Raw genomic sequence first — 501,516 nt, forward strand, 5'->3', positions numbered from 1 at the left:
TTGCTTATATGTGTCCAGAGAGAAAATCCAAAAGACTTCCCTTCTTTTCCGTATTTCCATGCCCTTCGCTCCACTGATATTAATCTTTTCCAGTATTAGCCATTTTATATGTTCTGTAGTGTGATTGAGGTCAATGTAATGTTGCACTAGTGGTGCTTGAAGTTTTTTCGTTTTGATTGCAGACCTGTGTTCTGTTAGGCGGGTTGCCATAGACCTTGATGTTTCCCCTATGTATGTTTTCTTACAGGGACATTGGATTGCATATATTATATTAGTTGTTTTGCAATTTGTTAGGTTCTGCAAATGTATTTCAACTCCGTTAATGGAGTATTGTTTCACCTCTAGTGCAGATTTACAGGCCAGGCAGGACATACATCGATAATTTCCTTTTACTGTGTGTAAACCCTCAATACTAGATTGAGTGGTCGTCGGTGTCGGTTTCTGCATACGGGATCTTGTGACCAGATCCTTCAAATTTTTGTTTTTACGGTACGCAAACATTGGTTTGGGTAGGCAGTTTGAATCACTCCTTGTGGCATTTAAGATGTGCCAGCTGGAGTTTACAATTTGTCGTACTGACTCATTCATGGTTGAGTATTTCATAACCATTACCAAACGTTTTTGTTCTTTTGGGGGTTTCTTACTCAGTAAGCATTGGCGATCAAAATAACGGGCCCTTTTGAAGGAGTCGCGTACTAGTCTCCTAGGATAGCCCCTGGCTATAAATTTCGCCTTCATGGTGACCGATTGCTTGTCATAATCCTCTATGTTGGTGCAGTTCCTTCGAAGTCGGAGGAATTGCCCAAAAGGGATAGTTGACTTTTGTACTGACGGGTGATAGCTAGAGAAGTGCAGGAGGGTGTTCCTTGCTGTGGGCTTTGTAAATAAATCAACCACTAGCTGTTGTCCGGTGGATTTGATTATTACATCTAAGAATTCAACTTTTTGTCTGTCACTCACTGCCACAAAACGGATATTTGGATCGCAAAGATTTATCCAGGAAATAAATTCCGTTAGATCTTCTTCTGTCCCATTCCAAATATAGAAGACATCATCTATAAATCTCGACCAGTTAGTGATAGATTCACTAAATGGTGCAATTTCATTGTATACAAACTGTTCTTCATAGTATGCCATAAAGATGTTTGCTACCGTGGGCGCACAGGAAGCACCCATGCTTACTCCTTGAGTTTGTTGGTACAGTGCACCATTAAATTCAAAAGTGTTCTCTTGGAGGATAATTTGAAGACCATTCTACAGCTGTTACTGCTGCGCTATACAGCAATGTGCCTCAAGCAGCAGCAGTAACAGCTGTAGAATGGTTTATTGAAACCTATGAAATAGACTGCCCTGCACAATTTTTACTGGAATGTCTTCAAATTATCCTCCAAGAGAACACTTTTGAATTTAATGGTGCACTGTACCAACAAACTCAAGGAGTAAGCATGGGTGCTTCCTGTGCGCCCACGGTAGCAAACATCTTTATGGCATACTATGAAGAACAGTTTGTATACAATGAAATTGCACCATTTAGTGAATCTATCACTAACTGGTCGAGATTTATAGATGATGTCTTCTATATTTGGAATGGGACAGAAGAAGATCTAACGGAATTTATTTCCTGGATAAATCTTTGCGATCCAAATATCCGTTTTGTGGCAGTGAGTGACAGACAAAAAGTTGAATTCTTAGATGTAATAATCAAATCCACCGGACAACAGCTAGTGGTTGATTTATTTACAAAGCCCACAGCAAGGAACACCCTCCTGCACTTCTCTAGCTATCACCCGTCAGTACAAAAGTCAACTATCCCTTTTGGGCAATTCCTCCGACTTCGAAGGAACTGCACCAACATAGAGGATTATGACAAGCAATCGGTCACCATGAAGGCGAAATTTATAGCCAGGGGCTATCCTAGGAGACTAGTACGCGACTCCTTCAAAAGGGCCCGTTATTTTGATCGCCAATGCTTACTGAGTAAGAAACCCCCAAAAGAACAAAAACGTTTGGTAATGGTTATGAAATACTCAACCATGAATGAGTCAGTACGACAAATTGTAAACTCCAGCTGGCACATCTTAAATGCCACAAGGAGTGATTCAAACTGCCTACCCAAACCAATGTTTGCGTACCGTAAAAACAAAAATTTGAAGGATCTGGTCACAAGATCCCGTATGCAGAAACCGACACCGACGACCACTCAATCTAGTATTGAGGGTTTACACACAGTAAAAGGAAATTATCGATGTATGTCCTGCCTGGCCTGTAAATCTGCACTAGAGGTGAAACAATACTCCATTAACGGAGTTGAAATACATTTGCAGAACCTAACAAATTGCAAAACAACTAATATAATATATGCAATCCAATGTCCCTGTAAGAAAACATACATAGGGGAAACATCAAGGTCTATGGCAACCCGCCTAACAGAACACAGGTCTGCAATCAAAACGAAAAAACTTCAAGCACCACTAGTGCAACATTACATTGACCTCAATCACACTACAGAACATATAAAATGGCTAATACTGGAAAAGATTAATATCAGTGGAGCGAAGGGCATGGAAATACGGAAAAGAAGGGAAGTCTTTTGGATTTTCTCTCTGGACACATATAAGCAAGGGTTAAATAATGAGATACCGTGGTATCAAGCCATTCGTTACAACAACTGATATGATACATGACAGAATTATAAGAACCCTGATGAAGAACTATATAGAAACTCAGAATGAGTTTTATATATTGAACAGACATTCTGACATTTTTTGGACAAACTTGAGGGTAAGATACAGAGGCAAGTTGCAAAATATAAACAATGCAGCGTCCTAACCTCAACATACAACTTTATTTGTATCTAAATATAAGACATTGCGATTGCCCCAAGTGGACTTTTATCGTAAGAAAACTACCTTTAGGATTGTTTATATACGTGGTTATCGAGCCATGCATGCTTGGCGGCTTTTTAAACACCTAATTATGTCTGTATCCAATCGATTTTGTCGATATAACTTCATCAAGTGGAAATGATTGCAAAATGGCGCGTGATAGGCTAGCACGGTTTACAAGCAGCCAATAGCAGAGAGGCTTGCATAATATAATGAGATTGCCGGATGTCAATAGCGTTTGCAGGCTGACACGACTACAGGAGAGCGATAAAACGGGGAACGGATAAACTCTAAATAAGAATAGGACGAACCTCTGGTGAGTGAAAATCAAGCTTTTTAAGAACTAGCATCAATAGAGAAGATAATGCGAACAAGTTCGCATATATATAAGACAGACTATAACTACTAATTGAGTTTAAATATACTCATTTACAGACGACATCATTGCGAGCCGTTCTGAGAAAATACACGAACAACAAGCAACCATTGTGTATGCGGTGACTCACTAAAGCAAATAACGTTTCTGCCCTGGTGAGTGAATTTCTGAAACTACAGGCATAATGAGATTAAAAGCTGCCCTTTCCACCGACTAACAATGTTTTAAATCTAAAGATCCGTCTAGATGTAATTGGACTTCTTCTCTCTCGCCCCCAGACCACGTCATTACTCCTCGCCTAATCGCTAACATATTAACTAGCTGATAGACACGCCAGATTAAGGACGGAACAATCTGGTGACCATACATTGACACTGTGCTCGAGTAAGTATTTAAGATAATTAATATGAACTAAAAGGGCCAGTCATGAATGTTTTGCTCTTAAAAATAAAAATAAAAATATAAACATTAATATTGGGATACCAAAATGTTATATCTCCCATAGAAACCACACCAATCCGTTCTTAAGACGTCTCAGATGCACGTTATTATCATTTTGCCCTGCTCAGTGTCAGAAAATATCTTACAAAGTAAGTCAGTCGAAATTATGCAAATATAATGAGGCCCAAACATGCAATAACATCAACTCTAAAATTTAAAAAAAAAAATTTTTCCCCTGTTGTAGAACTCTGATCACAACCCTTTAGCGGTGAAAAAATGAAAAAATAAGTTAGTATCTACGAACCTGTATCCAACAGAATAGATACGAGTGATCAGACGCTCTAAGGTAATGAAATGAAACGATATATAATTATGTAGAGCTTGTAAAGAGAAACGAAATAGAACCCTAATGAAACTCGTCTATATTTTAAATACTATGATGACCTCTTATATTATAGAACAGGGGGAGAATGTGAAGAGTCTTATCACAGTGTAAAAAGCGATAGATTCAAAACACTGTAATTCGTAAAAGTGAAGAGCCTCCAATGACTTTGATTCAAACTGAATGCTTTGAGTTTCCCCAAAACTTAGCTCCTGCTTAAAAATTAACCACTTTGAAAAGTACAGGCACCTTTACTGATTTGGAAATGAATATAATTTAATAAGTATAAGAATAGGAATGAAATTGTAAATAGTTAATTATATGTAAAAAATTTGTAAATAAATGTGTACATATATTCTTTATAATCGTGATTATGCACTGTTAGGATGTCGTGGTTTGCACAGACAATTATAGTTTATTTTCTTTTACCATAGGAGGTATCAGGATTATGGCTACCTGAAGAAGGCTGATCGCCGAAACGCGCGTAGAAACACAAAAGAATTAGCCATAACACATTATTATTGTTTGTTTTTGTTATTTCTTCCGTTTGGTTTACTTATCAACTTTAGTATCTTATTGATTATCTAATGTACAATACGAATGCAAATGTTTACATTGAAGTATGACATGATATTCCTGTTATAAAACACACATAAAGTAAGGTTTTTGTACATGTGTATATATATATATAAACAGAACTGAAAAAACAAAGAAATAAAATGAAGTAATGATATATGCAATAGTTGTCATACTTAATCAATGGATAATTATAAGTAAAAAATTCATAATGTCTGTGCAATATAAATGATGAATTGTTTCCTATTAAGTTTTTCTCAAAAAAAAAAGTGTCAATGGAATGGTCCATTTGCAAAAAATCCTTAATTAAAGCAGTGGCTTCTTTAACAAAGTTGTGGTCTGATAGCAGGTAATTATTCAATCTCCAATGACCAGTCTTAGAATTATTTAGGGATAAATCAAAAAAGGCTAAAACAGGGGCATTATATGAAATAAAAATGGAACCAATTTCTGAGGATTGTTTAGAAGGGAATATGAATTTGGAAATTAAAATATAGTCAGTTCTGGACATGGTATAGTGTACATTGGAGAAAAATGTCAATTCACATGCATCAGGGTTACAAGATTTCCGAACATCACATAATGGATGAGTGGTAATGTCTGCTTGAAATTATTTATGGGATTTGTCAGGATTGAATTTACACATAGATTTCTTGTCTTGTCAGTAAAGGGGTCCAGCCATTGATTAAAATCACCAACTATAATAATGTTGGGATTATTACTAGAAGCAAGTTTTATTTTAATGCTATGCCAGAAATAAGAGTTAGGTTGACTGGTCCATAATTAAAAGATCTGCTTATTATGGACAGTGGCAGAGATCGATGCCCATCGTCCATTAATATCACATTATGTTGATATAATCTGCACATTTAGCGATTTGTGACATAAAATGGCCACACCACCCTTGCGATTAATTACCGGAGAAAAAACAACCTCGCCAACCAATTACAATGAGTTTCTTGTAAAAAGGCAATATGCTAATAAAGTTTTGAGAGATGAGAGAGTACTTTTTGTCTTTTGACTGGATGTCACAGACTACAAACATTCCACAAAACAATTTTAAACATATTGGGGAATACCAAAAAGGGAAACAGGAACATGGATGACAACCTGCAAAAGCAGTGAGGGAAACAAAAAGACACAGGGGGATATTCACATGGAGCTATTGCCAAGTTAACAACACTTTATCGCAGCCAAAGTTGCGATAAATCGATCGCCCCATTCACAAGCTGGTGTTAACAGCCCACAGCACCAGTTTACATGCGATAGCAGCCCCAAAAACATCGCCACAGAAGCCACCTGCAACTATCGCTAATGAGATGCAGAGTAGGCGTTCCCGTGCCCAAAGCCGCGACAACACCACTCCACAACATTCACAACAACCAGACAGAACTGCGATAGGAACACAAAACAGGCGATAAGGCGCGTTAGCAGCAGGAAAATAACACCTGCTGAGACCTGGTGCTAAGTCGGACCACAGCCTGCACTACGAAAGGGAACCCAGCCCACAGCCACATCAGAAGGGCAACTGATGCCATCGAGCTACTGGGCATGCGGGCCGGATATCAAGAGGGCCACAACACCCACCGCCACCACCCCAGGACACCAAACCCCACTCGGAACAGCCCCCCGGACCGCCACAGAGGCAACGCAGACAAAGACAGCGGACCCCCACGAAACGCACCAGCCTCACAGACCCAACACCTGACAATGTCATTGCTCACTACAGGCCCATAAAGACATCCACCCTACGCATCCTGACTAACAAGGCCCAACAGGCCAACGGCACAAACACAGCGGACAACCAACATCTCACCCCACACAAAGCTGCTGACTGTGCTGCACCTGTTGGCCCCTGGTACCCCCAACCAACACCCACCACAGTCTGAGGAGTCACACAGCCAGCCACATCCAAGTGCCTCACACCTGACCTGGACAACACCATCAGCCTGTCACCCCAGTCCCTATACGTCCAACACAATGCGCAGGATCCGCTGGACACCAAGCAAGGACCATACGCCATAGCTGGATGCACGCACGTGTCGGGGGCAATCCACAGCACACATGTCAAACCTGTGCCCCCTGCTGACACAGCACACAATCACCACAACAGAAAGCACACGTCTCACAGCCACGTGCAGACAACAACCGAACACCGTGGAACCTCCATCAATCCGCCTCCAAATACTCAGCCTGTGTGCATGATTCCCTCATCCTCCGACAGTCCATCATCAACCAGCGCTTACAGGATGAAACCAATGGGAATACACTGCCCGTTGTCAAGTACCAAATGAACACCCCACACACCTCAACTCCATAACCATGCAACTCACAACCCTGGCAATGCACACGTCACAAAATCACATACAACATTCAAAACAACATGCCCACTCACTAGACACGATAGAACCACTCACAATGTCAACCTGGGCAAGCCATGAACATGAGCCATCAACGGCATGGCACCTCAGCCACACAAAAGCCGAATGTGTGGAGAGGTGGCAACCAGGCATGTGTGAAGGAGACAGGAGAACAATGATTGGGAAAGTACACAATGCCAAAAGTGGCGGCGATGTGCTGGACAGACCTAAGTATGAAGAACACACCCATATCCATGATTGTAGTGGACACACATCCAGCACAGGCGTCACTGTACATGTGGCCCTGCCAATAAAGGGGACTGGACGCATGTGCTTGTAGCCAGTTCTACATGATATATGCGTGTGTCCCTTTGGTCTTGTTGTATGCATGGGGGCCCTGGGCCCTATGACATTACATTGTGCTGTGTACAGGGGGCGCAGACATGTCACCGCAGTCAGCGGGCTAGAACTTGGACATGTAGCTTTGCCGTCACCCACTCAATTCGTAAGGGGAGTGGACTGTGCCGTCGTACCCAGAGCCAAAGTGGGTGTGTGACTGATATGTGCGTGCCCCTGGGCGTGGTTCTGTACTGGGAATGTGCAGCTGCATGTGTCTCTATGGCAGTGTGGGTCTCCTTTGTGGGGTGTAGGTGGTCCCTGAAGGGTATTGGACACCCACATATGTGTTCTAGTTGGCCTTCCATGGGTTCAGACCACACCTGCACCAGTTGGGCCACCTTATTTTGGCATTCAGACACCTGGCATTGGGGTGCCATGTGTGGGTCGGTGAAGTGTTGTGAGCCTGCCATGCTTGTGGGTGCTCCATGCTGTGTGGTCTGTTGGCGGGGCTGGGTTCTCCGCTTAGTAGCTTGTCTGCCCTGGTCCTGGTGGTGGGTTGCGTGGAATGTCCATGGGCTGTTGTAGGGCGTCGGTGTCAAAGGTGTGGTGTTCGTCTCCGGCATCACTGATGGCTTGTCTGGTCTGACCTGCTGGAGGTGTTATTTGTCCCTCTGAAATGTGAAGGGGAGATGCATGTTGACAGTGTCTTGACCTTTATGTTGGCGCATTGTTCTTTTTGACATGCAGACTGTGTGACAATGTATCCTGTGACTGTTTGGGGGGTGCTTGCAAGTTGGTTTGGGACAGTGGACATTTGGACTACATGACTGATGTGAGGATGTACCCGTACATATGCATCTCACAGTTTCCTGCTCTGTCCAATGTGATTGGCCTGTTTCTGCGCATTGGCGGGCCCAGTTGTGTCACTGTTCTGCTGTGTCGGTGTTGCACTTTGTGCCACATTGTCATGGGATGTGCTGTGATTGCTATGTGTGTGCTGCAGTGTGCCACGGGGATGGGGGAAAAGTCCCTGTGTCATTGTGGTTGCGCAGGGTGCTACACCTCGTTGTGCATGTGTGCCATTGTGCCCATCTCCCACCGTTCCCCCAGTCCCTGTTGGATCCTCACCCTTTTGTTGTTGTGTCAGGTCCTCTAGAGCTGTGTCCGTACTCCCACCTCCTTGCACCGTCTCCACACTGATGACTGGCCTCCGTTTCCTCCAGCTCCTCCTGTGGGGCAGGACTCCCACCTCCTGTCGCCGTTGCTGCCTTCCTGTTGGCAGTGGCTTTGGGCCTGGTTTAGGTTTTCAGGTCATGTCAGCGCCTCTTGGCCTCATCCATTTTCCTCCTCGACACACCAGCTGCATTCCAGATAGTCTGATTGTGGGATAGTTGCTTGTATGTGTTCTGTCACCTGCGTGATGCTGGTCTTGTTTTCCATGCGGACTGCACCCCGTCTTTCTCTCCCTCTTCTCCTTGGCCTTACCCTACTCTTGCGGTAGTTATCACACGTTCTTGTGATATGCCCCACAGTGTTTTAACAACAACATACTATAAAAATAATGCAAACAATATAATTGAAAACATATAAGTATTCACATAATAGCCAGAAAACTGAGAAAAGGACAGAAAGAAAAAAGGAAAGTATAGACAACAGGATGAAGTGACAGACGAGGGATAGTATCCAGATCTGAGTAGAAGAGCATAAAAAATTAGCATGAGATGTTTCAGCACCAGAACAAAAGTGACAGCAGTGAGATGAAAAGCACATTAAAGAAGCCAAATACTGTAAAATTTAAGAAGAAGCATGAAGAAAAAGGAAAAGATAGGCATGTGTATAACAAAGTTCTTAAGAATGCTGATCACTAGTATCAACAGTATGAAATTAAATATTCAGAAGAAATATCTTTAATTTTGCAGTATCATCAAAGGATCGTGAGGTGATTTCATAAGTAATTTTGCATAAGCAGGGGTGAATAATGCCATAGAGGATGTTCAACTATCTCATTAGAGGACGCAGGGCAGAGAACTTCTCTTCTGGGTTTTTTTTGCATTAGAGAGTTCTTGCAATACGAAAATGTTGTGGCCAGACCAAATCAGGCAACACTTTTCCTTGGCAGCCCTCAAGATGCACAAAAGATCCATGAATTCCAAAAATAGCATGATGATACCTCTGGGTTTAGAAGAGTTTGGTTGAAGAGGACCAAGACGGTGTGCCCTCTGAATCTTAAGATGAGGAGTACTTGGTAGACCAAGAAGATCAGGATGAAATGTCTTCAGGAAGACAACAAGGTCAAGGCCCTTCAAGGTCTCGAGCAAACCATATAAACGAAGATTATTCTGTCTATTTCCGCTTTTGAGACCCTCAGTATGCAGTATAACTTTTTAGATTTCTGGTTCCCAAAAGGGAATTTTGATGGCCACGTCTTGAAGTTTTCTCACACGTTGCACCATTTCAAACATTTTTCCCTCCATAACAATCCAACGGTCCTCTATTTGTTGCAGTTTTTCATCAGTAGCACACACGAAGGGTTTTAAACCCCTCATCGAGAATGGTGTCCAAGACTAGAATGTGAGAAGCAACAATAGGTGATGAAGGATCTTTTTTTGCCATTTTAGGTTTCATGTGAGAAGAAGTGGATTAAGCAACGAAAATTGGATCGCTAGCCCTTTTGACGTAATATTTAGAATAATATGGAATCTTATGGAAAGGTCTTGGCCTGCCCATACAGGGTGAAGTTGGCATAAGTAAAGATTGCAGTTAATAAAACGAAGCACAGCAACTTCTGTCAAAGAGAGATGACCCAGGAGAGAAAAAACAGCTGCATGTTCTTTCTTACAGGTCATCAGTAAAATATAGTGCTGTGTCAGAAATATGTAAGAGCTTTCTGAGGGGAGCAGAACATAAAAAAAGCTTAAGAAACTCACAAATATTTTCTAAATATGAGGAGGAGTCCCATTGTGGTAAATGGCACTGAAAAAGTAGGCAGGTAGAAGGACTCAGCTGAGAAGATTATCCAGAAATGGCAATCCACAGAAAAACAGGAGTACGAGCAACGGTAAACAAAATGGCCGCAGTTCACAAAATATCCAAAATCCATCACTGCAGAAGCAGAAGAGAAGAAAGCCTCCTCACAGAAAAAAAGTAGAAATAGCCAAAGTGCTGAAGCGCTGATGTCACTTATCACAGAGGAACACATTGAGGCTTTGCAGAAACAAAGCGAGTGTCAGGCAACAAACGGTAATGAATGCGAGCATTGCACTGCTATAAAGGTGGCCGCTTGCGTCTAGCAGAACTTACCGCTGCAGCACCAGGTAACACAGGAACCTTTTTGGGGAATACCCACTAAAAAAAAAACATAGTGGGGATGAACGGGAGCATGAAGATGTGTGCAAGTTAATGAGGCACATCTTAAAAGTGGCTAAAAATAAATAAAATAAAGCTCAGGAGACCACTGCCATATTGCTTGGCGTGGAAGCCACGCCCCTAAACTACTCTCATGAGTGACCCTTTTCCCTGTGGGAGAGTTGGTGTCTTGAATTGTATTTTTTTTTTTTGTGTCCTCCTTTTGCCGCATATTTTGATGGTTTGATCCTCTCGTCTGTCTGTGTCTTCTTTTGGGGGGAGACCGGGCCGAAGACCATAGAACTGGACTGTTGCGCGATCACCCACAAGTATACTGCTGTTTCCAATTCCGTCTCCGCACTCACTATGCCGACCCTGAAGTTAAGGAGATAATATGACCAACAGAGTAGATGGCATAATCATCGGACTCACATTTCTTTTTCTCTCCACTTCACCAAAGGAGCCCGCACTCTCTCTTTGCTTTTTTGATCGCACGCCATATCTGATTCACTAACATAAATAACACTCTTCAGATATTCAGAAAAAATCAGAGAATACCCAGATTTCCATAGTTTACAAATTTCCCGCCTTGTTAGCAGGACAGCATAAAATAAAAAATTGTATTCTATTGCAGAAAGGTGCGTTTCTTGATCCAAACTAGATCCAAAAAAGATTGAACTAATTGTTATTTTTAGTTGTATTCTGATGATTTTATCCAGAAAAGCATTAATCGCATTCCAAAAAGAAACAATTTTTGAACATGACATAAATAAATGTATATCGTCCGCCTCCGTCTGGGCACATCAGGGACATGTATCTACCTTGCCAGTAACCTTCGATAGTTTTTCAGGGGACCAATATACCAGAGGAGTACTAAACAGATGATTTTGTTTTAGTGGTGCAGACTTTACTACTTTACGCAATGTGACTTATGAATTGCCCCACATTTGCATCGGGTCTTGATTAACCAGCTCTTCGCTCCATAATTTATGAACTTTAATTTCAATATTTCCGTCCGCCTCCACAAAAACCCAATACCAGAATGAAGTTTCCTTATGCCACTGTCCGATTCTCATTACTTGATCGGAGCTGTCATTTTCCCTCTCTGCCCAGTCTTGCCTTGCCCACCAGGCACTGAGTTGATAATATTTAAACCTGGTCAGCGAGTCATTAGTACAATCACTCAGTGCTTCCCAGCCCATCAAGTTATTTCCAACCTTAAGGTCTGCCAAGCGAGAAATACCACATCTTATCAGGGGTTGACTCAGTTGATCCCTCAAACACTCGGGTGTACCAGGAGAGTCCTAGATTGGTGCCCATGATGAAAAATAAGGAATTCTCAATAGTTTTCGGACGTACATCCATGTTTTCAGGGCGGACTTTAAAATCTTAAGCCGCACTTTTAAAAAAAAATGTGGGTCTCCGTACTTAAAGAAAACCAACTTGACCGTTTGGTACATTTGTCCATAAAGCTTCAAAAAGCGTGCCGATTGATGAATTGTCTACTTTGTTGGCCAACATACGGACATTCTTGAATTGGAAAGCATAGCAATATGCAAAAATGTCTGGTAATGCCAGTCCTCCATTATCTAATCTCCTACGTAGCTTTCTCCAGGAGATCCTCTGACCTTTAGATGCCCAAATAAAGCTCCCTATTCTCCCCTGTAGTTTTGCTATGTCCTTCTTTTGGAACGTCAATGGAAACGTATTGAATAAAAAAGTCACTTTTGGCAGAATAATCATTTTTCTAAGGTTAATCCTACCATAGATATTAAGAGGCAGGTTCGCCCACTTAGAGAGTAAACCTATTAATTCGCCACTAATCTTCTTCCAGTTTACTTTTATAATGTCTTCCATCTTCTGGGTTATTTGTATTCCAAGATATCTTATTTGGCTCCTTGCCCTATGGCTTACCACCCCCTGATTCCAGTCCATAATCTCTGTTTTTCCCGAATTCACTTTATATCCTGAAATGTAGCTAAAATCTTCCCCATCAAATTTGGGATTGCCTCATGCGGGTTACATGTATAGAGCAACAAGTCATTAGCATAAAGCCCTAACTTGACTTCAAAAGTGCCCGATTTAAAAGTGGTAATAGCCAAGTCTGACCTGATCAAGTTAGCTAGGGGCTCGATATATATATATATATTAAAGAGAAGCGGGGTAAGGGGGCAGCCCTGCCTTGTGCCGCTAAAAATTTCAAACCATTCTGACAGCCTCCCATTTATTAGGACTCTAGCTTTAGGGCAATGATATAAAGTCTGAATTGCCGATACCATATTTGTTGGAAAACCAAAACTTCGCAGGGCCTCCCATAGGTAGGGCCAATGTACCTGGTCGAAGGCCTTGGCTGCGTCCACTGCCACTATCGTTAGAGCCAGTTTCCGAGCCTCTACCAAATCAATAACTCCTAATAACTGGAAGGTAAGCTCGTTCAATTGCCTCCAGGGAATAAAGCCTCTTTGGTTAGGGTGGATAACCTCCCGCATTACTGTAGCTAGCCGAGCTGCAATGATCCCAGAAAAGATCTTATAGTATGTGTTTAGTAAGTGAAATCGACCTATATGAATCTATCTTTCGTGGCTCTTTATTAGGCTTCTGAATCATAGTGACTGTGGCTTATAGCCAGGATTGGTGGACCCTTTTTCCACCCAGGTAAACCTTATTAAATAGCACCTGAAGGACAGGGATTACGATATCTATAATACAGAGAAATACTTCTACGGGGAGGCCATCCGGCCCAGCTGCCTTTCCCTTAACCATTTTTTTACACTGGGCCCTTATCTCCCCCTCCATAATCTTTCCTTCAAGGATTTTCACATGTTCAGACGATAGCCGAGGGAGAGTTGTTGACATAAGCCACTCCTTTATTTCCACTTGGCTGGGTGCGATATCCTCTTTATATAAGTCCTGCATCTATCTGCAAGCCTCATTACACATGTCTAAATTAGTATTCAAAAGGGCTCCAGTTTCACCACCAATTAGGTCTCGAATTGTGTTCCTGGCCCCATCTGCTTTTGCTTTCCAGGCTAATAGCGAGCCACACTTTTTGCCGTACGCAAAATGTTGGAGTCTGCTCGCCTTCAACCTATCCAAAGATATTTTATCCATTTTTGTCCTAAATGCAGCTTGTAACCCCTCCAATTATTTATTTAGAGCCCCCACTCTATTTAAATCCTCCATGGACGCCTTCTGCAACTCTCTCTCTTTATTCTTAATATCTTGGATAGCCCTTTCTCTGTCTTGCTTCTCAGCCCGATATTTCCCTATCATATTAGAAGTTAGGAGTCCCCTTAGATATGCTTTAAAAGCATCCCAGACAATGTTCTCGGCTGAACCATCATTAATACATTAAAAACTCTCTGATTTATCTCTTAAGACTTCAATAACCTTCTCATCTAAAAGAATTACCCTATACAGGGTCCACCTTCTGGACTCCTCAAGAAGACAATATTTTAAAGATAGTACGATCGCAGAGTGGTCTGATATTATTGCTGGAATGTGGGTCACCTCCAAGTCTTCTCCACACAGCTCCTGACCGACTAAGAAATAGTCTATATGAGAATGGTGTCTGTATTTTTTGCTATAAAATGTGAATTCTCTCTTATCCTTCTTTAATGTCCGCCATATGTCTACTAAGTTAAATTCCCTCATTATATTTATAAGTCTAGAGAAAGATTTAGGCGGACTATTATAGTTAGCTCTCAACGTCCTGTCTAATCCTTTATTTAGTACCAAGTTGAAGTCTCCCCCCTAAAACAATCGGGGCTGTTGATTCCAGTGGACAGGACTCTAATTTTTCCAGGAACTCTGGATTATTGTTGTTTGGCCCATAGTATACAGCACATACCAAAGACCTACCATATACTAACAAGGTAGCCACTAACCACCTTCCTGAACAATCTGACTCATATTTAACTAGTCTTATATCATGATTAGTTTTAACCCCTTGGGTTCCAGGCCTTTTCCCCTCCTGTGCCTGGCGCTTCCCTAGTGGGTGGGTGTCATGACGAGATAGTCTCGTCATGGGCACAGCGCGACTGTGCTCCATGACGAGACCATCTCGTCATGGGCACAGAAGAGGTTAACAATTATAGCAACTCCCCTAGAACTGCCACTCTGATCCGAACATATCACCTCCTGTATCCATCTTAATTTTTTAAAACACTGCCTACACTCTATCCTTTCTAGGTGAGTTTCTTGTAATAGTATTATTTGGGCTTCACTACCCTTACAAAACTCATGACACTTTCTTCCTGGATCGAAGACCATTTACATTCCACGTTAGTATATTAATTATCTTAGCTTTATCTGTACTCATTTTCCTGGACAGGATAGGTCATAAACCCCTTACAATAACAACCCCCATCAAGTTTTTCCCAGGAAAAATCAAAGCCTGCGTCATTGAAGACATTTTTTTTGTTTTTTTCTCCCGCTGCTCTCCACACACAGTGCCCCCTACCCTCCCTCCCCCCCAGGAAACCCCCCTTCTACCTCTTGGGCGATACATTCCGCCCTATGGGAACCCCCCTCTCCAAGGACAGAGTCGATGGGAGGCAGACCCTAAAAGATATAAATAAAAATGTAACTAAAGAAGATAGAAAAAGAAAGACAAACCCTGACGAGCCACTATGTCTATAATCATTCTTAACCTTTTTGTGGCTTTTATCAACAAGCGTTCTTCAGCTTATTTATAGCTCATTTACTCATCATTATTTATTCATTTATTCATTATTCATCTGTTGTATAAATATATCCGCCTCCTCAGGGTCACTAATATTGTGAATCTTATTCTGCCACATTATTTTCAGCATGGCTGGAAATTTTAATTGCACCTGCGCTCCCTTTTCTCGGAGGACACTAATCCTGGTACCTAATTCCCACTGCCACTGGGCTGTCCTTTTACAAAGGTCGGAACTTATTTGATATGTGAAATCATCATGTTTAAGGGAGCCCTCTTTTAATGCCTTTGATAATATCAGCTCTTTTAGGGTAAAATTCAAGAAATTAATCCGAATTTTTCTTGGGTTTTTCCTTGCAGGATTTAACCTAAAGGGATCCCAATGTGCCCTCTGGATTTCTCTTTCCCATTCAATGTCTGGCCTATTAGGTATAACCTCTCGTAATTGGGCACAAATAAAGGTTTTAACATCCCCCTTTTCAGCCCCCTCTGGAATTTGTACAAACTTCAGAGTGTTGCGACGGGATTGTGTTTCCAACCTTTCTAAATCATCTTGTAGTCCCTTATTCTGCTTCTTTAGCCAATCAATATTGACTATCAGTGTGCGCAGAGTGTACAGAGTAACAGGCCGACCCCCCAATGGTGGCGAGTAGGTGCGGGTAGAGGGGTGGTGACTATTGAGCTACTGGAGAGAAACCTGGGAGATCTGGGAGTGGAGAGGTCGATGGAAGAGCTTTCCCCTATTTTCCATACTCTCTCTACTTCTCCTATCACTTCAGAGGCTTCGGAGGCTGGTCACGACTCTAGCTGTGGAGGGGGGGGGCCTCTGTGGACAGTGGGCAAAATACAGTAGTGGCAGTTAATTCCACCTTATTGTCCTGTTTAAACGAGCAAGATCCGGCGAAAGGCCAAGTGGCACACTTAACAGAAGGCAAGCAAACTGGATTGAAGGGGCAGGTGAGGAACCGGTACCAGTTGAGGTCCCTCCCAGAAGGAAGAAAGAAAGATGGTGGGGGAAAGGGAGGGTCAGACCAGGAGCAGTCACCTAGGGGAGCCCCAGTTGTTGCCCCAGTTTCCCCCCAAAAAGAAAGTTATCAAGGCCCTAAAAGGCACTGGAAAGTCTCAGCGGTGCAAGCATAAGGTGGTGCATGCTCCAGCAAAACCTCCTCCCTCTTTGAAATCATATTTTAAAATCATGGAGCACGTTACCAATGTGCAAACTGCACAAACCGCGCATAATAGGGGAAAGAAAACCACAACGCAAATTAATTCGGTCTTTGATCTGGTCTCTTATCCAGTTCTAGCCCCTCTCCCTGTGGAGAATAGGTTTGCTGTACTAGCCAGTCTGTCTTCTACCGATGAAGGGCAGCAGGGTGTAGTAGGCAGGGCGCTAACTAGTAATAGCGCTGTGTTTGAAGTTGGGCCTGAGATAGTCGCGGGGCCAAATAGTATCCTTTCTAGTGCTAAGCCCAGCCTCCATACAAATCCTAATTTGGGCACTGGCTCTAGTCACCCTACTACGGTGTGTATAAATCCAGAATATTCTCATGGTGGAATTGTTCACTCAAATTTAGGAGAGAAGGCCCAGGAGCACATAATTGATCGAAGAGGTGGAGGAGATGAAAACCCTATAGAAAAACAGTTTTCGAATTTAAGCCAGGATCTCTTTGACAAATTTGAAATATCAGAGTCCAATCAAAAGGGGATTCAGGATAAATGCGATGCATGAGAGGAAAACTGGATGATATTATGGCACGTACTTGTACCTTGGAGGAAGAAGTTAAAACTTTGTCGAGAAATGTTCTGGGAAACTCTAAAGATATTGATCGGCTAAAGGTGTCTTGAATTGTGAGTGAATGCTGCTGTAATGGAATGTTGGAGTGTGTGTGTTTGACTGGACATATCCAGATGGTAATACACCTAAAGGAATAAGATATAAATAAAGTATGGTGTTTAGGCTGTTATTTATCTACTGGAAAGTACTGGTGATAGGCAAGGGCAGCCTTTATCTCGCATTTATTGATCTAAAGACTGCCTTTGACCTAGTCCCTAGTTGTGGTCGACACTCAGAGAGATGGGCACTCCTCCTTTCATTCTCAATCTGCTGGTTAGGTTACACGAAGGCAACTATGCCCAGGTCAGATGGGGGACACAAGGTCAGCTAAATGAGCGTATCTCTGTCAATAGAGGAGTCAGTCAGGGTTGTGTTTTGACTCCCACCCTATTCTCTCTCTATATGGTCAGCTTTCTGCAAGGAAATCCCGCAGATGCACCATACCTGCCGGGCAATAAGGTACCAACCCTCTTGTTTGCCGACGATACCCTGCTGGTGTCCAAGACCCCAGCTGGGCTACAGCCTCTATTAATCAGGTTCCAACTCTTTTGTGACAACCGCACTTTATGCTCTAACCCTCTGTGTTGCAATTTCACAGAAGGCTAGAGTCCATTTAGTAGGCTTAGTATCTTGATGGATCGTTTGTATATATAACTTTTATTATGCTGTTGTATGATAAGTTTATTGTGTATTTTATCTTTATATATTTTTATTACTTTTATGACACCAGTTGTCAAAATAAAGCTTATACAACAACAGCATACAGAGAGAATGTGCCACCCTATACATGAGTAGCTCCAGAATCATACACGAAGAGCCATCTTCCAAAGTTAACTATTAAATAAGAACAGATGTGCAGCTGCACCAGGAGTTCCCTAGTACCTGCAGCGATGTGAGCTCAGAACTTGTCAGGTGTATGTGCAGCCTCTTAAGCATGTTATTTATTATGTGCTTCATTAAAGTCAAGCTCTGCTGCATAGGCTGTCATTCAGCCAGTGTCTTGATGCAGCTTATTGTCTCTAGGGAGCTCCCTTCCACTTGATAAATTGGTCATTAGCTAAGCTTGTGCCTTGGACTGACGCCATGAGAGGAGTGACTGTTATAACGTGGATCGCGCTCTCTTTATTGTTTATTAATTGTCACTATTAGAAGGAGTTTGAAATGTGCAACTCAGATTCCTATGGGTGATTAACTAAGTATTGTACAGCACAGTGTGTACTCTTTTATGCAGAAATTAATATGTTTTTTGCATGTTAAACATTTCCTTTTCACAGAAACACAAAATAAACACTTTTGTGGTGAGTGCCACTGATTTTGAGCAATGCAGGACAAAGGCCCTGATTCTGAGTTGCTCGCAGAAGTAGGTGCTATTTATCGCACCCGATAAAATCTGATACACCTGGGCTAGGAATTTATTGAGTGTGATAAATAGCTCATATTCTGACTTTTTTTAGAATGACTTTCATATTTTTGTGCTTATGGCACCACAATCAGCATAGTACTGTAAAAAACAACTGTTTTGCCCTGCTGACATTTAATGCAGGCAAAAGACACACAAGTGATGGACGGAATGCAGAACAAATCAAAACATTCACCCCCAGTCAAGAGATCTGGGTTTAGCCCATCATTCTTAATGGAGGTATTTGATGCACCCAGTAATTACCTGGTGTGGTAAATACTACTCAACTTTGAATTGCAACCCGTGCAGGAGCTGGAAAACACTGACCAACTTGGAATCAGGGCTAAAATCTTCCTTTTTGCTTCAACATAGAGCAACCCTTGGAGAGCAGGTAGTTCATATCTACAATTTAATATAGCATTACAGCAGTCTGCAAGAATTATACCGGTTGTTATAGGCCCTGAACCATTGTTACTACTATAAGGACTGGAAGAAGTATTTTCAGTTAATGTAGTGTGGCTACTGATGCAACAAGGCTGTGTACAGAGGTGCACAATGTATAGTAACTTGAAGGTGTTTCTTAAATTACAAATGTAAGTTATAACTGGTGATGCGCAAATTAAAAATGTAAGTTATAAATATAACTTTAGAATTTGTAAAGTTTGCATAGTTTAAGTTAGGTTTCTATAGAAAGAATGAATAATGTTTTCCTAACTATACTTTAGCTTTAACCGTTGGGTTCTTTCATTCAATTTAAATGTTTTTGATTTTTTAATAAAACTGTATTTGAAATCATAGTCGAGTGCCGTTCAGTTGAGTGTTGCGAAGTGTGGTACAGTATAGTGGAGTACAGTGTCATAGAGTGTAGTGTCATAGAAAGTGCTTCATTTGTAAAAAAATAAGTGCCAGGGCCCTTCTCGGAAGTCCACTGCAGCCTGCGCTACCAATGCCAGTACCAGCATAACACCTAGCCATCATACTCCTACAAGTGTAACAATTCAGTCTATTTCAGGCCACACAAAGCTATAATAAAGGCGTGAAAGGCTGGTATTATTCATTTTCAATGTGAATTGACTTAATAAACACAGTTGTTGTGCTCCTTTCATAATTAAACAGACAGTGCCACCATGTGATAGAGTGTCACTAGTGCCGGTGCTAACAAATAAGTGCTAGTGCCGAACACCGGAAACCACTGACTCAAATTAAGCGCTGGTTGTAAAGTGTAGTGTTGTAAAATGGAATACCATAGAGTGAAGTGGCATACAGTGGAGTGGCATAGAGTGGACTAGAGTAGAGTGGACAAGAGAAAATTGGCATAGAGTGGGGTGGCATAGAGTGGAGTGAAGTAAAGCATAGTGGTGTACAGTGGAGTGGCATACAGTGGAACAGAGTAGAGTGGAGTGTCATGCAGTGGAACAGTGTACACTGGAAAAGCATAAAGTGAAGTAGACTGCAGTGTCGAACAGTGGTGTGGCGTACCGTGCAGTAGTGTAGAGTGTAATAGAGTAGATAGGAGTGGGATAGAGTGCAGTGGCGTACAGTGCAATAGTGTAGAGTGGTGTGGAGTGGAATGGAATGGAGTGCAGTGTCGTAGAGTGGAATAGCGTAGAGTTTAGTGACGTAGAGTGGAGTGGCGCATAGTGCAGTGGCATACAGTGGAGTAGCATAGAGTGGAGTGGTGTAGAGTGGAATAGACTTGACTGTAGTGGCATAGAGTGGAGTGGCATTGAGTGGAGTGACATACAGTGGAATAAGTTAGAGTGGAGTGGAGTGGAGTAGACTGGAGTGGTGCACAGTGGATTAGCGTATGGTGAAGTTGCGTAGAGTGGAGTTCCGGGGAGTGTAATGACATGCACTGGGATGGCGTATAGTGGAGTGGCATACACTGGAGTGGTGTGAAGTGAAGTGGCGTACAGTGTAGTGGCTTTGACTAAAGTGGAATAGCATAGAGTGGAGTGGTGTAGAGTGTTGTGTAGTAGAGTGGAATAGTGTGGAATGAAGTGGCATACGATATAATATCATACAGTATAGTGCCATACAGTGAAATAGAGTAGAGTGGAGTGGCATACAGTGAAGTAGTGTACAGTGGAGTGATGTACAGTGGAGTGGCATAGAGTAGAGTAGAGTAGCATAGAGTAGAGTGGTGTCATATAGTTTAGTAGAGTGGAATAGAGTAGAGTGGAGTATCTTATAGTCTAGTGGCGTACAGTGCAGTAGTATAAAGTCAAATACATTACAATGGAGTGGCGTAGAGTAGAGTTCGATAGAGTCGAGTGGCATACAATGGAACAGCGTAAAGTGTAGTGGCATAGAGTAAAGTTGCATTAAGTGGAAGAGCATATAGTGGATTGGTAGAGTGTGGAGTGGGGTACAGTGAAGTGACGTAGACTTGAGTGGCAAAGAGTGTAGTTGCGGACAGTGGAATAGTGAACAGGAGAGTGGCATGGAATGGCATAGATTGGAGTAGGGTACTATCGAATTGCATAGGGTGGAATAGCGTACAGTGGAGTGGTCTAGAGTAGAGTGGCATAGATTGGAGTGTGGAAGAGAGTAGTGGCATACAGTGGAATAGCCTACAGTAGAATGGGGTAGAGTGGAGTAGTGTGGAATAGCATACAGTAGAGTTGTGTATAATCAAACAGCATACATTGGAGTGGCGTAGAGTGGAGTGGTGTAGACTGTAATACCATACAGTGGAGTGTTTTATGGTGGAATGGTGTATGCTGAAGTGGTGTACAGTGGAGTGGCATACAGTGCAGTGGTGTACATGCAGTAGTGTACACTGGAGTGGTGTGGAGTGGAATAGACTGGAATAACATGTGGTGTAGCATCGTAGAGTGGAGGGGCATACAGTGTAGTGGCATAAAATAGATAGCGGAAAAGTGGATGAACAGATGGAAATCTAATGTACCATAAATATAGCTTATAAGGTGTAAGTGTTAAATTTAGGTAGTAGGTGTAAATAGTGTAAGTATTGTTACAGTTGTAAGTGTTAAAATACTTAGTAATATATTGTGCCGCAGTATACAGCGGTAACTTCACAGTAGACTGCAGTACATGTCGATAAGAAGGCAGTATCTGATTGTGTCATGGGAAAACTCTTGTACCCAAGTTGGTTCCTCCGCTTCTTAACTTTATTGAACATTTAGAATTGTATATATTTTAGCCACATCCACTTTAGTAATGATATTTTACATATTGTATTTCAGCTTTGCTTGCATGATGTTATTCCAGGAATATATTGTACGAGTTGCTTGTTTTGGTTAGCCTTTCCTTGGCATGTAATCTGTACCTTCTGTTCAAGGCTAGGACCAGTATATGATATCCTAGTGCCGATGTTGCCCATTCAGGAGACAGCTTCTAACATCCAGACATAGCATTACATCAAAGCTGTGCTTCTGGTACAGTATGGTTTTTATCATGTAAATGATGCACTGACTCGAAAGGGGCAGAGGGGCATTCCAGCCGCGACCACATTGGGATAAATGATGTATTCACCATGCAGCTTCACTGGTGCTGATCTACCAGCAGCCTGAGAGGATTGCCATTCACACTACAGGCTGATTCCTGACTCTGTTCCAAGTATGGGGCTAAGGCAAATCCTATAGATTGGGCAGGCAGAAGGGTACACCTGCTAAGCTCTTATACTAGTCTTAGAGCTAGGTAGGAACCTCTAGAACTCAGTTATCATGGTTGGATTGTTAATTATCTTTACCATGTTTATAATGCTGATATGCTTGCCTTGCTTTATCTGCTTAATTATTACAGCTCATTCTCTCTGTGCAAGACTATGATTGTTTTGATAAATGTATTCAAAACGTATTTCGTACTTCTCTTGTGTTTCGCCTGGGTATGCACGAGTAATACAACAAAAGGGTGTGATCTATTTCCATGCAGGGGTGGCTCCTCCACAATGGCTGACGAGCGTTGCCCCACCAGCTCAGAGCCAGCAGTAAAAAAATAAAACGATATTTCGTTATCGTTTTATATTTAAGCCGCTTGCTCAGGCAGAGTGTGCATGGAAGGGCGGGGCTGGGGCATGGGTGGGGGAGGAGGAGTGCTAGTGCACCCCCTAAGTGCTCATGTGTGTTTGGCCATCCGTCTCAGGCCGACCAAAGCTCACATGCGCACTTAGGTTTCTCTAACCCAGCTGTATTGAACAGCCAAGTTAGAGAAACACCACAGACTCCCTGGTCTGAGTAGAACATCTTTCTAGCCTGCTCAAGCCATTTCCCACACTGCAATGCAGCACAAGGATTGGACAGGGAGTCTATGACTAGCCTGCAGTGTCTGCTGGGACAAGGAAGTCCTAGCACCAAGGTGCGACACGGGAGGCGGCCGCCAGCAGGTAAGTTTAATTTGTTTTTTGATGTTTTATTATTCTTATGTTTCCCCCACACTCCCCCATGCTCCCTTACGTGCTTAGTCCTGCGCTCTCCCTCGCCCCCCCACTTTGTGTATGTGTCAGCCACCACTGTTTCCATGCCTTCCTTGGGAAGTCAGAGTGTCATGTTCAGGTTGCCACAATCATCTTTCACCCCAGCAGGGTTGGCACTGTGAGCTAGCAGGAAATTGGGTCCACTTTTTACAATGGCGTGGAAGGACTCAATCACCCATATTCTGAAGTTTCTTCATCCTAATACACAGTCCTAATATCATAGTAGGAGCTGAATAACAATTAGCTAATGGCTGTCTTTACAAAACGTAAAAGGCAGCCATGTAGTTTTCAGCACATTGTCGCTATGTTCTAGGTAAGGACCTAATATGTAGGTAAGCATCATGTGTAATATTTGTTCCCTATCTATTACCACTTTATAAAAGTGATATTAGTTAGAGAAATGTATTTATAATTTTCAACGAATTTTTCCACCAGTTTAGGGAGAACTGTGCTTTAAAAAAAATTAAGAAGTGCTGTAATTTTTTTGTATTACCGTGGTACTCTGTAAACTTTTTGGGGAAGATTTAAATATGATAAAATTTGAAATACACTATACTACACTATATTTGCAAAATATCGTGTAGTCAATATAGTTTGAAATTTGTAACATATTTGTTTTTTAAGTACCGCGCTACTCATGAGGCAGTGCCAAAGTTCTCTGTACATGTTTTTACAATATATATAGAAACTTATAAATATTTTTCCCTACCTATTACCACTATAAAAAAGTGATATTAGGTAGAGGAAAAATATCAAATGTAATACTTACCCATATCTATGGGCAAAATGCAAAACACAGCCAAAGTGTTCCTAAAAACAACATGGCTGTCTTTATCTTGTATAAAGGTAGTCATAAAGCAATTACAAAATTACTTGTCATCACTGTGTACCACTGTACTTCCGCCAAATACCAAGAAAATCCGCTAAATTTCGCTACAGTACCAAAACAGAAGATACCACTGAGCTAAAATGCGTTATCACTTTAAAATGACTTACCTTACTTATCAGTAGTACCCAAAATGATAATCTTCACACCATAATGTACAATCCTGACAAATTTCATTGAAATCTGACTGGCATTTGCCCGCTACGCGTGAGTACAAAATCTACGGGAAATGCAGTGGTGCACAAAAGCAATTTTATCTTTGCTCCCCCTTGACCAATGACCGCGAAACATTCCATACTCCGCCAATGTTGAAAAAGGAATACGTCTGGAAAGTTTAGTGTACAGGTGCAAAATTATTAATGGTGAAAAATCAGACGAATTCATATCTCTAGTAAGCCTAACTATAACTATAGATATATATGTTTATATTCAAACACGCACACAGACACCCACACATGCACTCACATACACACACACGACATTCCAATGATAATGCATTTATTGCTTTCTTAACAGTTTGGCTCCATTTGATTAATCTGTATGAAACTTTTTCAATAAACAGTTCAACAAATTTGGGTTCAGTGTGGCAAGAATCCTATCAATCTGACACGTGACACCTAAAAAAACAAGGGTGGGGAATTCCCATAGGATGCTTTAATTTTCGATACGGAATAAAACTGCTGAATTGAGTTACACGAAACTTGGCATGAAAGTAGAACTTTACTCAAAGAAGTGCTTTTGCTTGGTTTGGTGTACACCTTTCAGTAGTTTTCGAAAAATGTGCGCTTAAGTTGCTTTTTTTGGTGGTCATGAAAGAGTAAAAAGATAGTGATATTCAGTAAGTAATTTATCGGATCCTTCGCAGTCTTATGAATCTATGGAGGATTTGTGAAACAAGTAAAAAAATATGAAGGCACACTATTGAATGAGGGAGTTCTTTTCCCATCTTCTATTGCAAATTCACAAGTCCAGCTGCGTATTCACAAACCCGGTTGCATATTTGCAAATCTGCTGGGCTCTGATTGGCTGGCCATCAGAAACAAATTCTGTAGCGGCTACCATTAGATGCATTGCTTAACACTCCTCCACTGGGTCTACCCTAATTCCTTCCCCTAAGATGATCTTAACCAACAAGGAGCATGCCATGAGCCCATAACTGGAGACTCCAGGAGCAAAGAGAGAATGACCCATGTGCTACCAGAGCCTCTTACACATCCTGAATGCACACCTTCAGCACCAGACTCTAACAAATCATGCCACCAAACAATCCTTCAAAGGTGTAACCACGTGAGGAATCAAAACCTGCCAAAAGCGGTGCAAACAACAACAGCTGAATGCAGTAAGTCCCCTACATTAAGGGAGGGCGCATGGACTGAACATTCAGGAACAGTCACGTCATCACAACCATGATCTCTGTGGGTATGAATCTGAAAACCCAAAAATTCACTATCTTTACTATCATGTGCAGCTGCACATCAAGGGCCATAACACAGTGCCCACTGCCATCAGATGGGAAGGGATAATCCACCCAAGAGGGAGCCGATCCGAAGGCACATATTCTACTGTAAGTCGCCCAAGCCATCCCTTGATCCTCTGCTCCCAGAAAATTATCGACCTATCTCGCTTCTGCCTAGTTTGGCTAAAGTTTGCGAGAAGGCGGTCACGCTCCAACTGACTAATTTTGTCGAGGATGCTGGGGTTCTCCATCAGGCGCAGTCTGGATTCCGTGCCTCCTACAGTACCGAATCTGCCCTGTTGGAGGTTTCGGAGTCGATTCGGGAGTGTCTGGACGCCGGCGGGAAAGCGGCACTAATACTGCTTGATCTCTCGGCGGCGTTCGACACGGTGCCTCACGCCATGCTCCTTGACCGCCTCTCGGATATTGGAGTGTCTGGGAAAGCTTTGCTTTGGATCAGCTCCTTTCTTGAGGGAAGGATGCAGCAGGTTTGGCTTCCTCCTTGCGCCTCGGTCCCCTTGAGGGTTACTACAGGGGTACCACAGGGGTCGTCACTTAGTCCTCTGCTTTTTAACATCTATGTGACTCCGCTGATTTTTCTGGCGGAGTCTTTGGGGGCTAAAGTGATGGCCTACTCGGATGACACCCAACTGCTGTTCACTTGGAATAAAGAAGACGACTCGGTGGCCAGACCTCATCAGTGTTTGTCCTTCGTCTTTCAGTGGCTGGCCAATGCACAGCTGAAATGCAATGAGGCAAAGTCGGAAGTCCTGTTGTTCGGCTCTTTTTCCTCTGATTTTAGAACAAGACTTTGGACTCCGGCCTTTCCCTGCCCCCCAGTGATAACTGGAGCCGTTAAAATTCTCGGCGTATGGTTTTATGAAAACCTGAACTTTGCTTCACATATAAAAAAACTTGCTGGCACATGCTTTGGGCTGTTGAGGAGTCTCAAGAAGTTTCTACCCCTGCTGCCAGACAGGGACAGAGAGACGGTGGTGCGTGCTCTGCTTCTCTCCCGACTAGACTACGCGAGTGCCCTCTTGGTAGGATGCCCGGGCCACCTTGTAAGGAAATTGCAGGTGGTCCAAAATTCGGCTGCCAGACTTCTGGGCGGCTTGTCCACCTGGCATAGTGCTCGGGCTCAACTTCGGTCTCTTCATTGGCTTCCCGTGGAATCACGCCTTAAATTTAAAATGTTGTCCATCGTACAGCGGACCTTTTATGGTCTCGGCCCCAAGTATTTGCAGGACAGATTTTCCTACTACATTCCCAGGAGACAGTTGAGGTCATCATCACTGCTGCTTATGCAGACCCCCACATTTAAGCGTGAACGATTGGGGGGTAACTCGTTCGCCCGCAGAGCCTGCCTTGCCTGTAACTCTCTTCCCCTGACTCTGAGGGCCATCTGTGATCCGCACCTGTTCAGAAAGTCCCTGAAGACATTGCTGTTTTGATGGATATCTGTGGCCTGGCCGCCTTTTCTGTTGTTAGCGCCGGGACACTTTCGAGTAGCTGTGCGCTTAATACATTAAAATAACATAACATAACATCTGTCAGGGTACTTTACTCCATCCCGCTGCTTCACTGAAGCCATAGCACAGTAGCACACTGTTACTGTAGGAAGCGCTATGCTTCAGGACAGCTGTGGCTTCACAGTGTCCTCAAAAGAGAGCAAGGGGAACAAAATAATGTCATTTATATTGCAGATAGGTTTAGGAGCCGCATGTTATCCGCTCCCCTCCCATTTACAAAGGCACACACTTGCGTCACTTTAGCATGCTGTTTGCATTCACTTGGAACCTAAAGCTGAAATAAATCAAGCCGAGCACATCCTGTATGTTGTCAAATACCCCTGATGCAGGCTCTCTGTTATCTGCAGTACAGCGATAATGCAGCGCCATCTCTGCTGACGTGCAGAACCGTGGCAAGTAATGTCACCTGTGCTTTAATTACATCAGGAGGAAATGTCTGGAGATAACCTCTCCACGAGCCCCTCCCCCAGAACAACCGCAGCAATATTCACTAGATTACCTCATCCGCCGCAGTGATCTGAGCACTCTTTGCATACAGATTTTTGGTCATTGTCTAGGCGCTTAATAGCATTTTCAGAGACAGAAATCAGTGTGAGTTAACTAAGATTCAAAGCGGAGCAGAGGTTGAGCTCTACAGGGCACAACTCTCACCTGCACTGCACCTGCGTCTGTAGGGGAAAGAGGAACATTCCCACGAACGTGAATTATAATATTGTTTAATGTTCTTAAGGAAACCACTGTAAGTAATCTCGTTTCACCCCCATAGAAGCTTTCCCTGCATCACAAATGATTTGCTACAGCTGTGGCACTGAATTCGAGGTGATGGCTAAAATGAGACCCCCCTTTCACACACACGTTTGCGCAGGGTTAGGGACTCCCATACCCACTGCCCCCACAGGCCCCTTCTTCCACCTCCCCTCAAGGTCAAATGTGCCGAAATTCTTACAGCAAGGTGGCATATCAGTATTTACGGGGTGCATGAAATACTCCACACTTCTCTTGCCCTCAAATCGAGGACTCCAAGAAGGGGCAGGATTTTTAGGTCTTGCCTGAAACATCGCATGAGCTTTCGCTTGTGAGACATTTTATTTACATACAGGGGGCTTAGAGCCCGCCTAATGCTCATCAGTCGTTGGCTTCATTGTCAGTCGTATTTGTTGGCTCCTGTTTGGTCAGACTGTGCAGGCTTCACATTGGCTTCACTTTCTGTCTGTGTGTTTACCTGGCTCCGGAGTAAGAACCAAGTAATGCTTCCGGGTTTCTGAAATGCCCTTCCGCTGCTTCCGTTGCTTCTGCTTTCTGCCTCAGCCTATTTTTTTCTTCTGCTTGCAGCACTTTGCAAGAATGTATGTGTTTTTAGGTTGTCTTGTTCCTGGTTTTGCTCCCAGCTGTTGCTTTCACTGCTCATTTCCCGTGCTCGTTCTTTTTTACTTTCATCCTCACCTCTTCTGCTCTGTGGTGCAGCATACCAACACCAGCAGGCCACAGGTTGTTAACGTCGCTTTTCGGACTCCTTCTCTTTATAAATCATTTTTTTTTTTAACCATATTTTATTGGCTTTTAGAAAGCATCAATGTACATGCACATTGTCAGGTTGTCAGGTTCGTATCTATCACCTAGTGCACATTACATGCCATTTACGTTCACAGGCACATTTTCTTCAGCATTCCCTCTGAAACAAAACCATCCCCCCTCCCCCTTGAGTTGCGTGTTTGTAAGCAGGTGAGTACTTCTACGTGTTGCCGGGTTCTCATGTGTCAATCCCCCTCGTTCCGTGCGTTGTAGTGCTATATCTTCAAATGTCGTTAGGCTGCATGTCCCTGCTGCCTATCCTCTTGCTCTGCCACCCTCGGAGTGCTCGCCCTACTACTGCTGTCCTGCCCGTTCGCCACCAACTCACATACTAGGCTTTCCCACGCTCTAGCCTTCTCTAGTGTACCTATTCCCCAGCTGGCCTCCCGGAGTAACAATTTGCCTTCCGCTCCTGCCCACCTCTCAATTTCTTTTTTCCATGTGGTAATCCGCGGCCCACCCGGTACCTTCCAATTCCTGGCTATCTCCCTCTTGGCTAGGATATAGGCAAGGTCCTGAAACTTGCCTGTTACTTTACTTTTGCTCGTGTGGGGGAACCACCCTAATAGGAAGTGCTCTGGGGCCTGTGGGAGCTGTCTCTTTAGGAATCTTTGTGGCAACTTTGTGGGCAGTAGACATTGCACCATGGCACCACTGCCAACTCTCACTGAAGTGTTTATAAAGGGAAAAACTTTTCCTTTTAGGAAATCAGCCTGCTTTAAAACAGTTATCCGTTTTGAAATGAAACACAGGGATGGTAGTCCTTGTGATTTTAGCTTAGCCCATTTCAGGGGGTTGCAAATTGAGACATGACTAATGAATGTTAATTAGGCAGGCCATTCCGCATCTGTAAGCGTAGCCACTCACCTGAAAACCAGGTCTTCTGCAGGGGTGACGATAGGCCACCCACATCCTTCTCAGACACCTCTCAACACTCATTGAGGAACCATGAGTGGTGGCAGATGCAACAAAAGGGAAGAGGAATGGAAAGAGAGAGAGAAGGAAAGACACTGAACTCCATGGTCCAAGTTCTCACTGGTGTTGCAAGGGAAGGTATACATACTGTTCAGTTCTCTGTGGGTGGAAAACTCAGTATCTCTCTAAAGCAGTTATCTAGGTGGGAAAAAGACACTGATCAAACACCCTTCATTCAAAAACATTTTTCTTAAGGAAAAAAACATAACTCATTGAGACCGAACTTACAGCACTTACCTTGCATGAAATTGTCGTTCTAGTGTTTTTAAAACAATGTTCAGGACTGTTGACTTCACAATCTCTAAAGTTCTACACAATCGAGCTTTGCCTCACATGCAAGTCTGTAAGTCTTTTCAGTTTGTCAGGCAGAATGTATCTTAAATTTCAGTTTTTCTATGAAGTTTGCAATGGTTGAGTCAAAACCTGATATTTTCTATTTCAATAAGTTTAACACTCATTTGTAAGGGATTGTCCTTGGTTAGGCGAGGCCTCATGCTGGTAGGTGTTGTATTCCTTTGCCAACACTTGGCTTGTTTCATTTTTTGGGAGAAGAAGATCCAGGAACAGACTAAGTCGGAGGGAATTACCAGGGTACAAGGAACCGACACTGGAGGATGGCATAACACAGGTAAGTGATTTAGAGCACAGTGCTTGTGCTGCCTTCAGGTAGGAACGAAACCCTGCAAAGACTTTCGGCGGGTGCATATTATTTATACCTGCCCCAGACAAGATGGCTGCCAAGACACATGGTGAAAGGAAATCTCAAAAGATCTTGCGAGATAAGTGCAAAGTCCAGCGGGAAGCAGCAGAAACAGATTAGGAGTTTTCTGCTGGTCTGACAGGCGGTCCCACGGTGGTCCCACGGTGGTGCGTGCAAAGGCTAATATAAGGGCCTTAGCAAGACAGCACCATGGTAGCGCCAAAGCCCGTTCCTGCACGGGATGTACTGTGAAGTCCATGCTGTGCAGGAACAGGGGGTGCATGCGCACAGGAGGGCACACCATGTGCCTCTCTGCATGCATCTCAGGCCTTGAGGCAACAGGGGGCCCTTTGTTTCCTCACCACCATCAAAACTTTGGTAGTGGTGAGGAAACTCATATTATGCTTGGCGGTGGCGCTGGGGCACCGCCAGCATATTGCGAGCATCAAACCGCCATGCCGCTGCCAAGGAATCATGGATCCCCAGCTGTTGCGGCAGTTCAATGGCGGTCTGGCAGCCAACCGCTAGTCCTCATAAGAGGATGAGGGCCTTTCCAAAGCCCATGCTCAAGATGTGGAGGCCATTCTTTAAGGAGGCTCTATGCGGACGAAGGAGAGGGCAAGGGTATACAGAAGAGTTTGATGAGGATGAACAGGAGCAGGGCAGGGCCATAGGGATAAAATGGCTCAACAGGGGGCTACAGGGAGTTGGCAGACTGCATAGGAATTGGTGAGGGCAAGAACCCTAACAGCAGCCCCCTGTGTTTCCTTATTTTGGAAACCAACCTCCTAGTATAAAAAGTTGGGGCACAGTCTGAGACCAATTTTTATGAATCCAATCTTAGTGCGTGCTTCCCTAAGTGCTACATGTTGCCTCAGTGTTAAGTCTATGGCAGTCATGACTCCCAGGACCACTACAGTATGGTACGAGGACTCAACAGCCAAAGTAGTATGTGCTTGCCCAATTCCGTCAGAATTACAGAATTAGTTCAGCAGCCACATGGTCAGGTCTCTACACTTCAAAGGAAAACTATATCGGTATGTTTCCTTGGCAAAGGGATTGCTTGGTGCATAACCTTAGAATCTGATGAATAAATATTGTCAGTTTTTAATATATTGCAGTAATATCATTCTGTCATACAGTGTTATCATATATTGAAGGTAACAATATTACACATTTTTTTAAATATTGCTGTATTTAGTATTGTGTTTTTTAAATATTGTTGTATGTAACATTGTTTATTTAATGTTATTTTTTCAGTTATTTCGCGTGTATTTAAAGAATTATTTTAATGTTAATTGTTTTTGGGAAGGTAAGCTTAGTAGAGGAATGGGTGGAGAGTGTTTTGTTTAAAAAATTTAGAATGCAGAAATTGTTTTTTTTATGATTGTTACATTTTTATGTGTTTTGTTTAGTGATTTTGTTTAATTTGTACATATTTTAGATTTTTTTAAATAATTTGAAAAATCATTTTTTACATTTTGAGTTTATGTTTTGTCACATTGTTTTGAAATTCTTTTTTTTTTTTAAATTTTATTTTTGAATTTTTAGAAAATCAGCATTAATGATATAGCAGTTTCATAATATTAATATTTGTTACAGGATCCATAAATAAAAAGACTTAAACCCAGAAAAAAAAGACAGTCAGTCATAGTTACAAACAGTGGAAGTTAGCACAAAAAATAACACAATTAATCATATCCAGTTCATAACTGGAGCCCATAGTGTAAGTCCAAATTTCTTTTTTTCCCTGCCTTTAAGTTTATACAAAGCGGTTTCCAGCTTATACAGAGAAAGTAGTTTAGTCATCCACATACTAAAGGACGGTGGGTCGGGGTTTATCCATTTGGGAAGTGATGCATAGTCGGAGGATAGCCATACATAAAAACAGAAATCCTTTCTCAGGAGCTGATCGAGTTCTGACATTTGCATCAAACTCAACACCAAACAGCACTAGTTGAGGTGACAAATTAACTAAAATGCCTAGACCTGTGTTCAAAAAGCTTTGTATCTCCTTGAGCCAAGGGGAAATAACGGGGCAGTCATATAGCATATGCACCAAATCAGCGGCCTTTAAAGTGCATCTAGGACAGAGGACCCGTCGATTTGTCCCCCATTTAGCTATCTTAGCTGGAGAGTAGTATAGGTCATAGATGGCCATAAAGTATTGACTCTTGTGTCTACCTGAAAATAGTAACCGATCGGCTAAATTAAATACGGTTTGCAGGTCGACCCCTGTTATCCCTAACCTCGTCTCCCAGCGGTGCTCATGTGTAGCAAGGTCGTCCTGCTGACATACGGTCATTATTTTGACAAGTTGAGAGATCTTGCATCTCCCTTTTATACATTCTAATATCGGGTTCCTTTCTAGACTGATCTGTCCTTTTAAATCGAGATTGTCTAAAAAACTGCGGATTTGGAGATATTTAAAAAAGTCTGTATGTAGCAACCCAAATCTTTCTTGGAGTTCTACGAATGAAATTAATTGTTTCTCTATGAAATAATCACCAATGGATCTAACACCCTGGGCGCTCCACCTCCTCATTATAGAGTCACAAAAAATTGAAGAGAGTTTACCTGGTGTTCCCACCGGCGTATATCGATTATATTCCTTAAAAGTAAAATGTTTACAAATTTTTGACCAGACTAGAGCAGCGGCAACTAGAATCTTGAAACGTGTCCTTTTGTAATAACTGGGCTCAAAAAACTTAGAAAACATATAGTTAGCTTCTGGGCCTAAAACAAGTTCGTAGATAGATGGGGAATTAGCTGGATCCTTGTAAGACTGTGCACCAAAAAACAAAGTTCCCATATGTTGTAGCATAGCCATCCAATAATAATGTTGAAATTGAGGGATATTTAATCCCCCCCTCTCCTTGGCTAAACTTAATTTTTTTAAGGTTCTCCTTGTTCTTTTATACCCCCATAAAAAGCGGGAGCATATTCTTTCGATTTTCATAAAAATTAAATTAGGAACCAGAAGTGGAATCGTACGGAATAAATAAAGAAATTTCGGGAAGACTACCATCTTAATAATGTTACATCTGCCATATAATGATAGATGCAAGTAATCCAAGTTCTCTAACATTTTATTTGTTGAGATTAGGGTGGGGTTCAAAGTTTAAATTGACTATAGACTGTACATTAGCTGAGATTTTCACCCCGAGGTAAGTCGTCTCTGTGACTGTGTTAACACCGGATAAAACATCAGAGCCAGTAAAAAGAACTTGGGTTTTGTGTAGGTTCAGCTTATAGCCGGACACAGCACCAAATTCTGATGTCAAACATTCGATGCGTCTCATTGCGTTGGGAACATCCAGTGTAACAACAGCCACGTCATCCGCGTAGGCTAAAACTTTTATAGACTCGGTCACAGGCTGTACTGGAGTAATCTCCAAATCATGCTCGATCTTAATCAAAAGAGGTTCGCTATAGAGAGCGAACAGGAGAGGGGAGCAGGGACACCCCTGCCGAGTACCCCTATAAATCTTAAACTCCCCAGAATGATTGCCTGAACTACGGATTGTAGCAGCTGGACAGATATACATAGCTTGTACAGCCTTAATAAAGGAAGATGGAAAACCTTTCCAATGGAGAATTGCCCATAAAAATTCCCAGGAGACCCTGTCGAATGCTTTCTCAACATCCAACAGGGCCACTATAGACTGTACATTAGCTGAGATTTTCACCCCGAGGTAAGTCGTCTCTGTGACTGTGTTAACACCGGATAAAACATCAGAGCCAGTAAAAAGAACTTGGGTTTTGTGTAGGTTCAGCTTATAGCCGGACACAGCACCAAATTCTGATGTCAAACATTCGATGCGTCTCATTGCGTTGGGAACATCCAGTGTAACAACAGCCACGTCATCCGCGTAGGCTAAAACTTTTATAGACTCGGTCACAGGCTGTACTGGAGTAATCTCCAAATCATGCTCGATCTTAATCAAAAGAGGTTCGCTATAGAGAGCGAACAGGAGAGGGGAGCAGGGACACCCCTGCCGAGTACCCCTATAAATCTTAAACTCCCCAGAATGATTGCCTGAACTACGGATTGTAGCAGCTGGACAGATATACATAGCTTGTACAGCCTTAATAAAGGAAGATGGAAAACCTTTCCAATGGAGAATTGCCCATAAAAATTCCCAGGAGACCCTGTCGAATGCTTTCTCAACATCCAACAGGGCCACCCCTATTGGAACTTTAGAGACCTGAGACCAGTCCAGAAGAGAAATTATTCGCCAAACATGATCCGTGGTGCCTCTACCTGCCACAAACCCATGCTGACGTAATGAGACAAGTGAAGCTATACTCTTTCCAAGTCTTCTAGCAAGTATTTTGGAGAAGATCTTACTGTCTGAGTTAATTAGTGTAATGGGACGGTATGAGCCTGGCTCAACCGCATACTTGCCTTTCTTTTTAAAGACAATTATGGTTGTTTTAGACCATGAGTCAGGTACTATACCCATAAAAGCTTGTTGGAATAGAAATAATAACACATCCTGAAGCTCAGCCTGGAAAGAGACATAGAATTCCAAAGGAATCATATCCGGCCCCATTGCTTTCCCCCTTGGCAAGGATTCCATTGCTTGGATGATTTCTTCCCATGTTATAGGAGTAGACAGACTTTCACTCTGAGCCGGGCTCAGGCCCACCGTAGTGATTTCACCTAAATAGCCCCGCGGGTCGAGAGTTTCCCCATTTTCGTAGAGCTTTTGGTAGAAAAGTTTAAATACCTCCAAAATACCGGGCTCCGAGTTTTGCAGGGACCCACCTATATCCTTAATTTTATCAGTTTTGCTTTGTGACTGCTTTTGCCTTATTCTATTGGCCAGTACTTTCCCCACCCGCTCTCCGTATTCAAAACATTCCCTTCGGAATGTCTGATATTTGGCTGCCGTTTCGTCCGCATGATGATTGTAAATTATAGATCTCTGTTTTGCAATATTAGTTTGTATAGAAGAGACATCCATCCGATCATTGTTTTGAAATTCTTAATGCTTATTTTTTATTTTGTTACTGGTTTGATATTTTTTCCTTTTTAATATATGTATATTATTTTGGGATTTTAAAATGTAATGTGTTAGTATATATATGTGTTTTTTTAATTTTCCGATTTTAAGAAATTGCTTTTTTTTTGTGATTTATTTTTTAAATCTACCCAGTGTGGGTAAATTTGGAGTAGGATTAGTAAATTCAATTGCCCTACAGTATAAAGAATTTTCCAATTATTTTAAGTCCAGCACTTAGGCCTTACCGAGTTCAGTCCATTAGAGGGCAAGCTCCCCCAGGGAGATTTAGTTGCTTACAAAATAATGGAGATATACCATTCACTGGTCACGGTTAGTTCAAACACATTACTTACACTCAGAGCAGCATGGGAAGCCGACATTGACATACTCGAAGATTGGAAGGAGGCCTTTGGGGCTCAGCAGAGGTGATCTCAGTCTGTCTTTGATTCAAACAACTAAAATACCTACACAGAGCTTACTATACAAGACATCGCCCATGGTGCATGGGACTGATCAACTCCTTAATATGCCTCTGCTGCAGGGCAGATGATGTAACCTTCCTCCACACAATGTGGAGTTGAATGGTGCTGTCTTGTTTCTGGCAAGGGGTGATGTCTTGCCTGGGGGAAGTCCTCTCTTTGGTCATTCCGATGGACCGAAAGCTGTTTCTTCTTCATAGTACAGAGGGCATAGAGGGATACAGATATAAACGACTGCTGTTGCCCCTAGGCCTCACTCTAGCAAAGAGAGATATTGCCAGATTGTGTAAAGCGGACACACCTTCATCCCTCGGGTGTGAAAAAAGGGATGGACCATTGTATGGGACTCGAGGTGACAGTGTATCATGCAAGGAGGTGCCATCACAAACACCTCAACATTTGGCAGAGGTGGGCCGATTATAGGGGTATTGTCTTGGCCCCAGTTTGCTTGAAGATATGAAGCCCGGTGGCAGGAGACTGATGGACATGCCTAATGAGTAAGATCTACAGATGGATCCCCACCGAAACAAGAAGAACGGTCATCCAGGCCCTCATCAGCAGCAGGTTGGACTACGGTAACGCCCTCTACGCAGGAGCCTCGGCCAAACTCCTGAAACGACTAAAATGCATACAGAACGCCTCTGCACGCTTGATCCTCGACATCCCTCGCTGCAGCCACATCACACCCCACCTGAGAGACCTGCACTGGCTTCCCGTCAACAAGAGGATCACCTTCAAGCTCCTCACCCACGCACACAAGGCACTCCACAACACCGGACCGGCATACCTCAACAAATGACTCACCTTCTACACCCCCAATCTCCAGCTCCGCTCCGCCGACCTCACCCTCGCCACCGTCCCCCGCATACGAAGAGCGACCTCCGGCGGCAGATCATTCTCCCACCTCGCCGCCATGACCTGGAACACCCTCCCCATCCTCCTACGGCAGACCCAGTACCTGCTAACCTTCAGGAGACTACTCAAGACTTGGCTATTCGAGCAGTAGCAGCATCCTCCCCACCCCCAGCACCTTGGGACCCTCACGGGTGAGTAGTGCGCTTTACAAATGTTTTGATTGATTGAAAGTCAAACACTTTTTTCAATGTGGTTGAAATACTAATATAAGTTACATAAATATTGTTTAGCTTGGTGATGTTGGTTAGTTTGGGACTACTACAGTTTTATTTAATTTGTCATGATATAAACTTTCAATAACATTTTCACGTTTATTATATTTAACCATTTTTAAATAAAAAACACAGTAAATTGTAACAATTTTTTATTGAAGTTCATGCATGTTTTATATTTAAGTACACTTTTTTGTAAGTTGTACGATTACAGGCATATTGTTAATGTTAATGTTTTTAGCAGAAACTGTTTACATTTATGCATTTATGTTTTATTTTTTTATTTAATTGTTAATAAATATTGTAAATATTTTATTTTTATTTCATTTTCCAGTTTTTATATATATAAATGTACATTTTTAAAAGATAATTTAGTTACATATTTTGTACATAAAACCGTTTTCTTATAGTTTATAAATTTATTTTAAATAAATACATTATTTGTATCTATTTAATCCATTGGTTTGCAAAGTAAGAACATATTTTTCTTTTCCATTATTACACCTTATTTGTTTACCACTTGCTTTATTTTATAGTCTGCTTTCATAATTTTGGATGCCTGCGGCTTTGCAGGTTACCAGTTCCTCTCTGCTTTTCTGTGATAAAGGTAAGTAACATTTTATTCTATTTTCTATACTTAATATGTCTTGGAGGAGGTGACATACTGTAAGGTTAGTATGTGGTTTTTACATTATTGAAAGCGTGGGTTATTCTTGTCATTGCCTTAGGTGTATCCGCTGGGCTGAATCTGATTTATTGTCTATTTATTTTTACTGTTAGATGGTATGTTATATTTCAATTATTTTTCAATGTTTTGATTTGTTTTGTGGTGTTCAGGTGAGGTATGATTTTTTTAGGTTGGGTTTTTATGTCTTCTTGTTTGCAGGTTTTGTATTCTAAGTCAAGATTCTATTTTTGGATGGTGGATGTGTTTTTATTTTTTCATACAAGGAAAAGTAGTTGTTTTTTTGTAATTTTTTGCAATGTTTTTTGGGTTTGGGTTGGATTCCATGGATTTTATTTAGTAATATTGGATGGAGAACATTTGGATAATATTTGAAGCGGTATTTTTGCATTTTGTGACCTACTTTTAGGCTATCCTGTTTTAGGTTTAAGTCTATAATAACTGATAAAACCCCACTGTAAGGGAAATAGCCCTCACAAGTGTAGACATATAAACACTGAAGAAACACCTGCACAACCACAAACTAAATGCCAATCTAAGAAAGAAAAAGGAGAGTGAAAAGTCATTTTTATTTCTTCCTGAATGGGCCAATACAATGTAACATTGTTCTAAAAGGTAGCAGCAAGAAAGACTTAGCTAACATTATTCTGCTTGAGTTTTGCTGTTTAGGCATGTCACTAAAATATTGGGTTTTTTTAGTTAGATTTTTTCAGTTTTGTGGTCCTTGGTCTAAAGAAGCCGGGTCCAGGAACATGTTTTAGGTCTTATTTAATTATTTTATAAACTGTAGAGAATCAGGAAATATCAACATTATATTTGAGATTTTGGCTACGTTTGATTCTTTCACAGATTGGTAAAATGGCTGGTTTCATAAGAATCTTTCCCAATATGTACCATTACATTTACCCACCGACAGAGAATGGGTGAAACCCTTTGATACATCAGCACTCCTCTCTAGTGAGTCAGTATTGACAGTAGGTGAATTGCCAAACACCCAAGCCTTTAAACATTCAATGAAAGGTGTGGTGACAGGTAAATGTGAAAAGAGTGCTGTCACCAAACATCTGGGATTGTAGTGAAAACATGACACCAGACTTTTAGAAAACATGGAACGCATTGTCACTTGAAAAGCAGCTGCAAAAAGTTCTTACCAAGTCCACAAAGATTGGATTAATTTTGTGCTTAGCGTAATTGGTGTAGATGTGAAACACCTCCTTGAGAGTAGGTTGGGCGACACTTTTAGTGAATTTTGGGGCATATGCATCAACATTAGCATTTGCGATTCCTTATTAGCGAAAAATAAGGATTCGCTAATAAGGAATAGCAAAAGGCTATGCATGTAGGAATCGCTATTCAAATAGCGATTCCTTAACTTTCCTTAATTGCTACTAGCAAATAGCGAGTAGCAATTAAGGAATGCCGTCCCAATCATTCCTATGGGCCTCCAGGCCCATAGGAATGAATCGGAGATTGCATGAGCAAATAGCGAGTACCAGTAGGTTCTCGCAAATTGCTCATGCAATTTCAAGGGTGCAAGGGTGTCAAAATGACACCCTATAGCACCCCTGAAAATGATATGTGCACATATGTTGCACACACACATGCTCTAAGGGCATGTGTGTGCGCAACATGAAACTTTGAAAAATGCACAAAAGTGCATTTTTCAAAGTTTTTGCAAATTACCATGCAGTTCATCTTCATGGTAATTTGCTCCCCCTATTAGCGAAATCGCTAATTTTTTAACTTTGATGCATTGCATTTAAGGAATCTCACTTTGGGATTCCTTAAATGCAATCGCTATTTAAGGAATCGGTATTTAAGGAATCCCTATTTAAGGAATCGGTATTTAAGGAATCCCTATTTAAAGAATCGCTATTTAAGGATTCCTTAAATAGCGATTTTTGCTTTTGGGTTGATGCATTGGGATTGGGTATTTTTAACTTAATACCGGGAGCTATTAGCGATTCGGTATTTTACCGACTGGATTTTGGGTTGATGCATGAGGCTGTTTGTTACTGCAAGATGTTCCATGTTAGAATGGTTGCCACTTGGTAGGCTATTGAGGAGCAATTCATAAAATTTTATTTTACAATGCATGAGGAATGGCTTGTAATGATGCATAGAAATGTCCCTTCACCAAACATGGCATTTGAAGTCAATGAAGCCTCACTGTGGTACTCTGTACAAGTTCTAGATCTTTTCCATAAAGGAACATTTTTGCCGGTCTTTGAAAGGTACTGCTTAGTTTTTGAGCACTCCAATAACTCTGTTATGTGCCCATTTCAACACATATATTGGAGAACCTGTCCCAGAGAATCGTAGTCTTCAGGTGCACCAGTATTGGCATGAAACGCTAGGTCAGTGGCCAGAGTTAGAAAATTTAGTCCTGGCTGGTTTGGCATTGCCTGTCTCAAGTGGCAATGTTGGAAACATTAATAATTGTATTATTAATATATTGGGTGGTAGACTCCAATTGTATTATATTTGCTAATATTTTGATAATCTGTAATTATGAGTAATATTACTGTATTATATATTTTTTTGTTTAAATCTTTTTTATTAGCATTTTGCAAGTTTTTTTAAAGTAGACAATCCGAGCAAAGCCCGTACATCATGAATACGTGTTTGCCAGTAGTAAAGAAATGGGCTCTCAATAGGAGAGGGTGTAGCAGATGAATTGTATAACAATGACTACAGAAAGTCCAATGACTGCACCTTTCAAAAGGAGCATTGCGGCCAAAAAAAGGGGGTACCACTGATCGGCATGTAAATAAGTCAGACATGGTACAAGTTGCATCAACTGCGGACATAGGATACAACAAAAGGAGGGCAACATAAGTAAGAAAAGGGTAGGAGAGTCGCTTGAGACCTGCCGCGGTGTCTAGTGTAGCCGAGGGTGGGAAGGGGGGGTGCCCCGGACTCATCAGGACCCAGGGACAATGAGGTTCTGTAGTCGACGGGTCAGAGTGTCTCGGAAGTCAGATCTATTCAACGCCCGTATGGGCAGAGGGTGATCCGTGGCTATCGGCCGGAGTTAAATATTACTGTATTATATTATGTATAGGTTTCATTTACAGTGCTTTATTTCATTGTATGTTACTTGTTTTATTTTGAGGGTTTTTATAAGTAATAATTATTGTTATTTTGTTATCATTAAGAAAGTATGTTGCATTTTGTTTACTTTTATTCAGAATTATACAAAATAACCTATAATTTATTATTTATAACATTGTGTAGATTTTTGTTTCTTAATTCATTCAAGTCAGGATTTAGTTTTCGGGCTTCTATTCCTAGGTACTCCTTGATTGTTAATAATCGGCTGCACTTCTTTTTTGTAGAGTTTTTGCATAGCGCAAACTAGACCTGAGACATTGGGTATCTGAGCGCTTTACATGAGGACACATTCATTTTTGTTAGGCAAGGAGAATCAAGTGATTTTCCCAGAATCACAGGATGTTGAGCATCGTTGCCGAGACTCAAACCTGGTTCCCCAGCTTCGAGGTCAACCGCTCTAGCCGTAAGACTACATCCTCTCCCCCAACTTTGATTGCAATCATCTGGTGCATTTGTTTTGGTATGTTTCATAATTTTGAATTTTAGTTTGCTTTAAAAAAAAATGTTTCTAGAATTTGAAAGAGTGTTGGGTGGTTTCTACCAAGCCTTCCTTATACAAAATTGTCTCACCTTTCCACTGTACTGTTAGGTTTTGCTTCTTGAGAGATGGTGCTCTTGTAGACATTCCACCATTCCAGATTGTTTTCCATTTGTGGGATATTCTTGACTAATTACGAATCTGGCGGCCCACAAACCTGCAGACTCGTGGTGGTGTGGCGCTTTTTCGACTGCCATATTACGACATTGTGGTCGTGCCGCCCTGGAATCGTTGACTGTGCCAGAGAACTACCGTTCCATGGCAGTGACGTGGCAGTTAAGAGTCATCAATATGCTTGGCGGGAGCATATTACGACTTTCATTGAAGTCTTTCCTCTAAAGCGTTACAACAAACAAATGATGGACGGAATGCTGACAATGCAGACATTCTCCCCCAGTCAAGAGATCTGGGTTAAATCCATTGTTCTTTTGCCCACTACGCCACCCCAGTTTAGACATGGCCATATGCAAATCAGTCTTAACCCTGTGCCTCATGGGAACAGTCCAGCCCGAACTGCCAAGCCATGTCTTCCCTGGACCGGAATCAAGCATCCTAGGACCGGTTTCTGGCTATCAGCCGTCATCAGCCAGGATAGCTTGACTCCAGTGGCGTAGTGAGCACGGGTCCCACGTCTGGGAATATCCATCCCACTTAGGGCGAAAAGCGTTACAACAAACAAATGATGGACGGAATGCTGACAATGCAGACATTCTCCCCCAGTCAAGAGATCTGGGTTAAATCCATTGTTCTTTTGCCCACTACGCCACCCCAGTTTAGACATGGCCATATGCAAATCAGTCTTAACCCTGTGCCTCATGGGAACAGTCCAGCCCGAACTGCCAAGCCATGTCTTCCCTGGACCGGAATCAAGCATCCTAGGACCGGTTTCTGGCTATCAGCCGTCATCAGCCAGGATAGCTTGACTCGGGCTGGACTGTTCCCATGGGGCACAGGGTCAAGACTGATTTGCATATGGCTGGGTTCAAACTGGAATTGCATGGTGAGCAAAAAAACTATGGATTTAGGCCCAGATCTCTGTACTGGGGTGAATGTATGACATTGTTCTGCATTCTGTCCATCAATTGTTGTTTTTGCAATTGTCACCCCGAGTGGGAAGGGTATGCTCAGACGTGAGTCCCTTGCTCTCCATCCCACTGGAACCAAGCTATCCTGGCTGACGAGGGCTGAAAGCCCGAAACCGGTCCTAGGATGCTTGTTTCCAGTCCAGGGAGGACCTGGCTTGGCAGTTCGGGCTGGACTGTTCCCATGGGGCACAGGGTCAAGACTGATTTGCATATGGCTGGGTTCAAACTGGAATTGCATGGTGAGCAAAAAAACGATGGATTTAGGCCCAGATCTCTGTACTGGGGTGAATGTATGACATTGTTCTGCATTCTGTCCATCAATTGTTGTTTTTGCAATTGTCACTCCATGTGGATGCACACAGGGGGGCACAACATGTGCCTCCCTGTGTGCATTTCTCCCCAGTTCCAGCATGGCATGGACTACAAAGTCCATGCCGTGGCATGGTCTTCACAGGCCAAGCCATGCTGAAACTTCCTTTGATGTTCCCATTGTGGTGCCGCTGAGGGAATGACAAAGAAATCGCCCGCTGTGGAAATTTAGCGTGCAAACTGAACATTATCTGCGCCATCTTGCCCCTCCCCAGCGCCACGCATAGCAAATGCACGGCCGCCATTTTAGGCACCCCACTCTCTCTCCCCGCTCACTCTCGATCGCCAGCGCTTTTCCCCAGCGCTGCGAGCATCCCCCGCGCGCCGGCCACCCCCGCTCTCTCATACAGGCCATAAACCCTCTCCTTCTGCGCGACCCTGCTACGGAACCACATCCGACCGACATCCCATACATGGTCATGCCTCTCCTTTGATAACCCCCTTCCTCTGCGCCCCATTGTCCGAACTGGTCCCAGGCCATCACCTAGCCCTGCGGATGCAGTTTATTGCCCCTACTGTAAGGGAAACACCCCGCATCAAAGGGATTACAGTAGATCAAAGCCCCTACCCCCTGAGACCCGGCCGGTTGCACACACCCCCGGGAATTAGCGGAATTCCCTGCTGCGCGATAACCATCTCCCACTGCGGGTAGGGTGGGAACCTCTACTGTAACTATGTGTGGGATCGGATCTGAGCCGGGGCTTCAGGGGATGTTCTTTCAGGCATCAAGAGAATCTCAAGAATGTACTATATGTAATAAAGCAATAAACCGGTGTATAAGAGACCAGGTCTCAGAGATGCGGTTAGAGCACCTCGTGACGATACCTTGCTGTCCGATCTGATGTGTTCTGCTCCGACGGAATAAAACTTTGTTTCCTGCCTTCCAGTCTCCGGCGCCTGCCTCTTTCATTGGTAAATTATCGAGTGGTATAAGAGGCGATTACCGCCGGGCAAATACTTGAAAGGTTATCGACTGAAACTGCCGCTACCATTTAACAATTGGCGTCCCAAACGTGGGGCCCATCAGCGACACGTGGATCCAGTGGGAGAGGTCCCGACGACAGAGTGAACGACTGCAACGATCGGGAGAGCTCCTGCCCAATAGACCCTCGTCTGGCAGCCGATCATCCGAACTTCACTGGTTCCGAGCAGACCTCTCTCGAGTGATCTACGGTCCTGACTGGGAACCATCAGGAGTGCCGCGGCAAATACGGAGAGTAGAGGACGATCGGGCGCTGGAGGCGGAAGACGAGAAACTATCCACGCGGTCCGGGTAAGGTCGTGATACACGACAAAATGCGAAATAATTGATTGTTTGTTTAAAGCTTTGGAAATACTAGTATTGCTCATTGATTGTGCTCATTGATTGTTCTCTTTGAGATATTCGCTGTCTACAAACGGGGAGGAGTAGAAATACTCTCTCTCTCTCCCTTTGCAGATAGTGAAGGGTAGGTAACGCAGACTTTTGTCCCCGTTGAAACCCGTCGTGCCTATCTTTTTCTCCCCATTGATTGATTGTCCGAACATTGATTGTTTTGGAGAATAGTACTTTTTGAGATATTCTCTGTTTGCAAATAACGTAGAATAGGAATATTCTGTCTAGTCTTTGCAAATAGTGAAGGGTAGGTAATGCTGACTTTTGTCCCCGTTGAAACCCGTCATGCCTATCTTTATCTCCCATTGATTGATTGATTGATTGATTGTCCGAACACTAGTTGTTCGATATTGGTTCTTTGGAGGTATTCTCTGCTTGCAAATAACGAAAGAATAGAGATATTCTGTCTAGTCTTTGCAAGCAGTGAAAAGATAGGTAGTGCTGACTTTTGTCCCCGTTGAAACCCGTCATGCCTATCTTCTCCCCACTGATTGGTAGTTGGTTCTGCCCGGACCGCTTATTAGAGGTGAACCATCCGGCTCCACTGGAGGGCACCCCTAATAAGGACATGTTCACTAAATATGGACTAGTCGCCGTAGCTTATACCAAGCTATGGCATAAATATACAAAGAAGGACCCCGAGAGTCAGTGGCCACTGATGGGATCCTTCGACGACCATAAGATAGAAGCGCTAGAAATAGCTCTGCGTAGCAATAAGACGACGCCTACTATGCTTGACAGTATCGGCATGTGGCGCAAAGAAGCAACGCAACGGAAAAAGAGGGAAGAAGTAAAAGCAGAAAAGGAATTACGAAAGGCAGCTCACCTTGCCGCTAGAAGGTTAGAAGAAGACATAAAGGAGAGAAGGGAAACTAAATTAAAACAGGAGCCCGAAACATCAGGACAGTACGCTGTTAGGACCCCTTCTTTGCTCTACCCTGAGTTGTCCTCCAAGCAACGAACGAATGACGAACTACTGTTAGGTCCCCCGATCATTTACATGCCCCCTCCATATGCACCCTCCCAGTCAGTAGTGCAACACCTACAACCCCCGAACACGAGCGAAAGCAGTACAGGGGCCTCGGTCCTCACGGCCTCCGCGCCGGCTGAGCCTCTTGTACTGAACCCAATGTCGGTTACAACGCTAGATGACCATGAGATGGGAAAGAAAGAGTCCACCAGACTGAATCGATTAACAAAGGATGAACGAGCAGGAATTGATAAGATAGTAGGGACGCTGGTGGAACGAAAAGAAAGTGAGGAGTATATAACAGACGTGTATAACTCGTACGCCGACAGCCGCAGACGACACTTCGTCGTACGGCTCTGTTATCAAGCCCTGAATGCATATGAGGATAGGTACCACGATAAAGGCCCCGAAGGCTTAGCGGCCCTATATAGGAAGGTAGACATTGGGGAAGAAAGAGAGGGCGATGTAGCGAACCTCTTCACTCGTACACTCGAGGTCTACCGACACCTTAAAGAACATGGACAGACCACCAAAACAGAAACCCCCATAGCAACTAAGCCCCAGGGAGGAAGGTCCGATGCCATGATGCCCATTAAAGAAGCTGCCCCCTACTGGGTCCCCCCACGGGGTCAGGGAACACACGACGACATCAACCACCAAGATGCGAAGGGAAGGGTTGTATATAACTGGGTCTACCAGCCGTGGGACCGGCAAGATATTTTGACCTTTAGAAAGACTCTACCCGACTTGAGAAAGAACCCGACTGCCTTCTACACTGAATTGGGTACAGCCTTAGGCTCAACGATAATGACGTTAGCCGATATCGACTTGTTCTTTGGGCTATGCCTGCCGGCTGATGTGTGGAAACAAATCCGGAAAGTTGACCACGCTGAGCCGTTCGGATATACCTGGGTACAACTCGATACCATAGATAAACAGCGAGAACCAGGACAGAAACCCCCGAAGGCCATCTTAGAGCTCCCAGACAAGATTGTACTAAAACTGAAGACTCTAATCCCAGAAAGAAAGGTAGGCTGGTCGATAGTGACGGCTTGCCGCCAGAAACCCCAGGAGGATGTGTCTGAATACTTCTCCCGATTCGAGACTGTGTTCTCCGATTACAGTGGCCAGGACATGACCACCGCAACCGGACATCACCTCTTTGTCCAGAATTATGTAAAGGGTCTGTCGCCAGAAGTTTCCCAGAAACTACAGACCAGCGAGAGTAGTTGGGCAGCCTCCAAACCCGCAGCAATTCTCCAGATGGCCCAGTACTACGAAAACCAGAAGAACGAGAAGGATAGGGCATCAGAGAAGAAGAAAAAGGAATTAAAGGAGAGGGTGATGATAGCACAGTTGCAAGGGGTGACCATAGGAAGGGAACCCCCAAAAGAGAATTACCAACCAACCGCCCCTAGAAAGCTACCCCCTAGAGACCATACACCTACACCCTACAACGGACGGAGAGACTTAGATGGGAACCAATGTGCGTTCTGTAGAGGGTTCGGACACTGGAAATCCCAGTGCCCGGTCCTTCTGGAACTAAACAAAAATAGGGATCCCAGAGACACAGCATATGACCCCAGAAACAGAGGACAGGGACGAGGGCACACGAACGACGCAACCAACGTCAGGCCAGGCAAACCAAACACCTTTGACCGCCCCCGACAAAACCAGTGTCAGCAGTCCGACTATGAAAGCACCCATGACTTCGCATAGGACCGCCAGGGGCAAGGGAGGGATCCAGTCGAACTCCGTGTTGACCAGCAAGGCCCTTACGTCACTGCTAAGGTCTTGGGCACAAAATCCCCATTCCTGGTAGACACTGGGGCGACACGTAGTGCGTTATCGAAACGACTGATCCCTAGGGCACCCTTGTCTGGCTCACATGTAACCTCAATAGGCTTCGATGGAACGCCCTCCACTAACCCCTTATCAGCACCAATCTCCTTTGACTTAGAAGATAACACCACTGACACGACCTTTCTGCTCTCCTCCAACACCCCCGATGCTATTATGGGACTTGATTTGCTAAAACATTTTCGAGCTACCATCAGATGCTCCCCAGATGGAGTTCGAGTCATCCTACACGATAACCCAGATCTGTCCAGACCCTGTCACACACGGCGTATGCTCTCTATAACCGATGCTGACATGTCCCTACTCGACACATTACCTTCACATCTATGGGCTAAAACCGACTCAGATGTAGGGCGCATGGTGATCGACCCGATGCACATAACCGTCCGACCGGACGCAGTGCTCCCAAAGCTTCCACAGTATCGGATATCACCCGAAGGCGAGAAGGCATTGGTGGAAATCATCGAGTCCCTAGTCGAGGCAGGAGTGGTAGAAGAAGTAGTGAGTAATGTTTGCAACAGCCCTATCCTACCCATTGTAAAGAAGCAAGGCGAGGGGGATGAGAAAGCCTACCGTTTCATTGTTGACTTGCGAGAGGTTAACAAAGTAGTCATACCCCAGTACCCCGTGGTCTCAGACATCACCACCATCCTCGCCCTGATTCCATCCACTGCCACCATCTTTACTGTTATTGATCTCAAGAACGCATTCTTTTCCATCCCCATCCACCCAGACAGCCGCTACCTGTTCGGATTCACTTTAAAAGCCCGTTCATACAGATTCTGCAGGGCACCCCAAGGCTACACTGAGAGTCCCAGTATTTACAGCCAAGCCCTCAAGAGGCAACTGGATGCAGTCCAACTACCCGATGGAGTGGTGTTGATACAGTACGTCGATGACATTCTTTTGGCGGCCGACACCGCTCCACTTGCCGTCACAGCCACCATTCACCTCTTCCGCTTCCTTGCGGAGAACGGTCACAAGGTCTCCAGAAAGAAATTGCAATTCTGCCAGCCCCAAGTAACGTATCTAGGCCACCTACTATCCAAAGACGGGAGGAAACTTACCCCTGACCGAATTCAAACCATTCTAGAAACCCCTGTTCCCAAAACTCAGAAGCAAGTGCGGTCCCTAGTGGGCCTCACCTCCTTTTGTCGACAGTGGTTACCAAATTTCAGTCTTATCGTAAAACCTCTGCTTTCCCTGCTGGCTAAAGATACCCCCTTCCCCCTCCCCTGGACACCCGAATGCCAATCCTCCTTCAAAGAATTACGAGACGCCCTCTGCTCGGCCCCAGTCCTAGGAACCCCAGACTACACTAAACCTTTCTCCCTCTACACCCACGAAAGGGAGGGATGTGCGTTGTCTGTCCTAACCCAGTCCATAGGCCCTAAGCAACGCCCTTGTGCCTACTTCTCTGCCACTCTTGACCCCGTAGCCAGAGCCTTGCCCGCCTGCCTTCGAGCAGTAGCCGCCGCTGCTGTCTCTATCCGGCAAAGTGAGGGGATCGTGCTCTCGAACCCCCTCACAGTATTGGTACCCCATGCTGTTGATACCCTCCTGAACCAAACCAAGACTCAACACCTGACTAGCGCACGACTGACTGGTTATGAACTGACTCTGCTTGCACCCCATATCACATTGAAACGATGCACCACTCTGAATCCAGCTACTCTACTACCTCTCCCTGACGCTGACCCCAATGCATCCCCTATACATGATTGCGTGACCCTCACCGACGAACAAACCAAGAGTAGGGTTGACCTCCGGGATACTGCCTTCCCGGACCCTGACGGAGAACTGTGGGTGGATGGCTCATGCATCAAGCTCCCTGATGGCACCACCTCAGCTGCCTATGCAGTCACCACAGCTCGAACAGTTGTTGAGACAGCCCGCATCACACAGCGATCCGCACAGGCGGCGGAACTAATTGCCCTCACACGAGCCTGCATCCTGGCAGCAGGGACAACCGCAAACATTTACACCGACAGTCAGTATGCCTTTGGGGTAGTTCACCACTTTGGGCTCTTATGGAAAGAGAGGGGATTCTTGACTTCTCATGGCACACCCATCCTGCATGGAGATCTAGTCTCTGCCCTGACCGAAGCAGTCCTCCTCCCCACACGGTTAGCTGTGATCAAATGCCAGGCACACAAGAAGGTGACAGACATTATAGGTCAGGGAAATGCACTAGCTGACATTACTGCCCGAACCACAGCCGAGAATAGGTCCACGACCCACATGTACGTGACCAGGTCACAAACTGAGAAATGGAAGGATGCTAGGGAAACGATTAGGGATATCCAACTAGCCAGCACACCACACGAATTAACTGAATGGGCCCGGGTGGGATTGAAGGACGATGACGGTTGTTGGCGAACTAAAGACTCGAACAAATGGTTGCTACCCGACTCATACTTGATCCCCATGCTGACCATGGCACACTCCCCCGCACACATAGGGTCTGCCCCCATGATCGAACTCATCTCCAAAGTCTGGCACAACGACAGAATACCAGACTCAGCCAAACGTCTGGTCCAACAATGCCTAGTATGCCTCCAACACAACCCTGGGAAAGGAACTGCTGTACCCCGGGGAGGGTTTGGGGTCCCCAATCACCCCTTTGAAGTCCTACAAATGGACTATGTCCAGCTAGAAAGGTGCCAAGGTTTAAAGTATGTACTTGTCGTTGTGTGTGCCTTCAGCAAGTGGGTGGAAGCCTACCCAACCCATGACAACACCGCTATGACTACCGCAAAAGTACTACTGAAGGAATTCTTCCCCCGATACGGCCTTTGTCGAATTTTGTGGAGCGACAACGGCCCCCACTTTGTAGCCGAAGTTATCCAACTCATCTTAAAGGGGTTGGGTGTAAAACAGAAATTCCATGCGGTCTTCCATCCCCAATCTGCAGGCCTGGTTGAGCGACACAATGCCACATTGAAGCTTAAGATAGCAAAAATAGTCGCCACCACAGGACTAAGATGGCCAGACGCTCTCCCACTAGCATTGCTATCAATGCGTTCCACCCCCACCAAACACCACTTAACCCCCTACGAGGTCGTCTTTGGGCGGCCCATGAACCTTTGGACTGCACCAAAACCAACATCCATCCACGACGTCCCGGACGTCCTCATGTCTGACTATTTGTATAACCTAACTAAGACGTTGTCTGTTATCCATCAGCAGGTGCTGCACGCCATTCCCGATGTTTCCAGGGGCCCGGGACACGACATCCAACCCGGTGACTTCGTCTTAGTGCGTAACTTCCAGCGCACCAAGAGTCTGGAGCCCCGGTGGACGGGCCCCCTGCAAGTCCTGATCACCACCCGAACAGCTCTTCGAGTGGAGGGGAAACGCAATTGGCTGCATGCACACCACTGCAAGAAGGTATCACCGACCCTGACAACCACGGACAACATCACCGCCCAAGAGGAACTTCTGGACAAAGACCGACCATCCCTGAGCCGCTGCCCGGATACAGAGACACTTGAATTGATTGAATATCCCGATCCCACTGTGCCATCCAAAGAAGGGTATAACTTGCGACGAAAGGAGAGAACTTCGGCTAAGCAGACCACAGGCTAAGTGGAAATCTCAGAACGGTAGCCTAGTCACCTCAAAGGCCACCAGGAGAGAAACTAAAACAAAGTCTGTGGTTCTGCCCGCTACCGAGTCTCTTGAAGGTGATGGAAGCGCCCGACATGAAGATGATGGAAGCAACCGGACGTCCGAAGATCCACTACAAAAACCCAAAGACTGACCGAATGCACAGCTTTAAGACAATAGCACTTTTCATTTCCCTTCTCTTTTGCCTTCTCCTCGTGGTCACCTTCTGGATCATGGAGGAGAGCACACCCGCTCATAAGACATTGCTGACCACCGTTCAACCTACCACCACGAAAGAACACCATCTGATCTCACTTTCACCCCAACTCCGAGAAAGGCGTAAGGAGTTCTGGAATAACTCTTTTGTGCAGTTGCTCCACCAACACAATCTTGCCACCAACGCCACTAACTGCTGGATCTGTGGATTGCTGCCCCATGCCACTGGGCACTCAATCCCTTTCATCCCTTCACCTTTTTCTGTCCATGGTTCCTGCCTCGCCTGGCTGATCCTCCTGCAGGAGAGCTACAAGGACAATGCCACTTCCGGCAGAACCATGTCACACTTCTACCATGGGTTCTGGCTGAACAAAACTGGTAGAACCTCCGCCCTCTTCTGCCCTCTGAGATCGAACACTTCCTTTCACATGGACATCCCCGCCAAAGAACGAATTGAAATGCAAGTGTTCAACAATCCAGCCAGACCCACCTTCTCTTACCTCCGAAAACGGACAGCCGCCACCCTAACAGTGGCCCTGTCCGTCATCAACATCACTGGATCTGTATGCCTCGAAGGCCTGGGGGCACAGCTGGTGGGCCACAGCTCCTGCCTCATCACCCGAACATTGGACTCAGTTGACCCACCCTCCTTTGTTGCCTCCCCGAATATGTACTTCGTCTGTGGTACTAAGGCCTACACCTGGCTCCCGAAAGGTTGGGGAGGCACCTGCTACATCGCCTTTGTCCTTCCTCCGACGTATGTGGCTCCAGCAAACCATCACCAACAGAAACGTGCCAAAGACATTGTACAAACCGACTCCACCGGAGCACAGTTCATGGACGCAGTAAAGGGTCTTGTTCCGCTCTGGGGTCCGATGGCAAACAGCCGTGCCATCCGCCACTTAACCCAGGCAGTCGAAACAGCAATGAACATTACAGCTGGCGCCCTCGCCAACAACACCGCTGAGCTTCAGGCCGTCCGCCTGGTGGCTCTCCAGAACCGCCTTGTTCTAGATGTGGTTCTGGCTGATCGCGGAGGAGCATGCCGCATCATTGGGTCCAGCTGTTGTACCTACGTGCCGGATAACTCACCCTCAGTCTACAAAGCAATTGAACACCTCCACAGACTGTCCACAGAGGTCCATCAAGAGCAAGAAGAATGGTCACTGGGGAGTTGGTTTTGGGACACTATTAAAGGTTGGGGATGGAGGCTGTTTTCATTTATCCTCATACCAATCGTAATACTATGTGGATGTTGCTTGGGGATTCAGTGTCTGCCACCTTTATGTTCGCTTTTTATGAACTGCATCTGCCCTAAGACTTTGGACTTTGAAACAGAGCGGATGAAAGCTCTGAATGAGGTGGAGGTACGGGGTATTATGGGGATAGATCCAAACTAGGCAAGCTGGCGAGACATGTTAAAAGGGAGGACTGTGGAAATTTAGCGTGCAAACTGAACATTATCTGCGCCATCTTGCCCCTCCCCAGCGCCACGCATATCAAATGCACGGCCGCCATTTTAGGCACCCCACTCTCTCTCCCCGCTCACTCTCGATCGCCAGCGCTTTTCCCCGGCGCTGCGAGCATCCCCCGCGCGCCGGCCACCCCCGCTCTCTCATACAGGCCATAAACCCTCTCCTTCTGCGCGACCCTGCTACGGAACCACATCCGACCGACATCCCATACATGGTCATGCCTCTCCTTTGATAACCCCCTTCCTCTGCGCCCCATTGTCCGAACTGGTCCCAGGCCATCACCTAGCCCTGCGGATGCAGTTTATTGCCCCTACTGTAAGGGAAACACCCCGCATCAAAGGGATTACAGTAGATCAAAGCCCCTACCCCCTGAGACCCGGCCGGTTGCACACCCCCCCCGGGAATTAGCGGAATTCCCTGCTGCGCGATAGCCATCTCCCACTGCGGGTAGGGTGGGAACCTCTACTGTAACTATGTGTGGGATCGGATCTGAGCCGGGGCTTCAGGGGATGTTCTTTCAGGCATCAAGAGAATCTCAAGAATGTACTATATGTAATAAAGCAATAAACCGGTGTATAAGAGACCAGGTCTCAGAGATGCGGTTAGAGCACCTCGTGACGATACCTTGCTGTCCGATCTGATGTGTTCTGCTCCGACGGAATAAAACTTTGTTTCCTGCCTTCCAGTCTCCGGCGCCTGCCTCTTTCATTGGTAAATTATCGAGTGGTATAAGCGGCGATTACCGCCGGGCAAATACTTGAAAGGTTATCGACTGAAACTGCCGCTACCATTTAACACCGCCAATGACTCAAGAAGTCATTATATGGCGGACCGTTCTCACATGAGTTTGACGGTGGGGGGTCCCGGCACTGCACCGTCAAATTTGTAATCAGCCTTAGTGTAGATTTTTATAGGTGCCCCATATACTTTGGTTGAAGTGGTAGTAGCACGCTTGTATTGCTGTGTGTGGGTAAAAACTCCTAGGATAGAAGAAATCATAGCATGTTCAAAATCTATAATGATTTCTAGGGATTATAATTCTTCACTTTTTATTTGATTAGTGCTAAGAGTTAATTTCAGGTTTGGCAGCAGTGCGTATATTCAAGGAATATTTGTGTTATGGTATCGGAAATGGATAGAGTATGTTTATGTAAATTGTGGTGGGCACAATTTAACTGTGTTTGGATTAATAAATATTGTTAGTCGAATAGACAATGATTCTGTGATTGCTATTTTGCATTATCATGCAGTAAAAATTCATGGTTAGTATGAGTTATTTTTAAATTATGAGGGATCTGTATTTTGTCATAAGTTCACTGTGCTCTTTGTGCTTCTACAGTGATTCTCCTTGTTCTAGTTATTAGTCTTTTTAGATTTATACCACAGGGAGTTGCCTAGTCACTTCTTCGGCAAATATAGGAATTATATTTTTAGTATACTTGGAGTGGGCTGTTGTGAACTTGTGCTCGCTTCTCAAGTCCTATAAGAAGTTCCTATCATAGATTTCAGTGATATTTGGAGGGTGATTGCGTTCTCTCGCACGTTCTACAATATCTGTTTTGGTGGTGGCTCTGCCATAGCAAGCGTTCGAATAATATTCAGTCCAAAGTATCCTTTCACTAAAATTGAAATTCACTAAAATTGCTTTCTTTGCTATAGGCATTTGCCCTTTGACTTAACAGTAGTTTCCTCTTGTTTGATTCGATGCATTTTGCAGTTTTCAACAATGTAACTAGGGATTACAGAATTATTAAATATATGTTATTGTTATTTATGTTATTTATGAAAAATTATTGTTACATTTCTACAACATGTTGTACATTAAGTACCTACATGAAGGGCCTAACTTCGATGTCTGGAAGAATGATTTCCGCCCAACACTGATTTGGTCCGGGGACCGACCGACACCCAGTCAGTGGTCCCAACCGCCTCATTAGTATTACGACCGAACACTGTTCGGTCGCATTCCTATATTTCACTATGGGAGCATCTATTACGGCCGTAATGCATGCTCCCATAGTGAAATGGGAGGTGCGGTTCATCCCTGCACCCCGTGGCAGGCACCTAAAGGTGCCTGTCACAAAGTGCAAGGATCAACAGGGGGGGCACCCTATGTGCCCCCTCAGCCTCTAACCGGAGGCCGTGCAACAAAGGGGGCCCTGCTGGTGGCCTCCAAACATGCTTTCTGACATGGTTTCTATGTCGGGCAGACCAGCGTGGAAACCATGTCGGAAACCATGCATTGTAATCTCAAGGGCGGAAAGGCCCGCCCTTGAGATTTCGAGCCAGCTTTCGACTGGCGGACGGGCTCTTTGAGCCCGTCGGAAGCCAGCTGAAATGACCAGCCGGTTTCCTTTCTGACCGCTTCCTCATAATGAGGCAGTCGGAAAGGAAACTGAGTGTCCAATTACGATGTGGCCCTTAAAGGCTCCGACTACAGGTCGGAGTGTTTACAGGCCACATCATAATCAGCCCCTTATGGTGCTTCTTCTTTTTTGGATAGGTTGGTTCTGTGTTATTTGGAGGGATGTTCTTTTCCATATTTTTTTTGTTCTCAGTTTACTATTGGTAAAGTGTAATTGAATGTTTTAGTTATGGTTGTCTATTTCATGCTGTTTTTTTAACCCCTTCAGCGCTGCGCAGATTCCCCCGCGGTGCTGAAGGGTTCGAGCGCGGGCGGGGCCATGACGGAACGGTTCCGTCATGAGCACAGCGCAACCGATGCTCATGACGGAACCGTTCCGTCATGGGCATGGAAGGGGTTAAAAAGGTTTTGTACAACTTACTAAAGGGACAAAGTTTGGTCTTTGTTACTCCTAGTGGTTAAAGCTAAATGCTCTTTTTCTGATACTTATGTTTCTTTTTGTCTTTCTTGTAATTTAATTTTACAATAGTTTGGTTTCTTGGATTTCTTTTCTCATTCTATGTTTTTCTGGCAATGGTACCTTTGTTTTGGAGATATAAGTTGTAAATAATTGTTATATATTTGTTTGTATATCAAAACATGTATTTCTGTGGTTATGTTTTAATTATTACCTACTTTGTAAATGTATGGGCTTTTTTTCTGAAGACTGTTGTAGCCTTTAAGGTTTTAGCCTCAGTTGGGCAACTGTCCAGCAGTGGCGGCTTCTTCTGCAACAGTTAGTTTTCCTTTTTATATTGTTTTAATTGGGAAAGTGTTATTATTTGTTAACTGTTTTTAAGTTTAATCTCAATGTTTGGGTGCTTGCTTAGTAGTTTGATTTTTTCATATATATATATATATATATATATGTATATATATATATATATATACATTATGTTTTTTTTCCAGTTTTCTATATATTTTGTGTTTACCAAAATATATGTAAATACATATCTTTCTAAAGGATTTTTAGCAAAATGGTAGTTAATAGTATTTGTTGTTACATGTGTTTGGTCATGTTTCTTAGCTTTTATTTTAATTTTGATATTTCCTATTTCTATATTTTTGTTTTTGGTATTTAAATATTTTAAATGTTTTACAGAGGAATATATTTGTAGTCAAAATTTGTGTTTTATATATAGAATGGCAGCTTTTCTGGTCTTGGTTGTATTTGTCAATGTTCTGCCTTGTCAATATTATTTATATTAATATTATTTCATGGAAGCAGATTGTTTACCACTTGTGAGGCGATGTAAGGTTTCTGTATGTCATTCAGTAACTACTCCGGCCCAAAGCGAAGCTCACCTCCTAAATTGGTGAAATACAGTCCATGAGACACAGCAATGCTAGCTAAGACACAAATGTTGAGGGGCTGGAGGTTGGACGATTCAAGCAATACCCAGTCCTGGCGCGTTTTACAACCCAGTCCACAGAATTCACAATATTGGTAAACTAAAGGCTAACCCTGTGCACTAATAGACAAGTATCCTATTGCTTTTGCTATTTTAACTAAAAAAACAAATGATGGTGTAACTTTGAAATCACTGGTTGGGGGTTGGATTTTTCTCATGCTACAGCTGTGCCCACAGTACCATGGACACAGATTCCAGTGGACAACTATGGAATCAAACACTGATATATCTGCAACAGTGCAACAGATTTACATGGATCTGCAGCACTGAGATCGACAAAGCCTCACCTATCTGCTTCTCGTATTTCACCAGGCCAAGAGATTGGACCAAAGTGGTTCTCAAAGTCTTGCGGAGTATAAGGACACACAGTGGTTTTCCTGTGGCACTGGCGGGGTCAGCTACAAAAGAGCTCTCACCAAACACCCTGCAGGTGATGATCCTTTCCCTAGGCCTTGAGTAATGTAGATGTTGGTTGGTCCTCTATCTCCTGCACAACAGAAACAAAGATATAGGACAACTGAGGCAGGGGTTTTTCTGTCCCAATAAATGGCATTCCAGAGTATTAGATGTGCTACTTAATTTCATCATCCTGAAGGATCATTGGTTGATCCACTGAGCAGATCTTGAACAAAGGTCATTGGTAGGGATGGAGTGAGGTGTACGTTTCTGCAGATATGCAACATTGTTCTTTGAGTCTAAACTAGAGTAGGTTGATTGTCCTAGAGATAGATTATGCCTGAAATGCTATAAGGGTCACCAAAATAGTGTGTTGGTCCGAGGGAGTCTACAGATATAGTCAGATCTAGACACATGTCGTCTCTTTCTGATTGTTGTAAGAGGGTTTGCAATTGAGATGGTAATGACTTTGTTAAGGAAGCGAACACCACAGATTACCCTGGATTTTCCAGCAACCACAGGTCCCCCAGTAGAATATATATATTGCTAATAAAACTTTCCACAAAAAAAAACGTTCATCCACCTCTGCTCCTTCCTAGACAGTTTCAGGGTGATTCGTCAAGCAGGGGCAGAGAAAACCAGGGGATCCTAAAGCGCAACTTCCTCATGCAAATGTCAATAGGAAAATTGAACAGCACTACTGAAAAAACAGCTGAAAAGAATTACACCAAATTTGAAGCTAGATCTTTGTCCAGAAACCGTGCTTTTTGTGATTTGGTGTAAATCCAGTCAGTAGGTTTTGAGAAATTAAGGTTGAAAATATTTGTATATCTGGGCGGTTGGGTTTACCAGAAGCTCACAAGAGTCCCACAGTTATGCATCCTAAAATAATAGAGCGATGTGATTGGCCATGGGGGCCTAATTCCTATCTGCCATCTGGAATCTGGATCCCACAGGAGCTATAGGCTCTTGTGAGCTCAGACGTGAGCTTGCTCTGTGATTGGCTGACCACAACATGAGGAAAAATGTTGCAGCTGCCATATAAGGATAGGCAAACTTGGTCCCAGTGTTCTGTAAAAGAAAATAAATATGGTATTGGGGGCAGGGCTTAGGATCCCCTGATCCCCTGGACCTTATAAGGGGTTCCCACAAGATTATTGGGGTGGGGGGGTTTCCACAATCCTGTGGATGCACCATGGCAGCTGAGGGGCCCCCTTCGCACTGCTGCGGGAGTCCCACAGGAGCACAGAGGTCTTGCTGGCTCTGTGAGACACTTGTAAAAAAAATTATTATTGAAAAAAGGGGCAGGGCCAGAGTGTCTATGGTGGGTTGCCGTGAGCAGGAGATTAGCCTTGCTAAGGGCGGTGCACAGCAAGGTGTGGGCTAAGGCTGAGCACAGCATGGGTTGGCTGCCTTCTGGGGTTGAGCATAAGGCCAGGACAAGGCTAAGCACTGCGACCAACTCCATGCTGTGGATGGCTGTAGACTGTGCCCAGCGAGTGGTGGTCGCTCGCAGGAAATTGGACGCAGGGCCTAACTACAGGTCAAGCACTGTGGTCAACCCAGCGCTGTGCACAGGCAGCTGCCCTCTGGAGAGCTGGGATTCAGAGCCTGACAGCAGGCCAAGCACGGTAGCCTACCCTACCATGCACATGGCTGAAGACTGTGCACGGCGTTGTTGACATATTTACAATGGTAATAAAATATTACTTCACATTTAAAAAACATAGAAATTCACTGGAAAAAACAAAGGTTAAAGTGACATTTTAGTTAGTTGTGGTAATAATATTTTACTTTGCTTTAAAAAAATCTGCAGAAATTCGCTAAAAAACCTGAAGGGTAAACTGATGTTATGGTTAGGTTAAAATGTTAATAGAAACATAACAGTTTAACCGAAGAAAACATTGAAATTCAGCAGCTATAGTTATTTCAAGTAGCTAACTCAGGTACTCGCCATGCACTGCTTATGACTCCCATATTCCAACACTCATGACATGTTCTATAACATCATTGGTAATATCACTGATGACAACTGAAATTATATCACTGATGACACTGTGGAAGGTGAGGGCGCAAGTTATAGTTCCTTGAAATGATTTTAACTGGTGAATTTCAGTGTTTTTTTGTTTAAAATGTTATGTTTAAACTACCATTTTAACCTAACTATAATATCACTTTAACCTTTGGTTTTTTTCAGTGAATTTCTGACTTTTTTTTAAAGCACAGTAAGCGATTATTACCATATCTAAATATGTCACTTTAACTTTAGCTTTTTTCAGAGAATATACATATATGTATATACATACTTAATCCATATATATCAGATGCGTAGGATACCTGGATCACTTGATAACGTAAAAATCATTTAAAGTTATACTTCATGCAGGTTACCCAACAACAGGCAACATGCTTTTCATCACCAAGCATATCTAATTCCACCCAGGCTCGGATTCAAGCATTTTTTCCTCTACTCAGGCTCCAAGATGCTTGCAAATACTACCAGAACACACTGAATGGCACTAAACCATATAAAATACCCTGTATTCATTATATCTAGGCTATCCTGTAGTAGGTTTAAAGCTATGATACCTGATAAAACCCTACCGACAAGGAAACAGCCCTCAACATTGTACACATATAAGCTCTGATAAACTCCTGCACAGCCAAAAACCTAATATGTCATTCAGAGAAAGTAAAGTGAGGTAGCAGTAAGAACGGCTCATGTAATAGCATTCTAAGTGTTCTGCTTCAGTTTTGTTTTTTAGGGATGTCACAAAAATATTGATTCTTCTTCATTTTTTCCTCCAGTTTTGTGTGCTTGGATTAAAGATGCAGGGTGTAGAAGCATGCTCTAGGTCTGATCTAATTATTTTATACACTTTAGAGAATCTGAGAATATTAAAATTATTTTGATCTTCTGGCAGTGTTTAATTCTTTCAATAGCTATTGATATCTCTGTCTCATAAGAAAATTGTCTAGTATGTACTATCACGTTTAACAACAGACACAGAATGCATAGATCTATTTAATACCTCAGCCCTATCTTCTAACAAGTATTGATTATAGGTCTACTGCCTAACACCCCAGGTTTTAAACATTCGATACAAGGTGCAGTGACAAGTACCTGTGAAAGGAGTTCTGTCACCATGCACATGGGCTTGCAGTGTACTTTCCACATACCAACAAACTTCATAGCTGCAAGGTGTACCCTCGTTATGTATGATACCTTCAGCTAATCATAGCTTTTGTACCTAACATAACATTTCTGCTGAAGTTTTTACGTCCATAGTCAAAAATAAAATGCCAAGTCCCTGAACACAATGTGATGTCTGTTGAAAGGTCAGGTCTGACTTAAAGTGTGACATTTGCCATGGGAACACTGGGCAACTATGAATGTCCGCATAACAGCAGCACATCCCTAAAGTAGTAAGGCATAGAATGCTGAAAAGCAGTGGCAAACATGATTAAAGCCTGCATATGCAGAGCTACAAATTCACCGGGTGTAATTCAAAAGTTTAAAGGTTTCACAAGATACTATGACGTTGGCAGTGTTGACCACACCTATAATGTCATAATATTCAGTAGGAATAGGTGAATTACCCCCAACTGTGTCCAGAAATGGGTTTGATAAAACATTTGAATATAGCACTCTTACTTATTATCAAACTGAACCCTGACTGAGCGTGAGAGGTAATGACATGTGAGCAGGGGCGGCTCTAGGCTCATGGTGGCCCTGTGCAGGGAGCGCAGGTAGGCGGCCCCGGAAGAGGGGGTCCGGGCGGGGCGGAGCTCAGGAAGGTGTTTTAATAAAACATCCAGAAAAGGCGTTAGATGACCAGTAACATGGTAACAGAAAAACGACGTTTACTTTTTGAGTGCTCATCACTTGGATACTTTGTTTTAGAATCTGGGTCTCTGGAGGGACCCCTTTCAACAAGAAAAACACGTTGCGCGTCCGTAAGAGAGTTCGGCCACAAAGTAGGATCCCTCCAATCACATAAATCATATTCAGAACACGGGTCTGTAACATGGTCTTGCTCTTTGGCTTCCTTTTCAATACCAGCATCATCCGTCTGTAAACTCTGAACCTCCTTCAGAATGCCAGATGTTGATGGACCGATGAATGATGTTTGAGTTTCTCTGTCTGAGGGTCTTTTGTAATAATCCTCATCCTGAGCTGCATGTTTGTATCAATTTCAGAGTCACCTTGTTCATTTTCATTGGTCTGCTCATGAGTATCATTCTGCTCATGGATATCATCATTTTTTTGTTCTTCTTTATGGTCGTCCGCGCCTGTTTTACCTAGTGCATCAGCAGTACTCTGGCCAGAGGATTCTCCATCTTTAGGTTTCCCTTGGGTGATAAAGTTCAGGATTGCTCCTTCCTGTGACCCTACGAAAGCCTGCTGAGCCACCTTTCTCTTTCGTTTCGAATAAGCAGATTTGTGTACTCGAATTCTCTTCATTTTGCTTGCAATGCAGCGGGTGAGGCTAGCAGTGGGTAGGGAAAAAAAAGAAGACAATCAGCAGTGGCGGCTGCTGAAAGATTTTGATGTGTCATTTTTATTTTCTTGCAAAAACAACAGTTGATGGACAGAATGCAGAACAATGTCATACATTCACCCCAGTACAGAGATCTGGGCCTAAATCCATCATTTTTTTGCTCACCACACCACCCCAGTTCAGACATGGCCATATGCAAATCAGCCTTGACCCTGTGCCTCATGGGAACAGTCCAACCCGAACTGCCAAGCCATGTCTTCCCTGGACTACACAATGAAGGACCAGCATACCTTAATGAACGAGTGAAGTTCCACCAACCTACCAGGAAAATATGTTCCAGAACCATCTCCCTAGCAGCCACCCAATGCAGCCGCTGATAAAACAGTGGAGGCCGCTACTTCTCCCACCTGGCATTGAAGACCTGAAAACCCTCCCCCTGCACCTCAGAGCCTCACCATCGCTCCAGCAGTTCAGGAAGGACCACAAGACCTCGCTGTTCAACCAACAAGCAGCATGATCCAGCAGCATGAATCCCACACCGCCTCGAGACCCTTATGTGTGAAGCAGCTGAGCTTTACAAACCCTGACTGATTGATAGTAATTACCCTTCCCACTACATGTATGACACATTATGAGGACTAGCCACATATGGAAGGTTTATTTGAAGAGTGTTATAAAACTGTAGGGTAGATCATGTGACTTGGCATACAAGGTCTGTTTTCTCAGTCCACTGAGAACAGTAGAGCCTGGAGAATAGTTCATGATCTATTTGGGAAGTGACCTTAGCAGGAAGAGAGTAAGCTACCTTGAAATCATGGCACACAGAGACCTGTCTCAGTACGTCACTAACTGAACCTGAAGACAGCCTATAGGTAACCAAAGACTCGTCCACTTTACCACATTGTCAAAAGACAAAATACAATATATTTAATTAAGGTTTCTTGTATAGTGCCATATTCCAGCAACCAGTTCTGCTCGCTTTCAGAGCACCTATTAAACAAGGATTAATTACAGTGAGTCCTAAGGCTATGAAAAGGCACTAGAGGTTCACTGAAGCAAAATTAATGTGCAAGGAACATCCAGTCAGGAGACAACTTTCAAGCAGACGTACAAAACACTAGCACAGCGTACCAACGACCCCATGGGCCGTGGCATAAGCAAGGAAAATGGCCCCTTTGGCTGCTGCTCAGGAAGTAAAATATAGCAATTATCAGGGTTCAATGGGCCCCTGAGGGTTTTGGGTCTCAGTACCACTGTACTTGCTGAACCAATGGTAACTATGCCCCTAGTATGGACAGAGAAGGCTGCTTCACCAATTGCAAACTGAGGACTAGTTAAACTAGTTTTCTCTGCTAGTCACATGACAAGCACTGGAATGTAATTAAAGAAATGATCAAGAAGCCAGTCTCCTACCAAGGTCTCTGCAAAAGGGCATTAGATTGAGTTAACATGGGTAGGCACTGCCATCCTATTCCAGGCGTCCATCCATAGGTGCTTGCATTTCATGTCTGCCTCAACACCATATAAACAGACATAACCAAATGCCAAGTACATTCGAACACTCGATGTTTTAAAAGATTTGTGCAGGCAGATCCACTCATTAGATCACAAGTATCAGCTTCATACTCTGTTTTCATGATTGTTGATAAGTAATTGTAATCATTTCAATGAATCCTTAACATTACGTCTAACACCTCGTACCCTGCTCTCCTCTTCCCCCCAATACGACCGTGCCTCCCAAGTTACACCTCCAAAAGTCACCATGCCTCCCCTCAGCCACAAGTAAACACTGCCCCTGCACTCCTGACTCACTCCTCCCTCAACATACAGCGCCGATCTGTACCACTCCCTACCCCTGGCATACGGAGACCACCTCTCCGACCCGCGCCCTCTCAGAGATGAATCGTGAGAGAGAGGCTCTCTCTCACGATTCATCATGCCCTCCCTTCCCATGACCACCAGAATACCTCCAGCTCGCCACCTCACATGGCTTACCTCCACCCAGACCCAAAGCACACACCATCTACAATAACATCCTCACCCAACCTTCCCCACGCCCCCGGCTCCTCACCCCCACGGGCTGGGATACATTCCTACGCCTGATCTGCCCTCCTCCCCAGGGCTCCCAACACCCTCGTCCAATGGCTCACCTTCCCTCGGGTTCACTCTGCAGTGGCACACGCTGACCTCCTCACTCCCCCTCCCCATGCCCTGACCCTCGGGCTGCTCACCTCGCAGCTGGCACCAAAGGTTGCACACTGGCATGCTATCCTCTGCAAGGCGGCCTTTCTTGCCCAGGGTCTCTAGGCGCGCCGGTGCATGGCCTCGGCCGGTCTCGGTGCTGCTCGCTGCACGCCGGGCACGGGTGCTGCCACCCCTCCTGCCGCCAGTGATGCGTGGTGCTTCTGTAACCCCTTCGCTGCGGGACTCGCGGGCACTGCGCATGCGCGTGCATGCGAGCCTCCGGAGGTGCCAGATCTGGACTATTAAAACAAGCTCGATTCTCCTGAAAAAAAAGTTCTAAACAAGCACAAGACCTACCAGAAGAGCCCGAAACAAGGCCGACCCCACACAAAGACGAGACTGGGTTAGAAAGGAAAAGAGTATAAGAACAACCATTCAGCGTGCATCACATTGGATTTAGCACGCCTCAGTCGTTCATGCGCCAAAACCCTGCCAGGGGCCGCCACGAATATGTATTGTATCCGATTCCTCGTGGTGGCCCCTGGGGGGTTTGGTGGCCCTGTGCAGGTGCACAGCTTGCACATGCCTAAGGCCGCCCCTGATGTGAGAGAGGTTGATGAGATGTGAGTGTGGTGAGAATCACTGCCATGGGAAGACTTCTCCTTTAATTTTATATACTTTAGAACAATCACTGCAAAAAACTACATATTTTGTACACACTGGAATGACACAGGTTATTTTTTAATTTAGGGCTTAGTCTGCTTAGTAAATACTGATAAGCACTAATCTCAATAGGTTTGGAAAATAATGAGAAAACACCACAGAAATCCTCAAACAATAAACATTGAAAACAAGACAACCTGAGTATGTCTCCTCTCTACGTTTGACCAAGCCCAGCGACAACATATCCTGATTCCTCCTTCACTTTTAAAGCAACAAGTGTCTTCTGAGGTTACTGCCACTATGCTCTATCTGCAGTCACTTGCGGCCTGCTAAAACATGTTTCAGAACACCATATTCACCACACCAGCGCTTTTTCTAAGAAGACACATTATATTATGAAGGGTTGAATTGCGTCAATACAATTCAAGGAAAACAAGATCTAGAAGAAAAAAAAAAAAAAGGTTACCAGGATCACCCAATTCTTACAAACTAACTGGGTGACCTCTCTTTACTTCAAAGGATTGCCCATACCTTTGACAAAAGAGATTGAAAGAGGAGTTTAATATTTTCTTATTTTTCTCTTGAGCCACATCTGTATGTGATTGCTAACCTGATGGACTAGAGTCTAATTTTGTGAATTTAAGAGCTGTGTGTTCAGAATTTTTATGCTGTAAATCAGATTTTTTCATGAATGGATATGGACATTAAGGGGCCTATTATGATCTCCGGCGGATCGCCACCGCCGGTCCGGCGGTGTCGCTCCACCCGCCAAATGTCCCTGTGTCACCCCCCACCGTATTAGTATGGCGAGGGGCACCGCGGCGGACAGAAAGACTGTCTGCCGCTTTTCTGCCGGTCGGATTGCCGGCCGGGCAGGAAAGTCAGACAATATGGTGGCCGTGCCTTGCAGGCACCGCCATCCATATTATCATGTGCATTCTGTAAGGCCTTTCGCCGCCATAGAAAGTCCGGCGGAAAATGCTTCGGAGGCCTGTTACGGGCCCCCGGGGGGTGGGGGGATGGGGAGCTGTACTTGGGGGTACCTTCATTGGAATACACAAGGTAGCAGGCACGGCGTGGTGCCTGTCACGTTGTGCATGCCAATGCACAACATGCATATTTCACATTGCGGCGGGTGGTGCTTACCCACCGTCCGCCGCAATGTTAAATATGAGGGATGCGACCGCCAGGGTGGCGGTCGCATCCCAATGGGCCTAGCAAGATCGCCGCACCTCTGGCAGTTGGTCCCGTTTACCATCGTAATGGGGCCCTAAATGTTTTAAATTTAGTTTTCACTACTTTCTTGCTAGTACTATTTGCACTGGAGAAGGAACTCTCTGTGTCCTGTGTTTGAATTTGGAGTCTGAGATTATTTCTACAATTACTTTTATAGAAATGCTCACAATGTCATATATTTGTAACAGATGCATATGGTAAGCTCCCGAATGTAGACACTTTGAAATAAATGCTCTAAAAAACGAATTTCAATTTGTGGGATTTTTCTACTTGATACAATGGATTTAGTTATATTGTAAAATCACGTTATCCAGAATCGCAGCAGTGGAGTCATCTATATTTGTGAGCTATTTCATTGCGGTCCAACCTCTTCTGTGTTACAAGGACCCAACCCCATTCTGCATATGGCTTCATAAAGAGTAGCCATGAAGAGAAAATGTATTTCTTTCTGTTTTTGGCTAAATTGCTCTGTATGTTATAATCCAGAATGACTTTATCTATAGATTTAAAGGAAGGCATCTAACCCATCACTAACCTAGTTGTTGTTGTTGATCGTTGTTCTGATTAATGCATTCATAATGATGAAAGGAATCAAGTGGTGTAGGCACCTGCCAATCTTCATGCTGTTTTGCACTTGTAGTGTCTGAGTTTCTGGTGACTACTGGGATCAAAGCTTTTCGTGAAACAACGACAGGCAGGGAGCAGTGTTAAGTCATTTTATTTTAAGATCTTAGGCACTATTTACGAATTTGGCGGTCAGTCTGCCTGGCCGTAGTGTCAAGCCGGCAGCATCCTGAACGCCACATCATGACAGGACCACTGCAGTCTGTCCCCGGCTGCATGCTCAGCCTCACTATGGGGCATATCAACAACAACCAGCGATAATTATCGCTGAGCGCACTTAGCGCTCGGATAATTATCGCCGGCTAGTGCCGATTTTTATCGCTGAGATAGCGTGCTATTAGCAACGCTTATCTCAATAGCGATAAAAATCCTGGTGCTAAATGGCTAACGTGAGATTATCGCTGGAAACCCAGCGATAATCTCACGTTAGCTTGTTGATAGGGACAGACAAACTTAGCCATGATATCCTCCTTCCATAGGATATCATGGCTAAGTCAGAAAAATACCAGACGTAAAAAAGCAGCGTTAACTGCGGTTAGCGCTGCTTTTTTTGTCTCTAACAGGGTTAGCGATATTCTTGATAATAGGAGAAATGTCGCTTAGCGACATTTCTCCTATTATTTTACTCTGGAACGCCCCCTTTGCATCTCATTAGAGATGCAAGGGGAAGCGTAGAGTAAAAGGGTGCTAACATGCGAATTTGCATGTTAGCACCCTGTTGTTGATAGGGTGCTAGTTTAATCTCTGCTTTTTTGGCTTTTAAAGCCAAAAAAGCAGAGATAAAGCCCTTGTTGATATGCCCCTATATGAACCTGAAGACGATGCCGCCTCGGTGCAGCACCTGCACTGTCATGCACGCACTGTTACCATGCACCATTTTGTGAATTGCACACAGTGCACGGAGAGGGCGGCACAATATCTGTCCCCAATCACTGCCCCCTCCCCCCCAGTGAAATCTCCAAGGTGGGCTGTTTGGAGCCCCCTCTTTACGTTTCCAACATCCTTTACATTGCGGGGTTGCTGTCTTGTAAAGGATGTCGGAAATTGAGATTGTAATATGGATGGCGTGCCTGACTCGGCACCACCTCCATTCACGCCCACTTTCCCCACCACCTTCCCGTCGGGATCCATGATCCTGCTGGTCGCAGCAGTGCTGCACCGACAGTTGCGTGGCGGTCCGACCGCCAGGGTCATAATTAGGCTCTTAGAAAAGGTACTGATGTGAGTAAAGAGAGTTTTGGCATTCTGTAGTACCTTGGGAAATCTATGAGCGGTGCAAAGCATTTGCTGTTATTGTAGTGCCTAGTAGATAATGATGGATTCAAGAGAGGGAGCTGGTTCTCTTTAAAGTTTGATGAACGTGTATTTGGATGTGGTGTAGGCAAATGTGGGAAGTTGTTTGCATTTGAGTGTATAAAGCTTTACAAAGAGTGTGTATTACTGTAGACCATGACAACCCCACCTCCATCCCTTTTAGTTTTGTTGAGATGTAGTATGGCGTACGTAGGTAGGAGGACAAGATCCATGTTTGCTTTATGATTTGGTGTTCAAACAATGTTCTGGAAAGATAAGAATATCAAGGTGGTTGTTTAAAATTGTGCCAGAGCTCAGTCATGTTGGTATTTGCTTATGCAGTTTTGCAGAGGGCCAACAAGTTGTATTGAAGAGCTCACGGAATGATATTTTGAAATTAAGAATTGTATATTTTTGTGTGTTGAGCATTCTTTTATTTAGTAAACCTAGGATTTCGGGGGGAGGGTGCACATTGCCGGACTGTAGTCTATCTGGTTTTTAGATAGATCTCCTTGTTCTGTCCTCAAGTCAATCAATCAATCAAAGACATTTATAGAGCGCACTACTTACCCGTAGGGTCTCAAGGCGCTTGGGGGGGGGGGGTGCCGTTACTGCTCGAACCGCCGTTACTGCTCGAACAGCCAGGTCTTGAGCTTCTTCCTGAAGGAGAGGTGGTCTTGGGTCAGGCGCAGGTCGGTCGGGAGGGAGTTCCAGGTCTTGGCGGCCAGGTAGGAGAAGGACCTTCCTCCTGTTGTCGCTCTTCGGATGCGGGGAACGGCGGCGAGGGCGTGGCTGGCTGATCGAAGGTGGCGTTTGGGAGCGTAGAAGTTGATTCGGTTGTTGAGGTAGCTCGGGCCTTGATCGTGTAGGGCTTTGTGTGCGTGGGTGAGGAGACGGAAGGTGATTCTTTTGTTGACGGGGAGCCAATGCAGGTCTCTCAGATGTCCGGAGATGTGGCTGTTTCGTGGGATGTCGAGGATGAGTCTGGCTGAGGCGTTCTGGATCCGCTGGAGTCTCTTCTGGAGCTTGGCGGTGGTTCCGGCGTAGAGGGCGTTGCCGTAGTCCAGTCGGCTGGTGACGAGGGCCTGGGTGACAGTTTTCCTGGTCTCGGTGGGGATCCACTAGAAGATCTTTCGTAGCATGCGCAGGGTGTTGAAGCACGACGAGGAGACGGCGTTGATTTGTCTGGTCATGGAGAGGGAGGAGTCCAGGATGAAGCCCAGGTTGCGTGCGTGGTCCGTCGGTTTGGGTGCGGTGCCCAGGGCGGGGGGCCACCAGGAGTCGTCCCAGGCGGAGGGCGAGGGGCCCAGGATGAGGACCTCTGTCTTGTCTGAGTTCAGTTTCAGGCGGCTGGTCGTCATCCACTCGGCTACATCTTTCATCCCTTCGTGCAGGTTGGCTCTGGCGGCGGCGGGGTCGTTGGTCAGGGAGAGGATCAGCTGGGTGTCGTCGGCGTAGGAGATTATGTTGAGGTTGTGTTGGCGTGCGATAGCCGCGAGGGGGCTCATGTAGACATTGAAGAGGGTGGGGCTCAGCGAGGATCCTTGAGGGACGCCGCAGATGACTCCGGTGGCCTCAGACTTGTACGGTGGTAGGCGGACTCTCTGTGTTCTTCCGTCGAGGAAGGAGATGATCCATTCCAGTGCCTTCTCCTGGATTCCGACGTTGCTGAGGCGCTGCACTAGGGTGCGGTGGCAGACAGTGTCGAATGCCGCGGAGAGGTCTAGGAGGATGAGGGCCGCTGTTTCTCCGTTGTCCATCAGGGCTCGGATGTCGTCGGTGGCAGCGATGAGGGCGGTCTCGGTGCTGTGGTTGGCTCGGATTGTGAGGGGTCGAGGGATCCATTTGTCTCGAGGAAGGCGGCCAGCTGTTTGTTGACGGTCTTCTCGATGACTTTGGCTGGAAACGGGAGGAGCGAGATGGGGCGGTAATTCTTGAGTTCGGTGGGGTCCGCTGTGGGTTTCTTGAGTAGAGCGCTGAGTTCGGCGTGCTTCCAGCTCTCAGGGAAGGTGGCGGTGTCGAAGGAGGTGTTGATGATGTCTCGAAGGTGGGGTGCGATGACAGCGTCGGCCTTGTTGAAGACGTGGTGAGGGCAGGGGTCGGTCGGAGATCCGGAGTGGATGGAATTCATCATGTGGGCGGTGTCTTCGGTGCTGATCGGAGTCCAGGCGCGGAGGGTGGTGGTGGGCGGCGTTGCTGCGGTCGTGGCGTGCGTCGGTTGAGTGGTGAAGCTGTTGTGTATGTCGTGGCGTGCGTCGGTTGAGTGGTGAAGCTGTTGTGTATGTCCGCGATCTTGTTGTGGAAGTAGGAGGCGAGGGAGTTGCAGAGGTCTTGCGATGGGGTGATGTCATTGTTTCCGGCGTTGGGGTTGGAGAGCTCTTTCACGATGTTGAAGAGTTCCTTGCTGTTGTGTGCGTTGTTGTTCAGCCGGTCCTTGAATGCAGTTTTCTTGGCGGCGCGGATCAGTTGGTGGTGCTTCCGGGTGGCAAGCTTGAGGGTGGTCATGTTGCCCGGTGTTGGTTCCCTTTTCCAGACTTTCTCGAGGGCTCGGCAGTTCTTCTTGGAGCTCTTGAGTTCGTCGGTGAACCATGGGGCTTTCTTGCTGCCGGGTCCGCTGGGCGGGGTCCTCAGAGGGGCGAGTTCGTCCGCGTAGTTGCTGATCCACTTCTTGAGGTTGTCGGCGGCCTGGCTTGGGTTCGCTGAGCTGGCCGGAGGGTGCTGGCTCAGGGAAGCGGCGAGCTGGTCGGCTGTGATCTTGTTCCAGCTTCTTCGGGCAACCTGTTGCTGGTGGTGGTGGATCGTCGCTCTTTTGAAGGAGAAGTGGACGCAGCTGTGGTCCGTCCAGTGGAGTCCTGTGGCGTGGCTGAAGGCGATGTCTTTGCTGGATGAGAAGATGGCGTCGAGTGTGTGTCCGGCGAGGTGGGTGGGGGTGGACACCAGCTGCTTGAGTCCGAGGTTGGCGAGGCTGTCGAGCAGGGTGATGGTGTTGTGGTCGCTGTTGTTCTCCAGGTGGAAGTTGAGGTCCCCCAGGAGGATGTAGTCAGCGGAGGGGAGGGCATGCGGGCTGATGAAGTCGGCGATGTCCTAGCTGAATTGTGTGCGTGGTCCCGGGGGTCGGTAGATCAGGGTTCCTCTGAGGGTGGTCTTCGGGTCGGTGTGGATCTGGAAGTGCAGGTGTTCGGCGGTGGTTAGGGTGTCGTCGGTGTTGGTCGTGATGCGGATGGTGTCCCTGTGGATGACGGCGATGCCTCCTCCCATCTGGTTGGCGGTGCGGTCCCTCCGGGTGATCTTGTAGCCCTCTGGGATGGCGATGGCGATGTCGGGCGCTGAAGAGGCGTTCATCCAGGTCTCCGTGAGGAAGGCAACGTCAGGGGCTGTGGTGTCGAGGAGGTTCCAGAGTTCGGTGGCGTGTCTGTGGACGGAGCGGGTGTTGAGCAGGATGCACTTGAGGTGGTTGCTGCTGGTGTTTGGCTTGGCGGGTGCTGGTGCAGGGCAGGTCCGGATGCAGGTGAATTTGCAGGCGTGGCAGCTGAAGGGTCCGTGGGTGCGTCGCGGGGTGGCTCGGTAGCATCCTGGGATTCGGCCGGTGTTGAGTGCGTTGAGGGTGGCGGCAGTGTACGTCCGGCGGGTGGGCTGGGGTCCTCGAGGGCCAGGGGTTCTGGCGCTGGGCGCGGTCCGGTCGCGGACGGGCGCAGACGGGCTTACCTTTGGCGCACAATCTGCGCGCCCGCTGCGCATGACCGCTGCGCGTTCGCACGGTCGCCATATCTGGCGAAGTGCGAGGGAGGGCGGAGCAGCTGGGAGGCGGGAGCGGGGAGGGTACACAAAGAAAAGGGGGCGTGGTCAGCGGCGGTGGCGGGAAGCGGGCAGGGATTATACGGGGGAGCGAGAAACCGGCAAACAGGGACAAAAATACTATTACAGGTTAAGAACAATTTAACAACAGTACACAATAATGCAGAGGGGCACACGGCAGGACAGCGGGGCACAGGAGCACAGACCACGCCGATCGGCGGTAGGGGGCGTGGTCAGACAGCGGTAGCTGGAGCAACGAGGCAGGCAGGCGGGAGGAGCACGCAGCAGCAGCTGGTGGCCGTGCGGCGCGGGGGTGTCCTAGACTAGGTCACACTCACCTGCGTCGCACGGTCGCCATATATGGCCAAGTGCGAGGGAGGGCGGAGCAGCTGGAAGGCGGGAGCGGGGAGGGTACACAAAGAAAAAGGGGGCGTGGTCAGCGGCGGTGGCAGGAAGCGGGCAGGGATTATACGGGGGAGCGAGAAACCGGCAAACAGGGACAAAAATACTATTACAGGTTAAGAACAATTTAACAACAGTACACAATAATGCAGAGGGGCACACGGCAGGACAGCGGGGCACAGGAGCACAGACCACGCCGATCGGCGGTAGGGGGCGTGGTCAGACAGTGGTAGCTGGAGCAACGAGGCAGGCAGGCGGGAGGAGCACGCAGCAGCAGCTGGTGGCCGTGCGGCGCGGGGGTGTCCTAGACTAGGTCACACTCACCTGCGTCGCACGGTCGCCATATATGGCCAAGTGCGAGGGAGGGCGGAGCAGCTGGGAGGCGGGAGCGGGGAGGGTACACAAAGAAAAAGGGGGCGTGGTCAGCAGCGGTGGCGGGAAGCGGGCAGGGATTATACGGGGAAGCGAGAAACCGGCAAACAGGGACAAAAATACTATTACAGGTTAAGAACAATTTAACAACAGTACACAATAATGCAGAGGGGCACACGGCAGGACAGCGGGGCACAGGAGCAAAGACCACGCCGATCGGCGGTAGGGGGCGTGGTCAGACAGCGGTAGCTGGAGCAACGAGGCAGGCAGGCGGGAGGAGCATGCAGCAGCAGCTGGTGGCCGAGCGGCGCGGGGGTGTCCTAGACTAGGTCACACTCACCTGCGTCGCACGGTCGCCATATATGGCCAAGTGCGAGGGAGGGCGGAGCGGCTGGGAGGCGGGAGCGGGGAGGGTACACAAAGAAAAAGGGGGCGTGGTCAGCGGCGGTGGCGGGAAGCGGGCAGGGATTATACGGGGGAGCGAGAAACCGGCAAACAGGGACAAAAATACTATTACAGGTTAAGAACAATTTAACAGTACACAATAATGCAGAGGGGCACACGGCAGGACAGCGGGGCACAGGAGCACAGACCACGCCGATCGGCGGTAGGGGGCGTGGTCAGACAGCGGTAGCTGGAGCAACGAGGCAGGCAGGCGGGAGGAGCACGCAGCAGCAGCTGGTGGCCGTGCGGCGCGGGGGTGTCCTAGACTAGGTCACCAGTGACCCATGTGGGTGGTAGAGTTTGTTTGACTTTCCATAGGACCAATTAGCAGGATATTTTCTGACCATGCTTGACTATCGTTTTCTAGTTAACGTATAGGAGGTCTGCTGGCTGTCTACGTAGATGGTCAACTACACTTTCCATTTTGCCCTATGTTTATTATTTCTAATATGTCCAGTTAATGTACTGTCACTTGAGAACCACATTGACAATGTGTAATTGTCTAAGATGTCTAAGATTCTTTATTTCAGTTTCAAGGGAACTGCTATGACATAGTGTAATTGAGACCCTTTGAGGTGTATTTTGGATCTTTGCATTTTGGCCGAAACTAGCTGTAACCTTTGTAAAAACAACCACACAGAAACCGTGATTGTGGCAGAGCAATGGTTTCCGGAACAGCCTAGTCTGGTGTCTTGTTAATGTTATTGTTGGTAGGTGTAGGCTCATGTTGGTAATTCTTTCCTGGTTCTGATCTTTGGATATTGGCTTTCGGGATATTAATACCACCAATGAATTATGATTCTGCAGATATATGGTTCTTTTCTCCTCTAACCCTTTGCTCTTTTTTTTTAATTATTTTTGCTTCTGTTTTTATGGAATATTTTTTAAGAACAGGTTTGTACTAGTGCAAGTTCCTGATGCTGGTCACCTTAAAATCTTCGAACACAGGGTACTTGTACTTATTACCTGTCAATAGTGTTAGTAATTAGTCCTTTGCTGGAATGTGCTAGGTCTAGTGTGGAGGCCTTAATGTCTAGATCTTTCTTGATGTTGTTAAATTAACTCGTTTAAAGCTTTCAGTGCTTTACATTTATATTCAAATCATCCTGGGTGTTGTATCGTTCATTACCCTTCATGCTCTTCATCGCTCACTTCACAGCGCGTCAAGCAGCTGACATACCATTTATCGTCGCCTCACACAACCTTGGTACACCTTTCATCGCTGAAACCCCATCAACCTAACCTCTGCACACATCCTATATATTCTCATGCCCCTACAAGCAACACACATGATGCCAGCCAAACACCATAATAAGTGGGAACCATGGGTGCTGTTAAGTGGTCCCTCCGTGCCCGGTCTCTCACAAACATTCCTCCTTGCTCCACCCTTCATCTTTAATTGTGTCTAGGATATTTAAGTAGTTGAGGGTGTTGAAAGCTGTCATCAAACCCAAGAGAATGAAAAGGGCTGAGATGCACTTGTGCATTATATGAAAGATATAATTTTGGCCATTAAGAAAGCCAGTTCCTGTCGCTGTGACTGGGCGAAATCCTGACTGCCATCCTTCCGGGATATAATTAATCCTGAGATATGTCGTGACTGTGACGACACAGCTTTTCCAAAGATTCATGTCACGAAAAATATGGGCTGATGATGAGGAATCATACTCGGATTCTATATTGGCTTTGCCATTCACCATCTGTAACACAAGGGCCACTATTGAAATGCCATTCTCCTTTTGAAATGAAGGCATGCTCTCCAGTTTCTGACACAGTTTGGAAGCCACATACAAATGTGAAACATTATCAACTTGAACTTTTCGAAGAGCAGCTGCAGTGTCCACAGAAAGGACATCACCACAGACATGTATGGGATCAGGGAGTTCCAATTTTAAAGCAGAGCCAAAGCAACCACTTCCAGCTAGAAATGTCTAATGTCTCTTTAAGGGCATCCATCCACCCAGAAAGTGCATCTTTAACCCTTACGGATCTGCTCATCCATACCAGATACAAGGGGAATCAGTTTATCACAGCTGCGTTATGAAAGTTGGAGGGTCATCACTATTAGTAATATGCATAAAGCATGGCCACAACGGTGTGCTCTATGTGCTATGTACACATGGCATGTCTAGAGGTCATCATTCCCTGGGTCTGTTACATACATGGCATGACAACACCAAGCAACTTTATTGGGGATGTCATATGCACCCCCATCAATGGTGCATTAATAGTTCACAAACTGGCTAGTTCTCCTATCACTATTGACTGTATGCACGTCTTTGACCTTATGCAATGCCCCGCTGCCTTTTGGTCAGGTTTGCGCAATAGAAATATCACATACATACACATACAGGCCAAGCACGACTGCAGGAAATGCCATGTGCAAACTACACACATCAATCAATCTGGGGAATTATAAGCGCACTACTCTGGCTGATATATCTAATTCTATAGGGTAACCCAGTATCCCTCAGAACCTGGGCATGTATAATACAATAGCAATCGGTTCTGTCGGTTATTAGAACAATTCCTTTGTAATATTCGTTATTCAATGAAAACAAAATGATTAAGACTAGTGACTTGAACACAATAGAGAATAAACCAATTGATCTCATTCATGGAGAAGAGAGTATTTTATTTCATATTTGCAAGTCTTCAAACGAATTCAATAACTAACATAGCAGGAAAGCTGTCCGATAAATCAATTAAAAGGCGGCGCATGTCGGCGTGATTGCAGTGACAAGGTGAGTAAAGTGACAAAGTGACAGGGTTTGTGTATTATACATCAAGGTGAACCAATACTATACAAATGATATTGAGAAGACGGTCCAATTATAAATCAAATGATGGCGGTCAACCTAGCATGGTCAATAAATTGCATAAACTGGTGTGCTAGGGAGCCTATTGCATGGACCAAAAATCCGTCGACGTATCGACCCTGACAAGCTGCATGAATTAAAGATGTCAACATGGGTCTTCTTCAGGACAAGGGAATGCGATGGACAGCCGGTACTGAAGAGTAACATGTGGTATACGCAAAGCTCAACCCCAAGGCCTTGGGGAGAGTGGACCGGGGGTTCTGTCCAACCGGTGGTGAAGCAAGGTGACCTGATAGATTGAGGCCGGGAAGGAGATTTCCTTGGTGCTTAAATCTTCTCCGCTAGGGCGGTAGAGAAACAGTCACAAAGTCGCTGTTCTGTACACTGAAAGAATGGATGAATCCTATTCATAGCAGGAAATATGGACGTCTTTATCGTGCCAAACCGCAGCGTGTTGAAGGATCAGGGCTGCTTTGTCTCTTGCTGGTTTTGACTCAAGGCAAGCCTCCGTGGAATGTCTCACGGGCCGCTGTACTGCGCAAAGCCGACTGCCGCATTTAGCGTGATCCGTGCAGCCTACTCAGGCTCAGGTCTCGGATGAGTATGTAGTCCGTGTCGGCGATGGCATGGGGTGCGATGAGGTCTGTGATGGTGTCGGCAAAAAGGGCCCGGGGCTGGTGGGTCTGTAGGCGAGGGTGCCGAGGAGTTTGGTGTTTGGGGCTGGTCTGAACTTGGAAGTGCAGGTGTTCGGTGGTGGGGACTTTTTTGCTGGAGGTAGAGAGGCGGAGGGAGTTTTTGTGCACAATGGCGATGCCTCCTCCTTGGTGGTTGGGGCGGTCCTTCCTCTGGATCTTGTAGCCATCCGGGATGGCGATTGCGATGTCAGGGACCGAGGAGGCGTTGGTCCAGTTTTCTGTAAAGAAGGCGACGTCGGGTGAGAGTGAGTCCAGGAGGCTGCAGATTTTCACGCCATGTCTGTGCACGGAGCACACGTTGAGGAGGATGCATCTTAGGGCGTCGGCGGCGGTCAGGGCGGTGGTGAAGGACAGGCTGCAGTTGTGACATGAGAATTGGCCATGGGTCGTGCTCGGCGTGGCCTGCTGTCAGTTGTTGTTCCGTCCGGGGTTGAGCGCGGTGAGGGCAGAGGCGTCGTAGCGGTGGATGGTTTGAGATCCAGGGTCTCTGGTGCTCGTCGCGGTCGGGTCGCGGACGGGCGCAGACTGGCTGGCCTTTGGTCCGCCAGCGGCGTGACCGCGCAGTAGCCGCCATAAATAGGAAAGGGGGAGGAACGTGCAGCTGGGAGGCAGGAGCGGGAACCGGTATGGGGAGGGGCCGCAGGGGAAGCAGCGACGAGAGGAACACGGTCCAAAAGCAATCACACCAGAGGAGACACAGGCCAAAAACAATACAAATACAACAGTATGAAAAGCAAGAGAATTGGCAAGACATTAATTATACAAAGGAATAAAAACAAACAAGAGCAGGGTTAGGACACATCAAAGTATCACCAAAGTAAGTTTTACTGTCTTCTCTTGTTGTCACCTATAAATGAATGAGATGGAGTGCTGTTTAAGGTTAACAACCCTTTAAATGATTTATTTTCATAGAATATCCATTTTTGTTTCTGTACAATTAAAAAGCTGTGCACCAGAAGGCGCTTGCTAGCTTAATTACCATCACAGACAGCGGTTGAGGTGAAGAAATGTTAAGGTTAACAAAGATATATCTAAAGGGGGTCCAAAGTTATGAGTTAATGGAGCTACACAACCTTATCTCCCACCAGTGCACTGCTCCTGACAGTAGAAATGGATTCATCGATGACATCCCTCATTACAAACGGCATTACCAAATAATTCAATGATGTCACGTACAAAATGAAAATACAGTTTTAGACCCTCTATACAAGTTTGATCATTTGACCAACCTTCAACAAATTTGCCAAATCATTCAGATTGACCCAACCTAACTAATATTTGTTTATAAAGGTTTCACTTTGAGTACATTTACTTTACATAATCTTAATGTTTTACTCTTCCAGTAAAATGACGTCGCTGCTTAACTGTAAAGACGTATTACACTTGAGCTCTGATGTCACAGTGATTGCTGCCAGAACCAGCAGGCCACAGAGCATACATTAAAGCTGCAGTTTAAACATTAATCCTGCCATTTTCTTCTGCTCTGAGTTATTAAATGAACAGAAATGGGATGTTCATGGCAAAATGTTGGCACCTTTAGGTAATTATAGCAAAGGTTCAATGGTCTTATACCCTAACTCTGCCTTCGGCCTCGCTCGTCTATATAGGCAGGCAACTCCTCAATGACTTTCAATGTCCTTATAACATACAGCAGGGAGTACTATAGCCTATATATATTCATTATGACATATAACTGTGTATGATCAGTACATAATTCTAACATACATTTTTCTCAATCTCTAATGTTATAGTATTATGGTACATGTACACTTTCTATAAGTACATTGCTGTAACTCCTTTGTAAAGCGCTCTGACACCCTCCTGGTCCTTCTCGTGCTTAATAAAACAACTAAGTAAAAAATGAAGGGCCAGATGTACGACCTTTCAGTTTAGCTAGTCGCAAATTGCACAGCATTGCGACTCGCAATTTGCGACTCGCTAAACTGAATGTACTGTTTACGATTCCCAATGCCGTCTCAATTTACATGCCTCATCAATATTCATGAGGCAAGTGCAATTTGCGACCCCATTGGGACTGGCTAGCACTCACAGAGATGGTGGCCTGCTGGGGTCAGCAGACCATCATGTAGGTGACTGTTTTTTCGATAAAGCATTTTTTTTAATGCAGCCCGTTTTCCTTATAGGAAAACAGGATGCATTTAAAAAAGAAAAATGTAACTTTTCAGTTTCATTTTTTAAGGGCAGGCAGTGGTCCCTGGGACCACTGCCTGCTCTTAAAAAAATATTTTTGCACCTAATTCACAAAGGGGCAGGGGTCCCCTAGGTACCCCTTCCTGTTTGCGAATGGTTTACCACCTACTTAAAGTAGGTGGTAAACTGCAAGTATTTTGCGACCACAAATGCAGTCACAAAACAATGGTACATGCCATTTGCACTCGCTATTAGGAAGGGACGCCCTTGGCAGGCCCCTTCCTAATAACGAGTCGCAAACCATATTTGGTAAATCGCTAATAGGTTAGCGAGTCGCAAATTTTGGTTTGTACATGGGGCTGACCAATTTCGGGGTCGCAAACGGGCCGAATTTCCGTTTGCGATTGCAAAAACCGGTTGTACATCTGCCCCGAAATTCTCTACTGTAAACCTGTGCATCAACTGGAGAAAGCGTTACAGGCAACAAATAAGTGTTGCCTAAATTTGCGAGTGTGAAGCAAAAGAAATGGGAGAACAGTGACTTACCAAAACCTGAAGGTATGTACATTAATCTCAATGCACAATAGTGCTAACGGTCCATTACTGACTGCAGGAACAACACAAACACGTTCAAATTCGAACACTTCATTTTAACTGTGTGAATTGTCCTCTCTACAACACAAATTTTCATTCAGCTGCAACCCCTTCTGAAATAACCCTTCCTAAAGTCATCTACTCAGATAAATCAACACCTGGGATTTTGTTTGATAATTTATTTGCAAGCACCATTAAGGTTTATTAGCATAATTATTCCCTGTGGAACCCCACGTCACGTAGATGAAAAATGGCAAGATCAATATTTAAAACATATCGTGCAATGTTGAAGGCACTAAAAATCCTCTGCGGGCAGTGGCCGCTGCAAAGCACTGGACTTGATTTGGCTAATTATTGCAGCTTTGCAATAAATGTTTAATTATATCTCTTTTTAAATTCTTTAACCTTTCCTACAAAAGTTACACCTCTAATCGCGCTATAAAGCAGCTGAATTAATTTATGATAAGAGCATGCATTATAGTGAGCAGGCGGCAGGTCTAGTTCAGCCATTGTTGAAAAACAACTTGGTAGCGTAGTGCGCTGCCAAGAGAGGCGCGGGCCTAGCGCGCAGCACTGATTGCAAATGAACAGCCTCAATCTGTTTGAGTTAGAAACATTTTTTTTGTTAAACTAGGCAAATTATGCAGCAGATGATGGATTATGTGACAAATGTGGCAAATCCATAATTATGCGGAATACCCTGCAGCCGCAGAATTGCCTAATTCCAGTGACCCTGCTTATAGCACCATTTAATACGAAAGAACACTGAAGATGGCACATTTTTGACTCTTCTTAAGTGAAAAGACTTGTCAGGTTTCACTAACACAACACTGATGCAGAATGGGAAGGAGCAGCGCCAGTATCCATTATGCAAAGAAAAGCACTGACAATAATGTCATGGCAGCACTGGCAACATGTGCTGCTAATGTCCTGCCTAGTCTCGATCTCCCAAGGTAAAAATCCGATTGGCCGCACTCTGCTAGTCCTACCAGCGTGTTACCCCAAAGAATTGTGGTCCATGAAGTAGCGTCGGCGGGTACGCCTATGCCAAAAGTTTAAAATGAAAATGAGTGTCGCGTTAGCCATCCCTGGACACGTGTTTCGAGGTAGTTGCCTCTCGTCAGCAGGGAGTAGGTATGTGTGTAGGGTTGCTGCGTAGGCTGCCAAAAAATATTCTCAGCTAAAGTACCACTCAAGGCGCGCAGGTGCGTAGCCATGGGCTCGTCAGCCCCACCGGCTCAAGGGAGCCTGAATATAAACAAAAATCCAATTGGCCGCACTCTCCTAGTTCTACCAGCGTGTTACCCCAAAGAATTGTGGTCCATGAAGTAGCGTCGGCGGGTACGCCTATGTCAAAAGTTTAAAATGAAAATGAGTGTCGCGTTAGCCATCCCTGGACATGTGTTTCGAGGTAGTTGCCTCTCGTCGGCAGGGAGTAGGTATGTGTGTAGGGTTGCTGCGTAGGCTGCCAAAAAATATTCTCAGGTAAAGTACCACTCAAGGCGCGCAGGTGCGTAGCCATGGGCTCGTCAGCCCCACCGGCTCAAGGGAGCCTGAATATAAACAAAAATCCGATTGGCCGCACTCTGCTAGTCCTACCAGCGTGTTACCCCAAAGAATTGTGGTCCATGAAGTAGCGTCGGCGGGTACGCCTATGCCAAAAGTTTAAAATGAAAATGAGTGTCGCGTTAGCCATCCCTGGACACGTGTTTCGAGGTAGTTGCCTCTCGTCAGCAGGGAGTAGGTATGTGTGTAGGGTTGCTGCGTAGGCTGCCAAAAAATATTCTCAGGTAAAGTACCACTCAAGGCGCGCAGGTGCATAGCCATGAGCTCGTCAGCCCCACCGGCTCAAGGGAGCCTGAATATAAACAAAAATCCAATTGGCCGCACTCTGCTAGTCCTACCAGCGTGTTACCCCAAAGAATTGTGGTCCATGAAGTAGCGTCGGCGGGTACGCCTATGCCAAAAGTTTAAAATGAAAATGAGTGTCGCGTTAGCCATCCCTGGACACGTGTTTCGAGGTAGTTGCTTCTCGTCAGCAGGGAGTAGGTATGTGTGTAGGGTTGCTGCGTAGGCTGCCAAAAAATATTCTCAGATAAAGTACCACTCAAGGTGCGCAGGTGCGTAGCCATGGGCTCGTCAGCCCCACCGGTTCAAGGGAGCCTGAATATAAACAAAAATCCGATTGGCCGCAACTCTGCTAGTCCTACCAGCGTGTTACCCCAAAGAATTGTGGTCCATGAAGTAGCGTCGGCGGGTACGCCTATGCCAAAAGTTTAAAATGAAAATGAGTGTCGCGTTAGCCATCCCTGGACACGTGCTTCGAGGTAGTTGCCTCTCGTCAGCAGGGAGTAGGTATGTGTGTAGGGTTGCTGCGTAGGCTGCCAAAAAATATTCTCAGGTAAAGTACCACTCAAGGCGCGCAGGTGCGTAGCCATGGGCTCGTCAACCCTACCGGCTCAAGGGATAACACGCTGGAAGGGCGAGCAGAGTGCGGCCAATCGGACTTTTGTTTATATTCAGGCTCCCTTGAGCCGGTGGGGCTGACGAGCCCATGGCTACGCACCTGCGCGCCTTGAGTGGTACTTTACCTGAATACTTTTTATGGCAGCCTACGCAGCAACCCCACACACATACCTACTCCCTGCTGATGAGAGGCAACTACCTCGAAACACGTGTCCAGGGATGGCTAACGCAACACTCATTTTCACTTTAAACTTTGGCATAGGCGTACTCGCCGATGCTACTTCATGGACCACAATGCTTTGGGGTAACACGCTGGTAGGACGAGCAGAGTGCGGACAATCGGACTTTTGTTTATATTGAGGCTCCCTTGAGCCGGTGGGGCTGACAAGCCCATGGCTACGCACCTGCGCGCCTTGAGTGGTACTTTACCTGAGAATACTTTTTATGGCAGCCTACGCAGCAACCCCACACACATACCTACTCCCTGCTGACGAGAGGCAGCTACCTCGAAACACGTGTCCAGGGATGGCTAACGCAACTCTCATTTTCACTTTAAACTTTGGCATAGGCGTACTCGCCGATGCTACTTCATGGACCACAATGGTTTGTGGTAACACCCTGGTAGGACGAGCAGAGTGCGGCCAATCGGACTTTTGTTTATATTCAGGCTCCCTTGAGCCGGTGGGGCTGAGGAGCCCATGGCTACGCACCTGCGCGCCTTGAGTGGTACTTTACCTGAGAATACTTTTTATGGCAGCCTACGCAGCAACCCCACACACATACCTACTCCCTGCTGACGAGAGGCAACTACCTCGAAACACGTGTCCAGGGATGGCTAACGCGACACTCATTTTCACTTTAAACTTTGGCATAGGCGTACTCGCCGATGCTACTTCATGGACCACAATGGTTTGGGGTAACACGCTGGTAGGACGAGCAGAGTGCGGCCAATCGGACTTTTGTTTATATTCAGGCTCCCTTGAGCCGGTGGGGCTGACGAGCCCATGGCTACGCACCTGCGCGCCTTGAGTGGTACTTTACCTGAGAATACTTTTTATGGCAGCCTACTCAGCAACCCCACACACATACCTACTCCCTGCTGACGAGAGGCAACTACCTCGAAACACGTGTCCAGGGATGGCTAACGCGACACTCATTTTCACTTTAAACTTTGGCATAGGCGTACTCGCCGATGCTACTTCATGGACCACAATGCTTTGGGGTAACACGCTGGTAGGACGAGCAGAGTGCGGACAATCGGACTTTTGTTTATATTGAGGCTCCCTTGAGCCGGTGGTGCTGACGAGCCCATGGCTACGCACCTGCGCGCCTTGAGTGGTACTTTACCTGAGAATACTTTTTATGGCAGCCTACGCAGCAACCCCACACACATACCTACTCCCTGCTGACGAGAGGCAGCTACCTCGAAACACGTGTCCAGGGATGGCTAACGCAACACTCATTTTCACTTTAAACTTTGGCATAGGCGTACTCGCCGATGCTACTTCATGGACCACAATGGTTTGGGGTAACTCCCTGGTAGGACGAGCAGAGTGCGGCCAATCGGACTTTTGTTTATATTCAGGCTCCCTTGAGCCGGTGGGGCTGAGGAGCCCATGGCTACGCACCTGCGCGCCTTGAGTGGTACTTTACCTGAGAATACTTTTTATGGCAGCCTACGCAGCAACCCCACACACATACCTACTCCCTGCTGACGAGAGGCAACTACCTCGAAACACGTGTCCAGGGATGGCTAACGCGACACTCATTTTCACTTTAAACTTTGGCATAGGCGTACTCGCCGATGCTACTTCATGGACCACAATGCTTTGGGGTAACACGCTGGTAGGACGAGCAGAGTGCGGCCAATCGGACTTTTGTTTATATTCAGGCTCCCTTGAGCCGGTGGGGCTGACGAGCCCATGGCTACGCACCTGCGCGCCTTGAGTGGTACTTTACCTGAGAATACTTTTTATGGCAGCTTACTCAGCAACCCCACACACATACCTACTCCCTGCTGACGAGAGGCAACTACCTCGAAACACGTGTCCAGGTATGGCTAACGCGACACTCATTTTCACTTTAAACTTTGGCATAGGCGTACTCGCCGATGCTACTTCATGGACCACAATGCTTTGGGGTAACACGCTGGTAGGACGAGCAGAGTGCGGCCAATCGGACTTTTGTTTATATTCAGGCTCCCTTGAGCCGATGGGGCTGACGAGCCCATGTCTACGCACCTGCGCGCCTTGAGTGGTACTTTACCTGAGAATACTTTTTATGGCAGCCTACGCAGCAACCCCACACACATACCTACTCCCTGCTGACGAGAGGCAACTACCTCGAAACTCGTGTCCAGGGATGGCTAACGCGACACTCATTTTCACTTTAAACTTTGGCATAGGCGTACTCGCCGATGCTACTTCATGGACCACAATGCTTTGGGGTAACACGCTGGTAGGACGAGCAGAGTGCGGCGAATCGGACTTTCGATCTCCCAAGGTGTTCGCAGAAGGCTGAGATCCCTAATATAATTAGAAGGAACCTCATAGAACATACACCCCATTATGGTGGACTGGTGACTGTGCATTTATTCCTTCCCAACAAATTCTCTCATTTTGTCACATGAACAGACAGAAATGGATTATATTAAGGGCCCCTGGAGTTATGTGATTCTGCAGCGTTTTACACATTGTCACATTGCCACATAATCCATCATCTGCCGCTTAATTTGCAGATTTTAACAAAAAGACAATTCAAATGGATCAAAAGTTACTAAAAACATGGTCACGTGCTGCTGCACAGTGGAAGGCCCTTCGCAGAGGTTTACTTGTCACCTTTCAGCCGCTTACTGCTGTACTTTCAACAGGTACTAATGAGGTAGAACCTTTTTCCACACAGTGTTAACGTGTAGAAAATGACAAACAAATAAAATACTACCACGGATTTCGCAGCAAAATGTGGTCAACACTGCTGCTTATTTTGGTCCTTCCGTGTTACATAATTGTAGTGGCCCTGATTATATTTCTGCTATTACTCCTCGAGTCCTAAACAGATAAGAGAAAGAAGGGTGAGGTGGAGGGAGGGGAAGGTGAAGCAGAGGGATGGAAGGGTTATAGGGAGGAGGCTGCGGCAGGAGGAGGGAGGGCTGTGAGAAAAAGGAAGATCCTGAGAGGGAGAGAAGGGGGGCTAGTGGGAGAGACAGAGGAAGGCCAAGGCTGAGAGGACAGAAGAGGAGGAGGAAGAGGGAGAAGGGTGGAGGAAGAGGGAGATGAGTGGGGGAGGGCGAAGGGTGGGGGAGAGAGAAGGGTAAGGGGTGAGAGAAGGGTAAGGGGAGAGAGAAGGGTGGGGGAGAAAGAAGGGTAAGGGGAGAGAGAGGGGTGGGGGAGAAAGAAGGGTAAGGGGAGAGAGAAGGGTGGGGGAGAGAGAAGGGTGGGGGAGAGAGAAGGGTAAGGGGAGAAAGAAGGGTGGGGGAGAGAGACAGGTAAGGGGGAGAGAGAGGGGTGGGGGAGAAAGAAGGGTAAGGGGAGAGAGAAGGGTAAGGGGAGAGAGAAGGGTGGGGGAGAGAGAAGGGTGGGGGAGAGAGAAGGGTAAGGGGAGAGAGAAGGGTGGGGGAGAGAGAAGGGTGGGGGAGAGAGACAGGTAAGGGGGGGAGAGAGGGGTGGGGGAGAAAGAAGGGCAAGGGGGAGAGAGAGGGGTAAGGAGGAGAGAGATGGGTCGGGGAGAGAGAAGGGTGGGGGAGAGAGAAGGGTAAGGGGAGAGAGAAGGGTGGGGGAGAAAGACAGGTAAGGGGGAGAGAGAGGGGTGGGGGAGAAAGAAGGGTAAGGGGGAGAGAGAAGGGTGGGGGAGAGAGACAGGTAAGGGGGAGAGAGAGGGGTAGGGGAGAAAGAAGGGTAAGGGGAGAGAGAGGGGTAAGAAGGAGAGAGAAGGGTGGGGGAGAGAAGGGTAAGGGGAGAGAGCAGGGTAAGGGGGAGAGAGGGTTAAGGAGGAGAGAGAATGGTGGTGGAGAGAAAAGGGTAAGGGGGAGAGAGAAGGGTAAGGGGGAGAGAGAAGGGTAAGGGGGAGAGAGAAGGGTGGGGGAGAGAGAATGGTAAGGGGAGAGAGAAGGGTGAGGTGGAAATAGAAGGGTGGAGCTAGAGTAAGTTAAAGCACAGTGAAGGGATGGAGAGGACAGGAGAGAGATAGTAGGATACAGAGGAAAGAGAGGAGTGTGAGAGAAATGTGAGGGTGAAGTGGAGAAAGAGAAGGGCACAGCATGTAAACAGATGGACAAGGTGGAGAGAGAGTAGGATGATGTGAAGAGAGTGAGCTGGAAGGAAGTAGAGGCTGAGGTGAGTGGGACAGCAAGGTGACCTGGTCTCTATTAAGCTAAAATAAACACGTTCGAGAACGATTTTTCTATGTTTTATTTTACAGGGGCAAGGGAATTGCCTGACTCTGGGGTGAGATCTCTTCTCAAACACCCCTTTCAAAGCAGTCACTCGAGCAGCACGGCAAGGTTGTCCCTGTGCTCCCCAGTGACCCGTTTAGATATGGACGTTCGAGGTAATGCCCCTGTTCTGACTCGACTAACGTTCAGAGCATGTGAATAAAAAATATGTGAAGCTGGAAACGGCTTCAGTTGTGGCTCAACACTGCCATCCATTGGCCACTTCAACAACCTGTTTAGCCCTGAACACCCAATTTATTAAACAAGAGAAGTGAATATATTCAGCATATTTTTCCACATTTGACAAAAACAATAATCCCCAATTAAAAATCAACAAATTTGACACCATTTGCCCGTGACTTGCAACTTCTGTTTGATGGAAAATGACGCTTTTATTATTATTCGAACTAAGTTACAACCTGTCAAAAATAACTCCATGTGCGTGTTTCTACAAGGAACCAAACAAGGAACGCACATACCAACATCGCAACCTCCTGCTATCCTCCACTTTCCTCTCTTTTAAATCCTTCATGCTCAAAGAGATCTCTTGCTTCTCTCCCTGGTAGCGGCCCTGCGAATGTTATCCCTAATCCTGCTTTCAGTTAAGAGCTCATCATCTCTTTGTGCATAGCGGCCACGGTTTCAGATTGCTATGTGTGACATTTCCATGAGTTCAGTATAATTATGAGTGACATTTCAACCATGAGTGACACTTTCTCGCATGCAAAATCAAGCAATGAAGATGAAGGAAACCTATAGATATCAAACATTACACCCATTTGAGCAATGAGAAACTCTAAGATCTTTAAACAGCTGCAAAGCACCAGAGATGGAAGGGCACGTCACTAGCCTAGTGCCCTTGTGACATGATTGGACTGTTTAACCAGGTAAGTAGCACCGACTGCTCGTGCCGGGCTCCTCCTGGGCAGTGGCAATCAATCATACAAAGGAGCCTCGCTTGGTCTGGAGAAGCCCAAACTCAGGATTCAGAACGTAACACAGTGGTTAGGGTTGACTTACTGATAAGAATGTATTTATATCCAAACAAATCCTTTTTAGCAACATTAGAATAATCAAAGACTGAAAAAATATAACTTTCTAACCTGAACCTTTTAGCAATATTAGAATAACGAAAGACTCTTTAAAACGTTTTAACCTGTGGCGGGTATTTTGCATGCGACTCTTTGACGACACTTCATAGCTCACAGTGACACATTATGATCGCGATTTATAAAGTGCACAGTAACAAAAAGGTCTCTGTGACTAGAACAGTAACCCACTAAACACTGCACATAAAACTCTGCTCTGTGATCTGCATGGTACACGTCGTTTGCAGTAACTCACCCAGAATAAGAATTTCGGGCCATATTATCAAGAAACAGTTAAAATTATCGCCGCTTTAGCGGTAGAAAACTGCCGCTAAAGCGGCGATAATGGGTTTGATAATATGCCCTGGAGAATTTCCATAGAAGCCCGTGTTTTGGTGACAACATGGGCTTCTATGGGAATTCTCTGCGGCATATTATCAAGCCCATTATCGCCGCTTTAGCGGCAGTTTTCTGTCGCTAAAGCGGCGATTATTGTAACTCCATGCTAGATAATATGCCCCTTCCTTTCAATTATGGGATGCGTAGTTCTGGTTTATATTGGGTTAAACAGGACTACAAATGCCAACATGCAACAAACCTGGACTAAGTGATCAACTCACGCATGGAAGTGTGTAACTTAGAGCTGTGTCCTTACAAAGATGTAGTCTCCCCTTCTAGCCTCTGGCTCTTCAATAAAATCTAAACCTTATTGTCACCCAGGTGGAGAAATAGCAGCCCATCCTCTCAATGTAAACCTCCTGTTCCTAACAGGTAGAGTTCTCCTTATGCACCGCTGCATCCTGGTTTCCTTTCGCTCTGCCTCACTCACTGCACCCTGCTTCCATCCCATGTGAGGGACATTCTTTGTCCGACTTCAGTGTCAGTCACGGCCGCTCCCTGTTGTCCAGTTCTCGTGCCCCTAATGTATGACGCGACACGTCTTAAGTGCTGCAAACCACCCAATGAGTGGCCTCAGAGCTCTAAGGAGGAGGCAGAGGGGGAGAGGGAAAAGTCAAATGTCAAGTGAGAATGACCCCTGTACACCGCTTAAACGCATTAAAAGACAAGCAACATACTGCACACCACTGTCCCTTGCTGTACCCGCCCTGGCGAAGATCCCAATAGAAATCTCTTTAAAGACATTTCTTTCAGTGAGGAAGATGGAAATAACCGTGTGCATGTTTATTTTTGGGCAGAGGAGAGGCACGTTTCTCCTCGCCCGATGCTCATAAGGCTATATTCTTGTGGCATTCTATTGCTTGTGGCAGATAGTTTCCGAAATGGCGGCTCCTCGTCGGCATTGTTCTCGTGGCACAGCATCATCGGGGGGCTTTGGCTTCCTTGCATGAAAGTCTCCCCTCCCCTGCCCCTGGCTCCATATTCCAATAGGGTGTTACGCCCCCGGCACGGCGCCTTGGGTACCATTGCCTCTCGGTGCGATGTTCACGAGGACTGTCACCTCCCTGGGCATTTTTCCAACACGACACTGCTGCTGTGGCTTAGTATTCACGAAACGAGCATGTCTGCGTGCATTTAATTCCTGCAGGGTACCCTTCGGCTAGGACTGTATCCAGAGAGGCCCTCCTGAGGCATTGTTCGTGAATGGCTTCATTCCCCTGCACCTGTACTGCTGAGGCCAATATTAGCCTCATTTCACACTCCTAAGGAGCTCCATATTCATGGATATCAACATTTGGAAACTGAGAGGGGTGCATTTTGAAAAATAATCAGTGGAAATTGATTTTCACATTGGCCTGCGTTGAAGTGGAATATTTTTTAAGATGGAGAAAACTACATAAAGCTAATTGTGGGTTACAAAATCAAGAGGCTCCCGTCTACATCTGGAATATTGGCACATTCTACTGCTACTATATTTTTGAGCAAATGTGTTTCATATTTCACAGGACATTATATCTTGGCACAGTATTCCTGTGGGCGCCATTCTCCTGGCACAGTATTCCCGCTGATGGACATTGTTATCATAGTGTGCATGTGTGTATGTTTGTGATATTTGTATAGTGCACACCTAGCCAAGAGTCAGAGGAGTGCTGTATAGTGTCAAAGTGAAAGACACAGTGAAAGACCCATCGGAGGGATAGCTGATTTCTGTGAGCAAATGTGAACTGTTTTTGCATAGCGTTGTTCTGCTATTTAAAGGGTGTGTTGTCAGCTTTTCTCAACAGGAGTGGGGTTGGGGCAGCCCTGATGGATACAGGGATGTTGTTCCAGAGCCTGGGTCCATAGATGGAGAAAACCTGTTGTCTTGTTTTTTTCTAATTTGCACTTATTTGTCTTCAATCTGATTGTGTCTTGGCTGCAGGTCTCAGAGGTTGCCTGCCTGTCTGCCAGGCAGCAGGGGTGCTGGTTGTGGTGGCTTTGTAGAAGATGCTGCTGGTTTTGAAGATGGATAGGGCTGGAAAGAGGATCCTTTGGACTTTCATAAGCGTGGGGGGATGTGGTCATATTTCTTTAGGCCCTTTATAAGGTGTTCTATAGCATTTAGGATGGCATAAAAAGGCGCCAATGTGAAGTCTGGGAGGCTCTGGGACATGGTGGTGTTACCATCTAGATGTTATGAGGATTAGGATACAGGGAAAACAATGAATAGAACGGGTAAACTGTGGAGGCGTACAAACAAGGTATCTTGTACCTTTAAGAGAAGACACATCTTTGGGTAGTAGGCTTGGCTGAAAACTGGCAAAGGTAGGCAGTTAGAGGCAGTGGCTTAGAAGAAGGGACTTCCTGCGTCGTACTCGGAAGAAATGCAATCACAGACTGCCTGCATCACAGCCCTCTAGGGTGTTGGTGTGTTGTCTTTCTGTGCAAGATAAGTAGTGGCAGCAATAAGGAACTGATGCTTCTGAATGTCTTCAGCTGTAGGGTTCCCGCTGTTGTAGTGTCACCCACCATCCGAGTTCTTCCATCTCTGTTCTTTCACCCCTTCCCGGTTTTGTATTTCTTTACAGGTTTTATCCTCTTTTCATGCCTTCTGACAATATTATGGATGTTATGAGGTTTGTTCCTCTGAAGCCAGAATTGATGCCAATATTCATGGATCTGAGAAGGGTATCCAGGTACTTCTTGGGTCCAGGCACAGTTCATCTGTTTGACACTGCGGTAAGACAACCGGCATCCATATGGTATATTAGCTCACTTAAAGTAATTATTGTTTTGCTTACGTTAGGTTTATGACAGCGTGAGGCCTGTGTATCTTGTATCACCCTGTATTCTGTGGTACCCCGAAAAGCCAGTGCATTCCCAAGATCAGGCCATTTTGTGCTCTTTTACTCTTTCCCTCGGGAAAGTCACAACCTTTAATGGATTCATTCTAGTGTTCCAGGGCTCTGGCTTGACAGAGTGGAGGGTTGATGGTTTAACATTAAATCTTTACCTCTTCCATACCTGCTGCATAAGAGAGTCTTGACCGATTGCGAGGTCCTGTATTAGAAGTACGAATTTCAATGTCGATCGTCTAGCGGCAATGGAGCAAGACATTTCGAACATACAGGACGACACAGAGTTCACCCAATAGGAAAGGGTCTTTTTGATAAATAAAAGCTCTGAGTGACGATCACCGAGAGAGAATCTAGCTCCCAGTGTCCATGTCTCCCATCTACAGAACTGACTTCCTCTCCCATGGTGACAGCGGCCAGTGTTGCCATGTTACCATGTGTCCCTCCGGTAGAGAAATGATTTCTTCCACTTGAGGAGCAATGGCACCCCTTAGAAATAATCTAATACTCCTCAGAAGTTTCAGGATTTCTGAACTCAGTGCCATTTGCATTTCCTCAGTAGCTCACAAGCTTTTGTTCAATATTCAGCGAAAGTGGTGATCAATCTTTCCTAACTAACAAATGAAGGCCTGTAATGGGCAACATCCTCGATTCATCGCAACAGCCCTCTTAGCCACTTCTAAGGCTTTTCGACAACTTTTCAGAGGCTTTCGATAGACGGCAGAGCAGGCAAACTGCACACCTGGAATATTTGACCTTGCGTTAGGGTATCAACGAAACTGCAGTCAGTGTAAGTTACTTTCAATAACTGAGAGCAGAGATTAATTTGACAGATGAATCCGCCGCAGATTTCTGTCATAGCGGCTGATAGAATAAGGTGAAAGACTCTGGCATTACTGGTCTGAAGACCTACCAACTGTGATGCTTTAATAGACAACACTTCAAATAGAAGCACAGCAAAGGCCTCATCACAAAGAAAGAAAATGGGGCTTTAGACGTCCTTCTCCCCTTCCTATTCCAGAGACTGGTAAATCAGACAAGACCAGGGAAGAACCTATAAAGATTGGGCCAGTCCACACATCTCTCACTCAGAAAAAGAAAGGCAATGGAAGGATGGGCTGTGTTTATATTCTGGCAATAACAGACATTTTTTCAATAACTGTGCTGTCTTGCAGGAAAACTGAAGAGCCGTCCTCTGATCTACAAATTATGGGGTATGTCTCAACGATCAAAGCATTTACAACTAAGAAATCACACTTCCACCTACTGATACAGAGCACTACACTTCTAGGTCCAAAGAAGACAAATATATTATTCCTTCACGGGACTCTGTTTGCTTCACTAACACTATTTTTTCCACGCAGCAGAAGTTGCTGCTAGGAGAAAGCCTATAGCTGAACCAATAGAGCTCTGATGGCAGGAATCAGCAAGTTATGAAAGTTTTGAGGACTGCTACAAGACGACCTGTGTTGCATGTTCCTGTAAAGCTGTGGCAGACTGGCCTTGGCGGCAGTGGAGCCTGGGTCAAAGATAGGGCTTCCAGGTCATGAAAGGCAGTAGCACTACTTAACCATCATGAAGGCTTAAAGAAGCTGCCTGGCAACGCTGTGTATTTTCTTGATGTTCTGTTGGCCGTATAGTTCACTTACATTTCCCCCCTTTTATTTTTTTCCCTCTGTGGTTCCTCGGTTACCTGACCTCTTTCCTGTAATGCTGACATAGTCCATGTATTTCTTTTTGGCTTTGTCGTATTGCTGTGTTTTCTTCCTATTCCCTTCCCTTCTCAGAATAGTCCTGATCCATTAACTGATACTCCGACTTACTGGTTTCTCTCCCTCTTGGCTTAGGTTCACTGGCATTCCAAAGGAAGTGATTATACGTGTTTGTTAGTCTATCACTGTTAATGTTTTTTGCCTTTCGCCAGTACTAAAACCCTGCGTGTGCTCTCTATTATTAGAGAGTCATTTTGTTACTTAAGAGTCTCAGTGTATACCTGTGCTGCAACATGAGATATAACACCTGAGAGAGCTGTGAGAAAGAGGACCTGGGCGTGCAGTGTGCCACTCTCTCTCTTAACCCAATTCCTATTTCCCTCCAGTATTTAGCTTTTTCGGGTACGTCTTCCATGGTACAGATGGAGACATATTTTGGGGAGTATGGATGATTGTCATCACAACTTGTTGGATAGCACTTGTAAAACCTGCTAACTAATGACAGTCTTTTAAGTTTAGGGTATGTCTGCCACTTGGACATGTTGAATCCTTGATCTCTGATGTCATTGCAATACCTAAATTCCCAATAGTATTGGTCACCTCATGGCTTTGAACCCACAACCTGCACATAAATTGGAAAGTGGAGTAATTGGAATTATTGTCAGACTATTGTCAACAGCACTGTTGACCGTTACCGGAGTTACAACAGAGGCAGTTTGGAACTTGTTTTATGTCCAGATCAACAAAGAAGACCCCCTTCTTTTTATGGTTTATGAAAGAAAGATTTAGGGAGGTTTTCTGCACAAAAGGAGCATTACAATTACACCTTCATAGGTTTTATGATTGTGCAAAAGACCTAATTCCACAAGCTATGATACCCTTGTGAATTAATATGTCCATTAACACTCAAGGAAAATGTTATATTAGAGAATATCTGTATGACAATTTGCAGAAGGGTTTTATTTGACATTTTGTCTTCTCTGCTGGTGCACCAATATTCTCCATTCATAAACCAGGTGGGGGAGTACTGCCTGTGTGTTGACTCCAGAGAAATACATGTAATCACTATAGGAAACAGATGTTCACTACAAATATTATCTGTTTAATTGAATCAGATTAGAGAAGCAAAGGTATTTTTGAAAATTGATCTATAAGATGGAATAAAGGAGGGTGATGATGGACCGTAGGATGTCTTTTAAGACTATGTGTGGGCATTATGAGTAGCTAGAGGTGCCCTGTGTGTAATGTAACACACCTGCCATTTTTGAGCATTTTAATACTAATGTGTTTCATGACATCCTATTCAAGTACATTATTATCTACTTAGATGACACATCGTGTAGAATGCCAAATTAGAAAAGTATGTATTTGCAGTTAACAGTCTAACCTTTTTTTAATTTTTTTATTTCTGATCAATGCCTTTAGATAGACCCAGCGAAGATAAAACCAGTACTGGAGAGACGTTCCCCATCTCTGTTAAAAGAGATTCCGAATTTTTTTGTGTTTGCCAATTTCTATTGGCTTATTATCAATGACCTTTCTAAGACTGTTAGCTATAACCAGCCTAACTAAGAAAAGGATGCCATTTAAGTGGGGAGAAAATCAAGAGTAAACTTTTCAGCTCTTAAAGCAAGTATTTAATAATGTGCCAGTATTGTGGCATCCTAACTGCACTACGCCATTCTTCAAGAATACTGATGCATCAGCCTTTGCCATTGTGGCAACTCTGTCTCAGAGACACCGAAAAACTAATTTGATGCACACACTGGAATATTATTCCAGGACCTTATTCCTAGCAGAGAGAAACTATACATTTTAAGACCTTGATTTATTGGCAATTAATGATGCTTTTGTGCACTGCTGATAATATTTAGAGGCCTCAGTCCACCTTGTAACTTATTGGACTGATCAGAAGAGTCTCCGGAAGGATGCCTCCAAAGTTTCTTTCACAGCTTGGTTGAATCTACTCTGCCAACACCATAGGTTAGATAGAGCTTTTGTAACTGCATCTCAGCAGCTTATTCGCAAGGAGACGTTTTGGTCTCCTCTCACTAATTATGTTTCCACTTCTGCATTACATGCTTCTGCTAGTAGTTTTGTTTTTAAGCCTCCTTGAATAGTTTTTTTTTCCACATTTGCCTTTTATATTTATGCATTACTTATTTTTTATTGCATTGTGCGATCCTATGTACTATTAGTTACTGGAATAGCCTCATTTTAAGTATTCCTTTTCTGAATGACATTACTCTTATCTCATTTTCTTATCTTTTCTTTTCTTCTCTTCTACTGCTGCTTTCTTTTCCCTCTTCCTTCTTTTCTTCCTCTTTCTTCTTTTTCTTCTTTTTTTTTCTTTACTCTTATCTTTCTTGCTTCTCCTCACCCCACATACAAGTAAAATCAAAAATGCTATGTTTAATATGGTACTCTGTGATTAAGTTCTCCTTTTGTATTTATCACTTTTTAGTATGTCAAGATGTATTAGCTTGTTACTTCTTTCTTCTTCATCAGTCGATTTATTGGTTATTTGATGGATTTGCTCATATTCTCAGCATTATGTCTTTGTACCATGTTTTCTTTCTTGCTTAATAAAGCTTTCTAAACATAAAAAGAAGAGTCTCCATTTTTTAACATCCAGGAAATGCACGAATGCTAGACATGGGGCCTCATTTATGAGAAGTGACGCATCGCTGCGTGAAAGCAGCGATGCGTCACTTCTCAGTGCACCCTCCTTGCGACACCAATGATGCGTCATATTTATAATATGACGCATCATGTCGCAAGGAAGGACAGATACGTCAGTATAACTGACATATCTGTCGGCGCAAAAAGTGGCGCATTGCTAGAGTTGTGTCGGAAGCCTGACGCAACTCCAGCAATGTTCCTTTCACATGGGGCAAGCCCCATGTGAAAGGGCCTGCGTCACACTTACGCCTGGCATGAGGCAGGCGTAATGTTTTGACGCATTGGCGTCCTAGTAGTGGCACAGCGAAATCTCATAGATTTCACTGCGCCACCCCTACGATCCTTTCTTGCAGGGGTACGCCCACCCTGCATACATTATACCTGGCGCAGGTGTAATGTAGCGCAGGGGTTTACGAAGTGACGCATCTACCAAGATGCATCACTTCGTAAATATGGCGCATGTTTTACGCCAATGGTGCGTCACAAAAAGTGACGCACCGGTGGCGCAAAAGTGACGCAGGGTCTCATAAATGAGCCCCATGATTTTTAACTTTCCACTCTTTCTCTATATTATTACGTATAGGTCAGGCAACAGACATGGCAACGCCTATGTATTATCTGAGCCTGGGATTCAACAAAAATTCAAAGTAGAGACCCCTCCTACCATCTTAGTGGTCTCTTCTGTGCAATTAGATAAAGCTATGCAAGTTTTAGAATAGACAAGGCTAAGAACACCATGATTAGGAAGGATGGATACAAGAGAGACCTCAGAATAGGAAAAAGTCCATTAATAAACTGCTTGTTCCAGACCCTCAGTTACAGGAAGTTTTCAATCTTCTAGTTATCATCCTAAGACAAATGGATAAACAAAGAGATTACGTCTGACCATTGAGCAACACTTGTACTGTTTTTTTACAGAACAGCACAATTAGTTGGTGGATTGGATATTCCTTACAGAATTTTCCTACAGCAACTTTATATTCATGCAGGAGATTTTCCCCATTTTATGGGGTATCAATATTCTCCAGAGTGGCCTTGCTCTTTTTCAGTAGCAACTTTCATTATGGACAGTCTCTTCATACATAATTTGTGTCCATTCAAAAGTCTGCAACAATAAACTTGTTACTGGCCAAAGATAATTACTGTAGGTCTGCACACTATAAAAGAGAACAGGCACCTATGTAAGTCAGGTGAATACAGTTGGCTTTCCTTTTCTCATTCCAATTTCACACCCTAAGATACCCAAAAAAGAAAAGAAGGTGGAAGCAATAGCGAATAAATGCCATGTACTAAAGAAATGGAAAAGTAATTCTGTATTTCATGTTTTCAATATAAACCCAAATAGAAACTCTCATGAATTGCTTCCGCCAGCACCAACAGTGCTACAGAGACACCCGGACTTTAGGCCGTTCTAGAGTCTAGAATAAGAAAGGGTCTGCAATAATACTTGATTGCATGGAAGCGGTATGATGCATCCCAGAGATCATGTGAACCAGCCTCATTTGTTTATGATCATCAATTGGTCAAAGAGTTCCATTATCAATTCCCCACAAGCCTTTCCATAGGAATTAGATGCTGTTATGTTGTCCTAGTATCCTAGTATTTCACTACAAAACAAGGCCCCCCCCTCTGCTTCTGTATACACACATCTGGATAATGTCACAAGCTACCCACAGCCATATTGCATTTATCAAAATCAACCAAAGAATGTATATGTCAGACTTCATCTCATTTGACGTATTAAACACTAAAATAGTCTATGCGCTGTACTAAAACATTTTGAAGATTTTGATTTGGAATAATTTTATGCTGCAGTACGATTCTTTTTATGAATTACACAAAAGTCATACTTTGCCAAAAACATTGTTCTAAAGCAGTGATACTCAAAGTACGCCCCCCGGTTAACAGCAGCACTGGGGTGCTGTTTTCTCGACTCAGCACAAGCATTGAGAAAGATGTTAAATATAGGGATAAGCATTTATTTAAAAGTTGACTTAAGTTAAAGATGGGATGTATCTAAAGTGTCCTGCACTACTTAGCATTAGGAACACCTTCACTTATAAAGACATCTTGAAACAAACATGAAAATATGATGGTCTCTTGAAAAAGTGTAATTCTTTAACATGGAGAAGCATTTGAACTTCGTATAACAGATTATATCAGTGCATTGAAAAGTATTGTTTTAAAGGGATAGTTTCGAAACATGAATTTAGAAGCATTGATGCTTCCCCCTATACTGGCAACAATGCAAATAGTGAACTAAGAGGAAAGTCAGTTGTTATGTGCCACTCCGAGAGGCCTGGGTTGCTATTGTACATGGATAACAATATAGTATAATAAATAAAAGCGTGCATCCGCAAGTCATGTATTTCAAGGTCCTCTTGTATGTGATAATGAAGAAAGAAGAGGTAAGGTAAAAAAAAACCAATTGTCTTGGATCACACAATTTGGTTAAGTGAGGAAGCCGGAATTGATCCCAGGTTTTCTCGTTTTACATTGCGTAATTCGGCCTTTAGATGTACATGCTTCCCTTCCCCAATGCCCACCTTACACCCTTTCCACCTCACTTTCACTGGCCATCCTACTGGCATCAATGAGTCCCTCGGTCACACCACAGGCCAAGCTTTTTGCCCCCTTGGAAAATATCTGCGAGTATCCAGGTTCTACAGGGTAAGCAAAAAGTCAGATCTATTTATCACCAGAAAATAATGTGTCTCCCGGGCTCACTGTATCACTGGATTCAAGCTAGCCTGGCTGATAAGGGGGATGCCCCGAAAACGATCCTAGGATACTTATTTCTCGTCCAGGGAGGAACTGGCTTGGCAGTTCGGGCTGGACTGTTCCCATGGGGCACATGGTCAAGACTGATTTGCATATGGCTGGGTCTAAACTGGGTGGCATGGTGAACAAAAGAACAATGGATTTAACCCAGATCTATTGACTGGGGGTGAATGTTTGATTTTCTCTGCATTCCAGCCATCATCTGTGTGACTTTCACTAAAAAGACAGCACAAAGGGTAAAACTCCACTCTTACATCACTTCATGCTGAAAACAAGTGTAGCAACCAAGCACAATGTATGTAATTATGAACCCCAGAAATTGTTTAGTTATATTGTGTGATCCGTGGCATAACCTGCTACCTGTCTACCTCAGTTCCCCTGTCCCAAGACAATGGGAAGTTAAAAACAGGTTTATGCCGGTGTTATCACCAGATAATTAACATATTAACTCTGGTTTAAGACGATCAATAAGATAAGTGCGCCCTTTAGATTGTTTAAATTCCGGGCTCAATAATGTGTTCAATAATATAAGCAGTACATTATTCCTCAAATGCTACACGATGTGATCTCTGAAATCGTATAAACCATTTCTCCATGTATGAAGTAATTGCTAATATAAGGCACTGAACAATACGGTTTTCAGAATTAAGACTGTGACATTAAGGGACGATTTTTACCGCTATACATTTTATTTTAGGATTGCATACAAAATTAAAATGTCATTGCTAATACCTATCTTTTCTCTAATCCACCTATCAGAAGAAGGCACCTCTTACCATCATGCAAATTCAATTCTGCAATCAAATTACAATATTTTCCAAACCCTGTAAAGTACCAATATTACAGAAGACAAAAATAATATTCAAATTTACAGGTTGTGAGTTTTTTTTATGGCAAGTGACTCTTAAAAAGATGACGTCGGCGCAGCTACAGATGTGACCTTTGCGCTAAACATGGATAAACATATATCTGTCCGCGTGATGCAGCTCTTGGAAGTCTGAGTCTTCATTGGAAGATGACAATATTTTACATACTGCTGTCCTGGGACACATCCCTTCTTGGCTGCAGGGTCATTATGGGTTTCCGGCTCCAGCGCCGAGGCCCCTCTGACAGTCATGGCCCCAGAGCCGCGCTGGTCCGCGGATAAACAGGCCTCCTACTCGGTGACTTCACCAGGCGCGGGCGCAATCAATAACTGTGTTCAGATGTTGCAGACATTTCCTTGTTAATCCCATGTATCTCTCCATCCAAACGTGGCAAACAGCCTAACGGGGAGCCCTTGTTAGCCCCAGGAGGGGCTTGTATCGTTGCAAACTCAGCATGACCTGCATAGCTCAGCTCTGTCGCACTATCTGTCACTGTCTGGCTCTTCACTGTTCATCTGCTCAAACCATCCCCTCCAACTCACGGCGCATCGTCATTTGGACGAGTTCATTGAAGCCGTTCACATTTTCAAGACTATTGTGAAAATCCCAATTCTTACTTGAAAGTGTCTCGACACTTATGTGACTGTCAGAAAATGTTCAGTGGCAAAACAAGGCATCCAATGCAAACATGCTTGTTGTTTCATCAGCGCTGCTTGGATCGGAATGTGATTGCCATTAATATTGCTGTGTATAATTAGCACTTGTGGCCCCTATTTCGAGTAGCTGATAATTCTGTGTTTTACTATACGTTTTATGGGAACACGGGAGTTGCCCGTAAATTAAAATGCCCCCCACCTTTGACTCGAGCAAAGCAAGTGAGCCCGAGCATCCTTGCGAGTTTTCAAGAGGAGATATCGTCATTGCTTAATTTGTAAAACAATGCATGCCAGAGCCCAAAGTTCCGCTCAGAAGCCCGCATCCGGCGTTATCGGGGTGCCGAATGCAACGAACATCGGGGTGCCGAATGCAACGAACATCGGGGTGCCGAATGCAACGAACATCGGGGTGCCGAATGCATCGAACATCGGGGTGCCGAATGCAACGAACATCGGGGTGCCGAATGCATCGAACATCGGGGTGCCGAATGCAACGAACATCGGGGTGCCGATTGCCGCATACATCGAACATCGGGGTGCGGAATGCAAGACTGCACAGTCCTGATCTCACTCCATGGCTTGTTTATCTACCACCAGATACTCCCTGCCTGCTTCTTTCACTCTTTGAGGTTCTTTTTCATCCTTGCTTTCTTTCTTTGTAGTTGTGTTTTAAATCTTTCTCTTGTTCCTACTTTCCCTCTTTTGCGTTTTTCGCTCTCATAATCTGGGTCAAAATCTGATAAAGAAAAATATGGGCCCGCCCACACAAATAAGTGCTGGTCGGCCCCACCTGCAACCACCGGCACACATTAGCACTGGCATATTGGTGGTGAGGTGATACTCGCCTCTTAGGATTTTTTTTTTAAGGGTTTAGTCATGCATTTTACAAAAACTGCATACCTTAAATAGCCTAATGTCTTTTAGGTGGCTCTGAAGAGACACTCGTAAAATAATCCAAAAAGAGTCCTCCCAATGGGCCGAGGCTGACCCCGTGTTGGAGGGCATTCTTCCTCTCTACTACCGTTTTCTTTGTTTCCCTTTTTTTCTTTGTTTCACTTCCATAGTTTTTGTCTCTTCCTGGCTCTCGCTCTTTCTGTCCCTCACTCTCGCCTTCCTTCCCAAATGTCGTCATTTCTCCTCCCTCTCTCTGGCAGCCCCCACCGCCACCTCTTATCTCACTGCTGGCACTTTGGTGAAATTGGATTTAGAGGCATCTCCTAAATAAGAAACAGGAGGGAGCCCCATAGCAGTAATTATACTTTCATTGTGACCCAAAGTACCAGGTCATCAGACCCAGTGGCAGCCCCTGGAGGAAGGACCCCTCCCACCCCCTATTTAACTAGGGCGTACTGGTTCCCTACTCCCTGTACAGGAATCCTGCAGCTCTGTGGGGTTTAATCCATGATCTTTCCCTGCTGCAAGCAATCAACATCTCTGGGTGAAATGCTGTAGTTGCTTAAGTGAGGGATTCCCATCTCCACAGTTTGGGAATACTGCAGCTCTGTGGTGTTTATTCTGGAAATATCCCCTGCTCCAAGCAGTCAAAGTGAAATGCCAGGGTGAAACATGTTGGAATGAGCATGGTAAATCAGATTCTGCAAGTTAATCTCCCAAAATGTATAATCTCTGTAATGACCTGTTTATGTATTATGCTTCACTGTATGGGAATACTGAAGCTCTGTGGTGTTAAACTGGAAATTTAACCTGCTACAAGCAGGGCCGGCTTTAGAACTGGTGGTGCTCTGTGTGACAATCCTTTTTGCCCCCCCATGACCACCTTCTCCTCTGATTCTCTCACTGCCACCCTCCAACAGTGCCCCTCATCTTTCCATAGCCCCTCTGTCGCACGCATTTCATTTGTTTTATAGCGCTACTCATACCAGTGTAGGGTGTCAGAGCACTTTACATCAAACACATTATAGAGACAATGAATCATACTGTGTAAATCACCCTATAGGAAATGTTATATAAATCAATGAGGATTACAGGGTGTAGGAACCACATCTTACCCATATTGGTAGGCAATATATTTTAAGAGTGTTTGGTCTGGAGAAGTCCACACTCTGGATTATCAACATACCATGGTGGTTGTGTTGCAGGGATTCTGCTTATACACAGAACTATGCGTAGAACCCCAGGACCTCAGTGAATTGTGGTGTACCAGAAACTCACCTCAGAACCCAGAACCCAGTATCCGGCTAGCATAAGTGTCCCATTCGTTATCCGAGATTTGGCTCGGCGATCCCAATGAAAAGACAACCCAGAACAAGCTACTCAGTGTACTCTCAGGAATGGTGGGAATCGGAAATACCTGTTCGTATATTATTCTCACATCAGTCCACAACAAGAATAAAAGGAGACACGGTGAAAATAAAAAGTGTTTATTTTTATAGACCACGTGTCCTCAGATGCAGTACTTTGGCTAATACAAGCAGACAAATGATTATAATTAAAACCATCAGCATCGCTACAATACCATAGAATATAAAAGGAGTGATCATGTTCTAATGACAGTGGATACTACCACCTTTCCTTTACTAAGAAGCTAATATTATTATTATGCTAATAGAAGGTCTCTTAGGCTTGAATAGGGGACCCCATACCTCAAAGATCAGCTTAGTGAAATCACATCACAGGAGCATCAGGAGTCTTCTCGCAGGAAGGCTCGTCTTCGGTCTGAATACTAAACATGATGTCTGCAATATTAAAAGCACCAACTTTCAGGTATTCGCAGCTGTCTGTGTGTTATGGCTAAATAGTGGGTCGATCAACCTAGAGTGGAAAACATGCATTGTCTAACAACCCAGACTGTTTGTTACACCCTGTACAGACCAAGGTCGCTGCGCATAGCTCGGGATGGTAACAACAGATTGCTTTCGTGTGAGGCAAAGCGCGAGTCAGCAGTTTGTTTAAACAATAACATGTAGACGCAGTGTCGTGTGCAAGAGCAGCAAGATGGCTTTCTAACATCTAACGTGGTTATGCTAACTTAACAATGTATGTACGTATTAAGGGAGTCCTTACTACATGCCCCCTTGATCGAAGCACTAACCAGTAGGGAAGAAATGAGAGAACGCAGAGTTCAAATTCGACAGAGCAGAACAAGGCGTATGCAAATTGAAATCAAATTTCGTGTTAGAGAAATTCGAAAGCCAAAAAAAATGAAAAATGCTGCCGTAGCCAGCAATCCAAAGTCACAGGTAATGTTCAAGACATGGTAGAAAAAAGATAGTGGATGACAGTCCACTCAATCCATGAACGTGTATGCAGCATACGTAGCAACAGCTTCCAGCAGAAAATCGTTGGCACGGCCACTAAAGGTTTCAGCCATCCAGTTAATCAAAGAAAAGGAACATACATGTTCTTCAATCAGCGGAGCCTCTAGCACCATCAGAGGGCAACCAGCGTGTACTTCCAAATAGCTCATATCCAAGAAGTCATATGCCGCCCTTGCGATGTCCCAATTACCCAGGATTCAATGCGCCGCACCACAGGCCATAATCCGAACACCAGAACAGGCGAACTCGTGAGACACTAAGGGCCTCATCAGTCGATCATAATCCAGGTCCGGAGACACCGTGTTGGATAAGCACAAATCCAGAGGCCATTCAAAGGGACAATCTAGGCAGTGGAAGACAGGTTGCATGCAGGTGAAGTAGGAATACCGGAAGGATAATCCATATGCCAGGCTCAAAGTCGCCAATGGCAGGACACCATAATATTCAAGCATCCTGTCACGAAGAAGATGCAGACGGGGCAGGTTGTCGTGAGGCACAGAAAGTGCAGCCATTCCGTAGTATGAAAAGTAAAAGTAGCACACCTGCCACCAGCGCCAGAATCAGCGGAACACCTCCAAAGACGCTCGAGAAAATAGAATGAAAAAATGCCGGAATCACACCAAAAATAGTTTGGAAGGAGGTCACGAGGCCTGAGCCCACAAGCTTAAAAAAATGAGCCAGGCCGGTTGTGGACGAGGCATTGAAAATCGTTTGGATCAAAGCTCCATAATGTAGGGGGAGGTCAGTATTCAAAAGCGCCTGTACCTCAGTGCGCGTATTTGCCACGTGAAGGACAAATGTTTCTCGGGAGGAAGTCAATGGCACCTCCTTTTGGGACAATAGAGCTCTTATTCTGCTCATCTTGTTGAACTCTGCTTTCAAGGTCGGAATCGAAGGCCAGATGGAAACATCCAGCCGCCCATGCGGGGGAGGAAATAGAACATTATTGCAGCAGACTACTCTCTGCGATACAGTTACTATGTATGGGATTCCCACTAACATCCCGCAGCAAGCTTCATTATTCAAAATCAAATAACTACCGTTTGCAAGCAGCGTGAAAGATGGTGTAATCACGGGGACTGGGATACCTTTGAGGACGCAGGCCAAATTCGGGGCGTGCACATTGCAAGCACCGTGCAACTGAATGTGCCTACATACTACAGAATGATCAGGTGTCGTGGTACATTCCTCACCTTTCAAATAAACCTCAGTACCGTCTCTAGTACATCTATACGTAAAAGGGAGGGACCAAACCTCATGTATGAAAGCGGTACCCAGCTGTTCATATCTACCCAGGGCATAGTGTTTCATGCATGACGTAAACTTAAAAAGCACGAAAGGCAGCGTGATCAATCCATGTACTAACCACACGGCCGAATTCAATTCCGCCACAGAGAAAGGTAACGGCTCCAACTTTTCAATGTGTAACAATGAATATGTAGCATCTTTCATGGACATGAACTGCTGCTTTACAGTAAGGTTAAAGGGAAGGAATAATGATGTCGTATTCAGATAGTCCCAGGGGACCTTTCCTGCCTTTAACGTTTGTAAAGTCCATGCAAACTGCATAACAGAACGCAACTGGTTTTGACCATGGTACAATACAGACATATCATCATGTACAATATCAACAATTGAAGAAACAATATTGTCTAATGTATAAATTCTTGAAGAAAGAGTGTTAATGCTATTATCAATAACTGCTAATACCTTTTCCATATTCGCTTGATCAATAGCTCTCAATCTGGAAGCCGCCTCAACTTGCGACAATTTCCACACTTCGTTGTAAATAGCATACGCCTACCTTTTGGATCTGCCACCCACAGGACCTTTGACAAAATCATTCAAATCTATTTTGTCATGTAATCTAGATAAATGAACTTTGACAGATGCCAAGGTGGAATGGCCCAGCCAGGACTGACATAATTTCCCTACAGAGTAGGTAGTTACTGTATGAGAGGACTCAAACCGAGGATCTACGCGTTGATGCGTATACCCCGGCTTCAGACCTAGAAAACGACGTTGACAGGTATCGGAACTGCTTTGCCAAAGTAACCATCCTTCACTACTAAATTTCGAAATATTGAAAGACGTATTAGAAACCAATGACTGCAAAGCAGGAAGGGACAGATCTGTGTGGTTATCCCAATTCGGGAAAGCGCCCAGATCTGGAACAGAAGGGGAATTTAGTTTTTTAGAAGTCGCCAATCCGAAACAGGTGGTCTGGAAAATTGTTGAATTTAAAAACAACATATGATTTGGCACAAGACAGGCACGATGTAGAGCTTCAGTTCCCTGAACCTGCCACGGTTTGGAACCCCAAACCGATTTAAGATCAATAGTAGCCTTCCACAGATCATAACCTTTTATTGACAACTCATCCATAAAGGACTTAGAATAGAGTAATGTGGTGTGTGTCAGTCTAACCTTCGAGGCAGACTCAGGCATAACTTTAAAATAAAAGGATGCCGGGTCGGAAACACTGAAATCAGTAAAATAAGTATACTTATCAACCAATGTAGGCGAACTGCCGAAAGAGGGGGTGGGACAGTGTTCCCATTGGGTAAAATTAAAAAAATTACGAAAAGTGTTCGCTTTATGCAGGAAGTGATTGCCATAATGCTGAAAACAATACTGTTCTGCATAGTTAGCCGCATTCTCATATAGATCTTCTGCATCAAAAGCGGCATAATATTTCAAATCAGAAAACATTGCTTCAATGGCATGAACATCCCAATCATCAGAACGAATGTTCTGCTTAACCACATCACCCATAGAAACACGAAATACATTAGGTACATTGATGACCTCTGTAGGACCATGAATTTGGAATTTAACAGCATCCCACGCTATTCCATCCAAAACGGGCCAGGCAGTAATATTCACAAAAGTCTGGTCCCTTCGCATGATGTGGGACGATGAGTGGGGGGCCAAAGTTCCATTGATAAGTCTAATTGTAGATCTTTCTTTAAGATAGTGGCCATCCACCAGGCGGAAAAACACTATCACAAATCCAATGGACATAAACAAAAAAATACTGAAAAGCAACAGCCAGATGTATGTCCAAGGGGTAACCAAAAAATGTCTTTTAAACCAACTAGTAAAAACAGCAATGTTCGAAGGGGAAGTATGAGGCAATGAGTTAGTGTCAAAGGAGAAACGTGACTGGCCAACCGCCGTAGAGTGTAAAACAGGCGAGTGACCATTCGTAGGAAAAGCATACTCAGTCTCTGCGGGCAGACCACCAGCCGGCGGTATTAACAAGGGATCAGTAACTGACTGCATCTCGATGGCAACATCAGACAAGGTGTTAGAACTTGAAGCAGGAACCAACATTGAATTTCTTTGCATCGTCTGGCATGAAACTGCTGGAGTCAGACTAAGAAGTATCGGCCACTCGCTGAAGTTTGACATTGTCAATAGAAATGTACCTGTTTTCTTTTCGACCAGGAAGTGGAGGTAAAATGACTGTTCTTGTACCCTGCACCCCAAGCACTGGAACTGGTGCACGATAAGAGGGGCCGAACTCCTTCTTGTTCTCCACCTTCTCACGGACCAGGTGTCCAACTCGGGGTAGCCAGCCGACTACCGGAATCTGAACCTAAGTTTCAGACGTGGAGGGCAAGTGTTCCTTCGAAAGAGTGTCTCTGGCTTCTTGTAGGGTCTGCAAAACAGCACAGTGATCATCTACGTCAAAGGGTGCGGTCGACGCCGCCATGTCTAGACCATCAAGGTCTGGAACAAACATTCTGATTCCGAAGAGCATCATGTACGGGGTCCGCCCACTCAGAGACCTTCTAGGGAGATTATTAAGTGCACGTTGGACGTTATACAAATGGGCTAGCCAGTTCCGGCCTGTGCCTAAAACACGTGCTGTCAAAGATTGCTTTAAGTCACGGTTCATTCGCTCCACCACACTATTACCCTCAGGTCGGTAGGGGGACGAAAATTTGACTTGGACCCCCAAATTTCTCATAGCCTCCTTGTAAGCCTTAGAGGCGAACGCAGGGCCCTGATCAGAATGGAAGGTACCACACGCAAAAGTTCCCACATAGACACGCAAATCCCTGATGACAGTCCGCGAGTCAGCACTCCTTTGTGGCCATACCCAGAGAAAACGTGTGCACGAATCCACTGCAACCAAGATATACTTGTACGCAGTATCAGAAGAAAAAGGACCGCAGTGATCTAGATAAACACAACCAAATGGTTTATTAGATATGTATAACTGTGTTTGTGGTGGGCGCGCAACAGAGGAAGGTTTAATCTGTTGGCAAATGTCACAATCAAGAACATAAGCGCGCGCTTGTTTATATAAACCAAACCACCAGTAACGTTGTTGTAACAGAGATATAGTAGCGGACACGCCGGCGTGGGCTGACGCAAACCCCTCGTGCGCTGCTAGTATCAGAGCTGGTCTGCAGTCCGCGTTGGGAATAATTCTGTCACCAACGTCGTTAATCCTCACTAACGACACGTTATCAGGACTTAAGTGATAAAAATAACGAGAAGGAAAACCCTTCGGGTAATCACTTCCCTTCTCTGTAGCAGCAATAGCTGCCAAGATGTCATCATCAATCTTACTTTTGGATCTTGTAACTGCTGCCACTAAGTATGTAGCCACTGCGGTTTTTTCTGCCTCGTCAGCCAAGCTGTTACCGACAGCATGGACACCAAGTCGTTGGTGACCAAGAGTGTGAATAACATTCACAAGAGGGAGACGGTCTTTAAAGTCTGCCACTCGAACCCAAAGCAGTTTATGCTTAATTGTGCTACCTTTGGTATCTCGATAATCATTTTGAGACCAGCAGTGTAAGTTGTCATTGTAGGACTGGACACAGTAAAAGGAGTCACTTACTATAAGAGTCGTGACTCGGGGATCAGCAAACTCCAGTGCAAGCACCAGAGCCCGAAGCGCCGCCAATTGCGCGGTACAATCACCCAATGACTGCGTATGCACTGCATCAGATTGGAATTCACCATTTACGAATGTACCCACAACAATTGCGCAAGCCGCAGAATAAGCATGCTTCGATCCAATCGCGGGCTGCGCCGAACCGTCAGTGTATATGACACAATGGTATTCTTCGAGCGGGCGCAAAGACAGAGGAGCAGGATGAACAAATTCATACTGCAAGTACTCCTGAGTCTGTAAAGAGGCGTCAAAGATATAAGTGACATCTGGTGATGTCAGAGTCGTGGCCCATTGTATCCACCGTGGATGCAAAGCTTTAGAATTTGGTACACTTGCTTTAGTCACTGCCTCTAGGGCAGGATACGGTGTTACAACCAGAATCTGTTTTCCATGCGACAGTGCGCGTTCCTTAAGGATCGCCATCTGTACTGCCGTCAGAACTTTCTCGACCGTGGAAAAACGTAATTCAGCAGAGGTGTACAAATGTGATTTATACGCAATGGGGACTGTATCGCCCTCATTGAACGTCAAATACGTGAAACCCACGGCGCCTGGTACTATTCTTATTACCAGGTTAGTGCGGTTATCACGCGTCAGCAAGTATTGTGAAGCAAGAAGATCAGCCTGTAAAGACTGTAGAATAGCAGAGTGTTCTAGCTGCCAGCTAGACTTCGAAAAAGAAGGTTGTACCAAGGCGTAAAGCGGCTTGATACGCTGGGCATAATCAGGAATATACGTACGTCCGAAATTCAGAAAGCCCAGCAGAGATTGTAATTTTTTCAGCGTTGTAGGAGCGCGCAAGCATGCGCACTTCTCCAGAAAGTGAGGAGACAATCCCTTACCCTCATTGTTGAGCTCGTAGCCCAAAAACAACACTGTATATTCCGCGATGTGAGACTTTGCAAAATTAAACTTGTAGCCATAGTCCGCAAAACTCACAATAATATTGTCGACTCGAGACAGATGTGGCATCATCTCATCATCCGTGAGGTAGATATCGTCAACATAGGAGTATGCGTCGGGGTCAATTCTCTCTAAGAGAGAGACCACGCGAGCGGAAAAGACGCCAGGGCTGTTTTTGTAGCCCATGGCTAATCTCGTAAATTGTTTTTGTTTGCCGCCCGAAGTAAACGCCGTCCACTGGCTACTCAGTGTGGACAGGTTATGGCTAAAAAAGCCATTGGAGATGTCAAGTGTCGTTTTAAATCTCTTACGCACGAGACTGTCGACAAGAGCCGAGCTGTGAGTATTCTGTACCGCGCAGGTCCGGCAATGTGAGTTTAAGTGCCGGTAATCCAAAACTAAACGGTACGACCCGTCGGGCTTCGTCACAGTGAATAAAGGGTTATTCATAGGGGACACACAAGTTTCAATAACACCCTGATATTCCAGTTGTTCAAGGATTGCCGCAACGTGCGGTCTAGCTTCACGACGCACGGGATATTGGGGTTGAGGCTGGGGCATAGACCGCAATGGAATCTCATGGCAGGGGGACAATCGGTCCCATCCCACCTGAGTACGATACACCGCCGGCGCAAGCGCCAGCGCCCACTCCTCAGCGTACACTTTAGCCTGGTCCTTAGGCACTGTGTGCGCAAAGGACGGGAGGACTACCTCCTCCCCTCTAGGAGCTTCCAAAATGAAAGCTGGGGGCCAATCTGCCTCCGCTAGGAGGATATCATAGGTGGTAGTCAGATTATCCCAAAAAATCCCTTTTATTGTACGTTGTATGTCACCCTCAATTAGTAAGACTATTTCATAAAGTCTGTCAGGGGGAGCCACTCTGGTGTCAGCTGTTTCAACAGTAACCAATATATCAGTTGCTGTCGCCGCCAGAAATGGACGCAGAGCTTGACGGACTATGGTAATTTCCGCTGCGCTGTCCAGTAGCGTCAGCGCCCATGTCCGGTTCCGAAGCTGTGTCCGCACTATCTGAGGCATACCTTGCCGTCAGAGCAGCCACTTTCTTCTTCTGAAACGGGGGTCTTTGTCGTGCAAATTCGTCCTGCTTGCCTTTACCCTCAGTCTGTCGGGGCTGGTCACGTGTTTGTGGAGCACCCCGACCTTTGCCACCGCCTCCGCCACCGGACTGTGAAGCCGATGTTTCCTGTGAAGAACGAGGAGAACGTTGTTCAGAAACCTGAAATCTATCAGGAGACTTAATAGTAGCACGATCACGCAGATCATAAGTGCGTTCACTACCTGACTGAACGGGAGAGGCAGGCCGAGAGCCCTGTTTCTGCTGCTGCTTTCCCTGTTGTTTTGACCGCCAATTCTGTTTCTGAAAGTTTGGATGGTCATCCTTACCAGAGGCTTCCGCCTTACCTTGCTGCTTAATATCGGGAGTTTTGATCACAGGCTTAACTCCTAAAGAGCTACGACCCAAATCTCTGTACGCAGACGAGATTATTTTCGCAAATTCCCGCGGCTTATCCTCATCAGCAACTTTCTTCAGTTCATTACGAACTTGGAACTGCATAGCATCACCCTTAAGGTTACCCATTATCATGGTAGCCACCAGGTCAAACTGTCCGAGGAGCCGCATTCCTAATTCTATCGCAGACTCCGCACCGTGGTTATCTTGAACACGTTTAATAACGGAGGGCAGCATCAACATAGACGGAGTGCCAAAGCACTGCGAGTACGTCGCTGCAAAGACCTTGCCCCAGTTTACACAATCATCAATGTCGGGGACCAGGTCTTTAGGCAAACTAATGGTAAGGATCCTGTGTTTCTCCACAGGAGTAGTATTCGGGTAAACCGCTTCTATTTGGTCAAATTTTTCAGCAAGCCAAAAGGGGAAATCATCCTGCGTTTGGGGGCGCTTGCCCATAACAGAATTAACCATAACAGGACTAATGACCACCGCGTGATGGTCAGTAGGCTGTCCCGCAACAGCAGGTGCCCCCGCCTGCATATTGCGCGACACGTACTGCACTAACGCCCTATATACTGCAATAAGGGCAGTGTGTAGTACACGCAATTCAGCCACCGTCACCGTGAGGTAACGGGGATGAGGCGTAAAACCGGCTAGTACCGGCCAAGTGGCCCCTGCAATTGACAAAGGGCCCATTCTCTGCGGTATAACCACATGGGGAAGGGCGCCATTAAACCAAATAAGATGCTGCCAAGCAGATATTGGTATTTCCTGTGTCCTATACGGTGTATAGTTCGCTGGCACGGCAGTGGCAGTGTAAGAATGAAAGGTATTATCGTCCTCACTCACTGCCGGAATCGTCACCCAAGAGTAGAACAACTCATAAGGATGAGCCGCATCGGCTCCTACCACAAAGATGACGTTCATACCAGTGTCCGGCACCCCATACTGCGTCAAATGACGTTTCAGAGCTGCACGGCTATGCGCCGCAATATCTACCGCCATAAGGACAAGCTACACTCGAAGCAATCAGTAGCACAAGGGTTCAATAACCCTTTTAATGATCAAGCTTGAAGAAACCTATATCAACAGAAATAGGTAGGTTTAAATCCGTCAGACTTGTTATCCGGAAACAAGAATGAGGGTGTTGTGGACTAATATAAGCACTACTAAGGCGTTTCAACTCATAGACCAAATGTTAGGTGCGCCATGTTGCAGGGATTCTGCTTATACACAGAACTATGCGTAGAACCCCAGGACCTCAGTGAATTGTGGTGTACCAGAAACTCACCTCAGAACCCAGAACCCAGTATCCGGCTAGCATAAGTGTCCCATTCGTTATCCGAGATTTGGCTCGGCGATCCCAATGAAAAGACAACCCAGAACAAGCTACTCAGTGTACTCTCAGGAATGGTGGGAATCGGAGGAGGAGCCTAGCACGCATCCAAGATGGTCGCGTGAGCACAGGGCTCCCCGGACCCTCGCTGCTCCTCGGAATTTATCCTGACTTTATCCTGACTTGGTTGACGGATTCTGGAAGATGAACGTTGGCTGAACCCTAAACTCTTTTCAGAAACCAAATCGGACCTGGGAGACCTGATCTATGGTGGTTTGAACTTTTGAGGCACAACTGATGGCTGTGCCCGGTGCGAAGGTGAACTGTGGAGCCGGGGCATAGTTGAACAACAACGGCATCGGGGCAGTGCCAGCGGCCGTCCCATCACTTTCGGTTTCACTTTTGGATCTCTGAGTGGCTGGACCGTGGAGTTGCTTTGTGCGGCTGGGTTTTCACTCGGCCTTCGCTTGGTGCCTTTGCCTCCGCCTGATACCAGTGTGCCCATTGACTTTGATCCTCTCGCACCGCCACATTGCGGTCTCTGGTACGGCTCGTGTCTGCTTCGCCTGTGCCCCTTCGCCGCTTGCTCGGTGGTCCCCTTCGGCGAGCGTGGTTCAACATGGGTGGCAAGGGGGATCCCGAGAGGCGTAAGACCAAGACATCCCTACGTGGGGGACCGGTCCAGACTAACAACATGGACCGCTACACTCAAGGTAAAGGGTCCCCTGGGACGGCCAGTGTTCTCCCGGATGACGCTGGTGGTGTTCCGTCCGTCCCTCCGGATTTGTCATTGCAGGACATCATGGGCGCCATTAATGGCATCAAGGAGACCATCGCTAAGCAGTACGAGGCCTTGGCCCGTAAAATCGACACGGTGGCCATTGATGTTACGCTAATTCGGGCGGATCTCTCTAAGACCAATGAGAGGGTTCAATCGCTGGATTTGCGGACGTCCACCCTTGGTACGGATGTGTCGGACCTGCAGACTGCTCTTGGCGACCTCAAGTCGGCCAACGACCTGATGGCCCGGCGGCTGGAGGACTTCGAGGGACGGGCTCGACGCAATAACATCCGCGTCATAGGTGTTCCAGAGACCTCCGACAATCGCCCGGTTGATCTTATGGTTGAGGATCTCATCCTCAACCAGCTTGCCCCCACTGGCCTGAGTAAGTTCTTTGCCGTGGAGCGTGCCCATCGAGTCCCAGGCGGTCGGCCGCGACCGGGGGCTCCCCCGAGGCCTATTGTTGCAAAACTTTTTCACTACAGAGACCGAGATGCGATTCTGCAGGCCTCACGGGTACATGGCCCGGTCCGATATGAGAACTCATCCGTTAACTTTTTCCCGGACTTCACCCAACTTGTCCAGAAGCAGCGGATGGGCTTCCAGGGGGTGAAGCGCAGTCTCCGGGACCTGGGTCTTAAGTACTCTATGCTTTTTCCTGCTAGGCTCCGAGTGGAATACGAAGACCGGACTACCTTTTTTGACTGTCCTGCGACTGTGAGTGACTGGCTGGATTCTCTACCGGACCGGGGTGACCGGCCTGGGCCTTCTGGTGGTACCGAGGGTGGCGGGCCTCTTTCGGAGTGACTTTTGGTCCTTGACTTTGACATATTGTTTTGTTCGGCTGGGTTCTACTTCTTTTGTACATTTTGTTTAATTATGATCTGTGTTGGGGGCGGGCAGGGACGGGTCCCTTTCCTCCTCCGGGGTCTTTTCGTAGAATGGGGTTTGTAGGGCGACAGGCACACTGCAAGTTGGGGTGGTTTTTTGGACCGCAGGGGTGCAGGGTGGGGGGAGTTGAATTCGGGGGGGGGTTGGTGGGTGGGAGGGGTTGTTTGGATTTGTGTTTTTTGTTTTCAAGGCGAGGTATTGGCTCTGTTTCAGTTTCAGGTGTCGCGCTATTTGCTGGAGGACCCTTGACCTACTGGAGGGGATGGGGGGGACAGGTTGAGATTGATGTCTTGGAACGTCAATTGATTGGGGGATCGTATCAAACGGGGTGTTGTGCTGCAATATTTGCGTCGTTTGACTCCTGATGTGGTATTCTTACAGGAGACGCATTTGGTTGGTAATGTTTGTCATGCCATGAACAGGGGGGGCTACCGACTCGTGGCCCATTCCGGTTTCACCACCGGCTCTAGAGGGGTGGGCATTCTCCTACGATCTTCACTTCCGCTAGAGATCACCAGGGTTGTCCTAGACGATAGAGGGCGCTATGCGGCCCTGACTGGGAGGTGGGAGGGACAGTCCCTTTCCTTGGTTTCGGTTTATGTTCCCCCGGGCCTCCAGAACTCCACTTTCTCAGACTTGGGTCGTATGCTGCTTGAGCTTTCTGACAGTCTTTTGCTTTTGGGTGGGGATTTTAATTCGGTTGTTTCGGGAGATCTGGATCGCCACCCGCCCAGGGCCCTCCCTGCTGCCCAGGCGTGGCTCTTGGATACCCTTGGTCTGGTGGATTGTTGGAGGTTAATGTATCCGACACAGTGTCAGTACACATTTCACTCTGGGGCCCATGGGAGTCTCTCCAGATTGGATTATTTTCTTATGCCCGCGGCCCAGACTGCCCGGATTCGAGAGGTTAAGCACCTGGCCCGGGGTATCTCTGATCATTCCCCACTGTGGTTGCTTTTTGACACCGGGACGCGGTCCGCTGGGCGGATCGCCCCTGTTAACCCTTGGTGCTTGCGAGACCCCAAGATTCGTGATAGCCTTGTTAAGTCGATTGATCGGTATTTTCTCGAGAATGAGGGGTCGGTGTTGTCCTCAGTGTCCCTGTGGGAAGCCTTCAAAGCAGTGCTCCGTGGGCATGCCCTATCCCAGATAGTGGAGGCTAAGAGGGTTAAGAATGAGGCGGTGGTGAAGCTGGAGACTGAAATATCGGGGCTGGAGGCAGCTTTGGAGACGGGTGTCACTCAGGATGGGCTTCACGCCCTCAGCTTGAAGCAGTTTGAATATAAGTCTCTTGTGACTGACGCTGCCAAGACCATGAATAGGGAGCAGCAGGGTAGGTTGTATGATGCCGGGGACAAGGCGGGTAAACTGATTGCTTGGTTGGATAAGAAGGAGAGAGTGAATCGTGTGGTCCCGGAGCTTCGGGTTTCGGATGGAGTGTGTGTGACTGACCCTGGTGAGATTGTGGAGTGTTTTGCTGACCACCTCCGGGCGGTGTACTCCCCGGTGTCTGATAGAGATGAGGATGACTCTAGTCTCTTGCTGCGGGATATTGCCTTGCCCGGCTTATCTGTCGAGGACCGTGAGCAGATGGAGGCCTCCCTGTCTGTCGACGAGATTGCTACCGCGATTCGTTCCCTTCGCTTGGGCAAGGCTATGGGCCCCAACGGACTGCCGATTGAACTGTATAAACTACGCCCGGATAAAATCGCGCCCTTCCTCCGTCGTATGTTTCTGGAGTCGCTCGAGCGGGGTTCCCTTCCCGACGACCAGCGTCTGGCTACCATAGTTGTGATTCCCAAGGACGGTAAGCCACGAGACCGCTGTGCCTCATATAGGCCTATTTCCCTACTAAATGCCGAACCGAAAATCCTTGCCAAGGTCCTCGCTAATCACTTGCTGAGAGTTATATGTGACTTGATACATCCGGATCAATGCGGCTTTATCCCGCATCGTAATACCGCTCTCAACTTGCGGCGTCTCCATGGCGTCCTCGCTAGGGCGGAGTACTTCTCTGAACCGGCCATATTGGTTTCCTTAGACGCCACGATGGCCTTTGATACCATCGAGTGGCCATTCCTTTGGGCCGTCTTGGCGAAGTTTGGCTTTGGGGAGGGATTTATTAGTTGGGTTAAGCTCCTCTATGCTGGACCAATGGCTCAGGTTGTTGTCAATGGGCGGGTTTCTCGGCCCTTCGCTCTCGGGAGGGGTACTAGGCAGGGGTGCCCGTTGTCCCCTCTGCTCTTTGCTCTCGCCTTGGAGCCGCTCCCTGCCTGGCTCCGCTGGGAGCCCTCGATCAGAGGGATCCGGTGGGCCCCGGGCTTCGAGGATCGGGTCTCGTTGTACGCGGATGACATTCTTTTGTACCTCACCTCGCCGCGGAAGTCGCTCAATGTGCTTTTTGATGTTCTTACTTCCTTCGGGAGAAATTCGGGTTTGATAATTAACTGGTCCAAATCTTGCGTGTATCCTATCTCCGGTGGCCTTCCTCTCTTGCCGCCTCGGCTTCCGATCCAAACATCTCAATCCGGCTTTAAATACTTGGGGGTGTACGTTTCGTTGGATCCGGCGGTCCGCTACGAGCAGAATCTCCTGTCTCCCCTCCGGCGTTTGAGGGTGGATACGGCTCGGTGGTGTAAGTTGCCCTTGTCTCCACTTGGTCGCGTGGCACTGTTTAAAATGATGTCCCTTCCCAGATTTCTTTACGCACTCCAGAACTCCTTCGATATCATTCCGGCGGCCTACTTTAGGGAAGTGGAGAGTTTGCAGAGGAGACTGGTTTGGGACGGTCGTGCGCGCATCGCTTTGGCAAAGCTGACTCTTCCCTGGTATGACGGGGGCATCGCGCTTCCTGACATTAGAAGGTACTATTGGGCCTCCCAGCTGGCTGCCATTAACCATGCTATGTACGCTCCTGGTTCGAACCCGGCATATGAGATGGATAAATTCCTGCTTCCCGGCGGTAACTATAACAGAGCGCTTTACTCTCGATCTGCCGGAAGGACCCTCACGGGCCCTACTAGGACTGCGGTACGTGTGTGGAAGGCGGCGAATGTAGCTGTGGGCTGGAGTGAGCGTTTAACGTGTGCTACTCCTTTATTCGCCTCAGAGCGCTTGGGAAGCCTCTGGACAACGAAAGGCTTTGAGCACTGGGATACGATCGGCATTAGCAGAGTGGGGGACCTATGGGTTAAAGGCGCGGTCAAATCCTTCGCGGCGCTTCAGAGCGAGTACGAGCTTAGTGAAAGGGAGTTCTTCCGCTATGCCCAGGTTCGGCACGCCCTACTCTCGGTCTTTGGGGAGGGGACCACGGTCCCTGTTTCTTCGCCTCTCGAGGACCGTATACTCGACGGACACGTCCCCGACAGTACTATCTCCCTGATTTATAAAAAACTAATAAATAATCGGGCTGATCTCTTGGTGCGTCTTCGGGAGGCGTGGACGGGTGATGGGGTTGAGTTGGACGACGAGGACTGGCAGTCTGCGCTGTCATCCCCTAAGGAGGTTGCCATCCCGGCCCGTCTCCATCTGGTCCAGCTTAAGATTCTCCATCGTGTCTATGTGACGGGTCCCCGTTTGGTCTCGATGGGGTTTTCTGACGACGGGCTCTGTAAGCGTGGCTGCGGGCTCAGTGCCACCTTTCTCCACATCCTCTGGGAGTGCCGCGAGATGGCGGAATATTGGCGCCAGGTGCATGATGTTATGAAACGAGTCACTGGGGTCGCTCTGCTGCCGGAGGTGCGCCGATGTGTTCTGAATGTGTGGGAGCCCAATGACTATAATGCGGCCCAGGCTCGGGGGGCGGCCCTTGGGAACATGATCGCAAAGAGAGATATTGCGCAGCTTTGGGGTTCCCAACGGCCTCCCACCGTGTCCGTATGGAAGGAGAACATGGACTGGTGCATGTTCAGGGAGAAGACGGTGTATGTGGCTCGTGGTAAACCGGGGGCGTGGGGTAGAATCTGGGGTCAGTGGAATGTGTATCGAGGGACTATCTGTTCTCCCCCCCTGGTGGATACGTCTGAGGTTGCCTTGTCCCCCTGATCCTTGAGGGTTCGTTGCTTAATTTGTTCATCTGTGTATAGATTTGGTTTTCCCGTGGCCCCCCCTCCCTCTCAGACCCCCCCTTTTTATTGACCACCCTAGAGTGGTCGGGTGTGGAGTTCCTCTACTGTGGTTAGACGCCCTTTCAATGTTTTTCGCCTTGCTTTTTGTTTTTCTTTACTTTTGTTGATATTTATGTAAAAAGGGTATATCCTGACGTCCCTTATGTGCAGTCTGATCTCCTGTAATTTAGCGGAGCCCCTGTGGGCCAGTCATTGTTTTTTGAACTGCTTGATCATTTCTGAATACTAGCGGCCGGCCCAGGAGGTTGTAGGCCCGTGCTTGTACCCTTTTTCTCTGCACAATAAAAATTAAAAAAAAAAAAAGGAATGGTGGGAATCGGAAATACCTGTTCGTATATTATTCTCACATCAGTCCACAACAAGAATAAACGGAGACACGGTGAAAATAAAAAGTGTTTATTTTTATAGACCACGTGTCCTCAGATGCAGTACTTTGGCTAATACAAGCAGACAAATGATTATAATTAAAACCATCAGCATCGTTACAATACCATAGAATATAAAAGGAGTGATCATGTTCTAATGACAGTGGATACTACCACCTTCCCTTTACTAAGAAGCTAATATTATTATTATGTTAATAGAAGGTCTCTTAGGCTTGAATAGGGGACCCCATACCTCAAAGATCAGCTTAGTGAAATCACATCACAGGAGCATCAGGAGTCTTCTCGCAGGAAGGCTCGTCTTCGGTCTGAATACTAAACATGATGTCTGCAATATTAAAAGCACCAACTTTCAGGTATTCGCAGCTGTCTGTGTGTTATGGCTAAATAGTGGGTCGATCAACCTAGAGTGGAAAACATGCATTGTCTAACAACCCAGACTGTTTGTTACACCCTGTACAGACCAAGGTCGCTGCGCATAGCTCGGGATGGTAACAACAGATTGCTTTCGTGTGAGGCAAAGCGCGAGTCAGCAGTTTGTTTAAACAATAACATGTAGACGCAGTGTCGTGTGCAAGAGCAGCAAGATGGCTTTCTAACATCTAACGTGGTTATGCTAACTTAACAATGTATGTACGTATTAAGGGAGTCCTTACTAAAACATGTACAAAATATTCTGCATGACGTCGCACAATCACAACAGTTGAAATGCATGTGTCGTCACAGAAATGAGCATCACACATTCACTTTCGAAGCAACAAATAAAACTTTATTAAAATGAGCACCGAAATGAAATGAAGACACATGGCGGCTTCCCGCAGAACAGTCCGTAGGTCACAGCTTGCAAGACAAAAAACATGATGAGAAGGTGTGTCCTGCACACATCAAAGGACAGAGAGAGAGCGAAGGAGAGAGAGAGACGGAGAGAGAGAGAGAGTAGAAGAAGAGAGGGGGAGAGAGAGAGAGAAGGAGAGGGGGGAGAGAGAGAGAGAGAAGAAGAGAGGGGGAGAGAGAGAAGAAGAGAGAGAAAAAGAGAGGGAGCTGCCCCTGCACACCCAGGCCACACTGCTCACCTGCTGCCACCGGTGTGTTTCCAACCACTTGCCGGCATGTAGTGCAGTCCATTAGGTCACACATCTGAGTCAGAGCCATCATCTGAAACAGAGTCCAGATACATGACTGGCACAGTACACACATTCACACAAGACAATGGTGTCTGCCAGCCTATGCACACCCAGGTAGAGGCATCACAAAGGCACCCGCTGCCCATGGAGCATGCCCGCCCATGCACACCCAGGCCTCACTACTCACCTTCCGCCACCGGCGTGTAGACTGGATGTCCCACCATGTGCCGCTGCAAGCCACAAGCCCGGGGCCCGCGGACATGGCACCCTCCACACCATGCAGCCACGCTCCGCATGCTACCAGGTCTCACGTGTGTTGCTGGGTCTGGAAGACTCCATGGCTGAGGACATATCAGTGCACCCGGCAACATCGCAGGCTGCACACCCGCTCAGTTTTGATTTGTTCAGCATTACGTACATCAATTGTGTCTCTTTAGCACACCCTATCAGCCCAATGGGTGATACTAAGTCTGTGACCCAGAAGCGGGACCACGTGGCGGTAGGCCCACGCTGCCCGCTGGGTCTGGCCTACACTGCAGTCCAGCAGGCCACACGAAACCTGAGTTGCCCGGACCACCAGTACGGGGCCTCATTGCAGGGTGCCCACCCGCTCAGCAGCTTAAGGTGCCACTGACTCAGTGCACCCAAAGTCATCGTCCCGTGGCTGGGTGCCTGTGCCTGCCGCAATGTGCCGGGTGCGACTAACCCTGTGCAACCCCAGTCAGCACCACATGGAGGTCCGCCCGTGCCATATGCGGGCCTGGGTTGCCACTAACCATGTGCAACCCCAGTCAGCGTCACGTGGTGGTAGGCCCATGCCGTACGCAGGCCTGGGTTGTCACTATCCCTGTGCGCAACAAAAATCATGTGCCCTTCATGATTGGGAACTGTGGCGTCCGTAATCCAGTCACCACTGGCAGAGGAGAATGGCCTGTGATGCCTGTGCAGGATGGGTGTGGTGTGCATGCAAACCTGTCCTCAGGGAGTGGCTGTGACATGCTGACAACTAGACCAATGACCTGCACTCCACCAGCGAGTTCGCCTGCGACGGGGAGCAATGAGGGCCACCCCTTGGAGCATAAGCGGAGTGGTCTGGCCTGCCGTACGCCGGACCAGCGCAGGGCTTGCCACAATGACACTTGGGCTCTGGGCGTGGTTCAGTCCATGTCCGGACAAGGAAGTGAGTGATGCGTGTGTCTCAGTTGTAGTGTCCACGGAACCCGGTACACAAAATGCAACGTAGCACCCTCTGACTGCCATCCCACAGGATGACCATCATTGACGCAAGGGAAATCACTGTCCCTCCATTTGTCCACACATGCATACATGACTGATGATGGACATGACACAGCAGTGTGTCAATGGATGTTTATCATCCAATGCAGTTATGCAGCCAGAGCGGTTCAGGGCAATGCCCAGCACACTACACTCTATGGGCCCGTGGAGGGCAAGCCAGAGTCCATCCGGCGATGACAAGTCCTGCTGAAGGGAAGGGTACAGTCTGCAGCCTGGTCGCCGTGTCATTGGTCACCAATCCGGAAGTGGCAGTCCATGTCGCTGTCCAAGGTGAGTGCAGCGGAGTGTATCGTGCGTCAATGGAAGGTCATGAGGCCATGTGCAAGACCAAGCAGACACAGGCCAGGTGGCGGTAATGAATGCTAGTGCCTGGTCCTTCTGACCACAGTCCCATCCACGTCCTCATCCCTGGGTGTGTGCCCTGCCTCACCTGTGGGTGTTGCAAAACCGGCTACCGCACTGTGTGCCACTGACACATCAGGGGCCTGAATGGATACGCCGGCTGCACTGTGTGCCACTGACACATCAGGGGCCTGAGTGGATACGCCGGCTGCACTGTGAGGCACTGACACACCAGGGAGCGGGGAAGTGGATGGTGTGGGGTCATCAGCATTCATCGGCGCAACGCTTTGTGGCGGCAATGCCATGGTGGAGGTCTGTAGGGCATGATAGATCTCAGCTACATTTCGATGATGTGCAGCGGTGGCTGCCATCCTTTCCGCCTCCATCCACACCATGTCCTCCATGAGCCTCCGTATGTGTGCCAGCTCACGGCTGGTATCGCTGGAGCCACTCTGAGCGGACAGCTGTCCTACTCTCCCCGTCATGACTCCAGTGATGACAGTAGGGCTCGTTGGAGACCATGAGGCAGACATAGACACTCAAGGATGGCGTCAAATTTGGCAGCCATGATGCCGAAGCCCACCCGCACCTGCTCAGCCGTCTCCATCTGGCACTCCAGCACACCGCGTTGAAAAACCATGTGTTGTTCCCGAAGGTCTTGGGAGGGTGCCGGGGCTGTGGGTGCCTCCTGCTGGGTGGTTTGGGTGGTGGGTGGGGTCTCATCGATGTAGCTGGGCTGCCCTGAGCCTGGAGGTGAGTGGCGGATGAGGTCAATGATGTCTTGGATGGTTTGGGCATTGATGCTGGCGTTGTCCTCCTCATCATCCATGAAGAGTGGCTGGGACTGCTCTGCAGGAGGTGTTGACGGTGTCCCTGCGATATGAAGGGGAGATGGTGTATTACAATGTGTCCACATGTGTGTAGACACATGGTACAGGTTGACATTCAGACAGCCTGTAGATCTGGGCGATGACCCAGAGTCATTGTGGGTGTGCACTGTGCTCTGCTTGATTGCGCATGTGTGCCATTGTGGCCATCTCCACCCGTCCCCCCAGTACCTGGTGGTCACTCACCCTGCTGCGGTTGTGTTGTGTCCTGTCGAGCAGTGTCCGGTCCCCCGACTCCGGCCACAGTCTCCACACTGATGACTGTCGACACCAGCTCCTCCATGTCATCCAGCTCCAGCTGGGCCCCCATCTGCAGTCTGCGTTGCTGCCTTCTGGTTGGCGGAGAGTTTCTCCTTGGTCTTCCGCTTGATGTCATTCCATCGCCTCTTGACCTCGTCCATTGTCCTCTTGTGCTCTCCGACAGCATTCACCTTGTCGACGATGTCCCGCCATATTGCAGTTTTGGTGCCCAGTGACACGTTGGAGGTGACGAAGAGTTGTTGATGGTGTTCCATCACCTCCGTGACTATGATCCTGTTTGCCAGCGGACTGAACTTCGTCTTCTTGTCCTTGCCCTTCCCTGTCCCCGTGGTTCCAGGCTGGTCGTCCGGGGTGCTTGTGGGGTTGCGCTCGTCCTCTGTGCCTGCTCCGGCTGCCTCCATGGTGCTTGGGTGTAGGTCAGTTTGTGTGTGGGTGTTTTTTTTGCTTTTTGTAACGTTCCGGCTTTCTCGGGGTTGGGACAAACAGACGACGGACCAGAAGAAATGGAAGTTTAAGGATGATTTAATAAACAGATAAACAACTACAGACAACAAAGAATACCGGTACTGGAATCACCAGTTAAAGTACGATACCCATTCACAGCTCTTCTAACTGTCCTCCGCATGCACACTGGGCCCGGTATGCTCCAACGGAGGGCACAGTGCTAAGCAGTGGCCGACAATGCCACTCGACCGCTGTAAAGGGTAGTTCCAAGGTTGTGGAATCTACGGGGGGCACGTGGGAGTCAGCCGGCCGGGCTCTCTACCACCTGGGAACAGCCGCTCTACCAGTATCCCCCAGACTACTGACACAACACAAAGACGTTGGGAACACCTCCTAGTGTGCGTCTCTTGTATCCGGGTTTAAGTGATGATACCCAAGGTGGCGCAGAGAATGGATGGGAGCAGCCGCTCTACCTATCCCAGTTCTCCTACGAGTGTCGATGGCTAAGACGCGGAAACACCTCCTGGATAGCGTCTTAGCTCTAAGCGTGTGTTTACCCAAGGAACGAGGGTTGGGAGCTTCGGCTCGCACCAACCTCGTTTTCTCCAAATTGTCAGGCCGTTGGGAGCTTCGGCTCTACCAACGGGACTTGTGCCCAATGACGTTGAATACGGCTCTCAGAACGGGACAGGACACGGGCAGGAAGCACACGCCAGTACCTCTCCTCCGCTCCTTAGAATGTTCCTTCCGCCGCTCAACTCACCAACGGGTCCGTGTACCTCAACCAGGTACTCCTGCAAAGATCAGAATATCCGACGCCGAGTCCCAGTGATCTTCTCCTTAAGTAGTACTCTCGGCGTTGTATAACCATGACTCTTGAGTTGCATAACATGAAAACTAGGCGTTACCCTTGGTATTATGTAACCAGAACTCTTGAGTTGCATAAGGCAATTGTTGCCGGAGGGCATTCTGGGAGTTGTAGTCCGCTCTCCTCCAAGCGCACCAGGTTCACGGAAGTGGCATCGTGGGAGGGAATCCATGTGCGGGAGGGGATTCCTGACAGTACATCCCCCTCCCATCAGCGCCCCCCATCAGGACCAGCACAGGAAGGATATCGACGATGGAACGACAATACCAGACGAGGAGCGTGAACCCCCGCCGCAGGTTCCCATGACTGCTCCTCGGGTCCGTACCCCTTCCATGCCACCAGATACCATAGTTTGCCCCTGCGCCACTTGGAATCCACGATACCGGCCACCTCGTACTCCACCTCGGAATCCACAGTCACCGACACCGGCGTACGAGGCCTCACCGCGTTCGCGGGTTTCAAGAGGGAAATGTGGAACACGGGATGGATCCGCAGGGACTGGGGCAGGCACACTTTCACGTTCACCGGGCTGATGCATCGAAGGATCCTATATGGGCCCATGAAGCGGGGATGGAACACTCTACTTTTCTTGAATCTCATGTGCCGTGTAGAGACCCAGACGTAATCTCCAGGTTTGTAGACCGGTCCAGGCCTTCTCCTCCTATCAGAAAAGGCTTTATACGTGGCTTTAGCCCCCTCCAGGGCAACTCGAGAACTCATCAAGGCCTCCTTGATGCGGGCCACCCTCTTGGCTGTTGTCGGCAATCTGTCTTCCCTGACCGGGTGCAGAAACGGCAAGAACCGGGGATGATGGCCGTAGTTACTATAAAAAGGGGAGGCCTTGGTGGAACAATGTGTGGCGTTGTTGTACGCGATTTCCGCGATCCAAAGTAGGTCCACCCACTCATCCTTCCCTTGCTCTACAAAACAACGTAGATATTGTTTGAGCGACTGGTTCAGGCGCTCCGTCTGGCCGTCCGTCTGCGGGTGATAACTCGTGGACATGGCAGACTTGACGTGTAACGCCGAACACCAAGTTTTCCAGAAGTGCGACGTGAACTGAGATCCCCTGTCCGACACGATCACGTTGGGTAAGCCATGTAGTCTCACTACATTCTTCAATAACAACGACGCCAGCTCTCCTGCCGAAGGTACCTGTTTGCAAGCGAGGAAGTGCCCCATCTTCGTGAGATAGTCCACCACCACCAGTATGGCCGTCTTTCCTTGATACTTTGGTAGCCCGACAATGAAGTCTAAGGATATGTTTTCCCAGGGTTTGGTCGGTGTAGGAAGGGGTTGGAGGAGTCCTTGCGATCTTCTGTGGTCCGATTTCATGGATGCGCAAAAGGTACATGATGAACACCAATTCCGAACGTCTGTTCTCATGGCAGGCCACCAGAACTGCCGTCCTAGGCTCGCTACCGTCTTTTCGACACCCAGATGGCCGGCACAGGGAGACACGTGGCACCAGGTGAAGGCCTGTTTTCGAAGCCTAGGCGTGGGTAACAACATACATCGTCCTTTCACCGGAATCCCGTCCTTCATTTGCCACTCCTTGTGACTGTGAAGCCACCTCCGCCACATGAAGGTATGGGTCCCCTTCTGGACCCCCCTGAGGAACGTCTGTGGTTGAATCACCCCTATCACAACTCCAGGAGGTGGTGATGGAATGTTCGGCAACCGGCTGCGGATCCCTGGCGTTCGATTGCCTCGAAAGCGCATCCGCTTTCCTGTTCTCTGAACCGGGTCGGTATGTGATGTAGAAATTGAAACCGGAGAAAAAGATCATCCACCTCATTTGACGGGGAGACAAATGCCGCGCCGCCGTCAGAAACTGGAGGTTTCTGTGGTCCATATACACTGTAACCACGTGTCTGGCCCCCATTAACAAATGCCTCCACTCAGCAAATGCGTCCTTTATTGCGAGTAGTTCCTTCTCCGCAATATGGTAATTGCGTTCCGCGTCGTTCAATTTACGAGACATGTACGCCACAGGATGGAGCAAACCCGACACTTCATTCCTCTGAGATAGAATGGCACCCAGCGCCACATCAGAGGCGTCCGCTTCTACCACATAGGGTAATTCCGGATTCGAGTGAGCTAGCACCGGGGCGGTGCTGAAGGCCTTCTTGAGGGCCACAAATGCTTTTTGTGCTTCCGGTCCCCACACGAACTCCTGAGACTTCCTTAGTAGTTGCGTGATCGGGGCAACCAAGCCAGAAAACCCCTCAATAAAACGCCTATAAAAGTTGGCGAAGCCTATGAAGCTCTGGACTTCCTTTACTCCTCGGGGCACCGGCCACTCCTCCACCGCTCTGATCTTGCGTTCCGCCATCTCCTGTCCGTTGGGGCTCAGCATCACCCCAAGGAATTCCACTGATGTGACGTGGAAGTCACATTTGCTGAGTTTGCAGTATAGCATGTTTTCCCTCAGTTTTTTGAGAACCGCGGATACGTGCTGTACGTGTTCTTCCTCTGAGTTGGAGTAGATGAGTATGTCGTCTATGTAAACGACCACGTAGATATCCAATACCTCCCGGAACACCTCATTGAGGAAGTATTGGAAGGCGGCAGGGGCATTGCATAGTCCGAACAGCATGACGAGGTACTCAAAGAGCCCGAACCTGGTCTTAAAGGCGGTTTTCCATTCGTCGCCGTCCCACATGCGCACAAGATGGTATGCCCCCTTGAGATCAAGCTTTGTGTATATTTGGGCCTTTTTTACCTGTTCCAGGAGAACGCTTATGAGAGGCAGGGGGTACCGGTTTTTTATGGTTATCGCGTTCAAGGCCCTAAAGTCCACGCAGGCCCTCAATTCGCCATTCGCTTTCGGAATGAAAAAGAGAGGCGATGCGGCAGGGGATTTCGACGGCCTGATGACCCCAGCCCTAGTAACTTATCCAAATATCCCCGTAGATGTACGTTTTCGGGTTCTGTGAGCGCATACAGTCTGCCGCTGGGAACGCTAGCCCCCGGAACCAGGTCGATTTGGCAGTCGAACGGTCTATGTGGAGGGAGCACCTCCGCTCGGATTTCATCGAAGACGTCCCTGAAACTGTGATACACTCTGGGCAGCTTTACGTCCTTTTCTGCTGCCGTGGCGACCGTGTGACCTTCGCCTACCTCACCTTCGTGGGGGTCCTGCCGCATGCCACACCATTGTTCACAAAACGGGGAAGTCATCTCAATGTGATGCGTAGGCCAATCCACCGTTGGGTTATGTTTTTGGAGCCAGGGTAGACCCAATATGACCCCGTACTGCGGGGCTCTGATTATGCTAAAATCGATACGTTCGTTATGCATTTTTCCGAACCTCACCGGTATTTCTCCTGTGTGCTGTCCGATAGGTCCGGTCACCAGACTTCTCCCATCCACTGCATACACCTCCTCTGGTATCTGTTTGGGAAGGAGAGTGAGACCCAGTCTCCGTGCTTCATTGTAGTCCATGAACATGCCCGTGGCTCCTGAATCAATCATGGCTACCACAGGTATCCACTGGTCCTGCACTCCTACGTGTAAGGTAATAAACAAATGTCTTCGCCCTTCTTGATTCAGGCTCAACATGGAAGGGATGTGGGTGTGACTCCAAGATGCCCCTTCCCTAGACCCGGAGTCCCTCAGTTTTCCGCCGGTGCGTCCACCACTGCTGTCACCGTTTTGTTCGCTCGGTATCGTGAGGTTTTTGGCTTGGCTGGACACTCGCGTACATAGTGCCCCTTTTTTCCGCAGTAAAGGCAAAGGCCTTGCTTGCGGCGTGATTCTTTTTTAGTGGCTGTAAGGCTCGCCCTTATAGCTCCTATGTCCATGGGTTCCGTCCTGGTGGAGGAGTTGGTCTCAGGGCCACCCATCGAAACATACGATGGCAGCGCTTTCCCTTTCCTCTTGTGATCGCCCTTTCTTTCGTTCAATCTATGGTCCAGCCGTAGCACCAGGTTGATCAAGCCCTCACATGTCTTGGGTTGGGGGTCGATTTGTGCTACCACATCTTTGAGCTCTTCGCTCAAGCCCTGGTGAAACAGCGCGGTTTGTTTGGCTATGGGCCACTTGGTTTCGGCCACTAGCCTTCGAAAAGCATTAAGGTACTGCACCAGATCATTGTTGCCTTGCCTCAGCTCCAACATCTCTCGATCGGCAGTATACGAGTCTGCCCTTCGATCAAACACCTTCAAGAATTCCTCACGGAAGGCTCCCCAATCACATAGGATAGGGTCGTCCCTGCTCACCAGTGGGACTGCCCAGTGCGCCGCGTTCCCAGCAAGATACGAGATCAGAAAGGCCACTCTGGCTTGGCTGGTAGGAAAGGCCTTTGGTTTGCAGGACAGATGCAGTGCTACTTGAGTGAGGAATACCTGCACTGTGTTGGGGTCTCCGCTGTACCTCTCTGGTGTCGCCAAAGGAATGGCTACGGGCATCTCTACCACAACCGCAGGAGCCGTGGCCGTGTGAGAGGCACCCTCCTGTAGCGGATCGTTCTGCAGAGCGTCCATTCTAGCCTTAACGTCTGCTGTTTCCTGTCTGGAATCGGTGAGCTCGAGTCGCATCGCGGCTAAGACGGCCATCACATCCTCAATCGTGGCCATGTCGTTCGCCCAACCAGGAGATGGTTATGGAAGAGGTTGGATATTATGTAACGTCCTGGCTTTCTCGGGGTTGGGACTAACAGACGACGGACCAGAGAAATGGAAGTTTAAGGATGATTTAATAAACAGATAAACAACTACAGACAACAAAGAATACCGGTACTGGAATCACCAGTTAAAGTACGATACCCATTCACAGCTCTTCTAACCGTCCTCCGCATGCACACCGGGCCCGGTATGCTCCAACGGAGGGCACAGTGCTAAGCAGTGGCCGACAATGCCACTCGACCGCTGTGAAGGGTAGTTCCAAGGTTGTGGAATCTACGGGGGGCACGTGGGAGTCACCCGGTCGGGCTCTCTACCACCTGGGAACAGCCGGTCTACCAGTATCCCCCAGACTACTGCCACAACACAAAGACGCTGGGAACACCTCCTAGTGTGCGTCTCTTGTATGCGGGTTTAAGTGATGATACCCAAGGTGGCGCAGAGAATGGATGGGAGCAGCCGCTCTACCTATCCCAGTTCTCCTACGAGTGTCGATGGCTAAGACGCGGAAACACCTCCTGGATAGCGTCTTAGCTCTAAGCGTGTGTTTACCCAAGGAACGAGGGTTGGGAGCTTCGGCTCGCACCAACCTCGTTTTCTCCAAATTGTCAGGCCGTTGGGAGCTTCGGCTCTACCAACGGGACTTGTGCCCAATGACGTTGAATACGGCTCTCAGAACGGGACAGGACACGGGCAGGAAGCACACGCCAGCACCTCTCCTCCGCTCCTTAGAATGTTCCTTCCGCCGCTCAACTCACCAACGGGTCCGTGTACCTCAACCAGGTACTCCTGCAAAGATCAGAATATCCGACGCCGAGTCCCAGTGATCTTCTCCTTAAGTAGTACTCTCGGCGTTGTATAACCATGACTCTTGAGTTGCATAACATGAAAACTAGGCGTTACCCTTGGTGTTATGTAACCAGAACTCTTGAGTTGCATAACATGAAAACTAGGCGTTACCCTTGGTGTTATGCAACCAGAACTCTTGAGTTGCATAACATGAAAACTAGGCGTTACCCTTGGTGTTATGTAACCAGAACTCTTGAGTTGCATAAGGCAATTGTTGCCGGAGGGCATTCTGGGAGTTGTAGTCCGCTCTCCTCCAAGCGCACCAGGTTCACGGAAGTGGCATCGTGGGAGGGAATCCATGTGCGGGAGGGGATTCCTGACACTTTTTATGGAAATTTGTCCCACCTGCCAGGCGTAGTGGGCAAAAGAACGATGGATTTAACCCAGATCTCTTGACTGGGGGAGAATGTCTGCATTGTCAGCATTCCGTCCATCATTTGTTTGGTGTGTGTTGCAGGCCTGGCACTGCTCATCGCTGATTTCCTCATCGCGCTTTGGCCCATCGCAGGTTTTTGGTGTTGTGGTTTGTGCTTTTATCTCCATTGAGGTGGTTCTATCGTGGACATTGTCCGCGGTTTCAGGAGACTATTGCATGGTACTGCCGTGTTGTGAATTCCACGTTGTCACAGGATTATGGGCTACGGTATTGAAAGTTGCGTTACGCTACTCATGCAGTAGTTATCACGCGTTCTTGTGAATATACCCCACAGTGTTCAACCGAGGGCAATCCTGGATCCTAGTTTATAATAAACCAACATTTGAGATCACCAGGGTAACAGCTTTTTTTAAGCAATCTTTATTGATTGTCAGATAATACACAGACAAAAACATACCGTAAGAGGTCCTTTTACAGAATTTCAACCATCCCATTTCCCCAGAAAGGATTAAGTAATATCACGCATAAGAGAAGTAATAATGGGTCTCATGGAAATAGATGCGGGGTAGCAACATTGAATTTGCATTAGAGAAGTTTTAAAGCAGAGCAGATCTCATCATCTTGTAAGACCATAGAGCACCGCCGCACATAAAATATATCGGTACAGTAGAAATTAAGAAACACCAGGATTGACTAATTATTACATGCACTGGAGAAGTGGAAACAGGACAATATTTACATCAGATTTACAACATGTCACAGCACAAAGAGCCTTACAGTTAAAGCTGTAACTTAGCAAGGATGCCTTGGACCCTTTGACTACTGTTAGGGTGGTAAAGTACAGCATTGTTAGGGTGCAATGGGCCCCAGCGAGAGCGAACATTGATGAGACTGTGGGCAACTTTTTAATCTTCCATGATGTTTATGAACACCAAGAGAAATTAAATAAACATTTGTCATTCAGCGGTGGGAGGGGCATGTTAGCACCACCCCTTTCCAAGAGGTGAGTTAGCATTTTTTAGTTTTACCGCCAATTCGGTTTGCCGTAAGAAAGGGGAATATATTATTATCAAACTGGCAGGAGTTTTTTGTAATACCCCCCGCTGTTGGTGAACATTATGAGACATACAAAATGTAGAATGGAGTTTCAGACCCCCCCCCTTCCTTTTCCCACTGGTGAGGGGTAGCATTCTTGTCTTTTATCCCAGCCTTGTCCAAGGAAGGCGTCTAAGTTTTAAAACCTTCGCATTGACCAAAGTTGGGGGTTATGGATGTTTTCCCCAGAACCTTGCCAAAAGCGGAAGATGCATTTATTTCCTTTCTCCATCTCTGCTCTGGCCAAGATTAAGACCTTTTATTTTTACCTACACTGCCTTGTCCAAGGCTGGGTGGAATTTGTTGATTTACTCAACCCCTATGAGTGGGGTGGTTGCATGTTTTTAGCACCCTCGTTTCACCCAAAGGAGGGGTTATCTATGTTTAACTACATTTGCCGCGCCTAAGCGTCAGGGTGGTAGATGTTCCCTTCGTGTTTTAGCAAAGGGAACGGGAGGCAGTTTTCTCAATGCTCTCCAATGCTCTTAATGATAATTTTATTCGAAAAATGTTCTGTTTTCAAAAACGAAAAACTGAAAAACCATCCACCTTACCCAAACGTGGTGGACTCTTTGGACCTTCTTTGATCCCCTCACCTCCTCCACCAGTCAGAAGGAAATGTGTTGAAGAACAGAGGAACTATGACATATAAGTTGCAAAATTCCTCTCTGTATTTTCTCCCTTTCCTAGGCCCAAGAATCCACAATTCACCTGATGGACTATCCTTTAGCCACAGGAGTCAATCACGCCCTCATCTTCTTGTATGCCATAGAAATCAGGGAAGCAATATACCCATTACATACCCTATAAACTTCACCAAAAGTTACCAAAAGTTAATCACACTCCTGTAAGGTAGCTATATACCTCAAATACATCTCGACCACTGTCCCTGCATCCAGCAACCAAAGCCGACCCTAATCGAAAAAAAGCTGTGTCTTGGCAAAGAAGGCTAGGCAATATCCTAGATCAGGTGGCAGTCCTTTAGAACCTTGATCATGAACACAAAAGCAAGATGAGGCAAGGAGGCAGGGCTCCATGAATAGCAACATACCCAATTCTCCCAACATTTGGGCAGAACCGCAGGTGGAATTGTATCCAAGGGCTAAAATGTGGGCTATAGAACTCAACACAGACTTTACATTGTCAAAGCTCTGCAAAAGACAAGTTGCATAAGACTCCTTGAGCACAGGACTCAAGAGTTTCATACGGCTCTATGGCGGGTTGATTGTAGCCAACTGAGGGACGGATGTATCAAAGGGTTTTACCCATTCTATGTCTATGGGAAAATGTGTTGGTACTTATGGCCCTGGCCCCTTTGTCTAGATACAGAGAGATTGTTAAATTGAACCACACACATGATTCTGTGATTAAGTGCAACCCAAAGGATACACAAAGTAGTTGAACATCTAGTACAGCAGTTATCGCCCAACTGACACCCCGCCTGGAACTTTCAGATATTTGCATTCTACATTCTATTTTGAAACCCCAGTATGCCTACAGATCAAAGTAAACATGTAACACATATAATTATGAGACACAAGAAATTATATAATAACCTCCCATATTCAAAAATAAAAAACAACAAAATATAATGTAAATTTACTGCTTTCACCCTTTTCTACTTTGAGCTTCGTAAGTTCCATGCAGTACCATGCAAAGCACCCTTTTTGACAAAACGTGGACCATCAGAATTCACATATCAATCCCCTAGGCCTGCCTTTCCATACATTTCCAAAACTTCCTCTTTCTCCTCGATGTTGACGCTTAAATTGAAACTTAAGCTCTGCCATTATTTCCTTATAATTCACAACTTTCCTGGCTCAACCAGAACAGCTGACCTTGATACCGCCTCACAAATTTCTGTTGTCTATACTTCACCCTTCCCATTGAGGATGCTATTCTCAATTTGATCCTCAATATGTCTCTTGCCTTGGTATGGTATCAGATTGTCTAGCATAATGCAAATCATCATAATTTGTCTTAATTTTCATCTGCACCTCTTTTAACTTTTTCCTCATCTTCCTGATGCTGCAACCAATGCATACTTTTCCCATGTTCTTGTTTGGGCAACCAACTCAAACTAACCATCGAACATGCTTTGTGCCTTTAGCAATGGCTCAGATTTAACCAGATTGACTAATATGCTATACAAGAATGCACACACAACAAATCCCTCAATGAGACAGTTAATGATACCCGAGTGACCACTACGTTGCAGACGCAATACCCCAACTAACCGGCTTGCTCATTCAGTCATGGCATTTCCTTGTGGATGATCATAATCCGTATACTCTGTAAAACATCTGTAGATCCTCTGAATTAAACTGTACACAATTTCTGAAAATGAAAACTTTAGGAAATGTTTCTCTCAAAAATACATCTGTTAAAAAAACCACAGGCTTCGTATCAGGATACCTTAAAAATCTGACCTCCACCCATCCATTGGAATGCAATTTTAGCGATGCACTCTTCTGTCTATCACCCAGGGCTTTAAGTAGGATGAAACAACTGGGGGGTCTCTTAAAGGGGTGTGGTCAGTGTAATTAAGGGCACGGCTTAAAAACACATAAGCTAAAAATCTGTGCTTAGCATAGTGTGCCGCCCGACTTGTATTTTGCTTTTTCTGTCATTGCATACAGACATATGATACAACAAGCGACATTACACCTACAACAAGTCAGGACTATTGGCTTTGTCATTGTTGGTTGCATAAGATAAATAAGCAGCAACTATGGCTTGTATATAATATTGAAAAAGCTTCCACTTAAAGCCCTGGGGACACCATGACAACGTTGCTGCTCCTGAGTTTCAAAAAGAGACGGGAAATCAGAGAGAAAATGACTCTCTTTAAAGGATTTCCCTTCCCCTACAACGCTTACCTGGCATAACGTCATGCTGTAACTTTTCCACTAGTGAGAAGTGAGCAGTGTGAGCACGCGCACATCAATGTCCCTGCTGTTGCTGCAGTCCAGAAAAAAATGGACGGCCTGTGTCAGGGCACAAAACAGAGCCCGACAGAGACCTGTTTTGAGCCCCCCTGTAAAAAAAATACCAGTGCTCAGCACCGGTGAGACCCGGCCCACTTAAAGCCCTGCTCTCACACCCTCCACCAGTGACCACATACACAGGAATATGAATGACCATTGTAGCAAGGGGGAAAGAGGAATAGCATAAGAGAGAAACCAGAGGCACAGGACTCCACCACTCTGACTCATCACTTCTGTTGTTCAAGGATGTCTGCAGCATCTAGTGGATTTTTCCAAGGCAATGAAGATGTCTTAAGCAACTTGACACAGTAGGATTCTTGCTTAGTTGTAATAGAGTATGGACATACCTAGCAATTTCTTCGCTATACTTTGCTGATGATGTGGAACATGCAATTTTTGAAATCTAACCACACAAACAATAAGTATCTAAAATTCTATCAAAGACTTGAATAACCACCTCATGCTTACTCACTCTACACTCTCTGTGGAAAATGAGTTCTGGTTTCTACTTGACTCTTGATAACATAGCCAACAATATTCTGTTGCTGTTTAGTCTTGGCAGGTCGTTTGTTTATACAGTTTATTTGACATTCATGCATAACTTGAGCAACATTGCTTAATCTAAGAATCCTTCCTGTTCTGTCACAGGATAACCCTTAGCAAATGTAACAACTCCCGGTCTTAAAGTGTTTATATCAATGTTTAGAAAAAGTTTGATTCCATGAATAAGATGACTTTCTGAATACCCAATGTCATTCAATGCATATCACTGGGGAAGCAATGAAATCCAAGATCAGTGTATCAAGGTCCTGGCAGCAACAACATTTGACACAATTGGTTACTAAACACTCTCTGAGTCACAGCAAAAGTTGTACCTAGATATCCCAGATGGACGCCATCTCTCCAGAATAAGCAAAAGTTTATGGCCTGCTTGGGAATTTTAGTCCATTGTCGGAACACTGCCATGTAGCACATCCTCCTCACTCAGTCCACACAGCATCAACACTCCATGAAGATTGCTAGACTACATATGTCTACACCAAGCCTGTGTTCTTTGTTTTTTTCTATTCCCTACAATTGGTGAGAGCCAGAACAACAATTCTTTCGACTTTACATTATCTACACATTTTATCCAAAACCTCAGGCAAGTCTCTTCAAATACTCATTCTTTCAACTCACCCATACCTTCTACAAGCATATCCTACTATATATCACATTTTCCAACTTGTCTGTCTCCCATACTATACCTTCAAATAATTTTGAACTATCATTATTATTTCCTTTCCACATTTCCACAATTCTTCACTAATAGTTATTTGCACTTTTCTGCCAATCCTAAACACCATAACAAACTTTCCTTGATGAAACCAATCCATTATTCCCTAACACTTGACACATCTTACTTGCCAAGACAGTGTTGCCGTTAAATCCACAGCTGGCTTAGAAGTAGCAAAACAAAGGTATCTGGTGCCCAACATGTGCCTGTGGTCTAACTTCTGGATCTTTTAGTACACTTCCATACCAAACTATATTGAACATCTATTCAGATACTTCTGTGCCCCTGACTCAATAAATACATCTGACACAATGCCATCAATAACAATTTAAACAACAGGATACTTCCACTCCTTATCATACATACATATTCTTTCACAGATCATTTGTAGCAGTAGCAGAATTTTAATTATACTTCCTTGTAATTCATCTTCATCAGGGACCAAACTAACATTTGTTTTCTACTACACTGCATGATAAATTATGTCAAAATTTTATATGACAGTGCAAATACTCCAATACTGTTTGCCATCTCCACTGTCTCCACGGTTGAATTATTGCAATTTAGTAGCTTCTCTTGTCTTGTTTCTTTTTGTCTTGACACTGATCCAGCACTGAAAAAAAGGGCAATTTTACAGATCCTCTCTGCGTCGCAGACCCGTCGTCACTCTAACTCATTTACACACATATTCATTGGTGGGGCCCATAACACCAACACTCATACGTTTCTCTCACGAGTCTGCACACAGGAGGAATGATGATACGCTGGACATGTGGGGCGTACCTTATACCTATAGGGAAGAAAAAGTTATATTACAGAATATACATTTGCATCACCACCTATAGGATCCTAACCTTAACATCAAGGCACTCCACCACTTGGTCGACGGACCAATTAGTTGGACTGGTTGATGGTGATTTAGAACCAGCTAAAACACATTTAAGCTTCAGAATCCTCTCATCTCTTATTGGAAAAATCACAAGCTCATAATTTCTGTTAATCAAATTTTGTTTATCTAAATCTTGTTTGCAATTATAAAATTAGCATTTTAGTCAATCAAAGTTGAAATTTAGTCAAAAAACACAATGGCATGACATTTTATATTTACCTATTCTTGCTATCGGGGCTTTTCTAATTCAAATGACTCTGCATAAACCGAATTTTCTGCTCAATTGTCCTAATAAAGCAGGCCAAGGCTCAAAGTCCGGAAAAAGTTCTTTGCTCAGCACGTCACAGTCCCAAAGATCTCCAAAGGACCAGAAATCGTGCAAGCATCTAGCTCATCTGTCATCGCCTGTGGGGACGATAGGGGTGTGCGGAAATGGCAATCGTAGGTAGGTCTGTAACTCCTCCCTATTCTACTACCCTTTTTATAATAAAATTTGGGATAACATGAAACATTTCTTTGACCATGCTATAATCCGATTGGTCCATTTGAAGACATTTTTAACATCGTCCTTCTTTCCCATACTTTTGGTTCCCAAAGAAGTGTTAAGTCACTTCCTCGGTCCAGGACATCTCCGTGAAACATTGTATTTCTCCTGGTTGTGGATATTCATTGTTCTTGTATTGGTTTTTACTAACTGAAGTTTGGCAGTCCTCCATGTTCCTATCCTTGACCAGGAACACTGTGTTCTGACTTGAGGTTGCCTGGAGGGCTATGGAGCCATCCGAGTCTGCGCAGTAGACATCGCGCTCACGAGACGGTGGCCACATCTGAACTCCATTTGGATGTCAAGGTTTGGTAGGCCCAAATGCAAACTTAAGCAAAACAAACACAAAAAAGTAATTAATAAACAGAAATGAAGATTCTAATGTTAAACCCTCACTAATCCCTTTATGTATTAGTATTTTCCTAGTTTACAGCGACATTTAAAGCGATAAAACTCACCGTTCGGTCCAAACGGGAACACAAACGTCACAAAAGCAACATAAATCATGCAATATTCTATTACAACACGTACTACTATTAATAGGCGTACCAAAATTAGTTATCAGAGTTATTCTGCTATGCAAATAGCAAGGAGTCCCGCGTGTAATTTGTGTTTACCAAAAATTGCAAAAGGTTGATTAGTATAACACAGAAAACAGTTAATTCAAATTATAGTATAAGTCAATTAAGTAATTAGTATTTTCATGCAAAATAGAGGATGTATACAAAATGTTGCTTTACCTGCTCCATCACACCTCACAACCTGCTGATCACGTATTGGTTGCTCCGTAAAGTTCTTAAAAGCACATGAAGCAGGGAGAATCCTCAATGCTGCCACATAAATGTCTATAACTTTGCCAGGATGCAGTTCTCTAGAGACAAAATTGTGTATGTAATTAGTAAACTCTTCTGAACAGCAAAATGTCTGTCGCCTCTTTTTACTACCTCTTCATATTTGTCCAATTCTTCCCTTCTCCAGGTGGTGTTCCAAATTACTCTGCCCATCCATTTTCATACAAATCCTCAGCATGCACCTTTTCCTGCAGGGTGAAAATAAAATCTATATATTGTCCCCCAGATAACCTAGGAGGTATAAAACCAGTCTTTGCAAACTGCTGGCCGTTCATCTGATGTTTGTAGGAAAGATGGAGGGGGTATAACTGGTTTAATTGGTCCTCATTACAAGTGGCTTAGTAAACTGGATCCCTGTGCACACACCTGTTTGCGCAGGGATCACAAGTACAAGTGGTGCGATGTTTGTCGCACCTGGTAATTATTGGATGTATTAAAGATTGCATCCATCATTCTCCGCAACACCTTGAAAGCTCTGTGGTAGAATGCTGCTGAAGAGGCACGGTGCGGATAGCTGATGCAAACAGAATGAGTCAACGTCAAAGTGGCGTCTGACCTACACACCGAACGTCATCTAAAATCTGTCTGACCCACAAATATGGTACCAGCTACCAGAACATATCGCAATAATGTCAATTGGATGTATGCTGACTCACCACAGTAGACAGGTGAAAGTGTGAAGCGCATGCTCACCAACTGCCATGTAAGCCCACACTCATTTCCATGCTGCTGAAGATCTAGGACTGGTAATGTTTGCAAGGAGTGTGCAGGCGAACCTAACCAAAGAGCTACTAGACCAATTTGCATGCTTGTTCCAAGGCCTGGGGTAAATTAAGAAAGCACCAGTCAAGCTACACATTGACCCCTTCGATCACACCTATGGCACTACGACACAGGAGGATTTCCTTCCACCTCAGACCACTCGTAGAACAAGAAAGAAGACCAAGGAGTCATAGAAAAGGTCTCTGGACCCACACCGTGGATGTCCCCCATGGTGATAGCCGAAAACCCCTGACAGGCTGGGCATAGACATGCATCTCCCCAACAAAGCTATCAGGCGTGAACGTCACATCACACCAACGATAGACGACATAGTGGCTGACGTCAACGGGTCCCGCTGTTTTTCAAAACTAGACCTGAATGCAGGTTATCATCAGTTGGTCTTAACCAAAGAGAGCAGTTACATAACCATGTTCAGTACCCACCTTGGACTAAGGAGATATAAACGCCTCAACTTTGGGCTATCATCTGCAGTGAAGGTATTCTATGGCGCAGTGAGGGAGATCCTAACTGGTTTGCCAGGGGTGTTGAACGTGAGCGATGATATCCTCATCCACTCTGAAATTGCAGATGAGCACAACTGCCATCTGAGGGCTACACTAAAGCGTCTTCAAGACCATGGTGTTACCCTGCACAGGGAGAAGTGCCTCTTTTTCCAAAAACAGATAGAATTCTTCGGCTACCTGTTCAATCAGGAAGGCATCCCAGTGGATCCGCGGAAGTCCCAAGTGATCAAGGACGCCCCAGCCCCGGTGACAGTGTCTGAAGTACGAAGCTTCCTCGGGATGGCCACATACAGTGGCCGGTTCATCCCCGACCTGGCCACCATCACGGAACCAATTGGAAACCTCACCCGGGCCGACGCAATGTGGAAATGGGGGACCCTGGAAGAAACAGTAAACCAGAGAATTAAGACCGCCCTCCTCGATCACACCACCCTGCTGTACTTCGACCCTGCCAAGCAGACAGAAATACTAGTTGACGCTAGCCCCCTCAGGGCAGTACTAACCCAGTAACAGGAACCTGAAAGATGGCCAGCCCTGGCATACGCCAGCAAGGCACTCTCACCCACTGAGAGGTGCTATGAACAAATTGAGAGGGAAGCCCTGGCCATCCGTTGGGCGTGCCGTCACTTTCATTTATACATCTGCGGCCAGCCTTTTAGGATCATTTCAGATCACCAACCTTTAGTGCCACTGTTCAGGGAGTCAGCACCACACCCACCCCCGAGGATCGAGCGATGGACCATTGGACTCCAGCAATACAAAATGGAAGTGGCCTACTGCTCAGGTGCCAAAAATCCCGCCGACTTCCTCCCGAGACATCCGGCACCCCAAGAGGACCCAGGAGAAGAATCGGCTGTTGAGTGCTGGAAGCCCACCTGAACATGATTTCAATGATCTCGTGCCCAAAAGCCCTGACATTGGAGGACATTGCCACTGCTGCAGAAGGGAGTCCCATAATATCCAAAGTACGTGCAGCCATCCAAGGAGGACACTGACACCAATTCTTGCAATCTGCCAACGACTGGGCCGGGCCTGAAAGAGAGTGCCTCATGAAAATGTGGAGAATCAGGAACGAACTGAGCGTAACCCAAGGAGGGATTCTGCTAAGAGGATCCTGACTCGTCATACCGGCAGCCCTACAACATCAAGCAACCCAACAGACTTGTGGGGGACACCAAGGAGTTAAGAGAATAAATGCCCAGATTCGGGAATAGGTGTGGTTTCCGGGGCTTGAGGCTAAGGTGGAAGAAACCATGAAAAGATGCCCAGCCTGCCAGTTGACCAGCGCCTCGGAAAGACCAGCGCCCGTCCAGACAGAAGAGCAGGGCAAGGTCCCTTGGGAAAAGGTGAGCATCGATTTTGGGAGCTTCCCCCGACTGTCAGACAACCGTAGATCAACAGCTACTCCAAGTATCCCCTGGTAGAGGTGGTTAGCTCCACTGAATTCTCCCGGGTTGCCCCAGTGCTCGAGAAGACCTTTGCAATGTTCGGGTGCCCGGCGGAGATCTAGAGCGACAACGGGCCCCTGTTCCAAGGGAACAAATTCCACGACTTCATGCGGCAACACGGTGTACGACATCACCGCATCACCCCACAATGGCCACAAGCCAACGGGGAGGTTGAAAGGTTCATGAAAACCCTCAACATAGCCATGCGGATCGCCGTGGTGGTTAATGCAGACCCTGAGTGACATTTACAACTATTCCTAGGATTGTATGAGCACCCCCCACAGCACCACCCGCTGTACAATGTGGGCGTTGATGTTCAACGGTGTCCACCGCAACACCCTCCCTGTCTGCGCAGGGTGGACCCCACCTCCATACCGTGAGGAAGACGTCCTCGAGCAGAGAGAGAAGCAAAACATTGCCGCCAGCCGGGCCCAGAGGGCAGCGCCCAAGGAAGTACGAAGAGGAGACACCGCGATAATGAAAGACAGGAGGCCAGGAGGAAAGTTCTCAACCAGGTACAAACCGGGCCACTGGACGGTGGTCGGTTTAAAAGGAACCATGGTAACTATAGCGAAGGGAGGAGAAAAAGTGACCCGGAACATCTCCTGGTTTAAAAGGGTGCCTAAACCTCCCTCCACCATGGAAGCCGATAGTATCCAGGACGCCGGCGAAAGCAACGGAAAAGAGCAAGAGGAACTGCTTGTGAGTTACGTGCTGCCAACAACCCTTACGGCACATAGCGAAGTGTACCAGTAGTCTGAACCAACGACCCCTGAGACCAGTGAGGCAACGGCGACAACCTCTGAGCGACCAGAATCCCGTCTTGTGGCTCGGGGTGGTCACCCCAGGGACAGACTGAGGGAGAACCCCAGACCAATCTTCCCCCTGAAAGACTGTGCATGCCAAGTAAGGAGACAGCGGGCTCCCAGCAAAAGAAAAAGAGACTGAGTTGGGATGGGATGTAATGAGTGAGCGGTCTGGTGGATTGTCCCACCCGTGGCCGGATATGTCACACCCACGCTCACCTGCCCACGGGTTGAGCGCGCATGAATAAAAGGAAGGGGCGTGCCCGCTCCGGGGCAGTCAGCACCCTGATTGTATCCTTGTGTTGCGTCATTTTGTTTGCTAGCGCGCACACCAGTTGGCACGCCCACTGCGGGGGTGAACAAGGCTACATGTAACAGTGAAATGCAGACACCTATTTATGTAAAGGAAAGGCTTTATTTTCTTTTTTGAGTAAAATACTGTTGTGGTTTACTTGCTTCTTATACACACCAGTACAAGAGGGGGAAGGGGGAATTTTCTCCTTCTGGGAGACACAGTGTATTGTGCACAATCTGGGCATCTAGGGAAGAAACATCTATGAGAGCATTGATGAGATGCAATACACTAAACCCTGGGGTTTCCCACGGGAGGAAACTAGAGGCTACGGGGTATTCAGGGTGAGCTGGCCTCCTACCTAAACATGTATACACAAAAGAAGCTACCCTAAAGGAGATGACCGGGAGTTTACAAGATACTTGGTGGGGTACCAGGCATCACAAAAAAAGTGAAGGGCTGTCCTCACACACCACTAGGTGTCATTCTTCATCATTGTAAAAAAACTACAGGAGCATAAACCCATAAACCTAGTTGAGATTAGGGTAAGTGATTGAGTAAACAACAAGAGATCTCAACAGGTCTCATTCAGAAGCAATTATACATGCATGTCAATAACATTGCAAGCAAAGAAGGAAGCCTCTCAGACAAGGAAAATATTTTTTAGCAAAAAGCAGTCATGTATTAAATACAATTTGTACAAAAGGGAGAGAAAGGTATAAACAAGTCTTCAAAGAGGAAAGTTACAGTTATATCAGCACTGTAGGCAGAATCAATTCGCATAAAACAATCCGAAAATTGTACTTGGTGCTGGGAAGTGTACGAGACATATAAAGACAGCGACACAAGTGACAAAGTGAGGTCAGCAAGGGGACGGCGCAAGGTGAAGTGAAGGTGAATATATACAATATAATACAGTCGGCGGTTCTAATCTCAATTATATCAATGCAATTGAATTTTATCCATTTCTTAGAACCATAAAACAGGGTGGTGCCATCAATTAGGCTGACAGGTCGACGGCGTTTCGTTCCCCACGATTTGGGATCATCATCAGGACCGGATTTTGAAATTCAAACAGTACTGAGTGGTATAAACACCGAATCGGTAATGATGACTGGCTTCCCATTGATTCCTATTGGCCTCCAGGCCCATAGGAATCAATGGGAAGGTATGCCCCATTACCGAATCGGTAAATACCGATTTCATATTTTCCGACTTTTTCCGAATCGGTAAAATTTACCGATTCATTACCTACATCACATTTACCGATTCATAAATACCGAATCGGTAAAATTCGGTATTTATGAATCGGTAAATGTGTTGCTACCTACATATGGCCCTTTGTCACTTGTGTCGCTGTCTTTATGTGTCACGTACACTTCCCAGCACCAAGTACAATTTTCGGATTGTTTAATGCGAATTGATTCTGCCTACAGTGCTGATATAACTGTAACTTTCCTCTTTGAAGACTTGTTTATACCTTTCTCTCCCTTTTGTACAAATTGTATTTAATACATGACTGCTTTTTGCTAAAAAATATTTTTCTTGTCTGAGAGTCTTCCTTCTTTGCTTGCAATGTTATTGACATGCATTTATAATTGCCTCTGAATGAGACCTGTTGAGATCTCTTGTTGTTTACTTAATTCTTCATCATTGGCAGCCCTTGCTCTCTAGAAACTGCATTTGGTAGAGAGCGGGCCGAAACCTGGAGACAGGGAGGCACTTCTAAATCTAAGTGGGGGCCCTTGAAAGTGAGTGGTTTTAAAAAACGATGTAAAAGCCACAATACATTTATTAAACTGGAAATTACTTGGTATTAAAATAAAGTGTGGGGAATGGGGGAGTTAGTACCCCATCACCACCGTGATTGTAGTCGTTGGCATGTTTCTGCCTAAATGGCCCTAAGGGTCTGCGGCATCAATCAGGATGGGAGAAAAGTGGGCTCCTATCTTACCAAGGTTGGTTCGAAATTATCACTGGGTAGGGTGACCTATGTCAACCTCTAACTGTATGAGTTTCTTTAAACCTGTAATGCAAAATGAGATTGCAATCAGAGAGATATCAGAATCTATCTGGTTAGTATCCGGTCAGAGCACAATAAATATTACAAATCATGCATATATATAGTGGCTATTGAGTGTGAAACACGTGTCACTGCAAACGTGAGACACACAGTACTTTTTAAACATTAGTGTAAGACCAGCTCACGACCTTATCCCAATGAAGGCTCCTAAATACCCCATGGGAAGCGGGTAAAAAAAAGAGACCCCTGTAGTCATACTCTGGAAGAAAATTAAATTGATTGGGAGATAAACATACATTCAGTATTTCTTTTGGAAGTTGGGTTGACTACAGACAAGAACTCATCCACACCATCATTCATACTCTTACTTCCTCAAGGTGCGTTTCTCGCAGTCTGCCTAGGTGTGTTAGCTCCTCTTCCCCGATGTAGAAAGGAGAGGGGCGAGAACGTTACCTTATATAGGTCATCATAATTGCTTAATTAGTTGCACGCGAGCTGACAAGCTTGTTCATGGCATTTCCGGTGTTCGGGCGGTTGCCTAAAGGCTCCATGCAATAAAGTGCCTGATGTTCGCGTCATGTGGCCCTTTCGGCTGCTTGTCGTAATTGCAGCTGAACCGATGCACATGTGTGAGCCCCGGTGTCCCACACGGGACTGCCTGGGCCTCGCATCAGCTGTGCGCCCCAATTAGCATTAAGCCGCTGCACGTGTGCAAGCCCCGGTGTCCCGGCGGGGACTGCCTGGGCTTCGCATCACTTCCCGTCATTTCCCTTCAGGGTAGCATTAATGAGATACCTATTGGAAACAGTCCTACCAAGTCTAACGCATCTTGCGTTAAAGGAACACTTTGCCAATAAAGATCCGCATCCCCGGCCCACATCTCTAACAAGCTTCTCAGCTGATAGCATGTTCTGTCGGCGTTAATACTTGTTTGTGTTGCCACTTTCTGGCTGTTAGGGGGAAGAGAGGTTCAGTAAGCACTTATGCCTTATTGAGCAGTTATCCATCTACTCCCTCCCCCTTTTTAAGGATTGTCATTCCCATTTTTCTTTTTACCTTGGACTGGTAGACCCCTTTCCTAGTGCCTGCCATATGCACACAGTGGCTCACCAGCGTTAATGTTTTAAGGTTTATTCCATTTTACCCTCGACCCGCTACCTGCTATAGGTGCACACATTCCAGCATTCATATTCATTCCATTTCTCCCTGGACCCCCTTGCGTGGCACAGGTGCAATGCACATCAGCATTCATTTCTTAGGGATTATTCCATTTCCCCCTGGGTCTCCTTGCCTGCCATAGGCGCACACCAGCACTCATTTTTAAGGATTATTCCATTTCCCCCTGGGCTCCTTTGCATGCCATAGGCACACACCAGCCTTCATTTTTTAAGTAATATTCTATTTCCCCTGGACACCCCTGCCTGCCGTAGGTGCACAACAGCATTTATTTTTAAGAAATATTTAATTTTCCCCTATCCCCCTGCTTGCCGTAGGTACACAGTACACAATGGCAGTACTTTTTTAGGGATTATTCAATTTTCTGCTGCACCTACCTGACTAGCACAGGTGTCTCCCTTAGATGCACATATATCAAACAGTTACATCAGTATAATGTTATCCTTATTGAAAATTAAATGTTATGGTAGTGTGGCGTCACTTTAGAATGGATACACAATAGTCGTTAATTATTTAGGACAATAAGTAACCAGACTAAATTACATTGTCTTTACTATGAATAATTCAAACTGCAAAAATTCCACCTTTCACTAAATGTTTTTCTTGCTGGTTTGCTTTTAGGTGCACAAGAGACATTCACCTGCAGTACTGCCAGACAGAAGGCTTGTACAAAGTAAATTAACCACAACACGCAATGTGAGTCCACCAGTCTTTTCCATTTGTGCAGCTAAATGCCACTGCCAACTGACAGCTTCAAGATGGCCCCAAAGAAAGGTGCCTCCAATTTCTGGAAACTTACTGTGCCTGCTGCACTTCTTTCTGGGTAGCAAGCTGGGAGCAACACTCATTGACGACAGCGCCACCCCATGTAATATTCCATATAGGTACCATAATATAGGGCCGGTAACTTCATTACCCTTCACCTATATTCTTCCCTACATTACACTTGTAACGGTTTACAGGGACTGACCTTTTACCTAGATACAACACTGCTTTCAGAACGTGGGTTTTCCCTAGTTTGACATCTCATACATTATGCATGAGGATTCTCGGAAGCACAGCAGGACTACCATCTCAGGACTACCATCTCCTGTATAATATCTATGTATAAAGTTCATGCCCGACGTCATCCTTAGGCCGACACAGTAATACAGCAAGGTAGGACCCCTGGGGAGACCTATGGGTAAATATACATCACATCTTGCTAAGATAGAGAGAGGAGACCGAGTCTTCCCGGCCAACACACTGACCAGAGACGCTGAGGTTCCTACATGCAGACACTCCAGCTCGCAGTTGTCTAATATCCCTCGCGGGGTGTCCAACTCAAGACCAAGATGGGCTCCCATAGTCTCTCACTTCAGGTAATGGGTTTGACTAAATCCTAGAGGGATTCTTGGCTTAACACCTATATACATGCTAGGTACATGTAGGTACATCTAGTTAGGGGAGCATCATAGGAGTATGCATATTTTTATCATGTGTTTTATATACTCGTATGTACTCATGATTATTGTAAGATGGTAGAGCTATTCCATCCATTTACCTTTATAGTACTGATAATCATTTATATCATATATTGTCTAACGGTTGTTGCAGCTCATCTATTCTACACCAGAATATCAATTGTTCAATAAATACTTATTGAAAACGCCCAACCTGTTTATTCTGTGTATCTCTCTGAGAGAAGCTAAGTAGGCACGAGTGACAGAGCGATAAATAGTATATTGTTTCCACAGTCCTGAGGTATCCGGGTTGTCATGTTCGATGGTTGCCAAGAACTATTCTCTCCTTGGTAAGAGGAGATTCTAGTGGCACTGTGAGCTAGTTGGTGCAAAAGGCCAACATACCCGGTGGGGGTGTTCAGAGTCATTCTGTCACCAATCCTACAGTGTATGCTGTCCAAACGCGCAGATCCTGTAAAACTATTATAGGAGCTACATGACATGGCACCCAACGTTGGATGGGTACTTATTTAACAGTAGAATCTGAGTAGTTCAGTCATGCTATTCTCAGAAATTCCCACTCTCACAACACCAGAGACGACTGGAGTGGGTGGGCACAAAGTCCGCCACAGCTGGGTAGACGAAAATACTATTTATTGTCTGTTGGTTAATCAAGCTTGAAGGACACAGTGTTCCTGAAAATTGTGCAAAACACCTCTTCTTGGTTCCCTTGAAAAGTTATAACTTTTTTTTATAAACACAATGACTAACCAGGTCTTAGACCCACTAGAACAGCCATTACCACTCTCAGAAGATGAGGAAGATGCAAATGAATAAATATTGTGGCAAATGACAGAAATGCAGTCACTCTGAAACTGCTTGCGCATGGTCTAACACCTAGGGGTAGCGTAGTAGCTTTCGGGATTGAGGTAAATGAATCATACAGAACAGAGGTATTTAATTCATGGGTTACATTCCCAGCAGCAAATGCAAGAACAAAACATGTCATTTCTACACAGAAGACGTACCACCAGCACAATATTATTCGTATGAGGACAATGAAGTTCAGCTCACGTACCAGTAACAGATATACTGGTTTAAAGGCACCCTCCCCCATACAAGAAATAGAGTAAGGCTCGGCTCGCTTGGAAGAGAAGGAGCGACATGGTCAATATTAGCGGCCTATACACCACATCCTGACATTGAATCAATGCCAGGAGGAGACTTACTTCTACTTCACAAAGAGTTCATTAAAAGTTACAGAAACATGACGCAGTTTGTCATGGGGACACTTACAATCCAGCCGGCAATGGTTACAACAAATACAACTCCAATTCAAAATACAGCAACTAAATTAACACCACAAACGTTACACGCAGTAATGGGTAAAAAAACGGCAAAACATGAACAAAGGCCATTTTGGGTAGATCAGAAAATAACACAGCTAGAAGCAGTATTTCTGAATACTAGCCCATATGAAAAAAACAGAATGCTGACAATCTGCTTGCCCATGGGGACACCACAGATTGAGGATTGTACCTCTTGGGGTACAGTTTGTGCTGCCATATATACCTGAACTCATTGTATCTCATCCTTAGCAGTGGTACCTGATGTATTGAGACAAATACAAAATGAGTACAGGGCAGAACCTGCTCTGAACTTAGGGATAAAATTAATAGGTAATAATGCCCAGGTATCAGTTATAACAGCAAATATTAAAGGGGAGGCAGCATCGGTGGCTATTCGCCAACGCCTAAGGGAGTACAGTCCTTTACAACAGCAGCACAAACTACCTAAAATAATTGAAACTGCATATGCAGAATTAGGCAGGGATAGTTGGGTGGAAAAGTATTAAAACCACAACTGATGGGTAGTCCCGAAAAGGATACCATCAAGCAGACACCTGTGTCATCAAAAAAGAATAGAGACAATAACAAAAAACAAAAAGTTAAAGAAAACCGATCTCAATCCAGAGGTAGATCACCTCCACAGGAGCCCTCCGAAAGGAGGTATAACCTTAGGATTAGGGACAATATTAGAAAACCTTACAGGTATCAGTATATTGATACACGTTCCTCTCGTTCCTTTCAGGGTTCAACGAAAAACTCCGAGAGGGAAGGACGGTCAGACAGACAAGAAGAGCGTACAAAGTCCAGAGACAAGCAGCAAGCTCAAGAATATAATTCCAAAAAAGAAGTTAAACAAAAACAAAAGCTACAGTTCAAAAAGAAGAAGGTTGCAGGTCTAAATGTCAGACATGCCCAGAATTCTGAGGACTCGACTGCTGAATGGGGAATGGGCTCTGACGATGCTAGACAGTGCGGCAGAATTGACAATAGCTCGCCAGAACCTGATGGAATTTCTGGTGACAGTGGACTTGACTGATTATCTACATGGTGGAAACACCTGATGCTAGGGTAAGTGTCCCACATAAATTGTATGAAATAACACTCCAGATGGAGGGGGACAAATGCAGGACAGTTAGAGGTCTCTTTTGGGAGAGCCTGACGTTTGGCTATGACATTTTGATAGCTGAACAAGATTGGCCGCCAGCATTCATCATAGATTGCCCTAGGGGAGAAACAGTAATACTACCCACATTTTCCGACTCTGTTCCAAAATATCTAAAATATACATATGCACAGGAGTGGGCGGTAGCCCTAGCTCCAGCATTATACAAAAACCATGTTGGATGGGATGAACTTTATACACTCGGTATTTGGAAGCATATTTGGAGGGCTACTGCTGATCCTGTTTCTAATAGCAGGTATCCTGATTGTCATTTTTCTGCTACGCAATGGATGTCCCTGTCACCAAGGAGATGAAAACAGTACTCCTGGAGCGAAAATACCGTGGTCACATGGTACAACATCTAGGCACACTTCATCTAAGGGAACTAAGTGCATCTTGGTTCTTGTCATTTAGACCAGTCTGGATGGACTGCATCTTACCTGTCTTCCGATGCCTGTTTTGCGGAGAAGAATGCGTGTTAGATCTCTGTCTGACACTCCCATCATGTTCGCAACGGACGTTGATGCTTTGCTGGACCCAACAACGGCCCATGAACTGCAATGTCCCCAGCGTATTCCAATGTTGATGGCGGCATTCCTAGAGCCATCACAGGTAGTATCAGCTCCTGTTGGTATGGACATCGGCTCCTCCTCTGACACCAAGACCTTGGATGGCGCACAGGCTGCCACCCCATCTGTTGTGGAAATTACGAAAGATCATCTGTGCTCAATTGACATAATCTGTGAGGTTTTACAGGCAGAGGCAGGCAACGAGAATGTTGCGTCCACCAGCCAGGACACAAACATTTGACTCATTCGGCCCGTCGTCTGCTGGGAGAAATTTGACCTTTTTTTTTTGCGAAACAAACTGAAAAATTGGAACTCCATAACAAAACATTCTTTTGAGCATGCATGTCTTACAAATGCTTAAAGTAGTTCAAACTGTACCTTCGGACACATTAGGACTTTGGCTTGAGTGACACTTTCCTTTTTACATTTGTAAGAATTGTTTTAGAACTTTTTAAACATTGTTTTTAACACAACAAGAAACTAATGTTTTAACCATTTGCGTACCAGCATCTAGTCAGCCTAGTAGTACATTTAGAATTTAAATATGTCGTTCATTCGGAAGAGGAGTGGGTGTTATATTCCACATAGGTCCCATAACATAGGCCCCGGTAACTTAATTACCCTTCACCTTTATTCTTCCCTACATTACACTTGTGATGGTTTACAGGGACAGACCTTTTACCTAGATACAACACTGCATTCAGAACGCGGGTTTTTCCTAGTTTGAAATCTCATACATTATGCATGAGGATACTCGGAAGCACAGCAGGACTACCATCTCCTGTATAATATCTATGTATAAAGTTCATGCCTGACGTCATCCTTAGGCTGATACAGAGAGGTAGGACCCCTGGGGATACCTATGGGTAAATATACATCACATCTTGCTAAGATAGAGAGAGGAGACCAAGACTTCCTGGCCAACACACTGACCAGAGACGCTGAGGTTCCTGCATGCAGACACTCCCGCTCACAGTGGTCTAACATCCCTTGTGGGGTGTCCAACTCGAGACCAAGACAGGGTCCCATAGTCTCTCACTTCAGGTAATGGGGTTGTCTAGAGGGATTCTTGACTTAACACCTATACACATGCTAGGTACATGTAGATACATCTAGTTAGGGAAGCATCGTAAGAGTATGCTTCTTTTTATCATGTGTTTTATAGACCCGTATGTACTCATGATTATTGTACGATGGTAGAGCTATACCATCCATTTACCTTTATAGTACTGCTAATCATTTATATCATATAAGGTCTAACGGTTGTTGCAGCTCATCTATGCTACACCAAAATAACAATTGTTCAATAAATACTTATTGAAAACACCCAGCCTGTTTATTCTGTGTATCTCTCTGAGAGAAGCTAAGTAGGCATGAGTGACAGAGCGAAAAGTAGTATATTGTTTTCACGGTCCTGAGGTCATGTTCGATGGTTGCCAAGAACTATTCTCTCCTTAGTAAGAGGAGAATCTAGTGGCACTGTGAGCTAGTTGGTACAAAGGCCAACATACCCGGTGGGGGTGTTCAGAGTCAGTCTGTCACCAATCCTACAGTGTATGCTGTCCAAATGCACAGATCCTGTATAACTATTATAGGAGTTACACAACCCCCAACCTAACCCCAAACTCTAGTCTCCCAGCAAGGCAGCCACTGCAATCACGACGATGAGCAGTGAGCCTGAATTGGATTTGTCTTAGCCGCAAACTAGAACCCAATCGTCTCAGGAAACTGAGGAAAGTGAACAACAGGAGCCACAGTCAACAATAGTAGATCTTCCTGAAGTAGGAGCAGAACAGAAGGTTGAGCTTTCTGCTGAGCAAGATGTACCTATGGTTGAACCATTGACTTCCAGATCGCCAGCAAAGAAAAAAGAAGGGTGTTCCACCATCTTCTCCTAGTCCCCCTTCTGATGATCTAGACATGGATTCAACCTCAACTGGGGCTGAGATACTCCAGGAGAGACCAGGGAAAAGGAAAGTTCCTGAAAGCCTTACAATTATGTAAGGGCATGAGGATGATGAGCCAGTCATTGTCATGGAAGCTGGCTCAGAGGATACGGACTTTATCCCATTTGAAGAACCTGCTCCGAGGGATGTGGTGCTGGTACCACCACCATCACCAATGACCGCTTCCATATTTGTAAGGCCCTCACTGAGACCTGCATCCACCACTACCTCAGTTGAAGTAAGCACTGCAGAGAGGCAATCGACGACACACCCACCTACCTACCTACAGTTTTTCTACAGGTATTGCAGTGGCTCACTAAGAATGCTCTCCGCCTTAGTTTGGGACTTCTTTATGATTAGGAAGCTGAAGGATAACATTGCAATATGTTCCATTTGCAAGTGAGTGTTCATCGGGGTAAGCCTGGTACACACTATGGTACTAGAGGCCAAACGATCCATATAATATGAACAAACATCACTCAATCCCGTAGGAGGCACACCTTAAACAAATTGCTGAAGGTGATGGTGATGATGAAAGTGGGGAATCAGCCCCTACCCCAGTGGAAGGTGAAGGTGAAGGTGATGAAGAAGAAGAGGGTGGCATCTTTACTCCTAGCAGCCCTGTCCCCAACAGTGCACCGGTATCACCCGCCTCAGTAACCTCAAAATTGCACACAGTCACTGCTCCAAGATGCACATTGAGTCTACCACCTCCTGGTTCTCTCTGGACGTCGCCTGTGTCAATAGCACCACAAAATAAATAAATCCAAGCTACAGGCATGTTTAGGCAGGAGGGACCCCATGAAAGCAACCACCCAATGGCACATTTGTCCAAAGGGAAGCTGGCTAAAATATTAGCACTGGACCTCCTCCCTTTTTCTTTAGTGGAAAGAGTGGGGCTTTTAGAATAGGTGGCAGCTATGTGCCCAAAATGGAAGGTTCCTAACCAGACCTATTTTGTCAGAGTTGCTGTTCCAGCACTCCATCACGGTATGCCCCCTCCCCCAAGCGCCTTGAGACCCTCCGGGTGAGTAGCGCGCTATACAAATGCTTGATTGATTGATTGATTGATATGCTGCAATTCAGGTGAGTACTGTTCACACTATCCACCTGACGACAGCCATGTGGACCAATTGTCAAGCAACTGATTAGATGTGTATCACTGCATACTGGATCTCTTTTGTGGGGGTTATGTAACAGCTATTTACAGGTCTCAGCACTAAAGAAACTTTTAAGGGCGTTTTAGCGGCATGCAACAGTATCCATGTCCACCGAATAGAAATCCCATACAGCTGCAAACATTTTGGAAGACTTTATCAGCAAGGTGTTTGAATGGCTGCGACACAGAGGTCTCAGAATTAGATTTTGTTTCCTAGGACAATGGCAGTAGTATAGTTAAGGCCATGATAGATGGTGACTGTTTCAAGATCCTGTGTTTGGTGCATTGCATGAACCTAATTGTACAAGACTTTCTCAAAAAAGAAGACATAGTTAGCAACATACCACCTACAGAAGAATTTGTACTTAGTTCAGCCATTCTTTTAAAGCCCAGAAGTAATTGAGGATTGTTCCGTGTGCTAATAGAATACCAGTTAAAGACCTTATACAGGAGGTGCCAGCACATTACATGTTGCAACATCTGTTGAGCAGTACAAACTGATCAATGACTATGTCATTCAAAGAGGAGGGGATACAACTGGGAAAAGCAGCATGACCATGGAGGTGGACAAATGGAGCCTAGTCAAATGCCTGAGTCAGATGCTAGTACCTTTTGAGGTTGTCACCCCGGAAGGCAGCAAAGAGGACAGAACAATGAGCCAAGCTATCCCGCAGGTATGGACGGCAACAGAGAAGTGCATGTCTTGGTTGAGAGCTTAATATTTTGCTTGACTGTTAATCCAAGGCTGCAAAGAGACATTGTGTCATCCAAAGAGTACATCTGTGCCACAATGCTTGATCCAGGGTACAAAAAATAATGGCCATTCCTTTTTCTGACATGGATGTTTCACTATACAAGACGTGAACTGTTGATCAAGTGAAAGACCTTGAAGAAGAACAGCTGGAAATTAGAGTCCCAGGCAGAAGTTCTGGGGTGCAGCCTTTAACTTCCAAAGAGGGCGGTGAGCAGTCATCACCAGCAACAAGAACCCCAGTAACAACAACTACAGGAACAGAAGAATTGAACTGAACCTCTGCATTGGCTTGGTATAAAGTAGCAGGTCTTAAGTCAAGTGCGAGGCAAAAGCAGAAAAGGTTGAGCAAGAGGCAGCACTAATGACCATTCAGATGATGTTCTAGGACTGCATGTCCCAAAAGAGGTCATAGGGATCAAAACCCATTGGTCTATCATATGGGAAGATGCACCAATGGCCAGAGCTCAACAGACTGGCAATAAAGTATCGAATTGGTCCGGTAACCAGTGTGTCTGCTGAGCGTGTGTTCAGTGCAGCTGGAAGAGTTGTCATAGTAAGAAGGAACAGTCTCTCGCCTCAAAATGTTGAGATATTACCATGGTCAAAATGAACCAACAATTCATACCACACAATTACACTGTTCCTGAAATACCACAGGAAGTGGAAGAGGATGAAGGCGAGTGGTCAGACTCAAGTTAGCTGACCAGCTCTGGGAGAACGACCTGAGTTTGAGGACAAACTCCACTTCCCTGAGTAGGCCACAATGTAACTTTTTAATAATTTATTGTCTAACTGATTAGTGCTTTACTGAAAAAAAAAGATATAGTTAGAGAAATATTATATATTTTGTTTGTGTCTGACTTATGCAGCCCCACCATTTTTAGGCACATGTATGGATGGATTGGAGTTGGGCCAATGTGCAGTGAAGAAGCCTACCCATTCCCTTCAAGAAAATTGGAGACAATGCCTGCCTCCGTCCCATGCCTATCCTTCTTTTTTTCATCTCCTAGTAGGGCTGCACTAGTAAAGATTATTTGAGTTACAAGACTGCCAATGTGTTGCTTGCGTCAAAGAGGAGATACAATTGTGTACTTGTGGATTGAAACATGTAACTTTTGTACTAATGAGTGATGTGTTACTTGGTAGATTGTGAGTGAGGATTGATCATTCATGTGGTGGCAGACAGTGAGGGGGGTGTTCAACTAATTTGTAAACTTGATTTTGATCATTTGCAATGTTTGGGGCCTGATGGATGATCTTTTTTTCCTGAAGGTGATCGGCCCTTTCACACTGTGTGAGATTTACTTACACGGTCCACTCCTTTATTCTGGTTCAGAGACCAGACCAGTCACTTTAGTTAACAAACTCAAATCTACAATAAATACTCAAATTCTGTTTCTCTTCTTTTTCTTCAATAGCAGTGCACTATAGGTCTATCTCACTCGGGTCGGGACAGAGCAGTACTGATTCATTACTTGGAGTCAGCAAAAGGATGGAAGGACTCAGTGTGGGACTACCTCAACAGCCAGAAGACGGAAGTTATTTATTTTATTTAGTTGGGAAATGCTACTGAGTGTGTGTGCTGGCTCAAATGTGAAACTCCTCCTATGTGGGTGTGGGCAGGGGGCCTGTTGCTTGTAACTAGAGACAGACTTGTGATGTCACATCATCACATGACGCACACGCTTGGCTAAATGTTATGATGACAGTTGTGAGATTGATCAGCTACTTTACTGTGATTGGTTGTAAATTGCTCTCACTTCTCAGTTAATTGATCACACTTGAGTCATAAAATGAATGATTGCAGCAGCCTATGTTCTTGCTCTGCCTCTGAGTATTGGTACACTCTTCATGGAGCTTACCGTTTGTCCTTCTCCTTGACTCTACAATATTGTTTCTGTTTTACAGTCCACAAACCTTCTCTTCTCCTGCACGAAAGGTGAAAATTCCATAACATTCCTGCTTACCTTACTGGACCAGTTCAGCTAGGCACCAAAGACAGACATTCCGAGAATAATGCATATGCACCACCCAATTTGGCATTTATATACAGTATCATTTTTCTTTATTAATTGTTAAAACTGTATTGGTTCACTCCTGCATAATTTGTATTTTTCAAACCTAGATAAAAGAACATTTAGATATAACTTGGTCCGTTTATCTTTGTAACACCTTTTCCCAACTCCAATTTCCTATCCATTCATCAAAACCCTAACCCCCTTCCCCCTGTGTCTTTTATTGAGGTGTGACTTAATTTACACCAAGAACTGATCGCACACATGGTGAGGCGGATGTGGTGAAAGTGACACTAACTCACTGCGGGATCTTTTATTACCTGAGCAATAGCCCACACCAGCCCCACTTACTCACCCACAAATAAAAGGGATATATATTTTAGATATATAACATCATTAGTCAACATCATCATTCAGGCCTTGTGTTGCGTAAATGCTTAACCTGGTCCACTCTTGACTCTGAGTCCACTTCTCCTGACTCAAGGATTTTGAAAGTTAAGTTTTAATTAAATACTAGCTCCCCATTGTTTAGAAGAAGTTATTATTGCTAGATTTTGTTATTATTTCAGATCTTCTTTGTTGTGTCATGGTTGTAGCTTGGTCTCAGTCATTGTAAAGTTATGATATAAATATAACTCACTAACTCTGAGTTATCTTTCAATCTAGTTGCCTGTGATGGATACCTTTTTGATTAATCCTACAGTTGAAGTTCATCTGAGTTGGAGTGGAACCTCACATGTGATGCCTTCCCTGTTAGCGTGCTAGCCTGCTATTACTACCCCTGTCATTAAGAAGGCACCTTGAGAAACCCTGCAGTAAAATTTTGGAATCTTGAGAGAGGTAACAGCCATCTCTTCATCTATTCAGGTGAGAGTACTATGGAGTGAAGTGAATGAGTTTAAGTAGTAAGTAACTAACTTCTACTGCAGATAAGTAAGTTCTTGTTTATCTAGGTTGTTGTAGGCAATGGCAGCATACCCCCCTAATGGTCAATATATTTACAGAGGGTAGTAGGATATGGGTATAACTAACTATAACAAAGTAGTATACATGTTGATAAGCAGATTAAAAAAAACATGCAGTGCAAAAAGGCAGCAGTGCAAAGTAATAGTAAAACGCAAAAAACTATTTCAGGCATAAAGTATAAGAATAATTGTTCCCTTTACTTTTTCTTATTTTCAAGTTAAATAATTATATAAAACCCACCCTCTCCACCCACAACAGGCCCACCCCTCTCCTCAAATGAATCACCCCGTCCCCAACCAATGTCTAAAGAAAACTAGTCCTCACTCCAAAGTCCCGGTCCCTTCCCAATTTACACCCTCTCCACAAACAACAAACGCCCTTCCCACCAAAACAAAAAATAAAAAAGGGCTTCAGAAGAGGGCATCATCAATGTGGGGCTGGGGTCTTCCCACTTCCTGTTCAAAGCTTGCTACCTGCTGGCGAAGCTGCACCAGCTCGGGCAGCACGTGGTGTTGGAAACGGTCTGGATAGGGGCAGCAACAGTGGGGTTTCGGGCAGCTCCTAACGGCGCAGACGATGTTGAGGCCCGCATGGAAGTGCTGGTGGCTGTTTGGAAGAACCGACCGCCCAATTATGACTTTGGTGGTCAGACTGCCCTTGCACTGGTGCCAGGGAACCGTCATTCCCTGGCAGTGGTGTAGCCGTCAGAGGCTAATCAATATGCTGGTGGTGCTGTTGTGGCACCGCCATGCATATTACGAGTTCAGGACCACCAGCGGTGTCATGGAGGTCTTTCCTCCATGAAAAAGCTAGCAGTCCTGAAACAAAGGGGGCCCTATATGGCACCTTGTTGCCCCTGTGCATGGGAATGCATGCAAGGGGGCACAACATGTGCCCCCTTGTGTCCATGCACCCCATTTACAGTTACAGTACATGCCGTGCAGAAACTGTTTTTGGTGATCCCATTGCAGTGCACATTTTCAGAGGCACTGACATGGGTCCAGCAAAATCAGCATGCCAGACACGAGGAAACTCGTAATCTGACGGGTGGTACTACCAGGGGTTTGGCGGTGTGGGAGCTGTCTGCACCCACACCGTCAAACTTCGTAATCAGGCCCTAAAACTTTACCACCTACCCAAAGGAGGTGGTAAGCCATTCCCAGGTGGCTATTTGGGAATGTTAAAATAAAATATTTTTAAGAGTAGTCAGTGTTCCCATTTTACTTTAAGAACAACTAATTACCTTTAAAAAAATGCTTTATTTATAAGTAACCATAGATATGGTGGTCTGCTGACCCCAGCCTGCCAATATTCCTATGAGGGCTGTCATTCTTAATGGTTCACAAATTTCAATCTACCTCATTCTGTCAGGATCTAGCCTTGGCGCCTACCTGAACTACAATTCCCATGTACAACGGGTTTTTAACTACATTTCCCAGAAGCCCTTGCTGGATGACCGGATATAGCGAGACACGGCTGTTGGGGAAGTGTTCGTGATTTTGTCGAACTCAGCGGGATCGGTTGCTCTCGGGTCTGGAGTCTTTCTTGGCAGCGATCTTGCAGAGAAGCGTGAGCAGGTTCCCAGCGTCCTGCCCTGGTATCGTTATAGTGGGGTGACCTAGTGCGCTTGATTTGTTCAAAGAGCGGAACGCTCTTGTATGTACTGAGGAGCCAGGCGGGTACGCCGTGGAGCTAGAGCGGCGGTCTGGGCCGTTTGTTTCCATTAAGAGGGAACTGCCTTGTTTCCTTATTTCCGGATTTTCTAGTTTGTTTTATGCAAGTGGCGGAGTGCTGGGGGATCCTCCGCACTACCGTCTTGAAAATAGGACATAATGGTTGGTGGATTACAGGGACCAAAGCGGGCGGCAGTAGTATAGGCACTACGCCCTACCGAGTTTGGTGGACCCTTGGTCTGTGAGGAGTTTCTGTTGGTTGTTGCTGCTATCGGTGCATTTGACGAAATACACACCGGGGGCATTGTGACAATATCAGAGCCGCTCATTTCTTATCATTGCTAGTATTGCATTGGTTGGACTGTGGAACAGGATAACAGTCAAGACTTTGGCTATACGAATGATTTCATTGAACGGAGTGGTTCCATGTTAGGGAGGGTACGTACGCACATGACTAATATATACACTGGGCAGGAGCACGATACACGCTATGCCAGCTAACGGGTTTTCTTGTGTTGTGTAGGGAAAAGAGGACACCAGGAGAGAACCATCGATTTGAAGCTACTGCTTAGAGTCAGCTCAGGTGACGGGTTATTCATTAGCGAGATATTACTGAGAGTAGGATGTAGTCAATGTACTAACCTATGTGTTTTATTTTACAGCTTCCCTTCCCTGCTGCCCCTTCCTTTCCCCTCCTGAGGTTTTTTTCCCCTTTGGGGTTTTTTCCCTCACCGTATCGTTCGAATACCCTGTATTGATATAGTTTCAGGGTGTTTGGAAGGTCCGGAGGTGGAGCTTATTACGGCGACTGGATCCTGCAAGGTGAAAACCTGACACATTCATATTAATGAGATAGGTCGATATGCAACTCACTAGGAATCACAATAGATTTATAAGTACCACTTAAGGAAGTGCTGTGTAAAAAGAGGTGAGAACATCATGCTACTTTCAATTTCAAAATGAAAGTTTCATACATTAGGAATAGCAATTTCCTAATTGCGATTCAGAGAAAATAGCAATTTGGAAATCGCTATTTTTAATGTAAGTACCTCTGGCCCCAGGTGCTTTCAAAGAGTAATGAAAATGGTGTTTAAGGTCTACCACAAGTGTTATTCTTTCAGGACAATATCTTGGTTTCCGAGGAACACAGATATGAACATGATAAGTCCGAAGGTAGAATTGGTATAGTAAAGGCAAGACAAAGCAAGTGAGGAAGTGAGCTCATTCCCAGGCTTGGTGGTGGATTACTTTAAAAACAGCAATTGTATGGGGAGAGCACTCCTTTGTTGTGGTGAATTAATCAATAGTTATCAATTTGAAGAGACAGCGGTGCATCAGTTCTGTAGGAGTTTGTCCTCTCCTACTGTAATCAAGACCGGGTATTGACAGGTTGAGAGCCTGTATACAACTGAGCACTGTTCACAAAGTGTCCTTCCTGACACTGGTTTGTTTGAAACGTGTGTTTTTAATTTTCAGCGATAAATCAAAGCTTACTCTGAAGTTTTACACATGATTATCAGATGTGACAACATTCAAAAATGTAGTAGTTTGTGCCAATACAAATTAATGTCATTTGTACATGAGTAACATTGATACAATCATTTTTCACATATTTCCAAGTTGTATGTTCTGAACATATTGCAATAACATAAAAACTTATACACAGCAGAAAGATTTTTTAAATGCCCAATGCATTTCGGAACCAGCCGGTTCCTTCGTCAGGGGCCAATCTGAAAAATAAACCGAACCATTTTTCTGATTAGAATCATGTAATGGGGGCTCAATCTCAATGACTCTAATACAAAACAGATGTGTTTGACAACAAGTTACCTGTTTGACTGTGTGGTTGGATATTCACTGAAAGGGACGAAAATGTGGTTGAGTCAACATAGGTTCACATGATAAAATTTGCGAACAAGAGGAAAGTGGATAGCGGTCAGCTCTGGGCTTACCTGGGTGCAAAAAAACTCATATATCTGAAAGGATGAGAAAATGAACCGGATTGTGTTAATGCAAGTAATCAGAACTGGGGTCCTAATACAAGTAAACGGTAATCGGTGTCACGTTACAATGAGGATAGTCTATTCATACCTTAAGTGAGGTCATCGGCTGTGAAGCTGTTGAGGAAATAACAGTACCGTGTATAAGCTGATAACGAGTCAAGTCAACTCAACTTGGCGTGCACAATGTTTAAAATTACACGCTAAGAAAAATTGCCGTCACAATGAAGATAGTTTATTCATACCTTAAGTGAGGTCATCGGCTGTGAAGCTGTTAAGGAAATAACAGTACCGTATATGAGCTAATAGCGAGTCAAGTCAACTAAACTTGGCGTGCACAGTATTTCAAATTACACGCAGAGAGAAATTGCCGTTGGGGCTAGACAACTGAAATCTTACCTCCGGAGATTTGGTAATAAGCTGCGTAAAGAAATGGAAGAAAAAGAAAAAGAAACCGGATTTTGTTAGGAAGCGGAAGCGTTATCATAACAATATAACGCGATATAACAACGATCTTAGCCTACGGGCAGTTCGTCATAGAAACCTCACCTTAAGAATGCTTCGTGAACGGAATAGCGAACGTCTCGGCAACACCAGTGAACAAGTTAGAGCCGTCAGTCGAGCATACGTTTATGTAAGAGGAGCGAGACGAGACTTACACCGGAAGTAACCGGCAATGACAACGGACTCAGTAAACTAGGATAAGATCTATGTAGCAGATAATCTCATAGCATATATGGGGGCCATGTTGGAACGGAGGCGTAACGCGATGATATGAGAGGGGAGAAACAGGGTACAGGAAAAAGCGTAAAAAGAGCATACAATCAGAACTGAAATGAGTGCCTAAATAATCACTAGAGCGTACTCATAAAACGGACTCCAAAAATCGGGTGATGAATGTCTCTATACGAGTATGTTATGTGGAGGTAAGATATGAATGATAATTCAAAGAAGGTGGCGACTTAAAGTATTAAGAAGTATAAAGTTCTATCTACATGGATATACTCGAATTCGTGGAGCCTAATCTTGCGGACTCCTAGACCCATAGGGTAATGTTAACAAAAGAGTGCTGTACGATAAAGTTTGCGCACAGGTGTTGAAGTGCGCATCAGACTGTGTTGGTGGATGTTGTGAGTTTCTAAAACCACTACATAGTGCGTGATGACCTTAATTAGTATATTTAGTGATTTGATGTGTGTGTGTAGCATGAAATTGGAAAAAATATTGCTGCGAGATTATGGACGGAGTTTGTGATTATGGTATTTGGCCTTAGGGGATGCTGATTGGTTGAAAAAAAAATTTTTTTAATCAGATAAAGCATGACATATCCATCCGGTCATTAAGACCGGTAGGAGCCAGAGTGTCCAAATTTTTGATCCAGAAAACTTCCCTTTGGAGAAGTCTGAGGTGATTGTTAGTGCCTTGTTGTAACTCCACATGTTCGATAATCTGAAATCTTAATTGTGATATGGAGTGGTTAGCTTCATGCCAGTGGGATGCCAGAGGAGAATTTTTGCTTAAAGTTCTGATGCGGCTTTTGTGTTCTGTCAGGCGTATTTTCATTTTTCGTTCGGTTTTTCCAATGTATAATTTGCCACAAGGGCATTTGATCCCGTAAATTATATTGGAAGTATTGCAATCACTGGTATGTCGTAATACAACGTCCTTGCCAGTGGTGGGATGTTTTAAGATGTTTCCTACAATGATGTTATTGCAGTGTTGGCAATTATGGCATTTCATGGTGCCTTTGTGGATGCGGGCAATTTGAGATTGTGGCTTGGTAGACGATAGTAGTTCTCCGAGGTTTTGACCTCTAGTATAAGCGTGCATTGGCGGTTCACAGAAAATGTTGTTGAATTCAGCTTCATTTGTTAGGAGTTCCCAACGTTTATTGATTATCTTCTTAATGGCTGTGGAACAGGTAGAGTATCTGGATATGAAGACTAACTTTGATTTGTTGTCTCTGCTGGTAGGTGTCAATAAGTCTTCCCGTGTTTTGGCCAATGCTCGTTGTGCACAAGAGTCAATGATGGTTGGAGGGTACCCACGCTCATGGTATTTTTCTTTCTGTTCATCGATTTTAGTCATGCTGTCTCCCGTGTTAGAACAAATACGTTTAATGCGGATAAACTGAGAATAAGGTAAGTTGTGGATAAGGTTACTGGGATGAAAACTTGAGAAATGTAACGCATTGTTGCGATCCGTGGGTTTAGTGTAGACCGTAGTCGAGAGTCCTGGACCATCAAAATTCTTATTGATAGTAACATCAAGGAATTGGATGGTTTGTGTTTCAATCCTGTGAGTGAATTGTATCCTGGGGTTATGAGAATTTAAAGTAGATATCATTTCTTCCAAGAGTTGCTAGGAGTTAGTCCAAACCAGAAAGATGTCATCAATATATCGACTGTAGGTGTAAATGTTTGTCCACCATTGAGGTGTGTCCATGATGTATTCTTGTTCAAACATCGCCATGAAAATGTTGGCATAAGAAGGAGCTCCTGGAAAGCCCATAGAAGTTCCCGAGAGTTGGGCATAAAATTGTTCATTCCATTTAAAGTAACTGTGGTGAAGGCAAAAGTGTAAGAGTTGCAAGATGAAAACCTTCTCTGTATCAATGTCTTCACGTTGGAGTAAGGCCCATTCTACTGCCTCCAAACCTGTGGAGTGAGGGATAGAGGTGTAGAGAGCCACCACATCAATAGTGCACAGTAACCATGTCGGTTGGATATTGAGTTGAATGAGTTGAAGTTTCTTGAGGAACTCAGTGGTATCCTTGGTGTATGACCACCAGTTTTGCACAAATCTCTGTAAGTAGTGATCCAAATATTTTCCTACAACATCAAAAATTGAACCGCATCCTGAGACAATGGGTCTAAAGGGAGGTTGATGAAGATTTTTGTGTATCTTTGGTAACATATAAAGGTGTGGTCTGCGTGGATTTGGTGTAGTGAGGTACTGCCTGGTTTGTTCGTCAATCCATCCTAGATCGTAAGCTTTTTGCAATATTCCTTGCAAAATGATTTCCAGTTGTGGTGTAGGATCGGTTTGTAGAAGTAAGTATGTAGATTGATCATTCACATGAATATTGACCTGTTTTGAGTAAAATTCTGTGTCCATTATGACAATTGCTCCCCCCTTGTCAGCGGGTTGAATGGTAATGTCTGGATTTCTGGCGAGGGTTCTCAATGTAATCCTTTCATTGTTTGTTAGGTTCCAGTGTGTATTAGGACGAAGTATTAGGTTTTTGATGTCTTTCCTAATGAGAATCTCGAATGTATCCAGCATCTTGTGTGACACAGGGGCTTGAAAAGTGCTTCGTGGTTTAAATTTCGTGATTTGGTTGGTAGGTGGAGTCGGATCTGAGATTACTACATTAGAGAAGTAATGGCGTAGACGTAACGTCCGCATAAATTTGTACAGTGCGACATCAATATCCAGTTGGTTGGCATGAGAGGTTGGAACAAAGGACAAACTTCTGTTTAGGACGGCTTTTTGGTGGGGTGTGATATCAACAGAAGAGATATTTATAATCAGGGAATGTTCTTCCCGCTGCGTAGCGATTTGCCTCCCCTTTCCTCTCCTGATCTTGTGGCTGCGCTTTGAGTTTCTGGTTGTAATACTGGAGGTATTCCCTGGTCCGGGGCCTGGGATAAAAAAGACACCGTATTGGTTCTATCAACTTGTTCCGTAGTGTCCTTGGTTGATGTTGATAAATTGGATGATGAGGTCGCGGACTGCACAGGTACTCTGGATGTAGAGATGTCTTTGTCAGAAACCAAGCTTTCCTCAGATGAATGGGTTGTTTGCTTACGAGGTTCGAATCTCTTTCGTGCGTATATTTCGGCCCAGGTGTAAACCTCATTTAACTTGTAGTCAATGGTGTCTCTTTTATACTTCCTGAGTTTGCCTTCTTGTAGTTCTCTACTGTACTTGTCTAGTTTAATGTTGAGCCCTTCGAGATTTATTTTCCAGGTGTCATGTTCTAACCTATTTTGGAGTTCATCTTTCAATGTGTGAATTTCTTGTTCCAGATCCTTTATGGTTTTAGAAAGTTCCTCAATAATTAACAGAATCAAATCCAAAGAACACTTGTTCAGGATTGAGAACCATTTTTTCATGAAAGTGGGATTTAGATGGAAACGGAATAACATTGGTCTGATAGAAAGTCTTAATCCTCTGGGAATCCGTTTAGCTTTATGATACTGTACAAGTGTGGAAGCATGAAGTTGTTGGTTTAGTTGACGTCTGGTTAAATATTCGAGTTGTTTGAGTTGTTGCGAGATTGAGCCACTGTGTGTGTCCATGTTTCTTACTTCCTGTATTAAAGAATACATTTCCGATGCTTGATCTGTGGTATAAACCAGCGTAGTGGCTCTGTTTTCTGTTATGTTCGTTATCGAGTCAAACGACATTTTTAAATTGGGTTGGGTGCTTCTCCTCAGTGGACAAAAAGGTCTGGTGAAACAGCAATTGTATGGGGAGAGCACTCCTTTGTTGTGGTGAATTAATCAATAGTTATCAATTTGAAGAGACAGCGGTGCATCAGTTCTGTAGGAGTTTGTCCTCTCCTACTGTAATCAAGACCGGGTATTGACAGGTTGAGAGCCTGTATACAACTGAGCACTGTTCACAAAGTGTCCTTCCTGACACTGGTTTGTTTGAAACGTGTGTTTTTAATTTTCAGCGATAAATCAAAGCTTACTCTGAAGTTTTACACATGATTATCAGATGTGACAACATTCAAAAATGTAGTAGTTTGTGCCAATACAAATTAATGTCATTTGTACATGAGTAACATTGATACAATCATTTTTCACATATTTCCAAGTTGTATGTTCTGAACATATTGCAATAACATAAAAACTTATACACAGCAGAAAGATTTTTTAAATGCCCAATGCATTTCGGAACCAGCCGGTTCCTTCGTCAGGGGCCAATCTGAAAAATAAACCGAACCATTTTTCTGATTAGAATCATGTAATGGGGGCTCAATCTCAATGACTCTAATACAAAACAGATGTGTTTGACAACAAGTTACCTGTTTGACTGTGTGGTTGGATATTCACTGAAAGGGACGAAAATGTGGTTGAGTCAACATAGGTTCACATGATAAAATTTGCGAACAAGAGGAAAGTGGATAGCGGTCAGCTCTGGGCTTACCTGGGTGTAAAAAAACTCATATATCTGAAAGGATGAGAAAATGAACCGGATTGTGTTAATGCAAGTAATCAGAACTGGGGTCCTAATACAAGTAAACGGTAATCGGTGTCACGTTACAATGAGGATAGTCTATTCATACCTTAAGTGAGGTCATCGGCTGTGAAGCTGTTGAGGAAATAACAGTACCGTGTATAAGCTGATAACGAGTCAAGTCAACTCAACTTGGCGTGCACAATGTTTAAAATTACACGCTAAGAAAAATTGCCGTCACAATGAAGATAGTTTATTCATACCTTAAGTGAGGTCATCGGCTGTGAAGCTGTTAAGGAAATAACAGTACCGTATATGAGCTAATAGCGAGTCAAGTCAACTAAACTTGGCGTGCACAGTATTTAAAATTACACGCAGAGAGAAATTGCCGTTGGGGCTAGACAACTGAAATCTTACCTCCGGAGATTTGGTAATAAGCTGCGTAAAGAAATGGAAGAAAAAGAAAAAGAAACCGGATTTTGTTAGGAAGCAGAAGCGTTATCATAACAATATAACGCGATATAACAACGATCTTAGCCTACGGGCAGTTCGTCATAGAAACCTCACCTTAAGAATGCTTCGTGAACGGAATAGCGAACGTCTCGGCAACACCAGTGAACAAGTTAGAGCCGTCAGTCGAGCATACGTTTATGTAAGAGGAGCGAGACGAGACTTACACCGGAAGTAACCGGCAATGACAACGGACTCAGTAAACTAGGATAAGATCTATGTAGCAGATAATCTCATAGCATATATGGGGGCCATGTTGGAACGGAGGTGTAACGCGATGATATGAGAGGGGAGAAACAGGGTACAGGAAAAAGCGTAAAAAGAGCATACAATCAGAACTGAAATGAGTGCCTAAATAATCACTAGAGCGTACTCATAAAACGGACTCCAAAAATCGGGTGATGAATGTCTCTATACGAGTATGTTATGTGGAGGTAAGATATGAATGATAATTCAAAGAAGGTGGCGACTTAAAGTATTAAGAAGTATAAAGTTCTATCTACATGGATATACTCGAATTCGTGGAGCCTAATCTTGCGGACTCCTAGACCCATAGTGTAATGTTAACAAAAGAGTGGTGTACAATAGCTTCACAGCCGATGACCTCACTTAAGGTATGAATAGACTATCCTCATTGTAACGTGACACCGATTACCGTTTACTTGTATTAGGACCCCAGTTCTGATTACTTGCATTAACACAATCCGGTTCATTTTCTCATCCTTTCAGATATATGAGTTTTTTTACACCCAGGTAAGCCCAGAGCTGACCGCTATCCACTTTCCTCTTGTTCGCAAATTTTATCATGTGAACCTATGTTGACTCAACCACATTTTCGTCCCTTTCAGTGAATATCCAACCACACAGTCAAACAGGTAACTTGTTGTCAAACACATCTGTTTTGTATTAGAGTCATTGAGATTGAGCCCCCATTACATGATTCTAATCAGAAAAATGGTTCGGTTTATTTTTCAGATTGGCCCCTGACGAAGGAACCGGCTGGTTCCGAAATGCATTGGGCATTTAAAAAATCTTTCTGCTGTGTATAAGTTTTTATGTTATTGCAATATGTTCAGAACATACAACTTGGAAATATGTGAAAAATGATTGTATCAATGTTACTCATGTACAAATGACATTAATTTGTATTGGCACAAACTACTACATTTTTGAATGTTGTCACATCTGATAATCATGTGTAAAACTTCAGAGTAAGCTTTGATTTATCGCTGAAAATTAAAAACACACGTTTCAAACAAACCAGTGTCAGGAAGGACACTTTGTGAACAGTGCTCAGTTGTATACAGGCTCTCAACCTGTCAATACCCGGTCTTGATTACAGTAGGAGAGGACAAACTCCTACAGAACTGATGCACCGCTGTCTCTTCAAATTGATAACTATTGATTAATTCACCACAACAAAGGAGTGCTCTCCCCATACAATTGCTGTTTCACCAGACCTTTTTGTCCACTGAGGAGAAGCACCCAACCCAATTTAAAAATGTCGTTTGATTCGATAACGAACATAACAGAAAACAGAGCCACTACGCTGGTTTATACCACAGATCAAGCATCGGAAATTTATTCTTTAATACAGGAAGTAAGAAACATGGACACACACAGTGGCTCAATCTCGCAACAACTCAAACAACTCGAATATTTAACCAGACGTCAACTAAACCAACAACTTCATGCTTCCACACTTGTACAGTATCATAAAGCTAAACGGATTCCCAGAGAATTAAGACTTTCTATCAGACCAATGTTATTCCGTTTCCATCTAAATCCCACTTTCATGAATAAATGGTTCTCAATCCTGAACAAGTGTTCTTTGGATTTGATTCTGTTAATTATTGAGGAACTTTCTAAAACCATAAAGGATCTGGAACAAGAAATTCACACATTGAAAGATGAACTCCAAAATAGGTTAGAACATGACACCTGGAAAATAAATCTCGAAGGGCTCAACATTAAACTAGACAAGTACAGTAGAGAACTACAAGAAGGCAAACTCAGGAAGTATAAAAGAGACACCATTGACTACAAGTTAAATGAGGTTTACACCTGGGCCGAAATATACGCACGAAAGAGATTCGAACCTCGTAAGCAAACAACCCATTCATCTGAGGAAAGCTTGGTTTCTGACAAAGACATCTCTACATCCAGAGTACCTGTGCAGTCCGCGACCTCATCATCCAATTTATCAACATCAACCAAGGACACTACGGAACAAGTTGATAGAACCAATACGGTGTCTTTTTTATCCCAGGCCCCGGACCAGGGAATACCTCCAGTATTACAACCAGAAACTCAAAGCGCAGCCACAAGATCAGGAGAGGAAAGGGGAGGCAAATCGCTACGCAGCGGGAAGAACATTCCCTGATTATAAATATCTCTTCTGTTGATATCACACCCCACCAAAAAGCCGTCCTAAACAGAGGTTTGTCCTTTGTTCCAACCTCTCATGCCAACCAACTGGATATTGATGTCGCACTGTACAAATTTATGCGGACGTTACGTCTACGCCATTACTTCTCTAATGTAGTAATCTCAGATCCGACTCCACCTACCAACCAAATCACGAAATTTAAACCACGAAGCACTTTTCAAGCCCCTGTGTCACACAAGATGCTGGATACATTCGAGATTCTCATTAGGAAAGACATCAAAAACCTAATACTTCGTCCTAATACACACTGGAACCTAACAAACAATGAAAGGATTACATTGAGAACCCTCGCCAGAAATCCAGACATTACCATTCAACCCGCTGACAAGGGGGGAGCAATTGTCATAATGGACACAGAATTTTACTCAAAACAGGTCAATATTCATGTGAATGATCAATCTACATACTTACTTCTACAAACCGATCCTACACCACAACTGGAAATCATTTTGCAAGGAATATTGCAAAAAGCTTACGATCTAGGATGGATTGACGAACAAACCAGGCAGTACCTCACTACACCAAATCCACGCAGACCACACCTTTATATGTTACCAAAGATACACAAAAATCTTCATCAACCTCCCTTTAGACCCATTGTCTCAGGATGCGGTTCAATTTTTGATGTTGTAGGAAAATATTTGGATCACTACTTACAGAGATTTGTGCAAAACTGGTGGTCATACACCAAGGATACCACTGAGTTCCTCAAGAAACTTCAACTCATTCAACTCAATATCCAACCGACATGGTTACTGTGCACTATTGATGTGGTGGCTCTCTACACCTCTATCCCTCACTCCACAGGTTTGGAGGCAGTAGAATGGGCCTTACTCCAACGTGAAGACATTGATACAGAGAAGGTTTTCATCTTGCAACTCTTACACTTTTGCCTTCACCACAGTTACTTTAAATGGAATGAACAATTTTATGCCCAACTCTCGGGAACTTCTATGGGCTTTCCAGGAGCTCCTTCTTATGCCAACATTTTCATGGCGATGTTTGAACAAGAATACATCATGGACACACCTCAATGGTGGACAAACATTTACACCTACAGTCGATATATTGATGACATCTTTCTGGTTTGGACTAACTCCCAGCAACTCTTGGAAGAAATGATATCTACTTTAAATTCTCATAACCCCAGGATACAATTCACTCACAGGATTGAAACACAAACCATCCAATTCCTTGATGTTACTATCAATAAGAATTTTGATGGTCCAGGACTCTCGACTACGGTCTACACTAAACCCACGGATCGCAACAATGCGTTACATTTCTCAAGTTTTCATCCCAGTAACCTTATCCACAACTTACCTTATTCTCAGTTTATCCGCATTAAATGTATTTGTTCTAACACGGGAGACAGCATGACTAAAATCGATGAACAGAAAGAAAAATACCATGAGCGTGGGTACCCTCCAACCATCATTGACTCTTGTGCACAACGAGCATTGGCCAAAACACGGGAAGACTTATTGACACCTACCAGCAGAGACAACAAATCAAAGTTAGTCTTCATATCCAGATACTCTACCTGTTCCACAGCCATTAAGAAGATAATCAATAAACGTTGGGAACTCCTAACAAATGAAGCTGAATTCAACAACATTTTCTGTGAACCGCCAATGCACGCTTATACTAGAGGTCAAAACCTCCGAGAACTACTATCGTCTACCAAGCCACAATCTCAAATTGCCCGCATCCACAAAGGCACCATGAAATGCCATAATTGCCAACACTGCAATAACATCATTGTAGGAAACATCTTAAAACATCCCACCACTGGCAAGGACGTTGTATTACGACATACCAGTGATTGCAATACTTCCAATATAATTTACGGGATCAAATGCCCTTGTGGCAAATTATACATTGGAAAAACCGAACGAAAAATGAAAATACGCCTGACAGAACACAAAAGCCGCATCAGAACTTTAAGCAAAAATTCTCCTCTGGCATCCCACTGGCATGAAGCTAACCACTCCATATCACAATTAAGATTTCAGATTATCGAACATGTGGAGTTACAACAAGGCACTAACAATCACCTCAGACTTCTCCAAAGGGAAGTTTTCTGGATCAAAAATTTGGACACTCTGGCTCCTACCGGTCTTAATGACCGGATGGATATGTCATGTTTTATCTGATTAAAAAATTTTTTTTTTCAACCAATCAGCATCCCCTAAGGCCAAATACCATAATCACAAACTCCGTCCATAATCTCGCAGCAATATTTTTTCCAATTTCATGCTACACACACACATCAAATCACTAAATATACTAATTAAGGTCATCACGCACTATGTAGTGGTTTTAGAAACTCACAACATCCACCAACACAGTCTGATGCGCACTTCAACACCTGTGCGCAAACTTTATTGTACACCACTCTTTTGTTAACATTACCCTATGGGTCTAGGAGTCCGCAAGATTAGGCTCCACGAATTCGAGTATATCCATGTAGATAGAACTTTATACTTCTTAATACTTTAAGTCGCCACCTTCTTTGAATTATCATTCATATCTTACCTCCACATAACATACTCGTATAGAGACATTCATCACCCGATTTTTGGAGTCCGTTTTATGAGTACGCTCTAGTGATTATTTAGGCACTCATTTCAGTTCTGATTGTATGCTCTTTTTACGCTTTTTCCTGTACCCTGTTTCTCCCCTCTCATAACATCGCGTTACGCCTCCGTTCCAACATGGCCCCCATATATGCTATGAGATTATCTGCTACATAGATCTTATCCCAGTTTACTGAGTCCGTTGTCATTGCCGGTTACTTCCGGTGTAAGTCTCGTCTCGCTCCTCTTACATAAACGTATGCTCGACTGACGGCTCTAACTTGTTCACTGGTGTTGCCGAGACGTTCGCTATTCCGTTCACGAAGCATTCTTAAGGTGAGGTTTCTATGACGAACTGCCCGTAGGCTAAGATCGTTGTTATATCGCGTTATATTGTTATGATAACGCTTCCGCTTCCTAACAAAATCCGGTTTCTTTTTCTTTTTCTTCCATTTCTTTACGCAGCTTATTACCAAATCTCCGGAGGTAAGATTTCAGTTGTCTAGCCCCAACGGCAATTTCTCTCTGCGTGTAATTTTAAATACTGTGCACGCCAAGTTTAGTTGACTTGACTCGCTATTAGCTCATATACGGTACTGTTATTTCCTTAACAGCTTCACAGCCGATGACCTCACTTAAGGTATGAATAAACTATCTTCATTGTGACGGCAATTTTTCTTAGCATGTAATTTTAAACATTGTGCACGCCAAGTTGAGTTGACTTGACTCGTTATCAGCTTATACACGGTACTGTTATTTCCTCAACAGCTTCACAGCCGATGACCTCACTTAAGGTATGAATAGACTATCCTCATTGTAACGTGACACCGATTACCGTTTACTTGTATTAGGACCCCAGTTCTGATTACTTGCATTAACACAATCCGGTTCATTTTCTCATCCTTTCAGATATATGAGTTTTTTTACACCCAGGTAAGCCCAGAGCTGACCGCTATCCACTTTCCTCTTGTTCGCAAATTTTATCATGTGAACCTATGTTGACTCAACCACATTTTCGTCCCTTTCAGTGAATATCCAACCACACAGTCAAACAGGTAACTTGTTGTCAAACACATCTGTTTTGTATTAGAGTCATTGAGATTGAGCCCCCATTACATGATTCTAATCAGAAAAATGGTTCGGTTTATTTTTCAGATTGGCCCCTGACGAAGGAACCGGCTGGTTCCGAAATGCATTGGGCATTTAAAAAATCTTTCTGCTGTGTATAAGTTTTTATGTTATTGCAATATGTTCAGAACATACAACTTGGAAATATGTGAAAAATGATTGTATCAATGTTACTCATGTACAAATGACATTAATTTGTATTGGCACAAACTACTACATTTTTGAATGTTGTCACATCTGATAATCATGTGTAAAACTTCAGAGTAAGCTTTGATTTATCGCTGAAAATTAAAAACACACGTTTCAAACAAACCAGTGTCAGGAAGGACACTTTGTGAACAGTGCTCAGTTGTATACAGGCTCTCAACCTGTCAATACCCGGTCTTACTTTAAAAACAGGCACAACCTCAAAGGATTGCAAAGTTGATTTTACTATCCTCACTGTAGAGACTATGAAGATGCCCATTTAAGGTCACTTTACAATGCATAGGAGGACAATTCTAACCACAGATGCTATTCTACAGGGGCGTGGTGCTGTGCTGACCCAAGTTGTGGAAGAGGGGAGAAAGTGGTGGCTTTCGCGTCACACTCTCTCAAGGGTGCAGAGGAACATTATTCTGCAATTGAGAGAGTAGCTTAGGTGTGTGCCCGGGCTATTGTACATTTCAAAGTCTTCCTGTCCAGGCTTCCCTTCACCGTGAGTTTGGATCACAAACCATTATTCTACATTTTCTCATATAAGGGTAGTAAAAGGGTAACCACTAGATTTAAAAGATGGATGGAGGAGTTGGGCAAATTGAGTTTTCATATAAAGTATCTTCCAGGTGTACAGAATAAGAGAGCAGATTGTCTGTCAGTTTTACCTGTAGACTGGTGTTGCTGACATTTCAGCGACAACACTGGTTAGCTTGGTGAGAGAAGATGTCAATGAGAAGAAAGAGTGGGCACAGGCAAGAGGTAAGGATGATGGTTGTCAGAAGATGGCCAGAATAAGGTGAACTGTCTCAGCAGATCAAACTGGTTTGGAATATGCCCTCTAGATTAAATACTCAAATCCTCCCCCTCCACCTGTCTTATTTTTATCCTATGCCCCATCTGAGATCAGCTCACTGTAAAAGTGCTAATTATGATGAGGGCCAAAATGGTCGTCTACCTAGAGTGCAACAGGGGCAAACAAGCTGGGAGGACTTTTATGCTCATACTCCCCCTTTGTCATCCTTTGTGAACAGAAATAGGTTTAGTGTACTGAATAAGGTAGATTGACGCTCACTTGACAAGGAATTAGTCCTGAACAACACTAGTGAAACATCTACCCCTTTAATTGTATTAGAGGGAAATATCAAAACCCTTACCTCAGCAGAAGGTATTGGGGTGGGAAGGAGTGAATTGGGGCGAGGAGTCTCTATTGCAGGGGGGGGGGAGTTCGTAGTATAGACAAAACGGATAGGAAAGTTCAGTCAGAGACTCTTACCTGCGAAGGTTCATCCACTATGGCAACAGGGATTTCAATAGACACTGGTAAGATAGATGATGGAACTATAAAAATTATTTCGTGGAATGTAGCGGGTCTAAAAAATAAATTACTTATTCCTGACTGGGGCACCTTCATGGCAGCACACGATATTTGCCTGATTCAGGAAACATGGGCTTTAGAAGAGAGTGCTAGCCCAGGTTACGCAACTTTCACATCTTGGCAGTAACTAGTGGCAGAGGTCGCCCATCTGGTGGCCTATCAATTTGGATGGGCACCCACTTGAGGGTTCAAGCTACCCAAATACCAACTGACTCCCCCGATGTTCAATGTGTGCTATTGACACCCCTGAACTCACCAAAAACTTCGGATAATCGACGTAGGGTCCAAGGGCCTTATTTTCAGGATTCCCCGTCTAGGCTGGGTGAATTATACCAGCTTGCTATACCATGGATAGCTGAGATGGCCGACTTGTCCTCAAACGGCCATGCTGCTGTAAAAATTCATAGGCAGTTGGCCAGTGCGTTGGGGGATGTTCTTTGCCCACTTAGTAAGTCTAGAAGAGGTGGGGCTAAGATACACCCATGGTACAATGCTACCTGTAGGAATACCAAGAAGGATCTCCTTACTGCAATCAAACTCAAGGACAGTTTAGAAACTAGGTCATCCCGTCTGTTCTATAAAAAGGCAATCGAGGGAGCCAAGAGGGACTGGGAGGAAACAAGGTGGGAAGAGCTGAGAAGTGCGCTCCTGTCTAAGGACGCAAAGACATTTTGGCCATTGTTAGTACAGGCTCCAAGGGAGCCGGGCAAGCTATCTCCCCAAACATTACACCCTCAGTGTGGGAAGCACATTTTGGAGCATTATACGCATGCTTGGAGTATGATGCCACATTTTGTCTAAGCCCTAAGCTTGCCCCAGGGCTCCAACAGGAGGGAGCCACGACACTTGCCCGGCCCCCTGCCCCAGACCCCCGTCATGAGTATCGACTGGCGGGGGCCTCGGGTGGAGGGTCGGGACCGAGCTTGTACTCTTCTGACCCCCCAGAGAGCATCACCTTGAAGGAGGTAGAATCTGCCATAGCTAGGTTGCCCTCAAACAAGGCTCCCGGCCTCAATAAATTGCCGGGGGACCTGTTGCGATCCCAGCCAAAAATATGGGCGCCATATCTTGTTATCTTGTTCAACGCGATTGTTATGGGGTCTGATCCACCGGACACCTGGCTGGGGGCTGAGATTGTCCCCATCTACAAGAAGGGATGCCCACTTACCCCCTCAAATTACAGGCCCATTAGCCTGTTAGACACAACACAAAAACTAATGGGTAGAATCATATTGGACAGGAAACAAGCTTGGATGGAGGAACGGGAAATATTGTCTACCCTCCAGGCTGGATTTAGATCCGGTATCTCAACCTTGGACCAAATCTTCCGGCTCCAGGTCCTTTTCTGGAAAACCACAAGGGTTGAGGGTGGCAGCCTCTACCTTGTTTTTGTGGACCTGCGGGCTGCTTTTGACCTAGTCCCTAGGGAAAAATTGTGGGAGGTATTGGCTGACCTGGGCCTTCCGCCATACCTGCTTAATATCCTGACACGTTTGCATGTTGGAAATTATGCACGGGTCAGGTGTGAGAGACACGGGGACCTCTCGGACCGCTTCCCTGTTTCCAGGGGTGTCCGGCAGGGTGCGTTTTAGCCCCTACCCTTTTTAGCTTATTTATTAATGGCCTTGTCGACACCCTAAATGATGTAAAGGACAATGATGCTCCATGGTTGACGACCGGTCGGGTGCCCGCATTAATGTTCGCGGATGACACTCTGTTGCTATCCCGAACATCTTCGGGCATCCAGCGTGTCTTGGATGGTTTCGTGTGCTTTTGCGCCTCGAGGGGATTGGAGATCAATTTGGATAAAACCAAGTTTATGATCTTTAATCCCCCGAGGCGTACGCGCCCGAACCCTCTTCTGAATGGTGTTCCGTTGGAACGAGTCAAGACCTTCATCTATCTTGGGATCACTTTGATGGAGGATTTTGGCTGGGGCCATCAGATTACCAGATCCGCCCTTAGACTTTCACAAATAGCAGGGGGTATTAGCAAGCTTCAGAGAGTATCGATCTCCAAACCGGTTGCGCCCGCCCTTGAGATCTATGGCCTCCAGGCTCGGACCGCATCCATCTATGGCGCCGAACTTTGGGGCCATAAGAACGTTCTTAGCCTTCTGAGGGTGGAACAGGCCTTTATGAGGAATTTGGTAGGCCTACCGAAAAGTACACCCCTCATCCCCTTGTGAATGGACTTGGGTCTGGAGTCCATTGAGAAATTGGCAGCTGTGCGACCCTTGCTCTATTGGAGGAGGCTCTGGTCAGTACCTGAGCTGGTATCCTATAGAGCTGAATTTCGGGAGGTCTGGGAACAGATAAAAAACTAAAATATTCCATGGCTTTCCCATATTAAGGCTCTTTCTTTCAAAATAGGCTTGCCTCAGTTATGGGGGACCCCTGAGTTGAGTTGCCCGAGAATATCTAGGGCCCAGTTGTTAAATATGGTGAGGCAGCAAAATCTAAGCGCACTACAACGGTCAACATCCTATGGTAGGCTTTCTATTGAGTTCCTCTCAGTTAAATCTGAAATGGGGTGGGAGGAATTCTTTGATGTAGTCGAACCCCCTCTTGCGAGGAAACTATATGCTCAATTAAGGTATGGTTCCCAACCTATTAGGTAATTTACTTCGAAATGGGCAAAAACTGAAAATGAAACTTGTCCGGCGTGTAACTACATTAGAGAAGATGTCACTCATGTTCTATTTTTCTGTCCAGCATATAGCAACATACGCAAAACTTGGCTTATCCCAATATGTAGAAATCTGGGTTTTAGACTTTGTGTGCAGGCATGTAGAGTTCTTAAATATGATACCTCGCCGCCCATTGTATTTGCTCTCTCTCGTTTCCTTTATGGTATGTGGCGCCGTAGGATTACTTTTAAACCAATTTAAACTATCGAAATACGTCTGATAACTCACTGTTTAATTCTTTTTTTAATAAGTGATATACCTATATTTATTATTTTATTTCATGTGCTATGTATGTATGTATTTTATTTGCACTTTTATGGTCTTCTGACCGAAATAAAGTTATCATACGGAAATACGGTTTGGAATATGAGGAATGAATTTTCTTTGTGTGAGGGTGAGTTATTAGAAGGTGACAGATGCCTCCTGAGGATCTGAGAAAAAAATCATAGACCTGGCCCATGAGGGACAGTTTGGCAGACACCTCACTAACACCAGGTTGAGAGAGAAGTACTGGTGACCAGGAGTGGATCAGGAAGTTGAGTTAGTTGTGAGAGACTGTGTGCTTTGTGACGGGTACAAAAAAACTTCAAATTACTCGTTCTGCTCCCCTGTCACTGGTGAAAGTACTGGAAGACTCTTGGACGAAATTAGGTCTCGACATAATTGGCCCATTTGAGTTGCTGTCTCCTTTGTTGTTATTAGTATAATCTACATCCAAATGCGTCTTCACTAAGTGTGTGAGTTCAGTGAATACAAGCAAAGTCCTGGTTTTTTTTAGGAGACAGGTTTGCGTGCAAAAGATTATACTATTATATCGCCACAGATAATGGTGTTTAACTAGTGTCTCAAGAAATGCAAGTCTTCTTGAAGAGTTTATTCACTGTCCACCAAACAGCTGCCCTTTATGCTTCTTAGGCGAATGGGCTAGCAGAACGGGTGAATAGGGTGGTCACATCCTGTGTGCAGAGAGCAATAGATTTCAAAGTGCCACTTCAGAAACTGCTGCGTGAAAAGGGGTGCGACCCTGGAGTCTTCCTTTGTGTGCCTCAAGGGAAAAATGACTGGAACGTAACTTAATCCAGTTTGGTTGAGTAGTCAACAGTAGAGTACTATACTTGTTTAGGTTGAGTGCAAGTTGAAGTGAGGGACATACTGCAGAAATATAAGAGCTAATATGACAGTGAAGAGTATGTTCATGAAGGTCTGTGGAAAGTGGATGGTGTGCTTCGGGTAAAGTAGCCTGACAAAGTAAAGGCTGGGTCCGAGTTTACGGCCCCTTCCTGCATTGTAAAAGTGAAGAAGAAGACTGTAGTAGTACTGGATACAGGAAACATATGAGGCATCTTTAGATTAGGAAGCAGTGGGCCTTTAGGTTGGGTATCTGGAGGCTCCAGGAGTTATAACACCCAAGGTACTAGTGCTGGAGTCCATGTTTCTGCTTGTCGACAGTAATACTGACGAGGTTTGTGGACCTATTTATTCTATAATTGTATGTGAACCAAGTTTCACATACAATTATGAGACAAGAGAAAGAATATAGCAAAGAGTCATCAGGTACTCACTGACAAGGTACATTTAGAAACCTCAAAGGACTGTGGGTCAGAGGAATGAAACTGATCTGAATAGCAATAGATGAAAACCCCAGTGACAATAAGAACCAATGATAATACACATATTACTGACTGGACATCTGGATGGCCAGAGCTACACCATGGAAAAATACACTTTTCTGAAGCCCAAGCTGTTGTCTCCAGACCAGTGTGTGCCAGAGGACTATCAGGACATCAAATCATAGGTGGGGCCGATGAGGGTAGAGCCCTACACCTATGTCCCTGACATCTAATGCAGAAGGGAGAGAGCCAGGATTTCCTCAACTAAGAGAAGACCACCAAAATGATGTGTTAAACTCCAACTTAACCTCTTTCAGCGCCCTACCAATCGCAGTGAATGGGGAAAGACAAAAAAAAACCTTGTCGCTCAGGAATCTGACACACCTGGTGATCTTGCATTGTTGAACAATTAACTAAGAAGACCACATTTTCCCTGAAGACAAACACTAAATCCCGGGCATATAACAAATCCTGTTCTAGTTCTGAGAGAAGTTGAAGGAGGAAGTGAACACCACGCTGCCTGAGTATTCTCCACCCCAGGATGTAGATAACCCAGATGGGGTGTAGATTGGATTCTGTCCAAACACACAGCTAATGTGCCACCTCCATTAGAGCACTTGCCCTTGTCCTCCATAATGGCTCAAGCACGATTTCACAATCTTGTTGTCCATTTTGATCAACAAATCCTGGATTTCAGGGCATCTAAAAACCCTTGTTCACTGAAGAACTAAAGAAACCAGTAATAGCTCCACAAATCGGCACACTGACACACATCATGATGATGAGGGGATCTGAAGAATGGCTACAATTTCTTCAATCCAAACCTTGGACAGGTCTTTGGTGGTGCAGATAATTACCAACCATTGTAAATATGCTGTTTTACTGCATTAGGCCATAGTACACACATCCATTCACAATGACGGCTCAGTGGCTTAGTAGGGCACCAATATATATTTAATGTTCACAAGAATGTCTACCGTCACTTATAAAAAAGTTAACATCACACACATGGGGTCAAGCAAGTCACAAGTAACTGAGTGAACGGATATACAAATGATAAATAACATGAACAACTACGATATTCCCAAAAAACAAAACGGAGATCTAAAAAGCAGCTCTTCCAATTCCATGTTCATCATGCATTAAATGAAAACTGTACACATCTTTTATTATTGCAGATGCCAGTTCGTTATCTGGTCAAAGCATTTTGCTGACTATGACTGGCTCTTTATGTCCTTTCGAAAATGACCATGACCTACCTTGATTATTCCTCCATTTTAAAAAAAAAACCTGTTTTATTGGGGTTTTCGGTTAAGAACAAAGCATTAGTGCAGTTTTATTTGGAATGTGTTTTTGCAAGGGTTTCCAAAAACGCTTTGAAGCTGGTCCGAAGGAACTGCCATGGGACGTGGACATGGCAGGCCGAGTGAGGAGTCTGCGTTGTTTTGTTAATGCTGAAGTCTTTGTAGGATCTGAAGGCTTCCCGTTCTCTTTTAATTTGCCCCTGCATTTTGGGTGACGAGCGGGGAGATTATTATGGCAAAGTACTAGGTCTACTCCAGGGGTATGTGAGGTTCTCATTGGATGGTTGATGATGTCGAGAAGATGAGGTTGAGGATCTGGCCTTTGGATTGTATTGGTTCAGTAATATGCTGTATCATTTAGACTGTATCGATGAAGTAGCAAAGGGGGCCTCTTGTTTTTTTTTATGCTTCAGCTATCTGGGTAGTTGAAGTCACTGAGGGGCATATTTACAAGGGCTTTATCTCCGCTTTTTTGGCTTAAAAAGCCAAAAAAGCGGAAATAAAACTATCGCCCTATTTACAAGAGGGTGCAAACATGCATAATCGCATGCTAGCACCCTTTTTACCAGCGCCTCCCTAATGAGATGCAAAGTGGGCGTCACTGGGCGTACCCCGGATGGACTACCTTGCAAATATCGTTGATGTTCACATCGCGATATTTACAAGGCAGCCCACTGGATTTTAGCAGACGTTAGATTTTGGCGAAAACGACAGTTTTCGCCAAAATCTAACGTCTGCTAAAATCCTGACTTACCTATGTTTGACATAGCGGGTGGTTTATGCTGATACGACCACAGGGTCGTTCAGCAAGGTTATCACAGTTTTGCAGGGAACATCGCTGGAAAACCAGCGATGTTCACTGCAAAACGGCGATAACCTCGCTATCTCTGGACTTTTTCTCGCCATGGAGAAACGCATTGTTAATAACGCGCTACCAGGGCAATAAATTCCAGAGATAGCCTGCGATAAGAAATCTATTGCTAAGCACGGCCAGCGATATTTATCGCTGGCTGTTGATAATATACCCCTAAGTCTGGTGGTGTCGCCGTATTGGATATGATGAGGTGGTGAGGAGGGTTGAGAAATCCTTATTCTGTACAGGAGGTCTGTAGATAAGGTAGGAGGTGGAGGACTGTGTTGTGGGAAGTGATTTGTGAGAAGCTCCATAAAGTTGAGTGTCACTTGCAAGCCCAGAGTGAGGGAGCAGGAAAGGTGTTCAATGATTGTGAGACTCCTCCCTTCCAATGAGTGCAGTCTGCAAACAGGATGCTGTAGCCTCTGGGACGAATGATGTTTAAGATAAGCAAGGATGTGAGCGTGAGCCATGCTTCTGTGATAAAGAAGAGTGAGTCAAGAATGTGCTAGACAACGAAATCAGCAAAATCTGGAGTACTACATAGAATGTATTAATATGTATCAGTTTGAATATGTGTATGTTACTCCAGACCGATCAAACTGAACGCAAACTCAAACAAAAAATGCCTTATGATCTCCGCACTGCACCACTTATCTGCGTGTAAAAAAGTATAACTCACAGTGTTACCGGTGAGTCATACAAATATCAGACATGGATATACTGAATATATAGATTATTATATTCAAAAAAGAGAGGGGGGGACCAGGAGCTTAATAATGGTCCAGTGCCGATGCTCCGAAAATTCGATGAGGTACTCACAAAAAGAGGCACTGTTCCCAAGTGAATCGGGTCAAGGAACGACCAGGATCCACATATGAAATGAAGGAATAGAGGAGGTTAGGTCAGGGATTGGGTACTCTGGATGGCGGGGGAGACACAATATTGTCTCTTGTTGCCCTCACACACCCCGAAGGATGTCATGCTTCATCATCGGGCGTTTGCTCCTCGTCGGGCCGGCGGTGCAATGCTCTACGGGTCTCGGAGATCTTTTAGAGAACTGCCGATGAGTGCATGCGGGTATGTGGGAAGGGAGTACCAGAGAAGTCAGTGCAGAGTAGTGTGTGCAAGGTGAGTTAAAAATACCTAAGGATTACCAAACAAACGGTAATTTAATAAAGAGGTATCCTTGGTATATTAAAAAGCCCGTAGGTTGATAGTTATATGACGAGACGTAATGTGTCTGGATAACTTACAAAGTGGTCGACATGTTTCACGCCTTGGGTGGTCAAGGTGATCCTTGGCGTTTCATCAGGACCAGGGGTGAAGGTGAAATGTGATAAGTGCTCTGACTAAATACAGCGGGTAGGGTAATATTGGCCCTCTCGCTGATCAGAGAAGGGGGGGGGGAAAGGTTAATATCTCCTGCACAAGTTGTGTAGCAAAAAGGACACAACTTGACGCCTGCTACGAGCAGGCGTCTGGACCGGGCAGGTTTCCAGTGCCGTCACCTGAGCAACCCCCCTAGAAGGTGTGGGCATCCAACGCCATTAGACTTATGGAGTAAACCTCACTCCTCTGCTCGGTCAGTTTCAAAGGGGGCATAACCTACTCCTTTTTGCATACACAACTTGCGCAGGAGATATTAACCTTTTCCCCCCCTTCTCTGATCAGCGAGAGGGCATATGTTTCCCGTGTGCTGGGTGAGAGTACATAGTCTGAGGCTGTTGGCCCCGTACTGTATGATGCTCTCAGCTTTTAAGGGCCCACCCCCTCATTAGATACCCGTGATGTCAGCTTGTGTTTATATACATAGGGAAAGTGGTTAACTCGCACGTTACCTTCACCCTGCTTATTGTGCTGTAGCTGTTGGGAACACACACTTCTAAGCCAGGAAGGCCCCAAATTTGGCTAATTGAAAAATCGTAATAGGATTGCAGGTCCATAAGCGCCTATTACACCAATGCCTTGTTACCCATGCCATATTTTCCAGCCTGAGAAACAGATTTAGGTGTTGCTCTTCCCGCTCAGCCTGTCCTTGGAGCCAGGGAGTTGAGAAACGTTCACAAATTTGGGTCATCGAGCTGACAGATGTATTCGTCGGCAGCTCAGTCAGACATATTGGCTTTATCCGGAGTCATGAAAAGGCGTCCATATAGCACTTCCGTGAAATGTTTTACCCAGCCGAGAAATCATGCAAACCTCGAAGCAGCAGCAATTCGGGCACCTGACGCTATCAATACATTACCTTTGTAGACAAAGTGGAAATTAAAACCTTCTTCGTGCTAGGATATGAAGGGTATCGATGGATTGAAGAATTTCAGCCATGGTTCAGTTCTGGCTCCATATGTAGGTGCTAGATCTTCCCATAATTACGTCAGGAAGATCTGCAGTCGCATCGCTAAGAAAGTCAGGAACACCATTCACGTCTAAGCTGAACGGCAGTGGGGCCAAAAGACATCCTTTGTCAGTCTGCCCTGGGCTCCTGAGTAATGTTGCAAATTAATGCGGTCATGTACGGGTTACAGAACAGGACCCATAATTTAGCCCAGTAAAAGCTAGCTGGCACCGATAACAGCGAAGGGAGGAAGGGGGGGCTCTGGCAGCGACGGAAGCCTCCCCAGAGCTGTGGCGGAGTTACAGGGCGATCTGGAGGCAGAACGGTACAGTAAGGGTACCTCTGCGACAGTCGGTACAGTAAGGGTACCCCTGTCCGGCACAGTAAGGGTGCCCGAGCCAAGGTCCAGGAGCCGAAGGAGGTTCTGGGAAGACCGCGACGGCGCCCCGTTAGTCCTTCCGGCGGTTGGGGGGCCTGACCAACCGGGGGTGTGCCATAACACGCTCCGCCCCCCGTAAAAAGGGGGCGGGAGTATTAGACAGATCACGTGATCCAAAGGAGGATCTGAAAAGTGGATCTGAAAAGTATGTGCCGCGCTGTCGGGCATCGACCCACCGTGCGTGCTGGCTCGTAAGGCGGGCGGAGCAGCGAGGGGCTGCTTGCCCTGGATCGTCCGTAAGATAACCCACTCTATCGTCATACTTATGTTGTATGAAATAAACCTGCAGCAGTTCTTCACCCATAACAATTGTGTCAGTGTAATCCTTGGGTGACGTCTGTGCATGCGTGTTGAGTGGAGCGGATGACTGTGTGGTCACTATGCCGCTGGCCGCGTCCCACGCAGGGGGACATCAGCAGGTCAGCCTTCTAGTGGCCACCCGTCGGAGCCTCCCCCCTGGTTCCACCTCTCAGGACAGGATGCTGCGCCTCGGGAGGGGAGGCCCCTATCATTGGCCCTGCCGGGGGAGGCGGGCCACTGGGCGGGGCTAGGCCTATTTATGCCTCCCGCCCTTGCAGATCGCCCTCTGCTTCCTGGTCCCTCCTGGCCGCGCGAGATCCCACCCTTTCCGCTTACCCTGCGCGGCGCAGGCAGCGCACTACTGGAATGTTATAATGTTTTTTCTTGTGTTGCAGGCGGAGTTACAGGGCGATCTGGAGGCAGAATGGTACAGTAAGGGTACCTCTGCGACAGTCGGTACAGTAAGGGTACCCCTGTCCGGCACAGTAAGGGTGCCCGAGCCAAGGTCCAGGAGCCGAAGGAGGTTCTGGGAAGACCGCGATGGCACCCCGTTAGTCCTTCGGGCGGTTGGGGGGCCTGACCAACCGGGGGTGTGCCATAACACGCTCCGCCCCCCGTAAAAAGGGGGCGGGAGTATTAGACAGATCACGTGATCCAAAGGAGGATCTGAAAAGTGGATCTGAAAAGTATGTGCCGCGCTGTCGGGCATCGACCCACCGTGCGTGCTGGCTCGTAAGGCAGGCGGAGCAGAGAGGGGCTGCTTGCCCTGGATCGCCCGTAAGATAACCCACTCTATCGTCATACTTATGTTGTATGAAATAAACCTGCAGCAGTTCTTCACCCATAACAAATGTGTCAGTGTAATCCTTGGGTGACGTCTGTGCATGCGTGTTGAGTGGAGCGGATGACGGTGTGGTCACTATGAAGAGCAGGGCAGCCTAAGCCCTGCTCCGGGGCTGCCAGATGCCATCCCAGTGCCCTCATAGGGCTGCCACCCTGCCAAACAAACAACACCCATTGGTCGTCGTGGATGACGATAGCAGGTATCAGGAATGAGAGGTTATCCTGTCTACCTATGCTGGTCCAAAAACTCAAAAAAATGTTTGTAGCACATGGTATCCCTCGTGACGTCAATGCTGACAATGGGCTGCGGGTCCACGGGCATTAAGTGCAGGTAGATCACACCAGGGTGACTCCCTCGGAGAAAGAGTGTACAGAGCAGTCTCTTTGGAGACTCCTTTGGGATTCCCGGAGTACACTGCATGCTGCCACATGAAACCCTCCCCCCCCCCTCCACTCACACATGACAGGATTCCAAGCAATCAGTCTTGGGTACCCATGTTCGACTCCAAAGAAGTAATACAGGATCAAAGGCAGAACACAGAATAACGAATCAGCTAGCAAATATAGGCAGCTCATTGTGGGAGACTGGGTGCTACTCCACAACCACCAGCGAAAGCTCGCTTGGACCAACGGCCATGAACCATCACCTAGGGTGACCAGAATTTTAAAGCCAAAAACGGGGACATTTCACAAAAATAGAAAAGGGACTACAAATTTACTTCAAGCGATGAGAGCGCTCATCAGCAGAGAATTACAGAGCAGGCAGTAAGAACATACATAAAATCCAGTTTTTAAACCCAGTAGCTTGTCTGATAATTAAATTGCTTTCTTGAAAGAACTGCTAATTATCCCTGTTTTGTAAAACATAAAAAATATCTCCCACCGTTTTCAGTCGACCCTCTCTAAAAACCGGGACATGAGCTAAATTTCTTCAAATCTGCTGGGACATCAGGTGAAAAACTGGGACGCCTGGTCACCCTACCATCACCGGAGTTAGTGCTTAATTTGAGTCAGTGGTTTCTGTGCTCAGAACAGGCACTTAATTCTTAGCACTGCGCTTGTGACAGTCTGCCACATGATGGCGCTGTGTGCCAAATTTAGGCATGAGCACAACAACAGCTGTTTTTTAATGTAATATACATTGACAACCACTAATACCTGTCTCCTAAGCCATTCTTATTGCGTTGGGGGCCTGGAATAGTCTAAATGATCACACTTCTAGCAGTGTGATGGTTAGTAGTTGTGCTGGTACTATTAATGGCAGCGCTGACAGGGGCAATGGATGGTGGAAGCTACCTTGTCTTCCTGACGAGGGCCCTGGCACGTATTGTTTTACATATTGACCTCTGGCTAAGATGACTGCTATACAAGGTCACACCAGTGTCACTCACAACATCTTGCCGTTCACGTGAAACGCATCTCAAGCTGGCAGATTGGCGGCAGAGAGGACAGGCGTCCCTGTCTCTACCATGCCACCCTTTTAACCTGGACCGCTCACAAGCTTCTCCTGGCATAGAACCCAGTCCATGCCAGTGACGACACCACACCGGACTCAGACCAGGTGAACCACAGGTCCCATGGTCATCAATCACATCGAGGGCCAGCATGATATACGTTCTCAGTGATACAAAGACTGCAAACACGAACAACAGGCTCCGTGAAGAGTCTGTTCTCCAGCGTGGATGCATCATTATAGATCTGTCTATTATCTAAACGGGACACAGCAGACCGGTTAAGACTCTTCGAGGGTCCATGACCCCCTACTGGCCTACTTCAACCCCCACCAGCCCAGTGGGACACTGAAATGGATGGGCACAATAATGCTGAGACAGCTCCCAGCTGATGCTTATGTGGCAAGGCACACTGCTTCCGCGGGATACATTATGACATGTCTGACTGTAGAAAGAGGTGTCTGGGGGCTACCAGTCTTGGCAAGGTGCCCTCTTACCCCACCCAGTGGAAATAGACACGATTATTTTTTGTAACACGGGTACTACTATGTTAGTATTTTCTAAGACTTTCCGTAATGTACATTACGAAAAGACCTATCTGAAAATGCTCAGAGGTCATGGGATCCGAAAATGTAAATCTAATGCATTTCACTCACATGTGAAATTTTTTGACACAGGAAAGCACCATGGTCCAGTTTATCTGGTCACAGGATTAGATCTATAGTCTGCTCTTGGTCAGAGCTGCTTTGACTTTTCCACCGAGTAGGACAGTGTCCTCATTGTCAAAAAAGTCTTGTTCCATTAAACGAAGTGGAGCTGGGACATTTAAGTAGGCCTCTACTGCTTAGCGAGCATTCATTGGCTGCAGCACAAAGGTCATGTGTTATATTATTGAGACCTTTACAACACACACATGAGTTCACTGAATTGACCTGCCCAAAGTGTTTACAAATATTCAGATTAGCCGGCCCTACGGCCATGCAATAACCCAGTCCACGACACAGACTCCAGGCGTCCAATGATTAGCAACACATTCTGGTTATGTACCGGGGGGAGGGGAGCGGACTTGGGAGGGGGGGTTGAGTTTTTCTTTGGGTTATACACTGCGTGCTATCTATGGCCGAATGTTGACGACAAACTTGCCCATCATGTGGTTGCTTTGAATTACAGCGATTATAATGCAGTGTACTAATAATAATAAAACAAATGCACACATAAAACACAAACATGGCACTTTATGTCTGAACAGACATATATAGAAATGCCCACTCTGTCTAGGTTTCTGTGTTCTCTTATATGTCTGCGCATTCTGCTTAACTATTCCCACATCATAAGATAACACAACACTTGCTGGTAGCGGCCTACAAGGCAACCCACTTACATTAAAGTACCAAACCGTTTTTTCATTTCTTAATGTCACCAGTTTTCTTGATCAGTAACTTGTGAAATAAATGTTATTCAAATGAACATTGAAAACATGGAAATGTCACGCATATGCATGTTGAAAACTTACATGGCAGCTACGAAGACTGTGCCCCCGACTCTTGCTTGACACCGCACATGCCAACATGGGTAAACTGATAAGAGAGAGAAAAAAATCTAGGAAGTCTCTCCACTTTAGCTGTTGGTGCAGAGCTCTGGGCCAACACTCTTACCATGAGTTATCCGGTGGACCTTTTCTTCATCGACAGATGTACACGGAGTTAGCATTAATTGAGTCAATTGCAATTAACAGTGCAACCCATTTGGCTACACAACAAGGACCAAAAGAATCAGTGACTATATTTAAGAAAGTTTATTACAAGTTACCAGTCAGGTTAAGATAAACAAATCTTAGTATCATACTGTAAAGTTACAGAATAACAACTGGAAAATACAACCTCCTGAAGAAGTTTAGGCGTACCAATAACAGGCAGACAAGAAGTTCAGTTACAGTAATACAAAAATTCAATAGCAAGGTGTGACGGTCCAGGAGGCTTACAAAACGGTGCTACGTGACAGGGCGCAGAATTGTATCGCGTGGGAAAAGTGACAGAAAGACAAGTGCCTGATGTTGTTGTTGTTCACCGTAATGATCCCAAACTGTCCCGTAAACTGGCAACCCTACGAGGGGAATACAAGAAGCTGGCCTCTGACACCGCTAGGAAACTTCACCTGGCGACATTACATCGCCTTTACAAAGTGGGCCATAAGACTGGGAAGCCTCATGGCCTGGCTTAGCAGACGTGAAGTTCAAAACAGGTGGGTAGCAACAGTGATGGACCGCCAAGGGAACCCTCAATGCACAGATGAAGGAGTGGCCTAGGCTTTTGCCGACTATTATAGAGATCTGTATAGGGCACGGCCACAAAAATCGTTGGTCGAGATGCAGGAGTATCTAGAGGTAATCCCCACTCCAACGTTGGAGGAGGCAGACACTCGGGCTTTAGATGAAGACCTGACACTAGCGCAGGTCCATGACGCAAAACTGCACCCTGGAAAGACCCCTGGTACTAATGGGTTGCCTGCGGAATTTTACAGAAGATATACAACCACTCTCTGTCCCTACCACCTCCAGCTTTTTCTTGATGCCTGAACAGAAGGGATTCTCCTCCTGGACCTGCGGCTGGCCAATATCGTGGTCATATATAAGGAGGGTAAGCCTCGTGGTCAGTGTGGGTCTTATAGACCCATCTCTCTACTGAACTCGGAGGTCAATATTTTGGCAACCCTGCTAGTTACGCGCCTTATGGCTGTAATTGAGAGTCTGATTCATGAAGACCAATACAGTTTCATGCCAGGTAGATCGCCCCGACTGAACCTCAGACGCGCTCACAACTGCCTTATGGAGGTACGTAACCGTCCGAACCCACAGGTGTTTCCTTCACCAGATGCAGAAAAGGCGTTCAACGCCATTAACTGGCAATTCCTAGATGCCACCTTGGCCAAATTCGGACTAGGGACGAAATTCCGAGGTTGGGTGGCACTTTTATATAATCGTCCATTGGCTACAGTGCGGGTCAATGGTCGATGTTCTACTCCCTTCCCTATCGAGAGAAGGACGAGGCAGGGCTGTACCCTGTCGCCCCTCCTCTTCGCTCTTACTCTGGAGTCTCTTGCCTGCGCTATTAGGCTACATCCTTGGATCTGGGGCTTCCACATCACACCGTAGACACGGAAGAGGAGAAAATCTTCCTTTACACCGATGATATCCTGCTATATATCACATACCCTGAGACGACGATACCGGTTCTCTTTGATTTGATTACCGAGTACAGACAACACTCTGGTTACAAAATCAATTGGAATAAATCCACGGTATACAGCCCATTGGATGCCCCCCTAGATTGTCCTTTGCCTGGGGAATTGTGAGTGGTGTCGAGAGGTTTTAAGTATCTGGGTATCTTTGTAACACCCCATGCGGAGGTGTGCAGACGGGAGAATCTGCATGTGGTCCTGGGCAACTTTAAGGTCGATATAGAGAGATGGAAAGACCTTCCGCTCACCTTGTTGGGTCGCGCTGCCCTCTTTAAAATGATCACCTTGCCTCAACTCTTATACGCCCTCCAAAATACATACCATCTGCTGCCTAGAGCTATTGTTTTTTTAAATCGATGGCAACATTAGATCTCTAATCTGGCAGGATGGACACCCTAGAATCACGCTACAGACACTGAGGCACAACCCCTACAATGGAGGGATCGCACTCCCTGATGTAGAGGCCTACTATTGGGCATCCCACTTGATCTCCATCAACAAATGGGTGCACAAACATAGAGACCACCCCACATACCGTCTTGAAAGGCAGACAATGCAACCTCATACACACCTACATTATTTATATGAGGGAAAGGGCAGCTCAAGACTGCTACAGGCGACTCAAGTGACACTATTGGCGTCGAAGAGGGCTAGTAGGACCCTGGGTTGGACGCAGCGGCTTACGTGCTCCACACCACATTGGGAGGGGGCCTGGCTTAGAGAAATCCGAAAACTTACAGGGTTCGAGGCATGGGACCTCCTTGGCATCTCCGCGATAGGGGACATAGTTGAAAAAGGAGAACTTAAAACTTGGACTAAATTAAAGCAGGGATACAATATGACTGATTCTCAATTCCTTAAGTATGCACAATTGCGACACGCGTGGCAGGCAAAAAGCATCCCCATGAGCAACTCCCGGAATATGCTCCCCTCGAAGGTAGGCTCCTACAGGAGGAACTTATTGGTAAAGCGTTCTCCTTCACATATCAAACAATCAATAATAATCTTCCCGACGGTTTGCTAGGTCTCCGAACAAGATGGGAGAGGGACGTGGGGTCCCTAGAGGATATCGACTGGGAGGCGGCATTGATGCATCCCATGGAGGCGGCGTCAACTAATTCAATTCAAAATATTGCATCGAACATATTATGACAGGGAAAGACTTCATAGGATGGGGAGTGCAGAGTCGCCGCTGTGCCAGATGTGCAAGATCACTAACAGTGATTTCTACCATACGCTCTGGGCTTGCCCTATACTCAGGCCATACTGAGCATAATTGATTGGCTTATTGGGAAAGTTTTGGGGGTGACATTACTAATGGAACCCAAATTTGTGCTCCTGGGGATCCCTAGCGAAGTGGACGTCACTAGAACCCAGTTGATCTCTGCTTCGTGTGGGTTGGTGGTGGCCAAATGAGACATAGCTAGGAACTGGGCAGTGGCCGACAGTCCGTCCATACAGGAATGGACTTGTACATGACAGCTGAGCAAGTCACATATCGTAGCAGGGGGTGCCCAAAGAAATTTCACAGGATATGGGACCCATGGAGAAAACACTTTGAGGTGGATACAGGGGACGAGACTCAGCAGTCCACTGGTCACACGACGCAGGAGACCTCGACAGAGACCTGAATCTATAATGTCTCATAAGACTATTAGGCCAACTTACCGACAACCATTTCTCGGTCCAAGACACAGTCCCCTCACAACGAGGACAGTTGACACCGGCATATATTGGCTTTCATTGGCTCATTGGTCGGGAGGGGGAAATGGGTCCAATGATAATGATTATATTTGCAACAATTTGAGTTCTACTTCTGTTACTGTACCATACATAACTTCCTTAGTGCTTATTGTTCAGTTGCATAAAATAAAAAAAAAATAAAAAAAAAAAAAAATCAAGCAAGATTTGATGCTCAGAGAAGAGTTTCTGATTTTCTCTTCTATACAGAGTGAAGTCTGAATTCTTCTAAGTTAAGTACGAATTAAGGAGGATGGTTCAAAACATTTTCAAGATCACAAAAATCAGGGAAATGTAGAAAAACAGGAAAATGCGGAAGTGTGGGAAGAGATAGGAAGGTGTCAGCATTTCAAAAGCTCAGCCAAGAGTTCTGCAGTCAGTGGAATAAGTGTTAGCTTAGGACACACTCAGCAAAGAATCAAAGAGAATAAGCATAGAGGTCTAAACCTCTCAAAGTCTATGGGAAAGTGGCTGTATCTCAAACAGTGTGAACTCCAGTTATTTGCACCAACATCTCCAGAGTACCACTCCTCTGGCTGCATCAGTAGGGGCTACATTGTCCTTTCCATTCTCACGTTGTGAGCTGCAACATTCACCAAATATCCCAGGCCAAACATGGGGACAGTACTGTTCTTTGTCACCTGCAACTGTTTGCAACAGTTGCAACAGTGCTGAATGAACACTTTCAGTTAACGCTTTGGCACTAGATGCTCCTTGTCAATGTCCTTTCCCCAGACTGTTGCCAAAGTGGAAACGTTGATTGTTGAGTTAGTCAAAACCATAACCCAATAAGAAGAATACAACAATACAATCTCTTAATAAAAAGGAGACATTAATCATTATCATGAGAGTGGGCAGGATGTATCAAAAACTATTTCTTAAAACAGAGGTATTGGGTCACATCACGAATTACAATAAATCCTTATTAACATATAGTCTGAGCACTTGGTATTGTAACTAGCCAATGCTAAGGACACAAATTTCTCTCTAGATGTCATTCGTGCTATACATTTAACTGAGAATAGTATACAGTGTGAAAAAATGCCAATTCAATGTGCAAATATGCCAAGCATGCTCTGGCTTGGATTGCCAAGAGTATAAAGTGCTTTGTGCTGCCTAGAACATTTTTGGTTCTAATTAATGTTTGAACGTGTTAAAATTTATAAAACAGTTCCATTAAAATAACATTACAATCAGTTGGACCCTTATCTCAAAAATGCATCTTTAAGAACATCAAACTCGTGATTGTTGACGGGGTTTTGAGCAATCCCTTCTACCCCTGCTGTGTTTGTAACCGTTTGTTCATTTGTTGAAGAAACTTTGTCGTCTTACAGGAAAGCTGCAATGACTGACTATTCAGCAAAGCCATCACAGCGGGTCCGCATGATCTTATATGGAGTGACCGAAGAGCCGGAACTAGAAGTGGTCATCTCAGTTGATTGACAGCAGGGCAAATTCACAGGAAATGTTGAATTGTCTCTTCCATGCTCTGTGGGAGTGGCAGCAAAGATTGTTCAGCCAAGTTTATTTCCATGGTGGAACCTGATCTTTTGAGGTAAAAGCTCCCAAATGAATGAGAAGAAGGAAATGCTGCATTGTTGGAGAAATGGTTTACGAGATATGGCTGTGGCGCCCAGTTCATATGTGATGATAGGACCATCCATCCATGTGTTTTCCTTGCTGTTACAGCTTTGTCAAGTGACCTTGCATACACTTTGGCTGCTTTATTAACGATTTTTTTGAATGCTGGGAAGCTGATGTGTAGACCTCACACTTCATTCAGATTGAGGGCGGTTAGCGCTTGCTGGAGCACCGTTGGCCAGTTGCTTTTGCTTTTGGGCGATTCTTTAATTGTGACCAACAGACTGCTGACAAGCATTCTGAGTGTGCCACTCTCATTCTCCAGCACAGTTTAATTATTGCTGCTGACCTAACTGGCAGTTGATGTAACAGCCCGAATTCCAGTCGGACCTACTCCTGAGAGATGAATTGCGAGATTTGAAAAAAACTTTTTTTTTTTTTTTTTTTTTTTTATGATTGCAAAGTTATTTATTCTACATTTTTACATGTTTAATCATATATTCTTCAAGTTAAAAATAAACATATATATAAAGTGAAGCAAATACAACTTGTTATTATGTTTTATTAATAACAAACCATGTAAGTTTTATTTTAATGCTATTCGATGTTGAATATTTTCAACATTTATTCTCCATTTTTTAATGGATTTTTTTTTTTTTTTTTTGAAAAACCTTTATTGTAGATCAGTGACACAGCTATTCAGCCGACAACCCGGAGGTACGGCAGCTTTAGAGATTCAACACATCCTTGCGTCCACATATCACTGACAGGAGAGCCAAAGGTTCTATTTTGCATAAACATAAATACAACCCTAAACACAAGCAAGGCGCAAGGTACTGTAAACACCAAGAGAGGTTCCCATCAGGGGGGACGAGCCCCATCACGTCCAACAGGCACAGATCTATAGTAAGGGAAAGGAGGGAAAGGCAGAGACTCTAGAAACAATCACATATCAGCGGGAAAGTCAAAGCCGGAAAAAGACTAAGGGGAAAGTTGCTCCTCAGGCGGATCCGGGTCGGGGGGCAGGCATATGTCCCCTCTGTACTGGTTCCATGGCCCCCACACAGCATGCCATTTCCGAGGGCGCCCCCGAGCACAATACACTGTCTTCTCCCTAAACATGATCCAGTCCATGTTTTCCATCCACGCTGTCAATGTGGGCGGCCTATTGGAGCCCCACAGCCGAGCGATATCGCGCTTGGCTACCATGTTCCCCAGGGTCACCCACTGAGTCTGTGCCGCGTTGTGGTCAGTAGGACTCCAGACACTCAGGAGACAACATCGCGCCTCAGGCTGCATAACAATTCCTGTCACCTCCCCCATCACCTCGTGGACTTGCCTCCAGAACTCCATAATCGCACCGCATTCCCAAATAATATGGAGGAAGGTACCCACCATACCACAGCCTCTCTTACATAGGCCCTCCTCAGAGAAACCCATGTGGACCAACCTGGGCCCCGTCACGTAGACCCTATGGAGTATTTTAAGCTGCACCAGCCGCAGGCGCGCGGGGATAGCGACCTCTTTAGGAGAAGAAACTGCGTACTGCCAATCCTCATCATCTAGTTCAAGGCCGTCCCTTATCCATTGGGCGCGCAACCCTAGGAGAAGATCCGCCCGAACATTGATAAGCTTCTTATAAATGAGCGAAATCGTGCTCTCTGGCATGTGACCATCCAGGATCCGATCCTCCAACGGAGAGGACTCGGGCACCTTCTCCCCCTCCACAAGGACTGACCGCAAGGCGTGGCGCACTTGTGCATAACGGAAGAACTCCGTGCTCCCCAGCTCGTATTCCTTCTGCAGCTCCTCGAACGACTTTATCTTACCCTTAACCAAAAGGTCTCCAACCCTGGATATGCCGATCAAATCCCATTTCTCGAACCCCTTTGTGCGCCAAAGCTTCCCCAGAATCTCGGAGTCAAACAGAGGGGTGGCAAGGGTAAGCTTACCCCTCCGGCCCAACGAGTCCGTCGCCACCTTCCACACATGGACGGCCACTCTGGTGGGCCCCGTGAGGGTGAGGTCCGACGATTTCGAATACAACGCTCTGTGGTAATTACCCCCACGGAGCAACCAGCGGTCCATGGCGAAGCCAGGGCTAAGCGCCGGACCATAGACACCATGGTTAATCGCGCTCAACTGGGTGGCCCAGTAATAACGTCGAATGTCTGGAAGCGCGATACCACCGTCGTACCACGGAAGCGTCAACTTAGCGACTGCGATACGCGGACGCCCGTCCCATAAGAGCGCGCGCTGGTGGCTTTCGATCTCACGGAAATAGCTGGCCGGGACCAGGTCAAGAGTATTCTGCAGGGCATAGAGGAAACGGGGAAGGGACATCATTTTAAACAGTGCAGCGCGGCCAAGGAGGGAGAGCGGCAATCGCCGCCAGCCCGCCACATCCCGCCGCAGGCGCGCCAAGGGAGGGAGCAAGTTCTTCTCGTAGCGCAAGATGGGGTCGGTGGAAATATAGATCCCCAAATACAAAAAGCCCTGCTGGGCTATCTGGATCAAACAGTTACGCGGAACAGGCGGGACATCCCCACACAGGACATACAAGTGTGACTTCCCCCAATTAATGACTAGGCCCGAGTTTCTACCGAAAGACGTCAAGACGTCACAAACCACTATCAGAGATTTCTTAGGCGAGGCAAGATATAACAGAATGTCGTCAGCGTAGAGTGAAATACGGTCTTCATGGTCAGGCGACCAGCGAAGCCCACGTATATCCGGGTGCCACCGTATCCACGCCGCCAACGGCTCAAGAGCAAGGGCGAACAGCAACGGCGACAGGGGGCAACCCTGCCGGGTGCCTCTCCCGAGCTCGAAAGGTGCCGACGCCCTCCCGTTCACCACGACGCTTGCAAGAGGCCCCTCATAGAGCAGCCTCACCCACCCCACGAATCCAGGCCCGAAGCCGAATTTGGCCAGCACCGCCCACAAGTATGCCCACTCTACCGTGTCGAAGGCCATCGTGGCGTCGAGGGACGCCACAATAGCCGGCTCTCGTATCGTACCCGTCCTGGCAATCACTCCGTGGAGGCGTCTAAGGTTTAGTGCAGTGTTACGGTGCGGGATAAAGCCCGACTGATCCGGGTGGATCAAGTCGCCAAGTACCCGGACCAGGCAGTTCGCGAGAATCTTGGCAAGGATTTTCGGCTCGGCATTGAGGAGCGAGATCGGCCGATAGGGACCACACCTATCCCGGGGCTTTCCGTCTTTATGTATTACCACGATCGTCGCCAGCCGTTGATCGAGCGGAAGAAACCCGTTCCTCCACGCCTCCACGAACATGGCGGTCAAGTGAGGAGCAAACTTATCCGGACAAAGCTTGTACAGCTCTATCGGCAGACCATTTGGGCCCGAAGCCTTGCCGGAGCACAACGCACGGATAGCACCTGCCACTTCGTCTACAGTGATATCACCATCGAGGTCCTCCCTATCAATGGCGGAAAGGCAGGGCAGAGCGATGTCACGCAGAAGATCACACGAGTCCTCAGTCGGTCTATCCGAGACCGAGGCGTATACCGTCCGAAAATAGTCTGAGAAACACCGGACTATACCGTCGGGATCAGTGACAACCTCTCCCCCATCCGTCAACAACTCTGGCACCACACGATTAACACGCTCCTTTTTGTCCAGCCATGCCAGCAATTTCCCGGCCTTATCACCAACATCATACAACCGCCCCTGCTGCTCCTTGTGGAGGGTCTTGGCGGCATTTGTCACCAGATCCCTATACTCCAATTGCTTCAGGCTCAAATTGTGCAGCGTGGACGTCTCAACATCCCCCTCCAAGGCCAACTCTAAAGCCACTATCTCGTCCTCCACTTGTATCACCTCGGCGTCTCTCCGCCGCTTGGCGGCAACTACCAGGGACAAGGCTTCTCCTCTCAGTACAGCCTTAGAAGCTTCCCACAAGGACACCGCGGAGTCAACTGAGCCCTGGTTTTCTCGAAAATAGTGGTCAACTGTCTTCAGCAACGCGCTGCGCATCTTGGGGTCCCGAAAGTACCAGGGGTTAACGGGAGCCACCCTGCCCCCCGCCACCCGGCCTATGTCCAGACGTGCCCACACCGGAGAATGATCTGATATGCCCCGTGCCATGTGCCTAACCTCAGTTACCAAAGAGGCGTGTGCCGCCAGAGTGAGCAGATAATCAATCCGGGAGAGACTCCCGTGGGCCCCGGAGTGGAAGGTGTATTGTCGCTGAGTGGGGTGCCGCAGCCTCCAACAATCTACCAGGCCAAAAGTATCAATAAAGTCGGGAAGCCACTTCTGAGCCCCCCCGGTGTCTCTGGGCGGGTACCTATCTAGCATTCCAGAACCAACCGCATTGAAGTCCCCTCCCACCACTAGCATCCCTTCGGGGAGTTCCAACAAGGCCTTGCCCAGATCAGCAAACGTGGAGGCCTGCAAGGCAGGAGGGACATAAACAGAAACCAAAACCAACGTTCTGCCCTCCCACCTCCCCGACACGGCCACAAAGCGCCCCCTATCATCAGCAATGGTGGAGTCAACCTCAAATGGTAGGGAAGCTCTGACAAGTATGCCCGCACCCCTGGAGCCCGAGGAAAACCCCGAGTGAGCAATGAATTTGTAGCCCTTTCTGTTAAGTGCATAACACATATTCCCTATAAGGTGGGTCTCCTGCAAGAGGACCACATCTGGCAATGTCCGTTTAAAAAATTGCAGGACTATCCCCCGCTTTATACGGTCCCCTAAGCCATTGACATTCCAGCTGAGTACATTTAAGCCCCTATCCCCCATCCCTGAACACAAAGAGACCTCCCCCCCCCCCCCAGCGAACCACAATCGGACAATTCTGACAGTCATTGCTACGCCTTGCAAGAAAAACAAACAACCCCAAACAACAACCCCAACCTCCTGAAACCCCCCCCCCACCCTGCACCCCTGCGTCAGCTTACAAAGCCCCCCCCAACTTGCAGTGTGCCTGTCGCCCTACCAAAAACAAATCTACAAAAAGCACCCCAAGGGAGGAAAGTGCCCCTATCTTCCCCCCGCCGCCCTCCCATTACTGCAATAAGGTGCGAGTCACTGTCCAGGGCTGAATCGAAGCAGGCCAGCACCAAAGGTATCACTTCTGTCCATCCCGGCCGCCCTCCACCCCATCCACGCTGTCCCGGTCGGGCTGTCGCCGAGGGAGTGCATCCAACCAGGCCCCTGCCATGTCCGGCGATTCGAAGAAGAAAGTCCGATCCTCATATACCACACGCAGCTTAGCGGGGAAAAGCATGGCATACTTCAGGTCCATGTCCCTAAGCCGCCGCTTCACCCCCAGGAAACTTTGCCTCTGTTTCCCGCGCCAGCTGGGTGAAATCAGGGTAAAAGCTCACAGAGGCATTTTGAAAAGGCACCGGGCCTGTCACCCTCGATGCTTGCAGGATAGCGTCCCAATCTCGAAAGTGGAATATCCGGGCGACAATCGGCCGCGGGGGGGCTCCCACCTTAGGCCGTCCGCCAGGCACTCGGTGAGCCCGCTCCACCGCGAAAAACCTGCCGAGGCCCTTTGGCACAAGATGATTCACCACCAGATCCTCGACGAGGAGGTCCACGGAGCGCTCCTCCGAAGTCTCCGGGACCCCAATAATGCGCACATTATTGCGCCGGGCCCGACCTTCAAAGTCCTCGAGCCGGCGAGCGGAGAGGTCGTTCGCGGTTCGTAGCTTGCGGACCTCAGCCTGGAGTTCCGAGACATCGTCCGCGAGGCCAGTAGTCTTGAGGTCCAGGGACTTGAACCGCTCATTGGTTTTTCCCAGGTCCGCGAGAATCAAGTTGACGTCGACCAAAATCATGTCCACCTTGTGCGCCAGGGTCTCGAACTGTCGCCCAATCGAAGATTGCATCCCATCTATCGCCCCCTTGATATCCTGCAATGATAACTCCGAGGCTGGGGATGAATCGGCCTTCTGTGCGTCCAGCGACTGTCCCGATCCACCAGGTGACCCCTTCTGCTGAGCATAACGATCCATATTGTTGGATTGGATATAGCCTCCCCGCCTGGTAGTCTTAGACTTCGACCTGTCTGCCTCCGATTTGGTCGACATCTCGGACAGCAGGACGGTCAGTCGCAAGAGGAGGTCCCCCACTCAGGTAGAGGAGACAGGGACGACTAGGTCTTAAACAGCCAGTCAGGGCCGGGTGGAGGTCTTCCAGACAACAGAGGATCTGTATGACGCACTCCCAACCCGGAGCAAACAAAGGGCGAGAAAGCGAAAGTGAAAGTGCCGCGGCATCCGACCGTCAGTTCACACCTCCCAAGGCCGCTGTTGTTCAATTAGTGGCCGGGCATCCTGCCAACGCAAGCCCCTGGCATCCTTCGGAGGTAGGCCGCAATCTTCCGCCGTGCACAACTTCGGTCCCCGGCGGGCGATCTTGGCCCGGACACCGTCAATCGCCCCAGCTGCGACTCATCTGCAGGATTCCGTGCATTAAAATCAGGATTTAGGACAGGATGATTGCCGGAGGGCGCGAGGGTAGCGAGAGCTCAAGGCTCACGCGGCCATCTTGGTCAAGCGCTAGGCTCCTCCCCTGAAAAATACTTTTAAACAAAGTGGATTGCTGTTGGTTCCAAAATTTTGCGTCTTTACATTTAAGAAGTTCTGAGCCATAAGTGTGTGTTGGAAGGAATTTGGCGGCAATTACTTGTAAAAAATAAGCATTGGAAGGGCACTCCAGTTTTGTTTGTAGTGTGTTCAGTGCTTAGCGTAATTTGTTTGCCTGGGCTCATCTTTTTGTTAGATGCTCTTTAAATATTCATTTGGAGTCTATAACCCCCCCAAGGTATTTGTATGCACCAACCGTCTCTAATCTATTCCCCGCTGCTAACCATTTCAGTTTTGAACTGTGACAGTTATAGTTTGCAGAGAAGCACATCACCTTTTTTTAAATTATAGTTCAATTTCAGTCCGAGCGCCTCAGTGTATTCCAACAATTGGGTTAACAAGCACTGGAGGCCAATTGAAGTCTGGTTGCATAGTATAATATCGTCCGCATATTGGAAGCTTCTGACTGGGGGATTTACTAGCTTGGGTGGATCGCATTGGACTGTCGACAGCCTGGTGTCTAAGTCTGCCATATAGATGTTTAATAGGTTGGGCGCAAGCACACATCCTTGCTTAAGCTATCTGTGCATGGATATCTTCCCTGTGGTTCTCTCGCCATTACCGAGCTTGACTCTGACCAAATGTTTGTGAATACAAGTTGACTATGGCACCAAGGAACCTCGACGAGATACCCCCTTTTGCCATCTTTGGCCATAAGCGCTCTCTTGGGACCATATCGGAGGCAGCTTTTAAGTCCCCAAATCAGGTGTACAGTTTAGTGGACTTTTGTAGGGCTTTTTCTGCAAGAAGGTTCAATGCTAAGAGATTGGTAGTTGTACTTGTGCCTGGTCTGAAGCCGGTTTGTGTAATTGGAAGGATCTTACTGGAGGTGACCCGGCTTCAAGGTCAAAAAGAAGGTTCAAGGTATATAGTTTGGCTTCAACATCTATTATAGTGTTCAATCTGTAGTTTGACGTGCCCGATCTGCTGCCAGATTTAAAAATATGATGTAGGATGCTGCCTCTCCATGATGCAGGTATGTTGTTTGTTGAAAATGCATGATTGAACAGTGGGGTAGGCTGCCTTGCCCAAAAAGTTAGGTCGATCTTGAATAGTGCATTCCGTAGGCCATTTGGGCCGGGGGCCCCTTCTGATCCAAGTTTTTTTTTTTAAATTTCCGGGCTTGGGTTTCGTTTAGCCAGGGTCCCTCATCCACGTTTCGGAGAGGATCTTTTTCCCAGGCCATCTCTCTCTATCACTACTACAGTGTTGTATCTATTCTCAAACTAACAAACCATGTCAACGTACCTGCAAAGAAAAAGACATGCAAGCAGAGACTGGAAAACAGCATTTTAACCCAGAAGAAACATAGGGCTAATCAAGACAACTTAAAGCATTACGTCAATAGTGCATATTTAATGTACATGTGCACAGTCAAACACAAATTACTAAAACAGTCAGTACATTAGATTCACATTAAAGTTCATAACGGTGAAATAACTTTAAGTATACGTCTTTAAATTTGACTAAGAACTCCATTCTAATGCAAAGGTGAAACATTAGTGCACACATTTCATAAATCCATTGCTGTTACAAATGTGGAAACATGTCAATAGTGTGAGGATGTTTTTTTTAATTCAATTAAATCAGCTTTCTACCGTTAAACTACTGTAAACCCCATTTACAATTCCTTCTTGCTATGGCATAAGACTTTTGTAGTGGCATTAATATCAATATTCTCATCAAGCTCGTTTAGGAGTTTGTTGACATATGCCAACCATGGATTCAAGAGAAAGGCAAATGATGTCCTGGGTACATTTAGTTCTATTTTAGTCCAGATCCCATGCCAAACAGTAAGTGAGGCTACACTGATGTAACAATCAATGTACGGAACTGTTAATTTCTTGTGTACAATGTACAAGGGGTTGCGTTAGGGACCGCTAATAATCTCCTTAAGAAGATGTTTTTTTGAGTCTGAAGTGAAGCAGGGTTAGCCATTCCCCATTGTGCTGCACCATAACAGGTTCCAGATATACACTTGCTCTTATAGAGAGTCACAATTTCCCTTGTTGGCTTATTCCCTATATTTTTTGAAAATCTAAAAATGACCTCTGTTGACCGTAAAAATGTTGATTTACATATTTCAATGTGTGGTCCCCATTGTCCATTAGAGGTAAAGAGTAGGCCCAGATACTTAATGGAATGTGATTCCGCTATCAGCACCTCCTTAACATGAAGTATTCTAGTTTTCGGTTTCCCTTTTCCACAGACCTTTGTGAATGTTTTTTTGAGGTTAAGCTTTAAGTCCTTTTCTTCCATATATTCAACAAAATTCTTAATTAGACACTGGAGCCCATTTGCTGTTCTGGAGAACAGGACTGCATCATCTGCATACAACAAAACAGGGGTTATGTGTTTGCCAACTTTGGGGGCTTCGTCATTTAGCTTTTGCAGGGATTGGTCAATGCCGTTGACATAGAGTGATCCAGTTATTTGCACCAACATCTCCAGAGTACCACCCCACTGGTTGCATCATCAGGGGCTTCATTGGTCTTTCCATTCTCACGTTGTAAGCTGCAACATTCACTAAATATCTCAGGCCAAACATGGAGAAGGTACTGTTCTTTGTCACCTACAATTGTTTGCAACAGTGCTGAACGGACACTTTCAGTTAACGCTCTGGCTCTCCATGTTCCTTGTCAAGGTCCTTTTCCTAAGCCCTCTCTCTCTATCACTAATACAGTGTTGTATCAATTCTCAAACTTACAAACCATATGAACGTAAAGTCATACGTGTTTAAATGTGACAAAGAACTATACTCAAATGCAAAGTTAAAACATTAGTACACACATTTAATGAATCCATTGTCATTTCTATTTTGGATACATATGAATAGTGTGAGGATGGTTTATTTAATCACCCAAACAATAAATGTTCATTTAATACAGTTAAGTACACAGTACACATGCAGTCTCTAATCCTACAGTGAATGCACTTCAATAATGATGTCAAGTGCAACACTTTACATTAATATTGTTAGGACACACAGAGAACAGGTGCTAAGTGCACGTTTCTATTGCGTATTTGTGACGTGTAAGGTTGGAGCCAAAACTTATACTGGCCCAATCCACCTTCTGATGGCGACTCAAACCATCACAACAAGGTGGACAAATCACAATCAGGCTGTTTTCATCATCTTTCACCTGGAAGCCTCCAGAAACTTCCTATCATCATAGAATTTGCTTTGTCTGTATTCTAGTTTTATATGTGTTCTCTTTCTATTCATTCCCTTTTTCACTGGTGTACATTTGTATCCCTTGTAGATTACAAACAGCAATAATCCACAAAGAGCAATAATCAGTAGGGGTTTCAAGATGCTTCTAAACATTCCACTCCTTAAGTTTCCAAACCATCTGCCTATAGAAGAAAAGCACTTCCCATTGTTTCTATGCACCTGTTGCTAATAACCCATTCAAATCTCTCAAGTCAGTAATGTTCTTAATGTATTTCGTCAAGTCCTTACTTTTGTGTGGAATGTGAGTACAACATTGCTGAACTTTTAACATCCATGAGTAGGACTTCTAATGCAAGTCTATTCTACAAAACAATTGATCTAATCCCAATCATTTCAACATCTATAACTAAAAATCCTCCTGCAGTACTAGTGGACAACTTATCAACCACAGTGGAAAGCGTTCTAATCTTTTGCAAATTCAGTATCACTCCAACAGATGGTATTAGAGCACCAAAGATGTCTCCCACAATATCACTAGACTGGCACCTTTCTATATGTATCAAGCTGTTTTGAGATCGTAAACACTGCGAATCACAAAAAACACAGTGCTTTCGATCGCAAAACAGAGTGTTCCTATGTATGTAAGGGACCCGCCGCGCAAAAACGTAATTCGCAAATTTAGTGATTAGCAATTTTGTCAGAGAATCTGTGAAAAAAAACTGTGAATTCGCTATCTGCAACAAGTTATTTGCAATTTTCGCTAATAACCTGATCGCAAATAGCGAAATCGGAAAGAGATGTGTGTAAAATTTGCAAATTGCGATTATGCGAATTTCGCAATTTTGCACATCGCAATTACCACCAACTCTGAGCTGGTGGTAACCAGGTCTAACCTATTTAAACAGGAGCACAATGCTACAGGGGGTTTCACAATGGCTGCACTGTATGTGATAGCCAGGAGGCTGCGAATCAGAGCTGCTGCACAGAGAAGGAGACGCCAGGAAAGGATCTTCAGAGCGCGCATCACCCTGTTCTAGAGAGGGGATCCAGGTGAAGTATAGGCTGGATGCAGCCAGCATCATGGACTTAATAGAGGAGCTCCCTAGAACACCCCACACGCAGGGCACGCACCATTGCCACCCATGTACAGGTCCGGTGCTCACTGCACTTACTAGCATCAGGGAGTTTTCAGGGCTGATATCTGCAGCAGGAGGGGTCTCCCAGATTTGCCTGTTGCGCTTCTTTCACGCTTTCCTGGATGCAATGATACAGAGGCTGCATCACCACATCCAATTCCCCAGCACATAACAGGCACTAGATCAGTCTAAGCAGGATTTCTATCAGACAGCCCAATTCCCCCACGTAAGTGGCTGCATAGATGGGACCCATGTCACACTCTCAAGCCCATCACAGAATGAGTATGTGTTCAGGATCTGCAAGTCCAATCATTCCCTGAACATACAGGTAGTGTGCAATGCCAAACATGTCAACACTGATATTGTTGCTAAATACCCAGGCAGCACACACAACTCATTCATGTTTCGCCACAGTGGAACATACTGACGACTCACAGATGGTGAGTTTGGTGAGGGCTACCTGCTAGGTAAATGCATGGCTTTCATTCACACAAGCAGTAAAGGTCTGAAGTGGTAGGACAGTGTTTAACCTAATTCTTGTCACCCTGCAGGTGACAGTGCGTATGCTGTACGTGACTTCATTCTGACTCTGTACCTGAATCCAGCCACTGCAGGGGAGTGGAGGTATAACAGTGCTCACAGAGCCACATGCTGTGCCATTGAGAGAACATTCGTTGGTCCTGAAGAGCCATTTCCGCTGCCTCCATAAGAGTGGAGCAGCGCTACAGTACAGCCCCGAGACGTGCTGCAAAATCGTGGCCTCATGTGCCATGCTACACAACATCGCCACCAAGAAAGGCACCCCAGTGGAGCTCACAGATTCTGAGTCATTAGATGAGGAGGTCCCAGCTCCACGGTGCAGACCAGCAGGTGGTGTCGGGGCAGCTGCCGAGCGCCAGAGACGAGATGAGATCACGCAGAACTATTTCTAGGTGAGTACTAATGACACAATGCTACAGATTGGTTCACAATTGTGTTTTTTATTTTCTCGGGTGCAGAAACATATCTGTCACACAGTCTGACGTACACCTAGGTGCCGATTCCGATCCAATAAAAAAATTTACCGTCCGACTCGTATCCGTATTTTTTTACGTACGAATCGTACAAGTCCCATACAAACGGCGAAGTACGATTCGTACGTGAAAAATACATACGAATGACCTCGGGAAAAGTCTACGACACGTCCCCGGACAGTTTTACGTACGAGTCGTAAAACTGAAGTCCGAGCGCACAATACCGATCCGTACCGGCGTCCCGAATACACAAGCGTATGGAAAACGTCCTGTACGGAGCGAACTGTGCACGACCCCTACCCCGGGTACACTTGTGCCCGGGGTATGAGTCGTACGGCCCCCCCAGCCTCCCACCCCTCCCGCGTATGTCCGCATCGTACCCACAGCCCCCCGTATGTACGCACCGTACCCCCAGCACCCCGTATGTACGCACCGTACCCCCAGCCCCCCGGATGTACGCACCGTACCCCCAGCCCCGTATGTACGCACCGTACCCCCAGCCCCCCGTATGTATGCGCCGTACCCCCAGGGCATACCCCCAGCCCGTATGTACGCTCTGTACCCCCAGCCCCCCGTATGTACGCACCGTACCCCCAGCCCCCATATGTACGCTGGGCTGGGGGTACGGTGCGTACATACGGGGGGCTGGGGGTACGGTGCGTACATACGGGGGGCTGGGGGTACGGTACATACATACGGGGGGCTGGGGGTACGGTGAGTACATACGGGGGGCTGGGGGTACGGTGCGTACATACGGGGCTGGGGGTATGCGCTGGGGGTACGACACGTACTTACGGGGGGCTGGGGGTACGGTGCGTACATACGGGGGCTGGGGGTACGGTGCATACATACGGGGCTGGGGGTATTGCGCTGGGGTACGGCGCGTACATACGGGGGCTGGGGGTACGGTGCGTACATACGGGGGGCTGGGGGTATGGTGCATACATACGGGGGCTGGGGGTATGGTGCGTACATACGGGGGGCTGGGGTACGGTGCGTACCGGGCCCCTTTTTCCTCGTGCATCGCGGCGTACTTAGCTTTTTCAGCACTTTTGGCTCCCGTAAAAATATAGCCGTGCGGAGTGCTGTGGGTACGAATCGTTCTTGCTGGTCCGTAAAATGCTGCCTGACTCCGTGCGGACGTTGAGTACGCGCTGTCCAGGATCGGAATTGTATGTATTTTTTAGCCGCATGGTGTTTTTTACGATTCGTACGGAAATGGTATTTCTGTACGAATCGTACTTGCTGGTTTGTATGGTGGAATTCCCGGGTACGAGTCGTACGGAGAAAACGCTCCGTACGACCATTTGTACCCGGGTTTTACAGGATCGGAATCGGCACCCTAATGTGTGTCGCAATTATTTGCATATGTTAGACCCACAGTGCAAGGATGTCGCACAAACATAAGTCATTCTGGAAAACGAACGGGGTCCCTGAAAAAGGATACTGCCCTAACAGGGAAAAAGCTATTATGGGAAAATGAAAACAGCCGGGCACAGTGCGATAGATTATAGAAGGGCAAGTAAACTCAGGACATGCATAAACACAATAACATGAAAAAAAAAAACAAGAACAACTGTCTAAAAATATATAGACTATTTTATTTCATTCTTTTTCTTTTTTCTCTGATATTATTTATTTTTTTAATATATATTGTTTTTTACCAATAGAAAATATTATTTATACATAAACGTAAAGTGCACATAGATAATACCAATATTATAATTTGAACCACATGTGCATATTCCTTTAAACAATCAATACAATGGACATCAAAATTTCATATTCAGAGATGCACAATTTCTGAATTGTTGATATCTGATAAATTAATTATTTCAATAACAGTCCTTTCTTATACATAATAATTTTGAACTTATGTCCATATTTCACACTTATACAGAGACTGGCGGCTTTGTAGAAAAAACCAACGCGTTTCGGCTAGGACGTCATCAGGACTCCGTCACAGTGGTTACTAAAGAACAACAAAAAAATGTATATATGTAAACATAATAATAGTCTAGAGTTTAAAAAGCCCTTTCTAAATGCATACAATACATTTTAAAACACCTAAGGTAACCTACAATGATGAAAATACATACAGTAAGGGGTTTCATTCCTTGAGTTAATTAAATTAGAAAAACAACCTTGACAATAAAGGAAATTTTAATAGACCAATAAATATGGTCTAGTTTCCACATTAATGGGGCTAAACCTTCAAAGCTCATGCAGGTGACAATAACTTGTAAATATCATAAAGACATGCTGGTGACAACAATGCACATTATAAGTAAGCCTGACAATACTCTTATAAATAAAGGCGATCCTAATTTGAATCTCATGAGGTAGAGTAAGGACATAATGTTACCTCAGTCTGTCTTGTGCATATCGCAAGTAGGATTTTGAATAAAAGAGAACAGTCACATAGGGTTATAATCCACTGGATATGAAACTATAAGAAGAGAAATAATAAAAACAAACAAAAAAGGAAAAGTTGTGACCTTATATTCATTCATATGGTATGTAATTATCCAATGTTTACTATATGCGATCAAGGTAATTAGCATCCTCACTTACTAATCACAATGTGTGACTTATGTAAAATTCCTCATAGGTGGTAGATGAAGGGAAAATTGCAACCTCTCCTCATATATCAGGTCATTTGGCAACACGATCACTCCATTCACATGAAATGGCAGTTGCCTTAATATAAAAACAAGCATATGTGCCAAATGTTAAGTCACAAGAGGGTATTTTCTCAATAATGACCCTAACGAAGAGACCAAATGATCATAAGATACCAACCTGAAAAACGATCGGTGAAGATAATGGATGGAGAGCTCTATTTGTATATGTCTCTTTTCTCAGGATGCATGGTGGGCACCAATTAGCTTAAAACAATTCTGTTACAAGGCAAATATAATATAGCTGCCTCATGTTTAATAAGCACATCCAGGTATTCTACCTCCTGATTGCTTATCCCAGGTACCACTGCCTGCCCTTAAAAAATGAAACGAAAAAGTTTCATTTTTTTTCCCCAAAAGCTTCCCGTTTTCCTTTAAGGAAAAAGGACTGCATTTGAAAAAAAAACTGCTTTATTTAAAAGCAGTCCCAGACATGGTCGTCTGCTGAGTCCAGTAGGTCACCGTCCCTGGGAGGGCCTGTCATTCCCAATGGGCTCGCAAATTGTGAGAGGCTCATTAATATTAAAGAGCCTCGCAATTTTGCGTCCCCATTTGGAATCGCAAACACTGTTAAACACACTGTTGCACATTTTAGTTTGTGACTCGCAATTTGCAACTTGCAATTAGCCGCAAATTGCGAGGCGCAAAATAAAATGGTCGTACATCTGGCTCCAAATGTCTTTTCAGTAATATATGTACAAAGGATCTTCGTGAGACTTCCTTATCCCTACTCCGTTGTCTTCTAGACTCGGCCCTTGGTACTCTTCTTAGTAGTTTGAGCAAATTCTTTTAAGTTCTTTCTAAGAAATTCTCAGTTCACACTCACTAACGATCATATCCAGGAGAAACTGACTCAGTCTGTTTAGCCGCAATGCAATTTCAAAACTCAGTTCAGCCACAAAGTTCAATTCAAGGAGGCTCAATTGAATGTGGATTGTTATAGCAAAATGTCCAAAATACTCTCTCCCAATATTGACAGCCAATTATGTCAATTCAGGTGAGGAGTACCTCCAACAGGGTACTCTGGCTCTCTTTGATCTTCTTACTGCTGGCCCTTCCTTATCACTGTTACTTAGATCAGATCCTTCCGTCTCTTCTGGGATAGATAATACTTTATTCGATTTCAAGATTCACGAAATCATAAAAGTAACATGTTCATGTACAGACAAAGGTAAACGACATTAAGAACAATAAAAACAATGTTACACAGAACATAAATAAATTACCTAAGAATTGATTAAACATTTCCTTTTCCTTAAAATACTTTTTAAAAAGCCCAACATTATTGACACACAGTATTCATCTTGTAAAGATACTAAAAACAATAAGGCGGGCCGACAGTGTCTCCATGAGCCATGCTTTTTTAAAAATGGCTTAATCCATCTAGATCTTTCCGTTGAATAAAATTTACAAAAACAAATAACATGCAAAGTTGATTGGATAGACAAATTATCGCACGGGCAATTGCATAATTTTCTTGACCAATCATTAACTGCAGGGAAGGAGACTAAGCGGAAAAAGACGTCGAACCTTAGCCTAGTGAGCAAAAAACGGTCAAAGCCCACCTGACACCATTTTAAGTATGGCTGAATATCATTAGAAACCAATGTAAGTTGATGTTGTAATACAAGGTTCTTATTAAATTCAACGCCTAATCTAAGTGATTCAACATGGGACCAGCATAGCTCCTTCAAGTCCTTTCTTGTTAAACTGCACATGGTCTCTGGTTGAAAATAAAACTCGGGTCTGCCAAGATCCCTTGTAAATTGGCAAATATATTTCAACCAGGGTATCCTAAGTGCTTTATCCAATCCCATGCAATCTTTGAGGATGTCTCTATTTAACGTTAGAGCTGGAGAAATCCATACCCTGTACCAAAGCAGAACTGGTTGAATACTAATCAAATCGCTCACATAACGCATACCTAACTCTGCGTGACAGTTAAAAACAGGGGAGCTAGCAGGGGTTGCCAAGATAAATCTTAAGAATGCATTCTCTACCCTTTGTATCGTGGAGAAATTATTATTGATCCCCCAAATGCCTGCCCCATAAATGGCTATACTGATGCACTTGGCTTGATAGATTTTTAGCAGTATTGCAGGCGGCCTCTTCCCCAGCTTTTTTGAGAAGATCATAAGTGCAGCAGTTGCTTTCTTAAATGATAATGTCCTATTTCTAATAGCAGGACCCCAGGACCCCTTTTCCTCGAGAACTATTCCCAGATAGGAAAATATTTTAGATGTGGCAAGTTCCTCTTTCCCCACAAACAAACGACACGCTCTTTTCTTGCCGCTGCCACAGGACATTACAAATGATTTAGAAACATTCAGTTTTAACCCCCTGTTATCCATAAAATTTATATAAGTGTCCAGAGCAGTTTGAAGACCTCTTTGCGTCCGGGACATGATCACTGCATCATCAGCATATAGGAGGGATGCAATTTGGTGCTGATTGGCCTGGGGGGAATCGCGTACTGTAGCAATCAGGGCTTTTTCTAAGTCGTTGGTATACAGGTTAAACAGCAGTGGGGCGAGTACACACCCTTGTCTCACGCCCCTTTTTACGTAAAAGGGCTTAGTGCATTCCCCATTTAAACCGTATCTAACCTTTGCCCTAGCGCCAGCATACAGCTGTCTTAGAAAGGAGATAATTACTTCGTCAACCTTCATATCACTCAAAATCTGCCCCAATCGATTGTGAATAACACAATCGAAAGCCGCACTTAGGTCGACGAACACGACAAAAAGTTTGCCCTCTTTGGCCTGTGTATATTTGCCAACTAAAGACGTAAAGTTGAGTACCTGTTCTACAGTACCGCAGCCCTTACGAAAGCCGTATTGAACCGGCGATAAGATGTTAAACTCATCTGCCCAAAGTTGCAACCGATTCAGGATAACTCGCCCAGTGACTTTTAAGAAAGAATCCAGAAGGGATATGGGACGGTAGCAAGAAGGTTTATCTCGGTCCCCTTTTTTGAATATTGGTATAATTACCGAGTCTGCCCAGGTATCGATGAAACCCCGCGCACAACTAGCCTCTAGAGCGCGCTTAAGTAGAGGCGACCAAAGTCCCGGCTGAATTTTAAATAAATCAATTGGGACGCCATCTGCTCCTGGCGCTTTGTTACCTTTACTCTGGGTGATTGCGACCGAGAGTTCATCAACAGTAACGTCTAGATTGATCGGGACGAAATCGTCCGCCAATTGCCCCTGGGAAGTAGACTTCATAACTACCAATTTGTCTTTCCCTCCCGGATTATAGACCTCAGCGAAAAAGTCGACCCAAGAATCTTCAGTGATGGCCACGTCCATTCTGTCGATTTCCCCTGTATTGAGGAAGGGAGCCCTAACCGCCAGCCAGAAGGCAGAGCAATCCTTTTCCAAGGACGCATTGTATAAACAATCCCACGCGTCGTTCTTAAGCGCGCGTTTTCGAGCCTTCCGGGCCTGATTGTACACACGCCTAAGGTGAGTAATTTCCGTTTGGTTCCTTGGATTTTTCCCCAAGGCTATCTTTAAAGCAGTGTGGGCCTTAGTACACGCAGAATCAAACCACCCTTTTCTAGCTACTTTCCCCACTTTAGGGGGGCGATGTAGGACATCCTTAATAATCTTAGTAATAGAAGCAAAAGATTCCATAATGTCTAAGTGGGATACTTCATCCTGAAGGCACACATTAATGGAGGTTAATGCCTGTTTAATGATATTCCTATTCAACTCCACTTGATTACACTGTGACCATCTAAGGGCAAACCCGTTCGTTCTATATAGGGAGCAGTTGGTAGTCCAGGCCAATTTCTCCACCACAGAACGGGCTGATTTGCAGGGGAGATGTATGCTGAAACTCAAGGGAAGATGATCACTCACCCCAAGAGTATGTGAGGCAAAATCAGTTAACCAGCTGGAGTGGGAATTGGTGATTGTAATGAAGTCAATCAACGTACTATACCCTCTCCCCACATACGTTGATCTAAACTCCACTGGAGGTCTGCAGAGCAAGTTGACAAAGCCAAGATCAAAAGTCGCCATCATTTCATTAAAAGAATCACCCCCGCTATTATGATCGAAATGTGGTTGATATTCAGATTTATATTTTTCTTGATCGCCACAACCGCTTAGAAAATGTTTACAGAGGTGGTGATTAAAGTCACCTCCCCAAATAATAATGGAATCCCGGTGTGAAGAGGCTAGCAAAGCTCCTAGGTCTTTAGTGAGAGTATTTACCAAACCATTTACAAGACCTTTCTCAATACTATTGTATAAATTTACAATAAGCATCTCCACTTTGGGGGCTACCTGGATTAAAATAATCTGATAGTAATCACATTGGCCCACCACTTTTACTGACAGGGTCTCCAACAGATTAGATAAATAAATAATCAGGCCCCCTTTATTTCTCCCAGAGGTAGAAGGACTAGCAGGTTGATGGAAGGTTCTATATCCGGTAATGTGGATGGCTTCCAAGGACCAGGTCTCTTGCAAACATACGATGTCTATATTCTTGATATAATCAATCCATATGGGATTATCAATCTTGGAACGGAGACCAGCTACATTCCAGAACGCAATCCTGGTACCTTTGTTTTTTATTTGCTCTGGTTGGTGCAATGGTAAGGTTACCAACTGCACATTGGTTTCGCAGGGTATCGCGATTGGTACACATAAATCAGTCATAACTGGAATAACAGCGGCCTCCGTAGATGGGCGTCAGTCCACTCCTTCAAGTCCGCTCGAAACTGAGAAGCGGTTGACCCCTGAGAAACTACGATGGCAGCTGTCGTTCCCACGCCAGGTCCTGTTAGGAAATGTTTTCCTTGGGTATTCCCAGCCTGAGTTAAGTGGGGTGTGATGGCTCGTCCTCCCCCCTAGCTCAGGGAGCATACCGGGGTTTGGTCTATTCAGCTCTCTATAAAAATAATCGAGTGGGAGAATCTGGATACCCCTTGATTGAGGTTTCACATTAAATAATGATTCGTTGATAATTCGTCTAACCAAAAAAGAATTTTTAAAATTAAGTATAATGCAATCTCCATCAATTGTCTTCTTGGATCTGCCAATCCATGCCACTCTTCGCACCATTATTAAATCATTCCAAATGTTATTGCCCGCCGTGGTATTCTTGGTAAGCCAGTGAAGCACCTTGTTTTTTAGTTGACCAAAGTCCTCACTGACGCCTTTATTCAATGAAGGGACATTTGCGAGCACTACTACTAAAGGTGAGCACGCTGGTGGAAGGTTAATAACTGGTAAAGAAACCCGTTCATCCTGATCATCCCGCTCTTTCTCCCTCGAACTTTTATCACTAGGTTGTAAATAAGTAGTAATAGGTCGAGTGGGTTTAGTAAAGTTGACACTTGTAGTTATCGGGGGCATCAGAGGTAAGCAATTATCACCAGCTACCTGGGTATTTGGACCTTGAGGGGCTGGGTTATTGTTAATTATTGTTTCAGTACAGGTGATCGTGTTGGGCGGTGTTAAATTCTCAAGCCTACATTTGTTGATATTGACGAGCTCCCCCAAGGTATCTAACTTATTATTAATGTTTTTCAATCTCTCTATTAGTGGGAGGGTGAAGGAACGTAGAAGATGGACTATGTTTGAAAGAGATACTGTTGTGTCCTCGACCTTTTCACTAGTCGTATCTCTATTGTGTAAAGCAGAAGACAACAGGACAGGGTCTAACGATATTTGGGAATTCTTCTTAGGTTTTTTGGTGTAGTTTTTAGAACAAGTAACACTATGTGTACCAGTTAATTTTGAAATTTTGGATTTCCTGCCTGTTTGGCTGTTACCACCCCTTTTCCTTTTCTTCATCCCTTCCTTATCCAAACTAGGGAGAGCCGCTACTATATTGGCTTCAGGAGCTACATGATCTTCTGGCTGCAAGCTTTTTCTAGGCTCAATTGAATAGAAACCCTCAGATGAATCAAGGCTGCTGAAGGAATCATTACTCTTAGACACAGAATCCACGACAACAGGGTAGTCAGAGCACGAAGAACTATATGGGCATGCGGAAGTCAAATCTACCCTTACTGGTGACACCACGCGATTTAAATCACCTAGAGAGGAGCGTCTGTTGCTAAGGAGTTCCATAGACAAGCGTTTTTCAGTCCGGGCAATCTCCCTTCCTACAACATCGGCTGCTTTCAGGAAAAAGTCGTCAAGAGTACCGGTGGTCCTTCCGCTTGCTATGGCAGGTGTAAGGCAACGTTTCCCCTCTTTGACCGTGGCGAGTGACATGGTTACATACAATAGCAAGATTTGCAACCTTTCCGCTTTAAACGAGCCTGCAGCGACGCGTTTCCCGCAAAGCGGGAAGCGCTAGGTAGTTTTGAAGGCTCTGGGTCAGAGTCAGGACTGGCAACAGGTGAGGCAGCCCCCTTAAACCTCTGGGGCTTGAAGTCCGGCAACCTTTCCGCTACTGCCTGCAGCGACGCGTTTCACACAAGACAGCAATTGACTCAAGCGATCGCACGCGGCTAAAACAGGGTTCTATAATAACTGTTCATAACTGTAGTAACTGTTGCGGGCAAAAGGGAGAGGGAGAGGGAGGGACCAAATGCACAAGCAAAGGTGAACAAAATGTGCATGAGTGAGCGAGCGAGCATGTGGGAGCGAGCGAGTGTGTGCCTACTATCGGGAATCTCGCTCAAGCTCTGGTTACCGGTTATCAGTCTCACCAGTGTCAGTCTCACCAGTATCCGGAATCCAGTACCCAGTAACCAGTTGCCGGTCTCCGGAAAAATCGCGGCTCAGCACCAGGCACCAGGCACCAGGCTCTGCTCTACTCGAGGGCTTCTTCCCCGGCACCTCCCCCTCAGAGGGAGAGAACGCGGGCAGACGATGTGCAGAGTGTGAGTGAGCGAGCGCTTGCCTTCAATGGCGGACCCGCTCTAACTCTGGCTCCTGCTTCGGTTGCTGATCTCGCCGGTCTGGCCCCCAGTCTCCAAAAGAAAACCCGGTCTCCTGCGTTGTTGTTGGGGTTGGCGTTGGCAGCACCAGCCAGCCGCGGCTCAAGCACCGAGCACCGAACCAAGCGAAACAAAACGAAACTCCTCCTCCTCCTCCTCCGTCACGGGCTCGTACCTGAAGACTCCATTAGCACAACGTAGTCAGGAGCGGTGTGAGAGCTGGGATAGTGTATGGCACACGCACTTCACTTCAGACAAACTGCATCTTCCTCTCTGTCTTCTTGGCCACCGGTCTCCAGGCACAACTTGTGTTCCAGCTGCACTAGACCCTTCGCCAGAGTCTCAATCTGGGACAGACAACACTACTGACGTATACCCTTCTGTACCAACTTCAGTTGTTGACTCTCTCAGACCCCCTGAGGCTGAACAAGTGCTGCCCAGCTTCTTACCGACCCCCAACAGCTTAACTAACTTGCTCCCTTTGTCTCACTGTAACTAGCAGTGCTTCGGGAACAAGTGCTGTTATATGATCAAAGGGACATGCTTCTTCGCCATAACCCAGTCGCTGGGACTGAGGTCATGGCATTGCTCCTGTTGAGGTGGGGCTGTAGCCTCTCTACCCTGCTTCTTGTTGCCCTCACACACCCCGAAAGATGTCATGCTTCATCATCAAGTGTTTGCAGTTTCTCTAACAGAACTCCGTTAAAGTAACCCTCCGGGGGACACGTAGGGCATTGCAGCGCCGGCCTGACGAGGAGCAAACGCCCGATGATGAAGCATGACATTTTTCCAGGTGTGTGAGGGCAACAAGAGGCATAACTTGCTTTTCCCTCTAACCAGTGGGTTCTAGGTCTAGGCCTTTTATCTGGTTTCTCTTTTTCCTCTATCTTTGTGAGTGGGTGACACGTTGCACCCCCTCCTCCAGAACAGTGCCCTCCGTTTTGACTTAAAAATTAGATCTAGGAGAACGGGCACTGGACCATAACCCGCTCCTGCCCCCGCCCCTCTTTTTGTTGATACAGAGACAAAGCACACACCACATCAGCCAGTCCTTTGCAGTAGTCAGGAATCTTGTCATCTGTAATGTTCACAAGTGCATTCCCAGGCTCTGCCTATGATTATTTCATGGGGAGACAATCCTGTTCTCGCCATGCTCATCAACATGAGATGGAAAGCATCAGGCCATTTCAGAGACAACCGCACACAATTTAGCCAATCTGGATTTCAAAGTCCCATTGGCCTGTTCCTCAATTCTGGAAGCCTCCGGTTTATAACTATAATGTAGCCTCTGATCGACTTGTAATGCTACGTACAACATTTTAAGGACCTTATTATTAAAATGAGTTCATCAGTCTGACTCCAGGGAACTTGGGAATCTGAAACAAGGTATTAACTCCCTGAACAGCATTTTAGCCACTGTGAGACTGTGAGACTATAATTTCTCCTGGTTGGGTAAGCTTCAACCCCACGCCAGAAGATGCACACATTTAGTGGGACATATCTCAGCCTATTACACACAGGAATCTAAATAAAGTCCAGTTGCATCCTGTCGGAGGGACACCTGATCTCCCTATGTGACTTAGTGTTATTGCCTAACTTCTGCTGAAATGTTGCTGCTGACACACAACACATCTGTGACACAACCCTTCAGCCTTAAGTCTGAACCTGGGGTTAAACCAGGTTTTCCTAAACAAAGGCACCATGGCATCTATACCTACATGTGCAGGTCCATGATAATGTCTTGCCATAGGAGGTAACAAGCTATCTGGTAACACAGGTCTTCCATCTCCTGAAACCCAAATATTGTCCTCGTCTCATTTGACACAACCAGCTCTAATCCAGTCTTGCTGTTCTGCTTCTGACACTTCCTCCTGTAACCCTTTTAACTTCAGCTCAGGTATCAACTGTGGTTAACAACAGATTGCAATTTGTCTCATCTGCTCTTTTGGTATTCCCCATTGAAGGTACAAGCATTCAGGGCACAATATCTGGCAGTCTCGTCCGCATACATGTTGCCCACTGTGACATAGTCAGTTCCATTGTGATGTGCAATGGACTTCATGACCCCAACCTGGGCAGGTAGCTCAACAATTTGTTGAACGCTTTCAACAAATTATGTACACTTTCTCCATTGTTGATAGGTGACCCCAAAGAGGTCATAAATACGCATTGTAACCATAACTGTCCAAAGTCCTGAACAACACCAAAGCCATACTGACTATTAGGGAGAATGGTCACTCACAGCTGGTCTGAAACCCAGCATGCTCTGGTTAGATTAATCAACTTAGCCACTTGTGCAGAAAATACTTCTTGAAGCCAGGAGGCTTGGACCATACCTGAGACAGTCCAGACTGCATAGGCAGCTCTCATGTTTCCTTCATGGGCTAGTAAGCAGGAGCCATAAACAAACATCACGTCATCTGATTCAGGCTGTGGCACATCTTTAATGTCAGGTCTCAGCTTGGTGCATAGGTCAGTAACATCAAGACAGTCATGCTCAATTTCTCTTTCCACAACATCACTCCCAGGTACAGGCAAGAGTGTTGCGGGATTAAGAGTAGTACATCTCCAAAGGTAATGATTTCTTTGGCAAGTATTACCTTTTCATACTTGGTAAGACATCTACTGGTAAGATACTGGGTTCTGGTATGATTTATCAGTACCTCTACAGAATGGGGACAAAACAGTTAGAGAATGACATAACAATGCTCCCACGCTGCTTGATGCTGACACCTGTGAAAGCCACAGCTTTGCGAAAGTCGGGCAAAGCAGTAGTTACTAGGTCAAGTGTAGCTGAAAAATATTCAATGGGTCTGCAAGCATTCCTCTCTCTCAGCTCTCAGAAGGCATGTATGCAGATGTCATCCCTTGGCACCGGATTTGACACATCTTTGTGTGTCAGCCTTTGTAAAGGCTTGGTCACTAGGGAAAAGCTGGGAATCCACTGTCAACAGGATCACACCATTCCCTAGAACATTCTGACATATTTCTGGGTAGTTGGCAGATTCATTTTCAGAATCGCCAAGATTCTCTCTTGTGACACCTTCCTCGATCATTTCTCTATGTGATGTCATAGGGACAGGACCTCTTTCTTATAGTACTGCAGTTTAGTTGGGGATACTATATGTCCATTCTCAGTTTTTCAACAGAGCTATTGCCCTCTCCTTTGTATTTGACGCCACCAGTAGGTCATCAATATTCTGGACCAGGACTGAATGATAGGCAGGGACGTGGAATTCCTAAAGCCCGACGCCCGGCACATATTGTTTGGGGTCAAGGGCAACAAGTTTTCATGTGTTTTTTGTCCTTTGGGCAAGTAGGCCCAACCCCCCACAGCACAAACCCTTTGGCTGCCAGTTTACAGTACCACATTACAGATCAGGGAAAGGCATTGCCTGCAGTTAAGGTAATATTTGTGTCCAAGTGTTAATGCTGTTCAAACTTGTATTTATGGTTCATTAATGCAAAGCCTTTACTATTCGGGTGAATGCTTTTAGGTAAATGTTGTAAGCTCAGACTGTACTACTGACAGTGGTTCCAGTACAAAAATGTACACACAGGCTTTCAATGTTTAGCAATATGAGGCTAAGTGTAATGCTCCCAGAATACTCTCTAATTAGCAAAATGTGTTTGGCTTTTTTTGGTGAAAATTTTATTTTGAAAGCAAACAATCCTCAATCTTGCTTTCAAGCTTCCGCAAATATTTGTATCTAACTGCTGTCAAATTTTAGGTACTATCTCTTTGCAGCATCATTTAATAAAATGTGTTGATGTATGTCAGTATTTCCTAAACATATTCATAATAGAAAATCATTGTAAGCAATTTTAATAAGATTATGGGAAACAAAAATAAACAAGCATTTGTAAAGGCAGTAGGTCTGGAATTGTTGGTCAGCCTTTAGCTTTTGCCAATGCGTGATTTGCTTTGGCATGGTTTTTGTAAAACCTTATTAGTGTGGGAGCTAAGGGGCCCTCACCATTATAACAAACAGTGGTAAAAGCAAAAATAGTTTTGGTCTCAAAAAGCACACATTGCCACAGAAGTTCTTGGCATTGAACAAAAGGACTGTGTTTCGATATGCACCTTGTGAAAGAACAGAATGCTGTCACTCACAGTGAAGCTAGTCGATACAGAGACAGAATTTTAATAAACACAACAGGCCATAGGTAACACCAGACCTAATTAGGGACCCAATTATTAAATACAGTCTCAAAAGTGCACCCATGTCCTTGCATTAAGTGCAGATATACAGCTTTTGTGAATTCACAAGACTTTACAGAAGTAGGCCAAGAAATAGTACTCCTAGAAAATATTTGTGAACTGCATTTTAGCATGAGTAAATATGCAGGTGTAGATTTGCTCAGCCAAAAACCTGAGTCTTTGCAAGTTCACTTTTCCTCCAACCACTTTTTGCCCAACCCTGGAAGACATTTGGGGGCTCATTAGGATGGCGGGCAGAGGTACAATCACCGCGCTGGCGGAAAATGCCCTTTGCCGCACTCCATCGGTGGTAATTGCGACTGCCGTATTATGATGGGCATTGATAGCCCATTTCCTGTCCGCTGCGGTGTTTGTGGTTCCGCCAGAAATCTTCGCCCGCACCAGTAGCGGACAGAGCCAATAGAGAGGGACCGCCATGCGGAATGCGGTGAAGACCGCCGGTCATATCATGATGCCTCAAATAGCCCATCACACCGCTGCGGAGAATCCGGCCAATCGGGGATGGCGGTGGCAATACTGCGGAAAGCTCCATGTGTTTGTGACCGCTGGATAAACGGCGGTCTTTGGCCTTTCCACAGGAAATCTGACGGCCGCGGATGTATTTTCAGCTTTTCTGCCGGTGAATCCTGGAATCCGACCACCGCAGTAGGGTGTTTCAGGCAGGGCATCCTAAACCGACCGCCGGTTTAGCCGCGGTACCTGCGGGTGGTTAATTTCCGCTACCACGGCGGTCGGGATGGGTTTCCGACCGCCATCCTAATTAGCCCCTTGATGTCTGCCATTGTCAGGAATACATTTCCAGCTTTTCTCAGTATGGGAAAAAATTAGAGAGAGTTGGTGAAAACCCTTAAAACATGCAAGTTAATAGGCTTGCACAGACACAAACGGGTATTCCAACCCTGGAACTGTTGCTTACCATTACCTTCAGCCCTAGTTTGGTGATCTGCAGAAATGTGGCAACATAAGGGAATTGTTAGTATTCAAACCCTACAATGGAAGGAGTCCTGGCATAATCAGAGAGGCTTTTTCAGAGCTCTTATATAATGAGACTGCTGTCATCATTTTTCGCTGCATTACATGGCACGGAAGGGATTTCGTTATAGGACAAGTAGATTTATGAAACAACCTGCCCCATGGACAAGTAGATATTTTATTAAATTCCACACCCCTGGATAGGGCATCACCAGAGATTCCAGATTCTTTTTGAGTATCTGGTTAAAGATGTATGGGCTCTCCGTATACCCTTGTGGGACTCGGCACCATGCCAAAGCACGGCTGCCAGACCGAAAAGCAAAGAGGAACTGGCTATCCTCATACAATGGTATGGAAAAGAAGACTTGTCATTAGTCGATGACAGAGAACCACTCGCCTCACATGGAACCTGAAACAAAATCACAGCTGGATTTGGTACCAAAGGACAACAAGAACCAAAGAAGGCATTAATTCTTCTCAAATCTTGCTCAATGCAGTACTTGTCATTGGGTTTCAGCAAACCCATAAGGGATGAGTTACATGGACTCCCCATAATCTTCTTCAGAATGCCTTACTCAATCATTGAGTCAATCACAGGAGTAATCCCAGCAATGGTTTCAGGGGTCAGATTGTATTGTGGGATTCTTGGGTACTCAGCATTAGGTTTCACTGCTACGCAGATTGGTTCAGTACCTTTTATGAGACATATATATTTCCCTGAAAAGTTCAAGACTTCAGGGAACACTGAGGCTCTCAACTCTAGAGGCAAATCATCATTTGTCACCATGGGGTACAGTCCAAACTCCAATTTCTGACTGACAAGTTTAAAGGCAACGTCTTAATCATGAGTCTGAAACTCAATGCTAAATGGGGTACAGCAGATTGAACAATTCAGCTTGCACAAGACATATTGTCCAAGCAAATTTACAGGACTCTAATCACACACCACAAATCGGTGCTTCTCTTCAAAAGACCCTATTTTGACAGGTACTGCTTCTGAAACTGGGCTAGTCATTTGTTTATTTGCAACTCCTACAACTTGTATTTGTTTTCCCGAGAGGGGTAGGTAGGGAACCTCTGCTGTTCTCACAGTAGAGCAGGTAGCACCAGTATCGATCAAGAATGATACAGGGTGGCCATTCACCTCACCATCCACGAATGGACTACTCTGGTCTCCCTGTAAGGTTGCGCCAATCATGCAATCCTCATCCCCTCTCAGGTCCCGTCATTGCGACAGGTCTGAACAGAAATCTTCATTTGTCTGTATCATAGAGTACTTCTGAGACGTAACCAGATTCACGAAAGGATTGGTGTTTACATTGAGAACCTGCTTCATGTTAAATCTGTGAACATTGGCATTTTGTAGTGTGTAGAAGGCTGGCTTAGAATTATGGTGCACACTTATTTAAGTGATGCACCTTGCATTAATCCAGGCAACACTTATGGTGATTTTTGTGGTCTTTGATAATCATTGAAAGCTCTCAAAGTGGTAGCTGAGGAGAGCAGCATTCGGGCTTATCTTGAAGGAGTGTTAAGCAGCTTGTTTTACCAGTTTAACCTTAGGATGCCAGTCAAATGAAAGAGAACCACACAGTGTTGATATAAAAATACTTCTATTTATTACACAACACTCACTAAAACTTTGGTACATCGCCAACCTGGAAATATCAACACAATACACAGTAATACTACAAATGCAATAAGGTAAGAAGCACAATATACAGTGGTCGTCAGGGGGAGACCAAACCATATACTAAGAAAGTGGAATGCGAACTGCAGAAGAGGAGAGGACTTGGACCAGAAGACCCAGAGGAGCTGGGGACACAAGGAACCCCCAAGGTAAGTACCCAGGAACCCCACGGAGGCTGTGTGCAGAGTAGGAGCACAGCTGCATGACCAATGGAAATCAATGGAGAATTCGAGGTTGCCGTTTTGCAGGAGGAACCTTCCCAGAGGAGCCGAAGAATTCCCTTGGAGGACAGTAGGTTGGAGAGCCACCCCACCTATGGATGCCCCAGATACCAGGTTACCTACACCAGGGAAGCCAGGTGCTTAGGGGTGAAGTTATGTCGGAAACCTCTGTAGACGACAATGGAAGACTTGGAGAATATTGCTTTTGGAGAAGAAGGTGAAGAAGTCCGGTGGAATCCAATTGTAGGTTCTGGAAGTAAAGAACCTGCAAGTAGACGAGACAGAGTCTATGCCACTCAGGAGTGACCAGGAGGCACAGAATAGCAATGCCCACCGAGGTAGGACAGTTCGAAAGAGTTAATGGTGACCTTGTTGCTTCAGTTGAGAGGACCAGGCAATGCTGAGGAAGACCAGGAGCTGTGCTATGTTGGATGTTGGTGACTAGGTGGTCGGTGTCCAGCTGGACCACCAACAAGCCTTGGCAGCCACAACTAGCGTGGAGAAAAAAGAAGGAGCAATTTTGGGACCAGCAAGATCCAATGGACTCACCAACAGGAGGGGAGTCAGAGCAGGCCCGAGCAAGCAGGGGAGCCCACAGAAGACCTTTAGGAGGACCCACAGGCCAAAGGCACAGGAGTCACAAGAGGACCCTGAGCAGCTCACCAAGAATGAAAGCCCACGGTGCAGAGAATGCAGTGAGGATGCTGAGCTTAGAAGGAAGAGATGCTGGAGGGTAGAGTTTCTTGTAGCCTGAAGATCTCTGGAGTGCTGAGCCAACAAGCCTTGTCAATGACAAGTCAACACGGTGCACAGGGGTTTGGCCCCAGCGGTTCTGACAACGGATACTGGCCTCAAAATTGCACAGAGGACAGGCCAGGCCTCAAGGGATTTGCAGAACCACAAGCTGTGTTGCTAAGCCTCTGGAAGTCCATAGGATGACAGGAGCAACAGAAAGGTCCACTTAGCTGCGGTACCTGCAGATGCAAGTGAGTGGCTCCTTCAGTCTAAGGGAGAATACTTTGGGTATAATTGATGCCCACAGGTCTGATGAAGATCCTGGAAAAAACACAAACACAGACAACGAAGAAAACTTGCAGAATAGAGAGACCAGGTGAAGCAGGAGTCTATCTTGATGCAGTCTCGGTTCCAGGCGCAGTCCAGCAAAGTCCAAGTGTACAGACAGTCAAATAGTGACGTAGTTTCAGTCTTGAGTCTGGTCCCACGACGAATATGAGAGCCCACCCACAGGTAAGTCTTTAAGTACCCTCAGAGAAGGGTTCGAACAACTCGAGGGTCCCTGCCAGAGGAGGGGCTGGACAGAGATGAGGCTACTCTCATGTCCTTTTTCCAGTTTCATACCAGAGCAGTAGCCAAGAGCACTCTTAACTGGCTCACACTGGAGTATGCCGGGAGGGCACTAAATGTGCCCTTCAAAGCAGTTTGGTGGTGCTGGCAAGCGCCCCCACCCCAGCCTAATACACTAAGGGCCAGATGTAGGAAGCAAAATACCGATCGCAAATGCAGAAAATCGCAGAATTTCAACGTTTGCTACCGCAAATAGCCCTGTGCAATGTAATGAGGGAAAAATCTAAGAGCAACATAAGGAATCGCAGAAAACAAGAGAAGTAATTTTGTGATTCCCTATATTGCGAATTTGACCTACTAAGTCCTAAATAGTGCCTCACAAATTGTGAAGTCGCAAAAAAAAATGCAAAGAAATGTATGAAAAATCTCAAATAGCGATTTCAGCAGAAATCGCAATTAGCGAGTCGCAAATTACCACCAACTCAAAGCAGGTGGTAACCAGGTGCACTGCATATAAGCAGCCCCAGAATGAATAATTTTCCACACATTGGCAGCCCTGCATGTCATTGCAAGGAGGATGTGGATGCAAACAGCAGCACAAAGGATGAGGAGGCGACAGGAACGCATATACAGAGCGCGCATTACCCTTTTCCAACTCACAGAAGAAGAAATACATGAGAGGTACAGGCTTCACTCCACTACCATCCTAGACCTGATACGTGACCTGCATGCAATCCTGGAGCATCAGATACGCAGGGCGCACGCAATTCCACCACATGTGTAGGTCCTGTCTTCCCTGCACCTACTTGCATCAGGTAGTTACCAGGGGGTGATAGCTGTTGCTAGAGGTGTCTCACAAAGTTGCCTGTCACCCTTCTTCAACACCTTCCTGGATGCCATGCTTCAAAGAATGCACCATTACATTCAGTTTCCCACCAAGCAACAGGAACTGCATAAGACCAAGATGGATTTCTATCAGATGGCTCAATTCCCACATGTCATTGGGTGCATTGATAGGACACATATTGCAATCTGTCCCAGGAAGCAAGCATGACTCCTACATCTTCAGGCATAGTGGAATCTATACACGTCTGACTGGGGGTGAATTTGGAGAAGGATACCTGATAGGTAAATGCATGTGACACACTCTAATGTATACCTTGGAAGTATCTGTTGTTGCCTGTGATTGGTGTTTCATCCTTTCCCATTTAGGTGACAGCGCATATGCAGTCCATGCATTCATACTCACCCCATTCCTCAACCCATCTACCCTACGTGAGAGGGGATACAATGCTGCCCATAAGTCTACGCGGAATGTTGTGGAGCGGACATTTGGACTCCTGAAGAGTAGGTTCCGCTGCCTCCACAAAAGTGGAGGAGCACGGCAGTACCACCCCGAGATATGCTGCAAAATCATTGCTACCTGTGCCATGCTACACAACCTGGTACAAAAGGAGGTGGTGATGGACGGAGCATCAGAACCAATCAAACACTTACACCCAGTCAACAGATCTGGGTTTTATCCATCACCGTTCTTTAGCCCACTCTGCCACCCCAGTTCAGACATGGCCATATGCAAATCAGTCTGACCCTGTGCCTCATGGGAACAGTCCAGCCCGAACTGCCAAGCCATGCCTTCCCTGGACCGGAAACAAGCTTCCTAGGACCGGTTTCTGGCATTTCAGCCATCTTCAGCCAGGCTTGCTTGAATCCAGTGGCAAAGTGAGCAAGGGACTCACGTCTGAGCATACCCTGCCAACTTATGGCGAACAAAGTGGTACAAAAGGGGGTGGTGATGGACGGAGCATCAGAACCAATCAAACACTTACATCCAGTCAACAGATCTGGGTTTGATCCATCACCGTTCTTTAGCCCACTCTGCCACCCCAGTTCAGACATGGCCATATGCAAATCAGTCTGACCCTGTGCCTCATGGGAACAGTCCAGCCAGAAACCGGTCCTAGGAAGCTTGTTTCCGGTCCAGGGAAGACATGGCTTGACAGTTCGGGCTGGACTGTTCCCATGAGGCACAGGGTCAGACTGATTTGCATATGGCCATGTCTGAACTGGGGTGGCAGAGTGGGCTTAAGAACGGCGATGGATTAAACCCAGATCAGTTGACTGGGGGTGAGTGCTTGCAATGTTCAACACTCCGTCCATCATTTCCTTTGGTTTGCTACACAACCTGGCCACTAAGAAGGGAACCCCAGTGGAAATCACAGATTCGGACTCAGAGGATGAGGAATGTGCACGGCCACATCACCGAGCAGCAGGTGTTGCAAGAGCCGCAGATGGGAGACACAGACGTGCTGAGATCCCACACAACTGTTTCTAAGTAAGTAATGACACCAAGCCGATACTGATATTTGTATAACAGTGTTTTATTGTCCTTACATCAGGCAATATGTATGCACACCGCCTCACAATACTGGCCTCTGTGTACCTTGAGTTGCCTATCATGGCATGCCCACACTGCATGCACATTGTCAACCACTTTCACTGGGTCACATGGGTTACCTCACCCATCAGCGAATGCCAGCCACAGCATGGACTTATTTCCTGCGCCCACACCCAGCAGTGCTTCGCTCAGTGTGCACACTTCCCTCCCTTGACAACTGTTCTACTGCAGTCCGCCGTCTGGGCTCAGCAACAGGTGGAGTAATGCTGCTGCAGCTGGTGACCTCCTCACTGTCTCCACCATCCCCAGACCCTGTGGCAGCTATTTTGGCTGTCTGGAGCAATTCAACAGCACTGGCGATGTGCACCAACCCCCTAGCAACATCCTCGCTGCAGTGGCACATTTCCACTTGCATGGTAACTGTGCGTCTGCTCAAGACAGCTGTTGCATTGCATAGGCGGTTGACCACCTTTGTGTATTCATCCATGCACTGTTTTTCCCTGTGCCTTGCGCCACATTCAATGTCCAATTTGCTGCATAACTGCCGTACTGCCACAGTCTTGTCCCTCATGCACTCTGCATTGGCCCTATGACATTTCCACTTGCATGGTAACTGTGCGTCTGCTCAAGACAGCTGTAGCATTGCATAGGCGGTTGACCACCTTTGTGTATTCATCCATGCACTGTTTTTCCCTGTGCCTTGCGCCACATTCAATGTCCAATTTGCTGCATAACTACCGTACTGCCACAGTCTTGTCCCTCATGCACTCTGCATTGGCCCTATGACCCTCAGCAACAGTGGTGTTCAGTTAATTGATGCCCTCATTAATGTCCCTCATGTTCTTGTTCAGAGACACCAGCTGCCGTTGCATTAATCTCATTGTCTTCATTTGCAGCCGCTGCACCTTCACCATGGTGCCCTCCAGACCCGCAAAGACACTGGATTCCTCACCCTGCTCAGACAGACTTTGTGCCCTTGGTCTGTGTCGGAGACCACTGGTGTGGCTACGCTGCATGAATGACTGTAGGTCGGGAGACTGTGCTAGCTCTTCGGGCATGGTCTGTGGAGCTTCCGGGGTCTCCTCCACTCCCCCCTCCATCTCCTGTTGTGTTTCCACAGTATACCTCCTAGGTCTTGGTGGTGGTGTAGGTGTGACATCTGTGACTGTCTGAGACTCTTTCTCCCCAATATGTTGTTGCCCAGGTGTCTCATGTGTCTCCCTCTCTTCTGCCTGTGGCGCAGGGTCGCCTGTGGATACAAGATGCCCATTTACTGACTTTCCTTGCAGCATTTATATTACATTAAATGTACATGATTTGCTATTCACAGTAACAGTCCTCCGCTTGGTTATTGACTGGTGTGAGGCCCCTGCAATTGTGTTCACAAATCTCACTGCTATGCTATATGGGGTTTGGGACTATGTAGCATCGGGTGGTTGTTCATCCAGGCAAAGAAGGTGTAAGACAAATGTAGTAGTTATAACTCCAAGGTTTATTCCAGTACAGCTGAGTACATCCAGAGATCAGCAGCTCATCCAGTACCACTGACCCTCAGTTAGAATCACACTCATACACTAACATTCCTAATACAGATGTAGGTTCTATTCCTACCCACGAGCCTACTTAAAGTGATACACCATCACTACACATCTCCCTTCTTAATAATACTTTGTATTCACAAAAATACTTTTACAAAACTCATTCGCACATAGTTACAAAAATCATAACAACACAATATACAAAATACACTACTTACAAATAACGAAACCATCAAGTTTCCGGGGAGTAGTGATACACCTACCAAACCTGCTTACCCTACTCCCAGTTGCACAATCCTTGAAAGGCTCTTTACATTGTGCTGTCACTTCACCACTTTTACCCAGAACTTGACCATCCTTCAACACACTCCCTTCCAAGGTTTTCCCACCAATAACATCCCCCTCATCAGAGACAACTTCAGCTGCTCCACTTTGCTCCATCTGAAAACCCAAAGGTTCTGTGGACTGCGTACTCACACCCAGATCTATATCCCCTAGTCTTTCATTACCTTCTCCCACAGACGGGAAAACATCCATCCACCAATAGACTCTTCTTTCCTCTGAAATATTATTTTTTTCTTTACTTTGATCATTTGACAAAGCAATGCGGCTCATATGATGGACACTACCATCATCAAGCTGCACTGTGTTCCTCATAACTTTTGTAATAGTCTTAGGTTCTGAAAATTTGGGTTGTAATTTGCTAGATTTTCTTGCAATTTTAACCCTTACCCATTGTCCAACCTGAACACACGGTTCTCTTGTACCGTGTTTGTTGTCAAAATATGTTTTATTCTTCTCTTGTGAAGCCTTCATAGCTTCTTTTACACGTTCAGCATCCCAATCATACTTTCTACTCTTGCCAATCCACCCAGGATTAATTTTACAATATGGATATCTCCCCCGCATTATCCCAAAAGGACTCTCCCCAATGGTGTCATGTGGAGTGATTCTGTATGACCAAACTAACTTGTCCAATTCATCATCCCAATTCTTATTACCTTTCTTCGCCAATTGCAAAACACCTTTCAAAACCCTGTTAACTCTTTCTACCACTGAATTACCTCTAGGGTGATATAAAGCTGTAAACCGTTGCTGAACACCAGTATTCTCCATGAATTTTCTCATCAAGTCAGACTTGAATTGAACACCATTGTCAGTAAGGATGCGTGCAGGAAAACCCTCTCTAAGAAAGCATCTTTGTAAAAAAACAATAACTGTTTCAGTGTTCACCTTCGTCACCACTTCAACCTCAATCCACCTGGAAAACATGTCCACAAGCACAACTAAGTACTTGGTAACCCCATCTTGCCATTCCACGGGACCCATAATGTCTAAAGCGACTTCCTCCCAAGGCAAATCTGGACAGGACAACGAAGACATTGGGGGATTGAGTGTTCTCTGTGCTTTATCCGAAGATTCACAACTGATGCACTCCCTTACAAACCGTTCAATTTCCAAGTCAATTCTTGGCCACCAATATAACGCCTTAATGTTCCTCTTGGTGCGAGAAACGCCTGGATGACCTTCGTGCCCAATCACGATAATTTTGCTTCTCATACCATGCGGAGGTATAACTTTTCCTCCTCTACATACAAATTCCCCATCAAGGCTTAATTCGTCGCGCACCTCCCAAAAAGCTCTCAGTGCCACATCCTTTTTGCATTCATTAGACCACCCTTGGATGACTCTATTTCTGACAGTTTCCAGCGTTTTGTCCTTGTTACACTCCAAGTGCCAATCATCTCTACGCAACCCTGTTGTATCATCAAAAACACCAGCCACAGAGAATTCACACCAAGGATCTAGGTCAATTTCTTTCATAGGTAACGGGAGTCTACTTAAGAAATCTGCAATGATATTCTTTGCACCCGGTACATATTTCACCTCATATACGAAATCTTGGAGTCGCATAGACATCCTTGCGATTCTCGCTGAGGCTCTAGACAAACCCTCTGTCGTCAATAGCTTCATCAACGGTTTATGGTCGGAGCGCAACAAGAATTTCTTACCCCATATGAACTTTCTAAAGTGCTCCATAGCCCAAACACAGGCTAAAGCTTCGCGTTCTATCACAGAGTACTTCTCCTCTGTGGGAGAAAGCGAACATGACGCAAATGCTATAATTACCTCTTTACCATCATCCCCAACTTGAGACAAAACTCCCCCAAGACCAGTACCGCTAGCATCCGTCGTGACCACAGAAAACGCCTGTGGATCAAAACCCTGCAATGTGGGAGCATGAGCAATTACTTCTCTAATGGTGACAAATGCGCTCTGACACGCAGGCGTCCAGTCAAATGTAACCTTGTTCTTTAACAAATTTCGCATTTCATACGTTTTCTTTGCAAAGTTGTAAACAAATTTGGAATAAAATTCCGCCAACCCAAGAAAAGAACGAAGTTCGTCCTTTGATTTAGGTGGGGGTGCATTGAGAATCGCATCCACCAAACTGCATTTGGGCTTTATGCCGCACAACTAATCTCATTACCTAAATATGTGACTGACTTCTCAGCAAACTTACACTTACTGCCTTCAGCCACCAAACCATTGTCACGGAGAATGGACAATACCTCCCTTAAAATCATGTCGTGGTGTGCTCTATCCTTCCCCATGATTAAGATGTCATCTTGGAAGACAGCTACTTCTTGTATGTGATTAAAGAGGTTGGTCATGAGCCTCTGAAATACTGCAGCGGCTGATGCCAGCCCGAACGGCATGCGCTTGAATCTGTAACACCCAAAAGGGGTGCAGAAAGTGGTAAGGTGCCTGCTGCTCTTTTCCAACACAACTTGATGATAAGCTGCTGACAAGTCCAAAGTGGAGAACCACTTTGCATTCCTCGTTACAGACAGCATTTCATCAATCCTTGGCAGGGGAAACTGGTCAACTAGTATGTTATCATTTAGGTATCTCAAATCCACGCATAAACGGGCTTTACCATTCGATTTGCGTGCTACGACTAAGGGAGAAACCCATTCCGCAGCTTCTACTGTTTCAATGACATTGTTTTCCAACATTTTCTGTAACTCTCCTTTCACCTCATCCCTCACAATAAAAGGAATGTTCCTAGCTTTGTGAATTTTGGGAATAGCTCCCTCTTTTAAATGGATACGATGGGTAAATCCTTTTAACTTGCCCATGGTACCTGTGAAAACCTCTGGAAACTCTTGTACAACCCACTTCTTAGTGTCCTCCCCATCACATGAGACTAAAACTTGTTCCTTGCTATTAGGATTCAGGATGATATGTAACGACTTCTGATCTTTCCATCCCAGCACTGGTGGACCTTCTTTAGCTACATATAGTTTGCCCACTGCTTCTCTCTCTTTGAACCTGAAAACTAACGTTCTAAAACCCAACATGTCTATTTTGTCCCCTGTGAAACTCTCAGCAGAGACATCATTGGGTTCTAACCACTTCCCAATTTTACCAACAAACATGTTGTTCCATACATCTTGTGGGATTATGGTGAATGGAGATCCCGAATCAGCAGCAAGTTGTACTACTATGCCCCCTAAAGAGATCAAGCATAATGGCTTGGACGATGAATTACCCGTTATATTCAGTACTACTTTCTTCCTCTGGATGCAATTCACTTGAATATCTGCATCACTGGCAGTCGAAGAACTATCATCCTCCTCTTCTTGAACACATTTCACTTTACTATTCGTGTTCATTTTTTTTTTCCTTCTGCAAACTCTAGAGAAATGACCAACTAGACCGCACTCTAAGCACTTAGCCAATTTTGCCGGACATTTCTCATAGCCTGCAGAGTGTGAATAACTTCCACATCTATAACAAATCAGACTTCCTGACCTTCTGTTATCCACATAGTCCGTTTTTTTTTTTGTAGTTACATCTGATTTACCTTTATCAAACCGTGAGTTAGTGTTATTTCTGTACACCTTTTTCTTATCACTAACTTTACCCACGACCTCACTAGTGGTCGCTTTATCATTCGAGAGCGTGGCTTTCGCACATCTCTCTGAAAGTTCACCCTTCTTAACTATGGCAATGATGTCTTTAAGACAACTCTCTCCTTCTATCCACAATTTGTCTTGTAATGACTTATTCTTGGTGTACATTACAACCTGGTCACGGATAAGCTCGTCATGCAGTTGAGCAAATCTGCACTTGCTCGCTAATTTTCTTAGCGCGGAAACATATTCCTCAATAGTCTCTAGTTTGTCTTGTTTCCTGTGGAAAAAAGCATGCCTAGTTACAGCAATACATACAGAAGGGGAAAAATAATCATCCAAATCTGATATGGCCGATTTGAAAACATCTGTATCCCCCTCTGATCTTTCCACCTTGACCATTTCATTAAAGATCCGTAAGCCTTCGGGACCTAACGAATACAATAGCATCCTTTTCTTCCTTTCCGGAGGGAATGTTCCGCTAATGTCCTCTAAATTCGCAATGTAGTTGATAAAGTACTCCTTCCACACTAACCATGTTACTACTGGTTCACCAGGCGTTGGTAAAAATTCTTTTGGTGAATTTATGTGTGGTTTTGCGAACATTCCATCGCCAGAAGCGGCATTTCTTGTATCCGAGGATGATGAAGAAGTGTCAGACGGCATTTTTTAATTGAAAGGTAAACAAGAAAAACCAAAAAAAAATCAGAGACTGTAAATTAATGAAGAATCAACACTACTTCCAAACTGTTACTCTGGTAAATCCGGACAGAAAGTGAACACCACATCCAGTTGTTGCTACAGTACTTAATAAGTTACCACTTCAAGAAACTCCCTGGTGTACTCAGCGAAAACACATAAAAACAAAAAAATTAGCTGCTTGAATGTCAAACACCATAAGTTACCCTTCTTTGTGTTCGTAAGGATTACTTCGTTGCTATTTGCCTGAATTCACATGAAATCCACCTGCTCACCTCGAAATGCTAACGAGCCAAATCTCCTGTCAAAATGAGTCCTTAATCTGTGTGCTTCACTGCGTCGTCTCGCTCCGTTCGTGATGCGTTTCTATGGCAACCGATTCGACGGTGTCCTGTGAGTGTTTAGCACGTACGTGATGACGTGCGCTTTGCTGATCCCTCGTGACGGTGCGATGACGATCCAACGCGAGGGAATGGACTCGCGGAGAACTCCAACGATAATGTTGACATTCGAACGTGAGTTGAATTTTTGCTATTTCCCAAAGTTTAAAATTTGTTGAAATAGTTCACAGCAGCATGAGAGGTGGTGAGGGCATTAAATCCAGGCAACACTGAACACCAGACTACACTTTCCTAAAACGAAATGCGAGAGACCCAAACATATGATCGTTCGGTCCGCTTCGTTTATCAGGAACATCCAGTAAATTAACTCCAGGCTAAGTCCGATATTTTTTTTTTTTTTTAAATCAAGACAGATCCCAGAACGTCGCCAAAATTGTGTAGCATCGGGTGGTTGTTCATCCAGGCAAAGAAGGTGTAAGACAAATGTAGTAGTTATAACTCCAAGGTTTATTCCAGTACAGCTGAGTACATCCAGAGATCAGCAGCTCATCCAGTACCACTGACCCTCAGTTAGAATCACACTCATACACTAACATTCCTAATACAGATGTAGGTTCTATTCCTGCCCACGAGCCTACTTAAAGTGATACACCATCACTACAGACTACATCTCCCATGATGCATTGCTGGTTGTTATCAAAATATGGACTAGAGTGGAATTCTAACTTGCTCATGGGGGATGGGGGATTGGGGATTAGGGATTAGGGAGGGTGAGGGTTTAGGACAGGCTGTGCATGCATCTTACCTTGTCTGGTGTTGTCTCGGGCTGAGGTGTCCAAGTATCCTATGCCACTGATGGTCTCAGGCTGGAGGGTGGACTCCACCAAGTCATCCAGGGGTGTTGTTGAAGGCTCTGTGGATGGACCGCCACCTGTCTTTTTTGCTTGCTTCAGCCTGCCTGCTAACCTCTCCTACGCCCTGGGTCGCAAAGTCATACCACCGCTTCTTCAGGTCGTCGATGGAGCGCTGGGTGAACCCAATGGCATTGATCTTGGCTTGTATCTCCAGCCAGATCTTTCTCTTCTGTGATTCTGGTACATGCAGAGATTTCTTGCCAAATAACTGGTCATGTGTCTTCACCACTTCCTCAATCAGGACCTCCAACTCCTTTTCACTAAACTTGTGCTTCCTTTTCCTTTCTGTAGGCTCCTTTCCCTTCTCCTGTGTGTCCATCCTGACAGTTGGTGTCTGCCTGAACACTCCTGTGCAGCTCCTGGGTGTGTGCTCCTGCTTTCTACCTCTCCTACAGCCTCAGACATTCAGAAACAGCATGGGTGTGGCCACTTCCTGTATGTGATGTCATAAAGAAGCACCTGAATAGCAGATTCGCTAATTTGCCATTTTCTTAAATTGCGATTTCGCAAATACCGAATTGGTATTTGCGATTCGGTATTGGGGTTTGTGAGTTTTAGGGAATCGCAATTTATTAGCGATTTTTTTTCTACATAGCAGTTTGCGATTTCTTAATAGCGACTCATTAAAAATCGCTATTAAGAAAGAACTTGCTAAAATAATTTTACCTACATCCTGCTATAAGTCTTGTGTGGGATTTGGTCCCACCTTCCTGCGACAGGAATCCTATTGTTCTACCTTCCCCTGCTTGAACTTGGCTCAGCAACAAGAGAGCAGAATCGTGTCTGTGGTCGCCAGCAGCACTAGCTTGCTGTCAGACCCTGAAAGGCTGTTACCAGGACTACAGGGGGTACCCAAAAGGAGCCCCCCAGTACATGGGATCATACTTCCAACACTGGAATCGGTGTTGGGGTATGATTCCAACATGTTTGATACCAAACATGATCGGGTTCGGAGCAGCCACTATATAGTTAGACATCTCGTAATGACTGAAATAGTGATGTCCACTATATGTATTAAAATGGCTGACCGCACTTGTAGAGCCTGGAGAATCGACTCTGAGGTTTGTAGGGTGTCCTGCTCATGCAGGGGCACCCTCACACTTATAACCAAGCACCGTGCCCTCAGGACTGAGGAGCCTAGCATAAGGGTGACTTATGGGTTTTTAGTATAATGACCTCAGATATAAAGAACATCTGTTGTGAGAGGTGCAAGCACTAACTCACACAGGCTGCAATGGCAGGCCTGTATTCACAGTTTAAGTGGTCCATTATGGGTGGCACAATACATGCTGCAGCCCATCAGAGACCCCAGGTGTACCTATGCCCGAGGGACTTAACAAGGGTACACCAGTAGCCAATTGTGGATGTACAAGAGTACTTACCATGGTCAATTTAGGGAGAAAGCACAGTGACGGGGGTCCTGATTAGCAGGATCCCAGTCAGACTAGCTCATAAACATACTGACACCAAGCAAAAAGAGGGGGCAACCATGAAAGCAGATCATACTTTTCTACACAGTGGCATTGGGGCTTTTGGAACCTGCATTACTTGAGCTTGGGGCAAGTTGAAATGTTGCACTTTTTTTCTCTGTACTTGCTGTATCTGACCCATATTATTACCTTGAGATTGCACAAACCCATCATTCTGAAGCTGATTCCTATTTGCCAAGCTATCAGCATTGAAGTGGCATTCCAGCTTCAATGCCTCAACTTGCCGCAAACGTGGCCAAGATTAATCTTTTTCAAAGTCACCACTTCAGTCCCTGTACTCGGATCAATCAGGGCAGCACGACCTCTACCTTGCAGTTGAAACTCATCACTGCCTTGCATCACAGGAATTCCCTGTTGATACACTCCCTGCATGGGATCAACTTTCCCAACAAACTGCTGATTCTGATCTTGTTGTGCGGGTTTCATTTGTGCTATCATCCACTTCTCTTTCAATTTCTTATGTTTCATTTCCAATTCGTCACTTCAGTATTTGGTGTATCTCAGTATTTCATCAATGGACTTACTCTGCGAATAAATCAAATGCTGTTGAATCATCAAACTAATCCCAGGTTTCAATCATTGTACAAACCTGCACAGAAAATATCACATATCTTAACTTTCAATTGTCTCTCTTCCGCTACACTGCTTAAATGATGCAACAGTCTCTCACAATAGGCATGTATTGTTTATTTGGACTCTTGGGGTGTTCTGTCAATCTTGATCCAATCAATATTTTTAGGAGATATTTTAAATGTAAGAAATGTAATCACCTGATAATACTTTTCCATCACCACTAGTGACAGAGCGTTTGATATAGGATGTCTCCTCAGCTCCTTCTCGGGCCACTCGACAGCAATTCTGCATTTGACCCACAAGTCACCTAGAGTCACAATTTCAACTACGGTATTCAAATCAATCCACAGAACCTTTGATATCTTTACAAACCGATCAACCTGTATGTACCATTCCACTGGGTACTCTCTCAATTTCTGAAACATTTGTGAATGATGCATGGTCAGTCTTGCTCCAAGGTATGTGGAAACCCTAAAACTTAGGTCTTCAACTATTATAGTCCTGATGAAAGCCACAAGACAAGCTAGGGCTTATATTGTCAGAAACATGTCGACCTGATCATCAGGTGTTTTGGACTAATACACCACCCATATCAACACCGCACAGTTTTTACCTTTACCCATGCCTAGCTTTTCATTTAAATTGTTCCTACTGGACAGGAGAGAATTTTAAGCATGTGCCACTGTTGTTACACAGACAGCCTCCCTCCGGATAGAGGATATAGTACCACTTAGAGAACGGGACACTCAAGTGGTAAAAACCCAAAGATGACGCTATCCACCTGATCACGCTAGCAGAGATAAACATACACTGTGGGCTGTGACATATTTTAAGAGACTCTGGCATAAGAGATACAAGTGGTAAATTACCCCCTCATTATTTCCGATGTGGACTAAACCTCCACCTGGTACTTCTCTCATTGGAAGCATGTATATATCCTCATCCTCCTCCTCTGTTTCAGACAGAGGTAGCTCTAACTTTTCTTTCTTCAGTTCTTTGGCCACCTGCCTTCCCATCTATCTAGCTCACTCCATTTCTGCACATAGGTAATTAATTCCTTGATCTGTAATTTCTTTCTTGACGTTCTCATGTTAGTAAGATCTTGGTCATTAACGCTTAAGCTGTAACTTCTCTGTAAGACTTTGGATTTATGTAAATCAATTTCATATCTGTGAGTCAATCCAGACAATCTTTCATGAACCTATCCTGCACGTCTAGTAATGTCTTTACACAATATAGCCACATTTATTGTCTTTTCCCTCTCTGGGGTTTGAATAGTCCTTCCACTTGTTCCGGGAGTTCCACTTCCAGTTAGGGTGTCTATACTTTTGAACCAGTCTTCGCATTCTCGGGTATTAAGATCAAGCTGTTCTGTCGTGGCATTAAAACGTATCTCTCCGATAAGAGAACCACTATTGGCATTAGGTGGTGAGTTCAAAAGAGACATGTCATAATTTGGCAGACCCATAGGTATATCTGTAAAGAAAAGGGTGTTTCTGTCCTGGGGGTACAGTAATTAAAATCTAGAAGCCCATTTGTTTTGGGCATGAAAAAATATGGCCATCGTTGGATAAATCTTCTAGCTGGCTCTAACCCTGTCTGATTAAATGTAGGGTCAGCACTTGCAGCACATGGGCTATTCCCTTGTGTCGGAACCAAAGAAACTTGAGGAATTGATCTTGTTGTCAAGTCCACAGGATTATTAGCTAAAGTACTCATTCCAGTGGAGACATTCAAAGTATGTGTAGTATTTCCTGTCAATACAGGTTTAGACAAGGGAACTGCAGGACCAAGCAACAAGTCACAGACCCGATACAAAAAACAGGAGATACACTGGACACTATCTTCACGTCCAGCAACAGAATCAGATACAGCCACGCCTCAGAACTCACCTGATCAGACAACTCCATTGTACACTTCACCATCGCCGGACACAACCCTGCCCCCCATAGGAAAAAACATCCCCTTCCCATCTGGTCCGAGGTCTCCCAGCAGTAATGGACCGATGCCTTGAGCACCACATAGCCCAAAGACACTACCAACTTAAACCCAGCTGTTCACAGCTTCAACAACTGTATCACCAATGCCGCAGACCAAGTTGCCCCCACCAAACCTGCCAAAACACACAGATCCTCCAAACAAATCAGCTGGTACACCCAGAACTAAGGACATCAAAACGCAGATGCAAACAGCTGAATAGAATATGGTGCACAAGCAAGAACCAGACAGACAGAGCCTTCTTCAAAGCAGTGCTCAACAAGTGTCACTGACAGATCAAAACTGCAAAAAAAGAGGTCCTCACCTGCAGAATCGACCCCAACTCAAACCGAGCCAAGGAACTCTTCACCATGGTCAACTAATTCTCCTGCCCATCAGCCACCGAAAATGCCATGCCAGCATCACAAGACCTCGACGACGCCCTGACCGACCATTTCCACAATAAGATGGTAGCTATCTACAAAAACTTCAACCCCCAACCCACCACTCCCATCGGCCAGCAGTCAACCACCACCGCCGAACACAAGATCACCGAAAACAACTCAGCACATTAGACACAACCACGCTGAAGAACACGATCCACTCAGGAGCACTTACCGACCCCTGCCCCCACCGACTTTTCAACCTCACAGGAACGGTCTGGGGCAACACTATCTGATCTACCCTGACATCCACTTCAAATGAAACCTCAACCAGCGTGGTCTCACTCAGATTGATACAGTTCCTCCGTGTGGACTGAGATTTACTATACCAACCACACCTCACAATTATGCAAAGGTAAAGTATGTCTTTCAATAATGCTGTTGACGACGTCTCTTGAACAGCGCCACAACACAGCAGACAACTACACCCAGTGTCTTCCACACTGATAACTTATCTATTTATCTTGAGATCTTAGGCCATGTCGGATCTGATAACCACTTCAACTTCTCTGCATTAAGCACCACATTCACACAATAACTTAAAACATCTCATCAGAGCAACACACAATGATTACAAAATACCCAATCTCCATACAACCCGAGCTTGTGGTATTACAACACACAGCCCTATTAATGCTCACACCTCTGCTGCTAAAACTTGTTTCAGAATCGCTGGAACTCCATTAATCCTTCAAGTGAACCATGAGATTTCGGGGTTTGGATTGGGCTTGAGCAATTTCTAATGGGACACACTGACTTAAGTGGTGAACCATCCAACGAGCTACTAAGTTGGTGCAGCTCTCTGGGCCAACCCTCTTTTCATTGATTATTCTGTGGACCTTTTCTATGCCGACTGAGAGGTAAAGGGATTTAGCATTAAATCAATCAATTTCAATTAACAGTGCAACCCATTTGGTCACAAAATAAGGATCAGGAATAAGTGACTATTATTAAGAAAGTTTATTACAAGTTAGCGGTCAGGTTAAGATAAACAAATCTTAGTACCATACTGAAAAGATACAGAATAAGACCTGGAAAACTCAACCTCCTGAAGAAGTTTAGGAACACCAATAGAAGGCAGACAAGAAGTTCAGTTACAGCAATACAAAAGTTCAATAGCAAGATTTGATGCTCAGGGGAGAGTTTCAGATGTTCTCTTCTATACATGAGTGAAGTCTGAACCCTTCGAATTTAAGTCCAAACTAAGGAGGATGGTTCAATAACTTAACAGGATCTCAAATATTAGGGAAATGCAGAAAAATAGGAAAATGCAGCAAGTGCTAGAAGGTATAGGAAGATGTCAGCATTTCAGAATCTCGATCAAGAGTCTTCTTGGGTCTGGGGAATTAGTGTTAGCCTAGGCCAGACTCAGCAACGAATCAAAGAGAATAAGCATAGAGGTCTTAATCTCTCAACGTCAAAGGGAAATTGGCCGCATTTGTGTGCAACGGTGCTGAATGGACACTTTCAGTTAACGCTCTGGCTCTCCATGTTCATGGTCAAGGTTTTTTTCCCAGGCCCTCTCTCTGTCACTAGTACGGTGTGGTATCTATTCTCAAACTAACAAACCATGTGAATGAACCTGTAAGAAGAAACATAGGCCTAGTCAGGACAACTGAAAGCATTAAATCAATATTGCACACTTAATATATGTGTGTGCATTCAAACACAAATGAATACAACTGTCAGTATAATAGATTTACATTAAAGTTCAAAAAGGTAAAATAACTTTGAGTATATGTATTTAAATGTGACAAACAACTACATTCAAATGTAATTAGTACACACATTTCATAAATCCATTGTCGTTTCTAATGTGCATACATGTCAATAGTGTGAGGATGGTTTATTCAATCACCTAAACAATAAATGTTCATTTAATACAGTTAAGGCACACAGTATATATTTATTCTCTAATCCTACAGTGAATGTACTTCAATAATGATGTCAAGTGCAACACTTTATATTAATATTGTTAGAGCACACATATAACAGGTGCTAAGTGCACGTATATATTGCGTATTTGTGATTTGTAAGAGTGGAGTAAAAAATTATGCTGCTCCACTTACATTGAGTTTTTGCCTAATTCTTGAGAGTCAGAATCTATACATGGAGCCAGCTTGCAGCTTTGAATCACGAAAGTTCCACGTTTGTAAATTGGCTATGGAATCTTAAGCCTACATCGTAGAAAGTGTCTTCTGCAAAGCGCCACATATGCATACACGCCAACAATTTAGAGGAGGCAAGTGGGTGATTTTAAAAAAAATAGTTGGGAGAATCTATTTTCCCCCTTGACTTATATTGAAGCAGAGGCAATCTACTTGAATAAGGGTATTTTGGTGTGTATAGTGACAATCAGCATTTCGTTTTTTTTTTAAACTCTTTTTATTGAAAGCAGAATTCCAAAGATACAATAGCACAATATGCACATAAAAGTAGTTCTTACAGGTCTTCGACAGGAGATTGCAATGATACGTTAAGCAAGTTAAGCCATTTATGTGCAACTGTACATTAATCAGTTGGCCCTTCTTCATCTGCGGATGGGAAGTTAGGGAGCAGCGGGGGGTACATATTGAACCACGATATTCATTCCATTTCGTCCATACTTGTGACCATTTCTTTGGACACCCCCTGGACACAAAGAAAGTTTTTTCTCGGAACATACACCAGTCCATGTCTTGCTTCCACAAGGCCAATGTTGGGGCCTGTCTCGCTCCCCACAATCTTGCAATATTATGTTTAGCTATCATGTGCCCCAATGTCGCCCACAGTTTCTCCTTGCTGTTTAGGTCTGTTGGTCCCCATGTATTAAGCAAGCACTTTTTGCCCTCCAGGCCACGTTCACGGCCCAGCACCGCCATCATACATCCAAAAACCCTTGTCCAGTATTTGCGTATAGTCTGGCATTCCCATGTGGAAGAACGTTCCATCTCCTCCACACTCCCTCTTACACCTTGCGTCCCCCCCATAGCCCATTCGGGCCAAGGCTGTCCATGAGTAGTACGTTCTGTGCAGTATTTTCAACTGTATTAGTTTGAGTCTCGATGAGATTGCCACTTCCCTTGGAGATGCAAGGGCTTCCATCCAATCCCCGTCATCGAGCTCTGCCATGTCCTCTAGCCACTTCTTTGTCAATTTAATCAGGGGATCTGCTGCGTTATTAATTAATTTATGATACGTGAGGAAGATTGACTTAGTGGCCATATATTCATCAAGGAACCTGTCCTCCAGCGGCATTGCCTCAGGTAGAGTTTCTCCCTTTGGTATACTCGCATACACGGCATGTCTCACTTGACCATACCGAAATATTTCTGACTCTGCCATTGCATATTCCTGTTGCAGCACAGAGAACTCTATTACCTTCCCTCCCTTCCACATATCCCCAACCTTTGACAATCCTATCAGGTCCCACCTGTTGAATCCTTTTGAGTTCCTAAGAGTACCTAATAAATGCGAATCCCACAGGGGGGTGGCTTACGTAAGTTTCTTGACCCACCCAAAGCTCCTGTGGGTCATGTGCCAGATTTGGACTGAGTGCGCCGTTGGCTCGGTGAGGTGTAGCTTGGCTGGTTTAGAATAGAGGGCCTGTATGTAGGATCCGCCAGGCAGCAACCACCTGTCCATTAGGTATCCCGGGTCATTATACCAGCGATATATACCCCGGTTAATTGCGGCCAAGTGTGCCGCCCAGTAGTATCTTTTAATATCTGGGAGCCCTATTCCTCCATCATACCAGCTTCATACCAGTTTGGGGAGTGAAATTCGGAGTGCACCTTCAGTCCACAACAGGGGTCTCTGTTAGCCTTCTTTTGCCGTGAAGTCAGAAGTCGGAAGTCGTGACTACGGTGGGCGAGATTTGTAAGACGTATAAAAATTGAGGGAGGGACGTCATCTTAAAAAGGGGCGCTCTGCCAAGTAGGGAGAGCGGGAGCATCTTCCAGTGCTCTATGTCCCTCTGAAGCCGGTGCAATGGGGGCAGCAGGATTCATTCATAATAATGCTTTGGGTCTTTTGTGATGTAGATGCCAAGATACTTGAAGTCGTCGATTGATTCCATTACTTTATACCCTCCTGGCAGGATGGCAGGAGCGGGAACTTCCCCCTGAGCACATAAATCACTGATTTGGCCCAGTTGATTGCATATCCAGAATACCTACCAAAGACAGCAAATATATTGAGGGCTCGATTGAGAGAGGCCCGCGGCGACGCCAGGTACAAGAGAATATCATCGGCATAGAGGGAGATATGATCCTCCCAACTCTCCGACCATTTCAGGCCCCGCATGATTGGGTCCTCATGAAACCAGCTCGTGAGGGGCTCTAATGCCAAGGAGAAAAGCAGCAGAGATAGGGGACATCCATGCCGCGTCACTCTCCCAAGGGTAAAGACTTTTGATTTCTTGTTATTCACCACCACTTGAGCCATGGGTTCTGAATATAATAGTTTCACCCACCTAATATAGCCAGGTCCAAACCTCATCTTTTCCAGCACCGCAAAGAGGTGGGCCACTCTATTGTATCAAAGGCCATGGCAGTGTCCAAGGACACTACCTCCGCATCCTCTCGGATCGTATCAATTCTTCTGAGTACCCCTTGAAGGTGGCACAAATTCGGGGAGGTGTTTCTGGATGGCATGAATCCCGACTGGTCCGGGTAGACCAGTTCGGATATTACTCCGACCAATCGAGTGGCCAACAACTTGGCCAGGATCTTCACCTCTGCATTTAGGAGCGAGATGGGCCGGTATGAGGAGCATTGATCCCTGGGCTTACCCTCTTTATGTATAACCACCACTGTGGCTAGGTGCAGGTCCTGGGGCAGTAGGCCTCCCTATAGTCTTTCCTCATACATAGTCTTGAGATAAGGATCTATCTTATCAGGTTTGAGTTTATACAGCTCTATTGGGAGCCCATTGGGGCCCATAGCTTTTCCAGGCTGCAAATATCTGATGGCTCTTGCTATTTTGTCGTACGTTAACTTACTATCTATGATGTGCCGGTCTACTTCCGTCAGTGTTGGCAGTCGAATGTCCTTTAACAAGCCTCTCGACTCTTCTATTGGATAAATTGAGTGCGATTCGGATATTCAAGTGTAGTCGTTTGGGAAATCGTCAGCCACCAGTTGTGCATCAGTGATTTTTTCTCCTTCTGCAGTAGTGAGTTCCGTGACCAAGCGTCCGGCCTGCTCATGTCGGTCTAACCACACAAGCAATTAGCTCGCTCTGTCCCCATCTTGTACACCCTCTCGAATTTGTCTCTCTGCATTTCTTTCGCTCTGTCCGTTACTTCACTCTTGTATTCTTCCTTCTTGAGGCTTAATTTGTGTGCCACTTCCGGATCCCCGGATGCCAACATCTCCCGTTCTAGTGCTAGTATCTCACTTTCCAGCTGCAATATGATGGCATTTCTCTCCTTTTTTGCCCCTGTTATTTGCGAGAATGCCTGTCCCCGCACCACGGTCTTAAAAGCCTCCCAAAGTGTACAGGCTGATCCCACTGACCCCTCATTCTCCTGGAAGTAACACTCTATTGTTGTAGTAAGATTGTGCCTTATATTGGGGTTATGCAGATGCCACGGGTTTATGGGTGCCACGCTACCCACCGGACCACTACTCCCACCCAGTGTTACCCATATTGGCGAGTGATCAGATATGCCCCTAGCCATGTGCCTGATTTCTGTCACCTGCGCCACCTGATCTGCCGGCATGAGGATGTAGTCTATGCAAGAAAGACTATTATGTACCCCGGATTAAAATGTAAACTGGGAGTCGCTGGGATGGTGTACGCGCCACACATCAGCCAGTACTGTCACGTCCAACAAGGTGGACAGAATCATCTGAGCTGGAGTCAAGTCCCTCGGGGGATTACGGTCTCGCCTACCACACACCACAGAATTAAGATCCCCACCAATTATCAATTTACCATTAGGAAACTCTAGCAGTGCGCTGCCGAAATCATGAAATGTCGTGGTTTGTAATCCTGGAGGAACATAGACAGATACCAGAGTCAGAGCCCTGCCCTCCTACTTTACCGTTACCGCCGCATATCTGCCTAGTTCGTCCGTCCAGGTGCGATCCTTGGACATCGGAAAGGACTTTCATTATCATATCATTATTCCCACTCCTCTTGAACCCAAGTTAAACCCAGAATGTACAACAAGTCGATAACCGTACCTGTCCAGTGCTTTGCATTTGTTCCCTACCAGATACGTCTCCTGGAGCAGCACCATGTCTGGGGCGTGTCTTTCAACCTGTTGTAGGACTATTCCCCTCTTAAGTTTGTCACCCAGGCCCTTTACTTTCCAGGAAAGAAGTTTAATTCTCTGTTCACCCATGAGGTCTTTTATCAACCCTTTCCTCCACCCTCCCTCCCGGATCCTGCCCCCCGATGCTTGTAAGCTCGTCATGTGTCACGCATTGATGTGCCACTGCTACATGTATGTATCACCTGTGGACCATTTCCCTGGAGACCTGCTGTACATTGAATCTGATAAAATAATACAGAAACTAACTGAACCCTAAATCCCCAACGCCCACCCTCCCTGCCTAACCGCACTCTGGCCTTGAAACTGCCCATGCCCCAATAGTGCAGAGTGCCGGTAGCCCTAATTACTAAACTAACAACAGACTCGAGGGAGTGACAGAACCCACCCCACGACCACCCACCCGCCCGCCGCAACACACCCCTGACCATGCATTAGGGCGCCGTTACATATAGTGTAAGTCTCTTAGCATGAGTACTGCTATCTTGCGTAGGCGATTCCATTTCTCTTTGAGCGCCGAGGAAGCGGCACTCCCTGTCTCCACCAGCTCCAGGAGTCAGTTCTAATCGTAAGGGGGGACCCCCTCATTTCGGGTTATGTTCCTTTGCTGGTCGCCAGCCCTCTAGCCACTCCTGCACCACTTTCAGAGTGTCAAAGAACCGGTTTTATTGTCTGCCTCTAACCAAAGCTTGGCCTGGAAAAACATTGAGTATCGGATCCCCTTGTATCTCAGTTGTTTTTTAATGTAAAGAAAGATGCTTCTCTGTTTCTGTACCACGATAGTGAAATCCGGAAAGAATGATATCTCATTGTTTTCAAACTTGAGGGGAGGGCTAGCTCTGGCAGTTTGTAATATAATATCTTGGTCTCTAAAGTTTAATAATCTCGCTAGGATCGGACGCTGGTGCGCTCCCGGCTTGGGTCGCCCCCCCAGGAACTTTGTGCACTCTTTCGACCGAAAAATACTTTGAGAGGGTTTTGGCCACAAATAATTCAGTATTAAGTCTTCTACAAAGAGGTCCACCGTCTGTCCCTCCGCTTTCTCGGGAACTCCTATAATTCTGACATTATTGCGGCGCGACCTCCCTCCATGGTCATCCAGCTGGGCTTCTGTACGCTTTTGAGCCGCTTGCAGTTCTTTTATCTTCTGCCACATCTACTTGGCGCTGTCACTCAACGCAGTGGTCACACATTCCATGGTTTTTTCTTTATTGCTTATTTTCTGGAGGTTGGCTCTAAGTAGCATCATCTCGATCGTGATGGTATCCATTCTTTGCTCCAGCGAGGTGCCCAGCAATGGTCGCCATTACATCCTTGAGCGTGGGTTCAGCTGCAATTGGTGCTTGCATCTCCTCCATCTCTCCTCGCTTTATGGTTTCCGTCCTCCCCTGCTTGTGCGTAGCGTATTTGTCTAACTTGGTTTGATGCGTAATCTTCTGCCCCTTTAGTCCCAGACATCGCCACCCGAGGCTCAACAGAGCTCACTTGGTGGGCCTCTTTGTTGCTTGTTCTTCCTCCAACTGGCTGGGCGGTCGTTACAAGATGCTGCTTATTGCGTCTCAATCTCTTACACCCTTGTGTGGCGACTCTTAAGAAATCAAGTTCCAGGCACCAATCCTTCACTACCTGCAGAAGTACTCAAGTAATCACTGACACCCCGTTTAATGGGCCACTGTGACCTCCTGTTACCAGCTCTTCCCAGTCATTGTGCACCTGTTATGATCTTTTCAAATGTTGGCATGTATGTAGACAGGCATCAACATTTTATTTTTTGCAGTTTTACAAAACAAATAATCGAGTTTCTGCATGAAGAAATTGGGAGGCGGGAGACCAGGCTTGAGATCGATAGTTTCCCGCCTGAATCAGGAGGGTTGGCATATATGCATATGCTGCTCAGTCACAGAGATGTTTTTATTCCCTCCTCCAGAAGTAAAAAAAAAATGTAGGTCAACTACAAATTGGAAATGCTTTGATTTCACGCCTCAAAATATCTAATATATGGTGTCCCTTGCATACATGTCAATATCTTAGAAAGTGGGAGATTTTGAAAATAAATCAGGAGAATGTATTTTTCTTATTGCATTCTATTGAAGCAGTTGCAATTTTAGGCAGGTGACAACTAAAACACAGCCAGTTTGAGCTTCGAAACTCAGGAGTTTCCTGCCTGAATTGTGTCTGTTGGCATGCATGCCCTTTGTGTGTTAGCGCCACAGAGGATTTCACACTCTAGTTTGTTACTGAAAACAAAGAACACATATGCTAATACACCCAAATGGGCGAGAGACTCCCAATTTTTTCAGCAAAAATTAGCTTTGTTTTAGCTATCTCCTGTCTGAAATGACCTCTGCCTCTGCCTCAATTTAAAAGAATCCATTCCCCCTACTTTTTTATTTAAAAAATTCGCCCGAGGACTGTAGAAATGGCCAAGACCTATAGATAAGACTCGGCTGTTCGGGGATAGGCGCCGGGGTGGGCAGAGAAGGAAAAGCACTCTGTCTCTTCCTTCTTGCCAAGAGAAAACAAGGACAGTGTCCACTTCTCCTGGTCTGCCTTTGTCAGCAGCCCCCACTCTCTCTTTCGTCGTCCTCCTCCTATTCCCTCTTTTTTTTTGTTTCTGAATCACTCCTCCTCATTTGCCGAATTAAAATTGTGACTTCAAGGAACAGCTCTTATCCTCTCTTTCCTCTCCTTTCCTGCATTTGTTACCCTGTGAAATGGGTCTCAAAAAGAAAGAATTTTTTTTGCTGGAAATGTCGTCTTTTTCTGACATTTTTCTATTCCATAGTGCAGCCTCGGGACAGAGAGAAAAATTGGTTCTAAACACGAAAAATAAGTAAATAAAGCAAGACAGAGTGGTCGCAAATTGGCCAGATAGGTTTTATTCACACCCAAACACATTAGCTTCACTTTACAGAGTTTGCCAGTTTTCTTGTCTTTCAACAAAATTGTTTTCCCTGGGTGGGGGAGTACTCTATTCCTGGAGGTACTGCAATACCTGATGCGTGAAGTGGAAAACGTTTATGTGATGCTTGTCAGTTATTTTCCTTATTTTAGTTGATAAAATGTATACCTCGGCTCTGTGCTCATAGATGTGGTATTTTTAAACCATATTGCTTATGTTTTGTAAGGATATAAGCAATGGACATTGAAACAGGTCCCTTCCGGTCCCTTTAGTCATGTCCTTAACTTTTCAGACAAAAGCACTCATTAATTTCTGAATAGTGAGTGTAAAAGCGTTAACGTAACCATGTTGTTCCTGCTGACGTTTCACATGCTTTACTTAATCTTGCATTCTCTATGAGGGTCTGCTTTTTCCAGGATGTTATTACTTTTTTTTTCAGGCAGCATATTGCTCTTTTCTAGTGCATAATTTGAACTGAGTCATGTCCAGGTGTTGTAGCTGAAGGCAGTGCGAGTTTCTCTCAGTGGGGCAGTATGGTTTTCACTACTGCCAGAGATGCCGAATTTGGAAATGGGGATCCAGGTTCAGCCTTCATGAACAGTCCACCAGACCACTCGCCTAAGGGAGCACATTCCAATGCCCTGCTAGACCTTAGTAGCCCTGGTGTCTTAGCACCAGCAGGTGGACTAAAGCAGTGGCAAGTGTGGGATAACCTTGAAGGTCTGTCCAACACAATCCATACTGAAGTATATCTCCATTCTTGCGGGCATTCCTACGAAACAGCGCACCCTAGAACGACAGTGATTCTGTCACTGAGGTCACAGGACCCATGAGGCCACCCCTTGGTACCTCTATTGGCCTTGTTTCAGCAGTAGTAGTGAAACTCACCAGGGATTGGCAATGCAGGATTTGTACGCACACCAAACTAAGTTTGCAAACTTCAGGGTTTCTCTTCTCCATGCACAAGCACAACATGTGCTGCCTGCTTTGGACCACTGAAATTATGCAGCAATGGAGGACAAAATGTTGCAGTGTTGACTAAATCATGCAGCAAAAAAAGGGTTGGAACGTAATGCGTTACATTTTCTGATACTTTATTATTTTGACATTTTTACACATGCTAACAGTCTCTGCAAAGATTTTTCCTCATTAGTACCAGTGTAACATGCACATGCAGCAGTGAGAAAGGTGACCAGTCAACCTTTGCAAATGGCCCTCCACTTTGTAGCAACACAAGTCACATTGTTTAGTACATTTTAATCCATTTGAGCTACAAACAATTTTTTTGTTAAAATCGTCAGATTATGCAGCAGATGATGTATTGTGCAGCAAATATGGCAGTGCCATAATTATGTGGAAAACAATTGCACAGTATGATATTTTGCCATTCATGTTTGAACTGCTCTTGTCCAAAAAGGGAGAAGTGCTGATTACAGAAACTGCATGGCTTGGAGACAAATGGCTTGCGATTCCACTTTTAGGTGTATTTGAGATATTCTGTGATTGGAAACATATCCCACTTTGTGAAAGTATTTTAATGTCAATAACTTTTTTAGACCTTAAATAAACAAGTGTATCCATTGGTTGAATTAAATAATGTAATAAACTGTAACTGGTCAGTGAAATGCCAAACAAATATTACAAATTTGAATATTTGTCTCTTTCTGGACACTCCCTGACTCCTCGGGTCATTCTCGCCATCTGATATTCCGCCCACAATGACCCTATATATTTCCCCACTGCAGCCACAGCTCTGATTTAACAGAAGTCATTGGGGGTGGAATTCTCTCGATTAATTTGGGTCGAATTCTCTGTATTAATTGTTTTTAATCTCCCACTTTCCTCTTCTATATTGGCATGTATGGGAATACCATTATTTACATCACAATGATTTTATGGTGGCCATGTTGCAATTGCTGTTTTGCCCGCCAATGAATTACAACAAACTTGCAGGTCAATTAAGCCTTCAACCTAACAATTTTGTAATGGTATTAGGATATTATGGATTTAAATGAGTCTTTAATAATAGGACCTACCTCTTTCTAAAAAAGTATCTTGAAAACTTCAATATTGATTATAATTTTTCAGTTGACATCCTCACAGTATGGCCGACACGACTCCTTTTTAAGATGGCCGGCACAATTCCGTAAAGAGTCAATGCAAGGAGAGCTCGACTTACCAGCATTGATGCGCGCCAATAGCAACAGCCATTAGAAGAGTTTGAAAGAGCGGCAGAAAGTACCATAGAGACTTGGTTACTAAGACAACGTGGCAAACAAGGGGTAGGGCTGACTGTGGGCGCTAATCAGCGAGTGGTTCTCACGCTCTGTCTGCAAGCACTTCTGTTGGAAAGAGGGTCTTCGGGCTATTGTCACTGTGCAACCATGATGGTGAGTAGCAACGAGCGCTGCAGTGTTTGCCAAGGTGCGCTCGGATGCTATATTCTAGGTGCGAGTGAAGCGGCAGCTCGTATTTTGCAGTATTTACCCGCCAGGCTTCACCTTACACATTTTCAATACATTTGTAGGAAATTTAGAGGATCTTTTTTAGTTGAAGGTTGGAGGTTGATTGGTACACAAAGAGTGGACTTTAATTTCTCAAGAGGAGGGTAATAACTTGCCAATCTGCTGGACAGTTAGCACCAGTCAAGCAGAGCGGTAGTGTCAGAATCAGTGTGACATTGGTCTCTAAAGAGGAAGTTAAGGTATGCAGCCCCAGCCAATTTAACACGTAACGAAAGACGCATCATCGGGACCAGATTATCTGGTAGATTTTTATAGTATGCTCATCTCTGAAAACTCTAATTTAGGTCCAGTGGCATGGGCAGTTTTTTCCCATTTAAATGCCTAGAAATGCTATAGAATAACATGCAGTGTGCATTAAACAACGGCTTTTGCACGTATAAAAATATTTCTGAAGAAAAATGATCGACCCTAGGTAATCCAGGTGCATTATTTCTTTACAGATGCCCATCATGTTTGTGCAAATAATAAGAGAACGTTACTCCAAATGAAACGCTGACTTGATTTAACCGAGGGTATTGCCTGGTTGAAAAATATTATTGTACCTGTCAAGCAATGTCGTCTTAGCTTTACCCTCTGAGAACATAGCATAACATGTTCTGCTAGGGAAAAATACAAGAACTCCATACGATAGCTCTTATACTGGCTCAAGACTAGTGGAATCCGGTAAACAAATGCTTGAAATATTAAAATTGCAACGGCACAGTGATGTTACACTGAAGTTCATTCAATTGTATTCTGTTAAGCTTGTAAGACATTTAAAATTAATCATGATTGTTCTTTGAATTTGACTGCTTAGTATATTTTTATTCTTTCATGCCCATTAACTGTTTCTTCGAATCCACTGCAAACACGCTGTACAGCTGTGTTCTTCTACTCCTGACACCTACTCAGCTAGAATACAACTCTGACAAACCCAACATTTCCCGTCCCAAGCAGAACAAACAAAGGCATTCGACTAGTGTCTCCCATGACGTGGGGATGCTGTAAAACATATAGTTGGGTAAAACAGATCAGATAGTCTACTCACAAGGCTGGAAACAAACTGTGGTAGAAGTTCCAGCTCCCCTAGTGGAATAAAGTGTCTTCACCATGTGACATTGGCAATTCCGTGTAGCACACAGTCGATCATGTGAATTGGTTGGTGTGAATAAAGACTTCGACCCTCCAAATGAGTTTAATTTGTGAACCATGACTACCTGGTAGTAGGGACGTAATAGGAAGATCTTGGATCTGTCAATGCAGTAGGGCATAGCACTAAGAATTTATTGTACATTGCACAGCTGGTATACTCATTGACTCTTGCCTGAGTGCAGGAAGCTTCTTCATTGGGTCGGTGGAATAATACATCCAATGTAAAAAGTACAGGCGGAAAATTGGAACGGAATAAATGCATGTAGGCTCATATTTTGGTGGATGCCTCTCCTTTGTATTTTCTTGAATGAGCAAGTAATACAGGTGATGTGTTGGTAGTTGTAATTGCAGTTATCGTGTTTCATTTTCATTTACGCCTAGTCACCAAAAAGCCAAAGGATTTGAAACTTAGACCTGCACCTGAAAGTACTTCAGTCCTTTTTGTCTATCTCGTGCATAACATTAGATAGCATAGTAGCATGAAGTGTAAATGCATCATGTGGGGATTTTGTTTTCCCTATGGAGATAGTTATCCCACCTACTTCTCAAGCAAAGTTGGAGGTGATCCATTCTCATCACTATGCTTCAATTTCTGACAGGCTTAAAAAAGTGTCTTTGGACTTAAGCATATGTTTTCTGCTGAAAATACCTTTGTTAATAGGGCCCATAGTTCCATCTGATCTGTAAGGAAAAGACTAAGATTCAGACTAAACTAGCTGGATATCCAGAAGAAACAATATCGAAATCTAATTTGTAGTTATGATCAAACTGTTCTTTGGCTAATCTAAAAATGATTACTCATGTATTTTCCAACTCACCATCCTAGCGTCCTAAGGACTGATGGCGTAGGCCCTATTCTGTGATAACAACAATATAAATGGCCATGAGATACTAACTTTTGCATGGGACCCAGCAACAGAGCTCAGTGGAGAGATGGGCCTCACCCCAGGAGCCTCTATGGATGTAGTCAAGGCTATTGAATTTTAAGTTTAAGATGATCATAGCATTGATGGCACCACCTACAACCACAGTGCGCACTTGCAGGCAGAAATCTCCACACTGCTTTACTAAGGGATCCCAGCTTTTGTCAACAGATCACCTTGCCACCAGACCTGTTGCCTCTTCCCACCCTGTAGACTGAATCATCTGAATGTCAGGAACAACTTGGAACATGCAACATCAAGTTGGCATCTGTAGTTTAACGTGTGAGCCCTGGGGCTTTTTGTTGCGTCCTGTCCATAATAGGGAGGTAAGAGCTATGAAATGGTTAGAGTAAAATACGTGGGTGATAGTCATGGTGGGCCATGGTTTTAGCACTTCACAAAAAATAAACACCAAGGTAGGGTGCAAACCGGGGTGCATTTTAGCACTACTGTTATTCAGCTGCCTTAAAAACCAATATTGGTGCAGCACTAGCTCAACTCAGTGCCAGATCATTCCCATGAACAATTTTGGATTCATGGCTACAAATCCTTCAATATGCTGATGATATTGTTATACTAGATCAGACTTGCATTGGACTGCAGAGAGCAGTAAATGAAATACATGCATATAACCTCGGTAACAAGTTGGAAGAAAATCAGAATAATTCAGAGGTCATGATTTTTGGTAAATAAACAAACACATCCAAGAAATCAACGAGCTTGGGTCCCACCTACCTATGCTATTTCTCTGCATGCAATTGTCTGGGGACTTAGCTAACAGATAGATGCACACCAAAGTACCACCTGTCAGACATAAAGCATAGAGACGCCACTCTAGCATTTGCGCTGTGCAGACTCAAAGTTAAATTCCAGAGCCTAGCAGGTAGCGTGATTTTATAAGTGTCAAGAGCATCCTTATCAGCGACCTGATTTACAACCATCAAGCGTTTCCTGAGTACTTACCTCCAACGTTGAAGCAGATACAGTGCAATACTTTCAGGAAACGTGTTCATTTACCTCAGAGTTCACTCAGATGCCAGGAAATGACTGAAATTGTTTGTAATAACAAGACCAAGCAAGTAAAGCATATTTCCTGAAATACTAAGAGCTTATAATAAATGCAAAGCAGGGCTCTCTGAGTCATGTTTTAAGGCCAATTTAAAGGATAGTAGCTGCAATAACACCCCATGGTCTAAGTACATATTTTCTGCCCTCTAGCAACTTGAAGTAGGTACCATCTAGAAGAAAAGTGCCACAAGAAAGTTTTTTTCACTCCATAAAATCACAAGTGATGTGCGCAGCGATGCTGTGGATGTTTTCAGAACTGGCAAAATTCCAACATGCTAATCTAGTCATTGTTTCATATAAATCTATAACTGCTGAATATTATTTAAGAGAAGCAGTACACAGATCAGGCTAGCGGAATATACTCCTATGTATTTTATGTCTACCCTATGAAAACATTTAGGGCATCATGGCGTAACTACCCCATTACTAATCGTAGATGCAGACTACATTATTCTAAAAGTGAAACAATACAACTCCATCTTCTAAGTTATTATCTAGGTATTAAGTCTGAGGGAACATTTTTCACTAAGCAAATGTTTATTGCTAATGGAATCGCATGCATAGAAGCATTAAAATACTGCTTAATCACTAGAACAGAATTGTCCAATTTTAAAATCTATATTTCTCTTTTAACTTACAAACCTTATCAGAACATACATTTTTTGTAATTTGTATTTAAGAAAATCAGGCTGTTTTAATTGTAGAGAGGTTAATAGAACTTTAATTTCCTCTTTTGTAATGATTTTAATTAATGTTATACAATAAATTTACAGGTGGGAGTAAAACCAAGGTTTTAACAGCCCTGAGAAGTTGAGGCATGGTTTGTTGCCCAAGATGTTTCACACAATAGAGAATCCAAAAAGCAGGCTGAGACTTTCTAGCACTCCCCGTTTGTCCCCTTACAATTACTTTAGTTACTTTACAAATTCTTCCAATATTTTTATGTTTATTCGGTGCAACTAATGGGGAGTCCCACTAATCACTGGACTCAAAACAGAAATGCACCAATTACTGTCAAGATGCTGGAAAGTGTCTCTCCAAATGTAGTCTCTCACTTTAAACCAGAATGGAAGAGAGCCACTGTCCAGTGTGTATTAACTAGGAGGTGGGAAAAGTGAAGTCAGCTATACTTAGGTTATGAAAGCAATTCAGGAGTCTGCATGGAAGTGTCACTACCTTTTTAAAATAGAATGACTGTAAGACCTCTGAATTATTTTAGAACACTGTCCAAACAAGAGCCTCCCTAGCTCTATCTATAAAGCAACACATCAAACTAGGCCTAGAGTAACAGGTTGATAAAAACATGAGTTAGGTAATGGTCCAGAAGATGGTTATTGGAATGGCAAAGCAAATATTGGAGCATTTAAAAAATGTGATAGGTTTGTGCCAGAGATAAGTACGTAAAATCCTAGGGTAAGGGAATCTCAAATTCTGGATTGGCTTTGTGGGTACAGGAAGTAGAGACTGTGCTTTTAGTGTTTCCTTCTTTATTCAAATGCAAGCGAACACAAGACCAGCCCACACGTGTTTCGCCCAAAAGGCCATCGGACCAAGGGCTTTCTCAAGGCAAGATATGACAGCATCTGTATGTTAAGGTCCAGAATTGTAAAAATGTCATCGCTAAGGTATCTGAAACATCCCGGCACGGGATGCGTGTTATGGTCTCTGCAGTCCGGTCGTGTTTGGAGCAGCAGGTGGATAAAATAATTTAGGTAATGGGCCAGAAGATGGTTATTGGAATGACAACGCAAATATTGGAGAAAGTTAGAGAACAAAAATATGCCTTTCATGTTCTTATTTGGCCATTTGAAGTGGGCATGCTCTAATATTGCGTTAGGGCTGTTAAAAGGTGCTACCTAATCCTTGGATAGGCGTTTGTCCCTTTAGTTGCTAGTCTGGTCATTGGGGAAAGGAGACACCCATATTTGAAACAGATATTCTTCCCACGTTTCCCAGCTCATGAAAAGGTCCTGTGCTTGAAAGAGGGACTGCATTTATCTGTGCTCTAGCACAGACGTTTAGAAACCGCAAATATTGTTGCCTCCTCAGTATTTGCAGTGAGGCCCTCGCAATTTAGTTTTAAGAAACTCTTAACCTCACTGTTTTTTATTTATCCACAGGCCTCAAACAGCTGCACCACAATTTACAGCTTCTCGGTATAATTGATTATGTGTGCACCTTCTTTTTTCTAGTTCTCAAAGCAAACGTTGTCTTACATGAATGCGAAAGATAGACAGGCGGCTGAGGATCGAATAAAAGACCAGCTCAGACATGAAAAAATCGAAAGTCTGGCTAAGGATGCCCGAATGGATGTGATCTTGAAAAGTGATGAGCGTGTTGAGAAGAAACGTTTTATGAGGAGGCTCCAAGAAGAGGAGCATGAGCGGCACATGGACGAAGCCCTCTTCCGGGTGAGCACTTTTTTAATGGCTTCTTGAGTGACAATGCTTTGCACAGTTTATTCGTTTTGCAGAGCACTAGCTTGTGGCACACACCCACTTCATAATGCATACATCTTCATAAACATTAATGCATCTTCATGATTCTGATTTGCCTATTGCAGCTTCTATTTTTTTTCTCATCTTTGTAAGGTGCACGAGTCTTACTCACATACCGCAGTATTTTCTTAATAGAAATACAGTGTGTTTATGGATGCGATTGTTGATTAAACTATTTACCCGAGTAACAAAACCTTATTTTCCCAGTCAAATCTAAAAGGAGAGTGGCCCTTTTTGTGCACAAAATGAGATTAGAGTGCACAAATTGGCTTGCACGTACACATCTCATCGCACAGATATTGTGAATTCAAGGGGATATGGAAAGTGCTCATTCCATTGCAGTCATACAGCGATGTACTGGGAATCTGTGCCTGACAAATCTCCTATTCTCCTAGGAAATCTTGTTATAGGGTAAGTTCTAATATATATTCCAAAAAGGGAGCTCAAGGGGGAAAATAAACCAGGGCGCCCTCCACTCAATATTGTCAACAAAGGGAGAGTCACGCCATTTCTTTCTGAGTGAAACAAGGTTTGATATCTAGTCATATACCCCCATATGTGTCTTTTTAAAAAAATTAATCAAAAGAGGCCGGTAACCCACAGAACGTTGACAAGTGTACAGGTCTAAAAGGTGAGGTGAGTCAAGGAAGTGCCTCACGTAAGCAACACTGGGGAAGCTGCTGGTAGGTACTCACCAGTTAGCTCACTGTGTCATCATTGGCACTTTCCTGACAAAAACGGAAACCAACTGCCAGTTATATGTAGCTGAGAACAAGCAATTTGTCAAAATAAAGTGATGTTAATCCAAAGAATAAAGAGCCCTGTTATGCAAAGAAGGTCATTTGTGCTACTCCTACAAGGTCAATATTGAGTTTGGCAAACACAAAACAACTGTCTTTTATTTTCATTGTGTCCATACTAGTTTAAAACAACAGTTTCATGTTTGGACCATTTTAACCTGAACGGTCGAGATGTTTCATTGCCAATGACTTTGTGGCAATTTCATCAGGGCACGGGGACCCAATTCCACCTCAAGGATGCACCAGACCTGTAGAGTCTTTTAATTTAAAATTGAGATAAAAAGGAGATGTGACATAGGTAGTACATGTATATCGTTATGTTCAGCCCAAGAAGCTTACGTTTTCCAATGCGTTATGTAAGGTATATTTACCAGGTAGTTGCCAAGTGGAGTCCTACCAGCAAGCCACTGATAAAAGTCACAGCTGACCAAAAAACCTCAACCGCCTAAAAGTAGATATGTGCATATTATCACACCTGATATCACGCATCTTAATCAGCCCTCTGTTTTCTAATAGCTTGTTCCTCAATTCCATTTTCTTTTTTCAACAATTACCTTGATTAAAAACATCGATTGAGAGCCCTTGCTAACTAAGTATAGGCTGTCATCATACTCCCAACTATTCCCCACAGCTGTATGTCTATTGATAGTCCATGTGGAGTGCAGACATCTGTCAGCAGTATTTATCCAGTGGAGAAAGTCGAGGAGTTGTTCTTCAGAGCATGACCAGATACACAAGGCGTCATCTATGTATCTTTTCCATAGATGGATCTGCTGTAGAAACGGGTTCGAAGGATAGTAAATAAAGTTGTCTTCAAAATTTTCGCACATAAATGCAGGCCAAACTCGGGCAAAGAAGTCATGGAGATCAATTTGTTGACTTCTTCCTAAGGGAGACCGTTATTAACCAGCCCTCCTATGTACTGGATACCGCTGATATTTTGACCACCTTAGAGATTATTGAGTATGATCCTCCTACTTAATCTTTGGTAACAATTGACATTGAATCTTTATACACGAGTATTCCCCAAGATGCCACTCTAGTGGCAGCAGCGCGGGAACTTGAGGATCGTGAATGGGTTGTATGGCACCCCACCTTCCTTTCTTCTAAAGTGTATTGAGCTAGCCCTGACCAGGAATTTTGTCTGCTGTCAAAACCAGTTGGTTCGACGTGGCTCCGGGACTTCTATGGGGTTCTCTTTTGCCCCAGTTTGGCCTGCATTTATGTGGGACAATTTGAAGACCACTTTATTTACCATCCTTCGAACCCCTTTCTACAGTAGATCCATCTATGGAAGAGATACATAGATGACGTCTTGTGTATCTTGTCAGCCTCTGAAGAAAAAGTCCTTGACTTTCTCCACTGGATAAATAGCGCTGACGGATGCCTGTACTTCAGATGGACCATCTATAGACATAGAGATGTATATCTTGATCTGAAAATTACAGCTACAGAACAGAAACTATACTTGACAGTCCATCAAAAACCGACAGATAAAAATTCTCTGCTACATTATAGATCTTTTCATCCGAGGGCCCTAAGAGATAATCTCCCGGTGGGCCAATTTTTCAGCTACAGAAGAAATTGTACAGAGACTGAATCATTTGTAACACAGGCAGCTACACTGGTTGAACGTCTAACTGAGAGGGCGTATTCTCCTAAAATCAAGGGAGCACGGAAGACAGCAATGAATACTTCCTGTGCTTCTCTCCTTGAGAAGAATATCAGAACAAACCGTCCGTGTAATTTAGTGGTAACAACGTTTGATCCATTGTCAACAAATATCCGACAAATCATCCGGAAAAATTGGCATTTGCTGGATGCAGGGCCACATGGAATGCCACTGCAAAGATTTGCATTCAGAAGGAGTAGTAACTTAAGGGATTGGCCAGTTCACTCTCTGCAGAATGATCATCCTAAACAAGAAACCAATGTACCTCCGGGCCATTTTCCATTTGAGGGCTGCACAGTATTCAGCCTGACTCAGGCATTGAAAAGTGTCATTCGCAGATGGAAGAACTTGGTTCCAGAATAAATTCAGTAATTGTAATACCAACAATGTTATCTATTGTTTTACCTGCAGCTGTGATCTCCATTACATTGGCCTAGCCTCAAGAAAAATTAAGGTCAGGATCCAGGAACATTTTAGCATGTTGAAATCTGGAAAATTGACTACACCCCTTGTTCGCCATTTCCTCGAAATGGGACACAGTTGTAGGGATTTGAGGTGGACAGTATTGGAGAGAGTGACGGGTGCATTACATTCCACTGAAACACGTTAATTAGTAGGGAAACTCGCTGGATTTTTCCAAGAAGACTGACCAAGGGGGCCTGACTTATTTGATTGAATGGCACAAGATAGGGAGATGAAGTAGTGGCACCACACACCTATGCCATGTATTGAAACATTCTTTACATATAGAAGGGGAGTGTAGGCAGCATAGACCCCAACACTGGGTGATTCCAGTGGTGGCAACCTCCATATATGGGCTCATTGGGGCCTAAATAAGAATAGAGGAGGACCAACAGGACAGTTCATTACCAATCTTTCCTTTGAAGGGTGCACAGTATGAGTTACTTCTGGTGATAATATGAAAGAAAGAGAACATTGTATGTGCGTTATATGGCTCCAATCTTGAGGATCTGTTTACATATAATAATACAATAACAGTGCAATCCCTTGGTCAAAAGTGTGTTTATTTAATGTATTATGATTTTGCATGAACGTTGACCCGATTTTTCTTTTTGAAATTGAGAGTGGTGAGAAGGGTGCAACCATAGTCACTTAGGAAGATTAATTGATGCTACTTAGTTATCTCCAAGTTTGCCGTGAATGTACATGGCTAACACACGCGTGCTGATAATATACCCGTATTAGAGCACCATTAAAAGATGGCACCCAAGAAAAAGGTTATCCCTCCTGGTCACGCTGTGCTGGTGTGAGGAAATGTATGCGCGCTTGCAGTTGTTACTTCATTAGTTGAGCAAGCTGTGGCGATTGTTGAAGGGCAGACGCTGACACCGGGCCCGGCTGGGAGTTCGACTTGTAAAGGGTCTTGCTATAAGTAGGGATACAGAGGTGGGTCTTTTGATTAAAACTGATATTGTTGGGTGTCTAAATGGTCTTTTTGACCACATGAGGGGAATAATTGGGAGTATCATGGGAGCCTATACTTAATTTATCAAGGGCTCCTGATCGATATTTTTAATCGGGGTAATTCTTGAAAAAAGAAAATGGAATTAAGGAAAGAGCTATTTGAAAACAGATGGGCTTATTACGATGCGTGATATCAGATGTGATAATATGCACATATCTACTTTTAGGTGTTTGAGGTTTTTTGGTCTTCTGTGACATTTATCGGTGGCTTGCTGGTAGGACTCCACCTGGCATACCTAGTAAATATACTTTACATAAAGCATTGGAAAATGTAAGCTTCTTGGGCTTAACAAAACGATATACATGCACTATGTCGCTTGCTGTTTTCTCCTTTGTAATAGAAAAACTCAACAGGTCTGATGCATCCTTGATGTGGATTTGGGTCCCTGTGCCCTGATGAAATTGCCAAAAAGTAATTGGCACAAAACATGTCAGCTGTTCATGTTAAAATGATCTAAACATCACACTGTTGTTTTCAGTTCAAAAGAATTTTATTGAAAGAAAATAAGGTGTCAAAATATAACATACAATCAGAAGCATAAATCAATGCATTTAAAGTTTTACAATTAAAATAGAAATATTGGACTCTGAACATCAGAATTAAAAAGAAAGATAAAACAGGATATGTTAACATAGATACCATTGGGAAATAGGAAGAAAGTAACGGAATCATCAGGAGAATCAAGGTGGTTTGAGAACTTCCTGTTGAGAGGGTTCTAACATGGAATTCCGTTTGGCAGAAACATCAAGGTATGTTGTGACAGGTGACCCTAAATCCAGGCGTTTCGCCGCTAAATTAATAGGATAAACAAATTTAGCATCCAGTCTATGATTGTGGCAAACGGTGTACCACCAGGCTTTGTAGGACATTTTTGTTGAGTCCTTCCAGTTAATAGTTATTTTCTGAAAAGCGACTGCTAATAATAAATCAATAATTTTGATATTGAGACAGACATTATCCCAAATGGGGGAGAGGCTGCCTAGGAAAATATGAGTAAAAGAGAAAGGAAATTTAGTATTAAAAATGAAGTTGATTTGAGACCATACGTGTTGTACATGTGAGTAAGAAAAAAGCATATGGAACAAGTCAGCCTTGGGTGACGAACAAGTCCAGCATAGATCTGATGTAGTGTGAAAGCTTTTACTTAAGGTGACTGGTGTAATTAGGATTCTGTTGTAAACAAAAAATAAAGTTTGCGTAGTATTTGCTGCCTTAGAGGATTTACGAATCTTAGTCCATATGCCCTTCCAAAGTGATAGTGGCCAGCATGCATCAAAATCTCGTTCCCAGGTTTCTTCTATTTTAGCCTTTTGTCTGACCAAATCAGTGTCTCGTAAAAAATTATATATAGTGGATGCTTTGGGTATAGTCTGTAATAATGTGTGAAGAGTTGGTGAGGGTTGTGAGGCAATAGAGGTAGTATGTGACGAACGGAGTTGATCAAAGGTATCCAAGACAGTGTTTTTTAGCAGGTTGTATTTATGTATAAAGGAGGATGGTAAACTAAATAAGTGGCTGAGAGTATCAAAAGACAACAGATTTGAGTTCAAAAATAGTTGATGAACCCATATTAAGCCCTTGTTTCTCCAAGTTTTCCAATAAAGGGACTTATTGCGGATCAACAAGTTTTTGTTGTGCCAAATTGTTGAATTAAGAAAAGAATCTGTGATAGTGGCAGTGTGAGTGGAAGACAAGTCAAGAAGTTTGGAAGTATACTTTATTAGTGGAGTAGAAACGAATTGTGGTTTTCGTGAAAAGGAAAGGTATTCTTGGAATGAGAAGGGAGATAAAAAACGGCTTTCTAATGTAGTCTGAAGGGGGCATTCGTCATTAGAGTCTAGTAACCAAAGAGAAGCTTGGTGCAAAAGGAAAGCTTTGTGATAAGTTCGGAAGTCCGGAAAATTTACACCTCCCTCTGTTTTGGGTCTCGTTAATTTTAATACAGACATCCGAGGTTTCTTCCTATTCTATAAAGAGGATAAAATGGAGTTAATTTTCTTAAATAATTTAGTAGATATTGGAACTGGTATATTAGAAATAGAATATAAAACTATGGGTGTCAGCATCATTTTTATGGTGTCTAAGCGGCCCCACCAAGATAGATAAAGGGGATGCCATTTAGAAGTAAGTTCTGAGAGTTTTTGAATGCATTTATTCATGCATAATAGTACCGTGCCTGAAATTGAAGGAGTAAAATATAATCCTAAATATTTAATATGAGTTGGACTCCAAGAAAATTTGGAGGCAATGAAATCGGAACTGAAAGTGTATTTTGTTAAGGGAAGAATTTCACATTTATCATGATTTAATTTATACCCAGAGATTAGAGAGTAAAAATTAACCTCTGTTAAAAAAGCTGGAACTGAGTCGTTTGGGTTTGATAAAAAAAGTAAGATATCGTCGGCATAGGCCGCTAATTTTATATGAGCATTTGACAACTGAAATCCATGAATATTTGGATTCTGTCGTATTGTGGTTAAGAATGGTTCCAAAGCCAAATTAAACAAAAAAGGGGAGAGATGACATCCTTGACGTACCCCTCTACCTAAGTTAAAAAAAGGAGTGATCAATCCATTTGCACAAACAGTGGCTCGGGGATTGGGATAAAGGAGAGAGATCAAGTTTAAAAAGTTGGGGCCAAAGCCAAACCATTTAAGGGTATAAAATAGGTATTTCCATTCAACTCTATCAAAAGCATTTTCGGCATCCAGCGCAATTGCTGCTAAAGGATGGTTAAAATGAGAGGATTTGGAAAGGACATTAAAGAAAAGTCTTGTGTTATCTGTTATAAACCTCCCCTTAACAAAGCCGAATTGATCTTTTCCTAGTAGTTTTGGTAAGTATGAATCTAATCGTATGGCCAGAGTTTTGGAGAATATGTTATAGTCCATGTTGACCAGGTAAATGGGCCTGTAATTTTTACAATGTTTGGAATCTTTACCCTCTTTAGGGATGAGGCAAATATGTGCGGCCGAAAAGGAACCAGATGAGTTGTTTGAAGAGGAAAAGAAATTTATCAGAGAGTGTAATTTAGGTATTAGGAGATTAGAAAAATGAAGATAAAATTCGACAGTGAATCCATCTGGACCGGGAGCCTTATCTCTTTTCAAGGCGTGAAGGGCTTTTAAAAGCTCTTGTTGATTGAGATCTGCTTCTAGGGGAGAAAGATCCAGCTGGCCCTGATGAGTTTTTGGGATATTTGAAAAAAACTGTGATAAAGTGTGATCAGTAGGATGGGTTTCCGATGCGTATAGGGATTGATTAAAAAAGGGAGAATTCATTCAAAATTTCAGCATCCTTAAGTTTTAAAACATTGTGTTCGTCATAAACAGATTCAATATTTGACTTGTTATTCTTAATTTTTAAATAGTTTGCTAATATTTTACCTGCCTTGTTTTTGCCACCATAAAACTTAGCGCTGGATTTTAACAAATAAAGAGAATCGTCCTCTGATGATTTCTTGTTAAATGACATTTTAGCATTTATAAGAGCCGTTAAACATTCTTTCGAATTAGATGCATAATAAGAGTGTTCCAGTTTCTTAATGTCTTGGAGGAGGTCTCTAGTATTTTTACGTGCTATTCTACGTTTTTTTGCAACAAAGTTAATAATAAAGCCTCTTGCTGTAGCTTTAAAAGCATCCCAAATAGTCGGGAATGGTAAGGATTCTGTTTAAGTTTATCTCAAAGTATTCATTAAAGAAGGAGATGAAGGAAGTAGTAAACTTTGGGTCTAAAAGAAGTGTGTTATTAAAACGCCATCTCCTTGGGGCATTAATTTTGGGTAGTAGATCAAAGCCAATCGATACCGGTGCATGGTCTTATGATAAAATTGGACCAATTTCAGCATGTGAAAGAGATTGCAAGATATTGTGGGAAACAAATACATAATCAATCCTGGATTGAGTATGATGTACAGGGGGAAAAAATTGATATTCGTTAGTGGTCGAATTACATAGACGCCACGCATCATGAAGTTTATATTGAGTGATGGTACATATGAAAGATTTATGTGGTTTGTTAGGAACAAAAGATATCCTAGAGTTCCGATCAATAAAAGGATCTAACACCTGATTACAGTCTCCAGCTAATATGAAGTTATCTTCCATACAGCTCGGAAGACGTTCAGCCAATATAGGCCAAAATGAAGTATCTTTTCCAGTAGGGGCGTAGACATTGAGGAAAGAAACTGGAACACCTCCTAGTGATAATTTAACATTTAGCCATCTACCCTCTGTATCTGAATCTTGTGAAATAAATGTAGCTGGGAGAGATTTGCGACATAAGATCGCTACTTCATTTCGTTTACCATCACCTTGAGAAAAATATATTTCCCCCACCCAACCTCTTTTTAATTTCAAAGATTAAATTTCCGTAAGGTGTGGCTCTTGCAAAAAGGCTATATCTGCATCTAGCCTGGCCAGGTGAGTTAAGACCCTCTGTCTCTTTATAGGAGAGTTTAATCCCCTAATGTTCCACCAGACTAACTTCAATGGCATATATAGTTAAAGAGGAGCATAAATAACATGGGATAAAGACAGTCCTGTATCGTAAAGCGTGAAAAAAAGATTGTGAGAAACAAGAAGAAAAAGGTGCGTGAACAAGGTAATCCAGAGCGGAAAAGGAGAAAGAATGTTATTAAGAAGATTCCAAAGAAAGAGCTCTGATAGAACAGAGCCACGAGGGAAGAAAACAAGCTATACAGCGAAAGAAAGTACAAAGGAGAAATATTTTGAAGTGATATGAGAAGTAAAGATGTCAATTTAGATATTAGAAAAAATATAGAAGTATGAAAGACACCTTGAGAAAGGGAGAGAAAGAAATATGAATGTGGGGGTGGGTGAAACCACATGGAGTAAGCGAACCATCCAGGGAGGGCCTACTGGGCCAAGGAGACATCACGCCGGAAAATAGACATAACTGAAAAAGGCGAAGAGTAAAATAATTATAAAACATTCAGGGAGTAGCCAATAATTAGATACGTAAAGAACTTAAGACCAAACAATAAAAATAACACGGGACTAGTGAACAAGTGTTGGTAAGCAAGAACAAGTGAACCATGGTGACCAAGGATAACAATGAAATGAGCAGATGACAAAAGTGCGATACTGATAAGAGAATATTGAACAATGAACAATAAAAACGAACCAGATCAACATAGTAACAAAATTTGAATTAGGAATAAAGCAATAAACATATTATAATGAAATCAGGTGAGAATCATTCTAACTAGGAAACCAATCTATGAAGAGTTAAGTACTAATTAATTCCAATATGTCCATGAAGTCAAGTATTACTCGAAGTAGAAGGTTGTATGACGTCCATGGCGGTTGGGTTACATGAGTTAATGAAGCTTTGTAACCTAACTGGGTCGTCATATGTTGTTGTCCTGTTGTTGTATGTAACTTTAAATAAACAGGGATGAAAAAGACCATAGCGAGCGCCCATTGATCGAAGAGCTGGCCTCATATTGAGAAATGCTTTACGCCTGGTGGCAGTGGCCTTAGCATAGTCTTGCGCAAAAAATAAAGTTGAACCAGACCAAGTAACCCGCTGAGAAGATTTGACAGCAGCCAACACCAATAACAAATCTGTGCATTCCAGAAAGTATATGATAACTCCTCTTGGCTTTTGTGAGTGTGAAGAGTTAGAAGAAGGACGACCCAATCTATGTGCTCTTTGAATATTGAGTACTGTGTTCTCTGCTAAGTGTAGTAGTTTAGGAAGGAAATATTTAAAGAAGGTGAGGTGGTCCGACCCCTCCACTCCCTCCGCCAGACCATATTCCTCCTACTTCGATTTTCAAGGTCCTCAGTCTGTTTTTGGAGTGTCGAAACTTGAGACTGGAGCAGGGATACATGTGCACTAATGTCTCTAAATGAGGACATACTTTGTTCAACAGCAGGGACTCTTGTGTCAAGTTGAGACCAGTTGTCTGTGAGAATTTGTAGTTTGGAATTGGTCTCCTCCATAAATGGCCTAAGGGCCCTTATTTCATCTAGCAGCATCTCCATGGAAACTGGTGAGACTGATTTAGGAGGAGAAGGAGGATTCTGTTTTAAGCGTTTAGTAATGGTTTTCCTAGAGGACGCAGGTGAGGGATCCATTTCTGCCACCGAGGGATGTGGTGCGTCCAGTCGAGAATCCTCCAATTTAGAATAAGCAGTGAATATTTTGGAATTTTTTACAAAATATGCTTTGGTTGCAAGTTCTTAGGTGGGGCTCCTTTCGTCCTCCGTGTAGTTGCAAAGTGCCGTCTATGAAGGAGATCCTAAGATGGCGGCCGCGATAACGCGTCCCCGCCTGAGAGATGTAATTGCAGAAATGCAGTGCTGTCCTTCTGAAATGGAAGGCGCCAAAAGTCTCCTAATGGTCAGCGCATCTTCCGACGTCTTGGCTGCGTTTCGGTTTTGCGGTAAATTGCGATGTAGCGTGAAACCTCCGGGGCCCGTCAGAGCGCCTCACCCAAATGCCGCCATTCTCCCCGGGCGCAAGCCACGCCCCCCATCACACTTTTCATTTTAATCGAATACAGACACAATGAAAATTAAAGACAATTGTTTAGTGTTTCCTTAACTCAATTTTAACCTTGTAGGAGTAGCACAATTGGCCTAATTTGCGTGACGGGGGTCTTTAGTCTATGGATTAATATCCTTTTATTGTGACATATTGCTTTTTTTCAGCTACATAGTTGGTTTCCGTTTCTGTCAGGAAAATGCCAATGATGACACAGTGAGCCAACTGGTGTGTACCTCCTAGCTGCTCCCCCGGTGAGGCACTTCTTTGACTCACCTCACTTTTTAGACGTGTAGACTTGTCAAAGTTCTGTGGGTTACTGGCCTGTTTTGATTGATTTTATTTAAAAAAAAAAAACACATATGGAGGTATATGACTAGGTATCAAACCCCATTTCACCCAGAAAGAAAATGGTGTGACTCTCCCTTACAACTTTAACTTATTTGTGTAATATGTAATCAGGTTTTTGTATGTTGAAGTCCCAATGCAGCCATTGGTCAAAAATCTACATTCAGTCCATAGGAATACAACTGTTGTAGCTCTTTCTTAAGTGCATATGTAAATATAGTAGTTAATTTGGTATACCCCTAAGGGAAGTCCATATCACGGTATTTGTTTACAGCCGAGTCAGAATGCAAAGAGAAATTGACTTTCGTGATGTTTAGATCTAGAAAAGAATGCTGAATAAAACTCAGCGACAGTGTAGCAGCTGTAGTGGTAGGGGGTGATACAACAGGGTACCAGGGTGTTGAGACGGAATTATTAGCTTTAAGGTCTGGCAAAAAACAATCTGTTTCCTTACCACATCTTAACCTGTAGAATAGGAGTGTTGCAAATACAAGTAGTGAGTACTAACTCGCCCTGATTCATTAAAGCAGCAATAATAGGACAAGCTCTCTCCTCCGCTTCATGTTGGAGGAAGTGTTGTGATATGTGGAGAAGCTTCTTCAAAGGTTTTAAACCCGTTTTGACATGAGCAGCAGTTAACATCCAACATCACTAGCAAATCAGGATTCTAAAGAAGAGGGTACAGCAGACATATTTTGGCAGGAAACATACAGGTCAGCGGTTTACTCATTGAATGCAATACTGCAGACATGCAGAGGAGAAGCAGGATGGCGGCTGCTTGAGGTGGCCGCAATACAGCTCTGACCAGTCGCCAGGCTAAATGTAGTGATGGAGAAACCATGTGAACTATTCTCTCAGAGATCATAACTAAGTTCTGGCGGGTGGCTACTCTATTATCAAAATTAACTAGCAGGAGATGAAGCAATATATTATTGCGAGAAGAATTCCTACTTGTTTGTCAATGCTTACACTCTGTGGTGATGAGCTTTGCCGACTGCAGCCACTGTTGCGAACATGAACCGGTGATCGGAATAGGTCCAAGGCAGCTGGAGTAGGAGCGGACAGCCAGAACAACAAACGTTCCTCCTTGACTGCAGCTATACCCCAGGCTCTGGTGGGCTCAGGAGCAGAGAAAACAAGCAGCATAGTGCCACGCTAGAGGGGGCTGCACCTTCCACCAGCGATGAAAATATATTAGACCGGGGAGAAGAAGGGGAAAAGCGGGCCTCTGTTATCTAAACTTCTGGTCAGCTCAACAGTTTTAGAACTTCTCCGTGGCTCAGCAAGGTCGTCTGGAGGACTGAGGCAGCTGTTGGGTGTTTAAGGAACCCTGCTGAGCAGGCAGACACCCTGGGAAACAATGGAAATTTTGCCTAAGAAATTAACAACGTGTGAACTCCTGGAAAACATTACAGCAGGAATCCTCTGCAAGAGGTGCAGACTTTCAAAAGCAAGGTAAAGGGTGCTACCATTTTAATACGACTTAAGGCGAATGTGGGGGGGGTCTGAAATGCCCGTACAAGAACTTGAGGGTCCTATACTAAATCCTAGTATAGGCATAAAAGCGACAGGGAACCTGGGAGAGGGATTAATGAGGGATGACGGTGACTGCTGCCTCCAGCTTAAGGCTGTTAGATTCTGAGTGTATTATCTTGAGTAATACAGCCCCTCAAAAGCTGTATCCCTCAGGCAGATCCCATAGGCCCAGGAAAAATTCACATAATCAAGCATGCATAGTCCGCTCTGACCCCGATACGAATGAATGCTTCTTTTCCCTGTCGAATGGTGGAGAATGGTCAGTTGATGGCTCTGAATCTCTCACTGAGTCCAGCGATAGTGACAGTGTTCCTGAGGACCTAACCTTCTTTTTCTACGGCATGGAACGTGGTTAAAAAAGACTGGATTGCAAGATACAGGTAGAAAGGGTCTCGAGTGGGACTACTCTCCAACTGAACAATTGGTAGGGATAATGTCAAAAGGTTCCTAAGAGGTTCTTAGCTCAAATCCCCCTACCTTAGACTTTCAATGTATTATGTCTGTTCTAGAGGAAACTCGACTGGATGGCCACAAATCTCAGCAATACACAAGTTGCAGGGGATGGTTTAAAAGATCGCCAAATCATGCAATGCCATAGTGAAGCGTTTGACGGATCTTGAGACTAGAGCCGCCGCTCTTGAATCCGATGTCACCAGAGCTTGCAGTCGGGTGAAGGCTCATGAATCTCAACTAATTGACATTCAGTAGAAGCTGGAGGATCAAGAGAATCGACAAAGATGCAATACCATGGGGGTGCTTGGAGTTTTCAGAAGGCAAAGAGGGATCGAATGTTTGATCTTTTATGGTGGACTTGTTTCTTCAGATATTTCCTGAACTAGAGGGATGGAACTCGGCCCATGACATTCCAAAAGCCCATCGGGTTTCCTTTGTACTTAAACAGACGGTTAGGGAAGAAGAGAAGCCATGGGCTATTCTGGTGTGTATATATATAGGGTACTTCCTTCTGAGACAATCAATATTTGAGAAGCCCAAGCTGGAGGCCAAATGTACAGTTAGGGACTGCTCTTTCTTCGTTAGGCCTGACTTCTGCCACATACTGTTGAGAGGTGGTGGCTCTTGCGACAATTAATTGGAGGTGGACGGTTCATTCTAGGCTAAGTCACAATAAGGTTATAAGGTGGATGTTTTTTTCACGTTCTTCATGATTCTAAGTGGTACGTATTGCGCAACTGGAATGTTTGTTTTTGAATAGATTACTGTTGCTTGCTTGGTTGGTCAGAGAGTATGCTATAATCTCTACAGACCATGCTTGGTCTGTTAACTTTTTTGGGTTGGGTGGGGGCGTGAGGGTAGATGGGTGGTTGAGGACGGGGAAGCAGGTTGGTGGTGGAAGGGATGAGCGTTACGGTTGCAAATAAAAAATCCAAGCAAGTGAGCAAGGCAAAAAGAGGGCAAGGAGGTAGAGTATTGGATCTCAAGCTATCTGTTTTTTTGGAATGTTGGGGATTAATGATGCAAGGAATAGGCATAGTGACAAGTCTTTGGATATGAAATGGGTAAATTATCCATATGTTCAGTTAAGGGGCGGAGGCCTAAATGACAAGGCTAAACGGCATGGGATGGCGGAGATACTGAGGTCCCTGGGTTCAGAGGTTATATGTCAACAGGAAACGCATATTCCATGGGGCAAGAGGGAATTGTTGACAATTAGGGGGTATACCCTGGTAGCATATACGATCCAGAGCACTATAATTAGACCTGTCGCTATCTTTGCTAAAAGTTAACATGGAGCCTGTCAAGTGGAAGTTGGTGGACAAGTGGGGTAGGTGAGCAATTGTGAAGCTGCTGGTGGGGGTGACCATTTGTTCTATTTATGGCTCTAATCAGAATGATTCTAAAGTATTAGAAGATCTGGAGGTGGCGTTAGCATCCTGGCCAATTCCGCTGATATGTGAAAATTTAAATATACACCATGAGGTGGAAAGTAATCAAATGATTAAATACCACGGAAGAAAACCTCGAGTCCTCCGGGCTGTAGTATCACTTATGGGCAGTCATGGTCTCATTGATATTTGAAATGTTAAGAAAGCCCATGCTGCGGGATTTATTTATTTTTCTGCTCCACACAGAAAGTCCGTCCAATTAGATTATTTTCTGGCCTCCTTCAGATTAGTGGGCAAGGTAGAAATAAAAAATTACCAATTCTTCTTTCAGATAATTGTGCTTTAGTACTGGAAATCCCAGGGCAGGACAGTGTTAAGTTCCAGACAAAATGGACTTTCGATAGGAAAGTGCTCTTAAATAATATATTCATCGAGCATATGAGAAAATGGTGGTTGTGTGTTTTTTAATGCAAATATAGTGCTTTGCGGGGGTGGTCTGGGATTATCGAAACGTCGACGAATATACGTGGCCACATTTAATGAAGACGCATCTTTGTTTTGTTTCAGTTTTGTTCTGAACTCCCTATTTATGTATAATCTCTTCCCGTAGCAACTTGTTTGATTACACACTGTATTGTATTTTTTTTTTTTTTTTTTTTTTTTTTTTTTTAAAGAAACCTTTATTTGACTTCAAAGAGTTACAGACATGGGCCTACAACCACTTGGGCCGGCCGCTAAGTAGCACGAGACGAGTTAGTTCATCGTTACACAGACATGTCAATCAAACGATCCCGTTAGTCCGTCTGCACTCTAAGGGAAGGCAGCAGTTGTATCCGAATACCAGTATAAAAACAGTTTCAATTTTTAATTTAAAACTTATAAACATTTCACACGGACAAGGCAATAAGAATTATAAGTATCAGGACGCGCTCCCCGGGGTAGGAAAGTCCCCATCATCATGAATGGTTTGCGACAGAGGAGGGGGGGGGGGGGCCCGGGAGTGGAGAAAAAGTCAAATTGTAACATACTCATGACATAGCAAGTGAGGAATGTTCAGCTAAGGGGACAAAGGAACATCCAATACTATCGCGAGAGGAGGGGCGCAGATGTCTCCGCGATAAGAATTCCACGGACCCCACACCTTAGACCATTTCCTGGGCTTGCCTCTCGCCACATACACCGTCTTTTCTCTAAACATGCACCAGTCCATATTCTCCTTCCATACCGAGATCGTGGGTGACCTCTGAGAACCCCATAACTGTGCGATGTCTCGTTTAGCCACCATATTCCCCAGAGTCGCCCACTGCGTCTGCGCCACATCATAATCATTTGGCTCCCACACGTTCAGCAGACACCTTCTAGCTTCTGGTAACGGAGCGACGTGTGTGACCTCTTCCATTACCGCATGCACCCGACTCCAAAAGCGAGCCACCCCAGGACATTCCCATATGACGTGAAGGAAAGTACCCAGCAAACCACAGCCACGCTTACACAGACCATCCACAGAGAGACCCATGCGCATCAGGCGGGGTCCAGTGATATACACTCTATGGAGTATCTTCAATTGCACGAACCGAAGGCGAGCCGGAATTGCCACCTCCCTCGGGGAGGCCACCGCCGATACCCAGTCCTCATCGTCTAATACCAAACCGTCAGCTACCCAGACCTTCCTCAGGTGGGTCAACAGGTCCGTCCGGTCGTTGATAAGCTTTTTATAAATCAAGGAGATTGTGCTGTCAGGCACGTAGCCATCTAGCACCCTGTTCTCCAATGGGGAATATTCCGGGATAGTAGTAGCATCAGGAAAAACCGAACACAATGCATGGCGGACCTGAGCATACCGGAAGTACTCCCTATCGTTCAGCTTATATTCCACTTTCAGTATGTCAAACGTTTTAAACTTCCCTTTCACCCAAAAATCACTCACCTTACATATGCCAATCATATCCCATTTCTCAAATCCTTTTGTTTTCCACAAACAGCCCAGCCTTTCTGAAGCATACAGCGGGGTCGCTCGAGTCAGGCGGTCCTTCCATCCCATCGCAGCATTCGCAGCATGCCACACACGTACTGCTATCTTTGTTGGGCCTGTCAACTGCACACCAGGAGACTTCGAATAAAGTGCCCTATTGTAATCCCCACCAGGCAATAAAATTTTATCCATCGCAAACGCCGGGTTCAGGGCCGGTCCGTACATCCCGTGATTCACCGCCGCCAGTTGGGACGCCCAATAATATCGCTTGATATCGGGGTGTGCGATACCCCCATCATACCAAGGGAGTGTCAATTTTGTGAGAGCGATTCGCGATCGCCCGTCCCAGAACAATTGCCTCTGCAAACTCTCCACCTCACGGAAATAGCGGGCCGGTATAACGTCAAACGTGTTTTGCAGTGCATACAGGAATCGTGGTAGTGACATCAATTTAAACAACGCCGCACGTCCGAGCGGCGAAAGCGGTCGCCAACCCAAAACGTCGGCCTTTAGTCGCAGAAGTGGGGGGAGCAAGTTCCTCGTATAACGGGCCACAGGGTCTAATGTTATGAAGACTCCCAAATATTTAGACCCCGATTGCGAAATCTGGATAGGGCAGCCGCGCGGGAGGAGAGGAGCATCACCCGAGAGAACGTAGACGCATGACTTAGTCCAGTTAATGACCAAGCCGGAGTTACGACCAAATGAGCTTAGAACATTGACTAATACAAGTAAAGACTGCCGGGGAGATGTGAGGTACAGGAGAATTTCATCCGCGTAAAGAGAGATGCGGTCCTCAAATTCAGGCGTCCACTGGATGCCCCGCAATGAGGGCTCCCATCGGAGCCAGGCAGCCAGAGGCTCCAAGGCGAGTGCGAAGAGAAGAGGCGACAACGGACAACCCTGCCGCATGCCTCTTCCTAATACAAAGGGTGTCGACACTCTGCCATTCACTACCACCTGAGCCAATGGTTCCTCATACAACAACTTCACCCAACTGATAAACCCAGGGCCGAAACCAAATTTCGCGAGTGCCGCCCAAAGATACGGCCACTCTAGAGTGTCAAACGCCATTGTCGCATCCAGAGACGCCAAAATGGCCGGCTCACGTATGTGTGCCGCTCTGGCGAGCACTCCATGGAGACGCCTCAGGTTCAGAGCCGTGTTACGGTGAGGTATGAAACCAGACTGATCCGGATGGATCAAGTCGCCAACGACCCTAATCAGACGATTAGCTAAAACCTTAGCTAGAATTTTGGGCTCCGCATTCAACAGTGAGATTGGTCGATAAGAGATACATAGATCCCGCGACTTCCCCCTCCTTGTGAATCACGACTATTGTGGCAAGACGCTGATCATAGGGGAGGGAGCCCACTTCTCGTGCTTCAAGGAACATTGCACGCAGATGAGGCGCCATCTTGTCCGGACGCAGTTTATACAGTTCGATGGGAAGGCCATTAGGACCCATGGCCTTGCCGGAAGCGACCGAGCGAATGGCCAATGCAATCTCATCAGACGACAACGTCGAGTCCAGCAGTATCCTATCCTCCTCTGACAAAGACGGCAACGCAATATCTCTCAGCAGTAGTTGAGAGTCATCCTCAGAGCGATCCGAGACTGGAGAATATACTTCGCGGAAATAATCCGCGAAACATTCAACAATTTCCACACGGTCAGTCACACGCGCGCCATCCGCTCTCTCAATGACCGGTACCACTCGACTCGCTCTCTCTTTCTTGTCCAACCATGCAATCAACTTTCCAGCCTTATCCCCCACATCGTATAAGCACCCTTTTGGCTCTCTACACATCACCTTGGCAGCATCAGTGACCAACGCTCTATAGTCAAGCTGCTTGAGACTGAGAATGTGCAACTTATCATTCGTAACACCCAGCTCCAGGTCCCCTTCCAACTCAGCTATTTCATTCTCAAGACGAACCACCTCCTCAATCTTGCTTTTCTTGGTGTGGGAAATGAGGGAAAGGGCTTGCCCACGGATCACCGTTTTGAAGGCTTCCCACAACGAGACAGCAGATGATATTGACCCCACATTTTCATTAAAATAGTGTTCGAGAGACTTAACCAGTTCCGCCCGGATTTTAGGATTACGCAGGTACCAAGGGTTAATCGGCGCTACCCTCCCCGCAGCCCCGGGGGCGACCTCCATATACAACAGTAGTGGGGAGTGGTCAGAAATACCCCGGGCCAGATGTCTTACTTCCCTAACCATCACAGCTTGGGCCGCCGGCATAAGGACATAATCAAGTCTTGATAGACTTCCATGAGCTCCTGAGTGGAAAGTGTATTGCGCCTGTCCCGGGTGCAGTAATCTCCAGCAGTCCGAGGGTATTTATAAACCCACTCAGCCAGGCCTGCGCCCCAGGGAGATCCCTGGGAGGGTGACGAACCGCTCTACCGGATACGACAGAATTAAAATCGCCCCCCATCACTAGAACCCCCCCCCCCCCCCGGGAGTCCCAGGACCATGCGCCCTAAATCAGCAAATGTTACAGTCTGTAATCCTGGTGGGACATACACAGAAACCAGCGAGACAGTTCTGCCCTCCCACCGTCCTACGAGTGCAGCATACCGCCCTCCGTCATCATGAATTATAACGTCCACCTCCAGCGGGAGAGAGGCTCTAACCAAGATGCCCACTCCCCTCGAGCCAGAAGTGAAACCGGAGTGAACAGCGAGACGATATCCCCGCCTATTCATAGCATGGCAAGAATTCCCAATTAGATGCGTTTCCTGCAGAAAGACAATGTCTGGCGAGAACCGTTTCAAAAACTGCAGCACTACCCCACGTTTAATCCTGTCCCCCAATCCATTCACATCCCATGAGAGTACTCTCAATCCCCTACCCCCATCCCAACCTCGCGCACAACCCCCTCCCCCCAGAGAACACGACCCCAACCACCAGTAAAATAGCGTCACATTGCCTTGTGAAACATTCAAACATTCCCCACCTCCCCCTCCCCACCAACATTCCCGTTACAACTCCCCCCTCCCTGCACCCCTGCGTGAGCCCATGTAACCCCCCCAACTTGCTGTGTGCCTGTCGCCCTACCATTGACTAATCTACAAAAAGAAACCCCAGAGGAGGAAAGAGTCTCACTAAGCACCCCACAACCCCCGGGCATGTAAGAATAAGGCACTGAATAGAAACATCGAACCAAGGCATTGAAGTGTCATCGCAATGTTCAGTCACCGGGAACCTTCTGCCCCGTCAAGCCCCCTCCGTTCTCCTCAGTCTGTTCCTCTAGACTGCGTCGCTGGGGCAAAGTATCAAGCCAATCTCCAACCACCTCTGGCCGATCGAAGAAATGTGACCGATCCTCAAATTCAACACGCAACCTGGCCGGAAAGAGCATCGCATATTTCAGCTCCATGTCCCTCAGGCGCCGTTTAACACCCATGAATCCCTGTCTCTGCTTTTGGACCGACTGTGTGAAGTCCGGGTAGAAACTTATATTAGTGTTCTCAAACTTCGTCGGCCCAGTCACCCTCGAGGCCTGCAGGATAGCGTCCCTGTCCCTGAAATTGAAACTTCTGGCAATAATAGGCCATGGGGGAGCTCCCGCTTTCGGCTTACCACCTGGAACTCTATGGGCCCGCTCAACCGCAAAAAATTTACTCAGCCCTTTGGGTGCAAGATGGTTGATCACGAGGTCTTCCACGAAGAGGTCGGCCGCAGGAACCTCCGATTTCTTAGGCACCCCTATTATGCGCACATTATTCCGCCGAGCCCTACTTTCAAAGTCCTCCAGCCGACGGACAAACAAATCATTGGATGTCCGCTGACTACGGACCTCGGTTTGCAGGTCGGACACGTTTGTTGTCAGGCTCGACGTTTGCAGATCCAAGGATTTGACCTTTTCATTCGTTTTCGAAAGGTCCGCTCTGATTAGATTAACGTCGATCAAAACCGTGTCCAATTTATGGGCCAAGGTGTCGAATTGCTGACTAACCGCAGCTTTCATCTCGTCGATGGCACCCATGACATCCTGCAACGTTAATTCTGTGGATGATCCCGGGTCCGCCTTGGATCTCTCCGGTGACTTATGCAGTCCACTAGGGGATCCTTTTGACTGAGCATAGCGGTCCATGTTATTAGCTTGGGTATAGCCTCCCCGCCTAGTCGTCTTGGATTTTTGTTTATCTCCGTCCGATCTAGCTACCATTGTCGGAGGGCCACCAAGGTTGTCGTCCACCAACACGATTAGTAATCTCTGGACAGCCGGTCTAATGAGCCTCGGCGATCACGAAGTGTAGGCCAGGCTAGTGTCCAAGATCCAGTCAGGATCCCCAATCTTCCCACTATCGACGTGTCGTTGACAAGCCAGGGTCTCTCAGCCAGTTTCAGCGAGGAGATCCGAAACCGAAAGTGAAAGTGCGGGGTACACACCAGCCCAGCTCCTGCATGCCGTTGTTGTTCACTTTCTGCCCGGGCACCACGCCAATTCGAATCCGGGGCAAGGCCAGGAGTAGGCCGCCAACTTGAAGCCAATACTATCCCGGTTCCTGAAGTCCGATTGAAATTTGGACAACGGGGATCACCTCCGCTTATGTTCGCCTGTAGAAGCCCGTCGATAAAATCAGGATTTATTCAGGATAGACGTGAGAGGTTGCGGAGGCCCTCGGGAGCCCTGTGCCTACGTGGCCATCTTGGTTGCGCGCTAGGCTCCTCCCCCTCTACACACTGTATTGTTGATTACTTTATTGTTTGTGTACCGTGTTGAGCGCCATTATTCTATATATTTTAGTATTTATAATACATTTTCTACGAATTCATATTTGCTTTTGTCATACATAGATTTCTTTTTTCCTTTTCTTTCTTTTCTTCATTGATGCGTTAAAATGACACGTCTTTGTAGTTTAATTTATAGTTTGTTTATTTATGTATGTATTGTCACCTTGAACTGTTGTTAGGATTCCCATATTTGCCCCTGGTTCAGATTTGTCAGGGTTGCCTCTGTTGTATATAATTAATTGGGATTGTTTTAAAGCAGAAGGAAGCAGCAATAAGGTGAGATTGGAGGTCTATATTAAAAAGATAGCTACGCTAGAAAAGATCCACAGGTAAAGGATATTGCAGGGCCAGGAATAGGGGCACATACAAGCCGAAATTAGCAGCTATTATATTAAGAGGGTGGTTAAAGGATTTCAGGTACATAAAAATGAGAGTTATGAATATGGTGAGTTGGTTGGGAGAATTTTAGCACTACGTACTAGACGAAGGGAAGTTGTAACCCATTAATACGTCTTGAATCTTTACTGAACTTACTGATCAGAGGATCGAGGTAATTATGGTAGATTGTGGAAACCTTGGGGTTTATCTTAATCTTGAGATATTTAGCCTCATCCGTCCGACGAGTATCTATCAGAACAGATATTTTCCCTATTCAATAGATGCCCTGATATCCTCCCATATTCCCCTGCTAATTGCTCGACCTCAACTATTGCATTCCTGGCGTCAGAAGTTATCACTGTGATGTCATCCTCATATATAAGTACCTTGGTATCATATCCATTAATTCGAACTGGCTTTATGACCTGACTTTGGACGATTTGATCTATAAAAAGGGTGACAAAAAATTGGAGCGCAGGGACATCCCTGTTTCGTCCCTCTAGTTATATTAATTCTTCCTGATTCTTGACCCATAATTTGAAGTCTGGCTTAGGGTGTAGTATAGATTGCACTAATAGCCTTTATAAAGCGTAGACCAAACCCCTTTTGTTCCAGAATTGCCATAAATAACACCACAACACTCTGTTGAATTATTTTCCATGTCGAGAAGGATCATAGCCATCCGGTCACCTGTTGTTTCTGCAACATCAAATAGAGTTATTGCTAATCTGACATGATCCATTTTTCCTCTGCCAGGTATAAATTCATGTTGCCGTGGTGAGACCAAGATTTTGGAGTGGTGGCTGGGTTCTTTTTTAAGTGTTTGTAGGTAAGAGAATTTCTGAATCAAGTCAGTGTTGGTATGGTCTCCCGGGAAGAAATTCCTCTCTTAGAGGTTATATGTCAGTCAGATTGTAGGATAGGACAAATCTATAATCTTTTAAAGGATACAGCCCCAGGTGATCTGAAGAAGACTGAATCTAATTGGGCAAGAAAATTAGGAGAGGAGGATGTGGATATGTATACGTCAATTGAATGAGGAATGAAGGTTCATCTCTCATCTAATTTAAAAGCTCAGCACTACAGAACTTTTTTAGATTAGATTATACTCTGGAGAAGCTGTTTGTATGAGGTGAAGGGAAGATAAGTGCTGTAGGTGCGGAGAGGACCTGGCTGACTAGATATGCATGCTTTATGGTTGTGAGAAATTGCTGCCGCTGACGCAGGGTATCAAGACATATTGGAGAAAGTTCTTTGGGAGGGAGATACGCATTAGTGCACTTATGATACTTCTTGGGTATGACAACCGAAGTGAACCACCGGGCTCTGGTGGCGACGCTGGCGGACCATTGGGGAGACCTAAGGGAGGAGCCAGAACAACATTTAATGGTATAATACCTGCATGTCATGGGGCGGGGGAGACACCTGGTTAAATGGTTTGCGGCGTCTCTGCGCACGCACACGGCGGTGAGTTTGGCGCCATTACGTGGTAAGTGGGAGGTGTATCTGGATCGTCCCATGACTGACAAAGAGTGGGACGGGGTACTGCAGGGCCCGAAGAGAGTTCCCAGGAACATGCGCTTTCGCCAAATACAGTTCTTCATCTTGCACAGAGCATACCTCATGCCCGCCTCTATTAACAGGTATTTTCATCGCACGGATGCATGCTGCCCCCGCTGTGCGGAACCGGATGCTGACCTGATTCATGTGTTGTGGAGCTGCTCTGTGTTGAGCGCCTACTGGCAGACAATACGGGAGGCGCTCCACGAGTGCACAGGCCATGCCATTCCATTCGAGTGGTCAGCCTATTTACTACACCTTTTCCACAGAACACCTTCCGTAAAAGTCACCTCTAGATTCATAGACCTAGGGCTTGTGGTGGCGAAGTGGCTTCTTATTAAACGCTGGAAGGCGGATACCCCTCCACACACAAGGGCATGGCGCGGCTCCTTCCTGGTCTGGGCAAAGGCGGAGGGAGTGGCTCTCCGGAGGGAGGAAACGTTGTGGCTTAGGATGACACCCATAGCAGCCCAGTGGGAGGCATTGTTGCAGTCCATGCTGCGGTCGGGAGTGACTGCCACAGAGGTTGGTGAGGGACACGCTGAGGGAGCCGTCCTGGGCGGGGGGGAGCTGACCTGTCCGGCAGAGTGCTATAGCGCAAGACAGCGTAGCGTTAGTCGGAGTGGCGAGGCATAGTAACACACACAGCACAGTCCGTATAATGTCTCGAACAGGGTGTGCGGGGCTTGAGAGGAGGTAGCACAGGGGGCGTTGGGAAGTTAATGCTTAGACAAATACCGGGCACTGCTGCTGTTGTCATCGTTGTTGGCTCGCAGGGGCAATGGTTACCCTACTGTGTAGTCTTTGTTATTGATAAAATAATTGGTTATCTGTTTATGGAGAAACACCAGGGGAAAGTGGGTGCAACAGTAATATGTTTTTACCTTAGGGTCACCCTGACAGGATAAGGCTTTAAGATGTATGGCGGTTTTAATAGTTGAAGTTGCTGCCACGGAGGCCTTCATTGTGATAAGGAACCGAGCAATGCACCCATTCTTATAGTTATTTGTATGCCAGTATGAATATTTCAATATAAGTCAAATGTAGCTGCGCATTATTCTGCTTCACGATGTGTTGTATATCAGTTAAAACTCAATAAACAGATTTCTAAATAAATGACAACCGAAGTGAACAAGATTTTACTCTGACCTATTTCATTTTTATTACTATGGAAGTAGCTCGATTGTTCATTGCAACAGTGTGGAATAGTGCAGAACCTCCTACATTCCAGGCATGGCTGGGGCGATTAATGGGTCTTTATAATGTGGAAAGAAACTTATATAATTGTACGGGTAGGTGTAGTGCTTGATCAGGGGCGCATAGTGGTCGCCTGATCTTGTCTGCGCAATAGCGCCACTCCTGGGGTATGAGATTGCTCCGATTTACTTAAAGCTGCTTTTTTTTTATCAAGTCTGTTACTTGACCTTTGCAGGTAATGAAATGAATTGTATTATGCCATCTCTATTACAGTGAAATGCATTCATTGTGTATGCTCTTCTCTTTGGGAAATAAATGAAATTGGCAATGGAGGAACACTTATTTAACACAGGTAAAACATCATTTTATTTTCAGTTTGAACATTAAAAAAGATACTATAGTTCATACAACCCACAGTATATTTTAGTTTAAACAGAAGATCACTTCTCAACAAGTTAGCAGGGCAGGTTAGGTTCAGAAGGATGGCGTACTGTTCCATAATTGGACCGAGAGATACTGGCACACGATAAGTAACAGGGTGGGGGGACAAGCGACTTTATCAATTATTTTGCCTGATAGTAGAAGTGAGTTTTAAAGCCAGGTCAGCTAGCTCCAGTATCATCAAGGCAAGTGGCTAATTACACATTGGACATACATCCCTCTCTGATCTACAGGGATTCAGGCATGTATGGAGTAGTCAACGCCTCTTGGACTATCAAAGACTCCATTCAATCAGTCTAAATAGTCAGGCAGTGATTCTTCCTTGTCTTGTTTACAATTAGTTTGTTTTCATCCAGTCAGTCTTGATAACCATATACACCTAGACTGCCCTCAAACCTGCTCCAGGATGGAAAGAGATGAACACACACCTCTTTAAAGAACACTGCATCATCATTGCGTAAAGGTCCTGTTCTCAAAACCGAGCTACCCCTCCAATCATCTCTTTACTGTATCTTTGTCCCTGTACCGTGCTCTGCTGCCTTTCGGCTACATTCACACTATACAAATACCACAAACATACAACAGTGTTCTCATTTTAGTGCCTATTTTGTGAAGTGTAAGGAAACTGTATGTACTCAATTCTGTTCCAGCAGTAAATCATATTTCCACCAAACAGGACTTTCAAGATTGCCTCAGTTTCTTCCTACTCCCTCCCAGAGAAACCATTGTGAATATTGACAGTTTGAGGAGGAGCTACTTATGGCAGTGTGTGCTGCTCCTCCTATGTTTGCAGTACACAGTAGGAGTCAAGTGAGGGAAGGAGGGCAAACATTGAACATGTCTTATAGGTTTTCAGGCCAGACCCTCGTGAACATATTTTAATAAACTTGTCGAGTGAGCACTATTAAGGGAACTTCTATTCAGCCTATTTAGAAGCTTTCGGTTTATAACCCCTACTTCGGGCTGCGAGTAATGATCTCATGACAGTGTGCTGCTCACTAGAATGTTTTTCAAAGAATAATTTAATTGCAGTTACTGTGATTGTATTGTTGACCAGGCAGAGGAACTCAGAAGACTAAAAGAGGTACAACTGGAACAAGAAGAAAGAATGGCCAAGGAAATAGCAAGAATAAACCACGAAAAACTCAAAGATGAGAAAATCAGACAGCAAGTGAGAGAAAACAGGTATTGCTACTGTAAATTGTTTTAGTAAGACATGCTTCCCAAATAAAACACTTAAGAACCATACAGCTTTTTACATGCACCCACGGTTTTCAGTAACAAAATCCTTTTACTCTACTGTGAGTTTTTACAAACCATGACCATGCTTGATAAGTATTGAGTATGCACAATCCAAAAGGGTAACTTCCTTATGTCCAGCGGTGTGAAAAAATATAACTCAATACTTGGGCAGGGCCAACATTATACAACGTTCTAATACTTTCTATGCATTGTTGAATATTTTTCCATTTGTGATTTTTGAGGCACACCTACAAAGCAATCATTATACAAAGTGAGCCAAAGGAATGGACAACCCTTCTGTCCATGTATGGAGTAACTTTTAGTGAGATGTAGCACAGCGAGGGAGAAATAACTCCCCAAAAAGTAAAGTACTGTTGTTGTTGCTAGGTTGAATTACACTATGTAAATTTCAATTTGAACACTTTTCGATCAATGATATAGAAGTCTCCTTATCAGACTGATGCTGTAAATCCTGACATTTAAGTTTTGGTAAAATGTACACATACAGTGATTAAAACAGAATGTCCTTTTTTACGGAGTATCTCCACATGCTCATTAAATATTGTGTAGGATTGCTGAGGCTTTTCTTGGCCCAGGCTGAGTCTCGCTTTTAATTAATGTGTGGGGCTCTTTGGGCTTAAGCTTTCTTGTTTTATTTTTTTATTTTTTGTGGGTTTTTTTTTACCCCAAAAAGGTATCCAGGCCAGACTTATCTTTTTTCCCCCCCACATTTTATTTTTGTGTTTTAAGCCTAATTGCAGTGTGTTGTGGAAACGGGTGTGAAACCCATCGATGAACTTTGAAAGCTATTCATTTTTTAAAGCGAGGCAACATTCTGAATTCAGTTATGGTTTTTCCAAAGAAACGAATAGAAACAAATAGTTTCTTAAGGAGAAAAAATGGCAAAAATTATTTAATAATTAAAATAAGTGGGGCTAAAAAGCAATTAGCGACAAGTTTGTCATCTTTAATTTTTGGGCCCGCTTGTATGATTTATGGAAGTAACGTACAGTTACATACATCAGATCCTTCTGGTCGCAGTGATACATAGTGTTGGATGGTTGTCCAAAAAAAGTGATACCTAGAGCCAACCACTAATCTGCATCTTATAGTGATTTTATATTGTGTACTGACCATGGTGCATTTTATATTGTCAAATCTAATGAATGACAAATGGCTTCGGAGGAAACCTATGTGTTTTTTAAACACATTTTTTTATTGAATGACTATCGACCCATAGATTGTAACCATGCACGTAACGGGTCACATTAAAATTGCAGTTTGTTATACCGATAATCTGTTCACGTATGAATACACACAAAAGTAACTGCAAGTGTTAACTCAGACTCTGATCTCTCGCCCATATATGGGTGGGGTAGGTAGGGGGGAAGGTCGGGTAGGGAGGGGAGAATATGTAGGTGGCTGGGGAGGGATTCTCAGTGTTTGGGGGCGCACTAGGGCTCCAGTTACAGTAGGGACACAAGCACCCCCTCCCAGTTGCTCCCCACTTGGAAGCGGGGAGGGAGAGGGCCCCAACAGATGTGACCCTAGTGGTGGAAGGCAGATCGATCCAACTGTACTCCCAATTTGTGAAGAATTGGGTTCCTTAGGGAGTTTCAGCCAATGCTGTTCCAGGATCCTAGTGTTGTGGGGTGTTTAACGGGATGGAGAGGTCTGAGGCACACTATATCTGTGAACCACCTCAGCCCGCTAGCGGTTCTCGAGTTTGCATACAGGACCAGACTGGGAGTCTGGCTTGAGGCAGGTGCATTATTGGGTGAGGGTAGAGGACTTAGGTACTCCTCCGACCAGGAGAATGCTGGAGGAGGGGATCAATCAGCTGGGAGAGAAGTGCCTCCCAGCTCTGGGCTATAGGGCGATGATGCAGGCCTCTAGCGTCTTCTCTACACAATGCTACAGCTACCGAATCCGCCAATTGGATAAATGTGCACTGACAAAGCTCCGGGTCTGGCAGGGTTGCCAGCATATTGTGATAATCTTTTTTTCTAGAATGCGAGTGAAGTCTAGGAACCGTGCACCCACCCTGTGTGTATATGTCCAGAGAATGTACGGGCCAGTTGTTTAGGGGAAAGAATTGCCCTATGAAGGATGTAAAATTGAATCCATTTCAAGCGGGCATTGTAGAAAACCCTCCTTTGGTATGCCAGGGCCTTTTTCTCATTCTTTATCATGAAGTATCCTGCCAAAGTTACTGTTACTGTTGCACTTCTCTAATTATCTTTTGCTTGGTGATTTTAATATTCACTTTGATTGTAGAGAGGCCTCTGAGACACGTGCTTTTAATGAGTCTATGGATCTTGCTCAACTGACTCAATGGATTAACTCCCCTTCTCATAGTGGGGGTCACACCATTGATGGGGTTTGTTCCAACTTTCCGTTAGTCATTCAGGATCCTTTCCCTGTTTCCTGGTCCGATCATTCTCTAATTCAATTCTCTTGGACCATTAAGCCATCTTATTCTTCTATAAAGACTTTCGATGCGAGGAGGCGGTCTCGCCACCAATCAGATTCATTTGGTAGAGTCTTGGCGGATACCCGCCCTAGTATTTTAGGGGGTTTGCCGGAGGCAGTCGGGGGATTCAATAACTGTCTGGCTAGTGCAGTGGAGCATTTTTCCACACCCCTGGTTTACAAAAGAGCGAGACAATCTCCGTCCCAACCTTGGTTCTCTAAGGATCTAAAAGACCTAAAAAAATCCTGTAAAAAATAAGAACGCTGCTGGAGATTGGTCTACTGTCCGCCAGGTAAATTTGCACTCCGAAAAGCCCAGCACAACTATTATTCCATGGTCAAGTTGGCCAAAGGCCACGTCTTTGCGGAGCGTATTGCTCAATCAAAAAACAATTCGAAGGAAATCTTTGCAATTGTACAAAGCTTCCTGAATCCTTGGCGGAACAGATGGCCTCGCCTGGTTCGAACAACTGGTGCGAGCAGCTTTCGGGTTTTTTCATTGATAAAATCCAAGCTATACAGGATAGCTTCGGGACTGTCATCCAACAGCAGGCGATGTATTCGCTTCAAACGGCTGGTGACCCCGATCCAGTCCGCCCCTGCCTGATGGCGTTCACCCCCATTCCGCTGTCAGATACTCTGGCTATACTGCAATCGCTTAAATCAGGCTCTCCTTCGTATCCTTGCCGAGCCAGGCTACTGGCGGTGGTGGCAGAAGTAGTCAACCCCGAAGTTAATGAAATTGTCAATCTGTCCCTCATGAACGCCACTGTTCCACTTGAGTGGAAACATGCAAAACTCCTCTCGCTGTTGAAAAAGCCCTCAATCAACCCTGCTACCCCGGCTAGCTACCGTCCAATTTTACTCCTCCCGGCGGTGGCTAAGGTGTGTGAGAAGGCCACGCACAAATAGCTTTCTGAGTTTGTGGAGAACTCGGGCACTCTTCATCCCGCCCAGTCAGGTTTTAGGGCCTCTCATAGTACTGTGACGGCCCTAGTGGAGGTGTCGGAGTCCATTAGGGAGTGCTTGGATGCTGGCGGCAGAGCAGCTCTTGTATTACTCGACCTCTCTGCCGCATTCGACACCGTGCCACACCGCCAACTTTTGGCTCGATTGTCCCACATCGGCATCTCTGGCCAGGCTTGGGAGTGGACTAAATCCTTTTTAACCTATAGAACGCAGCAAGTCTGGCTGCCGCCCTTCACCTCATCCTCACGAAGCCTGACGACAGGGGTTCCCCAGGGCTCAACATTGAGCCCTCTTCTGTTCAATGTCTATATGACGCCCCTTATTTACTTGGCAGAGGATCTGGGTGCTAAGATCATAGCCTATGCTGATGATACCCAGCTCCTCTTCAAGTGGAAGAAAACTGATTTCTCCCCGGCTATTGCCAAAAACTGTCTGGCGGAAGTGTTTAAATGGCTAGCGCAGGCCCAATTAAAATGTAATGAAGAAAAATCAGAGGTGCTCCTTTACGGATCCTTCCCTCCACATTTCAGAGAAGATATCTGGCCGGTGGGCTACCCCATGCCTAAATCGACGGGGAGCCCGGCAAAAAATATGGGGGCATGGTTCAGTGAGGAATTGAGATTCATGCCTCAGATCAACAGGCTGGCCGGTGCGTGCTTTGGCACATTGAAACTACTTAAGAAGTTTCTGCCACTTTTGCCCAGAGTGGCCGAAGAAATGGTGACCCGGGCTCTCATCCTTTCGAGTTTGGGCTACGCCAATGCCTTGTACATCGGTCTTCCGGCATATCAGCTAAAAAAGCTGCAGATTGTCCAGAACGCGACAGCCAGAGCCTTATTGTGTACTCCAGGAAGGTCAGCTTCTATGGGATCTGCACTGGCTCCCGGTTGACCAACGCATTCTGTTCAAAGCTCTTACGCTTGTCCATGGTGCGCTTTACAAGTCTGGGTCTCAGTATCTCAGAAATCGGTTCTCGTTTTATGTGCCGCCCCGACAGCTACGTTCTACTGATCAATGCCTTGCTCTTGTTCCCAGGTATCGCCTGGCTATAATGGGAGGCAGCGCACTCTCTGTTAGAGCAGCCATGGCTTGGAATGCCCTGCCCTTTGATCTTCGGAACACCGGCGACCTCAGGCTGTTTAAAAAACACTTGAAAACTCTGTTATTTAAGTAACCCTCCAGTCTGGCCTGTCCATCTTCGCCTCCACCTTTTGGCTACCGCGCCAGGACACTTCCGGGTAGCCGCGCGCGCTATAAATAGAGGATAACATAACATAACAAAGTCGGTCTTCCATGTATCTCTGATTGGCTGCAGCGAAGCCTGCGTGTGTGAGATTAGAGCTTTAGTGAGCCAGCTAATTAGTCTACGTTCAGTACCCATAGTGTATAAAGTTTGTATGAGCTGATGGGTGACCGGCTCGGTCACATGAGATGCCCAAATGTCCCCTAATGGCACACTTCAAGGAGGCGTAGAGGCATAATTGGCCTTTGGAAAGTGCATACTTCTCGGTCAACATCTCAAACATCATTAACTGTCCATTCTGATAAAGCGCTCCCTCGCTTATTAACACATCCTCCCCCAAATGTGAATTTGTCGATTCAAGAGGTGGCCCCTTCAAGTCGGGAGTCCGAGCAATGGGACCACCGAGGCATAAGTCGGAAGGTGTCTGGTGAAATGAATCGCTTTAGTCATGCAGGAGAGTGGGACCCTCATGAGAAGAGGCGAATCTCGTGGTGGTCGGACATTGGGGTGTATATGTTAGAGCTGCCTGGGACAGAGGAGGGCCAACTGAATTCGTGTCCTCCAGGAACCAGCCTGCCAACCAGTAGGAGAGCCACTGTAATTGGGAAGCCAGATCGTAGTATTCACAGTTGGGGGCCCCAAGGACCCCTTGAGCTGAGGGGAGTTGCAGCTTAGGCAGGGCAACTTGTCTAAGGGAGTTGTGGCAACAGAGTTACCCTAATAGGATGTATAACTTTAAAAAAAAGGCACTGGGGAGAATCACCAGAGGACTGGCGAAATAATAAAGTAAACCAGGAAGTATCACCATTTTAGCAATGGCTATGCGGCTTGCCACAGATAGAGGGAGGGACTTCCAGAAGGGCAGGGGAAAGCTACGTGTTTTTGAAATGTGTAAATGCTGTTGAGTTTAGGAATGATGGTTATTTGTACCCTTCTAAATTTGGAGTTTTCCATACTATCGTGATTCAGAATGCATTTTGCATAATGTGTTCTTTCTTGCACACTCGCTAACATTTAAGAGGCAAAAATAGAGAGTAATCCAATTGGTAATGGCAAATGTTCTATGTTTCTATGTACCCACACTTCTTCAGATAAAAAGGCTACCCTACTTAAGTGGGTGGGTCTTTTGCCTATGACTGGAAAGGCCACAAGACATGATGTTGGTGATGTGCAAACCTGCAAAAGTTTGGCCCGAACTCGGCTGTAACCCAGACAAACCTACCAAATCCGGATATTTTGGAAAACTAGACACCCAGGGATGTCCTGGGTGGTCTGACTTGTGTAGCTCCCACTATCTTTTCTTACTCACAATGCCTGCAAACCTCAAACTTCGGCTAAAATCTCACATTTACCTCACATTTATGTGAGGGAAAGTTCTGTATTCTGCATGGATTCACAAAGTATGTACCACCCAGTATCCCCACACGTCTCCCGATTAAAATTGTAACCCCACAAATATGACAATTAGGTACCTATTTTCTTGAGTCTGTAAAGACACAGTACTTCTTTAAAAATAAGATGGAACAAATTTGAAGGCTACAGTTAGTCATGAGCCATGAAAGATATATATGCAGGCACCGCCATTTAAAGGCAGATACCAACTCTTAATCTGCGGCACCACTTCAGTCAAGTTCCCAGAACTTCACTTTATATGGCACAAATTGAAGCAATTTGGAAAATGCAGGCCAGTTTGAGCTGGGCACTAGGGACTGTAATATCTACTATCCTGCTTCTTTCCTTACCTGGCTGAAACTTTGTATTGGCGAAATTGACAACTCTTTTGCTGTGTTGCAGGAATACGGTTAACAAGGTGCCAATCCTGAAACCTTACAATGTCCTCCACAACAAATGAAGTACAGACTACTGCTTCTACAGTAGTGAGACTTTAAATAATGTATGCTGAAACTCAATGACCGACATCAGTCTTTCGTGCGGGTCATTGGCAAAGAGAGGTTGAGGTTTTTCTCGCCCCAGGCTGTGACTTTTTTTAAAAAATGTTTGGGCCACTTTGGGCTCAAGCCTTCATACTTTTTTTAAAATCTAAGCAAGGAATCCAGGCTAAATTTGTGTCATTGTTTTTCCCTTATCTTGGGGATTGTGAAATGTACCCTGGGTTTCTGGATTTCACTTCAGGGAACTGAGACAGTAGCCTTTGAAAAACAAATTAATAATTCATTTGAGTACAAGATACTGAAAAAATTTGGTCCATATTGAGATGGATAGATTGAACCTTTTCAGTTAAATCGGGAGATTTTGCATCCAAATACTTCAGGTCGCCTTGTAGAGTGCCTCAGGGCTCTTCCTTGAGCCCCACTCTTTTTTAAAAATTTTTATTATTTGTTTTATTGGTGCAAAAATCACATACAGCAGTACAATCCGGAATCATTTGACCCGTTGCTCTTGCAACATACGTACATAAGATCAGTACAACTTATAAGGACATCATGGCGGTTATTATGAGACATAAAAAGTGTCCCCATGTACGGTGGTTAATCCTCGTCCTGTGAGGAGTCTACAGAGCCCCACTCTTTTAGGTCTCGCTGAGTCAGCGCGCATGCGCTGCTCGGAAAGACATTTAGTAGATGAGTTTTGAAAGTGCTGCTGGCTTACCTAGCGCTTGCGTTCACGCGAGCGTGCACGCGCGCAGCGGGCCAACTTTCATGGGTCATTAGCACCGTGATGACTTTCACTTTCGCAAAAGTAAAGAAATAGAAAAAAAACATCTATTTCTTTACTTTTGCTATAATCGCGGCACCCGCGCTTTACTTTGAACATTAAAAGTAAAGCGCGGGTGCCGCGATTATAGCAAAAGTAAAGAAATAGAAAAAAACATCTATTTCATTACTTTTGCTATAATCGCGGCACCCGCGCTTTACTTTTAATGTTCAAAGTAAAGCACCGGTGCCGCGATGCTTGATTCACACTCAAAATGTAATAGTTACATGATGCCTGCTACTACCTTATTGGGAACTTTGTTGCTCTGTAAACACACTCACTGTTGCGTCACTTCTGTCGTTCTTGAAGGATGAAGGTTTAAGTTCGTCTCTTAATTTGAAAAGGCCACCTGCTTTTTATTTTAACTTTGAGCGCGAGGTGCGCGCGTGGCCAATGTTTGTTCTTAATGGCTTAATGTCATCTGCCTCTGGTTGTTAATAGCTCTTGCGCACTATAATGTTCTGCCATTGCACACTGGCTTTATCTTTTCTGTTTAAATATATAAAAGACTCCTTCCTCCCCTCCATCTCAATAGTTATGCACAACTTGGAAATAATATCTTTATCACAATATGGAGCGTAATTGCATCTTGTACTTCTTTGGTGTAGAAGTATGCTCTCTAATTACACGATGGAGTAGTAAACACCTTTTGCTCCGTCTCCTGAGCGGCAGAAAGTAATTAATTTATGGATGGCTCAATATTTAGATACAAACGTGTAAATAAATTCACTACTGGTTGCTATATGGTGGAAATATGTTACTGTAAATTATGAACTTGTTGCCGACATCTAGGTGATGTGCAAGTCATACATTTCCAGCAGTGCCAAATCAAGCGTATCTGTTTCTGAGGACGATCAACTGAGTAAAGTTAACAGCTTCTATTCACAACACAGAAACGGCATAACTGCCGAAGTCAAGCTACGTAAATGTCGTGCTTCACTGCACAATTATCCTTGCAGACAATCTCCGCTTAGTTTGTGCTGGGGAGGAGCGCCCTCTTGTAGCAGGTTTGTGTAGTGCATGAACACAGTTTCTACTCTTCCGAGCAGAATGTAAACACACACACTGGTTGCCTAGAAACCTACTTAAACATGTTCATGACAGCCGTATAAAATGAAGGAGCTACCAGGGCTGAATTTAGACACAAACCACCATCGGAAGAAAAGTATACACCAGCCCCACAATGTAGTACACAAGACAAAGAGGCTCCTACCCGAGAATTGCTTTCGAAAAAAATCGTAAATTTTACAGCATAATTTTTCAAATATTAATAAACGCAGTGGGGTTTGCAGGAAAACCGGCAGAACTGGTCACATTTTTCAATATTTTAAGGCACGTCAACATACCCTGGAAAATATTTCACCTTGGACTTAATATAGTGCCTCCAAGTAAACTGGCTGCACATCATCAATAACGCGCTTCACACCTATGAACATTTGTGTTACAGAGGTAGTATTGTCTTTTCACCCAATTGTGTCAAAGGGACAATGTTCAACTGAGAAGCGATGCATTGGGAAGTCAGATTTACATCGACCAGAAGAACATCTGCTTCCCCCCTGTTGCTGTGCAGATATGGTACAATCCTTTCAAGGTTCTATGTTCACGCGCCAGTGCACACCCAATGCATATCCGCGTGCTGCTCAAATGCTTCAGCGTATGGACCTCTGAACACACCGACCTGCCTGTGGTTCTGCTTTAATGTGAATGTCTATTAGGGAGACCCTCTGATACTCAAACAACAAGCATTGGCATAGCCAATAAGTCTTGCATTTGGGACCTTTATAAGTGTTTAGCCATGCAACAGTTGGTGTTGTTGCACCAAGGATATTCTGCTGCATAACTAAATACTTATAAAGTCCCAAAAGCGAGACCTATTGGCTATGCCAATGCTTGTTAATATTTATGTTGCTCCCTTGGCAAAGATCATCAGACAGTGTGGGTTTTTGCCGGTTTGAAATGCCAACGACACCCAAATAGTGGTGTCGCTTTCAAGCACGGTGGAAGAAATGGCCGACCGCTTTAATGACTGTATGACGCAGGTTAATCAATGGATGCAGCTTAATTGCTTGAAACTCAATGGTGATAACACCGAAGTTCTGCTACTAGGATCAGATGCAGACTTTTGGTCTCCTAAATGGTGACCTGCCAGTCTGGGTGATTACCCAGTCCCAGTGGGCAATGTTAGAAATCTGGGAGTCATATTCGATGATAAACTGACTTTTAATGCCCAGATAAATAACCTGTCTTCAACTGTCTGGTACATTTTAAAAATGATCAGAAAAATACACCCTTTCATTCCCCATGACTCACGTAAAACATTAGTAACGGTATTGGCCTTGTCCAGACTGGATTATGGCAATGCTTTGTATGCAGGGATTCAAGCCCAACATCTAACGAAACTCCAGCGTCTGCAGAATGCAGCAGCAAGGTTAGTGCTGGATATATCCAGACCTGAGCCAGTCTTTCACAGACTGAGGGCCCTCCACTGGTTACCGGTGGAAAAAAGGATTATGTTTAAATCATTATGCTTAGCCTATAAGGCCCTTAATGGTTCAGGACCACAGTTCCTGAGAACACACCTGAAATGGTATGTGCCTGCAAGAAGCTTAAGATCTGCTCACACAAAACTATTACAAGTACCTAAGTTCAAGCAGGTTAGGAGGGGAGGGAGAAGGTTTCTGTTGCGGACAGCCAAAACGTGGAACCTTCTCCCTATCACAATAAAAAGCAGCCCTTCGCTTCTGTCATTTAGAAAAGCAGTGAAAACATGGCTCTTTACCTGTTAAGTCAGCATACCACCTTATCGTTAATTCCACTGCTCATCGAACTTTAGCGCCAAGACACCTCCGGGCAATCACGTGCTTTATAAATATGTAAATCAAATCAATCAGATCAGGTCTATTCCATGAAATAGGTTTTACACTGGCCTTTTAACTCCTCATAATGAGGCAAATACTCCCATAATGGAAAAATAGGGCTTTACAATAAACAGAAATCTATTCAAACTTCCAACCACAGTGCCCTAAAAATATGCTCAGGTCAATGTTGTTGGCAATGATGTGCCACAAGAAAGTGTTCTAATTTCTTTGGTTCCATAACTTTAGCAGAGGTGTTTAATTTGTGAATGATCAGCTACCGAGACTGCATGCATTAAATAAACACATATTTTTAAAATAAACATATATTTAAAAAATGTTCCTCATCAAGAATGAATACTGTTTGATATCCTTAAAAGGAAATTATTGTACTTGGAACTTATAAAACATGGGATATAAAAAGAAGCACTGTTTAAACCATAATTTGCTCATCTGACACTTTGCTCATCTGATACCTAATTGCACCAGAGCACCTCCTCTTTCCACATGATTACTAACAAACGTTATTGCTATAGCCTTTCTTTCCACCATCACCTGTTTAACAGCTGGAAAGGAAATGTTGAGCTCCTAAACCTTTGGGGCTGAGGACTGCTTACTCTGCTGTTCTGCTAACCCACTAAGAACAGAAACACCATTATGGCATTGTTTTAGCAGAAAGTATACTTCCCACTACATTTTTGCCACCACCATTCAATTTTGATCACCTGCAATCCAAAACTGTTTGCATCTTTGAGGTAGCTTGAAGTTTCGTTTGAAAATAGTTCTGCCTGTCTGTGGTTTTTGATTGCAATACCTCTAGCTCTTGAATGGTTCATCCCATAAACTGGTTCTTATTTTTGTCATTAAACCAAGGAAATGTTTTGTGTTTCTATTTTAGCTAAAATCTGTTTTTTTTTCAGTTTTGAGCTTCGGGAGTTGGAAAGTAAGCTGAAATCTGCTTATCTGAACAGAGAACGTGCTGCACAGGTTGCCGAAAAAGAAGTATTAAAATATGAACAAATGGTATGTATTTTTTTGTTCCTTTTTCTATGTATTCAGTCCATCAAACTAATCTGCAGCCATAATTTACTTTCATGCCAAGTTACAACCACTTATTAAAAGTAATGAAGACGAAGCTTATCCCTGCGCTTACATATGGATCAATAATTTTCCGAGGAAAAGATAGCCAACTGTTGGATAAATTACAAATAAAAGTTTTTATGCAAATTTTTAGAATTTCAAAATATGTTGGACAGTCTATAGTTGGACTGGAATTCGGTTTCCTAAACCAAATATTGGTAAGACAAGCTGCATTTTTAAAATGACTATTTTCACTTTATTTACCGGACCCTGAGTCCCTTGCATATATGTGTTGGCAAGAAATTAATAAGAAGGAGTATACCAGACCATGGAGGTCATATTTTTCTTTTTTTTTTTTTTTTTAAACCGTTTATTACAAAACTCAAAAAATATACAAAGATGGGCCTACAACCTTCCGGCCGGCCGCTAGTAAACAAAAGGAGCATATGATACACATTGTAGAGCGCGCGTTGCGGCTGAGGAAGATGCACAGGAGTTAGCAGCGTTGATAGCCACACCTTCCGGACCCCACTGTACGGTTTCATTTTAAACTGAAATAACAACCAGAAAAAACAAAAACCACAAGGCAATCTACAATCAGAAATAGCAGCATGTGCTCCCCTGAGAGGGGGACCCTACCAATCCATAGGAGTATCAAGAAGGGGAAGAGATCAGGATTAGGGCTGGGTAAAACTCAATGCCCGGAACAGGGAAGATGGGTCGGCTACGGGGATGGGGCAGGCGACGGATCGGGCAATAACGGTGGAGTACAGATTCCCCCGCGGTAGGCGTTCCAGGGGCCCCAGACTTTCACCCATGTCCCAGGCTTACCTCTCGCAACATACACCACCTTTTCCCGAAACATGCACCAATCCATATGCTCCTTCCAGGCCGAGACAGTCGGGGACCTCTGAGATCCCCACAGTTGAGCAATATCACGCTTGGCCACCATATATCCCAGAGTCACCCACCACGTCTGTGGCGCCGAGTAGTCGGTAGGTTCCCACACATTCAACAGGCATCTCCTCGCTTCGGGTAGCAGCACCACATGCGTAACCACACGCAGGACCTCATGCCTACCACGCCAGAATCGCTCCACCTCCGGGCATTCCCACAATATATGCAGAAAGGTCCCCAAAGCGCCACACCCACGCTTACACAACCCGTCCACAGCATAGCCCATACGCAGAAGCCTCGGCCCCGTCATGTAGACTCTGTGGAGTATCTTGAGCTGGACGAAGCGAAGGCGGGCCGGTATGGCCACCTCTTTCGGGGAGGCCACCGCAAGGGTCCAGTCCTCGTCGTCCAGCTCCAGTCCATCGGCAACCCAAGCCTCACGAAGGGCAGTCAGCAATCCCGTGCGGTCATTGATCAGTTTTTTGTAGATCAGTGAGATCGTGCTGTCCGGAACGTGTCCATCCAGCACTCTATCCTCCAGGGGGGAACACTCGGGGATGGATGCAACGTCCGGGAAGACGGAGCCCAGTGCATGACGGATCTGCAAATACCGAAAGTACTCCCTGCCATGCAAGTGGAACTCAGTCTGCAGCATCTCGAACGTTTTAAATCCTCCCCTCGTCCAGAGATCCCCCACCTTGCTAATGCCTATCATGTCCCACTTCTCGAAGCCCTTCGAGGTCCACAGGGAGCCCAACTGCTCGGACGCGTATAGTGGTGACGCCCGGGTCAGACGATCCTTCCACCCCATCGCCACATTAGCCGCGTGCCACACTCGCACCATGACACGCGTAGGGCCGGTCAGCCGAGCGTCGGGCGTGCTGGAGTAGAGCGCTCGATTATAGTCCCCACCCGGGAGTAGCATCTTATCCATTTCGAATGCCGGGTTTAAAGCGGGCCCATACAGGCCGTGATTAATCGCAGCCAGCTGGGAGGCCCAATAGTATCGTTTGATATCCGGGAGGGCAATCCCGCCGTCATACCATGGGAGCGTCAGCTTCGCCAGGGCGATACGCGGCCTCCCGTCCCAGAACAGGCGGCGCTGTAAACTCTCCACCTCACGGAAGTAGCGCGCTGGGACGGGGTCCATAGTATTCTGCAAAGCGTAGAGGAAGCGCGGCAGAGACATCATCTTAAACAATGCCGCCCGGCCGAGCGGCGAGAGCGGCAAGCGCCGCCAGCGCGTGACATCTTCCTTCAGGCGCTGGAGGGGGGGAAGCAAGTTCCGATCATACCGGGCCTCCGGGTCCAGAGTAATGAAGACACCCAGGTACCGAAATCCCTGCGGGGCGATCTGGATCGGACAGCCCCGCGGGAGAATGGGCGCCTCCCCAGAGAGAACATACACGCACGATTTAGCTCAGTTGATGACAAGGCCGGAGTTACGACCAAATGAATGCAAAACATCAACCAGTACTATAAGTGAGTTACGTGGGGAAGCTAGGTACAAGAGGATGTCATCAGCGTATAGGGATACGCGGTCCTCATGCTCGGGGGTCCAACGGAGACCACGGATGGAAGGCTCCCACCGCAGCCACTCTGCCAGGGGCTCCAAGGCAAGCGCAAACAGGAGCGGCGATAAGGGGCAGCCCTGCCGCGTGCCCCGGCCCAGCTCGAACGGAGCCGATACTCTACCGTTCACCACCACTTGCGCCAATGGGCCCGAATACAGCAATTTGACCCAACTGATGAACCCTGCGCCAAAGCCAAACTTCGCAAGCATCGCCCAGATGTATGGCCATTCAAGCGTATCAAACGCCATGGTGGCGTCCAGGGATGCCAAAATGGCCGGCTCCCGTATGTACTGAACACTTACAAGCACCCCATGCAAACGCCGCAAGTTAAGAGCTGTGTTACGATGGGGAATAAAGCCGGACTGATCCTGGTGAACCAGTTCGCCCACCACGCCGACCAGCCGATTGGCCAGGACCTTGGCGAGAATTTTAGGCTCCGCGTTCAGTAGCGAAATGGGCCGATAGGAGGTAACCCGGTCCCGAGGTCTCCCCTCCTTGTGGATAACCACAATTGTAGCCAGACGCTGGTCCAGCGGGAGGGAGCCCACCGAATGGGCCTCCAGGAACATCGATCGGAGATGTGGTGCCAGCGTATCCGGTCTCAATTTGTACAACTCGATGGGGAGACCATTAGGACCCATGGCCTTGCCGGAAGCGACCGAACGTATGGCCAGGGCGATTTCGTCGGAGGTTGGAGCGGCGTCCAACGACACTCTGTCCTCCTCCGAAAGGGAAGGCAGCGCGATATCCCTGAGCAGGGTACGGGAATCCTCTTCAGAGCAGGAAGACACCGGGGAATACACCCCACGGAAATAGTCTGCGAAGCAGGAGACAATTTCTTCCGGCTCAGTAACACACACACCGTCTGTTTTCTCAATCAGCGGGACTACACGACTCGCTCTCTCCTTTTTGTCCAGCCACGCAATCAATTTACCAGCCTTATCACCCACATCATACAATCTCCCCTGTTGCTCTCTACTGAGGCCCCTGGCTGCCTCCGTGACGAGGGCCCTATAGGCCGCTTGCTTGAGTTGGAGGACATGTAATACGGCATCCGTCACCCCACTTTCTAGATTACCCTCCAACTCGGCTATCTCAGCTTCCACCCGGGTCACCTCCTCCCGCTCACGCCTCCGGGTGTGGGAAATGAGGGACAGGGCCTCTCCTCGTAGTACTGTCTTGAATGCCTCCCACAGTGAGACAGCCGAAGGCACGGACCCCACATTCTCGTCAAAGTAGCGCTGGAGGGATTTAATCAATTCAGCGCGAATAGTGGGGTCGTGCAAGTACCAGGGATTGATCGGGACCACCCTACCCTCACCCCTCGGAAAAAGGTCCAGGTGTAACAGGAGCGGGGAATGGTCCGAGATACCCCGTGCCAAATGGCGCACCTCTCCCACCCTCCCAACATAGGCCGCCGGGACCAGGACATAATCTAGTCGTGAGAGACTACCATGGGCCCCCGAATGGAAGGTATACTGTAACTGCGTGGGATGTTTTAAACGCCAGCAATCCACCAATCCCAAAGTGTCCAATAGACCAGAGAGCCACGCTTGGGCCCGGGGGAGGTCCCTAGGGGGGTGACGATCCACAGTCCCCGAAACCACCGCATTGAAATCCCCCCCCACCACCAGAATCCCCCCCGGAAGGCCAAGGAGGAGGCGCCCCAGGTCCGCAAAGGTAGTCGACTGCAGCCCCGGTGGGACATATACTGACACAAAAACCACCACTTTGCCCTCCATCCTTCCCACCAAGACCGCAAAACGTCCCCTGTCGTCATGGAGCACCTCATCAATCTCCAGCGGAAGCGAGCTCTTAACCATGATGCCCACACCCCTTGAGCCAGACGTAAAGCCCGAATGGGCCACTAGGCGATAGCCACGCCGATTCATGGCGCAGAAGGAGTTGCCAATGAGGTGTGTCTCCTGCAAAAAAACTACATCGGGCGAGATTCGCTTCAAGAACTGCAGGCCCACCCCACGTTTAATCCTGTCCCCCAGTCCATTCACGTTCCAGGACAACAGAGTTAGTTCCCTACCCCCCATCATAGACAAGAGCCACCATTCGTCCCCCCGAGAGCACTATAGAGCTAGCACAATGATACTTTTGCCTTGTGGTGAAAACAAACACCCCCCCATCCCTACCCGCCCACCCCAACAAAACTCCCCCCTCCCTGCACCCCTGCATGAGCCCGAACAGCCCCCCCAACGTGCAGTGTGCCTGTCGCCCCATATATATAATAAAAAACTAGCTAAGCCCCCTAGAGGAGGAGGGAGAACCCCCAAGAGACCCCATACAACCTCCATAGGAGGGGAAATTATACAGACAGATGCTTAATCGAGAGTGGCAACATTTCTGTCCAGAGTGAAGCCCAACATCACCCCCTCAGTCCCGATCCAGTGTGCCGTCCCCCCCCGCCGCCCCCCCCCCGCCCCCCAGATCACGATCCCCAGACAGAGTGTCCAGCCAGTCTCCGGCCGCTTCGGGGCGATCAAAAAACTGCGTGCGACCCTCTACCTCCACTCGCAGCTTGGCTGGGAAGAGCATTGCGTATTTAAGGTTCAAGTCCCGAAGACGGCGCTTGACGCCTTGGAAGCTCAGTCTCTGCTTCTGGACCGCTGGGGTGAAATCCGGATAAAAGTTCACCTCCATGTTGTCAAGCTTAACCGGCCCCAAAAGTCTGGAGGCTTGCAGGATAGCGTCTCTGTCCCGAAAGTTGAAAATCCGGGCAATGAGGGGCCGCGGAGGGGCTCCGACCTTCGGCCTTCCCCCGGGAACCCTGTGGGCCCACTCCACCGCGAAGAATTTACTCAGCCCCCGTGGCTGGAGATGGGTAGCGATCAGGTCCTCCACAAATAGGTCCGCCGCCGCTTCCTCCCGTCCCTCGGGTACTCCGATGATGCGGATGTTGTTTCTCCGGGCCCGACTCTCGGAGTCCTCCATGCTCCGATCCATAAGCGCGCTCGCCTGACTAAGCCGGCGCACCTCTGTTTGTAGCGCCGCCACATCAGTAGTAAGGCCCGATGCGGTGTGGGCCAAAGAATCAACTCGGTCGTTGGTCTTGGAAAGATCGGCCCTCACCAGGCCAACATCCACGAGGACCGAGTCGATCTTCTGTGCCAGTGTGTCGAACCGCTGGCCTACCGAGGCCTTCATCTCGGCAATGGCGCCCATGACATCCCGCAGAGTCAGATCCGTGGGCAGGTCCGGGGCATCAGGAGGGTCCCCAGGGGATTTGTGCGGTCCGCCGGGAGATCCCTTCTGGAGGGTATAGCGGTCCATACTGTTGGCCTGATGGGTGGTGCCACGCCGGGTCGGCTTGGAATTTGCCCGGTCTCCATCTTGTTTGGTGGCCATGGCCACTAGTCTCCCGGACGCACCAGTCACGTCGTGAAGGGCAGGCAATCAGGGCCACAAGCTCCGGGGGGGGCCACCCCCGATCGGCGGGGTGGGTCACAGCCGGCGGGCAGGCCAAGTCTCCCAGCGAGACCACACCAACACAAAGAGCCCCTCGACCCAACCCTGCAGTGATTGCAAGGGGGGTGCGAAAGCGCGGAGTGCGTGACTCGCCAGGCCCGGCCCGCCGCTGTTGTTCACTTTGTCACTGGGTCACCCCTCAGCGCAAATCCGGGGACTGGCGAGGAGAAGGCCGCAGACTTCAATCGGTGCTCACTCCGGTGTCCGAGGTCAGATTTGACAACGGGAAACGGGTGCCACCTCAGCTCAGGCTCACCAACACATTCCCCTCATCTGAGACAGGATAAATTCAGGATAGTCGTGGGAGGTTGCGGAGGTCCTCGGGAGCCTCGCACCTACGCGGCCATCTTGGTTGCGCGCTAGGCTCCTCCTCTCATGGAGGTCATATTTAACGGAAAGTTTGAATACTTTTAAGCTCCAACCTTTAGACAATATGATTAGAAATAAAACCATTTTAAATCAGTCAACTAAATTGGTATCATTAATATTAGATCAGGAGCAGACTGTAAGGAAAAAGCACGCCTGGTCGGTTATTCATTCGTATAATAAAATTGAACCCCAATTCTATCTAACATCTTGCTTGAAACCGGCAGTAAGGGATATATTGCTTAAGCTTAGTTTTGGACACCACCCAACAAAAGATGGTACACCTGGATGGGTACAAGTTTGGCAATCACAAAAGTGTAGATTATGAGGTTATATTAATGAAACGTTATTGCACATTGTATGTATTTGCCCCAAATTGTGTCAAGAAAGATTAACACTTTTAAAACCAATATTCAATGATCAAGAGGTGAGAACGTGTCGCCAAGCCATAATACTGTCCCTCCAAGGGCGTATCATCAATTTAACAGTTAACTTTGTCAAATGTATCCTTATAGCTGAGAAAAAACAGGCTCAGGACGATGTTGTGGTCATAATAAGAATAGAAAGCGGCTATGATTCCAACTATATTGTTTTCCCCTATACTGGCAATGTAACTTGATTAAGTACCTAAGGTTCAGGGTAATTTTAAGAAGCATGGATACGCTTTATATTTTAAGCATTAAGATCATAACTGGACCAAACGTTTTAGTGTATGCTTTGCTTCTTTTAAGGGGCTGTTTAAAAACCAGAGAGGGGACTCAAAGATTATCTGTATGGATGGGTTTACTAATATGTATGGTGAATAATAATGAAATGTAATGTTTATATTCGGTTATGAACAAAATACCTTTTTATGGTATTTTATGTATTTCGAATAGTTATAAAGATATTTTAAAACTTCCTCATTATCTTTAAGGTATGTAAGAAATTGCCTTGTTTTATGAACTGCGTTGTTTTATTGTAATGATTTTAATTAATCGGACAATAAAGAATATATATATATATATATATATACATCTATAATAGTAAGTAAAGTTTTCATGAAAGCAATAAACGGAACGATTACTCAGCTTAGTAACTTTTGCATTCTGCGTTCTTCAGTCATAAGTGGGTGCCCCACATGTAGGTTATAAGGAGCTGTAGAGTGCATCATTTTTGGACTTTAGTCTGCTTATAAACGAACATGAGAGGCCAGTGGAGCATGATGGAATTAATTGGGTTGGCCCTCACTGTCACCATGAATTCCTTATTTATTGTTGTTGCATTTTTGCTTTCAGGGAAAGAATGTTTAGATAGTCAGTTCATGCTTAACCAGATCAAGAGGCAAAGGTGGGGAGCTGCATAGAAATGGTACCCATTAGTAGGCCGCCAGCTACTGGCATTTTAAACAGGCCAATTTCGGCGGGGAAATTATTTCACCACGTTAGTGACCAGAAATTGAGATCAAACGAGTGGTTTTCAATCAAGGAAGCTGACCGCCTCAAAGAAGTCACAGTTTGCATCAGTTTTATAAGCACTGTTTCTGCCATTTGAGGAAAAAGTCTTACATTTAGGCATATACAGAAAAGACTGGGACCCTGAATACATGTGGGACGGATTGGCTTGAGATATTCACCCCACCCGGTAAATACTGTTAATATGTTTACAAGGTGCAGCAAATACCTTCCGCTTCAAGTTTTTCACAGATCAAACCAGATGCAGAATGGGTATGCAAAGCACTGATTACTTCATGTTTTGCCTATTTTCTGTGCGTTTTCACCTGATGAATTGTGGCAGGTTTGTTCCGATCCCTGCACAAACTCCTGTTTGCATAGGGATTGGAATTTAAGACCCAGCTCGTAATCAGGGTATTAAAATTCTGATAAATATTTGATGCTCGTAAGAAGCCAATGGTGACCGACATTACTTCTGGAACAGCATTTTGCCATGCACAGCAGCTAGTATGTCAGCTACTCTGGTTCTCTCAATATGCTTGCTCTGCGGTTGTTGTTTTCCAATCCTTGTATGCTGCTTCTTGTTAACTTTTATAGCGCCAACAGTATTCACATTAGGGCTCCTAGATCCCTGTTTGACAAGCACTTTTACACTGCTGATGTTTTTACTCCTATGATTCTGTTGGGTGATTTTAATTTGCATTTCTGTCATAGCTGAAGGCTCACTGACATGGCTCTTGTTCTTCTTTCCAAAACTCACTTTGAGCATACTACTCAGGTGGAGTTGCTTAACGCCATTGTTAATGATTATAATCTGTATGCTCTGAATGGCGGGAACATGAAGACTGGTTCTAGTGCTACAATACTCATGTTCACTGGGAGAGGTGCCTCCACTGTGATAGATTTTATTTTTGTCTCTACTGTTTTATTACCAACTCTGATCACATATAAGGTACGCTGGGGCATACGAGTCATCAAATTGTACTGACAGATGCCTTATCTTGGGTATAACCCAGCCCACATTGTTGTGTAGTTCCTATAAATCTATATAGGATCTGCGAGTTTAGATAACATAAACTAAGGTATTGGTGTCCAGACTGATTCCAGATTTTTGCTCAGTCTCTTGTGCACACTCGTTCTCTGAGAGATATACAGAATAAGCGGAGGGGAGGTTTTCAATAAGTATTATATTGAACCAGCATCATTCTAGTATAAAATACATGTGCTGCAACAACCACTAGACAGAAACAGATTAATATGATTATAAGCACCAACAGAGTAAATAAAAGATAGAATTCTACCATGGTGCTAAAACAGTAAATATATGCAGGAATATAGATAAATGGCAGTAATCATGAGTACTCCTGAGATGCAAATCCTAACTAAGTGTACCTAGCATGTATGTACATATATAGCCAAGAATTCCCCTAGGAAAGAGCTAACCCCATTGTCTGATGGGAGTGAATGAAGGACCCCGTCTTGGTCTCAATTGGACCCCCGCGAGGGATGTCAGACCACTGCGTGCTGGAGTGTCTGAGTGCAGGGACCTCAGCAGCTCGTGTAAGCATGGAAGCTTCTCCTCTGGTTTGCCCAGTGAAGCTGTGGTGACTCTATATACCCAAAAGGTGCCCTCAGGGGGTCTACCTAGAATGGTACTGTGGGCCTGTCGTTTAAGGGTGACATTGGCGGTGACTCTTGTACAGAGTTATTATACAGAAGATGGTAATCCTGCTGTGATATTAAGAATCCTAATGCATAATAAATGAGGCTAGTATTTCGAAGAAAACCACACGACATTTCTTTGGTACATAACTAGGTAAAAGGTCAGAGCCAGAACAGTTATGTAGTACAAGGTAGGACAAATGTAGCTAAAAGTTTGTATATCTACCTAGGCCTGTATCTGGGTACATTGTGGCTCATCACACCCACTCCTCATCCGAAGGACGATAAGGTAAATAAAATATATTCCTGTCTAAGAAGCATAAAAACAATTGTTAAAAAATGAATGTAGTTTTTGTTTTAAAACATGGTATGTGTATAAACGCTGTAAAAAGGTAAAAAGCTCTATAAGTCCCCTAGAAAGTCAATATACTGTTTAGACCTACTGAGCATATTGAAAGCCATGTTGCTCAGTGAGAGCAAGAGAGAAAAATAAAACAAGAATGATGTTGTCTAATTCCCAATTTGGGTTGTTTTGGAAAAAGGCCAAATTGTTCCTATGACACGGAGCGACAAATGTTTGTGTCCTCTGTGGGAGACAGAACACCACCACTGCTGCTTGCTTTTGCAGATGACGGTCCTTGTAACACCTCTTGGATCAGGTCAATGCTGCAAAGTTGATCTTCTCCAGTTCCCACAGCCGTTGCTGAGGAAGACCTTGATGCCTGTGTACCTGCTGCAGAGCCGGTGTCCATTACAACAGGAGCTGAAGCATCCCGTGGTGGCTATTAGAATGCCGCCATCAACATTGGAATACGCTGAGGACACTGCAATACGTGGGCCATTTATGGGTCCAGTAGTTCATCTACGTCCAGAGGTGCAACCGATAGAAGTGTTAGACATATATCCAACACACATTTGTATCCACAAAATAGGCAGCTGAGCACAGGCAAGACACAGTCAACCTAGACTAATCTGAACGATAGGAACCAATGCTCGCTTAGCTCCCGAAGCCGAGGTGCGTCCAGATGGAGTACCATGCGTTCATGGCATCGTTGCACAAGGAGTGCCTTTTCCATCTCTTTGGAAACTGGAACGTCAATTGCTTAGCATAACAATTAAAACCAGGTTACCCATTGTAAGTAGTAGGACCAGTGAAAGCCCTCCAAAAACGCTTCCCAACACGGAGTGTATAAATGATGGAATTACTCTGAAAATCGTCTGAAAGGTACTAAATAGTCCAAAACCTATGCTCTTAAATAGGTGCACTATCCCACTCGTATCGGACATGTTAAAGATACGATGTACCATTTCCCCGAAATGGAGCGGGAAGTCCGGACTAGTGTCTGTATCTCAGCTGAATACCTTGCAACCTGGAGATCAAAAGTCTCTCGGGCTGAGTTTAAGGCCACATCCTTCAGTAAAAGCATGGCTTTCAGTCTAGTCAGAGAATCAAACCGTACAAAGGAAATATTCAATGAAGGCCACAGCGCTGCCTCTCTGACTGTGTGGGTCAGTGGAAACAATACTTGCATACAACATGTAACCCTTGAACTAACCGTGACTAGATATGCTATGCCTGGCAGAATTCCACAACGACCTTTATCATTCAACATCAAATAAAACTCCCATTCGAGAGTAGTTTGAACACCGGATGCATCTCGACAGCTGGAGATCCTTGCAAGTGACATGATAAGTTTGCAACCGAAGCATTGCATGCTTCGTGAAGCATAATATCCTGACAAATTAGAGACCCCCCTTATAGAATTCTCACAGTCGGAACCACTGAGAAAAACTTCAGTGTCCCCATTCCTGCATCTGAATCTGTAAGGTAAATTCCAAGATTCATGTATAAATTCCTGTTCCTTTGCTTAATACCTGCCTACCTGGTGGTACTGTGGACGGTATTGAAATTAGAATGTCGCGACTGGCAGTGTAATATAGCTATGGATGAACCATTCTGTGGCAGTGGTGTCTGTGGGGGGTGTGCTACAGTGGAACCCTACATCTGTTGACAGATGTCACACTTAAGGACAAACCCCTTGATCTGCAGAAGTAAAACTGTTGCAGTAATACTTGCGTGAGCTGAACCCAGACCCCCATGTGCAGCTAGAATTAAACCTAATCTGCGATCCATGTTTGGTATTACTCTATCCCCCACTCCTGAAGTTTGAGCATACGGAATATTTTGTGCATCTAACTTGTAGGAGTACTTGAGTGGAAAACCTTTTGGCAAGGCTGAGCTGTTATTACGCGTAGCGTGACAGCTACCATTATCTGTCGGTTTATCCTCGTACTCGAACGAGTGATTGCAGCAATGGCTGCAGTTCTCACTGTTGCCATGGCAGCTTCATCAGCCAATGAATTTCCTTCAACGTGTACGCCAACACACTGATGACTCAGCGTATGAATCATGTGAGCCCGTGGCAAGCCTTTTTTCAGCTCTGCCACTTGTTCCCAAAGCAACTTGTGCTGTATTGTGCAACCTCTAAACCCATTTTGCCCCCAATAGTACAGATATTCGTTGTATGACCGGACAAGTAAAACGAATCGCATACAATGTGTGTGGGGATTTCTCAATTTGTTTTTTTAGTGCTAGTATCAGGGCTTTTAGTTCTGCCAGTTGTGCCGTGCAATCTCCTAGAGACTGCGCCTGCGTATTGCTAGGACGGGACTTGCCGTCCCGCATACGTCCCTTTACAATCACACATGCTGTGCTGTATTACTGTTTACTTCCTACAGCAGGCTGGTCAGATACATCAGTGTGAATGATGTATTCATACTGGTCTAGAGGCATTACTTAATTTGGGAGACATTATTCTTGTTTGTACTGCAGGAATGCTTGTGTTTTTAATGTAGAATCAAACTTGTAGTCCACATCCGTTGCAGTGAGAGAATTCGCCCGCTGTATCTATCTTGGATGCAGTGCTTTCGTGTTTGGTTTGCTTGCTTTGGTAACAATCTCTAAGGTAGGTACTGGAGTCACAACAATTATCTGTTTCCCCTGAGTTAGTGCTCTTTCTCTCACTACAGCAGTCTGTACTGCAGTCAGTTTGTTTTCTGTAAATCAGGGGTCTCCAACCTTTTGTGTAGGGAGAGCTTCTTCTGGTCAGTGAAAATCGCCGTGAGCTACTAAACCCCAAGCAACTCACTCATTTTTCCGAGAGACCCCCCACGCCCAGTTTCATAGACTTTAAGCCTAATTTCTTCAGAGCCCATACTGTTGCAGACCCCGAGGAGGTGGTCTACATTTTTTGTCCACATCTGGATAGGGAGTGGCTCCTATGTACAGGAACATTTTTTAAGGACTTTCTTATGCCCTTGCCAACCCTTAGGCATGACCACAGACGTGGGTTTTGGTGCTTAGTTTGAGCCGCTGATTTCCGGTGCTTGGCACCGTATCTTTATTGTCAAAACGTGCACTTATGTCAGTCTGCCACATGGTGGTGGTGGTGTTTGTCTCTAATTTAGAGATGAGCACAGCAACAGTTGTTTATTAATTCAATGTATATAAAATATAACCAAAACCTGCATCCCAAGCCATTCTTATATCTTTGGGTGCTTGGAATAGTCTAAATTGTTACACTTGTAGGAGCGTGATGGCAAGTATTTGTGTTAGTACTGGCATCGCTGGCAGGGTCAATTTGTGGTGCAAGCTGCAGTGGCCTCCTAACTTTTTTTTTTTTTTTACAGGATTAGCAATAAAACTAGGGGCAGTATCTAGAGTGGACCCATGCAGCCCCACTCTCCATCAGAGAGACATTTAGCCAGGCCTTTGGTCTAGGCCGGGGCACAAATGAGGGTGGGTGTAGTTAGCCACTGTGCCTAATTTTGTGTAGAGTAGTAGACCCTCAGAAGCCTACTGATGGGGTGATATGGGAAGCTTCTGCACCCTGACTGAGCGCCAGGTCAGACTGCAACACACTCAGGGTGTTGTGGAAGGTATTGTAGCAGTTTCACACTAACAAAGTGTGCCCACATGCAGCATCCTTGGGGGGTTACACTGTAATATGAACCTCCAAGAAGGTATGTGGCAAAGGTAAGCCACCATTCGTGCAATGCTTTACAATGTATTAATAGTCATTAAAGTGCAGCTCGTAATGTAACTTGGAAACATTCAACAAACCCTTCTTTAATCCCACTTTGTGTTTGTGCGCCCCCTTCTTGTGTGTGCCCAGTACAGACCGGACTGGGTTACTCCCTGCTCTAGCCTAGTGTTTCTAGTAATCCTTTGAGGTAGTCAAGGTGCTGGGGAGATTTTAGCAATGAAGCACAACATCTGTGTTTCATGACAGGTAGTGCCAGGCCTCCCTCTGAAGTAGGGACCTCCCCAGGAAGGTTGGAGTCATATGCCCTACATGTGATGCACCCTGGAACTCTGTGTTGGATTCCAAAAGTCACCCTCAAGGTCACGTTAACTGTGGCTCACCTTCTTCGTAATGCACTGATAGTGTGTTCTCAAAAGCCTACCACGGGCCAGGGCCTGCATCAGTAATATGTGGCATGCGAATGTACAACGTTCCTCCCATATTTACATATGGCCATCTTTCATACAAATGAGGAACTTTCATTGCACATGTTTATCATGTGAGGGGCCACTCCTGTAATACAGACATGTCTTGGTAACTCGTGATGTCGTGTAGGTGGGTGGGAGATACCGGCTGGAATCTTTACTGTTACGTGGTAAAGTTCTGTTTTGCTGTACCCTGGAGTGTAGCTCAGTCGTCAGTAATGCAAGTTTGGAAATTATTTTTCAGCACTGGCACTGGCGATAGGTAATGGTGCAAGAAACAGCTATCACTGTTCTCACAAGGTTGTATGCTGCACAAGAAGATTTGTTTACACACACAATAACTTCAGCACTTTTCATTGACGTCATCTCTGTGGCTGGATCACCGCGAGATTCATCACAAAACGCTGCCATCAGTGGCTGCCCTCGGTTGAAGCAGACCCCTTGAGAGGAATATTTGCAATGCTTGTACATGAAAGACAATGACTTTCAAGAACTTGTCACCGAGTTCTGTGTTGTCAAGCACTTCATGAAACCCCTTTCTCAAAAGATCCCTTACTTTAGAAAAAGAATGTTCATTGTTGACCCTGACTCTTCTACACCTTATCTCCGGCACCGGATTCCTGATTCCTCATACTGCTGTGCAAACTTGTTAACCAAATTCTCATAACCCGCCTTAATATCTTGGATAATTGTCTTGAGGGTGGCTCCGGCATGCTTAGAAGGAAGAAGGTCCTGCCTGGCCATCTGTAATTGCTTACTTAATTTATTAATGGCACTCTAATGTTTCCACAAACTTGCTGCTTGAACATGTGTTTTACTGCAGGCTGCGGTGCCTTCGAGCTCTTTCAGAGCAGTTTACCCACCAGAACCATGTGCCTGTTGTCTTTTTATTCAGCACATGAGCCAAGGGCCCACCACTCTACACAGGGTGCTCGGAAACACTGCCCAAGCACCTGGATGGGCACGGTGACCCCTCAGCTCCACACCTGGCACACAAAATGGGGTAGCACACAGATGCACATGAACGGGTGCGGTTAGGTATGGTTGCCAAATGAATGGGTGTCACTTGCGGTTCTATTTTCGTATCATGTCTGGGCCTTTGCACAAAGTTAACATTTGCACATATGGAAGTAGTGAGGCATCCCATGCTCCCGTCACGTCTGTCAGCTGGAAAAGTTAATGGGCTGAGGGAGCAGAAATAAGGAGAGGTTTGCCGTGCTTTTGGAACAGTGGTTTCTGGGACTCTGCATTGGCACAGCACTTATGAGAGGTGCCACATGGTGGCACTGTTTGTGAAATTTAGACATAAGCAAAAGAACACTTGTTTATTAATTCAATATACATTAAAACTCATCACCACTATATTTATATTCCTTGGCTTAATTACTACTAATTACTAAAGTACTCTTCTTTTTGCGTGCCCTACTGAAGTACGTCTATAAATATTTACATACCGATCTGCTTCATTTACTTCGTTACTACTTTACTGGGCATATTTGGAACATCACCGCAGCGCAAATATTGTTTTCTTTAAAAATGACCTTGTTTTGTAACATGCCGAGTCACACAAAGGTGTTCAAGGGCATTACAAATGAATACAAAGAGAAGTGGAAAGTGAGGAGAATGGGGCCATTACATTAAAAAACAAGTTTCTCTGAAAAAACGGCAGCAACTGGAAATAAGAACGTGTTGTGCTTTTTGCCTCGCAGTTCCATCTACAGTGGAAATAAAGACTTTTCTCAGCTTCTGTAAGACAACATGAAGTGTCGGGTGTGCTACCGCGGCTTACCTCTGCTCTGCTGAAAAGGGCAGATGGCGTGGGTACCGGCAGTTCTATACTGCTTGCCTTGCTCGACCTGCAAACCAGCTAATCTGCCCAGCCACGCCTGATGCAGCTCCGCGCTATCACCCTTCGCACTCGTGACTCACTCACTGAGCGCGGTGCCAGTGAGGAAAAGGCAGGGGGCGCATAGACAGTCACGCTGATCTGCACGTAGGAAGGAGAGGAATGTCATCCTCTTCGGCCTGGCCCGCACCACCCCGGCTAAGCTCAAAGCCAATCTGAGCAGCTAGTTTGTGTGAGGGTGGGCAACAGAGCCTGAAAACAACCTAAACAGCCCAAACAACACTAACGGGCTACTAAATTGACCAGCAAGCATCACGAGCTACTCACAAGATCTCGGCGAGCTACCGGTAGCTCGCGATCGACCAGTTGGAGACCCCTGCTGTAGATGCAAAACGCATTTGAGCGTTTGTGTACAAATGTGATTTATATGCAATTATATGCAATTGGTACCTTCAGTGAAGGTAAGGTATATGTATCCTGATTGAACCACTATTACACGGATCACTAAATTTGTGGTGTTTACACGTGTGTGAAAATGTTTGGAAGCTATCATGTTGGCTTGTATGGAACGGAGAATTTCAGTGTGTTCCTGTGTTCAATGTCGGACTGAAAAATCAGGTCTAATTAAGTCGTAGAAAGTTTTTTCATTTTCTGCGTTATCCAAAACATATGTTCTGCCAAAATTTAGGAATCCTAAAATGGACTGTATATTTTTCAGAGTCTTTGGAGGTAGGATCAGCGCACATTTTTCTAAAAACATTTAGCTGCAATGCTTTTTCCTTCACTTGCGAGCTCATATCCTAAAAATAGGACATTAAGGTGAAAATATTTTGATTTTTCAAAAAGTTAAATGTGTAGCTCTCCGAGGTTTATCCCAAAATTATGTTGTTTACCTTGTTCAAATTATCCAATAATTCACCATTTGTCAGATAAATATCATTTACATAGGACAACGCCTCCCCGTCAAAATTTTGAAGTAACTCTGAAACTCTTGCTGAGAACAACCTGGGGCTATTCTTATACTCTTGCAATCTACAAAATTGGTGTTGAGAGCCTAGGGCCGAAAATGCTGTCAAATATCTGCTTTCAGGTGATATATTTTGGCAAAAGAATCCATTTGAGATACCTACTGTTCATTAATGCGGCACTGTGTGCATTTTGTACTGCAAATTGTTTTGTGCATGCGTTCAAATGCCTGTAGTCTAAAACTAGACAGTATGAATTGTCGGGTTTCACTACGGGAAACAAAGGATTATTCATGGAAGAGGTTAAATTCTCAATTACCCCTTGGTATTTAAGTTGATCTAAGATCTCCCTGACTTGTTTCTACGCATAATGTTTTATTGGGTACTGCCTTTTTGGAGTTGGAGTAGTTTTTACTGGAATTTCCTGATGAGGTGACTCAGCATCCCTCGCTACATGATTGTGGTATAATGCGGGAGCTAGCGCTACTTCCCGCTTCTTCGTATATAAATGTTCCTGCTGGTAATATTACGGCTTCTCCTTTTGGGCAGCCCATAACAAGTTCAGGTGGCCAATCTTTTTCAGCCAATAGAATATGGTATCCATATGTCAGGTTTTCCCAAAAGAGACCTTTCATTTTCCTGGATAGGTCCCCCTCCATTTGGATTGCTATTTCATATAACTTATGCGGGACACACCCCTAGTATCAGGTGTTTCCACCGTGATATGTTAATTCAACGCTGCTGTCAACAGAAATTCCATCAGGTTCTGCCGAGCTATTGTTACTTTTGCTGCGCTGTCTAGCATCGTCAGCGCCCATTCCCCGTTCAGTAGTTGAGTCCTCAGTAGGCTGGGCAATTCTTATTTTAAGGCCAGCTATCTTCTTTTTAAATTAAGGTTTACTTTTAGGTTTATCTTCTTGTTTGATAATGTAGTCTGAAGTGCAATGTGTGTCTCTTGACTTTGCTCTCTTTTCTGATCTGTGTTCTGACCGTCCTTCCCTCTCACCGTTTTTTGATGAATCCTGCAAGGAGCGTTAGGATTATGTATCAGTATCCTGATACCTGTCAGGCTTTTTAATGTAATCATGATTTCTAAGGTTATATTTCCTGTCAGAGAGCTGTTTGGAGACCCACCCCGTGATTGTGATGTATGCTGCATTATTTTTCATATTGTTTATTATCCCATTTCTTTTTAGAAGAATCCAGTGTTTGCTTTGAGTTACCCTTTTCAGGATTACCCAATAATTGTGGTTTCACAGGTCTAGCTCCCAAGTTATTTCTACCCAGTGAAAGATAGATATTTTTTTTATCATTTTTGGTAATTCTCGCTCCTGTTGTGCAAAAGTGCATTCCATCAGGCGTTGGCATATAGCCACCGCTGCTGCCTCCCCTTTTATGTGTGCTAGCATAATTGTTGAAACTTGGGCCAATTTGCCTATCAATTTTATCCCTAGGTCCAGGGCAGGTTCTGCTCCGTACTTGTTCTGTATTTGTTTCAATACTTCTGGTATGACTGAAATTGAGGGGATACCATTCGTTCTGGTATAAACAGCAGCGAAGACTGTACCAGATGTGGTACAATCCTCTAATGGGGGAGCTATTCCCATTGGCAAGCGGATTGTCAGAATTCTATGTTTTTCTTGCGGGCCAGTGTGTAGAAAAACTGCCTCAAGCTGTGCTGTTTTCTGTGCTATCCAAAATGGCATTTGCTCACAATTAGGGGTCGATTCTGATCTCGTAAGTAAAACATCCCGACCGAGTCTGATCCAGAATGCTATCCGTATGACTCAGAGCACTGGAGTCCGACCGAGCAAGTACGATGCATCCGTATGCTGACGGACTCGGTTCGATCGGACTCCCATTGAACTCATTGGGAGCCTGTATACTGACCACGTACACAGGCTCCCATAGCAAAAAAGGGTGGGTGGGGAAAAGCATATGGGGTGCCCACCTCCATGCTTGGATTGAGGGACCCATGGACACCCCCCGTGACCAATTCTGAGTGCCCCGTCGAGAAGAGGGGGGCCTGCTACGTCTCCCCGAAGTCCGATTCCAACAGCAGTTTAATCTCACTGAGACTGAGTTGATACGGCTGTCCATATCGTGCATCCTACTTGCTCGTTCGGAACCCAGCTCCATTTTGCGGCACGATTTAGCTACGAACGAGTTGTACGGAAAGGATCAGGTTCGGAAACTATTCGGTCGACACGGATGAGATCTTTACATTGTATTTCGTCGTTCGAACCTGTATACGATTCAGTCGGAAACCAGGGCTACGAATCGGATTTGGCAAAGCCGAATCCGATTCGGAGGCCATCCAAACGACATCGGAATCAGGCCCTTAGTGGGCATTTTTTCCATAATCACGTTCAACGTTTGTGGGGTGATTTTAGTTGCAGTCCTTTGTATTTGACCTGCTTGAGTGACCCTAGTAGGTTGATGTGTCAGTGTTCGCATAACGAACTGTGGAAGATTTCTGTATAATTGTATTATTTCTTTGTGGAGCGGACGTAAGTCTGCTGCTGGCAATGTATCAATTTCTGGATGCGTTATGTAAGCAGCTAGGACCAGCCACATCGCTTCGTCTCTACTGTGTGGACCGAGTCTCACTTTTTCTTTGGTATGTGGGAGGGCGCCTTTAAACCAATTCATATGCTCTTGGTCTGTTAACTGAACTTCTATGTCCTCGTATGGAGCTTATTCTTCAGGTGGGTCATCTGCAGTAAAGGTGGGAAACATGTTTGTGTATGTGCGTGCATCTGCAGGTGGGAACTTAACCCAAGAATAGAACACCACTGTCCTGAATTCCTCGCGTGTGACCCAGTCACAAAGGTAACAGTCCCACCTAATGCTGGGACTCCATATTCTGCTAATTTTAAAGAAAGTGCATTTCTGCAATTCTCTATAATGTTCAGAGCACCTTCCTGCTCTTCTTCCCCTGCATTTGCAGCGCCATCCTGGACATACATTGCGAGCGAAAGGAATTTCAAGGAAATAGAGATGAGGTCTGTGCACAATGTAGGGAACTATAATCCTTCAAGCTTGAATATTCCTACAGCCAATACATAAGGTATACCTACTCGGCTGTGGCGGATTGTCCCGCCCCAGTCCGGACGTCTCTGTGTAAATGTGAGTAAGGGTCTCTGAGAAAGCATGACTGAACTACTCAGATTTGACTGTTAAATAAGAACCCACCCAACATTGGCAGCGCCATGTCATGTAGTTCCTATAAAACTATATAGGATCTGCGCGTTTAGATAACATAAACTAAGAGATTGGTGTCCAGACTGATTCCAGACACCCCCCAAAGGATATGTTAGTCTGTAAACTAGCTAGCTCACTGTGCCACTCTAAGCCCCACAACCCTACCAAGGAGCGAATAGTTTCTGGCAACTATCGAACATGACAACCCTGATCCCTCAGGGATCGTCGAAACAGTGTACTACTTTTCCCTCAGGAACTTGTGCCCACTCATTCTCAGAGAGATATACAGAGCGTATACCAGCGTCATTCTAGTATAAAATACGTGTGCTGCAACAACCATTAGACAGAAACTGATTTATACGATTATAAGCAACAACAGAGTAAATAAAAGGTAGAATTCTACCATGGTGCTAATACAGTGAATATATGCAGGCATATAGATACATGGCAGTAATCATGAGTACTCCTAAGATGCAAATCCTAACTAAGTCTACCTAGCATGTATGTAGGTGTATATCTAATAATCCCCCTAGGAAAGAGCCAACACCATTACCTGATGGGAGAGAATGAAGGACCCCATCTTGGTCTTGAATCGGACACCCCGCCAGGGATGTCAGACCACTGCATGCTGGAGTGTCTGCATACAGGGACCTCAGTGTCTCATGTCAGCATGGAAGCTTCTCCTCTGGTTTGCCCAGTTATGATGTTGTGCTTATATACCCAAAACGTGCCCTCAGGGTGTCTACATAGAATGGTACTGTGGGCCTGTCGTTAAAGGATGACGAGAGCGGTGACTCTTGTACAGAGTTATTATACAGAAGATGGCAATCCTGCTGTGCTACTAAGAATCCTCATGCATAATAAATGAGGCTAATTTTTCTAAGAAAACCATACGACGTTTATTCGGCATTTAACTAGGTAAAAGGACAGCGCCAGAACTATTTGGTAGAATAAGGTAGTACAAAAGTAAGTAAAAGGTTGTGTATCTACCTTGGCCTCTATTGGGGTACATTGGGGCTCATAATACCATCACAAATCTTTCTTGTGGGCTGGCGACTCCACATGACCAGGGACGTAGACTTAGATGGAAGGGTATAACCCTGAATCTTTTCATCGCAAATTATTCAGTCTTTGCCCTGGTGCTTTCTCTGCATGCCTTGATGACCGGCTCCATAATGACTCGTCCTCGGTCCTTTGACATATATTTAAAATGTGAGGGACCTTCTGTAAGAAAGGGCCCCTTTTTGCATGGTAACACCCTACTTTTTGCTTGATATCAGATGCACTTTAACTGAATGTGTAGTGGGGCCCTGCCAGTCAGGTTCCCAGTGCCTGTATTATTTCCCAAAACTATACCTTTGTTTCCACGGTTGGAACACCTCTGGCCTGCATACAAGTCCCTTGTAAAAGGTACCACTGGTACCAATCGCCTTGTGACCAGAGAGGGTCTCTAAGGGCTGCAGCATGTATTATGCCTCCCTTAGATAACCCCTACCTAACACATACACACTGCCATTTCAGACTGTGTGTTTTGGTGTATATAAAACGTAAAAGTCGAGATGGCACACATCCCTGTGTGCCATGCCCTCCACCACTGCATGTGGCAAAGGTAAGACACCCCTCTAGCAGGCCTCACAGCCCTAAGGCAGGGTTCAATATACCACAGTTGAGCGCATAGCTGCATGAGCAATATGCCCCTACAGTGTCTAAGTCCATTCTCAGTCACTGTAAGTGCAGTGAAGCAATATTGAGTACATGGGCTGGGAGTTTTTCATTACGAACTCCACCATTCCATGATGACTTTACTAAACGCTAAGAAGTTTGGTATCTAACTTCTCAGCACAATAAACTCACACGGATGCCCTGAAAAACGACCAACTCTTCTAGTGTCCAGATGACTGCAAGGTCTGCGGGAATAATAGTAGTTAGGAGAGGTGTCGCCCCTTTTAGCCAGGCCCACCCCTAAGTTGTCCAGAGCTGAAGTGACCCCCTCCTTAGAAAATCCTCCATGTTGTGGATGAGAGAATTTTAGCCAATCAGGTTAGGGGATGCCCCCTCCCCAAAGTGAGGGAACATGCGAAGGGTGTAGTCACTCTTAAATTCAGTATTTAGAGGCATCCCGAACCTTGATCCTTAGATTCCTGCGACCTAAGAAGGACGAAGAAGACGGTGTGCAGCAAAGCCCGAAGATGACTACTGATTTGGCCCAGCCCTAGCAACCTGTTACCCATTTAAAGACCCTGCAAAGCGGACAACGCCTGTTGTGTAGCCAGCGACTTACAGAAACCTGAGGAAGACTGCCTGCTTTCACCAGTGCCAGTTGAGGATGTGTGTGGAGCAAATTGAGTAAGTGGGTGGAGTCAGTGGAGGAAGAGGGTAGAGCCGGGAAAAGTGGATGGGCCTCCTACAAAAATTTGAGCACCTGGACCTAATATTTTACAAATTAAGCACTGCATAGCTAGATACTTAAGTTATGTCTCACTGTTACATTAGGCCTGTCTTTCCTTCTGTGCCATACATTTCGGTGCGTAGAATTTTAGTAGATATTGTGGGGCCTTCGTGGTTTTAAAACCACAACACCCGTTATTAAAATGTATGTCATTTTCTAGTCCTGCGTTCAGCTAAATTAGTAATCCGGTTTACTTTAGAAACTATCTTGCTCTGTGGTTTTCATTTTACTTATTACAAGCACAGCACTGCCACCTCGTGGATGGCATAGTACAGAGCAGTATGTGAACTTGTTTTATGATATTTTGTGACTGTAGTGCACATTGGGGCAGTTTTTAACATGTAAAGACAAGCTCTATCGGTGTCTTGAAAGGTATGGGGAACTTCATGTATTTGTGTTTGCGGCACACAATGTTTTTAGAATTATCAGGGAAATTAAAGCACGAATTGGAGACTAGTTCGTCTCATAAAACAAACCATACAAGTGAACTCGGAAAAGTTGCAATGCATCTGGATATTAGATTTGTAAAATAATCGGAGCAATGGCCATGAACATCTCAGATTAATACATCAATATCCAAATGTAGGATAGAATTGTTAGCTTGAAACTTCGTGTTTTTACAAGTGGCATTTTTGTTTGTTTTAGTTAGGTTGGTTTTCTGCTCACATCTCCCCCCCCCCCCCCCCCCTGCACTTGAGGGAGATCAGAACAGGAGTATCTCCATTGTAGGTGCTACACACTGCACTGAAGAGGAGCACAGAACAGGGATTTCTTAATTGCAGAGTACACATTGCCATCCATTGCACTAGAGGGCAGTCAGACTGGCATGGCTCCATTGCAGGGATGTATTGGGGCCATCCCCTTCTTTAAAAGAGAGCTCATAACTGCATGTGGGGTCACCGACTGTATAACAGGGAGTTCAAAACTGGAACCGTTCCAGTGAGATGGGAAGAGGTGCCATCCTCTGCACTATAAGGAGACCATACTGGGATAGCTCCAGTACAGAGGGCTGCTATGCCATCCACTGCACGAAAGTGAGAACACTACTGGGAAGGCTCAGCTCACCAGAGGGAGATCAGACCTGGGATAGCTCTTGTTACTGTCCTAGAATGAGTTCAGAGCACCAGTAGGTCTAGTGCGTATCACTGAGAGAACTTCAGGGATAACAGAACTGGACCGGTGCAGAGCAGGGTGCTTTAGCATCATCCACTACTGTACCAGGAGTTCGGAAACTGGGATAGCTCGAGTACAGGGATAGAATGGGGTCATCCACTGCACTAGATGTGCTTGCCATTTTGAAATAAAAAAAAATCTTGCAAATATTTTTCTGTCCATTTTCCTGAATGAATTACAAAATATGCCCCTGTAAACTTTAAATCCCCTGTCATGGAGCATCATCTGTTTACATTTCTTTCGATTGGTTGCCTTCTCTGCTCCCACTGTTTGCTTTTCAAGAACTTCTTTTAAGGTAAGCACTCATTGACAGTGCATGTGTTTTTGAGCTGTCCCTTTGTGTACTTTTCTCCCATTTCACTCCATGTTGCTCTGTTGCACGCCTGTTTCTCCCCTCTCGCTCCATGTTGCCATTGCCCGTGTGCTTCTCCCCATTGCTTTACCCACCTGCATTCTCCATGTTTCATCCCCACCTTCCTTCTGTCTCGCTCAATGTTGCTTCTCCACCCCAATCCTCCATGTTGTTTCTTTCCAATCACTGTGTAACTTCCTGACCATCCCGCCCTACATGTGTTGCTTCCACACCCCCACCCTGCCCCATGTTGCTTCTGCACACCTCCCTCCATTCTCCATGGTGTTACTTCCTCTTCTCCCCCTGCTTTAAAACAAAATGCTTTTGCACATGTCATTTTCTTTATAGATCGCAATTCAACTCCGATTGGTAACTAAAAAGGACAAGCATTTGCAATGCAATAGGTCTCGCAGTTACTCGAGTTTAATCTAATGGCATTGTAAATGACAATTCCTTTTATTTATGTTTTTAAAACAAAAATAAAAGGCCTTGTTAGTTGCAATGTCAATAGCTCAAACTCGCATAAATGGAGACCTATTGCATTGCAAATGCTTGTTGTAGATGCTATGGGTGAGTAGGGGTAGAGCTGCAGGTTGAAGGGGACCTTTTAGGTGAGGCCAAGCATTAGTCTACCATAATCACACTTCAATGCAGAGCCCTCACACCTCTTTGTGCCTCTGTTGTGGGTGTTCCAGGCTGGAGTCAGCCCTGCTGTGAGAATCGTCACTTTAAACAAAGGCGGTGTCTGGAGGGCAGCCTGAAAGACAATTGAAATGTATTCTCAAGGCGCTGTTCTCCTACTCTTCCACGTTTCAGAACAGAGTATACCAAGCTATAGCAGCGTGCTTCAACAAAACACACAATAGCATAACATGCTATTCCCAAACATAGACCGCTACGAAGCTTTCCAGCTAGCAGCAAGGGACTAGACAAATGCTGGCAACATACCATTAGTATAATACACGGTTGCACGCCGTACATATAAAAACAAGAAATTTCACGACTTAAAACTTTGTAGGAAGTATCACAACAAAGCATAATATATCAGAAGTCCAATATAACAAAGCATAGACGTAGATGTTATATCTGAAAATACCATAACTAAGAATAAATAACATAACAGAATCCCTCAACATCGTGTAACATAACATTGCTTACCGGGACATAACATACTGTGGCATATAAATGGAACAGCATAGCCCACTGTACCACAACAATATACACCATGCTACAACAAAGCAACACTTATAAAATAACATGTCATAGTACAACATAACATGGCAGTGCATAGCAAACATGCTACAGCATGCCACAGCCTCCTATACTATACATAATTGATCATAACGTAGCACAAAAGCATGATATGACATAAAATGATTTTGCAAACCATAGTATAACTTAGGATTGTAGAGCATAGCTAAATATATCTTAACAGCACCGCAGAGCCTTTATTACTGTAGCGTAGCAAATCGCAGCGTAACATGACAAAGCATAGCATAGCCGAGTAGTAGTCTCCCCTTACCTGCAAGATGAGTATTGTTGTACTGAGCTCTTTGGCCAGTACTTACTTGCAGGGGATGAAGTATGCAATATGTGAAAGAGTATTGCAAAATCCCAGGCTTAAGTTCACACATTTTCACTATTTGTACTAAACCTATCTTACTGCGCAGCATATAAGCTGAATGTTCCTACTGGAATCTATTGTCAAGTTTCTCAGAATTTGCAATTTACCATACAGCGGCTTAAGAAGCCATTGTACCATAATATAAAATGAGACAAAACTGCTGTGTAAGATAGTGTGTGTTTTGTTATTTAAAAAAAATACCCCCACGACGAGGTTGAGGTGCTAATGCCCTTTTCTCAGATTTCAGAAACCTTTATATCGGAAGAAAAAAATGTCCCCACTTTTCTAAGTGGGTGTCAATATTTTATATATTTGTGCTTCCTACCTACTTGCAATTTGTTAGGCACTGGGGGACCCAGAGAGCAATGCTTTCCTGAAAAGTAGCTAAAATTCTGAATTAATCACAGTCATTTGTGTATATTGCCAAAGATTTTCTCAAATAAGCTATTTTGTTAAGTAAAATGTGTGTGAGAAATAGACAACAAGGTTTTTATCTCTCTACCTTTTTGCACTGAAGGCCTGTGTAGGAATGTGACATTTCTGGCTGGAAAAGCTTTACAGTTGAGAGATTCTTAAACATGTTACCAACCGATTCCATTTTTGCAGTGTCCACTCAAATTTGATCTACTGTTGTATTAAAAAAGACTCTTTTTATTAGATGTGATTTTCAGAAATATCATTTAGTTTAACTAAACATCTTTAACAAACTTTAGAAAACCACTTGCTAGTTGCATGTCCGTGGGATTAAAACATTATGGGGCACATGCATCAACCAAACCAATACCGATTCCTTAATAGCGAAAAATAAGGAATCGCCATTAAGGAATCGGTGTTTGGCATGCATCAACAGATTCGGCAAAATTTAGCGATTCCTTAAAAATCGCTAAATTTACCGATTTTTCTATTGCGGGGCATGCAAACTCCCATTAGCAAATTGAGAGTTCGGTAATACCGAAATAGCTAATAGCGAGTTCGGTAATACCGAGTTAGCTATTAGCGAATCGGTAATAGCGAAATCGCAAATGACCGCGTCGCTCCGGGAACGTGCAGATGACATCACCAACCAGGAAATACTGCTGCCCCACCCACATAGCCTCGACAGAGGAGCAAACAGGAGCTGTGAAGGAAGACTGCCTGTGCAGAGTGAAGCCACACCGACTCTGCAAATCGCTAGAGACATACATCATGGCGCAGGAAGTGCCATCCAGCGCTGAGTCAGCACGCAAGCGCAAGCGCAAATTCTCTGACAGGGAGCTGGAGTACCTTATAGAGGGAGTCTCCAGCAAACACGACCGCCTCTTCGGCAAGCTGTCCCTCAAGGTGCCTGAGCAGGAGAAGCGGCGCATATGGCTGCGCATCCGTGAGAGGGTGAATGCAGTTGGTGTCACGCCCCGCAGCATCGACGACCTCAAGAAAAGGTGGTACAACCTGCGGAAGCGTGCCAAGGAGAGGATTGCGGAGAGGCTCCGGGAGGCGAGCAGGACTGGAGGCGGCCCCTCTACAGCACCATCCAACACTGCCCTGGAGGACCTGGTGGAAGGGACGATTGAGCGGGAAGCCGTCGTGGGGGTGACCCAGATGGACACGTCCGGCGCAGCCACAAGTGCCCAAGGTAAGATGCATGCCTGTGCCCACACCCAGCATAGCGTAAATCCATATCCATGCCCCCAGCCCGATCTCAGTGTGTCTGCAGCTCTGGCACACACAGCTTTCCACATGACACTAGTGCATCATGGGAGTCGTAGTCTAGTCAGCCCAGTGTGCATGTACAGGCGTAAATCCAATGACCATACACCACATCAGTTGAACATGGATGGAGACTGTTTATTTAGTGGACCACAGAGGGACATGTATGTGTACAACACTATGTAGGTGTAACTATCCCACTAACCATGCACTGTTTCACACACAGATGCATCTCCTGGGGACTCGGACGACAGCGGCCAGCTGGTGATCTCCGAAACTCCCGTCGATTCCGACCAGGAGACAGCGCAGGATGCGCATGCATCACCGACACCTGCCACCCCAACAGCACCACCAGCAACGGCACCAGCACCAGCGCCACTAGCAACGGCACCAGCCAAACACGCTGCAGCCACAACAGCCACAAAAGCGCAGAGGCGCAGGTCCCAAGTTGCGCCCTTGCAGGAGATGGAAACACCCTCCACGCAATTGGCACCCAGTCAGCGCACCATCACACCACCTGATGCACCACCTGGAGGCGCAAGACGCGCACGGCGGCGCAGGGCTTGTCGAAGTTCCGTCTCCTCAGCCGACCAGGATGTCCTACCAACTTCTGCAATCGAGGAGAGGATGCTGCGTGCACAGCGCATGCAGGGACGACACGTGGCAAACATTAGCTGCAGTATCGTGCGCCTTGCTAGGGAGATGCGCGCCATGACTGCGGCAGTTACGGACATGAGCACGGCGGTTAGGGACATGACCACTGTGGTGGCAGAGGGCAATGCTCAGCTCAGGGAAGACGTCCATGAGCTCACACGTGCCATGAGGGAGGGCCATTAGTGCCAGAAGAGGAGGCACCAGCAGCAATTGGTGCGTTCCGCCACCGCTACAAAGGCAATCACACGGCACAGCAACAGCACCGCAGTGTTGGCACGCCGCTCTGTGTCCCTGCAGGTGGACCTTGGCCACTTCTGCGGGGATGTAGCAAAGTCACTAGGACTGATCACCACTGCTGTGGAACACCTTCAGAGCAGCACATGCAGTGCTGCTGCTTTGGGAGGGGATGACGCCAGTGAGGCTGCCTCCAGTGTCAGCAGCGTGTCACTGGCAGAGGCCAGCACCAGGCGCCGCAGTTCGCGTGCCTCCACGGGGACAGGTCGTGGTGAGGCATTGGATACACCTGAGCGGAGGCTTGGGGTACGTGGCAAGCGCCACTAGGAACATGCACAGACATACCGGACCATGGTGGGGCAACCATGGACCTACCCTTCCTGAGACTGCACAGGTGTGACTTTTCCGCACAGTTGTTGTTACTTGTTTCCTGTGGTGTATTATTTCCATAGCTTGTTCATTTGCACATACCACAGTGCTACTGTGCATTAAACAGTTGCACACAAAACAGACTTGTAACGTTTCATTCCCACCTGATTCAGAAATGATGTTGCATGATTTATGTCCGCCTCCTGTGGCCCTCTGCTGTGTTAGGGACGTGTGCCTGTCGGTGTTGGGCGGGTGGTTGGTCATCCCGGTGGTCGTCATCCCTGTCCACCTATATGGGTATCCCCCTTCTGTTGGCAATGTTGTGCAGCATTGCACATACAGCAATTATCCGGCAGCATGTTTCAGGTTTGTATAGCAATGCGCCGCCAGTCTTGTGTAGGATTCTGAAGCGACTCTTCAGAATCCCAAATGTCCTCTCTATGACATTCCTAGTGCTGATGTGTGCAGCGTTGTAGCGATGTTCCTGCAGGGTTGCTGGATTGATGTATGGTGTGAGTATGTATTAACGCAGGGCGTAAGCACTGTCACCTAGAAGATAGAAGCATAGACTTAGCATTGGTGATGTACATACATGTGTGGTGTTGGTGTGGGGAAGCGTATATTTACGTACCTAGCAGGAGTCCCTCTCCAAATTCTCCGTTGATTAGTCGCCTGTGCATTCCACTGTGGCGGAAGATGTAGGAGTCGTGTGTGCTCCCTGGGAATTGTGCCACTAGGTCAGTTATGATGTTATTGGCATCGCATACAACCTGCATGTTGATTGAGTGGTATGACTTGCGGTTCCGGAAAATGTACTCATTTGCTGCGGGTGGACATATGGGGATATGCGTGCAGTCGATGCATCCAATCACATGTGGGAATTGTGCCACCTGGTAGAATGCCTGCTTGGTGCGGTCCAACTGCTGTGGGGTTGTGGGGAAGCTGATGTGGGTGTGTAGCATTGTCAGCATGGCATCGAGGAATTTCTTGAAGAAGCGTGACAGTGCGCTTTGCGATACGCCTCCGGCCACCGCAATTACCCCCTGGAAACTCCCTGAGGCCAGTAGGTGCAGGCTGCATAGGACCTGAACGTGCGCAGGGATTGCATTGGTCCGGTGTGTCTGGTGCTGCAGTAATGGTTCCAGGTCTGCAATCAGGCGCATGATCATTGCACGATTGAGGCGATACTTCTCGTACACCTCGTACTCATTCTGCCCGAGCAAGGTTATGCGCAGTCTGAAAACTCGCTCCTGGACCCTTCTCCTGCGCTGTCCTTCAGCATTGATACGCACCCTCCTTGCAAGCACGTAGAGGGCAGCCATTTTGTGGGAGCCAACAGGGTCTCCTGGGCCACATTTAAGGGTTTTGTGATTGCCTCAATCATTTGCACATGTTGAAATTTTTTTTTTGCATTTTTTTTTTTTTTTTTTAACTTTACCTCGAGGTTTTGATTCCCCTTATTTAGCTCTTGCAAAATAGCGATTTTTGGGATTTTCGTTATTAGCGACTGTTGTTGCATTGGGGTGCGATTCGTTATTTGCTATTGGCACTTTCCGGGAGCTAATAGTGATTTCGGTAACTGCTAAAGCGGTATTTAGCGATTCGGTAATTTTGCATTTTGGTTATTAGCGATTCTGTATTTTGGCTGATTTATTTTAGCGATTCGTTATTTGCTCAGGTTTTGGGTTCATGCATTTGAAGTGGGTATTTTTACCTCGCTACCGGGAGCTATTAGCGAATCGGTATTTTACCGACTGGATTTTGGCTTGATGCATGAGGCTGTATTTGATTGCTAGGGTGCAAGATCTTATTCCAAAGCGCCGAAAGCATGGAAATAAAAAAGTGGCTCGAACTTCTGACAGACTTTTGCAGCAGTATATCACATGGGACAACGTTTCCAGCTTTTCGAAGCAAAGAAAAGTATGTTTTCATTTTTTGTTTCATTTCACCGCAATCGAGCTGTCCAAACCTAAGTCTGAGAATGTTCTTTTGAAATGTAACTTCTATTAAAAAGGGTTGTAGTACTCTCTGTGAGAGAAGAGGCTAATAGAGTGTGTGTGCTTTAGTACAAGGAAGGAATGAGAATCTAGATTAAAAGATTGCGCTTTTAATTGTTTTTTTTTAATGGATTCAGATTATGGCTAATATAGATTTGATTGCTAAACTTTAGGCATTTGTAAAAGATCTAACAATTTGATCAAAGAAACAAAGTGGCATCATTTCTTACTTTTGGAGTTCAGAGTTAGATCTTAGTGAAGTCGGCCTTCAGTTCTTCCATTTCTGCAAAAAAGCGTAACACATGTTCTGCCTGCTGAGTAGCCTGTTTAATTAGGTTAAATATCCAATCATATTCGGTCCTGCACCGTAGTATGAAGCGGCAGAGCAAAGGACCGCCTAAAAAGAGTTCATTGCGCTTTATCCAACCATTTGGTTAGTGGAGCAGAGGGCAATTCACAACCATAGAATAGCAAAGGCAAAGACTTGGCTTTGAGGATATCAATCAGTGACTTTACAGATGGGCTATAAAGTTAGCCACCAAGGTTGGGGGGCCGAACAACAGAATTATTGCCTTTCATCTTAGTTTTGCTTGCTGTCTGGTGAAACTTTGGGAGTTAACCCATACACCCAGATATTTGTAAAGATTAGCAAGTTTGTTTGTTGTTTACAGTCCAACTGTATTTTCCTGCTTTCCTTCTGCCAAAATAAAGCGCATTGGATTTCCCCTGATTCACTGATATACAGTTGTTATTAAAGTAAGGTTAAAGCCCTATTATAGTGTGTTGCAATCCCACGTTACTGTGGTCGAAAATGATAGTGCCATCTGCTTAGATTAGCTTCGATATTGCACTTCCTCCAGTTTTTGTTGGACATGCTGTAGGATTATGCAAGGCTTTGCCGAGGTCAGCGACATAAATATTGGTTGCTCTTGGAAAGAGAGGCATTGCCCCCCAGTTTCATACCGACCCGGTAAACAACGTTTACCCTGAAACTTTTTAACCGCAGGGAATCACAACGCGGTCGTTACAACGACCGCGTTGTGATTCCGCATACCATTACTCCGCAAGTCGGAACAACGACCTGCGGGGGGGGGGGGAGGGTGTTGGATTTAAAATCCAACACCTTCCCTAGTTTCCGCACAGACTTGAGTTGGAATAGTAAATTATACTATTCCAACATCCAGCGCCCCCCTTCCGCAAGTCGTTGTTCCGACTTGCGGAGTAATGGTATGCGAAATCACAACGCGGTCATTGTAACGACCGCGTTGTGATTCCCTGCAGGATAAAAGGCTGCCGAATAACGTCATACATTCTACAGACCCAAGTGTCCGTGTATCAGGCTCGAACCGCTTTTACCAGTGTATGGTCAATGCCTCAGGAGTTCCATTTGAGCGAAAGCCTATTGCCTTTTATAGTGTTGGACACAATTCTTATGTCCATGGAGCAGCATAAAGTTTCAATGAGGGGGCGCTGTGCATTTACTCATTAACATTAAAAGAGACATGATGTTACCAGTGGCTCCAATTTGGCCCTTAAGCCTCTATGGTGCCATGGGATGCGCTTCATCTCCTCTGCAGCTTATAAGGTCACTTAAGAGCACACTTGCATACTGCTTTCTTGTCAAGCAAAGCAATCATTGTATGGTTGGCAGCATCTGGTGTAACCCTTGGAACCAGTGGTTGGCAGGCTGTTGGGACCAGGAGCGTTGTCGGACCTGGCTTTCCTAATGCATGAAACTACAAATGTCATTGTGCGCCAGGTTATAAAAAGAAACAACACAAATACTTTATTATATTTTAAACAAACTGGTAAACCTAATGCAGCATATCCACATACACCCGGTCCCAAGTAATGATCTCAACACAGGTAATCATGAGGTATTGGTACTCCGCCTCAGTTTGTTTTATGCATTGGTCAGTCAAGTCATGGTGTGTGTCAATAGCCCTTTTCATAGTCTCTCTCGTGTATGAATATGTTTCTACAGTTTCACAAGTCCAGGCCTGCGCGTAGCTGTGACTTTGGTGAGCTCAGTTATCATGCCATAGCTAAATATAACCCTTTCTCCGTGTTAATGCAGGACATTTTCATCAACTTATCATCCATACCATGATCGTTGCAATGTAACACCACTTTATCCCTCAATCTACACACTTAATGGCCCTAACGCGCTTCGTTATTCATGGTCTTTGGGCAAAGTGAACACCCAGAGCTGCTTTCATTTATGTTGCAGGTTGCACTTGTTTACTCTGCAACCCATTCAAAGATACCTCCTTCTTCGTCTAGATGGGGAAGGTCTACACCAAATGTAAACTCCCCAGAATGGGATTGTGAAGAGGGGCCCACTAGCAGATCTAGTGGTTGCACTGGCATAGGAATCGCTGGCAAAGAGACTTCAAGCAGGATTTGATTATAGAGGCATAACGATCACTGGCATTTTACACAATGTTACACTTTACATGGATGATGTTGGTCAGCAGCGGTACATCTGGGAACATTGCCTGAGAGTAGAGAGACTTGGAACCAAATCACCCCTCGTCTTTACTGGGACATGTCCATTACATTCCCTCTGCAAGATGTCAGGGCGGGACCTGATTTGCAGCTTGGCATGAAGGTAGTGCTTTGTTTGTTTCATTATGTAATAAATAACCCCTACCGTCAACCATTCGATTAATTAGATCATAATGTAGTCAGCAGGGGGGAGGGATTAAGAAGCCTTGAAATTCTGCAATTTCTGTCACTTTCTCTATTGGGTGATTTTCTAAAAGCACAATGCGGGTTTTCACTAGACTCCTTTATTTTTTTTGTCTCTGCTCATAGATTACAAAGATTTTTATACCTTAGCACATGATTGAATTGGCTCATTAGAGACTAAAAAATTGTCAAGGACTGCCTTGTTCCCTATTAATCTTTCTTATGAGAAGCTAGGTGTAGGTGCGCCAGTTTATGAATTGTGCAGCGGGTGGCACAAGTGCAGCATGCAGTGGAATGACCTAACCTGGGATGACAATACAAACTGACCACAATTGGAATGGGAGCTAATAGTGGATGGACCATTAAACGTGTCAGAAGGCAGATCGATTGAAAATATGCTCCCATTACTATTTGATAATACAGCTAAGGTGGGTCGTACGACTGTTTCCATGACAGAAGCTAACATAATAGTTATACCCAAAGAGGGGAAGGGCTCTCTATTGCCAAAGAATTATAGGCCAATATCCCTCATAATTGTTCATTGTAAAATATACGCAAACATTTTATCCACACTTTATAAGCAATTCCCAAGTTGGCTTTCTTAAAAGTTGTATGTCTAATGATAACACTCGATTACTATGCTATGTTTTAGAATACGCCGCGGTTAAACAAGATCCAACAATAGCAATCACATTGGACACAGAAAAGGCTTCTGACAGAGTTTCGGGGCCTTTTTTAAAACAATGTATGAGTTCATTCAACTTGGGGGAATCATACATAAATATGGTTATGGCCCTTTACTTAACGCCTTCAGCTCAAATTGCAATCAATGGCTCATTCTCGGAATCTTTTACCCTGCAACAAGGCACCAGACAAGGATGCCCCCTGTACCCATCTCTTTTTCTTTTAGCTTTGGAACCTTTAATTCAAGACATTAAGATAAATACCGATATGAACAGAGTAGGGTTCAACGATACTCAAGTTAAATTAGCCACGTATGCGGGCGATATATTGATAATAACTGAAAAGCCAGAACCTTCAATAAAGGCTTTGATGATTACGATAGGAGAATATTCAGTACACTCGGGATACAAACTTAATAGGGACAAATCGGAGGTTAAACCATTGAATATTCATTGTACCCCAAAAAAATGTAGGTAACTCAGTCCTGGTGCTGCAACCGGGGTATATAAAGTATTTAGGTATCAAATTTGGTAGTAATATAATGGACACCCTTCATCACAGTGAGAAACTTACATTAGACAAGGTCACAAAACGTCTTGAGTCATGGTCACCAAAATTCATTACATGGTGGGGGAGGATAGAAACAACAAAGATGATGATGATTATTGTAGGAGAGTAGGGTCTGCTTTCTATGTTCACCCCCACTTTTTGCTTTTGCTTTACTGGTTTTCGACTTAGATGTGGCTGTGGGCCTGCTAACCAGACCCACAGCCCTGCTGTTCTCTCTCTAAATTGATACCATGTACTTTAGGTGCATAACCCATTTGGATCACCTTATTGGCCCCTGTACAGTGTACCTTAGGTACCCAGGGCATAGGTGTACCCTAGGCCTACCAGGGGCTGCAGCATGTATTATGCCACCCCTGGCCTGGCCTTCCATTATGACACAAATGGCTGGTCACTCAGCTGGGGCAAGGTCGTGTAATCACTCCTTGCTTAGGTGTAGTATTCCTATACCTAACTTACATATAGACACATGTGTACCTATCAGCCACTCCTATGGCAGGCCTTAACAATCCTGGAGGCAGAGTGCTTGGTAACATGTGAGATGGTGCTCTAGCATGAGCTGAGCCTGTCTGCAGCTTTCGGAACCATGTCCTTATAGCTGTTCTATGATATAGCCTACCATATACTCTTAAAGTGCCTTATAATCTTAAACGGTTATGGTAACTATGGTTTGGCTTTATCAAAACATGTCGTGTAAGGTGTCTAACACTTTGGAATAATACCCCCATCCCATTTCTGGGGATGAGGATATTATCCCTCCCTTTTAGAGGGAGAAGACATGTTGTAACCTACTTACCCGGTTAAAGTTAACCAGAGCCCCAGCATCACAAAATGGATGCTGCTGCCACGGACACGAGTCTGACCTCCTGCTGCTGGGAGTGATCCCGGCAAGGGAGGCTTGGACAATAGGATTCCTGCCTTGGGAGGTGCGAGCACCACCCCAGACAGGCCTTAGTGAATTGGGGCAGGGAGGGATGAAAAGAATGAGACATGCCTGGGGCACACAAGGTGTACCGTGCATAGTCCAGTTCAAACCGGTGCTGGGGCACTCCAGCCCCAGTCCTGGCGCGAAACTGGACAAAGGGAAGGGGGTGTAACCACCCCCCTCCCAGGTCCCACCCATAAGTCGTGACCTAGCAGGCAACCCAGCCCCCCAGATTAGTATGAGTGGTAGCTGGGCCCCAGGAGATTAGATTATCCTGAACCTGCAACTTGAACAGAAATTCTGGACCTTCGACATTCGACGAAAGAAGAAGACTGAAGAATCTCCCTTGTGGCCAAGGAGTGGCTACCCTGTGCAAACAGGCACCATCAAGAGACTACCCTTTGCTTTGCTGAAGTTCTACGAGGGACCGACTGCAGAGCCCGACCAGAGCCTTTACTTCCAGACTTCTCCGACCCTGATCCACATCCACAGCCGAGCTGAGATCCGTGGAGGCGACGAGAGACGTGGGACCGGCTAGCTGGGAAAAGTGGCGAGTATCTTCCAGCGCAGCTTCTGAGGCACCCTCGAAGTTGTGCACCGGGGATTGAGAAGCCCCAACCCCAAGCACCATCTGCACCGAAGATCAGCCCCCCACACTCCACGAGTCCTGCGTGGGGCCCTTCTGCATTTTCCTGCTTGCCGCGTCTGTCCGGTTGCTTGCCCGTTGGCTAGCGGCCTTTGTGACGACACACCTTGAAATCTTCACTGCTGGTTTGGCTCCTCCAGACTGGCTCCCGCTTCTTTGCAAAAGAGAAGCACCCCAGACCTTCCTGGTCTGCACCAGAAGCAAGTCCTCCGTTCTTCGTGGGTTCCGCTTGCCAAGGCTTGGTGAGTCCTAGTTCGACTTCGACGCCACCGACAGCAAGAGCCTTCGTGGGACAGCTCGCCTCCTGGTCCTGGTCGTCCTCGACGTCTCCTGGTACCCGTGGCTGCAGCGACAAGCTTCACCCTTCACCTGCAATCTTCACGACATCGCCTGGTTCCTTCCTGGTTCCACGTGGTCACTGGCTAGTGACCTTGACTCTGTCCCTTCTCCTTGCAGGTATCCTCTCTTCTTGATCCCAGCCTTGGGATCCACCGGACACTCTTCACTGACTGCCTGTCAGCAACTTTCCTTCAGGCATCCATAGAAGTCCAGGACGAAACCCGACGCAAGTTCACACCTATGCACCCGAAGTCCGTGGGCCAGGTAACTTGGGTACTTCGGTGCTCACAAGGGTAGTGACTATCCTAGGGTCTAGTTTCCGAGTCTCGACTCTCTAGCTGCTTCAGAAGTGTCCTTAAACTGTTAATTTCTAACTGCTAGTAATTCTATCGACTTTTACGCATTACGCGTGAGTGTTTCCACTCTGCACCTGAATCCCGTGGGCCTCCCACTTCCTAACTGTTGCTAGTGTAGTGTAGCCCCAGCGATTCCCTAGGCCTAGGCCTATCCTATTTCCGTGACAGTGGTCCTTATACCACTTCTTTAGTATATGGTTTGCGTGGCCCCAGGGCCTAACTGTATTACTTACCTGTGTAACTTAATGTATGCTTAAATAAGACTGTGTTGTACTTACCTCTAATCTCATAGAGTGCTGAGGGTTTGACTAGAATAAATACACTTTATTTTATATATATATATCTGTTGTGGTGTCCTTTCATTTGGTATTCAAGGGATTATATATGGTATCACAGCTGGCTTCACATGCCATTCAGAGTTTAGCCTAAGACTGCTCTTGTCCATGCTACCACTAGGATAGCTGGTCTATAAGGTTGACTTTACAACCAATCACCATAACGGTTGTTTGGACTGATATAAGGTGTACACTAGAACTAGTGACATCATACATCAGGCCAACTTCTCACAATTATGTCCATGATTAATTATCTTATTTATATGCTCCCACTTATCTTGACAGACGATTTTCATAAGAAGCTTGATATCCTCCTCACAAAATTTTTATGGAAAAGCAAGAAGGCTCCGATTGGACTCAAGAAGCTGAGACTTGACAAATCCTTAGGTGGTGTTAATTTAGCCGATTTTAGATTGTATCAATCAGCATTTTTTTCGCAAAGCAGGGTTCTTACTGGACTTCTCCTCCGACCCATTATACTCTGGTGTGGTTAGAAGTTGAAAGATCTATTCTTGACAATCTTAATCCTTTGGCCCTACTCGCTTCTAATCAACTTTATCTGATTAGCTCTAAATCTATCTTCAAAACACGAAATTGGCGCTTATTCAGATAGACTAGAAACTCGATTCAAGTATTAAGGGTTCCAAGTTGGAGTCTATTTGGCATAATTGCAACATTTCATATAAAGGGAAAAGCCTACATTTTGGTAACTGGATCAATATGGGTATATTTTTCCCATATCAGTTAGAACAGTCTTCATACCTCATTACGTTTGTGGAACTTCAAACCAAATACAAATTAGACAATATTGAATTTTACAACTTCTTAAAGTGGCTTTATCTAAGGCTAAATTACATGACTTGTCACCATCTCTGCCAATGTTTGTATCTCAAATTAATAAACTAGGTCACCAGGTATAACACATTTACAAACCCCTTCGCCCCAAAACTTCGAACATTAAAAATAAACTTGTAGCTTTTTGGGAGTTGCATTCCTCTGATCCTTTACCCGAATCTATCTGGCCTCAAGTGTGGCGCTCTGCAACTTGTAACAAAATATCCCCAGTACTGTCTCAAACTAAATATTGGTTATTACACAAGGCATTTTGGATGCCAGCACGGTTACACTGTCTACATATTCGGGATGACCCAATGTGTTGGAATTGTAAAGTGGAAACTGGAGATTTAGCCCTCCTTGTTCTACATTGCAAGGCTGTTTTGACCTTTTGGGATAATGTTTTCGATTTCCTTTCAAATATATTCAATTGTGTGTTGAAAAGGGAATTTTCTACCCTAATATCTAGTTTTATTATGTCAGATTTGTGTAATAATGCAGATAGAGCCCTATTAGATCTCTTATTCGCGTCAGCAATAAAGATTGTACTAAACAATTGGAAAGATATGCATAAAACTTCATATAAAGGGTGGTTGAACTGGATTATTCATCTCAGAGGTGCAGATAATATTGCTCTGCAAAAGTCTCATGGAAAGCTTCGACCAGAGCCTTGTGGAATTCTTTGGACATTTATTTCAAGTCTCATAAGCCTCTGTGATTACTTATTTTTTTATTTTACATTTTATAAGTTTACAAGCATATATATTTTATAAGTTGATAAATAATAGGTAATTTGTGTGTTGTGCTTGTTTACTTCTACTAGATGTACTATAGGTCTCATTTGTTTTTAGATACAAATATGAACTCGACCATCACACTCTCACGTCGGGTGGCAATATAGAGCAGGATGCTGAGGCCCTGGTAAAGTGGATCGCGCAAGGAACCCTGGCCCTCGCCCCTTTAACCCCGTACTCTATTAAAATTGCAAGATGCTCAGCCCCCTGGTTCAATGATACCCTGCGACAGTGTAGAAAGGACTGTAAACGTCAGGAAAGAGTATGGAGGAAAGATTTTTGCGTGGAAAATAAAAGGAATTATAAAGAGGCCTTAAGAGACTACCACAAAAAGATACAGGAAGCTAAGAAGAGCTTCTTTGCATCTAAAATTGAGTCCGCAGGAAATAAAGGCAGAGAAGTTTTTAGTATTGTCAAAAGCTTCTCTTCAACTAGGGCTGCGACAAGGCTTTCCCCTCCCTCGGATGACTGGATCAGAAAGTTAGCTAATTTCTTCTATACGAAGAGTATAACAATTCAATCCTCTTTTGATGGTTTGGGTGGGAAAGATGTGATGTCCTCCTTACTAACTGGCCCTCAGAATCAGGAAGATAGGGCCTCCCTCTCCATCTTTCCTCCGTCAGAGATGTCTTTGTCAATAATGAAGGGCCTCAAGTCTGGCTTTCCTGTCGACCCGTGCCCTGCCAAATTCCTGGCTTCAATGGCGGACATTTTGAATCCCAAAGTAAATAGCGTCTTGAACGTGTCTCTTCTCAGTGGTCAGGTCCGGCAAGCTGGAAGAGCGCGAAAATAATCCCCTTATTGAAAAAACCTACGGCTGATCCCATGGTCTTGGCTATTATAGACCCATCTCTCTGTTGTATTTCTTTGAAAAGACAATAGAGAAATATGTTCACTCGGTGATCAGCGATTTTGCTGAAGCCAATAATCTTCTTCAGCCGAGTCAGTCCGGTTTGAGGCAGAACCTTAGCACAGAGACGGCGTTACTGGAGGTCTCCGATTCCATCAAAGAGACCCTGGATAAAGTCGGCAAAGCTTTTCTGGTCCTCCTGGATCTCTCTGTGGCCTTCAACACCGTGCCCCACGATCACCTCCTGCAGAGGTTGTGGGAGTGTGGACTTGGTGGCACGGTGTTGAAGTAGTTCTTCTCCTGTTTGGAGGACAGAAATCAAGAGGTCTGGTCACCCCCGTTTTCAGCCAGTATGCCGCCCTTGAATGATGGCGTGCCACAGGGATCTATCTTGAGCCCTGTACTTTTGAATCTGTACATGGCTCCCTTGGCTACTCTGGCAGAAGCTCGTGAGGCTATGATTATATCCTATGCCGACGACACTTAACTGCTGTTCACTTGTAAGAAGGGGGAGGAGTTTAACGGGGAGAAGATTAATAAATCTTTGAGAGAAACTTTTGCCTGGTTCAGACACAACCATCTTAAATGCAACCCGGAAAAGTCTGAAATTATCTTTTTTGGTACCCCCCCACTGGACACCTGGAAATAATGGTGGCCCGCGGATATGTCTCCCCCCCAAGTCAGCAGTTAAGATGGTAAAAAACCTGGGAGCGATAATGGACAACGCCTTATCTATGACACCATAAGTACAGTCGGTAGTCCCCCCCCACACCCCCCCCCCCCCCCCCCCCCCCCCCCGGCCTCTGCATCTTTCTGTCTCAGTACCGGGATACTCTGCTGAGTAGCTGTGCGCTCTACAAGTCCAGTTTTTTAACATAACATAACAATGTTAGCTATTTTTTTTATGTTTTTCTCTTTTTATTAGGTATCTTTTTCTCTTCTCTTCCTTTTTTCTCTCTTCTTTTATTTCTTCTTCTTTCCTTTTGTATTTTCTTTTCTGTTTTTCTGTTTCACATCATTGCGTATATTTGGGTTGTAATAATATTATTTGTGGTATATTGGTAAGTTAACGCTTTGTGTAATTGTAATATTGAACCAAGTGTGCAGTGTATATATTTACCAGACATATTTTATTTTGTTTTATTATGAAAAACCTAATAAAGTATTTAAAATGAAAATATGCTCCCACTTAAAATGCAACATACATTTGAAGCAGAGAGTTTTCACATTTGCCTCGCACCTTCCAATGAGGATGCAGAGTTTCATCACTTGATGGGGTCTGATTATATAGACGGTGGGTGGGGTCGACAGGCTGGGAATGTTCACAAATAAACCTAGTTTAAGTCACCCATGAATAGGTTTACTGGGACTGATACCATACATGCAACATGAATGTAACACTAAATTCCTTCCTCTGACTTGTTTTGTATGATCAGCTTAATGAAACACTTCAGCCCCAACACTCTGCATTGGCATGCTGACATAGCTAACTGGTAATATGAAGTCAAGCTATTACATAGAGGGTGATGTTGGACCACCATATTACATTGCAGTATTTTCTAGGGTGCACATGTGGAGGTTGAGAAAGTGAGGCATGGAGATGACCAGGTAGTTGCATAAAATATATATGTGAACAAGAATAACCAGGGACCCCAAGGATTATATGTAACAATAGTGAACGTTGCACATACTTACAATATTGTTACGTTGTTTTCCACTTTTCTAAGTAAGAGTAAACACCTTTTAGAGATGTGATGCCATTGCACAGAATTTATAATTTAGCTATATGTTGAGTTTGTTAATGCATGTCAAAAGACAAAAGGCATTGACCGTGTATTAGTGTTAGCTTTGCCCATAGTAATTAAAGCTTGGATCAGTTAATCAAGTGTATCTGTGCAATAGCGCCTCACTCTTCATTTTATTTTTTTACCTTCAAAAACTATGTATTTTTTTGCAGAAACGTGATTCTGAATATTTCCGAAGAATGAAAGAGGCACAGGAAAAAGCTATTGAAGAGGAGAATTCCATGGGAAGTAAACGTAATGTAGAGAAAATGAATTATCAACGAGAGCTAGAGATGCAGCTTGAGGAGAAGGAACGAATGCGACAAGAAGCTTATCAGGTGTTCCTGAAAGAGAAGCTGCTCATTGATGAAATTGTGAGGAAGATCTACGAAGAAGACCAAACGTAAGTTCTATTCAGATCTGCTGGCCTATAAAGTCTTATATGTTGTCTCTAGGTAGTGAATACAGGGCAGAAGAAATTGTAAACATATACCACAAAGCACACAATACATGGTTATCATATTAGTTACTCATAGAAATGGTACTATCCGGAACCATCCAAATGAAAAGGTTATACAATTATAATCCTGTCCCTGCATCTTAGGAATCTCCATTGAAGTCCAAAACGTTTCATTAATTCCCTGCATGCATGGACCCCAGAATGCATTTGTATATAGATCATTTCATGGAGACAGCATCAAATATAGTCTTTATCCATGTTTCTTTTATATAAATCTGTTGAATAAAAGCCTAAAAAGCCCTCATTTTTCATGAATGTTCAGCAGAGCTCTCCAAAATGTATTCATAGAACTATATTTCAGCATCTTTCAATAGGAAACATATCACAATGAAGTTATAAGTAGACAACATCAATATAAAAAAGTAGCCGGAAATCTTACATTTAACAGAGATAGAAAAAAGGCAGCAAAGAATCTGGGAGGCACCTCTGCCTAAAATACCTTGTACTGGCAATTGCTCAGTTCTTTTTTCAAGTTAGAGTAGAGGGAATATAAGTTTATCTCTATGCATATAGGGCAGTGATTGATAGTACAGCCGCTGGAGATGCAGATGGGTAATTTATGACATCAGAGAACAAGGACTACAGGTATGTACCCTTTTCTTCTTAATCATAGGATCTTCATTGATAGTCTTAAACGTCTGAATGGAATAGAAGGCTCAATTAATGAAATCACGCCTGCTGAATGATATAATCAACACATTAGTATAGTTATGAATATATGTGTGTGTGTGTGTGTGTGTGTGTGTATGTGTGTATATTATCTACTGGCGGTCGCCAGTAGATAGTTATACTTAGGACCTATTTTCCATAGGAAATCCGCAACATTCTATTCCCAATAAGTCTGGCGCCGGTTGACGAATCCTCGTGAAATTTTCCAAACTTTTGGCCAGCTCTGCTCCGCTCCTACCCTGAAAGTTTCGTGGTGATTCGTCAAGCGGGGGCCGAGAAAAAAGGGGGGTCCCAAAACGTGTTTTCCCCATGCAATTTCCCATAGGACCTGTTGTCGTAGCTACAGCCCGAACCGCTGAACGGATTGACACCAAATTTGGCAAAGAGGTAGTCCTCAGTTCAGACTCGTGCCTTTTGCATAAATGGTGTGAATCCGTTCAGTAGTTCCTGAGAAAATTAGAGTTAAAAGTACATGAATATCTATGGCCGAGGAGGATCCGCGGACCCTACCCGCACTGTAAGCGCATCCTCCCCGAACCGAGCGCGCACCCTCCTGATCGCGCGCTGAATGCTAATTGGCTGTCGAGTGTCTGTCTACATTCGAAACCAGGAAATGTTGGCAGCCATTTTCTGCCTCGGTAGAAGCGAGGCTGAAGAAGCAAGGGGAATAAGTGTGTAAAACATGTAAAGGGGGCAGAGTAGAAATACTCTGACCCTCTAGAGGTTCTTAGGGGGTCCCAGAAAGACCCCCTGGGGCACCCTTTTAAAAAAAAAAAAAGGCGAAATGCGCGCACTGTGCGCGCATCCTATCGCGTTGGGTGCGCGGATCCACTGAATTCATTGGTTGTATGACTACTTTGTACACTGAAAGGTAGGGTGTATATTTGTGTTTTTTAAAGGTATGATTCTTATTGGTTAACAAAAACAGATTGTAAGGAACATTATATATGATTAGCTGATATGTTGAAAAGTGAAGCACACTTCCTCACTTGTTTAGCAACATTGTGTGCTGAACTTCTGACCTGTGTGCTCAGTGCAGTGTTCCATGACCTGTTTCTATGGTAACAGGCAGAAGGCAGATTGGGGGAAGGGTTGGAATGTATTTCAGTTGGAAAGGGTTGAAATGTTTAACCAATAGAAATGTGTGTTTGCTTTTGAGTTTATGTGTGAAGGATTGTGATTTGATGTTTACATGTATATGTGTGGAAAATGAAAGGGAAACTTTCCATTCTTTGTTTTTGCTGAGAGGTGCACAGTGCAGAGATTCTGTAAAAGAAACTTGAAAGATGAGTTATTTAATTGTGAGGGGATGTATGTACAATATCAAATAGGAGGAGGGACTAGGAGCAGTTAGAAAAAGGTCCTGAACCAATGCTCCTAAAAGTCATACATTGTTCCAATGGATGGTTACAGTTCCTATAATGTAAGAGAGAAGTAACAGCCAGCAGGTAAGCTGTAGATAGAAGAGAATGTCTCCAAGGGTAGGGTGAGTGTGCAGAGTGAGGAGAGAGTACTCCTGTGGTGGTACTGTGTGCCCTCACACACCCTCGCGGATGTATAGCATCATCATTGGACACGGTTGCTCCTCGTGGGGGTGGCGCTGCAGTCCCTCACGGGCCCTTGGTTAGGGGCTCTCTGGTGGAGTTCTTTTAAGGAGTTGCCGCATTTGTGAGTGAGGGTGTGTGAGTAGATATGTGCTAGTGAGTGAAGGATTAAAAATGAAACAGGGACCTAAAGTATTTTAATCAGGAGGTCCCTGGTCCAAGCTAAAAATTCTCGGGGATGGAGATGCACAGTAGTGCTGTTTAGGGAGGGGAATCAAGACCAAATAAAAGTCCCACTTCTCTCAACCCGTGTGGTGTATTAACAAAGAGTGATTTAAAGGAAGGTCAACATGTTTCGCGCTATAGGATGGTCCTTAATGGATCCCGGGATGTATGTAGACTATTTTGATTTTAATCAGACTAATGTATTCCTCCTGCTAAAGTGTAGGGAGTACTTTATTTTCTCTACAATCTTATTGACAGTGTGTGTGCATGTAGAAACCATTCTGTGATAAGCATTTGTGTTTTTCATGTGTTTGCAGACAGATAACTGTGCTGTTTTTATATTTTGGTAGAATTAGAAACCAGTCATTGTTTATGAATTTGTGAAATGAGTTATGTTATGTTTGTATACTAAAATGTAGTACTTCTTCTAGATGAAGAAATGTGTTTTGGTATAGTGCAGGGGATAGTGTTGTTTGTCTAGAATCACAGAGTGAGTATGTGTGCATTTGGGAACCACTGTGAGAGAAGCATTTGGTAACATTGTGTATTTGCTGACAGATAACTGTTTTAACCTGTCATGTTCTCAAGTTTTAGTAGCATTAGAAGACAGTTTTAGCTTATGCTTTGATTAAATGAGTCCGGCTTTGACACAAAAGTGCAGTCCTGAAATATGTAGTTTGTGTGCAGTTCCCTTACCACTTCCACAGTAGTGAATGAGTTTTGGTAAACTTCTAGGGATAGTGGTTGTTGTCTAGAATCACACAGTGAGTCTGTGTGCATTTGGGAACCACTGTGAGAGAAGCATTTGGTAACATTGTGTATTTTTTAGCAGATAACTCTTTTAGAACCTGTCATGTTGTCAAGTTTTAGTAGCATTAGAAGCTAGTCTTTGCTTATGCATTGATAGAATGAGTTAGGGTTTGACACTAAGGTGCAGTACCATGTACTATTCTCTTCACTGTGGCACAACTGAAAATTTAAAAGTTTTACCCAAGCACTGTCCTAGAAGTAGTCTGATGATTTAGTCAGTTTCTAAGTACCAAATAGACTGCTTCAAATGTCTATGCAGTACGCATGTAGTGTTCTAACATACTATACACTTGTCTTTTACACCTTCAATTCCCTAGTCAGTATCCATACACTTCCAAGAAACACCCTGTCACTCTTTTTGCAGTCCTCTAGTGACCCATTCAACACCATGTACTAATCCATTCACTGTGCCAAAACCCAAACACTTATAAATTCACCAAGACACTCTCTTTCCAGTACTCTAATGATTCAGTCACTGCCTAAGTATTCATGCACTGAGCCAGGCCTTAGCACATGGACTTCTTCAAACCCCTATCCACTATGCACGCAGTCCTCTAACCACCTACAAACTTGTCTTTCACACCTTCAATTCCCCAGTCAGTATCCATACACTTCCAGCAAACACCCTGTCACTCCCCTTGCACTCTTCTAGTGACCTATTAAGCATCATATTCTAATCCATTCACTGCGCCAAAACCCAAACCCTAATAAATTCACCCAGGCACTCTCCTTACAGTACTCTAATCATTCAGTCAGTACCCAAGTACTCATCCAGTGACCCAGGCCTTAGCTTATGGACTGCTTCAAACCCCTATCCACTATGCATGCAGTCCTCTAACCACCTACACAATTGTCTTTCGTACCTTCAATTCCCTAGTCAGTATCCATACACTTCCAGGAAACACCCTATCCCTCCCTTTGCAGTCCTCTAGTGACCCATTCAGCACCATGTACTAATCCATTCACTGTGCTAAAACCCAAACACTTATAAATTCACCAAGATACTATCTTTGCAGTACTCTAATCATTCAGTCAGTGCCTAAGTATTCATACACTGAGCCAGGCCTTAGCACATGGACTGCTTCAAACCCCTATCCACTATGTATGCAGTCTTCTAACCACTTAGACACTTGTCTTTCACACTTTCAATTTCCTAGTCAGTATCCATACAGTCCAGCAAACATCTTGTCACTGCCTTTGCACTCCTCTAGTGACCCATTCAGTACCAAGTACTAATCCATTCCCTGTGCGAAAAGCCTAGCACTTATAAATTCACCTAGGCACTCTCCTTGCTGTACTCTAATCATTCAGTCAGTACCCAAGTAGTCATGCAGTGAGCCAGGCCTTAGCACATGTACTGCTTTAAATGCCTATGCAGTATGGATGCAGTCCTCTAATCACCTACACAGTTGTGTTTCACACCTTCAATTCCCTAGTTAGTATTCATACACTTCTAGCAAACACCCTGGCACTCACCCAGTGTGTCTCCTTATAGTACTGTAATCATTTAGTCAGTTAGCATGTAGTGTTTTAGTGAGGTAGGCTTTAGGGCATGAACTGCTTCAAAGTAGCATGCACTCTGCATGTAGTGTTTTAACCATCGTCACACTAGTGGTTCAGGGCTATAGTTTCTTAGTCAGTATTTATATAAAATGTGTTTGTACAGTAATGGAATAGTATAAATTTGAAAGTTATTAATATACATTTATTTGTGATTATTTTTTACAGATACAGAACAGGAGTGTTTCTCATCTGTTTGCAATCTTGTCGTGCAAGATTGTTTAGATGAAGGGTCCTTAGGTGTTTCATCATACTTGCTGTGCCGCACGAGTATTTATTGTTAGGATCCCCTCGTAACAGAACTCTTTTGAAAATGTTCCGTGTGAGAAAAGTGGCATTGGTCTTTGTTTGCCCCTCGAGAAAAGTAGAAAATGTCCACATCACTGAAGTAAAACGTTGTGGGCGTGGTGCATCCTCCAGAAATTCATCTTTAGATTCGGTGAATATTTTAAAGCGACATCATTTACAGTTTTTGTAAGTTAAAGTAAAAAAAATGTGTTAGCTGTGTGCATTTTATATATCTGTGATTTGTATCTTGTTTTTTTTTTTTTTTTAGAATGGCATGTTGTTGTTTTTTTAACAATCTTTGAGATTGTGTGTTTTTTTGCCCGCTGTTAAGTGATGAGTACGATTGAAATCACTATTTTTAGTGAAATTTAATATATTCTGAGAACAGCAAAAAAGGCAAAAAAATTACTTTGTGGAAATTATGCTGTGTTGTAAAAAATGTATTATTACATGTTCTAAATTTTTTGTTCCATTTCTTTCACAGATCCAAATTTTAAAATAAGCAATTTATATGAATTTATATTGGAATGAAAAACAGAAAAAAATGTATAGCATTTTTTATTCCTATTACTGTGAAGGTAAGTTTAACTAAGTCTCAATATGCAGAATGAAGAGGTCTGCAAGAAGCTACAAAGTTGAAACACGTTTCTAAAAACACTCTGTTTATGTAGTTTTGAAATCTGACCATAATCCGATATCATGTGACCTGCAAAAAAAAGAGATTTGAGGGGTTCATAATATTTCCCATTTTAGCTATTGAAGGACCGCAATTATTTCAATCATTCTTCTTTGAACATCTTTGCAGACAAAACTTTGTGCTTACCTTCTATCATTCGCAAGGAAATTTAAAAACGGAAATATGTCACTTTTTGTAACATAGTTATAGTGCAAGATACTCTTACATATTTACAAAGAGAGGAAAAGGCACTCTGTGCACTTTTTATACTCCATGTAAATACAACCTCATCATGCACACCACTTTGTGTTGAAAGGGTGTTCTATAAGTTGTTGTTGTTGTTGTTGTGCATGATTGCACTTAATACCTATAGAACAAGACACATGTCTAGATTTATCAGAAATGATAAATCTCGATATGTGTATGAATGCTGCACCATTCTAAAATTGGTGTAGGAAAGCACAACAAGGAGAATTGTTTTAATTTCTCCACATTTTTATATCTTCAATGCATGCTGAAATGTTCAGCATACATTGAAGGAAAAAAATGCATTTTTGTGCAGGAAGGTGTGTCTTCCTGTAGAAAAACAAACCGCACATGACCCAGATATCCTTGCACTATGGTGCAAGGGTGCCTGTGTCACCACATGGCTGCAGTTTAAGCAGCCGTGCAGAGAGAAGCATAGATTTGCAACATGTTTATGTACATATGTTGCATCCCTGTGCTTCGGAAGTACTACAGCACACTGCAATTAAAGAGGTTACTGTGTGATGCTGCAGCACTTCCTCATAGTTCTGCACCTATACATTCACCATAAACTACTAATGCATTCATTCAGTCAATTACGTACTACACATACATTCATCTAAACTTTCACACACTAACAAAGAAATTTAGCTCTTTTTTTAAACCAGGAAAGTTATTTCTTAGAAGAACTTTTTTTCTTCTTTTTTGTACTTTTTGGAACAATTTTGTTGTTTTTTTGTTTTTTTCAAAAGGAAAAAAAGACAACGGGAGGAACAAAACAGTCAACGTCTGCAAAAAAATAAATAAACACAAGTTTAGCACTTGTGGTTTTGTTGCGCTCGGCCGATTAGTTAAATTGACTACTCGCCGTAACATAGTAGTTTGTTGCATTTAATGCAACTAACTTTTAGTTTTCCAAATTCTGGACGTATGTCCGGGTGAGTGCTTGATAGTGATGCTGCAGAAGTGCTTGCCACTGCTGGCTGAGGCTGCTGTCGGAGTCTTCTGCATTCCTGCTTGGCCATGTTCACGGGATGCAGAGTCTTCAGGTGTTTTAACATACTTGCAGTCCCACAAAAGTATTTTTTTGATATATCTCCTCTGGAAAGCACTCTTTGACATATTTTACACTTTAGTTGAATTAGTTTTATTTTGTCCTTCTGGGAAGGAAAAAAATGTCCACACCACAGAGGTGTATCTTTCTGTGCGTGGAGGTTCCACAACAAATTCCTCATCGGACGAATGGTCTGATTCTGATGGTGGCTGCTGTGCAGAAGCCATTGTCTTCAGAAAAATTGCAGCTGTGGAAATCTTCCCCAAAAAGTTTCTTCTAGTTCTAAGGTGTGAGATTTTCCTCCAAAGAAGCTCTAAGAATGATTGAAATGGGTGGGGTCTTTCAATAGTTAGAATAGGAAGTGTAATGAACCAATCAAATCTCTTTTTTTGCAGGTCACATGGGATCCGCGCACCCTGCGCTTACGCAGCACGCACCCAGCGCGCATACGCGAAATTGAATAAAAAAAAAAAATAGGATTAGATGTAAAAATATATGAGTTTTAAGACTAGTTTAGAGTTTGTCTTCAATTAATATTCACAGGAAATAGATATATATATGTTTTTTTAAATGTTAAATATTTCGCGGGATCCGCGCACCTACCGCGTCATAGACGCAGATGACGCATCGTGGAAGCGTGTAAACGTTGTGTTACGTACATCGTATCTTTTTACCTTCTCTTTTTAACCTCCTTAATTCATTCTCATATCTTATCAGCTTCCAGCAACCTGCAATTTTTCCACCTCAATTTGACTGTCATTATCACTCATTATCGCCTCACCCTTCTACTGAAGCAATGATGTATCGCCTTGCCACATAAGTATCATTATGAGCACATGGTACAACTAGTGAATTTTGGTTCTTTGTTGTCTTTAAATAAGTCATGTCCACTAAGTCCTTATTGTTTTAAATACCTTCTCTCTCTCCCTCCTTCTCTCTTTAAGGTTATTCAGGTTTATCGTACAGGCATTATTGTTCCTTGTCCTGATGATGATCCTTGCATTCGTTTAGTAGGATCGAAACGCCGTCGACACTCACAAATACCCGAAATGTTAAAAACATGATTTTGACACATAAGGGTGTTGTTTAAAATGTTTGTTTTCTCAAGTATTGATGATTCCTATAAGCAAACTATGTATTTATGCCTGAACCTCTTTGTCTCTATGACCTAATGTATGTACTGGACGCAGGCTTGTGTCCCACTTTATCAACCTTCTTAAATTTTGGTTATTTTTGTACATTAGTAAAATTCATGACCTCTGTCCGGCTGGATAAGTCTCTCTCTTGATAAGTACTGATTGGGTCCTTATTTATCATTAACCCTATTCCTCTTATGACTAGGGACAATTGTTGTTTACAATCACGTACATCGAACGTGTCGCGTATAAGCTGGGAGTCGCGTACCGGTCGCATTGCTATCGCGCACTGAACACGTACCCAACGCATACCATGCGCGGATGCTATCGCGTAGGGATCGGGAACGGTGCGCTTAGGGTGCGTGGATCCAAAAACATTGAAAATTATATATAAAATAAAGTTTTGCACATATAGTTTAAAAAATATTTTGAAAATATAAAAAAATGTTTGAAAAACCCATTAAGTTCAAATAATATTTTTAATTTTTAAAAGAATTAATTGAAAAAATAAGTTTAAAAAATGGTGATTAAAAAGTATTTTAAAAAAAATTTAAATAATGAAATTGACACACTGAATTTGAAAAATATACAAATCCAATCAAAATCATTAAACATGATATCTTCAGAGATAAGTTAAGATAGGAATTAGCATTTAAAAAACCTTTGAAATTCACTGAAAAAACCAAAGGTTTCAGGGGCGTTATAGTCAGGAATTGGCATTTAAAAAAACCTTAGAAATTCACTGAAAAAACATAGTTTTCAGGGGTGTTATAGTTAGCTGGACATTTCCCTTGTACAAAACCCTAGAAATTCCCCTGTTATAGTTAGTTCAGCTAACTATAACTCGCGCCCCCGCAATGCACTGCTGATGTCACATATTGCATCACTCATGACATGGTCAGTGACATCACTGATGACATCACTCATGGCCTCTCAAATGACATCACTGATGACATCACTGATGACGTCATCCAGTGACTGTGTGTTTCTGTAAAGTTTAAATATGTTTTGTATATTTATAGTGAAAGGCCTGTTGAAGAATGAGTGGGTGTACAAGTGTGCGAATGGATGATTTTGTATGTGTGTAACTGACTCTATAAGTGAGTCATTAAATGTATCTTACTGCAGACTAGTGACTAAACTGTGTGAATGTCTGTATCAGTCTGTCTGTTTGTGTATAAGTGGCTGCATGGTTTTGTGACTAGCTATATGAGTGTCTATATGGGTTATTGATTGGTTGTCTGAGTATCTGTATAGGTGCCTGAGTGTTTGTGTGCGTAGGCTGTGTGTGACGCTGTGCATAGATGTGTGAGTGGGTGATTCTATGGGTGCATGGTTTTAAGAGTGCATCTGTGATGAACTGTATGGTTGAGTGAGTGTATGTATGGGTGTGTTAGGGATTGAATGTATATCTCAGTGGTACATTTGTGACTAACTACATATGTGAAAGGCAGTATATATGCGTGTAAGAGTATATACGTGGGTATATGTGAGAGTGTGTGATTGTGAGAGTGGCTGTATGGATGAGTGTGTGCTTGTATCAGTGATTCTAAAAGAGCGTAAGAATGTGGTACTATTTTTATGAGTAAGTGAACTTGAGTGTGTTTAACTATATAGGTGAGTAAATTGGACTGTGTTTAATTATTTGCATGACTGACTAGGTGTGAGAGTACCTCTATGGATGATTGGTGGTGTGTGAGTGTCTATATAGGTGTATAAATGCATATGATAGTCTTGTACAGAGTGACTGTAAGTATCAGTGACTGTACAGGTGAATGAGTGGGGGTGTATGTAGACCTAAGAGTTAATAAGTGGGTATGTAGCTATTGGTATTGGAGTATCTATGGTTTTGAGAATGGACGTCTGAAATTTTGAGTTGGCGTATCAACGATTAAATTAGGGTGTGTGAAGATGCAGTAATTTATCACATGGATGACGTCATCAGTGATGTCATCAGTGATTTCATTTGAGATGTCATCAGTGAGGTCACTGACCATGTCATGAGTGATGTAATATGTGACGTCATCAGCAGTGCATTGCGGGGGCGCGAGTTATAGTTAGCTGAACTAACTATAACAGGGGAATTTCTATGGTTTGTACGATGGAAATGTCCAGCTAACTATAACATCCCTGAAACCTATGGTTTTTTCAGTGAATATATATATATATATATATATATATATATATATATATATATATATATATATATATGTAGGCTCAAGGTTACCCATGCGGGTGAGACGCACTCGAGAGACAGGTTTTTTCGCTACACGCTTTATTTCAGGTATGGAAACTTCCTCCAGCCTCTGAAGAAGTGAATACGAAACGCGTCAGGCTAGAAGCGGCTGTCATATTGATCGGAGAGAATGCTGTTTCCATACCTGAAATAAAGCGTGTAGCGAAAAAAGCTGTCTCTCGAGTGCGTCTCACCCGGATGGGTAACCTTAAGCCTACATATGTGTGTAGCCACCCTGCTACAGAGACTGCACCACCCCTGGTGGGGGCCACGAGGTTAGGAAATCGCCGAGCCTTAATGTGGGGACACAGCCAAGGATTGAGGACACTGCACTCTCGCCGAGGCTCATTCAGAGCTGTGTGAACTTTCAGACAGTAATCGTGCAATCCATTTGAGAAGTGATATCGTTTTGGCACTACATCGCCCAGAATGCCCTGTCTCATTCGAGCAGCCAATTAAGGGCGGGCAATCAAATTAAATTGGGAGAGCGTGTCAAGCACAAACCAGCTTCCGCCAGCCTCTGAAGAAGTGAATACGAAACGCGTCAGGCTAGAAGCGGCTGTCATATTGATCGGAGAGAATGCTGTTTCCATACCTGAAATAAAGCGTGTAGCGAAAAAAGCTGTCTCTCGAGTGCGTCTCACCCGGATGGGTAACCTTGAGCCTACATATGTGTGTAGCCACCCTGCTACAGAGACTGCACCACCCCTGGTGGGGGCCACGAGGTTAGGAAATCGCCGAGCCTTAATGTGGGGACACAGCCAAGGATTGAGGACACTGCACTCTCGCCGAGGCTCATTCAGAGCTGTGTGAACTTTCAGACAGTAATCGTGCAATCCATTTGAGGAGTGATATCGTTTTGGCACTACATCGCCCAGAATGCCCTGTCTCATTCGAGCAGCCAATTAAGGGCGGGCAATCAAATTAAATTGGGAGAGCGTGTCAAGCACAAACCAGCTTCCGCCAGCCTCTGAAGAAGTGAAAACGAAACGCGTCAGGCTAGAAGCGGCTGTCATATTGATCGGAGAGAATGCTGTTTCCATACCTGAAATAAAGCGTGTAGCGAAAAAAGCTGTCTCTCGAGTGCGTCTCACCCGGATGGGTAACCTTGAGCCTATATACGTTGGTGGGCTGCTCCATGCCCACTGTGTAACTAGACCGCCCTGAAGGGTCGGGGGCTTCTTTGAATTGGAGAAATGTGCTGTGATGTTGATCGGGACCACTGCAGTCACGTAACCCATCCAGGGAATGCTACGAATGCGAAAAGCGTGACTGTTTGGAAGGGAGTTGGAGGGGTTGACATCCCGCTCTGACCATCCAGAGGAAGAAACAATTTGATGCGGTGTGCGTTGAAAATGAGCACTGGCAAATAAATTAACACATGACAACAAGGACAATATTTCCACTACAAACAATGCAGGTACGATGAAAAAATAGCTGAACTTTGCAAAAGAGAATTTATTAAAATTCCTTGTGGAACTTAACTTACCTGTACACTGCATTGTGGGATTTGTATTTCCATCTGCAGGTCATGTGACATCACGTATTTTAACCAGCACGAAGCACTTTGCCTTTGATTAACTTTCCCACCTGTGACCAAGGCGAGAGCTGAAACGCGTAAGGAAAGGGGAAGGAGTGCTGTTGTCACTGCAAATAAATCGTTTCATCACTGGAAAGGGCCTCGAGGTGTTTTTTCGTTGTGCTGACGTTGGTGGGCTGCTCCATGCCCACTGTGTAACGAGACCGCCCTGAAGGGTCGGGGGCTTCTTTGAATTGGAGAAATGTGCTGTGATATATATATATATATATATATATATATATATATATATATATATATAATTTGTTTTCCTCCTTCCTGGCCCTATCTCTGACACACTCGGGCGCTTTGAGGCAGTGCAGTTGGTGGTATGGCAAAGCCTAGCCGTTGTGAATTTTCGTACTATTTTCCTGACGGAATTCCACACGCACTCATGGATATCAATTAATCCAGTTCTTTTCTTGCTCAGTTTACAAATTTATTGTGGCAAGCCAGCTCTAAAAACACGTTTTTTTCCCCGTGAACAAGGTCTTTGACGAGACTGAAACGCGTTGGGTTAAGCGCTGGCTTGCCACAATAAATTTGTAAACTAAGCAAGAAAACAACTGGATTAATTAAAATCCGTGAGTGCGTGTGGCATTCCGTCAGGAAAATAGTAAAAAAGAAAATATATATATATATATGTATATATATATATTATCTACTGGCGGTCGCCAGTAGATAGTTATAGTTAGGACCGTGTTTCCATAGGAAATCCGCAACATTCTATTTGGAATAACTTTGGCGCCGGTCGACGAATCCTCGCGAAAGTTTCAAAACTAATGGGGCGCTACGCTCCGCTCCTACCCTGAAAGTCTCGGGGGGATTCGTTAAGTGGGGGCTGAGAAAAAAGAGGGGTCCCAAAACGCGTTTTCCCCATGCATTTTCCCATAGGACCTTTAGTCCGAGCTACAGCCCGAACGGCTGAACAGAATTACTTGAAATTTGGCAGAGAGGTAGTCCTCAGGTCAAGGATGTGCCTTTTGTAGGTCTGGTGTAAATCTGTTCAGTAGGTCCTGAGAAAATAGCATTTAAATCAATATATATATCTGTAAGCGCGCTCTGTGCGCTTACCGTAAGCTTACCGTACGCGTACGGAGCCGTGCGCGAGCTCAATTCTGATTGGTGGTTACATGACTGTAAACATTCGAATCGGTCGAAATCAGGAAGTGTCGGCCGCCATTTTCTGTCTCTCGCACTGAGAAACAAAGGTGGGGAACGTGAAAAGGGGGCAACGAAGAGAGTTGCAGACCCCCTAGTGTTTGTCAGGGGGTCCAAGAAGGACCCAAAAGTACGAAAAATACATTTAATAATTTTAAAAAAAAATCGCGGAGTGCGCGTACAGTAAGCTTACCGTACGCGCACGGCAAAAAAAAAAAAATTAACAATCACATTTATTAAATAAATTAAAGGACCCACAATGGAGAAAAAAACAAATGTTAATGTCTAAAAAAAGGCGAGGCGCGCACGGCATGGACTGCGCTACGTGGGCGCTCAGTGCGCGAAGCGCACCGAGTGCCCACAGCGCGCACGGTGCGCGATGCACACCGTGCGCGCAGGGTGTGCGCACAGTGAAAAACCAGAAAAATAAATGAAAAATAAATACATAACTTAGCATTTAAAAAACCGTACAAATTCACTGAAAAAACCATAGGTTTCACACACGTTATAGTTAGGAATTATCATTTTAAAAAACCTTGCAAATTCACTTAAAAAACCATAGGTTTCACACATGTTATAGTTAGCTGTACATTTCACTCATAAAAAACCAATGAAATTCCACATTATAGTTAGATCAGGTAACTATAACTTGCGCGACCGCAATCCACAATGTGTAATTTCAGATGTCATCATTGATGTCATGAGTGATGTCACTGACCATGTCATGAGTAATGTAATATGTGACGTCATCAGCAGTTTATTGTGGGCGTGCAAGTTATAGTTACCTGATCTAACTATAACGTGGAATTTCATTGGTTTTTTATGAGTGAAATGTACAGCTAACTATAACATGTGTGAAACCTATGGTTTTTTAAGTGACTTTGCAAGGTTTTTTAAATGATAATTCCTAACTATAACGTGTGTGAAACCTATGGTTTTTTCAGTGAATATATATATATATATATATATATATATATATATATATATATATATATATATATATATATATATATATATATATATATATATGAATATATATATATTCAGTGAATATATATATATATATATATATATATATATATATATATATTCATAGAAGGGTTTGCCTTTTGTGGGATGCACTCGAGATGGATGGATATAGCACAAAGGAGATGTGGCCCCCAACCTCCAGACAGTTCTTGCGACGCGTTTCGGGCCTTGCGCCCTTCTTCTCTGGCAACTGTCACACAACAAACAAGCGCCACTGCCAGGTGATTCCTTTAAATAATTTATTAAATCACGCCCTTGTGGGCCGGCTGAAATGCCGTCTCAAAGCATCCTGGGCCTGGTAGTTTCAATGTCAATATCAAACCCGTGTGGGTTGCTTGTTACAATTGTGAATTTTCGAAAGTTTCTTGCTGCATGGTACACGGAGACAAACAAACTCCTTGATAGTGCGCATCCATTACTCACGCACTTGGCTGCCCCAATAAACAGCCGCGGACCCGCTGTGTGTGGCGCGGTGGTGCTTCCCTCGACCTGGCGGGCCGGAATATATTCATAGAAGGGTTTGCCTTTTGTGGGATGCACTCGAGATGGATGGATATAGCACAAAGGAGATGTGGCCCCCAACCTCCAGACCGTTCTTGCGACGCGTTTCGGGCCTTGCGCCCTTCTTCTCTGGCAACTGTCACACAACAAACAAGCGCCACTGCCAGGTGATTCCTTTAAATAATTTATTAAATCACGCCCTTGTGGGCCGGCTGAAATGCCGTCTCAAAGCATCCTGGGCCTGGTAGTTTCAATGTCAATATCAAACCCGTGTGGGTTGCTTGTTACAATTGTGAATTTTCGAAAGTTTCTTGCTGCATGGTACACGGAGACAAACAAACTCCTTGATAGTGCGCATCCATTACTCACGCACTTGGCTGCCCCAATAAACAGCCGCGGACCCGCTGTGTATGGCGCGGTGGTGCTTCCCTCGACCTGGCGGGCCGGAATATATTCATAGAAGGGTTTGCCTTTTGTGGGATGCACTCGAGATGGATGGATATAGCACAAAGGAGATGTGGCCCCCAACCTCCAGACAGTTCTTGCGACGCGTTTCGGGCCTTGCGCCCTTCTTCTCTGGCAACTGTCACACAACAAACAAGCGCCACTGCCAGGTGATTCCTTTAAATAATTTATTAAATCACGCCCTTGTGGGCCGGCTGAAATGCCGTCTCAAAGCATCCTGGGCCTGGTAGTTTCAATGTCAATATCAAACCCGTGTGGGTTGCTTGTTACAATTGTGAATTTTCGAAAGTTTCTTGCTGCATGGTACACGGAGACAAACAAACTCCTTGATAGTGCGCATCCATTACTCACGCACTTGGCTGCCCCAATAAACAGCCGCGGACCCGCTGTGTGTGGCGCGGTGGTGCTTCCCTCGACCTGGCGGGCCGGAATATATTCATAGAAGGGTTTGCCTTTTGTGGGATGCACTCGAGATGGATGGATATAGCACAAAGGAGATGTGGCCCCCAACCTCCAGACAGTTCTTGCGACGCGTTTCGGGCCTTGCGCCCTTCTTCTCTGGCAACTGTCACACAACAAACAAGCGCCACTGCCAGGTGATTCCTTTAAATAATTTATTAAATCACGCCCTTGTGGGCCGGCTGAAATGCCGTCTCAAAGCATCCTGGGCCTGGTAGTTTCAATGTCAATATCAAACCCGTGTGGGTTGCTTGTTACAATTGTGAATTTTCGAAAGTTTCTTGCTGCATGGTACACGGAGACAAACAAACTCCTTGATAGTGCGCATCCATTACTCACGCACTTGGCTGCCCCAATAAACAGCCGCGGACCCGCTGTGTGTGGCGCGGTGGTGCTTCCCTCGACCTGGCGGGCCGGAATATATTCATAGAAGGGTTTGCCTTTTGTGGGATGCACTCGAGATGGATGGATATAGCACAAAGGAGATGTGGCCCCCAACCTCCAGACAGTTCTTGCGACGCGTTTCGGGCCTTGCGCCCTTCTTCTCTGGCAACTGTCACACAACAAACAAGCGCCACTGCCAGGTGATTCCTTTAAATAATTTATTAAATCACGCCCTTGTGGGCCGGCTGAAATGCCGTCTCAAAGCATCCTGGGCCTGGTAGTTTCAATGTCAATATCAAACCCGTGTGGGTTGCTTGTTACAATTGTGAATTTTCGAAAGTTTCTTGCTGCATGGTACACGGAGACAAACAAACTCCTTGATAGTGCGCATCCATTACTCACGCACTTGGCTGCCCCAATAAACAGCCGCGGACCCGCTGTGTGTGGCGCAGTGGTGCTTCCCTCGACCTGGCGGGCCGGAATATATTCATAGAAGGGTTTGCCTTTTGTGGGATGCACTCGAGATGGATGGATATAGCACAAAGGAGATGTGGCCCCCAACCTCCAGACAGTTCTTGCGACGCGTTTCGGGCCTTGCGCCCTTCTTCTCTGGCAACTGTCACACAACAAACAAGCGCCACTGCCAGGTGATTCCTTTAAATAATTTATTAAATCACGCCCTTGTGGGCCGGCTGAAATGCCGTCTCAAAGCATCCTGGGCCTGGTAGTTTCAATGTCAATATCAAACCCGTGTGGGTTGCTTGTTACAATTGTGAATTTTCAAAAGTTTCTTGCTGCATGGTACACGGAGACAAACAAACTCCTTGATAGTGCGCATCCATTACTCACGCACTTGGCTGCCCCAATAAACAGCCGCGGACCCGCTGTGTGTGGCGCGGTGGTGCTTCCCTCGACCTGGCGGGCCGGAATATATTCATAGAAGGGTTTGCCTTTTGTGGGATGCACTCGAGATGGATGGATATAGCACAAAGGAGATGTGGCCCCCAACCTCCAGACAGTTCTTGCGACGCGTTTCGGGCCTTGCGCCCTTCTTCTCTGGCAACTGTCACACAACAAACAAGCGCCACTGCCAGGTGATTCCTTTAAATAATTTATTAAATCACGCCCTTGTGGGCCGGCTGAAATGCCGTCTCAAAGCATCCTGGGCCTGGTAGTTTCAATGTCAATATCAAACCCGTGTGGGTTGCTTGTTACAATTGTGAATTTTCGAAAGTTTCTTGCTGCATGGTACACGGAGACAAACAAACTCCTTGATAGTGCGCATCCATTACTCACGCACTTGGCTGCCCCAATAAACAGCCGCGGACCCGCTGTGTGTGGCGCGGTGGTGCTTCCCTCGACCTGGCGGGCCGGAATATATTCATAGAAGGGTTTGCCTTTTGTGGGATGCACTCGAGATGGATGGATATAGCACAAAGGAGATGTGGCCCCCAACCTCCAGACAGTTCTTGCGACGCGTGGGCCGGCTGAAATGCCGTCTCAAAGCATCCTTTATAGTGCGCATCCATTACTCACGCACCTCCGCGCCACACACAGCGGGTCCGCGGCTGTTTATTGGGGCAGCCAAGTGCGTGAGTAATGGATGCGCACTATCAAGGAGTTTGTTTGTCTCCGTGTACCATGCAGCAAGAAACTTTCGAAAATTCACAATTGTAACAAGCAACCCACACGGGTTTGATATTGACATTGAAACTACCAGGCCCAGGATGCTTTGAGACGGCATTTCAGCCGGCCCACAAGGGCGTGATTTAATAAATTATTTAAAGGAATCACCTGGCAGTGGCGCTTGTTTGTTGTGTGACAGTTGCCAGAGAAGAAGGGCGTAAGGCCCGAAACGCGTCGCAAGAACTGTCTGGAGGTTGGGGGCCACATCTCCTTTGTGCTATATCCATCCATCTCGAGTGCATCCCACAAAAGGCAAACCCTTCTATGAATATATTCCGGCCCGCCAGGTCGAGGGAAGCACCACCGCGCCACACACAGCGGGTCCGCGGCTGTTTATTGGGGCAGCCAAGTGCGTGAGTAATGGATGCGCACTATCAAGGAGTTTGTTTGTCTCCGTGTACCATGCAGCAAGAAACTTTCGAAAATTCACAATTGTAACAAGCAACCCACACGGGTTTGATATTGACATTGAAACTACCAGGCCCAGGATGCTTTGAGACGGCATTTCAGCCGGCCCACAAGGGCGTGATTTAATAAATTATTTAAAGGAATCACCTGGCAGTGGCGCTTGTTTGTTGTGTGACAGTTGCCAGAGAAGAAGGGCGTAAGGCCCGAAACGCGTCGCAAGAACTGTCTGGAGGTTGGGGGCCACATCTCCTTTGTGCTATATCCATCCATCTCGAGTGCATCCCACAAAAGGCAAACCCTTCTATGAATATATTCCGGCCCGCCAGGTCGAGGGAAGCACCACCGCGCCACACACAGCGGGTCCGCGGCTGTTTATTGGGGCAGCCAAGTGCGTGAGTAATGGATGCGCACTATCAAGGAGTTTGTTTGTCTCCGTGTACCATGCAGCAAGAAACTTTCGAAAATTCACAATTGTAACAAGCAACCCACACGGGTTTGATATTGACATTGAAACTACCAGGCCCAGGATGCTTTGAGACGGCATTTCAGCCGGCCCACAAGGGCGTGATTTAATAAATTATTTAAAGGAATCACCTGGCAGTGGCGCTTGTTTGTTGTGTGACAGTTGCCAGAGAAGAAGGGCGTAAGGCCCGAAACGCGTCGCAAGAACTGTCTGGAGGTTGGGGGCCACATCTCCTTTGTGCTATATCCATCCATCTCGAGTGCATCCCACAAAAGGCAAACCCTTCTATGAATATATTCCGGCCCGCCAGGTCGAGGGAAGCACCACCGCGCCACACACAGCGGGTCCGCGGCTGTTTATTGGGGCAGCCAAGTGCGTGAGTAATGGATGCGCACTATCAAGGAGTTTGTTTGTCTCCGTGTACCATGCAGCAAGAAACTTTCGAAAATTCACAATTGTAACAAGCAACCCACACGGGTTTGATATTGACATTGAAACTACCAGGCCCAGGATGCTTTGAGACGGCATTTCAGCCGGCCCACAAGGGCGTGATTTAATAAATTATTTAAAGGAATCACCTGGCAGTGGCGCTTGTTTGTTGTGTGACAGTTGCCAGAGAAGAAGGGCGTAAGGCCCGAAACGCGTCGCAAGAACTGTCTGGAGGTTGGGGGCCACATCTCCTTTGTGCTATATCCATCCATCTCGAGTGCATCCCACAAAAGGCAAACCCTTCTATGAATATATTCCGGCCCGCCAGGTCGAGGGAAGCACCACCGCGCCACACACAGCGGGTCCGCGGCTGTTTATTGGGGCAGCCAAGTGCGTGAGTAATGGATGCGCACTATCAAGGAGTTTGTTTGTCTCCGTGTACCATGCAGCAAGAAACTTTCGAAAATTCACAATTGTAACAAGCAACCCACACGGGTTTGATATTGACATTGAAACTACCAGGCCCAGGATGCTTTGAGACGGCATTTCAGCCGGCCCACAAGGGCGTGATTTAATAAATTATTTAAAGGAATCACCTGGCAGTGGCGCTTGTTTGTTGTGTGACAGTTGCCAGAGAAGAAGGGCGTAAGGCCCGAAACGCGTCGCAAGAACTGTCTGGAGGTTGGGGGCCACATCTCCTTTGTGCTATATCCATCCATCTCGAGTGCATCCCACAAAAGGCAAACCCTTCTATGAATATATTCCGGCCCGCCAGGTCGAGGGAAGCACCACCGCGCCACACACAGCGGGTCCGCGGCTGTTTATTGGGGCAGCCAAGTGCGTGAGTAATGGATGCGCACTATCAAGGAGTTTGTTTGTCTCCGTGTACCATGCAGCAAGAAACTTTCGAAAATTCACAATTGTAACAAGCAACCCACACGGGTTTGATATTGACATTGAAACTACCAGGCCCAGGATGCTTTGAGACGGCATTTCAGCCGGCCCACAAGGGCGTGATTTAATAAATTATTTAAAGGAATCACCTGGCAGTGGCGCTTGTTTGTTGTGTGACAGTTGCCAGAGAAGAAGGGCGTAAGGCCCGAAACGCGTCGCAAGAACTGTCTGGAGGTTGGGGGCCACATCTCCTTTGTGCTATATCCATCCATCTCGAGTGCATCCCACAAAAGGCAAACCCTTCTATGAATATATATATATATATATATATATATATATATATATATATATATATATATATATATATATTTATATTAAAAACCAACCTACTGACTCTTTCCAGTAGGTAGTTATAGTTAGCACCACTTTCCATAGAAAAAGCATTTTATTGACTTGCCTATATCTTCACGAAAATGTGCCAAAAAAGTATCATAGTGAGTTTTGTTGTGCATGGAATGTTTTGGAGTGATCTGTCAAGCGGGGGCTGGGAAAAAATGGGGGGGGGGGGTCAAAAAAGTGCGTTTTACATGTTAATTTGAATAGGAACTTTGAACACGACTACAACCCAAGCCACTCGATGGAATTAAACCGAATGTGCCAGAAAGTTAGATTGGTTAAGTAGATCACGCTTTAACTTATTTGGTGTAAATCCATTTAGTAATTGTTAAGAAATTTAAGGAAATCCAAATTTGTATATCTACGACTGCGGTTAATTCGTGAATAATACCCAGCTCGTCCAGAGAATTGCAGAACTGACTGCCAACACTACAATTAGGAAGTGTTGGCAGCCTTCTTGGGACTCAGCTTCACCGAGTCCCTCCCCACCCCCCAAAAAGTAAAGAAAAGCGAGCAGGGTAGGAATACCCTAACCCACAAGCCTCGTCAGGGCAAAAAAGCGTTATGTTTTTTTTTTTTTTTACAGTCAATGTGCCGCAAAAAAAAAGAAAAAAAAACAAACATGGTTTTTATGCCCGGGGCCTGCTACCTCCCCGGGGCTTATGTATAAATTATTTTGGGAGACGTGCCACCTCCCCAGGGCTTATGATAATATGGAGTGGGGGGGGGGGGCATGTGGACCACCTGCCCCGGGACCAGCACTACCTCTGTCCTTTTTTTATTTTTAAAGAAGGAGGGAGGCTTCGTGGACCCCTCCCGGGCCATTCTCAGCCCCGGGCCCCTACCTCCCCAGGGCTGTCTGCGCAAACAGAAGGGGGGCTGCACGGTTCCCCTTCTGGAGCTATACATGGCCATTGGGAATGCCACACCCCAGGGCTGCCTCCTGCTATGTTCCGGGGGGCCCATCCCCAGGACATAGCTGTTTGCTTTTGCTTGGCGGAAGCTGACGGCTTCTGCCAAAAAAAAGCAAACACTCCGGTTCCTGCTGGCGGGAGCTGTCAAAGTGCTCCTGTCCGCTGGAAGCGGAGGTTTCATCTCTTTCCCTGGCTGCAGACATGCTGGCAGGGCAAGAGATGAAACGATTGGTCCTGCACCGAGGGAGCTGCCTTTCCAGCAGCTCCCTCCGTACAAATTGAGACTCTGACTGCGAGGACCTTAAGGTCCCCCCCCCCCCCCCCCCCGCCGCGGTCCCGTTCCTGCACACTGGGTGCCAAAGGGCACCCAAGAGACACGGCTAGGTCCCAGGGGATGGGGCCCCCCAGGCCAAAATCCACCTGGGGACGGGTGCCACGCAGGCCCCCCCCCCCCCATTTAATTAAGGCCGGGCCCTAGGGATGAACAACAGAGGGCAGAGAAGGCTAAACTGAGGGCAGAAAAGGCAAAACGGGGAGCAGAAAAACAGAGGGTAGAAAAGCAAGCAGGAAAGGCAAAACCGAGCAGAAGCGGGCAAAACAAAGGGCAGAAAAAACTAGCAGGAAAGGCAAAACAGAGCAGAAGAGGACAAAACAGGGAGCACAGACACTCAAACACCCACTTACAGACCCGCTCAGAGACTCACGCACCCACTCACAGACCCACTTAGAATTTGAGCCTAACTTGAACGTCCCTGTAACCTTTGTTTTTTCCAGTGAATTCCTGAGGTTTTTTTGTTAATTCTATTTCCTAACTAGAACGTCCCTGTAACTTTTGTTTTTTTCCAGTGATTACAATTTCTATGGCCCCACTTGACGAATCTTCTCAAATCTTCAAAACTAATGGGGCGGTCCCGTAAGCTACTGTCTTGAACATTTCGGAGTGATCCGTCAAGCGGAGTCCGAGGAAAGTGGGAGGGGGTCCCAAAACGCTTTCTCTCCATGTTAATTTCTACTGGAAGTTGTTGACACAGCTGCAGCCCGAACTGCTGAATGGAATTACACCAAGTTTGGCAGAAAGGTAGCTCTTGGTCCAGAGAGCACTGTTGTTGTTGAATGGTGTAAATTAGTTCCGTAGCTCCTGAGAAATTTTAAGATTTCTTAGATATACAACTGTGGCCGCGTTGGATCCTCCTGATCTCATGGCTGAGATCTGATTGGCTGTCCACACTTCAAACTGGAAGTGTTGGCAGCCATCTTGTGTCTAAAGTTTCCTATTTAAATAAACATGGAGAAAACAAGTTTTGGTACCCCCCTCCCTTTTGTCTCAGCCCCTGCTTGACCAATCACCCCAAAACATTCAACACAGCAGCTTAAGTGAGTGGACTATTAGTTTTGAAAATTCTGCGAGGATTGGTCAAACGGCGCCAAAGATATTTGAAGAAAAAAGTAATTTTTAATAGAAACAAGGTCCTAAATATAACTACCTACTGGGGAGCGCCAGTAGTATATATATATATATATATAGATAGATATATAGATATGGCTTGGAACTCTCCCTTTTGACCGACGCAGCCTGCAGGATCTCATCCAATTTTGAAAGAAACTCCAAACTTTCCTTTTTAACTGAATTGTTACCTTCTTTTGGCTTTTCTTTTTTGCTGTTTTCTCTCTTGGGCTCCAGCCGGTATACTCTTTGGAGTAGCTGTGCGCGTTATAAACTCTGTTAACATAACCTAGATATCTCCACCCGCCCATAAAAGACACACAGGAGAGATTGCGATCAGTTCTCAAAATGAATTATTCATGACAACGCTTTTCGACCTGAACAGGTCTTCATCACGGTCTCATTAGAAAATTCTGCCCCATCAGCCACAGAAATACCCTTCACAGTAGGAGACATAAAGAAAATACTATACAAGGCATGATAACGAGGGATGCGCAAAAACAGAATAATGAAATTAATGGTACATCAATTAATGCAGGGTGTGTACCCAATGATCTCGAAATTTACAAGTCAAACAACACCACATGTAAAATTAAGTAATGTCTTAAAACATACTGGTGGCTAAACTCGTATACGTACTCACATGCCGTACACAATGCTATGACAAACCAAGATTCTATCTTGACATCAGAAAAACATTAAAAACATTTGATAAAGCACTAACTCCTTAGAAGAGCCAGTGATAAGGTATCTCAGGTGTGCAAGGGACACCTTACTTGTGAAAAGGAAAAGAAACAACGAGGGTCAGGAATCGTTTACACTCATTACAACTTTCAATAGTGACATTGGCATCTTGTCAGAAGTGATCCGTTCATTGGTAAAATGGTGTACCAATTCCCCAGACTTTGTGTAGACTCCTATAACTCCATGCTTCCTAGGTGGAGGGACAATGGGATACTCACCACAGTAGATCTCTCCTGTGTGCCTTGACTGACCTGTGAGGCGCTACCTTTGTTAATATATAAATATATATATGTGTGTGTGTGTGTGTGTATGTGTGTGTATATATGTGCGTGTATGTGCATATATATGTGTATGTATATATATATATGTGTGTGTGTGTATATATATGTGTGCGTGTGTGTGTGTGTGTGTATGTATATATATATATATATATATATATATATATATATATATTAAAAAACCATAGGTTTCACACATGTTATAGTTAGCTGGACATTTCCCTCGTAAAAAACCAATGAAATTCCCCCGTTATAGTTAGTGCAGGCAACTATAACTCACGCGACCGCAATCCTCTGCTGATGACGTCCGATATTACATCACTGTATTTAGACACCTATTTACCCATGTCTTCTTCCATTAATCTTTAGCTATACATATATTACAAATATTTATTTTTCAGAAAGACACATATGTAATCAGTGATGTAATATCTGACGTCATCAGCAGAGGATTGCGGTCGCGTGAGTTATAGTTGCCTGCACTAACTATAACGGGGGAATTTCATTGGTTTTTTTACGAGGGAAATGTCCAGCTAACTATAACATGTGTGAAACCTATGGTTTTTTAAGTGAATTTGCAAGGTTTTTTAAATGCTAATTCCTAACAAACAGCGGAATGACGAGGTTTAGAAAGAATTTGAACCACATTCCTTTTTGAAACAATTGCGCACCATCGAACTGGGGACGGCAGAGCCCAACAAAGGGTGCAGGAGCATGGCGAACACTACAAGTCCCAGAATGCCTGGCCATGATGCACTGGAGCCAGCCCATCAGGGGGCGGGTATTTGGGTTTAAATGCGGTGACTTGCAAATGCCTTGCACAATCTGCCAAAACCGAACTTGTTTGCCCGTGAACAAGGAGCAAGCTGCTCCGAAACGCGTAGGGCTCTTCTCACAACCTTTGAAGATGAATGCTGGTTTGTAACTTAAATAAATGGACTCGGTTACAAACAACGGAGTCCTGCCTTGTGTCATTGAGTGCGTCTCCAAGCATGGGGCAACCCTTTGAGTGATGTTTTAACGGCCAGCCCAGGTCGTGGAGTCCGCACCGCCATGGAAATTAATGGTCTGCTGTGCGATACCGGAATCTGCACAAACAGCGGAATGACGAGGTTTAGAAAGAATTTGAACCACCTTCCTTTTTGAAACAATTGCGCACCATCAAACTGGGGACGGCAGAGCCCAACAAAGGGTGCAGGAGCATGGCGAACACTACAAGTCCCAGAATGCCTGGCCTTGATGCACTGGAGCCAGCCCATCAGGGGGCGGGTATTTGGGTTTAAATGCGGTGACTTGCAAATGCATTGCACAATCTGCCAAAACCGAACTTGTTTGCCCGTGAACAAGGAGCAAGCTGCTCCGAAACGCGTAGGGCTCTTCTCACAACCTTTGAAGATGAATGCTGGTTTGTAACTTAAATAAATGGACTCGGTTACAAACAACGGAGTCCTGCCTTGTGTCATTGAGTGCGTCTCCAAGCATGGGGCAACCCTTTGAGTGATATATATATATATATATATATATATATATATATATATATATATTAAAAAACCATAGGTTTCACACATGTTATAGTTAGCTGGACATTTCCCTCGTAAAAAACCAATGAAATTCCCCCGTTATAGTTAGTGCAGGCAACTATAACTCACGCGACCGCAATCCTCTGCTGATGACGTCAGATATTACATCACTGTATTTAGACACCTATTTACCCATGTCTTCTTCCATTAATCTTTAGCTATACATATATTACAAATATTTATTTTTCAGAAAGACACATATGTAATCAGTGATGTAATATCTGACGTCATCAGCAGAGGATTGCGGTCGCGTGAGTTATAGTTGCCTGCACTAACTATAACGGGGGAATTTCATTGGTTTTTTTACGAGGGAAATGTCCAGCTAACTATAACATGTGTGAAACCTATGGTTTTTTAAGTGAATTTGCAAGGTTTTTTAAATGCTAATTCCTAACTATAACGTGTGTGAAACCTATGGTTTTTTAAGTGAATTTGTAAGTTTTTTTAAATGCTAAGTTATGTATTTATTAATATTTTTGTTTTTCAGTTTTTCACCGTGCGCTTCGCACACCGTGCGCGCGCTGCGGGCACTCGGTGCGCTTGGCGCACCGAGCGCCCACTATGCGTTGTGCGTGCCGTGCGCGCACAGTGCGCGCACCCCGCGCTTTTTTCGTCAAAAAAATACATGTTTTTTTCGCCCTTGGGGGTCCTTCAGTGACCCCCTGACAAAGGCTAGGGGGTGAGGAACTGTCCACCCTGCCCCCTTTTCACGTTCTCCACCTTTGTTTTTCACTGCCTCCGACTGCGAGAGACAAAATGGCGGCCGACACTTCCTGATTTCGACCAATTCGAATGTTTACTGACATCTAACAACCAATCAGAATTGCGCTCGCGCACGTCACCGTGCGCGCACCTTGCACGCACGGTGCGCGCACGGTGCGCGCTTATAGATATATATGTACTTTTAACTGAAATTTTCTCAGGAACTACTGAACAGATTAACTCCAGATATTCAAAAGGCACATCCCTGACCTGAGGACTACCTCTCTGCCAAATTTCAAGTAATTCTGTTCAGCCGTTCGGGCTGTACCTTGCACTAAAGGTCCCTATGGAAAAATGCATGGCGAAAACGCGTTTTGGGACCCCCCTTTTTTCTCGGCCCCTGCTTGACTAATCACCCCGAGACTTTTAGGGTAGGAGCGGAGCGGAGCGCCCCACCTATTTTGAAAAATTCGCCAGGATTCGTTAACCGCGCCAAAGTTATTCAAAATAGAATTTTCAGATTTCCTATGGAAACACGGTCCTAACTATAACTATCTACTGGCGACCGCCAGTAGATAATATATATATGTGTGTGCGTGTGTGTGTGTGTGTGTGTGTGTGTGTATATATATATGTATGTGTATATATATATATATATATATATATATATGTATAGATATCCAAGCCGTTCACAGAAGTATCCCAATACTCGAGACTCCTGAAGCAGGAAACGGACACCGATTAGTGCTGTTATTTCTTTATTTCATGCAGTGAATGCCGCCATGACGCGTTTCGGGCTCACAAGCCCTTGATCACATGACATGCAGTTGACTTTTTTTCTGTTTTTATATATAAAGTGCTCGTGCAATCATAGACCCTGAAGACAGACTTAGCGTTCTTACTGCCAAACCAGCAAATCTTTTGATTTTGACATAATGTCAAAAAGTCACAGGGGTATAATAAAGTTACAAAACAGTCAACATCCATGGTTATAAGCATTTGTTTGTACATGCCTATATTCATTTGAACCCTTGTAGACTCGTAATATTGCTAATCCATTTAACAAGCATTTAAAACAGATTGTCTATGTCATGTCTTATTTTTGTATATACATGTGTCTTATTTTTGTTGGGTGAATTGAGGCTAATGCCAGAAGACAAACAAAATCACTATCGCTATAATGCAATAAAACAGTTTCACTTCTTGTGTAAATACACTGTGGACGGCAAAAAAATACACTAGTATTAGATGTTTGCAAACTTTAGCCCTGTGACAAACCGATTGTTATTTAGATAAGAGAGATTGTTAATAACTAGGAGGGTATGCATTCAAATATGTTTAAAACCATTCTAAATGTAAACACTCAAAACAATATAGAAAACACATTTTAAGATGACAATTTATTCCCTTCCTACAGAAATAAGAACATTTCTTTGTTCGTATTTTTAATTTGCTAATATGTTGAACTAAGTCTGAAGATGTAAAGTGCTGAGGATATGTGCAAAACCTGAATTGAAAGTGCAAATAGTGCTAAAATACATATGGGATAAGATGATTAAAATTCAATATGTAGAAAGGGACATAATCCTCTTTTAGCCAAAAGAGGGAAAGGGTCTAAAAATTCATTAAAAATATATTTTTCAGTTGGGAGTCTGCTGACATGTGGGAGGATATCACAATAGTTAAGATTATAAAACTATGCCAGGCTTCTATATTAATGCTAGAAGCCTGATATTTATAATAATAATAATCTTATAATTAGGAAACTATTTCTGCAAATTATGGTTCTTTAACTAGGATTTAAAGCCAAGTATATAAATCCTCGGTCGTATTAAGACCATTTGGGAACTTGCTGTCAAATTCCAAAATATATTTGGTTTCTAGTTTCCTTAATTGGGCCTCCCTGTTGCCCCCTCTCCTAAGTGAAGGTACCGCGTCCACAACATAATATTTAAGATCTTATAAAGAGTTGTTGTGGACTTCCTTAATGTGTCGGGCCACAGGATAGCTAGGATCTGCGTTAGTTACAGCTCTGGTGTGCTGGAGAATGTGCTTGTGGACTTGCAGCTTAGTGCTACCGATATACTTCAGTCCACAAGCGCACTCCAACACATAGATTGCGTACTCTGACTTGCAGGTCAGCGTTTTGGAGATTGTGGACGGGGCCAGTTTGAATGGGGTTGTAAAAGAGTTTTTATTCAAACCCAGTTTGCAGGCTTTACACGTGAAACATTTTCTGAACCCTCTGGAAGTTAACAGCCAGTTTTTATTGGCCACAATTTCTGGACTACTTTTGACTAGGTAGTCACTGGATGATGGAGCCTTCCTATAGGTAATGACTGGATTAGCTGGGAGGTGCTCCCCAATTATTGAATCAGTGCGTACAATGTGCCAATTTTTTCTTATAACGCGACTGATAATATCCCTTTGTTTGTTGTAAGTCATTATTAACCTGGGGTTGGGAGACTCTTTAGTTTCTTGAGTAGAGATCACGGGCGATTCCATTCTGCCAATGGGGAAAAGTAACTCCTCTCTGCGGATTTGACTGGTTTTATTTATAGCCGCAGAGATTGTGTGCATAGGATAACCCCTTTCTAGGAAGCGGTTTTTACATTCCTCTTGTGCTTGTGCTAAATCATGGTCTCTACTGCATATCCTGCGTAGCCTCAGCATTTCTCCATACGGGATGCTATATATGGTGTGTTTAGGATGAAAACTAGAAGCGTGGAGAATAGTGTTTCCCGCTGTTGGTTTGCGATGCAATCTAGTTTCCAATTTGTCATTATAAATAAACACCTCCACATCAAGAAAATAAACAGAGTGGCTGCTGATGGTATGTGTGAGCTGTAAATTAATATCATTTTCATTAAGCATATTAATGAACGATACTGCGCTTTCCATATTGCCATGCCAAACTAAAAAAAGATCATCTATATATCTGACCCATTTAATTACATGTTTGTCAAATATGTCATGATACTGAGCATGTACTACTTCCTCCTCCCACCAGCCCATATGGAGGCAAGCATAGCTGGGTGAAAAGCTTGCCCCCATAGCTACACCTTGAATTTGCTGGTAAATTTGGTTCTGGAAGAGGAAGTAGTTATTGCTGAGACAAAATTCAGTTAAAGTTAATAACATTTTGTTATGGTTGAGAAACTGAATTGGTCGTCTGTCCAAAAAGTATTTTAAAGCTCGTAGACCGTCCTTATGGAGTATGCTGGTGTAAAGACTGGACACGTCTATGGTTATTAATAGATAGTCTTTACACCATTGTAAATCATGGATTTTTGTTAAAAAATCCGTAGTGTCTTTTACAAAGGAAGGTAGAGCTCTGACATGTTCCTGTAAGAATGAGTCTATATAGATTGAAATATTTTCCAACAGACTTTGCTTGGCCGAAATGATGGGTCTTCCCGGAGGTCGTTTAATATCTTTATGAATCTTAGGAATAAAGTATATAACGGGCGTGACTGGATAGTCTTTTTTCATAAACTTATATTCCTCTGTATTGATTAGACCTGCGCTTTTCCATGCTAGCAACCATTTGAAAAGCTTGTTTTGTGCTGCCACCAGTGTTAGTTTGTTACTTAATATGTAGCAGGATCTGTCACTTAGTTGCCGCAACGACTCTTCCACATACAGTTTTTTTGGCCAAAGGACGACATTACCTCCCTTGTCTGAATTTCTTATAATGAGGGAGTCATCCTTTTGTAATTTGTTGATCAGTTGATGATATTGATACTGGCGTGCTTGTTGATGGCTTAAGTTTTTTTGAACTTTGTGATTGAGCTTTTTGATTTCATTCTGTACTATTTCATGGAAAGCATCAATAGTGTCACGTGGTAGTACGGGAACAAATGTTGACTTAGGTTTGAGTCCCGAATTAATGGTGGCATTAGAGGAAATTGCTTGCTGCTCCAATATTGAATTGATGTTCTGTGAATCCAATGTTGGAGAAATGTTTGATTCAAGAGCTTGCATATCACATAGTAGACCGGTATCAGCGACCACTAGTCCTTTTGGCGGTTCATTTGCTACAGAGATTGTCGGTGGAAGGCAAGCTTTGTTTTGTTGTAATTTGTGAAATTTTATCAATTTTAGTTTGTGTATAAATTTATAAACATCGACTCTGGTTTGTACATACTGAAAGTTTGACTCCGGACAGAATGACAGTCCTAGAGAGAGTAGTTGTTGTTCTGCTTCGCTAAGGTTGATATCTGAGAGGTTAATGACTGATCTTTCATTAGGGGTTTGGTGAGCTACTTTTGCCTCCAAATCTTTCTTGCTGGTTTCTTGTTGTATTGGGGACGCGTTGATTCGTTTGCGCCTTGCTCGGCGTCTTTCCTTGCGTTTGGTGTTCCTCCTTTTCCTCCTCTCGTGTTTGTATTCCTGGGGCGTAAGTTGAAGCGCCGCTCCTCTTGTAAAAAACCCATTTCTTCGCTCAAAGAGTGCTTCGAGACATTGGAGGTAGCAGCACCCCTATTTTGTTCTACATCAGATTCACTATCTATGGCCGAACTGATGTCTAATATGGAAGATGTCGTTGGTGTTTCCATTCTTTGTTCCGCTCTGTTATCAATGTTTGTTTGGAATTTGACTGTTTTGCGTGGCATTTTGACAGCATCGTATTTACGAGCGAATGTGAAGATCTGTCCTCTCTCATAGTCAAGCTTATCGCGTTGAAATTTATAAGTTTTACGTCTTTTTATTATGTCTTCCTCCTTTGCGAGTCTTGTATTCATTTCATCTCGAAGTTTGGATGAACTCGCACTTGTTTCTAGAGCCGTGATTTGGTCATTGATTTCATCGATTTTGGCTTGCAGCTCTATTCTGTCGCTGTCGGCATACTTAATGAGGATGCACATTAAGTTCTTGGAAGCCTCCAAGTTGCTCTCTGCCCATTCTCGCAACATGTTGGGGTTAGGGTTTTCATAACTTGGGGCAAGCATGATTCTAAGCCCCCGTGGGATTCTACCTACTTCCAAATATTTGGACAGTGATCTGTGTTCCCACCATTTGGCTTGCTCGGTTTTCCTGAGCTTTTCTAATTGTCTGTATAGGTCTTTCAAATTCAAAGGTTGGCTATGTGATCCTGTGTCCGACACTGGAATATACACTTGGGAGCTGGGGCTATCCGTAAACATCACGTCCGCCGCCTCCTCCCTACTTCGTAGCATGTCGGCCGACATTGTTGATTGCAATGAATTATTGTTCTCTTTATGTAAGTGTCAGAAATTATGACACTCGCTGCACTCCTCTCAACCAGACAATATTGGCGTCTCCTACCTCTTGCGGCGCTCGTCAGACTCGTACGCGTCCTTCGACCCGGTCGTTTCTGCTACACCGCAGTCAGTTGGAAACTTCGCCGTCTGGGGGTTACAGGAACTTTTCCTTACGGGAAGACATTATTTCCGGTTCACGAACCGAAATCGGCTTTGGCGTCCTGATACCACAACGCTGGAGGGGGTCCGTTGTACCAAGTAAGCCGCCTTGGTAAATATGAATAGATATCCAAGCCGTTCACAGAAGTATCCCAATACTCGAGACTCCTGAAGCAGGAAACGGACACCGATTAGTGCTGTTATTTCTTTATTTCATGCAGTGAATGCCGCCATGACGCGTTTCGGGCTCACAAGCCCTTGATCGCATGACATGCAGTTGACTTTTTTTCTTTTTTTACATATAAAGTGCTCGTGCAATCATAGACCCTGAAGACCGACTTAGCGTTCTTACTGCCAAACAAGCAAATCTTTTGATTTTGACATAATGTCAAAAAGTCACAGGGGTATAATAAAGTTACAAAACAGTCTACATCTATGGTTATAAGCATTTGTTTGTACATGCCTATATTCATTTGAACCCTTGTAGACTCGTAATATTGCTAATCCATTTAACAAGCATTTAAAACAGATTGTCTATGTCATGTATTATTTTTGTATATACATGTGTCTTATTTTTGTTGGGTGAATTGAGGCTAATGCCAGAAGACAAACAAAATCACTATCGCTATAATGCAATAAAACAGTTATATATATGTATGTATGTGTGTGTGTGTGTGTGCATATATGTATATATAGGTTTTTATTTAATTATATTTCTGAGAGTTTCCCTGCCCAACTTTAGTTTCAGCTAGGTATAAGTCTCGAGGCAGTAATGTTTAGTGAACATGTGAATAGATTTCCATGTTGCAGCTCTACAGATATCTGCAATAGGAACATTTCTGGTTCATGCAGCTTTTCCCCTTGCGGAGGGGTGCCTCTGGCTTTTCTGGTAACAGCTTGTTCAACAGTTGATAACGTGACAATATATAATCTACCATCCATCTAACAGTAGATGGTTTTGAAGTGGACGGCACTTGGCAGATATAACTATAATTGACAAAGGTGTCGTTTTGTCTTTCTTATGTCTTTGATTTTATCTAAATAAAGACGTAGTATCTAGAGAATGTAGGGATCTCTCTGCGGGCGTAGAAGGATTAGGGAAGAACGTTAATAATGTAATGGTTCGATTAATATGAAAATAGGTTCTACTTTCAGTAAGAAAGAAGGATGTGTCCTTAACACAGTCAATTTTGCATGAAAAACAGTCAAAGGCTCTACTGATCATAGGGCTTGAGGTCCACTGACCCTCCTACCTAAAGGTACAGCAATTAGAAAATCAGTTTTCTGTGAAAGATGCTGCAAGGGTGCTCTATGAATAGGTTCAAACACAGAGGATTCATTAGTTTGATCATTACAGAGTTAAGTTTCCTTGGTGGAGAGGGCTTTTACACAGGAGGAAATCATTCTCAAAATGTTCTAGGAAGTGTTTGATAACCGTAATGTTGAAGAATTGCATTTGATGTGGGGATTTCCTATATTCAGTTACAGCTGCAAAGTGAATTTTTATGGAAGGGAATTGTAGCTTGGAGTTTGCTAAATGTAGTACGTATCGAATTATAGCTTCTTCCTGGCATGAAATTGGATTGAAACCTTTATTCTGATACCAAATGCAGAATCATTTCCATTTCAATATGTAACAAGATCTTCTTGATTGACACAGCTTCTTTTAATATGTCCTTACATTCTTGGAGAAGCTTTAAGTGTTTGCACTATCTAACGTCAGGAGCCAGCAGTCAGATTCAAGACTGAAGGCTTGTGTGGTGAGTTTGGCCATGAAGTCTGGAGAGTCGATCTCACCTGTGTTTGACAATTGAGAGGTCCAGAATATCTGGGTACATCTGTCTCTACTAGTTTTGGGCTGCGAGAATTTTTTTAATCCTGGATTTGCATATTTTGAGAATTGCTGTAGGGATGAGAGGGTATCAGAGAAAAAGCGTAAGCAAATGGATTCGACCATTCAGTCAAAAGGGCATTGCATTTTGCTGCCCTGTTTGCAAAGTCTCTGCATTTTTTGGTTTCTTCTCCCGCGAATAAATCTAACGTTGGGTAATCCCCATTCTTGATAGGCAGTTGATACATCTCATTGCTTTAAACCCATTTGTGATGCTGGCTGAGGAATTCTGCTACTTGGTTAAGTTTTTCTGGAGCATGTATTGCTGTCAAAGTGACCTCTCTGCCTAAAGCTCAATCCCACATTGTTTGAGCTTAAACAGACAGATGTTTTGATCTTGTTCCTCCTTGTTTGTTTGTTTAATGCATGGTGGTGGTGTTCTCTGCATCATTATGTTGCATGATTTTTAGAAATGGAAGAAAAGCTTTGAGAGCAAGGTGGACATCTTTCAGTTCTAACAAGTTGATGTGGTAAGTCTTTTCTGTGTGGGATAAAAGGCCTTGCATTGTGAGGTGACCAAAGTAGGCTCCCCAACCTGTCTGAGGCATCTATCAATATTGCTGGTCATCTTTTGAAATGGAACTCTTCCTGAGGTTCAGAGGATTGCACCACTCTTTTAAGTGACTGTTTCATTTGGATGGATAGAAGACAATCTTCCCAACTGTCTTTCTTTTTTGACCATTGATCGTTTAAGCACTATTGGAGAGGCCACATAAATAGTATTACATTCGGGACAAAATAGATGCAATATGCCATGGAGCCTAAGAGGGAGACAATCCGATGAGGTCTGGGTTTGTAATTGTTGCTGAGGTCGAAGCATTTCTGCTGGACAGATGAGACTCTCTCCTCAGAAGAATACACTCTTTCTACCTTTGTGTTTTTGCTCATAAGTAGGTAAGGCTTTGTACTGGATTATTGATTAACCTGTGCATGTTGTATTGAGTTCAGGAGGTTTCAGTACGTTTACTGGTAAAGTGCAATTACTGTCTGCTTGCCGCAGTTGGGAATGCTCTGTCTCCCCATTTATTAGTTTTGGTTCTAGGCACCATGAGCCACTTGGAGTTTGTGTTGGGTGCATATGTTAGAGTCTAGGTATAGCGAGTTGCAATAATCTAGTCTGAACATGACTAGGGCAAGGGCGACTTGCTTACGTGCTGGCTTCTGAATAAGCGGGAAGATTTTGCTGAGCATCCTAATGATCCAGATGCAGGTTTCCACCATGTGATTGCCTGGGCCTTAAGATTGAGTTCCATATCTAAAACAACTCCGAGACTTTTGGCCTTATTCCCTGGACAGGATGGTCCTGTGCCAAAGAGCAGCACCTCAGTTTTTTCCCCATTCAGTTTTTAAATGTTTTGGCCCATCCAGTCTGCTACTGTTGACATGTTAGTGAGAAATTATCTGCTGCTGAGCGTGGGTTCTTGAGAATTTACACAATAATCTGTGTATCATCAGCATAAGAGAATACCTTCAGTCCAAATGCCGGGATTATGGCTGCCAAAGGGGCCACATAAAGGTTAAAAAGCATGGGGCTTAACAAGGAACCCTGCAGCACTCCACACAGCAGAGCGAACACCTCTGAGTAGAAGTGCTGTAATTTCCTGAGGAAAGGGTGGCCCCAGGTGTTTTACACTGTTAAATATTCAAATACCAAGCCTTGTGTCGTGCTGCTGATTACCCCACTCACGCATCCGTTGCCACAGTTAGACCAAGAACCCCTTACTGCACCATTATCACATTGCAGGATTTCTGCTTTCAGTTGTCCATTATCAGTTTCTGGGAAAAGGAAATGGGCTGGGGCTCAGCGGTTCGGAGTCGAAGTTGAACTCTGGCTTCCTTGATGTATTTTGTGCACCTCGATAACGGTCTTACATCTGTTTGGGTGAAGCATAGCGATGGGGACTCCAGGCAAGTGCGAACCGCCTGAGTCAAGAAGATTGGTTTCAACAAGGACCTTCTGATGACATCGAGTATGGGGCAGCTGCACAGGAGGTGCAACAAAGATTTACTCTTAAAATTGCAAAACCTGCACACCTCTTCAATTACTGGGTAGGCACATGTCATGTTGAAATTGCCCACTGGTAAACCTAGCAGGCGAATGTACAGAATATCTCTGCACGTCCATTTATTTATGGCCTCTGATAGATTTGGTTGTGGCTTCCCTGCCGAATAGAGGACCTTAAGGAAGAAGTACCCAGTAGGTATGAGGTTAATTGTAGCTGCCTATTGATTACCTTTATCCATGCTGTGTAGGAGACGGTGTCCGATTTTAACGCTGATGCCTCAATTTTGAAAGAGAAAATTCTTTTTTTTGTATTTGCCGGTGCCACGGGTTCCCCGGGCATCTCAAATATATCTTTCATGCAGGCTTTAAGTGAGTTGCATTGTGCTTTCAGGACTTGACAGACCAAATTCCAGGTGGAGTCTTGTCCTACGGATGTGCCTGGGCAATTAGAATACTTTCACATAGCCTGTGCACTGTGCTTGCTCCAAACTAGGAGCACAGGCCCCAGGAAAGGCCTCATTGCCATATTGCTGTTCAGGGAGACTGTAGGTGCTGCAGAGGCATTTTAAATTTAAATTTGTACTAAGGCACTTAAGAGTGTATGTGATGGCTGTGCCTTTCTTTCTCAGGGAGGCTATGTGGGCCGTAGGTTTGGAGAGCTCTGAAAATCAAACCTAGGTAGTTGTACTTTCTTGCTGATTTGATCATCTTACTCCCCATGCGCCATGTGAGATTTCTTGTTCTTATAGTTGCCGAAGATCAAGACCTTGGTCTAATCTTGATTTTAGTGTAGGGTATCTTTTCCGTTGTATATGTGGAGGCTGCTTAGGGCTTGCTGTATGCCAACTTTGGTGTGGTCCATTACAACTGTGTCGTCAACGTATTGAAGAATGTGTAAGTTTGACTGGCCTAGTCTTGGGGGAACCTGGCAGCCACCCTCCAGGAATTTGCCCAGGAGTGCTGTGTATAGATTAAAGAGGAGGGGATCGAGATCGCACCTATGCTTCAGGCCGCCTTGGATTGTCATTTTTGAGGTAAGGGTGCGTGGGGCCCGTTCTCACTCTGACCCACTTCCCAGAGTACAGAGAAATGATTGCCCCTAAAAGTTTTGAGGGAATGCCCCACGTGTTTAGTTTTCTCCATAGCGTGGAGCAGTGTACCTTGTCAAAAGCAGCGCTGTAATTGATAAAGCAGCAGAAAAGTGATGGCTGATTTTTCTGGACTACTTTATGGCTCAGGACTGCAATGCGGTGATGTTATTGATTGCTGACGCAGCTGCTCAAAACACTTTCTGAAAGAAAGGCAAACCTTTTATGTGCGTCACCTAGGCTCCTTCCGGGACTCCGTTTTCCCTGCTGTTATTTGGAGATTTTAATTTGTTAATGTATTTTCAGAAGCGGGCTAGGCTTGTTTCGTGGAGGATTTGATTTTTTTGTTCTTTTTATACAAATTGGTGATATTTTATGCAGTTTTTACAGTGGGATTAAACTTGTGGACGCGCAGGGTCCTCCTTAGTGCTCTTCGAGCTGTGAAAATTGGCCTTTTACTGCTGTTGGAACTTCTCCCTTCCATTGGCCCTTGGGTTTTGCAGGCAATCCCTTGAAGCTAGCAGGAAGTCCTTGTAGGAGAGTAGGATCTGCTTCTCATGGATACCCCCACTTTTTGGTGGTGTTTCACTGTTTTTCTACCTTAGTCTGGCTGTAGCCCTGCTAATCAGGACCCCAGCTTAGCTGCTTCCTCTCTAAAATGGTTTCCATGTACATTAGGTACATCTCTAATTGGATTCTGGAGTGCCTTATCAGTCCCTATTATATGGTATACTATGTACCCAGGGCATAGGTACTTCAGTGGCCTACCAGGGGCTGAAGCACTCCAAAATGACACCACAGGTCTGCTACTGCAAACTGCAACCATCAACCTTAGTATAAGTATGGTAGCCCAGTCCTTGAGACTTTAGATTACCCTGGACGAAACTCTGCGAAATATATCCTGGACCTTCGACTTTCTATTTTCGCTAGAAGACTAAAGAAATATCCCTTGGGGTCAACGAGTGACTCCCCTGCTTGGCATGTGGAAGAGAACAATGGTTCGGGATGGCCTGAGAAGGTCCGGTGCAATGAAAAACCCTTAGGAGGGCGAATGATTGGTATAGGTTCAAAGACTCATACGGGAGAGTAATACTTAATATAGAGAAACAGGGGACAGGAGAGGTCAATATATGACACTTATTTATTGTACATAGATTGAATTCAAGTGCTCACATATTTAGTGACAAGAAAGCGTGACATGCAGGTGAGGGTGGACTCTTTAAAAAGGAACATCGCATTGGCAACAATAGAGAACCATTTTTTCTTAGTAAAATCAGTACAAAAAAGGTTCAAGTTGCATAAGGTCGACGACGTTTCGAACTCAATTATTTGAGTTCATCTTCAGGACAAATGTGAGCATATGAACTCTAAATGTGGAAAATGCAAAAAAATAAATAAATAAACAAGTATAAAAAACTCATAAATTAGTCCCTGAACTGTAACAAGCATCATAATCAATTAATGTACGGTACACAGTGTTCTCCAAATAGTGATGCAGATTCATTTAGGTGAAAAATGATAACCTGGGAGAATAAATCATAGTGACGGAACTGAGCAGTCTAATGCCCGGAAGGAGTAAGTAATTACAAAGTTAAGTTGCAAGAGACTCGGGGCTCATAGTGACGAGGTAATTTTGAGAAGCGCTAGCAAGGGAAGGGAGGGCCATCAGTGCGCGCGCAAGGACTGTATCACTTACTGAGCATATGGAAGGTTAAGTAATGGGGTTGTCGTCGATCCGACTCGCGCAGCTGCAGACGCTTCACGTAACCAGGAGCAACCCTATTCCTTAAATACCCTCCCCCTCCCACCACACCGCCAGTCGCTGCGCGTAGCTGCACGCATCCAGGACTCGCTCCACTCTCCGTGACCCCCATTGACTGCACCGAGTGCCGCATGTATTGAGTAAGTACTCCTGCGATTACACCCTATTCATCCTCCCCTCTCTCGCGGCCTTAAATATCCGCCTGACGGTAACCTCTTACTCCCCCTCCATTACATTACATTACAGATTAATTTCTCGGCACCGGAACCCCGCCTCCATTCGTTGAGCAGGCTGAACTAAACTCTTCACTCCAGTAAGTGCCTTCCCCTTATTCTGGCACCACCCCGTACTCTCGTGTATCCACACCGGACTACGTCATATTAACCGTAATCCCTTTTCCCCAGGCAACTGGTCTCTTCCGATACATTGATTGAAATTTTCGGCACTGAAACCCCGCCTCCATACATTGAGAAGGTTGGACTAAGTTTGTAACTTTAGTAAGTGTCTTCCCATATCCCGGCACTACCCCGTACTCTCGTTTAAAATCACACCGCGCCATGTCCTTTTAACCTAAATCACTCCGTTTTCCTAGGCGGTTGTTTTACATCGAGACTTTCACTGCTGCGACGAGCACACCTGTGCATCCTCCTTAATTGACGACAACCCCATTACTTAACCTTCCATATGCTCAGTAAGTGATACAGTCCTTGCGCGCGCACTGATGCCCCTCCCTTCCCTTGCTAGCGCTTCTCAAAATTACCTAGTCACTATGAGCCCCGAGTCTCTTGCAACTTAACTTTGTAATTACTTACTCCTTCCGGGCATTAGACTGCTCAGTTCCGTCACTATGATTTATTCTCCCAGGTTATCATTTTTCACCTAAATGAATCTGCATCACTATTTGGAGAACACTGTGTACCGTACATTAATTGATTATGATGCTTGTTACAGTTCAGGGACTAATTTATGAGTTTTTTATACTTGTTTATTTATTTATTTTTTTGCATTTTCCACATTTAGAGTTCATATGCTCACATTTGTCCTGAAGATGAACTCAAATAATTGAGTTCGAAACGTCGTCGACCTTATGCAACTTGAACCTTTTTTGTACTGATTTTACTAAGAAAAAATGGTTCTCTATTGTTGCCAATGCGATGTTCCTTTTTAAAGAGTCCACCCTCACCTGCATGTCACGCTTTCTTGTCACTAAATATGTGAGCACTTGAATTCAATCTATGTACAATAAATAAGTGTCATATATTGACCTCTCCTGTCCCCTGTTTCTCTATATTAAGTATTACTCTCCCGTATGAGTCTTTGAACCTATACCAATCATTCGCCCTCCTAAGGGTTTTTCATTGCACCGGACCTTCTCAGGCCATCCCGAACCATTGTTCTCTTCCACATTATATCACCCCAGGTTCGCATAAGGGGTACCCTTGTCCTTTAAAAACACATCCCCTGCTTGGCAGGCACCAAAGAAGCAACTGTCCGGTCTGCAACTCTGAAGCTCCCACCGGACGCTGAAGTCTTTGCATCACCAGAGGTGGATTTCCAGACTTCCCCGAGGCTACCCTGAGTCCACAGCAAAGCTGAGGCCCGTGGCTATCGTGGGTGACGTGGAACCGTGACCCCTGGACACCGTGATCTTTTGCCGGTCCATAATCTTCCTGGTCTTCCTCAAAGTTGTGCTTTGGGCTCAGAGTAGCCCCAGCCTTGGGCATCTACAGCACCGAAGATCTCTGGCCTCCACTCCACAAGTGACCCGTGGGCCAGATTCCAGTGCGACTGCTCGAGGCTCCTTCTCGATCGCTAGCCCGTTGGCTAGTGGGTCCCCACGAAGGCAACTCCTCTTCTGATTGGGCTTTCCTGGTTGCTCCAGACGTGCCCTGACTTACCCTCACTGGGTGAGTCCCCCAGACCTTGCTGGTCTGCACCGACGTCTTTCTTCTGTTTCCCCGTGACTTGCCGTTGCCAAGGCTTGTTGGGTCCATCCTGGTCGCCGACACCGCAGCACTCGACAGACTTCGTGCGACAGCTCAAATCCAGCTCCTGGTCGTCGTCGACGCCTCCTTGACCTCGTGGCCGAAGACACCCGTCAACTCACCTGAAGCACCCGACATCTGTGGGCATTGGACTATAGTGCCCCTGGTCACTGGTAAGTGACCCAGACTCTGTCCCCTCTGCTTTCAGGTTCCTTCCATCTTCGATCCAGGCTTGGATCTCTCTGGACACTTCTCTTCTTCACTGCAGCAGCACTTCTTTGCAAGCTTGGATTGAAAACGACGCCGCGACCCAACACCATTTGACACCTATGCACCCGGCTTCCCTGGGTGAGGTAACTCGAGTACTCCGGTGCTCCCGTGGGTGTTGGCCCTAGACACCTCTAAGTCCAAATGGGTTTGTTTGTAGTCGTCCTCTAAGTGTCCTTAAACTCTTTAATTTCCAACCGTGACTTTCCCAATAGAAGTTAACGGTGAATCGCGCTGTGTTCTCACACTGCACGTGTTCCCCGTGGGTCCCCTGTGTCACTACCTTGGGTGGTTCCTTGTGGTCCAAGCACTTCTACAGGCTCTAGGTCTTGTGTCTAGTTCAGTCGTGGTTCTCATACCACTTTATTGGTATATGGTTTGGTACGCCCCTAGGGCCCAAACGTGTATTTGTGCTTTTACTGTTGAATACTGACTTGTAACTTAAGTACTTCGAACTCCAGCCTCATAAAGTGACTAGAGGGGTGTGTTTTATCTTAAATACATATATTTTAAATATATACCTGGTGTGGTTGTCCTTTCATTTGGTCATTCAAGAGATTATAGACTGGTGGAACAAGCTGCTTTACATTCTTTCAAGACTTAGCCTGAAGGCTGCTCTCCATAGCTACCACTAGGATAGCTTTCAATAAAGGTTGTCTTTAACCTATCACCATAAGGGGTTGTTTGGACTGGTACAAGGTGCCCACTTTAATTAGTGGACAGCATATACCAGGCCAACTTCTCACATTGGTTTGAAGCATGTGGGATTCCAGCCTGCTATTGTTTTACCAGATAATCTCAATTGAATTTATGAACTGAAAACCACTAAAGGTACCTTAGGTACATATAATATCAAGCTTAGTGTACAGTAAGTTCTACTGAACTTAGAGTTGTGTGTCAAGGGCTTAGCACACCCTTTCTACAACTCAAGAGAGTTTAGTAGGCCACACTAGTGTAGGTAGTGCAATACACCACACCACACTAGTAATGTCTAATCAGCCAGGAACCAATGGGTCCCTGCCAGAAGCCAGTGGGCTTCTCCCCTATAAATATGAGGATCGCACCTTTGCTCAGCTTAGGGCCTTATGTTCCATTAGGAAGCTGAAGACAGGCAAAACCCCAACCACCCAGCATCTCTTGCAGATACTCAGGCTGGATGATCTCTCAGGGCCTAGTGGGTCTGAAGGGGTAGGCAGAGTGGGTGGGGCAGCAGTTGAGGGTGGACCTAGGGGTGGAACTCCCCCTGGCCCAACCTCTGCTGTTGACCAGACTGATGACAATGATCAGGATCTGGAAAACCCAACTCCACTGGATGAGGATGATGAGGATGAGCACAATGCTCCCCTCTTTTTCCGTCCAGGAAGAGTTGAAAATAGGGTTAGAAGGGATAGATCTCTCTCAAGAGAGTCTGTCCAGTCTACCTCATCTGTAGGGATCTCTATTTCTTCTCATAGAGGGAGGGAAGCCTCCCAGGAGAGGAGAGAGAGACTGCTGAAGTATGAGCAAGCTCAGCTTCACCTCAGAAAGCAGCAGATGGCCCTAGATAAGGAAGCCCTAGAGCTCTACAGAGCTAGAAAAAAGGAGGGACTAGAGTCCCTTGGTAGCAGCAACTTCCCTAGAGATAGGGAGAGGTCTTATGACCATAGAAACCTAAGTAAGAGTTTCCCTCCCTACTAGAGTGGGGATGACATCCACAAGTGGATAACTGCCTTGGAGAGGGCCTGTAAAGTACAGAGGGTCCCCCAAGGGCAGTGGGCAGCAATCTTATGGCTCTCCTTTGCAGACAAAGGTAGAGATAAGCTCCTCACTGTTAAGAGGAGAGGATGCTGATGATTACCAGATCTTGAAAAGTGCACTGATAGATGTATTTGACCTAACCACTGAACAATACAGGTTAAAGTTCAGAGATACCCAAAAGGCACAAAATCAAGACTAGATGGACTTTGTTGACTGTGCTGCTAAGGCTCTGAAAGGTTGGTTATTGGGCAGTAAAGTGTGTGACTTCATAGGATTGTACAATCTGATAATGAGGGAGCAGATTCTTAATAACTGTCAAAATCAGCTGTTGCACCAGTACCTGGTAGACTCTGATCTGACCTCTCCCCAAGAATGGGGAAGGACGGCAGACAAATGGGTCAGAACCAGGGTGAGGCAGAAGGTACAGAACCAAGGTGGTGACCCTAAGAAGCAAGATTCTAAGAACTCTGACAAGGGTGGGGACAAGGGTAAAGACCAGAAGTCTTCACAAGGGCCCCAAAAATCTTCTTCAGGTGGGGATTCACAGTCTAACAAAGGGAAAGGCCCAAAGAAACCATGGTGCAAAGTCTGTAAGCAAAAGACACACTGGACCAAGTCCAAAGAGAATACTCCAGCCCCCACCAATGCCCCTAAGGCACATGCTCCCCCTAGTGCAGTTACAATTGGTAAGTACAGGCAGCAGCCTTTAATCAATGGAGTACAGCCTTTGGCATTCAGGGACACAGGTGCAAGTGTCACTATGGTGACAAAAGATCTTGTGGATCCTGGGCAGATTATACTTGGTGAAATGTACCAAGTGACCAATGCTAGCAATATCAGAACAGACCATTCTCTGGCAGTTGTTCACTTCTCCTGGGGAGGGGTAACTGGCCTTAAGAAGGTTGTGGTGACCTACCAGTCGAATGCTTGCTTGGCAATGATCTAGAGACTTCAGCTTGGTCAGAAGTATTGCTCAGGACTCATGCAGCAATGCTGGGCATCCCTGCAGATGTGTTTGCTGTGATCAGATCACAGGCCAAAATGTCTGAAACTGAACAGGTCTTGTATTCTGGAATAATAGACCAAGTGCCATCCAAGAGGAGGAGCAGAAGGGTTAAGGCAGAGCCTTCCCCCCTGACTCAGAAGGAAGATCAGTCTCTTGAGGGAGATGATCATAGTCCTGAAGAAGGAACTGTCCCAGAGGAGCTTGAGCCTGATCAGGTTGAGTTCTTAGGGACAAGGGGCCCTTCCAGGGCAGATCTGAGCCAGGAGCAGCAGAGCTGCCCCTCTCTTGAACCCCTCAGACAGCAAGTTGCTGCTGAGGCTGCTGGGAGTGCTAGTGGTACCCATAAGGTCTATTGGGATGATGGACTCCTGTACTCAGTGCAGAGACCCTAAGCCTGGTACCACCAGGAGGTTGTTTATACCTCTGAAGTTCAGGGGCTTCCTATTGACCCTAGCCCATGATATCCCTTTAGCAGGTCCCCTGGGCCAGAACAGGACTTGGGACAGACTTGTCCCTCACTTTCACTGGCCCCACATGTCTGAAGACACAAAGGAGTTTTGTCGCTCCTGTGTAACCTGCCAAGCAAGTGGCAAAACAGGTGGCACTACAAAGGCCCCCCTGATACCACTATCTGCGGTGGGGGTGCCCTTTAAAAGGGTAGGGATTGACATTGTTGGTCCCATGGATCCCCAAACAGCATCTGGGCATAGATTTATCCTGGTAGTAGTGGATCATGCTACCAGGTACCCAGAAGCTATTCCCCTTAGGACCACTACAGCACCTGTGGTGGCAAGAGCACTGTTGGGAATTTTCTCAAGAGTGAGTTTTCCTAAGGAGGTTGTCTCAGACAGAGGTACCAACTTCATGTCTGGTTACTTAAGGGCAATGTGGTAGGAGTGTGGAGTGACTTACAAATTCACCACACCCTATCACCCACAATGCAATGGTTTGGTTGAAAGGTTCAACAAACCCTTAAAGGGCATGATCAAAGGGCCCCCAGAAAAGCTTAGGCGAAGATGGGACATCTCTTGCCCTGCCTTTTGTTTGCATATAGGGAGGTGCCACAAAAGGGGGTTGGCTACAGCCCCTTTGAACTTTTGTTTGGTCACCCTGTCAGGTGTCCATTGTGTTTGGTGAAGGAAGGATGGGCGTTACCTCTCAAGCCCCCAAAGCAAGACATAGTGGACTATGTACTTGGTCTCCGCTCCAGGATGGCTGAGTATATGAAAAAGGCAACTAAAAACCTTGAGGCTAGCCAGGAAGTGCAAAAAGCCTGGCATGACCAAAAGGCTGTACTGACTGTTTACCAGACAGGACAGAAAGTGTGGGTGTTTGAGCCTGTCGTCCCAGCAGCTCTCCAAGACAAGTGGAGTAGACCCCACACTATTGTTGAACAGAAGGGAGAGGTCACTTAGTAGACCTAGGAACTCCCAGGAGTCCCCACAGGGTTCTCCATGTCAACAGGCTAAAGCCATATGTAGACAGGGCTGACATGGGCTTGATGAGGGACAGGAGGAAGAGAGTGACCCACTCCCTGACCTCCTCTCACAGAACCCTGATGATGGGTCAGTTGATGGTGTGGCCTTGGCAGGCAGCCTCTCTGCCCAGCAGCAAACTGATTGCAGACAGGTGCTCAATCAGTTCAGAAACATGTTTTCTCTGACTACAAGTCAGACTACCTGGTGCACTCATAAAGTGGACACTGGGGACAGTCTGCCTATTAAAAATAAGATTTATAGGCAACATGACCATGTCAGGGACTGCATCAGGACAGAAGTCCAGAAAATGTTAGATTTGGGAGTTATTGAACCCTTTGATAGCACTTGGGCTAGTCCAGTGGTCTTTGTGCCAAAACCTCACACCAGTGGTGGGAAAAGTTAGATGAAGGTTTGTGTGGACTACAGGGGTCTCAATGCAGTCACTAGGACTGATGCCCATCCAATTCCAAGGGCAGATGAGCTTATAGATACCTTGGCCTCAGCCAAGTACCTTAGCACATTTGACTTGACAGCTGGCTACTGGCAGATCAGACTAGCTGATGATGCAAAGCCAAAAACAGCATTTTTGACCCCAAGTGGGAATTACCAATTTGTGGTGATGCCCTTTGGTTTGAAGAATGCACCAGCCACTTTCCAAAGGTTGGTGAATACAGTTCTCACAGGTCTGGAAGCCTACAGCACAGCTTATCTAGATGATATTGCTGTCTTTAGCTTCACCTGTGAGGATCACCTGGTCCACCTAAGGAAATAAAGTTTTAGAGGCCCTGCAAAAGGCAGACCTCACTATCAAGGCCACCAAGTGCCAGATAGGACAGAGTCAGGCTGTGTACCTGGGTCACCTTGTAGGTGGAGCCCAGGTTCAACCACTGCAGAGCAAAATCCAGACCATCATGGACTGGGTTGCTCCAACCACCCAGACTCAGGTGAGAGCCTTCTTGGGCCTGACTGGTTACTATAGGAGATTTGTCAAGGGGTATGGATCAATAGTGACACCCCTGAATGACTTTACTTATAAGAAAATGCCCAAAAAGGTTCAGTGGACAGCTATCTGCCAAAAGGCATTTGATGACCTGAAGCAGGCCATGTGCACTGCTCCCATTCTACAGAGTCCTGACTACTCCAAGAAGTTAATTGTCCAAACAGATGCATCTGAATTGGGGGTAGGGGCTGTGCTGTCACAATTGAATGATGGTCAGGATCAGCCGGTAGCTTTCAAAAGCAGAAGGCTGACCCCTAAAGAGAAACGTTGGTCAGCCATTGAGAGGGAGGCCTCTGCTGTGGTTTGGGCTCTGAAGAAGTTGAGGCTATATTTGTTTGGTACTCACTTCCTTGTTCAGACAGACCATAAGCCCCACTTATGGCTAAAACAAATGAAGGGTGAAACCCCCAAACTGCTCAGGTGGTCCATTTCCCTACAGGGGATGGACTTTACAGTGGAACATAGACCTGGGAGTAACCATGCCAATGCAGATGGACTCTCTAGGTATTTCCACTTAGAACATGAAGACTCAACTGGTCAAGGTTAGTTTAATGTCCCTGCGGTTGGGGGGGGGGGGGGGGGATTGTGTAGGAGAGTAGGATCCCCCACATTTTGCTGGTGTTTCACTGTTTTTCGACCTTAGTCTGGCTGTGGCCCTGCTAATCAGGACCCCAGCCTAACTGCTTCCTCTCTAAAATGGTTTCCATGTACATTAGGTACATCTCTAATTGGATTCTGGAGTGCCTTATCAGTCCCTAGTATATGGTATATTGTGTACCCAGGGCATAGGTACCTCAGAGGCCTACTAGGGGCTGAAGCATGTACTATGCCACCCCTGGGAAGCACTCCAAAATGACACCACAGGTCTGCTACTGCTACATGCACTCCTTTCTGTGGTATAGGCTACCTATACCACTACCATTGCACACACATATAAAACCTATAAGTCACTCCTATGGCAGGCCTTAACAATCCTGAAGGCAGAATGCTTGGTTTTTATGAGAGAGGGTGCCCCTGCATGAGCAGAGCCCCTCTGCAGCGTTCAGAGTATCTCCTCTGATGCTGTTTGTGGTGCAGCCTGACCATATACTCTTAAGTGCATTATAACCTCGCGGTAAATGCTAACTTTGGACTGGCTGCACGGAAACATGTCGTGTTTGGTGTCAAACACTTTGGAATACTACACCCCGCCAGTTCTGGCGGCGGGGGTAGCATTCCACACTTCTAGAGGGAGAGACATGTTCACACTGGTCTACCCAGTAAAGACTTTCTAAAGCCCTGGCATCATAAAATGGATGCCACAGTCTGGCCTCCTGCTGCTGACCGAAACTCCGGCAGGGGGAGGCCTGGACAATAGGTTTCCTGTCCCAGGGAAGTGTAACCACCTCCTCAGACAGGCAGATGTGTATTGGGGCTGTGCGGAAGCACTCTCTGGTGCTTTGAAGTCCTGCACTGGGGTCACACTTGGTGTCCCTGTGCATAGTCCAGTTCAAACCGGTTGCAGGGGCTACCTGACCCTGCTATGGCGTGAAACTGGACAAAGGAAATTTGTGTAACCACCCCTCTTTCCAAACCCTCCCATAGGTGGGTCCCTAAAGTATGTCCAACCCCCAAACTTAGTATAAGTATGGGAACCCAGTCCATGAGACTTTAGATTACCCTGGACGAAACACTGCGACATATATCCTGGACCTTCGACTTTCTATTTTCGCTAGAAGACTGAAGAAATATCCCTTGGGGTCAACGAGTGACTCCCCTGCTTGGCAGGCACCAAAGAAGCAACAGTCCGGTCTGCAACTCTGAAGCTCCCGCCGGACGCCAAAGTCTTTGCATCATCAGAGGTGGATTTCCAGACTTCCCCGAGGCTACCCTGAGTCCACAGCAAAGCTGAGGCCCGTGGCTATCGTGGGTGACGTGTAACCGTGACCCCTGGACACCGTGATCTTTTGCCGGTCCATCATCTTCCTGGTCTTCCTCGAAGTTGTGCTTTGGGCTCCGAGTAGCCCCAGCTTTGGGCATCTACAGCACCAAAGATCTCTGGCCTCCTCTCCACAAGTGACCCTTGGGCCAGTTTCCAGTGCGACTGCCCGAGGCTCCTTCGTGATCGCTAGCCCGTTGGCTAGTGGGTCTCCATGAAGACAACTCCTCTTCTGATTGGACTTTCCTGGTTTCTCCAGACATGCCCCGACCTACCCTCGCTGGGGGATTCCCCAGACCTTGCTGGTCTGCACCGACGTCTTTCTTCTGTTTCCGCGTGACTTGCTGTTGCCAAGGCTTGTTGGATCCATCCTGGTCGCCGACACCGTAGCACTCGACAGACTTCGTGGGACAGCTCGAATCCAGCTCCTGGTCGTTGTCGACGCCTCTTGGACCTCGTGGTGGAAGAGTCAAGACACCCGTCAACTCACCTGAAGCACCCGACATCTGTGGGCATTGGACTATCGTGCCGATAGTCACTGGTAAGTGACCCAGACTCTGTCCCCTCTGCTTTCAGGTTCCTTCCATCTTTGATCCAGGCTTGGATCTCTCTGGACACTTCTCCTCTTCACGGTAGAAGCACTTCTTTGCCAGCTTCCATTGAAAACGACGCCGCAACCCGACACCATTTGACACCTATGCACCCGGCTTCCCTGGTTGAGGCAACTCGAGTACTCCGGTGCTCCCGTGGGTGTTGGCCCTAGACACCTCTAAGTCCAAATGGGTTTGCTTGTAGTCGTCCTCTAAGTGTCCTTAAACTCTTATTTTCCAACTGCGACTTTCCCCATAGAAGTCAACAGTGATTCGCGGCTGTGTTCTCACACTGCACGTGTCCCACGTGGGTCCCCTGTGTCACTACCTTGGGTGGTTCCTTGTGGTCCAAGCACTTCTACAGGCTCTAGGCCTTGTGTCTAGTTCAGTCATGGCTCTTATACCACTTTATTGGTATATGGTTTGGTACGCCCCTAGGGCCCAAACTTGTATTTGTGCTTTTACTGTTGAAGACGGACTTGTAACTTAAGTACTTCGAACACCAGCCTCATAAAGGGACTAGAGGGGTGTGTTTTATTTTAAATACATATATTTTAAATATATACCTGGTTTGGTTGTCCTTTCATCTGGTCATTCAAAAGATTATAGACTGGTGGAATAAGCTGCTTTACATTCCTTCAAGACTTAGCCTGAAGGCTGCTCTCCATAGCTACCACTAGTATAGCTTTCAATAAAGGTGTCTTTAACCTGTCACCATAATTAGTGGACAGCATATACCAGGCCAACTTCTCACAGTCCTTTAACTCTCATGTGAGTCTGTTCCACTCCTGGTGTATGTCCCACGGGGGTGGTGTTAATCTCTGCAGTCACCTTTCCTAGCCACTTGACCACCGTAGAGGTATCTGTCTCCCTCCATTTAATCCTCCTTACAAGCTTTGTTTCTTTGACACCCATTGAAGAGCCCACTGGCTGGCGTTTGGCCACCATGGGTACTCTTAATTCAAGAGTTAAAGTCAGGGGATTATGATCACTTTCAGTCCTGTTTGGAATCTCAAAGTTAATGAGATGACTACCTAAAGATTCTGACAGACTAATATAATGAATAGATAAGATTCCTTTAAAGTGGAGGAAAACTTGCGGTGAAGGTCTTGAGCCTCATATAATTGTTTGGTCGAGGTTAGTTTATAGGTTGTCAAAAGGTTGTTAATTTTTGCCTATTCTTTGGCTTTGGGGGGAGGGAGTTGCTAGTGCTTCCCATTCCCCATATGTTGAAATCTCCCACCAGCAGGATTTCATGTGTGGCAAACGGAAAGAACTCCTCCAAGTTACTATATAGCTCTTCGATTTTGAATGTTTGGTTGCGTTTTGGTAACAGTTTATCAACAACAATGGTGTTTAATGGTGAATTGTTGTCCCTGAAATAGATCCTACTTGCAAGGCCGAAGAGTTTGAATTGAGTGGCACGACCTCAATCTTACATAAATGCTTAATAAAAATTAAATGACCTCTCGATGGGCAGCCAAAAAGATTTAAGAGCTTTTCTGGCTTGAATAGGTCATAAAATCGGTGTAGAACTAAAGGAGTTAGTGCCCAAGAGTATGTAGGAGTAGGCAGAGTATCTCGCTTCTGTCCAAGTAGACCAGTGCATACTTACTGGTCAAAGTTGTATTGAGGCCCGCCACATTCCAAGATGTCATTGTAAGATTGAGATCTGTCTTAGGCTTCTGAGATTGAAACTGCCCTGAAGAGAAGTGGCTAGGAACAATTTCGTAGGCTGCCGCTATGGTGGTTGCCCAAGTGTCCCCACCTGTCGTAATCGTTACTTCTTCTCATTCACCTTACACTTCTCTGATTTTGGGCATATGATACTTTTAGAGAGTTTGCAGCTTTTGGAGCACTTGTGAGCGAGGCATGGATTGCACCTCACGCATCCCTCAAAACACTCCTGTGTGGCCTTGGGTGCTTCTGCTGGAGTAGGACATAGGGGTATTTTGGTGGGTGTAACTTTGATAGCTCAATTCCCTATTCCTCAAAGATCCTCGCTTCGCCCAAAATTAGGTCTCTGTGGACCTCTCTCGACCATGTGGTTATGATGGCTTCCGAGGTTCCTCTTTCTGAAATTCAGACAAACTTTAAAGATGTTAGGTCAGCGGAGGTCAACTTTTTCAATGTTGGAATAGACATAAGAGTTTACCTCAATGAAGTATGCCGTTGGAGTTCTTGGGAGTATAATGTGGGATGAACTATTCCAGTGCGCTTGCATGAGCACTCCCCCCTCTCCCCATCCCCCCGGGCTGGCAGGTAAGGACTCCAGGGCACTTGAAGATTGAAGAGGTGGGGGCCCAAGTTCAGCTAGTCTGGTGAAGGCTTCATTATGAAGCCATTCAGGCCTTTGGGCGGTAGGTTGTGGTGATATCTGTGGTCAATTGTCGAGGTCACTGTTGTTGCCGGATTTGAAGTGGGCCCCCTGGTTACTTGTCCCCATTGCAGATTGTCTGTTGTGCGTACTGGGGGCCACCTGGTCTGGGACAAGGGGCCTGAATTAATGCTGGCCTATTGATTGAGTCAGTATAAGAAAAGACTGTGCTGGTACTTATCTCTGCCTTTTGTTTCTCAGAGGCGATTGTAACTATTGGAACCCCAAATCCCTGCGCATTGACCTTTGATTGAGCGCCATTGATCCCTTGTGTTGTTTTATTTAGAGAGCTTGTTAAAGAGCTTGTGGCTACGTCCTCTATGAGCAATCCCACCGGCATTTTTCCCGGAATGACGTGGTTTCTCATTGTTTCTTGCCAACATGATTGACTTGGGTAGCTCTGAGATGAGTGTAGATATTAGCTCGTCCTCTGATGCCTGAACTCTGACCTTTGGTAACTGAGCGCCATTGGTCCCTTGTGTTGGAGATGTTGATTTGATTACTGCGCTAGTTAAAGAGCTCATGGCTACATTCCCTATGAGCGGTCCAGCCGGCGATATGTCCGGAGGGGCGCGGTTTGTCATCGTTTCTTGCAAACAGCTCAATGTACCTATACCTTCCAGGCTCTTCTTATTTGACTTGGCTAGCAGTTTGAATATGGGAAAGAGTAGGCTGCCCCTGAGGTCAATGATCTCCTTTTTGTTAGACACTGTTCTATTGACTGTATTTTTCAGTTTATTTTTCGCCCTTCTTGAGAGAATAGAATTTTTTGAGGGGGATGGTGGCACTGGAGTTCTGTAGTAGGGGATCTCTGTGTATAGTCATAATCTAGTGAATAGTCCCGCCCATGTGCGCGGACCCCGGAGCAATAAAAAATAATCTCTAAAAGGTGACAAATCATGCAGACCTGCATACACCTTTAAGAGAGAATTTAATTTAAAGACAGATAATGCAGCCTATACCCACAGGCTACACTGTCCAGTACTTCAACTAGAATTCCACCAAAATCCACAGACAGCACTGCCTGTCCAGTTTTTCTCCACATAGGAAAAAACCCTGCCTCTACCAGCAAAAGCCTCTGGAATGATAGAGAGGAAGGAGTGGACAGACAAGCCCCATAGGCTGCCATTATGTGGCTTGGAACAGGATACTGTGCCTTTAAGAAAACTTTCCAGTTTTCCAGAACTTTCCCCAGTATCCCAGAATGCCCAGCAGGTCCCATTTACTTTCAGTTCTTTTTTCCGGCTCCTGCTAGCAGGACCCTGGAGCATTGAGCTCTACCTTTTTTAAGGTTTTCATTGAGATTTTGGCAATTTTTGTCACTTTTTCTTGTGTTTAGTAGCTGGTACTGTCAACATGCCTGGCTTGTTCGACAAGTGCCCGGAATGTGGTCGAAAGAAGGCTAAAACTGACCCACACGAGGTGTGCATAGCTTGCCTTCCCCAGTCCCACGTGCCTGAAAGCTGTACCATCTGCCACTCGTTTTCAGCAAGAACCCTGAGGGACAGGATGAAGAGCAGGCTTCAAGCTCTGGAGGAGCGAAGACTGAAGGCACCAGGTGGGTCTGGAGGGGCTGATTTGGCCCATACTGAGGCCTCTGGGGGGCTCCCCAGGGGCAGGAAGACCAGTAAGCGCTCCCGCTCCCCGTCGACGTCGAGGGCGTCGACGGCGACGTCGAGGAGGATGACCACCGTCTGTTCGCCGTCTCCCCAGGGCTCTGGGGAGAAACGGCGTCGACGATCGCCGTCGAGGGACCTGAATAGGCCGCCGTCGACTACATCGGCGTCGTCGGCGACGACGCCGTCTTCGACTGCGTCCAGCGGTCGACGTCGAGAGAAGACCCGGCGTCGGCGTTCGGCGTCGAGGGATCGCAGCTCGCCGTCGATGAAGAGAAGGAGATCGACGTCGAGGCGAAGGTCGCCGTCGAGGCGAAGATCACCGTCGAGGCGGAGATCGCCGTCGAGGCGAAGGTCGCCGTCGAGGCGAAGGTCGCCGTCGAGGCGGAGGTCGCCGTCGAGGCGGAGGTCGCCGTCGAGGCGAAGGTCGCCGTCGAGGCGAAGGTCGCCGTCGAGGCGAAGATCGCCGTCGAGGCGATGGTCGCCGTCGAGGCGAAGGTCGCCGTCGAGGCGAAGGTCGCCGTCGAGACATAAGTCGACGCCGAGGAAGAGATCGACGCCGAGAAGATCGCCGTCGAGGCACAGGTCGACGTCGAGGCACACGTCGACGTCGAGGAAGAGAGAGTCGCCGGGATCGGTGTACTCAGTGGTGTATACCCCGCCTCGGAGGTCTCCGTCGCCTCCTCCTCTCCCACCTCTGCCACCGCCTCCTCCACCACCGCCACCTCCTCCACCACCGTCTCCACCTCCTCCACCGCCTCCTCCGCGGCCGCGGACTCTGTCTCCGCCACCCCGGCCTCTGTTGCTGCCAAGCACTCCTGCGGTGCCGCCGCCGGTCCCCCCGAGGTCGGTTTCCCTTCCACGGTACCCGACTCCGCCGCAAGGGACCCCGAAGCCACGACGCCCACGGTCGCCTGGACCAGCGAGACCGGCGGACAGGCCTAAGCCGAAGAGGTCGCGCTCCCGCTCTCACAGGAGGCGACGATCGCGGAGCCGAGGGCGATCCTCGTCAGACTCTAGACGACGCCGCAGAAGGTATAGGTCCAGGTCGCGCTCCTCGGACAGGGACCTTTCCCCGACGCTGTCGGACTCCCCGGGGACTAGGGTGTCGCCGGTGGACGACTTGGTCTCGTTCCAGGAGGTGCTGTTGCGAGGGGCTGCGAAGCTGAATATCACGGTGACGGTTCCAACACCCACGACGTCCGTGATATTTGAGACGCTTCATAAAAGACACTTGTCTCGCCCCCTCCTGCCTCTCGTACCTGGACTGGTGGAACCAGCTTTGGAACTGTTCCTCACTCCCGCAACAGCGAAGGCCGCTCCGTCCAGGCTCATGAAGAAATATAGGGCCCCGGAGTCGGATCCGTCATTCTTGAGAGGGGACCCGAAACCGGATTCGGTTATCGTGACGGCGGCGAGAAAACAACATGCGACCGCCCCGGCCTCCACGGTGCCACCGGACAAGGAAAGCCGCTGGCTGGACTCTGCGGGCAGGAAGGTGTGTGGTACCGCCGCCACCACGATGAAGGCGGCGAGTGCAGGGGCGTTGTTGGGCCGTTACGACTGGGCCCTGTGGGAATCCCTGCAGCAATATGCGGACCTCCTGCCACGAGACAAGAAGGAGGACTTCTTGGAGACGGTGCGCGAAGGCATGCTGGTTTCTAACCAAACGATCAGCGCAGCAGCGGATATATCGCTATTGGCCGCCCACGCCTACTGTCATGGCGTCCACCAGCGGCGCCATTCCTGGTTGCGCCTGACGTCCCTCAAGCCGGAGGCGCAGCAGAGAGTGGCCAACCTGCCCTTCTCGGGGGAAACCCTGTTCGGGAAGCATGCGGACGATGAAATGGCCCGCATGAAGGCTGAAGCGGAAACCCTGACGGCCGTCGGGTTAGAGAAGGCCGAGAAAAAGAAACGACCGTTCCAGAGGAGGTTCGGGTCGTCGGGCCGAGGGCGTGGGCAGGGCTCGGGACAGCAGCAGCCACAACAGCAGCAGTTCCGCAAGCCCTTCCAGAAGCGCCAGAGGGGTAGAGGTGGCCAGCAGGCTACTACCACAAACAAGGGCCCGGCCGGGTCTCGGCCCTGAGCTGTTACTTCCCCCTCAACCGTTACCCACTCCAGTGGGGGGAAGCATTCGATTTTTTCCGGCAGAGTGGAGAATAATTACTCAGGACAAGTGGGTGCTGAATATTGTTTGCAATGGATACAGTCTTCGGTTCATCAGCCCGCCTCCAGCGATTCCGCCGGTGTGCTCTCGCTTCCAGCTGAGGGAGCTCCAGGCGGAGGCAGACATCTTGTTGAGAAAAAAGGCGGTAGAAGAAGTACCTTTGTCTCAAAGGGGAAGAGGTCTGTACTCTCGGTTCTTCCTCGTTCGCAAGAAGGACAAGAACGAGTTCAGGCCCATTCTGGATTTGCGACAAGCAAACAAGTGGATTCGCAGAGAGAAGTTTCGCATGCTATCGTTGCACCAGATTTACCCTCAGCTGCAACGGGGAGACTGGCTCTGTGCCATAGATCTACAGGATGCGTACTTCCATGTGCCCATAGCACAGAAGCACAGGAAGTTCCTGCGATTCCAAGTCGGCGCCAATCACTATCAATACACAGTACTGCCATTCGGGCTAAAGTCTGCTCCCAGGACTTTTTCGAAGTGCATGGCGGTGGTGGCGGCACACCTGCGGAGGAACAAGGTGTTTGTCTACCCGTATCTGGACGATTGGCTGATCAAGGCGTCATCCTTCGAGGAAGCGCAAGAACACTTCCGTTGGACGTGCGAGCTCTTGAACAAGCTGGGGTTACACGTCAACATGTCCAAATCGGTCCCATCTCCGGTACAGTGCATACAGTACCTGGGGGCCTCCATAGATACGCGGTCAGCAAGCGTGTCTCCTTCGGAGGAGAGACGGTTATCACTCCTTCGGAAGGCTCAGGACCTCAGGACTGCTCCATCGACGACTGTGAGGAAGGTGTCGTCTCTACTGGGATCGATGGCCTCCTGTATCTTCCTCACTCCGCACGCACGTCTACAGATGCGACCACTGCAGGAGTGCTTGGAGGATCAGTGGGATCAGAAGACAGGCTCTTGGGACGACAAGATCCGACTGTCTCTACATGCTCGTCAGTCTCTGAAGTGGTGGTGTTCGGCGGAAAACCTCCTCAAGGGGGTTCCCTTCCACAAGGACATTCCCACGACGAATGTGGTGACGGATGCTTCTCTCCAGGGCTGGGGTGCGCATTCCGGGGACCTGCAGATTCAAGGGAAGTGGTCTCCTTTGGAATCGACGTACCACATCAATTTCCTGGAACTCAGAGCTGTCTTCCTGGCACTGAAGGCTTTCCTTCCGTCCTTCCAGACCAACTCGCTGCTGATACAGACGGACAATACAACCACGATTTATTACCTCAACAAGCAGGGGGGGTCGAGATCGCGCACTCTGTCGCAGGAGGCGCAGGCGATCTGGCGCTGGCTGCTGGCCCGAGGACTGACGATCACGGCCACGCATCTGCCAGGGGTGCAGAATGCTCAGGCGGACGCCTTGAGCAGGCTGATTCAGGAAAACCACGAATGGGTCATAAACGACGAAGTACTAGGAGAAGTCTTCGCAAGGTGGGGGACTCCAGACGTAGATCTGTTCGCCACCGCCGAAAACAGCAAATGCCGAGACTTCGCATCCAGGTACTACCAGCGGGGGACGCTGGGGAATGCGCTATGGATCGATTGGTCGAACAGCTTTCTGTACGCTTTTCCACCCATTCCCCTGATTCCGGCGGTGCTCATCAAGCTGTCCCAGTCCAGGGCGCGGATGATCCTGATCGCCCCGGAGTGGCCCAGGCAGTGGTGGTTCACGGACATTCTTCACCGGTCTCTCCTTTCTCACATGCGGTTGCCGTGCAGGCCGGACCTTCTCACGAAGTTCGGGGGGCGGATGGTGCACCCCAACCTCTCGTCTTTGAGTTTGGCGGCATGGCTCCTGAAATAGTGCAATATGGTCATCTGAATCTACCAGACGATTGTATGGACATTCTGAAGAAATCTAAGCGACCTTCCACTAGGACATCCTATGCGTACAAGTGGAAGAGGTTCTGTATCTGGTGTAGGTCCAAGAACTTTGATCCGACAACATGTAAGGAAGATGTCATCCTTCCATACCTTTTGCATCTGGCGCAGTCTGGCCTTAATTTCCATTCCATTAAGGTTCATCTGGCTGCTTTGACTGCTTACAGGAAGTGCCCTTCACAGACGTCCTTCTTTCAGATTCCTGTGGTCAAGGATTTTTTGGAAGGCTTGAAGAAGGTGTTCCCTCCTGTCAGACTTCCCTCGCCTTCTTGGGACTTGAATGTGGTGCTGTCCAGACTGATGAGAGAGCCTTTTGAACCTATTCACAAGGCTTCATTGCAGCACCTATCCTGGAAGGCGGCGTTCCTAGTGGCCATTACATCGGCCCGCAGGGTGAGTGAACTTCAGGCATTATGTTGTCAAGAACCTTATACTGTGTTTCATGCTGCTAAGGTTGTGATGCGTACTCACCCTAAGTTCCTTCCTAAGGTTATCTCTGACTTTCATGTCAATCAGACCATAACTTTACCTACGTTCTTTCAGAATCCCTCTTCACCAGCGGAAAGGGCTCTCCATTCCCTGGATGTCCGAAGGGTGTTGAAATTTTATCTGGATAAGACCAAGGATATTCGTAGGTCTGACCAATTGTTTGTTAATTATGGCTCAGTCAGGACTGGTCTTGCGACCTCTAAGCAGTCCATCTCTCGGTGGATTGTGTCCTGCATACAGTTGTGTTATCAAAAGGCTAATAAGACCTTAGGGGGTAAACCTAAGGCTCATTCCACCAGGGGCAAAGCTGCCACGACGGCTTTGCTGCGTAATGTTCCGATTGCGGAAATCTGTAAGGCGGCCACGTGGAAGTCGGTCCATACCTTTGCTGCGCATTACTGTCTGGACACGGATGCCAGGGCAGATGCTCAGGTTGGGCAGGCTTCGCTGCGAAATTTGTTCGCACAGTAGTGGTAGTGTCTTATGTGTTCTCCACCGCTTTTGTTGTGTGGGGATGGGCTTGCCATTCTATTCACTAGATTATGACTATACACAGAGATCCCCTACTACAGAAGGAGTAGTTTCTTTTCTGTAACTCCAGTTCTGTAGTAGGGGTATCTCTGTTATAGTCATAAGCGCCCGCCCTCCTCCCCGGTGGAGAGATACTTATTCATATGTAGAATGCTACAGGTCTGGCGTGCTACGCCTTCAAAAAGAACTGAAAGTAAATGGGACCTGCTGGGCATTCTGGGATACTGGGGAAAGTTCTGGAAAACTGGAAAGTTTTCTTAAAGGCACAGTATCCTGTTCCAAGCCACATAATGGCAGCCTATGGGGCTTGTCTGTCCACTCCTTCCTCTCTATCATTCCAGAGGCTTTTGCTGGTAGAGGCAGGGTTTTTTCCTATGTGGAGAAAAACTGGACAGGCAGTGCTGTCTGTGGATTTTGGTGGAATTCTAGTTGAAGTACTGGACAGTGTAGCCTGTGGGTATAGGCTGCATTATCTGTCTTTAAATTAAATTCTCTCTTAAAGGTGTATGCAGGTCTGCATGATTTGTCACCTTTTAGAGATTATTTTTTATTGCTCCGGGGTCCGCGCACATGGGCGGGACTATTCACTAGATTATGACTATAACAGAGATACCCCTACTACAGAACTGGAGTTACAGAAAAGAAACTACTCCTTCCCGATGGTTGGGATACTTCACCCTCTTCGGTCACACATTCGGGGTGGATGTGTCTGCTACAATGCAAGGCAAGTGGGTGGATGGTGTTATGGTAAAATGAAACCCTCTTTCAGTTTCCTGGGGTACCATTCAGTGCTCATTTTTCGATCGCGGGGAACATGGGCAGGATTTTTCTACCCCTCGCCTCTGAGAAGATTTTCCAAAGGAGCTTATTCTAAGTTCTAAGTCCACTAAGCTCGAGGCAATGGAATGGATTGGATCTATCTGTAGCGCCATCTTTTGTGATTGCCATAAGAGTGCCCTGGCGACGGTGTCTTGCGTGATGCAAATTGAGGCCAAATAGTTGCTGGAGGAGCCAGCAGGGGGAGAGGCGTGTGCCTGTGACGGTATGGGGGTGAAGAGCCCACGTGTGTGCTCTCTCCCAAATATCTGTGTTAGGGCTAGTAATTGTTCATTCTGATGGATACTTCTGCCTGTGGATTCTTCACCTTCTGAATACCCCCTGCGCCAGCATTCCGCGGAAATTCTTTCCTAGCTCCCACATGTCGATGTCACAATGCCACCGTGCCGCTCGCGACTCCGCATGACGTCACCAAAGCCATAAGAGGACCTCGAAGGCGTGCTTTGGTGCTTATATTCGGATCAGGACGTCGATGAATGCCGAAGCTGCAGGAAAATTAATCCAAAAGCCATTAAGGAGCGCGAGGCAAAGCTGTTTATGGCCAGAGCCAAGAATGAGAAGAGGGGTCATAAAAGAGCGAAGTCTTCGTCTTCTCTTACTTCGAAATTGAAAAAACATAAGAAGTCTAAGAGGAGACATGGCTCTCTGCGCCGTTCCTCGAAGGTCAGGGCTTCGAGGTCGCCTTCCCCCACTAAGCGACTTCGAAGAAAGGACTTGGTTTCTCCTTCTCCGACTCCATCTCCACGGGTGACGCCGGTTCCATCTACGGCTCCGAGGTCGCCGGCTTCGAAGGGCCCTTCGTCTCATGAAGGTTCCCCGCCTCATGCTATGTCTCTGATGCTCAGGGAGTCGTCTCAAAGCCGTGTCTCTTCACCTGTGCGAGCGCCGTCGCAGGCTCCAGTTCAGCCTCAGGTGGTTACTCTTCAGGAAGGTATGGATCCATATCCTCCTTTTCCTGTTCCTGGATCAGAGCCAACGCATTTTCTTAATGCGATTTTTGGCATGTTTGCCAGGGCCTCTACTCCATCTGGTGCGCCTTCGGGCCCCGTGGGTCCTTTGGCCTTTAACTTGTGTGTTCCTCAACACTATCCTCAAGCACCCTTTGTCCCATTCTTGCCGTCGACTCCGGCTTGGCATTTCCCGGCTCCGAGGTCTTCCACTCCGGCTCCGCGGACTCCATTGGCTGTCGAGTTAGCGCCGCCTCGAATTCGATCGACGCTGAGGTTTGAAGCTGAGGCTCCTCCATCGACGCTGTTGATGTCCTCACCGGCGCCGCCGACCCCGATTCTTAAACAGCGCTCTAGGAGAGAGGCGCAGAGACTCCTTGAGGAGGAGGAATATGCACAGGATCAGGAGGAAGGAGAAATTGTTGAGTCTGTGGAGGAGTTTGAGGGCTTACAGGAGGTCAGTGGGTTGGATTCTTCTCCTGAATATGCTCTTTCTTCCCCGAAGGCTGGAGTGTTACAAGACATTGCTTCTTATGACATGCTGATAAGGAAGGCAGCTGAATTGCTTGATCTATAACTTCCCTCAGCGGAGGTAAAATCTAATATCCTTATGGACGTTCTTAATACTTCTTTAGCCTCTGAACCGCTGCTACCTTTTAATGAGGACTTAACGGAGCCTATAATGGAAGTTTGGTAGAAGCCTTCGTCGGCTCCTGCAGTTTCTCGTTCCATCTCAAGAAGGTAGAGGCCTGCTCCTGGGGACCCTGCTTTTCTGTCTTTGCATCCATCCATCACCAGAAAACTTGATGGTCCAGACTTCTTGTTCGAAGCAGTCTTCTGGTTCTTTCCCTACCATACCTGGTGATAGGGATTCTAAAAAGATGGAGCAGGCAGCAAAGAAGGTGTTCTCTTCTGCTAGTTTGTCTCTGAAGTCCACTAATGCAACCTGTCTTCTTGGGAGGTATGTCCATGCTCTGATTGACTCGGTGAAGCAGCTAACTCCAAAGTTGCCGGAAGCGGATCGAAATAATTTCTTGGAGGCCCTTTACGAATTCTCAGGCTGCGGCCCGTCAGGTTATACAAATGGGTCTGGACACTGCTGACTCTGTGGCTCGTGTGATGGGGTCTACTGTGGCAACAAGAAGACAGGCTTGGCTTAGATCGTCTGGATTGTCACTTGATGTTCAAGCGACTCTGCTGGATTTGCCCTTTGATGGGTCAAGACTATTTGGTTCAAAGGCTGACTCTGCCTTGCAGCGTTTTAAGGATAGCAGGGCCTCCAGGTGCAGTCCAGGGGATACGGCTACAAGCGGTATCAAGCTGCTTCCTTTTGTGGCCGCCAGCAGTCTCAACAAGGCCAGCAGCAGCAGAATCCTTTGTACAAATCGTACAGAGGGAAGAATAAAGAGCGTCTTAGGGGAGCCTCTCGGCAGCAATCCTCCTCTTCCACTTCTCCTCCCGCCACCGTTGGTACTTCAGGAAAGCAGTTCTAGATCCCCCATCTTAGAACATGTTGGCCCGGTATGGGGTCGGGTGTCCCACTTTCTACAAGATTGGAAACTGATCACTTCAGATCGTTGGGTTTTAAATCTTGTAGAGAATGGGTACGCACTCCCTTTTTTAAGAGTTTCCTCCGCCTTACCCTCTTTGCCAAGGTTGGTGCTCAGAGGACCACTTTCTGCTTTTGCAGCAGGAAGTTCTTACCTTGTTACAGAAAGTTGCGATAGAGGTGGTTCCGGAGCAGGAGAGGCGTCAGGGATGCTACTCCCGGTATTTCCTGATCCCCAAAAAGGACGGACGATTAAGGCCGATCTTGGACCTCAGGATTTTGAACCTTTACCTCAGACAGTAAAAGTTCAAAATGTTGACCTTGGCTCAGGTTCTTCTTGCGCTGCATCAGGAAGACTGTATGGTGTCCATCGAGCTGCAGGATGCGTATTTTCATCTTCCCATCCTGAAGTCGCATTGGAAGTATCTCCGGTTCACGGTAGGATCGCAACACTATCAGTTTGCGGTTCTTCCGTTCGGTCTCACTTCCGCGCCTCGAGTCTTTACGAAGGTGATGGCTGTAGGAGAGTAGGGTCTGCTTTCTATGTTCACCCCCACTTTTTGCTTTTGCTTTACTGGTTTTCGACCTAGATGTGGCTGTGGGCCTGCTAATCAGACCCACAGCCCTGCTGTTCTCTCTCTAAATTAATACTATGTACTTTAGGTGCATAACCCATTTGGATAGGATCACCTTATTGGCCCCTGTACAGTGTACCCTAGGTACCCAGGGCATAGGTGTACCCTAGGCCTACCAGGGGCTGCAGCATGTATTGTGCCACCCCTGGCCTGGCCTTCCATTTTGACACAACTGGCTGATCACTCAGCTGGGGCAAGGTCGTGTAATCACCCCTTGCTTAGGTGTAGTATTCCTATACCTGACTTACATATAGACACATGTGTACCTATCAGTCACTCCTATGGCAGGCCTTGACAATCCTGGAGGCAGAGTGCTTGGTAACATGTGAGATGGTGCTCCAGCATGAGCTGAGCCTGTCTGCAGCTTTCGGAACCATGTCCTTATAGCTGTTCTATGATATAGCCTACCATATACTCTTAAAGTGCCTTATAATCTTAGACGGTTATGGTAACTATGGTTTGGCTTTATCAAAACATGTCGTGTAAGGTGTCTAACACTCGGGAATAATACCCCCATGCCATTTCTGGACATGAGAATATTATTCCCCCCTCCTAGAGGGAAAGACATGTTAAAATCATACTTCAACTGTTAGCCTCTGACCAAAGCCTCAGCATCACAAAATGGATGCTGCTGCCACGACACAAGTCTGACCTCCTGCAGCTGGGAGTGATCCCAGCCAGGGAGGCCTGGACAATAGGTTTCCTGCTTGGGGAGGTGCTAGCACCTCCCCAGACAGCCTTTAGTGTATTGGGGCAGGGTGGGCTGAAAGGAATGAGACATGCCTGGGGCACACAAGGTGTTCCTTGCATAGTCCAGTTCAAACCGGCGCTGGGGCACTCCAGCCCCAGCTCTGGCGCGAAACTGGACAAAGGGAAGTGGGTGTAACCACCCCCTCCCAGGTCCCACCCATAAGGCGTGACCTAGCAGGTATCCCAGCCCCCCAGATTAGTATAAGAGTGGGAGTTGGGCCTCAAGAGATTAGATTATCCTGAACCTGCAAAACTGAACAGAAACTCTGGACCTTCGACATTCGACGAAAGAAGAAGACTGAAGAATCTCCCTTGTAGCCAAGGAGTGGCTACCCTGTGCAAACAGGCACCATCAAGAGACTACCCTTTGCTTTGTGAAACGTTCGACGAGGAACCGACTGCAGAGCCCGACCAGAGCCTTGATTTCCAGACTTCTCCGACCCTCATCCACATCTGCAGCAGAGCTGAGATCCGTGGAGGCGACGAGCGACGTGGGACCGGCTACCTGGGAAAAGTGGCTAGTAACTTACAGCGCAGCTTCTGAGGTACCCTCGAAGTTGTGCACCGGGGATTGAGAAGCCCCAACCCCAAGCACCATCTGCACCGAAGACCAGCCCCCCACACTCCACGAGTCCTGCGTGGGGCCCTTCAGCATTTTCCTGCTTGCCGCGTCTGTCCGGTTGCTTGCCCGCTGGCTAGTGGCCTCTGTGACGACGCTCCCTGAACTCTTCTGCGCTGGTTTGGCTCCTCCAGACTGGCTCCCGCTTCTCTGCAAAGAAGAAGCACCCCAGACCTTCCTGGTCTGCACCAGAAGCAAGTCCCTTGTTCTTCGTGGGTTCCGCTTGCCAAGGCTTGGTGAGTCCTAGTCCAACTTCGACGCCGCCGACAGCAAGAGCCTTCGTGGGACAGCTCGCCTCCTGGTCCTGGTCGCCCTCGACGCTTCCTGGTCCTCCTGGCTGCAGCGACAAGCTTCACCTTCACCTGCAACTCTTCACGACATCGCCTGGTTCCTTCCTGGTTCCACGTGGTCACTGGCTAGTGACCTTGACTCTGTCCCCTCTGCTTGCAGGTTTCTTCTCTTCTTGATCCCAGCCTTGGGATCCACCGGACACTCTCCCCTAACTGCCTGTCAGCATCTTTCTTCAGGCATCCATAGGAGTCGACGACGAAAACGACGCATCTTCACCCCTATGCACCCGCAGCCTGTGGGCTAGGTAACTTGGGTACTCCGGTGCTCATCAGGATAGTGACTATCCTAGTGTCTAGTTTTCAAGTCTCAACTTCCTAGCTACTCCGGAAGTGTCCTAAATCTATCTATTTCTAAACTGTAACATTGCTATTGACTTTTACGCATTACGCGTGAGTGTTTTCACTCTGCACACGAATCCCGTGGGCCTCCCACTTCCTAACTAACGCTAGTGTAGTGTAGCCCCAGCGATTCCCTAGGCCTAGGCCTATTCTATTTCCGTGACAGTGGTTCTTATACCACTTATTTAGTATATGGTTTGCGTGGCCCCTAGGGCCTAACTGTATTACTTACCTGTGTGACTTACTGTATGCATTAATAAGACTGTGTTGTACTTACCTCTAAACTCATAAAGAGTGCTGAGGGTTTGCTTAGAATAAATACACTTTATTTTATATATATATCTGTTGTGGTGTCCTTTCATTTGGTATTCAAGGGATTATATATGGTATCACAGCTGGCTTCACATGCCATTCAGAGTTTAGCCTAAGACTGCTCTTGTCCATGCTACCACTAGGATAGCTGGTCTATAAGGTTGACTTTACAACCAATCACCATAAGGGTATTTGGACTGATATAAGGTGTACACTATAACTAGTGACATCATACATCAGGCCAACTTCTCACATTGGTGAGCAGCGGTTGGGATCTGAGCTTGCTGTTGTAATACCATTGTAATCTTGAGATACTAAATTGAAAGATCACACAGATATTGTCTAGGTACATATAACATAGTTTATAATACTTAAGTCCTACTGGACTTAGTGGTTGTAGGTTGAAGGGAGTAACACACCCTGACTACAACTACTAGAGAGGTTTAGTAGAAACAACTAGTGTAGGTAGGTGCACACACCACACCCTCACTAGATCATGCCTCTGGGAGGAGATCAAGTAGATGCTCTCTCAGGAGGGGCAGGTCTGCAGAAGACCCCCTCTAGGTATGATACCTTAACATTCCAGGAGATGAGACAATTGTGTACCTCCAGAGGAATAAAACAGGGTGCAAACCCTACCCTCCTTCAGTTAAGACAACTCCTAGAGGAGTATGATGCTCAGAGGGCATCTCAGGAAGGTGCCCTAGGCACAGAGGAGGGTCTACCCACCACAGAGGAGTCAGATGGGGCTTCAGATGGGGAGGTAGACAGCCAGAGCCAAGTAAGGAGACTTAGCCAGGCTAACTTAAGTTTACATGGGAGTTTGCATGGGATCCCCCTGTAGGAGAGTAGGGTCTGCTTTCTATGTTCACCCCCACTTTTTGCTTTTGCTTTACTGGTTTTCGACTTAGATGTGGCTGTGGGCCTGCTAAACAGACCCACAGCCCTGCTGTTCTCTCTCTAAATTAACACTATGTACTTTAGGTGCATAACCCATTTGGATAGGATCACCTTATTGGCCCCTGTACAGTGTACCCTAGGTACCCAGGGCATAGGTGTACCCTAGGCCTACCAGGGGCTGCAGCATGTATTGTGCCACCCCTGGCCTGGCCTTCCATTTTGACACAACTGGCTGATCACTCAGCTGGGGCAAGGTCGTGTAATCACCCCTTGCTTAGGTGTAGTATTCCTATGCCTAACTTACATATAGACACATGTGTACCTATCAGTCACTCCTATGGCAGGCCTTGACAATCCTGGAGGCAGAGTGCTTGGTAACATGTGAGATGGTGCTCTAGCATGAGCTGAGCCTGTCTGCAGCTTTCGGAACCATGTCCTTATAGCTGTTCTATGATATAGCCTACCATATACTCTTAAAGTGCCTTATAATCTTAGACGGTTATGGTAACTATGGTTTGGCTTTATCAAAGCATGTCGTGTAAGGTGTCTAACACTCGGGAATAATACCCCCATGCCATTTCTGGACATGAGAATATTATTCCCCCCTTCTAGAGGGAAAGACATGTTAAAATCATACTTCAACTGTTAGCCTCTGACCAAAGCCTCAGCATCACAAAATGGATGCTGCTGCCACGACACAAGTCTGACCTCCTGCTGCTGGGAGTGATCCCAGCCAGGGAGGCCTGGACAATAGGTTTCCTGCTTGGGGAGGTGCTAGCACCTCCCCAGACAGCCTTTAGTGTATTGGGGCAGGGTGGGCTGAAAGGAATGAGACATGCCTGGGGCACACAAGGTGTTCCTTGCATAGTCCAGATCAAACCGGCGCTGGGGCACTCCAGCCCCAGCTCTGGCGCGAAACTGGACAAAGGGAAGTGGGTGTAACCACCCCCTTCCAGGTCCCACCCATAAGGCGTGACCTAGCAGGTATCCCAGCCCCCCAGATTAGTATAAGAGTGGGAGTTGGGCCTCAAGACTTTAGATTATCCTGAACCTGCAAAACTGAACAGAAACTCTGGACCTTCGACATTCGACGAAAGAAGAAGACTGAAGAATCTCCCTTGTAGCCAAGGAGTGGCTACCCTGTGCAAACAGGCACCATCAAGTGACTACCCTTTGCTTTGTGAAACGTTCGACGAGGAACCGACTGCAGAGCCCGACCAGAGCCTTGATTTCCAGACTTCTCCGACCCTCATCCACATCTGCAGCAGAGCTGAGATCCGTGGAGGCGACGAGCGACGTGGGACCGGCTACCTGGGAAAAGTGGCTAGTAACTTACAGCGCAGCTTCTGAGGTACCCTCGAAGTTGTGCACCGGGGATTGAGAAGCCCCAACCCCAAGCACCATCTGCACCGAAGACCAGCCCCCCACACTCCACGAGTCCTGCGTGGGGCCCTTCAGCATTTTCCTGCTTGCCGCGTCTGTCCGGTTGCTTGCCCGCTGGCTAGTGGCCTTTGTGACGACGCTCCCTGAAATCTTCTGCGCTGGTTTGGCTCCTCCAGACTGGCTCCCGCTTCTCTGCAAAGAAGAAGCACCCCAGACCTTCCTGGTCTGCACCAGAAGCAAGTCCCTTGTTCTTCGTGGGTTCCGCTTGCCAAGGCTTGGTGAGTCCTAGTCCAACTTCGACGCCGCCGACAGCAAGAGCCTTCGTGGGACAGCTCGCCTCCTGGTCCTGGTCGTCCTCGACGCTTCCTGGTCCTCCTGGCTGCAGCGACAAGCTTCACCTTCCCCTGCAACTCTTCACGACATCGCCTGGTTCCTTCCTGGTTCCACGTGGTCACTGGCTAGTGACCTTGACTCTGTCCCCTCTGCTTGCAGGTTTCTTCTCTTCTTGATCCCAGGCTTGGGATCCACCGGACACTCTCCCCTGACTGCCTGTCAGCATCTTTCTTCAGGCATCCATAGGAGTCGACGACGAAAACGACGCATCTTCACCCCTATGCACCCGCAGCCTGTGGGCTAGGTAACTTGGGTACTCCGGTGCCCATCAGGATAGTGACTATCCTAGTGTCTAGTTTTCAAGTCTCAACTTCCTAGCTACTCCGGAAGTGTCCTAAATCTATCTATTTCTAAACTGTAACATTGCTATTGACTTTTACGCATTACGCGTGAGTGTTTCCACTCTGCACACGAATCCCGTGGGCCTCCCACTCCCTAACTAACGCTAGTGTAGTGTAGCCCCAGCGATTCCCTAGGCCTAGGCCTATTCTATTTCCGTGACAGTGGTTCTTATACCACTTATTTAGTATATGGTTTGCGTGGCCCCTAGGGCCTAACTGTATTACTTACCTGTGTGACTTACTGTATGCATTAATAAGACTGTGTTGTACTTACCTCTAAACTCATAAAGAGTGCTGAGGGTTTGCTTAGAATAAATACACTTTATTTTATATATATATCTGTTGTGGTGTCCTTTCATTTGGTATTCAAGGGATTATATATGGTATCACAGCTGGCTTCACATGCCATTCAGAGTTTAGCCTAAGACTGCTCTTGTCCATGCTACCACTAGGATAGCTGGTCTATAAGGTTGACTTTACAACCAATCACCATAAGGGTATTTGGACTGATATAAGGTGTACACTATAACTAGTGACATCATACATCAGGCCAACTTCTCACATTGGTGAGCAGCGGTTGGGATCTGAGCTTGCTGTTGTAATACCATTGTAATCTTGAGATACTAAATTGAAAGATCACACAGATATTGTCTAGGTACATATAACATAGATTATTATACTTAAGTCCTACTGGACTTTGTAGTTGTAGGTTGAAGGGAATAACACACCCTGACTACAACTACTAGAAAGGTTTAGTAGATACAACTAGTGTAGGTAGGTGCACACACCACACCCTCACTAGATCATGCCTCTGGGAGGAGATCAAGTAGATGCTCTCTCAGGAGGGGCAGGTCTGCAGAAGACCCCCTCTAGGTATGATACCTTAACATTCCAGGAGATGAGACAATTGTGTACCTCCAGAGGAATAAAACAGGGTGCAAACCCTACCCTCCTTCAGTTAAGACAACTCCTAGAGGAGTATGATGCTCAGAGGGCATCACAGGAAGGTGCCCTAGGCACAGAGGAGGGTCTACCCACCACAGAGGAGTCAGATGGGCCTTCAGATGGGGAGGTAGACAGCCAGAGCCAAGTAAGGAGACTTAGCCAGGCTAACTTAAGTTTACATGGGAGTTTGCATGGGGTCCCCCCATACAGACCCACAAGTAGACATTCACAGAGAAGCAGGAGGGACAGATCCCCTTCAAGGGAATCCATCCACTCCCATGTCTCTACCACCTCTAATGCTTCCTCTCACAGGGGAATGACTTCACCTGAGAGAAAGGAGCATGCAGCCAGAATGAGGGAGGCTAATCTGAGGATTCAGAGGGAAGAACTTGCCCTTGCCAAAGAGAAGCTTGCTCTGGCTAGAGAACAAAAGTTAAGTGGGTTAGAACCCACTGGTGGCAGCAACATTCCTAGAGATAGAGACAGGCACTATGATAATAGAAACCTGAGCAAGATTGTCCCTCCCTACAAGTGTGGGGATGACATCCACAAATGGATAACTGCTTTGGAGAGAGCTTGCAAAGTACAGCAGGTACCCCAAAGTCAGTGGGCAGCTATCTTGTGGCTCTCCTTCTCTGAGAAAGGAAGAGACAAGCTCCTCACAGTTAGTGATGAGGATGCAGATAATTACACTGTCCTGAAGAGTGCTCTGATTGATGGGTTTGGCCTAACCACTGAACAATACAGGTTGTTGTTCAGGGATACCCAGAAGACACAGACTCAGGACTGGACTGACTTTGTAGATTGTGCCACTAAGGCTCTGGAAGGCTGGCTATTGGGAAGTAAGGTTAAGGACTATACAGGATTGTATAATTTGATCATGAGAGAACAAATACTTAACAACTGTCAAAACCAGCTATTGCATCAACACCTGATTGATTCTGATCTGACTTCTCCCCAAGAATTGGGAAAGAAGGCAGATAGATGGGTCAGGACTAGAGTTAAGCAGAAAAACCAGAACCAGGGCGGTGATCAGAAAAAGGCAGACCAGAAGGGTAATGAGCAGAAACAAAAAGACCAGAAGTCTTCACCAGGCCCCCAAAAGGCTCAGGGGGAGGGTGGTTCCAAAAAGGATAAGAAGAAAGAAGGCCAAAAGAAACCATGGTGCAACTATTGTAAGTCTACCTCACATTGGTTTAGTGAGTGCACCAAAAAGGATAAGCCCCCAGCCACCATTGCCCCTAAGGCAACTGTACCCCCTAGTTCAGCTGTAAGTGGTGGTTCCCAGCAAAAGGGTGTAGTAGGGTTAACCCTGGGAACTGAGGAGGATTCTGGCCTAGTCAGAGTGCCTACTCAGGCTGTCCTGATCTGTGATGGGGACTTAGCTTTGTCCTCTACTGTAGGCCCCAGTAACCTGGGCAAGTACAGACAGACACCTTTTATCAACCAAAGAATGGCTCAGGCCTACAGGGACACTGGGGCTAGTGTCACCATGGTGACACCTGCTTTTGTGGACCCTGGACAGATCATACTAGGTGAGAATTACCTAGTGACCAACGCTAGCAATGCCACTACCTCCCATAGTGTGGCTATTGTTAACTTCTCCTGGGGAGGGGTAACTGGCCTCAAGAAAGTTGTTGTTAGTTCAGACCTTCCTGTAGAGTGTTTACTGGGCAATGATCTTGAAACTTCAGTTTGGTCTGAAGTGGAGTATAGGACCCATGCAGAAATGCTGGGGATAGATGCACATGTCCTTGCTGTGACCAGGTCACAGGCCAAAAAGTGCAACACTGAACAAGTGCTGGATCCTGAAACTATGGACCAGTCACAATCCAAGAGAAAGAGCAGTAGGGTTAAGGCTGTGCCTTCCCCCCTGCCTCAGGTGGTGGATCAGCCCTCCCAGGAGGATGATTCTGAGAGCCCTGAAGGAACTGTCCTAGAAGAACTTGAACCTGATCAGGTTGAGTTTCTTGGGACAGGGGGACCTTCCAGGGCAGATCTGAGGCAGGCTCAATTAGACTGCCCCTCTCTTGAACCCCTCAGACAGCTGGCTGCTGCTGAGGCTGCAGGGAATGCTCAAGGTACCCATAGAGTGTATTGGGATGAAGGGCTACTGTACTCAGAGGCTAGAGACCCCAAGCCTGGTGCATCCAGGAGGTTGGTCATACCACTGAAGTTCAGAGGCTTCCTTCTAACCTTGGCCCATGATATTCCCCTTGCAGGACATTTAGGCCAGAACAAGACTTGGGACAGGCTTGTCCCTCACTTTCACTGGCCCCATATGTCAGAAGATACTAAGGAGTTTTGTCGCTCCTGTGTCACCTGCCAAGCCAGTGGCAAATCAGGTGGCACCACAAAGGCCCCCCTCATACCACTACCTGTGGTGGGGGTCCCCTTTGAAAGAGTGGGTATAGATATTGTAGGACCAATGGACCCACAAACAGCATCTGGGCACAGATTCATACTGGTGATAGTGGACCATGCCACCAGGTACCCAGAAGCAATTCCCCTGAGGACCACAACAGCTCCTGTTGTGGCAAGGGCCCTGCTTGGAGTATTCTCCAGAGTGGGCTTTCCAAAGGAGGTCATTTCTGACAGAGGTGCCAACTTTATGTCAGGATACTTGACTGCAATGTGGAAGGAGTGTGGTGTTAACTATAAGTTCACCACACCCTATCACCCACAGTGCAATGGGCTTGTTGAGAGATTCAACAAGACCCTAAAGGGGATGATAAAAGGATTACCAGACAAGCTTAGGCGAAGATGGGACATCCTTTTACCCTGCCTTCTGTTTGCTTACAGAGAGGTCCCACAAAAGGGGGTTGGCTACAGCCCTTTTGAGCTTTTGTTTGGGCATCCTGTAAGAGGACCCCTGTGTTTGGTGAAGGAAGGATGGGAGAGACCTCTCAGACAACCCAAACTAGACATAGTGGATTATGTACTTGGTCTCCGCTCCAGGATGGCAGAGTATATGAAGAAGGCTTCTAAAAACCTTGAGGCAAGCCAAGAACTCCAAAAAGCTTGGCATGACCAAAAGGCTGTACTGACTGTTTACCAGCCAGGACAGAAAGTGTGGGTGTTGGAGCCAGTGGCCCCAGCAGCACTCCAAGACAAATGGTCTGGACCCCACACTATTGTTGAGAAAAAGGGAGAAGTCACCTACTTGGTGGACCTTGGGACTCCCAGAAGCCCCCACAGGGTGCTTCATGTCAACAGATTGAAGGCATATGTTGACAGGGCAGACATGGGGCTGCTCATGGCTACAGATGAGGGGCAGGAGGAAGAGAGTGACCCTCTCCCAGACCTGTTGACTCAGAACCCTGATGATGGCTCAGTTGATGGTGTGGTCTTTTCTGACAGCCTCACTGTCCATCAGCAACAGGACTGCAGACAAGTTCTGCAGGCCTACAGACATATGTTCTCTCTGACCCCAAGTCAGACAAACTGGTGCACCCATGAGGTGGACACTGGTGACAGTCTGCCTGTGAAGAGTAAAATCTACAGGCAACCTGACCATGTCAGGGACTGCATAAAAGTTGAGGTACAAAAGATGTTGGAGCTGGGAGTCATTGAACCTTCAGAGAGCCCTTGGGCTAGTCCTGTAGTCCTTGTGCCAAAACCTCACACCCAAGATGGTAAGAGAGAGATGAGGTTTTGCGTGGATTACAGAGGTCTCAATGCTGTCACTAGGACAGATGCCCACCCAATACCTAGGGCAGATGAGCTCATTGACAGACTGGCAGCTGCTAAGTTTTTGAGCACATTTGACCTAACAGCAGGCTACTGGCAAATCAGACTAGCTGAGAGTGCAAAGGCCAAAACTGCTTTCTCGACCCCAGGAGGACATTATCAATTTGTGGTAATGCCCTTTGGGTTGAAGAATGCACCTGCCACTTTCCAAAGGCTGGTGAATCAAGTCCTTACTGGGTTGGATGATTATTGTGCAGCTTATCTTGATGATATTGCTGTCTTTAGCTCCACCTGGGAGGATCACCTGGTCCACCTGAGGAATGTTTTAGAGGCCCTGCAAAAGGCAGGCCTCACTATCAAGGCCACTAAGTGCCAGATAGGGCAGAGCAAGGTTGTATACCTGGGCCACCTAGTTGGTGGGGGTCAGGTTCAACCACTGGAGAGCAAGATCCAGACCATAAAGGACTGGGCTCCTCCAACTACCCAGACTCAGGTCAGAGCTTTCTTGGGCCTGTCTGGGTACTACAGAAAGTTTGTTAAGAACTATGGGTCCATAGTGACACCACTTAATGACTTGACCTCCAAGAAGATGCCAAAGAAAGTTCAGTGGACAGCAAGCTGTCAAAAAGCATTTGATGACCTGAAGCAGGCCATGTGCAGTGCACCTATTCTGAAAAGTCCAGACTACTCCAAAGAGTTCATTGTCCAGACAGATGCTTCTGAGTTAGGTGTGGGAGCTGTTCTTTCACAACTGAATGTAGATGGTCAAGACCAGCCCATTGCTTTTATAAGTAGAAGGCTGACCCCTAGAGAGAAACGTTGGTCAGCTATTGAGAGGGAGGCCTTTGCTGTGGTTTGGGCCCTGAAGAAGCTGAGGCCATACTTGTTTGGCACTCACTTCAAGATTCAGACAGACCATAAGCCCCTCTTGTGGCTAAATCAGATGAAGGGTGAAAATCCCAAACTTCTTAGGTGGTCCATTTCCCTACAGGGGATGGACTTCACAGTGGAACATAGACCTGGGACTGACCATGCCAATGCAGATGGACTCTCCAGATATTTCCACTTAGAACATGAAGACTCAACTGGTCAAGGTTAGTTTAATGTCCCTAAGTTTGGGGGGGGGTTGTGTAGGAGAGTAGGGTCTGCTTTCTATGTTCACCCCCACTTTTTGCTTTTGCTTTACTGGTTTTCGACTTAGATGTGGCTGTGGGCCTGCTAAACAGACCCACAGCCCTGCTGTTCTCTCTCTAAATTAACACTATGTACTTTAGGTGCATAACCCATTTGGATAGGATCACCTTATTGGCCCCTGTACAGTGTACCCTAGGTACCCAGGGCATAGGTGTACCCTAGGCCTACCAGGGGCTGCAGCATGTATTGTGCCACCCCTGGCCTGGCCTTCCATTTTGACACAACTGGCTGATCACTCAGCTGGGGCAAGGTCGTGTAATCACCCCTTGCTTAGGTGTAGTATTCCTATGCCTAACTTACATATAGACACATGTGTACCTATCAGTCACTCCTATGGCAGGCCTTGACAATCCTGGAGGCAGAGTGCTTGGTAACATGTGAGATGGTGCTCTAGCATGAGCTGAGCCTGTCTGCAGCTTTCGGAACCATGTCCTTATAGCTGTTCTATGATATAGCCTACCATATACTCTTAAAGTGCCTTATAATCTTAGACGGTTATGGTAACTATGGTTTGGCTTTATCAAAGCATGTCGTGTAAGGTGTCTAACACTCGGGAATAATACCCCCATGCCATTTCTGGACATGATAATATTATTCCCCCCTTCTAGAGGGAAAGACATGTTAAAATCATACTTCAACTGTTAGCCTCTGACCAAAGCCTCAGCATCACAAAATGGATGCTGCTGCCACGACACAAGTCTGACCTCCTGCTGCTGGGAGTGATCCCAGCCAGGGAGGCCTGGACAATAGGTTTCCTGCTTGGGGAGGTGCTAGCACCTCCACAGACAGCCTTTAGTGTATTGGGGCAGGGTGGGCTGAAAGGAATGAGACATGCCTGGGGCACACTAGGTGTTCCTTGCATAGTCCAGATCAAACCGGCGCTGGGGCACTCCAGCCCCAGCTCTGGCGCGAAACTGGACAAAGGGAAGTGGGTGTAACCACCCCCTCCCAGGTCCCACCCATAAGGCGTGACCTAGCAGGTATCCCAGCCCCCCAGATTAGTATAAGAGTGGGAGTTGGGCCTCAAGACTTTAGATTATCCTGAACCTGCAAAACTGAACAGAAACTCTGGACCTTCGACATTCGACGAAAGAAGAAGACTGAAGAATCTCCCTTGTAGCCAAGGAGTGGCTACCCTGTGCAAACAGGCACCATCAAGTGACTACCCTTTGCTTTGTGAAACGTTCGACGAGGAACCGACTGCAGAGCCCGACCAGAGCCTTGATTTCCAGACTTCTCCGACCCTCATCCACATCTGCAGCAGAGCTGAGATCCGTGGAGGCGACGAGCGACGTGGGACCGGCTACCTGGGAAAAGTGGCTAGTAACTTACAGCGCAGCTTCTGAGGTACCCTCGAAGTTGTGCACCGGGGATTGAGAAGCCCCAACCCCAAGCACCATCTGCACCGAAGACCAGCCCCCCACACTCCACGAGTCCTGCGTGGGGCCCTTCAGCATTTTCCTGCTTGCCGCGTCTGTCCGGTTGCTTGCCCGCTGGCTAGTGGCCTTTGTGACGACGCTCCCTGAAATCTTCTGCGCTGGTTTGGCTCCTCCAGACTGGCTCCCGCTTCTCTGCAAAGAAGAAGCACCCCAGACCTTCCTGGTCTGCACCAGAAGCAAGTCCCTTGTTCTTCGTGGGTTCCGCTTGCCAAGGCTTGGTGAGTCCTAGTCCAACTTCGACGCCGCCGACAGCAAGAGCCTTCGTGGGACAGCTCGCCTCCTGGTCCTGGTCGTCCTCGACGCTTCCTGGTCCTCCTGGCTGCAGCGACAAGCTTCACCTTCCCCTGCAACTCTTCACGACATCGCCTGGTTCCTTCCTGGTTCCACGTGGTCACTGGCTAGTGACCTTGACTCTGTCCCCTCTGCTTGCAGGTTTCTTCTCTTCTTGATCCCAGGCTTGGGATCCACCGGACACTCTCCCCTGACTGCCTGTCAGCATCTTTCTTCAGGCATCCATAGGAGTCGACGACGAAAACGACGCATCTTCACCCCTATGCACCCGCAGCCTGTGGGCTAGGTAACTTGGGTACTCCGGTGCTCATCAGGATAGTGACTATCCTAGTGTCTAGTTTTCAAGTCTCAACTTCCTAGCTACTCCGGAAGTGTCCTAAATCTATCTATTTCTAAACTGTAACATTGCTATTGACTTTTACGCATTACGCGTGAGTGTTTCCACTCTGCACACGAATCCCGTGGGCCTCCCACTCCCTAACTAACGCTAGTGTAGTGTAGCCCCAGCGATTCCCTAGGCCTAGGCCTATTCTATTTCCGTGACAGTGGTTCTTATACCACTTATTTAGTATATGGTTTGCGTGGCCCCTAGGGCCTAACTGTATTACTTACCTGTGTGACTTACTGTATGCATTAATAAGACTGTGTTGTACTTACCTCTAAACTCATAAAGAGTGCTGAGGGTTTGCTTAGAATAAATACACTTTATTTTATATATATATCTGTTGTGGTGTCCTTTCATTTGGTATTCAAGGGATTATATATGGTATCACAGCTGGCTTCACATGCCATTCAGAGTTTAGCCTAAGACTGCTCTTGTCCATGCTACCACTAGGATAGCTGGTCTATAAGGTTGACTTTACAACCAATCACCATAAGGGTATTTGGACTGATATAAGGTGTACACTATAACTAGTGACATCATACATCAGGCCAACTTCTCACACCCCCCATACAGACCCACAAGTAGACATTCACAGAGAAGCAGGAGGGACAGATCCCCTTCAAGGGAATCCATCCACTCCCATGTCTCTAACATCTCTAATGCTTCCTCTCACAGGGGAATGACTTCACCTGAGAGAAAGGAGCATGCAGCCAGAATGAGGGAGGCTAATCTGAGGATTCAGAGGGAAGAACTTGCCCTTGCCAAAGAGAAGCTTGCTCTGGCTAGAGAACAAAAGTTAAGTGGGTTAGAACCCACTGGTGGCAGCAACATTCCTAGAGATAGAGACAGGCACTATGATAATAGAAACCTGAGCAAGATTGTCCCTCCCTACAAGTGTGGGGATGACATCCACAAATGGATAACTGCTTTGGAGAGAGCTTGCAAAGTACAGCAGGTACCCCAAAGTCAGTGGGCAGCTATCTTGTGGCTCTCCTTCTCTGAGAAAGGAAGAGACAAGCTCCTCACAGTTAGTGATGAGGATGCAGATAATTACACTGTCCTGAAGAGTGCTCTGATTGATGGGTTTGGCCTAACCACTGAACAATACAGGTTGTTGTTCAGGGATACCCAGAAGACACAGACTCAGGACTGGACTGACTTTGTAGATTGTGCCACTAAGGCTCTGGAAGGCTGGCTATTGGGAAGTAAGGTTAAGGACTATACAGGATTGTATAATTTGATCATGAGAGAACAAATACTTAACAACTGTCAAAACCAGCTATTGCATCAACACCTGATTGATTCTGATCTGACTTCTCCCCAAGAATTGGGAAAGAAGGCAGATAGATGGGTCAGGACTAGAGTTAAGCAGAAAAACCAGAACCAGGGCGGTGATCAGAAAAAGGCAGACCAGAAGGGTAATGAGCAGAAACAAAAAGACCAGAAGTCTTCACCAGGCCCCCAAAAGGCTCAGGGGGAGGGTGGTTCCAAAAAGGATAAGAAGAAAGAAGGCCAAAAGAAACCATGGTGCAACTATTGTAAGTCTACCTCACATTGGTTTAGTGAGTGCACCAAAAAGGATAAGCCCCCAGCCACCATTGCCCCTAAGGCAACTGTACCCCCTAGTTCAGCTGTAAGTGGTGGTTCCCAGCAAAAGGGTGTAGTAGGGTTAACCCTGGGAACTGAGGAGGATTCTGGCCTAGTCAGAGTACCTACTCAGGCTGTCCTGATCTGTGATGGGGACTTAGCTTTGTCCTCTACTGTAGGCCCCAGTAACCTGGGCAAGTACAGACAGACACCTTTTATCAACCAAAGAATGGCTCAGGCCTACAGGGACACTGGGGCTAGTGTCACAATGGTGACACCTGCTTTTGTGGACCCTGGACAGATCATACTAGGTGAGAATTACCTAGTGACCAACGCTAGCAATGCCACTACCTCCCATAGTGTGGCTATTGTTAACTTCTCCTGGGGAGGGGTAACTGGCCTCAAGAAAGTTGTTGTTAGTTCAGACCTTCCTGTAGAGTGTTTACTGGGCAATGATCTTGAAACTTCAGTTTGGTCTGAAGTGGAGTATAGGACCCATGCAGAAATGCTGGGGATAGATGCACATGTCCTTGCTGTGACCAAGTCACAGGCCAAAAAGTGCAACACGGAACAAGTGCTGGATCCTGAAACTATGGACCAGTCACAATCCAAGAGAAAGAGCAGTAGGGTTAAGGCTGTGCCTTCCCCCCTGCCTCAGGTGGTGGATCAGCCCTCCCAGGAGGATGATTCTGAGAGCCCTGAAGGAACTGTCCTAGAAGAACTTGAACCTGATCAGGTTGAGTTTCTTGGGACAGGGGGACCTTCAAGGGCAGATCTGAGGCAGGCTCAATTAGACTGCCCCTCTCTTGAACCCCTCAGACAGCTGGCTGCTGCTGAGGCTGCAGGGAATGCTCAAGGTACCCATAGAGTGTATTGGGATGAAGGGCTACTGTACTCAGAGGCTAGAGACGAAAGCCTGGTGCATCCATGAGGTTGGTCATACCACTGAAGTTCAGAGGCTTCCTTCTAACCTTGGCCCATGATATTCCCCTTGCAGGACATTTAGGCCAGAACAAGACTTGGGACAGGCTTGTCCCTCACTTTCACTAGCCCCATATGTCAGAAGATACTAAGGAGTTTTGTCGCTCCTGTGTCACCTGCCAAGCCAGTGGCAAATCAGGTGGCACCACAAAGGCCCCCCTCATACCACTACCTGTGGTGGGGGTCCCCTTTGAAAGAGTGGGCATAGATATTGTAGGACCAATGGACCCACAAACAGCATCTGGGCACAGATTCATACTGGTGATAGTGGACCATGCCACCAGGTACCCAGAAGCAATTCCCCTGAGGACCACAACAGCTCCTGTTGTGGCAAGGGCCCTGCTTGGAGTATTCTCCAGAGTGGGCTTTCCAAAGGAGGTCATTTCTGACAGAGGTGCCAACTTTATGTCAGGATACTTGACTGCAATGTGGAAGGAGTGTGGTGTTAACTATAAGTTCACCACACCCTATCACCCACAGTGCAATGGGCTTGTTGAGAGATTCAACAAGACCCTAAAGGGAATGATAAAAGGATTACCAGACAAGCTTAGGCGAAGATGGGACATCCTTTTACCCTGCCTTCTGTTTGCTTACAGAGAGGTCCCACAAAAGGGGGTTGGCTACAGCCCTTTTGAGCTTTTGCTTGGGCATCCTGTAAGAGGACCCCTGTGTTTGGTGAAGGAAGGATGGGAGAGACCTCTCAGACAACCCAAACTAGACATAGTGGATTATGTACTTGGTCTCCGCTCCAGGATGGCAGAGTATATGAAGAAGGCTTCTAAAAACCTTGAGGCAAGCCAAGAACTCCAAAAAGCTTGGCATGACCAAAAGGCTGTACTGACTGTTTACCAGCCAGGGCAGAAAGTGTGGGTGTTGGAGCCAGTGGCCCCAGCAGCACTCCAAGACAAATGGTCTGGACCCCACACTATTGTTGAGAAAAAGGGAGAAGTCACCTACTTGGTGGACCTTGGGACTCCCAGAAGCCCCCACAGGGTGCTTCATGTCAACAGATTGAAGGCATATGTTGACAGGGCAGACATGGGGCTACTCATGGCTACAGATGAGGGGCAGGAGGAAGAGAGTGACCCTCTCCCAGACCTGTTGACTCAGAACCCTGATGATGGCTCAGCTGATGGTGTGGTCTTTTCTGACAGCCTCACTGTCCATCAGCAACAGGACTGCAGACAAGTTCTGCAGGCCTACAGACATATGTTCTCTCTGACCCCAAGTCAGACAAACTGGTGCACCCATGAGGTGGACACTGGTGACAGTCTGCCTGTGAAGAGTAAAATCTACAGGCAACCTGACCATGTCAGGGACTGCATAAAAGTTGAGGTACAAAAGATGTTGGAGCTGGGAGTCATTGAACCTTCAGAGAGCCCTTGGGCTAGTCCTGTAGTCCTTGTGCCAAAACCTCACACCCAAGATGGTAAGAGAGAGATGAGGATTTGCGTGGATTACAGAGGTCTCAATGCTGTCACTAGGACAGATGCCCACCCAATACCTAGGGCAGATGAGCTCATTGACAGACTGGCAGCTGCTAAGTTTTTGAGCACATTTGACCTAACAGCAGGCTACTGGCAAATCAGACTAGCTGAGAGTGCAAAGGCCAAAACTGCTTTCTCGACCCCAGGAGGACATTATCAATTTGTGGTAATGCCCTTTGGTTTGAAGAATGCACCTGCCACTTTCCAAAGGCTGGTGAATCAAGTCCTTACTGGGTTGGATGATTATTGTGCAGCTTATCTTGATGATATTGCTGTCTTTAGCTCCACCTGGGAGGATCACCTGGTCCACCTGAGGAATGTTTTAGAGGCCCTGCAAAAGGCAGGCCTCACTATCAAGGCCACTAAGTGCCAGATAGGGCAGAGCAAGGTTGTATACCTGGGCCACCTAGTTGGTGGGGGTCAGGTTCAACCACTGGAGAGCAAGATCCAGACCATAAAGGACTGGGCTCCTCCAACTACCCAGACTCAGGTCAGAGCTTTCTTGGGCCTGTCTGGGTACTACAGAAAGTTTGTTAAGAACTATGGGTCCATAGTGACACCACTTAATGACTTGACCTCCAAGAAGATGCCAAAGAAAGTTCAGTGGACAACAAGCTGTCAAAAAGCATTTGATGACCTGAAGCAGGCCATGTGCAGTGCACCTATTCTGAAAAGTCCAGACTACTCCAAAGAGTTCATTGTCCAGACAGATGCTTCTGAGTTAGGTGTGGGAGCTGTTCTTTCACAACTGAATGTAGATGGTCAAGACCAGCCCATTGCTTTTATAAGTAGAAGGCTGACCCCTAGAGAGAAACGTTGGTCAGCTATTGAGAGGGAGGCCTTTGCTGTGGTTTGGGCCCTGAAGAAGCTGAGGCCATACTTGTTTGGCACTCACTTCAAGATTCAGACAGACCATAAGCCCCTCTTGTGGCTAAATCAGATGAAGGGTGAAAATCCCAAACTTCTTAGGTGGTCCATTTCCCTACAGGGGATGGACTTCACAGTGGAACATAGACCTGGGACTGACCATGCCAATGCAGATGGACTCTCCAGATATTTCCACTTAGAACATGAAGACTCAACTGGTCAAGGTTAGTTTAATGTCCCTAAGTTTGGGGGGGGGTTGTGTAGGAGAGTAGGGTCTGCTTTCTATGTTCACCCCCACTTTTTGCTTTTGCTTTACTGGTTTTCGACCTAGATGTGGCTGTGGGCCTGCTAATCAGACCCACAGCCCTGCTGTTCTCTCTCTAAATTAATACTATGTACTTTAGGTGCATAACCCATTTGGATAGGATCACCTTATTGGCCCCTGTACAGTGTACCCTAGGTACCCAGGGCATAGGTGTACCCTAGGCCTACCAGGGGCTGCAGCATGTATTGTGCCACCCCTGGCCTGGCCTTCCATTTTGACACAACTGGCTGATCACTCAGCTGGGGCAAGGTCGTGTAATCACCCCTTGCTTAGGTGTAGTATTCCTATACCTGACTTACATATAGACACATGTGTACCTATCAGTCACTCCTATGGCAGGCCTTGACAATCCTGGAGGCAGAGTGCTTGGTAACATGTGAGATGGTGCTCCAGCATGAGCTGAGCCTGTCTGCAGCTTTCGGAACCATGTCCTTATAGCTGTTCTATGATATAGCCTACCATATACTCTTAAAGTGCCTTATAATCTTAGACGGTTATGGTAACTATGGTTTGGCTTTATCAAAACATGTCGTGTAAGGTGTCTAACACTCGGGAATAATACCCCCATGCCATTTCTGGACATGAGAATATTATTCCCCCCTCCTAGAGGGAAAGACATGTTAAAATCATACTTCAACTGTTAGCCTCTGACCAAAGCCTCAGCATCACAAAATGGATGCTGCTGCCACGACACAAGTCTGACCTCCTGCAGCTGGGAGTGATCCCAGCCAGGGAGGCCTGGACAATAGGTTTCCTGCTTGGGGAGGTGCTAGCACCTCCCCAGACAGCCTTTAGTGTATTGGGGCAGGGTGGGCTGAAAGGAATGAGACATGCCTGGGGCACACAAGGTGTTCCTTGCATAGTCCAGTTCAAACCGGCGCTGGGGCACTCCAGCCACAGCTCTGGCGCGAAACTGGACAAAGGGAAGTGGGTGTAACCACCCCCTCCCAGGTCCCACCCATAAGGCGTGACCTAGCAGGTATCCCAGCCCCCCAGATTAGTATAAGAGTGGGAGTTGGGCCTCAAGAGATTAGATTATCCTGAACCTGCAAAACTGAACAGAAACTCTGGACCTTCGACATTCGACGAAAGAAGAAGACTGAAGAATCTCCCTTGTAGCCAAGGAGTGGCTACCCTGTGCAAACAGGCACCATCAAGAGACTACCCTTTGCTTTGTGAAACGTTCGACGAGGAACCGACTGCAGAGCCCGACCAGAGCCTTGATTTCCAGACTTCTCCGACCCTCATCCACATCTGCAGCAGAGCTGAGATCCGTGGAGGCGACGAGCGACGTGGGACCGGCTACCTGGGAAAAGTGGCTAGTAACTTACAGCGCAGCTTCTGAGGTACCCTCGAAGTTGTGCACCGGGGATTGAGAAGCCCCAACCCCAAGCACCATCTGCACCGAAGACCAGCCCCCCACACTCCACGAGTCCTGCGTGGGGCCCTTCAGCATTTTCCTGCTTGCCGCGTCTGTCCGGTTGCTTGCCCGCTGGCTAGTGGCCTCTGTGACGACGCTCCCTGAACTCTTCTGCGCTGGTTTGGCTCCTCCAGACTGGCTCCCGCTTCTCTGCAAAGAAGAAGCACCCCAGACCTTCCTGGTCTGCACCAGAAGCAAGTCCCTTGTTCTTCGTGGGTTCCGCTTGCCAAGGCTTGGTGAGTCCTAGTCCAACTTCGACGCCGCCGACAGCAAGAGCCTTCGTGGGACAGCTCGCCTCCTGGTCCTGGTCGCCCTCGACGCTTCCTGGTCCTCCTGGCTGCAGCGACAAGCTTCACCTTCACCTGCAACTCTTCACGACATCGCCTGGTTCCTTCCTGGTTCCACGTGGTCACTGGCTAGTGACCTTGACTCTGTCCCCTCTGCTTGCAGGTTTCTTCTCTTCTTGATCCCAGCCTTGGGATCCACCGGACACTCTCCCCTGACTGCCTGTCAGCATCTTTCTTCAGGCATCCATAGGAGTCGACGACGAAAACGACGCATCTTCACCCCTATGCACCCGCAGCCTGTGGGCTAGGTAACTTGGGTACTCCGGTGCTCATCAGGATAGTGACTATCCTAGTGTCTAGTTTTCAAGTCTCAACTTCCTAGCTACTCCGGAAGTGTCCTAAATCTATCTATTTCTAAACTGTAACATTGCTATTGACTTTTACGCATTACGCGTGAGTGTTTCCACTCTGCACACGAATCCCGTGGGCCTCCCACTTCCTAACTAACGCTAGTGTAGTGTAGCCCCAGCGATTCCCTAGGCCTAGGCCTATTCTATTTCCGTGACAGTGGTTCTTATACCACTTATTTAGTATATGGTTTGCGTGGCCCCTAGGGCCTAACTGTATTACTTACCTGTGTGACTTACTGTATGCATTAATAAGACTGTGTTGTACTTACCTCTAAACTCATAAAGAGTGCTGAGGGTTTGCTTAGAATAAATACACTTTATTTTATATATATATCTGTTGTGGTGTCCTTTCATTTGGTATTCAAGGGATTATATATGGTATCACAGCTGGCTTCACATGCCATTCAGAGTTTAGCCTAAGACTGCTCTTGTCCATGCTACCACTAGGATAGCTGGTCTATAAGGTTGACTTTACAACCAATCACCATAAGGGTATTTGGACTGATATAAGGTGTACACTATAACTAGTGACATCATACATCAGGCCAACTTCTCACAATGGCGGTGGTAGCGGTACATCTCAGAAGGTCAGGGGTTCCTGTTTTCCCTTACCTGGACGACTGGCTGTTGAAAGCAGAGTCTCCGGAGTTGGTGTTGCGCCACTTGCAAACAACAACACAACTGTTGTTCAACTTGGGTTTCTCGATAAATGTACCCAAATCTCACCTGGTGCCTTCTCAGCGCAGCCTGTTCATAGGGGCAATACTGGGCACTTCTGTGTCGAGCATTCCGGCCTCCGCAGAGGATTCTTGACATACAGGAAATTATTCCTTTATTTCACGATGGAGCGGTTGTTCCAGTCCTGAAGATTCTATATCTGCTCGGTCTGTTTGCTTCCTGCATATTGTTGGTCAGTCATGCACGCTGGCACATGAGGGCACTCCAGTGGTACCTCCGCAGGCAGTGGTATCAGCACAATGGAGATTTCGGGGAGAAGGTCAGAATCTCCAGAGAAGCTGCAGCGGAGTTGAGTTGGTGGGGTGTGCAGGGCAACCTGTCTCAAGGAAAGCCGTTTCAGCTTCCTCCATCTGTGGCCACAGTGATCACGGATGCCTCCACTCTAGGGTGGGCTGCTCATCTGGGGGATCTGGAGTTCAAAGGTCTTTGGTCTCCAGAGGAAAGGTTGCTTCACATCAACCTTTTGGAATTGCGGGCGATAGGTTTGGCACTAAAGGCTTTCCTTCCTTGCCTTCGCGGCCAGTCATTTCAGGTCCTGACTGACAACACTACCGCGATCTGGTACATAAACAAACAGGGAGGTGTAGGGTCGTATCGTCTCTGTCGAGAGGCTCTGCGACTCTGGTCCTGGGTTCAGAACAATCAGATTTGTGTGTTTGCAAATCATTCAGCCGGTGTGCTGAATGTTCGTGCGGACAGTCTCAGTCGGCATTACTCGACCAATCACAAGTGGCGGCTTCATCCGGAGGTGGTTCATCACATCTTTCAGATGTGGGTGTCTCCTCAGTTGGAGCGGTTTGCCACCCACAAGAACGCGCACTGCCCGTTGTTTTGCAGTCTCCAGTTTCCGATGCAGGGAGCGCTGGGGGCCGCGTTTCAATTGGATTGGAGCTCGCAACTCCTTTACGCGTTTCCTCCCATACCCTTGATCCCTCGGGTTCTGAGGAAGATTCGCCAAGACCGGGCTCAAGTCATATTGATCGCCCCGGATTGGCCAAGAAGGGTGTGGTACACAGATCTTCTTCACCTCTCATTGCACCCTCCGCTCCGTCTCCCTCTCAGGGCAGACCTCCTCTCACAGTCGTAGGGGCAGGTTCTACACCCCACCTCCAGAGCCTGCACCTTCATGCCTGGAGATTGAACGGGGCAACCTGAGTTCCTTCTCTCTCCCACCAGATGTGGTGGATGTTATTTTATCGTCCAGGCGACACTCCACCAAATCTGTTTACTCTTCCAGATGGTCTAGATTCGTTAAGCGGTGTGGGGAGAGATCCATTGATCCTTTAAAGGCCCACTTGTCGGATGTTCTTCAGTTTTTGCTGTTCTTGGCCCAACTGTTAAGGGCTATTTGTCGGCTTTGTCTGCTTTTCTATGTTTGCCAGGCCAGCCGTCTTTATTTAAGTCCCCCTTGTCATGAGGTTCATTAAGGGCCTTATAAATAAGTTTCCTCCCACTCTTTTCATTATGCCTCAGTGGGATTTGAATCTCGTTCTTACCTTTTTAATGGGTTCTCCATTTGAGCCTCTTCATACTGGTCCTTTGAGGCTTCTTTCTTTTAAAACGGTTTTCTTGATTGCCATTACCTCGGCCAGAGGGTAAGTGAGCTTCAGGCTCTTAATTCGAAGCCTCCGTTCTTGACCATTCATGCGGATAAGTTGGTTTTAAGGACCAGGGCGGCTTTCCTTCCCATGGTGGTTACTCCTTTCCATATGGGACAGTCCATTACTTTACCCACCTTTTATCCTCCCCCTCATCCTTCCAAGGAGGAGGAGAGACTTCATCGTTTGGACCCTAAGAGAGCTATCCGCTTTTATTTGGACAGAACAAGTGATCTGAGACTGGATGATCAGCTCTTTGTGGGCTACGTTGGGAAGATGAAAGGCAAGGCTGTGCACAAGCGGACTCTCTCCAGTTGGATTATCTTGTGCATCAAGATTTGCTACGCTTTGGCCAAGAAGAACCCTCCTGAAGGTATCAGAGCTCATTCCACTAGAGCTAAATCTTCTTCTGCTTTGGCTAGAGGTGTTCCTGCAATTGATATTTGTAAAGCAGCAACTTGGGCCTCCCTCCATACTTTTGCAAAACATTACTGCTTGGAGGTTAGGAGGGATGGCCATTTTGCTCGTTCTGTTTTGCAAGATTTTTTTTGTAGTCAGGTGGACTCCCTCCTCTGGGTGACGTACGGCTTTGGGATTCTATTCAGAAGGTGAGGAATCCACAGGCAGAAGTATCCATCAGAAGAACAAGTTACTTACCTTCGGTAACGCTTTTTCTGGTGAATACAATATCTGCCTGTGGATTCCTCACAGTCCCACCCGCCTCCCCGTTGTCCACCTGTTTCTACCAAAACATGCTTTAACTGTTTATCATGAGTATTTTTTAAATATGACTTTATCATGCTTATGTTTTAATAGTGGGAAATGCTTGATATGTTGCTATTTCTCCATGCCTATTTTGGTTATGCATTTGTGTGTGTGTATATGTATGTATGTATGTATATGTATATATATATGTATATATATATATATATATATATTACCTACTGGCAGTCGCCAGTAGGTAGTTAGTTAGGACCAATTTTCCATAGGAAATCCGCAACATTCTATTTGGAATAACGTTGGCGTCGATTGATGAATCTTCGCGAAATTTTCCAAACTTTTGGCCAGCTCCGGTCTGCTCCTATCCTGAAAATCTCACGGTGATTCGTCAAGCGGGGGCCGACACAAAAGGGGGGTCCCAAAACGCGTTTTCCCCATGTATTTTCCCATAGAACCTGTTGACGCAGCTACAGCCCGAAGTGCTGAACGGAATTACACCAAATTTGGCAAAGAGGTAGTCCTCAGTTCAGACTCATGCCTTTTGCTTAAATGGTGTAAATCCGTTCAGTAGTTCCTGAGAAAATCAAAAGTAAAATCACATATATATCTGGGCAGAGCCTAACCACACATCTCATCGTGAGATCTGATTGGCTGTCAGCACGTCATCCAAGAAGTGTTGGCAGCCATCTTGGGACCAATATACATGGTAGCACCTCATTAAAAAGCATTGCAGTTAATAGAAGGTTTTAAGACTTTAGTTACATTATAAATAATTTGTTGATGGTACCATACTCATTTTAGGAATTGTGGTGTGTTCTAAGGTGATTTTACCATGTGAAAAAGCCTTCTGCTGTGAAATCATGAATCATGTTTGAGAGAAAACTATTTTCTCATGCTTTTCCCACAGAGGTTTGGAAGGTGATCTAGAAGCTAAACTGAGAGCATATTTTCTGTAAATTCACATTATCTTTCTCAGTCATGTGAGAATGAAGTCTGACATTCTCAGTAAAACATGTACATCCAACAAGGGCAGAGAGTGTCAGTTGATTCCTTTGTGTTCTACTGCAGCTTCCCAGAGTGTTCTAAAGAACAACTAGAGCGCTAACAGTCCTACTTATGACAAACGTATGGCACACCTGAAGCCATCTTGGTTGAAATAAAGTGGTAACTCTTAAAACACTTAATTTAAAAAGGAACAAAATGAGGGGGTTCATTTTGCCATAGAAAGTATGATTAGTTCTGCAGAAAAAAGAATTGGGGCACATTTTGACTTCTCAAATCCTCTTCTATTTCATAAACAAATTCTGACATGCAGACTGAAACATGCACTTTGAATACCAGCAGCAGACTTCCCTGGTGAGCAGTAGTTTTACTACAGTGATCTAATGAGCAACTAGAGTGCTAACATTCAGAATTTATGGCAAATGTGTGACACATCTGAATGCCTTCTTGATGGAACCAAAATAAAAAACTGAAAGTATTTCCCACGGAGGAGACTGCAGTAAATGAGGAAATTAGGAAACTTCATAACAAATAAATCTCTCAAGATGGCCACCAGAGACAAAAGAGCCCAAATGTAGCCCAAATATCACCCAGATGTAATCCAAGTATAGCCCAATGACAGAATGTCCCAGAGTGTTCTTAAGAACAACTAGAGCGCTTACTGTCTTACTTATGACAAAAGTATGGCACACCTGAAGCCATCTTGATTGGAATAAACTGGTAACACTTAAAACATTTAATTTAAAAAGGAACACAATGAGGGGGTTCATTTTGCCATAGAAATTATGATTAGTGCTGAAGAAAGAAAAATTAGGGCACATTTTGAGTGACTTCTAAATCCTCTTCTATTTCATTAAAAAATTCTGATATGCAGACTAAAACATGCACTTTTAATACCAGCAGCAGACTTCCGTGGTGAGCATTAGCTTTACTACAGTGATCTAATGAGCAACTACAGTGCTAACATTCAGAATTTATGGCAAATGTGTGACATATCTGAATACATTCTTGATGGAATCAAAGTAAAAAACTGAAAGCATTTCCTACTGAGGAGACTGCAGTTAATGAGGAAATTAGGAAACTTCATAACAAATAAACCTCCCAAGATGGCCACCAGAGACAAAAGAGCCCAAATGCAGCACAAATATCACCCAGATGTAGCCCACATGTAGCCCAATGACAGAAGTGTGCAAAACACTTATTTTTTGTGTATTTGCAGTTTTATATAGTGCAGACCTGTCAGGTATTGGAGTGCTTTACATGAGCATTGGTTACATCACACAAGATCAAATTCATTTTGGTTGTAGACATGGGGAGATTAAGTGATTTGACCAGAATCACAATGTTTAGCTGAAGCAGAAACTCCAACCTGGTTCCCCAGTTGCAAAGTCTGCAGCTCTGGAAGTAGCACCACATCCTCTCCCCTAAGTGCAACATTTAATCAAGTGGTCAACTGGATCAAAAAACATAAAGATTACAAATAATGTAAAAGTTCTTTGTCACTATTTGAAAACTCGTAAAATATGTCCTCATTTTAGTTTTTTAGAGCACTATCCATAATTTTGATGCAAATAAGACCCTCTCATATAAGTAATTTCTAAAGGAAATACTCTAGGTATTACAGTTTTGAATACATCAAGATGACGTCAGGCGTTCCACACTTTTTTAACGAATATAGAATGTTAGCAATCTAGTTGTTCATTGGGATACTGTTGAGAGGCAGAGGCCAGGGGCACGGACTCTGAAAATTGAAGGCAGGTAGGAGAGTGCAGAGGCAACAATTTGACCACACTGGGCAGGCAGGAAGGGCAGTGGCAGCACAACAGACTATGGAGGGCAGTGGAAAGGGGGGCAGGGGCAACAAACCACCAATACAGGACTGGCAAGAGAGGCTGTGGCAATATAATAGACCATTGTGGGCAGAAGGAAGAGGCAGTGGTAGTACAACCATACATGCCAACAGGCCCGTTTCAGCCAGGAAACGTCCAATGTTTTTAAGCTCAAATGTGCTTTATTTGATCTGTCTCCTGTCTACAATCTCCTCTTTTTCAATGTAACTCAAAGGGGAAAATCAATACCCCAGTTTTTTTTCAAAATCTCCCTATTACCAAGTTCAAAATGTTCGCAAGTATGGTACATTGGATCATGGTAGGCAGGAGGAATTGGGGTAGGGACATGGACTCGGATAGCAGAGGACAGGAGGGACATGGAGAGGTGCACCAAACTGACCCTACAGGGCAGGCATCAGGGTATGCAGCAGCACAATACACCACACAGCGCATGCGGGACGGGAGTACAGCACAACAATCCATAGAAAGCAATAGGGAGGGGACAGGACCATGCACATGGACAACAGAGAACAGAGGGGAAAGAGGCAATGGTAGCTAGCTGACCATAATGGACAGACAGGAGAGAAAGCTGCAGCATAACAGACCATAAAGGGCAGGAGGGACTGATCAGGGGCATTACAATGGAACAGACAAGCCCGGAGGGAGGGAATAGGGGTCTGCACATGGAAACAGAGGGCTGGGGGCAAGGAGGCATGGCAGGAGCAGCAAGATGACCATGGAGGTCAGGCAGGATGGGCACTAGAAACAAGACACACCATGGAGAGCAACAATGAGACTATGATGGCATACACACAGACCATGGAGGGAAGGTGGGAGGTGGGCAGGGGCAGCTAGCTGACCACACAGTGAAGGTGGGAGGGGCCATGGCAGCACAGAAGACCATGCATGGCAAGCGGGAGGGTTAGTGGCAGCACAATGGCTATGATGGGCAAGAAGGAGGGTGCAGGGGCATGCAGAAAGGACCATGGAGGATAGAAGGGAGGGTCAGGACCTGGGCACAGACAAGAGAGTTCAGGGGAAGAGGCCCTCACAACAGACCGCGCAGGGCAGGCAGGAGGAGCAGTTGCAGCACAACAGACCAGGGAGGGCAGAAGGGTGTGGCAATAAAATGGACCATGGAGGACAGGAGGAAGGGGATAGGGGCATGGCATGTGGACAGGCAGGGTGGAGGTGGCAGGGACAGGTTACAGTCATCTGACAATGCTAGGCAGGTGGGAGGGGAGTGGCAGCTCAACAGAACACTCAGAGTAGATAGGAGTGGCAGTTCCATGGAACATGGCGGGCAAAAAGGATGGAGCAGGGGCATGCACAAAGACATCAAAGGGCAGGGGGAAGGAGAATTAGGGGCAGCAAGCTAAGCACAGAGGCTAAGCAGGAGGTCAATGATGGGTCATAGAATTGGGCAATGGAGGGCAGGAGGAGTGGACTGGTACATCATGCTAAATGGAGGGCATTGGCAGCACATCAGACCATGCATGGCAGGAGGGAGGAGGCTAGTCCATGGATTCAGACAACAGAGGATAGGGAGGAGGTGGATAGGGCAGCAAGCTAACTGTTCAGAGAAGGTGGGTATTAGGAACTTTATTGTTTTTAAAATGTGTGTCTGTGCGAACTACTTAAAATATGAACAAGTATGCAGCATAATCTCACTTTTATTCAGGAAGAAGCGGACGTTTGTGACTGTGACTCCGGGCTCACTTGGCAGAAACACCCCCTGACCCTCCACCCCCCATCGCAAAATGTAATGCCCATGAAAAGGGTAGGTGGACGCAGTGTTATATAGAACATAGTCCTGAGAGCAAGATTGAAAATGAAAACTAGATATGTATATGGTATAAACTATGCACCAAAAAGTGTGATATAAGATGAACCGGGGCGTGAAATATAATATGCAATACATTGTGCGCAATGACAGATTCATTGGAGAGCGCGAGATAGCACAGGCACTAGCGCGTGCTATGCAATATGCGCCTTGGAGTGTAATATGCACAGAGCAGTGTTGTGTAACCTAACTAGTCTCTAAAGTTGTAATATAAAATATGTGCTGGGGAGTGTAACGTTGCATATGCACTGTGACAAAGATATGGATCCCAGATTGTAATATGTATGGCATAGCGCTGTGCGTTATAACATAGGCATCGAGGAAGGCACGTTAGATGGGGCAATATAACCCGTGCGAAGGCAAGTGTGGCATGACATATTCACGGGGTGGTGTTACAGTGCACATGGGCTAGAGAGTGTCATAGCATACGCACTAGCTGGTGGAATACAACACAGAGGTGTGAGGCACTCGGTGGGCACTGGTGGGTGTAACACAGCATTGGGCTCAGCCAGGAGCACGCTGTGACTCTCAAGTGAGGTTCGTCTCCTTTCCAGAGAGTAAAATAAAAATTATTACACATCCAGCAGTGGATGTGTGTTTTATTAACCGTGAGGGGGGTTTCTTGCATTGTTTGGTCGAATTTTTGTCGAATCCCCTTTGAATGGCTTGGTGTGCGTGTATATTAAATGTGCCCGTCAATAGCTACCCATGTTTGTATAAATAAACGACAAGGGTGTCTACTTGGAGAGTACCCACTGGCGGGGGCGCCGGGATTAGGCACGGTAGGGCGTCAGACATGTCAGAGGTTCACTAGCGGTGTAAATACATTCCATGTGGATTCATTCTATGCATAGTCGCCTTTTAATGAATATCACGCAAATCGTCATGGTGATAGGTACATACGGTTTATCCAGCATGTCCTAGGTGTTTCTATAAATATATATTTTTTTAAAAATAATAAAAAACAAAGGCCGGCCCCGGGGGATGGGGTCCCCGGGGCCATAAGTGGCCTGAGGAGGGGGGCAACGCAGCCCCCTTCTAAAGAATGTTTTTAAAAAAAAGGCCAAGACCCGGGGGTCAACAAGAAAAATTAGGGTGCAGGCCCTGGGGGATGGGGTCCTCAGGGCCAGTAAATTAGAAAAAGAAGGGGGACCACACAGCCCTCCTTCTTAATAAAATAAATAAAAGACCGGCATCGCGCTGGAGGCCACGCCCCCTCCTTGCAGCACTCTGCAAACGCGCCCCCTGGCCAGTTGTAAGTTGGGGAATTAATTCCCCTTCAATACTGAGGGTCCCTGAGGGCCAACTAGCCCAACAGGTATCTCCAGTATGCGCCAGGGAGCTGCGTTGCAGACAGGTGTTCTGAGGCCACGCCCCTTTTTACACCTCTATGCAACGCAGCTCTGTGGCGCTTACTGGAGGTACCTAGTGGGCTAGTTTGACCCCAGGGACCCTTAGGATTCAAGGGGACTTAATCTCTCAATTTAGAACGGCCACAGGGCACGTTTACACAGTGGTGAAGGGAGGGGACGGGGCCTAAGGTGACGTGTGCAAACACGCCCTGTGGCACGTTTTAAGTTGGGGGAATAATTCCCTTTCAATCCTGAGGGACCCTGTGGGCCAACTAGCCCACCAGGTGCTTCCAGTAAGCGCCACTGCTCTGCGTTGCAGAGAGGTGGTGCAGGCCGTGCCCCTTTTTTCACCTCTCTGCAATGGCGCTTACTGGACGTACCTAGTGGGCTATTTTGCCCTTAGGGATCCTCAGGATTCAAGGGGACTTAATCTCCCAACTTAAAAAACGGCCACAGGGCGTGTTTACACAGTGGGGAAGGGGCCTGAGGTGACGAGTGCAAACACGCCCTATGGCGCGTTTTAAGTTGGGGAAATAATTCCCCGTCAATCCTGGGGGGCCCCTGGGGGCCAACTAGTCCACCAGGTGCTTCCACTAAGCGCCACTGAGCTGCATTGCAGAGAGGTGGTCCAGGCCGTGCCACTTTTTACACCCCTCTGCAACGCAGCTCTGTGGTGCTTACTGGAGGTACCTAGTGGTCTAGTTGGACCCTAGGGACCCTCAGGATTCAAGGGGGCTTAATCTCCCAACTTAAAACGGCCACAGGGCGTGTTTACACAGTGGGGAAGTGAGGGGACGGGGCCTGAGGTGATGTGTGCAAACACGCCCTGTGGCGCGTTTTAAGAGGTAGTTTTAATCCCCTGCCCTATTATATACTAGGGGCTTACAGAGGAGGTCATGCTGATCACAGGGGGACCCCAACGCATAGTGTTCCCTAGTGTATGTAGGTGTTTCCACTGTATTCTGAGTGTCTTTTAACATAGCACTGGCTCTAGGACTGGTTAGTCAGACTCAGTTACCACCAGGATCCATCTGAAAAGGTTGAGGGTACAGGATGATTTTGCAACAAGCCTTCTTTCTGCTCTTCTGTTTGTTCTCTCTGCACGTTATCCTTCTTCCTGCACTTTTCTTCATCTTTGAGGACTTCTGTTGCTTCTTTCTGCATTTCTGTTTTTTCTTCTTTCTTCACATGTCCTATCTCTGTAGGCATAGTTAGAAATTAGCATTTAAAAAACCTTTGAAATTCACTGAAAAAACCATAGGTTTCAGGCACGTTATAGTTAGAAATTAGCATTTAAAAAACCTTTGAAATTCACTGAAAAAACCATAGGTTTCAGGGGCGTTATAGATAGCTGGACTTTTCACTCGTACAAAGTATTGAAATTCCCCTGTTATAGTTAGTTCAGCTAACTATAACTTGCGCGCCCGCAATGCATTGCTGATGACGTCACATATAACATCACTCATGACATGGTCAGTGACATCACTCATGACATCATCCTTGTGATAGAGTGGCAGACCTCCTCTCCCCCTAATATAACCTATGATACTCACATTCAAAAATAGAAACTAAAATTTTCAAAACAATGGTCATACCAATATCAGTTACAACAACCTATTCAGTAATTCTAAATCCACATACACATCCACTCATTCACCAACAGTCCTATACAGTCAATCATACATGTACTCACTCATCATATGTACTCATACACCTATACATCCTGTTACACAACGCCACTCATCCATAGAGTTACTCACACACATAGTCACTCATGCTAATAAAGAATCAAACATCCATTTACTTACATATACAGTTATACACACACCACCACACTTACTTCTACAGAAACTTACACATACTTAGTCTTTTAAACAATCACTTATAGAAACACATACTTATTCATACAGGAACTCTTTCAATCTCTCACTCTCACATATACTCACTTATATACACCAATAGTCACATATACTAGTTTAAAACATATGTAGTTACTCATAAAGACACTAGTGAGACAGTCATTCACTCACTAACACACCCATGCACACACTCATCCACCCATACAGTCCTGCGCACACATGCTGTCTTCAACACATACAAACAGTGAGTCACTCATTCATGCACCTATGCACTACGTAATATCCCCCACCGAACCATACAGACACTCATACTGATACTCAAAAAACCAACTAATAACCTATATAGACACTCATGTAGCTACTCACCAACCCATGCAGCCACTTATACACAAAGTGAGAGACTAATACAGATATTTACATATTTAAACATTACTCACTAAGCCATGTATTCACTAAGATACACTTAATCAGTTATACAATCAATTTTTCAAAAAAAATTCACCCATTTAGACACTTACATACCCATTTATTCTTCCATCAACCTTGAGATATACATATATAAAACATATGTAATTTTCAGATAAACACACATTCACTGGATGATGTCATCAGTGATATCATCAGTGATGTCATGAGTGATGTCACTGACCATGTCATGAGTGATGTAATATGTGACGTCATCAGCAGTGCATTGCGGGCGCGCGAGTTATAGTTAGCTGAACTAACTATAACGTGGGAATTTCAATAGTTTGTATGAGTGAAAAGTCCAGCTAACTATAACGCCCCTGAAACCTATGTTTTTTTCAGTGAATTTCTAAGGATTTTTAAATGCTAATTCCTAACTATAACGTGCCTGAAACTATGGTTTTTTCAGTGAATATATATATATATATATATATATATATATTACCTACTGGCGGTCGCCAGTAGGTAGTTATAGTTAGGACCCCTTTTCCATAGGAAATCCGCAACATTCTATTTTGAATAACTTTGGCGCCGGTCGACGAATCCTCGCGAATTTCTCAAAATAGGTGGGGCGCTACGCTCCGCTCCTACCCTGAAAGTCTCGGGGGGGATTCGTCAAGCGGGGGCTGAGATAAAAGGGGGGTCCCAAAACGCGTTTTTCCCATGCATTTTTCCATAGGACCTTTAGACAGGGCTACAGCCCGAACGGCTGAACAGAATTACTAGAAATTTGGCAGAGAGGTAGTCCTCAGGTCAAGGAAGTGCCTTTTGTAGGTTTGGTGTAAATCTGTTCAGTAGATTCTGAGAAAATAGCCTTTAAATCAATATATATATCTGAGCCAGCTTACGGTACGCTTACCGTAAGCTTACCGTACGCGTACGGTGGCGTGCGCGAGCGCGATTCTGATTGGCTGTTACATCTAAGTAAACATTCGAATCGGTCGAAACCAGGAAGCGGCGGCCGCCATTTTCTCTCTCGCACTCTGAGGGGGTGGCTGTAAACAAAGGCAAAAAACATATAAAGGGGCTGTTTAGACAGCGCCCATGCACATAGCCATGTTAGTTGAGTCCTCAAAGGCCAAAAACGGTAAATTTTTATTTTTTGAAAATTTCGCCGATTACGCTTACGGTGCGCTTACGCTAAAAATTTTAATAAAAAAAAAAAACTCTCTGTGCATGGCATATTATTGTCATCACTTACAAATTAAATTTAACAGATTACCTATCACAAGGAAGCGCATAATATGTCCTCCATGTGTGCACGGTGCGTAACGTGGGCACGCGATGCGCGTAGCGCACTGCGTGCCCACCTTGCGTGTACGGCACTAACTGCGTAAAGTGGGCGCGCGGTGCGCGAAGCGCACCGCGTGCTCACCGTGCGCGCACGGTGCGCGAAGCGCACCGTGCGCTCACGGAACGAACTGCGTTAAGTGGGCGTGCACGCCACGAATGGCGTAAAGTAACTTAGCATTTAAAAAACCGTACAAATTCACTGAAAAAACCATAGGTTTCACACACGTTATAGTTACGAATTAGCATTTAAAAAACCTTGCAAATTCACTGAAAAAACCATAGGTTTCAGACATGTTATAGTTAGCGGAAATTTTACTGATAAAAAACCAATGAAATTCCCCCGTTATAGTTAGTGCAGGCAACTATAACTCACGCGACCGCAATCTTCTGCTGATGACATATGTGTCTTTATGAAAAAAAAATATTTCTAATATATGTATAGCTAAAAATTTATGGAAGAAGACATGGGCAAATAAGTGTCTAAATACAGTATTAGCATCAGCAGAGGATTGCGGTCGCGTGAGTTATAGTTGCCTGCACTAACTATAACAGGGGAATTTCATTGGTTTTTTTATCAGTAAAATTTCCGCTAACTATAACATGTCTGAAACCTATGGTTTTTTCAGTGAATATATATATATTTAGTATACTATGTATACATGTGAAAATGTGTCGGTCCGCCCGTTTGCGTCGTTGCACGGAAAAAATGGGTGGTACTGACGTCAGCACACAGACTAGGTCCTCTTATGGCTCCGGTGACGTCATGCGGAGTCGCGAGCGGAGCCATGGCATTGTGATGTCCTCGTCGACGTGGGAGAGCTAGGAAAGAATTTCCGCGGAATGCTGGTGCAGGGGGTATTCAGAAGGTGAGGAATCCACAGGCAGATATCTTATTCACCAGAAAAAGCATTACCGAAGGTAAGTAACTTGTTCATTTGGGCTTCCAGTGTAGCAAGAAAGCGGTCCGAAAGGTTACCCAGTACCTGATCTGATATTCTTTCCCTCCTGGGCTTCTTTGGGGGGCGACGAAGTGTGTTAGACTGCTGCGATGTTTTTTTCAACTCCCGTTCCATTGGTGTTACCTGAGACGGAGAGGCGGTCGCCCTTGTGTGCACTTGTTCGCGAGCACGGTTTGCTATGCGGATCTTCAGTTTCTCAGACATCTTTGAAAAGCGGGCTGGACGGGGGATTATCTCCCTCTGTTACTGATATCTGTGGGACAATTCACTAAAACTTCATCTCCTTGTGTCCTGATGAAAAATAGGATTGAAGTGTCTTCTCGATGCACTGATCCGCTCAACTTAGCCCTGAGCAGGAGTACTACCTACTGGTTTTTAGCCCAGCAGCATGTGATGTCTCTTGGCCTGAACTGTGTAGGGTCGTAGAGAACTTATCGGACGCCCATGAACACAGTGGGGACGGTGGTTAAATTCCTTGAAGAGGTATCTTAGAAAAGTATTCACTGATCAGTCCCTGATGCGCATTTAGGTCAGATATTATGGCCATAGATGTACCTCCTTGGCAGATCTCTTCTCTCCTTGATTTCTCAACATATTATGGGTAGAGGCACAGAGCACAGACTTCAGGGGGGTGGATATAGGTGTGAGGGAGGTGTTTAGGAGAGCATTGGCTTTTTTCTGTGACAATGCTTTCCTTTTGGGCATTTTGCCAGATCTTTGCTTGAAGCTTTAGACTCTGTTTAGGCCGTGCTCTGGAGCTGGATGAGATTGCACAGTTCCCCTTTTGCTCAGGTGTTTCTCTCCTACTGTTTGATCTAGGCTCTCATGCTATGAACTGTGATCTTAGTAGTAATAAATATCGTATGTACAAAGTCTGTAGGAAAAGTTTGTTTAAGTTAAGATTCAGCTGCGGAGTAGGGGTAGCAGAATAGGTCCATGGGTATGCGGCCAATGGGAAGGGCAGGCTGAGGCAGGGGAGCATGCCTGTTCTGCAGACCAGGGCTTTCCCCATACATTGGGGTATAAACCTGCTACTACCTCGTTGCACTCCACATGCGCCCTTACCACTGACATACGTTGAGAGGCTCTGGGCACCATCCACGCTCTGTGTCCAGCCTGATGACCGGTGGCTGCAGTGATCACAAGTAGGGGGGAGTAGAAGGAGCAGGAGGGTGCTCCAAGAGGCTGAGTGTCAGGCAGAGGTGGCCCAGCTGCCAAACACCGCAAAGCAGATGCCACTTCACCACTCAGCACTGATCACAACCCTGGGTAGCGGTAGTAGTGCTGCAGTGCGATGTCCAATCCACCGCAGCCGAAGCCACTACAATCAGGGCCAGCCTGGCCAGGCCACGGCGTGCCGTCTGCAACCACCTTGCGGCTCCCTTGCGGCTTCTCGTAATTTCTGCCACGCCCCTCAGCCATCCTCATCCTGTCCATACGTCTCACATCTGCACACCAGCAAAACCATCCAGGAATAGTGAAAGGCAGCAGCTTCCCCAGAATTTGAGTCTCTATTGTAAGTTGGTAAGTTGTGCATTCCATATTGATTTTGAAGGGACACAAGGTGTAAGTGTCCTGAATCGGATGGAGTAACCTCTTCGACTAATGTTTAGAACCCGTTTGTCGGTCATTTTTGTTGCCCACTCTTCCAGGTGAGACATTAACGCTCTCCCTATGGAAGTGGGTAACCAGAGGTGACAGGGTGTTTGGGTATCATTGCCTATTCCCTGAGAAACATTTCTTCCTGTAGTGTTTGAAGATTTTGGAGGTGTTGGCTTTCTTTTATGATACCTTTGATGGCATTGTGGTGTTTCAGCCTGTTTTTATGGACGTTGATAAGGCCATTTTGCGTGTTGGGCTCTCTGTTGGAAAAAACAACTCTCCTTCAATCTGTACTGTCTATAGCATTTCTTTTGTTCTTCAGGCCCATCCACCTGTCCTATAGTGTTTTAGCTTTGTTTTTCATCCAAAGCATTTCCTCTTTGGTATGCTGACCAAAGTGTGTCATGTCAGAAAAAGGGAGGTTGGCTATTTTTATTGAGCCTCAGGTTTTAAAGAGGATTGTCTTAGCCAGGAAAATCTCCACAAAGAGATACTGTGACTGCCTGTAGCCTGTAGCAGAGTTCTGCTGAGTCCAGAGCAGCACTCATCATTTGATATGAGACTAGGCAGCCTTCATTCACCATTTCCATGAAGTCTTGTTGCTGATATTTTGGCAAGTCTTTGATGAAAGACTTTATGCTGTCTCAAATCTTTCTGGGGTGCCTTCGGAGGAGTGCTGTTGATCTTGTATTTTTTAAGTGAGAGTAAGTAGTTCCACATATTTTCCTGCTGCTTGTATCAATTATTTTGCCCTCTCTCTCTGGTGGAGCAATAGTGTCTTGTGCTGAAGCAGGTCTTTGCCTGACTGCGATTTACCATCATAGAATTTGGTTTTGCTCTGGTCTAAGAAAAGCAGGATACTACTTGAGAGTATTTTTTCAGTAAACAGTGTTACTGCTTTTACTGTAGCGAGATTCTTTCCACGTTATATCAAGTAGTTTCTGGAACTAATGGTAAAGGAGGTGTAGGAGCTGCTGGCTGTAAGTTGGAATGTTTCTAGAATCACCGACAATCATGATATTTTCAAGGGGATGTTTAATTTCAATGCTCCTCTTGCTAGGATATTTTGAAAAGTGATAATGTCTTTAATAGGTAATACTCTAGATGGTGATTGATAGACAATGCTGGAGGTATAAGATGTCACAGCCGTATTGGTTTAAGGTGACGGCAATCTTAAACAATATCTTGTACCTCAAGATAAAAGGGAGCTGTGAGGTCAAGTTTGTCTGCTCCTTTGTTATTTGTGTGGAGTTGGAGGTTTCCACATTCTTGTTAGTGATATAGAACCTTAAACGTTTTTCTTAGTGGAGAAAGGTTTAACGGTGTCAATGGAGTCTGTACCGGATCCTCAAAAGGGATTATCAGATTTATAGGCCAATATAGTAGTGTAGCTGGATCCAGTGACAATGCTTGACATAAGCGAGTAGGAGTTTAATTTTCTTTTTTTTTTTTTAAATAATTATATTTATTTGCATGGAAACCAAAAAGAAAACAGGTGAAATTTGGTGCAAGCATGATGGTAAAAAAGGTACATTGGCACGTAGCGCTAAGTTTCCAATCAAGTTCTCATGTTTCCCCATACCATCCCTAGCAACTCTTTAAACAGCAAAAATGTCCATCCTCTTCCTGTCCCTAGCAATTTGAGTGGCACTTACAACAGGAGTACACAAATTTCTCTTGATGGGCATTCCGTTTTCACCCATAACTTGGTCCATTTGGCCTGACAACCTCTACTTTCATTGACTGCCTTTTCCGCTTGCCTACACCAGTTCATGTCCCTCTTCCAGTCGCTTAATTGCGGTGCAGTATCAGTGCTCCAAAGCCTGGCTATGTTGAGTTTGGCCTTCATCAGTCTCAAAGTAGACTAGAGGTACTCCATATAGGCAAGATCTGTTTTGCCCCAAATGTTCTGGAGACACCATTTTTCTGAGGTCTCCACCCTACCGCCACAAACACTATTAAGAAAGTTTACCACTGCAATCAAAAACCCCTGGAGCACTGGGCAGCTCCATATAATATGATAAAACATGCCTTCTTGTCCACACTTCGTGGGGCAGACTGCCATATCTATTTTACCCATTTTCACTAGTGCTGTGGCTGCGTAGTAACACCTATGAAGGATCTTAAGTTGGATGAGATGAAAGTGCAAGCATTTGGCCACCTCCCATGAGGAAGCGAAGGCCTCGGGCCACTCATCCTCCTCCAAACCATCCACGCCCCTCTCCCAGGCCTCCTACAGTCGAGTCATAGTATTAGGGGAGTTATTTAACAGTTTCTGGTATGAGAGTTAAATCGCGTCTTTGACAAGGTATTCATTCATCCAGTAGTCTGTCTTCGAGATGGGATGACTCCGGAGGGTCTTCTCCCTTCGAAATTACATTATACAGGCATGGCAGATTTGCAAATATCTATAGGCCTCTGTTGGCTCCAGTTGGTAGCCGTTTTGCAATTCGGCATAGAGGAGTACTTTCCCATTTCTCAACAAGTCACCCACCCGAGACAGACCTATAATGTCCCACTTGTCGAAGCCCCTCTGCATGGCCAGGATACCGAGTTGTGCTGTGTCTCACACAGGGGTGTGATGTGTAATCTTTCCCCGCCAACCCATAGCCGCTAAAGGTGTGTGCCACAAGGATATAGTGACGGCCCTAGGGATGAAAAAGGATGTGCGGCATGCACCCCCATAGATGGTTCGCAAATAACCCCAAGGGGCATGTTTCTCCTATCCATCTTGTAAGCTAATTCGTCCTACAGGAAGTGCACTCAATGATTAAGAAGATTGGTTGTGAAGCCCAAAAATTTTCCTGTATATCAGTAAAGGCTATTCCACCATCGTAACAACCACTTGTCAATTTGCGTGTAGGAGGAGTTGATTGTAAGTCCTCTCTGTGCCATTTCCTGGACTGAACTTGATTCCCCTACAGATGAGGATCTTACAGCCTGAGATGCTGTGGAATATATTGTTTGTACTGTAGCAGGTGACAGATCATGCCTTTGACTCTTGTGAGAGTGATGTTGACATTTTTTATCTTGTCGACGCAAACGTGTACTCTTCAATGGCAGTGCAGTCGATGGCATGACGATAAGGTGTGCTCCATGGATCGGTGAGTTTTCTACAGTGAAGGATGTTGACATTGACGGACCAGAGTATTGATGTCTGAGGTTGTCGATCCTTCCGTCGATGGTGAGCAGGTCAGCATCGATGGTCTCAATAGTGTCATCAGTGATCTTAATGGTGATGATAAGAATGGCGTTTTTTTTTCGCTCTACCTCTATGTTGGTCTTTTCAAGGGGATGGAAATGACATGGAGGCTACCCCCATGGCTCCTAACAGGACTCTCAATCGGATTCCTTCTCTGTCTCTTAATGTTCTTTAGATCATTTTGTACTGATTTCAAAGTTGGAGACATACTGAGAGGGAGGCAGACATACTACTCACACTTTGTGTATCTGTCACAGAGAGGGATTGCGTTTTTACTGAAAATCCAGCCAAAAACTGGTGAAAAAGTATTCACTTGACAGGAGTTGTTAAAAGATGTCCAGTTAGATAGATATAATTCTTTTTCAGTTAAGAAAAAATGTTTTGAATGAGGTTAAAAAAAATATCAGCAGTGTTCCTCACGCTCCGGAAGAAAGAACTTGGTAACACAGGCATCTGCCAATACAAGACGTTCTGGGAAGAGGTGTCGTCCAGGTTTCTAAAGAGAAAGGCACCTTTTTTTCTATCGCTATTAAATATAAGCCTTCAGGCTATATTTTTCTTGTTCTCTGCTTAACACTTCACCACAAATTTGGGAGTGCTCTGCTGAACATTCATGAAAGATTAGGCCTTTATAGGCTTTCATTCAACAGATTTATAAAAATTCATGGACAAAGACATTCTTTGATTCTATTTCCATGAAATTAACTATATAGAAATGTATTCTTGGGTCGGCGCACTCACTGAAGATCCTACGATGCAGAAATGTTTGTTACATTTTAATTGCATTTTCATATGGAAAGACAAAACATACCAATCCATAATTTAGAAAAGGAAACCAGCGGTTTGTATAGGAGATTACAAAAATAATAGAAGACCAGAGAGGGAAAGAAGAGATGTAGCTATAGTAGGTAATTGTGAAAGAAATTTAAACCCTAGTAGTAAATCTGGACTAAGAAACCTTTGCCTATACCGGTATAGTGGACAGGACTCTTAGATATATAGAATAAGATATTTCAATTAGTCTCAAGCATACAGCTCCAAGAAATCCTAACTTATCTATGACTGTATTCACCCAGTCTCTGGTTCTCAATTGTATCCTATGTTTTTACTAATTGTATAGCTTGCTCCAAAAAATGTGATCACTTTTTATCTAGTCATGAACTTTGTTTTGTAAATTTCTTTGCTTAATTTAACATTCTCCAGGTTCTCATAATGTATATAGTTGAGTGACCATTGCATCTAGCCTCATATCTATCTCTTGTGGTTGAAGTGAACAAGCAGAAGGAGCATTTAAAATGTCGTAGTTCTCCATCTGGCAGTCCTCGGGAAGAGCGAATTGTAAATGAGGGCTCAACAAAGAAATAGAATACTTTCCCGAATAACATCAAAACAGAAGGAATTGCTGGGCATGAAGCTCATTGAGAGCTAGGTTTCATTTCCTGTATCCACTTTGTTCTCACCCAAAAGGATCAGCACCCCATTGTGCGTAAATATGCACAGGGACGTTGATGTAGGATTCGGAATACCCTTATGAAGTAATGTCCTTTTCAACCCAACATGTCTGGTGACAGCCACCCCAGGATGGTTTCCCCTCTGCTTGCGTGTCCTTGTAGACAAATACACATATGCTCTTTCCCTCTTTATCACCTAATCGAAGGAATGCACCATTCCCCAAACCAGAGTACCCAAGCTCACCCTGTTCTTTGTTACCTGATTTTAGGCAAGCTGACTGGATCCCAAAGACTAGTGAATCCATTCACATCAGAAGTGCTTATTGTTCCCTCTCACAGCCCGTCCAAATCTAGCTGCTAAGTGGGCATCTTTGCATCTTTGCCTGCTAACTGCTACAGGTCTTTGAAGTCTGAAAGAACTCAGGCCTGGTTTCTAAAAACTGCACAGAAAAATGCTATCTTTAAGGCCCGTGGGCCACAAAAGAAAATTGAAACATGATACTACTGGGGCACTCCAATGAGAAACAAGCATTTGCAATGCAAAAGGTCTCGCATTTGCGAGTTTTTGAGCAGCTTTCAATACATTGATGGAGTTAACCAGTCAAGTTGGAAAAAGCATAGTTAGGGGTAATGCAGCTATGTTGACTGATTAAAAAATGGCGGTAGTTCAGGATTGCAAAGGTGTCTACAAAGTTGTAAGGACAGTATGCAAATGGCCTGAAACAGGATCGAGGGGTAGGGTTTTGTGAAGTCATTTTAATATATTTTTTTTATTGATTTTCATTACAGTTGGGCAAAATCACAGTACATCACTGGATCCTTGGAGGCCTGGATTACATGTGTTATGAGGTTCAGAAAGTCGGGATGGTGGTCGTTGAAGAGAGGCCAGTGCTAGGTAGTGACTGGTGGCAAGAATGCAAAGAGTCAAGCAAATAATGCACGATGGTGGAAAGTTGGGGTGCCAGTGAAAACACTAGGATGTGTGCCGGAAGGAGGATAAACTGGGAGTGGAGAGCAGGCAAGCCGTGGCTCTGCTTTCCTTGTTGTGGAAGCAGCAGCAGGCGAATGCAGTGCGCTTTGCCCTTTATAAAATTTTCAATAAAAAAAAAAACACAGACCTTGACCGGCGGGGTGCCCTTGTTTTGCAGGTGGCTGATGATCTGCTGCGCCCTGCGGCGCTCATTGCCCTGCCACTTGGCCCACAGGTGCAGGCGGCCTTTCTCCCAGTCAGTGTAGAAGCTGGCATAGAGCGGATGCAGGCAGTTGTCAGCGTGCAACAGCAGCGAAGTCTGGGGTGGACTCTGCTGGCTCCCCCCCTACCAGGCTGCCGCAGGCCTGCTTCTGTAGCTTCACCGGCTCCATGGCTCTGAGGCAGTGCTTCTCAATGCAATCCTGGAAGCTTTGGACTCCCACGGGGGGTAGTACAGTGGGTGTAGGGGGTCTGCTCATGGCTGCAGCGGGCGCCAAGTGCTCTCTCACAGAGAAAAGGCTAGAGGAGGATATGTGCTGGTGACCGGGGAAGAGCGCCAACGGACCACGGGAAAATGGGGGCTGGGCCCACTTTAATCTACCCCTATCTCTCACACATGCTGCAATGGCGCTGAGAGGAAATCCGATGACGGGGCGGGTGGGGTTGGGGTGCTTGGAGATGGGAATGATTTTGCAACACAACCGGGTGTTGCAAAGCATTCAACTTGTGTCCCTGCTGTGCTGTAGCGCTGGGCAATGGAAATTCAATGATGCATGCGCTACATTTTCATGTGTATTGGTGGACAAGAAAGCAGTAGCCCATGTTAATGTAAAAGCAGGCACCCATGTTTTTAATCTGAAAGTGGGAGCTGTGAAAGTTAACTTGTGGTGGGGGAGCGACAGTTGTGAGAGGCGCCATGAGGAAACAATCTCTCAGCATGCTGTGGCGGGGGCGGGGGAGCGCATTCCAGGCGGGGGAGCGGACCCTTTGAAGTATGATGCAGAGGCTGTGGCTACACGTGCACGCGCCAGTGGGCTGAAGCGCTTTCCCAAACGGATTGCATGGCGGCACAATGCACGTGATTGTGCTCGTGCTCGCCATGCAATCCACTTTTGGGAGCACTTTGAAATGCCCCTCTTACTAGAGTCTCGCATAGCGATTGCGTAAACGCAATAGCTAGGCGAGACCTAAAAAAACACATGCTCCAGGTCATTAGTCCTCTGCCGAGATACTCATGGGTGTCCCAGATCCGCCCCCCACCCCACCCAAAAATCACCCCACAAACAGGACCCAGACTTTGCTGTTTCCTTCAAGTCGTTCCCATCTGTCAAACTGATGCTCGGAATCTAATCCGAGTATTTGGTACTTGCAGCCATTATTCATCACCTGCACTTAACTTTTCCTTCTCCTCCCTTACCCTATGTCTTCTTTTCTTCAGCCTTCTCTCTACTTGCTACTGTTGAAAGACCAGGCAGCAATACTGGTGTGCGCCAAGAAGGCACATGGCGGGTGTCTGATGTCACTATGTGTCTTGACGCCAAATGGCTTTGTTTATAAAGTTGCAAAACGGGTTTTCATTTCCATCATCCTCCCACCACCACAAACCTTCCACATGTTATAGCCCGCACCCAGGATATGGTGGTGAGGCATTGTTGAAAAAGAGGTACATTTGCATACAGAGCTGGCGTTTCAAATTACCAGGGTCTAAGAAAGTCGAAAACTAATGGCACAGAGACCTTCCTAGACCGAGGGGTGGATCTTAAAACTGCTTTTGGACTTGTGTGATAGGGTGGACTATTGGTGTGTATTTACCATCCCTGGCACTGCCAAGAACACTTCCAAAATCAGAGCTCCCTTTAATGTCCTGGAGCATTGCTGTGGTTGCATATGGATATTTTATTCTGTGACAAAACACCATAATATCTCTCCACCCCCTCGCTTCCATATTTTTCTCTCCCACTCTTTCATCCTCCTAGTCCCCCACTAATTGTCCCACCGCCATAATATTTGTCCTCCTGCTTTTTTTTCTCCCTCTTGGTCTTGTCTTCTCTTCCTTCGGCGGTGCCTGTCAGTATCCCTCCTTTCTGCCCACCTTCTTTGAAAGTGTGCATTTACATTCGCACACAGCGAACAAATGCTTAACGAATAAATGTCAAACCCCTTAAAAAGTGTTTCATTTTCTACCTCAACCCAATTGTTTTAGATGGACTTCTTAACCCACTTTTAAAATTATACACTAGAGAAACATCTCTGACTTTAGCCTGTGCTGTCATTGTGGCTGATTCGACCTGCACGTCGTCCGCCTCTTGTCAGTGGTTGAGTTGCTGCCGTGTGGCCTCTGCTCTGTTATGTTATACCCAGTGCTTTAATTGAGCACGCGCTCACAGGTACTGGGTACCATTTGGAAGGGAGAGTACCAGCACGTCTCTGCCCTGGTGCAAGGTCGGAAGAGTACATTCACTTCACCAGTAGTAAGTATGTATTCTGTGATAGTGAATACCTGCACTTCGTCTATTTCCATCACCACTTATACTTTTGTTTCCTTGAAGGGCATAACAGCCTTAGAAAAATATAAACCTACGAAGTCCGTGCATTTTGTCTGTTGCTGAAGCAGCCCGTCTTGGCATTATCTGTACAGTTCCACCTACTTTCACAAATACCAAATATCAGCGCCACATGCACCCTCCTTTATTCTCTTTTATTCTAGAATTCATATTTAGGACCTTTTTCCATAGTAGCCGGAGCTTATAGTGAAGATAAATCATCATCTACGCGTCGTCAGGCCTATCATCTTCGTGGTCATAAGGGTCACTCACACCACATTTTTAAACGTCTAACTAGGGTCCAAATCTGCAGTAATTAATCGTATGCATTTGAGCTATATAAAGTATAATTTGAGTAGATGTCGATATGCAACCACACAACGCTACTCTGAAATATAAAGAATGCACTTGTTTTATCGACACAGGGAGAGGCAGCTAAAACTTGAAAAAATGAGTGCAACTCAAAGATACATAGAGGAGTTTAAACAGCAGCAGGCAGAGTGGAGGAGAATGGAACGTCAAAAAATGGAGGCAGAAAACCAGAAAATTATGGAGTTTGCTAACATGCAACAGCGCAGAGAACAAGATCGAATGGCTGAAGTCCGTGAGCGGGAACAGCGGAAACTTGCACTCCAAAACATGGTACGTTATGAACCCTGATTTTTGGTGTTTGTCGGCCTTTGTTCCGCTTGGGAAGCTTTTGCCTTAACACTTCTGTCTTAAGCCGTGTGCGTTGTTACCAAACATTGTCAGCATCTCCCTATATAAGCTCTGTGTCTTGTTTGTGATCGGTTGCATATGTGTAGTCTGTGTGCTTCCCTTGGTGCAAGGGCCTCCCTCTAACCATGTGCCTATCCCTGGCTAGTGGAAGTCAAGGACAGAAGTGTGTAGATGTATGGATGTGCACACCCTCACCCTGGGGAGATGAGAGTAACATAAGGAGTGCGAAAGTACGAGGTCACACAACCAGTCTTGTTTTTTGGTCAATGTGCAGTGAAGGGGACAGCAGGTGTAAGAGGACTAGCCCTGTCTCTGGCTCGTAAGACTTCCTTTACGGTATTGTTTTCATTTCCCGTTTCCATCTGGGTTTTTTTGTTCCAGCTTCCATTGCATCACGTGATAAAGCTTCTGAGGATTCTGCTGCTAACTTACTGTGCTAACAAGTTCTTTATTTTGTTAGTTCCATTTGGGAAACCAAGTTCCAGTTCGCTTCGCTATTTCTGAGGAGGGTTGTACCGAGGAGTGGAGCCTAGCTCTTCCTATGGGGATCTCTCGGAGATGGACCTTCTCCATTCTCCTATTCTCACTAGGGTTCGAACTTCATCCCTACTGATTGCCCGCAGCAATTGAAAAGCAGAAAGCTTGCGGGCCGATGAGCAGTAAGTCCTGCCACAAGAAGAAGTGAAGGAGTGCCCGTTGCCTTAGACCTTACACACACTCTGTCCTGAAGCAAGAAGCGTAGTTAAAAACAAAGGAACCGGGAAGGACCAGTATCAGCCAACCCTGCATCTTAGGATTGCCATCTGCAGCAATCTTGTTGCAGTACCAAACTCAGGTGTATGTGAAACAGACATATGTTCTCCCGATCACCGTCATTCCAGGGTAGAATGCTGCGCTGGAGTGCCTGGACCAGTCCCAAGCTTATTGTCCTTCCTGTCTTCTGGAATGGCAGAAAATCTCGTCATGAATGTATTTAGGGGTACTTATAAAGTGTGTACTTAGCACTACAGATACGTCACTCTAAAGTTCTAAAGAGAATGTTGGGTCCATGGTGATCCAGTCATAGCCATAGTAGCCAGAGTATGTGAAGATGATCATCATCTATGTGTCGTGATGGCTATCATCTTTGTGGTCATTTCTCTACGGGTCACTTACGCCTCTTTATTTGCATTGTCAAATGTCCCATATACTCCTGTGACCACATTTTTACATCTTATCTCCCTGATCAGGCACTGCTGGATCCTATGTTGACTTGTCTTGTCTTCATATATGAACATTTCATTTGCTTATGATCATCCATTATCAGCTCAAACTCCTCCCTAGACACCTTTAGTGTGACTCCATCTAATCATAGGATTTTTTGTGCTGTGAAGTATACATTTAAGACTAGGGCAAGGATTTCTTTCAAGAACGTAAGTCCATAACCTTGGGGAAGATGTATCGCAGTTTGGGTAAAGGAGCTTTTCTGATTAATCGTACAATGCGCCACCAAATTCTCCCATCATGCGTTTGATGTGTCTGGTATTTCCCTGAAGGTAAGTTCTGCTGAATAGAATAGAGGTAGTCCTCTTTCTTTTCTAGTGTCCCACTTTTTCTTTAGAGGTTCAAAAATAGAAGGGATCAGGCTGTCGTGGATGATAGTTGAGTTTATTAATTTTCTTATTATTTAAAGAGTTTTGTTAAGCATGAAAATAACCCTAAAGTGTCAGAGTGAAGTACAAAACAACCAGTTGCACAGTGTATAGAAAAATGTTATTGGTAATAAAACAGTAGTAACAATAAAGTAAAGCTAACAATAGTACAATAAATACCCGACTGTGTAACATTGCCAGAAACATAAGTTAACAAACAAATGTCAACATAGTTGCAGGAACAGACCATTGGAAAAATGTACATCTCTGGATCGATCGCCACAGGAACTCCTGTTGGGCTTATTGCTAGATGGGAGGAGGCCAACCCAATGGATGAATAGTGCCTCCCTGTATGTACAAAACTACCAGGGTCACTGGCAGACGAGAATGACCTTGTAGGGCGCAGGGACAAGTTCAAAGTGGGAAGTATCTTTTCATAATAAATACTTCTGACTCCTTTTCAATGGAACAGCCAATATTTTGGTGCAAATCTCGTATGGGAGGGAGTCCCAGATCCTTGGAGCTTAGTAGGAGAAGCTGCATCCATAAGTCCTCTATTTATTGGTTTTTGGCAGTTTCTGTAGAAAGGAGCTTGAGCTGCGTAAGGAGTGGCTGCCTTTCGAGATGTTTAGACTCCGTCCTTTGATCTATGTCTAAATGAGGCCGAACATTTGGCATCCCCTACCTGGGTTTTCTTGTGTCAAAGGCTTGCTCATAGGCTCAGGACAGTTTTTAATGAAGGGTTAACTCAACTGGAGCGTGGGCTGGAAGGTGTTTTAGTATTTATCTTAGTTGGTCTTGGTCCAGCTTGATCTGCTACATCACGCCCCATATACACAGGACAACAACCAAACCCACGTTTCATTCTTTGGCTGGGCCTCATCAATGAGGTGCAGATTGTGTTCTCCAGCACTTTAATGTATGGGACCCATGTATGGGCATAATGATGCCCCTTATGACTTTTCATTGTCAAAAACAAAAAACATGATGGATGGAGTGCTTGAATTAATCTTAGCCACTTGTATTTAACCTGGGTTGTACTTCCGTCCATCATTTTTAGCTCGGTGCACCACTACGAAGAAAGACCACCCACATACAATTTAGCCTTGGTCCTTCTCTAATAGAAAAAGTTCAGCCTGATCTGCTAGACAACAACACGTCTGTTATACTTGGCATTTTTTGGCGTGTTTTACCTGAGTTTTTTTGCTTTCTGACCTCCCGGTTTTGACTCCGTAGGTGCTGGCTTAGTGTTTCTGCGTACTTTTCTCACTGCTGATCAGTGGGAAAGTGCAAGTGCTCCTGTGGTAAAATGTGTTATAAATTGGTGTTTCCATGATTGGCCTGTTTGATTTATGTGTCAGTCCCTAGTAAAGTGCACTGCGTGTGCCAGGGCCTGTAAATCAAAAGCCGTAGTTGGGCTGCAGCATTGGATTGTGCCACCCACGCGAACTGCCCGTAAAAGGTAATTCGGCCCTGCCATCGCAGAGCCCGTGTGCGGTCTGATGCCACCATGTCAACTGGCAAGTGTCCACACGTGCCAGTCCCCCACCTTCCCTTTTCTTACATGTCTGCCATCCCTATGGTAGGCCCCAGGTACCCCTGTGGGCCAGGTGCGGTGTATGCGAAAGGTAGGACATGCCCTGGTGTGCGTGGCATGTCCTGGTAGCGAATTACGGCCCATTTCGTTTCTCGCTACTGCAAGGCTACCCGTTCCCCATAGGACAGAATGGAAAGTTTGTTTATAACATCTTATAAACATACCTGGCTGTGGAACTAGATAAGAAAATAAAGTTTAGTATGCCTGAACTCAGAATCTAAAGATTCATCTTTTAGAGAAGGTGATTTTTACGTTCTGTGTTTGAAAATACCACTTTTAGAAAGTAGGTATTTTCTTGCTCAGTCATCCCATGTGCCTCTGCTGGAATGTGGATTGCCTGTCTGGGTTTTGGATGACAGAAGGCTGGGGTGCGGGAGTGGCTCCAGATAGTGTAAGTGGGTCAGGAAAGGGCTGAATAGACCTGGGCTGTGATGGGGGAAGAGGGAGGAGATTTCCTTGCACCTCAAAGGGCCTGGTCTGCCTCTGACAACGCCGTCTCCCCCACCTGCCAGGAAGTTACACCAGAGAAGGCAGAACTGGTTCTGGCCAGGCACAGACACTCTGGTGAAAAGATCAAAGGATTTTTGGGATATAAATATTGGGGCCCAGACCCTTGAACTTTAGAACTCTTTTGGACCAAGAAGAAGAGCCGGAGAAGCTGTGAGGAGGAACTACCACTTTGCTGTGTGCTTTGTTGTGTTGACCTGCAGTGGCTGTTTCTGTCTTGGACAGTGAAAGGACTGGACTGAACTTTTTGCAATCTACTTTGTGAGTTTCTCCAAGGGCTTGAGGTAGAGCTTGCCCCCTGTTCAAGAAGTCTCAGGAACAGCAAAGACTTCAAGCTCTTCTGCCCCCAGCACTGTGTGTTTTGTGCTGCTACAGAAGAAAAGCAACCCAATGATGTCTACAACGCCACTGCCTACTCCGTGTCCTGAAGGCACCGTGACCCTGGTCTCACCGACGACGCCTGCTGATGCTGCCACTGAGCCGCTGCTCACTCTGCGACCTGTGGGCACTGCTCTCCGCACCGCCTCGCAACAACGCCTTGGTATCCCCGACGACGCCGCTCCACGCCGAAATCTACGCCGCTGCTTGCACCGTGGTTTGATGGCACCGCTCGTAAATTTGCACAATGCACCGCCCTCATCCCGCACCGCAGCCTTGGCCTGCCGGCGCCATCGACACCAGTTCGTCAGCCGACAGCACTTCAGCAACTGTGACGCCGCTGCTTACACCGTGACCTGCCAGCACCGCGACGAACACCGCATTCACTTCGTACCGCACTGTTGCACTTCGCACCGCAACACCCGACGCCTGCCTACGCCAGCGCTCCTGACTTCAACAGAGAGGAGATCGATCTGTGACTTCGAGGGGCCCCGACGACTCCTGCACCGCCGCTGAAGCCGATGCCTGCGGACGCCGTGCTTTCGGAAGCTCAACAAGAGGTCGCCGACGCCCTCCATTTCTAAAAGGTACTGTTTGCGGGTCTTCTCGACACCGTAGCTGGCCCATGACGACGCGATCAGCCAGAACTGTTTGGATTTGTTTGCTCACTACGCCGTGATAGACCATTCAGCTCCTGGTGCTTCTGGTTTCTTTCTGACACCTGCACTGTACTGCCTTGTCTGGGCCACGACTAAAATCTCTAGGTGAGTAAAAGGTGAGTAATACTATCCAGTGTAGTTATTGTTCTGTGACTTAGAAAGAGCTCTATAATACGTTGCAGGGATATACACAGTACTTCATTGTAGTTCACGCATTGTTTCGGACCAACATTGTGCTACTTGATTATACAGTATGAGCCTTTCGAAAGTGATTACTGACTGGAAATCCTTTTGGTTATTAATACAAGTGAAAGTGTGTGAGTGTGAACGATTTGGAGGGTGGCAAGAGATGCAGAAAGACGAACAAACCTGCACATGTATAAAGATCAAGTCACTCCGTTCCAAAATGATGTTTCTTGAGAAAGTTGAAAATATTACATATGCTTTGTTTGTTAATACATCCTTTTTTTTTTACCTTTTAGCTTGCAGAACATATCCAGAAGGAGCAAAGGCAGCGTGATGAACTTGAACAAATTAGGCAAGAACTTTATCTTGAAGAAGAAGCTCAGGCAGATAGACAGAAACAGATTGTGAGTAAAACCAACAAAGGAGATGTGAAGATCTTTATTGCTTGCAAGAAACGAATGCCATTACACAACATTGATGGAATTATCGCTTATCTTTACATGTACTTATCATTTTCCTTTATCTTATTGAGGCACACTAGTGTGCCACAAGATGGAGATAGCTGTTCCTCTGAAAAGATCCTCATTTGTGGACTGTGTTTTAGGAAATATAATGTGCTATTAGGAAAATGAACACTTGGTATTCCTCCTCTTGAATGTTTCATCTTTAAAAAAAAAGAAAAACACTTTTATTGTTTTCTCTTTTACGCTGCAATACACATCGAGTTACGAACGTATACATTGATATACAATAAAAACAAAAAAGATTAAAAAAAGGGTGGGGAATGGCATATACAATTCAAAGGTCACATTGCAGAAAAACGGGTATTTGTTAATTATTGCTAAATGTAAATCCTTGACATCTAAACAATAAGTGGGGGGGAGGGGGTTTAACCTGGAAATGAATGACCACTGAAACAAACAAATTGGGTTTGGTTCCCAGTAAAAGATATGGAACACCCACAGAAGCTTAGTAATCCACTTAGTGGGAGACGGGCACTATATCAGGATTATGGTGGGGGAGGAGGGTGAAGGGAGGTTATTGGGGGGGCATATTGGGAGACTGAGTAGTGGCAAGTAGGAACCTATCATTGGCTCAAGGAGGCCTGTCATCTTTTGAAAGGAGCACCTTATGTTCCTGCATGAGTTTGTCCCAGAGGCTGTAATAGGGGGCATCTTAAGCCTTGTTTCAATTCCTTATGCAGAAAAAAGTGCTCTGCCCAGGTCCCCAGCGCTGTAGTTCGGTGTTCTAAGTATCTTGGGAGGTGCTGAAGAGTTCCAACGTCTAATGATTCCTCTCTTAGCAAGTATGAGAGCCAGATCCAAAGAGCGAGTAATTCTTTTTTCCTTGTTAGGTTGTGTATATATCCCCAAAGAAAGGCACTGGGACTGTCCGTAACCGATCTTTCGGTAACTGCAGTCACTGTGGCCAGTACCCCAGTCCAAGAGGGTCATAGCATTGCACAGCCACTGAGCATATGTATCGGGTCTGTATGTGGTGTACCATGCCATTTAGGGCATTCTGGGAATATCAAAGGGAAGAGTCTACGAAGCTTCAGTGGCATAAGGTAGGTCTGTGTACAATATGGACTTGAATAAGTTTAAATCAGACTTTACGTGTGATCTTGGTAGGGTGTTCCAACACAGTCTGCCAGTCTTTATCACTAAAAAGGTAATGTAGATCAGGTTCCTAGGACTGTTGGAGGGGGAGAAGCGTCACTCCCACATGCCCCGGACTGCTCTATAGAGCCAAACGATCAGTATTTTCCCACGACTTATCATGTGGAGTGTTTGTAATACAGCATATGTAGAAGGTCGTTGCATGTGACGCCTGCCAGGCTGCTAGTAACACTAGACATATCCCTACATATGTGAGGAATCCACCCCGCAGAAAGCCGGAACACTCTGCCAAGGTCTGGAAATCAGCAATAATTCCATTGCATCTTTTCTCCTGTGATTGATTATGTAGAAAATATATTTAAAGTGTTCATAAAGACCTAAATGTTCTGCAATGCTTTTAAATCAAGAGAGGATTGGAAAGCTTGCCTGACCATTTTGATTTCCAATTAATTTATGTGATGTTCTGTTCAAAGACTCTAGACTGAAAATCCACCCAGGTGTACTCCGACCAATAAAAGGAGCTATTTGTCTGTGTTATTTTAGGCATTGGTAATGGAAAGCTTGTCTTCTATAAGAGCCATGATACAGAAGATAATTGTTGGGTAGGAGATAATGATCTATGAGAATGCCTAATTTTTTGCTTGTGAAAAGTCTAGTTTTTGGACCTCTGCTGTGCTCGAGAGCTCCTCACTACTGTAAGCTTCAGTTAAAAATGGGTTATGAGGGACAACTGCCAGTGCCTACCTTTTAAAATAGGGTCACCTGCTGCACAGTTGGGATAAAGGCTCTGTGCAGGTTCAATGTGTGCACACGTGCACCTGTGTGTAGGTCGTGTGCGCACTGAATATGATGCATATGTGCGCGTGTATAGAACATCACTCTGGGGCCTTTTTTTTCCTTCATGTGAGCACATGCTTTTTAGGATCAGCAGAAAGCATTGGCAAAAGACAAGCACTATTGGCTTTGTTTTTTTTTTGGATTTTTATTTTATTAGAAACCGTTAGCACACAATAAAAGACATACAAGGGCCTACAACCACCAGGGCCGGCCGCTATAGAGCCCGAGGGCCCGCAGTGTAACGCCATACATTCAAATGAACCAGCGGCAAAGTACCCGGCAGTCCGTAAGCACCTATAACAGACCATGGCCATAGGCCAGGAGCGGTTTAAGACAACGGTTTCATTTTTTATTAAACATAACACACACTCAAGGCAATGAGAGTCCGAGATAGCAGCGTGCTCTTCCCAGGACGGGGGAACAACATACAGTGTCCAAAACGATTCTGGTCCAGAAGCGGTGAAGGGGGGCAATGGGAAAACAAAGCATGGAACACACATTACACACTCCCGCAGAATGCGCAGCTAGGGGGTCAAAGCAATATCGACCTCTAGTGGCAAAGGCGGGGCGCAGATACGGCCTCGATATAAATTCCACGGACCCCATACCCTACTCCATTTCCCTGGCTTACCTCTCGCCACATACACCGTCTTTTCCCTAAACATACACCAGTCCATATTCTCCTTCCATACATCAACCGTGGGCGGCCTCGGGGAGCCCCATAGCTGTGCAATGTTACGCTTAGCCACCATATACCCCAAGGTCACCCACTGCGTCTGTGCCGCATTGCAATCATTCGGTTCCCAGACATTCAACAAACACCTCCTAGCCTCTGGCAACAGGGCCACGTGCGTGACCCCCTCCAGTACAGTATGGAGACCGTTCCAGAATCGCACAATCTCCGGACATTCCCACAATATATGAAGGAACGTGCCCGGCAGGCCACATCCACGCTTACACAATCCATCCATCGAATAACCCATACGCAGCAAACCGGGCCCTGTGACATACACTCTATGGAGGATCTTCAGCTGTACAAACCGGAGGCGGGCCGGGATCGCCACCTCCTTCGGGGAGGCCACCGCCGACACCCAGTCTTCATCATCCAGCTCTAAGCCATCGCCTGTCCATGCCTCCCTCAGACGGAGCAGCAAGTCCGCGCGATCGTTGATGAGTTTCTTGTAAATCAAAGAAATAGTGCTGTCGGGCACATAGCCATCCAACACTCTATCCTCCAGTGGAGAATACTCGGGGATGGCAGCAGCGTCCGGAAAAACCGAACACAGCGCATGGTGGACTTGAGCATATCGGAAATACTCTGTATCGTTCAATTTATATTCCTTTTTAAGCATTTCAAACGTTTTGAAAGCTCCCTTCACCCAAAGATCACCCACCTTACATATACCAATCATGTCCCATTTCTCAAAGCCTTTTGATCTCCACAAACAGCCCAACCGCCCAGAGGCATACAGCGGCGTCGCCCGAGTCAAGCGATCCCTCCACCCCATCGCAGCATTCGCTGCGTGCCACACACGCACCGCCACCCGCGTGGGTCCCGTCAGCCGCGTGTCCAGGGTCACCGAGTACAGCGCCCTATTATAATCCCCACCTGGAAGCAGGAATTTATCCATCTCGAACGCCGGGTTTAAGGCAGGACCATATATCCCGTGGTTCACAGCCGCCAACTGAGACACCCAATAGTATCGTTTGATATCAGGGAGTGCAACCCCCCCATCGTACCAAGGAAGCATTAACTTGGCGAGAGCAATCCGCAGCCGCCCGTCCCAAAACAGTTGACGCTGAAGACCCTCAACCTCCCGGAAATAGCGGGCCGGTACGACATCCAGAGTATTTTGCAAGGCGTACAAAAAGCGAGGCAGCGACATCATTTTGAACAATGCCGCCCGTCCAAGCGGTGAAAGCGGAAGTCGTCGCCATCTTGCGACGTCGGCCTTCAGCCGCTGGAGGGGAGGGAGAAGGTTTCGCTCATAGCGGACCGCGGGATCCAGTGAGATAAAGATTCCCAAATATTTGAACCCCAGGGTAGCAACCTGAACAGGGCAGTCTTGCGGCAGGAGGGGGGCTTCCCCGGAGAGGACGTAGACGCACGATTTGGCCCAGTTGATAACCAGGCCGGAGTTGCGGCCAAAGGAAGTCAACACGTCCACCAATACCATTAGTGACTGTCGGGGGGAAGTGAGATATAGAAGGATGTCTTCCGCGTAAAGGGAGACACGGTCTTCGAATTCCGGCGTCCATCTAATGCCTCGCAACGACGGCTCCCAACGCAGCCAGGCGGCGAGAGGCTCCAAAGAAAGCGCAAAGAGAAGGGGCGATAGCGGACATCCCTGTCGCGTACCCCTCCCCAGTGCGAAGGGAGCCGACACCCTACCATTCACCACCACCTGAGCCAGTGGGTCAGCGTATAACAATTTTACCCAACCAATAAACTCAGGGCCGAATCCAAATTTCGCCAAAACGGCCCAAATATATGGCCACTCCAAAGTGTCGAACGCCATAGTAGCATCTAGAGATGCCAAGATGGCCGGCTTCCGTATAAACTCGGCTCTAGCCAGCACACCGTGTAACCGCCTCAAATTTAGGGCGGTATTCCGATGGGGTATAAAACCGGACTGATCCTGATGAATCAAGTCGCCCGCGACCCGAACCAGTCGGTTAGCCAACACCTTGGCCAGAATTTTGGGTTCTGCGTTCAACAGCGAAATGGGCCTATAGGAGGCGCAGCGGTCTCGCGGCTTCCCATCTTTGTGTATCACCACTATGGTGGCGAGGCGTTGGTCAGGGGGAAGGAAGCCCGCCGCACGTGCCGCCGAAAACATGTCACGAAGATACAGCGCTATCTTATCAGGCGTAAACTATTGGCTTTGTTGATGACTTTTTTCCAGACAGTTATAAGTGAAGACAGGCAGTACCTCAGCTATGCATTATGCCATCAAATGTGGGTGTCATGTAGAGTGATCATCATATGCCAGACCCCTCCATATCATGTTGTTTGTGTGGCTCACGTCACGCCCTCCACCTCCATTAACCTGTGTTACGGGTAGAGTGCTCTTAGTTAATGTCAGTCACCTCCGGGGGCCATTGTCCATTCTACGGGGCACTCAGGCCTTCTCTCACCCATGGTTTCCAGAGTTTCTTAGTTGGTGTTATTAGTTCGCCCTCCAGAGAAAAGAGACAGACCACTTCTACTTACAGCTCTTAACACATTCTTTTGCAAACAGGGTGGTCCATCCTGATCTCAGCATCCACCTGCTACTACCTAATAGGCCTTAAGCGCAGTCTTGTACCCACCCCATACCACATTCCTTCTCCTTACAGCCTGGTGTCGAACATGACAACACTTCTCTCCAAGATAATGGTTGACTCCCCCCGCCCTGATGCTTTTTCTCCTGGAGTAGTTAACTGCAATTTAGGTTTCCAGCTCTTCACCTGCAGCGTGTCCCTGGCGCTGCTATGATTCATTACACGGCCCAGGCCACACTGTACCTGGCATTGCAGTGACCCATGCTTTCTCTTACCAGCACTCCAACATGTGTTGTTGTCGACATGCAGCAAAGATACCCTCGCTCAGAGTCCCGGACTTCCAGTGTATCCCAGATCACTCTGGTGGAGCAAATACTCTGTCCCCCATTTTGGCTCCTCCACTCAGCACATTTTTTAGTAGCTAACATCTGAGGTATTGCCGAGTGTTCTTTGAAATTCAATGAGCCCAAAAAAGGGATAATATTCATTAGAAGAAAGTTAAATTTCGTAATGTTAGTGCACTAAGGGCCTGAAATTCTTATTCGCGAAAAGTGGTTGCACACTGACTTTTTGTGAATGGAAAGGAATTTTGAGACCCGCTCTATGTACTAATAGGTTGCTTGACAAAATTACGAATCGTAGTGGGTCGTCGTTTGACCTACCTCAACAGTATTCATGAGGTAGGTTGTAAATGCTGGTTCACTAACATTGGATGCCATCACAGCAATAGTGGCCTGCTGGGGTCAGCAGTCCCAACAGGTCTGTGATTGTATTTTAACATAAGTCAACTTTTTTTAACTGCATCGTGTTTTCCTCATAGAAAGCAGAATTGCATTAAAAAAGAAAAGGTTTTTTTGTGGTTTGTTTGAGAGTTGAGAGTAGTCCTTTGGGCCACTTCCTATTCCCAAACGTTTTTTTCAATTACATTTGTGAATGGGCTAATACCTGCATTCAGGTGTTGTTATGATTTCAGTGTTTCAGTGTATATATGTATACATGTATATATTGTGTTTGCTGCTGTGTAGTTATAGTTAGGTCAAAGTTTCCATGCGAAGAATTTTTTTTTGTTTCACTATAATGTTTGACGAATCATTTTTATGAAATAGATATATAATTCTACATTTGTAAAGCGCTTGGGCACTACTTCACTGCAGGGTGCGCCCTTTCAAGTCCTGCTACGGTGGGGGATTTGTCCTCAAGAATGCTGGCCTCAAAGGAAATGTGCAAGCAGTTGCCTTATCACCGCTAAGGATATCCAGGCGCTGTGGGGCCATCGGGGAAATTAAGTCAGCGATTGCCCAGAGTCACATGATGCTGAGCTGCCGCCAGAGCCGGGAGCTAACCGTGAGCCCTGCACTCCGAGTCAGCCACCCTGGCTGCTGTGCCACACCTCTCCCATATCTAGTATTACCTACTGACAATTTTTATCTACTGGCGGTTGTTATAATTAGGACCTAGTTTGCTGGAAAAGTGTTTTTTGTTTTGCCAAAAACTTTGGTGACGTTTGCCGAATCTTCACAAAATTTTCAAAATTAGTACAATGCTCACTTCAGCTGCAGTCTTAAAAGTGTTGGGTGATCCGTCAAGCAGGGACCGAGAAAAAGTGGGGGTCCCAAAATGCTTTTTTCCACATGCAATTTCCCATAGGGATTTTAGACACGACTACAGTCCAAACCACTGACCGAATTTACATCAAATTTGATAGAAAGGTAAATCTTGGTCCAGAAAGCAACCTTTTTGTGATTTGGTGTAAACCTGATCAGTAGGTAACTATAATTCACGCCCTTGCCTACCACTGCTAATTACTCCCACATATTACATCACTCATGACATCTTCTATGACATCATTGATAATATCAGTGCAACTTTTGCAGTGAAATTATTGATGAGAAAACTGCATGCCGGGGGCGCGAGTTATAGATATCTTAGGCCACGAGTTCTAGTTACTTGAGATAACTATCGCAGCGAAAATTCTATGGTTGTGTGTAAAATATTTATAATAGAGCTCTGAGCTGGGACTGGTGAAACAGCTCTTAGTAAAGACATTTGTTATGGAACAATGCACAATAAAATGTTGGAACATTTTTAACTTTTGCCACAGGCCTGTTACACAACTAAAAAGGTTTTTTATGGTACGGTTGCTTGCAACCCTCTTCAGTACATCATGCTGTAAATCTACCATCCACCTACATCATTTAGTGCTGATCTGCAGCGTTGTTACGTAGCCTATTTTGTAGATAATGAATTCTGTTGTCTTCAAATTTGCAGTGTGTGTGCAAGCTTTGCTTGTCTGTTATTGGCACTTCCGTGTTTTCCCGTTGCTCTGAAAGCAGAAGGGCTTGAAAGACTTGTCAGTCCAAAATACAGTGAGGGGAATGGAGCACATGATCATATTACATAAACGCTAGGCCCCTATCAGGTTCATTTAGATCACGTTTTTACAACGTGTTAATATTGCAACTTGCTTTTATTTACATTGTTGTCCTCCTTCTGCTTTCGAGTAAGGCGACAGTAAACAGAGTGGACCGGTCGACCTGCTTTGGTCTAAATTTTCAAAAGATTACAGCAGCCTAACGAGGGATTAGGGTTGAGATCTAGGAAATGCATTGTGTCTGGAGCTTTAATTTAGATGCTCCCCGCAGAGGAGAGACAGAGGGCTAAGAGGATATTACAAATGCTGCACTTGTGCCTGGCAACAGTGACGGACAGCATTAGCCAGCGTTAACCTCTAAGTCCATTGGATCAGTGTTTACAGGGTTGAGCCCTGTCCTCAGAAGCCGTCGGACATGTAGTGCTGTGTTTGCAAACATTGCGGGGAGTTTTACACGCGCTTGGCTCTCGTGTGGTCATTAAGCAGAAGAGCAGTAATCGGATGTCCTAAACCAGTAAAAACGGCCGAAGGATATTATTTCCAGCTCCTTTGGCACAAACCAAACGGCAAGGGGTCTTTAATGTATTCCCTTTTCAGGGCTGTCTTACCAGCGCTGCTGTCTGTCACCTACAGTTACCAACTCTTAAAAATGTGCTTTGCGTGAGCTCTGATCCCCCCCCCACACCCAGGAGTATTGTTCACCTACCGCATTCTGTTGACATCCCCTGCAGTATTTGCGATGCAATGCAAAAGTACACTGAATTACATAATTATTATTATTTTTTGTGGGTGTTCCAGATGGTGACGTTGGCGTTTCTACAGCAAGAGAGCTTATTTCATATTCTTGACTAGCTCGTCCAATGTCAAATAGTTGTTCAGTTTACAGGTGGTGACTGTGATAAAGTCCCTTGTTAGTATAATCAAAGGTGTGTTGTTTATGACGGAGCCTCCATGGCATTCCACCTCCTTACAACATGTTCTAATTTATTAGTTACCCTGAATAAACTGAGCAGTGATTTGAGGCAGAATAAAAATAGCTTGCTCTGTGGCTACTATTGCCCATTTCCTTTTGGTACTATGGTAGGATTGTTTTGTTTCATTTTATTTTCCATTTGCACATTAAGCCCCAGAACCTTTGGGTAAACTAACCATTAAAACTGTGACTTTTAAAATTGTTGATTTCAGACTTGGGAAGAAAAGAAATAGTGGGACAATACTAAAGAGGTAGCAAAAGAAGAGACCACAAGAATGAAGAAAATAATCCTATACAATTTTGTCTTCTAAAAATTAAGACAAAATACGTTTTTACTTCTCCACATTGGCCAACAGACGAGATGATTGCATCTCGATTCATGGAATTTATTCCTCAGGTTTTGTCAGAAGGCTAACACAAACATTTGACAAGCCAGGTCCGATGGCTTAGTGAACCAATGCATCCACTGTAGGGGCCTATGTATAACCTCATAGTCACAGGTTCAAATCCGAGCGGGTCTACTCAGCCTTTCATCCTTCTGAGGTCGGTAAAATGAGTACTATTGAGTTGGATAATGATAAACATTTGTTATTCAGCGGCCCACAGGTGAAAGTGCGCTTTACAAATACACGTTATGTTATATGACTTGTAATAGATGCCCTTTTCCTATGATTATCGTTTTATATATTAAGTTGAACTGGAATTAAAAAATGGTCCCATGGAACACTAGAGGCCGGTGAGAGGCCAAGTGTCCTCGTTTCCACAGGTCTGTTTTCAACAGACCTTGGAGATGGCTTTGTTGCATCTGCAGTCTGAACCAACCCTGCAGTATGAACTGGGCTTTTCCACCAATGTGCCCAAATCTTACATGTAGCTCTTCCAGTGCCTACTGTTCATATGGACAGTACAGGACACCACCTGAACGCAAGCATTTCCACGTCCACAGAGGCTATGAGACACCCACGCTCTAATTCCGTGCTTTAAGGAAGGAGCTTGTGTTTCAGTCCTGTGTGTCATATGCCTACTCAGTCAGATGGCTTCTTGCATCGACTTGGTCACACGTGCCTCTGTTGCAGGGATTCTGCACATACACAGAACTATACACAGGAAAACAGGACCTCAGTGTATAGGGGTGTACCAACCTACCACGTCAGTACCCAAAATCCCAAACCAAGTAGTTATAGTGTCTCATTCGTTCTGCTCTAAATATCACAGAGCTACAAATGATTTGACAACCCAGAACACAACACTGCCGACTCTCTCCGGAATCACGGGAGCAAGACGTACTCTTTCGCTCACTCACTCGTACTTGTCCACAATAAGAATGAGCAGAGTCATGAAAATAGTTCAAAATGTTTATGTTAACTATTGTGCTCTACAATACAGTATACATGCCACTATTAGCATAAAAAAATGCATAAACTCAGCACAGTTAGCATTGTTACAATTCCATAGAATACAAAGGGAGAAGTCATTTTATAAAGACAGTGGAAAACAAGGCATTCAGGCCTAACTACCCTTCCCTTGACTAGAAGAAGTTTATTTTATATAAAGGAAGATCCCTGGGCTTTGACAGCAGACCCCATAACTTAAAGCCTGGATGTGAGGTTTACATCATAGGAACAGCAGAGCTCTTCTCCATGGAACGGCTTTCTCCAAGTGTGTTAAAACAACATGCAACAACGTAATATCAAAGCACGAGTCTTCAGTACTGCAGCTGTGTGTAGCATGTTATGTCTAGGTCTAGGGACTGACCAGAACAGAATAACAAGGGACATTGTTTATCGACCTTGCACATGGTGCTCAGACTAAACTCCAGGAAAGGCAGAGAACGCGAAAGGCAGCCCGTTCTCATGTGAAAGGCACAAACAGAGTCTTGCAAAAACAAAGTCATGTAGTAACATGCGCAAAAGCAGCATCATGGCAGACCAGCTCATGCTACTTAGCAATGTCGACAATGTCCCTAAGGGCCATATAACACCTCCTGGCATATGAGAGCCCTTCCGTGGTGCCTCCACATACAGTTTTTCCAACACAAATTAGATCTTCTGACTCCATAGTGATCTCCAGGGACACTGTAGTGGAGCTTGCCTAATGGGATCTGGAGGAGAACCTGTCCAGTGGGATGTCCTTCCAACCCCCTCTAGCCATGACAGCAACACAGTTGCCTCCACTTTAGGGTGGGATTTCATCTAGAAGTTTTGAATATCAGAGGCCTCTGGTCTGCAGCAGAACAGAACTTACACATCAGTCTACTCAAATTGAAGGTGATTCGCCTAGCGCTCAAAGCATTTCCCCCTTCCCTTCGTGGTCAGTCAGTGCAAATCTCGTAAGACAATATGCGTGTGATGAAGTATATTAGCAAGCAAGAGGGGGTGGGATCTCAACCTTTCTGTCAAGGAGGGGCTGAGGCTTTTGATCCTGGGCTTAACAACAGGGAATCTGGATAATGGCGAGTCATCTCTCTGGATCTAAGAACAGCAGGGCCACAGATCTGAGTCTGTCATCGTGCCGACCACGAGTGGTGTCTCCACCTGGCAGTTGTTAAGAGTATCTTCGATCATTGGGGCGTGTTCGACGTGGATATCTATGCCACTAGTTCCAATTTTCATTACCTGAAGTTCTGTGCCCTTCAGTATCTTATGCAAAGATCTCTGGGAGGAAGTATTTGCAGTGAAGTGAGTTCTTCCTCTTCATTACGTGTTTCCTCTCATACCCTTAATTCCTCAGTTCCAGAGGAAGATCAGTCAAGACCTGGCCCACATCATCTTGGTGGCTCCAGATTGGCTTAGAAGGGTGGGGTATGGATTCCTTCTGCACCTCTCACTTTGTCCCTCAATCGATCTTCCTCACAGGGTGGGTGTTCTTTCGCAGTCAGTTCAGGTCCTCCATCCAAATCTCCAGAGCCTACACTTTTGTGCGTGGAGACTGAGCGGGGACATTTTAAAAAAGAAAAATTCAGCTGTCTGATGACGTTATGTATGTCCTCTTATCTGCCCACTGATCTTCTACTAAATCTTTCTACTTGGTCGATTTGTCACTTGATGCACAGACCACCATACAGACCACTTACTAGCACTATCTTCTGACATCCTTAAGGTTGTGCTTTCCTTGGCACAAGAAGGATGTGCCTTGGGTACTGTAAAGTGGTGTCTGATGGCGTTTTCGACCTTCCTCTATCTCCTGGACCAGTGTCCCTCTTCAAATCTCCAATCATGTTGACTCCCACTCCTTTTATTATGCCCCAGTGGAACCTAAACTTGGAGCTTACCTTCATGATGGGGGTCTCCATTTTAGACCTTACATAGTTGTTCTTTGTGTCTCTTGTTTGCTTTTCTTGTTGCCATTACGACTGCCAGTGCAAACCCTTTCACTTATTTATTCCCCAACAAGCTTGAACTATGAATATGAGCTGCTTTCCTTTCTAAGGTGGTGGTTTTCTTTCTGGGTCAAGTCAGTCGGTCACTCTCCCTTCCTTTTTCACCCCACCTTACCCTACAAGGGAGAAGGAGAAGTTTTATAGGCTGGATCTGAAGAGGGTAGTTAGTAGTATATTGACTACACATAGGAATTCTGGGTGGACGCCAAGCTTTTTATTCGGAATGATGGCAATAGAAAGGAAAAGCAATGCAGAAAAGGACCTTATCCAGATTTGTTTGTGTTGAGACCTGCTGTGCAGTGGCCCAGAAGGAGCCTCTGGAGGGCATTAAGGCTCAGTCCACATGAGCCAAGTCCTCAACATCTGCCTTGACTAGTTGATTTTCTGTAGGTGACACGTGCAGAGTGGCCACTTGGTCATCCCTTCATACCTTTGTCAAGCACTATTGCCGTATATGGAGGTGTTTCTGTCCGATCTGTCCTACAGGACTTCATCATATAGCCATCCATCAGGCCCTCCATCCCGGAGGTGGACCTGCTTGGAAATCTATTCAAGAGGTGAGGATAGAAATAGCCATCAGAATAAAGTTACTTACTTCTAGTAACAATATTTCTGGTAGATACTCTCTATACCTCCAAATTCCTCACTGATCCCACCCACGGTCCCATTTTCTGATGGATGGCTATGGCCACCTGTAATAAGATGCCACTTCGTATTATATCTTACTCCTGCATTTTACAACCTGATGTCACTCCCGTCCTGCTGCTTTGGCAGCAAGAAAAATGGATTGGAAACAGATGTTTTCCCAACAGTGGGGTGCATTATGGCTCCTATGGCGTTACTGCCGGTGCCCATACAGAGCCAGCGCCTCCTAATGTCTAGAGAGAACTATGGAAGACGTTTTCCCAGACCAGTCTAATGCCTTCTAGTATATTCAAGAGGTGAGAGATCTGCAGCTCTCCAGAGAACCTTTTCTTTGCCATGAATGCTGTAAGCACGATACACGTCAGATCTAAACAAGCATTGGCATAGCCAATAGGTCTCGCCTTTGGGACCTTATAAGTGTTTAACTGTGCAACAGTTGATGTTGTTGCACCAAGGATATTGTGCTGCATAACTAAATACTTATAAGGTCCCAAAAGTGAGACCTATTGGCTATGCCAATGCTTGTTTCAGTTTAATACCACAGCAATATTTACACTGACACCTCCCCTCCCCCCAACCGTGCTTCTGTGACCCGTGTTCAGTGCAGTCTATGCTGCACTTTTTTCCCTGCAAGTTATGATGCATCCATGGAAAAAAAATGAATCCTGCTGTTAAGGTATTTAAACATTAGGAGGTGCAGACCTGCCTTGCTTAACTACAGCTGTTACAAACCGAACATGTCTGTCTGTCATCATTTTGGACATACGCTGATATGGGAAAGCCAGAAGGAGGGGGCGCAAGAGAGCAGGAAAGGGGGCACAACCAAGGAAGAGATAGGCAAGAGAGACAGGAGAAACCACAGGACACCGTTAAACAGAAGGGAAGGGCACAAAAAGCAAGGACCTGGGCCTTGCAGGGTAACTGGGCACACGCAGTAGGGAGCGGACAGTAGGCACGAGAGGAGGGCACAGAAGGGAAGGTGGGGGGCAGGGGAATTCGGAGACTCACCTCACTCCTCTGGAGCTGCAGGGAGCTGTTGAGGTAAATGAAGGGAGAGAATGCAGCTCTAAAGCAGGGGGGACAGTTGGTGCTGGAGCCCAGTCGGACGCGCTCTGCAAATGGAGCATGGGAAGGGGAGGGACGGGATAAGAGAGCTGCTAGAAGTCTCTCGTTCGTTACCATGGCCGTCTGCTCCTTAAACAAAATCCAAACAAACTGTCGCCATTGCGCTAATATAAAAAATATATAGTGCTCGCGGTCCCGAAAATGAAAGCGGACCGCGCATGTAACTTAAAACAAGCATTGGCCACGAAAGTCATCACGATCGCTGTGAAAGCGAAAGTGATCGCGATGAAGCGCTAATGGCATTCCTGAGTGCTGCTGGCTGGCCTATCGCATGGCGGTTGCGCGCGTGCACGCTCACGTGCACGCAAGCGCTAGGCCAGTCAGCAGCACTTAAAAAACTCACATACAAAATGTCTCTCAAAGCCAGCGCATGCGCTGGGCTCAGCGAGACCTAAAAAGGGCAATTGGACTGTAGATTGACCCTAGGTAGTCACCAAATGTTGAAGAGTTAGTTGCCAATGAAACAAATTTAAATGCTGCATACATTGGGAAGATCTGTGATGGATTTGTGGTAGGTTGCTCCAGAAGACTCCAAGATCCAGAGGATCTATGCGCACTAAGGGCCCGATTCACAGAACTAACTTAAGACAAAATCCTAAACTTACTACCATTTTGGTATTCACAGAAGGCACTTACTCATCAATGAGTAAGTGCCATCTGTGAATATCAAAAAGAGTAAATGCTAGTAAGTTTAGGATTTTATCTTAAGTTAGTTCTGTGAATCGGGCCCTCAGAGCTTATGTCCTCCTCCCAGACACCTGAAGCATCCACAGCGGAGCGTGTGCCATGACCCTGCAAACATCTTTTTAAAGGCACGCATTTGCGCTGTAATGTCACTGCAGGGAGCTCATGCACCTCACAATAATGAGCAGCATTGACCACTCAGACTAATTGGACAGACAGAGGCCAGAAGTTGTATGTCCAGTGCTCGCTGCCATTCTGGTTGGCAAGCAACCAAAAGTATATAATAAGAGACCTCCAACTTCTGAATATATTGATTGTTTTGTAAAAAATTATATTTCTTTACTACAAAAATCCAGTTTGCTAAATTAGAAAATGCATTGCAACTGAATGTTATGCCCTGATTGAGCCAATGTAGTAACAAAAACTGATGTTCTAGCTACGCAATTTATTGAGTTTTCTGTGTGGGATGCAGTGGTATTTTTGTACATTTTGGACGAACATAGTTTCACAAATTTGTATTTGAAAAGTTTTGTCAGTGATGTCAAAGGTGTTAAACGTAACATTGTTCTGACTTTTTGTCCACCCTTTCTTTTAATTGAAGGCTGAAATGGAAAAGAAAATAAGGCAGCGCATAGAGCTGCAGAAAACGTTCGAGGAGCAAATCGCCTACAAGCAGGTTGTACTTCAGGCTGAGAAGGAAGAGGACGCAGCCTTCATGCGAGCTATGATGGCGAAATTTGCTGAGGACGATCGCATCGAGCAGATGAATGCTCAGAAACGACGAATGAAGCAACTTGAACACAAGAGGGCTGTTCAGAAACTTCTGGAAGACCGCCACAAACAGTTAATTGCTGACAAAGTAAGACATTATCAATTATTTAGGGGTAATACGGCTAATAAGTATTTAGCATCATGATTGTTGTGGCTGAGCAGGGATTGTTTTCTTTTATTTGAAGCGCGTCCCAGTGTGGGTCTTCCTTGACGAATTTTTTAAAGAGCTACAATAATGTTCTTGAAAGAAGTTTTTTAAGGTCCTGGGATTTCCAGACTGTTCGGTGTCCACAAAGCAGGGTCTTTGTTAAACTTTATAAAGACTCCTATCCCCTTAATAGTACACAAAAAGTCTTAATTGCTTAACAACCGGTTCAATATATCTCTCTATCTATATATATATATAGATATAGATATAGATATAGATAGATAGATAGATAGATATAGATATACATATATATATAGATGTATTTATTTATATATTATAAATGGTGCATCCTATAAGTAATAAAAAAGAAAATATCGTTAAAGTTTGTACAACCTAACCAAATTATCGATTTTGAAACCAGTTTTTAAAATTTGACACGGTTGTTTGACCCTCAAATTATTTTATATCCCTGTGCAATAGTTCTCATACCCCAAATGGGATTACTTATCTCTTCCAAAAACAGGACATTTTTAAAAATGTAATCAAATGGTAAATGTATTGTTACGTGTCAGGCTCGGTCCTCTGAGCATGCAGTTACAGGGTTCGCTAAGCTCACGAGACATTCTTTACTCTCTGGGTGGGGGAGGAAGGCAATCGGTCTAAACTTAACTCGAGAGGAATTTTGGGTGAACCAGATACAGTGCAACATATATCACTGTAACAGTAATGGATGGCTATCAAGTCAAGGGTTAGGTCCGCACAAAACTTATGATCGGAACCCACAAAACGTAATACTAAATACAGTATTAACTATAATACAGTAATTTTGAAACTAACCAGAAATCTCTCGGAGTTTACCATGCTACAGATGTGAACACAGTACAGTACTGAGCATTATACAGTACACTATAAAATATAGTGCATCTCCATTTCAAAGGTCCAGCCAGTCAAGATTTCCTCCCCATAGAGGAGTCTGAGCGAGCAGCAGCCTTCGTGGGGGGGGGGGGGGGCCTCAAGTGAGCCCTCTTTAGCATTCTCTATTGGAATCTAAGAGTATTCTCCCCTGAATGTCTGAAACAAAGTAGGAGTGCATAGGGTTAGAAGATGGGGTTGTCCTTTTCAGACCGCAGGCAGACTCTTGGAAGTGCCATTCTTTCATCATAATAAATGTTTTTGAACATTTACAGGTATTCCTAATTTACGATACTAATAATGTTCACAACGCCCTTTCATGCACGTAATTCATACATGGTAAAATTTGCGTACAAATATTTCGGAGATAACTGAATGTAGTGTTTGTTAGTATATTTTGTAATTAAATATGTTTACAATGTGTCCTCCGTTGGTTTGAGCCTTTGAACTTAACTTTCCGCAGGAAGGCCAATCTGCACCTCACCTGGGTGAGCTTGGCACCCCAAATACAACAAATCAGATTTCACCGGCCATGCCTCATTCAGAGGAGGATAAGGGGGGGTGTTGGGTGCTACCCCCTTAGGACTAGATGTGTGGAGATAAATGTTGGTCTCCCTCTCATAAAGCCTACCTAAGTGATGGCACCAGTCTCCAATTTTGGGGGGTGCTTAAGCTTTTGGGTCCCCTCTAATAGTTGCAACAAAGAAAAAAAATGATGGGGCAGGGCACTAGGTGGACACGTTATCAGGGACTTTCGTTCTTGCAACATTTAAAAAAATGATATCAGTTACTGTGTAATTTTTTTTTGTTGCAATTCTGTATTACTTACTGATTTGGGATTTGACTGAGACTGGTCCTTAGTCGTATGCTGTCAACATAGCTGAGATTCTTCTTGACTGTGCAGAAAGAGCTATGGCAGGCTTTATGGTTTGCTGCAATGTAGTTTAAAATGATGATCTATTAATAAAAATGATAGATCCAGTTACTTTGTTTCTGTAGGAGCGGGAACTCCAAGAACAGCAATTGGAAGAAGGAAAAGAAGCATGGCGCCGTGCCATTATTGAGGAAGAAAGACAGAAACTTCTCAAAGAGCATGCTTCTAACCTTCTTGGATACCTTCCCAAGGTAAGTGAAGTGCTGTACCTCGCAGCTGTTTGTTTCGAGCAATATTGTATTTAACTTTTCTACCATTTTAGAAACAGTTCGATATAACATGTTTTGAGGTGATATATCTTTTTGTTTACATTTTGAGTTCTGAGGGGTGTGTACATTTAAAAACTCTTCACAGTTGCAGGTCATCTAGTATTTTGCGTGGTGTAGCACTTGATTCAGAATGTATTTTGTCGACAACCCACAGTATGTTGTGAACTTTCTCTGAGTCTGTGAAGGAGTTCTTCAGTTAATAGGTTGCTTGAACGTTTGCAGGTGAAATTCTCTAATGCGATACGATAAATACTTTGTTTATTTAGACCTTGGTCTTTAAACAGTAATGACCAGTTAAAATGACAATTCAACAGTACAGATTTATACCTTCTCAACGTTAAAAGTTAATAAAATTTTCAGAGTGGAGTACAAAAGTAATTTTTCTATACAAATCAACTGGCGCATTTATGGACATTATACATAATTTAAAAAAAAATCAATTTAAAATAATACGCAATTCATCCATTTTTAAGAAGGTTTATATTAACCTTGTTTAAAATTTAAGACAGTTTAAAATTTCGTGAAATTACAGCTAATTCTCTTTTAGATAACTTTTAATTACCTTCATATAGTTGCCTAATGCAATCGCGATTTCGAGGTTAGGCATTTCTGTAATTAACTCCACCGCCTGTGTCCGTAACTTTATGCCATATTTTAGAAACATTGGACGGAGACATAATTTACGCTGCTCTAATAAAGTTGCACAATCTAACACAATATGTAATATATCGCCTTTTGTTCCCAAAGTACATTTACAATGACCTTCATGACCTAACATTTTTCTTTTTCATTCTTCATTTATCAACCAGGGATTTATACCGGTTCTCAGTCTTAAGATTTCCTGTCTATACCAATGATTTGGTAATAAATCCAAGTAAGGGAACCAATTTTTATTTAACCATGAATCTCTCATAAATTGCACAGATTTTTTCTTTGCCAGATACTCCATATCTGCACCTCTAGAGACTTCTTGTCCGTACTTACTAAGATCACTTTTAGTGAATTCTACATCCAAGGAATCTTGACCAATTTTCACCTTTAAATTCTTACAGGCTAATCGTATTTTCTTCCTATTCTCTTTAGCCCATTTTAGATTACTGTTTTGAATTTCTTTTCTACACCATTGGGATACTTTCTGGCCTCTCTCTATATCCAGGCGTTTCCAGAATCTGATTAAGGCCGTTTGTGCCTGTACCCTCCAAGCAATTGTACCTAACTCAATTCTTATTGCTTGGATCATCGCCGAATGTGGTAATGACATTAATGTTTTTAGGCATTTCCCTTCCTCTAGATCCCAATCACATTTGCCACTCAAGTGGAGAACTTCCGCTCCATAGAGTACTTGTGGGGGTATCATTGCGCTGAAGGCCTTTAACAGCGGTCTGTGCGACATGTTTCCATAATCTCGATTACATTTTTTCAGGCCACAGATCGATGTAAAGGCCTTCGCCTTCTGGGCCTCTATATGGGTGTACCACTTCAGAGACCTGTCAAACCACATCCCAAGGTAGCGATATTCATTCACTGTTTCTAGTTTCAGGTCTCCTAAAAACCAATTAAATCGAATTTCTTTTTTCCCAAAGCTTAACATTTTTGTCTTTTCCATATTTACTGTTAAAAATTTCCTTTTACAGTATTCATTAAAGGCACTTAACTTTCTTTGAAGACCTATTTCAGTCTGGTCTAATATTACCAGATCATCTGCATATAGTAGACAGGACACTTTATTTCCATTCATTCTCGGGCTTGCGCTTCCTTCGACCTCTAGGGTTGCTGGTAAATCTGCTAGAAATATGGCAAATAGCAAAGGGGCCAACACACAGCGCTGTCTAAATTCGCAATTGCTATTTTTTGTGTCAATGCCCCTTCTATGTCTCTAATTACTTGTGCCCAGTTTCCATTATGCAGCTCTTTTATTATCACAAGTAAACTTTTTGGGATCTTTTTGTTTACAGGGGTTTCCCAGAGGCATTCTCGGTCAACTGAGTCAAATGCTGCTCGAAAATCAACACAACAGCAGCACAGCTTACCATTTTGTTCTATTGACTTGCGTGCTACTGCCCACAGTGCAAAGCAGTGATCAACCGTAGAGTGGCCTTCTTTGAAGCCACCCTGTTCAACTGGTACAATTGAAAACTCCTCTACCCAGTCCTTTAGTCTATTTAAAATTATTTTTGAAAATACTTTTTCTCCTATATCTAGCAGGTTGATCAGCCTATAGTTTTGTGGTGCATTCATATTGCCTTTTTTATGGACTGGCCTTATTACCGCTCCCTTCCAATTCTTTGGTATTTTCCCTACCATTAAAATTTCCAGAAACATATGAGAAAAGAATCTCGCCCACCACTTCATCTGTGACTTTATTATTATTGCTGGAAGGTTGTCTGGACCTGCTGCTCTTGTTAATTTTAATTTCATTATTTTATTTTCTACATTCTGTTCTGTAAAATCTGTTTTTAATTCTTCCATTATGTTGTGCCATAACTGGGGCACTTCCGCTTCTAGGCCTCTGCGAGGGCCATACAATTCTTTCAGGTACTTCTCCCATACAGCCTTGGCTATCACGCAGTTCATTGCCCCCACTGGGTGATCGGCAGCTGCCTTCACCACCTTCCAAAATTGTCTTATATTTTTCGATTCAATAGATTCCAGTACATTTTCCCAACATTTATCTTTATACACCCTTTTTGCATTTGTCATTAGCTTTTTATATTCACTTTTTAATTTGTTGAGATGACTTTGTCTCTTCCGGTCATACTTTTTCCTAAGGCTTCTTTTTACTTTCCTTATCTCTCTTTTTTCTTTAGGCAATCTGCAGTAAACCATTTTGGTTGTCTAACAGGGATTTGCTGCTGATTTATTTTAACTTTTGCTAATTCAGTTCGAAGGCATTGCACCACTTGATCTATTTTTCCCTCATACCAATCCAAATTTTGACCCCCTATATCTCCCAAGATTACCTTTTGTTGAAATGATCTTAATTTTTCTATATACTCTTCCATTAATCTAGTTGTTATTCTCTTGGGATATTCAACTTGTTGTGAGATTACTTTATCTCGAACTTTCGGGGCTCCTCCTTGGATCTTCATCTGCAGGGGATTGTGATCGCTGCCTTCTTTCTGTAATATCTTAAATTCCCTTATAAGAGAGAAGTTCCAAGCAAACATAAAGACATAGTCTATTGGGCAATTTTGTGAGCCTATTTTGAATGTTTTCTCTGCTGGGCAATCTGATTCAAATTGGCCATTCAGGCAGAAAAGGCCCTTCGCCCCAAGATAATTTCCCAGCTCTTTATCCTGTCTTAATATTTCACAGGTTGGAAAGGTTGCTTGTTTTACTTTATATGCGTCCAGTATATCCCTATGCCAAAGGTCTGCCTCCTTTGTGTACAATTTATGGTTAAAATCCCCCAAAATAAAAAATATGTCAGAGTCATACTTTTCACATAAAGAATCTATATCATCTTTAAAATATACCAACTCAGTTTCATACTCAGTAGCATTCTTCCATTGCATATACACATTTATAATAATTATATTTTCATATTTTAGGTCTACAGTCAACAGAGATAATCTACAGGCCAGGAGCCATTTACATTTTGCTTTTAGCGGGGTCACGTTATTTGTTACTTTTGTAGACAATAGGGTCATGATCCCCCCTGCAGGACGGCCAAATCTTTTTTTCTTTGCCGGTCGATGGAGTTGTTGGGGTTTCGTCGCATAGCCAAGTTTCTTGCAGGCAAACAATTTCCACTTTATTTGTTAGCTTAGTTATATGTTCCTGTTTTATTATATCTCCAAGGCCATTTATGTTCCATGATACGATATTAAGGCTATGCGACCCCCCCTTCATCCTATTCCACCTCACTTAACCCTCCATCTTCATCCATTATATCCTTATATCTCCGAGACGGTCCTGCAGGGCTACATCTTTGGCTCCAAATATCCCAGGAGTTATCATTTACTGAATTATTAACTACTACATTCAGAGTACATCCCCCGGCCTCATTTCCCTCTAGTAACCTCACCTGTCGCTTTCCTAGACCTGCATGACAGTTTAGAAAGCTACTTCCTAGTTGGCCATTTCCCTTTAGTTCCTTCTCTGTGATTAGCCGTATACCTTCCTGGTTTATCTCACTCGCCGCTTTCCAAATTGCCATTTTTACTAGGTCGGAGTAGACCAGTACTCTTGTAATCTCTTTTCCACTTATGTTTTCTATAAAACCCACCTGTCTCAAATCTTGTGTTCCTATTCCCCTCAGGCTAGGGCATTTAGAGAATGAGAATAGGATTTGAGACCTATTTAGAGGTTTAATCTTCCTAATTTTCTTTCCCTTGTTTTGATTTTGCTCAGGTTCAAAGTACACCCATTTGTCGCTTCCCCCCTCTGCTCCTAACTTTGGAGCTTCTATACCTACCTGCTCAATGTTTTCCCCCATTTTACCTTTTGCTTCTAATTTACCTCGTTGTGGGACAACTTTCTCTTGATTTTGATTCTTCTGATAGTTTATATTATGTCCCACATTGTTTGGATTTACTATGGGTTTTATTTTTATGGGATTAGTTTTTAGTTGAACATTTCTAAGGCTTATACTACTCTGTTTCTTTACATGATTACTGGGACCCTTCCTCTTACTCTCCACCTTTGGGGTCATGGCAGTTATCACTTCCAGTGTGGGTATATTTGATTTTACCTCTTTCACTTTTTCCTTTATTTTTCCCATTATTGCTACATTTGTTTCTCTCTTTCTACGTAGCTTTCTTTTATAATGACCCCTAAAGTTCGTGCAGCGGTGTCTTGGGATTTCCCATCTTCTTTTTATCAGCATCGGGCGCTTAGATATATATACGTTGTTTGGTGTTCCTACTGTTTCTATGCCTTCTTTCTGTTCTTTAGGCTGGGCATCTACTACTGGTCTCATCATATGTGGCATTTGACCTCTAATTACTTGCAGCTCCTCCTCAATCTTTTTCAAATAAAGCTTTTGCGTTTTCAGAACTCCATTATTCAACATTGTAACTTCCAACAGCCCCTGCATGGTTTTTTGAAGCATCAGTAGTAAGTCCATCATTGAAGAAGGAGGGGTCGTGGAAATGTCTAGGTCTTGTAGGCTAGTTCTCTCGGGATCAATTGTTCTTTCAGTTCTCGGTGTTTCTTGCTGAATTTGGTTTCTTAACTCCTTTGATTGTGATATCGATATATTTAATGAGGCCCCCCAGTCAGTTCTTAACCTTTGGCAGCTGTTCTCCATTTGGACTGAGGTCTCTAGTTCTTGTGCTTGCATCGAGAGAAGTTTAGGTGATGATGACAGACGCGGTGCTATTATTAAATCATTGTGACTCAAAAGGGAGTGATTTATTAAGAATGATGCCGCCAAGAATTCTTCAGGAGATTCTGCTGTGCCATTCCCATTCTGTCGCTCGGCATCTACATCTATCGTCTTTGTAGATAAGTCTAATCTTTTGTAATGTTTACCTAGGAAGTCCTTTATAGATTTAGTTGCTGACATACTCCCATTATTTTCTAGCGGGGTCCTTTTAATGGCTTTTTTATTTTTCCTCTTTTGAGTCGCCCCCTTAATTCCTTCTCTGGGGCTGGCCTGGCTCTCCTGGCTCTCTTCTCGGGTTCTTACCTCCCCAGAGAGCTCTCCCCTCCCGGGGCTTTCCTCCATAGGCTCCTTACAAGTTTTTTGCTTTCTTTTTGGTGCCATTGTCTCTTAGATTGTATCAATCTGTTTTTATTGCGCTCTTATATACTGCAAATTACTATGCGTTATAGCTTTAAAAGTCTTCCTTGCACTTTCTTTGCTTTTCCCCTTCTCTTGTCTCTAAATCAGCCAAGACAACCGGGTAATAAATACTTAAAAGGGTATCGGGGTACAGCAATCCTTCGTGCAGTTATTCATACACTTACCTCTGTTGTGCCCATACCCCACCATGCCTGCCAGTTTGCCCTTTGGGGTTATGTGCTTTTTCTCCTTCTTTTTCAGGACAGTCTATCCACCTTCCCCTGCGCGTTGGCTCCTTCTGGCCGTCAGGGTGCGATTGGCATAAGGTTAGCTCCACATAGGTGTAATAGGTGTAATACCCCCACCTTTCCTTTCTTCCCTTTCTCTAGGGGGGCCTTCTCTTACAACACCGCGGCTCCTTTCTCCCGTCGTATCCTTATCTGCAGGCTCGGCGAGACGCAATAATCCCCCTTGAGTCCGCCGAAATCAGACTCGGTGCCCCAACGCACCTATTCTCCTCGCGTCCTCGCGTCCACGCCCACACATCGACTCTCAGCTTCCCGAGGGCGACGCAAGTTCTATGCCGGCTCGGCGTTCTCGGCGCCCTCTCAGCGTCCTTCCGTGCAGTGCGTGCAATGCATAGCGTTGAGGTCGGCACAGGCGGCAGGGGGCGGCATAATAGGGGTTCTCTAATGCTATTAGAGTCCATCTCTTCTTAACCTATATACAAAAAAGTTATTTTTCTTTCAAAAATAAATCCATGGTTAGAATTTATCTTGCTGATTTCATGAATGAGCCTTCATTATGTGGGAAACATGTCTTGAGTCCTGGTAAGACAGTATGTGAAGTATGAGCATGCCCAAATAACAAGCATTAATTTTTTCATCTTAATCTAGGCAATAGGAATTGGTTATCACTGCAGCTGTTGATAGAAAAAGGCCTAAGATGTCTTAACATGCTGATTTCAGGGATTTTCAGGGCATCAATATGCAACAAAAGTTGCTTTTGGGCATTGTGACCCCCTTGCTAACAGTAGTGGACATGCCCTGTGAGTTTGTTGTGGTAACACCCAGGTTGCAATACATTGTTGGTGTATGTCAATATAGTTCATCTTTGCCGTCTGGCAATTGCCATGGCAATTCTTAAAACTGAGAACAGGCGTATGATTCGATTAGAAGTTCTCTTTCGACAGCAAAATCTACAGTGGATACCAGCATGTAGGTTACTTTAGCCACATTAGATACCTTATAGTAACCTGAGATTAAACAAGGCAGACCTGCTTGCACAAATTAGGTTAAACTGCAAGAAGCATGAAGGAAGGTCGAACATGGCGTTCAGAGTTCAAACTTGGAACTTACCGACCTCAGGCATAAAGCATGCTCCTACCTTGAACTTTTTCAAGAAAAACTGAAAAGAGTGTTCATGGAGGTCTTTCCTTCTTCTCTCAAAATACCCAGCAAGTTCCCTCCCCACTTCATTGTAAGAGGCAGGGCCCTGAAGAGTGCAAAGACACCTACATTGAAGACAGAAACTGAGCAACCTGCTAACCTCAATCTTACATAGACACGTTATGTGAGGCAGATGTGGTTAGGATTCCTCATTAACTACGTTAGCAATCTGCAATAATGATACAAAATAGCTGCTATCTCCAAAGCACTTCCCAAAACATTTAAAAGAGTAAACGTTTGCGTGCCCTTGGCTTTCTACATTTATGGGCACTCTTGCATTACTCAAGCGCAGATAGCCAATGTTTTACATTTGTTTGAATATTATAGTATAAACTAAAAAACACTTGTTTCTCAGTCTTGGTTTCAACCCTGACCCCAGAATATCTTGGACTACTTGGCCAATTTATTTCTCAGGTGTTCACAACATCTGCTGTATTTCTGTTGCTTCTGTGCCTCACAGCTTGCCTTTATCTTTAGGAAGGCATGAACTTGCTATTATTTTCCATATGTATTAACATAATGGAAGATCCCACAATGGTTGTGAAAATATCTCTTTCCTGGGACATCAGTTCTCCACCATTGATATCTTTATTAAACTCTTAAAATGTTCTACCTCTTCCAGTTGTACAGGCACTGTATATAAGAATTTTTAGCTGAAAATTCTGTATTCTTAAGAGTCCTGGATTCCAGCACTAATCATCAAACTGATTAACTTGACACCCAGAATGATTTAATATCACGTGAGGAACCCCTCAACTAAATAGTGGTTAATAGAACTTCTTTAGCTGTCTGAATGACCATACAGGAAGATGTCGTACAGTCTGAACTTTTCTACAGAAGTTTGGAGGCCAGATGCTGCATCCCAAGCTCCTTTAATGTGGCAGCCTGCCTCTTTTCATCCAATATGGACACTTGAGCCATCCACAGGATAGTATAAACATTGTAAGGGGAGCTAAATGTCTATCCACAAGAGCTTCCTACTGTTACTAATGAAAGAGATTCTGTATTTGGTGTTCTGAAAACAATTTTGATCCAACCACCTGCCAAGAGGTAGATCTGCTCCCATAATTACTTTATTTTGGCCAGGTGGGTCTTAAAATTCTCCTACATTAAAGTTCTCCTGGCATTTATTACTGCCACAGAAAATGTCCTTCAAAAACCTCTCTTTTTTCAAGGTCCCAGCGGTTAAAGACTTCCCAGAGGGAAGTCTTTCCATAGCACGGAGATCTTCTCCTACCTGGAAGTCAAACATTGTACTATCCTGTTTCATGGTTCACCGTCGTACCAACCACAAGGTTTCCTCACAGCAGCTTTCCTTCAATATCTGTCCAATATCAAAAGGGTAGTCATGAGTACTTATCCAAAAATATTACGAGTAGTTTGAGATTTTAATGTAAATGAAATCATTATCTTACTAATGTTCTTTCAGAACACTAATTCTCAGGCAGAGTTTTCACCACACATTTAATGTTAGAAGAGTTCTAAAATTCTATCTTGAGAGGACTAAATAAATAAATAAAAGATCCAAGCAATTGTTTGTAAATAATGATACTTTACACATCAGGTTATCCACATCCAAGCAATTACTGTCCAGATGGATACTTTCCTGTATTCTCTTAGGCTACGAGCAAGCAAATAAAACTTCACCTGGCAAGTCAAAAGCCCACTCCACCAGAGGTAAAGCAGCTACAGCTAAGTAACTAGGAAATATTATAATTTCTGAAATCTATAAAGCTGCCACCTGGAGGTCTTTTCCTAAATTCACACTATTGTCTTGATTCAGATTCTAGCCCAGATGCCGAAGTAGGACCGGCCTCCTTGAAAAATCTGTTTGCTTAGTTTTCATTGATGTTATCTTTTTCCATTGTGGTGGTGTTATTGCGGATGGTTTGGCTATTCTATTCAGTGCATATGATTATCAAGTGAGATCCCCTGAAGGAGAAGGAAAGGTTTCTTACCTGTAATTTGCGTTTTTCTTCAGGTGAATCTCTATTGAAATCATAATTTGAAAAAGAGTTTTTGAATCCTTACTAAAGCTAAAGAGTAATCATCTAACACAACATATAGTTAGGCACAGATTCCACTTCAGCATACAGGATCACACAGCTGATGCTGTCTAGAGCTGCCAACAAATCTGAGCAAACCCTTTGTTCCCCCTCACTGTACTGTTTTTATAATTAGCCAACTTGCAACCACAAGATTTATGAGCACCCATCAACATCATGGCATTCTGTGTCAAAGGATCCACACCATTTTAACATATCTTTCCAAACCTCAACTCTACATCTCGCCATGTTACCACACTCAAACACTCAAAATTAGTTATCCAGTAACTAGCAAGGGCATCATTTATGATCGGAGAGAGAGGTATAACCACCTAAATCTGTGTTGCTCCTGCCTCACCAAACTTATGTTTATGGCAAAGGTTAATGTCTTCAGTGGAGCCGTAACACCGGCACTGAGATCACCGCCTACCCAGTGGGTATCTCTAACAATGGCATGTGGTCTTCTGCCACGAGAGTAGAGGCTATGGACTTTGGTGATCTGGTGGACCAGCCGGTAGGTTACCCACTCTGGTCTAAATGACCCCATTAGTCACTAAGACACCGGACATACATTTATTTTAAGGTCTTTGAAAAGTAGTTACTCATGTTGGAAACTCTCTCCTCCATGGGAATGAAAACTCTTTTGGAGTTGATGGGTCCTTCTTTTTGAGCTGAGACAGACCTGAAATAAATAACCAGGAAGGTTGATTTAATTGGTTGCAACACTCCGTAGCCTGACACTGTCTTTAATTGCAATATTCTCTCTTTAAGGACTCGTCACTTCCATCTAAAGTTCATTTCAGAATTTTATTTGAATTGGACCACTTCCCTTCTTCCTAAACCGTCATCTTCAACAGAAAGTATAAGTATTCACATTGGATGTATACAGGGCAATGTGATACTATTTAGACATAACAAAAGCATACTGCAGGCAAAATAGCTATTACTAAAGACTTGTATTCATGGAACATAGTTCTTCCAAAAAAGCAAAAGCTTCAAAGTCTCTTGCGTTTTAACTTCCTACAAAAAGCTAGAATGACAAAGTTAGGATTACAAGCAAGTAACTGACCTTTCCTCCTCGAACTACTGATCACAGCTAACATTGAAAAAGTAAGTCAGACTTCTGACACACAATAAAATTCACGGGCCTTATCTGCTCCTCACTCGTTACCTTTAACTGCAACCTCTGCTCTGGACAAACTACACTTCACTGCCATCTGCTCCCATACTCTCCATCTTGGTCAGAAAAAAACTTCTTAAACAGCATTTTTCCTTCTGCTTGCAACCACATGCTTACAGCCACGATAAGGATCTGCTCATCAAACCCTTCAGCGCATTAGTACTTGTAACAGCTCACAGATTGAAAGTGTGCTGGATGCAAAGGAAAAAATGGAGAAGAGGCCCTGAAACCCTTTGCACACAGAGATGTGTCTTTAAAGTCAATACCAGCAATGAAACCTCCAAAAGAAGCAGAGCTTTCTACAAATCCATACCAGACACACAATTCACAGACGTTCATCATGGATCAATCATAGCATTTGTTAAGCGCACTACTTACCCGTGAGGGTCTCAAGGCGCTGGGGGGTGGGGAATGCTGCTACTGCTCGAAAAGCCAGGTCTTGAGGAGTCTTCTGAAGGTCAGCAGGTCTTGGGTCTGCTGAAGGTGGATGGGGAGGGTGTTCCAGGTCTTGGCGGCGAGGTGGGAGAACGATCTTCCGCCGGAGGGTGCTCTTCAGATGCGGGGGGCTGTGGCGAGGGCGAGGTCGGTGGAGCGGAGCAGAGCTGGCGGGTGGGTGTGTAGAAGCTGAGTCGTCTGTTGAGGTACGCTGGTCCGGTGTTGTGAAGTGCCTTGTGTGCATGGGTGAGGAGCTTGAAGGTTATCCTCTTGTTGACAGGGAGCCAGTGCAGGTCTCTCAGGTGGGGTGTGATGTGGCTGCGGCGAGGGATGTCAAGGATCAGGCGTGCAGAGGCGTTCTGGATGCGTTGAAGCCGTTTCAGGAGTTTGGCTGAGGCTCCTGCGTAGAGGGCATTTCCGTAGTCCAACCTGCTGCTGACGAAGGCCTGGGTGACCGTTCTTCTGGTTTCGGTGGGGATCCACTTGTAGATCTTGCGGAGTATGCGGAGGGTGTTGAAGCAGGAGGAAGAGACGGCGTTGACCTGCTTAGTCATGGAGAGGGTGGAGTCGAGGATGGCCCCTAGGTTGCGTGCGTGGTCGGTGGGTGTTGGAGCTGTTCCCAGTGCGGTCGGCCACCAGGAGTCGTCCCAGGCCGAAGGGGTGGATCCGAGGATGAGGACCTCCGTCTTGTCCGAGTTCAGCTGCAGTCGGCTGTTCCTCATCCATTCTGCGATGGCTTTCATTCCTACGTGGAGGTTGGTTTTGGCGGTGTGGGGGTCCTTGGTGAGGGAGAGGATCAGCTGGGTGTCATCGGCGTAAGAGATGATGTTGAGGTCGGGCGACGTGGGTGAGCGGTGCCATGTAGATGTTAACCAGCGTTGGGCTGAGGGATGAGCCCTGGGGTACGCCGCAGATGATCTAGGTGGCTTCGGAGCAGAAGGGGGGAGGCGGACGCTCTGTGTTCTGCCGGAGAAGAAGGAGGTGGTCCAGTCCAGGGCCTTCTCTTGGATCCCAGCATTGTGGAGGCGTGTTCGTAGTGTGCGGTGGCAGAACGTGTCGAAGGCGGCTGACAGGTCCAGGAGGATGAGGGCCGCAGTTTCTCCGTTGTCTAGCAGGGTCCTGATGTCATCGGTGGCGGCGATGAGGGCAGTCTCGGTGCTGTGGTTACTGCGGAACTGGGACGGGTCCAGGATGCAGTTCTCCTCGAGGTAGCGGGTCAGTTGTTTGTTGACGGTCTTCTCGATGACCTTCGCCGGGAACGGGAGCAGGGAGATGGGCCGGAAGTTCTTGAGGTCCTTGGGGTCCGCCTTGGGTTTCTTGAGTAGGGCGTTGATCTCGGCGTGCTTCCAGCTCTCCGGGAAGGTTGCTGTCTCGAAGGAAATGTTGATTGCTTTCCGGAGATGGGGTGCGATGGCGGTGCTGGCTTTGTTGAAGATGTGGTATGGGCCTGGGTCTGACGGATATCCGAAGTGGATGGTGTTCATGATCTTGATGGTGCCGTTGATGTTGGTCCAGGAGAGCAGGCGCTTGGTGCGGATGGAGGTCGTGGGGGCAGAGGTCTCAGTGGTAGTCTGTGCGGTCATGGCGTTGAAGCTGTCGTGGATGTCTGCGATCTTGCGGTGGAAGAAGGTGACCAGCGAGTCGCACAGGTCTTGCGACGGTTGGAGGTCGTTGGTGTTGGAACTGGGGTTGGAGAGTTCCTTCACGATGTTGAAGAGCCCTTTGCTGTTGTGTGCGTTGTTGTCTAGGTGGTCTTTGAAGGAGATCCTTTTGGCGGATCTGATGAGGTGGTGGTGTCTGTGGGTGGCGTTCTTGTGGGTTGCGTAGCTGTCCGGTGTTTGTTCACAGAGCCAGTCCTTCTCCAGCTTTTGGCAGGCTTGCTTGGAGGTGTGAATGTTGGAGGGTTTCTTGATTGGGCGAGAGTGTTGGCGCAATCTTCGATCCACTGTCTGAGGTTGCGGGCAGCGGTGTTGGGGTCGGTGAGATCGGCGGGTGGGCTCCGGGCGAGGGTGGTGGTAAGCTGGTCTTCGGTGACTTTGCTCCAGCTGCGGCTGTCTGAGTCCGAGGTTGTTGATCAAGGTGGTAAAGTTGGTGTCGTTGTTGTTCTCGAGGTGGAAGTTCAGGTCCTCAAGGAGGATGTAGTCTGTGGAGGCGAGGGTGTGTGTGCTTATGGAGTTGCTGAACTGTGGCCGGATTCCGGGGGGGTCTGTAGACGAGGGTTCTTATGAGGGAGGTGTTGGGATCAGTGTGGCTCTGGAAGTGCAGGTGTTCGGCGGTGCTGAGGGAGTCGTCGGTGCTGGTCGTGAGATTGTTCCTGTGGACGATGGCGATTCCTCCTCCAGTTCCTTTGGTGCGGTCCCTGCGGGTGATCTTGTATCCGTCGGGGATGGCTATGGCGATGTCGGGTGCCGAGATTCCGTGAAGACATAACAATGATTCTGCATAGTAGGATCTTCATTGACAGTCATCAACATTAGAATAATTCCCTGCTGGATGCGCGGACCCCAGAACATTTCATATCAATATATTTGGTAATATTTTCACATATTTCATGTGTTCATGTGATATGCAGCACTATTCAGGAGCCACTCAAAGACAAACATTTTTCTGAAATTTAGACTACCTAACTTCACAAAATTCTCTTTCAAGCACGTATTGCCACTACTATACTGCAAAATGTAATGTACCTGTCTAGCTTTGAGGGTAAAAAGCAGCCTCATAGGCTTACGTTGAAGAAGCTTGAAAAAAAGGGATCTGTTCCTGTAAGACTCTAGGAGCATCCACTACCTGTGATGCTTTGCATTGACAGTTGTGTGACAAAACACTGGAGGGTTCACGCCCTGTTCTTTCTGAGAAATTTCTCTTAGGATTTTCATTTTATCTCTCAACATCTTTAACTTCTGGCTACCAAGTAAACACATTTTTTAGATTTCTGCAGGTTTTCTCCTGTCAGAATATCTTCCCTCTTTGTGAAATACTCCTTCTGTGGGAGAAAGAAAGTAGTGTCTGATCCATACAAGGTGTGTTGGTGTGTTTGTCATCTTCACATTCAGTAAAGAAATGTGAATAACTGCAAAAACATGTCGGAGTGCATTGAAAAATGGCACCAGTCTAAAAGGCAAGTTGGACAATCTGAGGGCCAAGGACTAGCAAATGATTAAGAAAAAGCCTAAATAGCCATCTCGCAAGAGCATCGCTGGTGGATGACATCACCACCTAGAATTACATGCTTGCCAGAGGTACTTTAAAACGGAGTATCCCTGTGCAAGCAGCATAAGCTACATGTTTTTATCATAATGCAAACTTTTCAAAAGAGGGTATCCTCGATATTTTCTTACACAGGCAATACTCAAATTTTTGTCTTCAATTCTCACAATCTTTAACATTCGAAAGTCAGGTTCTGGTGTGCCATTACTGCTAGGATTTTATGTTTTCTCAGATTGAATGACGATAAGACTTAGGTGATGCTCAGCAATTCTACTCCATTTGGTGTTTTGCATGGTGGCCTTCAGACTTTGGTGTTGCACTTGGCCATGTTAATTCAGTAGAAAAAAACTATGATTTACCCTTAATCATGACCTAACAATGGCTAATCAAGTTACCAAAGTTGCTACAATGTTTAGCTTTTTAAAAATCTTTAAATGCTTTGGAAAAGCTTTAGCCACTACATAATCACCTTTCAGCTAGACTACTGTAACGTTCTTTATCTGGGTATTGAAGAGCATCTCTTACAATGCCTCCAAATAGTCTAGAACTCTTCAGTGCCTGATTCTCAGCCAGCCTGCTTGTGCTCACTTCTCATCTCAAAGATCTGCATTGACTCCTGGTCCAGAAATATGTCCTCAGACTCTCTTGCCTACCTTCCTTTTCACAAGGCCAGCCCATCAATAAGCAAGTTAGATCCAATTCTCTCACTAACCGACTTCGATCAGGAAATCATGCAATCGTACCCCGCATTAAAAGTGGTAAATTGACCGTCCTCTCTTTTTCCGACTTTGCACCTAAATCATGAATTGGTAATAGCCCTTGACTCGTAACCTAATTGGCACACTTACTAGAAAGATTTAAAAATGTTGCTTTTTCAGTCATAATTCTGCCTGTCTTGTGTTTTGCTTCTAGCACCAGGATGACTATATTGAGTAACGGTCGCCCTCAAACAAACAAATTCCTGCCCCTTGTCCTAGGACATCTTAAGATTACAGAGAAGAAGTTTCTCAACCTGGCCATGGATAACGTTGTTGCTCCATGCCTGCAAAAAATAAATAATTAATAAAAATGCAAACCACCTCAGCAAGTTCCAGCATTCTTGAAATCGAATCAAAAGCCAGATTCGACTATAGTCACTTTAGTCCGAAGGCGGCATGCCTCTGCTGCATAAAAAAACTGCACCAATAGACCGGGAAAGCAAAAGTATTGATGCCACTGGAATAAAGATGTGTGGCACAGTGGCTACTTCACCAAAAAACGCTATCGCTGCTGCTCTTCTTGAGAGATATGTCAGGGAGATCTGGGAAGGTATGAAGTCTTTCATGGACTCTTTGCTGCATCATTGGGGCAACAAGACTTTGAGACGATGGTTAGGAAAGGCTCCTTGATTTGTAACCAAGACATCAGTGCCACAATTGACTTTGCCGAGTTGTCAGCAACAGGTTATTGCTGTGAGTTAACACTATGTCGGTTGCACCTCGAGCCTGACACCAAGCTCAACACCATGACTTTCCCATTTTCAGGATCTGCTACCCCCTTGCTCGGTCAGCATATAGAAGATGAGATGGTGATATGAAGAATGAAGTAGACTGTGATGGCGAAAGGGCTCGAAGAAACAATGACATTCGTCAAGTTTTGATTCAAGACCAGAGATCGCCTCTACACCCCTCGGTGGCCATGTCAATAACATCAGCAACAAGACCAAGATGTATCTCTGTCAAAGAAAGTCTTGCAAGGCTAAATCGCCAGAATCACAGCTTCATATGACCTCCAGTAGGCTTTCCTGTGGCAACCAACAATGACAACTAAAAAACCTCACTCCGTTCACCTTGCCAGTGGGGGTAGTGGTATATCATGAGGAAGAGAATCACAAAAAACAAGTGAGTGCTGCATAGATATTCATATATATTTACTACATTTAAATGCAGAACTGTCTGTTCCTGTGAAACCAACTTCAAAGCACCTCGTAACCATCTTTGGGAAACAGATGTTAGTGCTGTTGAGAAACGTGCAATCAGACCAGTTCCAGCCCCTCAAAAAGACAAGGAATTTATTCCAGAATAGTTTCTCAACCAACTGAGAAATCTGAAATCAAAGTAAATTCTAGATCTCTGTTTTACTAACAAGTGGCTCAAGACAGGGAAATTTCAGATGCTCGCTCTCCCCCAGATCTTTCCACACATAAAACATGTAGAGTGGATATCTACAATAGACCTGCAAAATACCTTAAACCACAGGAAATATCCAAGGTGTGTTGTGGGCAGCTCTCATTTCCAATATAGAGTTCATCCATTTGGCTTGAAATGGGACCCAGCACATTCTCCAGATGCATCACACTGCTAGCTGCCCATCTCAATCGATAATGAGTATTTATCTATCCCAACTTGGACGACTAGCTATTGAAGGCTCACAGTTGTTAAAAAGTGAAGAACAAATTCCACAAGACAGCCTCATTCTACTCCTTCAGCTCAATCATCATAATTCAGTGCTATTGCTTGCTCAAATTCGATGTTATCAAGGGATAGTAATTGTCACAACGAAAGGAAAAGGTTCCTTTGGAGGAGAGATTGTCATCAATTTGGGATGAATATCACCTGTTGATCAACACCGAATCAACATCCCCAGAAATCTTTCTTCCTTGGTGCATAGCTTCATCTGTTGCTATTATTCCAAATACAAGACTCGATATGAGAATACTACAGCAGTTCCCAGATAAACCAATGGTTGCAAAAATACAACTGGCACAATAAGCTTCAGTTGACTATACCAGCGAAACAATCTCATATGGTGATGCAAAAGAGAGATCTTGCTTCAGGAATTGCTTTTTTAGCAGCAGGAGTCTCCATTGCAGACATTTTCCCCCAGATGCTCATCTCAATCAATCAGTCAAGCAGAATCTGTAAAGTGCAGCTAATCACATGTGAGGCTATCCAGGCGCTGGGGGTATTGGTGCTTCAGGTGGGTTCAGCGAACAACCAGGTCTAGTGTGTCTTTTGGAATTCTAGGAGTGAGGTGGAGTTCCGGAGGTGAAGGGGGAAGTCGTTCCAGGATTTAGCCGTGAGGTAGGAGGAGCGTCTTCCACTATTGCTATGCTGGATGTGGGGGGGGGGGTGCGCGAGGGAGAGGGAGGTGGAGCGCAGGTGTCTGGCAGGTTGATGGAAGTTCAGGCAGTTTTGATGTAGGCTGGTTCTTGGTTGTGCAAGATCTTTGGAGGTGTGCATCAGCATCTTGAATTAGCATCTGTCCTGTATCGGGGGCCAGTGGAGTTTCTTAAGGTGAGGGGTGATGTGGTACTGTTTGGAGCGGTCGAAGAGGAGTTCTGTTTAGTTTGCAATCTCTTGAGGAGGTGAGTGATGAATCCTGTGTAAAGTGCATTATCATAGTCCAGACAGCTAGTGACTATGGCTTGAGTGACAGTGCATCTGGTGTTGATGGGGAGCGATTTGAAGATTTTCCGGAGCATGTGAAGGTGGAGGAAGCAGGCAGATGAGACTGCATTGATCTGGGTTTTCATGGTAAGTTTACTGTCCAGGGTAATGCCGACATTACGAGCATGGTCTGTCATTGTGGGTGAGGGTCCTAATTCCGAGGGCCACCAGGAGTCGTTCCACGGGAAGGTGTTGTTGCTGAAGATCAACACTTCCATTTCATCTGTGTTGATTTTTAGGTAGTTGTTTTTCATCCATTCGGCGCTGCTGGTTGTAAGAAACTGGCTCTCTGTATACTGTACTAAAAAGAAGTACACTGTGCAGAGAGTACAGTGGATCCCTAGTTGGTTTACTGAGGTTAAAGTAGATAATATTAACGCTCTCTTTTGTGGTAGTATGGGCAAGTAGTTAGACTTATCAGAGGGTAGTGCTAAGCATTTATTGTATTCACAGAGGCAACAAATAAGACACACACTCAAAGAATAAATCCGAGGCCAATTTAGAAAAAGAACAATTCTTTTTATATATATTTTCGAACCAAGAACTACGTTCAGAATTAAGTACTGTATCTCTTATGAATCTTCAAAGATAAGCAAATAGTTCAAAGTCATGCGCAATTATGCACCAGCAGTCCTATGGGAGGAGTAAGTAGGTAGGTAAGGCACACAGCACAGACAGTTGTAGGGGGTTCACCTTCTGGGTTTAGAGTAGCAGGAAGCTAAGGTCCAATGTTCTACCAACAATGTCAGGTGCATCCTGAAATCCGCCAGGAGCATGGAGTTGGTGGAGTTGGTAGCTATTCCTAGAACTCCCAAACAGGGGCTAGTGTTGCAAGGGCCTTCGAGACAACGGAGTACAGTCGGTTTGTTATTACCCAGGCCGGGTGCAGAGCAGGTGCTCCTCGTAGTCGAAGTGAAGTGAGCATAACCCTGACCCTAAAAGGCTAATTCTCTCCAAAACAAGATGGAGGATTCTGAAAAGTAGGGTCCACATCAGTTGGCCTGCCATTAGGGTGGTGCTGGCTGAATGTGGACACACCTCCTAATCTAACTAATTTTCCCACCTGTTTGCTGCCAAAAAGTGGGGTCATAACAGGGGGATGGGACCCACCACTATCTGAGAGGTCTGGGGTTGCATATCAAAGTCAGTAGGGCATTTGTAGCTTCCTGCCCTGGTATGTCCATCCTGCTTGGAGGAGGTGTGAACACCTCCGCCTAGGGCAGGCTTTGTTCCTGTCCTCTGAGATCAAAGGCTCTCACCTCAGGAGGTCAGAAACCTGTCTATGGTGGCAGGCTGGCACCGAGCCTGGGGTGGGCCTGATTCACATGCTATGGAGTTGCCACAGGCTACACGCGTACTGGCACACAATCAGTGAGCTGCTACACATCAGCACAGGTCTTAGCCTACCTTTTGACTGGACTGTTTATCTGTTGCACCAGTTCCGTAGAACCCCAGCCACGAAAGTTACGTGCTGATTCCTGGATCTGGGGTTTGTGGTCGCTAAGCGATTGCTCACCAAGAGGAGGAATGCGCAGGACCCACCTGACACGCATGCATGGAGACATTCGCTCTCCGCATGGGCCAGGGCGGAGGGTACTGCCATCAGGCGGGAAGAAACGTTGGGATTGAGGAAGGAGCCCATAACTGCACAGTGGGAGGGGCTGCTCCAGACACTTCAGCAGATTGAGTAAGAATGCTCAGCGCGGCAGTTCTAGGTCAGGGTCGGGGACCCGGAGTAGATGTCAGGACCCATGGAGGTGTGCGGCTGTACTGTTCCATGTGTGTGTTAATTAGTGCTGACACCAAGGTGAACGCAATAGATGTCAATGCGGGGGAGTAACAGTCAGTCTGTAATGCTGAGATACGTTGTTGAGGAAACAAGGGGAGTTGGGGGGATGGGGATATTGGGACTAATGCCGGTCTATGTTGGGGTTGTTGGGTGTTACCTATTTTGATCATATTATGTCTGTTCTGAAGTCCACGCTGCACCAGCAGAAAGACATTACTCATTGGACTGCCGAAACCATGCAGACGCCGGACTGGACTTCATCTTATGTATGGAATGAGCCAAATGTTGTCATTATATGTATTCCGGTGCGATAGGCACGTTTTGTATGTCTACAATGCTCAGTCTTCATGTAGCAAGAATATGTTTCCATTGCTATTAAGAGCCACCATGCATAGACACTGCTAAAAGTATAATGCCTTTCATGTATCTGTAACTTCAAAAGTTAATAAAAACAAACAGATTAAAAAAAAAAAAAATGGTGGCTGGCTGGCCGAGACTTGTCAGTCAACACACTAGTAGTCGGTAGGTTTTCAGGGGATACCTCTAAGGTGCCCTCTGTGTGCATTTATTAGTAAATCCAGCACTGGCATCAGTGTTGGTTTATTAAGACGAGGTGTTTGTTATCAAACATCTTGGGGTACAGTGAAGCCATCATGTAGCGGGGGAACTCGGAATGACGAGTGTTGGCCCATGTACTCATTGCTTCCCTGTGCATTGGTAATATCTAAGGGAGAACTTAGATATCACCGGGGCATATCCACTCTAGCAGATGTGCCCTCACATGGGTATAGTGTACCCTGCTTTAGGTCTGTAAGGCCTACCGCAGGGGTGACTGACCTATACCACATATAGTGCTGGCAGGGATGATTGTCATGTTGACTTGCTTGAGCTTGGTGAGGGGTCCCTTAGGATGGTAACATTTGTGCCGCAGCCTTTGGGATCCTGTTTAGGTCCAATGCTCTAGGTACCTGGGGTACCACTTACTGGGATTTACATGGATCCTAAAGGGATTGCCAATTGTGGAACAATGTTTAAGTTTAGGGAAAGAACAGTGGTGCTGGGAACCTGGTTAACAGGAACCCAGCACACTTTCAGTCAAAGTTGCACCAGAGACTGGGTAAAAAGTTGGGGGGGCGGGTCCTGCAAAAAAAAGAAAAAACAGATTCCTCCTCTCGTCACACACCTGCGGAAGTTGGCTCTTGTGTTGTGGGGTCTTCTGAGAGTGAGAGGATGAGCTGGGTGTTGTCTCCGTAGGAAATTATTTTTAATCCATGGGCTCTGATGATGTTGGCCAAGGGGGTCATGTAGGTATTGAACAGAGTGGGGCTGAGGATGAGCCTTGTGGAACGTCACAGATGTTGTTCTTGGGTATCGAGGTGAACAGTGAGAGGCAGATTCTCTGGGTTCTTCCGGTGACGAAGGAGGCAATCCACTTGAGGATGTCTCCTTGGACTCCGATGTGATGTAGTCTTTTGATAAGGGTTTTGTGTGATATGGTGTCAAACGCTGTTGAGAGGTCGAGGAGGATCAGGTCTTCCATTTCTCCTTGGTCAAGGAGGGAATCTGATGTCGGTGGCAGCGATTAGGGGGGTTTTGGTGCTGTGGTTGGTGCAGAATCCAGAGTGGGAGGTGTCCAAAAGATTGTTGTTCTCCAGGTGTTCAGTTAGTTGGCAGTTAATGGCTTTTTCGAGGACTTTGGCAGGGAAGCAGAGAGATGGGACAGTAGTTCTTAGTTAGCTGTGGTCAGCAGACATATCGTTTAAGAAGGGGCTTGATTTCTGCATGTTTCCCTTCGAGGAAGGTGGCCTTGGTGATAGAGGCGTTGAAGAGGGTGATTAACTCACTGTTGATCTTCTTGCTCCTGAGGTTGAAAATGTGGTGGGGACAGGGGTCTGTGAGGGCTCCTGAGTGGACGGAGTTCATTATTGCTGTGATGTTCTGTGTGGTTAGTTGGTCCCAAGTGTTGAGTAAAGGTTCGGGGCTTGCCTCTGTGGGAGCAAGGTGGCCGGAGAGGTTGGAGGGGGTGTGCTGGGACTCAAAGTTCTAGTAGATGGTGGAGATCTTATCATGGAAGAATTCTGCCAGAGTGTGAAAAGTTCCTGGGAAGGGGTGGCAGAGGGTTTCGAGAACTCTCTGATAATGTTAAAGAATTCTTAGCTGTGTTTGGAGCTGCGTTTGATGTGTTTTCCAGAGCGTTCTTTTTCATCTCCTTTGGGAGCTGGCGGTGTTGGTTGAGGGCTGTCTTAAAGGTGGCTCTGTCTGCAGATTCCTTGCTGGTGCGCCATTTTCTTTCCAGCTGATTGCTGTTGCGTTTTGTGGTTCTCAACTCCATGGTATACTATTTGTCCTGTTTGATGGGGGCGATTCAGTCGACGCAGTGGGTGATCCAGGCGGTGAAGTTCTTGACGGCTTGTTCTAGGTTGGTTGCAGTGTCAGGGTGGGAAGTGTTAAAGGCGCCGGTCCGCTGGCTCTCTGACACCTTGCTCCATCTGCGTTGAGAGGGGGGGCTGCAGGGATGTCTGGTGATGACTATGTGGATGATGGCATGGTAAGTCCAGGTGAGTTTGGTGACATGATTGTACTTGACTCTGTCATGAAAATGGGGTCAAGCGTGTGTCCTGTGTTGTGTGTGGTGCTAGTGACTAGTTAGGTGAGGCCAATGTTTTTCATGCTTTCAAAGAAGTTGGTAGTGTTGGTATCGTTGAGGTCGTCCATGTAAATTGAGGTCTCTGAGGAAGATGTAATGGCGAGGGAGCGATGAAGTCGGGAATGGCGTTGCAGAAGCTGGCCTGTGGTTCTGGAGGTCTGTAAGCGATGATGCTCCTGATGGTGGATTTGCCTCATGTTTGGAGTTTAAAATTGAGGTATTCCGTGATTGAGGTGGTGTCATCTGCGGTGGTGGTGCAGTGGATGTTTTTTTTGTGGATGATGGCGATCCTGGCTTATTGATACCGTCCCCGTGTGCTATCTTGTACCCGTTGAGTGTTGCTGAGGTGATGTCAGGAGAGGATACAGTGTGAGCCAGGTCTCGGTGAGGAAGATGACGTCAGAGGAAAGGGTGGTGGTGATGTCCCAGATTTCGATGGTGTGCCTGCAAAACGGATCGTGTGTTGAGGAGGAGGCAGTCGAGTTGCTCTGAAGCGATCATGGTCGGCGTGGTGGTGACATGCGGGTGCTCCGGTGTTGCATGAGAAGAGACAGTGCAGGCAGGTGAAAGGTCCTACCATTAATCGTGGAGAAGTGCAGCAGCAGTCGTTGTTGCAGAGTCTGGGGTCCAGAGCTCGGCAGCGGTGTATCTGCGGTGGGCGGGAGAATCCGGGTTCATGCCGCTGGGGGTGGTCCAGATGCGGATGGGCGCAGACCTGCTTGCCTTTGGCACGCTGCGCTACCGTGCTGTGGCCTCCATTAAGTAGGTCCGTGGTCCGTGGAGGAGAGAAGGGCGGTGGGCGGGCTTGCGGGAAGCAGGATCAGTGGTGGTAGAAACAAGCCGGAGAAGTAAGCACAAGCCAGCAGAAAACAAGGCAAAAATACAATAAAAAACATGCCAAAATACAACAGAAAACCCGTCAAAATACAACAGGAAAATAAGGCATAATCAAACAGAAGACGATGCATAAAGCAGTCGAAAACAAGACAAATGCCACAGAAGATAAGGCAAAAATAAGAGAAAACGAGGCAAATTACAGATTCTTGGTGGCACGGGGGAGCCGGGTCAGGGACCTGCTCAATGGGGTCACGCTGCAGCCACCATTAAGTAGGTTCTGGGAGGAGGGAGGAGTGCAGGGTGGCAGTGGGCGGGGTTTGCAGGATAAGTGGGAAACTGGATCAGCGGCAGCAGAAAGCATAAACGAAGCAAAAATACAACAGAAAACAAAATACTGCAAAGAGGAGAAAACAATGCAAATACCACAGAAGACGAGGCAAGCGGAAGACCTGCTGCTCAGGGCAGCAAGGGGGAGCTGGGTCAGAGATCTGCTTATCTCATCTCATCTAGGACAGTTGTCAATGCAGGATCATTGTTCAGACAAATAGAGTTCATATGATATCAAGTGTCTGGAACAGAGAGTGCTCTATCTGGCTGTCAAGGCCTTCCTTGCGTTCTTTACGACACATGCAATTCTCGTCTAAACGGGCAACATGATGACCGTGCACGTCCTAAAAAAGCAGGGAAGCCAAAAATCAAGACTCCAATCACTTTAGGCTCAGAGGATTTAGCTATGGGCCTTGTCCTGGGACAACACGTTGAAAGCAGTGTATATAGCCGGCTCTTTTGATTACCAAGTAGGTTTTCGGAGTCAATTCTTCAAAGAAATCTAAATATAACATCAATGAATTCAGCAGCATTGCTCCTGAGAGAAGACAGTATGTCTATTCAGATGTCCTCCAGCTCATATGAACATCTCAAGGAAGCCAAACGACTGTCTACAAGATCACGTTATTCCTTTCAGCATGTGTTGCTTGAATAACAGACACAACCCAATCACTCGTCCGAAAGATGTCATCATATCTTACCTTTAACATCTGGCTCAATCCAATCTACAATGTTCTTCCATCGAAGTCCACCTTGCTGCAACTGTAGCATATAGGAAAACCCCAAACCAGGTTTCTTTTTTCAAAGTCCCTGTTAACAAGGACTTTTTAGAAGGCTTACAGAAAGTGTTTCTAGTCAGAACACGGTCTCCACCTTGGGACCTCAATCTAATCCAGCAGGAAGCACTTTTTATTAAATTGTTATATTAGTCGGTCATTTGTTTTTGAGCAATTTCATGAATTTTTACCTCTATTTATGAGCCCTCTCAGTGTATTGTCAAAATTGCAGTTTTCACTGGGTTAAGATATTTCCATTATGTCAGGGAGGTCTTTGTAACACTAAGAGATATGGAAGGCAGCACTTATGTGGTGAAAGATATTGAAATGTCCACCTTATGCTTCCGGTTGACTCTGATTTAGCATTTTAGCGTGCAGCTCTAAGGAAGAGGATATTTAACCTGGCATCCTTCTGAGTTTGTTTTACAAATCACCACTTATTCTGTGTAGAAACCTTTGTCAGTGAAGGCCCTGACTGTTAATGCTTGTATTTTAGAGTTTCTGTGATTGATTGAATTGATCATCAATGGTAAAAACTTGTGTTTCATGTTCATGGGGTCTGTATGCGGAGTCCCTGTGGTTTCATTAACTGTATACACTGTTAAGGTGTTATTTCCTAGAAGAAAGCACACCTTTGCATAATTAGAAAGTGGCTGAGATATGGACTGTTTAATATACTGTGATTGTAATTTTCCGATTGTTTTTATTTTAGGATAATGATATAAGGCACGCCATGTGATTGTTTCTCTATCTCGTGTACATTATTACGATTTCTTAGTACTAACAAAATATGGTGGATAAAAATATGCATAAAATATTGTGTTACGGTGTTGATATATAATTACATTAAATAAAAGAACTAGTAATATATAGAAATCTTAACTGATGAAATGTCACTTACTAAATAAGGATCTTAGATATTTTATGACTGTAAAACCTTTTTTTTTCTTTTTTGACATTTATATGGAGCCGTTGGCGCAAGCACTTAGGATCGACGAGACAATCACACCCTTCAAATATAAGGATTACAGGTGTAAGTTAGCTTTATATGCTGACGACTTACTGATTTATACAAGTAATCCTGCGGCAGTTCTCCCTAGGGTAGAGGCGATAATGGCAGAATTTGGCCTCTATTCGGGATATCAAATAAATAATTCAAAAACAGAAATAATGTGTTGGGGGATTGATAATGGGATGGGTTCTCGCAGCATTCAGCTTAGATATCTAGGAATTATTATCACTTCAGATATTAATAATATAGTCCAAATTAACATCAAGAAACTATGTAAGGATATTGACCAGCTGTTCTCCAGATGGCAGAATCTCCCCATTACAATTTACGGCCGAGTTAATTTGGTTAAAATGGTTATTTTGCCTAAGTTGACTTATTTGTTTAATTCAATACCCCTCTTGTTTTCTGATAAAATTCTGGCGAACATTCAGGGGAAGATTGGTAGCTTTATTTGGGCGAAAAAAAACTCCAGGTTATCATGGAAAAAGCTAAAAAGAAGATTATTAAAAGGGGGGTTAGCACTTCCAGATATAAATTGGTATGCTTTATCTTTTCAGCTGAAAAATATTAGGTGTCTGTTGTCATGCCCTGATGATTCCAATTGGGGGAGAAATTTGAATATAATGGTAGGTTTGGAGGGTGGAGAGTCTGGGTTCCTGTACAAATTTGGAGCAGTAAAATTTTACAAAAAAGTATGTTTAAAGGTATTAAAATCAGCCCTTAGAGTCTGGAATAAAGTCAAAGAGAAATGGGGGATTAAATATTACTCTGAGTTTGCTCCAATCAGGTCAGCCTTCATGTTTAAGGGATAGTTTGTCCCTCCCTATTAGGAGAACAGGAATAAATATCTGGTCTGATTTGATAACATCAGAGGGAGTCCTGCCGTGGGAGGTACTGAAGTCCAGGATTGGGAAATCTCTCTCTAGGTTTAAATATATTCAACTCTGCTCCTGGTTTAAGGCCGAGGAAGAGAACATTGGAGGAAACTGGGATATCGAGAGTGCTCTCTTACTACCAGTGCTCAGGAAGAGAGAAGTGGGATTCTGGTACAGGAAAATGTTGAAAGCGGAGGAAGCGCAGTCTCCCCCATCAAATAGGGTTTGGAACTCAACAAGGCTGGAGGTAGACTCAGCTACTCTATACGATCACTCCTTAAAAATACTCTATAAATATGTCCGGACTGTTTCTCTTAAAAAGAATCATTTTTTCACTATAAACAGATTATACTATACACCAAAAAAACTTGCGAAGTTCGTAAATCCACCCCCCTTCTGCCAAAGGTGTGGGCTCATAGAAGCGGATGATATCCATATATTCTATGAATGTTTGATAATTAGACCCTTTTGGAGCAGAGTGGAGCGGGCTATAGAGAGTATTTTTAAATTAAAGCTCTGTTTGAATCCAGCTAGAGTTATGTTTGGGCTGGATGCAGAACTCATCATTGAACTAGGGGAGCCACAAGCTGCATTATTTTTTTGTTTTATTTTGACTGCTCGCAGAGAAATTTGTAAGTCATGGAAGGATCCCAACCCCCCATTATATGATAATTGGTTACGAGCTACACTTAGAATTGCACGCTTAGAAACACTTTTAACTCTTAAAAAAAAAAACAGTACCATCTGGAAACCATTTATTGAATGGGGAATTGCATTGAGGCTGTAACAACAATGGTCCAATGATTAACACCATGCCTTGGTATAAAAAAACAGGCCAGGGTGGCCCCAGGCGAAAGCAAGAACTCTGGCTCAGGGCGCTCAGGTTAAGATTGGGCCATAGGAGCTAATTTGCATTCGTTAGTGGTGAGATGAGGATTAAAAAAAAAAAAAAAACTTTTTATTTTTATTGGTGCCTCGTCCTTCTTTTAACTTTATGTAATTGTGACACCTGAGAGGTAACTAATATTTTATTTGAGTGCACTGTAAAAGCTCTGGATCTGTTCTCCACTCCTCACTTAACAACTTGCACTTCTATATTTTATTATGCTTAACTTGGCTCTATGTGCTTTTATACTTTACTGCAACTTATTACAGTTTTAAAATCATTATGTTCCACAAATCTAATGATTTGCTTATGACTTTGATGTTTATAATTTTAATTCCAGGGAATATTTAAGGATGAAGAAGACCTTAATTTATTTGATGAAGATTTCCGAAATACATTTCAACAAAGACGAACAGACCTACTTTCCGATGAGGGTTGGCAAGATTAAGATTTAATTTCTTTTCTTTCTGGCAGATCCTCTTCTGGTGATTAGTTTACTGTGAAACAAAGTTGTGGCCAAGAACTGGTGTACTTATGTGATGTCATTTTTATGTTGTTCTTGGGACTAAATCGCACATTATGCTAATTACCCAGTACTTTGAAACATGCTATCACACTGATATTATCACTTTGTAAAATATGACAAGGCTGTGTGCCATTATACTAATAAAAGTAAGTGAAATAAAGCCTATGATTGTAAATCCGTATGAGTACCCCATTCTCATACCTATACCATATCTTTATGGGTCCATGAGAAAAAAAATCTGTGAACTATACGGTATGTTGGCTTAAACATGGTGATTAGTTTAACATTTGGAACTAGGTTCTCTTTTTAATTGTGTGTTCCGAGTGAAGGGAACTCCTAATAACCCTTTGGAATAATGGGACTGCAAGGTTTCTGAGTAAAAATTATCCAAAGGGATAAAAACTGCAGTAACGTATACAAAGGGTAACAAACTGCTCCATATGTTTATCTGGATGGTTGAATTTGTTTTTTGCTCAATAAGGAAATATCACATTACGTACAAAATATATCATTTTTTAACATAATCAAGTTATGTATCAACGTACTTGATCATAGTAATTCCCACACAATAACATTTATTAAATTCAAACAGTGTTTGTGCCACAGAACAACCCAAAAACATAAATATGAAAATAATTATATATACAGCACAAAGTACGTGCTGTCAAGAGTCGTTAGCCATTTTAAACAAACCAGAAACGAAATATTTCATAATTATAGATGAAGTGGGGGAAATAAATGGATACAAAACAGTCTCTTAAAACAATTATTTTGCCTCCTTTCTGAACCAAAAATCTTTAGAAAGATCATCCCCCCTCTGCCAACACATTCCCACACCTATATTCCAAGGTTTGATTTATTTTCTTGTGTTTGTTGTCCTCAAGGGGAGAGCTGTTCCTTCCTTATTTCCTGATCTGTCATTCAGATATTGAAGAATCTCAGCCCAGATTTTCAGCTTCTAGAAATATGGCCCCTCACTCCTTTTTGGGTGGATATGGCAGAAGTAAAACTAGGCATCTAACACATAGCCCGAGCACCTATTATTAATGTTTGGCACTGAAATTTTATTTATGCAGTCGAAGGAGGTACTGAAGCCCAACTGCCGGAGGGACATAATGCAACAAAAGATTCGAAATATTTCACATCCAAAGTCGCTGGAATAAAACAGTTATCAAAAAAGGCTGGTTGTCCCGATTCTTTAACCCCAGGGTCCCGCAAACCCCATCTGGGCCTCAAGACTTGCAATTCCACCATAAGATTGCAAATCCTGAAAAAAAGTTTTAAAAAAGTATTGGGTGCACAATTGCTGCACGTGCCCAATGGGCAAACATAGTGACTTGCCACAAGCGGTGGGATGGGAGCAGGGCAGGGCTGTAGTCTAATCCTTCGAGCGCAGCTGGAGTTAGTGGCCTGCAGAAGATTGGGGCAGGAAACTCGTGGACTTGGTATGATAAAAAGAAAAAGTAAAAAACAAAGGTGAACATCACCGTTCCCTTTAAGGCGCGCGCACCTTCCCTGACGTCAGCGCACACTGCCGGATGTGGAGCGCGCACAACGCAACCAGGACGTCCCGCAGGAGAGAGGCAGAGACGCCGCCGCTTTAAGAAGCGGGCGGCGGGAAAAGCAGGCACTTTTGCACTGGTGCCAGAGAGGAGTCGTCAAGAGTGCAGGTAAGGAGGCTTGTGGGGGCTTGGGGGCTTGTGGGCTTGTGGCGGCTTGGGGGGGGGCTTGGGGCGGCTTGTGGCGGCTTGGGGGGGGCTTGTGGTGGCTTGGGGGGGCTTGGGGGGGCTCGGGGCATGTGGCTGCAGAGCGCGGGCTGATTGTGGCCTTTTGTTTACGTATTAATGTAATCACAGCCCGTGAAGGGGCTCTGATTACCATCAATACTTAAACAAAAGGCCATAATCGTCCCCGCGCTTTACTAACAAAAGAGTAGAGTCAGTTTATAAACACAGCGTGTACCAAAGTACACGCTGTGTTTTTAAACTGGCTCTACTCTTTTGTTAGTAAAGCGCGGTGCGGGGACGATTGTGGCCTCTTGTTTAAGTATTGATGGTAATCACAGCCCTTGAAGGGGCTCTGATTACCATCAATACTTAAACAAAAGGCCACAATCGTCCCCGCACCTCGCTTTACTAACAAAAGAGTAAAGCCAGTTTAAAAACACAGCGTGTACTTTTAGAAAGTACACGCTGTATTTTGAAACTGGCTCTACTCTTTTTGTTAGTAAAGCGCGGTGCGGGGACTATTTCAGGCATGAACTTTGGGGCCAGAGTTCGAGCCTCGAGGTCACGTCCACATCCTGTGATTGTGGGCAAATCACTTAATCTCCCTGTGCCTGAATATGTAATGTAAAGACGGTGCTCATTTAAAGCGCTCCAATACCTTCGGGTCGAGTTCGCGCTATCTAAAAGATGCAAAAAAAAAAGCAGTGGGACAGTAACAGAAAGTAAGTGGGGGCGGAGGGGTAGACGGACAAATGGGGAGGTATAGGGCAGATTTTTATTATCTAATGTAGCACAGAGGGTTAATATGCCTGCAGCAAAGAACGCATACCATGTATTTTACAAAAACAGTATTTTATGTGCATAGGTCAGTTGGTTACTGCTTTTGTCACATAGATTCTTTTGTTACTCTGCAGCTCATAAGAGACAATCATAATCTAGCACAATGACCTATAAACGGTCATCAAAGATCTGCTTACACATTGCATGGTACAAATTAGTAACTTATGTTTTTCCCGGTCTTTCATTATCCTGATGCTGCTAAAGGGGTTTATTTGGGTGTTAATACATTTTTATTGTTCAAGTCGATGCTAATCACTGTGTTATGTTCCGAATCCTGAATTTGTGCTTTTCCAGACAAGCACTCTTTAAAAATGCCTAGCAGTATGAATGACATGTGACTCCTACACCTTGTAGTCCCCTTTGTATGTAGCATTTTCTCTACACTGATTTACACACATGCTTCATTGTCTATGTGTGTGTGATGTAAAGTGCTCTGACATCCTACAATGGTATGAGACAGTGGTTCCCAAACTGGGGTCCACGGACCCCCAGGGTTCCGTGACACATTCCCAGGGGGGTCCGCAGGCAGCATATTTAAAAGCAATGCAAAGTTCCTTGTATAAACAGCAGTTTTTGGGCAGCAATAAAAGGGTCAAGATAACTCCAGTGATTAATGTACCTGCTGCAGAGAGATAGGGGGTTTGTCCAGTGGCAGCTTTGAGTCATCTCAGGAAGCCCAGATGGTTAATATGCCTGCTGCAAAAAATGTCTACCACGCATTTAAAAAAAAAATACAGTATTTTGTTTTGTGCGTAGCTCAGTCAGTTCCTACTTTTGCTACAGAGACTCTTTTGTTATTATGCAGTTCACAAGTTCCAATCGCATTTAGCACAGTGAGCTATGAACTGACATCAAAGAGCAGCAAGCAAACTACATGGTACAAGTTAGTAAGTTATGCTTTTTCCCAGTCTTTCATTAACCCGATGCTGCTAAAAAGGTTTGTTTGGGTAGAAATAAATCCATATTATTAAAGTCAATGCTAACCCCTGTGTTATGTTCTGAATCCTGAGTTTGTGCTCTCCAGACCAGTATGGATGACTTGTGAATCCTACACCTTGTAGTCCCCTTTGCCTTATGTAACATTTTCTAGTCACTGATTTACAGACGTATGATTCATTGTCTCTGTATGTGTGTGATGTAAAGTGCTCTGACACCCTACAGTGGTATGAAAGGTGCTATAAAACAAATTAAATACATGTGACAGTGGGGCTTTGGAGAGATGAGAGGCACTGTTGGAGGGTAGTAGTGAGGGAATCAATGAAGATTGACAAAAGATTGTTGTATGCTGGTGCATAGTAAGGTCATTATTTATATTCAATATATAATGACAAATGTGTTGTAAAATGCACAATTTCCCCCAACATTTTCTTGGGGGAGAGGCCTCCAATGCCCCCTTTGTAGTGGTCAGACTCACTTGCTGCACTTGGTGCACACTGTATAGGGACTAGTCTGCCAACATTTGCCAGAGCAGCTTTAAGTTTCCAGCCCAGCCTTGGCAGGAGCAGAAGCCCCAGGCTGTGAAATAAAACCAAACAATGGAAAGTTAGTCGCGAGATGCAGCACCAACCTTCCCATTAGGATTTTTCTATTTTTGCAAATATTTAAATATAAAAATACTAAAATCTTTGGTAATTTAAGTGTAGTCTTTGTTTGATGCACACACGTGTGTGTTTTGTTTTTCTTCTTCGAATTAGTTTTAATGTTTGACATTTAAATCATACAAATTGCCTGGGGGTCCCCGGCTGCCAGTAGTGACTCAATGGGGGTCCTCAGGAGTGAAAAGTTTGGGAACCACTGGTATGGGAGATGCTATAAAACAAATGAAATACATGTGACAGAGGAATAAGAGGCACCGTTGAAGGGTGATATTAAGGGAATCCCCAATTTGGAAACTGCCCTTAAGACACTTATTGTGGCACTGTATGTGTGAAAATGCACCATCTTTTCACTTTTTAAAGTTAGCGTTCTGAGTGACATTTGGCGCCGCGCACACGCGCGGTCTGGTTCCTGGCGCACATAGCCATCGTTGCAGGGCACAGAGACCCTCCACTGCCGCACACAGAGGAAAGAAATTAGAGGGAACATTGGTGAACAGCAATATATGGTCAGCTTTGGTTATACAATATACGTTTATAAAATAATTCAGAAATTCGCTTAAAAATCACAGCTGAGGTGCAGTTACAGTAACAAATGAAAACTGAAAAAACACTAACATTAGCAAGCTGTGGTCAAGACGACAACCCATAACTCACACAACAGCCATGTGCACCATAGTTCACACACCAAATGCAATGCCTCAAAAGATTTATACCAATAAATAGTATCCTAAAACTAAATTAAACAATAACACAAAATTAAACCAGTTAATGATACATCAATAACACAAAATTAAACCAGTTAATGATACTACAAGCATAGTCTTCTCTTTCAAAGTGGTTAGGGTAATGTCATAAGTAATCTCATCTGTAAGATGATTTACAATATTGCATTTGGTGTGCGAGTTATGATCTGCATCACTGTCGTGTGAGTCATGGATTGTACTTCTGTACTCGTAACTTTTGAATTTCCGTTTTTTCTTCATTTTTAATTCATACCAATAACTGCACTTAAACTCTGTTTTTATTGTAGCTGATTAATAAATAGACAAAACTGCATTTCAGGTGGTAGAATTTTCCAGTGCAGGGGTCCCAGTTAATAGAAGAAAGACCAACATCTGGATATTAATGTTAGCGTATGCTGGGGGGCGTGGCCAAGCCGAGCTTGGTAAAGGGGCTCCGCCGGCCGAGCACACAATCCGGCATGTATCCTGAAGAAAACCCATTATCCTGAACATCCTGCGCCAACCCTGTGCCCCGGACATCAAATCGCATATAAGTACCTGCTTTCCGGAGCGAAAATCATCGCAGCGGTGCCCGGCCCGTTGCTGGTGACTGGCGGCCTGGCTGGCGGTGGCGTGGGGCCAGGCTTGGCTCTGCAGCGCCGCCAGACCTGGAGACTGTGGGGTGCTGCGTGGGTGCGATCGCCGCCCGACAGGTGCGCCTGCTGGCACAGAGCGCCTGGTGAGCTTGAGGGGCAGCGGCGGTGAGCGGAGAGAAAGCGGGAGAGCCAGAGCGGAACCCGGAGACGCTGTTGGCTGGGACGCCGTAGCGGAAGTGCGGCCTGCAGCGGGAGAAATAGAAGGTAGGCCTCTGCGCACCGTTCGCGCACGGGGGGACGTGCGTGCACAGAAGGGCGGCCACTCCCCCCTTTGGAGGACAGCTTAACCGGGATATTACTGACTCCCCCCTCCCCTCCCCTCCGCTGCAGCCTGGAAACACCGCACTGTCGCCTGGAGGGCCGCTCCAATCACTGTACAGAGCGGCAGGCCTGCCACCCATATTTCGGTGGTGGGAAGTTCTCCCCCTGACACTGACTTCACGACAGACTGATGCGCCTGCCTGCTGCGTCCTGGCGCCCACTCACAAGCATCTTGGAGCCGGGAGGTGTTCTGAGCGCATGAAGCAGACGGCCTACATATCCTTACAAGATGGCGGACATCGGCGGTTCCGCTCCTTGCAGCCCCGTGTGAACCTGGCCACGAAAGGTGTGAGGCCCTCCTCTGGACGGGCGGCCGCTGTGTTCTCAGGGGCCTGTTGAGTTCGCGGAGATCTGACGCTAACATATGGGACAAGTGTAGCATTTGGCCTTCTAGGTGCTGGAAGTGAGGCCAGGTTCATAAATCGCGTTGCGCGGGTCTCTCTCTGCCTGCCGGGATCGCAGCCAGGATAAGGCGTGTGCGCCACCCCATCGTCGCTCGGCCTACTCTGCCCTTGCGGTTGGTAACCCTGCTCAACCCAAATGCTACTACCATAGCGCAAGTCCACTATGGGTAAGGGAGACACTAAGCAGCCAAAACTTACTTTTGACGGACGCTCTACCCGCCAAAACGAAGGCAATATGATGTCGCAAACGGTGGTACCGGAGACGCAGCTGAAGTCCGACCAAGACGAGGACACAAAAACAATGCTACGAGATATAAAGGGCTGCCTTAAAGAAATAGATGCAAAAATTGACTCACTTGCAGCTCACATGGACCATGTCTCTCATAAAGTGGATAAACATGAGGCGCAGTTAGTGGAGCTGGAAAAAAGAGTCTCCGACACAGACGATCACTAAGCTGAGACGCACAACCACCTTCTGAAGATGGACAAAGTTCTGGAGGTAATTAACGCACGGAACGAGGATCTTGAAGCCCGCTCACGAAGGAACAATGTCCGAATAACGGGTGTGCCAGAGTCCATGAACATATCAAACATGGAGAGATACGTGAAGGGTCTTCTGCAAGATCTGTTCGGGACTGTCCTTTCAGCCATATTCTTAGTGGAGTGTGCCCACCGCACCTTAGGTCCTCGGCCCATCACCGGGTGCCCCCTCGAGGCCGATACTGGCCCGCCTGCTCAACTACAGAGACAGAGATACAGTCCTCCGACTAGCCCATGAGCGTGGCGAGGTCCGGTACCAGAACAACGCAATCTCACTGTATCTGGATTTCACACAGGCGGTTCAAGCTGCGAGGAGAGAATTTCTACCGGCCAAGAAACTACTGCAGAAGACGGGCATAAAGTATGCCAATCTCTAAACTTGCGAAACTCCGAGTTCAGACAAACTGAAAACCCACCTTCTTTACAGAAGCAAACGCCGCAATGAAATTCGCCAAGCAACAGGCACGGCAGCACAAAGATGAGGAAAGAGACACGGACACTCAGGCGCAGAGTCAGCTAAGTGACCATGACTAATCCTGTAATAAATCCCTATACGGATGTGTTTCATCTTTATTTATGCATGTAAAGGATAATTTTGTATGTTACAACTGCTATGCCGAATGTAGAGAGTAACTACGCTTTGTGGGTGGACCATAATGCTCGGCCACCCTGTTACGATGTGACAGGGCAGTATGCCGGCCACCTCACGCCCCCTCTGGGATTATTCCCTTCTTTGCCAAATTTCTCAGTTGTTAGAATTTGTGGGGTGGTCAGTTATGAATCGCAACCTGATTGGGGGGTTGGAGTGGGTGGTGGGAGGGTTGGAACTGATTTTCTTTGCTTGTGGTTTTTTGCAGTGTGCTCCATCTCTCCTCTTTGACACCAGGATGAATAGACATGACACACACTTCCTCAAAGGCCTCACTATATACTGGACGGCACTCCTCCTCGCACTGCCAGGGGTGCAGCATGTGATGACGCCGTCAATAATACGGGACAGATACTCCTCCGTACCCCCATTTCTAATTTAACGTGTCTCACATGGAACGTGCGTGGTCTCAACGACCATAGAAAGACACATCTAGTACAGTCCCATCTTTTGAGACATTCGGCTGCGATATGCCTCCTCCAGGAAACCCCCCCCCCCCTCACTGTAACGGCTTGCGATAGGCTACGATCTCCCAGATGGAGCGAGGTGTTCACCTCATGTTACTGAAACTACTCCCGTGGGCTTGTCACGTTAATTAAAAGGGACACCCCCTGGAAAACCCAGAAAGTGGTCGGTGATACAGAGGGGCGGTATGTACTGGTCTTTGGGATGCTATTTCACAGGCAGGTCCTAATTGCTAATGTATGCAGGCCAAACGTCAATGATCCCTCCTTTTTCCAGACGTTGTGGCATACCATACAATCCATGTGAGACGCGGCATTGCTCTGGGGGTTGGTGGGGGTTCAACATGGTAATGTCCCTCGGGGATGATAGGGTAGGAACCTCACGCACACACCACCCGCAAGCAGCGGCAGTGTTACAACAATTAGTGGCCGACTACAGCCTAGTAGACACCTGGCGAACCCTTCACCCCAGAGCCCGCGAGGGCACTTGCATCGCAAACCACCACCACGCTTGGTCACGACTGGACATCTGGCTCACTTCCCCAGACGTACACTCCTGGGTGACGGACTCCTCTCATCACGCCTGCACGCTCTCTAATTACTCTCCAGTTACTTTGAACCTACAGATACCCCTGCCGTATCGACAGCCCTTTACATGGCGCCTGCCCCCCCAACGCTTTACTTGATTCTGCATTTAAACAGGAACTGCACACACAAATCAAAGAATACTTTGACAAAAACATGGGATCTGTAGACTCGGTCGGAACCCTGTGGGAGGACATTAAGGTGGTTATTCGTGGACATTGCATAGCAGGGCAGAACCTGGTGCTCAGGGATATCAGAGGCAGTCTTGGGTGCCTAGAAGCGGAGTTGCACACAGTAGAACAACAATATTATGCAACACCATTGGCGGGGTTACTGGGTCAGATTTGCGGGAAATTAACTGCCTATCAGGAGGAGGTGGACAGTGAGGTGAAGTTCCTACACAAATATGCGATTGCGAGGAGATATGGCAGGGGGACAGGCTAGGGAGGACGCTTGTGAACTTACTGAAGCCACCACGAGGGGCTACCTTTATCTCGGCACTCAAAACCACAACAAATGACTTAATGCACTCCCTCCCGATCTCTTAAACACTATACAAGATTTTTACTCGCAACAATACAGCTCCCAGGCAGCGCCAGCAACCTCGCACTAGAGGAATAATTCGACTCCATAGCACTCGTATGGTTTAACAACCTGCACCGGGAATATCTCGATATACTGTTCACGGTTGAAGATGTGCGGATAGTTATTGGCGGAATGAGAGCAGACAAGGCGCCGGGGACAGACTGTCTCACCACGCAATTTTACAAAGAATATGCCTCGGAGATTGTCCCCGCCTCCTAGAAGGGTATCAGGAAGCGCTGCAAAGTGGTGTCCTCCCCGCATTCATGAGAGAGGCGGTTATTATTGCCCTTCTCAAACCGGATAAAGATCCACAACGTTGTGAATCTTACCGTCCTCTTTCATTGATCAATCTGGACGCTAAGATCTTTGCGAAGCTCTTGGCCACCAGACTCCAACCACTGCTCCCAATGATAGTCCTGACGGACCAGTCTAGCTTTGTGCTGCGAAGAGCAACTTCGCACAACATCAGAACCTTATTTGGTCTACTGCACTAATTAGCGCCCAACCTACCCACGGCTGCAGCACTCTTGGATGCCTCAAAGGCTTTTGATTCGCTAGAGTGGGGGTTCCTCTTCCCGCTGCTCAACAGGATTGGACTAAGCCCACATTTTATAAGGCAGATTCAACTCCTTTATACGCAACCAACAGCGCGCTTAAGGATAAACGGGCTAATATCGGAACCAATTGCCATAACCCGCGGCACCAGGCAGGGTTGCCCTTTGTCGCCCCTACTGTTCGCGATTGCGACGGAGCCCCTGGCTGCACACCAACACCATGCTAATAGGGGAATTGGCTTCACCACTAGAGCCCTAACTGTGTCCCTGTATGCGAACAATATCATGCTGTTTATGGTACACCCCGAAAGTAATCTGGCCCCCATGATAAGGGAGGTGGTCCGCTATGGTGGGCTCTCCGGAGTGAACGTCAATTGGGACAAGTCTGTGATTCTCCCCCTTACATCTGGTACACAGAAATTCAATACTGAATACTCGGTAAGATGGGCCACAGAACCAGTTTGATACTTAGGAGTGTGGCTAACTACTGATTTACAAGATATTTGGACGGCTAACTATGGAAAAGTAGTTGCGTGGATTGAAGACAGGGTCTAGAGATGGAAGGCACTTCCCCTCTCGCTGGCGGGCCGCATAGCGGTAGCTAAAATGATCATACTGCCCACATTACTGTACCTCTTCGTGAATCTGCCGCTCCCACTCCCATTGCACTTTTTAAAAAGATTACGGTCCCTCATAATTGAATTGGTGTGGGCAGGGGGTCAACCACGGATAGCCTGGGAAGTTTTGACACTGCCGCAGGAACAGGGAGGGATGGCAGCACCGGATTTCGTGTTATACGCTTACAGTGCACAGGCCACACCCTACCAGCCGCATGTTGCCATAGAAATAGATCACGCAGCTCCCCTACCTCTCTCTACAGCGCTCTTTCAGCCATACAAGCGCCCGCAAGGAGAGATAGACACCATACAAGTAATGAGATGGGCATGGGAAGGACTTCGCAAAAGAGCACACTTAGATATACTATATGCTCCATCTATACCACTTTTCAACAACCCCATGTTTCCCCCTTTAATGGACCGGAAAGCCCAGCAACGTGCAAACGCACATAAAATAGTAGCAGGCAGCGATCTTTTCCCTAACAACACTTTTTTCACTCTCCAACAAATGTGCTCCCCCGTGGAGCCGTCAGCACTTGACATGCTGTTATATTACCAGCTCCACGCGTCCTGTAGGGATGGACTCCCCACATTTCCGGCGCCTCCGCCCCCCCTTGCCGGCTTTTGAAAACCTGTTGGCGGTGGAATCTGGACGGAAACTCATATCACGTATTTACAAGCACACTCAAAAGGCTTCCCCAATCATCGTTCCCCCCCTCCCGCACGGCTTGAGATCTGGAGTTAGGTGCACCCCTCATGGACACACAATGGAAACTGATCTGCCAGCAGCTAGAGCGTCTGTCGCCCAACTACCGCCTCCGGCTTATACATTTTAAATTCTTACATCGCCTCTATCGTACTCCCATACACCTACACAAAATGGGACTAAAAGATGATTGTTGTTGGAAATGCGGCTCTCCCCATGCAACTTTCACACACTTGGCCTGGAGCTGCAGGCCTGTTGCACAGTTCTGGCTGGAGATCAATCAACACATTACAGATATAACAGGCCTACATCTCCCCCTCACACCACTCACATCCCTGTTGGGTGTGCTGGAGGTGGTGGCCCCAGAAGTCGCACAAGCTGCCCTTACTAGTACTACTGATGGCCAAACGGCAGAAAGCTATGCACTGGGTGCAACGCGACCCCCGTTAGCTAAAGACTGGATCACACAGGTCACTTACTGCAGGTCCCAGCTCTCCACCTACTAGGAGCTCCAACCAACCAGATCCTGTCCCAAAGACATCTTGGAACCATTTGTAACTTGGCTCAACTATAGAAATGTGGATGCTTAATATATCGCTATCATGCTCTGTGTTCCCAATGAGACCGCCTCAAGACTGTACTGTATAAATTGCTGCGGAGATGCTGAAATGTCCTATTGTATATTTGTGTCCACCGATGCTTCATATGGTAAATAACACTTTGAGGACCCCATAATAGAGGGGTGTAAGTGTAATCCGGACGTGTTGAATCAAAACATCATGTTATGAGAGACAAGGGAACCCGAAGGTAATACACTAGGGACCTTGGGCGTTTACTTATTACAAAAAACAGTGGACCCTAGTAGTTGGGGGATTAAGATAAGGATAGACACAAACTAAATAGTATTTATGTGCTTTGTCCAGCCGGACAGGAATTTATTTGGCGATGCACAAAATCAGAAAGTAATGTCAAGGGGCACAGCCCATGACCTACAGTGAACAAGACAAAACAACAAATATAGGCAACAGCGAGCAAATCGGTCTGTATACTTATAATCAGTGAACAGACTTGATTATAATTTGAGTGACCATTGTACATAGCATTCACGGGCATATTCAGTACATATGACCCTATTGTGTCGACGACGTTTCGATGCCGAAAAACAAAATAAATTGCATCATCTTCAGGACAAATATATAAATCATGTTTGTATTGGAATTATAAACAATTTGCCTTTCATGCAAGGCTGGTCCATAAAGCGGGGAAGGTAGTTCAGGTAGAGAAAGATTAAGACCAGTTTCGGTCCGAACATCGATCGACGTCCGAGGATGGAATCGAGGACTCCCAAGGTGTATGGCCTGCGCCCGGTTCCGGTCAAACAAGACACTTCGGAATCGACGGGCGGCTAGATTGGAGGCCAAACAGTCGGCGCCTAACCCGGTTAACATATTCAGCACCGAGGATGAAGAAGTCGAGAGCGTCGAAGAGATAGACTCGAGCCATGCTTCGGAGCATGAATCCCAATCTGACGACGATGATGAGGTGATCTTCGAGGACGAAGACGTCGTTGACGAGGTAGGAGACGACGATGAGGCCTTGAGGCCGAAGAAGATAGCTCGGGCGAGGAGCTAGGCCAATCCGTCGATGCGGAGGCCGAAGGACACAGTCTTGATAAGGCTCAGGTCGAGGGATTGCCTGCGGGCCTTACCCAAGATCAGTCAGATCGTTCTACAGCCCCGCCTGAAGGTCCGGCTTCGAACATTTCAAAAGAGCCAACACTATCAAAAAAGACTGGATTCGATTCAGTGAAAGCGAAACCAAACCCAGCACCGGTCAAATCGAAACCGAAAGTACAACTGGTTCAAGTCGGATCGAAGGCATCGAAGCCCTCCAATCCGTCGACACAGAAAAGGGACATCGGAGCCGACCAAAGAAAGAAGGACACAGAAGAAGGCCCTCGGTCCCGAGAAGACGCAACGGCCTATGGCATCGAAGGTTGGAGCACCGACCACCAAGGTCACAGTGGTCGATCCGACTAAGTCAACACCGAAGAGTGCGGCGACTGCCAACATATCGAATCAACAAGGCGTCGATCCCAAACTTCGGATCGAAAACCCGAAGGCTGGGAAGAAACCGGAGACCGCGTCGAGGCCTGTCTCCAAAGAGCCTATCGGTTCCAAAGCACCGTCTGCATTCACATTGCAACAGGTGTCGGAGTCCCTACAGCGCATCAGGGAACGGGCAACCCTCGAACCAAAAACGGGTCCCGAACCACACAAAGTCGCCAAAGCTCACTCAGCGCCGGCACCGATCAAGTTTGGATTGCTGCCACCGGGGGCACCGAATATGTTCGAACTTAGGAGGAGTCTTGAACAGCCACGAACAGTGTCCACGGAAAGAACCGATGTCGAGGACTCGCAGGACCAGTTTATCGACACCGACACTGGTAGGCTGTTGTTCCGCAAGCGGAGAATTGTTCCAGAGAAGGCTTTGGACTCCTACAAGATTCCACTAAAAAGGAAACTGTCATCAGGTTCGACGCCAGTGCTTGTAGAAACATTCCACACCTATCATCAGGAACCACCATCCTTTTCTCCTACACACTCGGAACAGCATGCAGGAGAGGGCTATATTGGGGATGATACCACTTAACCTGTGGATAATGACCCTGATGACCAACAGCAAGACCAAGATCAGGCATGGGGAGACCCTACTGACCAAGGTGACCCACAAGATGCTCCTGACACTCATCTTTATAATATCAAACCATCTCCCGCTGAAGATACTGCTGCTTTTAACACCCTCATTGAAAGGGCAGCTGCCAATCACGGAGTGGAAATCCATTCTGACTCTGTGGAGGGGGATTTCTTGGTGGACACATTCTCTACATCAGAAAGAACGGTCAAGACTCTACCAATGTTGAAAGGGGTTCTTAAACATGCTAAGGACATCTTTAAGGAAACCACCAGGGCACAGGTATTGAACCCGAGAATAGAGAAGAAATACAAACCTGCACCCGGAGACCCAATGTACATTAAGGGTCAATTGCCGTTGGACTCCATGGTAGTTTCTAATGCTCGCAAGAGAGCTAACTCGCAGACTACAGGTGATGCTCCTCCTCCGGACAAGGAGTCCAAAGTGCTAGAAACATCAGGCAAAAGCGTAGCAGCACAAGCAGCAAACATCTGGCGCATTGCCAACACTCAGGCACTCCTGGCCCGATACGACAGGTCACACTACGATACACTAGAAACACTGCTAGAACACCTACCAGATGAATACAAAGATGGAGCGGAGCTCCTCATCAGAGAGGGACAACTCATTACAAATGCGTCCATCAAATGCGCACTGGATGCAGCTGACACTGCAGCAAGGGCAATCAACACTAGTGTGATGTTGAGGAGGCACGCATGGCTGAGAATATCAGGCTTCAAACCTGAGATTCAAAATAATATCTTGAATCAACCAGTCAACCCAGACTTTTTATTTGGCCCCGAGGTTGACACTACACTGGATAAGATTAAAAAGGACACTGAAACTGCGAAATCTATGGGGGCTCTACAGTCGCAGCAGTTTCGGAGTGGCTCCTTTCGTCGCCCCGGGAATAGAGGAGCAGCTAGAGGTCAGGGGTCCCAGCAGCAGTACAATAAAGGAGGTACCCAGAGTACCTATAATAAGAACAATAGGGGTGGATATCGTGGATCCAGCACCAAAGGCAGAGGACGAGGACACAACACCAGGTCCTCTGCCAATAACAAACAGTGACGTCTTGTCGCTGCCCCCCGCCCACATAACACCGATCGGGGGGAGACTCCAACAGTTCCTGCCAGTCTGGAGATCCATCACCACAGACAGGTAGGTCAGAGAAATTGTCCAGTACGGCTATTGTCTGGAATTAACATCCAATCCACCCAACATACCATCAAGACACCGTCCTATGTCCGCAGAGCACTTGACATTATTGCAGCAAGAAGTACTAAGTATGCTGCAAAAAGGAGCCATAGAGCTCGTGCCTATGGAACAGCGGGGGTCAGGGGTGTACTCGCTGTACTTCTTAATCCCAAAAAAGGACGGGTCTTTACGACCTATACTAGACCTCCGCCCCCTCAACCAATATATTCTGTCAGAGTATTTTCATATGCTCACCCTCCAGCAGGTTCTGCCGTTACTCAGTCAGAGAGACTTCCTAGCAACACTGGATTTAACCCCTTGTGTGCCTATGACGAGCTGGACTCGTCATGGGCCGCGGTTGCGCTGTGCCCATGACGAGTCCAGCTCGTCATGAACCCCGCCCGCTAATGCAACGCCCGGCACAGGGCGGGGAAAGGGCGTGGCACACAAGGGGTTATGGGATGCGTATTTCCACATACCCATACACCCATCACACAAAAAATATCTCAGGTTCACTCTTCAGGATCAGCATTATCAGTTCAAAGTACTCCCTTTCGGAGTAACAGCGCCCAGAGTCTTTACCAAGTGCCTAGCGACAGTGGCCGCACACTTAAGGAGACAGCACCTGGACGACTGGCTTGTTCAGGCAAAGTCAGCCCAGCAGTGTGCCAGCCACATATCCCACACCATTCACCTTCTTCACAGTCTGGGATTCTCACTGAATTATCCAAAGTCACATCTCCAACCCGCCCACGTACGGCAGTACCTGGGCGCGACTATAGACACTCTGGCTGCCAAAGCTCAGCCAAATTTAGCGAGAATCAACAGCATGCAACTGCTGATAAAAAAGTTCAGACCACAACACTCCCTTCCAGCGCGAGTGTTCATGCAGTTGATAGGCATGATGGCCTCCTGCATCTTCATAGTCCCGCACGCGAGACTACATATGCGCCCGCTTCAGGAGTGCTTGGCACGTCAATGAAATCAGACTCAAGGATAGTTGAAAGACCTAGTGTTGGTGAGCGGTCGGGCATACAACTCTGCATTGGTGGAATCCACACAACCTTTGCAAGGGCCGACCGTTCCAAGAGCCTGTTCCACAAATAATACTGACGGCGGACGCGTCTCTCCAGGGATGGGGAGCTCATGTACTCAATTACACAGTGCAGGGACTATGGACGACACAGCAACAGAAGATGCACATCAACCTTCTGGAACTGATGGCTATCTTCCTGGCAATGAAGGCATTCAAAGTACACTTGTGCAACAAAGTCGTGTTGATCCGGACGGACAACATGACTGCCATTTACTACATACAGAAGCAGGGAGGAACACACTCTCCACAGTTGTCTCATCTGGCTCAGAGCATGTGGAAGTGGGCCATTCAGAAGAACATGTTCCTCATGGCGGAACACCTCCCGGGCAAGGACAACCAGATGGCGGATCTGCTCAGCAGACCCAGCCACCAAATGCACGAATGGGAGCTACATCCATCAGTACTCCAACCGTACTTCCAGCAGTGGGGTCATCCAGAGATCGACCTATTCGCCACAAGGGAAAACGCAAAATGCCAAAGCT

At 45.5% G+C, this 501,516-nt stretch overlaps 1 protein-coding gene across 1 annotated transcript; it reads left to right on the top strand.

Annotated features, from left to right (window-relative positions):
- The first annotated feature begins 244,312 nt into the window (after positions 1-244,312).
- On the top strand, positions 244,313-485,254 carry MNS1 (meiosis specific nuclear structural 1). The gene is made up of 10 exons (XM_085644126.1): positions 244,313-244,467; positions 249,917-250,135; positions 275,782-275,909; positions 287,141-287,243; positions 328,751-328,980; positions 434,750-434,966; positions 440,299-440,406; positions 455,501-455,758; positions 457,730-457,855; positions 484,894-485,254. Exons 1-10 carry the CDS (start codon positions 244,462-244,464, stop codon positions 484,999-485,001), a joined length of 1,503 nt encoding a protein of 500 aa, XP_085500252.1. The 5' UTR covers positions 244,313-244,461; the 3' UTR covers positions 485,002-485,254.
- The last annotated feature ends 16,262 nt before the right edge of the window (positions 485,255-501,516 follow it).

Source organism: Triturus cristatus, chromosome 3_1, assembly GCF_964204655.1.
Source record: "Triturus cristatus chromosome 3_1, aTriCri1.1, whole genome shotgun sequence".
NCBI lineage: Eukaryota > Metazoa > Chordata > Amphibia > Caudata > Salamandridae > Triturus > Triturus cristatus.

Excerpts from the sequence above, each read along its gene's own strand:
- MNS1 (XM_085644126.1), top strand. Across the intron at positions 275,910-287,140 it reads CAGCAAGTGAGAGAAAACAG|TTTTGAGCTTCGGGAGTTGG; the intron begins GTATTGCTACTG and ends TTTTTTTTTCAG. Across the intron at positions 434,967-440,298 it reads AACTTGCACTCCAAAACATG|CTTGCAGAACATATCCAGAA; the intron begins GTACGTTATGAA and ends TTTACCTTTTAG.